This window comes from Nyctereutes procyonoides, unplaced genomic scaffold (genome assembly GCF_905146905.1).
Source record: "Nyctereutes procyonoides isolate TBG_1078 unplaced genomic scaffold, NYPRO_anot_genome, whole genome shotgun sequence".
Classification (NCBI taxonomy): domain Eukaryota; kingdom Metazoa; phylum Chordata; class Mammalia; order Carnivora; family Canidae; genus Nyctereutes; species Nyctereutes procyonoides.
Window position 1 is genome coordinate 47,068,356 of NW_026575146.1, and position 406,792 is coordinate 47,475,147.

Genomic DNA, 406,792 nt, shown 5'->3' on the forward strand with positions numbered 1-406,792 from the left:
GCATCATGCATGTTGCTTATAATTGAACAAAATGTGAATAGTGACCCCCTGAACTTGTGCATTGTGGTAGTCCTGAACTAGAATAAAGTTGTTAGGAATTGCATCAATTGAGGAAATAATAAACAGTAAGTAAATAAATGTTATTTAGCTGATTGCATATACATATTGATCAAATGTGCTAAGTTTTTGCAGCTTCAGTCATGCTATTGGTTGACAATTGGTTGCAGTGTTTACCTCATGAGAGCTCTGAAAGGACAGATTCTTGATAAGTTGTCATGCTTCAGTCCTTATATCAGCAGATTTTTCTTCTGACTATTAAAAAAAAAAACACTAGCAACATCCAGCTTTCTGCTTAATGAAATGTACTTCCAGGTAGAGAGTTAGCAGAAGAGAACCCCTTTTTTCTACTTAGAATGCATCATTGTCTTCCAGAATATAAATGCTGTGCCTACATATATGTGCCCCAAGGGATTGACTCTTGAAATAACTTCTTAATGATATTAAGAGAGCAATTAGAGCCACCCTTAGTTTTCAGTATTTCCAGCATAGATCTTGTAAATAACATCAAACTCAGAGCCAATGTAGAGGCTGTTGATTTTCTTGAACTTTTGCCTCAATCAATGCTATTAAAAATGGTTAAAAGAAAAATAAACCTCATTGCACATCAATGTACCATCACATTAAACCAAATGATTAAATGCAGGGCATGAAGGATGTGGACTTTTATGCATTTGATAATTTGCTAACAGGGGTGCCTGGGTGGCTCAGTCCATTAAGTGTCAGACTCTTGATTTCTGCTGGGGTAGTAATCTCGGGATCCTGAGATCTTGCCCTGCCTTGGGCTTTGGGTCGGAGGTGGAGCCCACCTAAGATTCTCTCTCTCTTTGCCCCCAGGCCACCCTACCCCTGCTCTCACTGTCTCTTTCCCTCTCTCTAAAAAAAAATAATTTGCTAACAGGAGAATATGACTTATGTGGAAAAAAGCAATCATAGCCTATGAATCAATGACTTTTCATATATATGTTACTACCAAATATGTGCTTTGACAGTATCTCACAAAAGGAAAATATTATGACTTTTACAGTAAACATTACAGTATGAACAACAATTTGTTCATGACCACTAGTAGTAGAATTGAAAAGGGCTTTGGGGCAATTGAATTTCTCCCTGAATTTGCTGACTCAATAGTTGTCCTTATTCTTCAGCTTCTTCAACAGGTGGCCCATCTGTGCATTACCAGTGATGGCATTTCTGCAACATTAGTTGGCATTAGGCTCCATTACTTGTAAACCTTGAAAAATGTTTTTTGGTTTGAAAACTTTTTGCATTAGCTCCTAATCTTTCTTGTTCAGTTACCATTGTAGAACAATTCCAGGCTCCTCTTTCTCTGCATCAGATTTTATCTCTTAATAACATGTCAGAGCACGTACTTAGAATGTCATCTTTCCCTTGCAAGCTTTCTGTAAATATTTTAGTGTCAGGGTTGGTCCACAGTTACTCCTGTCCAAATCTGAGTGATTTGTTGACTAGTATATACTCTGAAAACCTAGCCTTGAATGTTGAGTCTTTTTCAAAAAGTATTTGTCTAGTTGATTAACAATCCACTCACACGCACTCAAAAATCAGTGCATAAACTGCATACAATTCTTTTTCTAAAGGCTTGGAGAAAGCATCAGGTTAGAGTCTGCTCCCTAGGGCTGCCCTACTTTGTGAAGTAGATGCACATAAAGTTGATGATCAAGAATGTTAAAGCCAAAAGTGACCAATAGAGAATAGAAGGCCCAAAACTGTCACTGATGTGTCAAGAACACACTGCAGGTCCAGGCAGAACTAAAATTCAATTCGGCATCTCCTATGGACTAGGTTGGTGCTCATCTTTTCTGTCCCCCCTTGTTTCCTATGTGAATTTGACCTTGAAAATCAGGTATTTGTAAAGGTTGATTTAAATCAACCTTCCTCTGTAAATTAGGGGTGAATCAAAGGTTACTATGGCTCAGCTCTTTTATCATTTAATGGTCCATATTTCAGCAAATAATTATCTCTTGATTTATCTTCCTTTTTAAAAACATATTTTTATTTTAGAATAGTTTTAGGTTTACAGAATTATTGCAACAATAGTACAGAGAGTTCTCATATACCTCACACCAGATTTCTCTTATCAGTGACATCGTTCTGGAGTATAGTATATTTTTCACAATTAATAAACAAACATTTACATGTTACTAATTTTCTCCTTAGTATTATAGTTTGAATTTACATTAAGAGAGGTTTTCCATAATATTTTTAGGGAATACATAAATTTCTCTGGGGTGTTAAATGAAAATTATAAGCAAATCATTATTGTTTAAAGTTATTCATATTTTTTTAAAGATTTTATTCACTCAAGAGAGAGGAGGGGGAGGGGCAGAGGGAGAAACACAAGCAGACTGCATATTGAGCTCAGAGCCCGATGCAGGGCACAGTCCCAGGACCCTGAGATCATGATATGAGCTGAAACCAAGAGTTAGATGCTCAACCACCTGAGCCACCCCTTATTCATCATATTTTGGACCTCATATCCTCTTTTCCAGTGAACAACACTTTCAGTATTTGTTTAACAAATACTTCAAAAAAAGCCACAAATACTTCGATTGTGCTTATTATGTGCCAGACATTGTTCTAGGTTCTTTATAATTAGTCCTCATGAGTGTCATAACTTCCCTGCACATTAATTTTGTCCCTCAGAGAGGTTAAGTAAGTTGCTCAAGATCGCATGGCACAGTATAGCTCCAGAGTCGGTTCTTAATCATTCACTACTGTGCCTCAGTTCTAAAAGGCAGAGTCCTTGCCTTGTTCACTTCTGTAACCCCTCCCCTCACTTGGAAGTGGCTCCGTGGATGTCTTAGTTGGCTTGGGCTACCTAACAGAGTATCACAGACTAAACAGCTGAAATGTGTTTTCTCTGGTTCTGGAGGCTGGACATCCCAGATCCAGTTGCCCTCAAGGTTGGCTTCTGAGATATTTCTTCTTAGCTTGCAGATGGCCTTTCCTCTATGTATACATGCTCCTGGTTGTCCAGTCCTATTGGATTAGGCCCCACCTTTATGACCTCATTGAACTTTATTTACCTCATCAAAGGCCCATCTCCCAATACCGGCACACTGAAGGTTAGGGCTTCAACATAGGGATTTAGACAGTGCCCAATTCTGTCCATAATGCTGGGTAATCGTCACACATGTCAACCAAATCAAACTGACATTTAAAAATTATGCCGTCAATATCCTCTCAAACACATCCTTTTTCTCTTGCTCTATTTGGTTTTATCCCCCCAAATGCATGTTTGCAGTGATGTTACAGCTCTGTCCCAGGTCTTTCTATTCTGTAGCACCATGTTGGTAGCTTATCTTCTTTTCTTTCCAAGTTATTTCCAGGCAATAAGATATTTACCGTTGAAGACATTGTTACAGCCAAGCACATTTGTTATTTTTTCCCATAAGCTTTTATAAACACATCATGGTGAGATCAAAGCATTTAATTTATCATTGCAAAAAAAAATCACTATGCTATCATGTTTAGCAATTTGCTTTTGTATTTTAGATCCCAGCTGGTGATTTATTTACTTACTCTCTTTTCTTTTTGTGGCATATTTAAAACTCAAAAGTAATTAATTGTGAGCAATTCAAAGAGTGCAGAAATATGTAATGTGTGTCATCTTTCTTCATCACCCCTGCTCCACCCCTAGCAAGTTCCCTTTCCTGAATTAACCACTATCTACAATTAGGTGTGTATGTATTCTTCTAGATTGTCCTATGCATAGAGAGATGATAGATAGATAGATAGATGATAGATAGATAGATAGATAGATAGATAGATAGATGATAAATGATAGAAAGATCTATGGATAGGGTCGCCTGGGTGGCTCATTGGGTTAAGTGTTTGACTTTGGCTCAGGTCATGATCTCAGGGTCCTGGGATCAAGCCCTGCATGGAGCCCTGCTTTGGGCTGCCTACTTAGCATGGAGTCTGCTTGTCCCTCTGCCCCTCCCCCTGCTTGTGTTCTCTCTCTCTTTCTCATTCTCTCAAACAAATAAATAAAATCTTTAAAAAGAAAAGAAAGTCAGATAGACAGATCCATCCATCCATTCATACATATAGCTTTCTCCCTCATCTTTATGTTTTATGGTCTTATATACTAATTGTTCTGCAACTTTATTCATGAACAGTAGATCAAGAAGATGATCCCTTATGATCACATAAGAACCTTGGGAGAATACAGAGCAGGTTATCTGAAATAGCTCCTCAGGAAATGCCTATGGGCTCTACCCACCTATACATTTCTTTTTCATATTCTGAGAACATATCAACAGGAACTGCAAGGGAGAAAAAACTTTTAGAAATTAAGACTCCTATAAACAAAATAAAATCAAATAGTTGCTTTATCCTGTTCCCCAACACCTTTTCCAAATTTTCCATATATTTAATTATTTGTAGTTTACATATATATGTATTTGGGCTTGGCTTATTCACAGATGATTTCTAATTTATACAATTATGAATATTATAATTATTTTATTATTAAAATGTTATTTCTTTATCTGAGAGGGAGAGAAAGAGAGTAAGTGAGGGGGAGGGGCAGAGGGGGAGGGAAAGAGAGAGTCTCAAGCCAACTCCCCTCTGAGTATGGAGCCTGATGTGGGGCTTGATCCCACAACCCTGAGATCATGACCTGGGCCTAAACCAAGATCCGGACACTCAATCGACTGAGCCACCCAGATGCCCCAAGAGCCCCCTGTCTGGAAATGTAGATATATAGCAAGCTCACAGAAGAGGAACTCATGTATAGAAACAAGAGTGGCAGCCACTAAAAACAGAAGACTATAGTCAACATTGGAGTAGTTGTAAAATACTAAATTATGTGCATCTCCTCCAAGGTGATAATGTCAAGTACATTTTTTTTTCAAGTACATTTTTAACAATTCCTCCTTCTGGGCAGCCCGGGTGGCTCAGTGGTTTAGCGCCACCTTTGGCCCAGGGCCTGATCCTGGAGACCCGGGATCAAGTCCCATGTCAGGCTCCCTGCATGGAGCCTGCTTCTCCCTCTCCCTGTGTCTCTGCCTCTCTCTCTCTCTGTGTCTCTCATGAATAAATAAATAAAATCTTAAGAAAAAACAAAAACAATTCCTCCTTCTCTGCAAGAGTGCCTTGCTGTATTGCCCTCTTCCATGTTTCTTCTTTACTTCTGCTGCTGCTCCTTCTTTTCTTTTTTTATTTATTTTTATTTTTATTTTTTGCTCCTTCTTTTCATGTATATAATGTTCACAGATTTCCACATTCTGCTGAAGCCCACCCCTGCTCATGGAGGCATCTTCCTTTTCTGATCTCATAGCCTGAGTTATCCATACTAAGTAAGCACTTGCCAAATATTTAGGCATTTCTTGGATATAATTTGTTGTCTTGTAATGTGATTTCATTTTCACCAATTTTTACTTTTACAAGTTTTTTAACTGCCTAAGATATAAACATTCTTAAGGCTTTGTACTGTGTGTGTTTTAGAAACTTCTGACAGTTTCCAGCAGGCTTCTTTCATGACCAGCTCAAAAAAGGACCTTTTCAATGAAGATTTGCCCAAGCATTACAGTGAGACTTACTGTGTACAATTTCTTCAATGTGAATTTGGAGAGTCCCTCTGAATTGGGAAAAGAAAAAGCATAATGTTTTCCTTAAGTGCTTAAAGAAGAAGTGAAAGTTCGTGATTGGCAAAGTAGGATGATTCTTGGACACAATTTAAGGCTAACACTGAGCAAAAGCATGTTGTGAATGACAAATTCTGATTTAATGGGTTGCCAATCCAGGAAACACACAGACCTGCAGAGTTAGATGTGGAGGATAAAGATAGAATTAATGTATCCTACTGACACACACACACACACACACACACACACACACACACACACACACACAGGAGGTGTCCACTAAAAGGAGAATCTGCCGTTCATCTCAGGGCATGTTTCCAGGAACAGTGTTGCATTTACAACTAGAACCATAATTCGATTTGGGCATGTCTCAGCTGATGTAGTATAATTTTCTCCAGTTTTGACCCTTCTTCCTATTTCTTTCTGGTACATAAAATATAAAAGCTTAGAGGCACCTGGATAGTTCAGTCAGTTGAGTGTCTGCCTTCAGCTCAGGTCATGATCCTGGGGTCCCGGAATCGAGCCCCTTGTTGGGCTCCCTGCTCAGTGAGGACCCTGCTTCTCCTTCTACTTCTGCCTGCTGCCTCCCTGTTTGTGCTTGCTCTCTCTGTCAAATAAATAAACACAATCTTTAAAAAACTATAAAATCTTAGAAATACACATATCCATGTATACATACACACACACACACATACACCCCGTGTGACTTAAATCGAGATGGAGTTGTCGTTATATTAACGCCTTTCTCTCCTTAAAGTGTGCTTATTCAACTAATAGTTTCATATCTCAGTAATTTTCATCCATTGTTTGACAGTTTACCTTATTCGAGTACATAATTTCAATATTTTTCTTTCATCATGGTGAACAAGAAAAATTTTACAGCTTAAAAATTCTTTTAATCACAATTTTTAATTGAAATATATTTGACATAAAACATTGTGTAGATTTAAGGGGTACAACATGTTGGTACATTTATATGTTGTAATGTGATTGTCACTCTGTGATAGCACCTCTGTCACGTCACATAATTATCATTTCATTTTGGGTGTGTTGGGAATATTAAGATCTAGTCCCTTAGCAAGTCTGATGATTATAATACAGTATTTTTGTCTGTAACTTTATAGTTCTTTAGGATGTAGCTTGTACGTAGAGTAATTCTGTGTATATGTAGGTACTCTAAAACACACATCCTACATATTCTCTCCTTCAAATCAAGTTTCTTAAACCTTATTTTTTAAAAATCTCAAAAAGCAATTATTTATTCTGTGTTACTATACACTGTTCATACCTTTGTTTAATTTTAGTTTATAGGATTCAGTAAATCCTTATATCCAAGAATTTTAACTTTTATGAGTCTAAAGATTTGCAGATAGTCCTGAAGGTCTGTGACCTGTAAATATTTGTCATTTTTATCAGACACACACACAATTTTGATTGTTGAGAGCTATAAAGCTGGCATCCAGAAGCAAGTCATTTTGCTGCTAAGTGAGATTGGCCAGTGCTCAATGCTTAGGTTTCAACATGACTTCATGGTTCTCCACTCACGAAGATTGCCCTGTGTAATGAGTCCTATTAGGTAGGATAGTAATATTTTCAAAATCTAGAGCATCTTAGATTCCAAGGCTCTCCTCTGCTTTCTCTTGTTACTAGAGGGTAGGTTTCTTTAATGAGAACATATCAGGTCTTAGCATTACTGTAAGCTATTTTTTAAAAGATTTTTTTAGTTATTAGAGAGAGCAGGGGGAGGGGCAGAGGGAGAGGGAGACAAATAGACTTCCTGCTGAGCAAGGAGCCGGACATGGGCCTCAATCCCAGGACCCTCAGATCATGAACTGAGCTGAAAGCCAGAGTCAGATGCTCAACCGACTGAGCTACCCAGGTGCCCCATATTCTTGCAAGTTCTGATGCTAGCACGCTGTCTGCATATACTGTTGGGAAGCTAAATTCTGCTCCCTAAATATACACACACAGTGGTCTTCATGTGCACATTCATGCATACACACACACACACACACACACACACTCCCGCATCATCATTCTACAATAGAATTATGATTTTAAAATAATCTGCTCTTTTGGATTCTCTGTACTTCTGCTTCATTTCATCAAGATGGATCATTGAGAATTGATTTGATCATTACCAGGTGTGATTCCCCCCTCCCCCCCGCATTGGTCATCATATTGGTCTGAAGTAATGAGTCTCAACTGTGGCCATACATTAGAACCACTTGGGAGGTTTTGTAAAACTCCTGCTGCTTAGGCTGCACCCCAGACCACATAGTCAGCATCTTCAGGAGCAGGACCCAAATATCAGTATTTTAAATGCTTCCCTTGTGATTCCAATGTGTTGCCAAAGTTGACCAGCACTGCAGTATTGATTCTTTCACCATAAGTTAAAAAAAAAACACAAAGACCCTAGATAAAAAGGCTGCATCTGGAGTGGTAGAAAGAATGCTGAAGTAAAAAGTGGAAAAGCTAGAGCTAAGTTTTCACTCTCCTACTCAGAAGCTGTGTGACACTGGGCAGTGTTCCAGCTGCCTACTGCACTATAACAAACCTCCCCAGAAATCAGTAGAGTGAAGCCGCATTCCCAAACATTTCATTATTCTCAGAAACTCCATGGTTAGGAATTCCAAAAGTGCATCACCAGCATGACTTGTCTCTGCTTCTCAGCATGTGGGGACTAAGTTGGGAAGACTTGAGTGGCTGGGGCTTCCATCATCTGGAAGCATCCTATGTGTCTGGTGCCTGGGCTGGGGTGAGAAGGGTCAATGATGATTGTGGTCTGGAGTGCCCACGTGAAGTCTCCCCAAGTGACTTGGGCTTCCTCACAACGTGGCAGCCTCAGGCTACTCAGATTTATTACACAGCAACTCAGGGTTTCATTCATCAAGATAGATGCTGCATAGCCTTTTAAAGCTCACCCTGAGAAATCACATTGCATCACTTCCAGTGTATTCCATGGTTGGAAGCAATCATAAGCTTGCCCAGATGCAAGTAGAGGGGACATAGAACTCCCCTCTGGATGGCAGGAGTGTCAAAAAATTGGGTGCCATATCTTATATTTCCACGGATAGGTTGCATTCAGTATCAGTTTACCCCTCGTATTAGTCATCTATTGCTGGGTAACAAATTGCCACAAAGCAGCTTAAAACAATCTGCAATTATTGTTCCATAGTTCCTGTGGGTTGGGAATCTAGGTATGGCTTATCTAGCTTCTGTACTACAGTTTTCCTATAAGCTACAATCAGGGAATTGGCTGGGCTATCATCATCTCCAGGCTTAACTGGAGAAGGATCAATTTTCAAGCTCACATGATTATTGGCAGGATACCACTCCTAGTCACATGAGCCTCTCTAGCATGGCTGTTTGCTTCGTCCAAGCATGTAAGCCGAGAAACAATAGGGAATCTTCTCATAAAACAGAGCTGATAGGCTTTTCTAACCTGGTCACAAAGGGACATCCTCTCACCTTTGCTGTATTCTGTTGATAAAAGAGCAAGTCATAGGGTCCAGCCCACACTCAAGGGGTGTTATACAAGGGGATGAATATCAGGTAGGAGTCCTTGAGGGCTACCTTAGCAGCTGATTTAATGAAACTCCTCTAGAAAATGTAATAGTAACCCTGGACTGCCCAACTCACAGGCTTTTAATGAGAATTCAGGAAGTTATTGGGGCGTTGGGCTGGCTCAGTCAGTAGAGCATGCAACTCTTGGTCTTAGGGTTATGTGTTTGAGCCTCACACTGGGTATAGAGATTACTTAAAAATCAAATCTTAAAAAAAAAAAAGAATTCAGGAAGTTGCCATCTTTGGCAATGTGCTTTCAGTTGTGTATCATTGTACAAAACAAGTAATTTTCAACAGAGAATATATTGTGACTCAGGACCGGCCTTTCCTTGGAGAAGGAGAGATATCTGAATGTAAACTAGTACATTTTCTAGAGAGAAGAGAATTTAAGTTCTTTTTAATCAGTAATTCCTCTGTGATAGTCTTTTCACTGATAGCTACCTAACATTGTTCAAATAAAGAATATGACCTCTTGTTGCCAGAATGGAATTTATTTTTTTATTAAAAGCATTTACTAATGCTTAGATCCATCACATCTTGCACTTTCCCAAAGCAAACTGAGCAAAAGGTCAATGTAAATGTTCTTATGAATCAAATCCTAAAATATTCACATCCTATAAAGGCCAATCTTTAGATAAAACTGCTGAGAAATTCCTGTTTTTTAAAAAATGCTACTTTCTAATTCTCAAGCTAGAGAGAATTTTTGATGGCTGGAAAATACCAACTGGTGAGTTTACATGTGAGTCTACCCATTTAAAAAAGGTAAATGAGTGCTTCACTTTTTTATAAAAGTTTTACTTGTAGATATCAAATAGCATTTATAAAACCTTATACAGTATATAAACTGAAATCTTTAAAAATCAAAGCTTAAGTGAAAAATTTTACACCTAGCAGGCATTTAAACAATGTTATGGGATCCCTGGATGGTGCAGCGGTTTAGCGCCTGCCTTTGGCCCAGGGCGCGATCCTGGAGACCCGGGATCGAATCCCACGTCGGGCTCCCGGTGCATGGAGCCTGCTTCTCCCTCTGCCTATGTCTTTGCCTCTCTCTCTCTCTGTCTCTCTGTGTGACTATCATAAATAAATAAAAAAAAAAATTAAAAAAAAAGATTTAAACAATGTTATATGTTAAATGTATAATGTGGTGTTAACTTTGTGTAAAAATATATATAATTTCTATATATACATAGGTAAAAATAGACACCAAAATGTTCAAAGTGATTATCTCTAGGTGATATTAGAATGTTTTTATTTTATTCTCTTTCCCTTTTTTTTGAGTTTCCTGTTGTAAGCATTCTTGTATAGATGCAGAAAAGCTGTAAAAATTAAAATAGAAAAGAAACCATATGTTTCCACTTTTAAAATAACAACATACGGTCATCAGCAGCATATTGACAGAATGGGAATAACATGATAGTGGGAAAGCAGAGCTCTCTGGAGCCAGGGCATCCTCACCCTTTCAGGAGACCCTGGGGGAACCTGGAAGGACCCTGGCATGCTTCAAAGCACAGCTTAGATCACTGTCTAATGCAAACCAGAGCTAATAAAAGTGAAAATACATTTGCTCCTCTTGTTTTTTCTGATTTAAGAAGTGGGAATCAGAAAGACAACCACTGAAAGAACCATATCTTGAGCCATTTCTGGTTAATACTTAAATTTTTGAGTTGCATTTGTTTAAGAAATAACTGAAGTTGAAGAAGGTAATAGAAGTTTCCTGCAGGTGTATATGAGGAGTAAACCCCCTTCCCTCTGGTGTGTATCAGGGCAAGGCGATGGTTTCCCTTCAGCTCCCAAACCAGGTTACAACAAAGCCCAGCCTCCTCTCAGTGGCCCACACTCCTGGCTACTGTGTGGAAACCACCTCAAACAGACTATCTGAGCTTACAGCTCATTTCAAGCCTTTGGGGGACAAAACCAAAAATAGAAATCTGAGACTAAAGCACCACAGCCAGACGGGTGAGGCAAAATGTTTATTTTTTTTATTTTTATTTTTATTTTTATTTATTTATGATAGTCACACAGAGAGAGAGAGAGAGAGAGAGAGAGAGAGAGAGGCAGAGACACAGAGGGAGAAGCAAAAATGAATTTTTTTAAATTTTTATTTATAAAATTGATTTTTTAAAAATTTTTATCTATAAGACAAAATGTTTCGAAGGAAACTGGACAAGAGAAGGGCTCCTTAGCAAAATTTTGGATTGAGAAGTAAATCCAGCATTACGTAGATGCTTCAGGGACTGCCATGACTGCTTATGGCTTGACAGTTGCTCTACAGTTATATATATATATATATATATACATATATTTCATAAAAAATTCTTGCAAAAGAACTAGATAGAGACCTGCGCAGGAAGTAAGATAAGACCAGTGGTGAGGGTTTTTGAGAGGAAGAGTGCAAAAGACAAGTCTTTGAAAGGAAGATTCAAAGAATGATTCGTATCTCTTGCCTGAGTAGATTATGTAGCCCCTAGCAAGCCCGTTCCATTTAGCACTGCTCAGCAAATGTTTGCTGAGTGAGTGAATGGATGCAGGGGTGGGGGGTGGGGGGGTAAGTGAAATAAAAAATAAGCAAATATTCATTTGCTTTGCCAAAGAAACTCTCTTGTCCACTCCTGAAGAGGAAGAGGAAAAGGAAAGAGTGTGGTGACCTTCGTAATCAAAGAAACATAGGATGCTTTATGATCTAACTCAGGGCAGGATAGAGTTGAAAGCTCTCATCGTGGCAGGGCCAGGATAGCAGTTCACGGAGAAGAGCAGATTTTATAAGGGAAAGATGAATTTGTCAGGTGAACCTGACCGGGCATGAGAATAAGTTGGAAGTACACTCTGATTAAGTGAGATGTCTGATTTTAGATGTTCTAGAAGAGATTTGTGACTCCTAGATAGTAAGAAGCTGTAGCTGGAGAAACCCTCTCTCTCCCTCTCTCTCTCTCTCTCTAATAGAGTGCTTCTCAACCTGTAGTGTACATATAAACCACCTAGGGTGGAGGCTGAAACTGCATTTCTAATAAGCCCCCAGGTGCTGCTCCTGGTCAGTGGCTCACACTCTTAATATTAAATATTAAAAAATATAAAATCTATATTCAACTTTCTTCAATTGTCCCGGAAGATTTTATTTATTTATGACAGAGGTGGAGGGAGAGCACAGGAGAGTGAGAGGGAGAAGCAGACTTCCCAATGAGCAGGAAGCCCAACTCAGGACTCAATCCCAGGACCCTGAGATCATGACCTGAGCAGAAGGCAGATGCTTAACTGACTGAACCACCCAGGTGCCCCCCAAAATATCTTTGTTTTTTTAATTGAAGTATAGTGGACATACAAGTTTACATTAGTTTCAGGTGTGCAACATAGTACTTCGACAAGTCTATATGTTATGCTGTGCTCACCACAAATGAGCTTGTCTGTTGCCTTACAACACTTAAAATACCATTGACTCTTTTCTTTAGGCCATGCCTTTCATCCCTGTGACTTATTTATTCTGTAACTGGAAGCCCATATGGAGAAATAATATCCTTGATATTCTGATCCTACCCATTTTAGAGAAACCTGTCTCACATATTATATTTATAATAATTTTTACCCTCCATCCTAAACTATCTCCCCTCCTTTTTCCTTTCTGTCAATTAATTACATTACAGTTAAGAAAAGTGATAGTTGACTTAAGTGAAATGTCAAAAGAAGATGAACTGTACTTTAGGGAGGGATAATAAATCAGGAAAGAATAATTTGTAGAGAAGTCTTTGGGGGGAACCATCAAAGAAGAGCTCTAGAAAGCAGGACCGAGGAAGAGAATTGCAGACAGAAGGACGTGCTGAGTGTACAAAAGAATGAGGTATTAAATAGGGCACAAGTCACTTGGTATGGTGAGAATATGTCATACACACTGGTAATAGCAGAGGATGCAGCTGGAGCGTTGACAGGGACCACATTTTGAAAAGGCTTGTGCCTGACAATTGAGCAGCTCCTGATTCTAAACACCTCTCACTTCGCTCCTAAGTGTACAGACGCTTGAATAGCACACCTTTGTTTCCGATTGATGGAAATTCATATACTTCTCATGTCTGAGTGGCTTTGGATCATGCCATCTGTGGTGATTGAGGCTGCAACCATTAAGTGACACTGCCCATGTAGCTTAATCAGATCAATTAAATGGTGAACCAAATCAAGCTTAACAATAAACCCCAAACTATGACCTGCATCCCCATGGGTCATGTGCTTGTATGTGGGAGGAGGATGGGCCATGGGAGATCTTTCTATTGGGGATAAGGGTTGCTTCTCAGCATACCTATTATCCTCTGTAATTATTGGCAACTCAGTCTATGGGAGGATTTTATAAAAGAGTATGATGTGATCAGATTTGCATTCTAGAAAGAAAATTTAGGAGAGTTGAGAGAACTGTAACTTTAGCTTAATTTACACTCAGACTTTAGAACTGAATCCCCTTGTAGGCTGTGACTCCTTAAATCCTTACAACAACAGGAAAGGAAAGTCTCTTAGCATGCATTAAAGTTACAGAGGCCAAATATTAATGAAATCTAGTAAACACTTTGGGATTTCACCACCCATTTACTATCAACACAAGAGATTTGATAGTCATCTTGAAAAAGCCTGGTTTGACCGCCCAAATGAACTCATTCTCCTTCCCTTTTTTATGCTCAGTGGTTCTCAAACTTTGATGTGCATGAATTGAGTTAGGCTATACACACAAAACCGTATATGCTGTGCTTTGTGGCAAATGTTTGAGGCACTGTGACTGTATGAGACCTTGGCTTTATGCACTGCCTCTATCTTCTAGCCTAAATGTGGTTCTCATCTCTACAGTTGTCCTAAAGCGAGAAAGAGAGAGAGAGAGAGAGATGTGAGGAGAGTGGGACCCACAGCAAAGGCAAAGCCTTTGTTGCAAAGGCAGTGTCTCCTGCTCACTAGTCTCATCATTCCTACTCTTTGCTTTTGACCCATATTCCCCATGCCTTCAAGCTACCCGTCATTTGGTAGCTATTGGGTTAGGCAACAAGCCCTTGGGATACTCCAGTATTTGGGATACATACACCTTCTTCTTTCTCTCTGTTGCTCTCTATGGAAGCAAGTTCATGGAAGCACGCATGGCAAGTTCTTGACCTGCCCTCCACAAATATTAACTAGATTCTGGATGTGAATCTCTCACAATGAATAGAATTTTCTTTTTTTTAATTTAATTTTTTAAAAGATTTTTATTTATTTATTCATGAGAGATATATAGAGAGAGGCAGAGACACAGGCAGATGGAGAAGCAGGCCCCACGCAGAGAGCCCCACGCAGGACTCAATCCCTGGTCTCCAGGATCACACCCTGGGCCAAAGGCGGTGCCAAACTGCTGAGCCACCCAGGCTGCCTTGAATAGAATTTTCTTAAAAGTTCTTTCTCAGTTCCCCATCGATGATTTGAGGGCATAATAGTGGTGTTAACTTCACATTCATCAGGAAATTAAATTGGATGATGAAGGTCAAGTTTTTGGTAGAATGACCAGCCAGATAGTACGTTCTCAATGCATGTTAGCTGCTGCTTCTGTTCTCATGTCTAGTAGGAGTTTTTACAGAGTGATCCATTTATTTTTTAGTTTGTTCAGAAGGATATTTTCAGGTAATAAGTAGAGCTACAACTATGTTGCCTTTTGTCCTGATATTCTGCCAAAATCTACTCTTTGGCTCTGGTTTCAGTCTTTGTCATTAGCAAGGCTGAAAAGCTGACTGCTCCTTTTACTCTCATTTCTCATGTTTTTGAACTTGAATGTGACCATAACCAGTCGTGACTGTGTGTTCAGGTATGTCACCATCACACATAATCAGCATAACAACTTTAGTTATGCCAGTAAGACCTGTCACTCAAATTTTCTGTGACTATCTAAATATTTGCTTTCATTCTACCAGTAATTTATTTTTTTAAAGATTTTATTTATTTATTCATGAGAGACACAGAGAGAGAGAGAGAGAGGCAGAGACACAGGCAGAGGGAGAAGCAGGCCCCATGCAGGGAGCCCGATGTGGGACTCAATCCCAGGTCTCCATGATCACGCCCTGAAGGCGGTGCTAAACCACTGAGCCACCGGGGCTGCGCTCTACCAGTAATTTAAAGTGAAATATACCCTTCTGTGTGTTTTGTATATTGAAATTCTATTAGGCAGTTGAAGTACATGCATATTTATTACTATAAGTTGACATATAATGATAATTTTTTCTTTCTTTTTTCTTATTTTTGGGGTAATCTCTACACCGAAAATGGTGCTTGAACTCATGACCCCGGGATCAAGAGTTTCATGCTCTTCCAACTGAGCCAGACAGGCACCTGGACTTGTAATGATAATTAATGATGGCTTTGAAAGTCACTAAAAGTATTTACAAAAGCACAGAGGAATTTTATTTATTTATTTTTATTTGAGAGAGAGCACAAGTGGGAGGAGAAGCAGAGGGAGAGGGAGAAGCAGACTGCCTGCTGAGCTGGGAGCCAGACATGGGGATTGTGACCTGAGCCAAAGTCAGTCCCTTTGCCAACTGAGCCACCAAGGTGCCCCCACTCATGGGAATTTTAAAATACTTGGATTGATACTAATTAGAATATTAGGAAAGCACATTATCTGGAAACATTCAGGAAGTGTATTGTATCCTTTTAAAGTCAACAAATCCTGTAAAAATTTAAATAATACAAGATAGAATATTCAAGATTAGGGATCCCTGGGTGGCGCGGCGGTTTGGCGCCTGCCTTTGGCCTAGGGCACGATCCTGGAGACCCGGGATCGAATCCCACGTCGGGTTCCTGGTGCATGGAGCCTGCTTCTCCCTCTGCCTGTGTCTCTGCCTCTCTTTCTCTCTCTGTGTGACTATCATAAATAAATAATTTAAAAAAAAAAAGAATATTCAAGATTAGATAATACCACAGTCCTAATATCTGTAAAATTGATACACCTTTATTTGTAATTTTACATAAAATAATAAAGTAACCTTAAGTGACTACATTCTTAAATTCTTAAGAATCATATCAAATCTTACTTATTTCCATCTGGGCAATGAATATGGAAGATTTTACTTATTTATTTTATTTAGAGAGAGAGAGAGAACGCGCGCAGTCGAGGAGGGGCAGAGGGAGAGGGAGAAAGAGAATCCAAGTAGACTCTGGGCTGAGTGCAGAGATCAAGGAAGGGCTTGATCTTACAGTCCTGAGATCATGACCTGAACCCAAATCAACAGTCAGATGTTCCAAGGACTGTGAGTATATGAAGAAAAATTCTTGCTTATGTATTCTTCTCATCATACAGAAAAGCAGGATACTGACTTTACATTTCAACATTTTACAAAAAAAAAGAATAATGCTATGTACAGTAACATCCTTGATTAATCAAGTTTATTTTTTTTAAAGATCTTATTTATTTATCCATGAGAGACACACAGAGAGAGGCAGAGACATAGACAGAGGGAGAAGCAGGCTCCTCAAAGGGAGTCCGATGTAGGACTTGATCCTGGGATGGGGATCACACCCTGAGCCAAAGGCAGATGCTCAACCGCTGAGCCACCCAGGTGTCCCATGATTAATCAACTTTAATGTAGAAATAACCAATAAGATAAATAAGAATAGAAGGTAACAGAAAAACTCCTATTTATAAACCCACACAGTGAATGGCATTACCTTGTATTGTGCAGTGTATACCCCGAAGTACTGTGTATGGGAGCCCTATATAGTCAGGGTCAGCAGCGCGCAGAATGGTGATCTTACTAACCGTGGATGAGCTGCCAGTGCTGAGAAATGATCATTCCCATGCATTCATGTCCAGAATTTTAGCTTGTTTATTAAGATTTTTAAAAATGAAACTTCGTAATAATTACTTTTAAGTAAATATTTTCAGATTTACTCTTGTAGCCTAGAAGTTCATCCTGAAACATGATTGTTGTTTTCAGCAGAATATCCTTTTTAACACATGGCAGTCAGCCAACATGTATATTGCAGCAAACCTGTACATAAATGAGGATTTTCTTTTCTGTATTCTTTTTCCTGTTACCATGACGATAATCATACCTCATATTAATGCAGTACTCAAGATTGCAAAAATGTTTCTTTGCTTTTTTTCTAATTAAATGGAGTTAAATTCATAGAAACTTCCATACCTTACCTTCTTCTAGGTAAGTATAAGTCCAGTTCCAGGCTTCTCTCCTCTCGGCCCTCCTTTTCTTCCTGTTAATGATCTGAGATCCACAGCACCACTCCCAAGTCCTGCCATAGGGCAGCCACTGCTCGGCTCTAGCCAGTTGTCAGTAACATGACTCGGGGCTGCCAGAACGTCTCGTCCGACAAAAGAAGCTGAAAATCCAGGATTTTAGGGTTTTTAAAAAGATTTTATTTATTTACTTGAGAGAGAAAGAGAGCAAGTGCAAAAGCAGGGGTTGGGGAGCAGAGGGAGGAGCAGCAGACTCTCCACCAAGCAGGGAGCCAGACCTGGGCCTGAAGGCAGACCTTAGCCTACTGTGCCACCAGGCACCCCCAAATCCAGAATTTTATATGACAGTCTTTTAATTTGTAAACATTGGCAAGTGTTTCCCCTCCAGATCCACTCTGCACTTAACTCCACTCCCTGTGGGAGGCTGGCCTGTAGCGACAGTAGCAATGGGCTTCTTTGCTCTTTGGCTTCCTGTTGTGCTCAGCCAGTGGATCACTGAGCGAGGGAGGGAGGACACTGAGGAAAGAGTCTTGCTTCAACATCTCCCTCTCTGCAGGGTATTGGGGTAGGTTGGGTTGGGCTGTCTGTGAAGCCCTTCCAGGTAGGGGATGTGACAGTTCCTGTGGCTACAAACCCCAGAATGTCTTGCTATTCTTTGTTGTTTCCTCAGTGTCCATACCCTTATGAAGAGTTTGTACGAGAGTACCATCTGTTTCCTGGCAAAACCCGGACTGATTCAGAAACGGATGCAACTTTTTCTTTGTTTAAATAATATGGTCTGGGCAGCCCCAGTGGCTCAGTGGTTTGGCGCTGCCTTCAGCTCTGGGCGTGATCCTGGAGTCCTGGGATCAAGTCCCATGTCAGCTCCCTGCATGGAGCCTACTTCTCCCTCTGCCTCTGTCTCTGCCTCTGTCTCTCTCTGTGTCTCTTGTGAATAAATAAATAAAATCTTTGAAAAAAAATATGGGCCAAATAAAACATGAAAAACTGTATGGCCCAAATAAGACCATGTCTATAGATCAGATGCAGCACATAGGTTGTAAATATTTTATGTATAGCATCTCCCATGATACATTCTTGCCTAAAAAATTTAATCTAAATTCAATCAGCTATCTCTATCCTTATTACAGTTTAGGAGAAATATGAGAGAGACATAGAAGAACAAATTAAGGGACATGATCCAAAATATGGGACATTGCTCTTTCAGGGCAAATGCCCCAGTTTCACCAGTAAATCAAAGACATAGAAAAAGGGCAGCTGACAAGGAATAGAATAAAAGAAACTTGAGACAAAACGATTGAAATCAACACAAGAATCTTGTTTGGATGCTGATCCAAACCCAATACCATTGAGACAATTGAGAATTTTAATATAAACATGGTATAAATAACATTAAAGACTTGTTAATTTTTCCACCTACTTATCAACTAGGGATACTTCATGAAGTTCCAGTTTGAGATGCATAATGAGGAATAGGAAAGGCCTGATGTCTGGAATGTGCTTTAAAATATGCTGGTGAAAAAAATAATAATAAAATAAAATAAAATATGCTGGTGAGAATAACAAATGAATAAGTGTGAGGAGGAATAAATGAAAGAAGACTGGCAAAATTGTGGCAGTTGTTGACATGTGGTGATGGTACATGGGCATTTATCATTCTCTTCTCTCTACTGTTGCTGAGTGTCTAAAAGTTTCCAAACTAAAATGCTTGTAGTTAATGGAAAACAAAGATTTCCTTATTTGTACACAAGCAAAATTCCACTGTAGAACAATGCCATGACCCAGATTCAGTGCTAACTTTTCCTCTTCCTAGGAAAAGCCCCAAGGGACTCTGCACCCCCAGGGAAGCCATTTCCTTCGGGACAGTTGAGCCTTGCAGCATCCATCTGGAATGTGTTCAGTCAATTCTAGTGTCCCAGCTCCTACCCTTTTGTCTCCTACTTGCTTTTATTTCCTTGCTCAGTTCATTGGATTCACCTGTCTCTCCATCTGTCCTGATTCAAGGCTTAGCTCTGGGCATTGGATCTCCGTGCACCCTGACCTCTACTAGGAGTTGGAAAGTATCAAGTACAACCTGAGACAACCAGGTTAGCCAGTGGCCATCAGTCTTTCCTTTCTGGGATGATAGAATTCCCATGTTAAGACTACCACAGAGCAGAGCCCGGCTGCCTCAGACAGCTCAATGTTCCACTCTTGATTTCAGCTCAGGACATGACCTTGTGGTTGTCAGACTGAATCCCAAAGTCAGGCTCTGTGCTAGGTGGGTAGCCTGCTTGGGATTCTCCCTCTCCCTCTACCCCTTTCTCCTCTCTTAAAAAAGAAAAAAAAAAAGTCTTAAAAAAGACTACCACAGAGATTTTAAAAATTTTGTTATATGTTTAAAATTTAAAATGTTTTTATCTTTTTAATATGTATTTTAATATTGTAATATCTTAAATTAAAAATATTTTACATATGTATTTTAAAGATTTTATTTATTTGAGAGCAAGAGCACAAGAATGAGAGCACAAGGTGGGGAGGGACAAAAGGAGAGGGAGAAGCAGGTTGTCTGATGAGCAGGGAGCCTGACACCGGGCTCAAAACCAAGACTCTGGGATCATGACCTGAGCCGAAGGCAGACGCTTAACTGATTGAGTCACCCAGGTGCCCCTACCACAGAGATTTTTATGATAAATTCACTTTCTTATCTAAATGTGTAAAAATTAGTATAATCAGTGTATCCTCATTTCATAAATAGGAAAATGGAGAAATGTAGCAAAAAGTAATAATAAAAAACTTAAAAAAAAACTTGATTGAAGACAACAAATAACTCTTTGGACTATAAGTCAAATTGCTCTATCCAGCAGATTTCATTTATAAACCTACAAAAAAAAAATCACTAAAAACCCAGATCTCCTTCTTAAGAGCAGTTGCCAATAAGTAAAATGTAAATCTTACAGTTGTATATACATATACACAAACACACATGCACACATTCACATCTGTGGTCCAGTTAACCTTTTCAAAAATGTTTTAACTCTTTGAAATATACCACTATATTTTTTGTTATCTCTAAATATATCATGTGTTATTCATGTTTATTATTTCTCCAAAGGTAAGCTTAATAATAATTTTCAATGCTCTAAATGATTTAAAGTTTGATTTACAGATGGCACGACTGGGAGATATACCATATTAATTGGTTTTTAAGAACTAGGAAATAGAGCTGGATACTGCATCTGAAAATTCCAAAATACTTCAATTATGTGTGCCATTCTGTAAATTTTTTTAGTTTCAGTTAGTCAAAATAGTGAACTTTTATTTTTTTATTTTTTTCAAAATAGTGAACTTTTAATGCAAAATACATAAATCCTTAGGAAGCATTATTAGAGTGCTAAAAATAATTAATGCTTTTCAATTCCATTTTGATCGTCTCTGCACGTGTTCAACTTCATTCTTGTTATCGCTGGGTTTTGTCACTTTGCTATATTTTATGATACTATACAAAAGTTATTTGACCTGGATCAGAAGAATTCAAGCCCTGATTTTGCTGATAAGCAGATATGGAATAGCATGTACCTGTGATATGACCTGGAACGTGTTCTTCAACATTTTTGTCTCAGTTTCTATATTTATAAAACGCAAATGTAATGTAATACCTCCAACATTGGGTTAAAACACAAAAGATGTTTGATTTGTTGGAAGTACTCTCCTATGTAATTCTTAGCCATTATTGTTGTGGATCCATAGTCCCTAAACTTCTTTGAATCCGTTTTTTCGTCAGAGTGATGAAGGCAACACCTCCTATACATGTTAAGGATTAAATGAAATAATACACGTGAATGTGCACCATATTTTTCCTGAAGATTTAGGTTATCATTTTGATTGCATACCAAGATTCACGCCCTGACCCATCTTTGAACAGTACTTTCTACTCTGAGGAGAGTGAGATATAGAAATTGAAATGAAGGATTTTCAAACAAACACCTAAAACACCTTTTGTTAACCAAGCCTGAAAAATGACCAGCCATTGTATCTCTCGGATCATGTGGGTGTTGGGGGTTTGTTTTCTATTTATTTATTTGAGAGAGCAAGAGGAAGGGTGGAGGTTAAGGGACAGAGGATCTTAAGCAGACTCTGCCCTAAGTGCAGAGCCCCACTTGAGACTTGATCACACAACCTGAGATCATGACCCAAGCTGAAACCAAGAGTCGTACAATCAACTAATTATGCCACCAAAGTGCCCCAAATTATGTGTTTTTAAACCAACCCTGCTGGAAGACACATACACACACATACAGAGGTGGGGGGCTGGTTTGGAATGAGAAATGTGAAAGTGGGGTAATGGGAAGCCTTAGAGCTGACTCAAAGAGTTCATGAAGAAAATATGTGAGCTCATTGATGACATGGGCATGTGCTTTTAATAAGTACACTAAACAGGAATCTTTCAATTGTAGGTGGTAAGAACTCAGCTCAGACTGGCTTCAGCAAAAGGAATGTTCATTGGCTTATACAACTGAAAACTCTAGAGGCATTGTTAAGCATGAGTGAATCCAGGGAGGACAGTTTTCCCAAGGAAAATCAGAGATTTGGGTACCAAAAGATTGATGAATGAATTCTGGGGAGCCACCACCAGTGTGTGTCCATGATAGTAAATATTCCAGATAGAGTTTGGAATGAGAAAGGTAAAACTCATTCTCTTCCAATATATTTGATGGAATTTAAGTCTTAAATATGTATATCAAGGTTGTGATGAAGGCCCCAATTCAAGAGGCCAATTCACTTCTGAGATAGAAATCTGACCCCAATTCTAAATCCTCAGGAAGGAATCCTGATCGGTCAACTATGTCCAGGAGTGATCCATCCCACCAGCAATGGCCAGGGAAAGAGGGCCACTTACTCTGAAAATGACAAAGGCCAATGAATGGAAAAAAGGTAATATACTCAGAGAGGTAGAAATCATTGTGAGAGGGGGACATGCCCAAAATGTGAATGAAAGACTGCTCCAAGTATGTCTTGCCCCTTTAATTTTTCAGAAGCACCAACGGGACACAAAACAGTGACTGGCAAGAATACCATCAACATTTCTCCTCCATTTAGCTAAGATCTTCAGGCTGTGAATTGGCCTGGGAGAGGCAGCAATCTGTCATACTCAGGAAGGCAGCCAACTTACTGGCCAAAGGCAGCTCAGTGCTAAAGACCCAGACAAGCGTGCACTGGTAGAGAAAATCAGTAGCTTTCTACCTACGGGACTTATAAATCCTCCATCTGGCTGTATACGTGTACCCTTTTACTGTAGAGAATCTTATGATTTGGGAGTACGTGACAAATTACTTTTTTAAATGTAAATGATATAAAAACAAAACTGATCATCAATTTTCTAAGTCCTAGCTCTTTTTAAATAAAGTTTTGAGGGGATCCCTGGGTGGCGCAGTGGTTTGGCGCCTGCCTTTGGCCCAGGATGCGATCCTGGAGACCCAGGATCGAGTCCCACGTCGGGCTCCCGGTGCATGGAGCCTGCTTCTCCCTCTGCCTGTGTCTCTGCCTCTCTCTCTCTCTCTGTGTGACTATCACAAATAAATAAAAAATTTAAAAAATAAATAAATAAAATTTTGATTTTAGAATAGTTCTGAGTTCTAGAAAAGTTGCAAAATAGTATAGACTTCCTGTGGCCTCTGCACTCAATTCCCCCTCTTATTAACATCTTACATTAGAGTAATAAGTTCATCATGGCTAGTGAAGCAGTATTGATACATCATAAGTACTTAACTGAAGTCCATATTTTTAGATTTCCTTAGCGTTTACTTGTTTTTAAAATAACTTACTAAGTTCCTCTTTTGTCCCAGGATCCCACCAAAGATACATTTACTTGTCATGTTTCCTTGGGATCCTCAAGACTGTGACAGTTGTATAGACTTTCCTTTTTTTTTTTAAGTGTTTATTTATTCATGAGAGAGAGAGAGAGAGAGAGAGAGAGAAGCAGAGACAAAGGCAGAGGGAGAAGCAGGCTCCATGCTTCTCCCTCTGCTTCAGGAGCCCGATGTGGGACTCGATCCCGGGACTCCAGGATCACGCCCTGGGCCGAAGGCAGGTGTTCAACCACTGAGCCACCCAAGGGTCCCGACTTTCCTTGTTTCTGATGACCTGTACAGTCTTAAGGAGTATAGGTCAGGTGTTATGCTATGTAGAATGTCCCTCTACTTGGTTTGTCCAATGTTTTTCTCATGGTTAGAGGAAGGTTAGTTAGGATTTGGGGGAGGGGAAAAAAGGATTTGGGGGAGGGAGGCCATAGAGATAATGTACCGCCTTTGTTATATCAAGGTTATATACTATTTTTAAAAATATTTTATTTATTTTTTCATGAGAGACACACAGAGAGGCAGAACCATAGGCAGAGGGAGAAGCAGACTCCCTGCAGGGAGCGCAATGCAGGACTCAATCCTAGGACCCTGGGATCATGACCTGAGCCAGAGGCAGGCGCTCAACCACTGAGCCACGCAGATTCCCCAAGGTTATAAACTATTAATATGACTTATCATTGATGACATAAAACTTATTTATATGGCTGAGGTAGTTAGGTTTTTCCACTGTAACATTACTCTTTTTCCTCCTTCCATATTACTTTTTGAAGGAAATCACAATGCACAGCCCACACTAACGGAGTAGAGAATTATGTTCTCCTTTTTTAGGGGGTAGCATCTACATGAGTCACTTGGAATTCTCCTGTGCAGGAAATGTGTTATCTCCTATTAATTTATTTAAGCATCATTTCCATAAGTATAGACTCAAGAATATAGTGCTATTTATTTTATAGCTCAAATTGTTCTATCCTCCATTATCCACATACTTATTGCTCAAACCCAGGTTTGCATTTTAAAATATAGGAGAAATTAATACACCACCAGCTCAGGTGGGGATGATAGGTATTGGCCTCTAAGGACCTCATAATAGTCTATCCTGAAGAAGAAAGTTTATTCGTTCTCATTCTTTTTTTAAGTGTATTTATTTTTTTAAGTAAGCTCTACACCCAATGTGGGGCTGGAACTCATGACCCTGAGATCAAGATTCACACGCTCCTCTGACTGAGGTGGTCAGGCACCCCTATTCATTCTCATTCTTTTTGTTTTTTTTTTTTTTCATTTTCTTTCTTATTGTCTATCCAGAAATGTCCATAATTTGTAACCTTTCAAAACATTTTATGGGAACTGGTCATCTCATGACACTCTTGCAGTTTCCATTTGGGATTGGCGTTGAACTTGAGCATCCTTACTTCTCATTGGGCCTTCCAGAAGCAGCCCCGGAGCAGAAAATGTGGGTTCTAGAGATAGCCCTGTCACTAAACATATGACTGTGATGACCACTTTCTCTCTCTCTAGCCTCATTTCTTCATCTGTGATTAATTCACTCAACAGATATTTATTATGTCGCTACTCTTTGTCGACCCCCAAGGGAGAAGCTCTGTAGAGAAATGCTGTGGAGGGTCCAGGGAGGTGGCACTCAAATGGTTTAAGCTAGGAAGCTGCCATTTTAATCTTGTTAACAAAAAATTGAAGTAATGTCCCATGAACCCAGCAATTTCACTTCAAGGTGTCTGCCTGAGGAAAACTCTCCAAGGATGTTCCCTGCAGAATTCATTGTGAAAGAAAAATGTTAAAACAATCTCATTACTTATCATTACAGGACAAGACAAACAGAGGTTTAATCACTCAGTGGAATATCATATAGGAGGTAAAAATATGAACAGGGCTATATTTTGAAAACAGATGAAAGAAAAAGGCAATTTACAGAACAACACATCCAGCACTGATACCATGTCAGTGTCAAAACACAGAACTAAAATCCGACAATTGTAGTAAAAGTCTAAAAATGTGGACAGGGTGAATAGACTCCAAGTTTGGTTTAGTGGTTGCCACGGATGAGGGAGGGAAATGGTTCAGGAGAGAGTAGCATTAAGCTTTCACTCCATCTGTAAAAATATATTTACCAAAAAATTAAAATATCAGAAGCAAATCTGGCTAGATGCTCATGGTTGTTAATTCTGGGTTGCGACCAGACATTTAATATTCTTCTTTATACTTGTTTACTTGAGGTATGTTGAAATAGAGTTTTCAAAGAGTGGCTCACAGTTTGCCGAAACTAAGAGTCGTACACCTAACCAACTGTGCCACTCAGGTGCCCCGTAGGCAGATTTTCTTAAAACTAAAAACCCTTCAGGGAAAAGGGGGACTGGGAGTCAGACTTCTTCTCTTGGAGGTTTGGAATTACTTAAGCATTACTTCATCTGAATGAACTGGGATGGTCCTAACCAAGGCAAGGTGCAAGGAAGGACAAAAAGCCCCCGATATTTAAAAAAAAAAAATCATCATGAAGCTAAAAATAGAGGGGATTAGTGAAAGCTGTATATGGGCACACATTGAGCTACTATAGAACACTTTCCAAATATCCTGGTGGTGGGTGGTGATGATTCTATGTGTACAGTGTCCCTAAAGAGTGTTAACATGAGGAGCTCCAGTCGGTCCCCTGAATCCCAGCCTCTGTGGAGGACCAATGAAGGCCAGTGTGATAAACTGACTTGGTTCTGAACCCACCGCACCTCCTGCTCCATATTCGCCTTATGGGGAAATGAAAGACCTGTTGGGGAAATGAACAGGAGTGTTTCCTTCTTGGAGGGCTTGTCATGTAAGTAATCTAAATTATTTTGCATGCCAAGTATAAAGCAGCAAGTCATGTTGATTAGGTGGAAATAAATAAGAGATTGTCTCTCCATTCTAGGATTTTACAGTGTTTGGGGGAATACACATAAAACGAGGGTGCAAGGTTTAGGTTTTACACCTCTTTTGGCTCAAGTATTCCATAATTTTAAGATATGACGCATCCTCCCTGTGCATACTACTTGTTTAGCGGGCCAAATGTGCAGTATAAGGCACCAGATTTAACAAGCTGTTTCATGCCAATGTCAGCATTCCCTGTAGGGTAGAGATTTGATTATCTACTGATCTATAACATCAACTACCCAATTGCAACATCAAACAGCAAGTTGGGTGACTTGCCAACTTATATGAGAAAGCATCTGACATTTCAAAATGCGTAGCTCTGGGCAAGGCTGAATCCTGAGGTCTAATGGGAGTAATTGTTCTTGTGACAGTATGTAAGCCTGACTGCTCTGTTTTATTCCATGGACTAGAGTAGTATTTTAATGACAAAGACAGATACATGAAAATATAGTTAACACTGGTGTCACTCCCTGGCTCCTTGGAGTTGTCAAAGCTCAGACAGCCAAGCCCCATGCAGTTTCTAAGTCATGGACCACAGCAGTGCAGTCACTACAATCCCATTCACAACAGTAGTGGGACCCGCAACTAGTGTGTTTGCTCTGTAGAAAGCACTGGCTTTCTGGGACGCCTGGGTAGCTCAGTTGGTTAAGCGTCCGACTCTTGGTTTTGGCTCAGGTCATGATCTCAGGGTCCTGGGATCCAGCATTGGACTCTGCACTCGGTGGGAAGTCCACTTGAGATTCTCTCTCTCTCTCTCTCTCTCTCTCTCTCTCTCTCCCTCTGCTCCTCCCCCTATAGGTGCACGCTCTCTCAAATAAATAAATCAAAAAGAAAGAAGAAAGAAAGAAAGAAAGAAAGAAAGAAGAAAGAAAGAAGAATGAAAGAAAGAAAGAAAGAAAGAAAGAAGAAAAAGAAAAAGAAAGAACTGGCTTTCTATTTTGGTTACCTGATTCTGCTGCAGGTGTTCAGAGGGTCTCAGGTCTTAGGCTCAATTTCATGCCATGTGGCTGGGATTATCCCAAAGTGCCCAGATCTGTCCAGTTTACTCACCTCAAAAGGTGGCTCCAAGTCTCATATTTCCAGCTGATGGATAATGTTCTATTAAAACTCAGAAGCCTCATGAACCCATGCATCTTTGAATACTGATTGTGTCATGAGGCCCCTTTGGTTGTCTTTTACCCCCTTGAACCGATCCCTTGGTATAAGCTAATCTGAGTCAAGACTGAATTAGCTACAGTGGTATCCGTACTGTCTCTATAACTGGTTTGAAAAGTGTTTCTCAATCACTGTCCCAGCCCTGAAGTCCTAATGTGGTTCCAAGCTGACCCATCCATGTTGTAAAAATTATATCTTTGTGTGTCTTCACAGAGAATTATAAATATATTTATGTTAAATCAATACTATTGGCATCTTATTTTGTTTAATGCTGTATTTATCATCAGAAATGACAGAACTCTTGGCATCTGAGTGGCTCAGTCAGTTAAGCGTCTGCCTTCAGCTTGGTTCATGATCCCAGGGTCTTGAGATCAAGTCCCACATCAGGCTCCCTGCTCAGTGGGGAGCCTGCTTCTCCTCTCTCTGGCACTCCGCCTATTTCTGCTCGCATGCTCTCTCCCAGATAAATAAATAAAATCTTTTTTAAAAAATGACAGAACTCTTAAGATTTATGCATGTGAAAGTTTTGCCCCTAGTTTGAATTGCAACATGTATTGGAATCTTGAGAAATTAGATTGCCAAACTGCCTATGGATTATTTATTCAAGATAGTGAAATTATTTAATCAAAATGTAAAAACAAGGAGGCTAAGGACTCTTGCTGAATCAGTGATCAAATCACTGTTACATAATATGAAAATTTCTAGAGGTTACTGTCAGACACCATAAATTACTACACAACATTAAATAACCAGGGGTAATTATGGAAATGAATATTTTAAAATCAGAATTCTGACTGGGAACACTGACCTTTACGTTAGTAAATAAGTGTTTTTTTTCAAGCTAAATAATATTTTAATGGAATATTTTTATTTTTATGAGTCTATATTGGTAGTTATTATTAACTAAAGTCCATAGTTTTCATAAGGATTTGTTCTTAGTGTTATACATTCTATCAGTTTTGACAAATGTATGGCAATGTTTCCCCACCACTACAATATAATACAGAATAATTTCACTGCCTTACAAATCCCCTGTTCTCCAATATTCATCCCTCTCTCCCTCTCTGAAAACCTGGCAACCACTGATCTTTTTACTGTCTCCAGAGTTTTGTCTTTTCCAGAATGTCACAGAGTTGGAATCAGAAAGTATGTAGCTTTTTTAGATTGGCTTCTTTCACTTAACAATATGCATTTCAATTTCTTTCATGTCTGTTTGTGATTTGATAGCTTATTTCTTTCCGTTATCTGGATGGAGCATACTTTATTCACCCATTCACCCACTGAAAGACTTCTTGGTTGCTTCCAAGTTTTGGCAGTTTTGAAGAAAGCTGCTATAAACATCTGGTGCAGGTTTTTGAATGCTTAAGTTTTTAACTCCTTTGAGCAAATACCAAGGAGTGCAATTATTGGATCACATGTTAAGATTATGTTTAGTTTTGTAAGAAACTGCCAAACTGTCTTCCGAAGTGGCTGTGCCATTTTGCATTCCCACCAGCAAGTGAATGAGAATTTCTGTTGCTCCACATCCTTGCTAGCATTTGATACTGTCAGTGTTTTGGATTTTAGCCATTCTAATAGGCAGGTGGTTGTATCACATTGCTGTGTTAAATCTGTAATTCTCTAATGACATACGAGGCTGAGCATCTTTTTTTACACCTATGTGCTATCTATCTTCTTTGGTGAAGTGTCTCTTCAGATCTCTTGCCCATTTGTAAGTTGTGATGTATGCTTTCTTTTTGTTAAGTTTCAAAAGTTCTTTCTATATTTTGGATACCAGACTTTCATCAGGTATGCATTTTATAAATATTTTCTCCCCATATGTGGCTTATCTTTTCATTCTTTTAACAGAGGCTTTCTCAGAGAAGTTTTTAAGTCCAATTTTCCTTTCATGGATCATATTTTTGGTGTTGTATCTAAAAAGTCATTGCTAAATCCACACCTATATTGTCTAATGTATCCTTTTATTGTGGTAAAATTTACATACATGAAACCTGCCATTTTAACCATTTGTAAGTGTAAAGGCCATTCATGTTGCTTTGCATCTAATAAACTTTTTTCTTTCTTTCTTTCTTTCTTTCTTTCTTTCTTTCTTTCTTTCTTTCTTTCTTTCTTTTTTTTTTTTTTGAGAGAGAGCACAAGCAAGCACGGAGGTGAGCAGCAGAGGGAGAGAATCCCAAGCAGAGTCCCCGCTGAGCTCGGAGCCCCAGGTGGGGCTCAATCTCAGGACTCTGAGATCATGACCTGCATTGAAATCGAGAGTTGGAAAAAAAAAAAAAGAAATCGAGAGTTGGTCACTCAACCAGCTGTCGCTTAACCAGCTGAGCCACCCAGGTGCCCCTAGACGTATTTTTAAATACATATATATTTTTTAATTTCAAAAGAAAAATAGGTTCATTTTGAAACTTTAAAAATACAGAAGAACAGAAAATATAAAGTAAAAATCACCCTCGGTTTCCCTTCCAGGAGATACAACTATTGATATTTTGGTACACAGCCTTTCAAACACACACACACATACACATTCCCATTTTGTATGTATAACATGCTGGAAAATGTAATTGGGATCATTCTGTTCACATTGTTTGATAATTTGCTTTTTTAAATTTAACAGTGTATTTTATTTGACATTTTTTTGACATTTCATTTTCTAACATTAGGTATTTTTTTGTATAGCATGACTATTCATTGTTACTTCATATTCCATCATATGGATATAATGTAATATATTTAACCAGTTCCCTAACATTTGACTTATGCATTGATTTCTAGAAATGTCACTATCAGGTTAAAAGATATACATAGTTTTCATGTATGTATGTACGTATGTATTTACTGTCATCAACTTGCTCTTCGGAAAATTGATGCCAATTTGTAAGATAAGAGCATGCCTATTTTGTCACCGTATCAGCAATGCTTGACAATTAAGAAAGAAAAAGAAATCTCCGTCAAACAAAATGTATCAAAGTGGTTTGCAAAATGAGAAAATGGAAGGAGGGGTCATATTTAGCAACTTTAAGATCAAAATTAAAATAGTCACCTTTTAAAAGCACTAAAACTGGAAGAAATGTAGGAGCTCAGCTGAAAATTCAAGAAACAAGGACCATCTCCATTAAATAATAATGTATATTAGAGAAAAGCCTTATAGCATTAGCCTGTTAAAAGTGTGCAAATGTGAATTTCATGGCTAGAAAAGCTGTATTTCAAAATTTTCATTGTTTTAAGCTATTTTTTTTCTCCAGAGCACTGACCCATTTAAGTACTAAGGCATGTGAAATGTCAGTTTCTGCCACAATTACACTCTCAATGATTTGGGCATAAAGACATGTCCGTACATAGGCTGAGACTTTACAGTCTTCGGTTTTGCAAAGTCATTATGAGATGGTGACATCATCATTTTCAACCTCTAAATGACAAAAGGAGTTATTTTTTCTTGTACGAATGATATTTATCACATGAAATTTGGATAAATCACCAAAGTCAATTGTAAGTTGTAAGACTTCCTACTTTTGTTGAAATTAATTGAATTGACCACCAACAATAGAAGATTGCCTCTGAGGGCTTTTTTTCCTCCTTCTATTTCAAACACTTCCAAATATTTGCAAAAAATCAATTACAAAAGTTTCCTGGGAAGATATATTTTTTTATTATTTATTTATTTATTTATTTATTTATTTATTTATTTATTTATTTATTTATTTATTTATGATAGTCAGAGAGAGAGAGAGAGAGAGAGAGAGGCAGAGGCAGAGACATAGGCAGAGGGAGAAGCAGGCTCCATGCACTGGGAGCCCGATGTGGGATTCGATCCCGGGTCTCCAGGATCGCGCCCTGGGCCAAAGGCAGGCGCCAAACCGCTGCGCCACCCAGGGATCCCGGAAGATATATTTTTAAAAAGATTTTATTTATTTATTAGAGAAAGAGAGAGAGAGAGCTAGAGCACAAACAGGAGGAGGGGCAGAGGGCGAAGGAGAATCAGACTCCCCCATTGATCAGGGAGCCCGATGGAGGGACTTGATCCCAGGACCCAGGATCATGACCTGAGCCAAAGGCAGACGCTTAACTGATTGAGCCACCCAGGCACCAGTGGGAAGACATTTTTTTAACATTTAAAATTTTCTGTAAATGTCAAACTATTTATCACATATGCACTTTTTATAAAGGCAATAATTTATAATATAGTTGCGGTTGAACTTTTAATTTTTGCAAAAGGGAAGAAACATTGCAAGGAATTTAGGTGATATTCTACGGATCTTCATTGTCACACGCTGTGAAAATGTGCAAGAACTTATTACCTGGCACACAGCTATTTAAACGATCCTAAGAAATTGAACTGCATGCTTATTCAGGTCATGCACTTCACTAATCCATATAAGAGCTAAGGGTGGTGTTGACCATGAAGCCTGCTTTGATAACCTTGACCTTTTGCAAATCAATTAGGAAGTGTCACTTGAAGACTGTATTCTGTTAAGTAGCAAAAATACATCCCATGCTGGAGAATGTTTATAACTCACACTCTGTTTTCATTGACATGAAATTTGCATGGTGCTATCCGTGTATAAATAAATGCTTTCCACAGAATGTGCTTGATTATTCCTCTCCCCCTACTTTAGGTTGTGTGAACTACATCTAAGTTAGAAATCTCTTCCTTTAGAAAAGCTTATTATGAAGAAAAAACCCACAAGCTTCTTTCTTGTTAACTTGAATGTGAAATTAGCATTTTTCTGAGCATTTTTCATAAGCTCCTCCAAAATTTGAACTATGTTTGAAATGAATAGCAAGTGAGCACCAACCTTCTCCCGTCATCTTGCCGGTATAATTGCTAAAGGTTGGGAGAGGCACTCTGTACAACTCCACCAGCACAGCAGGTGTTCTAGAACTACTTAAGATTTGTAAAGAGACTAGGAAGCTCCCCCTCCCTCCATTGTTTTGTCCTCTTCAGCAGAATGAGATGCCGGGCTGGAGTTTCATTTACCTTAAATCAGTGTCCCCAAATGTATGTGAGATAAACATGGCTCTCGTGAAGTCATTCAGCTGTTTGACATTTACTACCACCCATCTGCACACAGATGTCGGGTTCCCCCCTGCAGGAGAGCCAAATCATACAACCCTGCTGGGGGTATCAGTTTGCTACCAACAATCTAAGTACAGATTTCATGAACCAGGAGGGTGGCAGCCCCATCACCTGGACATACGAGGATCCGCCCCCTTCCATGAGCTCAAGGCACAGCTGTTTTGGGGTTTCTCTTAATCATCATCCCCCAGAATCTGTGCCTGCCAAGTATCTGCTGCTCTGTCTCAAGGTCAGTTGGAATAGGACTCCTAGGCGACTGAAACCTACCTAAGTCCCACGGCAGGTTCCAGATAAAGGAGAAATTAGGACTCCAGGTAAGCTGTAGTTAAATATCTTTTTTTAATCTTTTTTTTTAAAGATTTTATTTATTTATTCATGAGTATAAACAGAGAGGAGAGAGAGAGAGAGGCAGAGACACAGGCAGAGGGAGAAGCAGGCTTCACGCAGGGAGCCCGACGTGGGACTCGATCCAGGGTCTCCAGGATCACACCCCGGGCTGCAGGCAGCGCTAAACCTCTGAGCCACCGGGGCTGCCCTAAATATCTTTTTTTAATACAGATTTTTATTTATGTATTCATGAGAGACACAGAGAGAGGCAGAGACACAGGCAGAAGGAGAAGTAGGCTCCATGCAGGGAGCCCGATGAGGGACTCAATCTGAGGACCTCAGGATCACGACCTGAGCCAAGGGCAAACACTCAACCACTGAGCCACCCAGTGCCCGTAGTTAAATATCTTGACTCTTCCCTCCCTTCGTAGTGTCTCCTCTTCAGAACTTACCTGTGGTGTTGCCTGAAGCGCTGCCAATGCTCACCAAGATTGCCAGTTCACCGCTGCTTCCAGGAGCGTGGCCATGTGACTTGCTCTGGTCAAGGACTTGAGAGTGGAGGCATTGAAGGACTGATGCTGGACAATCTGTCCTCTTCCCCCACTGCCACGGCTACGGATGATACAGATCATTCACCTGGGATTCCAGAGTGAGGACGATGGAGAAGGGAGCCCTCCTGATGGTGTGCAATGGACATGTAGCTTAAAGATGAAATGGGATTTTGTTTTAAGCCCTTTAGATTTAGGAATTGTTTGTTACTGCTGCGTAGCCCAATTTAACAGACACACTTTCCCCTAAATGGGATTTGTGCTCCAGATGATTTATTCATTTATTTGAGCCCCAATATAGAACTTGTTCTCATTCTGCAAGTATGGTCCCAGCCCTGGACCTGCTTCCTCGTCTAAATCCTGCTACTTCCTGCTCTTGCAGCCTAGATCCTTGCTTCTGAAGTAGAGCGTCGGCTAACCCTATGGACAGATCTTACATATAACTCTCCTGCTCCCTCAGGAGCACTTAAGCTGGATTCCACACAGCTGGCTCCTTCCCTTTGCTAGAACTTTCTTTATAGCCCCAAATGGCCACAGGTCCTGCTGGGTCCCTTGGATGCTGTGTATGATCTGCAGCTGTGCCTTCTTGGTCAGCCCCAAGCTGGACCGGGTTCTGCGGTGCATACTCAGTGGCCTCCAGCGGTTCCAGCCCTGGGTCTTGGCTCCCTCTGCTCTGTTTGCCCTGTGCTGTCAGGTAGCATTCCTTCCAGAATAAACACCTCGTGATCTGGAGTGGCCAGGTGGGAGGAATGAGACAAGAAGACTAACAGAGCAGGGTCTGGCAGGTGGTAAGAATTAGGGAGTTTGTTTAAGATGAAGAAACAGGATTATTTCTTCTCTATGTTTTGATATTTTTTTTAGTTTTGAAATATGTCTAAAATCATCTATAACAGGACTTGAAATCTCTGTCCGAGACATTAAATTTCCGACTGGGATGGCAATTCAGGGGCGCTCATCAAGATTGAAGGCAAGGATGCTCGTGAAAGTGCTGTTTATGATAGTGGAGAGGAAACATCAATACTTAAATGTGTACCAGTAGGAGAAAGGTGAATATAAATTATTTAAATGCTCATACAACGAAATAACATATTATAAAGTACGTTAGGATGAGAAAAAATGTAACAGATTCTTCAGTCAAAAGAGCAATAATTCAAAATGGGATGGGCTACCTAATCCTAAGTATATTAAAAAATTCATATTTATGTTTGCACAGAAAATAGACAAATGACAATAGCAAAATATTTGCCATGCTTGGCTTCGGAATGATTTTACTTTCTCTTTTATGCTTTTTTCTATTTCCCAAATTTCGATAATAAGCATGAGCTCTTTCCTAATAAGAAAATAATGTTATGAAGTATAATAAAAGCACAGCTTCTGCTTTGAACATGATCTAAACTATCCTACTGACAGCCCAAGATGACTGGCTATTCCTCGTCCTTTGTTTGCAGTCAAGTACCCTCAGATGTGATAGTGGGTTCCTTTCTTGCTTTGGTCTTGCTCTGTTTATCACAAAAAAATTTAACAAAATTCCTAAGAACTAATAATTACCATACAGAACACAATCTGGAGGGTTCCAGAAAGGCTTATCTGGGGATGGGAATTATATACTCCTTGGGAAAAATATGAATAGTTTTGAAATGTCATAGCTATTTTCTAAAACAACTTGCCTGGGAATAAAGCTTTGGAATAATACACCCATTTGGATCATTATATTTTTTTTAAGTCCAGAAAAGCCTTTATCTGAAGAAATGACAAAAGTAAATCATGGATGATTAACTTCGAAGAAATCTAAAGTTGTTGGAAATGGGTTTTAACCAAATCCAGAACCAGAAGTCGTCAGGCAGAGCCTGCTCAGAAGGAGAAGAATTGTCAGGCACAGGATGCTTTTGCCCACTTCCTGCAAATAGCACACATGGGGCCACTTGGTGTTCAGCTCAGGGACAGCCCATCTCCAGCTCCCAGGACTAAGCCAGGACTTCCTGTGGAGCCTGACTTTCTGGAGATCAGGACCAGGTCACTCGGTGACAAATCTCCCTTGGAGGCCACGTGCTGATCTGAGGCCGATTAGGCCTCCGACTCTGAGTTCTGTTCTGCTAACCTCCCTTGAACCCAGTGCCTCAGGGGAGTTGGCCCGGCCCAGGAACTAGTGCCAGGTTCCAATCTTCTTGCCTTGTGGCCAGCTTTCCTAATCCTGACTCCAGTTCTTCCCATCACAATCTCCTTCCTCTTTCTTTGTCCTGCCTTGCTGCAAACTGGGAATTGGATGTATATGAGCAAAGGAGGAAATGGAGTTATTTGAACTGTGAGCATCTGTGACTATAATCCTTGGACCCCGTGTAATCCTGAACTGCCTGGGATGGAACCTGCAGCAGAATCTATCTTGTCAGGGCTAGCATGACCCTCCCCTCTTCCTGCACAACCCTCGTCCTATTGCCCTAATATGATGCCTGCCAACCCAATCCTAAGACATGCCAGGAATCGTCCCCAGAGTTGGTCAAAAGGGTTTGAGGTGAAGTCATTTACTGACACAACAGCAGTCTTTGCCTGTTTTACTAAGTTGATAAATGTGGCCTGAGAACAAATAAAATTAAAGTCATTTGAATGTGATGCACTGAGGAGATACAAATTGTATTTTCCTGCCATTTTACCAATGTTCCACCTTCTATATAGTCAGGGCACCACTCCCCAATGGATCAACCTGGTGTTGATGTTTTTCCTCTGGAGAGGAGAAGAGAATGATTCTGGAATCCTCAGATAACCTTTCTTTTTCTATTCCTGCCTTGAAGAAGTTTAGAATCTGTAGTCCTGGAATTGTAGTTAGTGAAATTGGCAGCCTTGCATCCATCCCCGTGGAAAGATGTACACTGAAATAAATACCTGTGGCACAATGACAGGTCTCAGGTGGCATTTCAGAGCCAACAGGCATCTGAGCAATCTGCCATCTTACTGACATTCCACCACATGCTTCAAAGTTCTCCAGGCAGGCTCAACTAAAAAAATCCTGCAAGGCCTGTACTTTAGGTAAATCCTAACTATAAGTTAGGTGTATTTGAGTGATCCCAGACCTTCAGATATTAATCACTTGGCAGGACATAGAGTCCAAGAGACGTGGTGTGTGATGACTTTAAAAGGATTTAAGCATGAATGGTCTGAAATTGTTCCCGTGAAATTGCTTACCCTTACTTAATCTGGCTCTTGGTTTTTAAAATCAATTAAAATGTACTATATTTGGAGATTTTCCCTGTAAGTACTGTAGCAAAAGAGCAGCATGTGGCCAATGGCTTGACAAGGTACATACTAAATAGGACTTCCTAAAAAAAATAAAAATAAAAATAAAATAAATAAATAGTACTTCCTATCTTCCCCCAGAGCAGTTTTTTTCCCCCTGAGTAATTAGTGACATCCTTCTCCTGATCCTGCAAAATGTCACCGATTGGAGCCTAGTCTTCATGAAGCTGGAAGTCTTCCCTTGGATTCCCTGGGTATGAAAGGAAGTCGGACCCCATAGAATTCTCATTTGCTTGGGGCAAGCTATACCCCTAGATGTAAAGAGTTAAGAGGATGTTTAGCCTTCCTCAGAATGAAGTTCTGGAAATACATACAGAACTAACTCAAGGGACGCCTGGGTGGCTCAGCCGTTGAGTGGCTGCCTTTGGCTCAGGGCATGATCCCGGGGTCCTGGGATGGAGTCCTGCATCTGACTCCCTGCAGGGAGCCTACTTCTCCCTCTGCCTGTGTCTCTGCCTCTCTCTGTGTCTCCCATGAATAAATAAAATCTTAAAAAAAAAAAAGTGGAAATAACTCAAGATGTATCCAAACCCTGGGCCTATGCGTTTGTGTTAAACCAAAGCCTGGAATCTTTTGGAGGTACTACTGAGTAGACTTTTTGCTGAATAATGACTGTTACTAGAACTCCCTAAAATAAAATGGCTTAGAACTTTTACAAACTTAGTTGTATCTAGATGGCTTATTATTCAGTAAAATGAGTGTTTATGACAATCTGGAGATAGATGCCTAGGTTTATAAACATCTCTGAAATAATTAAAGCCTCAGAGTAGTTCATAACAATGAAGAAAGATCAGAATTTGAAAAAATCTCAAGTATTTTGATCCCAAACTAACCCCTAATTTTTAAATCAGCATTTATGGTTTTACAAACATAGAGGAATGAGACTTTTCATGCATTTCATGACTTTTTATGCAAGTATAAGTTGCTACTAACTTTCTGGACAACCGTTTAGCACAGTGTCTATATGTAAAGTTGTCAGTCCTTTGGACCAATAATTCTACTCAGTGGAATTTATTAGAGGGATACAGAAATACAAAGATTTGTAGAAAAAGATTGTTCACTGCAGCCTTGTTCATAATGATAAAGAATTTGGAAAAACATAAATGTCTAACAATTCTGTATTATTTGAACAGATTATTATAAATTCATATAATGGGACACCAAGATGCTACTAACATAACTTTTTGAAGCATATATACTAAAAAAAATCATGGGACGAGCAAAGAACTAAATACATAAATATTTATTATAAAAGCACAACACTGGAAGCAAATGCCCATCAATAATGAGCTAGGTACGAAATTGTGAGGAATCCACAATAAAAAACTGAAGTGTTAAAAGAAAAAGCAGTGATATGGAACCATCTCTGAGATACATTATGAGTAGGAAAAGCAAGTTATAGAACAGGTTGTAACTAAAAGGTGTATCTCTCTATATATCTCTCTATATACACATAGATATTTTTGGAAGTCTGCCAAAAAGCCAGTAACACTGGTTGCCTCTGGGGAGGTGAGAGGTGGGTCAGGGGTGAGGGAGAGACTGACTCGTTTAAAATTTTGTTCTATTTGAGCATTTTCCCCTACACCTGTATGAATCAAAGAAACACCAATATGTAAACTGTAATTTTAATTTATAAATAATTTTATGTCTATCCACCTGAATAGAGAAGACTCAAATCCAAACAAAAAAAGGTAAACAAGAGTTATCTTTGGGTGGTAGGACATTGAATAATGTTCATTTTCTTCTGTGTCTTTTCCTGTACTTTCTGAGCCTCCCTCCCTTCCCCATGACAATTAACATGGATACAAATTTAAGAAAAGGCAATGAAAAATGTCTACAGGTCTGATGGGACAAGGGCCATCAGAGTGGGGGAAGGGCCACCTTGGCTCCTGTGAGCCTGAGTACGGAGACTGTGTGGGGCAAGACTGGCCTTCCCAGCTGGAGTAGGTAATTATGGCTGCATGATCTACCTACTGGCTGAGGGCTGCACGTCTGTAATTAGTTTTATTGCTGTAACCCAGTTGTTTGCAATCGTGCCTGCATATTGGAATACCTGGGGGCATTAAAAAAATACTAAAAAGCTATCAAAGCCCCACCCCAGGCCAATCAAATCTAAATATCTGGGGTGAGAATCTGGCATCCAGTATTTCAGGTATTACCCACATGATTATAATGTGTAGCACAGGCTCACATGCTTTAATCTGGGGCTCTGATCTGGTTGAAAATGCAAATGTTCCTACAAGGGTCTGTGATTTATCATCAGTTTATGGGGCTTCCTGAGAATAGGTAAAATATATATATTTTAAAATATTTACTTATTTATTCATGAGAGACACAGAGAGAGGGAGAGACATAGGCAGAGGGAGAAGCAGGCTCCCCACACAGAGCCTGATGGAGGACTCACCCCAATCCTAGGATCACACCCTGAACCAAAGGCAGTTGCTGAACCACTGAGCCACCCAGGCACCTGAATAGGTAAAATATTAAATGGACCACTGATCTTTAAAGAAAAAAAAAAAAAAAGATTAGGACCAATTCTGAGACAAGGAGAGCTGGACCCCAAAAATAACTTCCCCCAGGACTCATTCAGTTGAAAGGAATAAGGCCTAGGGAAAAGACATTGAGAGGCCAAATCTCATGTTCTAGTTCTACTTTTCCTTCTTCCTACCTGCAGAACCTGGATCAATGCACAGACCCTCTAGGCATGGCCCTGCTGCAAAATGTGGCAACTGGGTTAGCTCAGAGGCTTTGAAAATAGCCTGGGGGAAGAGGCTAAGTGTGGGCATTCCGGGTCACCCCTCCCCTAATCAGGACATCTGCACTTCTTTTTTGTAGATTAGCTTTCTGGTATGCTTTAGTTCTTAGGAATAATGCTTTGCACTTAAAAGAAATTCCCCTGGGACTGCCTGGGTGGCTCAGTCTGTTAAGCAGTTAAGCATCGGCCTTGGGCTTGGGTCATGACTCGGAGAGTCCTGGGATCTCCTGGGATCAAGTCCTACATCGGGCTCCCTGCTCAGCTTCTCCTTCTGCCTCTCCTCTGGCTTGCTTTCTCCCTCTCTCATATAAATATTAAAAAAAAAAAAAAAAAAAAAAATCCTGGGCAGCCCAGGTTGCTCAGTGGTTTAGCGCCGCCTTCAGCCCAGGGTGTGATCCTGGAGACCCGGAATTGAGTCCCACATCAGGTTCCCTGCATGGAGCCTGCTTCTCCCTCTGTGTCTCTGCCTCTCTCTCTGTGTCTCTCATGAATAAATAAAAATCTAAAAAACCCCACAACAAATCCCCTTAGATCACCTGGCTTTTTAGGATGTCTTTATTCTATGGTCTTTGCTACTTAAGGTAAGCCAGAGAGTAAACCTAAAATATGTAATATTTCTGCCTTTTTCTCACCATTTTTGAAGGTTTGATTTTCCTGATACATGTGTATGTGAAGAGGCTATGGAAGCTTCTACTGCTTTCATTTGGACAATCAATGGCTTTCACCCCAGTTCTCTGGTTCCAGTTCCACAGGCAGAAATCATGTATATTTTTAAGATGTAAAGAATAGATAATCCAGGGTCCCTGCATGGCTCAGTTGATTAAGTGGCCAACTCTTGATTTTGGCTTAGGTCATGATCTCAAGGTTCTGGGGTCAAGCCCCACCAGGGACTCCCTGCTCAGCAGTGAGTCTGCTTGGAGATTCTCTTTTCTTCTGCCCCCCACCCCTCACTCTCAAATAAATACATCTTTAAAACAAAAAAGAATATATAATCCTCTGCAGCTCAATTTTTCCCCCCAGAGTGACAAATTCTCCATTTGTCTGCCAATGCATATACAATTGCATATACAATTTCCACATCAGGGCCAGGATAGGGTGAAACTAGTGATACATTTGCTTTGGATGCAAAATTTTAGAGAGCACCAAAAATCTTGGTAATCAAGATAGATGATATTTTAAGACAGTATTTTTAAAAATTAATGCAAAAATCCATGATGAACAAATTATCAGAATTTTAAATAAAGGGAGGATCACTAGCAGTTCTGTGCTGAGCCATATTAAAGCCTAAGGCAAAAAAGGAAAAAGAAAAGAAAGAGGGCTCACTCACCTTATCCTGTTCCACACCCCATTCCATATTGTCAAAGTACTCACCCCAAATCTAGGTCTTAAGAATTTGTACAAGGATGGAAAGATGGAAGTACATTGACAAATTTGGAAGGGGTCTTTGGAAATTTTTGTGGCTCAAATAGATCTTGCTAGGTGTAAGAGCTAGGAAAGGAAAGGAAAAAATAAAATGAGGGAGATACCTTTATTTCTAATTTTGTGGTCAGGAAGAAATATTTTACATTCCTATTCAAAACTGAAAAGCTATTAGCTTTCTTCTATCTTGATAAAATTCAGAATGGCAGCTAAAAGTTGACAAGGATAGTAACTAATATTAAATAATAAGTACTAGTAATTAATATCAAGCCATTAAGAACTCAGCACAACAGACACTTTAATTACTTATGTATTTTTCATCAACATGTGTCGCATTTCATTAATTTATCACACATTGAGCAATTAACAACTTTAACTGTATATAATGTCATGGTCTCCAGAATATAACATGCATAGTACTGGAAATGAATTTGTGTCAGGAATATCAGCTTTCCTACACGGTTGATTTGGGTGGAATTAATACATGCTTCCATCTGGGTTTTGAACAAGAATGTTGCATCTCCAGCTTTCTTGATATCTTAGTGATGGCTAATTTTTCTTGGTGAACTCACTTGAGGCAAGATTTTGATGCACGGGGCCAAGGAATGTTTTACAGAGGGAGCCAAGCTTTGGTGGGTACCATCTGGCTAAGAAAAACATAAGACAAGAAAAGAGGCAGACTGCCATATGGGCAATATGTGGCCTCTTTGATTGGAGGATCTCTTTTTCATTCACTGAACGAATGTTTATTAAGCATCTAGCATATCCTCAGCACTATGCTAGGTGCTGGATCTGGAATGAACAAGGCAGACAAAAATCCCTGCCCTTATTGAACTTTACATTAGCAATCATTAATACATCATAAATGTAATAGAATAAATGATTATTTGATTTAGAAACAAAGAGTGGGAAAGAAACCAATTGCCTAGATCAACTAATTCATTTCAAAATCCAATATTCTCCTGCTAAGTGCTTTAGAGAGCCCACCTGCAATGCCCATGGGTACAGCGTGCTACTAAATGGGAAGTAGAAACTGGTCCGGGTTATACAGAAATGGGGAGTAAATCAGGTGATGGGAATGGTCATCATCTGGGAACAGAGGCCTGGGATTGTTGGATCTTGACCAGGAACTGAAATCCAGATATCTATGTGAATCTCTTGATGTTTAAGGTCCACAGGCTAATATAAATTTTTCAATAGCACCAGTATGTCAAAAGCCACACTTCTTCAGGCCAATGACCACCAGTTTGCACTCTTGGTCTTAGGTGGGAGTCCAGCAAAAGCAGAGGGTCTTGGGAGACAGGTGGTTCCAATTGTAGGAAGGAAACACCTATATACTAGTTAAGTCACCCTTGAGCCTTCGGGTGCCAGAAGCATTTGTATTGTGATTTGGGGTCTCACTCTCTGCTCTGATTCATTCATTCATTCATTCATTCATTCATTCATCAAACTTTACTAAATGGCTTCTCTGGTGTACTCAGCTTAAAAATAGCTCCCATCTGGCCAGCCTTTTTAGGGCCTTCCAGTCTTGTGGGACTTGGTGGCCTTTACATTGTGAGGTAGAGCGCTTCCCCTGGTAATGCTAACCTTGGATGAGCACAAAATCGGTACAGTAGAACAGTAAGAGGATCACTTGGATGCATCTGTAAGGGTGGTAAGGGCAGGATGTCCCCGAGGTAGTTGGCTTCATCTAGAATATGTTTGGTGGCTCTGAAGCATGGGTATTTTCTCTTTCAGAAGGAGATATTCTGTTTCATGTCTGGCTTTCCACCCTCAGCTTGTTGGCCCTGGAAATCCTCTTTCTTTCAACAAAGAATCATAATCTTTCTGCTTTATAAAAACGTCCCTCTAGGTGGCGCCATTTGCAGCTTTGTGAGGCTCCCTGGGCCTGTTTGCCAGCCTTCCCACTAGCAAGGCCACTTTAGTCCTTGGCTAGACAGCTGTGCCAACAAGGTCTGCACAGAATAGCTCTTTCCCAGCTCTTGTAGGATCTGCAGTGCTTCAGGCTGACATCTAGTTGGTCTTTCAGGTCACCGTCGTGCACCTACCCACGCTCCTTCTGACCTCCCGTAGCAGTCCATTCTCAACGCTGTAGGTTAGCAGTGAGTGCTTCTCATGTTGCATTCTTGTTTATTCTTTTATGCATGTGGACTGTCTGTCCAAGCAGATTATTAAGCCTTCAGGGGCTTTGGATGCCTCAGGCATCTGGCATAATGTACTGCCTGAGACAGGCAGCCTTCAAGTATGTGTGTTGTTGAGGTAGGTTCTGGTATTCTTTTGTTTATTCATTGCTTACTGGGTGTCTGTTCCAGGCTAGGTACTCTTTGGGGTGCCCTGAAAACAGTTATGAAAGACAAAATTCCTCCTCTCAAGTGGCTCCTAATATTGAGAGAGAGAGAGAGAGAGAGAGAGAGAGAGAGAGAGAGAGAAGGGAGAAATAGACCACTGCAGGGGTGCAGGGGGGGGGGTGCTATGAAGCAGCTGGGCTAAGGGAGTCTGGGAACAGGAGCAGTGCAGGCTTTTCCCTCCCCAGGAGCTCTTTTTACAAGAGTTTAGCCTTTCACTCTGTTATTCTAGGATCACTCCTGGAGACCGAACTATGCCCTTGACTGTTCTTCTTTATCAGTCCCACTGGAGAGGGTGACAGGAACATGGGGACAGGTGTCCATTTCAAGATACCATGGAAAAGGTGACAGTCATATCATTTTCCTCTGGCATTCCATGCCCCTAGGGTTGTGTGGTTTGCTTTTCAGCCATCTAGTAATTGCCCTTGAATTCTCAAAATGGCTTATCATATCACTATCTGTTTGGGGATGACTTGGAAATGTTGATTTACTTTAAGTGATGTAGATACGTATTTATTGAAAACTTGTAAGATGCATCCAAATGTCCCCTTTCCTGTGAAGTGTCCTCCAGTTCTCTCCAACAGAACCAGTTACTCCTGCCTTTATTATCTTGTCTATCCCAATTTTAATACAAGTTGATTTTATTCTGTCTTTAATTATGGCTGTTCAGAGTCTCATGCCTTAAGACTGAAAGCCTACTGAGGGCAAGGACCACACTGTGTTCACCTGGGGTTATCTCACTTCCTTCTTTACACACAGTAGGCAATGAATAGATGTTAATTTAATGAGCTGGGACTTTGTAATGTGATCCAAGTTTGGTTACATATTTCAGAGTATTTACTTCCAAAATACAATCAATTACCTCAGGAGTTTCTACATGGATTTTGTTTGCTTGACTTAGGTTGTATGAATATTTGCTTGGCAAATGCTTTCCAGATATATATGCAAAGGTTTCTGGAGAGATCTGGGCTCTGACTTTGAATTTCTTTTCCTGTTTCCTCCTTGTCATCTATATATGGCTTCATCACTGTAGAGTATTGGCTTACTTCCTAATTTCTTTCCAATATTTGAAGAAACTTCCTCCTATTGATTTGTTTTATCCATACAAATATCTACTAAGTGCCAAGGAGTGGTCCTGATTCTGGGGATTCAGGGGTGACAAAACAGATTTTGATGGTACCTACAATGTGTTCAAACAGTGTAATTCCTTTCATCAAAAGTTATGTCAATTCTGTCAAAATGGATTACCTCCAAGCTTGATAGTACAGTTTTGAGAGGCAATTTCAAAAATCTGAGTCTTTGTCTAGGAAACCAGAGACCTGAAGCTTCCTGTCACTTGATTTTTTTTTTTTTTGATGTCTAATATCTCTTTGAAGCTCCTATATATACATGTATTAGAGGATGCAAACTTATGGTGTTTCCCCTGAAGCCATTTCTGCCTGTTGAATTTCCATCTTTGGGATGCCTGGGTGGCTCAGCAGTTGAGCATCTGCCTTTGGCTCAGGGTGTGGTCCCGGGGTCCTGGGATCAAGTCCCACATCTGGCTCCCTGCATGGAGCCTGCGTCTCCCTCTGCGTGTGTCTCTGCCTCTCTCTCCCTCTCTAATAAATAAATAAAATCTTAAGAAAATGAATTTCCGTATTTAATTTCATTAGTCACTTTAAATTTCACAGAAAGTCTAGTGGCTTTTTTTAGGGTTCACATACAGGTGGTGAGGTTTGTGTTCTCTGCTTTCCTGGCCTATGTGAAATTGAATCATTTGCTAGGCCAGATATTCTTTTAAAAAAGGGCGCCTAAAGTGTAGATCTAAGATCTCCATGACTTGTTTGGTCCAAGTTCTGGCATGTGTGTGTGTCAAGGGGTGGAGGTGATGGCACCTGAAAGAAGGTAGTCACACACCTGTCATCCAAGAAGCCCATGTGCATTGTTGACCTGTAGCAATAGTAGTCATGACCTCACTTTATACTCCGGATAAGCAGGTTGCTCCAGAGACATCTTAGAATACATAAAACGTGAAAAAGGGATTCCTTTCACAAAATACAATTTACTCTTGAGACCACAGTTTCCATTAAAGCAGGAAGCAATCTGAGTTTCACCTTTTGTAGCCATTAGGCCAACTAAAACCTGAATGAGCAGAGATTTTTTTTTTTTTTCATTTTTGGCCATTCATTCATTTATCACAAGCACACATTTTAACGTAAAACGCCTCCATCGAATGTGGAAAAAGAAAACCCTAGAATGGGATTTTGCTGGGGCAATCTTGTTTTCCCCATTCCCGCCCTATTTTATTCTTTCCTTGCCTTCCCCATTATTCTGCATTTCCCCGTAAGTGGACCATAATTCAATCTCGGGGCCAGCAGGTAAATTTGATCACTTGGCTGTTGCACGTCGGGTGCCTTTTCAGAGACAAGAGAGGAGCTTGTAACTAGACCAGGGACAAGCTCGACGGCATGAAAAATCGGAAGCCGAAGCCGTCAGGAGGCTCTTGGAAAGTTGGGCAGCTTCATTTCGCAGCTCAGGGTTCAGATTTCCGTGTCGGGTGTGACTCTGCGGACAGTGGGGCCTAGTACCCCCCCCGGAACCCGTGGCGGCCCCCCCGTTCCTCAGTCTCTCTCCACCACCGAGTCTATCTCCTGTTCTAGGACTGAAGCGGGGTCAGAGGTGACGCGAGGTACTTTTCTCACCGAACGGCGTTTTAGAAATAGGGACGGGAAAGAAGGCAGGGGGGCCCGGCAGGCGGCCCCGGGACGCCGACCCGACCCGACCGGACCCGGGGCGGGGGCGGGGGCGGGGGCGGGGCGCGAGCGCGGGGGCCGGGGGCGGCCCGGGGCGGCTGCATCCCGCGACCCCGCCGAGGCCCGAGGCCGCCATATTCCCGCTCCACCACGCCCGGGCGGCCGGCGGGCAGCGGCAGGTTGGGGCGGCCCGGGCCGGGCCCTGGCGGGGGGCGGCCGTGACCGCCGCGCCCGCTGCCGCCTCCAGAGCCCGAGGGGCCGCCCCGCCGGGGAGCGGCAGGCGAGGCGAGGCGAGGCGAGGCGAGAGAGCCGCCCGGGAGGCGCGCCGCGGCGGCTGGAGCCCAGGGAAGCCGCGCGGGAGGGGCCGGGCGGCCCCGCCTCCCTCCGTCCCTCCCTCCCTCCCTCCGTCCCTCCCTCCGCCTCCGCCTCCCCCACCCCCGCCCCCACCCCCACCCCCCGCCGCCGCCGCCGCCGCCGCCTCCCTCCCGGATCTGTGCTCCAGTTCAGAGAAAGAAGAAAATGTGTGTGTGTGGCGAGGGGGAGGGCGAGCGCTGAGCAGCCGGGCCGGGGGTGGGCGTCCGGCGGAGGCGGGGCGGAGCGGGGGCGGGGGCGGCGGCGGCGGCGGCGGCGGCGGCGGAGCGCGCGGCGGGCGGTGGGCGCGGGCAGGGCCCAGGGCGCCCGGGAGCCGTGTCAGGCGGCGGCGGCGGCGGCGGCGGGGCGGGGAGCGGGGAGCGGGGAGCGGGCGCGCCGGGCGCGGGGAGCCGTCGGCGGCCGCTCGCTGCGGGGACGCCCCGGTGGATGTGCTCTCGCCGCCGGGCGCAGGGCTTCGGGGAGCCTCGGCGGCGGCGGCGGCGGCGCGGGGGGCGAGGCGGGCCGCCCGTTCCCAGGGAAGGAGGCGCGGGCGTCTGAGCGAGGCCGGGCGCGGCGGCCTTCCCTCGCGCGCCCCCCGAGCCAGCGCCCGCGGCCGCCTCCCGCGCCCGCCTCGCTCCTCCCGCGGCCGGAGCCGCCCGCTCCGCCGCACCCCCGGCCCCCCTGGTGCCCCGGCCCTGGCCTCGGCCCCCGCGGCCGCTCCCCGAGCTCGTCCCGGACGCGCGCCCGGGCGGCGGGGGCTCGGCGGCCGCCGCTGCCTCGGGGGAGCGAGGGCGGGAGGGTGTGTGTGCGCGCGTGTGAGCAGGGGGTGCCGGCGGGGCTGCAGCGGAGGCACTTTGGAAGAATGACTCTGGAGTCCATCATGGCGTGCTGCCTGAGCGAGGAGGCCAAGGAAGCCCGGCGGATCAACGACGAGATCGAGCGGCAGCTCCGCAGGGACAAGCGGGACGCCCGCCGGGAGCTCAAGCTGCTGCTGCTCGGTGAGTACGGCCCGCGGCCCGCCGCCCTGGGCCCTCGCGCCGGGCCTGCGCGCCCCCCGCCCCCGGGCCCCCGCCCCCCCCGCGGCCCCCGCCCCGGGCGCCCGCCGCTCGCCCCTCGCCCCTCGCCGGGACCCTCGGCCGGCGCGGCCCCAGCCGCTAACCTGCGCGGGCGCGGGCGCGGGCGCGGGGGCGCGCACCACCCCCCTCCGCGCGCGCCTACACGCGCGCAGACACCGCGCGGAGGGGTCGGGTCGGGGCTGCCCGGCCCCGGGCCTCGGCCTGAGCCTTTTGGTGTCCCCGAGGGCTGCGCCTTCGCGCCCGGCGTTTATCTGCCGAGCCTCGGCTACGCCGCAGAGCACTTCGGGGGAGAGGCGCGGGGGTGGAAGGTGGGCATCGGGGTTGAACTTCCAGCGTCTTGGCCGCGGCGCCCCGTGCTGGAGAGGGGAGGGGTGTGTGTGTGTGTGTGTGTGTGTGTGTGTGTGGCCCGAGGGTGACGAGCCGTGCTGGGGCGCGTTGGGGGACAGCGTGCGGTGGGGTGGCCCGTGTGCATCCATTGTCAGTGCTTTCTGGGGTCAGCAGAGGCAGGTATGGTGGGCAGACTCGCGACCGGATTCCCGAGAAGCGATGATGAGGGAGCCCAGCGGTCCGCCCTCCGAAGAAAGGGGGCTACGTCGGGGGGGGGTGGGGGGCGGGCAGGCAAGCTCAGGTGTGTCACGCAAGTGCTGTGCTCTGGCCGCCGGACCACCGAAAGGAGGGACCCTGGAGTTTCTTGACCAGTGGATGGTGACGGGCTGGCTTCTCGTCTGCACCATTCCTTCCCGATAAAGAGGACGGATACGCGAGGGTTGTGCTGTGTGGTTGTTGACAGGGACGGGCTTCTTTTGTTTAATGAGGCAACCCAGATGTAGGCCTGAATTCACAATAGTTACTACTGAAAACCAGCGCAGCCTCTCCGTTACTCTCACGGAAACAAATAGAAACCTTTTGTTTAAAACGGACAGCAATTTTTAATATCTTTGGGATCTGGGCTGGAAGGAAAACGGGAAGTGTATAGCAAAAATTTCCCTTTGATCTCTAAAAAAGCCCCAGCCCTTTAGCACTAAGTTATCAAGAAAAGGCTGTTTCTCAAATAGGAATTCTATTGATAATTATCTTTGAGAGAATGTTCACAATCAAGGATCAGGGTACACATAGGAGCCAGCGTGACATAACTCTGAGCTATGGTGGTAGGAAGAGCAAATAGCTTTGCAGTAACAGGCCTGAAAAATGTCTGCACTTGTGTTCAAGATATTTGCGTGTATAATAAATATGTTCCTCAGACGTGGCTGGAAGAAAGAAATATTGTATTGTCAATTCAGATCCGGGAAGCATGCGGCTTCTTTCTTGAGCATTCCATCTCCTGGTTCAAGGAACCAGCTGCCTTTGGGACTCAAGTGCTTATCTACTGGATCATTTACAAGGGGGAACAAAATATAATGATCACAAATAATTACAAATGGTTAACTCACATGCCATGCTTTATGTCTTCATCTTGAAACCAGATTAGATAAATGTGCACATGTTTATAAAGAACAGAAGGCAGAGCGCTGGATAAAAGAGGTGGGCTTTAGGGAATGAAGCCAGGGAAGGGGAAAACTGCAATTGGAAAAATGAAAATTAAAAAGTGTTTTATTCTCATTTTGGGCTACTTCTAACGGCTGAATAATGTGTAGTTGAGTATGTTGCGAATTCTTGAGATTGAGAAAAAGACAGAGGGAAAGAGAAATAGGCATAGAGTGTGTAAGTGCATGATAAAGGGGGAAAGCATGTGTTTTACAGATACTTAAAGGGTTTTCTTTTTCCCTGTTTACAGTCTTTGTTTATGGTTAGCTGTGAATACAGCATTTGAGATCTCCCAAGCCGTCCCTGTTGTCTGAAATGTGACAGCTTGAGGTTCCTAGCCACTGAGTGAGAACCCAGGGGGTTTGTCTGTTTGAAGGCCTCAGTTTGAATGTCTCGGAGGAAGACTTTTAGGCAAATACACATATATGGACACTTAATTACGTACTGTGTATTTAAATAACATAAGGTGCTTTAAAAATGCGCTTGAGGAGATAATTTTATGAGCAAAAAGTGAAACAGTGTTTCTGCTAGAGTGATAGAACTTTTTCCCTTATTAGATATTTGAGTAGGGTTTAGTACAGCCTCTCCCCAGCCCCCAAATATGGCCTATTAGAAGTGGTGGAAAAATATGACAGTAATTTAGCACCTACATTCATCAGTAACATTTAAAAATTATGCAACTTTTTGTTAGAAATACGAGCCCTAGGCATCATCTAAGATTTGTTAGTTTCATGTTCTAGGTATGTGTTGCACTTGTAGCATAAAGAGTTTGATACCTATACTACTTCTACAGTAAGTGTTTTTTACGAAATGGAGATGGGGAGGCGAGCTTGTGATTTCATGATTTTTTTGAATCCAGGAGAAAGATGATGGTTGATATGAACCTTGCCTGCAAGGTATTGGGGAAGTCTTTTTTGAAGAACTGCTCTTCTCTCAAGCTGCTTGAATGAGTTCACTGAAACTTCCTGTTCCTACCTGTCCAAAGGAGGTTATAGGATTAATCCTTTCACAGTTTAAAGCTTTATCAATATTTTCAACTACCTTATTTAAATGGAGGGTTCCTCTTATGTTTAAATGACATTCAGCATAAAATTATTTTCAAAGTAAATTTTAGTTAAAGGCATGACTCCATTTTAGTGGAAATGGATTTATCTGGCAGGGGACCTTTGCATTCACATACTTATTTCATTTTATATATTAATAATATGAAAACATGAGAAAGAGAAAGTAGTGGTTTCCTGCCTACATGAAAGAATAGCTGTGAAATTTGGGCTGTTTTGATACATACACAGCAATTTTCCCAGTGTATTCTAAATTCTATAGTATTAATATATTTTTGATTTTTATTCTTTTTTTAAATGAACCCAGAAACTTACCATTGTAAAATACCATGTTTAATAATGAGTTCTTGTTTTCTTGACCACATCCATTTTCTGAATTTATTTACATGAGTGTTTTTCTTTGACACCTCAAAGAAAACTTTATATTCTACACACATGTTGCAAGAGAATACCTTATTTTAACTTGGTTTAAGTTTTTATGTGCCTTGTGAGTGTATAATATGTTACATTTACTTTAACTGATCAATATTTTTTTTTTCTTTTTTTTTTAATTTTTATTTCTTTATTATAGTCACAGAGAGAGAAAGAGAGAGAGAGGCAGAGACACAGGCAGAGGGAGAAGCAGGCTCCATGCACCGGGAGCCCGATATGGGATTCGATCCCGGGTCTCCAGGATCGCACCCTGGGCCAAAGGCAGGCGCCACCCAGGGATCCCTTAACTGATCAATATTTATGAATACTAAATATTTCTATCTGTAGTACATAGGTCACAGTATTTAATACTAATGGGTCTTTAAGTCTGTATATAAGTGGCTTTGGATCCCTGCTTTTAGTCACAGATACTCATGCTGAAATTTTTTTCAGTTCTTTGAAGATATATATATATTTTCCTGTTAACCTGTTCTTATTTTATATGTTTTTAAAATCTTTACCCTTTAGATCTTAATCATCAAACAGGAACATTTGGCAAATGTTTATAATTGATTGCATTCCACCTATTGACAACAGGCAGTTTAGGCCAGTCTTAGATGGAAGAATGTAAGTTCTTGATCTTCTAACTGAATTGCATACGTGATTGTGGATTTTCTTCCTGTTCTACCCTTAGGAGGGTAGGGATTGTGTCTATATTGCTCACTATTAAACCCCAACTTCTAGCACAATATCTTGAGTCATAGCATGCTCTCAATATGTACTTGTTGAATGAGTAGATTTATTTATGACTCTCTTGATAGAAACTGGGACCATGAAATAATGAATAAATTATGGAGACACAGGAGTATGTAATGTTTTTAATGGGTGGCAGATAAAATCATGATCGTTACAAAATTGTATGTGACTCTTTGAGCCAATTGAATATATGTGCATTCCAGGATAGGAGAAGTGTTAATGTAAGATGTTACATCATATACTGAACCAGTGTATTACAGTTCTGTGCTGGGTGTATTTGGGAATGGTAACAGTCATGCTTAAAGTATGAAAGTTTAAAAAGAAAAAAAAAAAAAGAAACCATTCCATATCTTGATTACTTTTTATTGTATAGAAGCTAATTTAACCCTGTCATCTTTTGGCCATACACTTTCTCTGTGATACACTCAACAGAATGAGTTTTACATTCTCCAGAGTGTGGTGGCAGCTGCACAGATTTTTATGATTTATCTATACAGTTAGATGAGTATCACAGTGATTAAATAACACAGTTTTAAGAATTGCAGATGGACTATTTTTAACGGAGGGGTATACACATGTACTAAAAACTGTACAGTTACAGAGCAGGAGAAGACTTGGAAGGCTGGGCATTCTCTGGCAAATTTAGACTGTATGGAGAGTTCATTCACGCGGATCTGGATAAAAGCGCCCGCCCCACGACCCCTCTACAGAGTTCACTGGAGAAGAATGGGGATGTCGATGGTTTGAATTAACCTAGAAGTTAGTGGCCATCCTAGATGGCTACACAATGCAAGGGTCCCTATAAGGAACCCCTAATAGCAGCATCTCCTTGGAAATACCAAAATAAGAGTGTTTATGAGACTGCTTTAAAACCAACTAGCTTTATTTTTGCTATGCTTTTCGTTTCCAAGTGTTAAATATGTTTCTAAATGTCAGGAATTATTTTGATGCATTTCCTCTTTTTCTTTCTGCTTTTCTTGTTTCTTTTTTTTTTAATTTTTATTTATTTATTTATGATAGTTACAGAGAGAGAGAGAGAGAGAGAGAGGCAGAGACACAGGCAGGGGAAGAAGCAGGCTCCATGCACCGTGAGCCCAACGTGGGACTCGATCCCGGGTCTCCAGGATCGCGCCCCGGGCCAAAGGCAGGCGCCAAACCACTGCGCCACCCAGGGATCTCCTTCTTGTTTCTTTAAAACAAAGTACTTACAGTTTATATCTGAAGGGTGAAATGAGAGCATCCCTCATAAAAATCAGAGTTGTAGCTCTGACTGTATAGCAAAGGCTTCAGAGTAAGATTTTTGCCTTGAGCCACATAGATTCATTGTCTAGATCTGCCATGTAACTCATTCTTCTATTTACATGTTATTTCTTCATATGGGAACTTTGGCATACATTAAAACCATACTCTACAGTGAAGTTGTCCCCTGTATATCGATTCAGATATTTTGGGGGTAAATTTAGAAAGGAGAACCAGGAGACTAATTTAGTGGCCATTTTGTTTATTACAAATAAATTCGATAGCCTCGTGATAGCCTCGTTTTCATTAAAAGCAACAACAAAACAACAGCCCCTCTCTCCACTTTATAAGAGATGGCTTAGGTTCAATTTTCAGAGGTGCCTATTGAACGTAGTTATGATTTTTATTACAGATGAATTTTTAAGGACCCGAAACAGCTTTCACAGTTGCGAGGCTGTGTGCTATGCTAAACTTAGCAGAAAAAAAAGGAACAGATTTTTCTTCATGATCCAGGCAAACTTACACTTGAGAAGAAATGAACTAGATTTTCCAAGGATGGTTTTGATTCCGGCATTCATATTAATTTTTCTTTAAGGGGAGGTTATTAAATCTGTTGATATTAATGGAACTGTTGATTGATTGGGTGTTGTAGAGGAAAAATAGGTAGCTCAAATGGTTCTTCTTGGGAAGGAGAAGCCATTTTAAGAAGGTTAGGATTGCTTTCTTCTTAAGAAGGTGGAGGGAGGCAGTCTGTTTCCTCTAGACTCTTATGTTTTGGGTTGAGGGAAATACAAGTATTTGTAGCAACAAATTTAAAGTCTGGTTTCAGAAGGAAACTTTTATAATGGCTTTTCAGCAATGTTAAGATCTTTGCAGAAATAGTCCAAGGCAAGTGTGAAGTAGCAATGGAAGGTAAAATGTGTGATTGTTGGTAATTAAATCTGTAGCAATAACTGACTACAGTAAACCGTGAATGTTTTTTCTTGTTCTGCCGAATGGAGTAACATTAAAGACAGAGCTATTCTCAGACCCAAACAGGATTTTTGTGTGAACAGCTGTTACTAATAAAATTATAAGAAGTTGTTCGACAATCACCTTTGATTTGTTATGTTACCGATATGTAAAAATCTGTCTGATTTCTCATCTAACGTGTAGTAAGAGGAAGAAAAGGACCTAACCATGCTGTCGGAAATGAGTTCACAAATCCTAGATGGTTGTGGGTCTGGACTTTATAAACAAAAATAAATATCCATATTTTGATGCTGAAATCCGAAATCTGAATTCGCTTAATGGCTCTGGGGTTGACCTTTATACCTGGCCATCATTTCTGAGATCACTGCAGAATATTTTGTTAAAAGCCTTCACGGTTGAATTTTAAGAACAAAATGAGTATTATTACAAATTCATTTATTCCACAAACGTTTGCCAGTTATTGGAAAATAAACATTTCCTCCATTTCTTTTTTTAAGTTTTTAAACAGGCATATCTTCTGAAAGAACAGTTGCATACAAAATACTGGTCAAATGAACAAGCATTAAACACCTAATATATGCAAAATAACGTGCTGTGTGAGACGCTCCTATTTCTTATTTGTCAACAGGAAAGACGACAAGCACTTTTCACGGCTTTTGTTGTTTCTCAGTTGACGCCCTCGGACGGACACGTCCTTCTGAGTTTTATCCTTCCTGGCATTGGCTTTTTTATTGGCTCTTAATACAAAGAAAAAAACAAAATAATCTGAAGGCCATTGTAGAAGCTTTTCCGGGGATTACACAACTGGGGAAAGCAGATGATCTTGAGAATTATTTCCTTGGTGCATATTGTTTTTTTGCCTTTCGCCGTGAGAAATGATTACTGACCACTTGGCCGGAGCTCTAACTGGATTGGCAGCACCATGAAGGCAAAGATAGTGGCTCTTGTTATTTTGTGTCTCGACGCAGCGCACAGCCTGGCTCCATGTGCCCTGATCCTGTTGTCAGGATCCCAGGCCTTGTGGCATAGGAGGGTGTGGGCGGGGTGGGCAGCCAGGTTCCCCCAAAGAAAGAGCAGTTGGAGGCCTCGAAGGTAAACTTTTTGCTCTCCTCTAACAGGTACCATCCATAGGGTCTCCTCTTAGCCGTTTTGGGGGGCCACCTAGGCCACAACGAAAGAAATTCTGTTTTGTTTTTTTTTTTTTAAGATTTTAAAATTTATTTATGCATGAGAGAGAGAGAGAGAGAGAGAGAGAGAGAGAGAGAGAGAGAGAGAGAGACACAGGCAGAGGGGGAAGCAGGCTCCACACAGGAGCCCGATGTGGGACCTGATCCCAGGACTCCAGGATCATGCCCAGCGCCGAAGGCAGGCGCTAAAACGGCTGAGCCACCCAGGGATTCCCAGGAATTCTGTTTTAACACTGGAATAGTCTGGAGTAGCCTTCATCCCCATGCCTGCTTCTCATTCCTTGTCTAGCGAGAGAATGATTCAGTTGTTCACATATTGTTTCAGGTTGAAAAGCCAATGGCAGTTTGTGCAGCAGTTTGAATAGAAAACTGTTACACACACAAGTCCTTTGAAATGTAAAAATTCCATGCACCTTTATTACAGGATTAATTTTGGATGACGAGCGGTTTGACTGCTTTAGAAACAAAAGTAGGGATCCCTGGGTGGCGCAGCGGTTTGGCGCCTGCCTTTGGCCCAGGGCGCGGTCCTGGAGACCCGGGATCGAATCCCATGTCGGGCTCCCGGTGTATAGAGCCTGCTTCTCCCTCTGCCTATGTCTCTGCCTCTCTCTCTCTCTGTGACTATCATAAATAAAAAAAAAAAAAAATTAGAAACAAAAGTAGTTGTTTCAAGGAAGTGTGTAATGGATTGTGGGGCAGTTGGGAACTAGGATGTTATTAATGCCTTTATATTCCTGAAACCTCACAGAAGGGAACGATAATTGATCCACAAATTAAAAAGAGCAAGAGCGAGTCTTTTTGGCTCTGCTGCAGGAAGTGAATAGTGATGTTTAGAAACCTATTCCTGCATATTCCTAAGAGATAGCCTTGAGTCTTTTCCCTTTAGAGCACTGAACCGAAATGATGAATTCATTACCTCTTCTTGGAATCCCGACTTCTTTGTTGCTGTTGTTCCTTTGTTCGCCATCACTTGTTAAAAAGTCGGAAGGTGTTTTTCTTTTTTGTTTTTTTGTATTTTTAAAACTTAAAAAAAAAAAAATCTTCATTTTTTTTTTTTAATTGTTCCTTTCCTACATTTCCTTTTGCTGTAGGAGCTAGCAGAGTGATGGGTGGCACCCTCGATATATTTCCTGGTGGCTGCAACTGACGAGTTGTTTCTAGAGACAGGTGCTCCCATGTCTTAGACCCCCTCTACTATTCCAGCTGTGGGCTGCAGGCCTCCCAGATAACCCTTCTATGCAGATACCACCCACCCATTTACTCTAATTGCAGGGCTTCCAGTGCGAGGAGGGGTTCCTTAGCCTGCCTGGCATCCTCATTTCCTTACGATTTAGGGAACTTCCAAGTTGGGGCTTCCTTCAAACATGTGGCTCTGAGCTGGTTAGGGGAAGTTGGGTGTTTTAATATATTAAAAGGACACTCGTGAGTGTGCTTTTGGGAGATGATTAACTTTCTTTAGCAACAGTTTAATTGGCAAAACAAAAATACGTTGTTAACTGAATAAAATGCACACAATTCTCCTTCCTTTTTCAGAGAGCATAGACTGGAGATTGGTTCATGGTTACCAGCAGAGAGTGAGTGAGCCAGTGAGTGTTGAGCTATCATGTGCCACGGGGTTTCAAAATAGAGTGCAGTGCATTTGCTAGAAAGGAGGAAGGTGCTGTAGGCCTGTGTTGAGTAATAGCAAAATCTTTCTCATTTCATGACTTGAGCATTCTCATCCCAGTCACTTGAGAGACTTAAAACCTCTCTCTCTGCTTGTATTTCAGTACAGAGAGTTAGGATAGCATTTGCATAGGCCTTTGCTTTTGTTATACCTAGGCAGCCTGAGTAGATTTTGGGGGTTGTTGTTGTTGTTTAAGGCAACGATGCAGTGTTAATTTCTAACCGTGTAAATTGATATTTTAGGACCTACAGTTTTCAGAGCTGCTTCATTATACTATATGTTCTTTCTGCAGATGGCAAATGCAGTCTTCCTTCTGTCCTAAAGAGCTGACCCATTTCCTGTAACTTGTTCTAATAATACAGGATGACTTGAATTCTTGTTTCTAGTTTGCCCTTAAAAGAATGCCAGGGTACTTGTTAGGTGTTTTAACTCTTGTTTTTCTAACGCTTGTGATGTATTTTTGAAAATTGGTAAGTCATGCAAAAGCAATAGCCCACTGGCATGGTGAAAGTTTATTCAGCTAAACACATAACCCCCACAGCTCTGCGTATTGGTTTAGTTATGTGGATTTTTAAAAATCTAAAACCTCTAACTGAAGGGAAGTCAAGTACTCCTGCTTATCTCTTTGAACTCACCTGAAGGTGTTTTCTTTCATTTGTGCCTTTACTGTTTTTATAGAAACCTGTCAAATGATGAGATGGGACCAAATCGAAGGGCTGTTTGAATCTTGAAACTTTCTGTGCCTTCCCTCTGCAGCTCTGGCATCTTGGCCCATGTCGGCCCAAATTCCTTTGTGGACAGGGGGCCTGAGCCCCAGCCCTCTCCAGTAGTGACAGGCGGTCCGGGAGGCACCGGCAGGTCTGGTGGAGTCCTGGCCGCCCTCCCTGTCCTCTCTGTCCCCTCTGAAAAAAACCCTGAGCTCCCTGCAGGCGGCTCCCACAGCTCTGGGGAAGAGTGTGGATGCATTAGCGAGTCTGTCCAGAGCCGCCCCTCATGCTGCCTGGCCTGCTGCTGATAGTTTGACTGCCTTCACAGGGAATGGTATCAAAAGCCGCCTGTCACATCAGCATGGGTCTCCGGCTTCCTGCAGGAAGGGCGATATCCTGGCAGGCACGGGCTGGAGGCTGAGGGCCGGGCGCAGTGTTCAAGCGCTGCCTGGCTTAGGCCAGGGTGCTTTCTTAGGTACTGTGAGGCCACCCCCTTCGACTCACTACTACTATTTTTTTTTTCTTCATTGGCCTTTAAGCAATGCTTTTCATTTACTTACAGAGAATCTCTGCTGCCCAAGCCCATTGCTGCACTTCTCAGTGAGAGCAGGTGGGTCATTGGCACCTGGGCACAGGGAGTCCTCATACACCTCGGAGGAGCACCTTTAAGGGACTGCTTTGTATTTGGAGCCTGTGGGTCCCTTTTCTAGGGCCTTCCAGGGAAGATGTAGAATTAACCCAGGGATGGACCATTTCTGTCTATTTATTCTAACATGAATTTGCGCATTCCCCGGACCCTCCTTGGGGCTTTCATCGAAACCAGAAAAACAGATAGGGGCCTGTTTTTCTGAACTGCCCTCAGTTGTCATACCATGTCAGAGAAACTTCAAGAAGGCGACTTCCTGTGTCCCGCAACTGCCTTCTGGAGAAACGGGTCCATGACCAAAGAAGGAACAGTTAGACTCTCAGCTTGGGTCTACAGAAGAGCCTAATTCCCTTGGAGGTGCCAGGCAGGTGTTTGGCATTTACCTACCCCTGCTTTCGTCCCAGCCATGGCCTCTTCCTCACGATCTTTTCAGCTGGATTGCATATTTGGAGTTGGGCAGGTGCCGAGGAAAAGAACAGTCACAGGCGAAGGAGAGTAGTGGGGGATCTAGCGGGACTTGGCTGGGCAGAGGGTGTGGTTGCGAGTCAGGGTGGAGCAGTCGTGTCTTTGCTAACTCTGGAGAACAAAGGAGAGGTGCCCTTTTCCTTGGCTTGGTGTCTTTTTGCAGAAAGAGCCCGGACCAGTGCAGCTTGCCAGCTCCACTGCCTTGCTGCATTTCTTGATCACTGTCACATCTCATGAGCCTTCTTCTCCTGGATCCCGGGGTGGGAGATGAGCAAGTGTTGCAGGCTAGGTTGTACAGTAGCAGTTTTTGCTGCCTGCATTCCCTCCTGACCTTCCACTCCCAGAGGTGGTTACATAGACCAAGTGCAGAACGCCTGTGTCAACCTGTGTCCCCAGAAAAACCATTCACACGTTATAAAGGAAACTTACAACGTGGCTTCTCTCTCTCTCTCTTTTTGAATCTGGCAGCTATTTAAGGTGATGGAAATGCATCTGTGACTGTATTGAGAACTCTGCTAATCTGCTGGTGGGTTATTAGAATGTCTCTTGAGAGATCCTTGTCCAGGAAATCTGCTTTCACCTGGCTTGCTTCTCCTACAATAGAGCATCTGCCAGTTGCTCAGGGCAAAAAGTAGATAAGGAGTAGCCTGGCAGATTCTTGCCAAGTGGATTCACACTCAGGTGGAGGCACGTAATATAGAAGTCATCTTGTAATTTTAGCTGAGAAAGGCATCTTTCAATTGGTGTGTTCTCTTAGGAGTTGGTCACATTCTGGGCTGTCACATCCAAACCCCAGGAGTGGATTATTCAGTAGGCCCTAAAGCCTATCTCCATTTATAATCAACATTCAGAAGGGGCTTTGTCCATGATAGAAATTGACTTATGAGGATTTCTTCACTCAAAATGTAGGCGAATATATTTGGAATAATTTTGAATAAGTTGAAAGCAGAGCTAGGGAGTGCTGAAACAAAAGATACTTGAAATCAACCTCTATTTTTATTACCAATCAAGTCTTGATGGGTCAAGAACTAATAAACTACCATAATACTGGCTCCTCTTGGAGTCAAGTGTAGAGGGAACACGGATTCTAGAGATGGAAGTGCCTTGATGTATTCAGGGACTAATAAATGGGATGAGCATCCTAGTTTCTCCTATTATGTGTTGGGTCACCATCTGAGATGTTACACAGAGCACATTAGAAATGACTAAAATATTCTGGGCATATACCCATCTCTTGTAATGATGAGTCCCCAAAGTTTCCCATGTTCTGTGAGGAAAGATATCTATATGTTGCTTGATTTTTGACAAACAATTCGTATTTCCCTCTCCATACAGTTCTTGACAAAAGGTTGCATTTTAATGGAGGAAATCCTAGGACTTCATTAATACTATTTCTTAGGAAATCTTGACTCCAGTATATTTTCATCAAAATCACCAGCTGTGTCCTTTGAGAAACACATTTGCTGTAGGGCTTTCCACTCCAGGCTATGCTTATTAAGGGAACAGAGAATTTTGTCTAGGGTTTTCCAAATCCCTAGAGTCTGTCTGTGAATTGCTACTCAAATTATGATATATCCTTCCCAGAATTAATTAATGCATTGTGCCTCCCAGTATTTTGGGTCATAGGGTAACACAATGATTTGTTTTTTTTCTGTTAAATATATTCTTTCTTTATATAATGTATCTTCAAACAGTATGCTACCACCTGGATTTATATTGTATTTTATTTTCTTTTTGGAATGAAATAAGAGCACTTGAGATAGATATCCTTTGGTGGTATGATTGTTTTCTAAAATAGTACAGTTTAATGATGAGAATAACCATTGTATTCAATAGACAGAGTTTGAATCAAGAAGTGTTTATTTTCTTCCACTTAAGGACTTTCTTACCTTCTTGGGATGCCTGGGTGGCTCAGCAGTTGAGTATCTGCCTTTGGCTCAGGGCATGTTCCTGGAGTCCTGAGATCGAGTCCCACATCAGGGTCCCTTGCACGGAGCCTGCTTTTCCCTCTGCCTGTGTCTCTGCCTCTCTCACTCACTCTGTGTCTCTCATGAATAAATAAATAAAATCTTAAAAAGAAAAAAATAATTTTCTTATATTCTTAAGAAATACATTGTTGTTTTCATGTTGGCCTTCAAGAGAATGGCAGTCCGTTTTATGTTAATAACGTTTTTTAGAGGGCATTAACTTTTTTTTGAAGTATAGTTGACACAGAATGTTACATTAGTTTCAGGTATACAATAATATTTTTTGTGTTTCATTTTCCAGTGATTTTGAAATATTATAAATAATGGAATCGTTTACACAAAGTTTGAAAAAAATTTAAAATTTATTCATAAGTTTATCCAAAGTGTACTACTAAGAAACATGATTTTTTTCTTTTTGTGCGTGTGATCCTTTCTAGTCTGTTTTATTTTGATATGTTTCTTACAAAGGTATAATCGTACTGTGTAATTTAACATGATACTGTAAGCATTTTCTGTCTGGCAGCATATACTTCATATTAATATTTAGAATTGCTGTATAATCTTTTTTTAAAAAAGATTTTATCTATCTATCTATCTATCTATCTATCTATCTATCTATCTATCTATCTATCTATCTATTTATTTGAGAGGGAGAGTGTGAGGGAGTGCATGAGTGGGGGAAGTTGCAGAGGGGAGGGACCAGCAGATTCCATGCTGAGCAGAGCCCTACCTGGGCTCTATCTCATGAGCCTGAGATCGCATCCAAGCCAAAACCAAGAATCAAGATGCTTAATTGGACACGTGACCAACTGAGCTACCCAGGTGCTCCTGTGTAATATCCTTTTTTTTTTTGGAGGTTTTTTTTTTTTTTTTTTGGAGGTGTGTAATATCCTTTTAAAGGATATATATTGATTTGCTTGCTTATTTTTGTATTTTTTTGGGGGGCATTTATATTTTTCCCAATATTACCTTTTTTTTTTTTTTTTTGAGGGGAGAGGAGCAGAGGGAGAGGGAGAATCTGAGGCAGACTCCACACCCAGCATATGAGCCTGCTGTGGGGCTCTGTTGCACAACCCTGAGATCATGACCTGAGCTGAAATCAAGAGTCAGTCGGTCGCTTAACTCACCAAGCCACCCAGATAACCTCCAGTGTTACCATTTTTAAAATAAAGCTGTGATGGAATTCTTGGTGGACTTAGCATTTTTTAAACAACGTATACACATACTTTATTAGACTAGATTCGTAGAAATGTTAACTCTCGATCTGAGGATATGAAAAATTTTATAAGTTGATTGCATGCATCTAAAACACATCTTAGAAGTGATTGTATGCAATTTGCAATGACATGAATAATATTATGAGGGTATCAAAAAGTTAATAGGCAAGAAAATGGTATTAATTTTAAATTTTGGCTTTATTTGATCACTAGTGAGAATGATCATTTGCCCATGTGTTTCTAGTTGGATCTCTTATTTTGTAAGTTGTCTCTTTATTTCCTTTGTCTATTTATGATTTCTGAACATACATATGAAATTAGCCTTTTCTGTATTTGCCATAAAAAACTTAACCCCAGTCTTTTGTTTTTATTTCTCTTTGTTTTGTACTATTTAATACAGAAGCTTTTAATTATTTTGAAGCCAACTCTGTTGATCTTTTGCTGTTCTGTTTTAAAATGAAGATCTAAGTCTGGTTTAGACATTGCATGAAAGTCAGATACACTTTTGTTGTTAAGGCCAAAACTAGTTTGAATGCAATGTTTATACATTACTGTTGTATGATTGTTTTTCTTCTAAAATGACAAAGAAATACACATAAGTTCATACTGTTACAGATTATACAACCTAAGTTGTTCTGTATATAACTGGCTTTTTTTAATCCAGTAGTGTGTAATGGATACCTTGTCATATTACTATAAATCTTTTGCATCATGCTTATGGCTTGTTAGTGTTGCAGTGTATTTTGTTGTTGTTGTTCCAGTGTATTTTTGGTGTGCTGGGGTTAACAGATATCTCCTCGTGAAAGCCAGTTGTACGCATTTCTTCTAAATTCTCTGTTCAATGACTTCACTCTGTTATCTGGAAATCAGCCATGATGGGGAGTATTTACACCCTGGAAATTGGCAAGTGCTATAAATCAGGGCTTACCCCTCCCACTGGGAGAAGTTACTGTTAAACATTTACCAGCACACTGTGGTTTATACCTGATACTTATTGAAGGATATTTAGTTTTATTCCATTAAAAAAATGTTGTAACTAATGCTACAGTGAATATTGTAGGGGATCCATTTTGTTCATTTGTTCAACTGACCCTTAAGCAGTTAAGTTCTTCAGCGTTAGGTCATCAGACAAATGGTAGGCTTTAAAAAATTTTTTTTGATACACATCACCACCTTATCTTTCAGAAAGGTTGTATTAGTTTACTTTCTCACCTCTGGTGTGCATTAGTGACCATTTTGCCAATTGATGGGTTAAAAAAATATTTATTTGCAATTTATTGGATTAATTTCTATTATACAGTCTTTTCTTTGCTGCCTATTTACAAAATAAGTATTTCAATTTGTTATTTAGTTTAGATTTTTTATCACTTTTAGCTTCATCTTTATTAGCTTAGTTTTTTCTAGGAAATTCACCATTTTATCTGCAGAAGGATGGAGTGCTCTAGGATGAATATCTCCAAGGGGAAAAGAAAATAGAACTGATAAGATTTTTTTTCCCCAACAATGTCACCTTTTGTGAATTATCTTTTCTTTCTTTTTTTTTTAATAAATTAATTTTTATTGGTGTTCAATTTACCAACATACAGAATAACACCCAGTGCTCATCCCGTCAAGTGTCCCCCTCAGTGCCCATCACCCATTCACCCCCACCTCCCGCCCTCCCCCCCTTCCACCACCCCCAGTTCGTTTCCCAGAGTTAGGAGTCTCTATGTTCTGTCTCCCTTTCTGATATTTCCCACACACTTCTTCTCCCTTCCCTTATATTCCCTTTCACTATTATTCATATTCCCCAAATGAATGAGAACATACACTGTCCATCTCCGATTGACTTCACTCAGCATAATACCCTCCAGTTCCATCTACGTTGAAGCAAATGGTGGGTATTTGTCGTCTCTAATGGCTGAGTAATATTCCATTGTATACATAAACCACATCTTCTTTATCCATTCATTTTTCGATGGACAGACACCGAGGCTCCTTCCACAGTTTGGCTACTGTGGACATTGCTGCTAGAAACATCGGGGTGCAGGTGTCCCGGCGTTTCATTGCATCCGAATCTTTGGGGTAAATCCCTAACAGTGCAATTGCTGGGTCGTAGGGCAGGTCTATTTTTAACTCTTTGAGGAACCTCCACACAGTTTTCCAGAGTGGCTGCACCAGTTCACATTCCCACCAACAGTGCAAGAGGGTTCCCTTTTCCCCGCATCCTCTCCAACATTTGTTGTTTCCTGCCTTGTTAATTTTCCCCATTCTCACTGGTGTGAGGTGGTATCTCATTGTGGTTTTGATTTGTATTTCCCTGATGGCAAGTGATGCAGAGCATTTTCTCATGTGCGTGTTGGCCATGTCTATGTCTTCCTCTGTGAAATTTCTCTTCATGTCTTTTGCCCATTTCATGATTGGATTGTTTGTTTCTTTGGTGTTGAGTTTAATAAGTTCTTTATAGATTTTGGAAACTAGCCCTTTATCTGATATGTTATTTGCAAATATCTTCTCCCATTCTGTAGGTTGTCTTTTAGTTTTGTTGACTGTATTCTTTGCTGTGCAAAAGCTTCTTATCTTGATGAAGTCCCAATAGTTCATTTTTGCTTTTGTTTCTTTTGCTTTCGTGGATGTATCTTGCAAGAAGTTACTGTGGCCAAGTTCAAAAAGGGTGTTGCCTGTGTTCTCCTCTAGGATTTTGATGGAATCTTGTCTCACATTTAGGTCTTTCATCCATTTTGAGTTTATCTTTGTGTATGGTGCAAGAGAGTGGTCTAGTTTCATTCTTCTGCATGTGGCTGTCCAATGTTCCCAGCACCATTTATTGAAGAGACTGTCTTTCTTCCAGTGGATCGTCTTTCCTCCTTTATCGAATATTAGTTGACCATAAAGTTCAGGGTCCACTTCTGGGTTCTCTATTCTGTTCCATTGATCTATGTGTCTGTTTTTGTGCCAGTACCACACTGTCTTGATGACCACAGCTTTGTAGTACAACCTGAAATCTGGCATTGTGATGCCCCCAGATATGGTTTTCTTTTTTAGAATTCCCCTGGCTGTTTGGGGTCTTTTCTGATTCCACACAAATCTTAAAATAATTTGTTCTAAGTCTCTGAAGAAAGTCCATGGTATTTTGATAGGGATTGCATTAAACGTGTAAATTGCCCTGGGTAACATTGACATTTTCACAATATTAATTCTGCCAATCCATGAACATGGAATATTTTTCCATCTCTTTGTGTCTTCCTCAATTTCTTTCAGAAGTAGAACTGATAAGATTATATGACAGGTTTGGCCATGTACAAAATTGTACTGAAACACAAAACTTCTATCTATCTATCTATCTATCTATCTATTTATTTATTTATTTAGATTTTATTTATTCAAAAGAGAGAGAGAGAGGCAGGCAGAGGGAGCAGCAGGCTCCATGCAGGGAGCCCAATGCGGGATTCGATCCTGGGACTCCAGGATCACGCCCTGGGCCGAAGGTAGGTGCCCAACCGCTGAGCCACCCAGGGATCCCAACACAAAGCTTTTAATTATGATGAAATCCAATTTATTTTTTCTGTTGTTTCTTATGCTTTGGGTATCATATATAAGAAACTCTTGCTAAATTCAAGGTCATAAAGATTTACCTTCATGTCTTCTTCTAAGAGTTGTATCGATTTAGGTCTTAGATGTAGCTCTTTGATCCAGTTTGAAGTGGTTTTTGTATATGGTATGAGGTAGGGTTCTGACTTTATTTTTTTTCAAGTGGATGTCTAGTGGTCCATTTTTTGAAAAGATACATTCTTTCCTCATTGTGTGGTCTTGGCACCTGTGTTATTTCTTTCTTTCTTTCTTTCTTTCTTTCTTTCTTTCTTTCTTTCTTTCTTTCTTTCTTTCTTTCTTTCTATTTCTGTAGGTTTATTTGGTTGGCCTTTTTCTATTTTCTTGAGTTATGATTGTTTGATTATTTTAATATTTTCGGGATCTGAGTTAGAAGTGTTTAAAGCTTTGAATTTTTCTACTTGTTTCTATGTAGTGTTTATATCTCCTTTTACAGACATTCTAAAATTATGGTTTTGATTTCTATCTTTGAACCAGGGTTCTTTAAGATAATTTAAAATTTTCTAAGTGTTTGTGATTTTTTTGTTGTTTATTCCTAGTCTTACATCATTTTGATAGGAGAATGTGGTCTGTACTATTTTCACTTTTTGGAATGTATTGTAGCCTAAGAATGTAGTCAGTTTTTATTCTATGAATATACAATGTGTGTGTGTGTGTGTGTGTGTGTGTGTATATAATAAAACATAAATTTATGAGTGTCACTTAATTTTCTTGCTTATGTTTGTGGTTAATCTCCATATTTATCTTATATTGTGAATCTGCCAAGTACTGAGAATTGAGCTGAAGCCTTCATTAATTCCAGTGTTTATGGCAATTTCTCCTATTTCCAGAGATTTTTGTTCTATTTATGCAAGTATTCTGTTTTCATGTACCTTAAAAATGTACACAAGAATTAAACTTCCATCCCATAACATTACCTTTTTATACAAGTCAATTCTGTTATATCTTGAATTCAGCTTTGTTGGCTATTAATATGGGTCTTTTGTTTCCATTTGTTTAGCCTGTTTCTCCAGCTGTTTCCAACTATCCTTAATCTCTTGGTTGCTCCTCTCAGAGGTTTTGATTTATTTTTGTTGTATCCTCATTTTGAGAATCTTTTTTCCTTAAATGGATGAGTTCATTCTGTTTACACATGTCTATACCATAGATGCGATTGAGTTTTTTGCATCTGATTTCTGTCTTCTGACTCTTTTATTGATTTCTGGCAGTTCTCTTCGTCTTTCCTATTTCTTCCTCCTTTCCTCTCTCCCTCCTTTGCTATTTGGTTTATATTGAGTTTCTTGTATTTTCCACCTGTGATAATTTGAAACATCCATAGTTCACTTTTAATTTTACTGTTGGTAGTCTATATAGCTTCTAGTGGTATTCTTCAAGTTATGTTTCTCAATTTATCAACTTCAGAGATGGGGTAGTATTTATTGTGGTCCCTCCCACTCCCCACCCCGTGTGTATGAAGAAATTTGTTCACGTTTAACGGGGGTGGGAGTGGGTGGGGGGTGGTTGGGAAGGTTGGTTGGTTGGTTTTTTTAATTTTTTAATTTTTTTTTTTTTTTATTTTAGTTATGCTAGTCACAGAGAGAGAGAGAGGCAGAGACACAGGCAGAGGGAGAAGCAGGCTCCATGCACCGGAAGCCCGACGTGGGATTCGATCCTGGGTCTCCAGGATCGGGTTGGTTGGTTTTTTAATTAGGCTCCAGGCCCAGCCTGGTGCTCGACATGGGGCTTGACTTCATGACCCTGAGTTTGAGACCTGAGCTGAGATCCAGTTTGACGCTTAATTAATTAAATCACCCAGATGCCCTGGGGTTGGGAAACTTTTAATGTAAAGTGTGAGATAGTAAATATTTTTGGCTCTGTGGGCCATATGATCTCTGTTGCCCCTATTCAGCTCTGCCACAGATTTTATCAGTGAATGGGTATGGGTATGTTCAAATAAAACTTTATTTACAAAAATGGACAGCAAGCTAGATTTGGCACTGTGGCTGTAATTTACCAACCTCTAATCTCTATTACTTCCATTCTCTGCTTTCCCTTGTATGTAATTTGCATGTTCTGAATTTTTCTTACTCCTACTATAGATAAAAGTTATACCGGACTTATAAGAGTTCTCTAAATCTTAATGATTAGTAAGACTATTAACACATTTTGTTTTGTATATATATTTAATTTTTTCTGTCTTCTCTGAGACAACACTGAATGTATCAAATGATAAAACTTTTATAAGAACAACATAAACTTGTCTGTGGCTGAGGACAGTTTTCTGAAGGTTCATGTCTATCCTTGTAATTTTATTGGTGGTTGCTGAAAGGCTAAACATACAGAAAACAGATTTTCTTAGTTTGAATGTAAAAGGATATTTGTGTCTGTTGGCCTGAGAGGGGTACATGGTATTCAAGATAGTTATCACATTCTTTTGTTGTTGTTGTTATTCCTTTATTTATTTGAGAGAGAGAGAGAGAGAGAGAGAGAGAGAGAGAGAGAGAGGAGGGACCGAGGGGGAGGGAGTGGGACAAGTGACTGCACTGAGCCTGATGCAGGGGCTCTATCCCAGGACCCTGGGATCATGACCTGAGCCAAAATCCCCGAGGAGCCACCAGGAGCCCTGCTCTTTTTCTTAATCTGCATTTTGTGTATTTTGCCCTTTCCCTGATTACAGCTTTCTGACTATTCAGATTCAGGAGATCTTCTCTTTCATCCTGAAATGGTTTGTTCTCCTTACTTTTTTTGTTCACTTCCCCTGACATAAAGTTAACGTTTGACCTTGCAGCCTATGTGAACATTAACATTTCACGAGTGATTCTGTAGTTTGGCAAAGTTCATACGCAGAGTGACTTTATTTTCACTTTCTAAAACCCTTAATCTTTTTTTTTTTTTAAACCCTTAATCTTTTGATTTCATATTCAGTACCTGGGATGATCACAGGGAATCATTTCTCATTAAGCCTAAAGAAGCCCATCAAAGCATTTTGTTATGTATTGCTTATTATTCAGCATTCATTCATAGATTTTAGTATTTATATATATTTGTGTCTATAATTACAACTACATATTTAGCATTAATTCTGTATTTAAATAAATGCTCATCACCAGATATTTCTTCTCTCATTTTCTTTAATTGTATGCTTTTATTTATTTCACTTACGAGTTGGCTGGATTACAGTTTCAGATAGAGTTTTCATTAAGGGTCCATGGATAATATATTTATTTGAGTTCTTGTGTATTTGGGAATGCCTTTCTGTGGAATTCATGTGCAAACGACACCCCGCAGGGGTCTAGCCTTCTTGGACTACACATCTTTCTGTCCATGTTGCTTGCCACATGGTGGATGTTGCTCCATTGTTCCCTGACATCTACATTTGATGAGAAGTCTGCAGTCAGCCAGAGTATTTTTTTTCTTAGTGATTTGCTTTTTCTATGTGGACACCTCTTTTGTTCCTTAAATGGAAGTTTTAATAACTTCACCAGATTTTGCTTCACTGTTTTATCTTCTTTATTATTTATCCTGAAGCACTCTGAACCCATTCTGGCTGTATCTTTACCCTTTCATTTCAGGGATTTCCCCCAATTAATCATTGAATATTTTCTCTGTTCCACAAGAATTTTTTTCTTCTTGAGGCAAACCAGTTCTTCATATATTGGACTTCTGTTGTTTCTCTACCAAAGCTGTCAGCTTGCCTTCAATTGCTTCATTTCTACATTCTTTTCCTTGTGTGATTTGCTCAGCTTTCTTCCCTGCAACACTGATTTGGCAGTGCTTGGCATATAATTGGCATGTGCTAATAAGTAGGTTTGGAATGACGGAAGTTCCTGCTGTACGGTTTTTATTCTTCGACTTTCATTTTCAAGTTCTGTAGTTTCTCTTTTTTCCTCCTAATGTCTGTTCTTAGCTCTGACAGTTTTTTCCTACTTTCTTCTGTTTTTTAATACCCAATCTCAAACAGTGTACATTTTCTTCAATGTTCTTGATAGTACAGAGTGGTTAGACGTTTTTTTCTTCTGTTTCATAGAGTAAATCTTCCCAAGTGTTGTCTTCATTTTCCTTTTTTGCACGTTCTGTGCCTTGTCTTCAGTCTTTCTTTGTGAAGTGTTCCAAATTTTGTCTGGCCCTACTGTTTGTCCAAAAATGGCGTGGGTGGAATCTCATTGACTTCCTTCCCTATTTGTCTTGGGTCTGTTCATGTCCTTCTCGTAGCACTTGAGCTGGAGGGCTGGAAGATGATGGTGTATATTCTGGTTTTAGTTCCTCACTTGCTGGAGAGAGGTGGAACGGAAGGCTCTGTGGCAGTGGGCAGCCTCAGTCTACAAGCTTTGCTGCGGCTGAATTTTGTTGTATTTTCTCTCCAGGCCCATTTGTTCCTCCTTTTATGGGTGAGCCAGCCACTCTCTGATGAGAAATCCTTCAGGCTGGAGCCTTGCCATTGATGGGATTTGGGTTCTGTACATCCATTAGGTATATTTCTCTGCATTCTGAGGCCCTGCAAAGTAAGAGGGCTCTCAGCCCTTCACCCTGCCAGGTCAGAGCAAACACTAGATTTGGTTGCTCTATACTTTCTCTCTAGCTCCTCCACAGTTGATATAGGGAGCAATGAAAGTTTTAGTAAGGCGTTGCTTATCCTTCCACGTCAGGGGGGTACCGGGGAGTCTTTCGCAAACTTTGCCACTTGCAGCCTCCAGCCCTGTACTGTTGCACAAGCAGAAACGCTGTGCACATTCCCAGCAGGCTCTCTCTGGTTCATTCGTATTGCTTCTGATTGTTAAGTCTTTGGCTATTATTAATGCAGATGAGGTTTTTGCTCTGCTTTTCTTCTTCTTTTGTACCTTCTGAGGGCTAGAAAGGAAGCTATTGTTTTTTTAGAGCACTTTCTTTCTAGGAAGTTTGCTTTATGAGTCTTGATGATTGTAATTAACACATGTGAAGTTTTTCATAGAGAGTTTTAATTATAGAATCCCAGTTGAGTGTGCTTTCAAGTCCAAGCTTGCACCCCATGCTTGAGCCATCTCTCTAATGTCCCCTAATTTATTGTTAGCTTATTGCCCTCTGTATTCAGTGGTGGGAACATCGTCCCCTGAGAGGAATTGATTCTTTGGTCATCTCTGTTTGTTAGGAAATTTTCTTACTTTGGGTCGTATTCTGTCCTGAAACTCATTTCAGGTTCTATCCTTTTGGGGGCCCTGGGACTCCAAAACCCAATGGAACACATCTACTTTTCCAAATGTTTATTTGAGTGGGAGAGAGAGAGAGAGAGAGAGAGAGAGAGAGAGAAAGAGAAAGGATACACAGAGGGAAAGTGAGGGGGAGAAGCAGACTCCTTGCTGAGCAGGGAGCCCCACGTGAGGCTTGATCCCAGGACCCTGAGAGCATGACTTGAGCCAAAGGCAGACACTCAACCAACTGAGCCACCCAGATGCCCCTACTTTTCCAAATAATTGAGGTTGGCCTCTTGACACTCTTAGGCCTCGCTTCCTTCTTTATTATGTAAAACCTGATGAGATCTTTCCATCATTTATCAAAAGGCAGGAATGAAACCTTGTCCCGTATCATCCTTGTTTTTTTTTTTTTTTTTTTGAAAACCAAAAACCGGTAATGGAACCCAGCATTTGAGATATGGTTATGAAGTCAGATTAGATAGTATTTTGGTATCTTCTCCCAAACTGAGATATATGTAAGTCCAGAAATCTTTGTCTTTTGTCTAAATCATCCCAAGAAAGAGCAATTTTGAGTGCAGAGGGCTTCTGTAACTTTTCTCTACCAGTACCTTGTTTGTTCTTATTTGTTTTCAATATAATACTACTGTGGCTAGCCCCATTTTAACCTGTGGTCATCTGTGATCTGCATACAGTTCCCTACATTTTTGCATTTTCCTTTACTATATATTTGCAGGAAATCCCCCCCCCCTTAATTCCTGAGAGTACTTATTCCTATTGAATTTCATTTTTATTCTGTGGGAACATCCTTCCAAGGTCAAGATCATTTAAAACCCCCCCCCCCCAACTTTTAGCATTTGTAATCCTACCCAGTTCATTCTCAGAGGAAAGTAGATGAGCCTATTACAGTAAGATTCATAAAGAATTGCATCAGAAAAAAAGTATTTTTGTGAATACTGTCAGTGAAGATATGGGAAGTATTAGATTTCAAAACGGATCCCCACAGTCTGTCATTCAGTATGACTATCTGGTTGATTCGTAGTCAATAGTTTTGTTATTTGCTTACCTAAAAGATACAGTAAAGCCAAAAATATACTACTTGAATTTGACCTCCTATTTAATTCGTGTTGGTGTAAAAGAGAACAGAAATCAAGAGAAGATACATCTTCCTTCCTCAACTGTGGCCTGGTCTCATATCATGGAAGGAAATTGGGTTGCTGTGCCTGAGTGGGCCTCTCACACATCACTGTCTTTTGGGAGAAGGGGAGGTATATGGATGGTCACACCCCTGGCACTGTACATTGTGGGTGGTATGTTTTAATCTCTCCTTAGTACATCCTGAAGTTTGGGTTGCAGTCATGATCAGTAAAGAAGGAAGGAGCATTTTTTGATTCCTTGTCCTCTATGAGTTCAAATTTCCATGTAGAATAAAAGGAGTATTTTTGAGAAGCATGTCATTTGGTACCTATTTGCTTTCCAGCCAAATTGGTTTCTCTTTTTTTCCTCCTATAATATAAGTAGTTCTTAAAGAGAGAAAGCCAACTTATGATTCAGTATACTTTATTTTAGAGTTTGCCATTATGCTCACATTTTTAACAGTAATATTAAATTTTTACATTTAGGAAATTGAGTAGTTAAGTGGAGGTGTTTTTTTTCTTTTTAACAGTCTGTCCACCTATTTGATTATTTAGTATAAGATAAACTCAGTTCTTCCAGTTGGATGGTGGTGGTCATGATGGGATGGGAGTTGGTAGCAAATATTCTGTTTCTTGGGCAAAGAATTTACATGGAATATTGTTCTCCCTTGCCCCTGCTTCTTGGTTGAGTCTGGCCTACGCCCATCTGACTTTGTTCACATAGGTACAAGGTCCTTTGTCACAGTGGGTGGATACTGATTTCAGGACAGCGGTCAGCCCAGAATGTTGCCTTTTTTTCTAGAACTTTTCACCAAAAAGGTGATTTTGTGGAGCATGTTATCTTTAAAGGGAAGTCATTCTCTGTCCTTATACATGTGTGGTGGCTCTTCAAGCTGCTCAAGCACATTTTCTTTTCTTTTCTTTTTTTTTTTTATTTATTCATGATAGTCACAGAGAGAGAGAGAGAGGCAGAGACACAGGCAGAGGGAGAAGCAGGCTCCATGCACCGGGAGCCCGATATGGGATTCGATCCCGGGTCTGCAGGATCGCGCCCTGGGCCAAAGGCAGGCGCCAAACCGCTGCGCCACCCAGGGATCCCTCAAGCACATTTTCATGTCCTTGTTTTGAGCCTCACCTTGTTGGAAGACAGGTATATTGCTGGTAAGCAGTGTTGTCAGGAGTAAGTTTGTTTCCTCATTAATTTGGTTATGTTCCAAAATGACTTCTCTCCTAGCCCCAATTATTATACCTTGTCGAAATGCCTGTGGGCGTTTTTGTTTCCTTCTCTCTTACTCATGAGAATTATCCTAAAACAATTTTTTGGCCTTTAAACCAATGTTTTAAAATTGTTCTCTACCTGGATTTGGAACACGGCACACTGTCCTAAATCCAGTTATGATTAAAAAGATATCATATGGATATCTTTCTGGAAGTTTCTGGAAGTTTCAGCCTCGGAAACCAAATTGAGTTTTAAAAAACATGTTGACTGTGTAGGGATAAATTATGACCATGTTCCAAGATGTGTGGAATCTTGCAAGGTAACGACTGCATGTTGGAAGTATCCCTGATGGACCACGGTGCTGTTTTAGGACCTGCCCTCATTTTAAGCATGTGTGTTATATATTCTCAATAGTCAAGATACCTTTTAAGAAAAACTGTGGTTGTGCTGACATTTACTTTGAGCAAATGAAGCATAGTTCATATCTGTTGAAATTGAAATTAATAATACATGAGTGCTTTTCCCGACCCTCTTTGTGTGTTCTTGCATATAAATTTTTAGAGCTCATGGTAAATCAGATGGTGCAGAGGCTGTTTGATTTTTTTTTTTTTTCCTGTCTTCTTTCTTTTCCAGTGGGTGGCTTGCTTGAGTGAGGGAATGCAGTGTATAAATTTATCAGCATCAGAATCTGTGTTTATACACGTTTATTTCTTTTATTAAAAATTAAATATTTTGGTCTTATTAAAGGCTTTCATTTTCTTTTTTTTCTTATTTATTTATTTATTTATTTATTTATTTATTTATTTATTTATTTAAAATAAATTTTCTTAAGTGCCCCTTGTTTGTGAAAGAAAATCATCTTTTGGATTGCTCTTTACTGTGCTTTGAAGTGTTCTTTTCCAGCTGAAAATGAAAGATAAGGGACAAATATCAGTACTTATTCTCTTATTGGCAAACATTTTCCCTTGTGGTTGTTCCTTTCCTCACATTCCCTGGGTGATGAATAAGTTAGAGGCAAACTTGGCTTATCTTGAAACCATAAAGACTTCTTAGTGTTTCTACCTGTGCTTTTTAGATACAAAATGCAGTGTGGCCAGCCTCTGTGTGTAAAAACCTCCCTGCTGGTTTGCAGGGAGAATCTGCATTGGCTTAGTGCTCTGGTAAAAGCCAAATGGTCCAGGTTGCCAAGAGAGCTGGGCTCCTCTCTCATTTTCATGAGGAATAACATCACACACAGGCCTGAACCTCAGTAGCAAAGAACTGAAATTTACTCTTGGCAGGCCAAGAAATGTACCCACTCACCTTGCAGGATCTTACCCCATGCAGCCAAGGCCATATCTCTGAGCTTAAGAAAATTGTGCCTTATGTTGCAAAATGTTCTCATGAGTGAGAAGGGAAGTCTCAAACCTGACTCTGTTAGTTTAGTTTTAAGTTCCCACAAACAGGTAGACATCTCAACTTCCTTCATAGCTTTGCAGTAAGTTTACAAAAGGGAGGCTTAGGAGACCTTCAGATAACTTGTTTCTGAAAGCGTGATAAAAAGAGAGGGAAGAAGCACTATCTCAGTTTAAAAGATGCCTTAGAAATGTTTTAGTCTTGAGGTTTTAGATGATTTATGTTTTTGGTAGTACTAATTAGATACATGCTGAGAACTGAGAGAGAAGCCATAGTTGTTTTATTCCTTAGTGTGTGGTAAGTTTTCTTTTTTTTTTTTCTTGCTGATTTTTTTTTGTGTGTCTGTGTCTAAAAGCTAAATTTTGGGGGTTGCCTGGGTGGCTCACTTGGTTAAACATTTGACTCTTGAGTTTGGCTCAGGTCATAAATCATAATATTAGGGGGGTTGAGACCGGGCCCTGCTTGGGGCTCCATGCTCAGTGCAGACTTTGCTTGAGATTCTCTCTCCCTCCTTCTCCTTCTGCCCCTCCCCCTGCTCGTGTACGCACGCTCTCTCTCTCTCTTTTTAAAGATTTTATTTATTTATCCATGAGAGACATAGAGAGAGATAGAGGCAGAGACACAGGCAGAGGAAGAAGCAGGCTCCGTGCAGGGAGCCCGATGTGGGACTCAATCCTGGGACTCCAGGATCACGCCCTGAGTCGAAGGCAGATGCTCCAATGCTGAGCCACTCAGGCGTCCCAGCTCCCTCTCTCTCAAATAATATCTGGAAAAAAAAAAAAAAAGCCAAGCCAACTCCCAAGGAAGGGAGAAGGAGGAAAAAAACAAAAAAAATTTTTTTTTGGTTGATTCCATATCTCAGTGGAAGAAGACAATCCTAATGATTTGGGATCTTGTGGGATGGGAACTATATATTTCTTTATTGACATAATTGCAGCCAGATGGAAATGGGTAATTACATTTCTTATTATACATACATAATGGATTTGTTTCATGTCCTACTACTTCCTGAAATTAGCTGACAGGTTAGAACAAATTTTTCCAACTAGAACTGGCATTTGTACCCACATACTTGTATTTAACATATCCCACCTCCCCAGAATACCTATTTATGGCAGTTTGCCTCTGGTTAAGTAGCCAGGGCTTTCAGCCAGTTGTGTGATTAAAACTCAAGCTCCAAGAATATGTTGTGACCCTGTGCAGGAAAGAGTTAACATAGCAGGTCTGACTGCTCTCCTTGGAAAGGCCTCTTGCAGGATTGACCCTTATTTGGTGTCTGGGAACTTGGATTTCTGGAAGGTTCCCACTATCAGAACTGCTTAGACTGGCTTACAGTGCCTAAATGGTACAAACAATGTGGTTTATGGTAAGCACCTGCTTTCCTTTCTGCAGTCTGGAATTTTGGCAGGTGCTAGGCAGATGGTACCTCCTTGACTGACCCTCCCCATAAAAACCCTGGACTTCTGGACTCAGGTGAGCTTCCCTAAAAAGCAGCATTTCACATGTGTGGTCACAGCTTATTGGTGGAGGAAATAAATGCATCCTGTGGGACGCCCCTGGGAAAGGACCCTTGGAAGCTGGTGCCTGGTTTCTTCCAGCCTTGTCCCACGAATCTTTTCCAGTTGCTGATTTTGCTTTGTTATAATAAATCAGAGCCTGGGTATCACCCACTGTATGCCAAGTCCTTGAGTCTCCCAGGTAAACCACTGAACCTGGGAGTGGTCTTGGGGACCCCTGATGCAGACCCATCATCGGTTCATCTGACCCCATCCTTCCTTCCTAGCCTTATTTCTTACTGCTCACCTGTGAGCATCTGACACTTGCACTAAACCCAATTCTTGGCATTAACGCTTTTCCTTTCCTGTCTTCACCTCCTCAATGCTATCCTTCCTCCCCCCTCCCTCGCATGCCCCCCACCTGCCAGCTGCCTTTTCTTTCCACCACCGCTGCCTGTGCAAAGCTACTTCTTCCTGAACAGCTCTGATCTCTGTATCAGCTGGAGTCTCTTTGAACGCCCAGGAGGCCTTTATCTCTGTTGTATGTCTGTGTTTATTGGGTACGTGCAGGAAGCCTTGACGAGAGAGCGGAGACGTGAGACAGCTCAGGGAGGGCAGCCAATAAACGTGTGTTACGAAGCCAGCCACCACGGTGGGCAGTGGGGGCTCAGGCTTGGGGGGAAGCTGGGGCTGATGGTGTCAGGCAGGGCTTCGCAAACATTAATATACGTGATCCTCACCTGGGATTTGGTGAAGATGCAAAGTCTGATGTGCAGAGGTCTGGGAGTGTGCATTCCCCACGAGCTCCTGGCTGCTGGTGACACCCTGGTGTGGAGTCTGTAGACCACATTCTAGATCTAGAACAGTGAAGCTGTAAAGTTGTCCCTCCTGAAGGGTGAGGGGGCTGGGGTATTCATACACCCACCCACTCGGGATGCTTATTGCCACCTTTGGCCTGTCAAGCCACTGCCCCTGGCTCGGTGCAGGCTCTCAGCAGAGAGGTGCGAGGACCTGTGGTTGGAAGTCAGTTCTGGGAGCTTCAGACATAGCTCCTCATCTAATTTTCCCTCTTGAAGGCATTTAAAAAAATTTTTTTTTTCCCCCAAATTAAGTAATCTGTATGGCCAGTTTGGGTCTTGAACTCACATTCCCGAAATCAAGAGTCACATGCTCTACCAAGTGAGCCAGCCAGGTGCCTGTTGAAGGCACTTTTCTATTCATTTCTTCAGGGATTTCTGTTCTTTGCTTTACATATTTTTTCATATTTGATCGATTTTCCTCTATGAGGAACAGAAATTTGGTTCTCTAATCATAAAGGTTAAAACAAATCTTTGACCTGGTTGCTGAATTTCCTTGAAATTGTTGAAACCCCTTTTCTTTTGAATATCCTTCCCTCAATTTTACTTTTCCTTTGACTCATAAACTCTAGCATTTAAAAATTTTTTTTTAAAGATTTTATTTATTCAGGGATCCCTGGATGGCTCGGCAGTTTAGTGCCTGCATTCGGCCCAGGGCATGATCCTGGAGTCCTGGGATTGAGTCCCAGATCAGGCTCCCTGCATGGAGCCTGCCTCTCTCTCTGCCTGTTTTTCTGCTTCTCTCTCTGTGTGTCTCTCATGAATAAATAAATAAAATCTTTAAGAAAAAAAAAAAGAAAAAAAAAGAAAAAAAAGATTTTATTTATTCATGAGAGACACACAGAGAGAGAGAGAGAGAGGCTGGGACACAGGGAGAGGGAGAAGCAGGCTCCATGTGGGACTCGATCCTGGGACTCTGGGATCCCGCTCTGAGCCAAAGGCAGACGCTTAACCTCTGAGCCACCCAGGTGTCCCTAAACTCTAGCATTTAAAAGCTTTCTATGATATGACAGTTTTCTGATGTTTTATATAAAATAACCACTAGGTACTTATTGAAGACCCCCTATGTATCTAGTTTTCTGGTTGATTGAAAGGAAATGTGAGACCTTCTCTTGGCCTTGATTCTTCAGGTGGGGATGAAAGATAATCAGTATGAAAATGATAGAAAACCATTTGTAGGTGTTTAAGGCTGTGCAGTGGCAATTGGATATCTGATTTCCCCCCACCCTCTATTCAATCCTGATTTCATATATTTCCTCTTGTCAGATTTTATAAATTGGGAGTTCACATTCCTAGTGGAAAAGATAAGATCCTGTTAGAGAATTTATCTAGAGGCAGCATTGTGGGCTGGCATGATTAGGGAATATCACAGAGAATGTACAGAATTCTAGCTTATCCTGGAGAAATAGGTCAGTGTTGAAAAGACTACAAGGAGATCAAGGACCTCACAACCATTGTTTGCTTCAGTATCCAAGGTCTGGCTTGGTTTTCAGTTGGGCCCTAAAGTTAGGGAAGATGCCTCTGTCTTCCAGTAAAACCAGCAACTAAATGAGGATTCTTGAGTCTTTTTTGGCTTGTTTTTCTTGTGTTCTTCTTTTGGGTTCTTCTCTTGGAGTCCATAAATATTTTAAATATTCATTTCATAATCCTGTCCTCTTTGGCCCTGTCTGGCCTTTCAAGGCCGGTATAATCTCTCTCCATAGATCCTTTCTGTGAGGTGGCTTAGAGCATGAAGTAAGAGATAAAGTTCTTTCTCAGACAGTCATTTGGGGAGGAAACATGTTTTCCTTTGATTCATTCTCATCACCTATTGAATAATATTGTATGGATAGTTGACTGCTCAGGTGAAATGGATGCAAAAGAAAAAAGTGAAAAACACTGAAAAATGATACCAAGTTATTCCATATTGAGAAATCCTAGTCTTCTGAATACATATACATATAGCCAGAATATTTTGTGATGCCCTTCCACTTGTGTGATTTCATTGGAAACCGAAAATTGTGATGGAATAAACATACACCGTTTGTGTATGTGTAACCCTGGAGAGTTATGTGACCATGTAGAGTTGAGTCCTCCAAATTAGTCCTACTACTTACTACTCTTACAACATTGGTGAAGTTCTTAAGGCTTCACAGCCATAGCTTCTTTATTTTTAGCTAAGGATAATAATATCTTCTGTGGGTTGTCCCGAAGAGTGGAGAAGGTGAAGACAAAGATGTGAGCGCATCTCAGTAAATGTTTTTCCTCTCATCTTACTTTCCAATTAATAGAAGAGGGGGCCAGAGGAAAGCTTAGGCCTTTCAACTTACTTCATGGCTTCTGGGAAAAAAAAGTACAAAGGGGTATGACAATTTAAAATAATATTTCTTGGGACGTCTGGGTGGCTCACTGGTTGAGTGTCTGCCTTTGACTCAGGGTGTGATCCTGGAGTTGTGGGATCGAGTCCCACATTGGGCTCCCTGCATGGAGCCTGCTTCTCCCTCTACTTATGTCTCTGCCTCTCTCTGTGTGTCTCTCATGAATAAATAAAATCTTAAAAAAATAAAAATAAAAAAGTAAAATAATATTTCTTTTTATAATTTAACCAGCTGGTATTAGCTCATGATTATTGATAGCATTTCTGCTTACTGAGTGCATTCTAGTAATCCAGTGTTTGGGGATATTTCTGTTTCTCATCCAAACTCAAGAGCCTTAGTCCCTTATTTTACAGAAATAACTGTCAAGACATAAATGCCTTTGTTTAATTTCTTTTTTCTTTACTTTGTTCTGGCTGTGACATGCTTGTCTGTGACTAATACTGCGGTGTTACTTGTTTTTTTCAGCCCTGTGTTCTGATTGGTGGATGTATCTGTTCCAATTGGTTGGCATGTCTGTTCTATTTGGTAGGTGTGTCTATCCTGATTGGTTGATATGTCTATCTTGATTGGTAGATGTGTCCTGATTGGTAGGTGTGTCTGTCCTGATTGGTAGGCATATACTGTTTGGTTATTAAATATTTTGAATCTCAAAAAAAATATTTTGAATCTCTCTGGGGATTACATGCTCTTAAACATTTTTTAATGTTATTTTTAACATTAAAAGAGAAGGTTATTTTAATTCTACTGAATTAAAAGATGAATAGTAAGAATCTGCTAGTTTCCTGTTTATGACTCTTTCTGAGCAAGCATTCATAGTTGTTTTCTAAAATAACCATAAGTGAATGCTAATGGAACTATGTATTATCAATCCCACATTGGAGGGCTAATTATCCATCTGTAATCTTAGCAAATTATTATGCTTGTTGGTGTACTCTGTGTCAGCGAGGTGACACATTGTAATTATGTATTCATTTTAGCTTACTCTTTGTCTTTTTACACGTATCATCAAACAAGCTTTCTTTATTACAGTTATGGTTATTTTAGAGACAACCGCTTTCACTTGAATTGACACAAAAGCCATCCCTTATCTCTGGGCCACATGGTCTTTCCTGAGACACGAATGTGACATAGCATCTGCTATATACTGTTTTCTAATGATATGTGTATAAACACTTTCAAAACTCCTTTGCTTTTTGTGTCTGAGGTGTTGGATCATTAGATTTACCAGTGGACAGATATGTTTCTCTGAATTACACTGGCATAGATACGTGGGCCTGTTTTTCATTGGTCTGCATTAGATTTTCCCTATAAATGATCCCATAGTTTTCAGTCTAGGAAAACAAATGACTAGTTGATTTACTCTCTTTTTCTGTTTTCAGTTGCAGCTTAGGTGGAATATTAGAGTTTAGTTACTAATAGTTTATGTTCTTAAATATTTGAACCAATAGATTGTTTTCTAAAACAAAAGTATTTTGTACTACCAGCAAATTTATTTGTTAATGTGTGCTTTTAGTACTTTCTAAGCATATTAACTTTTCGTAAATTATAATCTAAAACTGACAAGAGATTAATCCGTTTTGACTCAGGGAAGCCTAGATACTCATTTATGAAGTGTCACCTTATATTAGAGCATTAATAACATTGTCTTCTTTTCCAGCTAGGGAACTAACTCACTTACGGGTTGCTGTTCTTTCATTATTTGTATTGACTTCAGATTTTCCATATTTGGTGATTTTTGGTAGTGTATGAAATTTGACTTTAGAATTGGCTTTGAGCTTCAATAAGAATTAAATCATTTGTTTGTTATTCCTTTTCATCTGTGTATTCTCAGTTCTTAGCATAACACTAGGCCCAGAATAGACAATAAATATTTGTTGAAATAAATAGCTCTCCAAAGGCTTGCTGGAGTCTTTCTTTTTTGTTCAGTTACCTGGCAAAGAAACGAGGTCTTTACACCGATTTTGTCTTCGGAGGCCTAATTCCTTCGTTCTTGTGCAGATTGGCATTATGTAATCTTTCTACTATTGGAGAACATTTTCTGTGACAGCAGACTCTTCTGGGTGAATGAATTTCTCTATCAGCTGTGAAACACTGAGTTTGGGTTTAGAAAAATGCAGCAACATTTGTCTGTCAAGCCTAAAGAGATTGTTTAGCAGAAAAGAAAGGAAGTATTTAAATCAGAAAAAATTTGCTTTCTATTTAAAATCCTTTAAGTTATCCATGCTGGCTATAACTTCCCGGATGGAGTAAATTCTTTGGTTAGTGGGAATTGACTCTCTAAGCCAAAATTATTTGCTGGCTGATTCTGTTTGCACTTAAGGAGAGGGGTAATTCTAGACTTCTTACAGATAGTCTACACATGTCAGATAGATGGTTCCTTATTACAAATTCACCTTTATCTTCAAGCCCAATTGCAGTGGTTCTTAAATACATTTAGTAAGGGCATCTGGGTGGCTCAGTGGTTGAGGGCGTGATCCCAGGGTCCTAGGATCGAGTTCTGCATCGGGCTCCTTTCAGGGAGCCTAGTTCTCCCTCTGCCTGTGTCCCTGCCTCTCTCTCTCTCTCTCTGTCTCATGAGTAAATAAATTAAAAAATCGTAAAAAACAATACAGCTAGTAAGCACTCTTGTTTTTGACTTCATATAGTAAAAGTCATACTGATACTTTTATTTGACAGTGGTTTCATGAATCTCATTAAGATTTTGGTTTATTTTCTGTGGTGTATTCTCTCTGTATATGTTGTTGTAGCGGAAGGTAATTTTGAAGTGACTGCATAACTGGTGAATTGGAATTCCATAGAGGTAGTGGTGTATGTGTGTTATCTAAACAGCTTCAAATCTGGTGCTCTGGGCACATGTGGCAGAGAACTGGTTTCAGTGACAGTCCAGATGGGGAAAGTAAAGGGAATGAGGAGAATAGGGATATCGTCCCCTTTTTCTTGGTTATGAACTAAAGCTGAGATTTACTAAGAATCATCAAGTTTTATTCAGTGGGGCAATGGTTTATGCAGCTCGTGTTTGGGGTGTTTCATAGAAACCAGATCTTTGCTTCAAATCTGTCTTGAAAGCAGGTACTGTGTACAAACTATTTAAAAATGCTGCAGTCAAAACAGGCGACTTGAGCCCTGCTGATGCCCTTTTCTTTCTTGGGCCACTGCTCCTGCAAGTGAGCTGTGAGAGCATTCTCGTGTTCTCCTTAGCAGTGAGTGGGAAGGCCTGAGGCCTCCTCCAGTGGGAAGCCTGGAGGCTTGACCCTACCATTTCTGCTCATAAAGGGCCACCAGCACTTACCCAGGCCTTGGAGGGAGGGCTTGGTGTCTAGTTCTCTCTCTCTCTCTCTCTGTCTGTCTGTGTGTGTGTGTGTGTGTGTGTGTGTGTGTGTGAGAGAGAGAGAGAGAGAAAGAGACAGAGAGAGACATGGTGGGGAGCTGGTTCTTTGATTCTGCGAGCCATCTCGAATGCCTTCCATTAAGAAAATGCTGCAGTTCTTCATTTCAGCCAGTCCTTTGGCATAAGTCACCTGAAGTGGCACATCCTCTTTCCGAGGAAGTCACTAACCATATTTATTAGTAGTACGATGATCATTTACCTGTGCCTCTTCTAACTCCCCTTTCGAAGATGCCCCGTGGGATGAGATGTGGTGGTGCCTGGGGACGGCCCCTGCTCCCAGGGTGCCCGTGATGAACAGCTTGGCATGATTACAGTGGGAATCTGGGGCTCGAGTGAGGATGTAGGCCAGTTGCAGCCTTGCAGTGCACCCTTCTCAGTCAGGTCAGGCATTTATTGATTGGGTAGAGCAGCCTCTTGCTGGAGGCCTGCATATGGGGAGTCAGGCGGGCGGGGGTGTCTTGGAGCTCAGTTACCTGGGGAGGTGAGGCCATCTGGTCCTGGTGGGGATGGAGCAGAGCAGGCTGAGGTCAAGAGATAACCCAGAGACCCAGAAATCAGTGGTGGCAGGAAATTGGAGGGTGGGGGTCACCTCAGGAGGCAACGAGCCCTCAGGAATCTCTGGAGATGAGAGACGCTGCTGAGGTGGCATGCTAGTTGAAGGGCTGGGGGTGGGGGTTGAGCCTTTCAATTGACATTTTTTTTAATAATTATTTTTTATTGGTATTCGATTTGCCAACATACAGAATAACACCTAGCGCTTATCCCGTCAAGTGTCCCCCTAAGTGCCCGCCACCCAGTCACCCCCACCCCCCGCCCTCCTCCCCTTCCACCATCCCTAGTTTGTTTCCCAGAGTTAGGAGTCTCTCATGTTCTGTCTCCCTGTCTGATATTTCCTCCCCATTTCTTCTCCCTTCCCCTCTATTCCCTTTCACTATTATTTATATTCCCCAAATGAATGAGACCATATAATGTTTGTCCTTCTCCGATTGACTTATTTCACTCAGCATAATACCCTCACATGACATTTTATAGAGAAGAGTAACCACATAATCTGGAGTTTTGTGGGGTCGGGGGGGCTCCCAAACAGGTTCCCTCCATGTTACTGTTACCCGTTTGGATGAGACAACTCACAACCCATCTTTTAGGATGAGTGAAACATTGGTGGCTCCAGGTATGGGCTCCAGCATCACCTGACCAGGACCTGAATCCTGACTCCTATACTTGTGGTCTGGATGATAAAGGCCACTTGATCTTTCCAAGTCTCCTGTGCCTCATCTATAAAATGGGAGATAATTCACAGCAATCATTGTAAAGAATAAATGATTATATATTTTGTGTTCTATATTTTGCATAGGGCCCAGCAGTAGTAAATACTCAATAAAAGCTGCCGTTATCGCTACACAGCTGTTTTCGATTTGTGTCTGACTTATGTCCCTGGAAGGAAGGAACAATTAACAATTGTTAAAAACAAACAAACCACTACAGCTTATTTCTTTTTTAATGAGATCAGAACAGAGCATATCCTTGAGTTTGGATTCCTTTTGTGAAATACAAGGGTTACAAAATTAAGTTTTATGTGCGTAAGCAAAGGAAAGGCATCTTAAAATCTTTTCCTATTTTATTTTTTTAAGTAATCTCTGCATCCAGTGTGAGGCTCAAACTCACAACCCTGAGATCAAGAGTCATATGCTGCACCACCTGAGCCAGCCATACACCCCTTAAAATCTTGATTTTTTCCCCCCGACCATTATCTGTGTCTGATAGCTGTTTATAAATGATTTCAGTGATAGTATTTGTGCCTGTTGTTATGTTTGCATTGAAAACTGGTGCATTTTCCATTAGCAAAAAATAAAGCCCTAAACCAACAAGAAAAGTTAGTAGGAAATGGTCCTGGGTGAACAGCAAAGTCTTTTTTTTGCTGCATGTTGAAGAGCTCTTGTGTCCTGATCATTTCAGGTCTGCAGCCTGCCAGGCACCATACTGTACTGCATTCTTCCAGAGGGTGCCGTTTTATTTAGAGTCCTGGTGTCCTGGTTGTGTTCTGCTGGGCAAGGAAATCTTTAGGTAAGGTGGTCCTTCCCTTACAAATAAAAAGTTTTTTTTTTTTTTTTTTTTTTAAGAATTTATGTGTTTATTCATGAGAGACACACAGAGAGAGGCAGAGATACAGGCAGAGGGAGAAGCAGGCTCCTTGCAGCGAGCCCGATAGGGGGCTCGATCCCTAGACCTGGGATTCAGGAACATGCCCTGAGCCAAAGGCAAATGCTCAACTGCTGAGCCACCTAGGTGCCCCGCAAATAAAAGATTCTTTTGTCTGCCTTCTGTCTGCATATCCAAAGTGTGGCAAAGACTAGTCACATAGTTCCCTAAAGAATCTTAGTTTTTTACTTCTAAGGAATTAAGTTTATGAAACCATCTATCTTTCAAATGAAAACAAATTCTTGTCATTTTATTCAAAGTCTCTAATGAAATCTAGAAATGAAGATTCTTTATGGCATGGCAAATTTAAGTCTTTATACAGAATACTGTATCAGTGATAATCCTTAGGCTTCGACACTTCTACCTTGACATCCTGAACCTTCCCCACCTTTATTTTCTACCTCAGTTGTACCCTCACTGGTCATATTAATACTCCTTTGAATGATACAAGTTAGGAGAAGAAGCACAGCACAGTGGTTAAGAGCATGGCCTGTAGAACCATAGAACCAGGGTTTGCATCTGGATCTGCCACCTAATAGTCAAATCATCTTGGACAAGCTACAGGGTTTCTCTCTGTCCTAGGTGTATTTCAGCTGTAAATGAGGGTATTAATAGTACTTCTCATCTGTACTACTTTTGCTGTGAGGATTAAATCATAAGTTCAAAAGGGTAGAGTACTTAAATTTGGTACATAGCACTATGTGACCATTAACTTTTATTTTAATTGTAATAGAGCAATATGAGCTGCTGTAACAAACATACCTCATATATCAGTGACTTAACTTAATAAAGATTTTCTCACTTATTTGAAGTCTAAAATGGGTTTTTTTTTTTGACTGATAAGGACCTATCAAACCAGGTGCCACTTATCATTAATAAAAATATTTGAATGTTAGAATATCCACCTTGAAAGAGAAGAATTTCAGCTAAACCTAGGGTTAGGCATATATGGTCCATATTTAGGCTCAGCACCAAGAAGCTGCTAAAAAGATACATGTATAATAATGGAATGCCTAAGAATTTTATAAAAGTCCTTATAGGAGGGACATTAATGATTTGGAAAGGGAGAAGGAAGTAAAAGTAAGCTTGAACACAGGAAAACAAAAAATTAGGTCAGTCTAGATGTCTGAGAGTAGAAAATTGTGGTCCATGCTGAGTGCGGGGAGAAAAGGGACTTTTTTGGATTGCTGTTAGTGATTGAGATGTGTTGTAAGTGGCTCTAGAAGCAGGAGCTGGTGACTGTGAAATTAATTCGGGTGCTGGAAACCAGTAGCACGTCACCAAGTAGGTGACTCTGAGATGATAGCAGCCCTTTAGGAAGGATGGATGAAATGTCTCACGTAGTTCTGAGGGGATAGTAACAGATTCATAGACTTCTCATCATAAAGAGAAAGCAAGTGGAATAATAAGGCTAATTAAGTCATTAAAGAGTATTAACGTGTTCTGTGTCTAGAAATAACTATTGATATACCTTGTATAAAATAAACTCAGCATATTTGAATTTACAGAACAGCCTTACTAGGGAAAATTATGAATATTTCCTCACTTCATAAGGATTTTACCATAGTTTTTTTCATACCTCACTAGCTTAAACTATGAGTTTATGAACTAACTTTAATTCTATATAAATCATGTCAAAATGACAATTTACAGCTCAACTATTCTTGAAATATTTTTCCCATTAAAGAGGATTTCAAACAATATTATAAAGGTGAGTATAAGAAATTATAAACTTATCTGCATTTTTATATACATTTTCTGTTAGATCAATACCTACATAAATCAAGTGTGTTTATATTCCTTTGATATTTGCTTAGCTTTGCTTATACTGAAGACAAATCTGGCATATTTGATATAGTCTACTTATATATCAACTGTTAGATTTTTCTGACAACTTAAAGTTGGGTAGTAAAGCGTATTTCTTCATTAGAAGGCAACCTATAAATTTTGTGGTTTTGACTTTAGAGCATATTTAGAGCTAAATTAAGTTGACTTGCATTGAATTTAATGAGTTTCTAATTCAAATGAAGGCACCGTGTTTTATATACGTGGTTGCCATTATGATAGCCAGATAGTTAAACTAAGTATTTGAATGTGCTTTATAGAAAATAAGGGATGGTTTACTATTATAGTAGAGAAAAAATAAAAATTAATCCACCGAAAATTTGCCTCTTCTCTCTTTTGTTTCAAATCACCTGGGTTTTAAAAAGTTACAGAAATACAATAAATTATTTCCATAACTTTTGTAGAGATTACACAGATCAAGAATTTTCCATCTTTATTTTTTAGGAATTGTTTTTCTACTTCTGAACCTTTGTCCAGATCACTGTCCTCTGTGACTCAAAAGTCCCAGAGGCTTAAAAAAAACCAAAAAACATATTTCAGTGTTTCTAATTCTTCATTTTCAGAATAAAACTTAGGCCTGCAAAGCAGTATAGCATTTGGTGACCTTAGTGTTTCCCATCATTGACTAATTTGTGTATGACATACATGCCAGAAGGCCAATGGAAAACATTTATGTTCTCATAGAAATGAAAGTAATTGCCTTGTCAATTTTAAGTGTTTCTTGCATGGTTCCCTTTGCAGAGGACAATGGTAGGAGAAAAGTGAGGACAGGTACATCCAGAGGGAAGGGAATTCTGAAAGGAGGTGAGGTAAGGGGTAGGTCGGTGAAGACGAGACAGAATATCAAAGAGTTGATTCTCATGGTGATCTTGTCTCCTGCTGTTGGTTGCCACACTGATTGCCATCAAAGACAGGAATATTGGGGCACCTGGGTGGCTCAGTGCCTAAGCATCAGCCTTTGGCTCAGGCTGCCATCCCGGGATGCTGGGATCGAGTCCGCATCCTGCTCCCCAGAGGGAGCCTGCTTCCCCCTCTACCTATGTCTCTCCTTCTCTTTCTGTGTCTCTCATGAATAAATGAATAAAAAAATCTTTTTTAAAAAAGACTGTAGTATTTACGGAAAGTTGAAATGTGTCCAACTTTTAGCCTTTTCTGGTGTTTGAGGCCATGTGCATTCCACAGTGGTTTCTAACCTCTATTCTTTCTTCTATGGTGAGAAGTATCAGTGACAGAAAAATGCAAACAAATCAACTTCTAGTATATATTTCTTGAAGTGACTGATGTAGTCTGGTGAGCCCCACAAGTCACCTGAGCATCGCAGTGCCACTTATGAGCATCTGCTTTGCTGAGACCAGTTCCCTGAGCAAGGACTGTGCCCACTGAAGATGCTGAACAATCATGTGTCAACTATAAATGGCAAATATTCTCAAGCTAATAGAGAAGCAGCACTGTCACCAAAATTTTTTGTTTCACTTTGTGAGCTTCTGTTGGTGGAGATTTGAAAGTAGTTCCTGTAGTTGGAGTATATGTGCCTCCTTGAAATCTGATATTAATAGTACTCTCTATTAAATACATTTTGGGGATCCCTGGGTGGCGCAGCAGTTTGGCGCCTGCCTTTGGCCCAGGGCGCGATCCTGGAGACCCGGGATCGAATCCCACATCGGGCTTCCGGTGCATGGAGCCTGCTTCTCCCTCTGCCTGCGTCTCTGCCTCTCTCTCTCTCTCTGTGACTATCATAAATAAATAAAAATTAAAAAAAAAATTTAAAAAAAATACATTTTGAAGGAAATTCATCTGGCATTGAGATAACTGCCTCTAGTAGAGATTTGCTTTTGTACATATAAAAAAGGTCAACATGGAGGTATGAAAGGAATGCATTCTTAGGCCATATGTATCTAAGAAAGCAAGCAAATATCTTCTTTTTGTGTGCTAAAAGGGAGGAAGCACTGTTTATTGGCATACCATTACTATGCTCAATTTTTGTGAATCCATTTTGCAAGAAGGCTGTCATCTGGCGAACTGGCCAGGCAAAAGTTTTGGATTTCAACACCTTTTTATACTTACATTGGTGTCTCCAAGGACAGAACTTCTGATACTGCTACATTTGCACACACGTACACTAGTGTGTTTGCATGCACACATATACCCCAACGAGGTTCTTCAGGTACTCAGGGAAAAGTGTGAAAAGCCTGATGCTTTTGGGAAGGACTGAAGAAACAGCTCAAAAGAAACTGATTTTCCACAGAGATCCTGTAAGCCCGTGAGGTCCTGAATACCTACAGAAGAAAAGCACAACTCAGAAGTTGTTGGAAATCTTTCCAACCTTCTAGTTCTCAAAATACCATGAACGTACATGGGCACAGAGTTTTCATTAGCTTTTGTAAATAACCAAACCAGAATACGTGGAAGTTTCATGAAAATGAAGACATAATGTAGGAAAAACTGAGGCTTTACTCAAGTCATTTATGAGAATTAGAAATACTTTTCAGAAGGGAGTGTATGTTATGCTAAAAAGGAGTAAGAGGGGAAAAGGCAGCTCTTTATTTCTGTACAAATGTGATGTTATTTATCAAAATAAAATTTCAGTAATAATACTGGATCAAAAGAAAATTAGTAATAATATAGCAAAACTGCGTTTTACCAGACTGTTGGTAGCAGGAACACCCGATTCTAATTGGCTTTGGCAAGGAGGAAATTAATTCTTTCATGTAACAAGCATCTAGAGATAGGAAAGGCTCCAGATGTCACAGTCCCGGGCTCTGGCTCTGCCTCTGCACACCTCTGGCTTCTGTGAGATTCTTCTGCTTTAGGCTCATAGAGGCTCTGGCAAGGGTTTCCAGCTCCTTATCTGGATGTAGCAAAACCAGAGACAGAAAGGTCTCTTTCTTCTTTTGGCCTTTCCTCTCTGGGAGCAAGACGAACCTCCCCAAGGTCCCTTCACATGTAGGCACCACCGGTGACAGTATTCAGTCCTGTTCTGGGCCTGAGAGTCAGACCTGTCTAAAGGGTCAGCCCACTGGAAGGGGAACCAGACCTTGGCCTCAGTGATGGTCTGATCAGGATTTACATGTGAACCGAAGGCAGGGTCACCTGCCATCCCTTGCAGTGTATCACAGAGGGATGGATGCTGTAACGGAATTGGAGTATTGCTAGCGAGGGTTAAGTGGTGGGTGGATGTTGGGTTGGCAACCAGAGGTGTCTGGTAAATGATGGAAAATGATGAAAAAGAATGAATTTTAAAAATCACTATGGAACATGTCTATCAGGGCACCTGGGTGGCTCAGTGGTTGAGCATCTGCATTCAGCTCTGGTCATGATCCCAGGCTCCTGGGATCAAGTCCCACATCGGGCTCCCCACAGGGAGCCTGCTTCTCCTCCGCCTATGTCTCTGCCTCTCTCTGTGTGTCTTTCATGAATAAATAAATAAATAAATAAAATCTTTTTCTTTAAAAAAGTGTCTAGTAAATGAGTGAAACCTTTGGTTTTCTAGGTTAAAAATGTTTTTGTGAATAACTCTAATTTTGTAAAGAGAAAATGCATTTTGCTGAAAAATAAGAATTTATTTTTAAAAATTTCCTGAATAGAGCACTTATAGCACCTGGCATAGGGTTGGGCTTGAACAGCATTCTGTCTTTGTCCCCAAGAGTGAGGAAGGTGGAAGTCTGTATCTAAAACTCACCTGTGATCTCTTTGGGACAGCTACAGATATCCTTGCTAAATCTCATGAAGTAAAGGCCTGACTAATTAGGAGTGTTTAGACTTAGACCAGCTTTCCAGAAAGCCCCTAGTATTGTACCTGAAAGAGGGTTTGGCCGTGGGATTAGTGAGAAGGATACTGGTTCATCTTCATAGAACTTTGCAGCATGTGGATTTTTTTCTTTTAAGATTTCATTTATTTATTCATGAGAGACACACACACACAGAGAGGCAGAGGGAGAAGCAAGGCCCCATGCAGGGAGCCTGATGTGGGACTTGATCCCAGGACTCCAGGATTATGCCCTGGGGCCGAAGGCAGGAGCCAAACTGCTGAGCCACCCAGGGATCCCTGCGTGTGGATTTTTGACAAAGCCTTGGGAGGGTCCCTGATCCTTTTCACAGAAATGATAGTGGTACCAGGTCTCCTTTATTCAGCAACTTGCCTGTCCTGCCAGGCCCCATGTCCAGTAGGTAGTAAGTTCATCTTTTTTAAAGGAGGAAACGTACTTGGCCCTTGCTCCCCTCCTACAGGTGGAGATGATGGGCATCAAAACCAGGTACGTCTGATCTTGACACCTGAATTTTTGCAATATATCATTCCTCTTCGAAAGAAGAAACATGAGTAAGCAATGATTCTGGCCTCTGGTGATGGGAGGCCCTGGATCCAGGCCTGGGGCAGATTAATCAATGTGCTCCAACATGCCTTTTGATCATAGTATGAACACAGGCTATATTCTTTCCAGTGTGGCAGGTATTAAAGGAAGTTCTCTTCCCTATCTCCCTCCAAGGTAATTTTTCCCAAGGCAACCAGTTATACTATTCAAGCAAAAGGCAGCTTTATTATTGCTCAGGGGAGAGCCATGTGGGGGCTTCCTTTTGGAGTAGAAGCTAAAATTGCAGAGGATCTACAGGGCTTCTCTGTCCCTGCCTCCCTCCGTTCCCTGACATCGTCTCCTTCTACTCTTCTCTTCCTCAGCCCTGCTCCCTGCTCCTTCCTCCCTAGTGTTCCTTAAACCCATCAGTTCCCCTTCTGTTTTCGGGACTTTGTCTTTGAGATATGTGCATCCTGGACCACTCCCCCACCAGAACCAACCTGGCGCATTCCCTCCTCTTTTTCAAGCCTCCACTTGAGTCGTTTTAGTGAGGATTCCCCCCACCCCCTACGCCCCATAGCACACTCTCACCTGTTGCTAGGAGTTTTTGCTATTTTACATCCTGTTTGTTTATTGGCCTGATGTCTGTCTTCCCTTCCTAGAGGCTCCACGTGAGGTTTTGTCTGTCTTGTGTATTGCTAGAACCCACATTCGGAGAACGAGACTCGACACAGTAGAGGCTTAGTAAATATTGTTGGCCAGATGAATGAGTGAATGACTCATCCACAGATTACAGCCCTGGCTGTGGACCACCGAGAGAGATTCATAGGGACATGGCATTACTTAGTTGGCAGACCTTCTTTAGATGCTTCTACAGGTGAGGGATGTCCAGCCCTTCTCGATCTCACCGAGAGCAAATCAGGGTTTCTGGTTTTGTTTGGAGTATTTTACTCTGACGATTCCTTAAAACAGGGACCCTAGATACAGTTTTCAACTGCAAGAAAAATTTTCCAGCCTCACTGACTTCAAGCACTTCAGGAGTCTTAAAGGCATCACCCAAAAGCTTCCATGCCCCAGTGACTCTGCAGACCTTGCATGGTGCTGCTTTTAGATGATAAGCCAAACAAAGGCAGAGCTTCATGTAGAATTAGTATTGTTTTTGGTACCCCAACAGCATGATGGCCAGCAAAAAAGGGAAAACTAGGTCAGACTACCTAGCATGTACATACGGCAAGGAAGGTGAAGAAGGGACCCTCACATTCTGGACCAGGTCCAAGATGCATATGGCAATGGTAGTAACCAGCTTGGAGGGATTAGACCTTTGCACCTTTGGTATCTTGAGTAGTTTCCATCACTTAAAAAATATTTATGGGGCACCTGGCCAGCTCAGTCAGTAGTAGATCATGCAACTTTTGATCTTGGGGTCGAGCCCTGCCTTGGGTTCTGCAGAGTTTACTTAAAAAAATAAAAACTTAAAAAACAAAATAAAACAAAACATTTCTTTGATCATGTGCCTGGTACTGTGTTAAGGGGTAGAGATACAGTGATCAATAACAGAGTAAGATCCCTATCTTCATGGAGTTTCCAGGCAAATAGGGAAACCAGGACACACATAAGTAAATAAAAACCCATGATCAAAACTCTGAAGAAAAAAAAAAAAGGCAATGTGAGAGAGAGTCATGGTGGGAAGGGTCAGGGTACACATCTAGAACTCAGATTTGAGGTTTGACCTTTGACTTGATGTAAGAATCCTGCTGAGGAGACAGTTCTGTAGCGCCACAAGCAGTAGTCACAGTGAGCCTCAAGGGTCAAATCCAGATGTCTGTAACAGCGTACACAATATTCGGAAGTTCGGTAAGATTCAGAGTTTCTAGAAAGAGAATGGCAGTTTATATTAGGCTGTGTTGCTTAGAGCAACAGGGTTCTGTTGCATGGAGTGTGTCTGTGTGCAAATAGCACATATGACCAGGATATTTGGACAGCAGCTAAGTGACAAGGGGACGGCGTGGCGGTGGCTGTAATCTCCATGGCAGAAGAATAAACAAATATCGATGTGGACTTACTGTGGTGCTAGAAAGTTTGGGGAAGGAGCAGCCGCAGTAGAGGTGCATTAAAATTTTTTGGTTAGAGTGTCTTGGTGTTTCAAACGGGAAGACTGTGAAGTCAGACTGTCCCAGGAAAAAACAAAAATAGGAAAAAAGTCTTCATGCCTTGGAGAGATCAGAGTTGGTTTAAATTTGGATCAAATGATGCTGGTTTTTAAAAGCTCTGCTTGCACTAATCTAGCAATACCCCGTTGCTTACAGTATATTGCTTACAGGTTAATCTCTTATACCTGTTAATTGTGTGTAATACTCTGAGTGGCATACAGCGATTCTTTACCCTGTGGAATATGGGTTTCCACAAAAATGATTGCTCACAATTTCTTCAGCTTCTTCCATTATATAAAGTGCTGTGGGTTTCTATAGGAGGAACACCAAACCAAACCAAACCCAAATTCCACAGACTCTTTTGAAAACCATTTTGGAGCAACTGGTATATGGTCATGCTCTAGAACTGCCATATCTCTGCCCTGGTGTTGGGACACTCAAATGGTAGCACAGTTAATTTAGGAATTCTCTGCTTTCTCTTCTCAGCTCTTAGATGTCTGCATGCATGTTTGAGGATTGTTCCATCATGGACTTAGAAATGTGGTCCCTTTGTTGATTTCAGTAGTCCACCAGGGAATTTGTTTCTCCCTGGCTCTGCTCAAAAAGTATGGAAGGAACCCCTACATCAGAGTGCCTGTACTAGAATCTTCTGAGCTGCTTCTTTTAAAACTGCAAGTTCCTAGAAGGGCTTCTGCATGGAAAACCCTAGGATTCAGATGGGGATGAGCATTGCATTTCTGTTCCTTGGGGAACAGGTCCTTGGGGCTACATAATTATGACTTCATCCCACACGTTTGAACATTATTGTGATAATTCTGTGATGGCAGAGAGCATCAGAAGCTTAAACATATCCACTTCGGGGCTCTAGCCTATACTTACCTAAAAGTTTACTCATTGCAGGCTCCCCCTGCCATCACCCCCAGTTTTGACCCACTTTTCTTTTCAGAATAGACTGGCAATTTACCTGTCTGTTCTCCATGGGCCAAATGGTAGGGATGGGATACTATGTGAAGGGGATTTTTTTCATGATTTTTTAAAAAAAGATATTTTAAGACTGTAAATGCATATTAATTTGTAGAAGTATCCTAAAGAAAATAAAAATAAAATGAAGTTTTCCTCTTAGGAAACTTATAGTTTCCAAGGACTTGGCTAATGCCTTCATGAGGACTCTAAGGCACTTCATAATAACCACAGTTATACAGGTAGTTTACCTGAGATTCCACATCGTCCTGTCAGTGCCCTTCTTGGCTACCTGACCACTTGGTCTAGCTGTTGTCTTTCTATTTGCATAGAAGACAGTGATCTAGTATGAGTTTTGAGGGGAGGGAAATAGTCCTTGGATGAAAGGTAAAGTTCAGTCTTTTATTTATGTATCCCCTGATGCTGAGCAAAGTGACCAGTGTGCGGCAGATCCCACTCAAGTCTGTTGTTCCCTACATTAAGTTCAGGCTGTTAGTTTTCAGGGAAGAATCTCCCTGAGTAGGAGAGTGGGACAGAGTGAATGGTCAGTCATTGGAGTCACCGGATTGTCCTACTGATGATATCAAAGCCAAGACCAGACATGCCAGTGATGCTGACTTTACATGCATAGGTCTCTAATATATTTGCTGGGTTTCCATTAAACGCAAGAAAGTGATCATGGACCAACTGCTGAGAAATTGGCCAAACCCTGTGCCACAGGCAAGAGGCCCTTGAGACAGGGAAGCTAAGTGCATAGCTACTACTAGCTGTGAAGAGTGAGGCAAACAGCTTTTCAACGTGGCCCAAGGCCATACCATTGTCCCAGTGTCCACTGGAGAAATGAGGGGAGAGGGTGGAGGAGTCTCCCAGCAGGCTGAGAACTTCTCGAGAAAGATTGTGGAGATGCCCTGAGGCTACTCACAGAGGAATTTGGAAGCCAGGAGGCAGAGCCACATCTGCACATTCTCTTAGATTTTTTCACAACTCAAACCGGCTACTAATAAGTAGGCCTTTTTTAAAAAAAATTTATTTATTATTTATGATAGAGAGAGAGAGAGAGAGAGAGAGAGGCAGAGACACAGGCAGAGGGAGAAGCAGGCTCCATGCACCGGGAGCCTGACGTGGGATTCGATCCCGGGTCTCCAGGATCACGCCCTGGGCCAAAGGCAGGCGCCAAACCGCCGCGCCACCCAGGGATCCCTGGCCCCTTTTTATATAAGAATCTTTACCAAAAAAATGATGCCCTTGCTTTGATGCAGAGTGAGGATGGTTTAAGTATTTGAAGAATTCAGGCATTGCTGTGTTATACAGGTACTGATTAGAGACCCATTTATGTATTTTCCTCCTGATACTTCTAAAAACATTTACCTTAATATTTTTATTGGTTTTGGCGCTTGGTCTTTAATTTTTATTTATTTTTTGAAAATGATATTATTTATTTATTTGAGAGCCGAAGCACCAGCGGGGAGGGGTAGGGAGAGCGGCAGAAGGCAAGAGAGAGGGACAAGCAGACTCCCTGCTGAGTGCGGAGCCTGGACACAGGGCTCTATCCCAAGATCCTGAGATCACGCCCTGAGCCCAAGTCAGATGCTCAACCCTCTGAGCCACCCAGGTGCCCCTTGGCTTTTGGTTTTTTAGACTCAAACACTGGATCCAAGTAAGGGATTTGTTAATGAGAATGCATTTTTCACTGCTGTGCAATGAATATTTGATGGCATTTTTGTTGCCTTGAAACAATAAAGTGCTGTAAATACCTCTGAAAAAGCTTTTCAATAAAGTTTACGTTACTTGTCAGAAAAGGCTAACGTTTGTCTAACATGGCTGTAGTCTCCCTTCCCCTAAATTAGATATACCGGTTTCTTACATTCAGTCAACTCCATGAAAAGATGTAGAGTTTCCATATGAAAAATTCCTATGAGGTTTGAGTAGCTCATTATGCCATTACCATAATCGATTGGTCTTTAACCTGCTCACTTCTTAAGTAAGATTCACTTTGTTTTTTTTAATTTTGCCTACATCAACAGTTAAATGGTTTCCTTTTTTTTTTAATAGCATGTGTCAGAAGTAGAATTTAAACCTATGTCTCCTTATGAAGACCAGAATCATTTCCTTGTCATAAAGCCCTTTCTGAGAATAGAGATACTGCTTTGCTAAAAATGTGCTGTAGAAAAGACTTTTCATAAGCACGCAAACAGGATGAGTTTGTATGAGATGCGACCAGTAATGGTAGCCACACTTGGCAGAGCCCCTGTGATATTTCAGCACCAAGAATGAACAGCAGGTTCTTGAGTTGTCAGCCTGGGATGGTTTAGATGTGGCCCAGCCTCCAGGGAGGAACCTGAATCAAATACCTAGAGACTTCCCTACCTCAGGAGGCTACACACAGAAGCCAACACTCTTCCTCAAACCTAGTGAGTTAGTCAATTGTTAGATTTATATTTCCATAATTGATACTCTTATGGATAGTTAGGCAGTTAACTGGTCATATGGAAGTGATGTGGAATTATAATCAGGGTAGAATTGAACAGCAGAGTAAAAACTCAGCAGCTTTTTGGCTTATGTGCTATGGGAAAAAGGGATCTGGACTGATGATGAATACCTGGTTAATAAGTCTTTGAGAAGTGCCCAGTAGCTTTTCCTTAAAACTAGGGATGCAAGAAGTAACCATGAAATAGAGAAATGAGATTTAAGATTGGCAAAAGGGGTGTATATTTTATTATTTTATTTTTTAAAGAATTTATTTATGGGATGCATGGGTAGCTCAGTGATTGAGTGTCTGCTTTTGGCTCAGGGTGTGATCCTGGGTCTGGGGATCGAGTCCTGCATCCAGCTCCCTGCGGGGGAGGCCTCTGCCTCTGTCTCTGCTTCTCTTTATGTGTCTCTCATGAATAAATAAATAAAATCTTTGTTTTAGATTTAGTCCTGTTGCAGAACTTGATCCCTGGACCTGGGATCATGCCCTGAGCCAAAGGCAGATGCTCCAACACTGAGCCACCCAAATGCCCTGGGATTGAACTCTTACTCAGGCTATAAAACAACATACAAGCTGGGAGTGGACGCCCAGCCATGAATTTACTTTATTCATAGTAAATGTGATTTTTTTGTGTGTCTCTGCATTTATACCTGCCTCAGTCTGCTTTGGGTTACTGCAGCCATCCCTACCTCCTGCCATCAAGTTTCCCCGGCTGTGCCTTTTTGCAGGATAGGATTTTGTCAGTTGTCTCTGCAAAGGAAATGCTCAGAAGGTGTATGTTGCAGTGAATTTCCAAAGTAGTTGGAAATATCACTTTCATAAACAAAAGGGCTGATTTGATTTTCTTCCTTCTCTTCTTTTGATGATTAAAAGAGAACATTTAAAGTACTCCCTATTTTTCCCCGTCTTGACCAATTAAAAGAAATACTGTTACATGGCACAATATTGACAGTGAGTAGAAATATAAAGCAGGTTTAACCTATCCTTACCTTTAGCATTAACTTTACAGTGGAAGACCAATGAAATGATGAAAGACAAGGACTAATAATATTACATGTGGGTATAATGAAATAAATATGAAAAATTTCATGCGTTTAGATGGTAGTCTAGATTCTAACACTTTACCACTCACTTTCATGTAGAAGCTATTTTTGTAAGTACGTAGGAGTCCAGTAATATCATTTTGGCTAAAAATCATTTTAAGTTTACATCACTGATATGGATAGATTAAAGGGAGTGCAAGGAAATTAAAGAAGAGAATGTTTAGATTTCAGAGAGTGAATTCCGTGTAACTAGAAGAGGTGGAGCTTGGAATATTGCCACAGTTTGGGGGAACACGTTTTAGTGACACCATGTTTCTGTGCATGATTCTTGCATATGTGTATAGATATATATAGATATAGATATATATAGATAGATACACAACATGTGGGAGTATTCATTGTCCAGAATTGTAGAATTCACAATTTTGTAACCAGCTTATAGAGTGATTCATACAAAATCTTTTTCTTTTTTTAAAAAAACATACATTTAAATAAATTGTGAATTATGGATTTTTTTTTTTAACTAGTAAAGTGATATCTCTTAGAATGACTTCTTAATTGTCCATGGTAAAGTATATCTTGCTGGTTAAAACATCTTAATATATCTTTTTCCCCCCCAAGATTTTATTTATTTATTTATTTATTTGAGAGAGAATGTGTGAGTGAGAAAGAACACAAGCCATAGGGAGAGGCAGAGGGAGAGGGAGAAGCATACTTCCTGCCCAGCATGGAACCTGATGAGGGGTTCCATCCCAGGACCCTGAGCTGAAGGCAGATGCTTAACAGACTGAGCCACCCAGGCGTGTCTATAATATATCTTAATATAAGGTCAAGTTCAGAGTTACAATCAGAGAAGGGACTTAAAAATTTTTTCCCAGTGAGTCTAATTATAAAAGAATTTTGTAGTAACATTACCCTTGAACAAACTTTTGTCTAGCATTGTATGTCTTGTCTTCATTTTGTACATTTCTTTTAGTTTTATGATTAGATTTCTTTTCTTTCTTTTTTAAAGAATTTCTTCATGAGACACACAGAGAGGCAGAGACATAGGCAGAGGGAGAAGTAGGCTCCCTGTGGGGAACCAGATGCAGGACTCGATCATGACCTGAGCCAAAGGCAGACGCTTGACCACTGAGCCACCCAGGTGCCCCTATGATTAGATTGTTAATACTTGCCCACCACTCCCCTCTTCTGTTCCTGGGACCTGAATAAATACAGCTTGATGCATGGCCTTCATTTATCATAGCTATTTTTTTAAAGATTTTTTTTTTTATTTATTCATGAGAAAGAGAGAGAGACAGGCAGAGGGAGAAGCAGGCTCCATGTAGGGAGTCTGATGTGGGACTTGATCCAGGGACTCTGGGATCACGCTCCGAGCCAAGGGCAGAGGCTCCACCGCTGAGCCACCTAGGCTTCCTTATCATAGCTAATTAGAGAGGTGCTTGATCCTGGGCACGTAAGATCTAGTGTTACCAAGCACTGATTTATAAGGGCCAGGGACTATCCTTCGTTGTGTTATACTTATTTTGTCTTCACAGTACTCTTATGTGAAAGAGGTAGTATTACGCCTGCGTACAGATCAGGAAAGAGGTTCAGAGAGCTTTAGTGACTCTTCCAAGGCCTGGGGTCAGACTGTGAAGAAAGAAGTTTATCCAGGATTTAAACTCAGCTTTGTCTTACTCTTTTTACTGTGCTACATTGCTTTTCCTGTAACTTCGCCTATTTCAGAAATTAATTTCTCTCCTGGAACAAGCAATTTTCTCTCTGCTGGGTGTTATGACCTATTTTCTGTTTCGTAACATTGCCAAGGACGTAATTTAAGACTATGTATGTTTTTATTTATTTATTTTTAAAAATGATTTTATTTATTTGAGAGCTCGTGTGAGGTGGGCGGCGGGGGTCGGGGGAACAGAGGGAGAAGCAGACGCCCTGCAGAGCAGGGAGCCTGACTTGGGCTCAATCTCAGGACCCCAGGATCATGACCTGAGCCAAAGGCAGATGCTTAATGGACTGAGCCACCCAGGTGTCCTTAGACCGTGTATGTTTTTAATTGTCAGTATTGTCGCTGTGCTGTTTTTTGAGCAGATAAACAGTAACACTCAGGTAGTCAAGAAACTAAATCATAAAGCCAGTCTTCACAAGGAAAAAAAGAAGAGAAAACGTAGTCGTGCCTGGGGAGTTATCTCTCCACCAGGTGCTCACCCCTCCCTTGGGCATATATGCCTTGGAGCATTTGGGCCTCAGGGATGCTTGTTATAGGCTTAATTGTTTAGCGCAGTACCTGTTCCCTGTGCTTTGCAGTTGTGTACTTCTTTATAGAAAGGGATGAATATCGGATTGTACTGGGGCCATATGAATGTAGTTTTGATTAAAAAAAAAATGGGTACAAATATCAACCAGGACAGGTAGATAAGTAATCATTTCCTATGTTTTTCTAAAAACTGTGAACGTAAAAGCAATCCTAAGATGTGGCATCATATGATTTTGAGCATTTTATGGGATGTAAGAAAAGAGAACCATCTGACTCTGAGGTTTAGCCAGGTTCCCTGCCTTCTAGGACTCTGTTTCCTCCTCTAGGAGTTGAGACCTGCCTGCTCTTGATCCTGCAGGAAGTAATATTGCGTAATCATAATGTTGTAAATGTAGATAAATAGTTTATTGGTTAATCTACACACAAGACAAGACATAATTATAATTACAGAAAAAAAAAAAACAAAATAAAACCAACCCAACCAAGTCTTAAAAACCTGGTGATTTGGGAAAAGGGGAAAAGAGGCCATAGAGGGATGCATCGGGATGGGAATTTCCTTTTTTTACATGGTGGGATGTCAAGATACACTGTGCAAGACTGTTGAAACAAGAGACAGAGCTAACCAATTGAAGAGCTAAAAATAGCATAATCAAGAAAACTAGGGAAGAATTAGAGGTGAAGGAAGTGTGAATGAGTTAGATATGAGGCAAGCAGTCAGGCAGTCAATAGATTCTGTCTGAGGTCAACAAATCAAGAAGAGATACAAGCCTATCATTTGGTTAAGCCGATAACCGCAAGGATTGTAAAAACAATAATAATAATGGAAGGGAGTGGAAATGGGGATGATGGGCTCGGGGACACTTACTACTTATTATCACCTGCTTCTTTTTTTTTTTTTTTATTACCTGCTTCTGTTTGGAAAAAATTAACTGCATATGCACTACTTTTAAGATAATTTAAGAAAAAAAATTTTTCACCATTGTGGGGAAAGTCCATTGTGCGCAGTCTCAGGAATAACTTTTCACACATACTATTGCATCGCTGCTATTTCCAAGCCACCGGGGACTGCTATTGCTAATGGCCGAAGGCTCTGGTTCCCAAAGAATCGGGACAATGGTATGTTGGGGTGGGGTGGCAAACGGCTTACACCTACAATCGCATTCAAGTCTTCAGCTGGTTTCGTGTTTGGATCCTGATCAAAATGTGGCAAAAAAAAAAAAAAAAAAAAAAAGATTACCCTTCCTCAATCGTGCAAAGTGAAAAGCCCATGCGATCTGCAGACCCTCCATTGCTGCCTGTAAAGTTCAGCACCCATTGTTACTTGCACCCTGCCACCTTGGGACCCTGCTTCCTCTTGTAGAGAGTGGGAGCCCTTCTGGAGCAGAGATGCCTGCATGGCCTTTGTTTTCTCTGGTCTGAGGAGTGGCTGAGCTTCAGGGCATCGACTTCCTTCCAGGAACTTCCTGCAATGGGAAATTTCGACTTTTCTGCATGAACACTCCAAATGCCTGTGAATTGAACAATTGCCACAGCAGTTGTTTTTCAAGGGACTTGGTTTTGTTTTGACCTTGAGAAGTGTGGATTGTTGTGTTCGTGGCGCCTCCAGGTGGGCAGTCAGGGGAGGGTATCGTAGTGGGATAGGAGCCCCCGGAGAATGATGACTTGGTTGTGCCATTTTTCCCTTTTGGCTCTGGTCTGTGTGGTCCCAGGGACAGCACCTCAGTGACGAGGTTTGAGTGGGGAATGGAGTCCAGGGAGTGGCTGGGGAAGGAACTTACTGAGGAGTTCCTGCCAGTAGCTCAAGGATGCACCCTGGTTCAGAAGGTTGTGTGAATAGATGCTTCCCACTCATGTGTCCCTTTTTGCCTCTCTCCAGCCTAATTTCTGAGTAATCCCATCTTTTGAGATATAGGAACTGCAAGGAAGGTATTCTGAGATTCCCCCAGCAGCTGGAAAGCCTTGTCTCATAAATGTACCTGCACATTTCCCTATCAGGAATCGAGTTGCTCTTGATTTAGTCTGGGGCTGCAGTGTCTGTCACCACCATGATTGAAGTGAGTGGTTTTAAATGAGTGGCACCTTGGCAAACTCAAATCTCATGGCTCATTGAAGTTGTGGTTCAGCTTTAAATGATGCCATGTATGGAGAGCAGGCCAGGGGTTGACAGAGCTTACACCAATTTTTATTGGGTGAGTAAAGTCTGGGAACCGCCAGTTCTTTCTTCTGGTAAGGACTCTTAACTCTCGCCTCCCAGTTGTCCTGACTTGATTGTTGAAAATGAGCTGAATACCTACTGGGCACTTTATTTATAGTCCATCTGGTCCCCAAAGCATTGTAAAGATGCTCTCATTGTATATAAGATAATGTAAGTTAGAAGTAGGTGAATAAGTCAAAACAATTGGATTACAAAAAGTGGAACCCGAATGAAATTGTATGTATGCATCTGTGAGCACGTCAGTGGATCTCACATGCAGCATGGAACTTCCTTGCAACTTGCTCAACACGGAAGCCAGAAACCTTATCACCTGGACAGTTTGTGATGTCCTTTAAACAAACTGCGTAAAAGAGGTTGATGCCAAGATCAGAGGATACTTCCTAAATGGTCTTCAAAGGAACACAGTGAATCGTCAAAGAGGCGAGGCCCTTGTGGCAGTGTGGGTTTTATAGGACTTGGTCTTCTCTGTTGTCCTGTATTAAAAGCCTGATACCGTTTACACTAATGTGTAGTTTAGGAAGTGAGATAAGGGGGAGGGCTGAGCTGTAGGTACACGTCTCCTGGTGGTCTAAGTGAAGCAGGTGGGGGAGTGGCATGGCGGTCCAAGATGGGATGGCCTGGGAGACAAGTAAGAGCTCATCTCTGGAAGCAGAAGGCCTGGGTTTGAATCCTAGTTTCATCCCTTACTATTGGCGGAACCTGGGCCAAGTTGTTTTATTTTTCTAAAGCTCCGTTTTCCCATCTATGAAATGGGCGTGACTATGTACCAGGATCACTCTCTTAAGGTGCTCTGTGGTTTAACTGATTAAGTTCAAATAAAACTCTCATTGGAGTTCCTGGTATCCAGTCAGCATTCCTTTCTTTTTTCTTTTTAAAATTTTATTTATTTATTTATTTATTTATTTATTTATTTATTTATTTATTTATTTATTTATTTTTAAATCTATTTATTCATGAGAGAGAGAGAGAGAGAGAGGCAGAGACACAGGCAGCGGGAGAAGCAGGCTCCATGCACCGGGAGCCCGACGTGGGACCCGATCCCGAGTCTCCAGGATCGCGCCCTGGGCCAAAGGCAGGGGCCAAACCGCTGCACCACCCAGGGATCCCTTAAAATTTTATTTAAATTCAATTTGCCAACATATAGTATGACACTCAGTGCTCATCCCATCAAGTCCCCTCCCTAATGCCCATCACCCAGTCACCCCATCCCCCACCCGCTTCCCCTTCTGCAACCCTTCGTTTGTTTCCCAGAATTAGGAGTCTCTCACCAGTAAACATTCCTTGAATATGATGTATTAGAGACATTGCTAGCAGCGGGAACTTAACTGTCAAAATGATTAAATGTGGCTGTCTGAGATTTATTTACAGGACTTAAAATGTTTTTGTTTGCCATAAAACATTTTATTCTACCTAAACCGTGGTCACCAAAAATATTTTGAGTCCCTATGTACAGAATGTTTTACAATGTTCGATGGGATGGGCCCTGGTCTCAGGGAACTTGTATTTTGGTTAACAAGATAAATGTGCATGAAGAGTACAAGCCTGGGTGTACCAAGGGTCATCCCAGCATGGCTGTGGCCATTCAGAGAGGGCTTGTCACAGTGGTCTGATATCAGAGTAAGATTTCACAGACTGATGGTCAACTTTATTCTTTTCAGGCTAGATTTTTGTAGTGTGAATCATTCCAAACACTGTACAAGAATATTTCCAGCTATGTAGCAAAGTCCAGTGGGGACTTACCTCCATATTTTTTATATGAATCATTATAGGAGAGAGCATAGCAACCGCAATTAGCCATGCTTTGTAATTTGTATTAATTAAATGTTATCATGGATGATTTAGGCTGGGCCATCATATACATATTTTAGCATTACAGAGAGTGCTGTTAGCTGCTGGCCTTGGGGTACATGGAGAGATGGAGTTCTGTGTTACAGGCCTGGCCGGGCTTGAAAATGCAAGCCCTGGAGCAGAACCTAGACCCTCAGCCCCTGGGGCTCTACCCGTGGTGGGGGGCGGGGGGGGCTTGGGCCTGGAGGAATTTAGGTGGCCTCTCTGTGCCTCAGTTTTATCATCTGTGAATGGGGGTGCGATTGTCCTAGCATCGGCTTCATAAGGCATGCTGGGAAGATTACATGACTAAGTATCTTTGAAGTCCTGAGACCAGTGGCCAGGAGTAAACACAGCGTATGTTAGTTATATCATCGGTCCCTCTTGGAACAATCAATATTTAATTTTTAAGGACTGCTATTTGGTCAGGCTTGGGTATGTGGCCTCTAGTTTCAGAAGGGCACACAGGTGACTGTGCACAAGGGGATGGATGCTCATAACTTTCCGGCCCTCTGGACCTCATTAGCTCCGAGACTGTGGAAACACAGGGTTGCGGGGGTGGGGGAGCAGTTGGGAGGGTTCCTGTTTCAGACCTGCAAGTGGAAGCTTAGCTCCAATCTCAGCCGCAGTTCACTTGCTATGTGACACACATGCGAGGGTCCTGTGAAGCCCTTCATCTGTGTCTGTAAGACACACTTGACCTCTCCTTCCCTGCCTGAATTTTCATCCGCTGGAAGCATTGGGATCAGGTAATGGTTAGACAGTAGGTGGGAAATGGGTTATGGTCTTCGAATGCTATTCAAGATGAAAGGAGATGTAAATGTCCCTATTAAGTATGATCGATTTGATTTCAGGTTTTAATAGGCATCAAATATATTGTATTCGTCATAGGAGATAAGAAGATTTTACCATATTATCTTACAGTAGCCCAATAAAGACTTTCACTGGTGGCTCAGCCCAGGCTAAGACCTGACTTGAGTTTCAGCTGTGTGCTCCTGAACCCTCTCTAGCCAAATTCTGTTCCTTGTGCCAACAGCCAGCTCTCTCGCACATCAGTGGGGCTCTTATACACATCTGGCGCCTGAGGCCTCCTTTTTGGGGACTTGCTCAGCCCTGAGAGGTTGTAGAGAGATGGAGACGTGTGCTGGCTGCATATCAGCATACACGCTGACCTCTTGAGCTGCTCACCCAGGACAAGGAGGGTGACCCTGCAGCAGAGCCAGGCTCCCAGCCCACTTGTGTCTGAAAACATGTTCATGATATCATGACTTCTCCCTTGGAGCAGTTCATGTTGGTTTTCCTTAAAGGAAAATTCTTGGCCATCCTCACATAATTATTCTTCAAATGAAATTTATAATTATTTTGTCAACTTCTTTTTAAAAAGCCCATTGGTATTTTGAATGTGATTGCGTTAAATATATAGAATAATTTGGGAGAAATTTACACTTTCATAGTCCAGGAACATGGTATGCTTCCCCCTTCCCCCACCACCCCCTCACTTTTAAATACCTTCTCTCTTTTTTCTTTTTCTTTCTTTTCTTTTTTTTTTAACCTCAGTAAGTGAAATCTTGTACTTTTATTTGTATAGGTCCTACACTTTTCCTATTAAGTTTATTTCTAGATACTTAATATTTTGTTTTTTGATGCTGTAGTGAACAGACTGTTCTTAAATTATATCTTGTAACTGGTGTTTGCTGATTATAGAAGAGCTGTTGATTTTTGTACATTTTTAAGTGGGCTTAAAAGCTCATTTACTGAATTGCCTAAAAATGGGAACTGATGTCGCTTGCATTTGTTCTGTTCATGAGCACAGAAAAAAAAAAAAAGTCTTGAGGAACATAGATTTTTGTTTTATTCTCTGTCAGCATCTAAAATTCACCCTGGGTCTCTGTTCATTTGCTCTGGCATCTCTGGCACCTACCTTAGGATTTACTGTGGTATGTACTTGGTAAGCATTTGTGGGATATTTCATTTTATTAATTCGGTAATAGTTTTTCAGTAGTTTTTCTTGTCTTTTTCTTTTTTTTTTCTTGTGTTTTTCAAGAGTAGCAATTATATAATTACCGAATGACAACAGTTTTGTCTTGTTTCTAGTATTTTTTTTTCTTTTCATTCTTTAATTTTTTTTCTACCTTTTGGCTCTTTTCACCCACTCATTTTACTCAACTCTTCACCTCTTCCCCCTGCCACCAGCAGCCACCAGTCTGTTCTCTGTTTCTCCGAGTTTGGGTTTGTGGTTGTGGTGGTTTAAATTCCACATGTGGGGTCTTTCTCTGGCTGGCTGACCACATTCAGCATAATACCCTCAGATCCATCCATGTTATTGCAAATGGTAAGATTTCATTCTTTTTTTTTTTAATGGATGAATAATATTCCTCTGTGTGTGTGTGTGTGTTTGTGTGTTTCTCAGAACATCTTTATCCGTTCATACATCGATGGACACTTTTGTTGTTTCCATATCTTGACTATTGTAGGCAATCCTGCAGTGGACATAGGGCACATATGTCTTTGTGAATTAGTGTTTTTTTTTTTTTATTAGTGGATAAATACCTGGTAATGGAAGTACTGGATCATATAGTAGTTCCATTTTTAATTTTTGAGGAGCCTCTGTACTGTTTTCCAGAGTGGCTGCACTAATTTGCATTCCCACCTACAGTGCACTAGGGTTCCCTTTTCTCCACATCGCTGCCAACACTTGATATTTCTAATCTTTTTGGTAATAGGATGAACAAGGGACTTTAACGATTTTATTTATTCATGAGAGACACAGAGAGAGGGGCAGCCCTGGTGGCACAGCGGTTTAGCGCCACCTGCAGCCCGAGGTGTGATCCTGGAGACCCGGATCGAGTCCCACATTGGGCTCCTTGCATGGAGCGTGCTTCTCCCTCTGCTTGTGTCTCTGCCTGTGTCTCTCTCTGTGTGTCTTTCATGAATAAATAAATAAAATCTTAAAAAAAAAAAGAGAGAGAGAGACAGAAAGAGAAGCAGAGGGAGAAGCAAGCTCCCAGCGGGGAGCTTGATGCAGAACTCCATCCCAGGACCCAGGATCACGACCTGAGTCAAAGGTATATGCTCAACCACTGAGCCACCCAGGCATCCTGAACAAAGGACTTTAATTCCATTTTAATTCTCATCTTGTATTTTGGCTAGAATTTACAGTATTCAGTGATATTCACTGATCCTTTTTTTGGTCCTGAATTTCATGGAATATGTTCCGTGTTTTACTATTGGAATTTAAGAAATATTTTTTGTTGTTGTTGTAGTTACTTTATTCTCAGTTTACTAGTGTTATTTTGTTTTAAATCAGGAATAGAGTTAGTACGTATATATTGAGAGGATTATTTGATTGTCCAATTTTGACTTATATGATAACTTTTATATGCTAATATTACAGTGTTCTTGAATTACTGGAATAATCCCTGTTATTCTAGTAATTTATCATCAAATCTGATTTGCTATTTTCTTATGATTTATGTCTGTATTCAGAAACTAGATTTTCCTTAGTATTTTTTGTTATGCTAACTTGATAGATTTAAAAATTTTCTATCATTTCCTGTGTAATAGAATATAAATTGTGTGGGAAATACCTGGTCCTTAAAAATTTGGCAGAACTCACCTGTAAAACTGACAGCAGTGGCAGCCTTTTAATTTTCTTTCTCCCTTTCTTTCTCTCTTTCGTTCTTTCTTTATCATTTAATATAGTGCATCCATTAAATAATTTAAAAAGCTAGAGCTAGAGTATAACAGATGGTCAGTAAGTAGACTAGTCACTTGAATTCCTACTCTCCAGGGGAAAGCACTTATAAACCTTTTGGTTTATTTCCTTCTAAACCCCATTTGTATGCATAAGCACACACAAATATACATAAATTACATAGGTTATTTTAACAAATGTTATTCTACATGTTACTTTGTAGTATTTTGAACATCTTTCTACATCAGAATGAATCTGCATCATTTTCATGGGCTACATAGTATTTCATATATAAATATGTATTAATTTATTTATGCTAGTTCTTTATTAATGAATATTTAGATTGTCACCGTTCTTTACTACCTAAAATGTTGAGCAATCATTCCTATATAGACATCTTTGCTTAATTATCTGGTTTTTTTCTCCCCTTGTGGCAAAGTCCTACAAAAGTAATTACTGGATCAAGAGGGTGATGAGTATTTTTAAGTACACATTTTGTCAAATTGCCTTCCAGAAATGCTCAATTTATAGTGTGTGAGGGTGTCATGTACCTTTAACTACCACGGATAAATTTATAAATGAAAATTACCTGATGATAATTTAGCATATGACCACAGGAGGGCCCATCTCCCTGGAATGGATGAGAAAAACCTCCAGGCTGGCAGGCACTGATATTAACCTGGTTAATCTAATTAATTGCACTGTACTTAGCAGCCTCGGGCATTCAGGGTACACATGATCCTGGCATCAAGCCAGGCCTCTGAGACTTACAGACTAGCTGCCAGTTCCACATTCCTATCCCATTTACCTGTGCAAGGGCTGTGGACCAGCCTTTATTTTGTCCATCTTGCCGCCCTCCCTGCCTTGGGAATGCCAGAAGGAAACCCTAAACTTTGGGGTAGCACTTTTAAAAATTTTGTGTGTGTGTGTGTGTGTTTTAAATCAAAGTAAAATTTGTAATATAAGAAAAAAAAGTTCAAGGAATATAAAAGTATAGAAGACAGAAATGGAAAATTTTAACCCCACTTTCCCAGAACAGTCTACCATTTGCAATTTGGCATCTTCCATTCCAGGTTTTGGTTGCTTGGTGGTTTTCTCTGCAGAAGCATAAATTGGAAGGCAGATATCTCCTGACCATTGACAACAAGGAAACTGACATGGACTGAAATGGGGTTTTGGTTATTTTGCCATATTTAATTTCATGACATTTCTCCCACTAGTACACTATTTTGCACTGGGGAAATATGTTTAAATAGCTTGTTTAAGGACGTTAGGTAGTAAGTGGCAGAGCTTGGATTTGGACCAAAGTCTCTTTCCATGATGCTCATTCCTGTTTCAGAGGCCCTGTCTAAACTTGTATGAAGCATGGTAGCCATTAGCCACATGTGACCATTTAAATTTAAATTATTAAAATTAGATACAAATTTAAAATTCAATCTCTCCATCTCACTACAGTTCAAATGCTCAGTAGGCACGTGAATAGTCATTACTAAAGAACATAGATAAAGACTAGTTAGATAACATTTACATCATTGTAGAGTGAGTGTTCTGTTTGACAAGCATGGAATCACTGAAATTGGAGAAATTGTGAATATAGATCTTTTTAAGTTTTTATTTAAATTCCTGTTAATATACAGTGTAATATTAGTTTTAGGTATATAATAAGGGGATTCAACACTTCCATACAACACCCAGGGCTCATCACAAGTGCTCTCCTTAATCCTCATCACCTATTTAACCCATTCCCCCCCCCCCCTCCTCTCTGGTAACCATCAGCTTGTTCTCTATGGTTAAGAGTCTATTTCCCATTTTGCCCCCCCAACCCCCCCTTTTCCTTTGCTCATTTGTTTTGTTTCTTAGGTTCTACATATGAGTGAAATCATGTGATATTTGACATTCTCTGACTTATTTCGCTTAGCATAATAGTCTCCAGCTCCAACCATGTTGTTGCAAATGGCAAGGTTTCCTTCTTTTTTATGACTAATATTCCATTATCTATCTACCTCTTTATCCATTCAGTGTCAATGAGTGGACACTTGGGCTGTTTCCATAATTTGCTATTGTATTGTAGATAATGCTGCTGTAAACATCAAGGTGTATGCATCCCTTTGGATTGCTATTTTTCTATTCTTAGAAAAATACTTAGTATTTACTTAGGTAAATACTTAGTAGCACCATTGCTGGATCATAGGGTAGTTCTATCTTTAACTTTTTGAGGAACCTCCATACTCTTTTCCAGAGTGTCTGTACCAGTTTGCATTCCCAGCAACAGTGTTAGGTTCTGTTTGTTTTTTTCCACATCCTTGTCAACACCTGTTTTTTCTTGTGTTGTTGATTGTAGCTATTCTGTCAGGGGTGAGGTGATAGCTCACTGTGTTATGATTTGTATATCCCTGATAATAGGTGATGTTGAGCACCTTTTCATGTGTATGGCCACATGTATGTCATCTTTGGAAAACTGTCTCTTTGTGACTTCTGCTTATTTTTAATTGGATTAATTCATTTTTTTCGGTGTCGAGTTTTAGAAGTTCTTTATATATTTTGGATACTAATCCTTTATTGGATGTGTCATTTGCAAATATTTTCTCCTATTCCATAGTTTGCCTTTTAGTTTTGTTGATTATTTCCTTCACTGTGCAGAGGCTCTTTATTTTGATGAAGTCCCAATTGTTTATTTTTGTTTTTGTTTCCTTTGCCTTAGGAGACCTATCTAGAAAGAAGTTAATTTGGCCAGTGTCAGAGACATTGCTGTCTGTGCTCTCTTCTAGGATTTTTATGATTTCAGGTTTCACATTTAGGTCTTTAATCCATTTTGAATTTTTTTGTGTGTGTAGTGTAAGAAAGTGATCTAGTTTCATTATTTTGCATGCTGCAGTCTGCTTTTCCCATCATCATTTGTTGAAGAGACTTTTTCCCATTGTATCTTCTTGACCATACTATTGTGGGTTAATTTCTTGGGTTTCTCTTCTAAACTATTGTTCTTTGTGTCTGTTTTTGTGCCAATACCGTACTGTTTTGATTATTGCAATTATATAATATAGCTTGAAGTCCAGAATTGTTATGCTACAGCTTTTCTTTTCTTCTTCAAGGTTGTTTTGACTATTTCTGATCTTTTGTGGTTCCGTACAAATTTTAGGATTGTTTTTTCTAGCCCTGTGAAAGATACCATTGGTATCTAGATAGGAATTGCATTAAATGTGTAGATACAGGTTTTTGTTTTTTTTTTTAAAGATCTGTTTTACCACATTTAATAGACTCTCATGCTCTAGATTTGAAAAGATAGCACTGAAAACATGCTTTTAAGAAATGGGATGGGACACCTGGGTGGCTCATTTGGTTAAGTGTCCGACTCTTGCTTTCAGATCAGGTCATGATCTCAGGGTCATGAGATTGAGCCCTGCATTGGACTCTGTGCTGAGCACAGAGTCTGCTTGAGATGCTCTCTCTCTCCCTCTCCTTCTGCCTCCCCCCTCCCCCGGGGGGGGTACTTGCTTGCTCTCTGTCTGCCTCTCTCTAAAATAAACAAATCTTTTAAGAAAAAGAATTAGGACAAATCTGGTAGGTCCAAAATTTTCAAATGAAGTATTGACCACCTGCTATGAACTCTGCTGGGATTGGGATACAGATGTTTTAAGACACACATCCACTGTAAATTTGAATGTATCGGAGGGTGGAATATCCAGAAAAAATATATCCTCTTTTTTCTTTTTTTCTTTTCCCTGAAAAGGTGAAGGTGATGTTTTTTTTTTTTGTTTTTTTTTTTTTTTCTGTACTGTGTATATATAAAACCAGCAGGATGTGAGAAGATGAATCCCTGCCAACACCCTGAGTTTTGACTGTGGAGTACAAGTGCTGTCTTGGAGAAGCTCCAAATGCTTCTTTTACTGGTCTGTGCACTTGGGCCTTTTGATAGCTATATAGTGAATAAAACTGGAGAAGAAATTCACTCAGGTTGGGGCAGAGATGATGCAGGTTGGTAGTATATTTGAGAAAACACTACTTTGTTTGCCTTTTAGTGGGTGCTCATTGCATAAATGTGATGCTATCTGTATTTAAACAAAGAACTGCCTCAGATTTCCTGGAAAATCCATGGGATTGAACTCTTGATGTGGCTAGAAAGTAAATTAGGATTTTGCCAGTGCTGTTGAAACTACTGAAAAACATTTTGTTGATGATATTTAGTACATTTGTAAAACTCAGGGTATATACTATCTCTTCTCCTTTACTGAATGAGTATTGGACATCAGTTATTTATTGCCTCTCATGGACATTTATAGTTTATGACTTTTCTGTTTACAAGTTGGCCTTAATTTTATTCTCCAGTATCAGGCAGTGTTAAACCAGCGTATCAAACTAATTGTATAGGGAGGAAAGATCTTGGGCAGTAAACAAGTTAATTCCTGAGTTTAAACTGGAAACTTTGATGGTTGCATTAACTTTCAGGCCAGCAGAAATTCTTAAATTGCTGCTTTAGGGCCCTGGATGGTAATTCGGGTGTGTTAAGAAATTATAGGGAATTACAAGAGTGTGAAATAATTAGGAGAGCCACAGTGTATTTCCCACCTGCAGGTGGCAAGGCCAAAGGGAACATTTAGAGGGTTTAATAAAACTGATGGGCTGCCTGACTGCCTTAGGAAGGCACTACCAATGTCCCAGCACTCAGAAATAACCAGGCTTGCACAGTATATGTACACTAGGGTGAGCCTCAAAAAGTCAATTTATTTTTGAAGAAATTACTTACAATTTCTTCATGGAAATTTCTTCACAGAGAAGTGCTGTCCTATCACGATTATCCAAGATACTTGTTATTTGGAGCAAACTCTTGCATTGCTGGAGAGAAGAATGCTGCCCTCCCAGAGAGGTGCTCGCTGATGGCATCACTTCTCCCAGGCGCTGTGAGAGTGGAATAAACATGGCAGTAGTAGGTGATTTCCCAGGAGATCCCAGCTCTCAGGAATTACGTGGTCAACTCTGGCTCTGGTTTTCTTGCTGAGTTCTCTTTAAGAGGGCCGGCACTGTAGCGTCTCTGCTCTGTCAAAAGGCATTGTCTTTCCTTTGGGTTTGGTACACTTACGAAGATTAATTTGGAATGAAGTGTAATTGAAGGCCAATTATATCTGATGGCTAGATCTATTAGAACAGAGCAGTGAGCAGTGTTGCTGATTGGGAAATGGAAACCATTTGAAATAGCGTCTGGGAAATACAGTAAATGCATCGGTAAATGCATCGAATGTCACTGTCTCCTTGTGTAATAGCCTAATTTAAATGACTTTTTCCTTTGTTGTTGCATTAGTTCACTCCAGATAGACTTGAGTCTAAGAGGAAGGAAACATGGTAAATGAACGCTCAGGCATTCTGATGCATTCATTATCATTGGTAGAATTAGGAAAAGCTTAAAGGAAATTTTTACTTCTTCTTCTTCTTTTTTTTTTTTTTTTTTTTTTGGAAATTTTTACTTCTTGATTCTTCTACAGAGAATGGGGGCAGGGGATGATTCACTTTTTTTAACTTAGTGGTTCCTTTAACCCATAGGGACTTGATTTTATCTGAAGTGGCCCTTCTTGATACTAAGCAAGTGACATTCTCTGTGTCTTTGTTTCTGCTCTCTCCAGAAGCAAAGTCTATTCACATGTGTGTCACTGTGACACAGGGCCCCTACAGCTCCCTGTGTTGTATCCTCTTTCCAAGAGGCATATAGAGATAAGAAAGGTGGCTTATCTTCACCCCAGATTCCCACAAAGGTAAAAATGTTTGAAGAGCCAATGAAAACAAAAACAAAAAAGAAAAGCCCATGGGGAGAATGATAAAGCATGAGTATCTGCCAGAGGAAAGGATGTGGCAGCCGTGGGCTGATCAGAACCAGGCCGCAGAAGGACCGGGGGCAGGGATCTGTGCTGCCCGGGGTGGAAGGGGTGGAGGCCTGGAGGTTGAGGCCCAGGATTCTGCTGAGGAAGGATGCCAGACCCTGAGAAAGAGCCGAAAGCACAGGAGGATGCTCGGACCTGCAGGCATCGTTGATGCCTGGGTTAAGGATTGGAACACTCACTTTTCAAGAGGTGAGTTTTCGGCTACACACCGAGTATCATTATTTTCCACAAATTCATTACCTCTTCCCCCTGGTGGGTTTCTTAGCTTTGAATTTCTTGACTTTATGATGAATAAACTTTGTTTTAATGTTTATTAATGCCTGATTTACTCTCCCTGGGGTGAAGTTCTGTAGTAATAAGATTCAATGTCTCTGCTGTAGTGAGGCATTTCTGTAGTGAACCAAACCCAAGGAAAATGAATTTTATTCCATTGGGGCAACTGTAATTACCTTTTAAAAAAATTTTAAGTATGCTTTGCAACTTAGTAAAATCCTATTATGAAGAAAAAAAAATACATAGCAAAATACTCTGCTTGTATGTAATAAGATGCCAGTAAAATATAATTTAGAGAGGGCCTTATAGTTTGTTATAATAACATTTGTAGCTTGTTTTTATAATGTAATTGATATACGGTAAGCTGCATATATTTAACATGGAAAATTTGATAAATTCCGTCCTATTATATCACTGCTGTAATGAACATACTCATCAAACCCCAAAGTTGGGTGGCTCAGTGGTTGAGCATCTACCTTCGGCTCAGGTCGTGATCCTGGGGTCCTGGGATTGAGCCTTCCATTGGTCTCCCCATAGGGAGCCTGTTTCTCCCTCTGCCTGTGTCTCTGCCACTCTCTCTCTGTCTCTCATGAATAAATAAATACAATCTTTTAAAAAAAAAAGTTGCCTCCTTCCCACTCTCTCAGCCTGTTTTTCCTGGAGCAACAACTGATTCGATTTGTGTCACTACAGAATAGTGTTAAAAATATGGGATTATTTAGTATGTACGCTTTTGTCTGTTTTTCCCACTTAGTAAAATTATTTGGAGATTTATCCATATTGTTGCATTGTATCACTAGTTTGCATCTTTTTTTCCTGAGGCATATTCTGTTGTGTGGATATAACACCATTCCCCCATAGATAGGTATTTGGATTACTTCCAGTTTGGGACTACAAGTGTGTTTGAGCATTCACGTATGGTCTTTGTGTAGACTTCATGCTTCCCCCTCCCCCCCCCCCCCCCGCCGTCCTGAGTAAATCACCAAGTGTCGAATGTCTGGAACACGCAGTAGTGTATGTTTAATGTTTTATGAAACCATCAGACTGTTTTTCAGAGTGGTTGTCACATTTTAGTTGTGTCTGAGAGTTCACATTGCTCCACGTCCCTGCCAGCACTTGGTATGGTCAGTCCTTCTAATGATTGTCATTTCAGCAGGTATGAAGTGCTTATCTCATTGTGGTTTTATGTTGTGTCTCCCTAATGACTAATGTTATCCAGTGGTTTTCCACGTACTCATTTGCCATCAGTACTAGTGGAATATGTATGCCTTTTGCCTGTTTTGGGATATTTTTTAGATTACTTGTTTCTTACTGAGTTTGGAGAGTTGTTAATCTTTTCTAGATACAAATTAAGATATAAGATTTGTAAATATTTTCTCTTGGTGGGCTGTATTTTTATTCTAACAGTGTCTTTTGAAAAGTTTTTAATTTTGGTGAAATCTATCAATTTTGTTTTTCTTTCATGGACTCTGCAATTGGTGTCATATGTAAGAAATCTTTGCCTAACCAAAGTCACAGATGTTCCCTTGTACTTCCTTCTAGATCTTTTTTTTTTTAATTTTTTTTAAATTTTTATTTATTTACGATAGTCACAGAGAGGCAGAGACACAGGCAGATGGAGAAGCAGGCTCCATGCACCGGGAGCCCGACGTGGGATTCGATCCTGGGTCTCCAGGATCGCACCCTGGGCCAAAGGCAGGCGCTAAACCACTGCGCCACCCAGGGATCCCACTTCCTTCTAGATCTAATGTAAAATGTGTTAACTATAAAACTTCTAAAAAAAATAGGAGTAAATCTTTGGAGTTAATTTTTTTGTAGATGGTGTGATATATAGGTCAAAGTTTTTTTTTTATCCATATGGATGTCCAGTGGTTCCAGTGCCATTTGTTGCAAAGTTGTTTTTTTTTTTTTTCTTTTTCCCTTGAATTGCCTTGCACCATTGTTAGTAATCAGTTGTGTGAGGGTATGTCTGTCTGTTTCTGGCCTCTCTATTCTTTTCATATATTTGTTTATCTTGATACCAATACCATCATCTTGATTGGTGTAGTGTTTTTTAATAATGTCTTAAAATCAGTTATTAACTTTCCAACTTTGTCTTTTTTTATTATTTTATTTTATATTTTTCAACTTTGTCTTTTTTTTTAAAGGTTTTTTGACTCTTCCATGTCCTTGTATTTTCTTACTAAATTTTTTTGGAGAGAGAAAGAATACATAGCAGAGGGAGGGACAGAGAGAGAGAGAGAATCTCAAGGTGACTGTGCTGAGCAAGCCCCAATGTGGGGCTTGATCCCATGACCCTGAGATCAAGTCCTGACCTGAAATTGAGTGTCACATGAGTGACTGAGCCACCGAGGTGCCCCATGTCCTTGTATTTTCTGTGAATTTTATATCAGATTGTCAGTTTTCATAAAAGAGCCCTCCAGGATTTTGATAAGGATTGAATTAACTCTCTGGGTCAATTTAGGGAGAATTGACATCATAACAATTTTTAGTCTTTCAACTCATGAGCACAATATATTTTTCCACTTATGGAGGTTTTATTTTTTTATTTTTATTTTTAAGAAGATTTTTCAAAACTAATCTCTAGACCCTGTTTGGGGCTTGAACCCACAACCTCGAGATCAAGAGTCACATGCTCTACATGCTCTACACGCTCTACTGACTGAGCCAGCCAAGAGCCCCTTGTGAAAGTTTTAAAAGTTTCCTTCAGCAATGTTCTGTACAGGTCTTCAATATCTATTGTTATATTTATTACTTAGCATTTTGTAGTTTTGATGCCATTGTAAGTAGTATTTTTAAAAATTTAATATTCATGTGTTGCTAGTATGGAGAAATAGAACTGATATTTGAATATTGATTTTTAGACCATGGTATCTGTGAATAAAGCCTTCTTCCTTTCCAGTCTGGATGCCTTTTATTTTTTTCTCTTTATTGCAGTGCCTAGAATTTTTAGTACATTTTGAGTAGAAGTGGTAAGAGAGGACATCTTTGTCTTCTTTTTGATCTTAGAGTGAACATGGTCAGTCTTTCCCAGTAAGTGTAATGTTAGCTATGGGTTTTTCATAGATTCTGTTTATCAGGTGAAGGAAGTTCCCTTCTTTTCTAGTTTGCTAAGACTTTTTATAACAAATAGATGTGGGTGTTTTTCAAATACTCCTGCGTTTATTGAAATGATCATTTTTTAAAAGCTTTATTAGTTTGTTAAGTGGAAAACTGGTATCTGCTGTGATCTTTAAATTTCCTTTATTTCTGTGCATTTGGGTTTAATTTCCTTTTTATTTTTTAAAGGTAGAATCCAAGAACTTTGATTTAAGACCTTTTCCCATCCTTAATATAGGTGTTTGGTGCTATTAATTTCTCTTCAGTACTGCTTTAGTGGCATTCCTCATTCATTCATTCATTCATCCATTTATTTATTTTAAAGATTTTATTTATTTATTCATGAGAGACACAGAGAGAGAGAGAGGCAGAGACACAGGTAGAGGGAGAAGCAGGCTCCATGCAGGGAGCCCGACGTGGGACTCGATCCTGGGTCTCCAGGATCACGCCCTACGCTGAAGGCAGTGCTAAACCACTGAGCCACTGGGGCTGCCCAGCCTTCCACATTTAAGATGTGTTTTTATTATCATCCTGTTCCTAATACTTCCTAATTTCCCTTTTGATTTTTCTCACATGTTATTTAGAAGTGTACTTTTAGTTGCAAATTTGGGGAGGTATTTCTAGTTACCTTTTGCTGTTGATACTTAATTACAGTTTAATCAGAGAACATATTTTGTATGAATCTTTTAAAATTTATTGAGACTGGTTTTATGGCCCAGAGTATTTTCTAACTTGATAAATATTTTGTATGTACTTAAAAATAATGTTTATTTCATTGTTGGGAGTAGTGTTCTGTAAATATGAATTAGGTAAATTGGGTAGTAGTGTTGTTCAGATGTTCATTTTCTTTTGTGTGGTGTACTTGTATTAATTTTTGAGAAAGGGGTATTGAAGTCTGAATATAATTGTGGACTCATCTATTTCTCTTTGTGGTTCTGTTTTTTTCTTTTCTCTTTCTTTTCTTTTCTTTTCTTTTCTTTTCTTTTCTTTTCTTTCTTTTTTCTTTTCTTTCTTATCTTTATATTTGAAGTGTTCTCTAAAAGCAGCAAATGGTGGGGTCTCTGTATGAAGTGTGTCTTTCTTCTTCTGTTTCTTCAAATATATATATATATTATTTTTTTAATTTTTTTTTATTTATTTATGATAGAGAGAGAGAGGCAGAGACACAGGCAGAGGGAGAAGCAGGCTCCATATGCACCGGGAGCCCGACGTGGGATTCGATCCCGGGTCTTCAGGATCGTACCCTGGGCCAAAGGCAGGCTCCAAACCGCTGCGCCACCCAGGGATCCCAAATATATATGTATTTTATGTTTCCACTTTTCTTTCCTCTCCTAGGATTCATATTCTAAGTAACTTATTTTTTTTAATTTTTATTTTTTATTATTTATTCATGATAGTCATAGAGAGAGGAGAGAGAGGCAGAGACACAGGCAGAGGGAGAAGCGGGCTCCATGTTGGGAGCCCGACGTGGACTCAATCCCGGGACTCCGGGATCGCGCCCTGGACCAAAGGCAGGCGCTAAGCCGCTGAGCCACCCAGGGATCCCCTATTCTAAGTAACTTAGATAACAGTACGGTATCACATATTGCTGAGACTGTTCATTTTTTCTAGTCTTTTTTCTCTCTGTGCTTTGTTTTTGATAATTTCTCTTGCTATGTCTTCAGATTTACTTCTATTTTCTTTTCAGTTTCTCATCTGCTGTTTTTTCCCCATCTGTTGCATTTTTCATTTTAGATATTATAGTTTTAATCATGAGACATTCCATTTGAGTCTTTTTTCTATATTCCTTTCTCTCTACGTCAAGTTTATGTTTTCTTCTGCGTTCTTAAGCTTGTGGAACATAATATAGCTTTTAAAAGATACCCTTGTCTGCTGGAGTGCCTGGGTGACACAGTCGGTTGGGTGTCTGACTCTTGGTTTTGGCTCAAGTCATGATCTCAGGGCCATGGGGTCAAGCCCTGAATCTGGCTGGGCACTCAGTGCAGAGTCTGCTTAAGACTTTCTCTCCCTCTCTCTGCTCCCATCCCCCAACACGTACTCTTTCTCTCTCTCAAATAAATAAATATTTAAAGAAGAATAACCTTGTCTGCTAATCCCAATGATCATATCTTTCCTGGATCTAATTTTAATGTTTTTCCCTACTTCTTAGATCATGTCTTTTTGTTTCTTTATTTGCCTGGTATTTTTGGATTAGACGCCAGACATTGTGAATCTTAAACATTATTGGTTGCTGGATTTTTTGGATTCCTTTGTAGTGGTGGTTTTTTGTTCTAACATGCAGTGAATTCACTTGGAAATAGTTTGATAACTTGTAGACTTGCTTTTAAGCTTTGTTCGGGCAAGTTTAGAGCAGTTTTTATTCTCTGGTTACTTAAACTTCGCTTCTGATGACTCAGTCACCTCATGTATTACCCTTTTTGACTGGTGGGAACGTGAACACACGTGAACTTCGGGAATTGTTCAGAATTTTTGCTTTCCAATGTTTCTTCCCCAAGACTCTTGGAGGGACATTTGTAGATCATTATTGAGTCAAAGAGTCAAGGATGCCCATCTTCACACCTCCTGAGCTGTTTTCTATCTGTGCAGCTCTCTCCTTCCAGCATCCTTCCCAGCCTCCCTGGGAGGGCAGCCTCCCTGCATGTCTTTGTCCTTCACGTGTTGTGTAGAAACTGCTTTCAGGCAGTATTCTGGGGGCAGTCATAGGATTTATCTTACTTGTGTTCCTGTGCTGCCTATTATCTAGGTCTTAAAATAGTTTTTATTCATGAGAGACACACAGAGAGAAGCAGAGACATAGGGAGAGGGAGAAGCAGGCTCCCTGTGGGGAGCCCAATGTAGAACTAGATCCCAGGATCCCAGGAGCATGACCTGAGCTGAAGGCTGATGTTCAACCACTGAGCCACCCAGGTACCCCTCAATTAGGTTTTGAAAGCATTTGCTTTTGTAATTTTCTTTTTTTTTTTAAGATTTAATTTATTTATTCATAAGAATACACAGAGAGGAGAGAGAGAGAAAGAGAGACAGAGACAGAGACACAGACAGAGGGAGAAGCAGCCTCCATGCAGGGAGTCTGACATGGGACTCTATCCCAGATCTCCAGGATCACATCCTAGGCTGAAGGTGATGCTAAACCACTGAGCCACCCGGGATGCCCTGCTTTGGTAATTTTCATCTTACGTATAAAAATATTACCAGATATCACTTTTTAAAGGAAACAGTATTTTGTTGTTGTTGTTGTTGTTGTTAGGTGTACATGGAAAGAGTATTTTAAACTGTTTTATTCATTGGATCCTGAACTATGTGTTTCAAATAATGAAATGTGTTAAAGATACCTCATACAGAGAATGATATCATACCTCTTGTATGAAATGGTTGCTTGTATAAAATGATTTCCAGGGTTTGTGTACTCATTAGTACTGCATTAAAGAACTAGGCATGAAAAATGAAGGAAATGAGCTCTTAAGTTTCTTAGTGAAGGGAAAGTTGATGTAAAAGGCTAAAATGATAGTTTGGATTTTTGTTAGTCTTAATTTAATTTAGTTACCCCATCTTCTATATATTTATTTGTTATTATTTTTAAAGATCTTACTTGTTTGTTTGTTTATTTGAGAGAGAGAGTGCGCCAGTGAAAGACAAGCAGGGAGAGCAGCAGAGGGAGAGAGGGAAGCAGGAAGCCCCATATGGAACTTGATCCCAGGACCCTGGGATCATGACCTGAGCCGAAGGCAGACACTTAACCGGCTGAGCCACACGGGTGCCCCCATCCTATCTTTTATATACAGTATTTTGTGTTAACTGTGTTTTCTTGATGTTCTGGTACCTAAGGCCTTGCTGATCCTGGAAAGATTGTTCCTTCTGCAGCTGACTAATTTCTGGAGCCGAAAATGGCTCTCCTGTGAGCATGCTTTTCGTATGCAAACCAACCAATCCAAAGCCCGTACCTGTGGGCTACCTGCTTTGTGGCCAACACTGGTTGTGCCACTATCTCCTTTCCCTAATTTCACTTCAGAGTCAGATACCAGGCGACTGGGGTAGTCCCTACACCCCAGAGTACAGTGAGGTCATTCAAACTAAGAGATCCCATCTGCCTATCCTGTCTTGCTCACACCTTCCTATGAAAACCATGTTATAACCTTTAGAGGCTCTGGCCTCTGTTTTCCTCTCCCCTTCTGCTTCCCCTCTGGACTGACCTGATGTTTTCCCAAATGGCCCAGCATGGTGTGGCAAGCCTCTCTTCTTGGGGGACTGGGAGTAACAAACTATCATTTCAGTGGTAACCCATCATCTGATCTGTTTATCTACCATTTTGTATAGAAACAAAGTCCCAGATACATTTTAAACATGTTTGAAAATTACATTTGAAACTGTTAAGATTCAGAACACCTGTGTGACTCAGTGGTTGAGTGTCTGTCTTCACCCCAGGTCATGATTCCGGGGTCCTGGGATTGAGTCCTGCATCAGGCTCCCCATAGGGAGCCTCCCTCTCCCTGTGTCTCTTATGAATAAATAAATAAAATCTTAAAAAAAAAAACTGTTAAGACTCTTTTTTTCTTTTTTAAATTATGTAGTCAAATGTACTAAGGTAAACAGAACTTCAAGTAGAAAAAGGAAGATGCCTGTCATAACCAACCCATGACAGTTACTTCACCAGTCTCTTCCCTTTGAGCGAGTTGGATGGGAAGGAAATAAAGGGAGTAGAGCAAATGAAGGAATAGAAAAATTTGGAAAGAAAGGGCAGGATGGTTCAGTTAGAGCATCTTAAGTAGAATTAAAGCTTCCTTACCCCTAATAATAAACAAAACCAATGCCACACCCGTTCTCTCCTTTAATACTCAGAAGACTAAAGATAATTATCACATTTAGGTCAGTGTTATTCTTGCATGAGTAAGAAAGAAAATAGGTGGTATTGAGTGAAGAGGCAAGGAATCTGTTGATCCACCTTGGCCCTTCTTTTTTAGTGGTGGTGGCTGTACCCCACATCCCACTCAGCATCCATGCTGCAAGTTCTACACCCCAGGGCCTGCGCCTGTGTTGAACTTACTGGATTCTTGGAATTGTGGGGACACTTCTGATTTGGGTCTGAATTTTGACATCCTTAATTCTCACAAATTTTGCTGTAGAAAAATTGATTAGCATATTGTAGAAAAATTGATTTGTCAGCAGTCATTTGGAAAGGAGAGATTTCTCTGACTTCTTTATACTTACATGTTTATTTTATTTTATTTTTATTTTTTAAAGATTTTATTTATTTATTCATAGAGACAGAGAGAGAGAGGCAGAGACACCGGCAGAGGGAGAAGCAGGCTCCATGCAGAGAGCCCGACGTGGGACCTGATCCAGGGTCTCCAGGATCACGCCCTGGGCTGCAGGCCACGCTCAACCGCTGTGCCACCGGGGCTGCCCTACTTGCATGTTTATAATTGTGAAATACTAAATATGGGAGGGAGTAGAATGATAGAAAAAATTAGTGGTTCTTAGTAATTATAGGAATAAACAATAAGTGGAGGATAAAACAGCAAATGATGGACAGTTACTGGATGCTCATTATACACAGTGCTGTAATGTTTTGATAAACATTCAAAATTGACTTGTGCTATTTCCTCAAAAGCATGTTTTCAGGCAGATTGAGATTTGCAAGTGGTGGTATAAAAACTGACCTGCAGAACTATTTTTATAAAATCCTGACTTGTGATGGTGGTGTCTGTGTTAAAGATTTATTTGTATTTTATGGAAATTTTGAATATCACACATTTAACACTTAAAAATTGCACATTTTCTTGAGTAATAAGGCCTATGAAAATAAAAATTGTCCATAGAAAGTGGGATAAAAGACATGATTTTATTTTTAAAGATCTTCTTTATTTGAGAGAGGGAGAGAGAAAGTATGAGTAGGTGGAGCAGAAGGAGAGGGAGAAGCAGACTCCCCGCTGAGTAGGGAGCCCAACATGCAGCTTCAACTGAGGACCCTGGGATCATAACCTGAGCCAAAGGCAAATGCTTAACTGACTGAGCCATAGAGGTGCCCCCAAATAGATGATTTTTTGAATTAGAACACCCTAGAGGAAAAGACAACTATTTTATTATAGGTAGTTGGAAAACTGAATCAAGAGACTTCAGAATGACAAGAGCCCAACTAATGATGTGAGTAGAACAGAAACATTTTACAAAGTAAGCTGATTATTACAGAGAGGAATGGATTCTTTTTAATGTGTTAAGAATCACTTGGGATGATTATTAAATACCCAACTCTCTGAGACCCTCTCCCTGCTTGATTCTTTTGCTGGTATTTGTATACCACATTTTTGAAAAACAGGGACCCTGAGGCCTATATTGCATGCATAACAAATTGATAATTTGTTTCTTTATTTTTTCTTTTCAGTGACTATATTTGGAGTACCTTTGAGTTGGGAAAAGGGAAATCATCAAAGAACTGGGAGTTTATCAGGAGTTGTAAGCCACTAGTTTGTGGGTTGAACTCAACCTGCAGCTGTATTGTATTTTGCATATTTGGTGGACCCTTTCCTACCCTCCTTTACATTTGATTGCTTGCCTTTAGGCAGGCTAAATCATTGGCCACAGTCTCCACTGCTCCCTGTTGCCCTGCTCCCATGGCTTCCTGTGTGTCCCTCACCTGTTTGTTAATAGTGTTAGATTGTCAGTGACCCAAGGGGAACTTAGTAACAGACCTCAGAGCCGAGAAATAATGGCCTGTTTAAATAGCATACCTAACTCTAGCACATATTTTTTTAAAATAATTATTTAAGGGAGAGAGAGAGAACATAGCTGTGGGGAAGGGCAGAGGGAGAGGGAGTGGCAGACTCCCCACTTAGCAGGGAGCTGGATGTGGGACTTGATCCCAGGACCCTGAGATCACGATCTGAGCTGAATGCAGACGCTTAACTGACGGAGCCACCCAGGGGCCCTTCCTCCCTGCAAATAATTTAACCTAAGTTGGTTCCTTAAAAATAATTCAGTCTTACATCTATAATCATTCTAACATTATGTCAGTTCTATAACCTCTAGAGGAAGTTCTAAATTTTTCCACATTAGTGAATAGGCCAGAGTAATCCACAGTTTTGCACATTTATTGTTTTAGCAGCGTGTTTTAACGGCTTGGGGCTACAGATACACTTTTGCAGTTATATTTTCTTTGGTCAGCTATTATTAATTAATGCTTATTAAAGATTCATGCTGATCGTTATTCTCTTTGTATTGGCGGTAGAATGCAATGGAGGTATAGCCCATAACTGATCGTGGAAAAGGGAGATCAATAATACATAGAGCTGTAAACTCTGGCCCTCAGAGGAATTCGAGAAACAGTGAAAAATAAGTTGCAGCAGCCAGCATTTACTGAAAATTTACAGTGTTCCAGACACTAAATTAAATACAGCCATTTGCACTTTTAATCTCCTGATTAGTTTATCAGCTAGCATCTACACTACTATTACTGTTACAAATACGAAGAAATGGTTGCACAGAAATAGTAACTTGTCCACATTGGCTTTATAAAGGCAAAATGGTCATTTAAAAGACACATTTGTAAAGTTAAGCATAGACTCATAATACAGTATTTGGTCTTGTAAGAGCATGCTTGCCATTTAAAATGTGGCTTTTCTTCAGGATGCTACACTGTGTAAGATGCCATGTGATTTTAACACATCACATCGGCATTGGGCCCTGCAGAAATGTTTAGGTGGCAACAAGAACATGTCTAGGCAAATACTGCCCTCTCTCATTCTGATGAGGCTTTGTCACTGGCCTCTCCCGGTTTGCTCCCTCCAGCAGGAGTTGGACGTACACCATTCCTCCTCTGTCCTGTGATGGACAAGCCCTGTTAAATAACACCGTATTAAATAAGCTGCTGTCCCTGCAGCCTCCTCCTTACTTACCTCCTTAACTTGCACATATGTGACCTTTCTTTCATTCAACTTACTCATGAAATCCCATTGCTTCTGCGAATCTGACCTAGTTGGAAAAGAACAACCAAATTCCCTATGCTCTCCCCTGCCATTGGAGTGTTCCCTTCTCGTTAATTGCTTCCCATGCAAGAGTGACTCTGCCTTTCCTGTGTGTAGTGCAAATGGTTACATGATCCATGCCTCCAGGGACAGGGGTGAGGGCCTTATCTGTCATGGATATCATCATTATTATTATTATTTTGTTCTTAAACCAACTAGCATTTGTTTCTATCCCCCTCTCCACAGCTGTACTCTCAAATGGGGTTAGTTTATTGACTTGTTCCTCCTCATCATTCACAGCACCGCGTCCATATGTTCTCGTGCATGGGTATGAGTGACATCCGTGCTGTTCCCTGGGCCTGTCCAATGAGGCCATTTGGGACACGTCTATTCCTATATCAAAAGCCAGAATACATGATGCCTTCCTGTGTGACTCTGTGTCATTCTCCTGTTTCATCCGGCTCCTGTGGTATGATTTAGTTGTCCCATAACTGCCTCACCTCCTGACTTTGTCCCTGCGTCCCTGGTGCCCTGCGTCCCTAGTGCATGGAAGGGGGGCTCTGATTAAATGTTGAAGAACACAGTTGAGCCATCTTGCGTTGCAGAGAGATGCCCCCTCCACTTCCATGCACGGATGTTCAAGTGCATTCTCTTCCTCTGACTGGGAATTGGATGAGAGGGTATTTTCCTTCCTCGCCCTTCCTGAGATCCGTTCTCATCAATGAATTGGGAGAGGTGGGAAACTAAAACTTCAAATTCTGAAAACTACCTCCTTAGCCCAGCAACGCTGGTCCAAGAGGGTTATGGTGCCAGCCCCTGGAAATTGATCTTCTCGCAAGATGTAAGGCTTTTAAAGTAAGGAATCCTCATCCTAAAAGGAAAACATTAATCTTCTGGAGTTTGAAACCTTTCTTCTCAGCTCTTCCTGCATTCCAAGGATGTGAGAGAGGAAGCTGGGCGTTTGTAGTCTGTAACAGGATCACCACAGGGTCACAGTGGGATGGCAGGGATTTAGATTTGCACAAGAAGTCAACAACTGCTTTCTAGTAGTTACCTTCAAATTCCATTTGGGGTTTTTGGGGACCATATCCTTCTCCTTCAGTTCTGAGCCTTGTAAGTTTCAGACGGAACCATGTTGGTTTTCAGTGTAAAATAGTAATATTACCCAGTTTTTATAAGGTTGTTGGGAGGGTGGGATGTGTTAAAGTGGAAAGCACTTTAGAAGAAAGCCTGGTAAGTAGACTGTGCCTGATACACACATTACTGTTGTTACTACTTGATGTGTGTGCGTGTGTGTGTGTGTGTTATCTGTTCTTTTTAATTTGTATTTTTTATTGAAGTATTGTTGACATACAGCATTATCATAGTTTCAGGTGTACAACAGTGATTCAACCTTTATATATGTCACAAAATGATCACCACCATAAGTCTAGCTACCATCTGTCACCATAAAGATACTACAGTGTTATTGACTACTGTCATTAGTATTTAAGAATGACAAGATGACAACCTTTGGCTTAAAAAAAGGGAATTAAAAACATTTCACATGAAGGACTGTACTTAACATGGATGTGGCTTGTTCATGGACCCACTGAAGGTAGCTCAGGAATCATCATCATTAGAAAAGCATCCCTTCTTGGTTTTGAGTACAAACTGATTACTGCCCTCAGTGTGTCAAACAGAAAATCCAAATCAAAAGGGATACTGAATATTTTGGGCAAAGTTATTACTAGCTATTACTAGCGAATACTTCCTTTATGTCCTATAATTATGAAGGATTAGATTTAATGACCCTGTAAACCTAATGGTTTATAATTTAATCCATAAAATTCTTCCAAGTGATTTGAAGGAGGCAAATTAAATACCTGTTCTTATCATTTCATATTTATACTAGTCAAACTTTCAGTAAGTTTTTTGGAGACTTTTTCTTTTCCAGAAATATCCAGCAAAATTCTTAAATGGTTTACCAAACTTCACATTAATAGAACTGGTAAATTACCCACATTTGCTTTGTGTATGAATAGAAATCGACCATAACAATGATTTTTCTTCGATGACTTCAGAGAAGAGCAAAATTTCTAGAAAATCTCCCCATCTCCTGGACACTTACCTTGGAGCAGTGACTGCGGATTTTGAACATTTTTGTGTTGCTAACATAAAGTGTGTCATGCCTGTGTCTTAAATTATTTCAGACTTGCCAGCTCTTACTCTGTGGTTAGGCAGGAGAGACCCGATGGTTTAAAAGAAATCGTGGCTTGTTCAGGACCAAATTTTGTGAAAATGGGGCGTGGTGCCCCGAATGCTAATAGGCAGTTTTCTCTGGACACCACCGTTGCCTTCCTTAGAGAGGCTTGGTTACTGTGTTGGTAGTTAGCCCGGGAGTGAGTGAGGGTGGTTTGTCAGCTTCATACCTCTGTGGCAAGAATTGAGGCCTTGTTACCAGGCTGGGTTTTTCTGTCAGCCAGCTCTAGATTTAGTCTGGTCTCTTGATACAGCTCTGTGCTCCAGTTTGTCTGTCTGCAGTAGATGAGGGGTTTGGAGTGGAGGATCTTGAAGGCTTTTGGAGCTCCTGGGTCTCTAATTTTTTGCCCCATTAGCCCTAACTCTGAAATATGAGAAGCTTTCTTGAGCGCTGATGTGAGTTCATTAGGATTTGTTGTTAAACTGTCCAGGAAATTCTGAGGCACGAGGAAAGTCACACAGCTGGTATGCTCAGCAATGTTAATGAGTGACTCTTGGTATCATTCTCCTGTTTTACCAAGTGTCCAGCTGCTTCTGAAGCAGTGTGAAAATTCTCAAGTTCTCAGTTCTCTTCCATAAACCATACCAGGATGGAATGGTGGCCACATTGACAGTGTATTAGATACACCTTCCTTTCCTTGGACACTTACTGAACCAAAGGAGGATGACTTCCCGTTAACTGGAATTCTCTAAAACCATCTGCCATGTGGCTGAGCTGAATAAATTAGGAAAAAGTTCTAAAGAGTATGGAAATATAGTTACAGTGCCTCTTTCAACAGAAGCCAACTGAACTCTGTCTCCATGATATTAGCATTTGCTGGTATCTAATACAAGCAGAGGAAAAAAAGTGGACTTCACAATCACATGATCAGCTAAGGTGACAAGGAAATGAAACTGTTTTTATTATGTCGTCTCCAACATATCTTAAACTTCTTTCTGGAAGAAAGCATAACGTTTTGTGCCGCTCAATTAAGTAGGACACAAAAGACTTGTGACCAGATTTTTCAGTTTGATGAGGAGAATTAAATGTTTGTGACACTGAGGGACGATGTCAGTGGAATCGGTTCTTTAACACTAGGTACATTCTGGGGGAGGATAGATTCCAAAGGCCAAGTTGGATTTTGAGGAAAGGGCTGGGCTGCTGCAGGTCCTAAGCTAAGTCTCTGGCTTTGTCATTATTGCTTGTTTCTGCCTCCTGGCCAGCTGTGTTCGATGGACTTTCTTCGTTTTGATAGCCACAACATTTATTATCTCTTCAAACACAGGCAGAGTAAGTACGTAAGAGGATTACTTTACTTAACAAAGCAGTCACACATGAACTCTCTGCTCATATTTCGTTTTTGTTTTAAGAGAAGAAGGCCTGCCACCGGTTTTAGGTGTGCAGGGATGTCACGCGTGGTAGGGCCCCTGGGGAGACTGACCTGGGAAGCAGTTACTCATTGGAAGGGCTTATCCCTTCCAAATGTGCATATTGCAAGTCTAGCCTGTGTCAGATTTCACTCTGAGAAAGGGCAGAGGGGAGACATGTCACTCCACCATGCAGGTTTTTAGTTGTATTTACACCAACTTTTGGACTTTGCCTTAAAAACAATGGACTATTTTCAAAGCATAGAGATCTTTTTTCATATCATAAACATGGAAGTTAACAATAAACACTCAGAGGTGATTTTGTTGGGAGACAGCAGGGAATAATTAGGGGTTCTTGCACTTTGGTGCACAGCAGAAGCATCTCAAGAACTTGTCAAAATACACTTGGTCCCACACCTCCAGGGATGTGGTACAGCCCCCCCCCCCACACACACACACACACTGCCACAGGCCTGGGTAAGGAAGTCTCTGAGCAAGCAGCAGAGGAAAGACAGTGTAGGAGACAGTAGAGGAGTGTCTGCCGCACCTGACCTTCCTCCTCTGACCTCCTGCCATGTTGTTAACAGTGATTTCCAGCTGGTAGGATGATTGGAAAGGATGCTGCAGTTGTTGGAGTGTGTGATTCTGTCCCTAATCTACCTTAAAAATATTTTTTTCATGTTCATTAAAACCCCTCTAATAGTGAATTATAGGGAATCGCTCACTTTGATAGGGCTGTTAAATATTTCTCTCCTTTCCCTGGTGGAGATATTTTTCATGGTTTCCCATTCTCAACTTTGTCTTTTTGTGTGAGTCACTAGCATGACATCAGATATTTCATTTTTGTTCATTATTTATTAATAGACAATTCTTAGACACTTACCTATGAATTAGTAAGCAATAATAGATGGAGTGAAACACATGTTGAGTTTAGTACTAGTCAAATGACACATTTCTGATTTAGCATGGTAACTGAATTTGGAAATCATTATATAAATTAAATGTATATATAATTAAGTTAATGGGTATTTTGTATTGAAATTTGATAAATAACAGCTTTGTAAAAGATAAAAATTATTTTTTTTCCTGTAATCTTTTCATTTCCTACCTGTTCTAAGTCAGTCATTTGAAAATATTATGATCCTTTGGAATAAAGGCACATTTGTATATTGGTAATATACCTGTTTTCTATTTTACTATTTGTGTGTGCCACTGGCACTTTTGTTGCCGAACTATTGAAAGTTGGGAGAAGGGAGGCAGCCGGGGTGGCTCAGTGGTTTAGCGCCACCTTCCACCCGGGGTGTGATCCTGGGGGATCGGGATCGAGTCCCACATGGGGCTCCCTGCGGGGAGCCTGCTTCTCCCTCTGCCTGTGTCTCTGCCTCTCTCTGTATCTCACGAATGAATAAATAAAATCTTTAAAAAAATAAATAAAAAAAAAAGAAAGTTGGGAGAAGGGAAGAGAATCTTTTGTGAAACAAATATCCCTTGCTGTGCTGTTTTTATTTTTATTTGGACCTGACATATGCAGGAAAAGTTCTTTGAAAGTACAATGTAAGAGATTTCATTATTTTCTTCTCTGTTTTCTAGAACTGTTAGGTCATATTTTGTCTCAGAATAACTTTTAGAACAACAACAACAACAATAACTTCTTCTTAAACATAAAGATGACTTCATATCTCCTGCTTAATTAAATGCAACCCACCTGTAGGCATATTTTTCCATTTTATTAAGTGGGTTGGAGCAACACAAAAATACTGATACTGCCTAATTTCAGTCTCCCCAAGAGACTTTTTAACAAATAGAGAATTGGATGTATTTGAGTTTTGTCTTATTGCTCACTTGTGATTATCCTAATGATCATCAGAAGGCCTTTGGGCAGGTAACTGGAAGGAGTTGGGGTGAGGAGCAGAGCTGCTTCGTAATGCAAAGAGCAGCCTGCAATGATTGCCATCCACCTTGGCCTGGATCAGTAGACCTGCTTCGTGTCCTATTGATCCTTGGGGCAGAGTGAATGCTCAAAGAACTTATTTAGGAAACTATGAAAGAAATACTAGCTTTCTTTGAGATCATTCAGAACTCTTGGATCTGGTGACTTATTGAGACAACCCTCTTCATGGTCCTTCTCATGAAGTGAATGTGGAGAATCATAAGAGTGGGCAGTAGAAAAGTTCTTGGAGTTCATCTTACAGCCCATCCTCTTTAAAAAGGAGCCCTTTCTCTGGTATACAAATGAGGGACTGAGAATAGATGGAGCTTTACATGGAGAGGTTGGCCATCTACATGAAAACATTACATAAATAAAATGTACAGTGAGAGATACTTTGTCATGTATAACTTGTAAAATGAAAGTTAAGGTTATTTGTGAAAGACGAGTGTATGCATTATCATCAGCAGTGGCCAGTGGATTAAATAAACAGTGAAGATGATTCTAGTTGACTATATCTTGGTTGGCTATGTTCATCTTTTATATTTTACACATGTTCCTTAAGGTAAAGTATACTGGAGTGAAGATAGAGTATATGAATCTTGCCATCAACAGTGCTTTTAATTTTATCCAAAGAATGCAGATTCTTTTTTCAAATGAAAGGAGTTGTTTTATAGCCTATTTTTTATAGCCTATTTTAAAAATATATTATTGAAGCTTCCAACAACAATATAGCACTTTTAGTAGCTGCCCGTTATTCTGTTGATGGATGGGATCTGGTATATTGCACTGAGACCCTATGTATTGATTTATTTAGGTATTTCCAATTTCTACCTATTATGTTCTATCTTTGCTTTTTTCCCAAACCATGAGAACACTGCATTGACTATCCCTGGACATACATCCTTTTTTTTTTTTTAAAGGTTTTGTTTATTTATTTGAGAGACAGAGTATGAACATTGGGTGGGGGGGGGGTTGGGGAGAGGGGCAGAGGGAGAAGGAGACTCCCCGCTGAGCAGGGAGCCCGATGCAGGGCTCGATCCTGGGACTCTGAGGTTACGACTTGAGCTGGAGGCAGATGCTTAACCAACTCAGCCACTCAGATGTCCCTCTCCACACATCTTTTGACACTAGTTAACTGGTTCTTTTATAAAACGTATTTATTTAATGAAAAACAAGTGCAGTGCATGCGCATGGTAAAAAATTTCAAATAGCTCAGATGTATAAAATGAGAGGAAAAGCCTGCCTTTCCTTTCCGCATTTCCTCCCTAGAGATAACCACTTCTAAACATTTCCTCATGTATCTGTACAGACATTTTTAGTTTTTAATGCACGAGGAGGAAGACATTGAAATAATCCAAGATGTGGAATGGATGGACAATAGGATGGAAACGAGCCTGGGAGTGTAGCTGTGCCTGTAGCAGTGCCTCATGGGCTACACATGCCAGAGCAAATGGCTGCTGGTGTAGATCTCAAAGATGGAATTTAAATATGTTGTAATGTTTTCCTGGATCACATGCAGTGGTAGCCATCAAGTATAGAGGTATAGACACAGATCAAGAGCACATCAACACAGAAAGTATGAGCAAGGTTATCCTGTTGCAGACAGAGAATAATACGGTTCCCCGAAGGGGGAGGTTCCTCTTGTAGGGAATTGGGAATTTGGTGACGAGTGTAGAGCTGACCAACACATGTATATGGGCTTGCATTTATAATTGTCCACAGAGGGGGATCCCTGGGTGGCGCAGCGGTTTGGCGCCTGCCTTTGGCCCAGGGCGTGATCCTGGAGACCTGGGATCGAATCCCACGTCAGGCTCCCAGTGCATGGAGCCTGCTTCTCCCTCTGCCTATGTCTCTGCCTCTCTCTCTCTTTCTCTCTGTGTGACTATCATAAATAAATAAAAAATTAAAAAAGTAAAAAAAAATAATTGTCCACAGAGGAGCATTGTTTTAGGATGGGAACCTGGTGAGAACATTATGTAGTTTAAACCAGATAGGTTGAGATTTTTTAATATGGGAAGAGCCAGGGTCAAGAGGAAGGTCCATCTGTAAGAAATAAAATACAGGAAGAAGTGGTGGGGAAAGGGGTGGTTTTACGCCAGATGGGGTAAGACGTGGCCTCACGAAGCTGGATTCGTTTCTGAGGGTAGTTTCTTCTAGAGTTCAGGACAAAAACCAGATTGCAGGGAATCTAAGAGGGAATTGGAAAATAGTATTCTGAACCAAGGCAGAACTTTCTTTGAGTTTGAATATGAATACAGATAGAAGAAATATGGAAAAGTTTCCTGCCCACAAGGAGAATTGGCATGCGAGGCTCTTAATGTTTTTCTTTAAAAATAAAGTGAAGCTCTAGTTGTGTTGGACCTGGTAGTAATAGTCCCTTGCATTCCTACAGATGGAGCAGTAGCCTTCTTCTTCTGTGACTCACCTAAATCCACTTCCCCAGGGCTGTGACCTGGGCTGAGAGATTGTTGCTGGACCTGCCCCAGCTCCCATCATCCCTTCTTTGGGGATGCCTCTTTCTCTCTCTCTGTCTTTCATTTCCATCTCACCCTTAAGCCTCCCCCACTCCACTTCCTCCCTGAGCCTGGATGAAGCTATCTCTGACTTAAGCTTTTCCAATCTTCACTTCTAGACTCCTGTCTTGGGGCCATTATTCTGTGGCCTGGTGGCACTCACACCTGTGCCTAGAGTCGTGCAGACCCAAGCTCCAACACCGCTCTGCCACTTGGTCTTTCTGTAGGCTTGGGCATCAGTGTCCCCATTTTCTGTTTCACCATAGGGATTTTGGTCTGCATGTCTGTCACCTTGTTCCAAGAAGAAACCTGCCAAAGTAAAGTGGAGGTGGCAGCCCAGGTGGCTCAGCAGTTTAGTGCCTGTCTTCGGTCCAGGGCGTGACCCTGGAGACCTGGGATCGAGTCCATGTCCGGCTCCCTGCATGGAGCCTGCTCCTCCCTCTGGCTGTGTCTCTGCCTCTCTCTCCCTCTGTCTCTCATGAGTAAATAAAATCTTAAAACAAACAAAACAAAACAAAACAAAAAAAAAAAACAAAGTAAAGTGGAGGGATTGATGGGAAGCACAGGCTTCCAGGCTTGTGAGCAATGTGCTTGGGGAGACCTTGGGGTGCTTCGAGGCCACAGCTTTCAGGAGAGGTGTGCCATCTGTATCAGAACATGTGGGCAGAGGAACAAGTGCCCAATTCCAGTATGAATCCCAGAAGAGCTGTTGGTTTGGGATCCAGCTCAGCCTGTGTCTGTGTCCTGAGGTTCCAGGGTCAGTTGCTGTGGTGTTTTTCATTTTCAAGGTGGGATAGTGAACAATTCAGACTAGAGATAATAAAATAACCACCAGGAGTGCTGGGGTGGCTTAGGCAGTTAAGTGTCTGAGTCTTGATTTCGGCTCAGGTCAAGATCTCAGGGTCGTGGGATCGAGCCCTGTGTCAGGCTCCGTGCTGGGCATGTAGCCTGCTTAAGATTCTCTCTCTCCTTTTCCCTCTGCCCCTCCCTCCCCTCTAAAAAAAAAAAAAAATAGGAGCACCTGGGTGGCTTATGCATAAATAAATAAAATCTTTAAAAAAAATAAAAAATCTTTAAGAAAACAAAAACCAAACCAGAGTCACCAACATTGGCACAATTGGAGCTTGACACATGATGGATCTCAGTAACACATGGCAGTGGCCATCCTTTCTGCTGTGTTCAGCCCCCTTGTTAGGACCCTGTGCTATTCTTATATCCATGAGTTCTGAACCATAGCTTAGAGACTACTGTAGCTTCTGGGCCAGGCTGCCCACCTGCTTTCTGGGCCTGGCTGGACCCCACGTCAGCTGCCTCCTCTCCAGATCTCACCATCCTGTTCTCTTTAAACCCCACCTCTCTGGCCCTCACCTTCCTGGGGAGCCCCCATGTCAGGCCTCAGCTTCCCTCTTCTACTGGAAAAGGGCAGAAAGCCCCCTCTGCCCAGTGAGTACCAACAATTTATGTCCTGGAGTTGGGACAGTGAGCTGAAGCAGAATCTGAGATTTTGAGAGATAGGAGATATGGATGCAATTCCTTATCAGTTTAAAATGACTAGATTTAGGGGTTGCCTGAGTGGCTCAGTCAGTTAAGCATCTGACTCCTGATTTCAGCTCAGGTCCTGATCTCTCGTGGTGGAACCCTGTGTGGGGCTCCATGCTCAGTGGAGAGTCTGCTTGAGATTCTTTCCCTCTGCCCTTCCCCCTGCTCACTCTCATGCTCTCTCTAAAATAAATCTCTAAAAATAATAAAATGGCTAGTTTTAAATATTTACCATGTTTTATAATAACATCTTCTGGGGATTTAATGTCAATACTGTTTTGTTTATTGTTCATACTGTCTGATCAACATGTTAATTATTTATTTTTAAAAGATTTTATTTGTTCATGAGAGACACACAGAGAGAGGCAGAGACATAAGCAGAGGAAGAAGCAAGTTCCCTGGGACTTGGTTCCAGGACCCCATCTGAGGCAGACGCTCAACCACTGAGCCACCTAGGTGCCCCAACATGTTAATTTGTTAAAAAACGACTTGTATTTCAGAAATATGACTGTCTGCCTTTTTGAATTGCTACTATCATGATAGGTGCAGGAGTATTCAGAAGTGAATATTAAGAAGAACAATAGCTAATGTCTATCCAGCACTTTCTTTGTGCCAGATGCTCTTCTCAGCACGTTCATATATGTTCACTTTTTAATCCTCAATAATTACTCGATGAAGTAGATATAGATACTCTTAGGTACAAATCGGGGAAAAAGAAGCCCAGAGAATGTACATAACTTGGTCAAGGTGACACAGCTATTGAGTGGCAGAGCTGGGCTGTGAACACAGGCAGTCTGGCTCTAGCATCTGTGTTTGGATTCCTGCTCCCTACATGGTCCAGCAGAATCGGCATTGCTGTGGAGCTGCTCAGACAGGCAGTTTCAGGTCAGGCTCTATCCCAGCATTGTGGAATCAGAATGCACATTTTAATAATATTCCCTACTGATTTGGGTACATGGTCAGGTTGGAGAAGCACTGGCCCAAGCCAGTCTGCCTACTGTCTGCCCAGGCATGAGGACTTCGTAATGGGGACCAGCCTAGTGGGGCAAATAAATGCGCATTTAAATGTGTGTAACCCTTACAGTAGGTGCCAACTTGCAGCTCTTCTGTCATTTAGCTAGAACTTCGCCTGAGCCTGCATGTCAGAATCCTTCCAGGACACCCTCATGATAGTCACACGCTTTTGTCTCTTGCCTGTCTTTCTGTCTCTCACACACGTCCACTCACCTTTGACATTCCGTGAGGTTTAGTCACTTTGGAGAAGATAGGGAGCCGTCACCCTAAAGCCTGTGCTCCCTGAGGGGTGCAACCCGGCCCTTGCCCAGGGCCCGCTCCTGTACACAGATGGGCCTGATGGCCTAGTCTTCTTCCTTCCCCCCAATTCCAGTAAATAAATTTCTTTCTTGTTACATAAGTAATTATAATCCAAATGTAATCACATAATAGACGTAGAAGGAGCAGCCAACCGGCCTCAGGGGAGTTGGCCAACTGGAAGGACAAGAATGAGGAAGATTTTGCCAGGCAGAGTACTGGAGTGTTCCGGAAGGTTGGGAGCGGGGGTCATTGATGTTGGGGTTCAGCCAGGAGGGCATGTGGGGAAAAGGACTTGTGAGTGAGAAGCCTGGAGGTCCCAAAGGGCATCGTTTGTCCCTGGCAGGGAGCTGGGGGGAACCTGGGGCACGGCCATTGTGTGGGCAGAGATGGGAGATGAGGCTACAGACTGAACGGGCTGCAAGACGTTAGTTACCAACCACATACTGTTGTTAGAGAATTTTACCGTGAGGCAGCCCGTCTGCTAAGGGCTTTACCTGCATTTCATCTGCAGAAACACCCTTTGAGATAGACATCTTTATCTTCGTTGTACACGTGATGAAAGTGTCAGTAGAACTTAGCTGGCCCCGAGGCATACCCCTGAGAACCTGGGCTTTTACTCACTCTGTTCCCCGATGTGGGACCGGCAATCTATTTAGCAACTACTTTAAAAGCCATTATGAATATACTGCTAATGTGTAAAACAAATGCAGTTAACACCAGGACAGAGCACATTTAATTTTTTCGTTTGACCCAGAGTCATTTCAAGGGACTGGCTTTTCAGCCGTCCTTTGGTGGAGAGCATGGCCTCATGTGCCTGGGGTTGGTATACAGGGTTTGGGGTTACGGCACTGAACAACATGGCTTCAGGACCTGTCCTTGATGGGTGATCCCTCTGCCTAAGTAATTTGGGGGCCTTCTTAAAATGTGGAGTCATCATCAGAAGAAAACACATGATTCCTGGAGGTGGGAAAGGAGTTTGTTCTGCTCATCCTAAATCCTTTGCCAACACAGTGATGATTCTTACTGATGACTGTTTTGGTTGGTGGTTTGATACTCTCGTGTTTTAATTAAAAAGTTTTTCTGTCAGTAGGTAGATTAGTAATAAGGATATTTGAATCACCTTGAAATTTCTGAAAACTCTGTTTTTTGGGACACACCAGACTTAATAAAGATTTTTGTTTTGTTGAGTTTCTACTTCTCCCTTTGAGCACTGTTAAGTGGCAGCATGGTTGTTATACTGTAGTTGGTTCTCTTTTTTCTGTATCCGTTGACCTCCCTTTTACTTTTTTTTAAGACTATATTTTTAAGTAACCTCTACACTGATGGGGGCTTGAACTCAAAACCATGAGATCAAGAGTTGCACACTCCACAAACTGACCCAGCCACAGGCACCCTTCTACTATTTTGTTCTGTGAACTGTTCCAGGATTTCTAACTCTTCTCTGCACTGACTGCAGCAAGGCGTGCTAGCATTTTCTGTTTGGAACCAAGCTACGCATGCAGTTCAGGAAATGTGGCAACCATGTAAGTGGTGGGAAAATTAGTTAGAGGATGTAACTTGGGCAATTTACTGAGCTTCAGTAGACCCCAGTTTCCTCATTTATAAACGAGGAGGTAGTTCTAAAGCTTATAGAAGAGGTCTCTAAGGATCCCTAAGTGAGGGCTATAGTTCATGTACTTCTTATGAAATTTCACTGCCGGTCCTTGGTTGTCTTTATAGTTAATAGGTTTTAACACTCCCATAAATTTAACTGTAATACCCATTTCCCCCATTTATAATTTATTAATAGCTTTAATGAATTGTGAATGACAGTTTAATTAGATCATCCATGTATAATTAGGACAACCATTTTTTTTTTTTCCTAAGAGGATGTATTTTTCATTTCTGAGCATGCAGCTTACCTCTAACCTGGGTAATTAAGCATTTTCTAAAATAGGAAAACCTTTTTTGTCTTCTGAATAAACATAAAGATCATTTTATACTTTCCTGAAAAGCCACATGAATAAAATATGGAGAGCAGTTTGGGTCTGGGTTTGGCATGTAATCATAGCCCAGACTAACATGACCTAAGGCAGGAAACTTAGTGCAGTGGTAACAGAGCAGCGTGGAATTTAAGAAAATCTGTTTTCTGTTTACTACTAATTTCCTGCTTTTTGTGTAAAGCAACATTGCAGTCACTTCATATCTGTTTTGAGTGCTGACTTTTCAGAGCTGGCAAGTAGATTTTCATTAGTGTTCTTATCTCTTTTGTGAAGGTGCCATATTAAACATGTAAAAGAAAATCAACCTTATCTCTGATGTGTGGCCTCCAATTAATAGCTGAGAAACCATTTGTATTTGGCTTTGCAGTGTGTTTTTTGTACTTCCATCTGAGTATGGGTGTGCCTGATATTCTGGGAATTGATAATACTTCAAACAAATAAGGAAGTCCCTCTGTGAAGACAGACTCAGAAGGAAGTGGAAAGCTGACAGACCTTTCTCTTCCCCCAGCTGCTTTGCTTAATTCTCTGTGCTGGGCCAAGACCCTTCGTGTTCTGCTATGGAACATCCCTTCCAGGCTGAAAGGCTCTCTCTCTCTTTCCCCATGTTGTCTGTTTATGTATGCCCTTCCAGAAACCAGGTTCATACTAGACTATTTAGATGTTGAATTATTCAGGTGTTCTTGTCACTGCAATCCTGAGGAGGTGATTATGGGATCACACCTATTCTAACGAAGCACCGTGTTACATTATGGGCATTGATTATTTGGTGGGGTGTCACACAGTTCCTCCTTCGGATAAGCTAAATCGGCATCAAGATAGCAGGCCAGTCTGTCCTTGTATTACAATAAGTGGCAATGGTTGGAGCAGTAATGTCTCAGCAATGGGCAAGGCTTAATATGAGAGCCCCATGAAGCGCCATCTACCTCCCAACATCTTTCCCAATGTCCTGAGTAGAGGAGGCCTTAGAGAATGGGTTTCTGAATGGTTAAGTTTAATGGCGGAAGGAAGAGGAATGGTTTGGTGTCTGAGCTAACGAGGGTTAGATGATGCAATGTAGCTTGATGACACATAGATGACTGGGTGCCTTGACAGAATGGTGACAACCTGCATCTTATACAAAGCTTTATAAAATAGCCTCTGTCAGTGATACATTCGGCTTCTGAATGAATTTGAAAAGAAGAGGAATGGAACCAGAATACCTTATACAACTGAAGATTTGTAAATCCTATTACAATAACTCTAAAATGCTGTTACTTATTTGGGATTATGAAAATAATATATGTTTGAGTGTGATGAGTTTAGAACAAACAGAAAAGAATAAGAAAATAAACCATGAGCACTGCCACCAAGCAGATATTATGTTGTTAGTATGTGTCGTTTCTCTATGCACCAGTAGATTTCAATCAGGTGTACTATACATACTGCCCGCTTTCTTGGTTAATAGATGATGACCATGTCCTCTGGCTATTAGCATTTTTTCTAAAGCATCCCTTTGATAGTAGTTGCCTAAAATGATGTGGGACAGTATTTTTTTTTAAAGATTTTATTTATTTATTCATGAGAGACAGAGAGAGAGGCAGAGACATAGGCAGAGGTAGAAGCAGGCTCCCTGCGGGGAGCCTGATGCAGGACTGGATCCCAGGACCCCAGGATCATGCCCTGAGCTAAAGGTAGATGCTCAATCACTGAGCCATCCAGGTGCCCCAGTGTGGGACAATCTTAAAATGAGACCATAGTCACTCGCATGACAAAGGTACTTGATTCCCGCCCCCCCCCTCCAATTTGCATTATGGGGAAACTGAGTTTTAGTTAATCGTAGACTTGTATGGCTGTAGGTGCTAGAAATTTACACCATGATAGAAATAGAAGGCACTTTTTAATTTATCTAGTCTACTGTCCTATTGAGTATATATGGGAATTATGGCCCATGTTATTATGTGACTGCTCAGAGTCAGACATTTTAATGCCGATAAAGGGACCTCATTCTTGGTATTCTTTGCTCCCCATCATAGCACACTTGACAACTATAATATGCTTTTCCTTTTCTCAAGACATATTGAACGTATTTCAGCGTATACTGTAGTTAACATCTCTGGGTTTCTTTTGTGGTTAGAGGTTGGCTTTAAAGTGATCTTGAGGTTCAAATTTGGCCCGTGAACCAAAACCCGTGAGGGGAGCCCTTTCTTTGGCTCTATAAGATTAGAATAATCTTTAAATCTGTGTTAGCCTGAGAGTTGGAGGTCGGAAATGGATTGTATAATGCTGAGTATCTGCTGTTTGAGGTCATTAGCCTTATGTGCTAATTGGAATGAGTGAAAATCTACAACTAATATTTTATTCATAGGTATTGTTCCTGTCCGTTAAAGAGTCCTCACTTTTAAAGCATTCTCAACTATTGTGCTAGATGCTTTACATGTCTTAATCAGCAACTACATGTATTCCTCCTCTGTCCTTGATAAACTTGAAGAGCCTGAAACCCAGATAGGTAAATTAACTTGCTCACAGTCACATAGCCAGTTGGTTAGTGATTGGGTCCAAGTGCAGTAGATTCTCGGGATTTGCTAAGACTGATTAAAATTTAATTTTATAATTGCTCACTAGATGTTTCCAAAATAGAAAAAAAATAACAACGCTTGTGTTTTCACAACCTAAATAAGCACAACTATTGGTAACATTTTGGTAAATTTCAATGTTTATTCCTGAAAATGTTGTATGAATGGGTTCTTTTTTGGCAAAAAAAACTGTTGATCAACCATTTTCTTTGAACCTCTCCTATATTCAGGGTCCTGAGATCACGAGCTCTTACTAACATACATAGTGGGGATTGATTCAATTCTTATTTTTTTGGTGACTTTCCCAGGAACTTGATTAGAAATGTCCTATTATTTTTCTCCTCCCTTGGTTAGAAAAGGGAATAATGAAATGAGGGTTATGGTTATGGTTTTAACCTAGCATGCCACTTCACCTTCTACTCTGTCTAGTCAACCTGTTTGTGTTCACATCATGATACACATAAAGCAGAGTGTTGAATCCCTGCAAAATGAAGAAAAACAACCCACCCCAAAGTACATGTTGTGGTAATGGCAGGCCATTTATGTATATGGTACTTGACCACCCTTTAAGATTTTCTTATGCATTTCTTCTCATTTTTATCCTTGCAAGGCTAGTTTTTGGGGGACATCCAAACAGGGCTCTATCTCACTTCTTCTTCCCCGGTAAAGACCAATGTTACCTCAGCTCTGTTACTGATTCTGTTACATCTGTGATGTAATGTCCTCTGGAAGGTGGAAGAATATAGTCTTTCCAGTTTCTTTATCTTTTTACAAAGGACACCTGTTCAGTTTGTTACATTGAGAAAACATAAGTTAGCAAAAAGAAAGAAAAGATTCTTCATCCCCCCACCCGGAGCTAATTACTTCCAGCAATTTATTGTAAATATTCCCACCTTACCTTTTTTCTATATAGATTTTTGTGTGTCTCTGTGTAAGTAGATTTAAAAGAACTGGCATGATATCTACGCATAGATTTGGAATGGCTTTTTCCCTTTCCATGTTTATTTATCTTGAATGTTTTTGTATATAATGTAACAGTATTTTTCATGGCTACATGATCTCATTTATTTGACCTCTCCCGGGATCCCTGGGTGGCGCAGCGGTTTAGCGCCTGCCTTTGGCCCAGGGCGCGATCCTGGAGACCCGGGATTGAATCCCACGTCGGGCTCCCGGTACATGGAGCCTGCTTCTCCCTCTGCCTGTGACTCTGCCTCTCTCTCTCTCTCTCTCTCTCTCTCTCTCTCTCTCTTGTCTATCATAAATAAACTAAAAAATAAAAAAAAATATTTGACCTCTCCCCTGTTGTTTCAAGTTTAAGTTTTAGTTTTTTTATGTTTTTAATCAATTATAAGATACGTATCTTATAGCAGGTATGTGTTTACAAAGTTCATAATTATTTCCCTGAGAAAAGTCCCTAAGAATGAAATCACTGGTGCAGGAGGCTGTGCAGCATTGAAAGAAGTGATAATTATTGCAGAATTTCCCCTGAGAAGCTGCTATTGTATTTTTTTTTTTTGTAGATATATGCAATGCCAGTTTTCCTCTAGATTTCTGAGTCCTGAATATGATCATTTAAAAACAATCTTTGCCAATTTAATTTATAAAATGACCTGATCTGTCATCCAGCCTGGAGTTAGTCTTCTCATTTTCTTTTGTTATCACCTAATAAGACAGTACTGAAAAAAACAAAACAAAAAAAACCCCGACAGGCACAGGCTATCCTGACCTTGTCTCTAGTGTAAGACGATGAAGGTCCCATGGCAGGGTGGGGGGCAGGGAGAATGTGTTTAGCTCTTGACTCTAATACACCCTGAGGACTCTTAATACATACCCTGAGGGATATTAGGACTGTGTGCTAGCTCTGATCCTCATTTTTATTCTGTGTCCTGTATTCTTTCCTTTTATAGCCTTTGTTCAGTCTTTTTCTTTTCTTTTTTTTAAGATTTTATGTATTCATGAGGGAGGCAGAGACACAGGCTGAGGGAGAAGCAGGCTCCCAGTGGGGAGCCCTATGCGGAACCCATCTCAGCACCCCAGGATCATGCCCTGAGCCAAAGGCAGATGCTCAACCACTGAGCCACCCAGGTGCCCCGCTCTTCAGTTTTTTAACTGCTTTGTTAAAATCCTCTTCCATTCCAGAACAAACCCCCAACCCCCTTTTTTAAGAGAGGAGGGAAGGGCAGAGGGAGAGAGAGCATCTTAAAACCCTGAGATCATGACCCCTAAGCTGAAATCAAGAGTCAGGTGCTTAACCAACTGAGCCACCCAGACACCCCTCCAGAGTACTTTTAATGGGACAGCCATTTATGTCCATTCACCTACGAGTAGCACAGTTTACACATACTGCCCCAACATAATTTTTAATAGTATCCCTTTCACTCTCAAGGGTTACTCATTTGGCATGATAAATTATGTGGTCACTGTGTCTTTAAGTATGCGGACATCATTTAGTATGTAAAATTGAGGTCATTCAACCAATTATTTCTTTGATTTGGTTAAAGAAAGTAATTAGCTTTGCCCCATGGTTTTGTGTTCTTAACATGCAAAAGAGGGTAATGGCCATGTTTTGAAGTGGCCAGCATATTATGATTATCAAATATTCTCTTTGTGCCATAATATTTTTGATTCTGAAGACTTACTAATTCTAGTGGGAAAAGATATTCACTTTGAAATTAGGTTGAAAGTAAAGTTCCTGAATCACTTTTTCCTCCCAATTGTCTGTAATGGCTCTAATCATTTGTGGTTTGAATTTTTAAATTTTACTTCTTTGCTTTCTCAGGGTGGTTTCAGTTCTTGGTTTCTGGGGATGAGTTGAGAGAGAAAAGGAGGATGTAATCTTTTGGAATTTCTTAGGCTTTATACTGTCCCAGTGTGGTAAAATTTACAAGACATTACAATGAGTAGTTTGGCACGTCAATTTGTTTTCAGACTTTTTAGCCAATTTGAGTAAAAACATAGACCTTTCAATAACATGACTGAAATCTCCAGGGGAGATTTGAAGAAGCACGTTCAGATCTTTGTGTTCATGATGCAGCATCACGGTTTTCTGATCAAACTGAGGATACATGGCATAGGCCTAGCAATCACATGTGTAAATAGAATTTGGAAATTTAATAATGGCCCAGTGAAGCTTCTCAGATGACCTACAGTGATTATGACTGTAGCCTTAAATATATTTAGCATTTCTCCAACCTTCTCACCTTTCATTCCTTAGGCTGCATTAGGAAGGCAGAGGGACACACCTCGTATTAGAGCAACAGGTGGAAGATGTGGCACTTAGGACACATTGGGCTCGATTTGCTCTTGTATCTCCCAGAGTAGCTGAGGCAGGATCTCACACTTGGATCTCCTCTAGGCTCTCCTTCCTCACATAGTCATTTGCCTGCAGAGGGAGAGTGGGCCATCTCAGTCCATCTTCCTGGTCCTCATTGCTCTTTCCACTGCATCAGAAGCATCAACCACTGTCTGGGATGCTTTTGTCCCCTGTCTTGAACATTCAGCTGTGCACACTTGGCATTATTTCTCTTCCAACCTGGCAGGATGATTTCTGGAACAACACCTCTAGCCTCTACATGCCCTGGACATGCATTTGCCAATGTAACACATCTAACATGCCCATCAGCCTCACCTTGAAGTGAGTTTTTCCTTCTGGGTCCTCATTTTTTTTTTTTTTTTAAGATTTTTCCTTCATTTTTTTTTTTTTTTAAGTTTTTTATTCATTCATTCATGAGAGACATAGAAAGAGACAGAGACATAGGCAGAGGGAGAAGCAGGCTCCTGCAATTCCAGGACCCTGGGATCATGACCTGAGCGAAAGGCAGATGCTCAACCACTGAGCCACCCAGGTGCCCCTGGATCCTCATTTGTGCTGTATGAGCCAGGGTGTCTTCTGTGACTCCTTTTCCCACCCCACCACGGACCAGAGCCACACCTACCTGTGCTAGCTTTTCAGTATTGTCCAAGTCCTTCCTTCTTGCCCATTTTTGCCTCACAAACTTAGGTTTGGACCTCCTGCTTGGACCTTTGTAGTAATTTGCTTTGGTCTCATTTCTTTGCCGAGCTTTTCGTCTGTGAAATCTGAACGGTCTCCTCATGTCATGCCTCTGTCTTCTTAATGGATTCCTGTGATAGAGTTCATACCTCCTCAGAAGTTTTCAACAGCTCCTCAAAAGCTTTTGAATCAAATCCAAAGTCTGTAGCATGTGTTAAGTGGGAAAAAGAACAAAGCAAGTACAACAAAGCCCAAATATAAATATATACTTTAAAGGTGAGGGAATGCGTTTAGCAACAAGCTTTTCTCAGTAGTCTGATACTTTGGCTAGTTAGATGCTTAGCAGCTCATTAAAGTTTCATTACCCAAGATGAAAACATTCTAGAATTTGTTGTGGTGATGCTTGCATGCAGCTGCAAACATACCTGAAAACCATTGAATTGTATACTCTGAGTAAATTTTGGGATATGTAAGTTATGTCTCAATAAAGCTGTTACTTAAAAAGTGCACTACCTGTAGTTTATACAATTCATATGGTACCTGTTACAGTATAATACAAGCAATCAGTAGTGACCTAATGACTTTAGGGATAATATTTATTAAGAAGAATTGCCAGATCAGGAGAAGTTTCCTCACCTATATTCCTAAACCCAAGTGCCTGGAATATCTAGAGCATTGTCATAGTTATTCCATTTAGTATATAGTGTGTTAACAGGCTTTTAAAAAAAAGTCATTGATGAGTATACTTAGGAAAACCATAGGTAGGCAACACAATAAGCAAGTAAGTCATTACTCTAGTGTCACCATCAGGCTAAAGCATTTGGTTGTTAAAGCAGGTGCGCCCCTCCCCCCCTCACCGTGCGTGCGTGTGTGTGTGTGTGTGTGTGTGTGTGTGTGTGTGTGTGTGTGTGTGTTGGGAGCAGGAGGGATGTTTGCAAATGCCTGAAAATATCAAAATATCACTCCACTTAGCAAGGCCTAGTGATTCAGTATTTCCTTTAAAAAATAAATTGTTCTATTTTGCGTTTAGTTGATCTAGTTTCTGCCAACTTCTCCATCAGTTCAAGTAAGTAAGCACTGCCTAGGTGATGCAAGCTTTCATTAGATGCCTTAGTGACTTTCCTATGTTTTCTGTGATGAAATATTTCAGGGAAAAGGTTGCCTGTAAAATGGTTGGTTTCTGGTTGTTTGGATGTTCCTCAAATTACTATTATTACATAGCCTCAAATGTTATTATTAATGTATTATTAGGTCAGTTTGTGAAAAGTCACATCTGAATGTATACAATTGGACAGTATTTTTTGGGTCCTGTGGCCTAGAACCAAGACTCATTCTGAGAGCCAAACATTATTTTGGAGTCTGGGTCTCTTCCCCTTTAAGTGTGGGATCCCCCCATCCCCCTCCAACAGTTCTGTGGATTGTGAACTAAGAGCAGAGGCTCAATTTAAATTATAAGAGGGTAATTAGTTTCCCTTCCTTTTTTTTTCTGTCAAATGGTAGCCAGTTATCATATGTGTAAGTCTTACTAAACACTAATAAAGTGCACCAATGTGCTTTTTCCTAGTTTTACTTCCTCAAGAAGCAAATCTAGTTTTAAGATGGTCCTTTCTAATTTTTTGCCCAATGCCTGTATGTTTGTAGGTATGATCCTTCTGAGAAAGGGGTGCTATATTCTCTTCCCAGGGAAAGGCAGGTTTCCAAGTGCAGCTTTCTTGTGAATAAGGAAACAAGCACTTCTTATTTGTTGGAGACTGAGGTTGACCATTCTATTTCAGAAAAACCCAGCTGGGGTCAACGCGGAAGGGAGAGCCCTGCTCTGTTACCATGCTCTCCCATGTCTGTTACTGTTCCTGGCCTGAACACTCGGAAACATGTGGCTATTAGGCCAAATAAATTATAGACTGAAATTTAAATTAATGAAACAAACCACAGGGCAACTCGTTAGTGATGATTTCTGGGGAAACTTGTCCTGACATCCCTCACTGGTGCCAGATGCTGTCCCTCTCACTTTGGGCAGCGCACATGGATGCCCCACATTCATCACCGGATTGCGTTGGAATAATTCAAATCTGAAAGAGCAGGGGCAGATGTCTGTATCCTCAAAATTCCCTGAGCACCAAATGGAAAGGAGCTGTTTCCTTTCTCCAGTGGTTAATATTTCAACCTTAAAAAAAAAAAAAAAAGCTGAATCTTAAGAATTATTTTTTTGTTTCTAGGGGAAGTGAGAACCTAAGTGATTTCTTAATGCATCTCTTGAATGGGAGAATTGGGGTGACCTCCCAGATTAGCTATTTGGAAATGATTACTTATTTTAGGAGTCCTTGTTGGGCAGTTCTCATGCTAATTATGACACCTCCAACAGGTACTGTTGTTTTTGATTAATATCAACATTTCCCCCAAAGAGAGAATTTTTTAAAATGTGAACAATGCATAGCTTTGGTTTGCTTGCTTGTGTGTGTGTGTGTGTGTGTGTGTGTGTGTGTGTTTTAACTGTGTTCTTTCTCTTCCTTGGAAAAAAAAAGGGAAACATTTCTCTCCGTTTAGTTTTTGTTTTAATTAAATTTCAGATGCTACAGGAACAGTTGACTCCCCAAAATCCCTACTAGCTCGGTAATGACTCCCCACAAGCAGATTCACTAACTCTTGTTTTCCATAAAACATTCTCTCCTGAAGATCCTTTCATACTTTCAGGCTGACTAGGTGGACTTGGAACATAGACAAGTCCTTAGTATTCCTGGTGTCATTCTTTGAAATATTGGGATGATATTAACTTAGAAGCATGCAGCGCTCTGCAGTCTGAATAGCTGTGCATTTCGAGAGGCCGCCAGACCTTCGCTGCCCTTAATTGGAGCACTGCTTTCTCCCTCTAGCACCTTAATTCCCCTACCTCAAATGATAATTATTTTTAGAGGCTCCAAGTGAAGAGCCACATGAGCAAAAGAAAAAAATCTTGACATTAACCTTGAAAGAAGACTACTACCGTTTGTAGTCAACTCGTTTGAATTAATATTTGAATACACAGTAAATAATAGGTCAGGTTTTTTCCTGCCCCTCAAGAAATCTAATGGATTTTTTTTTTTTAAAGCTGTACCACATACAGAAAAGAAAACGAATCATAAAATCTGAAAGCTGCAGGGAACCTTTGAGGTCATCTTGGCCACTTCCCTTGTCGTCAGCTCTCAGAGGCCAAGTAACCATGTATCGATCACTGTCCTTGGTGTCCCTGGCGAATCCGGTTCCGGATGGCCCCTGACTTCCACTGACGCTCTTTCCCCCAGGCCACTCACTTGCCTGTAAATTATCTCCTGATGGGTATGACATAAGGAAGAAAGTGGCATTTCACATCTGTCCTGGGCCTGTTCCTCGTCTATAGATTTAATTCGTTGTTTTCCTGGATGGAAGGCCACACGAGCCACTCTGTCCTGCAGCCCTTGGAGTGCTTTCCAGGTGCCTTTATCATTTTCCACTCAGCACATTTGAAAGAATGCAGTTCATGATTGTGTCTAACCCTAAAAACCTGGATGCCTTACCTTTGTGTTTTTTGTTGACTAAAATAATTGGTAAAAATCTGTGGGTGGCTATTTATTCCTGGGGTTCCTACCTCTTAAAATATTATTATTATGACTTGACACTTTCATGATATCTTCATGTATTCCAAATAATGTTCAATGATGTCCCAGTGTTCCCTAGAGAAATACCTGTGTAGCAGCGTTGCCACTTGATAAATAAATAGGGGTGTCTGTGTATGTAACTTAGAGGCTAGAAAGCTTCCTATCTTTTTATATAAGGAACTTGCTCATAGGAAATGAAATTATAACCCTGGTTTTGCAGTCTGCTCTGACTCATCCATTAGCGTGAGGACCTCAGTCATGGCTGCGTCTTTGCCTTGGTTGGAGACCCAGGGAATGTAGGACACAAATTGCATCTTTTTCCTGGGTATCCTCCACATTAGTGCAGTGGACGTTTTTTTGTGTGTGTGTAGGTATACACAAAGTGATTCTGTTGGCATGAATAGGCACTACAGACTGCATGTGCCTCTCTCTACCCAAACTTTTTCCTATTCAGGCCTCTCTAACTAAGAATCTAGAACCTCTGTCCATCTAGGTCACCCAAGCCCCAAATCTAGGGGTCATCTCTATTTATTCTGCTCTCCCTCCTACACATGTCTCATCTATATCCATCCAGACTAGACAAGGTAATCATTCCTCTTCTCTCCATCACAACTCCTGCCTTTATCTTTTGCTTGGGTTCCTGAAACACCCCCTGGCTTACCCATATAGTCCATTCTTGACTTAGCATTGATCAAACCACATCACTTTCCTAGTTAAAATTCTCCGAAGCTGTCCAGTACACTTCAAATAAATTCCAGACTTATTTCCTGGAATGCAGTACCCTGTGTGATTACCCTCTGTCTCCGTAGCCAGCAGAGCCAGCCTCTGTCATACCTTCTATTTCTTCCTGCCCAGTTGCTGTGCCTCGGTGATGCCGGCCCTTCTAGTTGTCCCCACAATGTGCCGGCCAAGCCTTGACCTCTGTGTCGGCTGGTTCACTGCTTGGAATGCTGTTTCTTTCCACTTTTCTTGTGGCTAAATCCTGGATATTCAGATATCTGCTTAAATGCACCTTCTTAGAAAGGCTTTCCAGCTTCCCCAATTAAAGTGGCTGCTAGGTCATTCTGTATTTCATTATCCTTTAATTCTTTAATGCAGAGCTCCATCTCCATTTGATATCTTATTTGCTCATCTGTGTACCTGTATGTCATCTGCCACTCACACTTGAATGGTGCCTGTATAAAAGCAGGCACTCTGCCCTGTGTCCTCGATGCCTAGAATAATATCTGGTATGAAGTGTACATACAATAAAATTATGAACCATCCATGCCCAAAATGTGCATAGACTACGACTTTAGATAGTGAGATACTGGGGATGATTATCTCAGTTGTTTTGAAGAATAGAAAATTAAAATCATGTCTGAAAATAGGGTAGGGTGAGTAAGGTAGTTGCTTTGGATATAGAATTTAAGGAAGCATCTCAAGTGTCAGTATGGCACAGAACATATTACTGTTACTGATCCTGTCTTTAAAAATGTATACTTAAAATTTTTTTTGTTTACTTTGTTCACCATGGGCTTTTGGCATTAATTTTGATTTTGAAAAAATACTGCATTGCAATATTATTTTTCTTGATTTCTCACTTTTTGCCTCTCCCCATCTAGCCCTGGATCAGACTATTCTTTCATTTTTCCACTGGATTTTTGCGTTATAAATTAGTTCTAGTGTTTGTTGAGTACTCACTACGTACCAGTCACTGTTAGATTTCCTCACCGAAAATTCACAGCAGCGCTGTAAAGTAGGCAGTGGTACTTCAGTGGAGGATTAAGTTTGAGAGGCCAGGTAACTTACCAGGTCACAGAGCTACAGAGAGTTGGAACAGGATAGACAGCACATGCAGAATATGCCATATGGGTAGAAATAGACTCGAAAAGTGGAAGAAAGATTAAGACCTTTAACATCCTGGCATATTTACTCCACTGTTCTTGAGAGGCCTTTTAAATAAATGCAGAATCTAAGGCTTAGAGAGGAAAGACTGGTGGGCTAGTTGGGTGGAGAAGGGAAGAAGAGTGAATTCAAGGAATGTGTCAATGAGATGCTTGAAGTGACTCACTATATTCTGTGTGTTTTTTGGATTGTCTTTGAGAATACATTAGAGCACATGAGAAAACTCACCTGTTTGGATCAAATACTTGATTTTATTGAGAAGTACTCCTGTGACAATGTAACTTTAAAGTGTTGAATCATTTTAGGGAAAGGTTTTTGAGTTATTTATAAAAAAAATCATTGCATACCACATATCAGAATAAAATAAAGATGGATTAGTTAAGTGTGGACACAAAACTGTAAAAGCCAAAATAAATATATATGTTTGGAATCTTTAAAAAATGTAAACCTATTAAATCACAGAGGAAACCAGATGAATTAACTAAGTACAGATTTTTTTTTAAGATTTTATTTATTTATTCATGATAGAGAGAGAGGGAGAGAGAGAGAGAGAGAGAGAGAGAGAGAGAGAGGAGAGCAGAAACAGGCTCCATGCAGGGAGCCTGACACGGGTCTTGATCCTGGGACTCCAGAACATGCTCTGGGCCAAAGGCAGGCGCCAAACTGCTGAGCCACCCAGGGATCCCCCTAAGTACAGATTTTAAGTTGATATATCAGATTTTTGTCATCAAATGAGGAGAAAAGGACAGATTGAGGAAATATTTGTAACCAAAGTTTAATTTTGTTTTAAAAACTAAATTGTTCTGAGAAATCCAAAAACAAACAAACAAAAAGCAGGTCCTCAAAAGAAAAGGCAAATTCATAGAAGGGACCCAAATGACAAAGTATGAAACAATTTCTCATAAGAAAAGATATAAATTAAGATAAAGATTTAATTTAGTTTCCAAAATTGTGACTATTAAAAGAAAGTGGTGTTGGTAAATGAAAATTGAAGAGGGGTCTAATGGACATACCAACTGGTCTAACTGTCCAGGGGACATAAAACTATCAGGCAACTCTGTCACCCAACTGCATTTCTATGATGTTCTCCTAAGGAAGTAGAGGTTCAGGCAAAGATATTTCTTCAGGGATGTTTATCACAATGTTATTTATAAAAATGAAAAATTAGAAATACTCCAAATGTGTTACAACAGGGGAGTTGTTAAGTTATCACATCTTTATGATGGCCTTTCAGACAACTATTAATAGCTATTTCTGAAGAATAATTAGTGTCTTGGAATGATTATCATAGTATTTTACATGAAAAACAACAATATGGTATTATTCTAGGTTTACTTTAGAACAAGGACAGAAAAAATACATTTGTTTAGAAAAGGAGACTGAAAATAGATATACCAAAATGTTCAAATTTCAGCAGCACTGGAAAACCTTCTGGTTTTCTGAATTTTCTTTAGCAAATATTTATGACTTTTATAAATATGGAAAACAGTATTTTATGAAAAGAAAGCTCATGAGGACAGAAGATTGAGATCCCTGGACAGATGAGATCTCTGTAGGTTCTAGTTTATTTCCTTCTATTTAGTTTTCAACCAGAAGAATCCTGGAGCGAGTCACTTCCCCTTCTTTGCAAATGGAGTGAGCTCACAGCTTCTCAGACTTTTCCTCTGAACACACTCAGAGGCAGAAGAGCACAAGCATGTGCTCCTGGAGGAGAAAAGGATGTGGCTGGTAATCTCAAAGTAACCTTCTGGGGGCGCAAGCTGGCTTAGTCCATGGAGCATGTGCGAGACTCTTGAAGTTGGAGTTGTGAGTTCAAGTCCCATGTTGGGTATAGAGTTTGCTTTAAAAAAAGAAAAATAAAAGTAAACACACAAAAAAGTAGCCTCCTGAACATGTTAGTATGAAAATTCACGTAACCTTCCTGTTCATCTCCAAACTATACGGTTGTTATTTTTAAAAATTTTTAAAAACTGATTTTAAAAAATAATAATAAAATTAAATTAAATGAAAAAATACTGAGATATAATTTATATACCATGAAATCCACTGTTTAAAAGTATATGTTCTAATGGTTTTTACTATACTCAGAAGCTTGTGCAACCAACCAATGTTAGTTTTTAATACACAGATGTTTATCAGGGGTGCTCTGGGGTAAAATTGACTCGCTAAGAAATTATACCTTCTGAGTAACCTTGATGGCACCGTAGGCCCTTTCCTGGCAGGATTTTACCACTTTGAGAGGCCCAGGACTAGATGAAATTCCAAGTAATTTTCAGCAAATGGCATTTTTGGTGTATTTTGCCTGTGTTTCCTTTAAAACCAACTTACCTGGGTGAGTTATTATTAATAGTCCTGGTTACCACTAATTTACCCATCTGTTCAGTTTCCATTCACAGTGGTTGAATACCCAGCTCATTTCTGTGCTATATTTTTAAAACTACTTCCTGCCAGACCCTGCTGGGGATAAAGAGTGAAGTCATTCCCCACTCTTGGCCTCAAAGGACAGTCTTTTAAGGAGAAGGAGTTATGGTGACTTTGGTATTAGAACTGTTTCGTTTAAAGTGTGGGTTCCTAATATAAGTGGAGGAAAATGTGCAGAAGACAGAATGCACATATCTTAGTGTAGATAGCCTGAGATGTGGACAACACATGGATTGCATTTTGATTCACTGCATTTAAATCACTTTTATCTCAGTGTCATTAATTCTTTGCAGGTGTATCTTGATGATGTGCTTGTGGGTAGAAAATTCTTCCCTGAAATTTCTGGTTCTACTTTATACAAGATTATGTGGAAGTAGTCCAAGTTTAGCTTTGGTGGTGCTGAGATTCCATATTTTAGACTCTCGGCCTAAACCAGCAGGCCTTATTAAGTACAGTTACTTGAGTTATAATTGAGCTCCATGAGACTTGGGTTTGTTCTTAGCTAGCCTCTCTCTCTCTCTGGGTGCTGGCCAATCAAGAGGGCAGGGCATTTGGCCTGAGCCTTCACATTAATTAAAGGCTTCAGATGTAGATTTCTGATGGTTTGACAATATCTCCAAATACAGTCATGAAAGGCACTGGCAGGACAAAACGAATATATTCATTGTACAACTTTAAATACCACAGTTTTTATCTTAGTTTTGGCATTTCTTCTTTTTCCTGGGAGCCTAAAAAAAGTGGCAGTGGTGTGGGTCTCCCTTGGCCTGTAAGAGGCCCTGAGAAGGCATGTTTCTTCCTTTTTTTCCATGATGAAAGGAACCGAGCATGCAGATCCTTCAAGTTCCCAATAGTTTAGCATTCGCTAAACTATTTTCCGGGGCCATTGTATGGCAGTCGTCAGGGACACTCCTGCCTTTCCGAGCAGTACGGTAGTAACTGACATTTTGAGGGCACTGAGCAATTCTTGTGTGTTCGTGGATTGTGCTTTGCAGCTCTTTTGATAGAAGTATAATCCAAGAAGCCAATTTACGTGTGAGAGAAGGAACCAGTGAATCTACGATTGCTTTCAGCAACAAATGATAATCCATTGCCATTAGGAAGTTAATGTATTACTGGATTTGGAACTGCTATTTCAGGAGGCTGGGGGACATGGGATAAGAACTACTGTCCTGCCTTTAGAGATTACTTGGACAGAACTGTTTACAGGTTTCATTGTGAAAATGGGCAGGATAATCAGTGTCATCATATAGATGCTTAGTATGAGTAGGATACAGAGAGTAAATATGGATTTGTGGCAGAAGCTGCGTGTGGAAATCCTCGTGTTGAAAAGATCTTGTAAAATCCTAAAATGGAAGCATCAGATTGTTGTATGTGAGATGGTGTATACATCTGATATGCTGTATTCTGGCAGCTTACAAAGTGATACCCTCTACAATGGGATGTTAAATTCCTATTTGATTTTGTTCTGACAGACATGTGAAGTGGGGATTGCTTTTTGTGCTTTTTCCTGATCTGATGGGTAGGGAAGAAAAAACTAAATACCCCTTAAAGCCAATTATGCATGCTGGATGGTGTGCCCCCTAGCCTCCTACCGCTTTTTTAAGATTTTAATTTTAAGTAATCTCTACACCCAATGTGCGGCTCGAACTTACAACGCAGTATAAAGAGTCGCTTGCTATACTGACTGAGCCAGCCAGGCACCCTATGTGTGCCCCGTTTAATATAAGCATGATTCTTACACAGTCTCATTTCTGGGTGTTCTGGTGAGCTAGAATAAGGGAAGGGAGAGTACCTACCCAGAGGTAAAACAGCTTTTCTGGGGCAAATTTTTAGCCATATTTATAGAGAGCATTTAAAGAGAAAAAGCACTATCATGGCGTACATGCCCTTATGTGTGTTTTTTTTTTCCTTATGTGTGTTGATGTGCTTGTTGAAGTTATTAAATGACTCGATTGAAGATATATTCAAATTAGCAAAAATGAGAGTGTCTCCCGCCCTGCTTTCATGTGAGTGCTTGCTGCTAGATCATATCAGTGGCTTTGGAAACAATAGATGGGTATTTCTTGAGCTAGGTCAAGAGTTACTTATGCCTTGTGCTGTGAAGAGAAATTAGCCATCGCTGGATTCACAGAGAATCTACTAGCAGAAAAGTCTGCTTTCTCTCATCAGATATAAAGAATTGTGAAGTCTCTTGGGCTTTTCATGTGGCCTTAGGAAACAACACCATTTTATTGAATTTGAGAACAGCTGTGTTTTTTTTTTTTTTCAGTTGGACCAAATATTTCTTTTCATATTCATCATGAGTAGATTGTTAAAATGTCCATTTCAAATCCTGAGAATGTTGTATAAGTCTATAAAAATAGGAGAACAGCATGATATTTGGCTTACACATTTGTCTCCATGATAGAACTCTACAAACAAAGAAGCTGAAGTTTTTGCTGGGTTGTGAGGTTTCAGTCCATATACTTTTCTTTCTTTCTTTCTTTCTTTCTTTCTTTCTTTCTTTCTTTCTTTCTTTCTTTCTTCTTTCTTTCTTTCTCTTTCTTTCTTTCTTTCTTTCTTTCTTTCTTTCTGTGTGGCTAAATCCATCATTAGTAAGGAATAATATGTCAGTTGACTTTTCTATATATGGTGTTTGAAATCACGCAGACTTTCTCTTACATGAAGCTCTGCCTTCTCACTCTGGGTTTGGTGCATTTATATAGTAACAGCAAAGGGTGAGCATTGAGTTCATGGGTGAAATTTATCTGGGAAGGATGGTGAGTCCATTAGAAGATGGCATAGAGATTCAAAATGGGTCCCATTAATTGAAGGAGTATTCAGAAATTCGAAATTATATTAAGTGAATAAAAGTTGGGTGAAGTCAAAGCCATGGTAAGATACTTTTAGCCAGTGGGCATTAGAAGCTAATTACCCCTTAGGGTAATTAGAGCAGTCGTGACTAAGAAAATAGTGACAAACCCACTCTGGGTAGCTGAGAGCTGGGCTGGGCCTTTGTTATTGGCCATGGCATCTTAGCTTGAGGTCTCACCCCTCCACAGCTTTTTCTCTTATGTGAAATGAGGATACAGACATCCATCTCACAGATTTTTGAAAGGATGAAATGAATATGAATATTTCAAAGTTCTTGGCAAAGTATAAAGGGTAGAACACAGATTTCTTTGGATTTTCTTTATAAGAGGGGGGATATTCAGGAGGTGGAGACTGTGGTTTCCCCTGTCTGTATTGGAGACTGGTCTTGGAGAGGGTGTTTGCTGGGGGGGAGACATGTGCACATTCTGGGGACAGGTGGCTAGTACTGTATTTGTTAGGACTTTGGGGGAGACTCGGGCTCTGTCATTTCTTCATCACAGTTGGCCTCCAGGAGAGTGTTAGAAGAGTGAATTAGTGACCAGCAAGCTCTTTACAGACTGGAGAGGACCTCATGAGTGAGGTTTCTAGAGAAAGGGTCATTCTTCCTCTTACTGAGGTTCCCCTATTGTCCTTATGGCATCTGTACCAGTCAGGGTCCCAGCAGGAAACCTGCGGATACTCCAGTTGGGCGGCTGAGGGCAATTCTAGAAGGGAACTCTGTCCCTAGGGGCTGGCAGTAGCCCCTGAAACTGAGAACAGTCACGGGAACCCAGAAAGGTAGCTGTCTGGGGGCAGGACAGCCAGCAATAGCTGTGGCCTTTGAAGGGGACGTGGTGTATCTGGTGCCCTTGCAGGGAGCGAGCTGTGTGAAAATTTCCCCTTCCTCATTTCCCTGCTCTGTGGTCTCCTCCTAGTGTCTTCTGTGTGCTAAACCCAGGAAAAAAACAGAGGGCAAGGGGGCTGTGGATGTGCTGTCCTTATGGTTCAGTCTCCTAGGGCACGGAATAAGCAAGAAAACTGAGTGGAAAAAAAAAAAAGGGCAGCCCTGGTGGCGCAGCGGTTTAGTGCCGCCTGCAGCCCAGGGCCTGATCCTGGAGACCCTGGATGGAGTCCCACATCAGGCTCTCTGCATGGAGCCTGCTTCTCCCTCTGCCTGTGTCTCTGCCTCTCTCTCTATCTCTCTGCATCTCTATGAATAAATAAATAAAATCTTAAAAAAAAAAAAAGAAAATGGAGAGAAAGGTTCTCAGGGTGCGTCTCGGGCAATAGGGAGCATGTCTTACTTTGGAGTTGATTTTTTTTTGGATTCTTTTTTCTTTTACCTTTATTTGCCCCCATTCATTCATTGGTCCTGCATTTTCTGCCTCTGGACTCTTCATTAGTGCGATACCCCCAGGACTTGATCCAAAGAGGTACCAAGCACTGACTGCTCATCCTGGTGAGACTTAAGTGAAACACAAGCCAGTGTAGTTTGTTTGTCTGCTCTTTTCTTATTTTTGTTTTATGTTTCATACTCACCCAAATGAGCATATAAAAGCTGCTTTGATAGCCAGGAGGAAGAGACCCTATCGCCTGATTCTCTTTCCTTTTCTTCTCGTTCCATTAACCTCATGTATTAAGATTTCTTCTTGTTTTAGTTGTGGAAAGAACTAGCAGGGATTCTGATTTGATGATTCTGTCACTGATTGGGCCCTGAGAGCAAGCCACTGCCCCTGGGATAGGGATAATAAGCAAAGAAGCAATCTGGATTTTTTTTCCCTACGTACTTTGACTTGCTTGGGAGACTAAGGATACCTATTGTTTTCTATAAATTGTTGATAAGCCAGGAGAAACAATTACATAGCCTTATTTCTACCAGCAGTGCCACTTTTTAAATATTTTGGGGTTTTCTCTCCCCTATAGTCATTATTCATGGTGGGGATCATAAAATAGTCATTTAAAAACTCTTGGAATGAATAAAAAAACAAAAAAAAAAACTCTTGGAATGAAAGCTTGTTAAAATGGGTTGATGGCATTCACATTGCAGTGTTAACTTTATAGATCAAACACTCCAGATCACTTATTAAAAGTCATATGAAAATGATAAAGGGGGTGCTGACCCAGGAGCTCAGAGCTAGAAATCATTTTGCACTGTAACTGGGCGAGGCTTCTGTGTTTACCCGCACATCTGTAGTCATTTAAGTGATTGCTTCTGTGAAAACCTTAACACTTACTTGAATGTTTTGTGATTGTTTATAAAGATGAAAATGAAATCCAACCTGCAGAAAGACAAAATGAAATGAGGACAGATGCGGTATTCCTACTTTTTAGTTTTTCTGTTTTGTTTTGTTTTTTGTTTTTAAAAGCACCTCGTAAGTCAGGAATGGCAATAAGGACATGCTAGCCATCCAGTGTTTCAATTATTTTATTCTTCCATATTTAATTCCTAAATAGGAGCTTTTAGTGTTTTTCTACACTTCCAGGGGAAGACAGAGATAGTTATTGTTTTGGAAATCTCAGGGAAGCTTAAAAGTGAATAAGAAGTATTCAGAAATGAAGTGACATACAGAAGAAGCCACCTACATTTGGAAAAATGAAGTTTTTAACATTAGTAGTTTTAGATTCGTGTGGAAGATACTTCTTTCCACATAGTTTCTGTCATTCAGCGATAGGATCTCTCATCTTTCTGTCTTGTCTTTCTCCCTGGGTCATTGGTAGCTTTGTTAGGGATTGCCCTCAGGCATATGTTAGGGGCGTTGGAAAGGGGGGAAAATAAGAGCATGGAGGAGAAAAATCCAGTAACAGTAAATTTTTATATCATGCTATTAGTCAAGAAGGGACGGAGGGAAGGAGAGCCACTGTGACTTCTCTGAGTTAGGCGATTCCTTGAAATAACTCAGGCACATACAGTTGATGCTTCCTATCTAGGAAATTCCTGATTCTTATCTGGATACTATGCTCTACATATATATGTGCATGTGTGTATGTATATATACACAAATACACACCATTTTAAAGTGAAAGGGAATGTCTAGAAATTCCGAGGCATTTTTCTCTTACTGCTCTCTGAACAGCATTTTTGTCAGTGCATTGTCATTTCCAGATCCAAACCCTGCCTCCTGGAGGTCTTTCAGATATTCTCCAAGGAGGAGAGCTTTATCAAGTGTTGATTCTCTTCAAAAGATGACGATTTCCTTGTGTTTTTTGTTAAGATACATGGTTACAAATCACTATCCAAATTCCATGCTGAGTGGCTTTCCAAAGAGGTGACAAGTTGTTTTTTTGTTATGTTTTATTATGTTTTTGTTTTGTTTTGTTTTGTTTTTTAAAGCTCATGGGCCTCTGAAATGGGTTCTTACCCTCCAGTTTTGCTGAGCGTTCTGTGCAGGTGGCATCTCCACCCCTAGTGGCACCACTGTCCTGTGTGGCTCCCCCAGGGGGTCTGCACCGGGATGCTACCTGTCTAAGCCGCCGTGTCCAGTTTAGCTGTCTGGGAGACTGAGAGAAGGTGTCACGGTCTGATGACATCTTTTGCTGTTGTCCATCTTGCAGGGACGGGAGAGAGTGGCAAGAGTACGTTTATCAAGCAGATGAGAATCATCCATGGGTCGGGCTACTCTGATGAAGACAAAAGGGGCTTCACCAAGCTGGTGTATCAGAACATCTTCACGGCCATGCAGGCTATGATCAGAGCCATGGACACGCTCAAGATCCCCTACAAGTACGAGCACAATAAGGTAGGCGGGGCTCCTCCTAGGTCGGCTACTCCCTTCACACGTTGGGGCTGCACAGTGGGTTTCTGAAGCACACATTTTTCATCTCAGGATGAGAGTGGGACATTTGATGGTTCGATATGTGCTTTATAGTTTTTTTCTTTTTTTCTGAAATCTTTAAAGTCACGTCTAAGCACAATTAGAATTGTGTTCTTAGTGATATCAGTGGAAGACATATTTGGATGTCTGATGATAAATATATGGAGGTTTAAAATTTCCGGGGTGCCGCATTCCATTAAGAAGACAGGTTGGAAATTCAGGACAAATTGACCAAGGTGAGGGAATTCAGAGAAAAGGCAGTGGCCTCCCTTCTTCAACCTCCCACTCTTTCTGCTTCCTTGGGGGGGGGGGTGGAGAACAAAAACAGCTTAAGAGCATTCTGTCCAGTTTAATTTTGGATTTCGTGACTTCCTTTCAGTAGTACCACAGGCTTAATTTTATTTCAAAATAGGTCCATCTGTCACTTCCAATAACCTTTCAAACATGTTTCCCTGCCGTTGTGTTACAGTAATGCAAACTTCTAAAATCACTTGAGAAAGGGTGAGGAGGAAAACAAAATCTAAATTTTCTCAGGGCCGGTAGGTGTTGATGTTACAGTAAGCTGGTAAAACCTCACTTTTTGTTGACAGAACATTGCATTTGCACCTACATTTGTTCGAGGGCCTTCCATCAGGACTTCCAGTCTCTCTGTTCTCTTGATAATCTACTCTTAAAAATGTTTCCGTCTACCAGGTCAATATGTGACAGCAAGAAGCTGGCATGCCCACTGTGACTCATAATCTGAGATGTATCTCAAAGTGAATCATAGGTAAAATAAAGCAATGCTGTGTATCTCCACTTCTCTTACCATCTAGAAGCTTCTGAGTGTACAGATCACTTTATTTTTTTTTTTGACAAATCTGTTTTATTTATTTATTTATTTATTTATTTATTTATTTATTTATTTATTTTTTTTATTTATGATAGTCACAGAGAGAGAGAGAGAGAGGCAGAGACACAGGCAGAGGGAGAAGCAGGCTCCATGCACCGGGAGCCTGATGTGGGATTTGATCCCGGGTCTCCAGGATCGCGCCCTGGGCCAAAGGCAGGCGCTAAACCGCTGCGCCACCCAGGGATCCCTACAGATCACTTTAAAATCAGGCAGTTAGGGATCCCTGGATGGCGCAGCGGTTTGGCGCCTGCCTTTGGCCCAGAGCGCGATCCTGGAGACCCGGGACCGAATCCCATGTCAGGCTCCCGGTGCATGAAGCCTGCTTCTCCCTCTGCCTGTGTCTCTGCCTCTCTCTCTCTCTCTTTCTGTATGACTATCGTAAATAAATAAAAAAAAAAATTAAAAAAAATAATAAAATCAGGCAGTTATTTTTCTTGGATGTTTCCTTGAAATCGACTGGCTGTTTCTTATCTAACTGATATTCTGGCACTTAGTTTTCCAATGGTGACAGGAGAGTGTCTCCACAAACAGCAGATAGACCCTCCACAAAGGATCTTTCCTGTTTCTACCCTCAAGAGTAAAAACGATGTAGGCAGGTTTATGAGCCTGGGAACGTGGTGCCTGAGCCAGATGAGGCTGCCTGGATATCTAACCAGTCTAAATTTAGAAGGATCAGGGTTGTCCCCCACCGAGAAATTTCAGTGTAATGAGTTTCTGAAATAGTGACACACTTGTTTCATTGCAGTTGTGAGAAAATTCTCTGAAAGGAATTGTGCCTTAATGCTGGCGACTTGGATTCTCACTGAGTTAACCACATACGTGGTATGATATACATACAGCTGACCCTTGAACAACATGGGAATTAGAGGTCCCAACCCCCTGTGCAGGCAAAAATGCACATACAACTTTTGACTATTCCAAGACTTAACTAATAGCCTACTGTTGACCAAAAGCCTTACCAGGAATATAAACAGTTGATTCATACATATTTTGTGTGTTATATTTATTATATACTGTATTGTTACAAAACAAGCTGGAGAAAAGAAAATGTTATTAAGGAAATCCTAAGGAAGAGAAAATACATTTACAATACTGTACTGTGTGTATCCAAATAATCCACCTATAAGTGCACCTAGGGTCCAAACCCATCTTTTTCAAGTGTCAGCTGTGTGTGTGTGTTTATATATATATATATATATAAACATATTGCCAGTTGACCCCTTATAATATAATGCAGTTTCCCTTAATGACGCACAAAAATCATCTTTCTTGGATGTTCCAGAAGAATACTTCAGGATCTTGCTTTTCATGGGAGGCCCATTTATTGTACTATCATGTAGATATGGAAGATGGAGTGGAACTCCATTCACGTAACACAGTGAAGAATATTTAACAACATGTGTTACTTGAACTCTTTGTAGCAATTCTAATTAAGTAGACTTTATTGTGGTGAATACCATTCAGTTAAAAATCATCGTAAAAAGTGATAATACAGTTTTTCTCAGATATTATAATTACCCTGTGGAGTCTTCCCTCATCTCTTGGATTTCTTAATACACTGCCTAATATAGTGACGTGAGCGTATGCGAGCCTCTGAATTTCTCAGTATGTTTAATCCCCTTTAATTTGTAATATAAATTACTTTCCCATTTGTTCCACTTTCTCTACAATGTACACATATTCTGAAGCATCACTCCTTGCTTCATCCATTAACTTCCTGAGCTCTGCCCACTCCTTGCCTTTGTTAATGCTTCTTGAGGACATAATGTCCTATTTCTATTCCACCCAACTGCCACTTCCTCCTAGAGTTCTCGGCACACCGCCCCCTGCCTTGCACTAAGTAATCCCACCCTCTTTTAGCAGAAACCATAATGGAGTGTTTACAGTTGCCTCGCTTATTACATTCATCATGATGAGTTGGGTGTTGATCTTATTTTCCCCACTAGACTCAAAGCTCCTTAAAAAGTAGGTGATGTCACTTGCGCCTCAGCGTTTTTCAAGGACCCTGGTATTGTACCTTATACATGGTAGAGGCTCAAAAAATACTGTTTTATGAGCAGGCAAATCGCTTTTTAGGCACCTGAAAGTCTCCTGCCTTTAAGTTGTTGAAATGCTTATTCTGATTTAAATCAGCAGCTCGTTGCTGAAGTGGTTTTATGTGCAAAAGGGAATAAATGCTGTGTGCTGTCAGAGCAGAAATTGACAATCCAGAAAGAGTCAAGGGCATGGCTGAGGGAGAGGCACTCTGGGGCAGAGGAATGGAGCAAAATGTTCAGAAAAAAGGGATGTGACTGTGTTGGTCAATTTAACTTGAGCAGAATTCTTATAGAGGACAATTGGAAAATAAAATTAAAAAATGGCTTGGAATATATTTCTGAAAGGTTTTGAATCCAGGCTAAGAAGTTTGAATTTTATTTTCCTGTGTTTATGATACCCATTTAATAATAATATTTTATGTTTCAGTTGGAATTTCCTATAGAAGTTTCTGGTTACAGTATGCTCTCTGTTTTGTAAATAGTTCAAGGGATTTGGTGTGCATTTTATTTTTTTTTTAGCAATTACTTGGAAGAAATGCACTGTGGTTTATATTATTTTGTGACACTAAAGATGTTAAAAAACGTTTTTACAAAAGCTTCTTTGCATCTATGGCCACATTGTATGAAGTTTGCATAAATAAAGACAAACACTTTCTAGTATTTTTCTCCTAACTTGGTACTTGCTTCTAAGTTCATGTATTTTATAGAGCAAAATGTAGCTTAAAAAATGGTATGCCCTATTCTTAACTGGGAAATTGTTGACAGTTTCCTTTGCCGTGAAATTCGTTCTAGCAATGGAATACCGCAACAGAATATTGGAATTTCTTTGGCTTCTGCATAAGTGTTACTACATTGAGTTGAGAATTTTACTGGTTACCTGGGGGGCTGGTGCAGTGGTCAGGGGAGTCCAGGCCACTGTGTCTGCCCTAGATGGTGGTGTGGACCACACAGTGTTTGAGGGATTGGCTAGCTCAGGAGTAGTTTGTAATAAATTACAGACTTGTACCAAAATAAAGATCAGTTCTTTCCTGGGTGAGTATCCACTATCCTGTTCTTGAATTTTCTTTGCCAAGCGAGTAATGTTTATAGGTGAGCTGCTTGGACTCCACCCAAATGAGAGAAAATGTCTGGAGACTTCTGAATGTACTGTGAGCAATGGTTTATTTTTTCCTAAATATTACTTTGCCATATCCCTAAACACAACTGTTGATAGCTGATGTTAAGAGGGATTAAATGTTTGTCGCCTACTTAAATCAAAAGATACATATAATGCTCCACTAATTACAAGGCATTCGACTGTGACGTACCTCTGTCATTTTTTACTCTTCAAAAGGGAGAATTTTCAATATTATTATTTTATGGTTTCCCCTCTTAACGCAGACGTAGTCTTCTGATTATTTGTTTAGGTGTTGAAATCAGCTCCATAAGAAGGAAGAGAGAAAAAGTTTCTGTGCTCACATGGCTAAGAACTATCTTGAATTAAAGTGGGGGTTTGGGAGATGGGATAGATCTCGAGGTATTGACTCCTAATTTTTGTGTACGTGTTATCTGTGTCTGGCAGTTCCTGCATCACCTATTGATAATTCATATGCAGGTGCCTTATTTTCTCAGATTGCACATTATGTTATAGTGAGCAAGCTCTTGTCTTGTGATTCATTGTCTCCACAACATGCCCCACATGTTGCCAGTGCTTTTGCTCATTGAATAGATTACCTCAGACTCGCAGATCCTGGTATCCCTTTATCGTTGGCTTGTAGTTTCTGCAAACTGTGAAATCAGGCAATTCTTAGGGCAATTTCAAAGTATTGACAGGATTTTGCTGCCTTGACCAGTCCCAGGAAGAAAAAAGAAATCTGATGGGATGCTTCTTCATGCGGTGAACTCAAGAGAGTTACTGAGTAGAACTCCACCACTTGCTAATGTTGAGTAGACAATGTTACCTGTTCTTCTAGTTTCTGCTTTTAGACCTGGAAGTCTGGATGACTGGGACTCACTTGACAGCAAAGCTGTGGTTGCTTCTCACTAACTAGCCAGGAGTTTCCAGGTCTGACACTTACTTCCCTTTCTCCTGGTGGCTGAGTGTCTCTTGGAACACAAGTTGCTCTGTCCTCCTTGAGCCCTCCCAGAAAGGACTTTTCACCAGGAGAATACCTCTTTTAAACACTGACAGCTTTCTGAATTTTCTGTACGTCTTGAGAAATCCAAGGTTCCAGAAGCCGTGTTTTAGAAAAAAACACAGCCAGGATTCTGGAGAACTTGCCAACTGATTCCTGCCTTGGGTCAGTGGCACAAGAAATTACTGGACTCTTTTTTTCCCTGTGAAGGAATTTTCATAGTTTACAACAAGCTAAGAGGCTGATTTCCTTTTAATATTTCTCACCTACAGAATAAGCGCATAATGAAAGCAGAACTTACCAAGTATGTATTTTAATCTGTTCCTCCAAAGGGTTGTATCAGGCAGTGTTCTGTGCTTGCAAGCGACAGAAGCCAACCCTGGCTAACGGAAGTAGAAGAGGTGCCCAATGAGAATATGAGGTGACCCCTGAGAAGTGTGGAGAAGCAGGAGGCTTAGTTCTTGGAAACCAGAGCAGGTCTGGGGAGCCCATCTGTGAGATGCCTGGACTCTGACCATTTTCATTCTCCTGTCACTCCATCCAAGATTCGGATTCCTGGGGAAAAAACTTGCCTGAGAAGTCTGGCCTGGATTCTGTGCTAGCTCTCTGACAAGTCTGGGCAATTGGATTGACAGCTCCTGAGGGAAATCAGGGTGCAGTTACTAGAAGAAGGGAATAATGCTGCCACAAATCACAATTACCCGCTGCTAAGTCACACTGTCAATTTAGAAAAGGAAATCACATGTGGATTCACTATGGAAGAGAGTCCTCCAGTTTTTCCCAGCATTTGCTAGGCCTATCCCAAAGTACAACTTCTCATTCTGGACTTAATCAGAATGGGGGCATGGAGAGGTTGTGGGGCTAGTGACTTAGTAACACACACATATATGAAGGACTCAGCTGAATTTGAGCCCAAGATCTGAATAGCTAAGTAACCTTGGGATTTTTGTCGGACATTTTTTTTCCCTAAGCCTAACTTTCCTTACTCTCTAAGCTGGAGTGTCCACATGTGTAAAATGGGACAGATAATATCAAGAGTCAAATAGATAATGTATATGAAAATATCTTGTAGGTGGTAAGTAAAAAAAGAGATTGCAAGTTGTTAAAAGATGAATTATCATGGAGGCAATGAACATTGCTAATTTCTGTGTTTATTAAGAATAAAACAAACAGAAAATCATTTAAACAGCATGACCAGATATAGGAGGTATCTGAGGGAAACTTTTATCAGAATGACAGTCATTGAAATGGGACACCAAGGGAGGTAAAGCCATCTCCTTATCAGGATGCATTCAAAAATAGAATGTTTTTTTTTTTTTTTTTTTTTTACATGTGAAATTCTTTAAGGCACTTTTGCTAAAATAAGACCAGGGATGGACTGGACATCCTCTAAAACCCTTCCCAGCACAGTTTTCCCTCGTGCTGATTCTCTGATTCCAAAAACTCTAAGAAAGCTCTTGTTATTTTGTTATAATTTCAATCTCCTCCCTTTTTGGGACTTTGTCCATTCCAGAGCACTTAGGAAAATTAAAACCAAAGACAATAAACAAGAGATTCTAAGTGATAGTGATCTCTAGCTCCATGGAGATCTTTCTTTGCATTTGAATCCAATGAGTGATTACAATAATTACTCTGCCTCTCTCTCTCTCTCTCTCTCTCTCTCTCTCTCTCTCTCTGTCTCTGTCTCTCTCTCTCTCCCTGTGTGCCTATCATTAAAAAAAAAAAAGAGTCTAAAGGATCTGGAGACTTTTCACGGCCAACTTGATCTGAGGTTGGAGGTTGGTTTACAACTTCCTCCCTTCTCTCTAGGATTCTTTTTTTTTTTTTAAGATTTATTTATTTATTTATGATAACGAGAGAGAGAGAGAGAGAGAGAGGAGAGAGGAGAGAGAGAGAGACAGGCAGAGACACAGGAGGAGGGAGAAGCAGGCTCCATGCCGGGAGCCCGACACGGGACTCGATCCTGGGACTCCAGGATTGTGCCCTGGGCCAAAGGCAGGTGCTAAACCACTGAGCCACCCAGGGATCCCCCTCTCTAGGATTTTTACTGGGAGTTGAATCACGACTGATTTTCCAGTAGCTTTGTGAGCTTTCAGACTCTTCTTTACATACTTTTCTCTTTTAATATCTGGCAAATACTTTCTAGCCATATTTTTCTCTCTTCACTCTGTCTTTGTTTCATTGCAGTTCTTTATTCATCTTATACCTCTGATGGCCATGTAAAAATAGAAGAATGTAAGACTTGTTAAAAATCCCCTTTGCTTGGCTAAAATTCCATAATCCAAAGGCGTGCCATAACATTTATCCAGAATGAGCATCTTTTTGTTGTTGTTGTTTAAAGATTTTATTTATTTAATTTTAGAGAGAGTATGTGTGCTTGTGCATAAGTTGGGAGAAGGGCAGAGGGAGAGGGAGAGAATCTCAGGCAGACTCCGCACTGAGGTGGAACATGTCACAGGGCTCAATCCCACAACAATCCTGGGATTGTGACCTGAGCTGAAACCAAGAGTCAGATGCTGAACCAATTTAGCTAGCCAGGCACCCCCAGGCTGAGCATCTTGAGTTGAGTTTTATTGGAGGAAGATTCTGAAACAAAGAAGAACTTTAGCCATAGAGTGAGGCTTAATTTCTCTCTCTCTCTCTCTCTCTCTCTTTTTTTTTTTTTTTGGTTACGTACAGAGAGATGTATATATCACCAATATTGAGCCACTTGTGTTTTTCCATTGTGAACACACTTGTTTTCATATCTACTGATCCAGATCAGTATGACTAAAACCACAGAAGCCTCCTCATCCTGCCTTTTAGTCAGTGCCCCCCAACTCCCAAAGGGTGACTACCTCCTGACTTCTAATACAGTTGTGTAGTGTTTGAACTTTGTATGAATGGAAGCATATAGCATATACTCCTTTCTATTTGGTTTATTCTGCTCAATGTTACATTTGGGGCATTCGCCCTTTTTTTTTACTTATCATTGTAATTCATTTATTCTCATTTGTATATGTATAATAACAATGCCCCCATAGAATTTTGTGAAAATGCTTCATGTCCCTGCTGTATAATATGGTAGCCACCAGCCACATGTGGCCATTGAGCCTGTAAAGTGTGGTAATCTGAGGAACTGATTTTTAAATTTAATCTTATTAATTTACATTAAAATTTGCATGTTACTTGTGGTGTTCTGTATTGGACAGCACTGTTTTATAATATTTCATCTTATGAATATGCCACAGTTTGTTTATATGTCCTATTGTTAATATAAATTTGGGTATTTTTGGCTATTACGAATGATGCCAATATAAATATTCCTGTACCTGTCTTTTGATGAATGTAACATGCATTTCTTCAGATTATATACCTAGGATTTGGAATTGCTGAGTCAGAATGGATACAACTGGTCAGTTTCAGTACATAAATACTACCAAAGAGTTTTCTAGAACAGTTGTACCAATTTATCCTCCTACAAGCTCTCTGAGAGTTCTAGTTGCTCGCAGTCCTTGACAGGTCTTGGTATTATTAGTCTTTTATTTTAGCTAATCTAGTAGCTGGATAATGGCATCACATTGTTGTTTTAATTTGCATTTCTTTGACAACTAGGGGTGCTGAGCACTTTTTCATATGTTCATTGGCTATTTGGTTGTTTAAAAAAGTTTTTTCCTGCTGGGTTGTTTGATTTCTTGTAATTTTGTAGGAATCTTGTATATTGAGGATCTTCATTTCTGTTGAGTACATTTATTGCAGATATCTCCTCCACTATGTGGCTTGCTTCTTTTTTTTTTTTTTAAAGATTTTATTTATTTATTCATGAGAGACACAGAGAGAGAGAGGCAGAGACACAGGCAGAGGGAGAAGCAGGCTCCACGCAGGGAGCCCGATGTGGGACCTGATCCCAGGTCTCCGGGATCACGCCCTGGGCTGAAGGCAGTGCTAAACCGCTGAGCCACCTGGGCTGCCCTGTGGCTTGCTTCTTATTTACTTCTTGGTTCCTTGAGGGGGAAGAAGTTCTCATTTCCCCCCTTCTGATGAATGCTTTGTGTGTCCATTTGGAAGTAACTTTTGCCTACTTTCAGGTCTTTTAGGTAATCTACTGGTTTGTCTTCTAAATTATTCTTTTTTGCTTTTTACATTTAGCTCTAAAATCCATTCAGATGGATTATAGAATATGGTGTGGGGCGGGGGTCAAGTTTTAGTTTTTTTTCATATGGATATCTAATTAACCCAACTCATTTATTGAAAAAGACCATCCTTTACCAAGTGCAATGCCAGGCTGTCACTTGGTTGCAAATTAAGTGAATGTGTATATGTGGGGTGGTTTCTGAACTGTCTATTCTGATTCCTTGGTCTGGTTTGTGTATCTTTGTGTCAATACTGTGTTAAAGGCTAATCTTGCATTGTGTCTAATATCAGATAGTATAAGTCATTCAGCTTTGGTTTTATTCTGAAGATTATACAAGCTTGGAATGTATTCACTTGTAATTAAAGGTACTTTCAAGGAAGAACATTTCTTTAACTGATGGTAGATTTCCCAGGACGAATCCTAATATTATGATTGTTCTCTGTAATACAAGGGGCTTCCCCCTTCCCTGAGACCTCAGTTCATTTTCTTATTTAGCCCGTGTTGGCTACATAGCTCAGTAGGAGGACATCCATTTTTCCTGGATTAATTGACATTTTTATTATCACGTAGCTCATTCATAAAGGGTGATGGAGCTGCTATGTGGTTTTATCATTATTCAATGGGGTTATGTTCTTTCGCACCATAGCATTTCCCTTAACTGGAGTGGCATCCAGACTGAAAACAATGGGGTTCTACCAAGTTCCTTCCATGAATCCCCTTTTAGGCAACATTGCTCTGCACCACTTAGATTTGGCAGATTTGGCACCAGAATCCCTTTTTATTTCATATCGATACTATCTATAGCCTCTTGGAAGGATTGAATAGGCTTATCTGGATTTTCTTTTTTGTTGCTCTTGTGTGGTCTCCAGCTATTGTAGAAATTAACCTTCTTTGTGGCTCAGTGTGAGAGCTGTAGTTCGGTAGGAAGGTAAATGCAAACTGGTTTTGTTCTTTCATTAACCATAATATTTTAATCCTATTATGTAAAATTTTTATTCAATTATGCCTTAATGAAGATATTGGGAAGCAACTGATCTTGGTGAAGTAGAGTATGAAGCATGGATGGAACTGGAGACACATAAACACACACGCATACATAAAACACAGTCATAATTATATCATATATCCTCAATATGTAAAAAAACTCCTACAAAATATTAAGTATAATTGATATTTTGTGCATTAGAAATTACCTATGGACATTCTTTATATATGTGAGGCTGAAGCTGATGAAATACTAGTATCCTCTCCCATCTTGTACCTATATAATGACTGTCTTCAGATAATGTTTCTTTGGCCTACCAGCCTCAGTCTGCTGTGTGGCCCATCTCATCTGGAAGTAACTCATCTCATGTGTCTGTCTTCAGCTAATCCACATCATTTAAAGTTGATTGAAAGGAAGAAAATTTACACTTGAGAGCAGAGATAGGGGCTTTTAGAATTTAAACATAGCACAGTATTCGGCACACGTTCTGCTCTGTTGAATAAATGAACAAGTGAACATTTGTTTACTGTACGATGATGAGCTTGTTGCAGGGTGGTATTACAGTGGTATTGCTGGAGTCCAACACAATTAGCCTTGAGATCCAGCTTTAGAACAAAATCACTACCTGATATGAGTAAATTAATCTCTCTGAATTCCAGTTTCTTTATTTGTAAAATTATGGTGATTATAATCCCTTACTTTACAATGTGTTGCAGGAATTAAATAGCAATAGTCTGAAAAATTGAAAAGTTGTCCATTGTTAAATGGAGATGATGTTCTTTTCATTTAGTCATTCAATAGATATTTTTTAAGTGCCTCCTATGTGCTAGTCAACAGAAACCACTTTGGCTGTTTTTGAAAAAGGAAACCGTGAGTGCTGGAAGGAATATTATGGATCTGATCTGTCCAAACCCGAGAGAATTCTGTGTAAGCAGTCTTCCTGTAAAACCCCTTTCATCTGCTCAGATCTTGGATGCCCGGGGACTGACAGCCACCATACAAAATACATGTGGCAGAGTTTAACACATTTTAGTAGGAAGTTGTGAATCTGGTCATTTGGCTGTTCCTGCTTAACTCCTGGCAAAGCATCACATAAATACTTTCCTTGTTCTTTTAAACCAAGTAATGCATGATTTTCCCCTTTAATTTTAAAACAATGCATCTATTTTCAATTAGAGAGGCAGAATGTATTTGTTGGAACCAAGGAAAGTGAATGCCTAATGAAGTCTGAAGAGATCTAGGGAGGGCATGAGAAATGCTAGCACTTTTCTTTCACATTTTCACCTCACTGAAGAAGTAATTTCAGTTCTGGGCTTACTTTTTGGTATTGTAGAAATTTAGGGTAGGTCTTGCTTAGTATTTCACAAAGCAACAGTTTGGTTTTCAAAGCCGAAAATCTCGTTTCTAAGAAGCTGTACTCTCTCACTCTCTTCAGATATTGTTTTACCCGAAATCACTTACACCTGCTACATAATTGTGATTTTTTTTTTGAGTAGTATATTGTTAATATACATAAGATTTTCATGAGTACATGTGCCTGTATCCAAATAAGGAAATGCACTTAAAAAGATCATGTCATGTTATATTATGAAACTTTCCTTTCAGTGGATAAAAAAGCCCTTCGTTAAAAGCTATGATGACTAATTTTGGCTTGATACATTTTATTTGTATTTGGAACTTGTATGTGGAACACACTTATTTTCCTGATTTTAATGTTTTTCAAAGTTAATTTGCTAAGAAGACACCTTTAAGTTGTTACCCCCACTATTTTGTAAGATGATTATGCAGTTCTCTTACAATCTTGTATTATTTGTTCAAAATGAAAAATGACTTAAAGGAGTGGCATTACTGGAATATATCAAGTTGGTATCACTGCTGAGATGCACAAGAATAATTAGATTGGTTGGCAGGCTGCCTACTTTCTTCCTTCTTGATGCATCCTCTGTGGTAAAGAAAAATATAATGGTTTTGATCTGACAGGAAGGCTTTACTGATGGTGGTAACCACTAGCATGTCTGGAAGGGAGTGAACAGTCCTTAAAGTCAGTGATTCTAGGATAAGAGTTTGGCTATGCAAGTGATTGTTTTCCTTTGTGGGTTCTGGAAGCTACTGTACTCTAGTTTTTACTCTTTTGACCTCTTGTAGCCATTTTGCTACCTTGTAACAGCCTGTGTCCATGACAACAGGATGCAACTGCATAGCTGTTTGGTTCTAGAACACTGCAACCAAACCTTCACCAGAAATGGGTGTTAAAATACTTCTGGGTTCCATTATTCTTTAATGGTCCTATATTCCATATCACAGTAGAAAATTTAGCATTAGCCATGTTGTCAGAAGTTTTAGGAATTTTGTCCTTGCTGGGCCAAGTGCAATGTCAGCACGTAGATACTTTTTCATTTCAGAGAACATGACAATGACGTAAAAACTGCCAATACCACATACTTTGTGAGTACTTTATATAATGTTAGACATTTGTGCCCAGCCATGGAGTAGAATGGTGGCCCCAAGGGAGAGTTGCCTTTTTCTTTATATAAGAACACCATCTTTTCGCCAAATGCTCTTCTCAGGTGGGATGCCTTTCCTACTCTGCATAAAGGTGTCACATAGTCCGGTGTCAGCTTTGGGTCATCCAACTAAATATGAGGATGGAAAGAGTGATTTTACATTTTAGAGCAATGTTTCTCAAACATTTACAGATCATATGGGGAGCTTGTTAAGATACAGATTGTGTTTCAGTGGATCTGAGAGAGACGTGAGCTTTTACTTTCCTAACAAGCTCCCAGGTGATGTTGAAGTTGCCAGAAATAAGAGTCCTCTTTGAAATAACTGACTCTCCACTGCCAGAGGCAATATGAACTGATCAGTAGGCTACCTAACCTTTGGAGAAAAGATCCCAGAACTGATCAGTAGGCTACCTAACCTTTGGAGAAAAGATACTTCAGCAAGATTTCAGCAGAAGGACATTCAGCAGTTGCTTATATTTCCTAAGGTGTGCCTTCCTCATCTGAAGAGTGAGGTTGAGCATGGTACCTATCTTGCGTAGTCAGTGTGGGCATTAATGAGAGAATACAGTTGGAAAACTTTTAGCACATTACCATCAGTTTAGTACATGTCCCCTAAAGGGCTATGGTTAAATTTGTCCCAGAATGTGCCAGGGTAGGAGAAATGTAGGGACCTTTGGGTAAAGTGCAGAATGTGTGAGGAGAAATTACTGATTGTTTAGTGATAGGAAAGAGGCTGTGACCCAAGACTGAGACTTAGGTTCTCATTATCAGGTGCACCAGTGGTTTCCAGGAAAAGTGGCCTGGTCTGTGATAGTACCTAAGATAGCTGGTCTAGAATGTACATGACAGAGATGGGGGGCCCACTGCAGGGGTTCACAGATCACTATGACTGCTGAGATCAAGGAGCCTGAATAGGTGTCTTGTTATCTTGGCTCCAGGATGTTTTAAGTAAGAGGGCAGCCAGTCCAGTGAGGCAAAAGGAAGGAGAGGGGAAGGAAAGAAAAAGAAAAAGAAGAGAAATAACTTGCCAAGTGCTTCTGCGCATGACACAGTGTCAGGTATTATGTTTAATATATTCCAAAGTGTGAGGTGTAGGTAGTAGTGTTCTAATTTCCCAGGTGAAAAATGTTTAAAATGAATGTTCCAAATCACCCAGTTTGTAAGTTTATGGGGCTAGAGTTTAAAACCAGAGTTGGGCTTAAGGATTCCCAAAAGCAAACTCATGTAGTTGACACAACAAACAGGTTTGGTGCCAGGACACATAATGAATTTCCTTATGAGAAAGAGCCAGTGGAGTTCTCTAGGACCACTCCAGCCAGGGCCTGAGGCAAGGCTTCTCTGCCTCTTTGCCCATGGAGAGGTCTTTGCTGGGAGCCAGGAAGGTATCTGAGCTGCTGCTTCACTCCTGGGCCACCTATAGGTCTTGATCTGGATTTCCATACCTTATGTAATGGTACAGCTCCATGGTAAACTGAGCCACAAATCAGACAGTGATTGGAAAGCTTATTCAGTAGAAAATGGTACTTGACTGAATTGTAAAACATGGAGCTATAATAGGTGGATAGAGCTATATGTGAAATTAGAAAAATCTGGTTGGGTGTTTTTATAAGGACCTGATTCGTTTCTATTTTCTTTTTCCTAAATGGAAATAAACTGATTTTTATGAATATAAAGATAAATGTGTTTTTTATAAAAAGAAAATTTAGAACACATAAAAGCGAAGGAAGAAAGAAATCCTTTGTAATTTTACCGTGTGAGAAGGCTACTCTAAACATCATGACCTATTGTGATTTAACTGTGTGCATATAAATGTAGGTTCATGATCCCATATCCAGAACTCCCTAGGCCAGATTGTTTCGGAATCTCAAAGTTATTTCTTTCTAGATTTTAGAAACATAATGTGAGAGATATATTATAGATTTTACAAAATCCACACTGAGGTATGGAATAGTTCTCTACAATCATATATATTAACATTTCAGCAGCAAAACTTATTAATGTTTGTATTTAGTGAAATAAGACTGTAAATAGCCTTACAACAAGTCACGTTTTCCCGTAAATGAATTACAAAAACATCTTTCAGTTCTTGGAACTTTTAAGATTTCAGATTATAGATAAGGGAGTGTGGCCCTCTATATAAATAATGATTGTTTTTATTGGATTTGTACCACAGCCCCTTTTTCCTGATTTGCTTTCTCACTTTTTCCCTAAAGAATATCTTTGGGTGATGAATTGCTAGACATGGAACTGCTGGGTCAACCGTATATGTACTTTTAGGGCTTTTGATAAAGATTGCTAAATTGCCATCCCAAAAGTCCACAGCAGATTTCACTGTACAGTCTGAGTGTGCTTGCTTTTACCACATACTTGCCAATCCTAAGCTTTTTTTAATGTTTTAAGTCTTTCCAATTTAATAAAATTGGAAAGTGTAGAAAGTGATATAAGGGTAAAAAGTGATGTAATAGTTTACATTTTTTAAATACTAATGATGAAAAAAAATACTAATGATATAGTTCTTTTCATAAGTCATATACTTCTAGGTTCATTTCAAAGATTGTAACACTTTCAGATCATTAAATTGAGGTTATATCTTGGCAATGGTTTTGGGGATAGTAATTGTATGTCAAGTATGATCACTTGCATTGGTTATTTCACTTCAAAAGTGAATTGCGTGGCACATGGGTGGCTCAGTGGTTGAGTATCTACCTTTGGCTCAGTTCGTGATCCTGGGGTCCTGGGATCAAGTTCCGCATCCGGCTCCCTGCAGGAAACCTGTTTCTCCCTCTGTCTCTCTTTCTGTGTCTCTCATGAATAAATAAATAAAATCATTTAAAAAAATGAATTGCAAGGAAAAACAAATGCCTTTGTAGGTGTTTGCAAACTTGAGGCCAGATGTGTATTCAATTCCTGGCTGGCATCTTGTGTTCCTTGTCAGATGTGGCTCATCAGAGTGTCCCTTTGGATCTTGTAGCATGGACAAATCTAGTAGTGCATACAGTGAGGACTCTTTGAAGGATCATTTGGACAGAGATTTCCTTTTTTTTTTTTTTTTTTTTTAGACAGAGATTTCCTGAATATGAAAAGGGTACAGAATGACATTCACATCTGAGGGTTTGTTTTGAAATGTCTGTAATTTTATCATTACTCTGCAGGTGAGAATAAGGATTTCTGCCTGCAGTGGTCCTGTGTAGTTAGTTACCTCATACGGTTTTCTGACAAATGTAAAATAATATGGCCACAGTGCTTGTTCTAAAGGAGGAATTTTGATGCTTCATCCTTTCATTCTATAGCGTCTAGAAAGATTTCCCCTAAGCCTGAGGCAGTGGTTCTCAGACATTGGTGAGATCTGGAATCACCTGGGGAGCTTAATTACCACGCAGAGACCCGAGCCCAGCCACCCGAGAATCCAAATCAGCAGGTTTTGGATTGCCTGGAGAAAGGTAGCCCAGCTGTGATATAATGAGATTATTATACCATTATAAAAATCACAACAGTGATTTTATGCGTGTAAATGTAGGTATTGTTATTATAATAGCAATGCCAATAATCATACAATTCTTATTAACAGTGCTGTTATGAGTGTTTTAAATAGATAATTCAATATTCGTGTTTCCCATTAAATGAATGAGAAACTTTTGTATTCATCATCCCTAACATGTGTTCGAGTTTTCTTCCTTGGTAATAGAGAATGAGTACTTGAAATAAGGGACCTTCTTAACTTTTGAATCTAAAGAAGACAAATATGTGCAGCATTTTTTTTATGCTAAAGAAATCACTTTGGTAAGGAGATTGATTTCCTGAGTTGGGTAGTAGACTACCACAGGCAAACTAGAAAGTCTCCTACTGATGTTTACTATTCCTGTGTTTTATAGTTTGCATTTCCTCATGGTTTGAGTGTGTGTGCATTTTTCTTTGTGGGTCTTTTTTGAAACGAGCCTGTATAGAGTCTACCTGCTTCTTTGGAGATCAATCATAGACATCATTCTGAACTGTTGATGTAAGAAAGCAGAACATGCTTGGTTCATTTTCAAACATACTGATGCTATTCAACATTCTGGAGTCAAACTTCCAGTCAGAGAAAAGTTAGCCTACACCAATGTTAATCTGGCTCAGCCCCCAAGCTTGCTAATTATTTGACCTAAGCACTGATTATTTTGTGAACCTTGTTCCTTAAAACATAAGTCTGAATTTTCATCAACTTCATTACAGATTCCTCTGCGTTCTGGAAATTGACTCTTTATGGCCTCGGCCATCATCTGTGTAGTGAACTGAAAGCAAAGGTATGCTGAAATGTGATATGAGAAACTAGGCTTTTCACCCCCATGGAAGCAAGATGCACTACCAGTGTTCTGTGAACTTGCTTTAGTGAGTGTTCAAGTTAGCATCTGGCTGGCCTAGTTATCCAGGTAGATGGGGAAAGGCAGAAAGTCTTCCCATCACTGTCTTTGTAATAGCATTTTGCCTTCGATTTGAAAATGATGTGACAAGAGTTTTCTGTTTTGTTTTAGCGTTTCCCCAAACATGGAAGAGACCTAGAGCCTGGCTGTCAGTGTGGGGAAACAGAGGCACAGATTTTGATTTTGAGGTGCCTTGTAGATGGTGTACCGACGTGGAGTGGCGTTTAGAAAAATGGTAGTTCACCTCTGGACATTTTTGTTTCTCCCCTTTAAGAATAAGGTATATTCACTTGTGCTTTAATGATCTCTTTGGGCGAGAAAGGCCAGGGCCAAAATTCTTTTACTTTCTATCCTCTCTGCACCCAGCTTCTCCCACAGTGGATTTACTTGCCTGCCTGTAAACCGGACAGATTTCTGAGTGGGTGAGGGGCCCTTTGGCCCCTCGGGAGAGCCAGGGGAGTTAGCACGGAGTGAGAGCTTCCCTCTTGCTGAGCTGTTTGACCTCACTGGGTATCAGATGTCCTAGGTACTTCCTCTAAGTGTCCCATTTTATTCTCACACTCCCCACGACTCTCTCCCTTTCCTTCCGTAAATAAGGAATCTGAGGCTTTGCAAGGTAAGCTAATATTCAGGGTTGCCAGGCATAAGGTTATGTGGCATCTCTCTAAATCCCCGGCTGCCTGGCTCAATGGCACAGGGTTGTCCAGCGTCCTGGGCTGTCCAACTCCACGCCGCCTCCCCAGTCCTGTGTCTGTGACCACACCTGCTTGGACAGCATTGGGCCTGGAGTTCCTCAGACCTTGATTTTTCATGTGTAGCCCACTTCTCCTTCTCAGGGTGCTGATCCTGCCATGCTGAGTTGACCTTTCTCCTGATGACCTCTGACCCGATTGCCCACAGCCCCTCCTGGCCCTCCTCTGACTCACTGAGATACAGGCCTCTCCTTTCTGGCCTTGCTCACATCTCCACCAACCAGACCATGATGCTTCCTGGAACTTGGTGATAGCTACAAGTACTACTTCCTCCTGTGTGGTTTTTTTTTTTTTTTTTTTTTTTTTTAGATTTTATTGATTTATTGATGAGAGATGCAGAGAGGTAGACAGAGGGAGAAGCAGGCTCCCTGCGGGGAACCTGATGTGGTACTTGATCCTGGGACCCTAGGATCACGCCCTGAGCCGAAGGCAGCTGCTCAACCACTGAGCCACCCAGGTGTCCCCGTCCTATGGTTCTGAGCTGTGTATGATACTAAGGTCTGGGCCAAGTTGCAAAACAGTGAAAGCACAAACTCCATGATTGTGTGTTGAGGTGGTAAGTTAAGCAAAAAAAGGCTGTAAGTTTACTTTGGTTACCGTGGCTCATGGTTAAGGAAGCCAGGTGAGCTGATTGGCAAGTGCTTGTGTTCTGTCAAAGGCAACCCCGGGCAGACCTGGGGGAAATTCAGTGATCTCTGTTCCGATCTATCTTGTTTTGTCCTGGCACAAACTGGTATTCATCTTCTACTCCAGTTTAGATTTTGTAAACTCTGTTCTTAAGCCTGAGATCAGAATACATGACATTGTATGGATTACTGATCTTAAAAAAAAAAAAAATTTAGATCCTCTTTATTCTTTTTAATGTTCTCACTTTGCTTTTTCTCTTCCTTGCAATTTAAAAATGAACATTGAAAAATAACAACAGAAAAAGTAAACATTGAACTGATCCTCCATGTCAGAGGAAGTGTCTCATCTGTTAATACCATACCCTATTAAGGCATTCCTCCCAATGTTGTTTGCACAGAAGAGTTTTATCAAGAAAGACTGTAACAAAGAGGAGATTTGAATTAAGGAGGATGCTAATGCTAATTCAAGCCAAAGTCCTGTTATTCAAAAGCATGCTTGATGAACCTTAGATATGTACCACAGGTATGAAAAATGGATAGTTTTCATCAGGTGAAGTCTATTATTTGGACATTAACTGTAGTGACAGACAACAAACACTTCTCAAGGATATCTTCTCTCCATTTGCAGCTTGCCTTACGTATAAGAAAATTCTGAGAGGAAGTTTCATTTTGCTTCATTCAAGGTGTTACAATAGAGCTAAGTCTAATGGTGGTGTTATCAGCCCTACTTTGTGAGGAATAGACTGAGTTTGGAAAAGCTGAGTCTGTCAGCTTCAATGGCAAGAGTATAGGGAAGGTGTATTCCCAGCTAGGGTTTCCAGAACAGCTGTGTGAGGAATGCAGGGGTGAGGAAGATATAAGCCTCTGCCTCCAGCGGGTACTGTTGAGGGAGGAACTCTGAACTCTGACGTTCAGACCAGATACTGAGGGAGTGAGGAGGGAGCGGAGTCTGCCTGGAACCATGAGAGCAGGCCTCTGCCAGGTGATGTCTGCGGTGGGTCCTAAGAGATGGGTTTGGCAGGTGAGTGGGAGTCGGGGAGGCTGGTGGGGAGGCTGGCTGGTGGGGAGGCTGGTGGGCGGCCACAGAATAGGAAAGCACCGGGCCCCTTGCAGGGAAAGTCGAGTAATTTGAGAGACCAAAGGCAGCAAGGTGAACAGCAGGTTCTGTGGCCAGGAGGACAGGCAGAAAGGTGCAGGGGAATCAGACGGTCAGGTGCCTCAGATTCCGTTCATGCCTTTGGTTCCAGCTGCCTTGGGGATGCCCAGAGCCAAGGGTGGGAGGGGAAGGCAATGCGAGGATGTTTTCAGAGCACAGGTGAGGCTGGAGAGTGACAGGTGTGGTGCTGTCTGGAAGCAGAAGGGACACCTGGGGAAGGAGGTGATGAGCATCACAACCAGGACTCAGGGGATGGGCATGGGGAGAAAGGGCAGCTTGGCCCCGGTGGGGGGGGTAGTGGTGGTGGTGGTGGTGGGGGCATTGAGCTAGTAACAGGATTCAAACGAGTTTTTCCTTTCTTTTTTTTTTTTTTAAGATTTTATTTATTTATTCATGAGAGACACACAGAGAGAGGCAGAGATACAGGCAGAGGGAGAAGCAGGCTCCCTGCTCAGAGCCTGATGCAGGACTTGATCCCAGGACCCCCGGGATCATGACCTGAGCTGAAGGCAGACGCTCAACAGCTGGGCCACCCAGACACACCTCAAATGAGTTTACTTTTTTTTTTTTTTAAGCTTCAGAAGAGCTCTAAATGTGTGTGTAGGTCAGTGGAAATTTGCTTTTAAAGCAAGAAATTATTGACAATATGGAGAGCAGGAGGTAACACAAAGTTCTGGAGAAGCAGCATGCCCATTGCTTAGAAATTGCTGGAAGCAAAAAAAAGGGATTGGCAGAGTTCTGGGTTTCGAGGCAGGAAAGAAGGCAGTTTTAACAGACAGGCTTAATCAGTTTCATTGGAAGTGGTCAGCCGGATCATGTGAGAAAGAGGTGAGTGAGTGGAGCAGGGGGTCAGGGCTTTGGGGAGAAAAGGAAGGGGAAATTGCATGGGGGGCTGATAATTGGGAATTAGTGAACGAGTGAACCCGAGATGGATTGCCACGGGTTGCTGAGCGGGGCTGTGCACCCTGTACCTCTCCACAGGCAGATGTTATCAGCCTGCTGCGCTACTGGGTAGCAGGATTCCACACAGCCGTCGCTCAGTTTTCCATGAGAAGCGAGAATTAAGTACAACATGAATAATTTGCATCTCCAGAGAGGGCCCAAATCTCATTTAGCAATAAGCTGCTTTTGTAGTAAAGTATCTTCATGTTCCCTGAGGAAGCGTCTGCAGTGTCTTTTATGACTGTCCTATTTGTACATGTGATCCTGTCAGAACGTGGCATCCCTCTGGCTCGAGACAGCTCTGCAACCCCAGCATCACTGAATGAGTTAGGAAAAAACAATGTGGACCCAAGGAACCTGATTTGATCAGAGAAGAGCTTTGAAGAGTCTGCTCCCCAGTGTACATACCAGTGGCTTCTGGAAGACCAGGCCCCAAAGTGGGCAGTCTGGCAGCATGTAACAAAGTTTAAACTATATATTCTCCTTTAGCTAGCAGTTCCTCTCTGTAGCATTTGCTGGATTGGAAGCTTTGCAAGAGCAGGGATCATATCTCTTTTGTTCCTGTTGGATCTGTAGCACCTGGTAGGGTTCTGTGCATACATGCCATGTACTCAGTAAAGATTTGTGAAATAAATGTGTGGCTAAAACACTCATAAATGTGTGCAAAAATACCATTTTCCACTGGTGTTCTCAGAGTCTTGCACTTCTGTACTTGTTCCGTGGTCTCTCCCTTCTGCACTCGGCCTTTGTTCCTGCCGTCCACCTCCCCACCCATTCTCCCAGAATCTTTTATGAGATGCTTTCTTATGAGCGTATTCCTTTCTTTCCAAGCACTTACCCCATTTTATGATTATATATATGTTAGTATGATTCTTTTTTTTTTTTTCCTAAAGATTCCAACTATCTGTTCATGAGAGAGAGAGAGGCAGAGACATAGGCAGAGGGAGAAGCAGGCTCCCTGCAGGGAGCCCGATGTGGAACTTGATCCCAGGACCTTGGGATCATGACCTGAGCCAAAGGCTGATGCTCAACTGAGCCACGCCGGTGCCCCATTAGTGTGATTCTTTGAATACTGTCCACCCTTCTCATCATACTCTGGCCTTCCTGAGAGCAGGGTAGTAAGTGCTTGCTGTGACATCCCTAGGACCTTGCTAGTACAGTGCCTGGTACAAAGTAGGCACACCAACATTCATTAATAGTGAGTGAGGCTCTGTACAGCACGATCTATGATAGCAAAAACTTGGGAATGACCCAAGTTTTGATCCATGAAGAAATTATTAGAGTATAGCTGTTGTTTGGGATTCTATGCAGCCTAAATAAAACAATGAAAAACTCTGTAACTAACCTGACAAATCACATGTGATACATTTATTATTAGGTTTTTTTGAAAAAAGCAGTTAGCAAACTATAATGCCTAGTGTAATTCTGTTTTTAGAAGAAATATGGAAGAAATAAAACCCCAAAAGGTACTTATTGTAAGTAAATAGAAAAATAATACTAGATGGATACATATTAAATTCTCAATAGGTTTGAGTTGTGAAGACTGAATTTTTCCTTTTTTTTTTTTTTGGCATCTAATTTATTTGAAAAATAATGTAGCTTTTTGGCTATAAATTGTCATTGCCTTCTCTTTTCATTCCCTTTTTCATGTGGCAGGCACTGTGCTAAGCATTATATACAGATGGTCCCCCAAGTTAGGATGATTTGACTTGGGATCTTTCAGCTTTGTGATGGTGTGGAAACAATACACATTCAATAGAAACTGCACCTCACATTTTGAGTTTCGATCTTTTCCTGGGCTAGCAGTATGTGGCATAATCCTCTCTTGTGAGGCTGGGCAGGGCGGTAGCCACCCATCACAGTCCTCCACACCATCAGGACATCATCCTATTATAAATGGAGACGGTCTGTATGTAACTAACAAAGAAGCTGCTCTTGAGCTGCCGAACTGCTCGCTGGGGACACAGGGAAGCCCATGGCCAGTTCCCCATGTAGTGTAGTGCCTGTTAGGATGGGGGACACTGCAGTATACCCCGAATGGGCAGTAGCTTGGGTGAGGAATAGGGACAGAGAGGCTCCCTAGAACTTCTTTGCTAAGACTGTTATTTACTGAGTACCTACTATCTGCAAACCTGTGAGCTGATTTGAGCACATTCCCTGCCCTGCAGGAGCCCAGAAGCTGTTGGAGAGGGGAATAGCAGGTGTGTCATGTATTGTGCCTTTTAAGAGCACAGCGTAACAAAATGCCCAGCATGTGAGATAATAGCCCCCACTTGGAGAGAAAGAGGGAGAACGGCTGGGATTATCCAGGGACCCAACAGTTGGCCTCTAGGTAATTAGGAGTGGCTGCATTTATTCCCTTCAAAGATGTCACTTTCCCGTAGATTTAGGGTACTTGATAATCTTGAAATACTTTTTCCCATCCCACTTTCTTGGCCATTCATTAGCTTTATTCTATATGAAGCATGTCTTGAGTTGCCCCCCCCCAAAAGTCTTTTAAATTGTTCACTAGTTTTTCTTTAAACCATGGTAATCTTTGAAATGAAATAGTGGGTTTGAATGAGTAATGGTGGAGTGCAGGGAACCAGAGGGAGGAGGCCTCAGGAGGCTGTAGGGGTCCTACTGCTTAGCAGTTGTGGGCGTTTGCATCCCTGGCCCAGATCTGAGTGGCCTCACTTCATTCACATAGAGCAGTTTTGATGTTTCAATTCATAGACTCTGAACCAGGAGTGTCAAAAGGAGGCAATCTTAATGAGACTCTCAAGGGACATACCCATAGGAAGCTGTGCTCTGGGTGGCAGTCAGGGCCCATCGACCCTTGGCAGGAGCCCAGTGCTGATGGACAGGCCAAGCACGGGCGGGTCCAGAAGAGCTGCCGCCGAAGAAAGCAGAAGATCCAGCCCCACAGTCACTTTACCACTGGTGGCTTTACGGACAGAACTGTATTTGCCATTCAGACTTGGCCACTTCTCCCTCCCTCCCTTTTTTGGGTGCAGGGAGGAAGGGTGTCTATAGACCTGACAGTGGTTAACCAGTTGCAAAAAGCTGGTAAGCAGCCCTGACTCCCTTGCCCTGCTCACAGCAAAGATTTAATAGCTGTGCCCTGCTGCAGTGAGGTTTCATGTTACTAAGATTTCATTATTATTACAAAACATGCAACAGAGCTTAATCATAAATAATTAAAAATCCCTGACAAAGAGAATGAGTTGAGCACATTCTGTGATACAGCAAACTGATTTTGCCCCACATCACAGTCGTCTGCTCGCCTACTAATTCCCCCAACTCCATAATTAACAATGGGCAGCTCTGTTCTTGAGTGAATTACCCAGGTTTGGCTCTGGTGCCTCCTTTGTGACGGTGCAAAGGGGTGGGTTGGCTGGGTTCCTACCAGTCTCTCAAATAGGACTTCAGTGTGCTTCCCATTGTAATTAAGTATCATTGCGATAACAGACATGTTTAGTCCTTCCTAATGTAGAGAACTTCTGGAAGACAAAACGCAGCTGCCTGTATGATGTATCCTATGTAGCTGTTTTCCTTCTTGAGGATGGAAGAGTCGGGTAACTGAGAAATGTACTCTGAGGCTCGATAGCTATTAGGTCCAGTATGATGTGCATAGTAAATAATTGGGGGCACGAAATGAATAAAAATGGTTCTAGTTGAGCTAGTTTCTTACTTAAGTTGATGGCATAATAAAAGGGAAGTTGAGGAGGGAGCTAATGTAGATGGAATGGAACTAAGGAGATAGAATGCAAAGCATGTTGATTGTTTGGATCGAACAAAAGTCAAAAAAAGAAAGGCTTCAGAGAAGCTGAGATATCTCAATATGGACTAGGTATGATACCAAGAAATTATTTTTAGTTTTGTCTGGCTCTATAGTAACATTCCAGTTGATGAGAAAGTGTCCACTTTTTAGAGTTGCATATTAGAGTTTGTAAGGGTAAATGACTGCTTTAGAACAAGTGGGACATACTCTGATCATACTTGAGCAGAAGATTTTAAAGGGTTGTATAAGTGAAGCATATAGTATGGCCAAATTGTAGTGATCCTGGAAGGGTTTATAGGAATACGTGTTACCATTCTCCAGACTTTTATGTGTGTTTGATATTTTTCACAGTGGTTGTTTTAAGCTGAACTCTCATCTCAGTTCTTTAAAAGATATAGTTAATGAGTTTTGTGAAGTAATTGACAAATGTTTCAAAATCAGCTTCTTTGGTTATAATTTCTGATATTTTAAAATGGGGATAGTGGTACTCTCTTTGGTAGTGCATATACTAAAATTGGATAATGGATTAACTAGATAAATACTAATAACACCCCCCCCCAAAAAAAAACCACTTTTTTATATCTAAAACTGTGAACAGGTTTCTATTCAGGGTGCCTCGCCGCTCATCATACTTCCTGTCATTCTATAATGAATTCCCCAAATTTAGGTATTGTCTAACCTAGGAGTTATCTATATAAGCTCTTTGCCCAGTCCTCTTTGGTCCTTGCCATCTTTTACAAGGAGGAAAGGGGAATATCATGTGCCTGGCCTAGAATAAGTAGTCATAAATGTTTGTTAACATTCTTCTTGGGGATCCCTGGGTGGCTCAGCAGTTTGGCGCCTGCCTTCAGCCCAGGGCATGATCCTGGAGTCCCGGGATCGAGTCCCACGGCGGGCGCCCTGTACTGGGGACTGCTTCTCCCTCTGCCTGTGTCTCTGCCTCTCTCTCTTTCTGTGTCTCTCATGAATAAATAAATACAATCTTTAAAAAAAAAACATTCTTCTTCATTTTTTTTTTTAGATTTATTTACTTATGTTAAGAAGAGAGAGGGAGACTCTTTTTTTTTTTTTTAAGATTTATTTATTTATTCATGAGAAACACAGGAGGAGAGAGAGAGGCAGAGACATAGGCAGAGGGAGAAGCAGGCTCCATGCAGGAAGCTTGATGTGGGACTCAATCCTGGGTCTCCAGGATCACACCCGGGGCTGAAGGCAGCGCTAAACCGCTGAGCCACCTGGGCTGCCAGAGAGGGAGACTCTTAAGCAGATTCTGTGCTGAGCATGACCCTGAGATCCTGACCCTGGGTCAAATGCTTAACTGTCTGAGCCACCCAGGTGCCCCATTCTTCTTAAGTTTATTATGTAAATAAACATTTCTGGAAAATAATGCTTATGGTCAATGGAAAAGGTAATTGTCATTTATTCTCCTCATCTTATCACAAAATACAAGCAGATCCATTCAGAGTAATTGCATCTAATCAATGTGTTATTAGCAATACTGCTATTTGCTGTTTGTTTTTCAATGAAACCTTTAAAATGTAATTGATATTCTAAGGATTTAGTAACACTCTTAGCTGTATGGTACAATTAATATAGAGAAATAGCATGAATGTTGTGGCATTCTGGAAAGAACAAGAGTGAAGAAACTAGACACACCTGGGTTGGAATGCTAGCTTTGTTCTTTGTTGGAGAATTTCTCTGGGCCATGTCGTCCTCAACTCTGCAATGGGGAAATAAGACACTCACTCAGCCAGGCAGTGATGAGGATTATTAGGAGAGCCACAAAGCCCTCACTCGATCCCCGTAGGGAGGCCCTCTATGAACATGTCCGAGGTTAGCACAGTACACTGTGGTGACAGGCCAGGGGAAGGGGACAGATGGGCCCAGAGCCCCTGCAGGGAGGCCACATTTCATCTCTGCCAAATGCCAGCCAGTGAAATCTAATGGCTCAGATGCCAGGAACTGATTTCCTTGCATTCTTCTCAAGGTACCAAATAGACAGGTACCCATAAATTTACTTAAAGCTTGTACTCTTAGGTCCTCAGGTGACCTCATAATTCACCTCTTACCATATGACCCATCTGGGGCAGACTGAGATTGCCAAGCCTCTGTGGGCTATCGATAAAGTGGGCAGTTCACCCTCAGATGATTAAGAACTGGATGGAACAGTAAGACTAGCATTTCAGTGGAATTCCCTTGTGACTACATCAAATATGCCTACATCCTATGCACTTCTCCATAATTTTTCTCCTATTTGAGAGATTAAGGAAAACTTGACAAAATAGAAGAGCTTCTCCTTTTCAAAATTTGTATTATTAACTAAATAACTAGGTTATTTCTAAGAAGAATCATTCCGTGTTGTTAATCCCCTCAGAGATTCTTATCCATGCCCTATAAATGAAGAATTATCCAAGTAAGAATAGCTAGAATGTATCTGATTTCCACACCAGTAATGCCACAGAATAACACCAAGGTCATGTTGATATTCAGTAATGGTTTTGAGCTTTGGGTTTTAACAAAACATTCTTCGTGCCTATTGTTAAAAAGCACTCTTTGCAACAATGGGAGACTGCATATCACTGAATGAGCTGTGATGACAAAATTCACTCTTGTAAAATAAAACATCGTACTGTCCTGCACACTGCCCATGAACAGGGGCATTGACCTAAAGAAACCAGCCTGGATGTGATGGAAAGCAGCACTACACCTGTGAACCTAAGACTTCTTTTTGTTCCTTTTGCATTTGATGATCAGTTGAAGTGGTTATGAGAAGAGCTTTGAGCCTACTTAATGCACGTATGGGGCAAGCAGAGCATAGAAGTTGTGTGTGTGCTGGGCAGGGGCTACAAGGGGCTGGGGAGAGAGGAGGGTGGAGGACTGAACACAGGCTAGAAGACTTGACTGTGGAAATGAGGGGAGGACAGATGTCTTGAGTGGGACAGCACATCCTAGAGAATTCCGTGGACTTGGAATCTATTTACAAGGCTGGATTTAAGATTCCCTAGATGCCAAAGAAGGACAAATGAAACTAGAATCCAGTAAGTTTTGAAATTCCAAATTCAGTGCTCTGAACTTATTAGAAAGCAAACAAAAGGGGAGGAGAGGTTTTTGGGTACAGAATCTTGGCTTCTGAGAAAAGGCAGGGTTTGGTGAAATTAGTAATTAAAGGCTTATTTCTCATCTATTTTCATGCCTGGGGTGATGACCTGGCTTCAAAGCTCTAGATCAAAGGGGTTTGTCCACAAGGATTCTAAATGTGGTTGAACTGGGCGGGAGGGGGGGGGTGCAGGTTGGGGGGAACAACTAACAGATGAGAGGTGAGGGGATTTGGGAAGATATTTTGGAAGAGCTGCATGCACTGGCATGGGCCAAATCACTGGCATACAGACTCCCATTGTTAAGAACTGCTTTTCAACGCTACGACTTCAATATCCAAGGAGGGCGAGCACAGAAGTAACAAAGGCAGAGCCCTCAGTCTGGAGCCCCGATGAAGGCACACAGGCGCCATTCACACAATAAGAGCAATGGATTTAAGTACCGAGCTCTGCGAAGTGAGTCCCTACCAACTTTTCTCCGAATCAGAGCACTAGTGCAAGGTGAGGGCAGTGCTAGATTTTTAAGATTTAAAATTGAAATAACCATTTCCCTATCTCCTACTTTGTTCTCCTCCCCACCCCCCAACCAAACCAAACCAAAAAACCTATTTTGGGCAAGGGAAAGAATCCAACAAAAATATACAGAAACTATTTAAACTTTCAGAAAAAAGATAAGAACTGCTGGTACAAAAGATAGCAAGAGAGAGAGAGAGAGAGAGAGAGAATGCATGGTGGGGTGAGCCAGTGAGGTTAGGCCAGATTAGAGTAATTTAGTTGAGAATATGTATGAGGATTAAGAAAAAAAAATGACAAATGGTTACTGTAAAAAAATCAAAATAAGAATTAAAGCTGCTCGTTTTCCCTCCAGTGCTGACTTAAATGCAGTTTATCTTTGAACGTTATGTTAATGCATTAGAAAGTTAGAGAATCTGAAACAAGGACAAGTAAAGAAGACAGACGAGGGAAATTAAAGCATTGTCCTCTTTTCTCATGTGAGATAGTCTCATTTGACCAGCCTCTGGGCAGACAATTCCAGCACAGAGATGTTGGTTCTTTTGAAAATGGGAGTACAAGTTCCCTGGCCACCTTGATGTAGGAAATGTTGGGGTCCCAAGCCGATGGTCAAGAAAGAATTCTTGGGACATCTTTGGTGCAAAAAGGTGGTTTTATTAAAGCACAGGGACAGGACCCATGGGCAGAAAGAGCTGCACTGGGGTCATGAGGAGTGAGTGGCCTATTGGATACTTTCAACCTAGAGGGGGATTAGGGAGAGCAAAAGTCTTTAAGGAATTTGGGAAGAAAAGTTTCTAGGACCCCGAGGGGGATGGCTATTGTTAGGAAAAAGCCATTTATTACTGTCTAATAAAACCTCAGTCATGAGACCCTTCAGATGTGTATCGGTAGACCATATGCTTGGGGGATGATTGCCAACATATATCTTGGGGGAGGGTGGGTAAAGGAGGAGATAAAGAAAGAGACAAAGAGAAGTTTCCAAAGGAAACTTTGTTAAAAAAGACTTATGGGATCCTATAAGGGAGGGTTGGGGATAATAAGCTAAGATTGCCTTTTGCCCTTAGCAAAGTATTAACATCGAGGCAGTTGAGCTCCTAGAGGAATGTCAGTCTGCCTGTTTCAAGGACTTGTCAATGGGCTGTGAGGAGTAAGGAAAATTTAATTTTTCTTTTGCCTTTGCTTCCCACATCAGCCTTTCCTCCATGCATTCTTGTCGTTGTTAGAATTTTTATTTCAAGTCCAATGCTATTTTATGACACTTTCCTAATTCACATATTTCTCTGCCTCTATTTTCAGGATACAATAAGAGGCTTTAGGAAATGCAGTCATTTACTTTAGTCATTTACTAAAGCTTTTGGAGGCACAGCATAGGTTAATGCTGGATGGCTTGGCCAAATGTATGAAGTGGTCCCAAGCCAGGGACCACAGGTTTCCCAGAGGTCCAGCAGGGGACTGTGGGAGAGTTTAGGAGGGGAATGGTGTCCTGCCCACCTACCCAAATTACTAGTGCAAAGATATGTGCAAATAATTATTTCCATGAGAATATTGCATACATTGGAAAGAAAAAAACCTTTCACATAAAAAATTTTTAGCAAAGAACTAAAGAGTAAAGTATGAAACATGTCAAGCAAACGAACCAGTGTCTGTTCGGAGGATTCATTTTTATGTGTTTTGTAAGCAAGCAGAGAAAAGGAACAACTGATTTGTAGTTTTGCTTGTTTTGGTTCAGTATGTATGATTTGGTTTTACCTGACTTCTGCATATAAAATTAATACAAACTGACAGACGCATTATCTCATAAATAGAAAGTTATTCTAAAGACCAAGACAGGGCAGCCCGGGTGGCTTAGCGGTTTAGCACCTGCCTTCGGCCCAGGGCGTGATCCTGGAGTCCTGGGATCAAGTCCCACGTTGGGCTCCCTGCATGGAGCCTGCTTCTCCCTCTGCCTGCGCCTGCCCCTCTCTCTCTCTCTCTCTCTCTCTCTCTCTCTCCCCCCGTGTGTGTCTGTCATGGATAAATAAATAAAATCTTTAAAAAAAATAAAGATCAAGACAGAAGTTCCCAAATGGGATGAGATGGCAATTTATTAAAATTCCTAGGCTATGCCTAATTTAAGATTCTGGGGGAAAAAATAACAAAAGAATAGATACACAGCAGTGCATTGGGTAAGGAGTAAACTTTTATTTTGAGAAAGAGGAGCAAATAGATTTAATGCCACAAGAAGAACTCATTAGAGACTCTGATAATAAAGGGAAGAGAAAATAAGCAAGAAACATTTCTGCCTAGTGTCAGGGGTCCAGCGTAGACAGCAAATCGGAAATGAACTTGCAGCGGACGTGGGGTCTGTAAGGACCAATGTTCTGTCAATAAGCAGGGGGTAGTCATCCGTCTTTGAGAATGTGCTGAAGATGCATGGAATGCGTTTACAGACAAAGGCAAGATGCTAGAAACAGATCAGAAATGAGTGAACAGCCTTATGCGAGCTTAGATGAGATCAAGTACATGTTTGAAATGTATAATTTAGGTAAACTTTGACTAAAGTAGAGGAAATCAAAAGTTGTTTTGAGGTGTTTGGTTGAAGAGTTGATAGGTGGTACTTCAAAGAATTGAGAGTGAGCACAAAGAATGTAGAATGACAAAGGGACCTAGGGGTAGAATATGCAGTTTTTCACGTTTTCAAGTTTGATGCGGCCAACAACTGTTCCACCAACAACTGTTCCACGCACTCTCCTCCCTGAGGGAGTGCATGGCTTCAGGGCTCAGATGCATCAGACTCTTTAGGGACTTTGCTAGGCTCATTGTTGAATAATTGTGAATAATCTGGAGGCTCCCACTTTGCTGTTCTGATTTACAGGAATACTTATTATTCTCATCTTTCTCATAAACCCACGCCAAAGACTTCTTTCCAAAAGCTGGCATTCTTCTCAACCACTGTCCCATGCAAGAATAAATAGACTCCATGTCAATTTTTTTTTTTTTTAGATTCAGGTTCCTTTTTTAATAAGGCAGGCAGAACCCCAATCACAAAATAACCCCAAATAAGTATTTTTAGGTTTAAATGAATAAAGAGTCATCTTATACTGAGGCATTAGGGGATTGGTGACATTTAATAGATATTTAAACTGTTTCTACTCTTGGAGCTAACCATGTGTCTCCTTCCTGCCTCTGCCCACTGCACTCAGCACGGTTGTTGAGCTGAGCTATTATTGCCAAACGGTCTTAATGAGATATCTTCTTTGGGAACACCAATTTTGAAGAAGAGTTGCAGACGTCACCCAAGAATTAGTATTTTGAAGTCTGGATTCAGCAGGAGGAATTACTGCTAGCTGTCTATGGTGTATGTTCTCAAACTTTCCAGTCTTTATATTCTTAAAAGGTGTTGTGGACTCCAGTGTGGCTTTTGTTTATGTGGGCCAGGTCCACTGATACTTACCTGAGTAGGAAGCGAAATTGAGCCACTGTCACGACAGAAGCATATGCAAGCCCCATGCTCCGTTAGCAGTCAGAACAATGGCAGCAGCACATGCCTTGTAGCCTCTGGAAACCTCCACTGCACAGTCAGGGGAGAGTGTGAGCAACAAAGGCTCGAGCCCTAATATACTGCGAATGGAGTTAGGTCTCCTTGACCTTCTGCAAGGGTCTCAGCCTTTCCTAGGGAGCCCCAGATCACTCTCTGAGAGCTACGATCTGGAGTACAGTTGACACTTAAACAGCACGAGTGTGAACTGCAGGCATCTGCTTATATGCAGGTTTTTTTCAATAAATACAGCACAGTGCTGTAAATGTGTTTTCTCTTCCTTATGGTTTTCTCAACATTTTATTTTCTCTAGCTTACTTTATTGTCTGAATACAGCATGTAGTACATATACAAAATGGGTTTTTTAAAAGATTTTATATACAATTTGATGATGTATTTCAAGCCTAATAATCAGTCTGTGACTACATCCTAAAAAGAGAAAGCCCCCCCCCAAAAAAAAGTATTAAATCCATTTTGGTTTAAAATTGTAGACTGAAAGAATAGGTAAATTTGCTTTAAGATCTTTAGGTTGGAATGTAGGCAATGTGTCTTCAGTTTTTAGTAACACTGTATGTATGTGTATGTATGTATGTATGTGTGTGTGTGTGTGTGTGTGTGTGTGTGTGTTTATCTGCTAGTACTTGGGAATTGGGATTCATTTATTTCTCCTATCATCAGTCAAAGCAAGCTTGAGCCTCTTCCCCAAATATGGGAGACACCAGTTAGCTTTTCTGTGCAACTGCTTCTCTATTTGTTTGGATGTTTGGAGCAATTGCTTTGCTAAGCTTTGTCCATAGCTTCAGACAGGCACACAGCAGGTTCATGGGGACGTAGTAATTGATGGTAGAGCCACAGACAATATTCATTTCTCAAAGTTTATTTTTCATCCTTTCCTCTTCATGTCTTGTAAACATCCTAAAATCGGATGATAAAAATTTGAATGTTCCACCAACCAAAATGTTTCCCAGTAACCAGCCAGCCTCCTCTGCTTTAAGCTAATAGAATACATTTTTACAAAGAACTCAGAATTCATTCCAGGAGTCTCTGGGGCACTTTCCAGCACTGTAGCAATTTATAAAATCTCTGACTTCCTGAGAGAAATGGTTGGAGTATTAGAAATTAGCTACTAAGGTACTTCTTTTTACCTGAAGAACATAGTCACTGCTAAAAAGTTCAGTTTAATTAAGTTGTGTAAATATGTTTTCTGATCAGTTTTTCCAGATTTGTTTAATTTTACAAATTAAAAAAAATGGCACTGCATTTCTGTTTAAGTACCGAGGATGGTATATTAGAGCATTTTAGTAGGTCACTAAATCATATTAAAAGTTTAAATCTTAAGGGCAAGATTTTTATGTTCTTTTAATATCAACGTTTATTGAATTTGAATCTAGATTCAACAAAAGACATATTGTCAAGATAATAACACTTTTTTTTTTTTTTTAATCCTTAAAGGAGAAACTCCTATTTCTCTTCTTTATATTCTGTTTAGTACTTCTGGCCTCCAAACATGGGTGAGGGGGCTTCTCTTATACCGAGCAATTCTTCAACACCATTTGGACATCCTATAATCCAATTTAATTAGGACACTTGTCTACCTACAGTTAGGGTCCAGCCCACACTGGCTAAGGGTTCAGTCCTACAAGGCTGCCTCTCTACCCCCTATTTTAGATGCCAGTCACAAATCCAGTTGTTACTTGGGTTTCTGACCCACTGGCTATAAACCAGAGGTTTGCACAGGCCACTCCTCTGGTTTGACATTTTGCTAGAGTGAATCACATAACACAGGAAAAAAGTTTACTTATAAGATTATCGGTTTATTTTAAAAGGATATAACTCAGGGAGAGCCAGATAGAAGAGATGCATTTGGCAGGGTATGTGGAAAAGGATACAGTACTTCCATGCTTTGCCCAGGGATGCCACCCTCCTCGGACCTCCACGTACCCTTAAAGTACTTTAGGGATTATTTTTGGTGGCTTCATTATATAGGCATGATTGATTAGATTATCAGCTGTTGGTGATTGATTAAGTTGGGGGGCTGAAAGTTGCAATCCTCTAGACAAATGGTTGGTTCCCTTAGCAACCAGTCCCCATCCTGTGATTATCTGGGGGCTTTCCAAAAATTACTCATTAACATAAACTGTGGTGTGCTTGAAAGGGGCTTGTTAGAAAAAACAGAAAACTCGCCTTTCACCTTTACTGTTCTTATTAGGAAATTCCAAGAGTTATAACAGTCCTGTATGGGGGTGGAGGGGATGGTGATGAAGGCCAAATATATATTTCTTATTATAAATCACTAATACTACAATCCTCATCTTTTCTTTTCCTCTCTCTTCCTAAATGTTCTCTTTCACCCTCATTTAAAAAAAATCAATTTTAGGGAAATATAAAGTATCTGAAATCATGAATGATTTTAGTGAGTTTGAAAACAAGGCATTTCTTTTCCATCCCTAGTGAGACAGTAAGCTTAGATTTGAGGGCTGATATTTTCAATATCATAAAGGCAAAGCACAGTCTGTGTGGGCTGTGACTGTAGAATACCACAGCTTCTGGGAAAATTTAAAAATCCAGTTTTTGTGGGTTTTTTTTGTCTTTTCAATCTCCATTACTAAAACCCAGTTCAACCCTCAGGAAAGTTATACAGATGCGGGGGAGGGAGGAAATACCCTGTTGGTGTTTGCTTGTTTGTTTTCTCTTCCTTCCCCACTAAGAAAATGGTTTATTAAAACATACTGAGTCCATACTTTTCAGGAATGCTCTCTTGGAATTCCAGTTTGTTCTTGAGATTTTGTTGTGCTCTTCATCTTTATTTTGCCCTATACCTGGCTTGTTTGGCCTTCCCGCCTCTGTGAGCATGCTGACCTTCTGATAATGAGCAGAACTGGATTTCTGTCCCTGCGCTCATGGCAGTGAACCTTTTGGAAGGTTCCAAAAGTCCAAGACCTTGAGCACATCTCTTCATTTCCTTGAGCTTCACTTTTTTTAATTATAAAATGAAGATGTGAGACTAATGTATCTCTAAGATCCATGCCAGCCCTCCTGTTATTGTCACTGTAACAATCCCTAACTTCTGATAGCTTGTTATGGGCCAGGAATCTCTTGTAGTATTTTTTTGTCTTTAGAAATCCAACAGGTGGGTATTTTCTTCATTTTACAGATAAGGCTTTGAGAAGTTTGTAGATTTTCCCAAGATTAGATGGCTGATAGGTCACTAGAGAGAGCTTCACTTCCATTTCAGTTCATGATCATCTGGAACCAGTGCTTTTCTGCACTATGCCTGCTGCTTCAACAAAAAGGAAAAGTTCAGTGGCCACCATCATTATTGTGGGCTTGCTATATGCCAACATATGTGTTAGGTACTTTGCAGAGTCCTAGGATCTTTATTAACTTCATGTTGTAGATGTGGAAATTGAGGCTCAGAGGTAATAAACTCGTCCAAGAATCAACCACTGGTAAGTGGTAAGGAAGGATTTGAATTACAATTTGTCTGTTACAAAGTTTTTATATGTCCCTGAGGGATTCTACTAGTTGGGGAAAGAGGACAAAGGACGGGAGGGACATATTCCTCTTATCAGCTTTTGTGATTCTGGGCTGCAGCTGCTCCTAAGACATCTGTGTGCTTCTGGCTTAGAGGTTGCAGACAGGAAGGCAATGATGGACAATAAGGAAGCTTGACTTAATGTTGGTACTGCGAGTCAATGACCAGATGTATCTCTGGACAGAATAAGGAGCAGGTGCGTGAGTTTATTTCTTGCCAGGACCACTTTGATGCCATAGGGTAAGTTAGATGGACCCAATGTTTTAAAATTATTTTTACTTATTTATTTAAAGAGAGTAAGTGAGCAAGAATGAGACAGGCTAAGGGAGAAAGAGAATCTTAAGCAGGCTCCAGGCGCAGTGTAGAGCTTGCTTCCAGTGCCCTGGACCCAGAGTTTTTTAAAATTGCACCAGAGTCGTGGTTCTGGAATTATGCTTTCCTAGGACATAAGCCTCAGCATCATTTGGGAACTTGGTTAGAGATGTAAATTCTCAGGCCCTGTCCTGGGTAGAACTGAATCAGGAACATCGGGAGTGGGGCCCTGGAATCTGTGTTTTCCCAAGCCCTCCCAGGGATCCTGATGCAGCCTTAGAGTCCAGACCCACTGTACCAGAGAACCAGGGCTCTCTTCTCCTAGACATTACAAGAGCATGGGTCAAGGGCCAAATATTCAAAACTGGGATTTGGGGGATGTTGCTTTTATCTCTCACTGTTGAACACACAGCATCTCGTTGTTGTAAACAAACACTCTGAATGTAAAATATCTGCCCCTCCTCCTCTCGGAGTCCACTTCAGTGTGGTATGAAAGTGTGTATCCGGGCAGCCCGGGTGGCTCAGTGGTTTAGCGCTGCCTTCAGCCCAGGGTGTGATCCTGGAGACCCTGGATCGAGTCCCACGTTGGGCTCCCTGCATGGAGCCTGCTTCTCCCTCTGCCTGTGTCTCTGCCTCTCTCTCTCTCTGTGTGTGTGTGTGTGTGTGTGTGTGTGTGTCTCTCATGAATAAATAAATAAAATCTTTAAAAAAGTGTGTATCCTTCAGAGGGCTGATTGGAGAGTGAGAAATCTGGACAAATGGGTTCATTGAATTCCTCCCATTTACAAAACTTTCTCCCTTCCTGGAAGCAGCTGCTGTGATTCTTGCTCTCTGAACAGCTTTTGAAAACAGAAATGAACTGCAGGCTTTTGCCTTCAAAGAAAGCAGAACCAAGGTTAGGGCATAAATGGTAGCCCGGGTTAGACCACAGTGAATATTTCAGGCTTTCTTCTGGAAAAATCTTGACAGCCATTGTTCTGTTCATTCAAGAACCAAACCTGAGTGTAAAGTTTCAAGAGAATAGCACTTCCTCCTCAAAATTTCCCTCTCTGAACCTCTTGACCCCGGCTAGGGATTGCTGATTTCTGACAAGTCTCTTAACTCTCAGTGTGTGCCCTGGGACCAGTGGCCCTTCCTTAGTTCACTGGGACATTTACCCTCCAGGGAATGCTGCCAGAAACTTGGGGTGTGTGAACAGAACAGTGTGCCCTCCAGCTTGCCCTCACTGGGACAGGTGGAGCTTCCAGAAGACAGCAAGGGGGGTCTGGGAGGACAGCAGGGGGTACAGATGAGAGTTGAGGCTTTAGTTGGTGGGGTTGGCAGTGCGGGAGCAACTCTAGTCTGCGGCCAGAATGGAGATGCCTGCCTCCATGTTCCACATCATGGCAAGCCTCACTTTTGTCGAGCTTGCTCCCCATTGTTTCATCCCCCCTCCGCTCCCCCCTCTGCCACCCTCACTTCACATACGCCCCCTTGTGGTTTTGTCGTTGCTTGCCTTTTCTCTTCCTTTGAAGTACGGCCGAATGGAGACACTGAGCAAAAATGGCCAGAACTCTGATGACTGCTAGCTAGCTTTCCAGGCAGATGGAGTAGAAGAAGGCTTCACACCCCCATAAGAACTTGCCATAAGCGAGCGCTAGAAGACTCACCTACACAGAGTAACAGAGAATATGTATATGTGTGTGTGTGTGTGTGTGTATATATATATATTTCTTACTGGTTTTTGGTTTCCTTCTCCCCCAGTGCTACCCAGAGAGTGTTTCTAAAGCTGCAAAAGTGTTAGTAGCTTGCAGCTTATTCTCAGGTTGGCAGTGGCTGCACAATTCGCTTCTCATCAAGAGCAGCCATCCATTTCGAGATGTCACCTGCCGTCAGGGAGGTCTTCCTCCATGTTTGTTTGCAAGTTTGTTGGTAGATCAGAGGCCTCCTGTTACCTTCAGCGAAACCCATTTTCCCGAGGCACCAGAGCCCAAGGAGAACTTGAGAGCGCAGGACAGTGTTCAGATGTCAGAAACGATCCTGGTGATTTCGGTGGGGGGATAGCTGGGAGGCAGGAGCGTGAGCAGTTTGAGGTTGGAGTGAGTGGAGAAAGCAGAGATGTGGGGATGACAGCGTGGAAGGGAGTGTATTTTCCTAAGAGACTAAGGACCCATCATACCCAGGTTCACGGGTGATCGGGAGATGCTAGGCAGAAGCAAGCACATTAAAAGCCAAGCATGGAAAGAACCAGCCCCTTCTGTTCTCTTTGTGGCAAAGAATTCCTCGGCCTCCCCAGAAGAGCTTGTTGCTTCTCCACGAACTAGATGACAATTCAGGTGAACGAAGTGTCCTGTATGTTGCAGATGCTGCTGAAACAGTCCTGCAGCTCCCTTACATTGCATGGTTTTGCTCCCAGCCCCTGGTAGAGGCTGGAGGCATGCTGTGGAGCCAGTCAGGGTGAAGACTGACAGATGGAAGGGGGGGGTATGAATTGTCTTCCTGTTAGCTGATGGCATTCAGATGGGGAAACCACGTCCCCTTCTATTTCCCTATTTCCAGTTGCTGTGTTTTCCTAGCCACCCAAACCTCCTAATTGATTTCACTAATCACTTCTTTTCTCTCATAAGATAGCTTCTTGGGTTAATAAGCTGTGAACTGAAATGTTTGCATTTGGATTCAAGAATTTGCTTTTTCCTCAGGAAGGTGCTAACCATGTGAAGTATGCCTTTGATACACAAGTCTGATAAGAACAGCAGACTTAATGCAGTGAACGTTGGCAGGTTAAATGCTTAGTTTCATTCTGAATCAGTATCCTGTTCTTAGGCATCTTGTCTGCACATGGGCACTTTTAAAAATAGTGTTTATTACAAAAATACTGAGAAAATATAAGTGAAAGAAGGGAAAAATTTCCATCAAATGTCACTTCCCAGAGCGCTAATCATGAATCCTTGCGGAAGAGATACGAGTCTTTTTTCTTAGGCTTTTCTGCTTCCTTTCTCTTTTGAAGTATTAGATCTCACTACATCATTTTCATAACCTCATTGTGAATGTCTCTCCATGTCATTTGACCATCTTTTTAGCCCTGTATTAGTGATCCTGCAGTTTCCCATTGTCTTGCTATAAACAGCTCGCGTAATCAACTCAGATTGTTAGACATTTGACTGTTTTTCATTTGTTCACTAATAGAAGCAATGCTGTGATGAAATTTTTGAAAACCTTTTACTCTTGCTTGACTGCAACCTTTAGAAAAATTCTGAAGAGTGTTATTTGCTAGGTCAGAATTTTGCTCTCCAGGATGGCTTATTTTTCTAGCATTCTGGGTTCATTTTAGATCACTTAAATACTACTAGATTTAGAATAACATTTCTCCTTTCCCATTTTGTATAAAACTTTTCCATTTTGTGTAGCTCTTGGGGAAAAAGGAAAAACAGCCTCAGATGGACTCATATCTTTGCAGGGTCTGTTTTTCATGAAACTGTGTAAAGACATGGCAATACATTTATAATACCATTTAAAATAATTTGGGGTGGCTGATTCAGTCAGCAGCTATGGATCCTCTGCACACTCTTCGTCATGTCCATAAAAACTCAATGAAAGATAATAATTGGGCAGAAAATAGGCTATAAATGAAAGGGTCAACCAGCTATTCCATCTGTTAAAAAATAATTAGCTGAAGGGACACCATTTATTCACTAAGAGATTTTAAGTCCCTTCCATGTGCCATGCAGTATTCTGGGTGCTTGGATACCTCAGTCAACAAGCCACATAGAAGCCCCCACCCTGCACAGCTGACATTGTAATGTGTGTCTTTGCAGGTGCATGTGCGTGCTAGGGGCAGAAAATAACATAATAGTTTATATAGTATGTTAGAAGATGACCAATGTTATGGGGCCAGAATGGTATAAGGCAGGGTAGGACATGTTATACAGAATGAAGATGTTGACCTCATTGGGACGCTGACATACAGGCCAGGATATTTGCAGGAGGGAGGGATTCAGCACGCTGACCCATGCCTGGCAGGGACGTGGCAGGAATTGAAGAGTTGTTGTTGCATGTGCATACACACATACATGCACACAAACCCAGAAGGCATTCAGCTCCCCCCATTCCTACCTTGTTCATGGTCCTCTAAGAGGGCTGTCTTCAGCTGCAGGCCTGTCATGCAGGGGTAGACCCTGGGAAGCATGACCTTTTCATGCAACAAAAAGTATAAAGCACATTCGATGTATACTTGGGGCTGTAGGGGTCAGTTATGGGAAAATGAATTGGTTCCAGAATGAACAAAAAACTCACCATGATGAATGCCACTTCCTTTTCACACTCAACTAAATAGAATTTGGGATACCATGAAATTAATGGAGTAGACTTTCTAAAATGAAAAATATGGTCCTGGGATCAAGTCTGGAGTCCTGACTCCCTGCTCAGTGGGGAGTCTGTTTCTCCCTCTGTCTGTGCCCTTCCGCCTGCTCCTGCATGCACTCTTTCTCTCTCTTCCCAAATGAATAAATAAAATCTTTAAGGAAAAAAAAGAAAATATGGTCCAGTGAAATACCTGGTTTTATCAGCGATAATCAAAACTGTGTGAGAAAGAGTATTAAATAATTCGATTTGGAATTCAGTGGAACTATAAAAATTAGTATGAATCCCCAAAATGCTAAAGGGTCAGGCATGATATCTTTCTCAACTCTCTCCCATTTTTTTTGTCAGGAAGCTGAGGCACAGGCAGTTCTGGGACAACTAACCATTGCATGGCTGTGAGCTGGGTCCACAGAGCTGGGCTTTGTCTCTTCCAGGGCCAAGCTTCCTTGTTCATTAGAGGGACTGACTGATAAATACACTTCTAAATACCATCAATTATGAGACAATTTCTTTTCACCTTTCCTTGAGGCAGTAATCAGTTTTCTGCTCATTAACGGGCTGGGGGACATGCTTAGACGCTACGCGAGTTACAAAACTGTGCATTGTCCTTGAAGGAAAATGAGATGTACATCTCACGACAACCAGCAACCAGACAGGGCCAGGAAAAGACATTTAACTGTAATCTTTCAAGCCCAGCAGCATTTAGCTGAACCCAAAGTGCAGGACTTGAGCTCTGCCTCAGTGAACTGGTTAGATGAGATGTTTTCAGATCTGGTCTGATTTGTTTGTAGGCACAAACTGACTGTTTCTGTTAAATCTCACTATCAGATCTGCCTCTCAGTGGCTACTTTGCAAGAATACATTTTGTTTTTTAATCAACGAGAAAGCATTATGTATAATTAAAAAATATATTTTAGGCCTCATCTACAAATATCTGTTAGATCCTGAGCGGTTGTCAAAATAATCATCAGTGCTAGAATTTGCCTTTCCCCTCGGTCTGAGCAGATATTAATCAGAGTCTATTAAGAACCATCCAACATTCAGTAAGAATAATTTAAGAATGACTTGCCACAGGGGCACCTGGGTAGTAGTTCAGTTGTTTAAGCCTCTGATTTTTAATTTCAGCTCAGATCATGATCTCAGGGTCATGGACCAGCTCTCACTGAGTGTGGCATCTGCTTAAGATTCTCTCTCGCTCTCTGCCCCATCCCCTTGCTCTCTTACCCTCTCTCTCAAAAAAATAAAAAAATATAAGAATAACTTGCCACAGAAAAAAGAACTAGGCATTTTATTTTATTTTATTTCATTTTATTTTATTTTTAAGATTTTTATTTATTTATTCATGAAACAGAGAGAGAGAGAGAGAGAGAGAGAGAGAGAGGCAGAGACATAGGCAGAGGGAGAAGCAGGCTCCATGCAGGGAGCCCGATGTGGGACTCGATCCCCGGGTCTCCAGGACCATGCCCTGGGCCAAAGACAGCACTAAACCGCTGAGCCACCTGGGTTGCCCAGAACTAGGCATTTTAGAATTACGTTTGAATCTGTGATTTTGCCATCATTTTTCAGAAGCTCTTCATTTGTGTTTGCTTTTCAGACTTATCATTTTGTTCATCTCAAATTAAAAGATGACTCAAAATCTCTTATAAACTTTAAAATTTCTATCTCAAATGTTTGGCTTAATAGCACTGTAATGGATCTTAATTTTTACATCTGACCCCCCCCCCCTTTTTTTTTTCTTCAGGAGCTTGATTATCACAATTTCTTTAAATCAGAAAATTAGAAGCTAGAAAGTGGCCCCTGAGAGAGGCAAGGAAGGCAACATATTTAGTGCATTTTTATGCCCAGGAAGTGTGCCATGCATTGCCATCTCCCGTGTCTGGGATGCCTGCGTGACTCAGTTGGTTAAGCATCCAACTCTTGATTTTAGCTCAGATTGTGATTTCAGGGTCCTGAAATCCTACCTCGGGCTCTAGGCTCTGTGCTCATTGGGAAGTATGCTTGAGAATTCTCTTTCCCTCTGCCCCTCTTCCCACTGACACACACTCTCTCTAAAATAAATAATCTTTTTTAAAAATCCCCCAAATCATATATAGTAGACAGTCTGATCCCCATTTTAGAGACCAAGAGCCCAGCCCATGAAGATTGCATTGCCCAAGCCACAGAGCCTGTAAAGCACAAATGTGGCCTCTAGACCTCAGCTATTCTGAAATAAAAGTTTATAATTTTCCTATCCTCTCTTTCTCCCCCCTTTTCTGCCATTATCCTGTCATTTTACCCTAAACTAAATTTAAAAATTGTGGGATGAACTGTAGGTTATTTTTAAATTTTTTATTTTGTTTTGTTTTAAGTAGGCTTCATGCCCAGCACAGAGCCCAATGGTGAGCTTGAACTCACAGCCCAGAGATCAAGACCTGGGCTGAGATCCAGAGTTGGACACTTAACTGACTGAGCCACCTAGATGCCCAAATTGTGGTTTTTAATACTTGGGTTTCTAAAAGAAAAGTAATAATTACACCACTGCTTTCCATAATTCTTACCAGAGTCAGAACTTTATCCATGTCCTACTCCTGGGATCCTGGGAACTGGCAGACCAGGTAGAGATGAAACAAAAGCAGTCATTCATTCAACAAATCCTCATTGATCATGGCACCACCATGAGTGGGCTAGGTACTGAAGTAAGAGGGAAGATTGAAACCTCCTCTGCTTACGTCCTCGGGGAGCGCCCAGGCTTGTGGCAGAGGGATGTGTCCTTTAAAAATGTGGTGTCCAGATCAAGTAGGGAAGCACTGGTGTGTGGGAGAGGGTTTGAAAGTTAAGCTTTTCTCAGTAGCACAGACTGATAATGGAGTAGACATTCGGGGAGGGGAGTGGCTAGAGCACATTTCCTGGAGATCATAGAACAGGACTTACTAGGCAGTAAATAATTTCGCTGACAAAGAGGAGTGCCTGTTGCAGAGGGGGCTATGTTGTTTGCAGGGTGATTTGAGCCCATTATCTCCTCCCCCATCTCAAGGAAAATGTGTTATTCCCGTTTATATAGGAACAAAATGGGATCATAATATTTTTGTTTTGTTTTAAAGATTTTATTTATTCATGAGAGACACAAAGATAGAAGCAGAGACACAGGTGGAGGGAAAAGCAGGCTCCCTGCAGGGAGCCTGATGTGGGACTGGATCTCAGTACCCCGGCATCATGTCCTGAGCTGAAGGCAGATGCTCCACCACTGAGCCACCCAGGTGCCCTGGATCATAATAAGTTTTATGTTAAAATGTTTCACTAAGGCAGGTTGTTTTATTCTGTCATAGCTGTCTTTATATAAGTTTCATTTGAGGATGTCTTATCCACCTGTGTTTTTCCCCACTTGACAGAGTCCTAAAGTTTAAAAAACCATATAGTGGTCCCAACAAATGTATAGAATCCATACTTGAAAATATATTCACTTGTTAGCTAGCAATTCAGCTCCAAATTTCAGGTGTCATTTAAAAAGAACTAATGGATTTTTACTAACATTCATCATCGCCCGGGATGTTGAAGGAGCCTTTTCTGTTACTGAGATCACCATACTTGGTATTCATGATGCTAAAACAGATTCATGAAAGAATGGTGAGACTAATAACCCTCGTAATGGCAGTCTCTATGAAATGGAATAGGGAATATAAACCAATTATATGACAGTACAGAATATTTGAATAGCTACCAGAGAATAGTCTTTGGAGAGAGCTGGTCTGCAAGGCAAGCATTTGAAACAGTATTAGAAAAATGTTTCAGAGGGACACATGGGTGGCTCAGTGGTTGAGTGTCTGGCTTTGGCTCAGGGTGTGATCCTGGGGTCCTGGGAACAAGTCCCACATTGGGCTCCCCACAGGGAGCCTGCTTCTCCCTTTGCCTGTGTCTCTGCCTCTCTTTCTGTGTGTCTCTCCTGAGTAAATAAATAAACTCTTAAAAAAAATTTAGGGGTCACTGCAGCTACCTGTCCTTTTATAGGAATTCCTCATCATTCTCAGGAGTGTTGCTGTTGAAAATGGCTAGTCGCGAATGCCTCCAAGTGGGATTTTTTTGTCTAGTATCTTGGAAACAAATTTAGTTGAAAGGATTTATTACACTTAATTGAATAATACAATAGGAAAACTTACTGCAATTGATTTTTTTATTTAGTTAGTCTAGTTTGATCTTTTAAAGGTTCTCTTTTGTGGTTAAGAGGCCACAAAAGTCAAGTTGAAGATGTCACCCTTGTAGGTAGCTCACACTCCTACCTGTCTTCCACTTTTTAATGCTTTCACAGAGGTTGGACTGGAAGCCAGCTCACTGATGTATTACTGAATGACCCAGAGCAGGTCCCAGTTTTCTTTTCTGTAAAGCAGGGATACTGATAATACTCACCTTATAGGGTTATTGGAAGGCTCAGAGGAGATATGGATCAAATGAGAATTAATGTCCAGTGCTGACATATTGCCTGACACCTAGTAAACAAATCCCTTAATAATCATTAGCTGAAAACAATGGGTTTCAGGCTGTCCTTAATAGGAGCTGTTGTTGCTTGTCCTCCTTTTAGAGTTAAAACAACAGCAGCAGCAAAAACTATAATAGGTACCTTCTATTGAGCAGAAGAGCTAAGTGCCCTAGTATGGTATTTTATTTGCTCTCTACAACACGGTGAAAAAGAGGTTTGTGGCCACTCTAGAGTACAGTGGTTAAGTAACTTGCCTATGGTCACCTAGCTAGTCCTGTGGTCGGTGCTTAGAAGTTAACCTGGGTCTGTCTGAAAAGCCTGCTGCAGAGGGTAGTCCACATGGCTGCCCTTATGAACACAAGCTCACATCCTGTCCTGGTGTTTGCCTGGGGTGGGGACCACACTCTGCCACCTGTGCCTTGTGCTCTCTGGGGTCCCGTGCCCATCTTCTTTCCACTTCAGGGGCTATTTAAAAAAATCAGTACTTTATGCTTATTAGAAGATATACATGGAATGTGATATTTGTTTTTCATGGATTGGGTATCTTTTAAAAACAAGTGAATAGTAATCCTGGTGGTACACAGATATGGTGGGAAATTATCCAGGTAGTAAATGGTGGCTGAGTTTTGGAAAACTGCTGCCTATCTTCCTCCTCTCCATATGTAGGTTTCTCTCTTCTTTTTCTCCCTCTTTTCGGCTATCCCCTCCTCCTTTCCACCCTCCTCCCTCCCACCAACATACGCATGAAAAATAACAATGGTGAGTTAAACTAGTTGATCTGATTGTGGTATGGACAGTGGGTGGGTAGGTGGGATTGAAGTTCTGATTTTATATTATTTGGCTAATGAGCTCTATCTATCTATCTATCTATCTATCTATCTATCTATCTATCTATCTATCATCTATCTATCTGGCATGGCTTCTTGTTATATCATCCACTGTGAGAGGTTCCCATTGTCTGCAGAATTGAAGTGTAAAGTGATGCCTTCAGCATTGTGGCTTCTGTGATTCTCCTAATTACCAGGAAAAGGGTCACTGGTTTATGAGCTCATCTTCTGAGGCTCTTTATTGGCATTAAACTTGGCTCTGATCTATGAAAGTGGACAGTTTCCAAGGCATTTCCCCATCCCCGAGAGCTCCACAGAGATCATATTTGCGGGAAGCATATCCATAAAGTAATTAGGCGAAGAGTAGATGGACCTGCCTCCAGCGAATATTCAGGCTCTCAACCTAATAGCTTGTCTGCCTGGCTGGTGGCTCCTGCCTTCTTTGGGGACAGTTAGCACAGCTGATTGTTGCTAAGCCTAGTAAAAAGTTAAATTATATTTGCATTTATGCTTTTTCTGACAGCAAGATGTGGGCTGTGTAACCCCTTGCCCTTTTGACTGAAGGCATTCACATCCTCTGGGCAGAGGATTTAGTTTCTAATACAAATGGAAGAAGTTCTAGGATGTCGGGTAGCCAGATGACCTTTTTCGGATTTGAGGGCTATGACCGGCATTAGCTATCTGAAGCAACGATGAAATTGTCTCATTTTCTCCCCTTTGCTGTTTATTCAAGCCTAACCAGAGAATTTGGTCTTCAGTAATCTTAGTGGATCAAATAAATCACACTGAACTTTAAACTTTAGATGAGTTGCTTCTAGTCCAGCCACCCTTGAATGTAAGTAGAAACGGTGGTTAGCAAAATTCAAGGGGCTTGAAGGGACATGGGGAAAGCTCCCGGCCCCAAAGGCTATCTCTAGATTCCTTGTAATGATCAGTCCATTTCCTTTGAAGTTCCTGGTATCTGGTTTTATCTGCAAATCCCTGGGCTAGTGGGTTAAGGTGGAATAGATTGAGATGGGGTTGGTGATAGGAGGGAGATGGAAGATAGAATACCTTGCAACCAGAGGTCACTGCCCTGAGTTCATGCCTCAGCCAGAAACAGTAGAAGATTCCAGAGAAAAGAAGTGGGACAGTGAAGACAGTTTCACTTAGTCCTTATGGACATACCCAAGGCAAGTCTGAGCTTAATACACTGTGTGAAGTGTTTTACTGAATCAGAAAACACTGATTGTTTTCTGTGTGCCAAAGAAAAAGGAATGATGGAGGGCTTTAGTACATACATTAATGAGGACCAGTCACCCATGGTCATGAAATCTGGACAAAAATGCAGTAGATATTTTCTGTCCTTAATTTGTCTCACGCCTGGGCACACAGCTGTTTTGTGAACATCTCGCATCCCCGTACCACCTGGGCCCAGAAGCAATGTTTGTGGCTGCCTTTCATTGTCTCCCTCCAGACCTCATTTCCATCTTCCCTGGCTCCCTCCTCCTGGCCCTTCTCACCCCTTCCTTATTCCTATGTCTCAGGAAATGCCATCGACACAAACATACCTGCCAGTAAGCTCCTAAATGCATTATGTGCAGTAAGAGAAGAGCAGCTTGGTGATTTGGTTCCTACATATGTTTTCATTTGGAGGGGGAACATTTCAATTCTTGAGAGCACTGCAAATACATATAAAATAAATAGGCATCTCTGCCATCAGCCCTGTTAGAGAATACATAAGCATTTATTTCCCTTGGAGGTAAAATCAAGCCTCAGAAAAGGATAATAAATACAATAAGGCTCATTTCCTTTTTGTAGCCAACCATGAGTGCTATCAGTTGTTGTACCTTACATGTGGAGACAGATATATATATATTCATTGTACTGGCAAACATCTGCTTACCTCTGTTACTGCCTTTCTGTTTCTCTGCTTCAGCTAGCTTCAACTAAGTTGGGTGTTTGAGTATTGTAGCATCCTAAAGATTAGACCCCAAGGGAGGACTTATAAAACTGTATTCTACTACACTTTCTAGGACGTTCTTTCTTCCAGCAAAGTAATTTTGCTTGCTATTCCCTCCCTCTGGTGCCTTTGTGGGAACATTCTCATGACTTGGAATTAGCCTCTCACTTTTCTCTAAGCCAGATCGTTCTTCTGCCAGATTCCACCTTGGGTTTTCTGTTCTTCTTTTCTCATTAGCCCTTACCCCAAGGAGAGAGAGTTATCATTGTGGATTGTGTTGCTTTCTGTGTGTATAGCCCCTTCCATATATCTGTGTGGTACATACACAGAGAATGGAATACTGTAGAAAGCACAGGACCAGAGTCAGAAAGGCTGACAGTCTTTACATGTGCCACCTTAGACTTCATCTCCATTTCTCTGGGCATTGGTGTCCCCATCTCTGAAATGAAGGATAATTTCATTCACGCCAGTCAACACAACTTTCTGGTCAAGAACTTAATTCACAAAAGTATGTTAAAATATGCCTTCTAATCTGTAGCTCACGTGAAATACATGTTTGTGGTCTGAGTTTTCAAAGGTCAAAAGCAGTACATAGTAGAGCTGTATCACATGCTCACATTTAGCATATGGGGGATTGGGTTTAGGCATAGTGTCCCCTCTGGAGTTAAACCTTGGCTTCCATTGCTCCGGGGAAAGGAAAGCCATGGCAGAAATGCTAATAGAAAGAAAAGAAAAGAAATTATTTTTTGGCTTTTAAAAGCTTCCAAGAACCCATATCCTAATACTTTAAGGGTAATTTGGCAGTGACTTTAGGAATTTTTACAGGTAGTTTTGACCACGTGATTTTTGTGAGTGCAGACTTTATAACTGAACCACAGTGTATTTACACTGTATCTCATATAGTTCTGATTGCTTAGCTCAGTGCTGAGTGGATGCTCAAGAAATATCAAATAAGGTAGCAGGAAGTTTTAAGAATTTGATAAATAAGTAATAATTTGCCCTTCAGAAAATTTTGGCCACTCACGCCATTATTTGCTTTGGAGGAACAACTAAAATGCATTCCTTATTAGCCCTGGAATAAAATAGAACTTTAAATTCAGCATGTATAAGATAATAATTTAGTGCATAGCGGTGTTTTATTCAAACGTTTGGTTATCACTCCTGCCCCTTGTGTATGTCCCTTGTGTGCTCACATGCACACACACACACACACGCACACACATCCTGGGAAAGTTCACTGTTGGCGCAGATAATCAGAAAATCTCAAATTGTCCTAAAGAGGATTTTTTCTTACGGCTTCTGGTTTCCTGATGTTAAAGAACCATAGGTTTCACATTTGTTCACTCAGGTAGTAACACTCTGCAGTCCTATTACAGATCAGAAATGAGTAATATCTTTTTAGCGCACTTTGGACAGCTGACACATCTCTACCATTCCAGGGCCTGATCATAGCGTCAAAACTGGGGAGCAAAGCAAGGTGAGGCTATGGAGAGAGGAAGCCACCAAGAAGCAGCATTCCTATACCTTGCCTTTAAAGAAGACAGAGGGATCAGAATAACCCACTACGTTGAGGACTTCTATGATTCTATAACAAGTCCTCCCTACCTCCTATATACCACTCCCACCAGAGAAGACCCCCAAAGTCTTATTTATTTATTTAGAGAGTGAGGAGAGAGAGAGCAGGGGTGTTGGGGCAGAGAGAGAGAGAGAATCCCAAGCAGGCTCCACATTCAGTATAGATTTTGATATGGGGCTCAATCTCATGACCCTGAGATCCTGACCTGAGCCAAAATCAAGAGTCACTTAACCAACTGAGCCACTTAGGTGCCTCCTCCCCTACTTATGAAAAAAGAAATTGGAGCCAGTCTGATGGTTTTGAGAATAACTTCCTTAATCCCTACATTTAACCCATGCCACCTGATCAGGACCCTAGGCTGGCTATTCTCATCTCTAGCTACAAGGCATAATCCTGGTAGTGAGTCATAGTTGCAATTTAGGAAGAGTCCAGTTCTGGGTAAGGGGGTGTAAATCTCTTCTGAGGAATCCACAGGGCATGTCTTAAGAAAATAGAATAGTATCACAAGGAAAAAGAAAACAGAATTGTCAGAGTACTACTTTTTAGTTCCTTAAGTACTACCATATATAACCTACAGTCTATGTTGTAGGAAGAGTCAAAACTAAGCTTTAAGAAATTGTTAAAACTTGACTTTGAGATAACAATTTACATTTAGTAAAATGTGCCCATTTGAAGTGTTCAGCTTGGAGTGTTAAGACTGGGTAAAGCCTATGCCATGGGTAGGTAGAAAGGTGGCACCTAAAATTTAAGGCATCAGACTTTCTCTGATGTTCTAAACAGACATTTCAAACTGCCTCCCCTAACCCCATTTTCATGTAACACATGTATTTGCCAATATCACATAACTAAACCATCTCCAAAGGAAACTACTAAAAAATTCTCCATTAGGTGATTAAGCTCTCAAAACCTTCATGACCCAGATGATCATTTTTTTATCCTACTCTCCGAAGCTGTCATATCAGCATGTTACCATCAGGAGTTACTGAAAAGAACCACGTGATAAAGGGGAGCAGTTACCTACCCTGTTCTCGCTGTGACTTCAGGTGATTCAGAGATCACAAAGACAAAGTCTCTACAACCAGGACACTGCTTAGAAGAGGATCTATCTTTACATACATAGAAATATTTAAATTACATTTTTTCACTATATAAATAGAAACTTTAAATATTCTCAGTGTCCTCTGTGGCTTGAGTGGTTAGAAGACTCTGGTGGCAGAGGGCGACTTTGTGTCAGCCCTTGAATGGTGAGGAGTAGGGAGGACATTCCTGGGTGGGGGGAAGGTGGATTTGAGCACAGGCAGGGCAGTAAGATTCATTCAGAGGACGGTGAATGATGAGCCTGTTGAGTGGTACATAAAATTATATAAGAAGGAGGTAGCCAGATTAAGGAGCATTTTATAATCTGCACAATGAAGTTTGGATCTTACCTTAGAAGAATTTGAGAGAAGGTATGAATTCTTCAGCAAGGCAATGATGTCAGTAAAGTAGTATTTAATAAGCTTTAATTCCCACCCTGTTCTCTATATGTACATGTAGGAAATATGGTTGTTTAACAATTTAGATAACTAAATTATTCCAAGAGGAGATAATGCAAAATTCCCCCTAAGTCGATTATGTTTATTTAGCCTTCTTGACTCAAATGATTATGCTCCTATATATCCAGTCATCTTTTATATGTATTTTATATGTTACCTGAAATGCTGTGATAAACACAGGCAACTATGACCTGTTAATGTTATTGTTCTTCCTCCAATTTTTTTTCCCACAGCATTTAGGGTTGGACCCATTCTTTCCACTGTAAAAGAAAATGGCTTAACATTGAAGAGTAGAAAATACAATTTTCTGACTTCATTTAATCAGTCTTGTCCTACAAATTATACAGCTGAATTTCCTCTCCTGAATGTCAGTTCTTTGTTTTTTTTTTTTTCCGTCAAAATGATGATAGAATGAATACGTACATGATTGGTTTGTTTAGAAATAAAATTTTATATCAATAAATACTAACAGTGGGAGACAGTTGGAATTAATATTGTTTGTAATATGAAATATAAGGACAATTCAATAAATACGGCTTGTCTCCTGATATTTAGTATTCATATTTCTCAAAAAGTTAAATTGTATACTTAAGGCTGATTTGGGGAGATGTCATCATTTAAGAAGAAACTTAAACTGTTTCCTTATTAAAGGTAAGTCTTTCAATCAAACTGTGCTGTGAATCATTAAGTATCCTCTGATTTGTAATTCATAACATTTGGCTTATTCCAACGGGGCTTGACTTTTTGTTTGAAAAGCATTACTGCAGAGGCAGCCCTGGTGGCTCAGCAGTTTAGCGCTGCCTTCAGCCCAGGGTGTGATCCTGGAGACCCGGGATCGAGCCCCACATCAGGCTTCCTGCATAGAGCCTGCTTCTCCCTCTCCCTCTGCCTGTGTCTCTGCCTCTCTCTCTCTGTCTCTCATGAATAAAGAAATAAAATCTTAAAAAAAAAAATGAAAAGCATTACTGCAGATGGCAAAAAATAGGTGACCAGTAAGCATCAGAAACGTTTTGTTTTGATGGAGTTTGGAGTTATTTTGAAAACTATATAACCATAGAACTGTCCTGAGATTAAGCTGGTTTAGTACTATACTTTGCTACTATTTTTTTATTAAGTAATATACATAGGTGTTATATATTCATATGTACACTTACAAAGACAGAGGTATATAATAAGATATGCTAATACTGCTCTGTATTGCATCTGTGACAAGAGAAGAGATCAGAGTATTGACTACTCGTAAGCAAAATTGCCCATATCAAGGTCTAAGAGGGCTAATGTTTGTGCTTGAGGGCTGGAAGATTTTACATAGATCAGCATCACAAAACTAAATTACAGGTTCCATTGATAAGTGATTTGTGCTTGTAGCCTACTTGAGTCCTTCTGGCAGGGGCTTAATGATGATAGGATGTTGGCAAGGCTTTATTTATTCCTGCGTGTTCTTTTTGACCTGTCTCTGGTCATCTTCAATAATATCACGTTTAGGAATAATCCAGACTGGATGAGCCAGTTCTCAAAGGCATACAACTTTTATTCATTTAAAAAAAAAAAAAAAGACTGCAGTTTGGAACTAGGATTAATTAGCTCAGTGCGTGCTCTTGCACATGATGCTTCCACACCCAGTTACTGTAGCTTTTCCTTGTGTTCAAAAAGGAGAATTGCCTTCATCCTCCTGAGGGCCACCTGGAAGTTGACTTGCACCATGGCTTTGACTCCAAAGAAGTCCTTCTTCTGCCTGACTTTTCTCCATTCACACACTTTGGGTTTTGTTTCACATGGATATATAATCTTAATATATGATGATTTGATTGCAACATTTGAACTCAATCATTCAATTAATAATGTTTTATTAAGACCCTGTACCACATTTCTAGTCCTGATTGGGGCTTCTTTATTTCTTTATTTGTACTTGGCCTTGATCCAAGGGGGATTGTAAATGGTTTACAAGAAACAAAACAACATAAATTGGAAGTAGTTTAGAAAAAGGCAACAGTCCTGTGATGCAAAGAATTTTGGAATCTCAGGTTGGCATCTCCGAAATTTTTGGTTTACTTGAGGGCATACAAATGAGTAGTTGAACTAGCAACAAAAAAAAAGCCCCTGCTTATTGAGAGACCCAAATGAGTGGCAAAGATAGTCACTGCTGTCTGACTATATGGTTCCTAGAGAGCTGGGATGCTCAGGCAAGGTTTCGCAGAAAAGGCAAGTTTTGAGCTGGGCCTTGAAGTGGGGTCTGGGGATGATGATAAAGGTTGATGTCTGCACAGCTGAGAGGGAAATAAAGGATGTTTGGAGCACACTGTCTTCCCAAAGGAGCTCTGTTTTCAACGGGTACATTCCTTCAAGCTCCCGTTTCATTGTTTTATTTCTTATTTATTTATTTTTTAAGCTCCTGTTTTAAAATCTAATGTGGAGACCTCTTTTAACTTTCAGTTTGAGATGCAAAGCATGAATATATTTTTTCAAAAACCATGTATTAATTTATTTTAGAAAACAATACATTCTGGACAACTGCCTTTTAATAAAAAAAGACAACCTTACATGCCTCTATTTTAAAAGTTTTTATTTTATTGTAGACAAAATATTAACTAGATTTTGTATCCTCTAATTTCTGAGCTTAAATTCATTCTTAACTCAAAAGAGTGATGCTTACTTTACACTTTAGAACACTCACTTTTTATTTTTATATTCCTTTTATAACTCACTTGCTGTACACAACCAAGAAGCTACTGAGTGAAATTTCTTGAGTAGTGCTCCTAATTGGGTTATTTTGTCCTTGGGTGCAGTTAGTATAACAGCTGATAATTTGATAATTTGCGTAGCCATAGCAATCGGTGAAGATTGATAAGATATCACCGCTATTTTGGCTGTGAGGACCTGCTATTTTTGTTTTTAACCAACTGTCCTATTTTGTTTTACTGGCTATTGGTAAATAATTACTATAAAGCAGAATTTATCAAGCATGGTTGTTGCCTCTTCTTCCAGGAGTATTAGAATCAAACACACTTGTCTGTGTCCCCAGTGAACCCCATGTAAACTTTTAACAATTTAATATATGTTTCTCTTCAAAATAATTAAGATCTTCAAGGGTAGGGGTAGATACCTTAGTCGTCATTTTATTACCAGCAACAAAAATAGTACTTGGCGACGGAGTTATCTTCAGTAACTACTAACTGAAAGAATTAATGAGTGAGCATTGCCAAGGTTAGCTATAATCATCCTTTCCCTAACTTCTGATTAGCATATTGTAGCACTTTCCAAGTCAGTATTTTATAGCTCATAGAGCATGAGGGCTGCAGTGTTATTAAAAGTGATCTAGTTTCCTTTATTATAGATGGGAAAAAGCTGAGGTCCAGAGAAAATGTTGACTTGCCAAAGGACACAGAGCCAGTGACTGGCAGAGCTAGGCTTAGAACTCTGGGTGCCTGTGGTCAGGCTCTTTTCCCCTGCCTATTGACCTCTCGGCTATTTCCCCTATCTTCCATGTTTTACGTGGTTGACAATGCTGTCTTTTACACATACATATCCAAGGACTTAGCTGCTTAGTATTTACAATGTCTAATTGGGTTATCCTGAAATAACAATTTTCTAACCAAAGCTGACATCTGATGTAGTCAGAACATTCCTGAAGTTTGAGGCCACATACTATATGAAGCAAATAGCTTTCTTCTATATGACTTTAGTAGCTTCACAAAAAAATGCATAGGTAGGAACGAGAGAAGGACCCTTTCATTCTCATAGTATTTTGAATATTCTTGAAATGATATTCTAAGAAAGTGTGTGCCAGGTGTCATCATTTTGGACTGACAATACTGAGTCTTGACTTAATGGTTGGCCTAGTGGCCTTTTAGGTATACAAGGAAATGTAGACTAGCAAAGTGAGCTGTTTGTAAAGAGAAATAAATTAATAGATTACTGACAAATGCAGAAGAGTTCTGGGTTTTAATAAACTATATTTAGACCTAAGAGTAAAAAAAGATTTCTTTTAGGAGGAAAAAAAGGGACGAGTAGATTACTCTGGATTCTAAGAAGGGCTGTCAAAATGGGGAGAGCGAGGTATATTCATAAAAAGGCCATCTACAAAGGGATGGACAGGAACCACCCAGAAGATTCAGTGATCTGTGCCTGCAAGGAGAAGGCATAGTTCCCAGAACTTGAGAAGAGTGCATTCGTTTCCAGTTGCTGCTATAACAAAGAGCTATGAGCCCTTTGGCTTAAAGCAACACAAGACTTCCAGAGGTCAGAAGTCAGAAATAGATTTTATGGGCCAAAATCAAGGTACCAGCAGGGCTTCTTTCCATCCTGGAGGCTCTAGGGGAAATCTTTTTTCTCACCTTTTCTGGCTTCTAGGGCCTTCTGCATTTCTGGTTTGGTGGCCCCTTCCTCTGTCTTCACAGCGAGCAGCACTGAGTGAGATCCTTCTCAGAGTGACACCACTTTAGTCTCTTCAAACCACCCCCCCCGCCCCAACATTTAAGGACACTTATAATTACATTATGCCCACCCACATAATCCAGGATAAACTCCCTGTTTTAAGGTCAGCTGATCAGCAACCTTAATTTCATTTGCAACCCTAAGGTCTTTTTGTCTTGTGTGGTAACATAGTCACAGGTTCTGGGGAGTAGGACATGGATACCTTTGCGGGGACTGTTCTTCTGCCCAGCACAGAGAGTGAATCATGTGGTTTGTTGCCTTCAGCAGAGCCATGAATTTCGTGAATTTCGGTTAGGGATACATCTAGCTTGATACATCTAACTTCACATAGAGGTCTCCAGTCCGGGGCCCCGTTAACTAAACCTGCTGAAAGGCTGGTGATGTGATGTGATGTGTAAGGGAAGCAAGGGAGAAAGGTATGAGGGGGTGTCCAAGAGGGGCACACTGAAGCTGTCTTACACAGGCACACAGGTTTCCTAAGCCCTGACTGCCTGTGGTTTTGAGCCATCAAGGCCAGTGAGGTGCCCACCATCAAGACTGGAAGCTGGGACAGGAGAAGCTGTACTGTTTAGTTTCACATTTCAACCAGGGTTTATTTCCCTATTTTATCCTCAGGTATTTAGTAAAGTCTTTAAATGGGCCCACCTTTGGTTAGCTACATGGTGTTTATTGAGAAAAGACTCACATTCGTTCACCTAGAACCTACTGGAAGTTTCCCATCACCTGTGTGCCACCTCAGACTGTTGACCACACTAATTGGTGAAGCATCTCAGGGCAGATTCTGCCTTTAAACTCCAGGAGCGTCATGGTGCAGTGTTCTTGCCGGGGCACTATTGCATGTGGGGCAGGCCAATTCTTTTGTGGGTCATGGAACATGAAATGGTTCTGATCCCACCCACTCGATGCAGCAACATCCCGCAGTCATTACGGCAACCACACTACCCCTTCCGGGTGGGGGGTGGGGCAGTCAGCATAGCCTCTCCACTGGCGATGACAGGGCTGTCTTTAGAGTCAGACCAGCCTCCCTGATCTTGAGCACATTGGTCACCTTCTCCCCAACTTTGTCTAAAAACTGGGGAGAGCTGTCTCTGCTTCTCAAGGTCATTGGCCACAGTAGTGATAAGAGAGGTGAGCTGCCTCCCTTGTCCACTGTCTGCCAGAGAAGCCAATCCAAGAGGTGGACTCTGAACAAGGGGATTGAGAGAGCACCTGGAAACCTGGGACTAGCAGAGTTCCCTTCACTCCCTAAGCACTTGTTTGCCCAGACTAGCCCTCCCACAGCTGGCTTGCAGGTGCCCACAGGCCATGGGCTCCACTACCGACAAATGCTGATTCTGCCTCTGGTCAACCAGGATATGAAATCTCAGTCTAGGAATATGTGATGACTTCTATTAATTATGGAAGAATAGCAAGGTAGCCTTCTTTGAAATTTTTTGTATGCAACCACTCTTAACTGAATCATTCCTTTCCTAGCTCTCCTAATATAGAGGATAATTACAGCTGATGTGCATTGATTTAGAGATTTTATTTTGCCTTTTTTTTTTAACCACAGACACTTCAGTAAATCCAGCATAAAAAGTTATAATTTTGCTAGCTCACTAGTGGCTTGCCAAAGCCCCATGAGAGCCTCACTCTTGAAAGACCCAGAGTCGCTGTAAGGTAGGTTCATACAGTTGCTCTCCTTCCTACACAGGCGGCCACATACTTCATTGTGTTCTGTATGGCTGGTGCCTGCCTGATGGTCCTTTAAAATATCATTTAAAGGGGCGCCTGGGTGGCTCAGATGGTGAAGCATCTGCCTTCAGCTCAGGTCATGATCTCAGGGTCCTGGGATTGAGCCCTGAGTCAGGCTCCCCCGCTCAGCAGGGGAGTCTGCGACTCTCTCTCCCTCTGCCCCTGCTCATATGCTCTCTTGCTCACTCTTTCTCTCAAATAAATAAAATCTTTAAAAAAAATCATTTAAAAATCTTGCCTTTCATTGGAAAAGTGCCCAGATCTATAAGCACATGAACATCTCAAATGGAGCTAATTTTCTCGAACTTTTTGATTGCTATTATAACTCTGGAACTTATGGTTGCCAAGGCTTTGAGTTGATGTCTTCAAGTTAAAAGGCAACCATTGCTTCCTTAAAGCAAAGATTTCAAATTACAGAAATAGAAGTGATTTTGGAAACATGTTCTTAGGTTGCATGCTGATGGCTCAGTGAACTCATTTGTTTTTTAGTATACCTAATGCAGCCAAGCAGATAAATGGATTGAAGTGTAGGATTGATTTAATGAAATTATTAAATTTATTATTAACTCACATCTACCTCCTTCTGTAGGGAGAGCAAAGCGAACAGATGTATTAAGGGAATGATTAGTTTAACTCTTCTGAATAGACTTTAAGTTTATACCTGCCTTAGCTTTAGTTTCTGGATTTCTCCTTGTTATTATTCATTAGGAATATGTGAAATGTCCCAGTTGTTTTACAGGATAGTAATGATGAGAAGAGAGGTCTTGTGTGGAAGGGGACTAGAGCAAATGTCTTCTGAGAGTTGGTGTTGAAACAGGTGTGGGCACTCACACAGGTGATTTGAAACTAGAGAAATGTCCTCACAGGGAGACTGTTTTGGAAGGAAAAGATAGAACTCCGCTACTGTGGCTGGTGCCTAGGGGTAAGGGGCAAGAACAATCCCAAGAAGCTGAGATTTATAGCTGGTGTGATGATACCCACGTACAGAAATGGAATGGTACTATCAGAAACAGGAAAACCAGGAGGCCAAGTTAATTGACATGAGGTCCTCCCAGCCCTGACCAGGTTGGACGGACCATACCAGGGTCACCTCAGGACCTTGGCAGAGGGAATGGGCTGGAGAAGTGAGATTCCTGCATTAGCTGCATGCACCTGTTAGCTGCAGTTCAGGATTGGTGGGGATGGTCACGGGTGGACGGGAACGCAGCACAGGCTAGGCAGAGGGCTCTGGGACAATGATCATATACAAGGGTCAGTTAAAGCGGATGATGTGGCCAAGGAAGGAGAGGAGGCGTGGCTAGAGGGGATGGCAGGGAACCAGCCAGCAGTTTCGAGAAGAAAGGGGTGACTGATGGTTTCAGATACTAGAGAGGAGGATGGAGGCCGAGACAAGCTCGCAGGTAGGCCTGTAGAGATCCCGCAGAAAGCCAGGTCGGCTGCGCACTGAGAGGAGAAGGTAGAAAGAGGGGGATTAGAGACCAGTGAGAAGCGGGGACACCAGCCTTCGGTTTGGTGGCGAAAAGAAGACAGAGGCAGTCACCATACGTGGTTGAGGGGACAGCCTTGCATCTTTCCTCCTTTCATTCCTCCACACTTAGAGCAATGGTCCTTACGTGGATCACCTCACGTGGTCCCGCGTGGAAAGGCCTCCCAGGTCTCATGGGAACGAGCGACCCCGCATCACCCTCGGGCCTGGGGACTGGGCCCCATGAGTGGACCAGAGCCGAAAACTAGCCCTCCCCCCTCATCCCAGCCCCCCATTCCCGTGGGCCCCCTGCCAAACTCAGGGTGAGCAGAAAACAGGAAGAGTGGATTCCCGCTCCTCCGTTCAGAAGTAGATAATAACGGGCATGCTGCGGCACCTTTCTGACCTGGCACTTGCTCTCATCCGTGGGCCCTTGGTAAGTCAGACGCTCCAACAGACAGAGCTGACAGCTCTGTTTAACACAGCTTTTGGGGGAGTTCGTAAGGAAGTAAAAAGGAGTCTAATGCTATGTGAAACATGTAACCTAATTTCAAAATTGGAAAAAAAAAAACCCACCCAACTTTATTGCCTTTTCAACATGCTTTACCTATAAATTGTTTTTTTCTTTTTTTTTCATTAAGTTAAACATCAGAAAATAAAATGGGCTTTTAAAAAAAAGTAGAAAGGTCTTTTTACTATTACCAGGCACCAATGTTCAGGACAGGAATGTAGGTAGGCCCCTCTCTCCCTCCGTCCCAGCCCTTTGAATTGGGATACATTGTGTACTTCCTAGCATCTGGATCCCCACAGGTTAAACAAATATCTAGACAAGAAGTGTGATATTGTGAAAAAAAATGGAATTTCGTGCAACTCTGTACCGCTAATCTCATGAAGCCAAGAGATGTAGGTTGAGTTCTAGATGACTGTTGAAAGTGATTGAACTTCACAATAGTAGATTCCATTTTTGGGTTTTCCACCCCACTTGAACCAGGAAGGGTCTGAATTTCCACTTTTTTGCCTTGTCCGGCTACCCTGCTTAACTCCATGGCTTTTCCATGGTTTTAAAAGTAGCGATCATGTTACCAAGAAGGCTGGCTCTTGGTTTTCCATTATAGTGGAGGGGAGTACTGAGAGAGAGAATTTGCAAGAGGTATGGACCACCAAGATGGTACTAACGCCTCTTGATGGCAAGATTATTTCCAGCATCTTCACAAAATTCCCCTTTATAACCTAAACAAATAGGTAAAAGAGCTGCTGGTGAAGAGGCCATGTTTAAAATACCTTGTTTATTTCATGTTTATTGGTTTTCAAGATAAAATAATGAAAAAGTAACAGGCTTAATTGCTACACAGCCTGACTCTTCCAGGAATAATTTTTAATTGGCTGCTGAGCAGACCCATTTAGAAAATACTGAGTATATATATAAAAATAATTGTAAAGTAGTTATAGAAAGAAGTAATCTTAATTTTGATAATCTTTCTTTGTCCCTTCCCTTCTCTGCCTTAATCATGTTGAAAGAGTTTAATTCATATTTCCTTTTTTTTTTTAAGATTTTATTTATTTATTCATGAGAGAGAGAGAGGCAGAGACACAGGCAGAGGGAGAAGCAGGCTCCATGCAGGGAGCCCGATGTGGGATTCGATCCCAGGACTCCGGGGTCACGCCCTGGATTGAAGTCAGGCTAAACCGCTGAGCCACCCAGGGATCCCCTAATTCATATTTCTGATCTTAGGATATCCTCTAAGTGGTAGTATAGGGTCAAGACCAGCCTCTTTGGGTGTTCTCCATCAGAAAAGAATCACTTAGATGTTACATGCTGCCAGTTGTAAATTATTTGTGTGTGGTATACGGATAGTATTCACTTAGCCCAGAAAAAAATCCTAGTTTCCAGTTTGTTGAAAGCTTGTGCTAATCTGGTTAATTACTCGTTAGTAGTAGTTTACACACACACACACTGCATTTTTTTCTGTAGAGATATATGTATTTCTAAATCCTCCAGTTCTTTCTATATGCAACACACCAATATTTGCATATAAAATGTTCGTCTCTCCTCCCCTGAGGTAGTGCTAGTCAGCTTTCAAAGGGAGAAGCCGAATCTGAAGTCACAAAACTAAGAATCTAGACACCTCTTCGGTTCCTCTGCAGTTTGGAGGTTCAACTATAGGGTAAACTGTACTTGTAAATCCAAGCCTCTGCCCACACCACTCAGAGAATGAAACTACTTTGAGGAGGCCCAGAAATGCCTTTCATTGAAAAGCTGGCACTACTCATGCCAAAATATGAAGCAAATACAAATCATATTTAGATTATTTATTCATTCAACAAATATTTGGTAAGCAAAGTTCATGAGCCAGGACCTATGCCAGAATTCAGTGGTAGCTTGTGTTATTTTTTCATTCCTTTGACGAGAAGGTTTACTTATGCATATTTGGACCAACACGTGTTAAATTTAAGAACTGAATTAAATGTTTTCCTGTGTTTAATACAATCATAAAATATCAGTATATGTACCTGATTGGTTCACATATTTTTCTTGTTTTTAGTATTTAGGGTTTTTTTTTTTTAAAGATTTTATTTGTTCATGAGAGACACACTGAGGCAGAGATATAGGCAGAGGGAGAAGCAGGCTCCCTGCGGGGAGCCCGATGCAGGACTCAATTCCAGGACCCTGGGATCATGATCTGAGCCAAAGGTAGATGTTCAACAACTGAGCCACCCAGGTGCCCCTTATTTTTAGTTCTTATAGCCAGTCATGACATTTATAGCAAATGATGTAAGTCTTCTCTTCAAAGTTCATCTTACTGCATTTTTATTGATAGGTAGTGGAGCTGACTTTCACTAGAAAAGTAAATCTCAGTATCTTTGCCCTTAAATGTTTCAGTAGTTAACACTACCAGTGATGGCATTTGTTTTCTTGCTATGGGTAATCATATTTTCTTTCTGCATGCTTAATTATAGGATTTTTATTCTAATGATAGTCACACTCTATGTTTGCATACAAAATAGACTTCATTTCGGCCAATAAAGATTTAAAAAGGTAAAATAATGAGCTAGTTTTTTTTTTTTTTTAGCTAGTTTTTTTATAGGTATATCAGCATGATCAATAATAATCATTCTTTGGAGACTGTGATTTCAAATGTAACTTATTACATCTCAGCCAAGAGGATACAAATGCTTTAGTTCAATTTTATTGATTTTTATTTTGTATGAAAGGGAAATTTTTTTCTTAAAAAAACTCTGTTTTTTAGCCCTTAACAAGGTTCTCTCTGCTTTAACTTATTTGTATCCTCTGTAATTACTTTTGCTTTCTTAAGCCTAATTTTTCCTGCCCCTCCCATTATACCAGTTTTTATATCTCTTCTTGTTTTCCATTTATGTTTTCAAATGGATTTCTTTACTAAGGTGCCTTTTGACCGTTCTTAGGATGCAAGCTTTGGTCTGGGACAGGATGCACAATTGTCCTTTCATATCGTATCATTGAAGTCCTTTCTGGGGCTGAGGCAGTAACTATAAACTGCTTGCAGAGCTTTATCAAACATTCTCTTTTCCTATTTTTTGAATGTCTGTTTCCCAGAAAGACTAGTGATTGTTCTTTGAAAATATAGGGCTTTAAAAAAATTTTTTTGAGCTTATCTCTTCCATACAGAATACTGACCTTTTAAGTGAGCACATCATACCTCTTATAACTAATACGATCCAACAGAAAAGCAAGATCCATACCATTACCTGCATACCATGCCAGCCTATAAATTTATCCAGATTGCATTATACACACTGCTCCAAAAGAACTCAGATGATATGATTTTATGGTCTAGTATAGAGAGAGAGGAAGAATTCTTGTCTTTGCTTCATCTCCTTAAAAGACATTCAGACATTTGTTCATGAATGAGTAGGACAGTCTAGGGCAGAGAAAAATAGGATGTTTTCCTTCTTGCTTATTTGTTTCTGGCTTCAGGGGCCATTTAAAATGAAAGAGTGAGCATGAACAAACCAAACCTGAAGCAGTGAATGAACAGATAACTCCTCAAGCAAGTACATCACTGACACTTAAACCTGTTTGGTCTGGCCACATGATGAATCTTCCCTGATTTCATTTCTTTTGAACATTTCCTGACAGTTTCCCTAACAAACATTGAAGCTGATGTGAATTACAGTTCCTGAGAAGTAAGTGGGGCCTATCAGTTGCATTACATCTAACCTTGAAGTTGATCAGTTCTTATTTCTCATGAGACAGTGTGCTCCTTGGCCATTGCCTCTTTGGTAGACTTGTAAATACATTAATCTCTGGGCTAAAAAACCAAACAGTACTTTTCCAGATGCTAACCCAATAATCCCCTATACTGTGTACTTATGGATCTATATTTTAGAGTTATAAATATATACAGGATACAAGGGAAACATGTGACCCATAGGAAATAGTGACTCTATATTTGGGTTGCAGGATACAAGTCAGAAAGAGATTCTTCTAATTTAGATTCAAAAATAGCTTGAACCCCTAACTCATCTTTTTCCTATCACAATGACTTGTCATTATCATATCAACAGATTTTAGCAAGCTCTGTCCTCTTGCCTGGAGGCACTCCAAAATTCATTAAGGTGGTTTATGTAATCGTGGAAAGAATCATAGAAATGGGACAGGGTGGATATAAGGTAATTGCTTTTTTCTAATGAAGGAGTGCCTTTGGTTTTTTGGTTGTAATTTCACAAAGATCTTAAATTGAAATTTAATGGAATAATAGGGCACTCAGGAATAGCTGCTGTGCGATGTTCTGTATTATACCTACTGTGTCTGTATCTGTGACTTAAGGTTGTGCGTATCATGGGTCTGTTTTTCAAACTGCCACTTGATCAGGATTTCTTAGGGCTTGATGCAAAATCAAGAATTACAGTGGCTCTACGGGTCCATCTGTACTGTCAGAAGGACTGTCAAGTTCTTGGTCAAGAGAATGGCTTCCATGGGTAACTCTCATGGTAAATGGTTTTGTAAATGTTATGCTCACAGTTACCAAAGTCGGGATCTGCTATTCATCCAGTAGTGTAAACAACTAACCTTGTTAACGTCTGCCCTGTGCTAGGCTGTGTTAGTACCGTTTACATCCATTATTTCATGTAATGCTCATAGCATCTCTTTGAGATAACTACTCCTGTCCTTATGTTCAGATAAGGAACTGAGAAGTTTCAGATATGCTCAAAGAGCCACACAGAAGTGGAACTCCAGCTCACATCTGACTTGTGACTGCTACCGACAAATTTTCTGTTTCTGGGTAGAAGGACCAGGAAGCAGGAAAGTGACAGTGTACTTCTAAAATTTTCTTCCTTTTGGCATAGTTTGGCAGTTAAAAATTCTTACACACCGTCATCCCCCTCTTTTCCCTTTCTAAAACATCATCAGTGTTTACAGAAAGAGAAATAGGAAAAGATATGGCCTGCAGGCAAGTCGTTTCCACATCTGTGCCTGCTAAAGGTTAGGGGTGCCAGGAGCCACTGTTTCAAGAGCATCACCACTCATGGCTACAGTATAAATTCCTCAATCTTTTGTGTCACTTTCCCCACTGGGAAAATGAAGATGACATGGCCTCTGCCTTGCCATCCATGTACTAACAAGGGTCTGAGTCAAGTTCTTTCTGCTCCTTAGAGGAAGGATAAGTTGTCAATGCAAGGCCAGGGATATGACTCCAAATATAAAGCCATGAGGTTTCCTCATCAGATATTGAGCTACCCAAGTAGCAGTGCTATGTTTTGAAGGGCAAAGAAAGTGAGGGGCCCCTGGGTGGTTCAGTTGGTTAAAGCCTCTGACTCTTGATTTTGGCTCAGGTCATGTTCTTAGGGTTGTGAGATCAAGCCCTGTGTTGTTCCATGCTCGGCATGGAGCCTGCTTAAGATTCTCTCTCTGCCTCTCTTTCTACCCCTCTCGCCCATATCTCTCTCTCTCTTAGAACCCTGTGCAAGGAGATCTGTCATAACCCTCTGGAGATGATGCATGCACATCTGGAAAGAGGGTATACATTCACATTGCAGTGAAGGGCTGCAAGAGGCAATTGTTTGCTTCCTGTGGGTGATGGAGGGTGTGAAGGCTGGGAGTGGCATACCCTCTTCCGCAGGCCTGGGGCTCCTGGGCCTTACAGGGCGGTCCAGGTCAGCACACCCCAATTCCCATGGTTCTCCTCCCTGAGCATAGTTAACACTTCTTCCTCTCTCCTTACTACTTATGCCTCTGAGCTGTGTCCAGGCAAAGGAGGCACTGCCTTACGTGGATGAAGTGGCATGGTGGCACAGCGCACCCTGGGACTCGTGGAAGTGAGGGTGGGACCAGGTGAAACATTTCCTTCTCTGTGTGTACAAACAAGAGCATTCTTCCAGCATGAGAGTAGGAAACTGTCCAGTCACACAAAAACACGGACCTTAGCTGATCACTTTGGAGCAGTAAACCAGCCCTGTCTCTCTTTTAAAGTTCTGGGCCTTTCTCCTTCCAGAGTGTGAACCTGATTCTGTGTCAGCAGTAGAGCCCCATTACAAACAATCTTCAGCAAAATCTCATTTTCCATATCCTATTGACTCTGGCACCTACTCTGTTTACTTAAGCACTCAGTTGATAAGAACAGGAATCTTTGCTGATTTTCACCCAGAGCTGGAAGAGAAAGCCTCTTAAGCCAAAAAAAATAACCTTCCTCCGAAACAATACATTGAAGGGGAGATGCCAGTTCAGTTATAGGGGGTGTGCGTTGCATTGCACTGAAAAATCATAGGGAGGAGAATAAGTGTAGCAAGCAGAAATAGGGATGCAGTTAAAGTACGCAGAGCAAGCGTTCCACTGTATATTTCTGTACTAGTGTTTGTATGGACCTGTCGGGTGGGACAGGACTTAAAGTGTGGTTAGCAAATTGGAGACTCACAGGAGGGACCACACGGGAGCATAGTCACTACAGCAAGAGTTACGTAATAAAAGCTTGGAGTGCAAAACAAAAGCAGAACAAATAGAACAATGATGTCAAGATTGGCTTGATGTCCTTTCCCTGTGCTACTGAATAGGATCCTTTACAGTGACCTCTGTAAGGATAAGAATGACCAAAGTCCAACACACCTTCCTAGGGAACCACAGATCCTGGCTCCCCATACAAAAAGGCCCAGCGTCCTCAACAATGATACACATCAGAAGGCTTATCATTGAACAATTAAAATTATGGGATAGGGGAGGAGGCATGACCTACACAATATGCATCCTGTTTTGAGGGAGATTTTATTGTAGCAACTTTTTGTTAATCACTGAGGGAAAAACAGGTCTAATGTCTGAAAACCTGAGTCTCTGAATCTTCACCTCTCAAATTTTAGGCAAGCTGTACAACTTTGCTCCCTTTCCCCCATCTTAGAGATACCCTTGTTGGGTGAAATAAGTATGTATGTGTGCATTCCCAAATGCCCCAGACACTGGTTTGTGTGAAATGGAGGGCTATGAAATGACGCAGAGCTGTGAAAGTCTAGGAAAGAGTGATACCTTCTGATTTTTCTAGTAAACATTCATTGATATAAGCTGCTGAACACTTTCGTAGGGAGGTCTGGTTGGGGAGAAAGAAAAGACGATAGTGGTGGTCTCTGTTGCCAGGACACAGCTAGACCTGTGAGAGACTGGGGGATAGAGATGCACATTTGCTACGAGGGTGAAGAGACGGGACTAACTGCCTAGAAATGGCCAGGGAGCAGGTCAGGAAAGGCCTCGGAGCAGAGGATGCAGTAGGGTTAGATCATGAAGGACAAGTTACAGTTTTGAAGAATGGACCAATGGCATAAAAGGCAAAGAGAACCTCAGAACAGAGAGAAAGAAGAGAAAGAGAAAGTCTGGGGATATTAGGCTGTCCAGGCTTGGGGAAGTGAAAAGGGGCCCTCTTGGCCAAGATTAAAGGCACAGAGTGGGAGGTGAGACCAGGAAGTTCTACATGGTTCATATTGGAAATCCTTTGTCCTGTTGAAAGTGGGAAATCACTGGGGGATTATAAGCAAGTGAACAATGTGATTGGGTTTGTGTTTCAGAAAGAGCCACTTGAGAGCAGTTTGAGGAAATGGATTCAGAAGAGCTTCCCAAATATGGGAAGAGGAGTTTAGAAGCAGTTGCTATGATCCAAGTAGGAGAGAATGAGGTCTAACCCAAAGCAATGGAAGTGGAGATTGGAGAGGAGGGAACCACTTTGAGAGTAGACTGAATAATACTTAGTGACTAATTGGAAGTAGGGAATGCAGGGGGCAGGGAGGAGTCAAGATTGTCCAGTTTCTGGTCAAGGTGACTCGGTAACTCTGGCAGATAAACAGGAGGAAGACCAGCAATGGGGGTTTTGGGGAAGCAGACAAGGAGTCTATCTGGAATATTTGGGAATAGAACGTGCCTGCAGACAGTAGGTGGAGTGTCCAGCAGATGTTTGAAAGTACCGACCTGGGACTCACTCAGGTGACAAGCTTAGCTGCTGATGTAGGTGCTAGTATTATAAAAAGGAGAAAGTAGTATCAGAAACAATTTCAAACAGAGTGGTAAGTATGAGCAAATACTGAAAAAAGACATGAAAAGACCTGAAAAGGGCTCATTGGATTTGATATCTTGACCACTGCAATTTCAGTGGAGCGAGTAGTAGAAGTAGAAGGTAAATCATAACAGGCTGAGAATGAAGGGGAATCCTGGTTGAACAGCCAGGATGGATAACCATTGTAATTCAGTTTGGCTGGGAGAGGATATAGAAAGGACTGGCAGGTAGGGAGTCTGTGGGATCAAAGTTAAACCAAGATTTATTTTATTTTTAAAAGATTTTATTTGTTTATTCAGAGAGAGAGAGAGAGAGCACACAAGCATGGTGGAGGGGCAGAGGAAGAAGTAGACCCCTCTCAGCCGGGAGCCCATTGTGGGCCTCCATCCTGACACCCCAGGATCATGACCTGAGCCGAAGGCAGACGCTTAACCGGCTGAGCCACCCAGGTGCCCAAGATTTATTTCAGATTTTTCCGTGGCTACTGACTGAACTCCCACCCCACTATCAAGCCTCTGCCAGCAATTTAGGAATCACAGTACACTGGGAAGCATGTAAAATCTTCCATAAAATATTTTTCATTATTTCTAAATAATTCTGGTTTTTTTTTTCCTCTAAAAAAATAGTTTTAGGATGCTTGTTTGGGGAGTCAGGTTTTAATTCACCCATCACTGCAATGAGATATTCTGTTCCTTTCTGGAAAGCCCTTGGGAGTCATCAGTCATCCTTTCCTATGGTTAAATAAGTGATGTCCTTTGCTGTCAACTCAAGTCAGGGGGTGCTATCCTGTGACTCATGCGTTCTCATTCACAGCATGTTGAGCAACGCACTTGGTACGAGTGCCTAATAAAGCCTGCTGAGGATGTTGTCGCTGAGCTCACATTTTCCTCAATGGGGCTGGATTTCTGTCACCACACATTCTTCTTCATGCCACGCTCTGAGGCACTTCTCAATGAAACATTTGTCCCTTTTCCCCCTTATTATGTCTAGAATGGCGTGTTCTTTAACATATCATTGCAATTCGCTGCTGGATATTTATCTCAGGTTCTGGATTAGATGTTTCATGTTACCAGTATTCTTTACGTTTTCTTTTTCCTCAACCAAGACGTCCTTGCAAGGTCTTCCATTCCTGGTGCCCCTCTCGACTGGTCTCAAGGCTGGTGGAGGGGGGAGCCCCCCCCTCCCCCGCTAAGGACAAGAAGCCAGCCCTGGTACAGCTCCTGATGGGGGCGTTGTACCCCCCATCTGCCAAGGGGCCAGCACCACAGCCCTCAGGAGGGCAAAGGCTCGGCTCCCTGGATAGGCTGCCCCTTGTTCCCACCACGCTTATTAATTATCATCTCAGACGGTCCGTGAGACCAATTGTTCTGGCGTCGCCCTGGCCAAGCCGACTCTGGAAGAGGTATTGAGCTGCCAACTCTTCTGCAGGTGGCCAGGAATCTCTACCCCAGCAACCTGTCCGGGGAAACAAGCCAATGTGGGGTTGGATTTGCTGCCTCAGAGAAGCTGGCGGTGTTGCTGCTTAAGAGAGGTACACCACAACTCTTCGGTGAAGTGACCAGGAGGGGGTGTGAGGGTGGTTAGAACTGAGGCACATGGACCTGTGTGATCTACTTGCGGAATGGAATTTGTCCCTTTAAAGTGGGCCTGTGGTGATTCTTCACGCAGCATCCAGGTGAATACACAGTCTTTACTCCTTCATTGACTTTGAACCTAAAGGAAGAGGAAGACCGTGGTTGTAGTCTAAGGAATGCCCTGTGCAAGACTTTTTGGACACGTTGACAAAGAACAATGATTAAATTCGGGCTGTGGCTTCAAGGTGTCCCCAAGGACCCAGGGGCAGGTGCGGCTCTTCTCATGGCCCCGCTGGAGAAAGTAAAACCATTCATCACACAGGAAGTCTGTGGAAGGCTCTACCCAGTAGCTGGTATTCAACTCTAGGACGTACAACCTGCTGGCATTGCCTGATGTGTGAGATGGTATGGTCAGGGCTCAAATCCGAAGCGGACAGACATTTATCTAGGCTCGGGACAGCTGCTAGCACATGGAGCAAAGGTGGGGCAGATGACACCAGGCATCCAGCAACAAAAAAGGGCTTCCTCCCAGCTGAATGAGGTGTACAGCTTGGTGAGCAGAAGGCCACTAGGCTCCCAGGCCCCAGGCCGACCCCACCGTGCACACCTTCACACAAGGCCCAAAAGGCACAGCCAGACATGGACAACCTTGATGGGCGTCCGCCTCCACGAAGGACGGGTTGTTTGCAGTCATTTGCACCCGGCAGAGCAAACTCTTGATCTCCCGCTCGCTTCATTCCCAACCTGAAAACAAACAAGTCCAGCCATCACAGCGTCTAAGTGTGCCCCACCTTAACAGTGTTCTTAAAGAACTCCCATTTTTTTAAATCAGTTTTTTTTCTTCCTTGCTGAAAATTATACTGCCCACCCTTCCTTTCTGATATCTGCTGCAGCAAATAGGAGGGCCATGGTCTGCCCACAGGACATGGTCTTTAAAGGAGTCATTTCCTCTCCCATCTCCTCCAGGCCCTTCCCGGCGTGTTTTTTGTGGCACTGGCAACAGGAAGCCACACTGAATAGCAGCGTTGAAAAGGCACTTTGTTGTTGATGTTATTACTCTGGGTTTGTCTCTGCCTAATAATTAGCGCTTCCGGCTTTCTGAATTTATTTGCCAAAATATTTGTAAGACTTTTGTGAACAAATAAGGGATGTTTCTTGACGTGACTGACCTTGCAGGCTGAGCTTAACTCCTGGTGGTTGGAGTTTTAGGGGATGGATCTGCCAAGGGGAAAGATGATCCTAGTAAGGGAAAAACCTCCTACACCAGTAGCCAGCCTTGATGGTGTCTGAGCCACCGCGCTTCTAGGCCAGTTGAAGTAGTCCAGTGTTCCTTGCAGTCTAGGGCAGGTCCTTGCCAAGGAGTGGTGAGCCGTGCGGTGTAGTAAGAGAAGGCCCGCCCGAGTCCCCTCCCCGCCAGCTTCCTGAGCCTCAGTCTTCTCCCCTGTAACATACACTCATACTCATGGCCCAGTCTAGCTCACAAAATTGTGGTCAAGGCGTATGTGAAAGAAAACGTATGTGAAAGTACTTTGCTCGCTGGAAAGCATTATAAAAATGTTATTTATATTAGGCTCTAAGGATCTTGTTTTCCACGGGAGAATTAACTGAGGAGAGAGCCTTATTCCTTGTATTTAGGTTAAAAGGGACATGTGCTTTTACTCTGCTGCATTTCTCTCCCTTGCCCAAGAAGACTTATTTGCCCTTCTAACGACATCGTCTCTGCCTTCCTCATCCTTTGGAAGAGCTCCTCTTGGCCCACCCAGGGTTGTGCAAGTCCCTTTAGAGCCTTTGCACACCTGTAAGGCCCCTCACTTTTTTTTTTTTTTCCTCTGTCATAGTCTACCTCTCTCAACCAGTTTGTTTTTCCAGTGGGGCAAGGCAAGTCCCAATTCCTGCACATCTGCAGTTGAATTAAGTAGATGGAGTGTGGGGTGGTGGTGGTGATTATGGTGTTGGTGACAAGATGGCAGCAGATGGGCGAGCTCATGTCCACATCCATTGGGAAGTCAGAAGGTGATGACCGCATGTGACTTGCCATGCATCTGATTTTTCAAGAGAAAGTAGAAATTAGGATTTTTATGCGAAATTAAATTTCACATTTTTATATATTTATTTTATTTTTTAAAAAAATTTATATATTTACTTGACGGGAGGAAGGGGGAGAGCACAGTTGGCAGAGCAGCAGTCAGAGGCAGAGGCAGAAGCAGGAAGCCCAATGTGGGACTCCATCCCAGGACCCTGGGATCATGACCAGACCCGAAGGAAGACACTTAACTGACTGAGCCACCCAGGTGCCCCAAATTTCCTATTTTTAATATTGGGAGGTACTCCATTATGTTTTTAAGAACAATATACAGATCAGTAGAGTGTGGATAGCACACTTGTGTGAACTCCTGGTCTCTGAGCACATGTGCTCTGTGCCTCGTTTCCTAAAAGATAACATACATGGATACAGAGTTCAGCTGGTACCTGGGCCTCCGTTCTTGCCTCTCCCCATCCATAGTTTCACTTGGCCACATTTCTCTTTGATCTGCTATAACATAGCTCCCACCATAGTAGACAGTGGGTGACATTCTTTTAGATCCTCTTGTTTGCCATAGCCTAGACCCTTCCACTCTCAGATCTCCCCCCCACCTCCCCCTGCTAGACCCTCCAAGGTACTACTCTTTCAAGGAGGGTAACTTCTTATACTGTTCACTGTTGATCCATTACAAATTGCTTATAACTTGTGAGCAGTAAGGTTATTTGCTTCTTTCAGCGTTTCTGGACAAGTAGATCATCTTTCTGATTATAAAGAGACAGAGGGAAGGGCTGACACAAGCCATAATTATGTGGTGATCTTGGAATTATTTCCCTCAGTGACTTTGGCGGGGGGTTGGGGGGTTCATGTGAGGACGCAACCCTGCTCAGATGAAACTACTTTTTTTTTTTTTACAAAAGCGTCCACAAAGAAACTCAGTAGGTTTCCTAATGTTTTTGATGTGTTTACCAGTGTGACATCTCTTCTTGATGCCAGATGGATTGTAAGGAATTTCCATGATTCTCTCTCAAGTTTATCATGAAATAATGCACTAAAAAAAGCTCATCACCAGAGAATTTTGTTTAGAAAAGGGAAGCCTGGCTTCATCTTAGATTCCACATCTGCTTCTGACACTTGCCACTGGCTTCTTACAAGAAGAGGTAGACATGACTAGGGAAAAGGGGAAGGCAGTACCATTTTGGACTTTTGGATAAGTGGAACCAAGAACTAATACAAAAGTGAACCCTTTAAAAATCTTCAGTCTTTTGAGTTTATAATTCCCAACTTGTCAGTCTTGAAATGCTAAAAAAATAATTGCATATTAGAGTAACCCTTCGCAGTTTGGAAACTCTTTCATATGTAGTATCTCGCTTAATCCCCATAGCTTCATGATGAGGTGGGTTAAAGGGTTTTGATAAGTTTTTTTTTTTTTTAGATTTTATTTATTTATTTATGAGAGACAGAGAGGCAAAGACATAGGTAGAGGGAGAAGCAGGCTCCATGCAGGGAGCCCCATGTGGGACTCAATCCTGGGACTCTGGGATCACACTCTGAGCCAAAGGCAGACTCTCAACCACTGAGCCACACAGGAGTCCCTTTTTTAAAGATTTTGAAGTTTATTTTGTATATTAAAAAGAGGCAGATTCGGAGGTGTTAAGAGCCTTCCCCAGGGGTACATGGAGAGGAGGTGGTTTATTGAAATTCAAACTCTTCTGTTTTTAATTTCTTCCTACAATTTGTGATTTTCAGAATATTAGGGATACATTCTACACTTTCATGGCTGAAACCTGAAATCTTCCTGTTAGAATTTCTTCTGATGGTTTGAATGATTCCACATAAGCATTTGTATGGTTAAAATACATACATCCTGGGACGCCTGGGTGGCTCAGCAGTTAAAGCATCTGCCTTTGGCTCAGGGTGTAATCCTGGAGTCCTGGGATCGATTCCCACATTGGGTTCCCTGCATGGGGCCTGCTTCTCCCTTTGCCTCTGTCTCTGCCTCTCTCTCTGTGTCTCTCGTGAATAAATAAATGAAATCTTTAAAAAAAATAAAAATTAAAAAAAAGTAAAACACATATGTCCCTGGGAAAATCATATAAAGAATAATATAGATATCCATTCAGTCAGTTGAATGGATCTTTTGAGGGGGGCTAGCCTTTATTTTAATAGGGGAAGAGTAGATGGGGTGGTTAAAGAAGACGATGAGGGGCACCCCTTCATCACCTCTTATAGTTTGCCTTGGTCTTATCCTCTTGCCTACAAATAGAGCCATTGTTTTATTAAATTTGTTTTGTTTTGTTTATTTTAGAGGGTGCATGTGAACAAACCGGGGTGGAAAGAGGGAGACGGTCAGTGTTAAGCAGGCTCCATGCCCAGCATCCAACGAGGAACCCAAAAGAGGACTTGCTTGATTTCAGGATCCTGAGACATGACCTGAGCCCAAATCAAGGGATGCTTCACTGACTGAGCCACCCAGGCACACCTGGAGTCATTATTTTAGAGGTGAAGCCCTTGGTACTTTCCATTGTGTTCTGCCAGGTGAGGGCTTAAGGGGGCCAGTTGTACACCATTACCCCTGGAGAGCAAGGTGTCCCATGAACCTGAGATTCGTATTCTCTTTCATACTTCAGGCATTGCCATAATAGGAGTCGTGAACCAGTGATGCTTCTAATAGTGGATATCTTTGCACTGAGGTTACATATAGACTTCCAGGATCCTGGCAGAGAGTATACACGTCCATAGGAGCCTTGTAAAAGATGCCTGTACCCATCAGAGTATCCCAGGAGCATGAAAGCCAGCTCAGCTTGATTGGACCATACATCTAGAGGTCCCTATGGCAGCATAGGAGGTGTCCCGCCAAGATCGAGAAAATCCCAAGGCTTAAGAGTCAGCAGCATGTGGAGAACCAAGCAAATATCTCAGTACCCCAGCATCCCCAGTCTGAGAAAGCGTGCTCTAAGCATGATGATGTCTATCTTTCAACTTTTCTCTCTCTCTAGGTGGTCTTTGACAAAGCATCTCCAAAGCATAGCAAATAGAAGTTCCAATGAAGAAAAATCTCTTTTCTCAAAATAAGATTGCTTTCCATCCCCAAATATTAATTGAACTTCTTCCTACATTCCACCCAATGGCATGTCTAAACTGGTTTTGATGAAAGCCGGATCCATTTGCTTAGCTGAGGAATGTTGTTTGTTGAGTCCATGTCCTCGTGCTCACACTGTACTGTCAGGATTGATTAGACCATAAGGAGGGAAGTCGTTTGATGGTTTCAGTCTCTGCCACATTTAGAGCACTGGAGTCTGGGTTGTAGCTCCTGTCCCAGTTCAAGGTTAGCAGTGGAGGTTTGGACTGAGGGAAGCCAGGATAGGGGCCAGGGGTTTTAGAGCTGCTTGTTGACTTGCAATGACATCTGTCTATGGCAGGGGACAAGAGAGTCAAGGAGTTCAACTTAATATTTTTTTGTGGTATAGCAGTCCCCTTAGGGGGTATTTGATTTATTAAAATGAAACTCCCAAGTCAAATAGTCATTAAATGATTTCTGCACTGTATACCTACTAATGAGTGTAGAAAGGCTATTCTCATTATTAAGGATTTTGCATATATCAAGCAGAGCTTCCTGAATAACATAACTCAAGCCATGGTTTAGGGCAATAGTGGGCACTAACCAACCTTAAAACAGAATAGAGGGATGCCTGGGTAGCCCAGTGGTTGAGCGTCTGCCTTCAGTTTAGGGCATAATCCTGGAGTTCTGGGATCAAGTTCCACATCGGGCTCCCTGCAGGAAGCCTGCTTCTCCCTCTGCCTATCTCTTTCTCTCTCTCTCTTCTCTCTCTCTCTCTCTCTCTCTCTCTCTCTCTCTGTGTGTGTGTGTGTGTTTCTCTCATGATGAATGAATGAATAAATAAAAACAGAATAGAATTCCTTGACTCAGTTTCTTTTTTTTTCTTTTCTTTTTTTTTTTTTTTTAACTAAAATCTGAATGTTAAGGGTAGTGCCTGATCAGGCACTGATGTCATGAAGGTCATGTGTCAAAGAACCTTTACCAGTGTCAAACTGTATTTTTTTAAAGCTGGCATAATTTATATATGGTTTGTTTCACTTACTCGTTTTATTATGTTTAATTAATTATTAATAATTGGGTACTGCCCTTGCTAAATCTAAAACAAATAACAAATAATGATTATCATAAATTCTTCTTAAGTAAATATTCTAGAATGCCTCTAAGTCAGAGGCAAGAAGGGGAAAAAATTAGAATAAAATGTAATGCCTACTCTAAGAAATATACCTGAAAGGAACGTTTATACCAAATTGCAGTGATTTTGCCCAATTTATTATGTGAAATTGCAGAATGATGATTGTTCCATTGCCAATCATTTCTCCCTGGCCATGCTGTTTTAAATATATGCTGAAAACTTTCAGCTTTTCCCTCCCATTTGCCCTTGCAGGAAACGTCAATGTAAAATTTGACTCCAGTGTGAGATGCTGGACAGTTTTTTATTTAAATGCTTCCAATGTCTATTTTTAATGCCAGTCCCTCAGAAAGCAGTTAAGAAAGGTTCTCTAATATATGTGTTAGGTGTACAAAGATTTTTTTCTTATATGAGTCAGCATAAACTCCCATAGGTGGCAAAAAATATTGAAAATTCTGTGTGTGTGTGTGTGTGTGTGTGTGTGTGTGTGCACGCACGCATGCACGCTTCAATCCATTTTGGAAGGCTGAGTTTTTTACTTTCTTTTTTTTTTTTTCTTTTTTTTTTTTTATGATAGTCAGAGAGAGAGAGAGAGAGGCAAAGACACAGGCAGAGGGAGAAGCAGGCTCCATGCACCGGGAGCCCGATGTGGGATTTGATCCTGGGTCTCCAGGATTGCGCCCCGGGCCAAAGGCAGGCACCAAACCGCTGCGCCACCCAGGGATCCCAAGAAGGCTGAGTTTTTTAAAAACATGAATGCATGGGGCATAATGTCTGAGAGCACAAGAAAAACAGGATGGAGCTCAGCAGTCGCTACAGGTGGAGTGATGTGCTTTGCTTTCATGTATGATCCCCACAGTACAGTGGATACTCCTTTTGTAGTGCTCAGAGGTAGCCATGTCGATCTGCTTTCTCTGCCTGCCACCGTGCTCCCCCTCTCCAGTGCTGTCCCTGAAGGGAAAGGAAGAATCTGAATTACAACCTCAGTTCAGAGAAGCAGGATCTTTCTTTAAATTTTTTTTTAATTTAAAGATTTTATTTATTCATGAGAGACACAGAGAGAGAGAGAAAGGCAGAGACATAGGCAGAGAGAGAAGCAGGCTCTCTGCAGGGAGCCCAATGTGGGACTCGATCCCAGGACCCCAGGGTCACTCCCTGAGCCAAAGGCAGACGCTCAACCACTGAGCCACCCAGGCATCTCTAGAGATGCAGGATCTGCCACTGCCAACTCATGGTTCCTGAGCAAAGCATCTGTCACCACCCCTCATGATTGGCAAATGGACATGACCTAGACTCTGACATTAATAATGGAGGACTGATTATTCATCCCTTCGTTTTTTGTTTGTTTGCTTTAAAATACTCAATTGAGACCTGAGACTGCATAACACATATGTTATAAAACCTGATAAAACACACACCTGTGCCCCAAGCCCCAACCCAAAAATAGGAACAGGTGATAACTTGGACCTACCTACATGCTAGCGCAGTCACTTTTTAAAGGAGGAAGGAAATGCTCCTTTTGTAAGTACATGAATTCTTTTATATTCAGCAGACTATGTACTCTTTTTAAAATCATTACTCAACTATTTACTGAGTGTACTATGCATCCAGAGTGGCAGAGGAAGAACTGTAACATTTTCTTTCAAAAATGAAACATGTGCTTCTTGAGCATTTGCCGAGAAAAACTTCCAGGTTCCCAGACAGGAAAAATGAATTAAAGATGAATCACTGAGTCATTTGGAAAGGTTATACTCTCCAGTTGCTGGTGAAGAAAATAAAACAGACAGTCAAAAGTTGAACTTGGCCCTCTCAGAAATCTCAGCCAGTGTTCAAAAACAAAGCTCTCTGTCATCATGAACGGAGCACAAGAATGCTAATGTGTCAGGGAAGGCACCGTTTGGTCAGTGTTCTAATTAAATACATAGTTCTTGTGTATTTGTTAGCACTCTTACCTCATCACCAGGGGGAGGATAACATTCAGGTTTTTAACCCACTACGGAAGGTAGTTTTTGGAATAGAAAAGCATGCCACGCTGAAATCTTAATCAGATGTTTCTTCCAAGTCAAGTCAAGCCAGCTCTTGCCATCAGAACGGTACGTCCCTGCCCTTCTGGATCTCTCCAGTTCAGGGAGCCTCACTGAGGTTGTGGCACAAAGGGCATTCCAAGCGAAGTGGCACGAGAGGCCCCTGCCTGGTGGTCCAAGGATGATTTCAACAACCATGTGAGAGCACATGCTGAGAAGTGCGACATGACCTTACTCAGAAAACCTGTATTTAAAATAAAGTCAATTTTGTAAAAAAAAAAAATAAAATAAAAATAAAAAATAAAGTCAAATGAGAAGTCGTAAGCAGAGTTTGGCCTGCCTAAGTATGAAGGCTGTAATTGGAACTGTCAGATTTTTCACCCTTCTTTCTCCAGTATGCTCACTTTGGACTTTGGATACATTGTCACTCCTGGTCCTTACGGATAAAGTTGAGAGGTGTTATGATTTACAGAGGACAGGTTTCTTTTTTTTTTTTTTTAAAGATTTATTTATTTATTCGGGGGGGGGGGGCGGCAGAGACACAGGCAGAGGGAGAAGCAGGCTCCATGCAGGGAGCCGACGTGGGACTCGATCCGGGTTTCCAGGATCCCACCCCCGGCTGCACGCGGTGCTAAACCGCTGCGCTACCAGGGCTGCCCCGACAGAGGACAGGTTTCGATACATTCAGAAATGATCCTATTCATCTTTTAATTATTTTAATCCCAAATAAAGGGATTGCCTGAAGCAAATCAGTGTTTGAATGACCTGCGCCTCATTTTACTGGAAAAATCGAGACTCTTGATGAGGTCTCACGGTCTTGATCAGTCAGATCTGACTTCTAGACTGGGGGTAAGACATGGTTCAGAAAGAATATTCATTATTCACCTATTAATAACAGTGCTGTCCACCAAGAGGCCAATGGAAGGAGGATGTAGAAAGAGCCTGGGAACCAGAAATGGAAGTTCTAGAGCAACAAGGGAAGCAAAAGTGCAGTCTCCAACCCACCCAGTATGAACCCCAAAGATGATTGTAAAGAGGGCGCCTTTGAAGTTCAGCTCACAGCCCACAAAGCGTCTGCTTTCAAAAATTAAAGCTTTCTTTCACAGTTGGATTTATTTCTCATTAGAGTCACAAATGCTGTCCAGAAATCATCTTCTCTTCAGAATTTCCATTAAAAATCTCAGCTCTACCCCAGTAAAAATTGTCAGTCTATTTTGAATGCGTACATTTATTTATATTAAATTGCATAAGCAGTGCTGTTCTTTGTAGACAAATCAGAAAATGCTGCTAAACATCAATTTAAAAATTAAAGTCACTCGGTATTACAGTGGGTACAGTCACGCTTAATATTTTGCTCTGTTTCTTTTTGGGATTTATGCATACAAATTTTTAAAATAAAAATGGTGTGTTAATATTTTCTAGTCTACTTTTTAATTCCAATATATATTTTTAGCATCTTTTCATGCCAGTTAATATGTTTAGAAATAATTTTGATGCTTTTTTTAGAATGACAATTTTATTTTATTTTTTGAAAAAATGATACATTGCCTTTTTAAAGTTACTCATTATGAAGAAACTTTTAAAAATCATTCTGAATCCCACCCTGAGAAACAGCATCTGGTGAATACCATTCCAAGTAGATACAGAGAAACACTGATGGACTTACTATGTGTTTATATACATACATATATACATATAAAATTATTGGAGTTATTTTTACTTGAACTAGAAACTAGTAGAAAGAATTTAAGACCCTGAAAGGAAGTAAATGCATTTCAGATCATATTTCTTCACTAGGGAAATTAGTTCCTAATGGCTCCACTTACAACTAAAAGTAGAAGATTCTAGAAAACATTATTTTGAAATAATTCAAGTTTTAATCTGTGCATTTAATGTAGACCTCATCTATTTACTCACTTCCACGATTAGGAAATTAGAAAACATTTATATTCTACCTCTCTACCTACCGTTCAATATGTGATGATTATAGTATTATTTTTACATTGTCAACATGAACACTATCCACAGTGTGTTCTGTAAAATAAATTCCACTTGCAATTTTACTTGTAGGCTTAATAGACATAGGATTTATCACTAGTTCTTTTCTCAAATTAACTGAATTTAAGTCTCTTATAGTTTTTAGTATTTTAAGACTGCTTGATAGGTACTGTATATTCCCTGCCATCTTGTTTCTTGACAACCTCTGTTGAGTTCCTGACTTATTGTAGAGACCTCACTCTAGTACTTTTCTGGCATTGCTAATTATTATGGAAAAGAATGAGAACAGAAAGATTTTTTTTTCCCATTGAATCTGGCTTGATTTTTCTGTCTATAGGTTTGGTGTACAATTAAAAAAAAAAAAAGAAACATTTCAGACAGATTAACATTGCCTAAACAGTGGTGTCTGTCTAAGGAATCTACCTGAGCATTTCCACATTTCGAGACATGGAAACTCACTGTTTAAAAAAAAAGAAATCCTACCACTTTTTCATCCCTGCTAATCTCAAAATTTGACAAAGTAGTTTAGTCATGGAACATCTGAGAAGTCAGAGAGCTTTTGACAGATCCAGAGGACCTCTGTTCATGCGGGTCATGAAATGAGGGTAACTAAAGGGAAAATGTAAGAGGACGTTTCCAGGCCTAATTCTTACTCCACTTGATGGATTTCATCTAATCCCTCATCTTCAACCATAGTTCCTCAAATGTAGCTGCTTAGGTTGGTTATTTGGGCCATGAGTTCGCAATACCGAATATTCAGATCTGGCTTTATTGCCTTCTTGCCTCCTTTCTCTCTCTTTCTTTCTTTCTTTCTTTTTCTTTTCTTTTTCTTTCTTTCTTTCTTTCTTTCTTTCTTTCTTTCTTTCTTTCTTTCTTTTTCTTTCTTTCTTTCTTTTTCTTTTTCTTTCTTTCTTTCTTTCTTTCTTTCTTTCTTTCTTTCTTTTCTTCTTTCCTTTCTTCCTTCCTTCCTTCCTTCCTTCCTTCCTTCCTTCCTTCCTTCCTTCCTTCCTCTCTTTTCTCTCTTTTCTCTCTTTCCCTCTTTCTTTTTCCCTCCCTCCCTTCCATTCTTAAAATCATCCTATCAGGAAGTCTATTTTGCTCTCACTTTTGGAAACATTCCCTCTATACCAATAACCTAGAACTACTATTATCAGCTTCTTTATCTAAATTATATAGACAAGTAACTTTTGCTCACGTCTCCATTATTAGTGTATCATTATGATGCAGCCATTCTGGAGTCAACCCTACTGGGTTGAATGTTGACTCTGCCACTCACAAGCTTAAGTGACTTTGGACAAGTTCATTGACAATCCCTTCTATACCCGCACCCCCCCCCCCCGCCCCAATCAGCGAGGCTGAGCATAGTATCTATCTTCTCTACTTCATTCAGAATGGCATTATGAAAGTTATCTTCCTATCCCAGTATTTTAAATCATTAGACTTAAAATATTAGATTTCTCTCCTCACTAGTTGCTTCTAGTCTGAAGAGTTAATAACAAATGTATAAATATATTGTTTTTATTTTCAGTGGAATTTCCTCTTTACTTCACAACCGAAAAAAGAATTACATTACCCAATAATGTGTTATCTTGGTAATTTGAAGTTGAAAACTCAACCAATACTATGACAGAACTTGCCTGTGTAGTTCTCTTAAAACTCAGTTCAAGGACCTGAAAGTTGATCTTTTTTGTTTCCATCCCCCCACTTGATTATGTTTTTTAAAAGATTTTTATTTATTTATTCATGAGAGACCCAGAGAGAGGCAAAGACACAGGCAGAGGGAGAAATTGGCTCCCTGCGGGGAACCTGATGCATGACTCCATCCCAGGACCCGGGGAATAAGACCTGAGCCGAAGACAGATGCTCAACCACTGAGCCACCCACATGCCCCCCCCCCCCCGCCTTTTTAAAGGCCGATTGGAGGTGGGGCATGGGATTTTGCCCATTCCAAAGGCTATTCCTGGTACCAAATCTCAGAAGTCACTACCTTACCAAGACATGTAGACATCTCCTTGTCCTGCCCTCATCAATGCCAGCAATCACATTGCTTCAGGACATTTTAAATAAATTGTGAGCCAGGCTTTGTTCTCAAAGTAAGGTTTACAATTCCTTCTAAAATCAACCAGAGTTGCAGAATGTGGTGCATTACATTTGGCTAATAATGTAGATCTCCACAGTGTTCTGTTTAAGAGAGAGAGAGAGAAAAAGTAGATGGAGTCATAGTGTACTTGATAGAACAGTCCTTAATTTAAAAAATTCTTCAATTTTTTTTAATTAAAAAAAATGATCCAGGCTATGGAATCTTAATTGTAGTTGGCCTTGATATAAAGTCATATCTGCTGAAAATCACATACCTTAAACAAATGAATAAAAATGCAGTATGCCACTTTTATTTAACAGTTCATAGGGTATGTCATAATATCTCAAAAGCCAGTGTGTCCTGAAATGGTTGTAAACTACAGGGGAGCCAAGATGAAGAAGTGGGAAATACTGTCCTTGAACTCCCTCCATCAGAGCTCACCTGCTATGCATTTAAGGACTAAGATGACAATCTCAAACTGCTCTTACTAGTTCAGCAGCTGAATAATACAATAAATGTGGAGTTGCAGTGTGATACTAGGTCATTCCTGTGCAAGTACTATTATGTACTCATTTTCACTTTTAACACTGTGAGAATTTTGACATGCACTTTCAAAAACTGATACTATTCATTGATAACCAATACCTAAGTTCTAAATATATTATTACATATTTTAAAATACTTTTCTCTATGTAAAAGGGAAAAAAAAGAACCTCAACACCATTTGCCATGTGGTTTTAATTTTATCAGACTCTAGGAATTTTGGAAACAGTCTTTGCCTAGTTGTTAAAAGAAAATATTTTTTCTACAACAGCCAAGTCTTTCATACTTTAACTATTGGATCAGCTTCTCCTTGTGCAGAGCCTGTTTCTACAAAAGAAAGAGTGGCAACTGTAGGATTTACATAAAACGTTTGCAATTTGCCTTATTGAGCAAACTGCCTCGCTAGCGATAGAATGCGGGATTAAAAATAGGTGTATGTATGACCAGACTCACTGCCTAAAGAGGAAGTGGAGCTTACTTGCCTCCCTGTTCTCCAAAAGTATTGCTAATGTCTTATGAAAGACATTCTCAGAAAATTTTCTCAACTTCTAGATTTTCTTAAGCAGGCGACTCTGAGAAAGTGGACAGTAAACTTGTAGCCTGGGATATACGTTTGCCTTTTCAGGAATGGTTTCATGTCTAATCATGGCCAAGCACAGAGGTATAAACCAGAAAACTAGAAAGCCCTGAGTGATTTTTACCACATGCCCTGGGGAATTGACAACCTGAAGGGGCTGGGTACCACCCCACTAGTTGTCTGCTTTGTACTTCTGATTCAAATGGGCACCAGAAACATAGATATTCCAAACCAGCAAAGGAAGCCCCCTCAGAGAGTTGAACCACCCAAGGGAGAGACATAGTGCTACCCCTCAGGGAAAGTCTAGCTAGGCAGATATTTAAAATATAAAATAAAGCAAGAATTGCACAAGACAGTATACAGTTAACTGTTAAATTAAGCTAAATTGTGCTGTAAATGCTACACGGAAGCAAAGAAGAGAAATATCTGTGGGCTGGTACAATTGGTGCCTTTCCTGCAGGCCTGCCCTGGCTGAGTGGTGCCTTCCTGTGAGTGGACACTGTGTACCTGGCCGGTAGCACGCGGGTGGGGTTTCAATTCCCACTGCCTCCTTGGCTTAGGGCCTTGTGCAGTGAATAACCTGACAACTATCCAAGGTAACTGTGCTCATTCAGCTTCCTTCCCGGCCCATCACAGATTTCAGTGTGGGATATGTTGCACAGCTCCCAGAGGATCTGCATGTATCCAGACGTGTATTTCAGAGATACCTTTTCAGTGAACCCTTCTTTGTCCCCATTTCTCTCCAGGTTCCTACCTTTTCTTAGTTGTCTTCATAATTATCTTTCTAACCATTAGCCTCTGTGTGTCTCCTAAGTGCCTATCACAGTGCTGTGCACAGAGTAGGCAATTAGATATTAAGTAGGGTATTTCACACATCACACCTTATGCATGATGGGAGGGATTATGTCAGAGGAGAAAGAGTAGAGAAAGACTGGCAAATATGAATGCTTTTAACTTTAATGAGGGAGGGGGACAGGTGATAACCTGTTATCATAGACTTGGGTACTCCCAGGATTATGTTTTCAGAGATCTCCTTGGTGCTTTTCTAAATATGCCTTTCCATATTAACTTTATGGATGTTGTGGTTTCTCACCTACCCAAATAGCATATTTTGTTACCATATCCTTGGACTCCAGCCATCACCTGCCAAATCCTCTTCCAAGAGTTCTTCCCACCCCCAGGGTAGCATGGATAGCTCGTCTGTATCACAACTTTCAAGCTAAATAAGTGTTGTGAATAATTGGAGCAAGGGCTTTGCTATTGGACATCTGCATTTAAGGAAAAATAAGATGTTTTGATAGGTGACACCTAGCCTGGTGATTTACTTTGTTCCTTTTCCAGCTCCTCTGCATTGTTAAATTAGCAAGCAGGAAACAAAAGACACTTTTAATAAAATGAATGGGACAGTTGTATGTGATGGGCACTGCATGGAGAACATTAAGAAGCATGAGATTTTTGTCTTACTTAAAGTTCAGGCTTTTGTGGGGTGCCTGGGTGGCTCAATTGGTTAAGCAATTAACTCTTGACTTTGGCTCAAGTCATGAGCTCTGGGTCCTGGGAATCGAGCCTTGCATCAAGGTCTATGCTCAATGCAGTCTGTTTAAGGATTCTCTCCTTCTTCCTCTTCCCCTCCCCTTGCTCACACTCTCTGTCTCTCTCTAAACACAAATAAATAAATTATTTTTAAAAATGCAAGTTTTTGTGTTCCATATTGAAAAATACGCAGTGGAACAAGAGTGGAAAAGTGCACTAAATGCTGCCTGGGGTGTGGGATGGGCTTAAATTTCTGCAGTGGATGTCTTTGACCTACATGTGCTATATCCTCAGTTACCCAGAGCAGAAGCAGCTCAGGTGAGCAAGCACGTGATCCTGAGCCAAGGGAGGATTCTTCTGCTAGTTAATGCGTTCTGAGAGGCAAGCTAGTGACGGCAGTTAAATATATTTATTTTTACATAAGTGTCACATGAGACCCTGACACTGTAAGGAATCCAAAGGGGAGGTCTATGAGTACTTCAGAATGTTCATGAGGAATTGTTGCTCATAGAGAATCCATTTCCTTAAAGTTTGGCTTTTAAGAGTCAGATTTCCCAAAATAAACAGTGTTTCTGTGATCATATAAGATGTGGTTTCTATATACCCATTTCCCTTATATCATAAGAGCATTTTTGTAGTCACAGTAATATTAGGATCAAGATGGTTAATGATTCTAACAACTAAACCAAATACTAGTACACGGAGTATGAAACAGATAATCCTAACACATTGAAAGTGGGTGTCTTGCGGGGCTCAGAACATGGTCTCATAGTTTCCCACTTCAGTATATTTAGCAGAGGCTTTTTATAATTTGCTAATACTAATTAATTTTTCCACTTCCCAGTGTCTGATCATTATAGATCTAATATCAGAACATACTATCAATTAGAAGAATGGTGATTTTATGTTGTATTAGCAGAAGTGGCTCCTACTGATTGATACACTGCAGAGAGGTTAGTTCTTTAACCAAAAAATAATTGGCTTTTGTTAACAGCATGTCTTAAGCATCTGCATATAAAACCATAGTATGAGACACTTGGGACAATAAAAATATGAGGTTCCCCGGGTTCACCAAATTGGTGAAATATATACTTGTCTGCTTGATCTCCAAACCAGTCTTTAACACAGTTCCAGAAGTTTCACAGCTCACTCTCACAGACAGAATTCCTAATTTTTCCTTCACCTTTCTCTTGCACACGACCAACCCAAGGTAATCAATGCCTACAGTGTGTAGTGCAGGCTGCTTCTCTCCACACTCCACATCTCTGATTTTGAAATGGTGGACTGAATACACAGGGTAGTCTACCAAACAAGAATATGGCCCAAACCTTCTTGATCATGCACCCTATTGGTAAAAATTATTTTGGTTTTTATTGACATCGTGCTTGATAAAATTTTTGAATCCTTTGTGATATAAAACGTTTTATGATTTTTTAAAAAAATGATTAATTCTGTGATTCCATAGTCTGGTTCTAAACTCAGTTTAATTCATTACTTAATTTTAATGTCTCATAAATAAAAAGACACCACACAAGCTTTGTGGCTGTACATGGAACATGTATATGATTGGTTGTGCCTGCTAAATCATAGTGCCCATTTTCAATCCCAGTGACCACCTATGAAAAGGTTTCTTACTGAAATTTTGCTAGTAAATTTCCATCTTCGCCAGTATCAGTTGTTCTTGCAAACTAATTGAAAGGTGTTATGTTACACTATTCATCTTTAACAAATGGGTTTAAAACTTCACTGAAACTCTTTTCTCCTAAACATTTTTTCCCCAACTTTATAAAATTTATACATAAGATGGTCTTTTTCTAGTGTCATATCTTACCTTGGTTTTGACAGCTGAATCCCATCACATTGGAAACATTTTCAAACATCCACTTTCAAAATGTACTTTCCATAGCACACATTTCCTAGCAATTTCTCTCTCATTCACTGTTAAAATGTTCTTTGGCCTTGAAGAGATAGATTAAATATGTTTATTTTTACAAAAGTGTCAGCCAAATAGGCTGTTCCTTCAGCCCCTGGTCCTGACAATAGAAAGGTCAGTGTATTTGGAACACTTGTCATTTTGTAAAAGAAAAATGTGCAACTCATCTTTGGGTTACACAGTTTTCTAAGTAGTTTGCCATCCATGTAATTAGGAAACCTCGGTGGCTCAAAATATTTCCTGATTACCCCCCTTCTCATTATGAAGTGTTGTCAGGATTCTAATGTTTAAGATAACAGAATCTGTAAATTACCTAACTCTAGAGGTACATTAATGGAGATATTTAGCAATACACTGAAAGTAAACAAAGGAGTCGGGGCTCCTCAGGATTCCTGGTTACCTCACATTGTCCTCTGAGAGACGCAGGTGCCACTGTTACTCCGTGTATTAAATAGAGTAAAACCTAATAGCTTTTTTTTTTTTTTAATGAAGCATGTAGGTTTTGATAGTTTCTTTCTATACCCCATGGATGGTTATGTCCTCCTAACTCTGAAGAGCATGGTTTCCACCAGTGTTCCTTGACTCAGGCTTTACATTAGGACGACCTAGGGAGCTTTTAAAAACTTTGGCCACTTCCTAGGCCAATGAAGTCAGATCTCCCAAGTGTGGGACCCAGACTTGTATGTTTTTTAAAGCTCCCCAGGTGATTTTAATGTTCAGCCAAGTTCAGATAATTAGTATGAGGATTATGTCAGCTTTCCCTGCTGTCCTGCTTTTCATCCTCCTGGCCTCTCAAGGCTGCTGGCATGCCACAAGCTGTATCTGAGTCCAGAGGGGCCTCACACTCCTGGGTTGGACTGTCTTTGCCATTGCATGTCACAGGGAATTGTATTGTGAACAAAAAAATAGCACTCTCCTCCTCTGTAAAACTAAGACAGAGACAGTGGTTAGGTCTGTTCTTGGCCTTTATGTTTTATTTGTTGAATAAAGCAGGGAACAGAGCACAATTTGGGCTCTTCATTGCAGAATGGACTAACGCTATTGTGGAGAAGCCAGTAATTAGAGAGAATGACTCCCTCAAAAAATGTCAAGTTAGAAGTATAAGCAGGAGTAGAATTAAAAAAAAAAAAAAACATATTACTGATGGCATTGATGGGAATTTCTATTTTCTTTTCTTTTTGTGTTTGCCAGCTCTGTAAGCAGTCCTGCACTATCAGATAAGAATAACTTTTGAGTAAAATTAACATATTTATGACTCAAAGATACTACTTCCAGGATGAGTTGGTATTCAGACCTGACACTTTGCTGACACTATATCAGTGTTAATTTTTTTTAAATTATATTCTAGCTGTTGCCCTAAGTTCTTTGAGTGACCCCCATAGCCCTGGTCCTACCCTGGGTTACTTAAGGCCCCTTTGTGGTCCATTAGCTAAAAGGTTGTTGTAAGACACAGCGAGAAAAGTTCAGAGCCCTAGCCTGGGTATTTACCACTGGGTAAATATTTTAAATTTCACCCCAGCTTAGATCTGAATGTATAAGGGCAAGGCATCTCTACCAATCTTGAATCCAATAGTTTGGCCATGGAAGTCAACACTTAACCCTATACAGGTTAATAGAAGAGTCCAAGATCATACCAAAGGCCCAGCCAGACCTCCCAGCATCAGCAGGACCACTTCCTCTGTCCAGTACTGGTCATCATTTCTTCTTATCCTCAGCCTTGTCAGATGGTATTTCTGGACAAATGTATCAGAATGAAGACCGTTCTATTCCACTGTAGAAATACATGTTAAGTAGCCCTAGCATCATGCTAGAATGTAAGAAAGAGTAGACAGTTCTTGCCCTCAAGTAATTTACAGCATTGTTGGAAATTCTATGTGCACAGATGCGGAACAGTTAAAAAGCAGTGCCAGGCAAGGCTACAGCTCCATGTCCCATGAGTGTTTTGTGAAGTTTCTAAATGCCTCTCAAAGGTAATCATTAGGAAAGGCTTAAAGGAGAAGATAAATTGGATTCGTGGAAGCCTGAGGGCCCACCACACATCCTTTCTTTACCAGATCTGTAGGTTAGCTTTTTAATTAAGGGCTACTGCTCTTGGTGACTAATGATTTCCTTCCTAAACATAAGGCTCCAGTGCTGTTGTTTCATTCCTGTTGTTTTCTGTTTGAAACTTTGAATATACTGCTTGAGGTTTTCCCTTTCTACCATTTTTTTTATATATCTATGTAATCTGCCCTTCTTAAATCTCATATTAATGAATGGAAAATAAAAAGATAAGTAATCTAGGGCAGCACGGGTGGCTCAGCAGTTTAACGCCACTTTCAGCCCAGGGCGTGACCCTGGAGACCCAGGATCGAGTCCCACATTGGGCTCCCTGCAAGGAGCCTGCTTCTCCCTCTGCCTGTGTCTCTGCCTCTCTTTTTCACTGTGTGTTTCATGAATAAATACATAAAATCTTAAAAAAAAAAAGAAAGATAAGTAACCTGGTAATGAACCCAGATAAATGATCTCGAAGTTTCTGTCTGTAGGTGCACCACTGTTTTTAACCTTATTCCGCCACTGATTCCTTTAATTGCCCTTTCTTTTTGTTTTATCTCCCTACAGTGTCCTGCCTTGGGCTATAAGAAATGAATTTCTTCCTTTAACTCCTTTTCCTAGCAAGAGATTGCTTTAATCAAAGAAGTCGAAACTCTAGATAGGTTGGTTTTTCCTACCATCAAGTACAGGGAATTTTTTTTTTAAGATTTTACTTTATTTATTTGACAGAAAAAGAGAGCACAAGCAGGGGGAGTGGCAGGTAGAGGGAGAAGGAGAAATAGACTTACCCCTAAGCAGGGAGCCCGACGCTTAACTGAGTGAGCCACCCAGGCACCTCATAAAGGGGATTTTAAAATATTTTAAATCTATGTGAATGGATGGTGCCCATCAAAGCTGTAGACAGGAAGAGAGTGGTCATCTTGTATTACTCACAAGCACAAAAGAGGTTAGGGAAAGGTTATCTTCCTTTGGAGAGTCAGTCTATATAGGTTCCTTGGAATGAGGATCCAAATGTTATCAAATATGGATTGTAGCCCAGACAGCACAAAAAAAAAAAAAAAAAAAAAAAAGAAGTAGGTCCTAAACTTAGAAATTACATGAGAGCTTTTCAAAAATAGATATATAACTAAGAATACATAAAAGAAGCAATATGCATTTTTATCTTTCTGAAAAAGCAATGCAAATTGCAAAGACCTTTTTGAGTTATATTAGGATGGATTTGATTTGGTTTCATTTCATGACCCGTGCTATATCACCAACCACTGTAGCATTTCATGGGAAGCTTATCAGAATTTCACGGGAAGAGTGCATCATCTGGATATATAATATCTGATAAAATCTTCACACACATCCATTTAAGTATCTTAGAAAAGGTTTCTGTCAGGTTGTGCTCTTTGCATGTTTTGAAAACTCACATTGAGGTGAATGCAATGTGATTAGTTTTGGGCTTACCTGTGGAGAAAAAAAATTACATGTTAACTAAAGGCAGCATGCTTTTGTTGGAAAAACAATTGTAACTGTAGAATAATCCCCAGTGGTCACTATAATTATTGTATATAATCCATAATTTAAATAGGAGTGTAAAACAGCATATCCTTAAGATGTAAAGATGATAATGCTATATAGCATGTTGGTTGGAACCATAGAAGTTATTTTGAAATTTTTGGAACAGATTCTTAAAATTCAAAACCTCCAAAAAGACTTGTTTAACTAAATACTAGGTAAATAAAAGAAGACTAGGTAAGAAGATTCCACCATCATTCCCCTTGGATCGTACCTGAAGTACAAACAAAAGTTTGCTTCTATTTACTGAGCCATTAGTGTGTGCATGTTGTTATTGTTTTGTGAATAGTATTACATTTAAGCTTTATAACAATGCTGTGATGACGTTCTGACAACCCCACTTTAGGGATAAGGAAATTGAGCCTTGGAGAGGCCCAAAAACAAGTCAGCGGGAGCATGCAGGAAACTCTGTTCCTAACTTCTGCCCTATTCCTCTCTGTGAGACTGCATGGATTGGAACTCATAACAAGAGCACTCAAAGTTCAGTGTAACCACAGTTCTAGGGTATAAATTGAGGGGCTGGTAAGGGGAGGATATCAGAAGAGCCCAAGTACACAACATTTTTAATGGATCCTGATGAGGAAACTGACTAAATGCCCACTGGTGGGAGTTGGATTCAGTGTAATTCTTGCTTCCTCTTATGCAGAGTAGACAAGCCTCCTTTAAAAAATAATAAAAAAAAAGATTTTATTTATTCATGAGAGACACAGAGAGGCAGAGACATAGGCAGAGGGAGAAGCAGGCTTCCTGCAGGGAGTCTGATACGAGACTTGATCCCAGGACCCCAGGATCATGACCTGAGCCAAAAACAGATGCCCAGCCACTGAGCCACCCAGGTGCCCCAACAAGCCTCCTCGTTATATACAGAATAGGAGCATCACACAAGCTCTGCATGGGATGGGGAGTGGGGCCTGAAGTCAGATTACTTCAGGACCACCCAGGTAATGTGAAGACGGCCGGGTTCTGTTCTTCATCACAACATAATTAATTTGGGCATTATGGGAGATAAAATATTCTTCACTTCCATAAAGAATTAGGCCCTTTCCAGTTTATCAAGAGAGGTAGCTAATATGCTTGCTTGTTTAATGGAAGGCTCTCGATTTTAGATGTTGATCCCTTTAAAAAAAATTGTGCTGGACGAGGAGGTCTGCAGTTTTATCAGCTTACTTCTAGTCTTCTTGATTCCCCCAGCCTGTGTCTTCACCATGCATAGACTGATCCAGAGTCCTAGTTTGCTTGAGATACTTGCAGGTTACACCTGTTGCCCCAGTATCTCACCAATCTAGTATTTGTATTTTAATCTATCTCCCAATCTAGTTTCTCATTTTTTAATGAAGCATTCTTCTTATTAAAATAAACCGGGATGGATTTGATAGATTTTCACTTTGTAGTCCCAGATTCTGTTCATGCAGCTAAACAGATTTCTCACTTCAACACTTGGTTAAATCTGAAAGATGTTCCAACTTTTTCCCAAATCTTTCCAGATGCAATGTAACTACATCTTCCTTTCAAAAGACAGCATGTGGGCAATCAGTGCTAATAAGGAGTAGGCTTGGGTAAGAGTGAGTAGGGACAGCCAACTCTTTCCAGTCAGTAGGGTGTTAGAGACCAATGTGGTGCTTTTGCCTTTACCATCTGTTGGTTGTTATTGCTTAATCATGCTGTGCACTGGTCTATAAGCTATGAGGTCCACTAAGATACCAGGCCTTCGGTGAGCAGTGTCAGTGGTTGTGTTAGGTATAATTGAAGTATATGGAAAGTCAAGGCCACTCAGTCTTGCGATGGTGATCTGAGAGCATTTGCTTTGATGGTTTTATCATTTATTGTTTGATGTAAATCTGTTACTCTTTGTTTTATTGTTGCATAGTGCTTTTATTTTGCAATAAATCTTTTAGGCCATAATAAATTTTTTTTTAAAAACTGAAAGTGTATGTTTAACAAAAAATTAAATACTGAATTTTTGTTTCTCAAGGAAGTTAACCATAATGTGTAACTTGTCCAAAATTGTTTGTTTCTAGCATCCACCATGTTTGTCATAATGATATTAGCAACCACACAAAATTCAAAAGACACAGATCTGCTGAGAAAGTATCGGCATCTACTTCCAAAATTAGCTGGTTTTTTTTAGAACATTGTACCCAAAATAACATTTTAGCATGGGCAGCTGCAGAAAATGCGTTTTTATGTTACTCTTTGAAACATGACTTTTCACTTAGATCAAGTGATCCATGTGAATTTAACTCATTTTTTATTCCAAGTTTTCTTATGCATGTACAAAAAAAAATGAAGCAGTAGCTATTAATCTGTGAACTCCCTTAGCAGAAGAAAATCTGCAAACAATTATAGTTTGATTTCCCCACTTTAATTCCGAGAATCAAAGATAAGCTTTTAAAAGTTAATTGTAAGAAAGTGAAATATCTATCATTATTCTGAATAATAAGGTGAACCCTTTTGTTTCTTTAAAAATTGTTGAAAGAATTTAGTGTTAAGGATATAAATATAGTTCTTGGTGGAGCACAGTATCATAGTAAGACATTTATTAAACTAAGAAATCTATGGAGAGAATGTGCTTGGAATTAGTTATGACTCACAAATACGTCATATTTGTGCCCAAATAAGCTATGATAATCTACCAATAATGAATTTTGTTTCCTGAGGTATTTGTGATAGAATAATATTCTACACTAATACAAAAAGATAGTTCTATGGAAATGGAAATACTTGAACTGAAACATTTACATATTTGCATTTGAAAAATGATAGAATTAAGCGTACCTTCTTGTAGCAGAATTTGTTCTCAGCTTACCAGCTATTTCGGCCTCCAAAAGGAAGAATATTTCTGAATTAAAAATTATAAGCTCTAAAAAAAAATTAACATCTATAAAACCTTGGACCCAATTGAAAATGTTAACAAATTCAAATTTATTAACCTAAAACAGCTAGTGCAATTTTGGAAAATATTGCAGGCAATTTTATGAAATAATTTATTATATAATACATACATATTGAAAAATATCTTCTGAAAAATGTCAAAGAGTATTAGAACAGATATGGCTGAGAACATGACTAAAATGCGTGAATGTACCAAAAAATATCCTTCTGCTCATTTTCTTTTTAATCTACATGGATACATAAAGATTTTATTTTTAGAAAAAACTTTATATTTGAAAATGTTTTAATAATACCAACATAGTAAAACTGACTGATTTGTGGGTCAGTAAATAAATACTTCAAAGCTCTCTAACATTATTTTCATGCTTGAAAGTGTCATGAGTAGACTATAAACTGTATCATCATATTCTCAAGAGAAAGTTACCAATTTCTCAGTGCTTGTCCAAGTAGCTTTTCTACAGTTGATTCTTATCCATAATCTTTCTGAAATTTGGGTTCTTGCTCAAAGTGACAAATTATGTAACTTAATATTTAACCCCTCCCCCCAAATACCTAATAAGATGTGGCTTCTTTTACTTCCGTTCCCTTCTTCCTACTCAGATTCTAAATGTGTCAGTAGTTTCTTTCATTGGACGAGTAGGCAGTGTTGTGGGGTTGCTTTTTACCTCCTTACTATTGGAACGGTTTCCTGCTGAGTTAAAGGGGTATTGAAATAAGTGTTCTGTAAGGCTTTCTTCCTTCCGCAAGATCCTGGGACTGTGAGTCTTTTGGTCACACACTATGAAGCTGCAGAGGGCACGTTTCACAGTGGATGTCCCAGAAAGATTACACCCACTGGGCAGGACTCTGGAACTGCCAGGAGCATCTGGGAATGCTCCAGGAAGGAGCTTGTTCTTTTATTTTTCTTCAGCATTGTTCAAAAGTCTACCAAGCCAGGCAGGGGAATCTTCTTTATCTGTTCCTTCTGTTGAGAAACAAAATAAAATCCCAAACCAACAGCAGCAGAGTCCTCTGGTTAATAAGATTGTAGGAGCACAGGCATTGCAGAGGGCTAAAATGATTAGGTTTCTTCTGAGACATAATATCCGGAAATGAGCCACAGGCATAATGTGATCTCAAAAATGAAGAAGATGTGAATCTCTAAAGCAGGCATTTACCTATTATTCCAGAATAGATGAGAACCAGTCCGTTGGTTGTTTTGCTTGTATAAAATCAACCCCATCTGTTTGTTGGAAGTCTCAGTCTCTACCCAGTTTCTCAGAATGTGATCGATCAGAACACCAGCCCCGTTAGCTGACCTGAGAGAGAGGAGAAACTACCATGGTCAAGCAGGTTTGGGAAGTACAGTAGTATCTCCAATCCATGCGTAGCTCATGGGTTCTTAGCACCGTTGCCTTATTAACAGTTTTGAGTTCTGTAGTATAGACATCTGTTTAACTTTTTTATAACCCTCATTGTCCACAATAATGTGACTTTGATCCTAGAACCCATTTTTCTTTTTTCTTTTTTTTTTAAATTTATTTATGATAGTCAGAGAGAGAGAGAGAGGCAGAGACACAGGCAGAGGGAGAAGCAGGCTCCATGCACCGGGAGCCCGATGTGGGATTCGATCCTGGGTCTCCAGGATCGCGCCCTGGGCCAAAGGCAGATGCTAAACCGCTGAGCCACCCAGGGATCCCTATTTTTGTTTTTTTTTTAAAGACTTATTTATTTGAGAGAGAGGACAGGAGAGCATGAGTGATAGGGGTAGAGAGAGAGAGAATCCCAAACAGTTTCCCTTCTGAGCACAGAGCCCCACTCAAGGCTTGATCCCACGACCCTGAGATCATTATCTGAGCCATAACCAAGAGTCAGATGCTCAACTGACTATGCCACCCAGGCGCTCAAAGAAAAAGAACATTTAAAACAATTACAAATGAGTATTTTCTCCACCAAGAAGGAATTCGCTGTATTTTAGAATAAGCAGATATAGCTGAGAGTGAAGCAAAACCAGAAAGAGAAATAGATTTACTGCAAATGTGTTTTGGGAAAGGCAGTAAGCCTTATAGTCTTTGATTCCCTTGTTGAACACCGTAATAGAGACTAAAAGTAAAAAATCTAATGATAAAGGAACAAGTTTAATTATAGGATAATAAATCAATTTGTAGGGGCGCCTGGGTAGCTCAGTGATTCAGCCTCTGCCTTCAGCTCTGGGTGTGATCCTGGAGTCCTGGGATCAAGTCCCACATTGGGCTCCCCGCAGGGAACCTTCTTCTCCCTCTGCCTGTGTCTCTGCCTCTCTCTCTGTGTCTCTCATGAATAAATAAGTAAAATCTTTAAAAAAAAAATAAATTTCTATAGTCTTAGTGAAAGCAGGGTAGTATGTGGCAAGTTAATAAACATCTAATATTTTGTTATTTAGAACACTATATTTCACATAAATTCTCTGCTTTGTCACTGTCAAGTGCATTGCCTGCACACAATAGGTAAATATTTGTTGAAATGGTAATTTTGAGATGCTACAATATTTCATAGTAATTATAATGCTGGTTTTGGGCATCTAACTCTTCTTACCAATCCTTTTATGAATTGTTTTCACTTTCTTCTAGATGGGGTGGCTAAGATTCAGAAAGTTTGAGTGACCTGCCTAAAGACACAGGGCTGGTGTGTGAGAGTACAGAACGAAGCCTGGTTTGGCCTCAAGGGTATTGTTCAGAATCTTCTTCCTCCTACTTTGGTTCTTCGGATTACTCAGTGAAGGTCCAGTCCCTGTGCAACACTGGGGTGAAGAGGGGACCTCAGCATTTATCAAAGGAGAATCAGCAGGCTCCCAGCTCTGAAGGACTCTACACACAGAATTCATAATCTTTGTCAGAGACTTCACAAGGCTGTATCATATAGTCATTTGTAATTCTGCAGAGCAGTGAGTTGAATCCTAAGCGTGGAGAGTCTCTTCTGTGGGAGTGAGTCACTTGTCACGTGAACCCAGCCTATAGTAGCTCAGTGTGACATTCCTGTACCTTGTCATTTACCCAGGAACAGTGGTAAAGAGATGGATGGCCCACAACTGGCGCCCTGTGTCTAATGCACCATAATGAAGGTCAACTCTTGAGGTTGTGATAGAGCCAGAGAAGGCAAAGCGGCCTAAGACATGATAGTTCTTGCCCACATTCTTGGTGGGAAATTGTATGTTCAGGGGTGTTTGCCAATTCGAGGACTCAGAGATCCAATATCCAGTGTGACCTGCAGCATGTTATTTCACATTTGAGCACATTAAGGTTTGCGTGACTTGGCCAACATCACAGAAGCTAGTAGATGTGTGTGCACCATGGTTTATGTTCTCTGCACTATTTTTTTTTTCTTTTCTTTTGCTTTTTCAGTAACTGGTAGCTTTAGGCATCAGGCTCTATTCTACCTTTAAGTGTTTTATGTGTATCCTGTCCTTTAGCTCTTTCTACCCTCATTTGACAGATTGGGAACTAGAAGTTTAGAAATGTTAAATAGCTTGCCGAAGGGCCCCCTTAGTTCCTGCAGGGTGAAGGTAGGCTTATAACACAGAAGTCCCATCCCAGAGAGTCCCTTATCTTACTCTGTATTTCTTTAGGACAGAAGAAAATAAAACAAAAAGCATGGGATTTTTTCCCCCTCTACAATTTATTTAGGAGTTTGCAGGGTTGTGTTGTTGTTGTTTTTGTTTTTGTTGTTGTTGTTGTTTTAGATTCAAATGTGAAAATGGAAATAAGCACCAAGGAAAAACAAGAAGGAGATAATCTGGGCCTTGGTTCAGAATTAAAACAAGACTCCACCAGTGGTTTAGACTCTTTAAGTCAGAGGTCCTCTGTGTGTGTCGGGCACCCTTTCAAACAGAGCAGCCCCTAAGGAGCTGCTGAATGTTTGTTTCTGAGAACTTCCACAAACATGGAAGTCACCATTTGGTTTTTCTTCTGGATTGTAGGAACCGGAATAGGTGTGACATTCCAGCCGAAAGCCACCCCAAGCTGTTAATGAGTTTTTTGAAAATCCTTCCAAAATGATTATAAGGTCTTTTTTTATTTCATCCAAAGGCTTGGCATTTTGTGGGCAGGATGGACCCACCGTGGCAGGGACTCACTTCCTCCCCATTGCTGAAGTGACCATGGAAATATCAACACATCCAAGATTTACCTGAGTTGAATGACCGATGAGTCGTGAAAACAAGACATTACCACATTGGCACCTCTTGTGGTTTCCATGTGGTTTTTCCCTAGAATTCTGCCAGAGTTCTATAGTAGCTACTTGGTCCTCACAGTGTTCCTCTAAGGCTTGCCTCCAGCTTGCTAAGAATTCTGAAAGTGAGCATTCATCATTAAGTATTTCCATGCAGTGTATTCAACTGTAACTTAAATAGAATTTTGCTTTACATTCTGTTTGATTAACTCATACCTGTTTTGTTTTGCTATGTACACTGTTCAAGAGAAAAACAATAGGCAGCTGTAATTGTTATTAATAATTAGAAATGAATTCTTGGGCACCTGGGTGGCTCATTGGGTTAACCGTCTGCCTTACAGTCCAGGTCATGATCACAGGGTCCTGGGATCAAGTCCCTCATTGGGCTCCCTGCCCAGTGGGGAGTCTGCTTGTCCCTTTCTCTTTGCTGCCCCTGCTTGTGCTCTCTTGCCATCTCTCTCTCTCTCTCTCTCTCTCTCTCTCTCTCTCTCTCTCAAATAAATAAATAAATAAATAAATAAATAAATAAATAAATAAATAAAATCTTTTAAAAAAGAAGAAGAAATGTATTCTATCCTTTTCCTCAGGCTTTTTCATGAATAAGTACTTAATTTTGCATAATTACTTGTGATTTTCACTATTATTTACATTGGACATTTGGACAAAGAGGAAAAAACAGAATTCCTACTCTTACAAACAAAAGAATATTCTTTCCACATACAGAATATGTTTTATAAATTGAGAGGATTTACTTTCATTGGGGACATTTATAGAGGCAATTTAAAAACTCTAAGTGTATTTTGTAAAATGCTGTCATACTTTTAAATAACTTACGGAACTTCAGAGAACGTTCTTACATAAATGCAAATTACAGTTGATTATATTTGGATGCCATTTTCCAAAACCGCAAGGATAGAATTAAACAATGAAGCCTAAGAGGCAGTAAAAGTGACTTAGAAGTTCTGTCCTGGGTGAGAGCCAAAGGATGACCTGTGTTTTCTGAAAGCAATATTCTTTCATAGACGGTGGAGGTTGACTTCTGAGTTAGAGTTCATAACTGAGACTAGTATTGCAGCTTCCCCTCTGGAGGTTAATTGGAATTAAGAGCCAGCATGAAACTTCCTCACTAGACTGGGTTTTTTCCTGCAGTTGACAGAAAATGCCATGTTTATTTTGTCCACCCAGCCTTGGTTCACCTATTCTTCCTGCCTAGAAGCTGCCAGCTAAATCTTTCTCCTTAACACCCTGTTTGATCGCCTGTCTGTTCTGAATTCTACTTGCTTAGTTGCCATGTAGCATTCCTGATGTTCAGATTTACAACATTCTGCCTGTTTTGTCAGGCGCTGGTTGGAAATAGTGAGATGTTGTTTCAGTAAATGGTATGACATGCTTCTTGGTGCTCTATGTATCGTAGATGCATTTATTTAGTGTTTACAATTATACTGCTTATGGCTAGATGAGTCCTTAAGTGATTGAGCCTAATTGCATCATCCTATGGACAAGGAAAAGGAAGTTATAAAAAAGTAATGTGCTTTCTCCTAAGTAAGGATCATGGCCAGTTAGTGTTATGTGGAAAGCCAGGACTGGAAGTTAGATGTCCTGGTTGCAAGATTAGAACAACTTCTACCCTTCCTTTCTTGTATCCTTCATGCAACAAATATTTATTGAGCCTCTCTCTCCCAAGTGGCAGGCACTCTGCTATGCCCTGAGGAGTGTTGAGCCTGTTTTGGAACTTATACTGTGAATTAGGAGGAGGATACTAATGGGTATCCCACAAATAGATGTGAACCACCTACTCCAATAAGTGCTGCTAAGGATTGTGTAGTTATATGAGAGTGATAATGGGTGGAAGATTTCCTTGAGAAACTGACTTTGACTTGTGGGATGTGGCATTGTGTTTATATGTACTTTTGAGGTGCAGTTAAATTACGCAAATATTTGTTGGATGGGCCCCAAAACAAATTAGAGTCAGTAAGCTGCAGCCCCTTCCTTACTGCATAGTTTAGAAGGGAGATACATCAAGACATAACTATTAACATAAAGCAAAACCTAGAAGTTCCATTGTGCAAAGGTTGCAAAAATAACTTTTTTAAAAAAGATTTTATTTATTCATGAAAGACACAGAGAGAGAGGCAGAGACATAGGCAGAGGGAGAAGCAGGCTCCCAGTATGGAGCCCAATGCAACACTCAATCTTAGGACCCTTGGGACCACGCTCTGAGCCAAAGGTAGACACTCTGCCACTGAGCTACCCAGGTGCTCCCCCAAAATAACTTTTTTTTGGAGGGGAAGAAAATCAGAAATAACTTCCTGTGAGAGGTAGCAGATGATAGAGCCCTTGAACAAAAGCTAAAGGAGGTACAGAAAGGAAGAGGGAAGGCATTCCAGTTGTAAGTAAAAGCAAGTAGAGATAGCCCGAGATAGGAAATTATAGGAGTTCTCTGGCAATAGAAAGTAGTCTCATTTTACAGCAGCAGGCTCTTGGTGGAAAATTACAACTCTACCCTGTTGAGAATGTTGTCTTTATTTAAATGCCCTTACAGTCAACTGAAATTAGGGATGGAAATGCAAATAATCGCTCTTGTTGCTACTCCTGGAGCCCATAATCCTGTGCTTTGTTTGGTTGGCATCTATATGAACTGTTCCCCCCATCTCCTGCAGGAACTATGTCTAGTTCTCTAATTGCTGTATTACCTAGCATGTCATTGGGGTCCAGTGGACATTTAATCATAATAGTGAAGTGTGTCTGGTATGTTGAAGGTGTTTTCTCTGGCAGAAGCCAACTTCTAGAAACAGACATGGAACTCCTTCCAAATGACATGATTGGCCCTGTGTAGTGAGTATCAAATGTATTGTAGAAATAGAATCTATACTAATCTGTGTTACCATGTGACTTTTACCCTATTTAGAATGAGGTCACAACCATTTCTTCTCATAGATTATATAATCATTTGTCTAAGTATTACTGTGGAAATACCTACTCATTAGCACGTGTTAACCAGTAGACAGTTAACTGTATTCCAGGTTCTGTGCAGGACAGTGTTGTTGGTCAAGTTTTTCAGAAAAGCAAATGGGAAAGAATCTTTTAGAGCATATGTTGCAAATGAAAAATGGCCCCTGGTCTAGCTTAAGCACAGATATGTTTTATTTATCTTCTGTAGGGTTTCCAAGTCTGAAATTAGGGATGTTTCATAGAAAAACCTAGATTTTTTTTGGCTTCCTTGAAAAATTGGAAGATCTAGCAACAATGGACTTACCTTGCCAATGGCAGCAACTGGTTGGAGCTAAGCAACATCTCTGTTCTTTAATTCAGGAACGTATTTGTCAATGTGCCACACTCCTCATTACTCCCTATTGCCTATACCCAGCCCATTTGAGTCATTTTTGTAGCTTTCTGGCCCTTAAGACATCTGCCTTGGAATGATTCTTGCCTCTGTGAGTCTCTTCTCTTTTAACTTCCCATAGCAATTCTTGGCCAGCAAACCAGTTAATTATGATCAGAACAACTAGCATCTGTGTGCTTTGTAGTTTACATTGGTTCTCAAACTTTTGCATGCATCAAAATCTTAAAACAGATTGCTGAGCCTTATTTCCAGTTTCTGATACACAAGGTTTGAGGACCAAAGGATTTGTATTTTTGTCAAATACCCAAGTAATGCTGTTGGTACATGGACTACCTTTTGAGAATCACCGAGCTATAGTACTGTAACACCATACAAAGCAACACAAGACTGGTGGGGCATCATGTTCCCCACCAGAAATAATATTTGGAAAGATTAAACAATTTACCCAGGGTCATAAGAAGTAGAGTCACATTCGAAACCTTGTCTTTAGAGTATATCCAGCAGGAAACCGTACTGTAGATTCCTCCTTCTGTACCCATCTGCTTCCCAAGATCCACAGAATCCGCTAGAAGGCCTTGTAATAAAGATGTAACCATAAGGGCTCTAATTTAGGATTATGCCAAGGTTGTGATCATTGTCCTATCTCAGGACACTTAAGTTAGAACTTTTAGTGAGCAAGGGCAGAAAGGCCAAGGTTGAAACTTGACATTAGGTAACCATACCTGCAGAGATATAAGACATATCTCCTGGATAGGCTTATCTGGAATAGAGCTCAGCAACAGAATGCCAGGCTGGCAAGTTCACTGCTGGGAAAACAAGACAGATTGCCTGGGTAAGGACTAGGTACAGAAAGCAACTTAGAGGGATCCCTTTTCCAAGATTGGGGTCCAGAGCAGAGCTAGAATTTCTCAGTTACTAGATCTGTCAAGGTCAAAACAGAACTAGCAAGAAAGGTGATTTCTTCAGTCTCGTCATGTTGGGCTTCTTAAAACATTATTTAAGTCCAGATTAGTCTCATGATATGGGACCCTTCCCACTTGGTAGAGAAGGACGGGAAAGTTTGGGAACCAGACGGGGTATAACATGGATTAAAGGTATTTTAAAAATTTCTTAAAATTCCACCTGCTTAAAACTCTTTGAAATGAATAATAGGGATCCCTGGGTGGCGCAGCGGTTTGGCGCCTGCCTTTGGCCCGGGGCGCGATTCTGGAGACCCGGGATCGAGTCCCACGTCGGGCTCCCGGTGCATGGAGCCTGCTTCTCCCTCTGCCTATGTCTCTGCCTCTCTCTCTCTCTCTCTGTGACTATCATAAATAAAAAAAAAAAAAAAAGAAAAGAAATGAATAATAAGTTCATCATGCGTTCACGATAGCCATCCACTAACCTAGTTTGAAAATTTTGTTTTTCTGCAATTAAGAGTATGCAAATATATTATCAGCTATTTACCTCCAATTTCCAAGGTAGTTATATTTATTTGCATATTTATGTGGATGTGTAAATTCACATAACATATTAACTGTAGTTATATTAATGTACTATGGGTAGTTATAGGTTATGGATATAATAGATCACATCCATGAAACCCATTTTAACTGGGATTTTAAACCCAGTATAACCTGGTTAACTTCAAGGTTGACCATGTAATGTTTTGATTTTAATCTCATTGAAAAAAAAATTAAATCTCCTTACCTCTTTCCTGCTAAATGTTGTATGATGAAAATAACAAAGTCTTTTTTTCCTCACTAAAAAAATCTAATGAAATCCTCATCTCATCATGTCGATAAGGCAAATATGAAATAAATGCTTTAGAAGTCAGGGTGTATTGGAGCAGAGGGGGAATGGTTACTGTGTTTCACATCATTCATATTAATTGTTCTTCTAGGGATTTTATACCTTATCCTGAAAGGGAATGATTGAAACTAAACCCAGTTAGTTGAGGAGTCTGATTAAGTTTTTGCTAAGGTATAAACACTTAAGGGCTGTGTACATTATGTATTTGGTTATAATAAACTATAAACACAGAGGGAATAATTATTCCTGCCCTTTTTCCCTTTAATAACATTGTTTTAGGATTCTGATAAACACCAGAATTGATCATATGTGTAGCGTGACACCCTCATCTTCTGATGGGAACTGCTCACCCTTCCTGTCGTCAACTTTGAGTAACCTCAAGGTTTACTCTAGAGGGAAGGATTTGGGACTGGATTTTTTCTGAGGAAAAAAAAAATGAAGCATGACTTGTTGATAAACCAGTATGAAAAAAAGGCATATAAAGGAAGACTTGAGTGTGCACAGTATAATCTGCAAACCAAAGGCAGTTTTCGATGACAGGAAGGAGAGAGATTACAATTGCTGTTTCTGTGTGTTTGTTTTTAACAGGCTCATGCACAATTAGTTCGAGAAGTCGATGTGGAGAAGGTGTCTGCTTTTGAGAATCCATATGTAGACGCAATAAAGAGTTTATGGAATGATCCTGGAATCCAGGAATGCTATGATAGACGACGAGAGTATCAGTTGTCCGACTCTACCAAATAGTGAGTATTCATCCAGGAGGCCCTTTGAATCTTTCTCTAGTTTCATGTGCTCTGCAGTGATAACTTCTGCATTCTTGTGCTTTGTGTACAATATGTGCCCCACACTCCAGCTAGAAAGTAGAGATATTAAACTTGTGCCTGCCTCATCCATTTAGACTGTACTCTACAGGACTGGCATCCTGAGTCAGGGAGAGTTTCTTTCACTATGTTCTGTTCGAAAAATGAACTGAAGTCTTGAGGAATCAGATTTTACCAGCCCATCTCTTCCACCAAATTACAAACCAGCAGTTCTCAAGCCCCTACACCATTGTGATGTGAAATCCTGTAATAGTAATTTTTCATACAAATTTCTAATCTTGTTGTCATGTGCTAGAAGACACCCACACACATTAAAACCTGCAAACAAATATGCTTGATTATGGATTCTCACACATCAGACTTCCTAGTTTTTAGTTTCCAGACAGAGAACCTTGACTGCTTTCTGGGAGCCACTATTATGTTGATGGAGAGGTTTGCCTTTGCATGAAAATTGCACGAGTCTAATTTTGCATGCATTCTGAAATTATTCTGTGAGCTGTCAATCAAAATCATGTGTCCTGGGAGAGATTTGCATCCTAGAGAGATTTGTTAGTTCTCTAGATTAAATCTCGCCTAACAGAAAGAAAGTGAAGATCTGGCAATCATTAGATTAATGTTAATCAATGCAGTCAGCAATCTAGATAATCAGGCGCCTGAAAAATGGACTTTTTGTAGTATTTAGCCAGATTTCTGTCTACATTAATTACGTTGACCCAGCATTTGCCTCTTGTGTTAGTTCTGGGTGGACAGAAGAATGGGTGGAAAATAATCAGCAGCCTCAGGTCAGTTGGTATGATGAAATGATCTGCTGGATGAGAACAGGGCCATGGGGAAAATATGGAGCCCCATAGACTGATTGGCATCACTCCTAGTGCCTGGAAGATCCAAGAGCTATTCAGTTCTGTTTTTTCAACATAGTAGTTCATGTTCTTACTCTAATTCTAGGCATTTGTGTAAGACAAGTTATGATTCCAATTATCCACAAAAATGTTGTCTGGTCAAAACAGCCGTTGTATTCCTATGGAACATTGGAATTCCATAATTCTGGAAGGTGACATCGAAGGCTCATGATCACCATGCCTATTGTATTTTAACTGGAATTAATCCCATGGTGTGCCTTTGGAATGTGCACTTTCCTCATTCCTTACTTTTCTTTCCTTTTTTCACACCTCCGTGTGCTGTTCTTCCATTCTTTCTCTTCTGCTCTCTGCCTGCGGCCTTCACTCCTCCCTCTGGAGCCCCTACTGTCTAAGTTACTGTGAGTGCAGACATGAGAGATGCAGTCAGCTCTTGTCTCTTCCAAACCCTGCCCCCTCAACCTTTGACCAGCTGTCTTTCTCTTACTTCCTGCCCCCTCGGTCCTTATGTTTGCTTTGCCATTTCGGATTTCATCTATCTCCCCACAGTGCTGTTGTGTTTTATCCCTTGTTCTGTGTTCCTACTCAGTATGTCTCCTATCTGCTTGCTTCCCCCTCCACCCTCATCTGTCATTCTTTTGGGTTCTCCTGCTCCTCCTCTGCATTTCTCACTCTGTTACCGTGATGCCTCTCCTGGCCCTTACTAAGTAATAAATCCTTCATTACCAAGTTATATTTACTAATAAATCCTCCATTCTCTCATCATATCTGTATCTGTCTCTCGGCTTCTATCACATATCTGTCTCTCCCCCATCCTCACCTGTTCCGTTCTTTACCTGTCACCTATAGCTTTCCTCCCTACAGAGGGGTCCTGCCACTGGGTCCTCAGAGCACCGATGTCTAATAATGACATGCTTACCAGGGTCAGGGTTCCCCCTTAGAAAATGATTTTGCCTCCTGCTCTGGGGATGGACCCTGTGAGAGACTCCTTGTTTGCACCGAGGACACCTGTATGAGCTGCTCTGCTTATGTTCTTGAAATGAGACTCTCTCCACATCTGGTGACCTTCCTCAGTTTAGATTTGTGGATTTCTAGGCAGGTGCCCATGAGTTACTACAAGAATAGCATGTGGCAACATCTACTACTTTAGGGAAAGAGCTCTTCAAGGCCATTTCTTTAGACCCCCATTAGCACTGATTCTGGGAAAGCTGCCATCTTAGAATTCTGTTGTATAGGCTGTGTCTACCATAGAAACATGCCTTTGGACACATTACTCTTTAAACAGTTTTATTTTGCCCTAATGGGGATATGGAGAGGTTGATTTTCTGAACTATATATATGTGGGTCTATATGTGTGCACATAACCCCTGATTCTTTTTTAACCATATTTGTATGCAGAAGTAAGAAAGTAAATTACTACGTATTCTTACATATCCACATTTCAGTATCCATTCTTGAAAAAAATATTTCCCTACATAATAAATAATACCACATTACATCTAAAATTAATCATCAGTCCTTTTTATCATTATACTCAGTTCATATTCACACTTCCCAAATTCTTCCAAAATGTCCGTTAGAGTTGGTCGGTTTTAAGAATGCACATTTGCTTTGGTTTTTATGTCCCTTAGGCTCTTGTGATCTAGTAGAGTCCTGTTTGCATTTCACTGGTATGTTGAAGAAATTAACCTGATTGCTACCTTATATAGTATGAATTAATTTGCTCTTCTGTCTCCTGAATTTACTATAAACTGGAAATTACATTTAAAGACTCGATTAGATTCAAGTTAAATGTGAATAGAATGCATTTGGGGTAATGTTGTTTGCTCATTGTTGGTGAAGGTAAGGCTCACTGCAGTATTAGGGTGCTGACCCTCTCCATTATGCAGTTATATTTTTCCTTGTGCCACCAAAAGCAGTCTGCATGGTGTTACTTTGTCACTGGGTGATCTCTGATCCCCCATCAGCTCTTCACTTCATGGTTTTGCTTCCATTTAATAAGTCTTGTGTGATTTAATAATTCCCTTAGGATTTACAAAATAGTTATTTTTCTACTTTTATCAGCCAGTCCACATTGGTATTCTTCTTGAAATAGAAGGTTTTTTCCTCAGCTGGTGCTATTTAATTACGCTTTAATAAATTTTCTGCTAAAAGGCACGTGTTTCAATCTTTTTGTTACAGTAACGTGTATGGACGAAATAGATGGTGACCATATAATTTATCATTTGGACCAAGACATTTTGAGAAGGAAGGGGTTGCCATTAATAATTAGGCTGAGGGATCCCTGGGTGGCGCAGCGGTTTGGCGCCTGCCTTTGGCCCAGGGCGCGATCCTGGAGACCCGGGATCGAATCCCACGTCGGGCTCCCGGTGCATGGAGCCTGCTTCTCCCTCTGTCTGTGTCTCTGCCTCTCTCTCTCTCTGTGTGACTATCATAAATAAATTAAAAATAATAATAATAATAATAATAATTAGGCTGAGAGGTGCCTGGCGCCTGGGTAGCTCAGACAGTTGGGTGTCTGCCTTTGACTCAGGTCATGATCCCAGGGTCCTGGGATCAAGCCCCATGTTGGGATCCCTGCTCAACAGGGAGCCTGCTTCTCCCTTTCCTCCCACTGCTCTTGCTCTCTCTCTCTTTGTCTCTCTGTCTCTCAAATAAGTAGATGGAATCTTTAAAAAAAATAATAATTAGACTGCAATAAAAGGCATGAGTTGGTTATGTTGGCTAAGCAGGAGCATTTGGTCACTTTAGCTACTTGATACGTAGGGAGGCATTTTGTATTTTGTTTGGGTACCCCCCCCCTTTATTTTCTCTAGTAGACTACTTCAAGAGTTGTAGAACCAATATATTGCTACCAGTTATGTAAGGAGTTATATGTAGAAGCCTGAGTTAGCTGGCCCGTGTTTTTGGTCTCTTCCCAAGATATTGTAGCACTCTTTATAGACCACTGCCTTGTAGCCTGGCTGGCCCACCTTTAATCCCACTGAGTATCAGAGACACCTTATTCTTCCCCAGTTAGTCTAGGGCTCTTCTGCTTTTCCTTAGCTAGGAAATTCCTCCTAACACCTATCCCAGGATAGGACCTGTGGTGTGTTGGATTCACCCACCTGATGCTCTGTTGCCAGTGTAGGTCTCCCATGTAGTCCCAGCAGATGCTCTGGGAACTGTAGGGAGAGCACCAGTGAGGAGGTGGGCCCCACATCCTGAGCACCACTGAGTCCTAGTACTGATTTCTTTTTCACAGAGTAACTGTAGAATACTCATAACTCAAAATAATTTCTTTCCTTGTACTCAAGATAGTTGTTACCTCTTTTCTGACATTTTTGTGGGTGTCCCACTGGTGTATCTTTAGCATTTTATCTCCCTTCTTTATTTCCTGTAATCTTCTATATTGTTCTGTCTTTATAATTAAAATAAATGATACTTCATTGATATTCTAGACTTAATTGCTTGCATGATATTATTACCTTACAGAACTCTTTCCAAACTCAGGACCTACTTATGGTTCTTCACTTGAAATTGTCATCTGTAGCAGTGTGAGAAGTGGGGCTTGCCACGCACCTCTGCCCAGAGCTTGCAGCGTGATAGCTGTTCTCTCTAGGACCCTGCTGATGCTGAGAGTCCATGACAGCCACTTGCCAGGAATGCTGAGAGCAGAAGCCAAGCATGGCTCTCATCTTCTTTTGCTTCTTCCTCCTCCTTCTCCTCCTCCTCCTCTTTTTCTTCTTCTTTTTGTTTTTAAGATTTTATTATTTGTTCATGAGGGACACCAAGAAAGAGGCAAAGATACAGGCAGAGGGTGAAGTAGGCTCCCTGTAGAGGGAGCCAGATGCGGGACTTGATCTCAGGGTCCCAGGATCACAACTTGAGCCAAAGGCAGACACTCAATCACTGAGCCACCCAGGTCCCTCTGAAATCAGACTTCTGTCTCTAGAGCCCAAGTTTTTAATCACTGAAATACAGCTTCGCAGAGGATGAGTAGGTAAGAGATAGCTAGATAGACAATTGGCCATAGATAAATAGATGATAGACTAATAGATAAACATCTGTGACAGGAAAGGTACAAATTTATTCATTAATCTTTATAAATGTTGCCGATAGGTACTTCCCTGTGTGTAAAGTCAAGAGGGAAAATTATATAGAATTACCTTAAAACAAACCCAGCAAGGTTTTGATTATCATCCAGAAAATTTTTCCTGTTTAACAACACATCAATTATTCATACATCATGGAAGATGTTCTAAATCACAGACAATTCAGAATTATTATTTCTTTATTTTAGCCTGTACCGTTTAGCCTCATACTCTATCCATTAACTTTTTGCTGGAGTCAACCTAGAGCCAATAAGAAGGATATGACAAAATCATTTGAGCTTCCCTTTTTCTACTTGCATTAGCTAACTTACTGATCATAATAAACAATCAGATGGCTCAAAGGACAGGCAACACAGAGATAGGAGGTGGGGAAAGTCCAGGCAATGGATAAGCAGTTTGGGATAAGTTTGCAATTGGCTTTAGTTTGATATATTCTTCCTATTTTATTTATTGAAAGAATATAAAACACTCTAAGATGCTGGGAAATTTTATAAATTCCTTTATTGGCTTTTTTGTTATTGATAAAAAAAAAGCCTGAGGGCTCTGAATATCTTTAGATAAAGTACACAGTAAACAGATGGCTGTAGGTTTACTTTTTTTTTTTCTGGGGTCCACCACCTGCTTTAATATGCTGAAACATCAGGTCAAATGAGTTCACTGCCTACAGTACCAAAAGCTCCCTGACAGTAACCAGAGAACACAAATCTCAATCACATTGGCATATAGTAAGAAAAGTCCTCACATTGCAGGGTTTTTGCAGAGACTGCTCTATCTGTGTTCACCTTAAGAGACCAAATAATCCCTAATCTCACTTTCCTGAAATTCCCTCCAAGGAGTTCAGCAGATCAGACACCTTCTGGAAATCTCCATATGTTCCATAGCCTATAAATCCAATACATATGCAAGTTGGCTTTTGGGCGTAAGTCAACATTGCAGTTTAATTTTAACCTCGTGCTTAAATTTTTAATTTAATATACAAATGCAGAAGGAATTTGAATGTTGAATTTGAAGTACAAAAGGAATTTCAGAGGTGGATTTAGCATATCCACCTGATCTGGGGCCAAATTCTTCTTGAAGAGATACTGTGCTAAAAGTACCCTACTGATGAGCCAAATATTGGAACTCTAGGGTGTTTCCTCTGACTCTTGCAGCCATCCTGACTTTACTTTTTATCTGATGATAAAAAGGGAATATAAGCCTACAGCAGACTTCTGGAGGCAGACAAGACCATTGTCTTGTCAAGAGAACATTGAGTCAGGGTCTAGTCTTTGATGGAATTCCCTCTGCCCCTCATCACCTCTCAGTCTTTCACTGTAAACCTCACTTGCCTCTTGTGTGCTAGCTATAATCTCTTAAATTCTCTTTTAAATTGTGAAATCCTGTAGTCTGTTACAGCAGACTGTCTTTATATGAGAAACCATTATCCTATGCAGTCAAGTGAAAACCTGGCACCCTGAAATTTACCTGAAATGGAATGAACAAAAAGATTATATATTCTACATGGTTAAATTACTAAAAATGCTGTCTTTAACTTGGAAGAGGGCATCGATCTTGAGTTATATTTGTCTTTTTAAGGATCGACAATAAAGTGTCATTTTTTTCACTTGAGTGACATATTTACCTCTATTTTTGTTCTGTTTTGTTATCTAATGAGCCGTACCTCCTAATAACCTTTTGCAAGAATAAAACAAACAAAACAAACAAAAAACCCTGTATTTGTCTTCCACAGTGAACTCTGATGATTCTAAGATGCGGGTCTTTATTATTCCTTTTTCAGAACACTTGGCGCTTTAGAGATGCTAAGATAAGACTTAGATATGCTCTAACACTCTAACCTTCATTACTGAGATGTAGTAGGGAAAGGGCACCTGTCTACCATTCATTCACTCTGCCCGAAGAGTATAGTGGTTACGGGTGACAGGCTTCACATTGTCAGTGTGCTGCCTTCTCACATTTTGGCAGAGCATCTGTGACTTCTGTAGTTTGATCCACCCAGGATGGCATTGTCCCCATTTGAGACCAGAGGTGTTGTTACTACAGAACAGGGATTGGCAGTCCCTCAGACCAATCAGCCTGCTGCCTGTTTTTATAAATAAAGTCTTACTGGAACACAGCCATGCTCATTTGTTTATGTATTGTCCATAGCTGGTTTCATGCCCAGTGGCAGAGTTGAACAGTTGTAACAGAAATTGAATGGCCCACAAAGCCTAGAATATTTACTGTCTGATCCCCCCAACCCCCCAGCAAAAGGGCAAATTGCTCATGTAGAAGAAATGTTGAAAGGCAACTGGTATTCTGCTTCTACTTCCACTTAGATACCTTAGAACCCCACTACTTTGAGTTCCCCAAAGCTAAATTTTAGAGTACTCTGAGGATGGATGGCCCATATTCCTTCAGCAGTATTCTGTAAGCATTGCTTTGCACAACAAAACTTGATAGGGAGCGAGCGTCAGAGAACTCTCATATTCCCCCGCATTCCCCTCTAAATGCCATGCAAATGATGTCTAGTACTAAAGGTGGTATAGACGACCAGAAGTGTTCATTGAGTTGATTTCGCTTTAAGAGCAAGGATTGTGTCTTACATATAGTCTTACCTTTTGTACCATTGTAGTGCTTGATACAGCTGGTAAGGGAGGAGTGTGATAGGGTTGAACCATCAATGGAACCAAGAGCAGGGTTGACAGGATTTTGTAAGGTGCCTACTAGAACATGTACCTGACCAGAAGACAACTCAGCCTCCAGTCACAAGTCAACCCAGGAACCTTGCTATCCACATATAGCCCTTAAGGTCACTTGGGTTCCTTTATTTTGACTTCCTGTCTGCCAGTCAGTCTTTTGACTCTGATTGGCTGACTCTTATGGAGTTTTTTTTCGTTATCACTATGGCATCTTGATTTAATGAATTGAATTTTGATCTATAATTGATTCAAGTAGTGTAACATATGACCAGGTCCTCAGACCTGATCGTCCATGTCAGGATGAAGGGGCTGATCGTACAGAACCCATGCCCAAGTTAAGGGGACATGACATTGAGATGCCTGCTTGAATCAGCACCCCTTTTTTTTTTTCTCACTGCTGACTCTTGGCTACAATCACTGAAGCCTCTCTGATGACCCACATCATGTCTGCATTATAGCATAATTGTTTACAGCACTCTCATTTCCATTGCCAGAGTACAAGCTCCTGGAGGACAGGACTCACATTTTTTTCTCTTATTTTATGGTTCCCGCTTGGTGTACGCACAGTGCCTAGCTCTCAGTGTAGACTTTCCGAGAACATAATTGCATGAATGAATGAGTAATAAGAAAGTAAGTACATTCTGTGTCTTTCCTAATTTCTTCCCATCTTCTCTCTTCCTTTCTGCCTATTCAAATCCCATTTCATCTGTGCCGTGTCACTCATCCCCCACTCCTCCTCCACACTATTCTCTGGTGACTACAGTTCATAATCATCTCTCTTTTCTTATTGCATTCGTAGTTAGCAGCTCACAATTTGGCACTTAATTATTTCTTAATTGATTCATCTGTGCTATCTTTTTTTCCCAGGTAGCCTGATATCCCTCAAGGCAAAGAATTTATATATATTAAGTATTTTGTGCCAGCTCCCTGTGCCAGCCCCCCTCCCTCCAACACACACAGTGCTTTAGCTTTAACATGTAACAGATTTTCAGTAAATCTGTTTATATTAACCGTATTAAGCACTACTATTGTGTTTCAGGACAGACAGGCAAGTTATCCTTTTCTGGTGTTTTCTGGTGTTTCTTGATAGCTTTTCGAAGTATAAAAATTGTATCAAAATTAGTCGGCAGCTTTGGAAGTTATCATATAAAAGACAAATTAACAAAGCACAGAGCCAAACCAGCATATTGAAAAGGGCCTCTTCCTTTTTCTCTCTCTCTTACTTCCTCTCTCTCTCTTCCCTCATTTTGCTTTTGTTTTTAATTATAAAGTCAATTTATTTGTTTGAGCAACAGACTTGAGAATCTATCTCTGTCACCCAAGCCTGGCCCTGGCCCTCATGTCTCTCTGATAGACACACAGTTGCCCAGTCCATTCCCCATTAGACACTGATGGTCTCTTTATGTGAAACATCCAGATCAACTATTAATATATAAGATCCCTAAAAAGCTGAAACTGTTTAATGCAGAAATAGGATCTTTCTAAAAGATACATAATTTACTTTTACAAATCTGCTTTTCTGGGTTGATTTAGTTCTTAGGCACAGGATCATTGGAAAGCAGGATTTCTTAGGCTTCTCTTTTGTTCTCCCTTGAGTCGGTCTCACAAAACCATGAGTGCATCACCTCCTTTCTACCACTGGGTGATCTCATTTTAAATCTGGAATTTTGTGTTAAAAACAAATAACTTCTTAGGACCCAAATCCCTGTAATACCTGCTGGGTTTCCTTGAACTCTGATCATGGTTGTGCCAGGTGTTAAAAAAAGGAAGGAGGAACGTTAGTTGGCTCTCCACCACATGAGTTCTTTCAGGGGATGGGAGTGTTTGTGTAATGAGTAATCCTCTGCTGCTAACCAGCCTAACCAGATTACCAACCAGGCTCATTTCAGCAGCAGGATCTGCCAGATAAGGGAGGGACTTGGATGGCTCTTGGCACCAAAACCTGTACTTGACTCTCCCCTCAGAATGGCAGTTTTGCAGACCTATTTCTTCCCTTGTTTTTGTGGTTTTTTTTTTAATGTTCACTTTGACAATTTCTTTTCCTTTTTGCCTTTGAATCCTTGCAGTCACATGGTACCTATACAAGAATCATGGGTTTCTGGTTTCTCCTTAGCTTCCACTGCTTTTGACAGTGCCAAATAAGATCTCACGACATGATCTAGCTTTCAACTCCCCCAAGACTGTTCCTCTTACAATGAGGTCTTCTTAGGATTTTTAATGAAGTTGACCTAGTTTTTCTAACCTTCTTTTCAATAATTAAAAATGTGAAATTCTACCCAGAGTCATTTTCTGTGCCAGGACTTCATTTTTAATATCTGACTTGAGCTGCAAATCTGTTATAAATACAGCCTCTCAATAGGAGGCCCTTCCACAGGGGTTGAAGTATGCCAGCACATACCCGCAACGCCACCCCATAGCATGCTACATTAAATACTCCAAGGTGCTATTCATTTATCTTACTATGTTTGGTTGGATTTATACCAAACATCAGAGATTCCTTTTTTCACTTACCACCCACAGTTACTTTCCCCCTTTTGGTGTAATTGCTGAGGGTTGTATGCCTATAACTTGCTACATTTTATTTTTTAACCACAGCTGTAATGTGATATAGTTTACCTGCTGAGTCATCTCTAAATTTTATTCATGTTTCTTTCATTAAAAAAAAAAAACACTGTATTTCTAATTCCTGTGCTATTCTTGGTTTAGATTTCCACTTACCCTTCCAGTCATAGATGGTGGGGATTTTTTCTCTTTAATTTTTTTTTAAAGATTTATTTATTTATTTGAGAGAGAGAGGGAGCAGGAGAAGAGGAAGAGGGAGAAAGAAACAAGCAGACTGCCCGCTTAGCAGGGAGCCCGAGCAGGACCCCAAGATCATGACCTGAGCAGAAACTAAGAGTTGGCTGGCTTAACCATCTGAGCTACCCAGGCACCCCTTCTTCTCTTTAATTTTAAAAAGATATTTCAAACAAAAATTAGTTCCCATTACATATCAGATTTGAGCGTAAATCAAATTGGAAGGTGAACTCAAAACTGTTATTGACAAACTAATGGCAGAACAGAGGAACAATTGGAATTTTTTTGGCGAGGGGAGAGCGAGGAAGGGGAGAAGTAGCGGCAGAAGAAGAGAGCAAATCTTAAGCAGGCTCCAGACCCAGCTCAGAACCCACTGCTGGGCACAATCTCACCATCCTGATGATCATGACCTGAGCTGAAATCAAGAGTTGGTCACTTAACTGACTAAGCCACCCAGGTGCCCCCAATTGGAATTAAAAAAAAAAATTTCAAGAGAGAAAAATGACATACTTTATTTGGGGCTTTTATTTTAGTGACATTTAAGCTTCCCTCATATATTTTTTAACCATTTAAAGTAATTATATCCCATTTTTTAATTTCTTGTTTTTCTATAGCCAGAGGTGACCCAAATTTAAATATATAAGGAGTTTAGCAGTTACAAGGTGTAATTATAAACTAATGAGCACGACTTCCTTAATCAGATCACTCATACTACAGAAGGATGTTTTGTGGATAATTTTCAAGAATTAGAGACAGTTCAAACAAGTTCCCAGAAAATAACTTTACCCTCTCTCTTCTTCATATAACTCTTTTCTTGCCACACGTTGGTAAACTCCTTGCAGGCAGGGATCAGATGCTGGAGATCTCAGACATAGCCTTAGCACCTTCTAGAATGTCATGGTCAAAATGTATCTATGAATTCTAGATGGCCCTGCATTTTTCTCATGGTAGGAAAGAAACGAAATATTACTACATGAGTTTTCTTGTCGCCTTGCCTTTCACTGAAAACCATCAGAAACCTGTTTCTTCCATTAAAGAGAAGATGTAGAATTGTCCATCAGGAAGGTACCACTTCCTCCATCTGCCTGGGGTTAGAGCGAATTCCAGGGCCTGAAAGCTGGGTATTGACAAGCATGAAACAGATACACAAATTATTTCATTCTACAACCAGGACCCAAAGAAGAGCAGGAAGTACATCTGCTAAATGAAGTTAAATGATGCCTTTCCTTTCTGTGTTGTCTCTATATTCGTCAGAGGCATTTAAATTCAGAATTCAGTTCTTACATAATGCAGGCCGGTGATGTCCCAGCGAGGTAATTACAGAAAGGCAGGTAGCTAACAACCCCCTTACTCCTGTGTTTTCTCCTAAAAGGTATAACCTGCCATTCTAACCACTACCGCATTTTCCATAAAATTGTTTTAATTTGGGTCACGTGTTGAGCACCTGCTATGTTCCGCGACCTCAGCTAAGTGTCAGTGACCAGACACGAACAGCGAGCCACTTGTTACACATACATTGCCTTGGAAATGTACCTTGTGCCTGTCACCATAGCAACACCCTGAGAATGACCTCAGCAGCCACTCAGAATCATTCCTACAAAACAAATTATAGCTATAATTAACTCTCTGAATTTACTCTGCAATATAAATTTGTTCAGATCCTGGTGTTTCTTTGTAAAAGGTTAAATGACTGGAATAATCCACCACGGACCACCCCACCCCCACCCCCACCCCCGTATTCCACCTAGGTTTCTCCTCAGAAGATGAGATGCTTCAATGGAAAACACAGTTCAGCTCAGAGACTCTTCTATTACCTTTTCTCAGAATGTGACAAGAATCAACACATGAGGATGTGCTGGTCCTACCGCTCCATAACCACATTTCTAAAGGAGCAGAGTGACTTCCTCCCTGAAGCAAATGTGAAATGCAGAATGTGCTGTGAGCACAGAACAAAGGGGGGACACGTAGGTGGGTAGGTGGCGCTGATGCAGGGAGAAGCTCTCCTTGCTAGCCACCCCCCAGCAATGAAGAATGCAGGTCTTGGCTGCAGACACCTTTCACCTGCCTCACATATTATCTTCAATCCTGGTGTAGCTACTGAGACATTCAGACCTTCCCCTGGGACACAGGCACTTATGTCTTCTATTTCATTGGGTGGTTTGTTGTGGTGTTTTGTTTTGTCTTTCTTGCCTTGTTTGGAGGTGTTTTGGGTTTGGGTTCTAGATGATGTGCAGTATAACTAGCAGACCTCAGTACTGTTTCCTTCAGCTTTTTTCTCTTGTTAAGTTCAATTAATATAACTTCAAGACTCTAAATTAAAGTGAGCCTTTCTCTCCACCACCCAACTGAGACAAAGCAAAAAGAATGTCAAGCAAGAACTATAGTTCAAGGACACCTGGGTGACTTAGTGGCCTTCGGCTTGGGGGGTGATCCCGGGTCCTGGAATTGAGTCCCACATTGTGTTCCCCAAAGGGAGCCTGCTTCTCCCTTTGCCTATGTCTCTGCCTCTCTCTGTGTCTCTCTCATTAATAAATAAAATCTTAAAAAAAAAAAAAGAACTGTAGTTCATTTGATCAGAAGTGCATGGAACATCTGTAATAGTCATTTCCTTGCTATGAAATTTGTCATTACCCGGGCAGTGGACAGATCAGAGCAGAGCATGACAAGTAAGTGGTCAGTGTAAGTTTGTTGTTATGAAGCCGTTGTTACTTTCTGTGAACCGTACTGACATGGAAAAAGAGTGAAAGAAAGGTGAAGAAGGAAGAATATACTTGCAAGTATGAACGCTGTAGATATTCAGCTAGTATTTCAGTAGTGCCCTTGGCTGGTGGACAGATACCATGGGTAATATTTTTAGAGAAGTCAGTAAGCCACAGTAAGTAGCTTTTTGGTCACAGAATCAGTCCCATAGGGTACAGTGTTATAATTTCACACTTCGTGTGATGATTCTTGAAGTTCTCAATGCAAATACAAATTCATATTTGAAAGTGGAGTGGCGGGATCCCTGGGTGGCACAGCGGTTTAGCTCCTGCCTTTGGCCCAGGGCGCGATCCTGGAGACCCAGGATCGAATCCCATGTCGGGCTCCCGGTGCATGGAGCCTGCTTCTCCCTCTGCCTATGTCTCTGCCTCTCTCTGCCTCTCTCTCTCTCTCTCTCTCTCTCTCTCTCTCTCTCTCTGTGTGTGTGTGTGTGTGTGTGACTATCATAAATAAATAAAAATTAAAAAAAAAAAAAGAAAGTGGAGTGGCAATGAGTAGTCTTGTTTAGTTCACCTTCGGCAAACAGAAAGCCACAATTTTTCTTTAGCACAGGAACAGGGCAGCACCTGGTGTACAAGAATTAGTTGCCCTCTCTTTGGCCTCTGTGAATTGTATTAAGTGAGTAGAAATGGTTTATTGGGCACCATATTTCTGAGCCAGCTTGTCAATGTAAGTTAGAGCTTCTCTGATTCCTCTGAATTGATTTTTATATATAGTAGTTAAGTAAGTGGTGGTCCCATGGGTTTCAAAATGTACATTAAAGTTTTTCAAATCAAGGAGTTGGTAAATCAAAACTTGATGTCTACAGAGTAGCCATTTGATTTCACACTTAGAGTGTGATGAGCTGGTTTCTCTGTAGAGAGATACAAACCAACTCCCAGGACTTGGGCTCTTTAACCACATCAGATACCTCCAAGACCATGCCAAGGTACTGACTAAAATTTTGGATCGAACCTACTTTTCTTCCTACCTCCCACACCAGTGTTTTCCCAGCCTCCTTGTCTTCATGTTCTAGCCATTTTTATAATAATTAAAGATATCAGGCTGGTTCCTATCAGTCAGTAAAGTGCTGATTGCCAGCTAGAGAATCATTGATGTGTTTGGGATGAGGCCAGTAGAATACTAATTAATTCACTACTTTGCATTAGGAATTTGTGAGATGATCCTTTTTTTGTCTCAAAGAATTGATATACCTCCAAAAAGGCAGTAATTTTATGTCTTTGTGAAAGTCACTTAGCTCTGCTATTTTATAATCCATGAATCTTCTCTAACAATAATGCACTATTTCTTGTCAGCACCCAGTTTCAAATTTTCAAATTTCATAATATAATTAATGTGGAGACACCTCTAGTAACAATGGTATTTAATAATGCTAAGACTAAATACCAGCATAGGAAATCCATCTATCCATCCAACCAATTTTCCTTAAATATTGTCTGCCAGGCACTCTTTTAGATACTGAGGCAATTTTAAGGCTGGGTAAGACAGAACCCTTCTCCTAAGTGCACAAATACACGTCAACTGAGTAATTGTGCACTTGCTGAATTACCACTTGCTCTGCACCAGGCATGTGCCTCAGAACTCACTGTCTTATTTGTAGGCATAAAGGTGTTGACATTCTAATACCTTCCATTTCTATTAATGGGACCACCTTTTAAGTCTTATTCGCATGTTAGTTACTTTGCGTATACGCTTTGTAGTTGTATGTTTTGAAACTGTATCTGTGCCCCATCCTCTTCAGGGCCAAGGGGAGCGTAGCAGGCCTTTGAAGTCATTAGGATGCTGTGCAGAAACTCCTTTTCTCCTGTTTGTTAATTATATCAAATCACATCATTCTCAGAGTTGCAAAATATTCTTTGCAATTTGAGAAAATGAAAAGTAACTGGAATATAATGTTTTTGAAATAACAAAATGACTCTGTTGAAGAACATATGTGTGGTTGCCAGGGGTTAGGCTTAGGCGAGGCAGTACACAGGACACATCTTTTGTGGTAGCAGAACAATTCTGTATCCTGATTGTGGTGGGAATTGCATGAATCTCTACATGTGATAAAATTTCCCAGAACTATACACCCCTAAAAAGTTTGTATATGTGTGTGTCTGTAAGAACTAGTGAAATCTAAATAGATTGTCGTTAATAGTATTGGATCAATGTCAATTTCCTGGTTTTGATAATACGTGCATTGTCAGTACAGAGGTCTTAGTATGGGGGAAGCCTGGAGCAGGGTACAGGGGAATTCTCTGTAATATTTGTGCTACTTCTTGTAAGTCTAAAATCATTTCAAAATGAAAAGCATTTTTAGTAGAATAGAAAAGTATCATATAAGCCAATAAATTTATATAGTTTAGGTGTGGTGACTCTAAACACTGGAAATATCTGACTCTAGACATTGTTAATTCAGTATCCAGAAATCTCAAATGTAGTGGCTTCCCATTAATCACAAATGACTTCGCTTTGGACAGAATTTAGGACATGGTAGCTGCTGCCCTCTCTTAGGGGAATAAGGAAATACATTCCAGAAGAAGGCTCTGATACTCTGCAAAAAGGAAAAACAAAAAAAGTATTCTGACCTCATGTGTAACTTTGTTATCTGTTTATTTATACAAATATACAAATAAAATTTATATAAGTAATTAATTCAAAAACCGTTTGCTTTAAACTTCTGTTTTACCCATCAGACCTGCTAAACAAGCAGAAAGTAGAAGACTCATTTCATTTCTTTTCTCCCCGCCCCCTACTTTTTGTATGGGTTCTAAATGATAGAGAAGAAACAAGAAAGCTTATGAACCAGATAACCCATAGATGGGTTACCTTGCTGTGGCCGATGGAAGGTTGGCTTTGTCTTTCAACTTTCTAGGTTTCTCTATTCTTTTCTGATGTTCTCCTTCCTCTTCTCCACCTCTCTTTTACAATTTATTTTTGCCCTTCCATTTCCATAGGCCAGATTTGGCATGATGGTGTCCTAACCTTCTTATTGTGTCTTCCCTCCTCTAGCTATCTTAATGACTTGGACCGCGTTGCTGACCCCGCCTACCTGCCTACGCAACAAGATGTGCTTAGAGTTCGAGTCCCCACCACAGGGATCATCGAATACCCCTTTGACTTACAAAGTGTCATTTTCAGGTAGTAACTGAGTACATGAAACTCACCTCCCAGCTCCTGTGCCTTGCATAGTGCATTTGGGAAACCCTAGAAATACTGAAATCATGTGTAGACTTTAAAATAATATCACCTTTGGACCAATTATTATCATTAGATACACAAATGAAATAATATGCTCCAGAAAGAGGAAGCAGAGGAAGGATGTATGGGCAGGTTTCTCATTGCAAATTCAATCACCAAGAAATCAATGAAATCTTGTTTGCTAGTGGTTGAACAAAATCAGTCACTTAAACATTGGTTCTGAAGATTATTCTTTGAGAACTGGTTCTGACTATTTTTTTGAGTCATGTTTTAATTGTGAAGTCAATGCATATATTTTTTAGATTTGTCTAAGATATATGAATGACTTTGTGGCTCTACTAATAATAGAAACTCTGTGTTGTCTGGAGCTTTCATGTTGTTTCCACCAAGTCTGCTGGTACCAATGGAGAATCCTTCAGTAGCAATAAAAATATGGGATGTTTTATATTCCTGAAATAACTTGCTTGAGATTTTTCAAAATACATAATTTTGAAAATGGATTGATGGGCCTACTCTAAATTTGTATAGGAAAAAAAAATGAAAAGCTTTGCTGCTATTCTCTCTGAGTAATACTTCAGCAGAAGCATTCTAATTTTTTTTCAGAAGAAAAAAATAAGTAATACTAATGTGTTTTCATTTAATATCTTATTATACCATCAGTTACACTTTTAGTTAGAACCACATTGTGTTTTGAGAAGTGAAGCCATTTGAATATCTTGGAGCATAGAGAGTTGAGTTCTTTGGGAGAACCTATACCATTGAGAACAACTACATTTACTATAAGAACATGAATTAGGAGTTATGTGACTCCCACTGGGTAACTCTGCTACAGTGGCTCAGATGAGCCGGCCCTCCATCATTCCCTGACAAAGCACTATGGGTTTTATTCTAATCAGTCTCTCTCTGCCCCTGTAGCCAGGTCTGGCTGCCATATGCCACTCTTATAGACATATCTGTAAAGCAAGTGACATTTTAGAAATATTTCTGAACCTCATTTTCCCCCATCTCTAAAATGGTTGTATTCAATAATCACCAAAGTTCCTTGTAGCTCCAGCATGCTGGATGACTTAAGCTTTGATTGAGCTCATAGCATTTAGAGATCTTCAATTTGGAACACCCAAATTTCCTACCTCATATAACTGCACTACAGAGTATTTTCAGAAGACACAGAGCATTTCACAGAGATTTTCATCTCTTCATTGTTTTATAATTAATAGTGAATTCTGAAACAAGGTTATTCTTATATTTTGTTTTTACTACATTTTGTTCACTAGCTGTAAAGAACTTTTTTTTTTTTGCCACTACAGTAGAAGTATTGACTAAGGATAATAATTTCTCGCCATCATCAAAAAGCATCTTATGGGCTCAATGTGACAGGGTTTTATAGAATGAGGATTTCATATAAATGAGTAGTGTTCACTTGGCATGAGGGAAGAGCTAGAATTTAATATTTCTGAAGACTTAAAAATTCTAGTTTGATGTCCATAGCTCATAGGTCTCCCTGAATCCATTATTTTGCCCCTTAAATATCTCTTCTGTGCCTTCGAGAACTTTTAGAAGTAGCCACTAGATGATTTCTTGGTTTACACTTAATGTGTCAAAGCAGGAAAAGACCAGACATAACTTCAGTTTTCAACAAATGCTCAGAGTCCTACTCTCAGACTTTTGTACTTAAAACTTTCATTCTCTGGAATGGTTTTATCCTGCAAACACTGTGCACGTTTTAGTCAAGATATGGATTGAACAATTTGAGGAAACTTGGCTTGGGTGCCACGTATTGCTTGATATTTTCATATAAACATTAAACTCCAATTAATTGATGTCGGTGTTCGTTCCTAACAAGTAACTCAGCACATCATTGATAGGTTAAAAAAAAAAAAATCCTTGAAAGAGTTCAAATAATGGCTTTTTGCAGCATCTTAATGTCTTATCTGCTTCACTTCAAGCAGGTTAGCAAGTTTATTTGTGCATAAGGCCAATGGCACCATGTTACTCCACATAACTGGACCTGTCCCAAATTATTGCCAGTATTGGAAGGAGAAAACAAGTCAAAATGCTCTGTGGATAAAGTATCAGTGGAGTTGTATTTGCATTTTGTTGAAGCATTGCATGCCATGTTGAAACACATAGCATCTTGAATCTTTTAAATGTATGTGAAGTCTTTTCTAGTGTCCTTGAGAAACATACAAGGATTTTCATTCTCATTTTATAGAAAAAGAAACTGAAGTCAGTACTTGCCATTAGAGCTTACCATGAATGAAACAGAGTTGATTTCTGACTCTTCTGCTCACGATTAAGTGAAACACCATTTTGCTTGACTTGGTACAGGATTTTTTACAGAGGTATTATTTTCATACAAATCAAATAGTTTTCTTATAACCACCATCATTTATTATCCAGAATGTCTTGACTTGGATTGTTAGGTAACAGAAAATTAGTAGATGTTTAGTAAGTCTTAATTGAGTTGACTTGATCATTCTCTTTAGAGAATGTTTTTCCTAAGTATGTAAATAAAGCTGTGTTTATATTGACCTTTTTTTCTTTATATTCTATTAATATGAATATTGTTAACCTTGCAGAATGGTCGATGTAGGGGGCCAGAGGTCAGAGAGAAGAAAATGGATACACTGCTTTGAAAATGTCACCTCTATCATGTTTCTAGTAGCGCTTAGTGAATATGATCAAGTTCTCGTGGAGTCGGACAATGAGGTGAGTGCTCTTCGGACAGGCAATAGATTATCATTTCAATATCTGATACAAATAAATAAGGGGATGTAGAGCATGGAACATGGGGTAAACTGATCACACTGCTTTTTGACGACTGAGTTGGGTTTTTTTTTTAATAATAAAAATAACCCTGTGGTAGCACATGGTATAATCAGAACCGTAGATTCTTTTGACAGATGTATGAGCTGGTCCGTGTGTTTGGGTCTAATTTGACCCTGTGTTCTACTCCTCACACTGTGTAGACGCTCTGAAAATGAAAATCATATAGAAATCCCTAGGCTAACCCTCACGTCATTTTCTAGCCCTCTTCCTACAGGACGGAGCTGGGAGTGTTGGAGTGAGTCAGCCTGTTTTGTTTTGTTTTCATTTTGTTTAAATCATTGTTTGTGTACTTATTGGGTGGGTCCCAAAGAATACTCAAAACCTCTCTTGGCAAATGTGAGTGACTTTGCAGCTGGGCTCTAGATCAGTTCATTATGGAGCCAAGAAGTGTCTTGGTGACGTGGCTGTTCTGCTTTTACCGAATTCTATAGGCTGTGGCATTATTTTGTCTCTACTAAGCATGAGTGATTGGAAGAAATATGTTTGATGTGCCTGTGTGGAGAACCGGTTTGGTATTGTCATCTTCTCCCCATTACATGAAAACCTAACAGGTATAAATATGGATTTTGAGGATGATAAAGTCTTGATGATGAGTCAGAGTTGACTATGGAGGATAATAGAGGGGCATAGAAAACTCGCTTTGAGCTGGAGTTCAGCGCACATCTGTTGGGGAAATGGAAAAGATGCCTGATGACCTGTTAGAGGCAGAAATTGCAGACAGACATGCCAGTAGTAAGTCTTAAAAATCCTTCTAATAGGATAGAAAAAAAAAAAAGGAGGAAATGAGCTATCTCCAGTAGCTAATTAAAATATAATCTGGCATATTAAAATACACTTTTAATACTATACATTTTTTGATATAGAAGAATTCTGGTTTCTGGTCCTTTTAAATATTTTATTTTTCTGCAAGTATTAATATCTCTATCCTAATACATATCCAACCCTTTTTAGCATTTCTTTTGTATGCAAAGTTGATAAAGAGTTTGGGAACCAGTATCCTACTTAGAGCTCAGGTACCTACCTATTGTGCATTTCAGAATCTTTCCAGGGGTGCAAGTATATGGGCTTTTGAATCAAAGAACTTTGTGAGAATGTTTTTTAAGCCATTTGCTCTCTGTAGCTATAATGCAAAGTGCCTGGTAAGCAAGCTAAAATAGATGACGGTCAGTTACCAAATTTTAAGTTAAGCAATTACCATCAGAATTTTAGCTATAATCTGTCTATATGTATGTCTCTCTTTATCCCATTTGTTCTGTCATGCTTGGATCAGTATTTTGAATATAATGGCTATCTGGGGAATAGAATAAGACAACACTTCTAATATCTTTGAAAATTGAGTCAAGATAGAAAATGTTTTGAGGGCTTGTCTACCATGTGCTAGGTACCAGAGTATCTAAAGAGATACAAAAATGAAACATAAAATTAACTTTGCCCAGAAGGACCTCATAAGAGCGATATATATCCTTTTGTTAGAATAGAGTATGGGAAGAGGAAGTCCCTTATTATATAGGTCATAATCTCTCTAGTTTGCTGTCCAGTAAAATAAATTTTATCAGAAGAACACATAGTTTTATTTCTTATGTCACTGTTTACATTATAGCTAGAAAAAGAGAAGTCTTTATCGATACACATTTTATACAAGGCAAATACATTATATCTATAAAGACATATATATATATATATATATATATATATATATAGTGATTTAATGCTCATAAATGTACCGCTTTAACATTTTCAAAGCAGGAAAGAAAATCAGTTCCTTAGGTAGCTCATCATCTAATTCTACCACATAAATGCAGTCTTTCAGTTATCTGGACATCACAGATTATTGATCCTACTTTTTACTTAACATTGCTCATGGATATCTGGTTTTTGTTAAAAGTATGTTATTTTGTATTAATTAGAGTAAGATGACATTATTTTGATGATTAGTATCATAACTAAAGTCTCCACAGTAACTTGCCATTCAATGTGCATTATGTGCATCAAAAAAATATTTTGGGGACACCTGGATGGCTCAGTGGTGACCTGCCTTCAGCTCAGGTCATGATCCCGGGATCCTGGGATCAAGTTCTGCATCAGGCAGGAGCCTGCTTTTCCCTCTGCCTAAGCCTCTGCTGCTCTCTGTGTGTCTCTCATGAATGAATAAATAAAATCTTAAAAAAATAAAAATAAAAATAAAAAATATTTTGCCAGTTTCACTGATTCCTTGGTGATACATTATGCTATAAACTAAGGTAATCTATTGTCTTTTTCATTAGGACTCCTGGGTTATCTGTGAACATTTTAAAGTCTGCCTTGTAATCCTATGAGAAAAAAGTCATTTTATGGTATTCTTTTCTCAGACCTGCAGTCAAGCCTATTGGTCATATTGCAGAGGATCTTAAGCATAATAAGAACAAGGCTGCTCATTAATTACTTCATCCGTGTTGGCCACAGCCATCACTGTTGCTGATTAGGGAACATTGTCAAAAATATTTTTTTTAATATTATCTTTTTTTTAATTTTTATTTATTTATGATAGTCACACACACAGAGAGAGAGAGAGGCAGAGACACAGGCAGAGGGAGAAGCAGGCTCCATGCACCGGGAGCCCGACGTGGGATTCGATCCTGGGCCTCCAGGATCGCGCCCTGGGCCAAAGACAAGCGCTAAACCGCTGCGCCACCCAGGGAATCCCCAAAAATATTTTTTAATGTCAGGTGGTAGTTACATTCTTTATTTCTCCACGTGAACTAATGTATGAAAATGCCATTGCCTCTCCACTTCCTTAAATCATTAAAGAAATTCAGAACTACAGAATTCTACTTCCCCCAAACTTTCTGCTTTTGGTGAGACAAAACTGAAATAAACTCTTAAAACCTTTTGTTCTTGGTTTTGAAATCTGGTGGTCATCACTTTAATCCAAAGCAGACATTGTGATGCCTCCCTTGATATATATTTGTGAGAAACACCTGGAAATGGGTATTGACAGTGTCCCCAGTGTCCCAGAAAACTCTGGAAAACGTGCTGCAGGCCACAGGCAAAAGCAGCTGAAGTACTTTGGATTATTGCTTTGACTTTTCATATTTCTAACACTTTTTGCATTAATCTTCAAGTTCTTTTTATGTAGATCTGCTTTTGTCTTTCTAAATTCTCAGTGTTCCTAGGGTTTGGGGAATGAATTTTTTTTTTTTTTTTCTCTCCAGAGAGGGACATGTATCATCAAACAGTGGGTGAGACTGAGGAGGATCTTAGAGTCGTGTTGATTTGCGCCTTCCCTTTGAGGTCTTATTTTCCCTATGATAACACAATAGCACAGAGCCAACTGTTCTACTGTAATCATTTCATGCATATATTACTTGAGCGCCCGTGAAAGCCAGAGCACACATTGAGGCATCCCCAAACATATTTAAGCTTATCAACATGTATTCACACTGGACCTTTTAGTCTTGATTTTTCTGATTTTCTGTTAACATGAATATCTGAGCACAAACACAACAGTAATTTCTTAAACCTTGACTCGAGCTGTCTTAACAGATTCTGTTCTTTATAGAATCTCAGACTTAGCCTTTTCTCCTTCACTTCCCTTTTTGAATGTATACTTCTAATCCTTTTGAAATGGTCACAGCCTGTTCTGTTTTACCTTTTAATAAAATATCAAGAGAGTTTCCATACCCTAAGCGTTGCTTTGAACCAAGATAGATTCCCCAATTTATGTCTAGTGTGTATGTTTAAGATTTTATTTATTTGTTCATGAGAGACACAGACAGAGAGATAGGCAGAGGGAGAAGCAGGCTATCTGCACGGAGCCTGATGCAGGACCCAATCCCGGACCCTGGGATCTGGACCTGAGCCGAAGACAGACACTCAACCGCTGAGCCATCCAGGCGTCCCGTGTGTGTTTTTTTTAAAAAGATTTTATTTATTTATTCATGAGAGACACACAGAGAGACAGAGACAGAGACACAGGCAGAGGGAGAAGCAGCCTCTCTGCAGGGAACCCAATGCGGGGACTCAATCCCAGGACCTGGGGAATCACATCCTGAGTGGAAGGCAGATGCTCAACCACTGAGCCACCCAGGCGTCCCTATGTTTATTGTTTATTGCTTTCCATAACATTTATTCTCAAAACTGATTCTTGGAGTGGCATGAATAGACTAGAATAGGACAGAATAGAACAGACATTTATAATACCTAGTACTTTATACCTGTTCAAAACTTTTTTAAACCATCACTCATCTGCATCTCACCCAGGGTCATCCTTATGAGGTGAGAAGATCAGGTTTGTTGGTGTTGCAGTCTAGCAATAAAGATACAAGAATGGAAAGATTAAATCTCATGATCATGATCGCCCAGAGTCTGAACCCAGACCCCTCTAGACCAATTTCCTTTCCCCTCCTTCACAGTGTCTTCCAGAAGTAAGAGACAACTTCAAAGGAAAAGCAAAAAGAACTATTAACGTATCCAAGAGCATGGAAGTAAAATGACGATCCTGCCCCTGCAAGACAGCATTGAAATACATTTGTCTGCCTCTATGTCCTTATTATATTCTTAGATGACAGTAGACCAGCCAGAGATCTTTTACTGGTAGTTCAGAGTTCTTGTGTTGCTCTTTGGAGTTTGAACTCTCTTAAAACAAATGGTCTAAAATAATGCACTTCCTTAAAATATTTCTTCTTTACTAGGTTTTATTTTTTTAATTTTTATTTATTTTTTATTTTTAAAAAATATTTTCTTTATTCATGACAGACAGAGAGAGAGAGAGAGAGAGGCAGAGACACAGGCAGAGGAAGAAGCAGGCTCCATTCAGGGAGCCTGACACGGGACTCGATCCCAGGTCTCCAAGATCACGCCCTGGGCTGAAGGCAGCACTAAAGCACTGAGCCACCCGGGCTGCCCCTTTACTGGGTTTTAAAATGAATCCATTTTAAAGTTATTTGGCTACCACCAAAGTCTGTACATTTTCTTTGAAAGTGTGAAACCTGTACTTTTTTTGCTCTAAAAACTCCAAGTGAGTTTTGGGAATTTTCTTCATATAAAATTCAGTGTTGGTGGGGAAATGACTAAAAATTGAGAAAAGAATTCGGACCACAGAGGGAAGATCTATAGGAAACGCAGAAGTCATTAGAAGCCAGAGTTGAGCTCATGACATCCATTCTCAGTTGGCTTGGCTCTCATATACCGTATTGATCTTAAATCATGAAACCATAAACTTCATCTTGCTCCTCAGCCTTTGGCATACTGGGCTCGGATTAATGGCCTGATTACCAAGGATCTTCCTGAAAGACATCCCACTCTTTTATATTTTTAACTCTCTTTCCCATTTCCTCATTCCTTTGTTCAGTTTTAGCCACCTGTCCCTTCTGCTTTCATCCTTCAGGCTTTCTGCTTCCTCATTATGATATTCCTCAACATCTCTGCTCAGATGGCTTGAAGGAAGCTAAGAAGAAGTTTTCTGATCACCATTTAGAATTAGAACCAGGGACCTGTACTTGGTGCTGCTAAGAGTGTGGGGAAGCAGGCATACTTGGACACTGTCTGTGTACCTGTATGTTAGAAATTCTTCAAAGACTACATTGAACCCATATTGGTATAATCTATGCAATAATCTTTTTTCTCTTTTAAGAGAGAGAGATTCAATGGGGAGGGACAGAGAGAGAGAATCTTAAAGAGGCTGGCTGCTCACCCAGCACAGGGCTTGACTTCATGACCCTGAGATCATGACCTGAGCCGAAATCAGGTTAAGCCGATGCTTAACCAGCTGAGCCACCCAGGGCACCCTATGCAATAATCTTTGTAAGGTGAATTATATAAGAAAAACAGATTGCCACAGAGTATATTTAATATAATCTGATTTCTAGAATTACATACATATAATTATTACAGGGAAGGTTGTTAACCCTACCCCACCGCTGCAGCCCCAGAAAAAAAAAAGAATTTGGAAGATTTTCTGTCATGACCAGGGTGTAAACAGTGATTGTCCTTGCTGCTAATGTTAGTGTTACAAATAATAACTGAAACAATATATTTTTTTTCAAATAAAGATTTCAGATTGGAATTTTAGCTCTGCCATTTGCCGTCTTGTCCATTTTTCTTCTGGATCATCTGTCTTTTTCTCACTAATTTTTAAGAGTTCCTTACATTCTTTGGATGTATTTTGTCATATGTATTGCAAACATCTACTTTGCAGCTTGCAATTTATTAATAGTGTCTTTGATGAGTAGAAGCCATAAATTGTATAAAATTTCTGAAAATTTCCCATGATGGCTATGTATTAGCACACATATTTCTACAAATATGCATATGGGATAGGATCAAGTAAATCACCTGAAAAGTCTGATGAAAGGACAGTAAGGATTGGAGGGTGAGATTAAGCATTAAAATGCCAATCACAGGACCAAGTATCTATCCTAGTAGTAGTTCACAAATAATAGGCATCTCTTAGCAACCAATAAAAGATAATCATGGCCTGTTAGAAGATTCAGTTATTTTAAAAACAAATTAGCTTCTCTTGGTTCTGAGCTACTCCTGCATCTTCACAAGGGGATGCCGTAGGAGGGAATAAGTTACTTGCACAATAACATCCCTCCAGGAAACCAAATACTAGAATTCATAGGGCTGTCTCTTAAGCTTCTCTCAGTGTAAATTGGTGCCATAGCCTCATAGCTTATCATGGACCAGTACCGAGTGGTCTAAACACACAGCTTGATGTAAGAACAAAAGCGAGAAGAGCCAAGGAAATGGATTTTGTTTTTAGAAACTATTTCAGGGATACAAGACAGCATAAAATTCTAGAGAACTTATTTTTTTTAATACTTATCTTCACTGAAATGAAATGATACAGATGCAGTTAAAGACCTTACTTAACCCTGGATTCATTTTTCTCTCTCCTCAAAAGTCACTGGCTTCAAAAAAAAAAAAAAAAAAAATCACTGGCTTCAAGTTGGCAGTGTGCATGTTTTTTTCACTTTTTTTTACTACATATGTATATGTCATTAAGCAATATGTAATATTGGATGCTTAATATTATGCATGATTGTAAATTATATTTAGTTGATTTCATTTTGCAGTGGTTTGTTTTTCATTCAGCATCGTTCTTGAGATTTTTTTTTCTGTTAATATTGCTACACATGGCTTTAATTCACTTATTTGGACCACCATCTATTTCCATTGTGTGAATATGCCCTACTGTGTTTCACACGTTTCTTAATCAGCGAGGTGGTTTTCAGCTGGTAGATTACCTTTTCCACCCTTCCTGTTTTCACTCCAACTCACAATGGAGTTGTCCTTTCTTAATTGATGCATACACTTTTTTTTTAAAGATTTTATTTATTTACTCATGAGACACACAGAGAAAGGCAGAGACATTGGTAGAGGGAGCAGCAGGGTCCCTGAGGGGAGCCCGATGTGGGACTTGATCCAGGACCCCGGGATCATGCCCTGAGCCAAAGGCAGATGTTCAACCACTGAGCCACCCAGGTGCCCCAATGCATACACCTTTTAAACATATTCTACTTATTATTGTTTGCCAGTTATACATAAAAAAATTAGCTCTCAGTGCATAGTTTGTCTTTTTGCTTTGTTGCTTACACAGAAGGGCTTTAATCTTAATGTAGTCAGCTCACTCGTTTCCTTTATTGGTTGTATTATTGTATTTTCTTTAGGAATATTTTTGCTTCCTCTATAATATGAAGATATATCCCTTATTTTCTATTAAAAGTTAAAGGTCTTACTTTCATAGTTGTTGTTTTTCAGAGAGGGAGAGAGAGAGAACCGAAGCAGAGCAGGGGTGTTAGTGGAAAGGCAGAGGGAGGGGAGAGAGAATCCCAAGCAGGCTCCACACCCAGCACAGAGCCCAAGGTGGGGCTCCATCTCACAGCACTGAGATCATAACCTGAACCAAAATCAAAAGCTGGACATTTAACTGAACTGAGTCACCAAGGCACCCCATTACAGTTTTTCTACATACCTGTAATTGAGTTTTGAGTATGACAGAGTAAAGATTTCATATTTTCTACCTATACATCTGTTCAGTTGATCCAATACCATTTATTGAATAGTAAAATCCATCATCCATCTCTACTGATGGGGTTTCTTTTACCTTTTTTCTTTTAAATTGTGAAATATATACATGCATGTAAAGAAAAATATACAAATTCAAAATGTATAGCACGCTGATTTATCACAAAGCATCTGTGTGTCCAGCACCCCAGTCAAGAACCAATGCCAAGACCACAGAAGCCCGGGAAGTGCCCTTCCCCAAGCAGGTGCCACTCTTCTTGAAGGGAGTAATTTAGTTTTAACACTTAAATATGTATCCCTGAACCCTATAGTTTTTATTTGTGTTTAACTTTTATACAAAGAAAGTCAAATGGTGTTTTTGAACTTTTTTTAAACTTTTGTGTCTAGCTTCTTTTGCTCAAGATTATACTTGTAAGGTATAAACATTTTATATAATTTATTCATGTATAATTCATTCACTGTCATATAGTATTTTATTGCATGAAAATGCCACTATCTCTTTATCCATTCTACTCTTTCTAGACTTTTCATGTGTTTCCAGTATAGGGATATTACAAATAGTGTTTCTGTGAATATTCATATAAATATCTCTTGATGTACACAGGTACACATTTCTATTGGCTATATACCTAGGAGTAGGATTACAGACACATAAGGAATACAAATCTTCAACTTTAGTAGATAAGGCAAAAGTATTTTCCAAAGTGAACGTACCAGTGTACACTCCCACCAGTGATGTCTGAAAGTTCCTGCTATTTGGCACTGTTTTTCATTTTAGCTCTTCTGGTGCCTAAAGAGCTGAGCTCTGGGCCCTGCATGCACCTGTTTCCTTAGACACACCTTCACTCCTGGTGCAAAGCTATGGTGGTTCACAAGAGCCCCATTCCCTCAGGCTCTCAGCTGCTGCCCCCAGAATCAGCAGCTAACCCTGGGAGAAGAGACCCCGAATACTGGGCTCACTTCTCTAGACGTTTCCTTCCCCAGATCTTGCCCTGGTAATACTTCTCTACTTTTCGACTCTCTGAGGGCTTTAAGCAGGTATATTTTTTATTTTGTTATTTCTTCTGGCTGTCCTCCTTCCCACTGATACTAATGACACATGTGACATGTATCAAGTTTTACTACATATGTGGGTCTTTCTCTGGGTTTTCTATTTGATTGATCTGTGTACTATTGTACCAATGTAAAACTTATCAAGTCACTAGTTTTGTCATAATATTGAGATCATCAAATCTACCTACCTTGTAATTCTTCAGAATTTTCTTAGCTACTCTTGGTCCTTTACTCTCTTGTAAAGTTTAATTTTGCTCACCAAATTCCAAAAATAACCCCAAAAACAAATCTGACTGGAATTTTAATAACTATATAGGTAACTTTGAGGTTAGTCTTTCAACTTTGAGGTATTGAATTTTACCATCCCTAAGCAGGACATGGCATAGCTCACCATTTGTCACTTAAAACGCTGCTTATGTCATTGTATGTGGTCAGTTTTCATAAATGTTCCACATGTGCTTGAAATTGTGATTTCATATTTTGGGGCACAAGGTTCTATATGTTACATCAATTCGAACAAACTTACTGAGTTATTCAAGTCTTTTAAATCCTTACTAATTTCTTGTCTATTTGATTAGTTACTGACAGTTACATTTTTTATTGTTTGTAATATTTTACTGACATAGGCACATACAGAACAACATATAAATGACAAGTGTTCAGTTTGAGGGATTATTGCAGAATTAACATCCACCATGTGAGATGGACATTATTAGTACCCCAGGAGCTCCTTTGTATCCCTTTTCAATCACAACTTCCTACTTATTCCCTCAGGAGTAACTATCATTTTGACTACTAACACCATAGTTTTGCCTATTTTGAATTTAATATAAATGAAATTAAATGTATTCTTTTGTGTCAGCTTCTTGTGTTCAATATAGTGTTTGTTAGATATTCATGTTGTGTGTCACTGAAGTTTTTCATTTTTCTTACTTTATGTTATTCAATCAAATGAATGTGCCACAATTTATCCAATCTATTGTTGGTGGACTCTGAGTGGTTTTCTCTTTGCAAGTGTTGTGGATAATGCTGCCGTGAATATCCTTTTCATGATGTTTTGACTCATATGTGCCTGATTTTCTGTTGGGTAGGAATAGAATTGATAATTCACAGTGAACGTATATGTTCCTCTGTTGTGGATACTGCCTGTGTTCATTTTCTAGGACTGCTGTTACAAATCACAGATTTGATGGGTTACAAAATAGAAATTTGTTCTCACAGTTCCAGAGGCTGAAAGTCTGAAATCAGAGTATCAACAGGGCCATATTGCCTCTGAAGGCTGTTGAGGAGAATCTCCCTTTTTTCTTCGTCTTTCAGCTTCTGTTGGCATTCCTTGTAGTGGCCTTGCTCGGGTCTCTTCCTCTGTCTTCCCTTAGCCTTCTCCTCTCTGTCCGTGGCTTTTCTTCTGTGCTCTCTTAGAAGGACATTTGTTGGATTTAGGGCCCACCCAAATAATCTGGGAGGATCTTATCTCAAGATCCTCAACTTAATTACATCTATAAAGATCTTCTTTCCAAGTAAGATCACATTCACAGGTTCTGGAGGATAGGGTGTGGACATGCCTTTTTGGGGGTCACCATTCAACTCACTACACTGCCAGTTTGAACTTTAGAAACAGTTTACATTTCCACCCACAGTATATGTGTGTTCTTCTTTTATATCTATGACCAACATAGATATGGTCAGCTTTTTAAGTTTCAGCCATTATATTGGGTTGGTAGTGACATCTCATTTTGGTGTGAATTTGCATTTCTCTGATTACAATGAGATTGAATACTTTGTATATTTCTTTCCCACTAGATATCCGCTTCTTGAAGGACCTCTTTAATTCCATATCAGTTTTCTGTTAGCCTGCTTTTTAAAAAAAAAAAATCATTAATTTAGAGGCCTTTTTATATTCTTGATACAAATCAGTTATCTGTATTGCAAATAACTTCTGCCACTCCATGACTTGCTTTTTTTACCACCTTAAATGATACCTTCTTTAAAAAAGATTATTTATTTTATTTTATTTTTTTTTAATAATGGTATTTATTTATTTATGATAGGCACACAGTGAGAGAGAGAGAGAGGCAGAGACATAGTCAGAGGGAGAAGCAGGCTCCATGCACCGGGAGCCCGATGTGGGATTCGATCCTGGGTCTCCAGGATCGCGCCCTGGGCCAAAGGCAGGCACCAAACCGCTGCGCCACCCAGGGATCCCAAGATTATTTATTTTAGAGAGAGCGAGTGCACAGGCAGTGCGAGGGGAAGAGGGAGAGGGAGAATCTCAGGCAGACCCCATGCTGAGCTCAGAGCCCTCTCCAGGGCTCAATCTCACCACCCTGAGATCAATCTGAGATAAAATCAAGAATTGGACACTTAACCGACTAAGTCACCCAGGAACCCCTTAAATGATACCTTTGATGTGGCTAATTAATTGGTGTTTTAAACTCTGTCCTTTATATGTCCTCCTTAAAGAATCTTACCCTTGCCCCCAGTTGTAGTGCATAGTGTTTATATTTTGGAAATCAACATCAATCAAGCATGTTGTTTGCTGTAGGTTTTTTTGGTTTTGAATTATATTGCCTACATAATTTCACTTTTTTATTTTGTCAATTTTAATTACACTAAGAAATAAAATACTAATATTGACACCAGCATTTTAACATTATAAACAAATAAAAACACTAGCCGGTGATTTTTCCTTGATTTTTAACATCACTTGGGTAGAAATTATCCCTTCATGTATGTATTTTGGGAATATTGGAGAAAATGGAAATATATTAGACTTTTCTTTTAAGGTTTATGTTTCTTTTAGATAAATATAATAAAAAATACTATTTGTAAAATAAAAATTATATACATTGTATTATATATAATGTATATATGTATGTGTGTATATATACACATGTGTGTGTGTGTGTGTGTGTGTGTGTGTATATATATATATATATATATATATATATATCAAGTTACCCAGGCAGTCTTTTGTCATAAAAATATTTGCATAGCTTGGTCGGCTCATAAAAGTATACAGCAATGAATCCCTAAAATGAAAAAAAAAAAAAAAGAAAGGAAAAAAATGTCCTCTGACTTTTATGGGGGGAAAAAAATAAAACTATCTGAAAAGCCGCATGTGGGGTGTTTTTTTCCCCTCTCACTGACAGAGTCATTTTTAAACCTCTCACTTCGGTTGTAAACTTGTCTACTTCTTTAATTCCATGCTAATATTTTTTATATTTTGAGATCTCCTGATCATGTCTGTTCTAGGTTTGCGATTTGTATATATTCCTGATGGATTGTTCTTTTTGTCATCAAGATGTTGGGTTTTGTTGGGGTTTTTTTTTTGGGGGGGGGGCGTGTTTTTTTTAAGTCAGAGTGCTCTTTGCTGAAATAAAGCAGTTATGCAAGAAGCAGACCGGAAGTGCCAGTATCCTGCCTTTCGGTCTGGTGAGTCACAGAAAAGGCTGTGTTTTCATAAGAGGTGGGGACTGAGCAGGAGGAAGTCAGAGAGCCAGTGGCAGCCCCAGAGCCAGGGCAGCACTGGGCAGACTGTACATGCAGGAAGTGAGCTGAACAGGTTGTTACTAACTTGGGAATGAGAGAGTATTTTGGGAGCCGTGTCTGTAGTGACAGAAGGTCTATCCATGTAGAAAGGAGAAAAGATTAAATTGAGGGTTTTTTATTAACAGCTTATTAATATATAAATCATATACCATCAAATTCACCCTTTTAAAAATTTAGGCTTCGATGGGTTTTAGTATATTCATAGAATTACATGAATATCACCACTGTCTAATTCATTTAAAAACATATAGACTTTATTTTTTAGCAGCACAGTTTCAGGTTCACAGCAAAATTGAGTGGAAGATTTCCCATAAGCCCTCTTCCCCCACACACCCATAGCCTCCCCTACAGGATTTGTCACATTTGTTTGTTACATTTGATATATTTGTTACAATTGATAACTTTACGGTGAGGTATGATTATCACTCAAAGTCCATAGTTTTCTTCAGGTTCACTCTTTCTATGGATTGTTGTATGTTCTCCGGGTTTTGACAAATACATAACAACATGTATTCACCATTCTGGTATCATACAGAATGGTTTCACTGGCCTGAAATCCTGTGCTCTCCCTGTTCATCCCTCCTCCCTCTCCATCCCTCCCTCCCACGCTCTGGCAACCACTGATTTTTTACAGCCTCCAGAGTTTTGCCTTTTCCAGAATGTCATAGAGTTGGAATCATACAGACTGTAGCCTTTTCAGATTGGCTTCTTTAACTTAGCAATATGCATTTAAGATTTATCTGTGTCTTTTGTGGCTTGGTAGCAAGTTTCTTTTTAGTACCAGATAATATTTCCTTGATTGGATGGACCACAGTTAATCTCTTCACCTGCTGACAGACATCTTTGCCTCTTCCAGGTTTTGATAACTTTGAATAAAGCTACTGTCAATGTCCATGTGCAGGTGTTTTCATGGACATAAGTTTTCATCTCCTTTAGGTAAATACCAAGTTTGCAGGATTGCATAAGAATATGTTTCATTCTGTAGGAAACCGTTAAACTATCTTCTGAAGCGACTGTACCATTTTGCATTCCCACCAGCAACGAGTGCAGACTCTTGCTGCTTCACATTTGATATTTTCAGTGTTCCAGATTGTGACCACTCTAATAGGTGTTAGTGCTATCTCTTTGTTGTTTTAATTGGCATTTCTGTATGTCATATGTTACAGAGCATTTTTTTTTCACGTTTGTTATTTTGCATGTCATCCTTGGTGAGTTGTCTGTTCAGGTATTTGGCCCATTTTTAATTCGGTGGTTAGTTGAATTTTAAGAGTTCTTGGGCATTTTGGATAACAGTCTTTTATTAGTTCTATCATTTGCAAATAGTTTCTCCCAGTCTGTCGCTTGTCTTCTCATTCTTTAGTCTTATTTTCTTTTAATGTCTTTGTCTGCTTTTGATATTAGGATAATGCTATCTCATAGAATAAATTAGTATGTATCCCTCTGCTACTGTGGCCTGGAAGACACTATAGATAATTGGTATAATTTCTTCCTTTAATATTCAGTAGAAATCACTAGGAAAGCCATCTGGGGCTACTTTCTGATTTGGAAGGTCATTAATTATTAATTCAATTTCTTTACTTGAGGTCAATTCAGATTTTCTATTTCTTCTTGTGTGAATTTTGACAGATTGTGTCTTTCAAGGAATTGGTCCATTTTCATGTAGGTTATCAAATTTTTGGGCATTGAATTGGCCATAGTATTCCTTTATTATCCTTTTAATGTCCATGAGCTCTGTAGTGACCTCTTGTTTCTGATACTAGCAGTTTGTGTTCTCTCTTTTTTACTTAGTTGTCCCAGCCAGAACTTAGGCTCTGATAAAACCCCAATAGTTTATACTCTGGCAAAATAATTTCCCTTGAGACCAGCCCTTATTAGGAAGAACAGAAAGCTCTGGTGTATTTCATAATGGCTCCTTTTCCATCCCCTATGACCATGTTCCCCCAGAGTTTTTAGTGCTCAGACTTGCCCTCCAGCAATTTGTCAGTTACAATTTAGGCTTCCCTCCCCCTTTCTGGTCCATGTGGAAGTGTTTTTCTCATGGTTTCTGCTCTAGTAAGCTGTGATTCTCTGTATTCACATGTCTCTCTCTCCAGTTTGTGGGATAGCAGTATGCCCCATGTCCTCACTTCTCTGATGGATCTAAAAAAAGTTACTAATTTTTCATTTTGTTCACCTTTTTTACTTTCTGTTAGGATGCAGGGGTGACTTCCAAACTCCCTGCAGGACAGATGGAAAACAGGAAGTCACTACTCTAATTTGAGGCCATTATTTTTATTACCCCCAAATTAAACACTGTTGCTGTTATCAGTCACTCACCATGCCTTCTACCCCCTCCCCCCCCACAACTACAGCCTTCAGCATCCACTAATCTACTTTATGTCTCTATGAATTTGCTTGTTTTAGACAATTTATATAAATGAAATCATATACTATGTAGGCTTTTGTGTTCATCCATGTAGTAGCATATATTAGCACTTCCTTTTTATTGCCAAGTAATATACTATTATATGGACATACCATATTTTACTTATTTTTTTAACTTATTTTTTATTGGTGTTCAATTTACCAACATACAGAATAACACCCAGTGCTTATCCCATCAAGTGCCCCCCCCAGTGCCCATCACCCATTCACCCCCACCCCCCGCCCTCCTCCCCTTCTACCACCCCTAGTTCGTTTCCCAGAGTTAGGAGTCTTTATGTTCTGTCTCCCTTTCTGATATTTCCCACACACTTCTTCTCCCTTCCCTTATGTTCCCTTTCACTATTATTTATATTCCCCAAATGAATGAGAACATACAATGTTTGTCCTTCTTATTAATCTGCTGATGGACACTTGGGTTGATCAGACTTTTAACCTATTATAAATAATGCTGCTGTGAACATTCATGGACAGTTGTTTTTCTTTTTTCCCCCTATGGACATATATTTTCCCTTTTGGATATTCCTAGGAATAAAATTTCTGAGTCATTTGGTAAATCGATGATTACATCTTGAGAAACTGTAAAACCATTTTCAATGTGGCTACACCATTTTGCAGTCCTACCAGTAATATATCAGGGTTCCACTTTCTCCATATCCTGGCTAATACTTGTTACTGTCTGCCCTTTTTTTGTTTTAGACATGCTAGGGGTTATAAAATAGTATCTTATTGTGGTTTTGATTTCTTAAGTGACTTATGATGTTTCTAGTTGCTTATTGGCTTCTTTTGAGAAATACCTATTAAAATCTTTTGGTTATTGTTAATAGGCGTATTTCTCTTTTTATTGTTGAGTTGCAAGAATTCTTTATATATAATTGTTACTAGATTCATCAGGAATATGGTTTACAAATATATTCTTCTATTCTGTGGGTTATCTCCTCACTGCCTTGAAAGCGTTCTTTGATATCTGAAGGTTTTTAATTTGGATGGGTCCAATGGATCTGCTTTTTCTTTGGTTACTTAGGCTATAGATGTCATGTCTAAGAAATATGCCTAAAGTAAGGCTATGAATATTTACACCTATGTTTTCTTTTAGGAGTTTTGTGGTTTTTGCTTTGCATTTTAGTTTATGACTTATTTTGAGTTAAGTTTTGTATATAATATATAAGATAAAGGCCCAATTTCATTTATTTATTGGTGTGAGGAAGTTCAGCTGTCCCAGTGTCATTTATTGAAAGACTCTTCTTCTTGAGTTTTCTTGACATTGTGTTAAAAACCATTTACCATAAACATAAGCATTCATTTCTGGACTCTTGATTATTGTAACTTTGTAGTAAGTTTTAAAACTGAGAAGTGTGAGTCCTTCACCTTTGTTCTTCTTTTTGAGATGGTTTTGGCTATTCCAGGGCCCTTGCATTTATTTCCATGTAAATTTTAGGATCATCTTGTCCGTTCTTGTACATGTACTGCTTCCCTCTCCCCCCCCCCCCAATCTAACTGGGATTTGGTGGGGATGATGTTTAATACATATATCAATTTGGGGAGTATTGTTATCTGAGCACTTGAGAAGAATGTGAATTCAACTACTATTGAGTCAAGCCCCTATTAATCCGTGTCAGGTCTAGTTGGTTTATAGAGTTTTTCAAATCTTTCTGTTTGTTTGTCTGCCTGGTTGTTCCATCCATTATTGAAAGTCGGGCTGTTCAGTTGTTTATTTCTCCCTTCAATTTTGACAGGGTTTGCTTCACGTATTTTGGGCCTCTGTTTTTCAGTATTTATGTTTATGATTGTTAGACTTTCTCAATGGATTTAATCTTCTTCATTATAAAATATTCTTTGTCTCTAGTAACAGCTTTTGTTGAAAGGTTTGTTTTTTCTGATATTCGTATAGTCACTCCAGCTTCTCTTTTGGTTACTTATGCACGTATCTTTCTATCTTTGGACATTCGATCCATTTTGCCTTTGAGTCTAAAGTGGGTCTCTTGTAGCCAGCATATAGTTGTATCATGATTTTTTTTTTATCCCTTCTGCCGATCTCTGCCTATTGAATATTGAATATTTTTATTGCTAATTTTCACAGCCGCCAGGGCTGGGAGGCAGTTGGTTGTCAAGGCAAGGCTGTTGTGAAGCTGGGAAAGGGGGATGGGAGTAGTGCAAGTTAAATAACCCCAAAATCACAGTTCTCACATTGGCTATTTCTCTTGAACAAATGTTCTTCAGATTGTTGCAAGTCATTAATTAATTTCAAAGTTCTGAAAAAGTTGATGTTGACAGGTTTTGTTTTGTTTTGTTTTGTTGCCAGTTTTCTCATTACTTTTTGTGGAAAGGTAGATTGGTGGAGGTCCTTGGTCCATCATCCAAATGTGCTTCTCTAAATTGAATTTTAAGGGTATATCTGACCATTTCATAATCATAGAGACACAGTTGCTGTGTGAAAGTGCTTTTCTTTTTTTTTTTTTTTAACATATCGGAATGGCCGAGATTCAAAAGAAAGATGGATGTAGAGAAATAGATATTCTTATATACTGGTGCAAGGAGGATAAATTGGCACAGCCTGCCAGTGGTATAGTAATTTGTAAAATCCTTTATGGTGTTTTTACCTTTTGATCCAGTAATTCTGCTTCTAGGATTTTATGCTAATTGTTTAATTGGTTAAGGGTCCCAATAATATGGAAAGAATAGTCCATCACAACACCGTGTATAGTTGTGAATAATTAAAAAACAACTAAATTGTCCAATAGTAGAAGATTGGGTTTAAAAATAATTCAGAGTACAGGTTTCTCCCACTATCAAACAGAATTCCAGGAAAACTGTTACTGGAATTGTTGGAATTGGGTTCTTGGGCTCAACAACAATAGAAATGAGGCCACAGAAAAAAGTTAAAGGCACAGGCAAGGCTTTATCGGGGCTACAGCTCGAGCTGAAGGTAGACATAGCACCAGCAGGGAATAGTTAGGCCGACCTCCCTGAAGAGAGGGGAAGCCCTGCTTACATAAGAAAGCTCCCTTCTCCTGATTGATTGGCAGGGCCTCGTCCTGATTGGTTGGAAGGCAACTCAGTCAGTTCATTGGTGCTTTGTGCAGCCGCGGTCCTCATTTTAAGTCCCTGGTGTTCATATGAGGCCATATCCTGGCTGCATTTTGGTTCTGCTCTGCAAGAGAGGCAGTGTAACCTTCGCCACCAACAGACATTGCCCCAGATGCACATTTTTTTTTGTTTGTTTAGGGTTTGTTCCCATGGACCCTAACTGCCTTATTCCCAACCTGAGATATGTCATCTTTATTCTTAAGGGGAACATGGATGGGGTGGGGCTCATCTTCTGTAACTATTTACTGCTTATTAGGGGCATAGACCTTGTCTGTCACTGGAGGATAAGGAAATCTCTGGCTATCTGATCCCTGATGGCTGTGGGTTTCAATCCCTGTGCAAACATCAGCTTGAAATGGAGCTACTGTAATGCAGAGGACACATATTAAAAAAGTTAAACAGGCAAAGCCCAAAAAGTAACAGCAGAAAAATGGCCACTAAGAGCCCAAGAAAAGGCAAGAAGCAGGTAACACTTGGCAGGTACCCCTTAATGGAGTCCCTGATGGCTTGAGCAGTAGGGTTCTTAAAATTATGGAGCCAGGAGGTCTGTGGGAGGATGCTGTCAACCCTTGGTTCCACATCTCCAGAAACATTAATGTAGAAACAACAAGATGGATTTGCAATAGCACATACTCACCCTGGTTCAGCCAGTAAATCATGTAAGGCTAATTGGTGATCTGAGAGCATGGAAGCCAGAGAATCTAATAAGGTTCCATTGGTTGGCCTCAGGGGCTATAATTTTAGATTGACCAGTAAGCCATCCTGGTTCATTGAAAATACCCATGCCTTTCCTAAAACCTTTCAGAAGCCAAAATGGCATAAAGCAAAGAAGCATTTACAATTTCATAAAGCAAAAAATCCTCTCCAGATTTCTTCCAGTTAGAAAAACAGGTACGAATGTAGTCCGCCTTAAAAATGAAGTGGCATATGGGGCACCTGGGTGCCTCAGCGGTTGAGCATCTGCCTTCAGCTCAGGGTGTGATCCTGGGATCTGGGATCGAGTCCCCCATCAGTCTTCTTTCAGGGAGCCTGCTTCTCCCTCTGCCTCTCTCTGTGTTTCTCTCTGTGTTTCTCATGAATAAATAAATAAAATGTTTTTTAAAAAACTGAAGTGGACTTTTGAATAGCAAGGGAACTTGTGTATCTAGGAAATAAAATACCATTAGGTACTAAAAATGAGAATATAGATGCATAATTATTGTAAAGAAAGTGGCTTCTTATGTATTGATATAAAGAGATGATTTCAAAATGCCATAGACAGCACACATCTAATTTTTAAAGATATATAATACAGATATTTATTATTGACATGTACAATAACATCCGGAAGGTTAGTTAACATGCAGTTGTTAACAGAGATTATCTCTGAATGGTTGGATTAAGGGCAATTTCATTTCTCTGTTTCATTTGTCTTATCTGCATTTCTAATGTTTTTCATAAACATATAACTGTATAGATTAACAAAATCATAGATGTTTTAAAAGTCAAATTAAGAAATCTTTTTTGGAATGTTTATCAACTAAAATCTGGTTAAGTAAAAATAAACCCTGAGCTGCTTTCTCTTTTCCTAATTGCTTTCAGGATAAGATGGAGATACAAGGGAAGAAAGAAATCAGTACAAATGATGAGTCAAAAAAGCTTAGCCATATTAGAAAACATCCATTCTCCATCAATTTGCTGAAAATATCTTGAAAACTGAGATGGCCTTTAGAAATAATACAAATTAAGGAGTCCATTGAAATAAGGGAGACAGTTTTATGAGGCCAGGATTTATCTCAACACTTGTTTGTTCATCTTAGATGGAGCAAATGCAGAGAGTTAAATGCTCAAAATAAATGAAAGCTCTACATTGTCGACAGTCAAGTAAATGCTGTGGGCTCAAAGCCAAGAGAGTCTGGACCACTTTGGTGGCCAAATTGAACCAGCTGGGGTCTTTCTTGAATACTATCTGATTCTCCTTTTTTTTTTTTTTCTTCTCAGAAAAGAGAAGGGTTTGTCTTTTGGTGGGGAATCTGTATTTTATAAAGCTTAAGATCATTATCAGTAGCTTTGTTACCCTCTAGCAGCATATATGATGGAGCTCAGTAGTTCATAGGAGGTCCAGATCACATGAAATTTTCTTCAAAGAGATTAGAGTAAGATTCAAGGGCATGTATAAGTGCCATTCTCTGTGTACCTTTCGTGGCCTCAGTTAAATCTGCTGCAGAGACATCTCCAGCATGTTTTCACACATGAACCTATGAAGAAATGAATAAAAGCTGGGTTTTGTTTTTGTTTGTCTTTTTCTTTTTTTGAATTGCCAATTCCTATAATGAGAATCGCCACTTTAAAAAAGGAGTAAGAGGGCCACCTGGGTGGCTTATTGGTTGAGCATCTGCATTTGGCTCAGGACGTGATCCTTGGGTCCTGGGATTGAGTCCTGCATCAGGTTCCCCAAAGATAGTCTGCTTCTCCCTCTCCCTCTCTTTCTGTGTCTCTCATTTAAAAAATTAAAAAAGGAATAAGAGAACAGGGATTTCTTTTAAGGAGGGACATGGACAGCTGTGATGTATAACTTCAAGGCAGTGCCTGAAGAGGCAGTAGGGAGGCAGAGTTGGATTGTCTCAGTTTGAATCTACCTCTATCCATTTCAAGCTGGACAATCTGGAAGAATCAATATCCCTGTGCCCTGCTTCCCTTTCAATGTACATAATGAAGATACTATTTATCTCAAAGTAGCATGAGGATTATTAAAATAGGTATCATCTAAACTTCCTGGAGCACATTGAGATTCAGTAAATGATAGTTCATGTTATCCATAATTTTAATGGTGAACGAAATGCTGTGATAACTTCCATTTCTAAACAATATCATCTGCTAATTCAGGCTCCTTCAAGAGAACTCTTTGATGTGACATTTATGCCTTACAGCCAGAGAAATATACTTAACTCATATTTGTTCAATAAGAGAAAAATAGAGGGGAAAATGTTATTTCTGCATAAGGCTAAAAAACAAAGAAGCTTTTGTTTCAGAAAATTCCTTTCAGAATAATAGAAGGAAAAGGTTTTAAAATGCAGAAAAGGGAACTGAAATCAATATGGCTTTTAAAATATAGCTACTCCTATTCATAACATATTTGTTATCTGCTTCCATGTTTTATTTATCATAGTGTTTGTATTAGTCATGACTTTGTGCTTGAAAAAGACAAAAATTCTTGCAAACTAATTTACGTACATAATGGCTCATGCACCCAGGAAGCTGCCTTGAACTAGGGATTTGGCTGGGAATCACTTTCTCTGGTCAAACAACCCCAAATTATATCTTCCCATCTTAGCAACCCAAGAGCAAAAGGCATTTCTGCTTCTTGTGCAAATTGAAAATTTCAGGGGCAGGGGATGTAGTATATTGACTGTTTTGGGATGAATTAATTTTGACCCAGTGGTCAGAGGCAGATTTTGTTTTCAGGAGATTAGAGGGCATGAAGGAGAACACACCTGGCAGAGAAAAACCACTCTCAGAGAATAGCCACTCTCATGGTGGGTTTCAACACATCACAGCCATTATTGGCTTGTGAATTCCCATATGGTGAGTCATGAGCTGCATCTTTAAAAATAATTAAATAAAGTAGATTTCAATGGAATTGAAAATATCAAAGGGTATCATAGGAGAATTATTGTTTCATGAAGCTCTTGTTTCCATTGTTTGTGTGCACATGTGTGTTTGGACTACATACAAGATAACATGAATTTGTTCATGTGCATTGCAATTATAAAAGGCTCCCAGCCTGCCCTGCACAATGCTCTCATGGGTAAATGACTGCTATCACTGGGAAGGTAGTCCACTGTGTACTGGGCTTTTACTCTCCATTCCAACCAAAGCATCGAGAGAGGAACTGGGAGTATGGGACAGAACCAACTGGGGATGGGAAATAGTTGCTCCCCTCTCCCCAAGTCATTGGGGTTGGGTTTTTGTTTTGTTTTTGTCTGGGGACCGTTTTTTTTTTCCTTCTGTGACTCAATTTAAGATAGATGTAAGTATCAGAAATGGCTGCAGCCATAAATTCCACGCAAAGTCTCTTTTCATTAGAAGGGCCAGCTTCACAGGTGTGCAACCCTGTGCAGTCACTAGGGGCCCCACACTTCGTTTAATACCCTGATGTCTCCATCTTAATTTTTAATACGGTCTCACATTTTCATTTCAGATGGGGCCTTGCAAAGTATGTAATAGCTAGTCCTTTGGTCTAAACCAAGAGCTCAGTGGCTAGGATCCTTTTGCCGGCACCCAGAGAGCCGTGAACACCCCATAGCTACCCAGTGCTTGCGGGGTGCATGACACTCGCAGGAGGAATATATATCTTAAATTCTCTGTTAAACTTCATTTCACCTGATGCCTCTTCATTTTAATTTGCTTTTTTTTTAATGCCACAGAATGTGCTCTTCCTGATTAATTTGCAGCTTGTTAATACATACTGTAATTAGCAGCCGATTTCCTGCCTCGCTTCCCCAACAGTGCCAGGCTGACATGCCCAATGAGGACGGTCAAAAACTAATCATTGAAGCCGTGGCAGCACAAACTGATGTTTAATGTATGCCCCATTTCTCCCCAGCCCCTCTCTGCCCCCGCATCCCTTAAATAGGCTGTCAGCTTACTGAAAGGGAAGAGACAGCATTGAATTTAAAAGAGCTTGCACTTAGGTTATATATTCATTAAACTGAGTCTCTAACCTACAGTGTTCGTATGCCAGCACGTCCTTCTTGTCCAGCCTTTAAGTTGTCCACTGAACTGGGTTAATGGTTAGCACACCCCCCCACCCCCTCCCCGCCCCACAAGCCAGAAGATACCCAGCTAATTCAAAACTATGGATGAATGGGGCGAAATAATGCTTAATTTTCCATGCCCTGGAAAATAAAAATCTTCAAACAGTTTTTATCTTTGTGATTTATGCTCTGTGATTCCATTTCTAAATTGCCCAGTGCTCAGTAAGAGTTTCTTTGGCACAGATACAAAACATATATAATCTTTTGTTTTGTTCTCTCTTAATTCACTAAAACCATCAGAGTTCCATACTGTCCAGTTGCTCTCCCAACTGAGGAGGGAGGCCTTGCTGTGGGACTTGTCAAACCAAGAAGTAAAGCTCCTAAGATCTTGGTGCTGGATTTTCAGGTGGTCTGAGCCATTCAGCTAAATGATTCACAGGTTGGGATTTCAGATGCTAGATCACACAGAAGTAGAGCTCTTACCAAGGAGAGAGTAAGGGAAAGAGGATAATAAAAAAACATCTGGGGGAGGAGGCTTTATTTAACAAAGGCCTATTGTTGACACTGATAATAAGCTCTCTGGTTTTGGGTTTGGGGTTTTTTTGGTCGGTTTTTGTTTTTGTTTTGTTGTTGAGTCTGGTAGGCCCTAGTCTCTGGTTTCAGTCAAGATTATGGTTGTTTTTTTGTTTTTGTTTTTTTGTTTTTTCTGAGTCTTGGGATGAGAATCGAAGTATTAACCTGCCTTTGCACAGATCCTGCAGGCACCGAGCACAGAAATGACCCAACACCTAACTGGATAAAAGTCATTCTGTTTATTATCAGACAATGAATGAGTGTTCATCAGTACACATCTTCCTCTTTCCCCTCTCATCCACAGAGTACCTTTAAAAAAGCTAAAGGGGATCCCTGGGTGGCGCAGCGGTTTGGCGCCTGCCTTTGGCCCAGGGCGCGATCCTGGAGACCCGGGATCGAGTCCCGCGTCGGGCTCCCAGTGCGTGGAGCCTGCTTCTCCCTCTGCCTGTGTCTCTGCCTCTCTCTCTGTGTGTGACTATCATAAATAAATAAATAATTTTAAAAAATTTTAAAAAGCTAAAGATAAATGATAAACCTGCTCTTGTGGAATGCTACATATCACTTGAAACGCTGAAATTAACACAGAATACTTAATATCCCAAGCCATATGCCAAATTCCAAACCAACCTAAAATTTTTCCAATGATTGCATTTTGCTAATGACTCTGTCTCGTTCACTGGTACACAGTACCATGAGGAGAACTAGTGTTCGTTGCTCTTTGATCACACGATCCCCATTAAGATTCTGTTTCTTTATCTTTAACACTGAAGGAAAAGGGAAATTCTTATTGGAATAATAATAATTACATAATAATAATAATAATTAGTAATAATTCCATCTGTGGTTTTCCTTTGAATGAGTAGCACAGTCTCCAGAGATAAGAAACCCATGCATTCTTTTTGAACCTTCTGCCTGCCTGTAATATAAAGCTGCGTGAATGTTGAGGGAAGTTGGTCATTCCTGTTTCTTCTCTCCAGCAGCTGTACCCCTTTCTATGGCGTGTAGCAGATTCATGTTGAACAACAGCTGCCTCGCTGTTTCACACGGGATGCTACTCCAGTGGGGTTCAAGGAGCAGAAGCTAACCGCTCACTCCCTGTCTTCCAGGGCAACACAGGCCCTGGTGTTGTCAGGGTCTGCATGTCACTGTCAGGCCTAAGGGGTTCTCTTAGGTTAGCTTACTCATTCCACTTTGCTGTCATCAGAGTGGGTTTGCTCAGAATTTCACTGTTGAACCAGACTCTCAACTAAGAATGTTATTAGACCATAACTAAGGTGACAAGGGAAGAAGTCTCTACGATACCAATGCCAGGGCCTTCAAGGTGGCCTACAGCCCATTTGGCAGCCAGCCTGAGACTACTTAACTGAAGTCTGTATAGGCTTCAGAATGCAGGTTGGTTTCTGACTCCTGGGTGGTTTAGCTGTGTGAAAGTAGAACCTATAGAATGGATTCCTTGACCACAAGTCCAGAGAGATTTCTTTTAAAAATGAAACAAAACATGTCTGGTGATAAAGGGAAGTCTCAGAGAAGAAGTTTGTACTGCTATTGTGCTTGCCATTAACATTAACCAGTCTGTTGTCTCACAGTGAAGCTGACCATGAGCGGCATCTTATAGGGGAAAGGGAGAGCCTTTGAGCTTACGTCTTCAAGTCCCAAGCTTGATGTTTGTTCTGTGACACCTTGCTTTGAATGTCAAGCTAAGGTTAGGGACATTCTTGTCCAAGTTGAATATATCATGACAGAAATTTCCAGAGCTAAATATTTATTGATCATCATTAGCAAGGCACCAGAAGTATCCGTACGAACCATCTAGTTTGGTAGCTTCTACAGTTGAGGCTAAAGAAATTTGAGTATCTAGGGTTATTCAGACTTAGGTTTCCATTGGCGGTTTTAGCAAAAAAGAGCTTAGAATTCTAAAGAGGATTGAGATCCCAGATCTACTACTTATTCACTGTCTGACTGCGGGGCTCTCCAGGCCTCAGTTTGTTTAGCTGCGAAGTAGGGATAAGAAGAGTGCGTCTTCAGAAGTGTTAGGGTCATCTAACCTAAGTGGATTTGGTGATTTCACATATGTAAAGTATTTAGGACAGTCCCTGACAAATAGTAAATGCTATAAAAGTGAGTATTATAATTATGATGGTGATTATTCCTAATCCAGGAGTCTGCAAATACTCCATTTTGGAAATCTCCTTACCTGGAGTTCGGAATATAAAAGCTAGAACCTCAAAACATCAAAACTCAACAAATTCCCCATTTTGGAAGATTTTTTAGGGCTTCTTTGCAGAAGGAATGAGGGGGAGGGGGGCACCATTGGGTCAAGATTTAACAGTCTCCATTAAATGGATGGACAGAGGAGACAGAAAGAAGGCAAAAGGTTTCACATGTGAAATCCTGTGAAAACACACCAGTTTGAGATCTCTAAGTATTCTTTCTCTTTTCAGCAGTCATCTTAAAGAAAAAGGGAGACTTCTCTTTAGATATTAATATTCTCATTCCATTTTATCAAATTGCAGTGGAAGCTTCTTATGGAAATCTGATGAGAGTTACTGTCATTGTTTGCACTTTCGAGCACTTAGTCTTTTAGCCTGGCTTGTACCATTTGCTAATAGTTTCAGTGTAGATCTGAATTCCTTAGATTATAAGTTCCTTGGCAAGAATAGCTAGTGATGCATATTGGCAGAGCAGCTGACCACCTACATGGCTATGTTTAGAACAGTGGTTCTCAACAAAGCTGGTGGGAGGCTCTTTTATACCCCCACCTCAGGGAACATTTGCCAATGTTTGGAGCCATTTTGGGGTCTCACAACTGGAGGGGGTGCTGCTGGCATCCAGTGGGAGAGGCTAGGGATGCTGCTAAGCATCCTACAATGCACAGGACAGCACCCCACAATAAGGACCACCATACCCACCCCCCATTTTTCCCCTTGCCAGCTCACTGACCACCAGGAATTCCAAAGTTAGAGGATTATATGTTTGTCTCATGTCAAGCCCTGTTAAAATGCCAATCCACATTAGGCTTCCCCTGACACTTACATATTAGGGTAATTCTGTTTGCCCACTATCTCTTTCCAAAGGTAGATTTTGTAAAGATAGATGACCTACAGGAGCACGGAGAGTGTTTCTGAAGGGAAAGGCACTGGAAAGAGCTTACTGAAACCTTTATTCCTTTTGTAGGGACAGTCAAAACCTTTTGTAGCCCACCAGAGAGGCCCTGCACAGCTACCTGGTTAAAAACAAGAGTGAAGGGCATCCATTCAGAGCCAGTCATCCTTTACCGAGTGCTGGTCCTCTCCAGCGACCACAGCTCCAGCTGTCAGTAGTTTACACCAGCTCTCAGGCTCCAGACTGACAGCAAAACTGCATGGCCAGCGCTCCAGGCATCTGAACACCACTGTCTGGTCTCCCCAGGTACTGAGCCCAGCCTGGAATGGAGTGAACATTTTCAAGTTTAGCACCTCTCCCTTCTGGATCAAACTCAAAAGAAAACCAGAGACACCCAGAAGTCTCATCCCACGTGCATTATTTATTAGTCAAAAATCACAGGAGACGGTGTTTATTTTCTTTCTCCTGGATTCTTAAAAGTGCGCCTTCCCCTTTGGAAAGCATTTTTCGACCCTTATCAAGAACAATCCACTCTTTCCAGTATGTAGATGGAGTTGATGTATTATATATGAGCTCTAAATCTGAACCAAGGAAAGTTTTTTTCTAAGTTTTAAGGAAATGTTTTTCTTCTCCAAAAAGAGACTTCATTTTCCACTTCACACGATACTGATTTTTCTTTGTAGTAAAATATACATAAAACTTACCATTTCTGAGCACACAGTTGAGAGGTGTTAAGAACATCCACGTTTGGGCACCTGGGTGGCTCAGTGGTTGAGTGTCTGCCTTTGGCTCAGCATGATCCTGGGGTCCTGGGATCGAGTCCCACATTAGGCTCTTCATGGGGAGTCTGCTTCTCCCTCTGCCTGTATCTCTGCATCTCTCTCTGTGTCTCTCATGAATAAATAAATACAATCTTTTTTTTAAAAAAAAAGGAAAGGAACATCCACACTGATGTGTAGCCATCACTGCCACCCATCTCCAGATTTTTTTTTCATCTTTGCAAACTCTTAACTCTGAGCCCATGAAGCAATAACTCCCCACTCTGCCCACCCTCCAGCTCATCACAACCACCATTCTCCTTTCTGTCGCTAGGATCTGACCAGTCTAAGCACCTCACATAAGTGGAATCATGCCGTATTTGTCCTTTTATTACTGGTTTATTTTACTTAACTTGTCTTCAGTGTTCATCCACGTGGCATGTGTCATAATTTCCTTTGTCTTTAAGTCTGAAATGATATTCCATTGTGTGTATATTCCACATCTTGTTTACCCTCTCACCCATCAGTGGACGCGTGAGTTGCTTCTACCCTTTGGCTGTTTAAATAATGCTGCTTATGGAAATGGGTATGGGGGTGCCTGGGTGGCTCAGTTGGTTAAGTGGCTGCCTTTGGCTCAGGTCATGATGTTAGGGTCCTGGGATCAAGCCCTGTGTTGGGCTCCCTGCTCAGTGGGGAGTCTGCTTCCTCTGCCCCTCCCCCCACTTATATTTTCTCTGTCTCTTTCTCAAATAAATAAAAAAAAAATCTTATGGGGAAAAAAGAAAATAGGTATATAAATACTGGTTCAAATTCCTGCTTTCAGTTCTTTTGGATTCCTGCTTTTGATTCGTTCTTTCATCCCAACGTGGGCTTGCTGGATTATATGGCAATTCTGTTTTTAATTTTTTGGAGGAACTGCCTACTGTTTCTCATAGTGGCTGTTTCATTTTACATCCTCACCAGCAAACAAGGTTTTGAGTTTCTCTACATCCTTGTTCAGCTCGTAGTATTTTCTGGCATTCCTTGCATGTTTTATGATAGCCATCCTCATGGATATGAAGTGGTATCTCATTGTGATTTTGATTTCTCTGGTGAGTAGGGATGTTGAACATGTTTTCATGTACATATTGGCCATTTGTGTATCTTCTATGGAGAAACGTCTTTTCAATTCCTTTGCCCTTTTTTGAATCAAGTTTTTGTTGTTATTTTGAGTTGTAAGAGTTATTTATAAAGTCTGGATATTAAACTCTTATAAGATAAATAATTTTCAAATATTTTCTCTCTGTCCATGAGGAGGTGATATCAATTTGCTTGAAGTCCTTACTTTTCTAGCTCTCAATCACGTCAGTAGTAAAAAGATTCTCCTATGTCGATGATAGTTATTTTTTAACCTTCCTGAAGTCAGAGAGAATGAGCAGTATGATCTTTGGATGTCCTTCCTGTCATCTGTTTGTTTGCCTGTGTGTCTCTCTTTCTGCTTGTTTAAAGAGATTTAAAAAAAATAAATAGTTTACTAACCTGCTGTAAACTGAAGTTTTTATCACTCGCAGCTAGTCAAGTCAGTGAAATGTCCACTAGGTGGTACTCTAACTACAGAATCAAGCTGAAGGTAGATTCCAAAGTCGTCCTGACAAAAGACTTGCTTCACAAAAAATATGGTATTTATGATACCTTGAACAAACTAATTGCATTCATTAACTACTAGCACTGAAGTTTAGAATTTCTCTATTTCAACCTTCTTCTTGTAAAATGAGAAAATTGGGATCTGGTGAGTTTAAGTGACTTGCTCAAGGTCATACTGCCAGTTACTGATAGAACCAGGCTTCCTCGCAGGACTTCTACCCCCAATCTGGGACTTAATCTAATTGCTCGTCTGCCACTGCTTACAGCTAAAGAGTCTTCCAGAGTGTTCTAGAGTACGCCAAAGCCCTGGTTAGTGTCACTATTTCCAGGAGTGGAGGAAACTGCACATGGGAGGGAGCAAGACACATCTGTAAGTTGCATCTGTGAAAGATGCTTGGGCTACAGATAAGAAAAACAGAATTCCACTAGTTTACCTATGAAACTTGGGGAAACCATTTAATATTCAGGTCTTGGTACCCTTATCATTTAATTGAGAGGTTGTATTAAGTATATGCAGATGAACTTCAAATTCTGTATCATGTGAAAATCAAGTCTGAGACTGGAAGCCTGATATTTCTGTAACTTACACTTACTTTTTAAAGTTTTTATTTAAATTCCAGTTAGTTAACAGGCAGTATAGTATTAGTTTTAGGCGTACAATAACCTGATTGAGTACTTCCAGACGGTACCCAGTGCGCATCAGGACAAGTGCCCTCCTTTATCCCCATCACCTACCTCACCTGTCCCCCACCACCTCCCCTCTAGTGACCATCAGTTTGTTCTCTAGAGTTAAGAACCTGTTTCTTGGTTTGCCTCTCTCCCCTTCCCCCACCCCCTTCGGTCATTAAATTTACCTTCTTGTTTGGCAGCCTGGCTTTGTGTGTTATTTCTTTTTTGACCGTAAAATGTGGAAATCCCTACTTACCTTTTCTCGTGGCATTGGAAGGAATTGGCTAACCATGTTTACACTTTTTGCAGCTTTCACTTTGATGGATGCCGGTTTGAGACAGCACCAGTAATACAGAAGCCTGTAATTTAAATGGAACTACTAACAAAATAAGACTATTTCACTATAGCAATGTATTGCAGAAGGTACCAAAGTAGCATGGATGTGAACATTCATGCAGGCTTCCCAGAGCAGCTTGCTGTGCTTGAGGCTGCTAATCATTTCCAGATTTTCGCACAGTTTCTCACCTGACCCTTCCCTAAGTAACTTGCCATCGCATCACCAACATGCTTCACCTTCCTTCTCTGTTTTACAGAAATCATCCCACCAGACAGGACATTTGCCATATTATGGTTGTATAGCCCCGTCATGTTCAGAGTAATGTTTTTTATTTACCCTCGTAATGAATATAAACGATACCTTCACATTTGATCTATCACATTACAATCATCCCTCACCAAAGTCAGAATTACCTTCTTGAAAAATACAACAATTAGCAGAATGACAGAAGGCAGGGTCACTGGCTCATAGAAAACAGGGGTGGGGACAGACTGTTTAACAGCTTTACCCTTGGGATATTATTATTGTTATTATTATCACAACACTTAGAAGTTCTAGAAGGCAAAGTGAGGCGAAGAGTCATTTCATGGATTACCGTATTCCATGAAAGGAACATTCCGTGAAAGACAACGTTCCAGTCTCGAGCTTTGTTTTACATTTTTAAAATTTTCCACCCAGCTCCTGTGGCCTGGTCACTAGCCTTTTCCTTTGTTTCATTGTTCCAGGTGTTAATGGAATATCTGTGTCATTATCTGGCCTTTTCACAAGTCATCCTGGGGTTAAGGGCATGGTCTTCTGGGTTCCAGTTTGAAGCAGGGAGAGTACATTGGTTCAAAGTCTGCACTGTTCTGTAGACCTGCCTCACGGTCTGGAATAGAGGGAGCCATAATTGTAGCCATGTCCTGCGGTTGCTGATTAAGGAACTGAACCGAATGTGGGCTTTTAAATACTTGACATATGAGTTAAAAAACTTACTGTCTCAGAACTGATTGGTTAGGGACTGTCCCATTTTTGTTTTTTGAAAAATGCCTAATGAAGAGTGTTCAATTTTGCTAAAATTGAATTGAACAGAAATTTTTTTTAAGAAAAATATTTTGGATTTGTGGTGCTCATTCAACATCCAGGTATTTCCTAATAATGAATGAAAAGCCAAAAAATAAAGATGGACTAAAATTTGTAAAGGTGTTCGGGAGTGATAAAATTGTGATTTTTGCTCTGTATGTAGTAACATTAGGTTCAGATCTTTATTGATAAAATTTGCACGATGTTGTTTTGAATGCCAGGTTGATATTGTCAGCATTGATCTACGAAATCTGAAATACACACTTTCATTTTTCTATTAATTCCACCAAAAAGATGTCTTAAGAGGTTTTAGACATATCCAGATCATTTCATATCTTGAGTTCATTTACTTTTATCTGTATATTTATTTTAATGGGCTGTTTTTAGATTTACACACAAGATGATTTGTTTTCTAAAGTAATCACACATCAATCAGTCTCCTCTGAAAGCAACTGTAGATATTTTTCAAAATATAAAATATACATGTCCTTTGCCTCAGCAGTTTATTTGTGCACATTTGTACAAAAACTCAAGTGCAAAGAGGGAAAAAAAACTGGGGAGAAACTAAATGCACATCAAGATGATTGATTCAGAATATTATTCAGGCTCTCTAAAGAACGTATAAACTGGATTTACATGGCTGACATTGAATAGTCTCAAAAGCATATTAATTAGGTGAAAAAAGAGAAAGCATCAACAATGCATAAAACCTCTTTCCATTTATCCAAACATTATAAATTTATATTATATGTATGTACATAAAATTTTTCTGAAATGATACAAAAGAAAAAGGGGACAGGCACCTAGATAGATCTCAGGTGGAGGGAACTCCTTTTTCTCTGCATATTTTTTGATGTGAAAAAAAAAATTTTAACCACCAATATGTAATTTTCATTTCATAAGCTAGCAATTTAGTTTAGAAATTAGCACTTTGATGTTTAGGAACCGTTAAAACACAGATAGGTCACATGTGTCATTTGTGCCGTCTAAATATATAGGAGACTTTATTAGTAAATGTTTCTCAAATTCCTTGACACTGTGTTCTAGAGCATTTGTAATGTTGATAGGGGCTTTTAGTTGAGTTGTTACTTTAAGTCCTATATGTTGATACCTATGCTGAGTAACTTTAAGGAAAACCACATCAAGAACATGTGCAAGCTGTATTAGAGGGAAGGGTCATTTGAGGAAAGAATGATTTGAAAATGGGTAAAAATTAAATTCTGAAAGCAATGTAAGGTAGATCCTTGCATGGCAGTGCACACGAATAATTAGGCATGCCTCCCCACTCCACCTCCTGCCTACTGGAGGGAAATGCTCCTTTGAGCTTTCCAGATAAACTTTTCTTTGACTTGGCTTACATTTATACAATATTTTTAGACAACATTTAATCAAGAAATATTATAGTTGGGATGACGGATATTTGTATCTTTAAGAATTTTGCTTTTAGCTTTTAGTGACATAGCTAGATTTATCAGGCTTAGAAAACTTCAAAGCAGTTTAGATGTGCATGATATTTGTATGTTGGGGAGCTAAGTGTTGATTGGTGGAAACTAAGTAAGGGGTTTCAAGTGTTCCCGGAGCCAGATACTGGACCTTAGAAGTTGCAAAAACAACTGATGTGCCAGTGGACGGTTCGTGTGCAGTTAGTTAGTGGAATTGGAGAACATTTATGTTGCTAATGGAATCATCAGCTAGTAGAAGCCAGAAGTGCAGTTATGGTTCATATAGTCCTTAGACAAGTTGATATTGACAACCTAGTGGAGAACTCTATGGTGATAGTTCCTCAGCTTGGCAGGAGTGGTAAGAATTACCATCTGAGTCTTTCCTCTGCTGGGAAGATTGGGGACCTGAGCCTTTAGAGCAGATGCTGGGCTCTGAGAGACAGAGATGTGGACGTCATTTTGCTTTACTTTCTTTTTCTAAGAGAGAGAATGTATGAGCTGGAGAGGAGGCAGAAAGGGAGAGAACAGTGCCAGTGGATGGGGGAGAAATTGTAGGAAAGCGGGAAAGAGATTTTGAACCTGGTAGAAAGTTGGTAATTATTTGCAGGCCCTGTGAAGAGTAAGTACTGAGGGAGCCAGAAGTGAGAGAAATTACTATGTGATCAGAGGGCCTTGAGGATGGTTCCTTTGCTGGTTTTAAAAAGATAAATGAGGCGTTGTTTGTAGTACTTGTGGGGATAGATTGCCGTCTGTTGGAAGACAGTTACAACAGACTTTGAGCGTGTTTGTGTTTTAACACAAGCAGAGCTGTACATGAAGGTTCCATTTCACAGGCATAATTTCATGGAGAGCCTTTGCCTTTCCAAAATGTTATCAGCTCCCGTCCGTACCTGAATTGTCAAACGTAAGCTCAATCCTTTTAAGTTAAGGTCCTGAGCCTCAGTAAATGGTCCAAGCTCCAAGCTGAGATAAGATGCTATTTTCAGGGTGAATGAAAGTGGTGGAGCAGGCTTTGCCAAGGCACCATGAAAGCAAACTTGAGGGACCAATGCCTCTGTTCGGATGGGATCGGATCGGCCTCCTGGGAATGAGACCCCTGATGAATCACAGAATTTCAGAGCCAGGAAGGATTTTAGTTACCCTCCTCATTTTACAGATAAGGAAAGTTGAAGCCCCAAAATGTGAAGGGAAAATGAGGCCACCACCATCCTTCTGCTCCTAATTCCCATTCCTCCATGAGAACTTTGTCAGCTCAGCTGCTGTAACAGAGGCCTGAAGTATAGTGGCTAAAAGCATGGAGACATCCATTCGTTAATCTTTTGAGGAAGCAGTGCAGTGCAGCAGAGCTGAGCTGCTCCTCTGGACCAGTCAGGAGCCCAGCCTCCTTCCGAGTCCTCATCCCACGATTCCCTAGGCCACAGTTATCACATGGGCAGTGGAGCTAGGTCTTTGCCACATCCAGTTTCAGGGAGCAGAAAGCAAAGGGCAGCATGGTGAAGCCACACCTACTGTTTGAAGGCCCAGACATGGAGTGGCACACATCCTTTTGTTCATGTTTTATTTGTGAGAACCCAGTCACATGTTCACACACAACTTCAAGATATGCTTGGACATGGAGTTAAGCTGGGAAGTCATTTCTCTGGCTACAGTTGTAATTGTAATAGGAAAAGGGAGAAACCCATATGAATGGACAGTGAATGGTTGTGCCCATAGGGATACACCAGACTCCCAGTCAGGTTACTGTCTGCAAGTTCTGGCTCCTCAGAAAGCTGCAACCATACCACTTGGTTTCCATCCATGTCATAATACAGCCTTGATGTTAAGTCTCCTGATTTTGGCATTCTTGGCAGGTCTTGGAATTGTCTTTCCTGTTAAGGCTCCCGTTGATTCCCCATATTCTGTGCATAGTGAAATGCATCTCTTACCTGGTAGTAATGTGACCACTGTTGTATCTGCCATCAAGGTCCTATTAACATATCCAGGGCTGGGAGTATATTATGGCAGAGCAAGGGAATTCTGTAGTTCAGTAAGTGCTCCCCCCCCAAAAAAAAAAGCCCAAATCAAATTGTTAAATGAAATAATACATTTAAACAGCAATTTATTTTGTCAAGAGAAATTTATGGAGTGTCCCAGGAACTGTGCTCTATACTTAGGATGCTCTGATCTATGAGCTATTACCCCTGGCCCTTGAGAAGCCCCCAGCCCGGTAGAGGAGACACTGAAGTTGTGAGCAGTATTACTTCCCAGTACTGGACTCATCAAAGCTTATGGAGAAAAGACTGAGATTTTTGCTTCCAAGAGAAATTGTTTACCTTGACTTTGGCATTGTGAAAGCGGTCCCTACACACAAAGAAAGGAAAGTGTTTTGATAAGGATACCATTATGACAGCACAGTTCTAGGAGATTGGGCTTTTACTGTTTCAAATTAGGAAATTGAGCAACAATTTAGTAAGAGCATTCAGTAAGTACACAGAGTAATTCAGCATTTTTAAATATCTCACTGACTCATGAACTTTTTAATTAACTCAGATATATTGGTTTTTCAAAGAATACCCATTGCCTTTCCTGTTATTTGTATTATACAATAATAGTCTTAGGAAGCATGCTAAAAAATAATAAATATGATCATCAGATACACACCAAATTGGTATTTGTAGACCACTCTAGGGGAAAAGGTAGTTTTACCTACATCTTGAGTATCAGTGAAATTCTCAGACTATACTTCCTCTCCCTGTACCCACCCCCATTATAGCACCATATTTCTGAGAATCCTATTTTATATTTATGATAGAGTCTATCTGATTGCAGGCATCTTTTAATCTTTGAAAGCTTATTGGCTTTCTAATTAAAAACACACTTTTAATCATAGCCCTTCTCATTCTAAAAGCAGTGGTGTCCACAGAGCCAACCATAGGCAACTCAAGCCTGGTTGACTTTCACAAAGGGACCGCTTATCATCTTAAAGCCAGGAAAACAGGTTAGACTCTAGGTAAAAGTGAATGCAGGATGTGCCTTCTGCAGCTCTTTGACATCTTGACCCTGAAACCTTTCTCATTCGTTCATTCATTCATTTATATAAAATGTATACTACCTCTCAATGATCACAGTGAAGAATATGTCTCTCAAATATGTGTCTTGGCAACGTGACTTTAAAAGTGGATGTAAGTTCTGTACTACCTGTTCGTGGGAAAAAAAAAAACCCCAGTGAACAAAATTCCCATCTCTAAGAATGTTAATTTTGAAATTGCCCTCAATTTAAAATCACTTGTGAAGAAGTAAGACAAAATTCATAGGCAGAATAACTTCTGTAGAGACCCAGCGAGTGTGCACAAGTACTTTGGGGTTACAAGGTGTAGCAATGGACACAGATCGTTTCATGTAGCAAAACAAGGAAACAGAGAGGCTTGGACTGAAGGGGGAGAAAACTCAATTCGACACGTGGTGTCACCAGAAATGCCTTGTGGGTCTTGGAACAAGTGTTTCAGCCTCTGAGGTCACAGTTGGATCTGCTCTAATCGGGAGATTGAGTCTGGATGAAGTTAGGGTTGCCTTGCTGCTTACTCCCTGATGCTTGAGTGGGAGTGTAAAGCACTCATTCAGTTCTACGGAAACCTGTCAGCTTGGCCGTTCCAGCAATTTAGCAAACATTTATTAAGCACCTCTTCTACCTGCCTGGTGCAAGATGCTACAACCCATCTGTGAGACACTTCTCTCAATATCCTACAGAGTCACTTGCTAATAAGACTCTAAATGAACCCATGGAACATTTGCTCCATCTTAAATTCTTCCAGATTTCCTTAGTGTTTTTGACTACTCCTGCCATTCTTACTGAAGTACAGTAATTGCAATTCTGCCTCCACCATGTTTATTTTGTTTTATTATCTTTTGGCAATTCAACTGCAAACAGAAATAGTTGCCAAAGTGATGAATTTACAGGTGACTTACAGGTTTTTTAAAATGAGGTTTTCCTCCCCACGGTGTACATGATAAGACTTAGAGGATGTGTTTTGTTACCCAGGGCCAAGGGAGGCATTTACACCCTTTGATAGATGAGTCTCTGCCGGAACATGGGCACGGTGTACCTGCAGCCATCATGTTTCAGGACAGTGGCACCTCATTTCAGACTCCTTTTTCTCATTTTTACATTCCCCTTGGCAGGGCCCCCAGTTCCTGCTAGAATTAGTATAATACCTTCACTTCGGTGACCTGGTGTTTTCTCAATCTCGCTCTCTCTCTCTCTTTTTTTTTTTTTTTTTTTTTTTTTTGAGTTCTCTCTGTATCTTGCTTCATTTCCTAGTCCTGGTGACAGCTATCAAATCGAAATTACAGGAAGTGAAAGGTCTTCCTTGTTTATTACTAAGGAGAAAGGGAAGCTAGACTCCTCTACAGACTATGACTTTTGGTATCCACAGGAGGGCAGCATTGCTTCAACTGAGGCCTTTGCTCTCCCCACCCCTCTATCCCCACCCACTCACCTCATTGTAAAATTTCTCCCTACTTCTAGGCCAACCACAGTTATCCATGTCTCCTGTTTTCTGGGCTTTATGAGATACACTAAACTATCTTGAACTGCATATCTTAAAGTCCAGGCCCACCTAAAGTTAGTTTGCAGCATGGGGTTATTTCAGGCCTATGTGTTCCATCAGGGGAGCCACTGAACCCACTCTGGAATACTTCTGTTCTTCTGGCAATATTTCCAGAGAACATGTGGAATCATTACTGGCCTGAGCAAGTCATGGCCACAAAGAAAGCTGGACAGACTCTTCTAAAATCAAGGTATTGGGAGAGATGGTTGGCAATGACTGCCTTGCCTGGGATGATGTGGAAAGCAGATGCTTTATAGCTCCCTTAATCACCTTGGATTCACTAAATGGGATTTGACTGACTCCACATGTCACATGGCATTCAGACTAGGAAGGGGGTAAAGATTTGTAAAGGAATAAATATATCAAAAGAGAGAAGCTTTGAAAGGCAAAGCCATACTGGGTCTCCCTTTATTCAAGACACAGCCTTTAGCCTCCAAGCTCGCATCTATCAGGGCTGCTATAACATTTACATGACTGTAACATAAACTCAAGAAGGAATAGGGTTCATATCATAAATGATTGTTAACCATGTGTGACTTCAGAGTTTTGGGTTTGATTTTTTTTTTTTTTTTCGCTCAATGGGGAAAACTAGGAAAGCTTCAAGAAAGCAGCAGCTCTTAAACTGAAACTTGAAATAAGCCAGTTTTCAAAAGAAATACATAAGGATTAAGGACATTCCAATTAGGGAATGGTGAAAATAAAGGAAAGCCATAAACCAAAAGATACAGGCATCCTCAGGGAAGGTGGAGCCACTCCATGTGGCTGCAGGATAGACGGCTTGGGCTCAACCTCTGTACCATCTTGGAAATGACCCTGACTGCTTCATATGCTTTCTTGCTTTCTTTTTCTTCGTTGCATGGTGATGATGACCCAAGAACTACCAGTGGTATTATATTATCACAAGAACTTTCTTATGTTTAAAATGTGCTTATTAAGGCCACATCTGTATTTGCTAATTAAGGAAAATGGCACCAGGATTACAACCAATAGGAAGAGGTAGATTTGTTTACTTGCTTACTTGTTTTTCATATTTTGTATTTAAGAAAAAGTGAGTGTCCCCAACATCTGTTCTTGATAATACTATGACAGATACAAGGGTTGGTAGAATTGAAGTTGTTGGCCTTTGTATTAGGAATCTTTCCATGTTGACAGAAAGGAATTACGAGGTTTCTTTAATATTAATTTGGCATTTATAGGAGGAAAATACGTGTCAAGCTCATTTTCAGTGGAGATAACATTTTTTAAACATGTACTAGATGTGACTAATCAGATATCCTTTTGCTAATCATGACTTCTACTGCAGGATTTCAAAACTGTATATCCATTTGGCTACAGAGACTTTTTAGCCCAATTTTGCAAAATACTTGTTATTGTAATATGATTGAGGAGAAGACAATATAAATTAGTAAAGAAATACAGAATACCCAACAATATTTTTCTTTCGCACACCAAGACCTATCACGGGGTCATAAAATCAATTCAGTGGGTCTTGTTCAGTGTATTTTTTTTTATTTTTTTCCCTTATTTTTTTCTTTTTTCTTTTTTTAAAATTTATTTATTTATTTATTTATTTATTTATTTATTTATTTATTTATTTATTTATGATAGTCAGAGAGAGAGAGAGAGAGGCAGAGACACAGGCAGAGGGAGAAGCAGGCTCCATGCACCACGAGCCTGACGTGGGATTCGATCCCGGGTCTCCAGGATCGCGCCCTGGGCCAAAGGCAGGCGCCAAACCGCTGCGCCACCCAGGGATCCCCGTTCAGTGTATTTTTAAAAAATATAAGTGGCTGGAATAGCACAGGGAAAATATAATGCAGTTGAGTATGTTGCATATTATAAGGAAAGATATTATTTCACAAAACTTTAATTTCAGTTGTGTGGGTTACTGGATTGCTTTGTATGAGTTGTGATCAGTAGTTTAAAAAACATTCTTTCAAAGAAATGCCAATTTATTCATTTATTCCTTTCAACTGTATACACCGTAAATAGATTATACCAACAGCTGCTGGCTTGAAAGACCCAGCATTAGTGATTAGCAAAAAAATAATACACACCTAACATGTCATTTATGTAAATAAATATTTGTAAAATGCCTTTGTTCTCACCAGAAACTTCTTCCCATACACACACATTCCTGAGATTCTTAGACAAAGAGAGAAAGGATGAGAAGGACCTGCTAAAATTGTAAAGCTTTCATCCTGTTTTCCTTGAAAATGCTCTGTAACTTGCTTAAGGGCATTAGAAGAAAGGGTACTTTGGGGTGAATACCTGAGAGCCCTCGCTTTATGAAGGTCTCATTGGCATTAGCTCATGGCTTCTGCAGGGTCCAGCCTCTTACCTCACAAGGGAATGGTACTTAGTCTCATGATACTGTGACTGGACTCCAAGCAGAAAGGGAGCCTAGGCAGCCAGGGAGAAAGAAAAGATGTCAAAGTCACATACAGTGTTGAGAGCTCAGGGACAGAGTGGAAGGGAAGACCCCATATCCTTCCCAAATGCTGACGCTGAGAACACAGACAATGGAGAAGCTAGAATGTTAGAGATAGCCAACCATCAGAGAAGCCAGTGTCCAAGCAGGAGACATGCCCTCCTCTCAGATCTCCTTCTTACCCTGCCCCACCCTGTCCTGAGGAATCATTCAATTCCTGTGCTCAACTTTTTTAAACTGGTGGAAATCTGACTAATAGGAGCAATCTGATATAGCACCTGGGACTGGCTCAGGGGGTGGCACCTGGGCCATGTGGTCCACTGGATTCCCACCCCAGTGAGCCAGAATCCACTCATTGAAACACTTGTCATGTACATTGACTTTGGAACTTAACTAAACATTTGCCGTGTGTGTGCTGTATTCTTTTTGACAAGAGCAGTTGTCATTTCCTCTCTACAACTAGGAAGGGTTGGGAATTTCAACAAAGAAGACTTCAAAGTAACTTTTCCTTTTACCCAGTGCTTTCAAGGCCACCCCAAGCCTAGAGTCTTGGATTTTACTACTGATCTGGGCCATTGTTTGAGACTGACCCACTCCTGTCACCTTGCCATGGTTGTTACTGGGAGGCAAATTGTCACATTTCCTCTGGGGGAGGGAACTGGAGCCTAAAAAGAAGGAAGGAATTCCCAGGAAGCGGCCTTGGGACAAGGCTGAGAACAAAGCCATCCTCACCACCAGTCTCCACACCACATTGTCTTGCTTGGCCGAAAAGTGAGGAATGTTCACAAACATCTTAAACCTGTTGCTTGCTTTGAATGAGGTTACTTTAAAAAAAAAAAAAAGTCCCGACTGGTTAATATCATCCAATATGGCTTAGTAGAAAAAGCAGGGGCTTCGTAGACAGGGAGATTCAAAATTGAGCCTCAGATCTCTTCATCTTTGCCATGGGAGAAATGAATGGTTCATCTCACCAGGCTGCATGAATGGGTTGAGGTAACACGTGGGCCAGCTGGCACAGAGCAGTTGCTTCAGGGAGTGAGTGCCCATGCAGGAGTTATAAGCTCCATAACTAGAGTCGAGGGGGCTCCCTGTCATCTGCCGTACATTGTCTAGGAGGTGCTGTGGTTGGATGGATACGTGGAGCCTTCGTGTTGCCCTGAGAATACCAAAGGTGTTCTGAAAATTCGGTGTGCAACCACCTTCCCTCCATCACCATCTCATCCCATCTCTGTTCCCCATTTTTTTGGACCCATTCCCTGCCAGCCTTGCTGATTATATAATGTCCACCAGAATGATAGTAACTGAAACTAGATGGTTGTTTTGCCATCACATGTCAGGTCTCTAGCTAAAGAGACTGGATCTTAGAGCAACTCATTAGGATGCTTATAATCTCCTTACCAATCTTAGTTTCTTCGTAATGATCTTCATTCTTTTCCATATGAAGTTCTTCTCCTTGAAGATATCCTGGGATGTCTTGCTGTTTGATTATTATATTACTTTTTTGTTTTAAATATAGTCAGTTTCTTGACGTATATTAGCCAGCTTTATCATTTTAATAGCCAAGGTAATAATACATGTTCATTATTAAAAATTCTAAATATATAGAAGGCTACAGAAGAGAGTAAAAGTTCCTTCAAGGTGTTCCCTCTGCCTTGTCCACCCATAAATCTGGTGTGACTACTGCCAGCAGTTTTTTGTGTATCTTCCCAGATCTTCATCTTTTGTCTGAGAAACTGTACATTTTTTTAAGTTTAAAAATTAATTTATATTTTTCATATCAAATAATTGTCTAGAAAGCTGAATAACCAAAAGATTCTTAGTAGTTTCCCCTTACTCCCATCTGTGCTTTCACATTCTGTGGTTTCAGTTACCTGCAGTCAACTGCATTCTGGAGAGAGATGATCCTCTCTCTGACATATGGTCAGCAGTTCAGTAATAGCCTAACGCTACATCACAATGTGTACATCATTCACTTCATCTCATCACATAGACATTTCATCATCTCAGGTCCTTACAAGAACAGTGAGTACAGTGAGATGTTTTGAGAGAGACAGAGAGGCCACATTCACATAACTCTTATTATAGCATATTGTTATAATTGTCATATTTTATTATTAATTAATGTTCATCTCTTACTGTGTCTAATTTATTAATTAAACTTTATCATAGGCATGTATGTATAGTAAAAAACAATATATTGATAGTTCAGTACTACCTGTGGTTTCAGGAATTTACTGTGGATCTTGGAACATATCCCCCATGAATGGGGAGAAGGACTACTGTTTAATTTTTTAAATAACACTTCCTCAACTGCCACTTCTCCACAGACCTATTACTAAAGGCACTACCCTCAACTCTTATCTCTTGGTTCCTGTTATTCATATCTCTAAGTGTTGTATTTATACGACTATATCTTGATTTGTCAAGTGTGTTGTTCTTTTATGGTGAATAAAGATTATGTTGTTCATACTCCCACTCATTTCTTCTCCCATCCTTTTAACATGGTTATATCGCAATTTTTTAATATAATTCAGTGTTTACAGTATAGGACAATATGAATGTGGTTCACTGATAAGCTAAGTAGTAAATTGTGATTTTAGTCATTTTTGGGGTCAACTCCTTCCCCTCCTGCCCCCGGTGTTCCTAGTTGCCTTATTTTTTTCTCTTCTTTTCTCTTTTCTCATTTTTCTTTTCTTTTCTCTTTTTTCTCTTTTCTTTTCTTTTCTTTTCTTCTTTTCTCTTGGTGTGTGTGTATGTGTATCACTAGCTGATACTTTTCCAACTCATCAACAGATCAAAATCTTATAAGATATGTTCAACATGGGATCCCTGGGTGGCGCAGCGGTTTGGCACCTGCCTTTGGCCCAGGGTGCGATCCTGGAGACCCAGGATCGAATCCCACGTCAGGCTCCCGGTGCATGGAGCCTGCTTCTCCCTCTGCCTATGTCTCTGCCTCTCTCTCTCTCTCTCTCTCTCTCTGACTATCATAAATAAATAAAAATTAAAAAAAAAAAGATGTTCAACATATCAGATAACATATCACTTCCCTTTTTCCTTTCTAATTGAAGACCTTCTCCTAGAATTCCTTTGTCTTCCTTTTTAACCAGGACTGGCGGTTCTTTTGCATCTTACATACTTGGCATCCCAGGAACTCACTTAACTTCTTTCCTGTGTTGAATTTCCTGTTTCTGGATCCAATCCTGTCTTCTTTCTTGGCTTATTTCCTTATGTACCTGGGACATGACCTCCTATAAATGAGTAAGAGTCTAAGGGAGATAGTTTTAAAATTCTATCCATGTCTAAAAATGTGCGTATACTGCCCTCAAAGCCTGCTGATATTTTGGCTGGGTATAGAATTATCAGATATCAACCATTCTGAAAACATTATTCCATTGTCTACCAATATTTCCTTTCAGAAATCTGTGGCTCCTTCAAAAATCCATGTGATCTGTTTTCTGTGGAAAGTATTAGAATCTCTTATTTATCCCAGGTGGTCTCAAATTTAAGGTTCTGTTTCAGTGAAGATCTCTTCCCCCCTGCCCTTCTGGAGCTGCTTACCTTAAAGATTAAATTATAGCAAGTTTTTATTTATTATTCATTTGAAAATTCTGTCCTCTTCATTTTCTCTTACTATATAATTTCTTTTCTCACAAGAGAAATGGAGGGCCTTAACTGATTTCTTTTCATTTTACTGAACTTTTCTCTCATTGTCCATTTCTTTGTATTTAATGACAAATTTCCTAGAGTTGTCTTCCAAACTATCATTTTGTTTGGTTTTGGGGTTTCATAAATTTTCTTTTTTGAAACTCTTCATAATTCTTTTTACTCTCCAAATGTTCCCCTTTTTAAGTCAGTATCCTGTTTTTGTTTCAGAGATGTAATTCTGAGGATTTGTTTGTGTTTTTGAAGTATTTTTAGATTTCTGCATTGATCTCTTTCCTCTGACTTCTTTTCCTTCTCTCCCCACCCCACTCCCTTCCTGTTTGTTTGCTTAGGTTTCTGTTTTTCATTCAGGATTTTTTTAAAGGTTTAATATTCCTAGGTATTTTATAGTAGTGAGACACTAAATAGCTTCCTGTCTCTACCTCTTCCCCAGGCAGTTCTCTGGGTTAGGAGTCAGGTTTTGGAGAGTTATAAAGATGGTATAACTCAGCTGTTCTGCTCATCGTTCCTGCTTCCTGTACAGCCACGAGTTATGCAACTAGACTCCTCCTAGGCTATCCCACTAGGCTCCTCTTTTCCCTCTCCAAGGGTCAGTTCACACCTCCTGTCCCCCATGTACTGAGTGAAAGGTTATCACTTGATTGTCTCTGGATCATACATTTACACAACTCTCAGCCTAATTGAAATACGCTTTCAGCATCTTTCCAGAGTCAGGGCAGATATCACATATTTAGCAGATACTCTTCCACATTTGTGGTTGGAGCTGTTTTCCAGTTTCTTCATTAGATCTTGTTGTGGTGGTTTCATTCTTTTGGGGTCTCAGGAACCAGAACAAAGTAAATACGTCTTTTCTTGGAAGTTTCTGAAAATTTCTCTCAAAATCAAGTTGCTCTTGATATTTTTCAGAAGTGCTGAGTCCTTTCCAGTATTTACCCTCAGTTATTTAACAGTTTTTGAGCACCTACTAAGCATAGAACATGATGGTAGTTCTTACAAGTCCTGTATTACCCAGTTATCCTTGATTATCTGGTTTTCTTCCCAGTTATCCCCTCGCTGCTCTCATTTTCTCTCTTTAAAAGTTTAGATCATGGGGGACACCTAAGTGGCTCAGTCAGTTGACCATCTGCCTTCAGCTCATGTCATGGTCCCAGGGTCCTGGAGTAGAGCTCCCATGTCGGGCTCCCTGCTCAGTGTGGAGTCTGCTCTTCCCTCTTTCTCTCTGCCCCTCTCCCTGCTCACATTCTCTTCCTTGGTCTCTCTCTTTCTCTCAAATATATAATAAAATAAAATAAAAGTTCAGATCATGGGAAAGCTTCCTTTACCTTTCCAGAGCATTTTGAAAGTTTTTTTTATCTTTCTCAGAATATATGGGATTTAGTGGTCCCATCTCTGAGACTAAGTGTTCAAATCTGTCTACATCTTTAAATCTGTAAAGGGTCAGTGGCTGAGCCTGTACATACAGGTAGATGCTATCAGATTACACAGTAGAGTCATATGAGAAGTGAATTCCTGAAAATGTACTTGTAAATCTCCAGCCAAAATTGAAAAGGATGAAGAGAGAAAGAAAGAGAAAATAAGTTATGCAAAGGCTCTGGGATGCCTTTGAGCCACCTGGTGACAGCATGCAGTGAAGTCACGTGAGAAAGAGAAATGCAGTTGTCCTCATGCCTTACCTAGTGTGAGCAGCTTGGAGTGCAGAGTTTGAGCCCAGTATTCAATGAGACCAATTGTTTATTCAATAGGGCCCCCTCCTGCAAACAAACCCAATCCAACTTCATCTGGTGCTCGCTAAAGGAACCATGACCTTTCCTACCAGTAAGGAAGTAGCAGTCTGAATTAGGCATATAGTGGGACAAGATGGTGGCCACCAGTGGATACCTTCACAATATACTTTTCAGGGTCACTTAGACTCTGCGCGATTTCCACCTTTCACCTGTGCTTCTGTTATTCCAGTCATCAAGAACACATGGTCACAGTCACCCCAAAATTCCTTCTACTTTCAGTTTCTGAACTGAGTAGTACAGAGTTAGACCAGGAGCAGCAGTTCCCTGATCCTGTATTGGGTTTTCAAGACGAAAGTGGCGGCAGTGGTGGAGAGAACAAATGGATTGGCTGATTCCAGATGCTCTTCTTAGAGCTGAATGAAACTTACAGCTTAACCTTACAAAACTGGAAAAAGGTACTAAGTATTTAACAAGGATGGACAACTACTAATCAGTCAGAAAAGATCATCACCCAAAGCAGACATCCGCCATAAACTTGCAGCGCACATCCCTCCTTAATGGTTGAACTTTTACTGTCTTACTCTGTGCCTGGTACTTTTGAGATCTGTGGTGTCCTTTTTTCAACAATAGAAGCAGTTCTGATGTCTTCTCTAGTTTCCAGCACACTGGTACTTGCTGAGTTTATAAATTTTATAACACATTGATATTGTCTGGATACCTGAAGGAGGTACTTCCCATCAAAGATTTAAAGTCAGATGCACGCTTTCAAGGCTGTGTGCCAACCCTGAGGCCTCTCAGGCTGAGTCTCCATGGTAACAGTGATAGAGTCTAGGTCTGTGTGTCTGTGACCACAGCCATGGATTTTCCCACGTGAATGACTGGTGTTTGCTCATGTGCTGCTCTTTCCAGGTCTTTCCTTGGGTCTCTCAAAGGTTTCTGCTTTCTTCATAATACCTGATTTATCCTTTCACCCCATCCCAAACACCTGCTTTTTTTCACTATATAGAATAACCCGGTTTTGTGGGATTTTAATGTTCAGCTAGTGGTATCTAAAGGTATTTATGTTGGACATATCTCTGATCTCACTTGGTTATTAGCTTCAGAAGAGTTATTCTACTTCCTTTATGACACCCCGAGAGTGATTTTATGTATATAGTAGAACACTGATATTTTTATTTTTATTTTTGTTGTCTGCCTGCCTAATTTAGTACTGAGGTCATATTGCAAATGTCTCATCAAAACATTTTATTAAAAGAGTTTTAAAATCATTCAGCAAAATTTTATAGAATAAAGAGGAAAGAGAAGAAAACCCTACTTTAGAGTAAAATATTGAAGCTCTTTCCATCCTGACACTTCACAACCAGTCCTCAGGTTTTCATTGGTGTTGTTAAGTGTTGTTGTTGTTGTTGTTGTTGTTGTTGTTGAAAAGATAATACTTAGTCCCTTTATAAACTTTACAATACCCCAAACACCTTCCCCATTACTTACTGGTGTGCGCCCATTATACAAATGCAGAGTTTTTAAAAAGCAGGGTGTGGAGGAAGCCTATTGTTTTTCAAAGCTTGTTAATACAAAACATAATTGAGCACTTTATAGTTTTCCAAGGCGGGATCTTTTAAGTCACCCCACATGTATTAGGGTGAATATCTTATACCCACCAGTAATCCATTCAGGATGGGGATGCTGGTTTTTTAAGCAGAAGTAAGCATTGCTTTTAAAACGTGCCAGGTTCTTGTTCTAGTGTACACTGCAAATAGAACAGGATCAAATAAACATCCAAGACTGCAGATTATGCAAACAACAGAATTTTACCCCCAAATCCTATAATCATACTTTTTAGTTGATATGTAAACCAAAGCCAGGTGGTTTGGGTGTTTCATGTTCATTGTCCCCACCCTACCTGCCCTTTGTCAGTCATCTAGAGGAATAGGTAGTAAAAATGAGAACAGAGTAATCTACACACAGGTTATTATTAGCCTCTTGTTAACTAAGAATATTTGTAGAATTATTCTGTAAGTGACTTAAAGTAGCATGAAAAATAGATCATCTTCAAATGAGGGCTATTTTACAAGAATTTTATGGGTTTTAAAGTACCCAGCTGTATGGTATTTAAACATATGGGAAGGCATATTTACATGTGTGTAACATCTGGGTAAATAGATGAACTAAAATCTAAGTAGCCCTCACGCTAAAAATTAAGCAAGTGAATTTAGACACTGATTCTTTTTATGTTTCATTCTCTGTGCCATGGGAAGGAAGAAAACGATGCTTTTTCCTTAAGAAAATAAGGAAAATAAATTTAGAAACTCAATATCTAAGAATTAGGGAAACAAGTTAGGGGGAAATTTTTTTTTTTTTTTATTTATTTTTTTTTTTTATTTATGATAGTCACAGAGAGAGAGAGAGGCAGAGACACAGGCATGGGGAGAAGCAGGCTCCATGCACCGGGAGCGTTAGGGGGAAATTAAGTCTCAAAGATGTGACAGATTTACAGGAAGAAACCTTATTTTTGCTTTTATTTCCATGTTTATGTGCTTCACATCATACATTATCAATTCTCTGAACATAAGTTGTAAGTAAATATATGTTGTAAAACATATATGTGTGTGTGTATAAATTGAAATGTTGCTAATAATTCAAACAGCTGTGATAGTTATTTAAGTTCATAGTATTATATTAACTTGCTTTTTATCAGTCTCCTCACCTAGGAAATAGGAGTCACAACAATACCTACTGTTCAGATTTGGCATGAGAATTAAATGCTGTTCTACACCAAGGGTCAGCAGACTACAGCCCACAAGCCAAATCCAGCCCACTATCTGTACTGCACAGCTTGGAAGCAAAGATTGGTTTTTACATTTTTCAGTGGCTGGGAAATAAAATCAAGATAAGAATAATAATTCTTGACACATGAAAACTTTACAAAATTCACATTGCTGTGTCCAAAACAAAGTTTTGTTGGAACCCAGCCACACTCATGCATTTATGTATTGTCTATAAATGCTTTCCGTGCTATGTTAGCAGAGCTGAACAATTACATCTGAGACCATGTAGCCTGCAAAGCCTTAAAATATTTACTATCCAGCCCTTTACAGAGAAGCTTGCCAACACTTTTATACACTAACGTGCTTTGAACAGTGTCTGGTATATATTTATACTAAACAAATGTTCATTTTTATCATGAATATTATTAAGCTTTATATAAAATAAATAATATTACTCACATAGCCAAAATGTCAGAGTCTGAAAACTTTCACCACATATATCCCTGAAAATCAGACCAAAAAAGAAATCTATTAATTATACAACAAATCATTTATTGTTTAAAAATGTAAAAATGACCTTAGAAATATAATGCACAAAGCTGGTTTCACAAGGGACTTATTTTCAGAATATTTTATATATTCCTTCTGAGACAATTTCCATGCTAACAGGTCACACATCCTTTCTCCTTAATTTAGTTAGCATTTGACCAGTTATCTGCTCACTGCTGCCCTTCAGTTCCATACTGACTCAGATTCCCTGTCTGAATTCTCCATTGTTATCCACTGTCTGATCCTTCTCATTGGAAATTCTAGCCATACACTTGCAGTCTCCGAGGGATAGAAGGAGAGTCTGAAGGGTAGAAGCCAAGAATTTTGACACAGACTTCAGAGTGTATGTGATCACAAACAGGCCAGGTCACATGGTACCGTATTGTAAAGGTCTCAAAAATGCAGTCCATACAAGTCTTTTGAGTTTATATCTTTGGACACACAGTAAACCAAGTTCTTATCCTCACACCGATGTCACCCTATTGCATTTGCCAAAGAATTGAGGCAACCAGTTTCTGGGCCAAACTGACCCATCTCTAAAAACATTTTGAGGCATCGAAAGGAAATATTTTACCAAATTGGTTTGGATTATTTTATTTCATCCCCATTTTCCCTAGACTTAGACTTTCCAGCGTGACTAACACACCAGGACTTTTGCCCAGATTCAGTCTGATGTATGGATGTGTATGTAACTGATTTGTGTAGATGGATCAGATCTTCCTTAGACCTTTTTGGCTATTCAGGATTTCCAAGCTCAGTTGTATCATCTGAGCCTGTTTCCTTTTCAATCCCTTATCCCTACAACATCCCCATAGCCTATTTCTATTTCTCTTTATCCACAGTCTCCAGTTATGTGGCCAAGTCACTATTTAAATCAACCATAGAATCAGAAAGCTGACATTCAGGCAAACTTTACTCTTTGCAATAGCTCCAGTACAGTTGGCAAAATACTTGTTTGGGTTGAACTATGACTGAAGTTAACCAAGCTGGCTAGCACAGAAAATCAAGTTGGCTTTTAAAGAAAAAGAGAACCCAGTGGGAATTTATAACAAAGGAGAACTGTTGTTTTTTTTTTTTTTAAGTTAGAAATATCAGAGCTATTTAATCTGATTTTTTTAAAGATTTTATTTATTTATTCATGAGAGTCACAGAGAGAGAGAGAGAGGCAGAGACACACAGGCAGAGGGAGAAGCAGCCTCCACACAGGGAGCCTGATGTGGGACTTGATCCCGGGTCTCCAGAGTCATGCCCTGGGCCAAAGGCAGCACTAAACCCATGAGCCACTGGGACTGTCCTTAATCTGATTTCAAACATGCTCCAGAAAACCTTTTTAAGACACTCAGTATTCAAAATGACAAAAACTGATCAAACCTAAAATGTTTGATAACTATAGTATATAAAGAGTTCATACAAACCCATAACCAAACATAAAGAGCAAAAAACATGACCAGTTTTCATTAGCAAAGACAGGAGCAGACAATTCACAAAAAGGGAAAATACTACGTTAGTAAATCTACTGGAAAATGTTCCACCTCACAGATAACCAAAGAAATTCAAACCAAGACACTGAACTATTGTTTTCTTTTTTTGTTAATAAATTAATTTTTATTGGTGTTCAATTTACCAACATACAGAATAACACCCAGTGCTCATCCTGTCAAGTGTCCCCCTCAGTGCCCGTCACCCATTCACCCCCACCCCCCGCCCTCCTCCCCCTCCACCACCCCTAGTTCGTTTCCCAGAGTTAGGAGTCTTTATGTTCTGTCTCCCTTTCTGATATTTCCCACACATTTCTTCTCCCTTCCCTTATATTCCCTTTCACTATTATTCATATTCCCCAAATGAATGAGAACATACACTGTTTGTCTTTCTCCGATTGACTTACTTCACTCAGCATAATACCCTCCAGTTCCATCCCCGTTGAAGCAAATGGTGGGTATTTGTCGTTTCTAATGGCTGAGGAATATTCCATTGTATACATAAACCACATCTTCTTTATCCATTCATTTTTTGATGGGCACCGAGGCTCCTTCCACAGTTTGGCTATTGTGGACATGGCTGCTAGAAACATCGGGGTGCAGGTGTCCCGGCGTTTCATTGCATCTGAATCTTTGGGGTAAATCCCTAACAGTGCAATTGCTGGGTCATAGGGCAGGTCTATTTTTAACTCTTTGAGGAACCTCCACACAGTTTTCCAGAGTGGCTGCACCAGTTCACATTCCCACCAACAGTGTAAGAGGGTTCCCTTTTCTCCACATCCTCTCCAACATTTGTTGTTTCCTGCCTTGTTAATTTTCCCCATTCTCACTGGTGTGAGGTGGTATCTCATTGTGGTTTTGATTTGTATTTCCCTGATGGCAAGTGATGCAGAGCATTTTCTCATGTGCATGTTGGCCATGTCTATGTCTTCCTCTGTGAGATTTCTCTTCATGTCCTTTGCCCATTTCATGATTGGATTGTTTGTTTCTTTGCTGTTGAGTTTAATAAGTTCTTTATAGATTTTGGAAACTAGCCCTTTATCTGATATGTTATTTGCAAATATCTTCTCCCATTCTGTAGGTTGTCTTTTAGTTCTATTGACTGTATGCTTTGCTGTGCAAAAGCTTCTTATCTTGATGAAGTCCCAAAAGTTCATTTTTGCTTTTGTTTCTTTTGCTTTCATGGATGTATCTTGCAAGAAGTTACTGTGGCAAAGTTCAAAAAGGGGTGCTGCCTGTGTTCTCCTCTAGGATTTTGATGGAATCTTGTCTCACATTTAGGTCTTTCATCCATTTTGAGTTTATCTTTGTGTATGGTGCAAGAGAGTGGTCTAGTTTCATTCTTCTGCATGTGGATGTCCAATTTTCCCAGCACCATTTATTGAAGAGACTGTCTTTCTTCCAGTGGATCGTCTTTCCTCCTTTATCGAATATTAGTTGACCATAAAGTTTAGGGTCCACTTCTGGGTTCTCTATTCTGTTCCATTGATCTATGTGTCTGTTTTTGTGCCAGTACCACACTGTCTTGATGAACACAGCTTTGTAATACAACCTGAAATCTGGCATTGTGATGCCCCCAGATATGGTTTTCTTTTTTAGAATTCCCCTGGCTATTCGGGGTCTTTTCTGATTCCACACAAATCTTAAAATAATTTGTTCTAAGTCTCTGAAGAAAGTCCATGGTATTTTGATAGGGATTGCATTAAACGTGTAGATTGCCCTGGGTAACATTGACATATTCACAATATTAATTCTGCCAACCCATGAACATGGAATATTTTTCCATCTCTTTGTGTCTTCCTCAATTTCTTTCAGAAGTGTTCTATAGTTTTTAGGGTATAGATCCTTTACCTCTTTGGTTAGGTTTATTCCTAGGTATCTTATGCTTTTGGGTGCAATTGTAAATGGGATTGACTCCTTAATTTCTCTTTCTTCAGTCTCATTGTTAGTGTATAGAAATGCCATTGATTTCTGGGCACTGATTTTGTATCCTGCCATGCTACCAAATTGCTGTATGAGTTCTAGCAATCTTGGGGTGGAGGCTTTTGGGTTTTCTATGTAGAGTATCATGTCATCGGGAAAGAGGGAGAGTTTGACTTCTTCTTTGCCAATTTGAATGCCTTTAATGTCTTTTTGTTGTCTGATTGCTGAGGCTAGGACTTCCAATACTATGTTGAATAGCAGTGGTGAGAGTGGACATCCCTGTCTTGTTCCTGATCTTAGGGGAAAGGCTCCCAGTGCTTCCCCATTGAGAATGATATTTGCTGTGGGCTTTTCGTAGATGGCTTTTAAGATGTCGAGGAAAGTTCCCTCTATCCCTACACTCTGAAGAGTTTTGATCAGGAATGGATGCTGTATTTTGTCAAATGCTTTCTCTGCATCTAATGAGAGGATCATATGGTTCTTGGTTTTTCTCTTGCTGATATGATGAATCACATTGATTGTTTTACGAGTGTTGAACCAGCCTTGTGTCCCGGGGATAAATCCTACTTGGTCATGGTGAATAATTTTCTTAATGTGTTGTTGGATCCTATTGGCTAGTATCTTGTTGAGAATTTTTGCATCCATGTTCATCAGGGATATTGGTCTGTAATTCTCCTTTTTGGTGGGGTCTTTGTCTGGTTTTGGAATTAAGGTGATGCTGGCCTCATAGAATGAATTTGGAAGTACTCCATCTTTTTCTATCTTTCCAAACAGCTTTAGTAGAATAGGTATGATTTCTTCTTTAAACGTTTGATAGAATTCCCCTGGGAAGCCATCTGGCCCTGGACTCTTGTGTCTTGGGAGGTTTTTGATGATTTCAATTTCCTCCCTGGTTATTGGCCTGTTCAGGTTTTCTATTTCTTCCTGTTCCAGTTTTGGTAGTTTGTGGCTTTCCAGGAATGCGTCCATTTCTTCTAGATTGCCTAATTTATTGGCGTAGAGCTGTTCATAATATGTTTTTTAAAATCGTTTGTATTTCCTTGGTGTTGGTAGTGATCTCTCCTTTCTCATTCATGATTTTATTAATTTGAGTCTTCCCTCTCTTTTTAATAAGGTTGGCTAATGGTTTATCTATCTTATTAATTCTTTCAAAGAACCAACTCCTGGTTCTATTGATCTGTTCCACAGTTTCTGGTCTCAATTTCGTTGAGTTCTGCTCGAACTTTAATTAACTCTCTTCTTCTGCTGGGCGTCGGGTCGATTTGCTGCTTCTTCTCTAGCTCCTTTATGTGTAAGGTTAGCTTTTGTATTTGAGTTCTTTCCAGTTTTTGAATGGATGCTTGTATTGCGATGTATTTCCCCCTCAGGACTGCTTTTGCTGCATCCCAAAGATTTTGAACGGTTGTATCTTCATTCTCATTAGTTTCCATGAATCTTTTTAATTCTTCCTTAATTTCCTGGTTGACCCTTTTATCTTTTAGCAGGATGGTCCTTAACCTCCACGTGTTTGATGTCCTTCCAAACTTCTTCTTGTGATTGAGTTCTAATTTCAAGGCGTTATGGTCTGAGAATATGCAGGGGACGATCCCAATCTTTTGGTATCGGTTCAGACCCGATTTGTGACCCAGTATGTGGTCTATTCTGGAGAAAGTTCCATGTGCACTTGAGAAGAATGTGTATTCAGTTGAGTTTGGATGTTAAGTTCTGTAGATATCTGTGAAATCTATCTGGTCCAGTGTATCATTTAAAGCTCTCATTTCTTTGGAGATGTTGTGCTTAGAAGACCTATCGAGGGTAGAAAGAGCTAGATTGAAGTCACCAAGTATAAGTGTATTATTATCTAAGTATTTCTTCACTTTGGTTAATAATTCATTTAAGTATTTGGCAGCTCCCACATTCGTGGCATATATATTGAGGATTGTTAAGTCCTCTTGCTGGATAGATCCTTTAAGTATGATATAGTGTCCCTCTTCGTCTCTCACTACAGTCTTCGGGGTAAATTTTAGTTTATCTGATATAAGGATGGCTACCCCTGGTTTCTTTTGAGAACCATTTGTATGGTAAATGGTTCTCCAACCTTTTATTTTCAGGTTGTAGGTATCCTTCTGTCTAAAGTGAGTCTCTTGTAGACAGCAAATAGATGGGTCCTGCTTTTTTATCCAGTCTGAAACCCTGCGCCTTTTGATGGGGTCATTAAGCCCGTTCACGTTCAGAGTTACTATTGACAGATATGAGTTTAGTGTCATCATGATATCTATTTAGTCCTTGTTTTTGTGTATTGTTCCACTGAACTTCTTCTTAAAGGGGAATTTTAAGAGTCCCCCTTAAAATTTCTTGCAGAGCTGGTTTGGAGGTCACATATTCTTTCAGTTCCTGCCTGTCTTGGAAGCTCTTTATCTCTCCTTCCATTTTGAATGAGAGCCTTGCTGGATAAAGTATTCTTGGTTGCATGTTCTTCTCATTTAGGACCCTGAATATATGCTGCCAGCCCTTTCTGGCCTGCCACGTCTCTGTGGAGAGGTCTGCTGTTACCCTAATATTCCTCCCCATGAAAGTCAGGGATTCTTGTCTCTTGCTGCTTTAAGGATCTTCTCTTTATCTTTGGAATTTGCAAACTTCACTATTAAATGTCGAGGTGTTGAACGGTTTTTATTGATTTTAGGGGGGGATCTCTCTATTTCCTGGATCTGAATGCCTGTTTCCCTTCCCAGATTGGGAAAGTTTTCAGCTAGGATTTGTTCAAATACATATTCTGGCCCTCTAGCCCTTTCGGCGCCCTCGGGAACCCCAATTAAGCGTAGGTTTTTCTTCCTTAGGCTGTCATTTATTTCCCTTAATCTGTCTTCATGGTCTTTTAATTGTCTCTTTTTTCCTCAGTTTCCCTCTTTGCCATTAACTTGTCTTCTATGTCACTCACTCGTTCTTCCACCTCTTTAACCCTCGTCGTTAGGACTTCTAGTTTGGATTGCATCTCATTCAATTGATTTTTAATTTCTGCCTGATTGGATCTAAATTCTGCAGTCATGAAGTCTCGTGAGGCCTTAATGCTTTTTTCTAGAGCCACCAGTAGCTGTATAATGGTGCTTCTGAATTGGCTTTCTGACATTGAATTGTAATCCAGATTTTGTAACTCTGTGGGAGAGAGGGCTGTTTCTGATTCTTTCTTTTGAGGTGAGGTTTTCCTTCTAGTCATTTTGCTCAGTGCAGAGTGGCCAAAAACAAGTTGTATTGGGAAAAGGAGAGAAAGAGAGAGAAGGAAAGAAAAGAGAAAAAGAAAAAAGAAAAAGAAGAGAAAAGAAAGGAAAAAAGAAGAAAAAGAGAAAGAAAAAGAAAGGTGAAAAAAAAGGGGGGTGGGGGAAGCAATCAGAAATCAAAAAGAAAAGAAAAAAGAAAAAAAAAACAAAACACGGGGGAGTATCTTCTGAATCTGTAGACTTTAAGTCCCTTGACTTCCCCTGGAGCTGGTCCGTCCAGCTGGTCTTCTGGGGGAGGGGCCTGCTGTGCTGATTTTCAGGTGTTAGCACTTGGGGGAGCTGCTCTGCCCCTGCCTGGTGCAGGGCTCAGCGGGGGTTGTTTACCCCGTGAGGCCCCAGGAGGAACAGCCGCAGTTGCTATGTCAACTCTGGAAGCCTGGATTCAGCCTCCGTAGGAACTACGGGGCTCTCCGTCCGCAGGGCCTGGAGGCTCCGGGGCGGGGCCGCTGATCTGCTCAGCTCGGGGCAGGAGCGTCCTCGCTGTCCTGGGCCCTCCCGGCCTCTGCCTGTCCCGGGGGAGGCCGGATCCTGGGCTGTGTCCCGGCGCCCTGTGCTCCGAGGCCTGCGCTGGTGGATTCGCGCTCCCGCCCCGCAGCCCCCTCCGCGGAGCCGCCCCCGAGCCCCTCCGAGCTGCTCCGGCCCCGCCGTGCGCGCTGCAGCCCTTAGGGAGCTCGGCGCACTCTCCTGCGCTCGCAGGTGTCACTTAGTGTCCCCGGGAGCCCGAGGGCATCCCCTCCCTCCTGGGTCCTGCTCCAACTCCCTGCGAGCCCCTTTCCGCCCGCCTGGGAAGGTTGGTGCAGCTCCTGCTCCTCCGGGATGGGGCTCTCCTGTCCTGGGGACACTCGCCCCGGCCTCAGCCCGGCTCCTCGCGGGGCCCCTCCCCCTTGGGGGCCTTTTGTTTCTTTATTTCTTTTTCCCCGTCTTCCTACCTGGATAGAAGCGCGAACTCTTCTCACTAGCGTTCCAGCTGGTCTCTCTTTAAATCTCAGGCCGAATTCGTAGATTTTCAGGATGATTTGAAGGTTATCTAGGTAATTTGGTGGGGACAGGTGACTTGTGGACCCTACTCTTCCGCCATCTTGCCCCTCCTCCGAACTATTGTTTTCTTTGCCCTATCATTTGGTATATCGTTTTATGCCACATGTAGTTTGATATAAAAAAAGATTTTGAAAGGCTTGAACTCTCTTCTTGAGAAGGAATAGTAAAATGAGCAACTATACACACTATTACAGGGTCCCTAAGTTTGCTCACCTCCTCTAGAAAGCCATCTGATAGTCTGTTACCAGGGGCCTTAAATTTTATAACCTACTTTGATATGCTGTTATAAAGAAAATTTTCAGGGGCTCTAGGGTGGCTCAGTCAGTTAGGGGTCTGACTCATGATTTCAGCTCAGGTTATGATCTCAAGGTCCTGAGGTCAAGCCCCTTATGGAGCCTGCTTGAGATTCATATTCTCTCTCTCTCTCTCTCTCTCTCTCTCTCTCTCTCTCTCTCTCCCTCTCTCCCTCTCTCCCCCCCTCCCTCTCCCTCTGTCCTGCTGCACACACACTTTCCTCTCTCTAAAAAAAAATAGTATTAATTTTTTTAAGTTTAAAAAAAATTTCACAATGAAAATCTATGTACAGAGTTGTAAATTATAATCTGATAATAGTGCAAAGTATACACTAGAGATTTGGTTCAGTTCACTAAAACTATGAAGCTATTCAAATATTTATGAATTTTAAAACTGAAAAATGCTTAGGATGTAATGTTGAAAGCAAAGTACAGGATATATTTTATGTACCAAATAATCACAGTCCTTTAAAACAGCACTGTCTAGTATAGTAACCACAGGTCCCTCATGACTAATATTTAAATAAAATTTAAAAGTTATTTCCTCAGTTTCATTAGCTACTCTTCGAGTGCTCAGTAGCCACATGCAGCTAGTGGCTTCTGAGTTGGATGGTGCAGGTCCAAAAGTAACTTTCCATTATCTCAGAAAGCACTGAATACAAAATGAACCCTAAAGCTGCATAGGTCAAAGACTAGAAAAAGCTAAAATTGTTAAAATTGAGAAAAACAACAAGAACAACAATAGTTTTATGTGGGCAGTTCCAACCAGGGAATTTTTTCCTTCTTGCTCTTTATAGTTTTTAAATTTTCTTCTATGACCATATTAATTTTATAATGGAAAAAATATCACTAGGCTTTATTTTAAATACTTTTTGAAAGTGTAGAAAACAAACACAAGGATAGCTTGGGGAAAGCCAACTGAAATTTTCTTTCTAAAGTTCTTTTTGTTGCTACTGTTAACATTCAGGTCAGATCAGAATTTCAGAATCTTAAGGTCCTTAGGGAATGGAGCGCCATGGAACAAGTATTCGGTCTTGGAAGTTTGCACACAGCATAATTCAGAATTCCCGTAATTTCCTGTTTGCTGTCCTTCACAGTTCCACACAAGTGGGTCAAAATGCAGCCTTTCAGCTTTAACTGTGCCCTGAAGCCAACATTAAATGTCTCCTTGTGTCTCACCAGTGAAGCTCAAAGAAAAGAATCAGGGAGGTGGGTGGGGGTATGGGGTAACTGGGTGACGGGCATTAAGGAGGGCACGTAATGTGATGAGCACTGGATGTTATGCTATATGTTGGCAGATTGAATTTAAATTTTTATAAAAAATTATTAGTGTCTATGGAAATAATCTGTATCTTCTTCTTTGTTGCCCATTTTAAGTTAATTTGCATCTGGTTCTGGCGGAGAATCTAGTAAAGACATACCAAGTGAACCTCAGTAAATGAGCTCTTTCTTCAAGCATATGAGCTTGCTGCAGTATGAACATAGGCTTATTCAGCCAGGTTGTGCTCTGGATTCTTGACCCATACTGATGGGTTTACTGGGGTTCCAGAGTTAGGGTCCAGCCATTCAAGTGTCAGCCACATTCCTGTAGATCTCTCTGGTTGTTTCTTTGACTCTTCTGATGACTGGCCTAGAGCATGGCTACCAAGCTGGTTGTTGCTGAAACATTTTATATGATTGGGAACATAACCCAAGGAGTTAATGATAGGTTGGGATCCTGAGTAAGTCATTCTTCTGTCTAAACTCTGCATGTCAATCTATATCTTAATTATGCAAAAATTTGTAAGTCTTCTCCAATTAGCTCCAGGAAAAACCAAGGAAATTACAGTCCTCAAATTAAACAAGTTTGAAATATGGGAGTTACTGGTCTTCGTGAGATTTAGGATGGAAGAAATGCCCAGTGAACCAGCGAGGAGAAATTACCTGATGCCTGGATATTTAGTGGAGGGCAAGGACTCACAATGAAAGTGACAGCATATGGGATTTAAGTTTGTGGTATGATAGAGCAACTTTTGAGAAGCATGGGTGGGGTGTGGGAGGTCAGCTGCTTTTGGCCCTGAGACATCATGTCAGAGAGCAAGGAGGTGGTGATCTCTCCTGAGCTGCTGGCAGAACGGCCCCAAAATGGTGACACAGGCTGATGGTTGTGGGTGGAGTATGAGAAAGATGGGAGGAAGGTCAACAAATTGAAAAGTCAATGACAGGAATACTCAAGGCATTAAATATTGAAATCCTGACTCAGCAGGTGAGGGGTATTATAAGAGAAGGAATTTATGTAAGTTAAGGGTAGACATTGGATCACTGACATGTAGCATAAAATGAGTAGGACAGTGGAGCACAGGGTGATTGTAAGTAGAAAGATCAGAGTGCTGTAAAATAATGTTTGCAAGCCACTGCTTGACCACTCGACTGAACTAAAACACTAGGAACTATTAAAGATATCATCCCATCTTCCTGTGGGCTCCCACATCAGAGGGGTTAAACACTTGTGTTTTTCTCTCCCTCATGTTGAGGCCCTCTCTTCTCTTTGGTCTGAGGATGTGAACATCTCTTCCTGATCCTTCCCTCTGATCTCTGCCCCACCTTCACTTCTCCCCCCACTTTCTCCTACAACTCACTCTGGTTTGCATCAGTTCACTTCCCAAGGGCCTCATTTCATTGCCTAGAAACATCAGACCTGGAGGTAAGAGGCAAATATGCTCTCTTTCTTTGCTTCTCTAAACATCCTGTACAGTAGATTACATTGACTCATAGGCAGAAATTATAATATTAAAACCTCCAGGAGCTGTCTTCAAGCCTGGAGGGTATGCCAGATTCGATCTCAAATAATCGCTTGCAAAGATTTGCAAAGGCTAAGAAAATTATGGAGGACATTTGGTCTATCCAGCTGTATTTAGTTATCCCTTATTATTTCTATTCCTGTCATCTGATTTGAGTAGCAGAAGTAGAAAGCCTAGGGCACGGTCTTTGTCATTCCAGCTGCTCCATTTATATATTGTATCTATTTTCTTGGTTTGCTCTGGGGTTGAGAGTATTGAACATTTTTAAGCATTTTAAGGATATTCCCCCTTAACGTATGGACAGTTGGAAGAAACATTTTCTAAGTGAGCAATTGATGGAAACCCAAACAATTTTCCAGTTTGTTATAAATCAAATATATCAAATAAAAAAATAATAAAATAAAAATAAATCAAATATATCTGAATTTGAAAGCATGGATAGAGTAACTTTGTGCAAATCCAGGGAATAGAAAGATTTCTCTGGATTCAGAGTTTGGTCAAGGATTTGAGGAAAGTGAATTAAGGTTCCCTTTTTAAAAAAAAAAAAAAGATTTATTTTTTAATGAGAGACACAGAGAGGCAGGGACACACGCAGAGGGAGAAGCAGGAGCCTGATAACAGGACTCGATCCCGGGATTATGACCTGAGCCGAAGGCAGATGCTCAACCATTGAGCCACCCAGGTGCCCTGTGAATTGAGGTTCCTATGCAGCAATTTTGCCATCTCTGACAGTGGCCATTATTGCAAGATACTGTGTGCTGGGATCACAGCTAAGTGCTTTGCACACATTGTCTCATTCTGTGCTCCCAAGCTTTGGGAGGTATAAGGAAGCTGAGGTCCCCAGCCCATAGCGCTGGCCCTTTCCTCCCACCCTCACCCCAGCCCCCACCAACAGGAGCTTGGCACAGAATGTGTTTTGAATTCTCAGTGTTTCACTGACATCCGATTGGACACATAACAATGAGATCCTGCTGGGGATACAAAGTCAGACATGCCAAGCTTTTTCCTAAATCATCGAGGGTGGAAAGAAATATACAGAAGACCAACTTGGAAATGTTATTTCATAAGGCTTTGGAGTTACGTCTTTTGAGTTGTTTGGTTTATTTACCCAATTGACACGTATCAAATGAAATACCCGAGAGAACATTTCCTAGTTCCCTGTTAAAGATGTGAATTTTTCAAAGTATTCAATGTCTTAAAAAAAAAAAAAAAGGATTCGATGTTTGATAACAAATGACCGTTTTAATTCAAATTTTACATTATCATGGATCATTACATTAAAACAAGTTTGCTTGTTTAAAATAATGGCCTTTAATAAGGTATATTTATAAGATACTCTTGAGTGAGTTACATCTGAGAAGAAATCATGAAGCTTGTCAGAGCAATCAAAGAGTGGTATTTAAGGTGTAGTGCTATATGGATTCCTGAAGCATAAAAACCGTACATTGTGAGGATCTCCTTTCCGCATCAATTTCAGAAACAGAAATGGTGCCAATGAAAAGGTCCCCCGCATAGTGTCCCTTGCTTGCATGCACATTTTCCATCACATGCCAGTAGATAGAAGGAAGCCTTGGGTGCTCCTTGGAATCGCAGTGGAGTGTGATTATGTGGCCAGCAGATGTCTTAACCTGTAACTCTGAAGTCCTGGGTTTAAAAACCTCATAAAGCGGGATACCTGGGTAGCTCAGTAATTGAGCGTCTGCCTTTGGCTCAGTTCGTGATCCTACAGTCTTGTTATTGAGTCCTGCATCAGGCTCTCCGGTAGGGAGCCTGCTTCTTCCTCTGCCTATGTCTCTGCCTCTTTCTCTATGTCTTTCATGAATAAATAAATAAAATCTTTTTTTTAATCTTAAAATCGATAAATATGCATTGCTCTGTAGACATGCTCATGTATCTCCTTCTGTATATCTGTACATCACTCATTTAAGTCAAATGTATGCCTTTGGCCTTGAAGCTGAAAGCTCAGGGATTACAGAGTCACAGAATTGGACACATGGATTGTGAATACACAGTCACAGCCACCTGACTCCTTGCTGGCATTTACTAGTATGTTTGTAGATCACTCAGATCATCTGTATCTCTGATACCAGAGTGCTTCTCTGGGCCTTGAAAGCTTCATCCCAGGTTCTCTGGGGTTCATGGTGTCTGGGGAGACATCTGAGTATGGATGTCTATCTGGTGAACAATGGATACTGATGGATGGGTGACTGTCCGCCTTCACTGGCAACTCAATGACATTCTGCAGGTTTATGTCTTAAGTGTATAGTTTTATATTTTAAAGGCTGCCTAAAAAAAATAAAAATAAAAAAATAAAGGCTGCCTTCTAAATCTTACAGGGAATGTAAATCAATGTGTCTTAAACCATTAACAAGAGGGAAAAATATCCACAAGGAGAAGGAGGCAGGTGGGTGGCTTGTATCATGGGCAAGACATAAGGGTCTTAGTCTAAATTGTATTTTTTGGTAAAGAAAATAAGTGAATTTTGTGAGAGGAACAGGTACTTACTGGCAAAATAATGAGAAGCTGCTGAAGTTCTAGAATTGGACATTCCAATCTCTGGTTTGATGCTAACTTTCACCAAAGGGAAAAAATACCAGCTCGGCAGGGGGACGTGAGGCGCAACAGCCTTCTCAGCAAACATCAGCTCTCTGTGGCAGCAGGGCCCCAAAGTCTCCAGACAGGGCATAGTATCCCTTCAGGCCCATTGGTAATGTTTCATGCAGAGATTTGGGCAAGGTCATAGCCTGAGGAAAGCTAGCTTCCAGTTGGTTTCTTGGGCCATGTCCACTGGATCTGGCCTATTCCTCAATGGGAGAGAGGTTTGCCCAAGAGCCAGAAGGAAAGCAGTGGCTTCCCAGCTCCAGGCAAATGATTGCATCTCGTTAAGCCACACTTGAGCTGTCTGGTGGGGTTTTCTGTAGGCTCCTAGAGCCTGCCAGCGCTGACAATGAGCAGGACTGCACACACACCAGGTTATATTAGGGCCACAACAGAGGCTCAAGCACATGTGTCCTTCACAGAACATGGTGTGTTTGTCCCATTCCAGCTGCCCCCCAAGATGCAAATGAGGAAGAAATGTTTCATATTAACGTGGAGAATTTTCTTAATGCCCACATTACAGGGATCAGAAGCCCTGGTGAACTAGTCCATTAAGAGTTCCCACAAATCTCCTCTCACACAGTTATGGATTCAGGTCCTCCTTGGCTTTGCTTTTGTTCACCTTTCCTCCATCTCGCCTTCATCGAGATTCGACTTAAAACTACCTTTGCTTTTTGGGCAAGATTTTATTTATTCATAAAAGACAGATGCAGGCAGAAGGAGAAGCAAGCTCCCTGCGGGGATCCCGATGCAGGACTCAATCCCAGGACCCCAGGATCATGCCCAGAGCTGAAGGCAGACACTCAACCACTGAGCCACCCAGGCATCCCAAAACTACCTTTGCTTTTAAGCCTTCTCCCACCAAACCTTTCCTTCTCATGTGACCCCAGCGTCTTCTGTCGACCACTTTCACAGGGCCATCACATGGACACTCCTGTCCTCGTCCATCCTCTAGGATGCTGTCCAGCACACCTTCATTCCCAGCTTCCAGCAAACTCTGTGTGTATCCAGGAGATTGGCAAATGAGGAACAGTAGGACAGTGTGTGGGGGGCAGGGAGCAGGGGGCAGACAGGGTCAATCCAAGAGAGGCTCAGGGAAGGATTTCTTGGGAAAGCCTGTTGATCTAGGCCTCGAAGGATTAGGAGCGGGGACTGCTCCTACTGGCCACAGGTCAGGAATTTGCAGCCACCCTGTGTGACAACCGTGACATGGAGCCTGTTTTTGTGGCAAAAGGGACATTTGTGCAGGAGTTCAGGCTGAAGATGTGCAACGGGGTCAGGCCGTGCTAAGTGGTGAATGCCAGAGTGAGGACCTCAGGGCCCTTCCCTGGAGGCAGCATTAGTCACGTGTTGGCAGGGGGTTGGTTGCATGAAACAGCAGTGTTGGCTGCAGATGGCAGACCTCGAGAATCAGTTTGCAGTGTTGGAAGATTAGATGGCTTGAACAGGGATTTTTTTTGGTGATCTTGCAGGGAGGACACTCGGTGGTCACGGCGCTCTGCCTCAGATTACAAAGTGAGGAGCAGGGAGCCTGTCCTTCTCCCAGGGCCCGGGGTCGGGGTGAATGCTTTTTGAGGGCTTTACCCCTTGATCGGTGCCAGCCTGGGGGTAGGAATAACTCACCTGATCAGCATTGTCTTAGTCCTTTCCAGCGGCTGTAACCAATCAGCACAGGCGGATGGCTTTTATAAACAGAAAACTTTGCTCACAATTCTGGAGGCTGGGAAGTCTGAGATCAAGGCATGAGCAGTTTCAATGTCTGGTGAAGGGCTCCTTGTGGTTTAAGAGAGGACAGTATTCTCTCTGTGTCCTCACGTGGCAGGAGGTATTAAGGGAGCTCTCTGGCATCTAATGGGGGAACTAATCCTCCTCACCTCCAGTTGGCCCTACCTCTCAACATCATCACATTGGGGGATAGGATTTTACTTTTCTAAGGGCACTGATCCCATTCTCCAGGGTCCTATTCTCATGACCTAATCAACTCCCCAAGGCCCCACTTCCTAAAACTGTCACATCAAGGGGTAGGGCTTCAACATAAGAATTTTGGAGAAGCACAATCAGTGTCTATCAAGTGTGATCTGGCCAAGACACTTCTCTGGCCACATTTACTTCAGGCAGGGTGACTACATGGAGACCCACTGGCCAATGAGCTCACTCTGAGCCTAGCCTCAGTCCTCTTTCTATCCCTGGGGGGCAGCAGAGACCAGGCAGGCCCTGGCAGCCCCTTCTTTCTTTGCTTCCTCTGTTCCAGCTTTGTCACCTCCATCAGGTCACCCTGCATTGAGAAAAACACTTGCTTTCAGTTTGGGAGAAGTTGTAGGTGGGGGTGACAAGAGTCTTTTTCGGACAAGAGTCTTTTTAGGCTAGGCCCACCCTGTTCACAAGGAGCCATGTCTGAGGTAGTGAAACCTTTACTAGGATCATTTTTTACTCAGCTGGTTAAAACCCCCAAGAGAAGGTGGGTGTGATGAGCACCACCCCTCAGGACTGCCTTTAAACCTTTCCTGAGAGGGGAACAAAACCTCATTGTTTCTCCTCTTCAGTTGTCCCTGTGTCTCCTACATTGCTGTTCTGTTTTCCTCCTTGAAATCCCATGCCCTGGCAAGTTCCTAAAAAGCAAGCGCCACCACGTCTCCTAGGACATGCTGTTCCTTCATAGATAGCAATTTTCCCGAGCAAAGTGGATTATCCCTCATGCTCTACAGGTTCCACCATCCTGTGAAGCATCGCGAAAATCTCATTTAGTTCATTTAGACTTAGTCCAGGGGCTTTGATGTGTAGCATACAAGTTTATAAATATTCCCACATGGCCCGGTGTGGGTATGGGGGTAGGAGGGCTGATAAGAAATTCTCCCTGTGGAGTAAATAACCCAAAGCGCTAGATGCCTGGCCGGCTCATTGGTTGAGCGTCTGCCTTTGACTGAGGTCATGATCCCAGGGTCCTGGGATCGAGTCCCACATCGGACTCCCTGCATGGAGCCTGCTTCTCCCTCTGCCAGTGTCTCTGCCTCTCTCTCTGTGTAGCTCATGAATAAATAAATTAAATAAAAAAAAAAAAACCTCAAAGCACAAAGTCAGGATCTTACTTGGGAAAAATAAAAAGAATGAAGGTGGCATGGTTAGATTTTCATCACAGGATCTGCACTTCTCATTGCAAAAAAGGGAATTTTTCGTTGTCCTGCCTGGATGAGCTTTCTGCACCTTCCAACTCCAGGTGGACTCCCACCACCTGGGAGCTTATGCGGAATGCAACATCGCAGGCCCCATCTGACTCTGGATCAGGATCCGTGTTTTAACGAGTTCCCCTGCTTGCTCATAGCACACATCAAGTTGGAGGACCCCTTCTGCAGCCCTGTGCTTCCCAAAGTGGAGACTGCACAGGAATCACCCAGAGGGCTGAGTGCAGATACAGATTCCCAGGGCCCCTGCCGAGATTGCATTTGTAGACCTAGTCGAAAGTACAGTGATACTGATGATGCCGCCAGTCAGCTGGTTGCTTTCTAGTTTTTCCCTCAATCAGAAACTCTAGTCCCAGTCCACACACACATTATGGTAAATGGTTGAGAACAAAGAGCAGCCCCCACCTGCACGTGCAGGCAAAGCTTCAGTGGGACCAGCGCAGGCAGCGGCCCTGCTTCCAGAGTGGCTCTGAGTACAGTCACAGTGGGCACAGAGGGACAACCAGCTGGGTGAGTCATCCCCGGAACTTGGTGCTGAACTCAGTCCACTCTTCCTGGCCACTGTCCTTCAGGCTGGTTTGAGGTCACTTCCCAGCAGACTCCACATAGAGCTTGGGGGTTCTTCCCAGTCCAGTCTTGAAACTCTTTTGAGTTTCAAGCCCCCTTTTTTTTTTTAATTTTACTTATTTATTCATGAGAGACACAGAGAGAGAAAGAGGCAGAGACACAGGCAGAGGGAGAGGCAGGTTCCCTGTGAGGAGCCTGATGCTGGACTCAGTCCCAGGACCCCAGGATCACAACCTGAGCCAAGGGCATTCACTCAACCACTGAGCCACCCACACATCCCTTAGGAGCCTCCTTTATATGAATTTAGCGCCATTCTCTCTTTTCCTGACTCCTCCCAGGGTCCAGACCTTTACCTTTGAATAAAGCCGGTAAAAGCCCGAAGAGAGCCCTCCCCAGGGATCCCATCACATCTCTTCTGGAGAGTGCTAACTCTAATAACTTTCTAATGGAGACTCACTTGGTTGATGCCAGTGTGTATATAACCACCTTTTAAACAGGGCTTCTTTGAAGACCACAGTATGCCTTTCTAGAATTTCTTTATATAAGGGGAAAAAAAAGTTAACTCTCCCATCAGAGATGTCACTATTGAGTTTAACCTTCTTTAGATTCTAGAATTCTTTCAGTTCTTATTTGGGCCTTTGCTGATCTTCAGCCCTGAAATTTTCAACCTGTAAAACCATAGGCTCCAAGACATGATTTCTTAATGACTGTTGTTTCTGGGGGTTAAAATTTTACCACTGGTGATGATAACCAGTAAAAGGCACATAGATATTTTAAAAGCCATGCATATCATTTGTATAAAAGAGAAATGTACACAGTGAAATAAACATTGTCCCTTGAGCCATGAAGTCCCTCTGTATCTGTCCCACTGTGCATTCGTATTATATTTTTTATTGGAGTTCAATTTGCCAACATATAGCATAACACCCAGTGCTCATCCCATCAAGTGCCCCCCTCAGTGCCCGTTCCCCAGTCACCCCCACCCCCTGCTCACCTCCCTTTCCACCACCCCTTGTTCGTTTCCCACAGTTAGGAGTCTCTCATGTTCTGTCTCTCTTTCTGATATTTCCCACTCATTTTTTCTCCTTTCCCCTTTATTCCCTTTCACTATTTTTTATATTCCGTGTGCTTTCGTATTTAAATGTCTGAGCAGTGCTAGGGAGGAAGTTTAAAGGTTGAAGAGATAGGCATATTGACGATCATCTGCTTTACAGAACTTGGTAAAGATCTCTTTTTGAAAAGTGGGTCTTTTCAACCTGATTTGAATTGGCACACTTTACGGAAGGAAAGAACAAGACAAAATTAGGATCAGAAAATTTTCCTTGGTGAAGTGAGTTTCCTGGAGATTTCCTGGAACTGCAGTCAAAAGGTTGTCCGGAAGAGTATGCTGGGCCTTTGTAACACTGCACTATGAAACTTAGGGAACCTTCTACATGAGGAATGCTCTGACTCTGAGCGGAAAACATGAACAGCTTGAACACCTAGTCTTCATGGCGATCCCCCCTGAAATGTCATTTATTCATTCATCTCCTTTGAGAAGTTTGGGGTGGGGGGGATGTATCCAGGTATATCCATTGCAAGTATTTTATACAACAAACAGAAAAACACAGTTCAAACTAGCTTCAAAATTAAAGAATACATATTGGCCAATGTTGCTGAAAATCCATAGGCAGAACCAAGTTCAGGTATTAAAAGCAAATGAGCAGGACCTGGTTTATTTTCTATTTCAAGATGGTTGTCTGAAGTTCCTGAGCCTACGTGAGTCCTCATCCACATTCTGCATGAAATCAAGGTTCTCTCTTCCAGAGTTCCCAGCAAAAGTCCTGGAGTTAATGGGGCCAGTTGGGCTGCTTGGCTAAACTGATGACCATAAACCAGAGAGTAGTTGTTCTAAGTGATGTGGGCCTGGATTCAGAGCCCTGCCCTGATCCAGGCTGGATGCCATGGGAGTAGGATGCTCTGGTTTCAACCACCAGGCCCCCAGGAGTGGTGGAGGTGGGCTGAGTCCCAGGCAGGTGTTTTCACTGCTGGAAACTTAGTCATCACACATAGCACTAAACTGTGGGGGCCAGAAAGTATCATCGGTATAGCCAGGAAGAAGTGTCCCCATGCACCAAGGCTTTTATGTCCCCAGGAAAAGGAGGACTCTCCCTAATCTGCTGCCTTTGTCTGTGACCTGGGTGTGGGAATGACCTAGTGGTGAGTGTGTCTGTGGGAGGAAGAGCTGGTCATCTGCTTGTCAGTCTGAGAGTTAACTTAATAAAAGAGCTGATGGGTGTCATGAACCCTTTGCATGTAAATCCTGATAAAAGCTACTACCATCCAGCCTGAGGCTACAAAATTTTGAATGCATACAGGAGATGGGTTGTACTTCCAACACAAACAAGTCACAGATTGAGTAATCCTGTAATTCATGCCTTGTTTTTCTGATTTTTTTCAGAACCGAATGGAAGAAAGCAAAGCACTCTTTAGAACAATTATCACATATCCCTGGTTCCAGAACTCTTCGGTTATTCTATTCTTAAACAAGAAAGATCTTCTAGAGGAGAAAATTATGTATTCCCACCTAGTTGACTACTTCCCAGAATATGATGGTAAGTCAGCACTCTTCAGCCAGCCCAGTAGCAGGGGATCTGCTTGGCTGCCTAGCCAGCAACACAAGAGCTTACACATTGCACGCAGCACATTGTTGCTGCCTCTGCCTGGAAAGGCTGCCTCTGTGATTGATGAAGTACAAATGATTGTTTGCCCTGCTCTTTAACAACCTGAAAGGTTTCAATTCCCCCGACAATGCTGAAAAGTGATAGCGAAAGAAAACAACTTACGTGTTTTGAATTAAGTGCATGAGAGGAGGAACAGTCCCCTAGTTTTGAAAAATTGTGTATCGACCATCATAATGCCTTCTTTTGTTAACTGTCTGCTCTTGCCTCTGTGGAAAAAGAACAGAGCTTTGTGTCCAGAGCCCAGCCTCTGAAATCACTCTACCCAGGTTCACCTTCACAGTTTTGATAACTTTGTAGAACCATGATCAAGTCATTCAATTTCTCAAGACTTTAGGACCAAGCTCATGCGATTGTTTTGTAGACTATCCGAGATACATGTATGATATTTTAGCATGATACCTGACACATGGTGAGTGGTAGGAAATATTTTGGGGAGGGCGCTGCATGACCTGATCCTGTCATCCTTCAGGATGGCACCAACCTCTACACTCTTCCTGTAGTACTTAGAATCCATTAGCACCTGCATCAGTACTCCTTTATTTTTGCATTACTTACTTCTTATAAACACATCTTGCCTACTCATCTAGACTGTGAAATCCTCAACGACTGGGCATGACACTCAACCATTCTGAGAAATACTTGTTGACAGGTAACAAAATGCATCTACACCAAGGCACTCTGAAACAAGCCAGTAGCAGCCACTGCTCCGAAAGAGCTTCTCTGGCAAGAGACCCACACACCTGCCCATACATACTGGAGTCTAGATTAGGAGTGGCAAACTGTGGCTTGCTACCGCTTTTTATAAAGTTTTATTGAAACAGTCACACCCATTCATTTATCCACAGGCTGTTTCTATGCTTTAACAGCACAGTTGAGTGGTTGTGACCAACCAAATGGCCCACAAAACCTAAAATACTTATGCTCTTTGCCCTTTCTTCTTTCAATTGAAATATAGTTGATCCATAAGGTTATATTAGTTTCAGGTGTATAACATAGTGATATGACAAGTCCGTGTGTAAGGCTGTGCTCACTGCAGGGGGAGCTTCCATCTGTCACCATACAACATTGGTGACTGTATTCCCTATGCTGTGCCTGGTCTTGATTCATTCCACAACTGGAAGCTTCTGTCTCCCACTCCCCTTCACTCATTTCACCCATCTATCTACCCAACCCAACTCATCCGGCAGCCATCAGTTTTTGGTATTTATGGGTCTGTTTATTTATTTATTTGTTCTTTGGATTCTGTGTGAGTGAAATCATATGGTGGTTATCCTTTTTTTTTTTTTTTTTTATGGTGGTTATCTTTCTCTGAATTATTTCACTTAGCATTATACTCTCTATGTTGTCTCAGTGGCATGACCTCTCCTTATGCCTAAGTAATATTCCATCGTGTGTGTATGTATTGTGTGTGTACATACACATCTATACACATATACCACAGCTTCTTTATCCATTCATCTGTTGACAGACACTTGGGTTGCTTCTGTATCTTGGCTATTTTAAATAATGCTGTAGTAAACATAGGGGTGCATATATCTTTTCACATTTATATATGTATAATATATAATATATACTTATGTATATATGTATTATATATATATATACATGTGTATTTATTTACTTTTTTGTTTATTTATTGCTGGGTAGTGGAATTACTGAATCATATGCTAATCTTGTTTTTAGTTTTTTGACGAATTTCCATACTGTTTCCACAGTGGCTACACCAGTATTTAGACCCACCGATGGCACAGGAGGGTTCCTTTTTTTCCACATACTCATCAACACCAGTTTCTTATATTTTTTATTTTACCCATTCTGACAGGTGTCAGGTGATACCTCAGTGTGGTTTTAATTTGCATTTCCCTGATGATTAGTGATGTTGAGCATCTTTTTTATGTACCTGTTGGCCACCTGTATGTCTTCTTTGGAAAAATGTCTGTTCAGGTCTTCTGTCCATTTTTAATCAGATTATCTGTATTTTTAGTATTGAGTTGTTGAAGTTCTTTATATATTTTGGGTATTAAACTAGACTTCCAGTTTGTTTGAAGTTGATTACCAGTTCCATTTTATTACTACTAATTGATCTGTTCAGATTTTGTTTCTTCTGATTCAGTTTTAGAAGATTGTATGTTTCTAGGAATTTATCTGTTTCTTATAGATTGTCCAACTTGTCAGCATAGAATTTTTTATAGTAGTCTTTTATAATCCTTTGTATTTCTGTGGTTGGTTGTTACTCTCTTTCTTAATGAATTTGACTAAAGGTTTATCAATTTTGTTTATATTTTCCAAGAACCTGGTCTTGGTTTCATTGATCTTTTCTGTTTTTTAGTCTCTTTCATTTATTTCTGATCTGATATTTATCAGGTCCTTCCTTCTACTAAATTTGGGTTTTCTTTGTTCTTTTTCTAGTTCTTTTAGGTGTAATGTTAGGTTGTGTGAGATTTTCATTTTTGAGGTAGGTCTGTCATTATAAATTTCCCTCATAGAACTGCTTTTGCTGCATATCAAATATTTGGCCCTTTGTTTTCATTTTCATTTGTCTCCATGTATTTTTTAGTTTCCTCTTGGATTTTTTTTATTGACCTGGTGGTTGTTTACTACCAAGTTGTTTGGCCTCTTTGTGTTTGTTTTTTCTGGTGTCTTTCTTGTTACTGATTTCTAGCTTTATACCATTGTGGTTAGAAAAAATGCGTGATATGGTCCCAGTCTTCTTAAATTTATTGAGGCTTGTTTTCTGGCCTAGCATGTGATTTCTCCTGAAGAATGTCCCATGTGCATTTGAAAACAATGTGTATTTTGTCACTTTGGATAGAATTTCTATATGTATCTATACATAAATATATTTCTCTATATATCTGGCCTAATGTGTCAGTCAAAAATGTGGTTTCTTTGTTGATTTTTTGCCTGGATCATTTATCCATTGATGTAAGTGGGTTTCAGAGTCCCTTGGTATTACTATCACTTTCTGTTTTTATATCATTAATATTTGCTTTCTGTATTTAGGGGCTCCAGTGTTGGGTACATAATTAAACAATTGTTTTACCTTCTTGATGGATTGACCCCTTTACCGTTATGTAATCCCTTCATCTCTTGTTACAGTCTTTGTTTTAAAGTCTGTTTCATCTGATATAAGTATTGGTGCCCAGCGTTTTTGTTTTTGTTTTTTTCCACTTTCTTTTGTATGGAATATTTTTTATCTGTACTTTCACTTCAGACCTAAAGGCACACACAGACTGAGTCTCTGGTAGGCAGCATTTAGAAACGTCTTACTTTTTTCTCTATTCTGCCAACCTGTGTCCTTTGATGGAACATTTAGACAATTTACATTTAAAATAATTGTTGATAGCTATGTACTTAATGCCGTTTTTTGTTTCTTACTGCCATTTTATTAAAAATTTTTTGGTTTTTATTCTCTGTTTCTTTCTTTTGTTCCCTTCTTCTCCTTGTTTGCTGTCTTGTGATTGCTGACTCTCTGTAGTGCTATGCCTGGCTTTTTTAGTTTTTGTGTATCTGTATTCCAGGTCTTGGGCTTGCAGTTGCCACCAGGTTCGAGATTCGAGGTTCGAACATAACATCCTAAGTATGTCGTGGTCTGTATCAAGTTTTGATGGCCACTAATGTTTGAACACATTCCAAAACATCTTTTTTACTCACTCCTCCAGTTTATATATATGTTATCCCATTTTACGTCTTTTTATTCATACTTTTTTTTTTAATTATGGCCTTTTCCACTTGAAGAAGTCACTTTAACATTTCTTGTAAGGTCCTTTAGTAGTGATGAAGTCCTTTATCATTTGTTTGTCTGGGAAACTCAGTATCTCTCCCTCAGTTCTGAATGCTAACCTCACCAAGTAAAGTATTCTTGATTGCAGATTTTTTTCCCCTTTTAACATTTGAATCTATCAATCATGCCTCTTTCTTCTGGATGACCATATTCCTGCTGAAAAATCAGTGGATAGACTTAAGTGATTTACCTTTTATGTAAATTTTTGCTTCTCTCTTGCTGCTTTTAAAATTCTCTTTTTAACCCTTGACGTTTAATTATTGTGTCCGTGGGCCTCCTTGGGTCCATCTTGTTTGAGACTCTATGCTTTTTGAACCTAAAGGTCTGTTTTTTCTCTCTTAGATAAGGGAAGTTTTCAGCTATTACTTCTTTGAATACATTTTTTTCCTCTTTCTCTTTTTCTGGTGCCTCATAATACAGACATTTGCTTGCTGGCATTCAAGACATCCCTTAACCTATCCTCATTTTAAAAATAGTTTTTGTACCACTGAGCTTGTGTCCTTTCCATCACTTGGTCTTCCTTTTTTCTTTTTAATATTTTATTTATTTATTCATGAGAGAAAGAGAGAGAGAGAGGCAAAGTCACAGGCAGAGGGAGAAGCAGGCTCCATGCAGGGAGCCTGATGTGGGACTTGAACCCAGATCTCCAGGATCACGCCCTGTGCTGAAGGCGGTGCTAAACCATAGAACCACCCAGGCTGCCCTCATCTGGTCTTCCTTATCATTAATTTGCTTTTCGGTGTACATTTTTTTCATTCCAGTTATTGTATTAATTTTGATTTTTTTAAATACATATTCTCTCTTATTGAAGAATTTCTTACTGAGTTCCTCTACTCTTCTAAGCTGGTGGGCATCTTTATGACTATTAAACTCTATCAGGCATATTGCTTAGCTCAGTTTTAGTTTTGTTTTTTTGTGAGGTTTGTCTTGTTCTTGTTTGGGGCATATTCCGCTACGTCATTTGGCTTGACTGTCTGTGTTTGTCTCTATGAAGTAGGTGGAACAACTATGTCTCCTAAACTTGATGGGATAGTCTCGTGTATGGTTGCCCACTGTGTAGACCATGTATTTGTGCATGATGACTTTTTGCCAGGGCTGTGGCTGGCATGGGCTGGGGATCCCACAGCACTGCATGCTGGGGTTGCCCTGGTGGGATGGTTGGAGCTGAAGTGGGCATGGATGGGGGCAGTCCTGGGGCTCTTACAGGCAGCACCTTGGCAGAATAGTTAGATCTGAAGTGAGTACAAGCTAGGGGATCCCAAGGCTTTCCATGGAGAGGGTGCCTTGGCAGAACAGTTAAATTTGAAGTAGACATAAGCCAGTATACCCCAGGCAGGATAACTCAAGAGGAAGTAAGTGCAAGCCAGGGGTCCTGGGCCTCTAAGCACAGGGAGCAGTCCCAGGGCTCTCTACTCAAGATGCCCTGGAAGAACAATTGAAGTTCAAGTAGGTGTAATCCGGAGTGTCCCAGGGGGCACTATGACAGGGTAGCTAGAGCCAAGACAAGGTACAAATCTCAGGGCACCCTAAGGTGCTTCACACAGGGTTCCCCAGGTGCCCTGGCAGGACTGGTGGTAGGAGCCTAGAGTGTTCCTGCATGGTTAGCACCCGTGCCCTGTTGGAGTGATGGCTAAGGCTGTAGTGAGCAATGATCAGGGGTATTCCAGGGTGCATAGAGCTAGGCTAACCTTAGTGGGAGGGCCAGGACTGGTGTGGGCTAGGGCCCCACGGCTCCTTGAGGCAGGAGGTCAGCTAGGGCACCCACAGCCTACTCCCATCAAGGCGGAGGGATACATCAACTGTGGCACTCACCAGCCCCTCTGACCAGGAGACCGTTCCAGCAGCTCCCCACCTTTTGGCAGGTTCAAGGGCTGGTCCCTTTACATTCTATTTGCCTTTATAACCCACAGCATTTTTCCTGTGCCTATGGACAGACAGATCTGCCTACAGTCCCTCAGTACTATTCCTCTCTGCCACAACGGGTAGCATTAAGGCTTGGGGTTCCCCTCAGTACCCTGTCTTCATCTCTCTCACCATCCTTTGTGTAGTCTATCAGCCAGCCCTCACTTCTTCAAGAGGATCTGCTTCTAGCAGTAAATGTGGCCTGGAGGAGGTGAGTTAATGGTCTTCCTGTATCACCAACCTCACTCTTGGGTCCTTTACAGAGAAAGCATGCCAAACTCAGGTCTAGATGATTTACTAATCATCTAGAGGACAGCTTTGAATGTCACAAAGTTCCAACTCTGCCACTTTTTTTTAAAATTTTTTATTTATTTATGATAGTCCCACACAGAGAGAGAGAGAGACAGAGGCACAGGCAGAGGGAGAAGCAGGCTCCATGCACCGGGAGCCTGATGTGGGATTCGATCCTGGGTCTCCAGGATCGTGCCCTGGGCCAAAGGCAGGCGCTAAACCGCTGCACCACCCAGGGATCCCCCAACTCTGCCACTTAACTGCCATGGTGAGCTTAGACAAGTCTATTCAACCATTCAGTTTGCTAAGTAGAAAAGAATTAAATAGAATTGCATGTAAGTCACTTAGCGCGATACCTGGCAGGGAGAAGAGCACAAGCCCAGGTGTAGCTATCGTAAAGATGTAGGGAACAAGTGTGTATGACAGACTCCTCTTTAAATGACATTATCAGTGTAGGATGTGCAACAGGTATCAGTTCAGCAAGCTCCCTCAGAAAGGCAATTACTTTAAAAAAAAAAAAAGCAATATTCAACTGGCTTTATAGCTTTGTGAAGTTCTTAAGGAGGGGGTTTGACTCATCTTTTCACCCCACGGGCATTTGGGGCAGGGCCAGCTCACAGAAGGGGAACTGAATTTCCCTTCTCAAACATATCTAAGATCCTAAAGGTGGGCAGCTTGCAATAGAAATGTTCGGGGGATGTTATCAGGCATTAGAAATAGAACTCTCTGTAGTTCGTCAGCAGTGTGCGCTCCTGTCCATTCTCCAAGTACGTTCTCCTTTGTGCTTTCCTGTTCCTTCAAGATCAAATGCTTTCAGGATACCTGGGGGGCTCAGTGGCTGAGTGTCTGCCTTTGATTCAGGGCATGGTCCTGGGGTCCTGGGATGGAGTCCCGCATAGGGCTCCCTGCAGGGAGCCTGCTTCTCCCTCTGCCTCTCTCTTAACTCACCTCCTGCTTCTCCCCTGCAGGGAGCCTGCTTCTCCCTCTGTGTCTCTGCCTCTCTCTGTGTGTCTCATGAATAAATAGAAAATCTTAGGGGAAAGAAAAATGCTTTCTTAGCTGAAACAGTGTTTTCATTTTTACCCCCTTTTTATTGGCCACCAGCCTGCCACTCAGTTATAAATGCCAGACTGTATCCCTCACTGTTTTGCGGAAACTATAGAAGTAAGGAACTTGGTGTGCCACTAACTTGCTCTCCAACAGCAATGGGCTAGTCTTTAACCACAAGAGGTACCTGAATAAGATGGGCATAAAGCATCTGACTTATACCTAAGTATACATTTGCCTCTCTCTCCTGAAAGAGACTTAATTTTTCCCCAGAGTTCAGTGAGAACCAGCAAGTGGGGAATGATGCCCCACACTGTACATAGCACCCCTGTTAGGCCAGCAGGTTTTCAAGATGTGCTTGCATGCAAGACGACAGGGGATAAATACAGCACAGCCTGCCCCATGCACACCACACGTGGGTTTGAATTTCTTTTCTTTTTTTTTTTGCACCAACAAAAGACTTTTTCTGTGATACATATTTTGGGTACTTTTTTTTCCTTCTTTGCCATGTCCTCATGATCTCTTTACCTATGTCTTTCATCCAGTGAATTTCCCCAGATTCCCCATCACTATGAGCATTTCTTCCTTCCAACATGTGTGCATTGCCAAGGGCTTAAACTGTGAACATGTTTTTTTTTTTTTACTGTTAATCTCCCTCAATGTGCACATAACGCACAGAGAACAGAGAACTCAGCCGTGGAGAAAGAAAAAAAGACACTTATTCACAGAGCAAACACAGCTGTCATCTCATACAAAGCCCTTGTAAGAGCTGCAACTAAAAAAAATTCTAGGCCGACTCTGCAGCAATGTTTTTATAACAAACATGTTTCTAGTATTATGAATTTCACACTTCCACATTTCTGCACGTACAAGGTCTTAATCATGATGAATGCCATTTCTGTATTTCTCTGCAGGAAGAGAAATTTACCATTTCCACATGGATGTGAATTGCAGAATTGTTCATAGAGACTGTGGAATCCTGTGCCTGCTAAGATGGCCATAATGATTTATTTGTAGTTTGTGTTTATTCAAATCATATAATCTATGCTTAAAAACCTAATACACTGCAAGTGCTCTTCGCTGAACTTGGTCCAATCTAGTTGTGATAGTCTTTAGGGTTTAAGTAAAAATAGCCCCTTTTTCCCCAAATAGGGTAAATACAAAAATCAAAGGGAACTTCCATCACAAGCCAGAAAGATGGGGTTCCTTTATGAAAATGAGAAGATGCTCCAACCCCAACAATCTCTTAGTCCTAGTTTTAAATATTCTGTTACTGCTGTGGAATTAGTTAAATCAATAACACCGAGAAAGTTAGGACATTATACTCATGGTATTTGTATGGCACTTTCATTATAATGTCAGCCTTCTTGATTGCTGACAAAAATTTCTATTCTGGTCACTGAAGTAAAAAATGTAAACATTACCTTTGTTAATTCTGCAAATGAGAATAATCCATTTGTCTTCATGGCTCTTTCCTCCCTCCTGGCAGGGTTAGATATCAGTTTACAGAGGTAATCCCCACTTTGCAGTAAGGCTGGTTTGAAAAGTCTTCAATTTGGCCATCTAAAATTCGTGAAGCATTTTGTTAGAAGTGATAGGCCCTCAGTCAAGTTTTCATAGATTTCTTTATCCCAACCAATAGATAACGAGAATATTGATAGAAAAAATGGAAGCTGTGGACCCCAAGAGGGTCTTGTCAGACAGAAGGATGTGGAGTAGGAGAAGGTTATAGCATGACTGCCATCTTTCTTAGGATGGAATTCACTGGAAAAGATGGAAATGTTACATATATAGGGCCTCAGAGACTAATATAGATGCTCAGTAGTTGATAGGTGTAGTGTTTTGATGTTACTCATTAACATTAATTTCAGGATCACTTTAATACATTTATCAGGATCTACAAAATAGATATTTTAATACAGCTCTACTGACCTATAACTCACATGCCATGTAATTCACCCATTCAAAGCACACAGTTCAGTGCTTTTTGATATATATTTTACCATAATTTAAAAATCTAACAAAATTTGTCATTTTAACCATTTTAAAGCATACAGTTCAGTGACATTAATTATATTCACAGTGCTGTTTAGCCAAACATTCCCAAAAATTTTCATCACCCCAAACCATTAAGCAGTCACTCCTCATTTCCCCTTCCCCCAGCTTCTGCAACTAACTTCTAATCTACTTTGGCTCTATTAATGTTCCTATCCTATGTACCTCATATAAGTGCAGTCATACAACATTTGTTCTTTTGTCCGGCTTCTTTTACTTAGCATCATGTTTTCAAGATTCACACAGGTTGTGGCAACTTTTCTAGAGCTGAATAAAACTCTGTTGTGTGTCTCCTACCTCTTGTTTATCCATTCCTCTGTTGATGGCCACATGGGTCGTTTCCACACTTTGGCTATTGTGAATACTACACAGTGAAATTCATTGTCCAAATAACTATTACAGTCCCTGCTTTCAATTCCTTTGGATATATACCTAGGAATAAAATTGCCAGGTCATATGGTAATACTATGTTGAGCTTTCGGGGGAACTACCCAGTGGTGCGGCTATACTGTTGTACAGTCCCACCAACAATGCACAAGGGTTCCAGTTTTTCCACATCCTTGCCCACACAGATTTTTATACTTTTTTTGATGACACCCATTCTGGTAGATGTGAAGTGGTATCTCATTGTGATTTGGATTTGTATCAAAGATGAATGATCTTGAGCCTCTCTGCACATGCTTATTGGCCAGCTGTAGTTCTATTTTCTGAATATTAACCTCTTACCAGATATGTGATTGGCCATCCATTCTGTAAGTTGTCTCTTCACTGTCTTGATAGTGATGCACAACTTTGACGCACAAGTTTTTTTTATTTTGATGAGGTCCAATTTACCTATTTTTTCTCTTTTGTTGCCTGTGATTTTGGTGTCCTATGTAAGAATTCATTGCAAAATTATTAACTAAGTCTTTAATATATCCTGGTAAATATCTCACAGTAGTAATGCAAGGCATCTAGGACATCGTTTGGCATGGAAGAGACCCTGAATAAATCTAAGAAAATATAAGCCAGTCTTTTTCATCACCACATATAGTGCATTGAAGACTACATAAATGTGGTGTGCCCAGCAGCAGCAGCAATCTAGAAGCTAGACAGATGGATGGTCAGATAGCATGACAAAAAAAACAATTACACACAATACTGTTGGGGATGGTGGTGATAACGGATCAGATCCTCAGTGTAGCTGTCCTGTCCATAGCATCTTTATTGAGCCAGTCAACACTTACTGGGCAAAGGCATTAACACATCAGCTGACGAATCGTCCCTCTCCTCCTTTGGCCAACAGGACCCCAGAGAGATGCCCAGGCAGCTCGAGAATTCATCCTGAAGATGTTCGTGGACCTGAACCCAGACAGTGACAAAATTATCTACTCCCACTTCACATGCGCCACAGACACCGAGAACATCCGCTTTGTCTTTGCTGCCGTCAAGGACACCATCCTCCAGTTGAACCTGAAGGAATACAATCTGGTCTAATTGTGCCTCCTCGACACCGCCCTTCCCTTCCCTGGTGGGCTATAGAAGCTGTACAAGAGGGACTGTATTTCTGTGGAAAACAATTTGCATAATACTAATTTATTGCCGTCCCGGACTCTGTGAACGTGTCCACAGAGTTTGTAGTAAATATTATGATTTTATTTAAACTATTCAGAGGAAAAACAGGATGCTGAAGTACAGTCCCAGCACATTTCCTCTCTCTCTCTCTTTTTTTTTTTTTAGCAAAACCTTGTGACTCAATGTATTTTAAATCCCCAGTCATACACTCACCAAGATAAAAGTTGTTTCTTTCTCTTCTTTTTCTTTTCTATTGAGCAAAACAAAGCTGATTGCCCTTTCCCTAACCCGTACCCCCATCCTGATTTTTCCTGGGTTACAACGGCCTTTGCCCTAGTCCCATTCTTGGCCAAGTTTTTCTCCCAAGTGATACAGTCAGGACAGCATCATTTGATTTAAGCCATCAGCATTGGCTTGATTTAAACGTTTGTAGTTTTGCTGAAGGATTCTAAGTGTTAATCCTGTGGTTTTCAGTGTATGGCTCTGGATACACATAGAGAGTTGTTTTATATAAATATATTGTCTTGCCTCACTTTGTGCTGGGATCGTGGATGCCCATCTTATGGTTAAGTGTCATTTCTTTTGGATTTCTACCTTCAGCCATAGCTTAGTCATCAGAGATACGCACAAGTCAGTAAGGCAAGAACAGAGACACACAGTTGTTTTTTTTTTAAATGCCATGTGCCATGGTTCTTCTAACCTTCCTTCTTCCCCCTGCCACCCTCTCTTTAAATTACAGATGCCAAAAACTATATATATATGCCAACAGACACTACATTACTCCAATGGCTGCTACCCAGACCCAGAACCTTTTCCTTAGGTTGTTCTTAGCTTCCCCCTTCTTGGTTCAGATTTTTCTTCCTTTTTTCCCTTAGTGTTTGGGCCATCATTTATTATGGCAGTGTGTGTTGCCAAAGCTGGCTTTTCATAAAAGAAAAGTAGTAAAAATTTAAAAGATAAAAGCCAGTCTTTAAAAATGGAAGAGAGTAAGACTGTGAATCCTAAAATAATTGGCTGAGAATGACCCTGAAACACCAGTCGGTAACTGTAAATTCGATTGGCACGGTCCATTTTTTTCCTTGCCATGAGATCACATTGTTTAGCGTCTGTTCCATGTTGAGTGTCCAAATCAGCAATGTAAAAAAAAAAAAGTGTCTTTGTGATAGAACATGAAATCTGCTTCTATCTCTTCATTTAAAGCCAGTTTTGCTCTCTTTATGTTCTTTAAGGTCAAGTGGGTCTGCCAAGAACATTGTTTGAGTATTCTGACACCTTCATTTGCAAAATCTGAAGTTATTGCTGATTTACCACCTTTGGATCTTTTTAAACTGGTGACTGGTTAAAGTGGAACCTAAGGAAGACTTTTGAACTTAACTCAAGAGTAACCTCTCAGTGTTCTATAGAACATGAATTTATGTAACTGAACCTACTAGGAGAGAGATTTGGAGTTCTCTATGTGCAATTTTTCAACAAATGCAAAAAAAAAAAAATACAGCACATGTATTGATGAGCTTCTGTCAAGCAGCTTGAGTTGAAATCTGACTTAAGAAAATAAATCAAGATTGTTTTAAGCCTGCGAGGGGATAGGAATTAGGCCATGACACTGGTCGTATTTTAAGTATTGTACTATTTGGCACAAGTCTAAACTTCCATATCAATCACTCTTTGGGAACAACAAAGGAAGAGAGAGAATGAATGGCTTCTTAGATGAGTACAAGAGTTCCTAAGGAGTAGAATGTTCTCCTTTACTTTCCCAGCCACAAACAACACAGGTTACTTTTTCACTTTGCTCAGAAAACACCTGTAATTTAAGTAAGAACCAGACTGCCTGTAGGTATAGTGCAATTCTGAATGTTCTAATCATTGTACATATGTCTCTGTTGAGATTGCAGCATCCATACTGGCTTTGTAATCATTAATTTTTTTGGCAGATTGAATGTGCTGTATTGATATGTATCTATGTAATTGTATGTCTTATAGCTAATTCACATTTTGAATAATGTTATTTTATTTACTTTTTTTAAGAGAGGAGAATGTAAATTTGTCAGTTTATTTCTGACTAGGGATATTTTTTTTTCCATTTAGAAAAGAAAAAAAAAATCTTACTATCGTACAGAGCGGTACTAGCATCGTGCTGTATAAAATCATTTGCACATTCCTGAGTAGAGGTATACTGATAAGACCCAAAGGTAATTTCATAGCAAAATACATAAAATCAGTTGGAGCTTTTATACAAACATGGAAACCAACTTTGTAGAACTTTTGCCATTTGACCTAGGATTGGAATATGAGCTTTTATACGATTCATATTCTTATTTGGCAAATGCACAGTTTAGTATTACCTCTCTGATGGCCTTTATTAGAAAGGCAGTTTTAGAAGCTATTGTGATCCACTAAGGAAATGTTTTAACAGCTAGAGACCACTGCTTGCCTAAAAGGGCAATCTTAAATTTGGTGCAGCAAAAAAACAAAACAAAACAAAACAAAAAAAAAAAAAACAAAAACAAAACAAAAAAAACAAAAAGCAAAAAAACAACAAAAAAAAAAAACAAAAAAGAAAAAAGGAAAAAAAAGAAAAAAGTCAACAATAACATTTGAAGGCCTACAGTGTGTATAGAGAAAACCTCATCACAAGATCATAAGTGTTACAGTTTTAGGGAATCAAGATATTCTATTTAATAGAGCTATAGTAGATGTAGTCTATTAAACATGATCTCAAAGCTCGAAGATGTTGAGCAAACAGGGAAAGATTGTTCTATTTGTCTTTATGGAATTGGGATGGAATTGCTATGCAGAATTGAGGTTTGTGGCTTCACTGTGTGCTGTAGGGTGCATGACACGATCCCTTTCTGTTGAGGAAGGAAGAACTTGATCACCCTATCTGCAGTGACGCATGGAAACCTAATTGTATCCATACTAGTCAATCGAAGCTAAAGGATTTTCTTTTCTGTTTCTTTGGGGTTTTATTGAAGGGGCTAGGGGTGGGAAGGGATTCTTTTCAGTTTTGTATAAAAACAAAGTTTACTCATGCTTTCTATTATATTGTGATTGCAAACATTAGAAGCGTGTGCCACTGGACTCCTGTCATTGATGCTCTAGGTAACAGAGGCCTGTGGCAAGTTTTTGGTGACTTGGGCATGTCTTATTCAAAAAGAAAAACACAAACACAAACACCTTTCTTCAACATACCAAGGCAAGCAGCCATTTCATGACTCACTTAACACATTGCAGTGTACCAGTTTACAGATAATTTTCCCTCTTTTGCGTGACATGGCAGTTCCAAACCCACAGAGAAGTCCTCATTTATAAATTGGAGGTTTGTACTATGCCTTACAGAGCTTAAATTCAGAAGTTTGTGCCTCATATCTGAAACAAAGGGAAATAATACACCTATTCAAAAGTCAATAAATCCCCTCAAAGTTTTTTTTTTCTTTCTTTAAAACATTTTCATGTAAAGAGCTCTGTTGAATGTCATGAATAGACTGGGGGAAAAAAAATCTTAGGAACCTGCATATGTTGTTTACTAGCATATGACATCTGCAAAAGGTATTCGAAGAACACCTGAAACTTGTTTTGTTTTTTGTTTTTTTTTCTTTGTTTTTTTTTGTGGATTAACTAGCAAGCCTATTTAAAAAAAAAAGAAAAAAAGTAATTCAGCTAAAAGACAATTTACTTTTTGTACTTTAGACTATCTTGACTGTCAAGGTGTATGAACTGTAATTTTAAAATTTATACTGCCACATGATTGTAAATTTTAGTTGTCTTAATTTAGGAATTGGTAAAAAGCTATTTATGCTGGATTTGGGTCAAATGACTTATTTGCAAAAAATAATAATAATGGGAAGAAAGGGCTGTATAATGAGATACTGCAAGACTCAGATAGTGGTTGGAAATAACCTTCAAAATTACCCTCAATTTCCCTTTGTTTTCAGTTTCTCAAAGAAAAAAAAACGAATGAAATGAAATATAGAAGAATGTTAACCCATATCAAAATAAAGTGTACCCAAGTATTGTAATGTATATTGCTGCTCTTCTTAAAATTAAATAAGGGTTTAAAACCACTCAATTGGTAATTGACAACATCTCAATTGATTCAAACAAGGTGTTGCTTGGTATACATTACTATTTGCTTCCAAAGGTCTCTCTTTGGTTAGAAACCCACACAAAAACTAAAACTTGTAATATTGTATGTTTATCTATCTCCACATATTTCCAGCATATGTAGCGTTAATAGGCCTGTCCTGGTAACTGTGTGTTTGGGATTTCATTTTTGGTTCCACCAAATTAGGAAAAGAAATGGCTCAGTTGTGTATGACTAGTTAGAGATTTTTGGAGCCAAACACCTGCTGTTTCGTAGATACCTAGTACAGAGTCTAAACTTGTCATTTGTTTTTCCTCACAGAGTAACCACCCATTCATTGCTGTCTTCCCAATTTCCAATGATCTTTCAATAACTTTCTTGCCTCTAGAATCATCCATTCAAAGTATGCATACATGCCTAGCACATGTAGGTGCTCAAATATTAATTTCCTTCTTACCTCCCTTATCATGTATCTTCCATTTCCCAATATGATTCCAACTCAATAGTAAATGACATTTACATGTAATGAAAACACCTATTGGGCTAAATTGGATCTTACCTGGATAAAGCAATTCTGACTTTCATATAAGCTTTGGTAGATATGAAAAAAAAAACAGGGAAGAAAATATTCTTTGCTAGAATATTTTCAAGTTTAGGAAGAGATGGCAAATTGTGTAACATTGTTTAGGTTACTTTGACTGAAACACATGTTTTTGGTAGATTTCTTTTCCTCAAAGAACTCTAAATACAACTTCTTGCTGGATTCTTCATGTGTCATCATGTTGGAAACCCTTACTAGACCTATGTATTTAGGGAGTTTTGTCAGAAAACATTTTTAACTTGCAGTATTTAAAAGAATCATATTTACTGTTCTTAAAATGTCATTCAAATGCATGTATTGTCTATTGTTTGGGGATGGGAACTAGTTTTGCAAAAAAACACCTAATGTTGTATAATAATGCCCCAATGATCTTGCTGGTTAAAAATACAGTATTTTTGGCCATAATTTTGTACTACAGTATTCTTCATTCTTGAGTTTTGCTTCTCTTGAGGTTGCTTCAGCCTCTTCTAGAATGTTTTTTATTCTAGGGAGTATCGGAATAAATTTTTCCTGTCCTAAAATACTTGATGCTGCACATGCATTGTCCAAGTAGACAGGCTTAGGAGTTTCTAAGCAAACATGAAAAAAAAATCTTTTCCATCCTGTGTATAGCTAAATTTTAGTCTTCAGTGGAAATATTTGTACTGATGGCATTTTTTTCAGTTTTTTTTAATAAACTTGTCCTAATTTAGGTGGTAAGCAACTGTAAATATAAATTTTAGTAGCTGCTCACTAAAGACTTAGAGCTGCCTGTCTTCAACGACTGTGGCAGTCTTCTAATTAGCAAAGATTAACTGGCGAAAGAGGCAAGGGCTTGGCTCGGAGCTTTCTCGTTTTCAGCAGCCATAGTGACTAGTCCTCTCCTCACAAGGAAGAGGAGCTGTCAATGTCCTCTGAGGCTGTGACTTAGAAACAAGCACCGAGGCTTTTGAGAGGAGCTAAAAACTAGCTTTTCTTTTTCTAGCAACTTTGTGAAGTTAGGGTGATGATAAGTATTTTTCTAGAAAAACTGGTGCTTATGTAGGTAAGGACTTAGAACCATAACTAAAGCAAAAACCTGTTCCTTCTACTTACAAAGAGATCTTTCTAACTGGCTGCCTGGCCCTTGCTTATTGACCTTTGTGCTTTTCAGCATACAGTTCTTTCCAGATCCTTTAGAAAGTATCATTTTTGCTTAAAAGACTTTGGGTAAGGCCCTCCTATTGTTTCATGAGTTAGAGACCGTTTCTGGTAGGTGGCATCCCCTCTTCGGATCTTACTAAGGGATGGTGTGCCTAGGGACTGTCAGCACAGGCCTGCAGTGTTGAGAAATGGGGAGTCAGCCAGCCCCCGGCACCCCTCACTCTATGGCCTCTGGGACCTATGTCCATCTGCATCATCATATTGAAGACCCATAGCCCCCAGGAAAAATGAACTTCCTCAACGTTATTTGAGCCAAATATTTTAACTTGACCTGACTCGTAGACCCAGCCTGATGAGTCAGATGTTTTTGGTCCTGGCCTTCTGGAAACAATAAAAAAGTCATTGATCCAAAACACTCTGTCTTACTCCTCATCTTCCCTGCCTCTACTCCTCCCCCCACCCCCCCAACCCCCACCCTCCTCACTGCTGTTTTACTCTTAGGTTGTGACTGCTGCATCTTGAGAAACCAAATCACAGCAGAAGGGTGGGAGGTGGGAAGTGATGCTACAGAGTAGCAGTAGTTCATTTGATAGAGAACAGGAGCAATTGCTGGTGTCTTGCTTTTCCTTTGTTGTCTGATTTTAAGTTTTTAGCACACTCATAAGTGACTCCATATTTAAGCCCTTCTTGAACTGTGGGTCACTGTTGGAGAGTAAAAGGCCATGGTGAAGGGTAGGCTTCTGGTTGTTAATTTATCTAGGCCTCACCGTGATTCCTTGGTTTCATTGCCATGGCTAATTAAGATCTGGATCCAGCTAGGATAAGGAACTCGGCCCCCATCTATTTTAAGGGAGCACCCTAAGTAAGACGAGGCCTTGGTTATAAAATGTAGGTCTCTTCAAAAATCTAAGAAGCCCAGGGAGTTCTGAAAAGATTGTTTTTTCTGAATCCTTATGCCTCAGGACTTGAAATCTGATCTGTGTTGATTTTCTCTCTTCCTGTTTTCTTCAAAAAGGCAGAGCTCAAAGTATTTTCCTGTCCCATAAGCTTATGGGTAAAATGAGGCAACTCCTCCTCTTTAATGAAGAGGGTAATTAAACCAAACCTTGGTAACAGAGCTGACGGTGGGCACTCCTCGATGCTGACCCTTCAACCCAGTCCTGGCCCTCCGGCCCTGGAGGAGGTGCTTTCACAGCTTAGTGAGCTGGGAGCCCGTCCCAATGAGGTAGGCTCTGTCAAGGGCCCCGGGGACTGTCACTGTTCCCAGGTTACCGAATATGTTTGTATGGTGCATAAAGTAGGTTTGGAAATAAGAGGACTAAGATGAGACATTCCGACAAATGAGGCTTGGCAAACCCTACAAGTCTACAAGTGGACATTCCACCCTGTCTACCCAGCTGCCAAGAAGCTCACATTGCTGACGACCATGTTTGTGTCTGCTCTGGGCTGTGCCTCACCCAGGACGCCATGCTGTTTGGGAATCCCACACTGCCTGCCATCTACTGTCCAGTCAAGGCGCCAGCTGGGGCACACCCGAGTGCAAGGCTCACATCAAGGATTGTAGCACCAATGATTATATCGCTGGGGTCAGAGAAAGGGTCTGCTGCTTTTTGTGGAACAGTAAAGGGCCCATCCCAGGAATATCCTGGTAAATGGTTAACAATGGGGGCCAGAGAGGCACAATTGTGGTACTGATCTGTAGTGCGTGCTCATTTCCATGGTGTCAATAAATACGCCCACCAAGCCCAATTTTAAGCTCCTGATTTGTGATGTCACTGAACCCCATTGAGAAGAGATGCTAACAATGGTCTCTCAAGCTGTTCCTGCACACCATCCTCAGTCCCCTTAGGACACTACCTTTCTGAAAACCTGGGAGAATGGCAGGAGGACAAGCCTAGCTGGCTTATTACACCCACAGCTTATAAATCCCCTCCCTAGAGGGAAGCTAATGACCTGCAGCTAATTACCAAAGAGCACTGTGCTCATGATGGCTTCAGAAATGGCAGCTTGCCAGGAATATGAAGTATTTTAAACTCAAAAGGAATTTGGACATGAGATTCACCTAACACTTTTTGACTATGAGAGTGTGTGTGTGTGTGAGAAATGTCTCCATGTCTTCAAGCAGCTCGGTCATTGCTGAACAAAGACAAAAAGTTTATACAAATGCTCATCGTAGTTGGGTAACTAGATTAATCCTCAATCTTTTAAAAACTAATCTCTCGGACATATGTGGATAGACACGCAGAACCTAAAAATGATTTGATCTTGAAGTTGTGTATGCATGCACGTACATGAGCATGCACAGTCAAACTTGGTTATTAGAAGCACTTTAACTCAGAAAATCATTCTTCACATTGACATGATCAAGAGAAAAAAAATCATAAAATCCACAGCTAATGCAGTCTTTAATTTTTTTTTAATTTTTATTTATTTACGATAGTCACAGAGAGACAGAGAGAGAGGCAGAGACACAGGCAGAGGGAGAAGAAGGCTCCATGCACCGGGAGCCCGACGTGGGATTCAATCCTGGGTCTCCAGGATCGCGCCCTGGGCCAAAGGCAGGCGCTAAACCACTGCGCCACCCAGGGATCCCTAATGCAGTCTTTAAAAAAAAAAAAAATCTCGCCAGTCTTTCTAGGTGCTATCTTAAAAGAGCTCTGCTCCATCTAGGCAAGAACACCTCATTATAGCAGATTGTAATTTTTTTTTTTTCCCAAAGGGCAGATGAACCCTAGGCTGAGGGCGGGGCTGGGTTCCAGGTCTCTGACCAATGAAGGGTTGCATTTTCAACTGGGACTGAGTGAAAGGACCTCCAAAAAATTTGTAGAAGCTACAGGAAATCTTACTGAAATTATAAAAGCCAGGGCTGCATGATTTAGGTATATAGTCGCTGTTTGATGTTATTTCTATTCCTGAGTCTTCTCTGTGAAAATTGCTCACCTCCCATGAAGGAAGATGAATTCCCAGAATCCTATGCCTGTGCCATACTAATGCCTGTATAGAACCACAGATTCAGATCCATGGGGTGTGGGGCTGCACTTGTGTCACTCTTCTCCCACTGACTGAGGGTGGCCACCATTCCAGGTCCCTTGCTCCACACAGGGGTTACTGTAGACACTTCTCTTTCAGGTCAGGAGCTGCCTGCATCCTTCCAGCTTTCTCTGGCCACAAACAAGAAACCAAAAATCAATACCTCAGGAGTGATGTTCAAGCAGTGAGGGACAAGGGCTGGTGAACCCACTGCAGCTTCCCGTCCTCACCGGTCAAACCATAGCCTTAGCCTACGCACTTTGCGGGTGGGTCCCCAGCAGGTTCTGCTTCCTGTTGACAGAACCTGCTCATTAACACACCATTATTGACTTTTCTCCTTCCCTGGTGTTACTTCCAAACTCTCACTATGCTTTCTGGGGTCATCTCACAAACAACTTGCACCAAAATCCTTTACAACAGTCTGCTTTGGGGAAAATCCCAGATAAGGCAATAAGACCATCCAGGGAAATGACCTTCACGTACACGGAGGTAGCCACAGGGACTTGTCCAAACCCATCAACAACCAAGACTCAATACTTTGCCTTCAATGAAACTGCAGCTGATGCCTGAGGTCCCAGGTTAGCACCTGGACTTCTAGCAGGAGATGAAGTTGCTACATAGGCCCCTCAATGAAAGACTAAATAATAATTTATTAAGATTAGTAAAAAGATTAGAAAAAATACTAAAATTTTATTAAGAAAAATTCTACCTATTCCTGGAAGGTACCCCTACAGCATCTTTAAAGATGATCAATTTCTGTCATTGAAGAAAAGGGATAGAGACAATTTCTATCTTAATTGTCATTCTGTTTAGAGGGCATCTTTACTCCTTTCCTCCACCTGCCCAGCTCTGGCTACTGGCTCCAGGATGAGCCCCCACACCAGCCCTGACTAACCAATTCCATATGTATGAGGCCAGCTGCTTCCTTAGAGACACAAATGCTTTTCTGTCTTGCTCCCCCCCACCAGTGGATGTTGCTGACATAATCATGGGCAGAGAGGAAAGACTCTTCCATCAGAGAATTGGCACATATGGTGACATTTAATTGAAAAGTACTACAAAAGTAAGGGAACATTATTGAGGCCATGTTCTGAGAGAGTATCTGCCTTCTTTTAAAAAATAAGTTTCTCTAATTTGACAGTTGGTCAAAGTATATACTTAGAAAAAAGGAAGCTATATTTCAAATGTTGATGAAACAGGACTTAAGAATGAGAGGCTCTCTGCCAGTGCAAAAACTTATGCCACAATTTTGTTAGTACTAATGTCTGAATATTTGTTCTAGTAGGTTGGAATGTACTTACTATATTTAGCTATCTCATTACTTTGTGAAGGAATGAGTTTTTGAGTAGGGGTTACATGCCTGTATATTTTGTGATGATCCATAGCTAAATAAAACTGTATTCAAACTCAAATGCTGTTATCTTTTTAGAAGACATTGTGAGGATTCCAAATTATTTCTTAAGACCAAATATCTTACTTAATCACTTATGCTGGGCATAATTTTATGAAAAGTGACAAAGTATTTTCAGAAAGAAAGAAATAAGAAAATTCAGTGATGGCTTAATACACTTAAGAAAAAAATATTCAAAGACCTTTATTGTAAGAATATGTGCCAATGTGTCTGGAATTTTGGCTAAAATTTAAGTAAACTCAGAAAGAAAGGGTTAAAGTAAACTGTGTTTAGGGAATTAGGCACCAAAAGACTAATTTGATGGTTCTAAATATGACTGATTCAGGAAAATCTCTAACAAGATTGACTTCTCACATTTAGCCACCAGAAATGTGTATAATTTCTTATTTTCTCCATTATTTATACATTTAAAAAATATGCCCCCATTTCAGTTATTCAGATGGCAGTTTGAGACCTCTTCCTAGCTTCTTACTCTTCAATTTTATCATTACACATTAACCTTTCCAAGATAAACTCAAGAACCTCCAGGATTGCCTGGTCTAGGGGTACCCACTGAATCAGTGAAGAATGGGAAGATTGATTCCCTTTTTGACATCCCCTTAGAGTTAAATTTATTACTTTAAGTGGTAGGTTTCTCAATCAGCACTTGTGAATCTGCTGGTGTTAAATACTAGTGTTATGGATAAATTCAATTGTGAGCACGATAGATGCTATGACACATAATCCTCCAAATATCAGCTACCATCCATGGAATAGACTAAGTAAAGTGATCAATTCCTATGGTTTTAATTCTGGACATTTTTTTTAAGATTTTATTTATTTATTCATGAGAGACACAGAGAGAGAGAGAGGCGCAGAGACATAGGCAGAGGAAAAAGCAGGCTCCCTGTGGGGAGCCCAATGTAGGACTTGATCCCCAGACCTGGGATCACACCCTGAGCCAAAGGCAGATGCTCAACCACTGAGCCATACAGGTGCCCCAATTCTGGACATTGTTGACCTGAAATCTGTTTGTTCTCTACCTTGATTCAGGGGAAGTCAGGCAGCTAAACAGTGTGGTGTGGACTGAGAGGTACAGTTTGACCAGCAGAAGAGGCCAATTCATTAATATAACCTCATATATTTGAGTTTGCTTTTGTGGTTTACAATGTATTTTAAGAATTTCTTGAGACTGTGCTCTGGTAAAGTAAAGCAGATAGATTTCTGCACCCCCTTCACATATCAAGAAATCTGGAGTAAGCACTGCTTCCTTTTTGATGAATTAACCACAAAAGGGCTGACTTCTCTATGGTCTTAAGACATTTCTTCATGGTCACAAGATGGCTGTTGCAGTTCCAACCATTGTTCCTACACACAAGAGAAGACTGAAGAAAAAGACGAGGTTACCTGTGTCAAGAAAGCAAGAGCTTTTCCACATACTCTGTAACACATTTCTGTTCCCATCTCATTGGCCAGATCTGTATCTAATGACAAACCCTATAAAGAGGCCAATTAAGGAGAAAATCAGAAATAGAAGTCGAGTCACTCAGGGTCTTGCATTATGGTATATGTATTAATTTTTTAAATGTGGACTAAATATGCATAAGTCTTCTGGCAGGGGAATAAGAGCCATATGAGATGGTAGGATTAGACCAATTAAGGAAATAAAGAAATTCATAAAGGCTTTGCAGAAGTCTAATCCATGACCTGAAAAACAAAATGCCCAGTTCCCTCCTTGTTGCTACCATCTATTAACCTCACCTGACCTTACCCTGGGTGACTTCAGCATCTATATGGAAAACCCATTTGGCAGCCTAGACTTTGGATCTTACCATCTTCATCTTGAATGATCAATTCCTCTACTCCACTCTAGCCACTCACTTGCATGATCACTCTTTGCATTTGAACTTCTCCACCTCTAAAGCACTAATTCCAGAACACTAACTCAAACCTTCTGGGTGCAACCTCCCTTCCTATTACCTATTACTTTATTCAATGATTTCTACTCCTGAAATATAAAGATTTTCTTCAGACTGTTCATCACTTTATTCCTCCCAATTCACCAGCCTTCTGTGCTCTTCACTTTCCTTCTTATCTAGCTTCAATTTTGTATCCTTGAACTAGATAAATTTGCAAATATTCTATGTTTATCCCAAATCAACATGTCTGTTGATTACATACACGAAGCCAACTGATTTATCCATGAGAGCACTCAAAAAGCCAAAGGAAGCTGGAAAGAAGGACCAAACAGAACAGATTAGTTCACTATAAAGTTCTTGTTATAGCAGACTAAATAATTCAGACCAATTATCATATAGAAAATGTCATATAGAAAAGTTGGAAAATAAATATAAATAAATAAATAAATAAATAAATAAATAAATAAATAAATAAATAAAAATAAAAGTTGGATAACATTAAAAACAGTGTCCTAAAGGTATAGACAAGCTTACAAGATAGTGAATAATGACTGGATCAGGTTTCAAAGGAAGGTAAAATCCTAGGAAAATTAGTCCAATGTTTATGTCCACTCTTCCTCTGGCAACATTTATCAGTTCCAGAAAGGAAAGAGGAGAAGCTGAGAAACAATGTGACATTTTCGTTAGCCTTTTATAGTTAGAAGGACAGGTATTAGAATGCAGACCACACTGCTTAGTAGTAAACCACATCACCTTGGGATGGGAATAAAAAGAACTATAGCCTAAGAGTAGTGATGGGTCAGAAATGGATGAGCCTGAAGTTCAACTTCAAAATGAATGTATATTAAAATGAGGTAGGAGAAAGAGATATTGGATTATACAAGATCTATGAAAATGGACTAATGAACATTCAAGAAAAGTAAAAATAGGGGATCCCTGGGTGGTGCAGCGGTTTAGCACCTGCCTTTGGCCCAGGGCGCGATCCTGGAGACCCGGGATCGAATCCCATGTCGGGCTCCTGGTGCATGGAGCCTGCTTCTCCCTCTGCCTATGTCTCTGCCTCTCTCTCTCTCTCTCTCTCTCTCTCTCTCTCTCTCTGTGACTATCATAAATAAATAAAAATTTAAAAAAAAGAAAAGTAAAAATATATAACCCAAATTAAGAGCTCAGGATGTCATTTGGAGATTACAAATAGCTTAAGAGAAAAATAGTGAACCTGAAAATGGATCATGAGAATATCATGAGAATAAAGTAGGGTAAGAAAAAGAATAGACAATACATAGGGTAAGAGATATACAAATTTCAGTGAGAAAGTATAATATATATATTTGGAATCACATAGAAGCAGAGATAGAGAATGTAAAGAAGCAATTTTTAAGGATAAAATGTAGAGAACTTAACCAAATTGATGAAATACATCAAACTATAAATTCAGGGTGTTCAATGATCCCCAGGAAAGATAAGGAAAAAGAAGTATATGCCTAGACATATAGTAAATATGCTGAAAAACACATGAAAAACAGTGAAAACTAGTGTGAAAATAGAAACAATTACCTTAAAAAAATCAATGGTTAAATTAACAGCTGACTCTTCAACAGAAACAATGAAATCCAGAAGGCAGTGGAAGGGTATCTTTGAAGTGCTGGGGAAATAAAAATAACTGCCAAACTAGAATTCTATCTAGGATGAAAATATGTGCAAAGAATAAAGATGAGTCTGACTATGGTGGAGGGAATGGGACCAGATTTACCTTGTCAGTGTAAATAACTGGAAAACTGTAAAGTTTTCAGACAGTAGCTGATGGTGTAGAGTTGTGTTGTGATCCCTGACAGAAAGGAAACAAAGGAGATGAGCCCTACAATAATCTTAGCTTTCCATCTGGAAATACTTTATGAACTATAATGAAGAAAAGGGATTCCTGAGTACAAAGGTTAGAGTTCAGAAAGGTTGAGATAGCTAGAATTTGTGGTACATGCTGCAAGAGTGAAGGGAGTGGCACAAAGAGCTCCAGAAATCTGCATAAAGGTCCTTGGGACATGCGACTATTGCTCAGTAAAAAAAAAAAAAAAAAAAAACATGTGCATGTATGAGTGAAAGTGCTTGATGGTAGGCAGAGAATAACTGGAGATCTTAAAGCTTAAGAACTCCCAGAGTTGGGATCCCTGGGTGGCACAGCGGTTTGGCGCCTGCCTTTGGCCCAGGGCGCGATCCTGGAGACCCGGGATCGAATCCCACGTCGGGCTCCTGGTGCATGGAGCCTGCTTCTCCCTCTGCCTGTGTCTCTGCCTCTCTCTCTCTCTCTCTCTGTGACTATCAAAAAATAAATAAAATTAAATTAAATTAAAAAAAAAAAAGAACTCCCAGAGTTCACAAAGAGTAAGGAAATACTTGAGCTCCAACCATCCAGAGAGGAGCATCTTCATTCAACATACCTTAAAAATAGTGTTAAATTAAGTCTAAAATAAGGGCTATTCTAAAACCACCACAGCAAATGTTTAAAAACCAACCTTAAAAGTATTAAGTTAATCCATAAATAACTGACAGCTAGAGCCAAGTCCAACACTCCTGGAAGAAATACAATAAATGCAGCACTCAACATAAAATACATAATGTCCAATATCCAATTAAAAATTAGTATACCTGTGAGGTGCCTGCCTGGCTCAGTCAGTAGAGCATCTGACTCTTGACCGTGGGGTTGCAAGTTCGAGCCCCATTTTGGGCATGGAGCCTACTTTAAAATTGGAATTTAAAAAAAAAAAAGTATACAGGTGAACAAGCAAGAAATGCAATCCATAACCAGGAAGAAAAAAAAATCAGTCATATCTGGAAATGACATATATGATAGAATTAGCATCTAAGAACTTTAGCATAGCTATTATAAATATGCTCACAGATTTAAATAAAAACTTAATCGCATTCTTCTCAAGTGCACACAGAGGATTTTCCAGGATAGGTCATATGTTAGGTCACAAAATAGGTCTTAAATTTAAGAATATTGAAACCGTATCAAGCATCTTTTACTGACTCAGTAGCATAAAACTAGAAATCAGTCACAAGAAGAAAAAAAGGAAAAAAATCACAAATATATGAAGATTAAACAACATGCTACTGAACAACCAATGGATTAATTTTAAAAGTATTTTTAGGGGATCCCTGGGTGGCTTGGCGGTTTAGCACCTGCCTTTGGCCCAGGGTGTGATCCTGGAGATCCGGGATTAAGTCCCACATCAGGCTCCCTGCATGGAGCCTGCTTCTCCCTCTGCCTGTGTCTCTGCCTCTCTCTCTCTCTCTGTATCTCTCATGAATAAGTAAAATCTTTTTTTAAAAAAAAAAGTATTTTAAAAAATAGACCAGGACGAATAAAAACAGAAATGCAACATACTAAAACCTATGGGTTGCAGCAAAACATTTCTAAGAGGAAGTTCATAGCAAAAAACACCTATACCTCCAAAAATGGCAAAATCTCAAATCAACGACCTACCTTTATACCTAAAGTCACTCAAGAAAAAGGAACAGATAAAGCTCAAAGTTAGAAGAACAAAAAGATCAGAACAGAAATAAATGAAATAAAGACTAAAAAGACAATAGAAAAGATCGATAAAATTAAGAACTGGTTCTTTGACAGACAAAACTGACAAAACCTTTGGCTAGACTCACTTATTTTTCTCTTAAAAATAAGAGAAAGCATCAAAATGAGAAGTGAAAGAGGAGACACTACAACTGATAACCCAGAAACAAAGTAGTATAAGACTACTATGAAAAATTACATGTCAACAAATTGGACAGCCTATGAGGAATGGCTCAATTCCTAGAGACATGCAACATTCTCGTTTTCAATTATGAAGAAATAAAAAATCTGAATATACTGATTACTGATAAAGAGATGGAAAGTTTTTGATTACTGATTCAAATAAACAAAAGTCCAAGAACAGACAACTTCACTGGTGAGATCTACCAAATATTTTAAGAACTCCAGTCCTTTAAAACTCTTCCCAAAAGTACAAGAGGATGGAATGCTTCCAACTCATTTTACCAAGCCAGAATTACCCTGATACTGAAACCAGACACAGACATCACAGGAAGAGAAAATTACAGGACAATATCCCTGATGACCATAAATGCTAAAATCCTGAACAAAATATAAGCAAATTTAATTTAACAAAACATTAAAGGAGCATACTCCATAATCAAGTAGTGCATGGAGCATTCAACATTTGCAAATAAATGTGATAAACCACATTAACAAAATGAATAAAAAGTCATATAATCACTTCAATAGATGTTAAAACAGCTTTTGACCAAATTCAGCATCCATTTATGATAAAAACTCTCAACAAAGTGAGTACAGAGGGAATATGACTTAACATAATAAAGGTCATATTGGACAAGCCCACAGCTACCATCTTACTCAACAATGAGAAGCCTAAAGCTTTTGCTTTAAGAACACACACAAGATAAGAATTCCCATTCTCACTGCTTGTATTCAACATACTATTAGAAGTTGTAGCCAGAGCAGTTAGGCAAGAAATGATAGGCATCCAAATCAGAAAAGATGAAGTAAAACTCTATTTGCAGATGACATGACATTATATATATAAAATACACCAACAACTGTTAGAACTAATAAATAAATTTAGGGACGTTGCAGTATATGAAAGTTATGTAGAAATCTGTTGGATTTTTATGCACTAATAATGAATTGTCTGAAAAATTAAGAAAACAATCCCATTTACAGTTGCATTATAAAGAATATACTTATAAATCAATAAAACTTATGAATAAATTTAACCAAAAAGGTAAAATATCTGTACACTGAAAACTTTAAGACATTAATGAGAGAAACTGAGAACAAAAATAAAGATATTTTGTGGTCATAAGATTGAAGAAGTGAAGATTTGAAGAATTCATAGTTAGAAGATTCCTACTACCCGAAGCAATCTACAGATTCAATGCAATCTCTATCAAAATCCCAATGGCATTGTTTCACAAAAGCAGTTCAACAATCCTAATATTTGTATGAAAGCACAAAAGACCCTGAATAGTCAATGCAATCTTAAGAAGAACAAAGCTGGAGGTACCATGCTCCCCGATTTCAAATTCTTATACAAAGCCATAGTAATCAAAACTCTACGGTATTGGCATAAAAACAGATGCATAGGTCAACAAAACAGAACAGAAAGCCTAGAAACAAACTTAAGACATATATAGTCTATTAATTACCAAAGGAACCAAAAATATACAATGAGGAAAGGACAATTTCTTCAATAAATGGTGTTGGGAAAACAGGACAGCCACAAGCAAACAAAACTGAACCACTATCTGACACCATATACAAAAAGTAACTAAAAATGGATTAAGAAGACCTGAAACTATAAACCTCGTAGAAAAAAAAAAGTTTGTAAGCTCTGTGACATTGACTTTGGTAATCATTTTTTGAATATGACACCAAAAACAAAAACAAATGGGACTACGTCAAAATAAAAGGCTGTGCTGTGAAGGAAAGGACAAAATGAAAAGGCAACCTACTGAATGAAAGATGGCATTTGCAAAGAATGTTAGATAAGATGCTAATGTCAAGAATTCATACAACCCAATAGAAAAAATATTTTTATTTAAAAATGGACAAAGGATCAGGACACCTGTGTGCCACCTGGTTGGTTGGGTGACTGACTCTTAGTTTTGGCTCAGGTATGATCTCAGGGTTATAGGGTTAAATCTCACCTTGGGCTACTGGCTCAGCATGCAGTCTGCTTGAGACTTTCTCTCCCTCTCCCTCTGTCCCTCCCATTCATGTACTCTCTCTAAAATAAATAAATCAGGGGTGCCTGGGTGGCTTAGTTGGTTAAGTGTCTGCCTTTGGTTAAGGTCATGATCCCAGGATCCTGGGATTGAACCCTGCATTGGGCTCCCCACTCAGTGTCAAGCCTGCTTCTTACTTTTCCTCCCCCTCTGTGATCTCTCTGACTCTCACTCTCTCAAAAAAAAAAAAAAATCTTAAAAAAAATCAATGAATCTTAAAAAAAAAAAAAAATGGACAGAGGATCTAAATAGATATTTTCCCAAAGAAGACATACAGGTGGCCAACAGATACACAAAAAAGATGCCGAATATCATTTATCAGGGAAATGCAAATCAAAACCATAATGAATTATCACCTTACACATATTTGAACAGCCATTATCAAAAAGACAAGAAATTACAAGTGTTGTCAAGGAAGTAGAGAAAAGGTATTCCTTGTGCATATTTGCTGAGAATATAAATTGGTGCAGCTACTATGGGAAACAGTGTGAAGATTTCTCAAGAAATTAAAAATAAAACTACCATATGATCCATCAGTTCCACTTCTGGGTATATGGGGGAAAAAAAGGAAACACAATTGTGAAAAAAAATATGTATGCACCACAGCATTACTTTTAATAGCCAAGATTTGGAAACAACCTAAACTATCCATTGATGAATGGATCAAGAAATTGTGGTGCACACACATTTGCACATGCACACACTGGAATATTACTATAAAAAAAGAATAAAATAATCTTGCCTTTGCAACAACATGGACAGACCTGATGGCATTTACTAAGTGAAATAAGTCTAATAGAGAAAGATTAATACTGTATGATCTTGTTTCTATGTGGAATTGAAAAAAAAAGTGGGGAAGAGGGAAGGAGAGAGATGGGGAGAGGGGGAAGGGGGAAGAGAGATAGACACAGAGAGAGGAAGAACACTTAAAACAACCCCCACAAGCCCCTAGATTTCAAAAATGGACTGGTGATTGCTAAAGGTGGGGGCTAGGGGTGGACAATATGGGTACAGGGAGTCAAAAGGGACAAATTTCCTGTTATAAAATAAGTCATAGGAATGTAACATACACCTACAGCTAATAATGACAGTGATAGCTGATAATACTGTATTGTATATTTGAAAGTTGCTAAGAGTGTCTCTTAAAAGTTCTCATCACAAGAGGAAAAACTGTAGCTATCAAGGTTGACAGAGGTTAACTAGACTTGCGGTTGTCATTTCACAATACATACAAATATTGAATCATGTTGTACACCTGAAACTGATAATTTTGCATGCAAATTATACCTCTTTAAAAAACAAAGTAATAAGGAAGACATGAAAAAGAATTACATGAAACTATGACAAGAATACCTGAAATTAAAAATTATTTGATGATATTCAGAGCAATTGATATAAATGTATTCCCAAAAGAGGCAGGTGCTGAGGAAAGAAGAGATGGGAAAAGAGAAATAAGAAGTAATGGCAAAAACAAAACAAAACAAAACAAAAACCCCAAAAACCAAACAAAAAACCCTACCACTTTGGAATTTTATGAACGCTGTAAACCCACAGAGTTAAAAATTCAAAAAAGCTGACAATGATAAACACAAAGCCACACTAAGTCCCATCATAATCAAGTTACTGGAAACCAATGATGGGGGGGGGAAGCTTAAAAGTAGCCAAAGAAATAAGTCACACTATATATATATCCAGAGGAACCAAGATAAAAAATTAACAGAAGCGTCTTATCTAAAACTATTATGACAATGGAATGCTGTGCTTAAAGTGCTTGAAGGAGGAAAAAAAAGCCTAGATATCCACATCTAGCAGAAGGATAAATCCTTCAAGAACTGAAGCTACATACATTTTTGGAGAAAAAAAAATGCCAAGAGAATGTGTTACAAATAAACTTACTCTATAATAACATTAAAGCAATTTCTTCAGACGACCAATCTACCAGGTGAACACCCAGATCATTCTCTCACAGACTGAAGAAAACTCAAAGTGGTGAATATGTGAGTAAATCTGAAATTTTTTCCTTTTTTGTTTCTTTAAAAGATAATGAATAAATAAATAAATAAATAAATAAATAAATAAATAAATAAATAAATAAAAGATAATGAACTGTTGAAGGCAGAAATAATAATACATTATGGAGTTTATAACACATGTAGAAGTAAAAGGTAGGACAGCATGGCAAAAAGATAGGAGAGGGAAATGAAAGTAGTTTTAAGGTTCTTACAAGTGAAGCAGTTCATATTATCTGAAAGTAGACTGTAATAAGTTAAAGATGGATATTGTAAACCCCAGAATGACCACTACAGTACTAAACAAAGAAGTATAATTAATAAGCCAGGAAGAAAGACTAAATAAAAATCCTAAAAATAATCTATTAATCCAAAAGAAGGCAGAAAAGAGGGATAAGTAATAAAGGACAGAGTTTTTTTTAATTTAAGATTTATTTATTTATGTGAGACACAGAGAAGCAGAGACATGGGCAGAGGGAGAATCAGGATCCCCAGGGGAGCCTGATGCAGGACTTGATCCCAGGACTCCAAGACCATGACCGGAGCCAAAGACAGACCCTCAACCACTGAACCACCCAAGTGCCCCAAGAACAGATAGTTTTAATTAAAGACTAGCAAGGTGGTAGATTCAAACCTAACCCTATCAATAATCACACTAAATGTGAGTACTACTCAAAATAAAGACATAGATTATGAGACTGAAAAAAAAATGCCACACTACATAAATGCTGTTTACAAGAGACCATATAAATATAAATACACAAATACGGTATAAGGAAAAGGAAATTTCCATTTTTAGTTCAGCATGTTAGGAAGTTGCCACTTCATCCTAAAAACAAGTGAAAAGCTGAACAAACTGAAACATCATCTCATATTAGATCCATCAGGGAAGTGAGGTCACAGGGCAAACTGCTACTCCCCAAACTGGGGAGGCACAGAATCGTAACTTACTAGATCAGAAACCTGTGAACAGAAGCCTGTGTGGGGTCAGTACCAAGATAGAAAATCCTGAACTGTAATCAGTGAGTTACTCGATGTGCAATGTGAACAAATTTGAGTTAAAAATTCTGGGGAGGAGGACCCCCCACTTCTTTGAGTTTTACTTCCTGGAGCTCTGCCAAATTCTCACAGTGAGGATTAAAGCAAATGCCCCAGTGGCTTCAGGCAGGGGAGAGAGGAAGAGTAACTAGAAACATGCTAGAATATTTTGTACTAATAAGGCTTGCCCTCAAGAGAACCTATTTTATTGTCGCCTAAACCATGGCAGTTTGTGAGAGCCTAACTGACATGTGGGGGGAGGAAATACCCAACTCAAGTCCCCTCCAGCCACCCAGTTCTGCCTAAGACAGTGAAAAAAAAAATGAGAACCACTTGTCATGTTCACAGCTCAGGGGCAAAGACAGCAGCTCACCAAAAGACCCAGACCTAATCCCAGGATTATAGAAGGTTTTCTTCTCCCTCATCATATTACTAAAGGCCTATTTACCAGAGCTCCTTTCACTAAGTATATCATTTCTGGCTTTCAACAAAAATTTACCAGACATACATGCATGCACACACACACACACACACACACACAGTTTGAAGAGACAGTATGATGCTTGAAGCATCAGAACCAGACTCATAGATGGCAGGGACATTGGAATTTCCAGATGGAAATGTAAATCAATCATGATCAACATGCTAAGAGATCTAATGGATAAGTAGACAGTATCCAAGGTGGGCAATGTAACCAGAGATATGGAAATTCTAGCAATGATTAGTAGAACAGACAGAGTGGAGGAAGAAAGTGCTAACTTTGATAATACCCCAAAAGAAACTTACAAAACTAAACAGCAAAGAGAAAAAATACTGGGAAAAAGATTTAATAGAATATCCAAGAACTATGGTATAACATATACTTGATGGGAATATTAGAAGACTACAAAAAGGGGAAGAAATATATGACAAAATAATGACCAAGAATTTCCTCAAAGTAATGTTAGCCATCAATCCACAATCCAAGAAGCTCAGAGGATGATCAATGCTTAAAAAACTACATCTAGCAAGATATACTCAAACGGCAAAATATCAAATATAATGAAAACATTCTTCAAAGCATCCAGAGGAAAAAACACCTTACCTAAAGAGGAACAAAGTTAAGAACTGCATCCAATTTCTTCTCAGAAACCATGCAAACAACACGAGTATGCAATGAACTATTTAAAATGTTGAGGGGGAAAAAACCACCAACCTAGAATTCTGTATCCTGTCAAAGTATCCTCCAAAAGTCTAGGAAAAGTAAAGACTTTCTCAGACAAACATATCAGGAATTTGTTACCAGTAGAACTGATCTTTAAGAGAAGTTTTACAAAGTTCAGAAAGAAAGAAAATTGCATAGCTCAAAAACTCAGAGCTACATAGAGAAAGAGCATGAGGGGACTACATGAAGGCAAACAAAACCCTTTTTAAGTTATTTTTAATTGACCAAACAGTTGAAATAGGAAACCGAATTCAATTTTGTATGCATATATTTGCTTATGTATTCTTATGTATACATGAAATTAATGACATCATGATATAAGGTATAGAAGAATTAGGAATTTTTTAAGGGAGCAAAATAAATGGAAAAATATTTCATCTTCATGAATAGAAATATTCAATTTTGTCATGATGTGACTTCTTCCTAACTTGATCTATAGATTCAATGTAATCTTAATCAAAACCACAGTAAGTTACTGTAGGATTCCTACAAAGGGATTCTGAAGTTTATATGGAGAGGCAAAAAGACCCAGAAGAGCCAACACAATATTGAAGGAGAAGAACAAAGTTGGAGGTCCAACACTACCTAACTTCAAGTGATAAAGCTACAAGGCAGCGTGGGGGATCCCTGGGTGGCGCAGCGGTTTAGCGCCTGCCTTTGGCCCAGGGCGCGATCCTGGAGACCCGGGATTGAGTCCCACATCGGGCTCCCGGTGCATGGAGCCTGCTTCTCCCTCTGCCTGTGTCTCTGCCTCTCTCTCTCTCTGTGACTATCATAAATAAATAAAAATTTTTAAAAAAATAATTTAAAAAAAGAAATTTACAAGGCAGTGTGGTTTGGGTGAAAGAATAGACAAATAGATGAACGGAACAGAATACAGAGCCCAGAAATAGACTTACACAAATATAGTCAGTAGATCTTTGAACAAGGAGCAGAGGCAATGGAGAAAAGATGATCTTTTCAACAAATGTTGCTGGAACAACTAGACATACACATGCAAAAAAAAAAAAAGAATCTGAATGCAAACATTATACTCTTCACAGAAATTAACTTAAAATGGATCATAGACCCAAATGTAAAGGACAAACTATTAAGCTTCTAGATGATAACATAAAAAAAAAAAATCTAGATGACCTTGGTTAAGTACAACACAAAAGGCAAGATACATGAAAAATAATTGAAAAGCTGAACTTCATTAAACTTAACTTTTGCTCTGAACAAAAAAACAAAAAACAGGGCAGCCCCGGTGGCGCAAGGGTTTAGCGCCTCCTGCAGCCCGGGGCGTGATCCTGGAGACCCTGGATGGAGTCCCGCGTCGGGCTCTCTGCATGGAGCCTGCTTCTCCCTCTGCCTGTGTCTCTGCCTCTCTCTCTCTCTCTCTCTCTCTCTCTCTCTCTCTCTCTGTGTGTGTGTGTCTCTATGAATAAATAAATAAAATCTTAAAAACAAAAAAATTCTCTTGAATGAGAAGCCACAGGCTGGGACGAAATACTTGCAAAGACATATCCAGTAAAGAGCTGTTATCTAAAATAAACAAAAGTCTCAAAATTCAACAGTAAGACAAGTAACTTAGCTTAAAAAATGGGCCAAGATGTCAATAGACCCTCTGCCAAAGAAGATAAACAGATAGCAAGTAAATATAGGAAAAGATGCTCCACTGGGATGCCTGGGTGGTTTAGCGGTTGAGCATCTGCCTTCGGCTCAGGACGTGATCCCAGAGTTTCCGGATTGAGTCCCACATCCCACTCCTGCATGGAACCTACAGGTTCTCCCTCTCTGCCTCTCTGCCTCTGTCTGTGTCTCTCATGAATAAATAAATAAAATCTTAAAAAAAAGGAAAAGATGCTCCACATCACATTTCATTTAAAAATGTGAGTCTAATACGACATTATCAGTCCACACCTGAAGTCCACACCTGTTTGAATGGCCAAAATCCAGAATACAGACATTAAATGTTTATAAAGATATGCAACAACAGGAATTGTTACTCATTGCTAATAGGAATACAAAATGGTATAGCCAATTTGGAAGAGTTTGGCAGGTTCTTACAAAATGTAACATACTATTACATGAGATCTACAATTATACTCTTTGGGATTTACCCAAAGGAATTGAAAACTTATATCCACACAAAAACATGCACCTTGATGTTTACAAAAGCTTCTTCCTAATAGCCAAAATATGGAAGGAGCCAAAATACTCTTCAGTATGTTAATGTATAAACTGTGGTATGTCCAGACAATGAAATATTATTGAGCACTAATAAGAAGTGACTACATCAAGCAAAAAATATGGAATACATTCATATTACTACGTGAAAGAAGCCAATCTGAGAAGGCTACATACTGTATGATTTCCACTGGAATAATTCTGGAAAAGGTAATCCAATAGAGACAGGAAGAAGATCAGTAGCTGCCAAAGGTAAAGAGTAGGGGAAGATGAATAATCAGAGCACAGGATTTTTTGGGTAGTAAAACTATTCTTTTTTTTTTTTAAAGATCTTATTTATTTATTCATGAGAGAGAGAGAGAGAGGCAGAGACACAGGCAGAGGGAGAAGCAGGCTCCATGCAGGGAGCCCAATGTGGGACTCCATCCCGGGACTCCAGGATCATGCCCTGCCCCGAAGGCAGGAGTTAAACTGCTGAGCCACCCAGGGATCCCCAGGTAAAACTATTCTTACAATAGATATTATAATGGTAGGTATGGATCATTATACATTTGTTAAAGCCCACAGAATGTAAAAGAAGAGTGAACCCTAAAGGGGAACTGACAACTTTGAGGATAATAATGTACTAATGTAGGCTCATCAATTATAATAAATCCACTAATGTATTGGATGATGTTAATAATGAGGAAGGTTGTACATGTGTGGAGACAGGAGGTATATGGGAAAGTCTGTGTCTTCTCAGTTTTACTCTCAACCTGAAAACTGCCCCCCCCTAAAATAAAGCCTATTTAAATAAAACAATAAGGATGGGAAAACATTTGTCATGTGAGTAATAAAAATGTGCCTATATTTAGAGCTGAAAAAGTAGACTTCAGGAATATTACTAGATATAAATAAAAACACTTTGTAATACTAAAGAAGTTCATTTATATTAATAGCTGAAAAAGTAGACTTCTGGAATATTACTAGATATAAATAAAAACATTTTGTAACGCTAAAGAAGTTCATTTATCCAAAAGACATTATCCTAAATACATATGCACCTATAAACAAAGCTTCAAACACACAAAGCAAAAACTGACATAATTGAAAAAAATAGAACTGTTCTTGCTGAACAAGACTCTCTCCATAACTGGTAGAACTAATAAACAGAATATAAGTCAAGGACATAGAAGACTGTGTAACACCACCAGCAACCTAACCCAGTTCACATTTATTTTTTTTAATTTTATTTATTTATTCATGAGAGAGAGAGAGAGAGAGAGAGAGAGAGAGAGAGAGAGAGAGAGAGGCAGAGACACAGGAGGAGGGAGAATCAGGCTCCATGCCGGGATCCTGATGTGGGACTCGATCCCGGGACCCCAGGATCGCACCCTGGGCCAAAGGCAGGTGCTAAACCATTGAGCCACCCAGGGATCCCCCCCTAGTTCACATTTAATCTCTCATTTTCTTCAAGTCACCACCCTATTTTTTGTTTTGTTTTGTTTTGTTTTTTGTTTTTGTTTTTTTACCACCCTATCTTTTTATTTTCACAACTATCACTCAAAATAGGTGTTACTATCTGATAAAATAAAATTGTATTCCCTGGCTTTTGTTCACTCTGCAACTTCCTCTGGTGTGGCTTCTATATTCTGTCAGTGCTTTGAAATAATTCTCATTGAGCTCAGGAATAATCACTCTTTCCCTAAACACAGAAGATATTCCTCAGACCTTATTTCCCATTTCAGAAGTATTAACACCAAGGACTGCATTTTACTTCTTTTTTTTTTAAATTTTTATTTATTTACGATAGTCACAGAGAGAGAGAGAGAGAGGCAGAGACACAAGCAGAGGGAGAAGCAGGCTCCATGCCGGGAGCCCGACGTGGGATTCGATCCCGGGTCTCCAGGATCGCGCCCTGGGCCAAAGGCAGGCGCCAAACCGCTGCGCCACCCAGGGATCCCTGCATTTTACTTCTTAAAAGAAAAAAGAATTTATTGCAATGCTTCTGTTATAACACACTTCTTCCACTGTTTCCTTAGCCTTTGATTTTCTTCTCAGGTTCACGAAACCATCAAATGCTGAAGAATTTTGGGGCATCCCTTCTTTCCAATCTCTTAGGAGAGAAATTTTAATTGCCACCTATGTACCAATGATTCCTAAATTAATATCTCTCATCCAGACTCCAGACTCATATTTAACTGCCAGCATGACACATTAGTAGATGAAAGACAGCTCAAAGTCAGCAAGTAAAGAATCTACTCTTGTTCTCCTGCCTGGTTTTCCTTCTTCCTCTCCCACACTAACCAAATCTAATCCATCATCATATCATCATGATTTTACCTACCAAATATTTAAGGCACATCTGTCTATCATCACTACTTTGGCTCAAGATAGCATGATTAATCATCTGAACTATGGCAATAACCTCTTAACGTGTCTGTGTTGAACTGACATCCATTCATTGGCCCTCTGACATCTGTTTTCTTCAAAGCAGCCAGAGACATTTTCAATACACACATAACAAATCCCCTTTCCATACCCCCTACCCTCCAGCCCAACTTAAAACTCTTAGATGGTTTCTTGGGATAAATATAAAGACCTTAATTAAAGCCTACATGGCCAGACTCATGTGGAAGCAAGCCCACCTGGTATCTCTGTTCTTGCTGTACCAGCCTTTTCTATATGCCTGATCATCACCATGTTCTCCTGCTAGGACCTTTGCACATACCAGTCCCTTCTCCCTGAGGTATCTCTTGCTTGTATCAGCAAAGTAAGTGCTCACTTTGAGCTCAAATCTCAGATTTCCCATCCTCAGGGAAGCCTTGTCGTGGGCTCTCAGTGCCATATACCTCTCCATCATAGCAATAGTTAACATTTGGCTTCGTGGCTGTGTGGTTAATATTCTTCTCTCTCACTAGACTGCAAGGAACATGAACACTGGGCTTTTTTGCTCTCCAATGCATTCCCAGTATCTAACACACTCCTGGGTATATGGTAGGCGCTCAGCAAACGCTGGCTGACTAACTGCACACATTTAGATAAATGTGAGGCCTTCATAAACAGATGTTCAGTTTCTCTTTTCTGATCCCCTTCTCTCTCAGCAGTGCTACCTTCCTTTCTGAGATGGAACAGGACTTGTACAATACATTATGCCCAGTTTATCAAGTCTCACAAATCAAACAGTATATTCCATTGGAAGGAATTCCTTCCAAAAAAAATGCAAGTCAAACAAAATGTCCAGATTATGTTAAAATGGTGTTTTGGGAACTCACACTACTGTTAGTAGTGCCTTAGGAAGGTGTCTCAGAGCCTCCATGACAACAGATGGAAACACAACTATAAACTACTAAACTTTGAGGACAGAAATTCCAAGGGCAGTGGGGGTCTGTGGGAGGTTTTGTTATGGCCCAGATGGTGCCCCAAAGATGTCTACATCCTTATCGCTAGTACTGATGACTATGTTATATAATGTGCAATGGGAATTAAGGTTATAGACAAAATTAGGGCTGCTAATGAGATTCTCTTGGATTATCTACATAGGCCCAATCTGATCACAAGGATCCTTTAAAGCAAAAGTAGGAGACAAAAAAAAAAAAGTCAGATGTTGCAGTGATTTAAGAAGAACTCTACTGACCCCTACAGGCTTTGAAAGTGGGAGGGGACCATAAGCCAAAAATATAGGCAACTCTAGAAACTGGAAAAGGCAAAAACACAGATTGGCCTTAGAGCCTCCAAAACAGAATGCAACTCTGCTTACATTGTAGCCCAGTGGGACATGTGACAGACTTCTGACCTCCAGAACTACAAGATAATAAATTTTCATAGTTGTAAACCACTAAATTTGTGCTAATTTGTAACAGCAGCAATTGGTAACAAATACAGGATTAAAAAGCCTTTTCCAATTAGCATGGTTGGCTACAGCATCAAAATAACAACTGGTGAGACGCTTCTCAGGAGAGATGGCACTAATTCAGTCAGAAAATTGTGTCACATGGTGAATACCTCTTAGAGCCTTCTAAATGAGTTTATAGCAAGATTTAACTGTTTAAGAAAACAGGATTTAACTGTTTAAGAAAACATCCAGGTTCAGAGGCATCAACACACACTTCTCAGCTCTCCTTGCCCAATCTTGGTATTCTTTCAGCTAGATGTTCTTTCAGGCTGAAGGCTCACAAGCAAAAGGAACTTGAGATACTTCCCAAGCAGTTTACTGAGAATCCTCCTCCCTTCTCCTAGTCCAGCTAGACCAGTGTGCAACTGGGTGGTTGGCCCGACAGTGGATCACTCTGTCATTGAGGTCACGTGGCATAGTGTCAGTCAGGACTTTTGAGAGCAAGAATTGTGGCTTAGTCTGAATCTTCTGCAGATGGAGGTGTAGTTGGTAAATAGGTCAAAACTTTCCAAAAGTAAAAGCTGGAAGCGATGAATTCTCTAAGAGATAGGTTTTTTGAAAATAAAATGATATGAAAACAAACTATGTGAAGCACATTCTTTAAGCATTAGTGTATTTGAGAGATGATGTAATACCAACCAGACTAAGTGCACACAGACTTCTTCCTATTGGCTTACTGTCCCAATGATGGAGCTTTTGCTCTTGGCTAAACTTTTAAGCTGTTATTACAACTCCTTATTTCCTCATATTAGTTAATAAAATAAAACTCAAGTGAGTAACAGAATTAATATCTTTCTCTCTTGGGCATATTGCTTCTATTCTGTTTTGCCTTTTGAAAGTAGTTGTCTTGAACACAAAGTGTTCTGCTTAGACCATTCTCCCAGCTGACATAGCCAACAATTCAGCTTTTTGAGAGAAATCTTAGCCTCATCAAGCAACTTTCTTTGTATTTCTGTTAGCCTCCTACTGAGTAGGAAGTCAGACTTTTATTATTGTAAATTTTGTGCTGAACATGTGTTCAACATATGCAACTTAAATATCAACTTCCCAAACTGAGCATAATCCTGGGGGCATATGGGGGCTGGGACAAAAGAGGAGTCAGGAATATAGAAATATATAGGATGATGGCAAGGGGCCACTCTTCATTCTAACTTCTCTCTTTTCTAATGGAATTCAGCCACCATGGACAAAGGACCCCATAGCCCAGAGGATTTTTACAGCTGTGAGCACAAAGACTAATGGATAACTTGGCAACTGGTTGTAGATTTAAGTTTCCTGTCCCAAACAAATCTTTTCCCATATTTGTTTCACATAGATTATATCTTCAAAGTTCTAAGCCTCTCTGCTGTGAATGCAAAATTTAAGGCGATTAAATGAACCTGTGGTTAAAAGTACTTTTTATAACCAATTCTATTGCATTTAGAGAACTTTAGGGAGTACAGTGATCCCCTCAGTCCACACATAGGAAAATAGACCCTTTGAGCTAAATCAAGCATTCTTGTGAATGTCAGGAATGGATCTTGTGGCATGCATCCCTTCTCTCTGCCATCTAAGCTGCGCCAAATCCTGTGATAGACGTCATGATGTACAGGTGAAAGTCACATCTCTGTCAAACTCAGCTATACAGAATGTACTCTTAAATTTGAAATATAAAGTTATCTCTGAAGCTGAAAGAGAAATCATGAAGGAAATGAAGCTTGAATTCTTAGAGTTCTCACTCCTTTTGACTTTATATACAAAAACCTGAGGAGGGCTTTATTATGATTACACTGTCCTTAAGGGCTCTAGAATATCAATTATAATGGATATATTGGAACAAAAACAATCAGCCTCATAATCTGAGTAATCCATAATGAGAAGAATCAAGAGTATTCAAGAAGAATGTAGGTGATCTTTATAATATTGTTTAAGAAAACAGAAGAGTTAAGAATATATGGACAAAGACTTCTATCAATAACTAACCCAACTAGAATTTGAAAAGCATGCTTGAAATTTGATCAAAATTGATTTTATTGGGCTTTGGCTCCTGGGAAGGTAGAATAAACATTTTCACTATTCTTCTCATCAAGTTCAACTAAAAAACCTTTACATTATAAAATAAACCCAGGAATCTGAAAGGTAGAGAGAAAAAAATCAGACTGACTACACTTTGGAACTTGAGGAATGACACAATAGTGAGTTCCCTGTCTTTCCTTTTGCTTAATTTATCCCGAATTTGGAGGTGAAGAAACTGGTTACCCAGAAACACCAATAGGTAAAGACAAAAAAAAAAAAAAAAGCACCCCCCGACCCCCCAGTCTATTCTTTCTAGCCAGGAAAGGGACATTGTATCAAGACAATAACTGCTCTATTTAGAAAATAACTGCTCTATTGCAACCAAATATCCCACAGAAATTGTGGGCTTGCTCCTCTCTGATCTTGCCAATGTCAAGTGAGGAACAGATGGACTCCCACCTTCATGGAACTGTGATGAGGCATCTCAATGTCCTTGTAAAGGTGATGTCAAAGAGGCCAAATAGGGCACCAGGACTCTAATCCCCACTGACTGATAATAAGCTCTCTCCAACCCCGACAGTAGCAGTAGAGACCACATGGAGAGCCAGGACTTCCACCTCCATTCAGCAGTAGGAAAATAACTCTCCCTGTCCCTGCTGAGGTGGTGTCAGAGGCAGCATACTGGAGAGTTCAGACTTTCATTTTTGCTTAATAGTAATGAGGCTACAACCATCCCGCTGTCAGTAACAACCACATGGGAGCCAAAGTTTCTTCCTTTGCACAACAGTAAGGAGGAGCCTCCATCGTTTGGCGTCAATGTAGGAACCTGAACTTCTACCTACACCTTACCATACGGGAGTGGTGGCTGGTTCTTATTTAAACCTATTTTAGCTGGACCTAAGTATCATAATGTACTATAAAACATCCAGATTTTGCTTGAAAATCACTCATAATGCTAACTAGGAAGATCTCAAATGAATGAAAGAGGATAATCAACAGATACCGCGTTGATATGAAAAGATATTAGAATTATCTGACAAAATGTTAAAGCAACATAATAAAAATGCTTTTATGAGCAATTATAAACTTGCTTGAAAAAAATGAAAAAATAAAAGTTCAAAAAAATAAAAAGCCACAGTAAAGAAATATAAAATATAGAGAAGTAAAAATTTACAACTGAAAACTATAATTGAATAAAAAACTCAGGGTGCCTGTCGGGCTCAGTTGGAAAAGCATGTGACTCGATCACAGTGTTGTGAGCTTGAGCCCTACACTGGGTATAGAGATTACTAAAATAGCTTTAAAAAAAAAAAAACACTAGTTAATAAAAGCAAAAGCTCAGTGGATGAGCTCAACAGCAAAATCAAGGGGATAGTCAGGGTGGGTTTGGAATCAATCAACTGAAGGATAGAACAATAACAAAACTAACAAAAAGTAAATAAACTAAAAAAAAAAAAAGAGCCTGAAGTATCTATGGTAATAAAACAAAAGATCTAACATTCATGTCACTGAAATTCTAGAAGAGAGAAAAAGAGGATAGGACTGAAAAAGTCTCCAAGAAATACAGACTGGAATTTCCCAATTTGGTGCCTGGGAGGCTCAGTTGGTTAAGTGTCTGATTCTTGATCTCAGGTCTTGAACTCAGGGTCAAGTGGAGCCCACTTAAAAAAGAAGAAAATTTTCCTTCATGTAACAAGGTCTTAGGCAAATTGTCACTAGCAGATCTACCTTAAAAGAATGTACAGAGGAAGTTCTCTAAACAGAAAGGAGGTTAAACACAAAGTTTAAAAGTAGATTTGTAATATCAAGAAGGAGGAAAGAGTCACAAGTATGAATAAATGCAATAGTTTTTCCTTTACACTTCAATTTTAGAAATGTATTTTATTTATTTATTCATTCATTCATTTATGTTGAGAGAGAGAGTGGGGGTGGGGGTGGGGGGGGTGGAGAGGGGAGGGAGAGATAGACTCTTAAACCTGATGAGCCTGACAAGGGGCTTAATCTCACAACCTGAAATCACAACCTGAGCTGAAATCAAGAGAAACTTAACTGACTGAGCCACCCAGGCTCCCCTACGCTTCAATTTTTTTTTTAAATATTGTATTTGTTCATGAGAGACACAGAGAGAGAAAGAGAGGCAGAGACACAGGCAGTGGGGGAGAAGCATACTCCATGCAGGGAGCCTGACGTAGGAGTCGATCCTGGAACTCAGGGATTACAGCCTGGGCCGAAGGCAGGCGCCAAACCGCTGAGCCACTCAGGTGTCCCTAATTTTTTGAAGTATGTTTTGTAGTAGAAAAAAAATACCCTTTCTTATGTAATTTCTAATCCTTTCCTCTAATTGTAGAGGAAATAGTTAAAGGTGATTATATTTCAAATCAGAGAGAGGAAAGGATATAAAGTAAGGTTTCTATACTGCATCAGTATGATGATGCCAGTGGACTGGGATATATATATGTACCAGTTAGACCAATCACTAAAAAAGCTATTCAGAGAGATAGATCCAAAACCACTACAGATAAATCAAAATGGAATTCAAAAACATGTTAAAAAAAACCAAAAAACAAAAAACAAAAAAACATGCTCCAGTGACCCACAAGGATGTAGATGAAAAAACCCCAAAGAAATAAAAGAAAGAACAAAAAAATAAGATGGCATGCTAAAACCCAAACATACTAATTACATTTAAATACAAGTGGTCTAAATACACCAATTAAAATATAGAGCTTAGCAAATGGATTAAAGCCATGACCCAGGTGAGATAGGGAAACTCCATATAAATCTACTTTTTGCTCCTTTTCCTCCTTCTATTCTCGGTAGGACTGTACCCCCATTTTACATATGCCTCAGAATGCAAATAGTCTATGCTTTCCTTGTGAGGGACAAGGAATTGATGATTTCTTTAGAATTGATAATGTCTAAGGAAGAACTAGGTAAGAATGACCAGATAAAGCCATTTCAGTCCTATTCTAGACCACTGGAGCTAGACATCTTGATGCAAGACCCCTTGGTTCTAAGGAATAATTTAGGCTCATGTCTTTGTTCTAACTGGTTCCTGGATGCCTGAGAAGACATGTAAACCAAACCACGATCTTCAGTAAAAACTCTAGACCTCGAGCAAAGATGAGACTCTCTTTTCCTTCTTGAGTCTCCCAGACATTCTGTCAGAACCTGCATGATCTCTATATTGTCAATACACTCTTCTTTCACCTCTTGCTGGTTTGCATTTGCACAGCCAGAGACCCCCTGGGTCCTTGGACCTGGCCTGCTGGCATCACAGCTATATACTCATTTGAAACGTAATACAGCCAACTTGAAAGTAAAGTGGTGGAAAATAATATATCATGATGACTTTAGTCAAAGGACAGCAGACAGGACTATGCTAATAGGAGATAAAGTAAACTTCAGAGCAAAGAAAATTACCAAAGATATCACATAACAATAGAAGGATTCACATAATCCACCAAGGAGACCTAGCAGCCCTAAATTTGTATGCACCAAACAGAGCTGCAAAATATGCAAAGCAAAAACTGGAGAGAAAGGAGAAATGGCAAGTCCACTATAGCTGGGGATGTCACCTCTCTCAACAATTAAAAGAAAAACTAGGCAGAAAACTAGCATGAATATAGAAGAACTCAACACCATCAAACAACAGGATCTTAACATCGATTAAACACTCCATCCAACAGCAGAATACGCATTATTTTCATGTGCCTCCCATATATATATGTTTACACACACATCCATGGGCCATAAAATAAATCTGAACAAATTTAAAAGAATGAAATCATACAGAGTACATTCTCTGACCATAAATCAAATTAGACCATTAATAACAGAAAGGAAACAGAAAAATCACCCCATACTTGGAAATGAATCAGCATAATTCTAAATAACCCATAGGTCAAAAAGAAAATCTCAAAGTCTCAAAACACATAAAACTGAGTGAAAATTAAACTCCAACCTATCACACTGGATTCAGAGAACAAAATTCTTAACACTAAATGTATATATTAGAAAACAAAAAAATGTTTCAAGTCACTAATTTAAGCTTCATCTCAAGAACAAAGGGGGAAAAGGGGACAAAATAAACAAGGCAAGCAAGCAGAAGAAAGGAAATAAGAGCAGAAGTAAATTAAACTAAAAAAAAAAAAAACTAATGGAGAAAAAATCACTAAAACAAAAACAAAGAGCTGGTTCTTTGAAAAGACCAGTAACATTGAGGTTCTAGCAAGACCAAAAGAGAAAAAAAGAGAGAAATTACAGATTACCAATATCAGGAAGGAAACAGGGCTATCACTACAGATATCAAAATATAATAAGGAGAGCAGCCAGGGTGGCTCAGCGGTTTAGCGCCACCTTCAGCCCAGGGCCTGATCCTGGAGACCAGGGATCAAGTCCAACATCGGGCTCTCTGCATGGAGCCTGTTTCTCCTTCTGCCCTTGTCTCTGCCTCTCTCTCTCTCTCCCTCTCTCCATCTCTCATGAATAAATAAATAAAATCTTTATTAAAAAATTAAATAAATAAAAATGAATATAATAAGGGAATACCATAAACAATGCTACACACACAAAATTGACATTTTAGATAAAAGGGATCAATTCTTCAGAACACATAACTGCCACAACTAACTCAAGATTAAATAGATAATTTTAATGGCTCTTCAAGGAAATTGAAATTTTATCTTAACTCTGAAAATAAATTCCCAGGCCTAGATTGTGTTTACTGGACAATTCTATATGTTCAAAGAAGAATTATCCTGATTATATACTCTCTTTGAGAAATTAGAAAAGGAGGGAACACTTCCCAATTCATTTTATGAAGGAATGTTACCTTGAGACTAAAATCAAAGACAGCACAAAACAGAAACTACAGACTGAATCCCTCGTGTATATAGGTTTCAACCTGATTGGGCCACCATAACAAAATACCATTGACTGGGTGGTTTAAACAACAGATGTATTTCTCATAGTTCTGAGGACTGAAAAGTCCAAAATTAAAGTGTCAACCAATTTGGTTTCTGGGAAGCTCTCTTCCTGGCTTACAGATACCCTTTTCCTTTCTTTTCTTCTTTCTTTCTTTTCTTCTTTCTTTCTTTTCTTCTTTCTTTCTTTTCTTCTTTCTTTCTTTCTTTCTTTCTTTCTTTCTTTCTTCTTTCTTTCTTTCTTTCTTCTTTCTTTCTTTCTTCTTCCTTCTTCTTCTTCTTCTTCTTCTTCTTCTTCTTCTTCTTTCTTCTTCTTCTTCTTCTTCTTCTTCTTCTTCTTCTTCTTCTTCTTCTTCTTCTTCTTCTTCTTCTTCTTTCTACATCCTTACATGACCTTTTCTCTGGGTGTGCATGTGGACAGAGAGGAAGAGCTCTTCTCCTTCTTTTAAGGTCACTAATGCCATCACAAATCTTTACCCTCATGAGCTAATCGAACTCTGTTTACTCCCCCAAAGCTCCATCTCCAAATATTACATCAATGGGGTTTAGGGCTTCAACAGAGGATTTTGAGGAGTGGTAACACAAACATTCAATTCATAAAGACATAAATATAAAATTCCTTGACGAAATAGAATTCAGCAATATATAAAATAACATAGAATTCAACAATATATAAAAAAACAATCATGCACCATGATCCAGTGGTGTTTACTCCAGGGATACAAAACTAGATTAATATTTGGAAATCAATCAAATATATCATATTTGCAGGTTAATGAAGAAAAATGGCATAGTTCTATCCATCAATGCAGAAAAAGCATTTGACAGAATGCAGTACTCATTCATGATAAAAGCTCTCAAAAATAGAAATAGAGGACTGCTTCAACTTCATGAAAAAGCATCTTCAAGGGGTACTTGAGTGACTCAGTTGGTTGGGTGTCAGACTTGATTTTGCTGGAGCTGGATCTTGGAGTTTTAAGATCAAGCCACATGACAGGCTCCATGTTCTGCACAGAGTCTGCTTGAGATTCTCTCTCTCCCTCTATACTTTACCATACTTACACACACACTCTCTCTCTAAATAAATATCTAAAAAAAATCCTACAAATAACATTATATTTTTTTCCTAAAATTGGAAAAAAGGCAAGGATGTTCATTTTTATTTCTCTTCTTCACCATTATATTGGGAAATCTAGCTGATGCAATACAAAAGAAAATAAAGGTCTACACATCAAAAAGAAAACTATTCCTATTAACAAATGATATTTTCCATTTTTTGAGAATCTCTGGGGTGCCTGGTTGGCTCAGTTGGCTAAGCATCCACCTTTGGCTCAAGTCATGATCTCAGTATCCTGGAATGGAGCCCCTCACTGGGCTCCCTGCTCAGTGAATGTGCTTCTCCCTCTCCCTCTGCCCCTCCTCCCATGCCCCTGCACACTCTCACACTCTCTTTCAAAAACAAATAAAATCTTTTAAAAAAATTAAAATCTTGATGAATCTACAAAAGTCTCCTAGATCTAATAAGGGAGTTCATCAAAGTTACAGGATACAAGACAAACATACAAAAATCAATTTTATTTCTATATACTAGTAATGGATCCCCCAAATTAAAACTGTATTATGATTTACAATTGCTAGAATACTTAGGTGTAAATCTAACAAAATATTATTAAGACTTATATGATGAATACTAGAAAATGCTGAAAAAGAAATTAAATAAAATCTAAATGGAGAGGCATACTGTGTTCTTGGGTTTGAAGACTCAACGTAGTGAAAATGTCAATTCTGCCCAAGTAGATACAAAGATTCAATATGATTCCTATCAACATTCCAAGATTTTTATATAAATAAACAAGATTATTCTATGTGGGATGATAGAATAGCAAAGAAAATAAAATAGCTTAAATGGTTTTGGAAAAGAAAAATAAAGTGAGGGGAATTCAGTCTAAAAGATGTCAAGATGTATTATAGAGCTCAAATAATCAAGATTATGTGGTATTGGAGAAGGGACATATAGATGAATGGAACACATTAGAGAACCCAGAATTAGACTCATACAAATATGCCCAACTGATATTTTACAAAGGCATAAAAGCAACTCAATGGAGAAAGGATGGCATTTTTAGAAAAAAGTGCTGGAGCAACTGGACAAACATAGGTTAAAAATGAACCTTCATCTACAAATCTCATGTGAAAATCGCAGACTTAAATGTAATATGTAAAACTATCAAGTCTTTAGAAAAAATATGAGAAAACCTTTGGGTTCTAGACTTAGGCAAAGATTTCTTAGGGACACCTGGGTGGCTCAGGTCATGATCCTGGGATTCCAGGATCGAGGTCCGCATCAGACTCGGAGCCTACTTCTCCCTCTGCCTATGTCTCTGCTTCTCTCTCTGTCTCTCATGAATTAAAAAAAAAAAAAAAATTTCTTGGCTTGACACCAAAAGCAAGATTCCTAACAGGAAAAAAAAAAAAAAAGCCCTGATAAATTGGACTAAGTAAAAATTTTAAACTTTAATGCTTTATAAACTTTTAATATATAGAAATCATTGAGCTTCTACACAATAATAAAGTAGCAGAAAGAGAAATTAAGAAAACAGTTCTATTTAGAGTTGCACCAAAAAGAATACAATATCTAGGAATAAACTTAACCAAGGAAGTGAAAGACCTATATTCTAAAAACTATAAAACTTGATAAAAGAAATTGAAGATGACACAAATGGACATTCCATGCTCATAGCTTTGAAAAATTAATATTGTTAAAATATCCATACTACCCAAAATAATATACAGATTCAGTGCAATCCCTATCAAAATATTAATAGTGTTTTTCATAGAACTACGACACTAAAAATTTGTATAGAACCACGAAAGATCAAAGCAATCTTAAAATGACAGAGCTGTAGGCCTCAAAACCCTAGATTTCAAGATATACTACTAAGCTGTAGTAATCAAAGCAGTATGGTACAACACAAAAATAGACATAGAGGTCAATGAATCAGAATGGAAAGCCCAGAAATAAACCCATGCTTGTATGGTCAATAATCTAGAACAAAATCAAGAATATATAATAGGAGAACATGGTCTCTTCAGAAAATGGTGCTAGGAAAACTAGAAGCTAGATAGGAAAGAAAGAAACTTGACTGCATTCTAAAATCATACACAAAAATAAACTTAAAATGTGTTAAAGACCTAAATGTGAGACCTGAAGCTATAAAACCCCTAGGAAAAGAAAAAAAAAAAAAAACATAGGCAGTAGTTCCTTTGACAAGCAACATTTTTCTAGATAGGTCTCCTCTGGCAAGAGAAACAAAAGCAAAAATAACCTATTAGCTCTACACCAAAATGAAAAGATATTGCACAGTAAACTGTCAACAAAACAAAAAGGCAACTTACTAAATGAGGGAAGACATTTGTAAACATTATATCCAATAAAAAATTAATATCCAAAATACACAAAGAACTTCTACAACTCAACAAACAAAAAGTGGATATCCACTTAAAAATGGGCAGAGGAGGGATCCCTGGGTGGCGCAGCGGTTTGGCGCCTGCCTTTGGGCCAGGGCGCGATCCTGGGGACCCGGGATCGAATCCCACGTCGGGCTTCCGGTGCATGGAGCCTGCTTCTCCCTCTGCCTGTGTCTCTGCCTCTCTCTCTCTCTGTGACTATCATAAATAAAAAAAAAAAAAAAAAAAAAGATTTAAAAAAAAAATGGGCAGAGGACCTGAATACACATTTTTCCAAAGAAGACATACAGATAGCCAATAGATACATAAAAAGTTGCTCAACATTACTAATAAAAAATTTCAAATCAAAACCACAATACACCTGTCAAGATGTCTACAATCAAAAAGATAAGAAATATGTATTGATGAGGAATTTAAATTGGTGCAGCCATTGTGGAAAATAGTATGGAGTTTCCTAAAAAATCTTAAAAGTAGAAATACCATATTACCCAGTAATTCTACTACTTGGTATTTTACCCCCAAAAAACACTAATTCAAAAGTATATATTCATCCTTATATTTATTGCAGCATTATTTACAATAGCCAACCAACTGTCCATCTAAAGACAAATGAATAAAGAAGATGTAGTATAAATACAATGGAGTATTTCTCATAGAAAAATATTACTCGGTCAAAAAAAATGAACGAGATCTTGCCATTTTCAATAATGTAGATGGACCCAGGGGTCATTATGCTAAGTGAAATAAGTCAGAGAATAACAAACACCATAGACCTTCACTTTTATGTAGAATCCAGAAAAACCAAAACAAACAAAAACTGGCACAGACCCATAAATATAAATGATGAACTAATGGTTGCCAGAGTGGGATGGCCAAAATTGAAGGAGAATGGAGGTACAGGTTTCTAGTTATGGTGTAAGTCACAGGATGAAAGGTTCAGTGTAGAGAATACAGTCAATGGTATGGTAATACTGTATTAGGTGACAGATGATAGCCACACTTCTGGTGAGCATAACATAACATATAGAGTTGAGTTGTTGAATCACTATATTGTACACATGGAAAAAATGCAACCTTGCATGTCGACAATAAAAACCAAAAACAATAACACCAAAATGTCAATTTTTAAAAAACTTTGTCTTTTATAGAGACCCTGTCATGAGGCTGAAAAGATGGGGAGAAAATATTTGCAAATCCTTTATCTGATAAAACATTACTATCTAGAATAGATATAATTAAAAACTCAACAGGAAAAGAGCAAACAATCCAATTAGAAAAACAGGCAAAAGTCATGAAGAGATAGCTCACCCCAAAAGATATGTAGGTGGAAAATAAACACACAAAGAGATGTTCTCTATCATTAGCCATTGCGGAAATGCCAAAAAAAATCACAATGAGATGTCACTCAACACCTATCAGAATGGCTAAAATAAAACACAGTAATAATAGGAAATGCCAGGGTAAGCATGGAGGAACTCAATCACAACACATTGTTGATGAGAATGTTAAATGGTACAGCCACTCTGGAAGACAGTTTGGTAGTTTCTTAGGAATTTAACGTGTAACAACGAAACGACCCAGAAATTGCCCTCCTGGGCATTTATCCCAGAGAAGTGAAAACTTAGATTGACACAAAAATTCATGCATGAATGTTTATAGCAGCTTCATGTTAATAGCCCCATACTGGAAACAACCGAGATGTCTTTTCTCATGAATGGTTAAGCAAACTGTGGTAACCCATACCATGACATAGTACTGTAGTTGAAGCCCTGACCGTTGGCTTTTCTTTTTGTAATCCAAGTGCCTGGCTGAGGCATCCATTTCAAGACCTGCTATCTTGAATAAATGCACTGCCAGTGACGGAGCCAGTTTAAAAAAAAAAAAAATCAGGCAACCTTCCCCCACTGAGGCTCTCTTGTTTTAGAGTTCTTGGTTGATTTCCATAATGAACCACTTGGTCCACTTGGTTTTTCTCTTTGCACCCTTCAAATTACCGTTTGTATATTTTACATTCACTTATAAAGAGTGAATTGGTGAGACTCTAGGTCCCTACCCTGGACCCCAATAAAAGCAGGGCTCCAGGCTCATGCACACATTCTTTCTCTCCCTGCAACTTCGAGGTGTACACCCTGGTGTGCCTTGTATGTATGTAGGTAAGACACTGTTTTTCTCTTCATAGTGCCCCAATGGGTATTGCTAAAGGGGGTCTTGTAACTATAAGAGCAGCCATAAGGGTCAGTCCAGTCCTAATGTTGGTTTGGAAAGGGGAAATGTCTGTAGGAAGCTCACCAGGGCCCAGTGAGTGCCTCCAGGTGCTTCTAGCCCATAGGATACCATTACTGTGGACAGGCTGAGATAGGCACATAACTACTCAGCAATAAAATGGACACAATTGTTGATACTCCCAATAAGCTGGATGAGTCTGTGGGGAATTATGCTAAATGAAAAAAAGCCAACCCCAAAAGATTATAATATAGTAGGAGTATATTCATTTCAAGAATGTTCTTGAAATGACTAATTTATAGAAGTGAACAGTGTTCCAGTTGCCAGGGATTATCAAGCAATGAGGGTGCAGGGTAGTGGGTACAATTACAGAAAAGCAACATGAGGGATCTTTGTGGTGATGCGAATATTTTGTGCCTTCACTTGTCATTGTCAACATCCCAGTTGTGATACTATACTACAAATTTGTAAGAAGGTATCACTGGGGAAAACTAAGGCACAAGATATCTTTGTTTTAAGCCTTATGCATGTGAACCTACAATTATTTCAAAATGAACATTTTGCTTAAAAATACTGATTTAGTTTCTTGGAAACTTTTGATATTTAAAGACTGCCGGGGGGGGGGGGGGGGGGGGGGGGGCTCCTCGATTTAGCGCCTCCTTCAGCCCAGGGCGAGATCCTGGAAACCCGGATGGAGTCCCACATCAGGCTCCCTGCATGGAGCCGGCCTCTCTCTGTCTCATGAGTAAATAAAATCTTAAAAAAAAAAAAAGGAAGACAGTGGCTTTGCTGCAAGTCTGATCCTGAGTGAAGAAGAAAGGGGAGAGAAGATAGGGTACAAGTATATAAGGAAGTTTTACTAAAGCCATTGGAGAATGTTTGAGTCAGTTGCCAAAAGGAGAGTCTCATATCTCAGCAGTGTGAGGGGATAACGCCTTGTTTTTGACAGCAGCACTGAGGAACTCTAGAAAGGAAAGCACAGTGTCCGCCTCAAGAGTTTGGGGGTGGGCAGCCCAGGTGGCTCAGCGGTTTAGCGCTGCCTTCAGGCCTGATCCTGGAGGCCCGGATTGAGTCCCACATCGGGCTCCCTGCATGGGGCCTGCTTCTCCTTCTGCCGCTCCCTCTCTCTCTCTCTCGCTCTCTCTCTGCGTGTGTGTCAAAAATAAGTAAAATTTAAAAAAAAAAGAGTTTTGGGGCAAGCCATTTCTTTAATGGGCCTAGGCTAGATTTATCTAGAGCAGCTGATTTGCACATAATTGGGACCACCTTGAAAACACTGATTAAATTGTTTTAGGGTGCAGCCTGGGTACCCAGTTTTTAAAAGGTCCCCTGGTGATTCTAAAACACAGCCAAGGTTGAAAGCCATTGACATGAAGTCTTCATTTCTATCATCCCATCTTTTGAGTGATAGCTGATATGTGGAGTGGGATCCAGGAGACCTTGCTGGCATCCATCTGGCTTGCTCTCTATTCCTTCTCTGCCACTCTGGAGGTACTGCCTTCTTCCTCAGTTCTCCCCTTCTTACTGTGAGCATTTAACATAATTTCCTCTCCTCATTATCAGACGCCCTACATGGACACATGCATCCATTAGTTTGAGTGTTGATCTGCTTCAGATGATGTGAAAGACCAAATTACCTCCATATGAGAATCTGGTGATCATCCAGTCAAATGAATCTGACGCCCCCTCCATGGATGTGTTTGATCTGTGTGACCTTGGTCGAGTCACTTTCCCTCTCTTGGCTTCAGTTTCCTCATCTCTAAAATAAAAGGGCTCTGCCCTCCAATAATTCCATTACTTTCCTACATTTCTCTCCCGGCCTCTTTTGTTTGACAATTACTTTGGTTTCTATGATAGGAAAGGAAATAACATTAAAACACCAATTTTGTTGGCTTTGAATAGCAGAGAAGCAAAAGTCACTTTCACCAAAATTCTATACGGATATTAAATATATTCTTTCTTGAATTTATTGTCAATCTCAGTGAATAACTGGCAATTTAAAATATTTACTCAGTGCCAGGAGATGATGTATGGAGTAGCAATTGTGTGGGAAGTCTGTTTGAAACACTCTGTTCTCAGGATCTCTCCACTGTCAGTTTACAAATGACTTTCATTCCCTGAAGTGAGAGGGGTCTGTGCTCTTATACTTGTTTATATACATCAAAAACAGCCTTTGTTTAATGCATCAAAATGTAATCCTAGGGGATAAACAGCATGGTGTCTTTTAAATCTGTTGCCGGGTTTTCAAGAAGTCATGCTCACATGGAAACACACAAGGGAATAAGGGATAGCAAGTAGAAGCATGAATGGTCTCTGGAAAAATTCATTTGGCATAATAGATGTTGACTATCAATAGTGGGGGGAGGCACTGCTATTCCACAGTGACAACTGTATCAAACTATTCTTAGCTCCCAACCACACCACCCCCCACCCCAACACACACCATTCCTCAAATCTTTGGCTTAGCTGCTAGTGCTGAAATGAGCATTCTTTATTCAACGGCTGCTGGATGGCTTGCACTTAAAAAGCTTCCCCCTAGACGGACACCAGCTGAGTCTCTACTGAGACCTGGTCAACTAGTGTGAACTTTCTTTTTTAGACAAACTTCATGAGGGGCACTTGGGTAGCTCAGTGGGTTAAGCCTCTGACTTTTGATTTCCTCTCAGATAGTGATCTTGGGGTCCTGAGATCAAGTCCAATGGCAATCTCCATGCTTGGTGGGGGGTCTGCTTCAGATTTTCTCTCTACCCCTCCCCCTGCTCATAGTCTCAAATAAATAAATGAATCCTAAAAAACAAAACAAGCTCCTGGGTTTTTTTTAAATTATTTTTTAAAAATTTTTATTTATTTATGATAGTCACAGAGAGAGAGAGAGAGAGAGGCAGAGACACAGGCAGAGGGAGAAGCAGGCTCCATGCACCGGGAGCCCGACGTGGGATTCGATCCTGGAGCCCGACGTGGGATTCGATCCTGGGTCTCCAGGATCGCGCCCTGGGCCAAAGGCAGGCGCCAAACCGCTGCGCCACCCAGGGATCCCAGCTCTTGGGTTTAAATCCATTTTCTTCCCTGGCTCACTTCTCTCTTATTCTCCATCTCTCAATGAGAGGGCAAGCTGAATTACTGGCCAGCAATGAGGCAGTGAAAGAGATTCAAGGCATAGACAGGAAGAAAGGGTCTTCTAAATGTCTGAAAATCCATAGACAGGGGAGTGGAAATGCTGATGTTGAAAAGTGTCAAGTGGTATTTCTAAACTCTGGCAAAGAATTACAGTTAGAGTTTCTGGTGCATTTAGCAGTGTTTGGTGGTTGAAGTTTGAGGAAGAATGGCTTGAAATATAGTCCAAATAACCTTTCTCAAGTTTATACAACGGGGAAAAGGGACCAACTGAAATCCATCTATGAAGTACAATTGGAAATCTGCTGAAGTGGAGAGAGAGAGAGAGGAAGAGAGAGAGACAGAAGAGAATACTGCATTGCCAAATATGGGGAGATTTAAGACAGATTTTACATTCTGCCAAGAAGAACCTCTTACATCCTGTAAATCCAAGTTGTATTTTGCAGAAAGAAAATGAGAACCAGAACATTTAAGTGTACACTATAGGAGAAACTCTTTAGTGATTTCCAAAGCAGCTAATCTTTGAAACACAGGGAAATCGTGAGGATTTTCAACCTAATCAGAGGCTGGACAAAGCGTCCAGCTCAAAAAGACCTTGAGAACACAATGTTATCCAAATGGGGTGCACAGAGCTGAGCGCAGACAGACCCACAAGGCCACAGGCAGGCTTTCTGATAATAACCCTAGATAACTGAACTCAATGTTTTAAAAAACTGGTGGATGCAAGGAAAGTTGTGTCATTTTATCCCTCTTAGTCTCTAGTGAGCTGATTCAGCCATCCTGCCACGCACAAAGAGAGTCTTTGATAAAATAGCTACAGGAGACATGATTAATAACTACTTTATCAAGACGTGTTTCAGGATATTTCAGAAATGGGGGAGTATCTGCCTGTTTTCAGTAGATGATTTTTACCATATATACCATAACAACAACAACAAAACAAATATTCAACAAATAAACCAAAGTGTTAAGCCCAGGGCTTTGCAATCAGATAGATTTGGATTTGATTCCCAGCTATGCAGCTTTCTAGGTAGCTAGGTAACACTAACAAATGACATTGTCTCTCTCTTTAAAAAAAAAAAAAAAAGTTTACTTATTTGAGAGAGATAGAGAGAGGGATCAGGGTGGCGAAGGGCAGATGGAGAGAATCTCATTCCCACCCCAAGCGTGGAGCCCGACTCGGGGCTCAATCTCACAAACTTGATATCATGATCTGAGCAGAAACCAAGAGTCAGATGAGTCACCTAGGTGCCCATGACATTGTTTCTTGAAGCCTTGGTTTCTTTATCTCTACTGTAGGATAATCATAATGCTTAGCTAATAGTGTTGTTGGGATAATTAAGTAATATAGTGACTGACACATTGATATTAAGGTTATTTGTGTTTTCCATTAACGATGCAGAAGTTATAGTTATGAGGACAGAACAGTAATGGTTTTTATCAGATTTTTCAAACAGCTTTATTGAGATATAATTTACAAGGCATAAAATTCATTGTTTTAAATACACGATTCGGTGGGTTTTAGTATACTTACATAGTTGTGCAATCATTACCATACTCTCATTTTAGAACATTTTCTAAGCTTCAAAAGAAACCTATACCTATTAGCTGTCACTTCTCATTCTCTTTCTCTCCAGCCCCTGGCAAGCACTAAGCTACTTTGTCTTTCTGGATTTACCTATTTCTGGATTTCTGGATTTGCCTATTCTGGGCCTTCATACAAATGGCATAAAAAATATAGTACATGGTCCTTTGTGACTGGTGTCATCATGGCTTGTTCCTTATTTATTTTTACATGAATTATAGCAAATGGAAATCAAAAGGGTTCTCTGTTAGATTATCTCACTGGTTGAATTTAAAAGGACTGACACAAGATTTGAGAAGAAGGGAATGGTTGAGTGCCATATTCTTTTGCAGCAACCATTAAGCAAATAAATCATGCAGTTTGATCACATTAATGCATAACAGCCTTTCCTTATTCATATATTTTCTCTGGATTCAGGCCTCAGCATTTGGCTGCATCATGAAGAAACTCCTTCCAGCATTGAGAATGTCCTTGACTTTGGCCAAGGCCTGACATATTTATTCCTACAGGAAAGCCTGTGGTTGCATGGCACAGCCCTCTCCGTGAGGCTGTGCAACATGACGAAAGGGTGCCCAGTAGGGATGCAGGAGATTTGGTTCCCTTCACTCTGCCACCAACCTTAAAGTGTTTTAAGAATCAAAAGAAATATTGAAACTGCAAGTACTTTGAACAGTAGTGCTCACTACCAGTCAAGACTCCCGCACTGCGGGGGTGGAACTGCTAGCTCTTAAGGTGATTTTATGTTTAACTTTTTGAGGAACTGCCAGCCTGTCTTCCATGCCAGTTGCACCATTTTATATTACCACCAGCAACACACGAGGGCTCTAATTTCTCCATATCCTCGCCAAAACTTATTTTCCGTTTTTTAAAAAAGTTATACCTATCCTTGTAGATGTGAAATGATAGGGTGGTTTTGATTTGCATTTCCCTGATGATTAGTGATGTTGAGCATCTTCTCACATGATCATTGGCCATGTGTGTATCTTTAGAGAAATGTCTAATCAAGTCCTTTGCCCATTTCAAAATTCAAATTGGGTTATTTGTCTTTTTGTTGTTGATTTTCAGGAGGTCTTTATTCTGGATATTAAACTCTTATCAGATATAGGATGTACAAATATTTTCTTCCATTCTGTAGGTTGCCTTTTTCTTCCTTAATAGTTTCCTTTGATGCATTAAAATTTTCAACTTTTTTTTTCTGTAAAATTTTCAATTTGGTGAAATCCAATTTATCCATTCTTTTTCTTTTCTTTTCTCCCCCCAAATAGCTTATTTCTTCTTTTGTTGCACTTGCTTTTGGTGTTATATGAAAGAGGCCATCGCCTAATCCAAGGTTATGTTATGAAGAATACTTCCAGGTTTTCTTCTAAAAGTTTTACGGTTTTAGGGGCATCTGGGTGGCTCAGTCAGTTAAGCCTCTGCTTTTGGCTCAAGTCAGGATCCTGGGGTCCTGGGACTGAGCCCCACACCAGCTCTATGCTTAGCTGGGAGTCTGCTTCTTCCTCTCCCTCTGCCCCTGCTCTCTCTCTCTCTCTTTCTCTCATGAGCACTCTCTCTCTCCCTAATGAATAAATAAAAATCTTTAAAAAAATAAAATGTTTATAGTTTTAGCTCTTATATCTTTGATTCATCTTGACTTTACCTTTTCATATGATGTGAAGTAAAGGTAGTTGTTACATTAAAAAATTGTTTTTAGTTTTTTAAAAAGATTTTATCATTAATTCATGAGAGACACACAGAGAGAGGAAGAGACATAGGGAGAGGGAGAAGCGGGCTCCCTGAGGGGAGCCCAATGTGGGACTTGATCCCAGGACCCTAGGATCACCACCTGAGCCAAAGGCAGATGCTCAACCACTGAGCCACCCAAGTGCCCCAGTTGTTACATTTTTAAATGATTGCATTTTTGGTGGTTACTAAAATGTCTATGTAATACACTCATTTTTTGCCTCTTGACTCAAAATGCCCAGAATAACACTATTTGGCCCTTTCCAGAGAAGTTTGCCAAACCCTGTGGCCAGGTGCAGTATACAAATAGAGTGCTTAATAAATGTTTAACAAATAGATTTATTCAATAAATATTTAATTCTTCTACTGAGTACAAGGTGCTTATGAATATATATATATACACATAATGGGGTGGGCAAGGGTCTCAAAGATGAGTGAGAACTTATTACACCTGAGCAAGAATAAATCATACCTAGCTGAGAAAAAGCCAACTACTAGAGATTAAAAATTCTTCTGTGCAAAGGTGAGTCCTGAATGGGATGAAAGCTGAGATGGAAGAAGTATCTCAGATTGGTTTTAGAATAAGATACATAATCATTTGGAAATCTCTGTGCCATACTGAGCACACACACATACATTTCCTTTTGTTGGTGATGTCTAAAGAAACTAACAGATAGTGAGCTACCAAAGGAGACTGAATTGCTGTCATATGAGGAGAAAAAAAACATTTGCAAGATAGGGCAAGTCTTTGTTCAACCCTTTTTCTTAATTAGGAGATAGTCTTCACATGCAGCATAATGTGTGCATTACTGCCTTCTGTGGATCCAAGAATTTAAATGAAAATGCTCTTACAGCAGGAATCTATCTCCCTTATGACAATCCTCTGGAGGAGGTCCAGCCATTCCTGTTCATAAGTGAGAAAGGAACACATTTCACATTTCACTCTCCCTTAATGGACAAAATCATAAATGATGCCAAAAAATAAGAAAACATCTGCCTCCCTCCATATGTAGGGCTCTATACCAGCGGTTCCCCCAAAATCTGTCAAGAGATTCTTTGAATAGTGAGTATCAGGGACTAGTTTGACTATGAATAGCAGGAAACTCAATGAAACAGTGATTTAAACCAGAGGCTTATTTTACCTGTAAAAAGGAGGTGTAGAGGTAGGCAGTTCAGAGTTCTCTGGGGCTCTTTCTATGCAGCCACCAATGGCATGTGGTTTGATGCTTCATTGTCACAAACAGCATCTCCACCTCCACCTTCGTATTTATGTATCAGGAAGGAAAAGGGAAAGGGCAAAATGTATGTGCCAGATGAATCCCTGCTCTTTTCTGAAATCTCCACCCACCTCACCTCCTCATTTTCTTTTCCATCTCATTGGCCAAACTTGTGTCACATGACCACTTCTAACTTCAAGAGAGATTGAAAGTATACTTTTTAGCTAGGTAAAACATTTCCCTGCTAATCATGAAAAAGAGGAAATGGATATTATGTCCTAGGAGCGTCATCCACAAACAGCCCTTTGATTTGGAAAGCCCCGTATGACAGAAGCTGACCTCTCATCAGTATCTTGCATAGGTACTTCCCAAACCTTAAGGTGCATATGAATCACCTGAGAGTATTGTTAAAATGCAGATCATGATTCAACAAATCTGCAGATTTTAGTCTGAATTTTTTAAATGTTCTGCGGACCATACTTTGAATAGTAAGGTCTTAAAATCAGTGGATCTTCTCATCAATTAGAAATCAACTTATTTCAGGGCTCCTGCCTGGCTCAGTGGATAGAAGGTGCGACTCTTGACCTTAAGGTTGGGAGTTTGAGCACCATGTTGGGTGTAGAGATTACTTAAAAATAAAATACTTTTTTAAAAAAAGAAATAAACTATTTTCTTTTTTGGATTTGTTTTAATGTGTGAGTTTAAAATTTAAATATTTCCACTACATGCCTACTAATATGATGAAATAAGAACTATTCAAATGAGGGGCACTTGAGTGGCCCAGTCAGTTAGGCATCTCTTGTTTCCAGCTCAGGTTGTGATCTCAGGGTCATGAAATTGTTCCTTGAGATGGGCTCTGTGGGTCTCTGCACTCAGCGAGGAGCTGCTTGAGACATTCTCTTCCTCTCCCTCTGCCCTGTGCTGTCACTGTCTCTGTCAAGTAAATAAATCTTATTTTTTTAATAAATTAATTTTTATTGGTGTTCAATTTACCAACATACAGAATAACACCCAGTGCTCATCCCGTCAAGTGTCCCCCTCAGTGCCCGTCACCCATTCACCCCCACCCCCCGCCCTCCTCCCCTTCTACCACCCCTAGTTCGTTTCCCAGAGTTAGAAGTCTTTATGTTCTGTCTCCCTTTCTGATATTTCCCACACATTTCTTCTCCCTTCCCTTATATTCCCTTTCACTATTATTCATATTCCCCAAATGAATGAGAACATACACTGTTTGTCCTTCTCCGATTGACTTACTTCACTCAGCATAATACCCTCCAGTTCCATCCACGTTGAAGCAAATGGTGGGTATTTGTCGTTTCTAATGGCTGAGGAATATTCCATTGTATACATAAACCACATCTTCTTTATCCATTCATCTTTCGATGGGCACCGAGGCTCCTTCCACAGTTTGGCTATTGTGGACATTGCTGCTAGAAACATCGGGGTGCAGGTGTCCCGGCGTTTCATTGCATCTGAATCTTTGGGGTAAATTCCTAACAGTGCAATTGCTGGGTCGTAGGGCAGGTCTATTTTTAATTTTTTGAGGAACCTCCACACAGTTTTCCAGAGTGGCTGCACCAGTTCACATTCC

At 40.3% G+C, this 406,792-nt stretch overlaps 1 protein-coding gene across 1 annotated transcript; it reads left to right on the forward strand.

Moving 5' to 3' along the window:
- Positions 1-46,554: 46,554 nt before the first annotated feature.
- Positions 46,555-361,803, forward strand: GNAQ (G protein subunit alpha q). The gene is made up of 7 exons (XM_055311274.1): positions 46,555-47,163; positions 157,495-157,679; positions 258,684-258,838; positions 275,096-275,224; positions 277,864-277,993; positions 345,801-345,954; positions 356,448-361,803. Exons 1-7 carry the CDS (start codon positions 47,028-47,030, stop codon positions 356,636-356,638), a joined length of 1,080 nt encoding a protein of 359 aa, XP_055167249.1. The 5' UTR covers positions 46,555-47,027; the 3' UTR covers positions 356,639-361,803.
- The last annotated feature ends 44,989 nt before the right edge of the window (positions 361,804-406,792 follow it).

Coding starts and splice junctions, on each gene's coding strand:
- GNAQ (XM_055311274.1), top strand. CDS start 47,028: ATGACTCTGGAGTCCATCATGGCGTGCTGCCTGAGCGAGGAGGCCAAG. Junction 275,225..277,863: donor TTACAAAGTGTCATTTTCAG/GTAGTAACTGAG, acceptor TTAACCTTGCAG/AATGGTCGATGTAGGGGGCC. Junction 277,994..345,800: donor TCGTGGAGTCGGACAATGAG/GTGAGTGCTCTT, acceptor GATTTTTTTCAG/AACCGAATGGAAGAAAGCAA.